General features: G+C 39.3%; 1 protein-coding gene across 2 annotated transcripts; it reads left to right on the forward strand.

Annotated features, from left to right (window-relative positions):
* The first annotated feature begins 212938 nt into the window (after window positions 1-212938).
* LOC149157129 (putative folate-biopterin transporter 6) lies at window positions 212939-444626 on the forward strand. 2 transcript variants are annotated; one of them, XM_089439104.1, is made up of 6 exons: window positions 212939-213623; window positions 267251-267321; window positions 267656-267860; window positions 324188-324463; window positions 324720-324911; window positions 443419-444626. In XM_089439104.1, the coding sequence occupies exons 1-6, from the start codon at window positions 213288-213290 to the stop codon at window positions 443902-443904; spliced, it is 1566 nt and encodes a 521-aa protein (XP_089295230.1). In that variant the 5' UTR covers window positions 212939-213287; the 3' UTR covers window positions 443905-444626. The 2 variants fall into 2 exon arrangements, with proteins under 2 accessions (XP_089295230.1, XP_089295231.1); XM_089439105.1 differs by lacking the exon at window positions 324188-324463.
* The last annotated feature ends 132090 nt before the right edge of the window (window positions 444627-576716 follow it).

A 576716-nucleotide genomic window follows, 5' to 3' on the forward strand; every position in this document is an offset into this window, starting at 1 on the left:
GACTCAATGAGTTAGGGATTTCGTTGCCTGAACAATCTTACGTATTGAAACTTGCTTCCATTCTTTGTTCCAGGCTGTTGGAAATAATACTGAGAGGGGGGGTGAATCAGTATTATCAGATTAATCAAACTTTTTAAATGCTCAGAAACATATACGCTACTTCAGTTAAGTGAACCAGCGTGTACACGCTACTGTGACGAAGTAAAACAGCGTATAAGAAGAAAACTCACAATTTAGTTAGCTTATTCTTCAATTAAGTGCATCAGGACATTATTCACCACATTAACAGTAAACATGTGCAGTATAACAGAACAGATAAAAAGCCACACACATGAACACCAAGATATAAGGTGGAAACCCAATGTGGGTGAAAACCACCTGCTGCAAGTTGTCTCTATCTTTCTTTAATATGAAACTTCAGTTTACAATCTTTTGTACTGGTGCAGCCTTATACCAGTACGCAGGCTACAACCTGCAGAAGGCTACAACCTTCTCTCGTTCTCCAAACTTCCTTGGAAGGGAGCTCCAACCCCCTTTGCTCTTGTACTAGCCAAGATACTAGTACGTAGGTGCTGACCTACAATCTTCCTTCTTTCAGGTATCACTTTTCATACATTTTCAGACTTGGATATTCCTGAAGCACAACATTACAATCTGAAGACCACAAATCATTCAATTTCCACAACAGATCATTGAAGCATAAAACAACCAAACTTTGAATCACTGAACCACTGAACCCTGTCAATCACCAGTTACCAGAACACAGAGCAGACTACAGAACTCTGCAATAACAGTCAGACCCCACTGTAAACCCAAAATCAAGCTTCAAAAGATATACGCTACTTCAATGAGCAAAACCCGCGTATACACGCGCTTTTACCGAAGCCAACCTGCGTACAGATCTAAAAATAAACTTTCTCAACTTGCAGCTGTACCAGACATTAGTTAGACCCAAAACGTAACATTGCGACAATATGCAGATCTAGAAATACGCATAATCAACCATATCATGATAGTGCATTTCAAACCATTAGATCCCGATCTATCCTTAGATCTAGTCTTCCATCAACCGATGTGATCTCTCCTTGGCTTAGATCAAGCAACCCAGAACCTGCATATCAGATCTCTTTCTCTCTTAGATATTCAAGCCTTGTCGAAAGATAATTTTGCCTAATGATCTTCTTCTCCTTATATAGTCTTAGGCCTAGCTCAATACCAAGAGCCAAAACCATAGTAACACAATACCATCAACTTCAAAACTAGGGATCGACATGCCCGTCGAGACACAATGGTCCGAAATCATAGGCACAACTTCCAAGGACTAACCACCATGGACCAAAGATACTTTTCCACATACACGCGCTTTTTCTGAAACCAACTTGCGTGTACACGCGACTTGGGCTTAACGAACATGCGTATATGAACTTCCTTGGCATGCTGTACTAAGATCTGTCTTCTGATTAAGTTGCCATCACCTGTACCAACCTCTGAGCACCTGTACCATCCTCTGAGTGAGTTGCCATCAAGGACAACACTTGAATCATAATGCCAACAATCTCCCCCTTTGGACTTGATGGCAACCACCACACCAAGTTACTCTCCCCCTTTGACATCAAGGGCAAAGGGCTGTGCTCCCCCTGAGGACATGCTGATACCGCTGCTTGGCTGTGCTGACTCGTGCTCCCCCTGACAGTAGGCCAGATCTGCAAAAGATGTTCTTCAACAAGAACCAAGACTTATACACCATAAGGGACCTTCCTATCATCAAAAAGACTCAATACATACATCCATACTCCCTACCAAGAGGGGACATATCAGAAACAATCAATTATATTACAGCATTCATCCCAGGCATAGTGGGGAAACCAACATAGGCCGTTACATGACCTTGACACCATAAAAGAGATATGACAAGAGAGATACATGACATAGAGACAACAGATCTAGACCAAGACTTAGGAAAGGCACCAGCAGCATCTGATAAACATCTTGTTAGATCAGCAACCAAAATTTCTTTCTGAGCTCCTTCTCCTGAAACCAACAACCAAAACATCTGAATGCCAACAATGCTTTATGAGACTTTTAAGCTGCTCCCCCTGAACCTGTGCCTGTTGCACTCCCTGAAACTGTGCCTGAAGAATTCTGACATTCCCATTGCTGTTCAGAACTTCAGAGTTTTCCCTTGCTGTTCAGAACTTCATATACGCGATTTATCCTATATAAAACAGTGTATGTACGCGGATATTCTTTCTGCAACAAGCGTCCAGCATACACGCGACTTACCCAGCATGAATCCGCGTATATACGCGCATATCCCTTCCGTAACCTGCGTATACCAACTTTTTGTAGAACAAACAAACTTCAACAACAGGATGAAGCATCAACTACTCCCAGCTTTTGTCTGAGATATTCAAAAGTTTCCCTGGGCAGTGGCTTTGTGAGAATATCGGCAACTTGCTCCTTAGAAGGAACATACTCCAACTTGACCTTCTGCTCAAGCACTAGTTCCCGAAGAAAATGGTACTTGATTGGTATGTGCTTGGTCTTTGAGTGCATGACTGGATTCTTTGAAATGCTGATTGCACTTGTATTATCACATAAGATAGAGACAGGTGGAGTGCAAGTGATTTGAAAGTCCTGCAAGGTCTGCATCATCCAAAGAAGTTGTGTGCAACAAGATGCTGCAGCCACATATTCTGCTTCAGCTGTAGATAAGGCAATCGAACTTTGTTTCTTGCTGAACCAAGAAACTAATCTGGAACCCATGAAGAAAGCACCTCCACTTGTGCTTTTTCTATCATCCACACTTCCAGCCCAATCTGCATCTGTGTAAGCATGAAGAGTGAGATCTGTATTTCTAGGATACCATAAGCCATAGTTTTGGGTCCCTTGAAGATATTTGAAGATTCTTTTGACTGCCTGAAGATGAGTTTCCTTTGGGTTGGCTTGAAATCTTCCAACCATTCCTACTGCATGAGTAATATTTGGTCGAGTACCTGTCAAATAAAGCAAACTCCCAATCATGGATCTATAAGTGGGTTGGTGGACTGCTGCTGATTCATCATTTGCACTGAGGCTGCATCCTGTAACCATGGGTGTACATACTGGCTTTGACTCTTCCATGCCATACTTCTTCAAGATCTGCTTGAGGTATTTGGTTTGAGACAAGAAGATACCTCCTTCATTTTGTTGGATTTGCAATCCAAGAAAATATGTCAATTCTCCAAGAAGTGACATTTCGAATTCTTTCTGCATAACCAAGGCAAAATTTTGACTCATAGTCTCTTCATTGCTGCCAAAAATAATATCATCTACATAAACAACAAGAATTAGCAATTTGTTATTTTCAACTTTTATATAGAGATTGCTATCTGCTGATCCTTTTGAAAAGCCTTGTTGGTGAAGATATTTGTCCAACCGATAGTACCAAGCCCTTGGAGCTTGTTTGAGCCCATAGAGTGCCTTTTTCAATCTGCATACAAGGTTTGGATCATTCCCAAGAATGAACCCATCTGGCTGCTCAATATATACTTCTTCTTCTAAGTCTCCATTCAGGAAGGCTGATTTCACGTCCATTTGAAATACCTTGAAGTTTTGAAAGCTTGAGAGAGCAAGGAACATTCGGATGGCCTCTAGTCTTGCCACAGGAGCAAAGGTCTCTTCAAAATCTATTCCTTCTTGCTGTGCATACCCTTTACAAACAAGTCTGGCCTTGTTTCTAATTACTTCTCCATTTTCATTTAACTTATTCTTGAAGACCCATTTTGTTCCTATTACATTCTTATCTTTTGGTCTAGGAACTAATTCCCAAGTGTTGTTCCTTTCGATTTGCTCAAGTTCTTCATCCATTGCTTTGACCCAACATTCATCTTTGCATGCTTCTTTCACATTTTGTGGTTCAATGGAGGAGAGTAGAGCCAAGTAGCTTGAAGCTTCTGCAAGTGTCCTTCTTGTTTGTACTCCTGCTTCTTTCTGCCCCACAATCTGAGTTTCTGGATGATTCTTTTGGACATATCTGGATGGAGTCTTCTCTTCTATTCTTGTCTGCTCCTCTGGTTCTTCTTGAGATTCTTCTTCTTCTTGAGGTTCTTCTTCTTCATCATTTCGCCTTTGAGAGTAACCTTCATCTTCTTCAATGTCTTCATGATGAACTTGCCTAGGAATATATCCCTTCTCATCAACCACTATATCAATACTGTCAACAATTCTGCCAAGTCTTTTATTGTAGCACTTGTATGCTTTGCTATGTGGAGAATAACCAAGAAGAATGCCCTCATCTGCTCTAGGTTCAAGTTTGCCAAGTTGCTCATCAGTATTCTTAATATAACATTTGCTCCCAAAGATTTTGAAATGCTTCACGGAAGGAGTTTTACCACTCCAAAGCTCATGAGGTGTTTGAGTGCTGTTTACTCGGACATTTGTTTTGTTAAGAATGATAACAGAAGCATGTGCAGCTTCACCCCAGAAGGTTGCAGGAGTACCTGATTCATCGAGCATAGCACGAGCCATTTGTTGGATAGTTCTGTTCATTCTTTCCACAACCCCATTTTGCTGAGGAGTTCTAGCTGTAGAGAATTCTCTTCTTATCCCATGTTCATCGCAGAAATCGAAAAATTCATTTGATGTGAACTCCCCACCTCTGTCAGATCTGAGGCACTTAATTTTGTGTCCTGATTCATTTTCAGCCAATGCTTTGAAGGATTTGAATTTTTCGAATGCTTCATCTTTGTGCTTCATAAGCCCTAACCAAACAAACCTTGAGAAATCATCAATGAATAATATCAGATATTCTTCTCCTCGAGGTGTCCTTTTCCTAAATGGACCACATACATCTGTATGGACTAGCTCAAGAGGCAAGCTAGCTGATCCTTCCTTCTCTGGAAAGTTAGTTCTGGTTTGCTTTCCAAACTGACAAGATTTGCATATAGTGTTGTCTGGAATTTTGATATCTGGAAGATCGCGAACTGCCTGATATTTGCATGCTTTCCTTATTTGTGAGAAGCTTAGATGTCCCAACCTTCGATGCCATAACCAGTGCTCTTCATCCTTGCTAAGATAGCATTGTTGTTGTCCTTCTTCAAATATGTACAGATTATTTGGAGTTCTTTTGCCTTTGAGAACTGTTTTACCTGTATCAAGATCACGAACAAGACATCCATTCGATCTGAAAATAACCTCGGTTTTTTGATCACACATCTGACTGACACTTAGAAGATTATGCTTCAATCCATCAACATACAAAACATTTCCAGCCTTGACCTTTTCTTTCAAAGGAGCAATACCTTTTCCTTTTATAGTTGCAGGAGTATCATTTCCAAAAGAAACTTTCTTTCCCTTTTCTAAAGTAGAATAAGATTCAAGTTTTTCTTTATCACCTGTCATATGTTTCGAACATCCACTGTCAATGTACCATAGATTTTCTTGTCCTTCTGCATAAAACGCTATCCCACATCTTTCTGTCTGAGGTTCTTTTATTCTCCATTTTTTGGTGCTCGTGGCTTGTTCCTTTTTCTCCTGAAACCTGCTCCTGCATTCAGATTCTTTATGACCAAAATTATTGCAAATAGAACATTCAACTTCATTTTCAAGAACCGAAAAGTTGTTATAGGTCCTCTTTGTAATCCCTGTCATACTTCTTTGTTTTTGAGCTTCCCTAGTCATGATTGTTTTATATGCAACACATTGAGCTGCTTTGTGACCAAAGTTATGGCAAGAAAAGCATTGTCCATTGAAGAAGCTTCTGCGGTTATTGAATCTACCAGCCAACTGATTGTAATTTCTATTTTCATCTATTCTTGTGCCAAACTGAGAAGATTTTACCTGTGGTTGGTTGTAGCTTTTGTTCACCCTTAAGAAGGATTGTCCCTGATAGTTTCTGTTTGTAATTCGTCCCTGCTTTACCTGATTATCTTCATTGTTCTTCTGCTCATTTCTTCTTGCTGCATCAAGATAACTTTTTGAGGTGGATGCTTGAGAGGTTTCTCCATTATAGCCCAAACCTGTCTTGTTTAGAGGAGACCGCTGCACATTGATAATCTCATCCAAAGTTTCAGATCCTTTGACAAACTTAAGATTAATAGCTTTTGTTTTCTCAATTTCTTTTCTGAGACCAACAATTTCACCTTCTAGTTTTTCAAGATGTTTTTCCTTTTCATCAATTTGAAATTGCAAAGTATCAATGATCACACTCTTTTCTTCTATGCATCTCTTGAGTCTAGTAATTTCATTATAGAGATTATCCACATCTACAGCATCCTCATAATCATCATCTTCAAATGCCATTAATAGCTTATATTTATTACCTTGTTCATCTTCATCACTGTTTGATAAGCCATCACTATCTTCATGGGTGTAGTAGCTTTTCTTATTTGCACTTTGTTTCTTATTCCATCTAGCAGGTTCTTTTCCTTTATCCTTATTAGGACATTTTGCAGCATAATGACCTACTCTTCCACAAGCAAAGCATTTGAAAGGTAGCTTACCTCTGAACCTTCCAGCACCCCTTTGAAGATTTCTGACAAAATTTGATTCTTCTTCCTCTTCTTCTGGAACATGGCTTGCTTCATAGTAATCTTCTTTTCTTGATGCCTTAAAAGCAGCTTCCCTTCTGTCTGATGGACCTCCCTTTCTCATTTCATAAGCAGTTAGAATTCCATGTAGCTGAGACATAGTGAGAACTTTGAGATTTTCCTTTTCTTCTATTGCAGATACTTTAGATTCAAACTTGGGGGATAATGATCTTAGAATCTTTTGAACTACTATAGTCTCTTTTATTTCTTCACCCAAATTTTTCATACAATTAACAATCTCATCTACCCGAAGAAAATAATTAGCCACACTTTCATCATTATACATCTTGAGGGTCTCATATTGAATCCTGAGAGTTTGAAGTTTAGCTTGCTTTACCTGTTCATCTCCTTCATAGCTAGTGATCATTTTGTCCCATATCTCTTTTGCTGATTTGAAGTGCATGACCTTCATGAATTCTGTTTGAGATATACTTCCTAATAGAGTACTGACTGCTTTTGCATTTGTTTCATATGCCTTTTTCTCAGCTGGATCTGTAGGAGTAGCTGAAGGAAAAGCATAGCCTGTTTCTACAATGTCCCAAACTTCTGTACCAAGAGATTGAAGATATGCAGTAACTCTTACCTTCCAATAATTGAAATTTGTTCCATCAAAAACCGGTGGCCTGATTGATGCTTCTTTCTCGTAGTTGCTCATGATGAATGATCTTCCTTCAAGCGATCAAGCTTCTCTGAAGGACCTGCTCTGATACCAATTGTTGGAAATAATACTGAGAGGGGGGGTGAATCAGTATTATCAGATTAATCAAACTTTTTAAATGCTCAGAAACATATACGCTACTTCAGTTAAGTGAACCAGCGTGTACACGCTACTGTGACGAAGTAAAACATCGTATAAGAAGAAAACTCACAATTTAGTTAGCTTATTCTTCAATTAAGTGCATCAGGACATTATTCACCACATTAACAGTAAACATGTGCAGTATAACAGAACAGATAAAAAGCCACACACATGAACACCAAGATATAAGGTGGAAACCCAATGTGGGTGAAAACCACCTGCTGCAAGTTGTCTCTATCTTTCTTTAATATGAAACTTCAGTTTACAATCTTTTGTACTGGTGCAGCCTTATACCAGTACGCAGGCTACAACCTGCAGAAGGCTACAACCTTCTCTCGTTCTCCAAACTTCCTTGGAAGGGAGCTCCAACCCCCTTTGCTCTTGTACTAGCCAAGATACTAGTACGTAGGTGCTGACCTACAATCTTCCTTCTTTCAGGTATCACTTTTCATACATTTTCAGACTTGGATATTCCTGAAGCACAACATTACAATCTGAAGACCACAAATCATTCAATTTCCACAACAGATCATTGAAGCATAAAACAACCAAACTTTGAATCACTGAACCACTGAACCCTGTCAATCACCAGTTACCAGAACACAGAGCAGACTACAGAACTCTGCAATAACAGTCAGACCCCACTGTAAACCCAAAATCAAGCTTCAAAAGATATACGCTACTTCAATGAGCAAAACCCGCGTATACACGCGCTTTTACCGAAGCCAACCTGCGTACAGATCTAAAAATAAACTTTCTCAACTTGCAGCTGTACCAGACATTAGTTAGACCCAAAACGTAACATTGCGACAATATGCAGATCTAGAAATACGCATAATCAACCATATCATGATAGTGCATTTCAAACCATTAGATCCCGATCTATCCTTAGATCTAGTCTTCCATCAACCGATGTGATCTCTCCTTGGCTTAGATCAAGCAACCCAGAACCTGCATATCAGATCTCTTTCTCTCTTAGATATTCAAGCCTTGTCGAAAGATAATTTTGCCTAATGATCTTCTTCTCCTTATATAGTCTTAGGCCTAGCTCAATACCAAGAGCCAAAACCATAGTAACACAATACCATCAACTTCAAAACTAGGGATCGACACGCCCGTCGAGACACAATGGTCCGAAATCATAGGCACAACTTCCAAGGACTAACCACCATGGACCAAAGATACTTTTCCACATACACGCGCTTTTTCTGAAACCAACTTGCGTGTACACGCGACTTGGGCTTAACGAACATGCGTATATGAACTTCCTTGGCATGCTGTACTAAGATCTGTCTTCTGATTAAGTTGCCATCACCTGTACCAACCTCTGAGCACCTGTACCATCCTCTGAGTGAGTTGCCATCAAGGACAACACTTGAATCATAATGCCAACACAGGCTTTTCTGAAGCATCATCCCTTTTCAGCGTTTTTCTTTTTGCTTTATCCAATTTGAGCTTCAGGATCTTTTGCAAACATGCTGCTTTTGTGCACCTTTGACTCTGAGTCTTGGATAGTCTATTTTCATCAGTGTCTGTGGAGTGATACTCTGGAATCCGCGGCTCTGCTGCATGCGGTATTCATTTGCGAAGGCATCTCCTCTCTGTTCTTCAAGTATTGGTGCTTTCCCCTTTTCCTTAGATGTTTCCTGCATATAGATTTATATCAGTTACTGCCTTACAATTTACGCAAAGGAAAAGAGACATGACGAAAAGATTGACATGAAAGCTTTAAACTCTAATGAATGCATAATCATGACACTCATAACGACTTGACTCTTCGAAAAACGCAACACGATCATCTTTGGATACTCAGGCGTGCTATCATTAATTTCCCTTAAGGTGAGCGCTCGATTTTGGGTTTACAGATCATCCCGAAGAAACTTTGTGATGAGTGGTTTCTGCGATTCGTATCGCAGCAATTAATAGTTTCATTCGTCGCAGATCGCAAATCGCAATATCGCAATTTTCATTTGCTCGTTGTGTGCTGCTTTTGCGACGTTTGCGATATGCGACGTCGCATATCGGCCGTCGGCGATTCCTTTTTATTTTCTTTTTAAGGGCGCTTTCAAAATATACGATGCGATGAATTTCGCATCGCTTTCTTTGCAGCTTATTTACGCGCATAGGAAAACTCTTCACTCTCTCTCTGCGATGAATTTAGCTTTTAGGGAGTTAAATACAAAAATTTGGATAAAAATATTTTTGGGATTTTTTGTTAAGGGTCCCCCTTTGCTTGATGTTATTGCTAATACTAAATAAAGAGGGGGGTTGTTGGTGACCACAACAATGGCGATTCACTGTGAAGAACCAGTTATCTCTGCTTTTCTATTGACATTTCCACTTCCGAAACAGAAAAGTTTTCATATGTCTAAATTTTGTTATGGACAGATAGAGTAGATTACCCCTCATCCTGTCAATGATACTTTGTTTCAATCCCTTCTTTTATTCCAATTGTCTGCTTCCTTTAGGCTTAGTTCTTGCATTCATACCAGACATTACTCGGTCCTTTTTTTAAAAGATAAAATAAGGTCTTCTCTGCGTGCTGGCTTTAAAATATGCTCATTTGTCGCAGGTAGAGCCTCTGCTGCCCGCAAGCGTCCATAGCCTCGACAGGGTTACCATTTTATCCAGCAATGATCCTTTTTCCTGCTTGAGGTTATTTACAACATTTCAGAGAAAAATCCTTTTTGGCACTTTTTCCTTTTTTACTCTCTAAAGAACAATGTCTTGGTTTGGTGGCCAAATTATGACACAGTCATTCACTTGATTTACACTTTTGCTGAACAAGCTGGCTCATGATGAGACCCCTTGTCTTTTGATTGCAACAATCTTGAGTCGTTGCCCTGTTTTGATAGACAGTATTGGCAAAGTCAGCAAGTTATAATATCTGTGATCATGATAAGCCGGCTCGTGATGAGACCTCTTATTCTTTGAGATATAGTGTTTTCTCGGATTGTTTCTCTAAATGCTGTGGTTTCCTTTAGCAGGGAGGAAGTCATTGTTTTTCCTTAAGAAAGCTCTGGACGACAATAATAGAGTTTTGAAAATAACATCTTTGCAGAGAATATTTATTTTATTATTGATGATACCTTTCATTGTGCTGGGATAAAACAATTTTTAACAAAAGGTTGCTTTCATCAAAGTCTTTTGAAAGGTTGAAACTGATATCATTATTCAGGCTAAAGTTAACTCTATTTGTCAATAATAAAAATCAGATTTTTCGAAAAGTTTTGCTATTTGTACAAGTGAAATCAAAATTTGATAGAGAGTTAGTGTGCTCTTTCATGAATCTTATTCAATGATCATTTACAACCGGTTTTATTTATAAGAAAGAGAAAACAAAATAAAAGAAACTAAAACTATCCTACAAAAAATAGAAGAGTGATCTTCTATGGAAAATACATTTTAAGAATTTTTCCATTCACAGGCAAAGAATCTCTTCTACCCGCCAAATCCTGCAACACAAACGTCGATGGGCCTATGACTTCTACAATCTGAAAAGGACCAAGCCACAGCTTCTGAAATTTCGTATGTTTGCCCTTTTCTTCATGAGCCTTATCCCATTTCAAAACTAAATCTCCCATCTGAAAGTTCTTTCTGGTTATGATGGCTGAGTCAAAAGAGGATTTTACTAACGCTTGGTGGTGAGCATGGGTTTTCTTAGCTTGTTCTCGGCGTTCTTCTAGTTTGATAATTTCCATTTGTCTTAATTGCAAAGAGGAAGTAGATACTTCATCGATGTGTTGTACTAAAGACAAAGAGGGAATGACTAAGTGAGTTGGAAGAACCACTTCTTTCCCATAAACTAAATTAAAGGGAGAAGTGCCGATTGAAGCTTTCTTCGTGATTCTATCTGCCCATAAAGCATTTATCAGTGCTTTATGCCAATTCTTTTGGTTTTGGTCGACTGTTCTTTTGATAATCCTGATTAGGTTTTTGTTTGTTGATTCAGCCAACCCATTACCTTGCGGATAGTAATTAGCAGAATATTTCAATTTGAACCCTCTTTTTAATGCAAACTCAGTCATTGCATTTCCAGAAAAGTATGATGCATTATCAAACATTAAGGCCGTTGGCAATCCAAACCTAGTGATGATAAATTGATCTATGAATTCAATAATGTTTTCAGAATTGACTTTCTTGAGAGGAACTGCTTCTACCCATTTAGTAAAATAATCTGTTGCCGTGAGGATATACCTATGCTGCTTAGAAGAGTGAGGAACGATCTCACCTATTATGTCCAAGCCCCATTGGTTGAATGGTTGCTCGATGTTGACCGGCTGTAGTGGCATGGACGATTTCCTTTGTTTCCCCACAGCAGTCTGGCAGATTTGGCATTTCCTTACGTAATTGTATCAGTCTTTGAACAGCGTGCGCCAATAATATCCTGCACGTAAGATCTTATGCGCAGTAGTCTCTCCAGCATAGTGTCCACCTGCTGGTCCATCATGGAGTTCCTACAAAACCTTTTCGGCTTCAGTTTTCTCAAGACACCTAAGAAGTACAGAATCGTAATTCTTTTTAAACAGAACACCATTTATGAGCTGGTATTGTTTAGCTTTCAATCTTAGAGCTCTTTTCTTGGTGTGATCCAAGTGCGATGGAGCATACCCGTTCTTAAGATAATAAATGGTGTCCGCATATAATGATTCTGCGTCGTTTAGGCTTACCTCATACGTGTGTACCTCTTCAGATGAGTTCTCAGGAATTTGCGATGCTCCAGCTAACATCTTGCAGAAGCCTTGACCCCTTACAATGTTTGCTGGTTTGATCTTAAGATCGTATTCTTGTAGAGCGGTAATCCAATTTGCTCTCTTTTCGCCCACATCCTTCTGTACCAAAAGGTTTCTTACCGCTGGAAACGGTACTACGACTTTGGTATGGGCTTTAAGTAAGAAAGGTTTGAAATATTTGATTGCTTTGAAAACAGCGTAAGCCTGTTTCTCCACGTCTGAGTAATTGAGTTCAGCACCTTGTAAGTTCGAGCTAAAGAATGCGATTGGAGCTTCCGCCTTCTCTTGATTTACTTGAGTCAAAATCGCGGCATAAGATTTCTCTGAGGCAAAAGTGTATAAGATGAAAGATTCTGAAAAATTTGGGGTAGCTAAAGATGGAGCGTTGATGATAGCTTGTTTGATCAAGTTGAATGCTTCGTGCTCATCTATGCCCCATTTAAAATTTGAATTCTTTTTTATCATATTTTGTAAAGGAGAAATAATACGTGAAAAATCGGGGACAAACCTTTTTACAAAATTGATTTGTCCAAGGAAAGATTGCATGGCCTTTTTGTTATGGGGTATGGATATTTCGGAAATTTCTTTGATTCTGTCAGGTTCAATGTGAATACCAGATTTTGACACTATGAATCCGAGCAATTTCCCTTCACTTAATGCGAAAAAAGATTTCTTTGGGTCAAGTGAAATTCCATACCTTAAGCATCTTTGAAAGATCTGTTTCAAATCTTTGAGATGGTCGCTTCGCTTCTTGGAGTACACTGTTATATCATCCAGGTAAATCACTATCGATTTATTGACCAAACCTTTAAACGCGATGTCCATGGCTCTCTGAAAGGTAGTGCCGGCATTGATCAGACCAAATGGCATCTTCCGATATGCGTATGTGCCCCACTTGGTTCGGAATGTGGTTTTCAACTGATCATCGGGATGTACCAGCACTTGATTGTATCCTGAAAATCCATCCAGGAAAGACATTAATTCCGAGCCCGCTACTGCCTGTAGTATTTGTTCCATAGGTGGGAGGGGAAAATTATCCTTCTGACAGGCTTTGTTGAGATTCCGGAAATCAATACAGATTCTAATATCTCTGTTTTTCTTCCTAACAGGCACCATATTGGATACCCATTTGGAGTGTCTGACGGGGAAAATTATTCTGGCTCTCAACAATTTATTTAGCTCAGTCTTTATCTGATTCTCTAAGTTGGGGTGAATTTTTCTGAGCTTCTGCTGGACAGGTTTTTCATTGTCAATCATAGGGATAGTGTGTTGAATGATAGAAGTGTTGTATGTTTTCAGCTCATCATAATTCCACGCAAAAACGTTTTTGAATTGTCTCAGAAGATGGATATATGCTGATTTTTCTTCAGGGGCCAGGCCGTGGCCTAGATTAACATTTTGTGGCTTCTGATCGGTTCCTAGGTTCACTAATTCATAGTTCAGAGTTGAACTGTAGAGTTTAGAATTGGCAGACCTTTTAAACTGACTTTTCAAATCATATAAATCTTCTAACTTAACCACCGATTTAGGTATAGCGTTATCAGTGCTATTTTGCTGAATTTGGTGATCATGATGGTCTTCGTCAATTATTTGATTTGAGTAGGATCCTTCAGAAGTGAGGAAATTTACAATGTCTGGATCGTCATTGAATACTCTCCAGTTGGTGATGTTGTCAGGGATGGATGGTTTAAAGATTAATTCTATTGAAAACCTATCGGGACTAAAATCTTCGGAGGGAATCAGTCTAGAGGCTACGTTAGCTAACAGGTCTGCGCTCGCATTTTGGAGTCTTGGGATTGACGAAATATTGAATGCTATGAAATGTGAAGTTAGATCTTGTACTAAAGATTGATAGTGCTTTAAATGACTTGACAGGCAATGTATGGTGTTACGTACCTGTTTGACGACAATTTCGGAATCTCCAAAGACTTGAAGATACTTAACATTCAAGCCGATTGCTTTATATAGGCCTTGCACCAAGGCTTCGTATTCCGCTGTATTGTTTGTGCAATCGAACTCAAGTCTGCATGTAAGCATGGTCTTGTTCCCATCTGGGTTAATCAGAACGCATCCTGCTCCTGCTCCCTCGTTAGATTTAGAGCCATCAAAATATAATTTCCAAAATAAAGATGTATTTACAGAACTATCTAAGAAATTAAAACACCTTGAATCATCAGTTTGGGAAAAGTTTTCAACTTGGGACACAACTGAATTTTCTAAGTAAGGTGAAGTGTGAGCATTGAAATTGCCGAGGAAAGAATCTACAGAGTAGTTGCCTATGATACTACTGTTGTATGCTATTGCTTCGTTCTCTCCTTCCAATTTTGTCACTATGTACTTTTGGTGCAATTCTCATTCAACCTTTATTTGATTGGGTTTGCCGTTGTAGGGTAACCACATGTGCGACCAGTCGGTTGAGAAATATCTGTGGAGTTTCTCGGACCAATCCCTGCTAAGAATTAAACCATAGAATTCAGGGATATCAGCTACTAGAATGTCGATAACCTGACATACTTTCGGGTTAGATGACAATCTTATGGTCACCTGGTTAAGTTCACCAATCACTTCGACTTGAGATCGATCAAGTTGAACTATGCGCACTGCAGATTTCTGAGGCTGAACATTCAATTTGGCACATATTGATCTGGGTAGAATATTCGTTGAAGCACCAGAATCAATCAGGCAATTGTGCACGTTTTTATTGAAAATTTCATAAGTGAGGAGAAAAGGAGGAGTATGGGATCTTGACCTTCCTCCAATCAAGGCAATGTAATTCGGATCAATCTTATTGATCATGTTGGTTGGAGGTCTTCCCATGTTGTGGGAAGCTACAACTGTAGGTAAAGATGTAGTAGGCACGGCATGTAATTCCTTCATCGTTATTTTCTGTTGATGTTTCAATCTGCTCAATTCGTAAAGAGTGATATTAGCCCTAGTCTTTTTCATGTCATCGATAATGTTATACTCCATTTCATCCGACACTATCAGTGTTCTTGATGGAGGTGCTTGATCTGATTGGACTGGGCTAAATTGGGTCACTCTAGCGGTTGCTTTCTTTGTTGCGACCTTATCTTTTGTTGCAGGGCTTGCGCCCTTTTGTTTAGGGGTAGTTTGGGGAGGATCAAGTTGATTTTTGCTTTGTGTGTTAACCGGAAATGCTTCTTGATCCTCTTCTTGTGGGAGGATGAAATCCCACATTCCTTGTAGTTCCACAACTTCTTCATCATCGGTCTGCCCTTCAGTGGTATTCTCTTCTTCTTCTTCTTCTTCAGATTCGACGTTTGAGACAGCATTGGGTGGTTTCACCTCTATGGGAAGGTTTCTTTTAAAAGATCTGTAGGGCTTTTTTGAAGAAGTTTCTGCTACTTGCTTTCTTATGTCAATCATCTCGTTGGACATGGCCTTCAACACCTTTTGTAATCCTTCCATATCGAAAGGATCTTTCGTTTGCTTCTTCTTGGTGTCTTCTTTGAAAGAGATCTTCTTAGATTTGCGTTCTTCTATTGCAGATCTCTTTTCTAGGGCGACTACGCGTTTTTCTACTGCTAACACCTCAGTTAAGTTTTCAACTAAAGTCGTCTTGTTTGCCCTATCTACGAAGATAGCCAAGTTAGATGGTAAGGCCGTGATGTACCATTCACATCTTACTTCCTCGCTGGGTTGAGAAGCAGCGGGAATCTTGTTGAGGATCTTATTGAACCGTAAATTGAAATCTTTAATGGGTTCTCTAGCCTCAGCTTTAAGATTAGATAGGTCATTGATCAATGTCGTTGTTGATCTATCATCGCCAAACTTGGTGAGGAATTGACTCTGAAAAATGTCCCAACTTGTGATGGACCCGGAAGGTAACGAAAAGTACCATGACCCGGCTGTTCCTTGCATTGTGTAAGGAAAAAGTCGGACGACAGCGTCTTCGTTGGTAACTCCGTTGAGATTAACAGAAAGCATGAAATTATTGATATGCTCTTCAGCTAGCATGCCTGTTTCTAGATTGAATTTAGGTAGCCACTTCTCAGGATGGGCCGGCATTGGGCTCAGGGGTGGAGGCATTAAAACCGCCCCAAGATTGTTCCATGGAGACTGGGCCATCGTTGAGCCGCCAGTTAATGAGAGTGAAAAAAACGGTCCCTGATGCTGAGAAGATGAAGGTATTATGATCGTTGATGATTGAAGAGGAAGTGTGGGAGATGGATGAGTGATTTGGGATGAGGATGTGGGTGGTTGACTTCGCGGTGAGGGTGTTGAAATGGACGAAGTGGATGAAAGAGTCTCACGGTCAGACTCTGGTGGAGCTTTCCTTGCTCTTTTCCTAGTAGGAAGAGGGAGTTCACTTGGTTGAATACCAAATTTTTCACTCTTCAATCTGGTCAGAGGGTGAGCAGGATTGTACTGCGAAGTCACGCTGCTGTTAGATTTATCAGACCTATGAGAAAAAATAGAGAATCCCTGGAGTTTACGAATCAAAGTTTGAATTTCAGGGGGTTCAATAATGAGTTGGTCTGATATATTGGAGTAGGTAGCAGCGGTGGATACTCGAGCGACTTGTAACTCCGGGTTTAACCGTAGTGGAGAAGTCGAGGGAGTTGATGAGGGTGATTTACTCTCAGAATGGCATTTAGATTTTGACTTAGTTGCCATTCATAGTTCGTGCCCTCCTTCTAGCACCAAATATGTTGAGGGCCCCGAAATCGGGTCAACAACAAGGGGGATACCCACCCGGTCGGGAACCTGGTTGGCGGCTCCTTGCTCGTTTGGTGTAGCAGGTCTGACTAGGGATGATGGGACCAGCTTCCCAATCTAAAAGATGTGTGTGTGTGTAGATTTTGAAGATACTAATCTAAAGGTAATTTTAAACTAATTTAATTCTAGACTCTAAGCTGACTCTATGCTAATGTAATCTAACAAAAACAACACATCTAATCTATACTAACCCGGGGTAAAATTCTTTCATTATGCGATCTAAAAAGATTTCATACAACAACTGGTAATAAAGATCATTCAGCTATCATAAGAATATAAATCAATTAAGATGAACCATTCTGCATAAAAAGTTAGGCAAAACAGTTGTGAACAGCATATCGCATAATCAGTTATTCATATGTCAAGCACAAACAAATGATTCCACCGTACAAAAGTGCCAAATGGTAATCCAGACATTCATACATTAACATATAAACAAATCAGCTGTATATCACTCTAAGAATATGAGCAGAAATTAATCAAGAGATAAAAGTACCATTTATGACCGATTTCACTCACAAACTTCAAGCAATAACGATTTATCTCTACTTACTTCTAACATCTACTAAGAGTACAGAAGTGCAACATCAGTAGCAGACATTAAAATGCAAACATAAATAAATCTCGATCCATCCATTCATCAAAAACCCCCTCCGAGGGTGCAAAAGTGCATGTTCTGAGGACAAGTTTTTTGACAAATTTCCGGACCCTTCTCCAAATGCCATGAGAAGGGTTAAATACTACTAACTAACTAATCTTAATTACACAAATTTAGGGAACGGCTTCAAATGACCACCCTTTCACTAAAGCAAATTTATTTCTAAAAATTGAATCTAATTTCTAACCGTTTCTGTATCTGCTCCTTAGTGTTGTAAGCAATGTGAGGTTCGCCTGGAAAGAGTCGGCTGGTTGTCTTTTCCTTTTGCTCGGGCGATGAAAGTAGAAATAACAAAAGCTGGCACCTCTTTCTGACAAACTAGAAGATATTTTAAAAATCTTCCTCTGGCTGGGTGTTTTTTGCTGTGTGTATACTTAGTATAACCCAGATTTCTTTCAAACTGATTGTGCTGTTGCTATTTCTGTTTCCGGCCGTGTGAATGACTTAATGAGTTAGGGATTTCGTTGCCTGAACAATATTACGTATTGAAACTTGCTTCCATTCTTTGTTCCAGGCTTTTCTGAAGCATCATCCCTTTTCAGCATTTTTCTTTTTGCTTTATCCAATTTGAGCTTGAGGATCTTTTGCAAACATGCTGCTTTTGTGCGCCTTTGACTCTGAGTCTTGGATAGTCTATTTTCATCAGTGTTTGTGGAGTGATACTCTGGAATCCGCGGCTCTGCTGCATGCGGTATTCATTTGCGAAGGCATCTCCTCTATGTTCTTCAAGTATTGGCGCTTTCCCCTTTTCCTTAGATGTTTCCTGCATATAGATTTATATCAGTTACTGCCTTACAGTTTACGCAAAGGAAAAGAGACATGACGAAAAGATTGACATGAAAGCTTTAAACTCTAATGAATGCATAATCATGACACTCATAACGACGTGACTCTTCGAAAAACGCAACATGATCATCTTTGGATACTCAGGCGTGCTATCATTAATTTCCCTTAAGGTGAGCGCTCGATTTTGGGTTTACAGATCATCCCGAAGAAACTTTGCGATGAGTGGTTTCTGCGATTCGTATCGCAGCAATTAATAGTTTCATTTGTCGCAGATCGCAAATCACAATATCGCAATTTTCATTTGCTCGTTGTGTGCTGCTTTTGCGACGTCGCATATCGGCCGTCGGCGATTCCTTTTTATTTTCTTTTTAAGGGCGCTTTCAAAATATGCGATGCGATGAATTTCGCATCGCTTTCTTTGCAGCTTATTTACGCGCATAGGAAAACTCTTCACTCTCTCTCTGCGATGAATTTAGCTTTTAGGGAGTTAAATACAAAAATTTGGATAAAAATATTTTTGGGATTTTTTGTTAAGGGTCCCCCTTTGCTTGATGTTATTGCTAATACTAAACAAAGAGGGGGGTTGTTGGTGACCACAACACATGTCTAAACTAGGGCTAAAGACTACTGTTGGTTTTTCATCTTGTAGACTTATGACATCACCTTCTGCATCAACTGAGGTATTTTAAATCCATTTTGTCACTTGGCTTTGTAACCAGGGTTTTTAGAAAGTTCTGACAGTGGAATTGGGATCTTAACCCTCTGTAATACGTTTTCAACATTAAATGCAGTCAAAATGTTTTTACCAACTTGGGTAGTATCAATTGACTGATCTAATGGCTGAATAAGAGTGGTTTGAGCTTCAGTAGTTTTGGTACGTGGTTCAATCACTGGAGCTTCCTTTGGAGGTCTCCCAGGACCAGGTCTAGGTCTAAGATCATACCTCTTATTTAATTCTACAATTAAAAATTCAGAAAAAGCATGATATTTAGATACCTATGCAGTTTCCTGATCCTCTTGAACCTGATTCTATTGTGAGAGAGGAATGATGGTTGTTTGATTGGAAGAAGAATCCATACTATTAATATCTTCAGTAATTTTCATAGTATTATCATCAGGTTGTTGGACATCTATGAATAGAGGAGTAGGACCCTGTTGATCATTGGTAGGTCTCTGAAGAATTTGTAGTGGTTGGTTTCTTTTATACTGACCTTGATTTTGGTTTTAGGGCCTAGTAACTATTTGTTGTATGGTCCTAGGTTGGGTCTCAATCTTTGAAATCCTATTTGATAGGTTTCTAAGAAGAGATGTTATTTCATCTATTTTTGAGTCTTCTGATTTAGTCTTTGAGGAACTAGAGGTTTCTTGAGCAGATTTAAGTTTTCTTTGGGCCTTTTCTTCCTTAGGTTTCAAAGAAGTTGAGGCTGCTCTATTTGCTTCTACTTCTACAGCGTTTGTCTACATATCTTCAAGAGTTCTTAAAGTTCTCTCTCGTAGCATAACAGCAAAGTCATCATTGAAATCTTTAGAAAATCTAGACTTAGCTGCTGTTATAGGAGGCTTACAATCAACAGGCATTTTGTGATAGAGTTTGTTGAATCTTTTGATAAAATCTACTACTGGTTCACCAAAGTTCCTTTTAAGCTCTTCAAATTCTATGAGGAAGTAGAGAGGATCCTTTTTCACACCCCACTGATTTTTGAATATGGTAGTAAGCTCTTCCCAATTTCTAATGGAAGCTGTTGGTAACTGCCTAAACCAAATCCTCACATTTTCCTCAAGTGACTATACAAACAATCTCATATAAACATTTTCTTCTTCAACATTCATGTTGTCTGCAAAGTCAAGGAAAGCTTGAAGATGGTCCTCAGCTGAGGGACCAATTTCTCCATTATACATGGGAAGGTATTTTAAATATCCAGCTAGGAATGCATCAAGGTTATTAGGTAAGACTAAGGCAACATATCTAGCCTGTACAATTGGTCAGAAAGCCATGACAGCAGGTGGTGTATGAGGTGCTTGAGGTATATGAGGTGATGGATTGCAGATTTCTGTGGTTCGGTTTTTTAGAATCTGAACTCGGATAATCCACAGTTTTCATTTTTCTTTGTCGACATTTCGAGTCTAGACCAAGACTCATCATCAGGACTTGATTACAAAGGAGAGAGAGAAATGTGTTGATAAATAGGGTTTGAGGATGAACTGTCAAGAATGTGGATGTAGAGGATGAAGAAGAAATAGAGGAAGAAGATGGTGTTTTAAGAGTTGGTGAGCTAGTTGGAGGTGAAGGAAGAGGAGATCTCTTGAAAGACTTCAAAGGAGTATTAAGAACTAGCTTTGGGACCTGTAAAGGAATACCTTCCTTTGATGCAAAGAGAGGATTGGTATATACAAAAAAGGTCTCTTCGGGTTGTTTAGAAGAAGAAGCTTCAGGTTGATCAAAAATGGAAAGAAATGGATAGGTGGTAGGGGATATGAAATCTGTGGTTTTATATTCAAGAAGATTGACACCCAAATCAGATTCAGTTTTAGGTGATCCTGGAGGTAGTGTGGGTATTGGATGAGATTCTAAGGAATGAATAAGGTATGCTGACTTAAAATCAACTCCTCTGTTTAGAAGTTCAGCAACCCTAGGTGATAAATGGGAGTAATCAGGATCAGATGGGATATTACTATGGGGGTCATATGATTCTACTTCTTCAGATTGTAGGACTGAGGAAGAAGAAGATGATCGATCATGTCCCCTTTTAGAACTAGCTTTTCTCATAAGCCTTTCAGGATCTGACAGAACTATGTCAGCTTCTGAATGAGATCTGGTATGTTTATAAGGTGCCAACTTGGGAGTGCGGAGTTGCCTAGGTCAATGATTTTAATCTTTCTAAACCTTTAATCACCTTTAAAGGAAAAGAATGAATGAATATCGTTGTCCCAAGGGAAACTTCAAATGAAATTAGAGTCCCTGGCAACAACACTAGTCTGATGTTGTACCTCTGAGATAGTAGTAGATCAAGCTACCAATGCCAGAGCATCTAAAATAATTATTTTGGGGGTTTTTGGTTTTAATTTTGGAAGACCAATGAAACAATACAGATGTAGGATTGAAGTAATTAATCCTTTGGGTTATATTAATACTTCAGCAAAGGGCTGCTATAAAGCATTACACAGTTATATAGATCAAAATAGTGGTGAGTAGAAGACAACAAAAAATATGATTATCATAGTTTACAGACTGTAAAACAGAACAATCATAAGTTGGAAAACCTTTTGAACTACGTTCAAAAGATTCAAGGCAGTATACTTAAGCTTACACAAGATTCTGATGATTTATTGATTAGAGGGGATTAGCTACACAGACGGTTGCATTAATCCAATCTCTTAATAGATGATCACTTCAGGAGCTTATAAAAATAAATTGAAACTCTAATTGTTCCTACCTAGATATCTCTCTAAGTCATAAGCATATGAAGAAATAATATAATGATTAAAAACTGGAAAAACTTACAGGATAACACAAACTGTGCAAGACCATATTCAGAATCCTTTGTTTTGTATTAAGGCCCCAGAAAGACTGAGTACATCAAACGTCTACAAAAGCTTCCTTCAAAGGTGACTTACAGGTTCAAAGTAGAACTAACAGTCAAGACTTTACAAGCAATGAACCATGAATCTTCAACTCTGAACCCATAACATCTCAAGAAGAGAGTTATTTATACAATAATAAAACTACAAATATCTTAAAACTGCTTAAGATTTATTCAAGGAAAGGAAAATATCTTCATGGCAAGAAGATAGGAGCAACTGTTTGAACTGCTTCTTGTTGTCCCCTTTATTCAGGTTGTGCTGGCTTTTTGTATGATATTTTGCCCCTTTATGTTGCTTGGTTGTTTACATTCTTCACGCTGGACGATTGCTTCTTTTAACCTTTTATCTGATATGTTTAAAATCTCTTTTTAATCTCTTTTGACCTGGCTGAGTGACCTTTACTGTGCATTCCAATTTTTATTGTGTTTTTACAGTAAATCGCTCATATTTTGTCTTCAAACTATTACGCAAGCTTTTTGTTTATAAACCTAGAACAACAGTGTTCAGCTGCAAAATCCAAAAATCATTAAGAAAAAATATGGTGACAAAGGAGGTCTTTAATGGCTCTACTGAGCTTGAAATGCTATCAGAGGAGTCTGGGGCATATCGAAGGGTAAATGATGGGTTTTATGAGCCACAAAGGCATTATTGGACTATGATGTGTAAAACAGGCAAACAAAGCAAAAAATTGCTTTTATGTGTTAAATGGAAAAATAGTTAACCTTTGAACTATCGGGCGAAAGTGAACAGTGATGGAGAGAGTACGAAGGGATTAATCATGGCTGGAATAGCTTAATGGTGGTTAAAAACGTGATTAGCGTTAAAATGGAGGTTTCGGGTCATTTCTATGTTTAAATCAAAAAATCGATTTTACACAGAAAACCTTTACAAAACGCATATGAGCGGACTTGAATATATATAAATCAGAGCAGATAATGATATCGGGTCTAGGCTTTATTCGTATATCGCAATTGCAGTATGGCGGGGGAAAGTGCTTCGCAAAGGCATATAGTAATGGGCGGATGCAACGTGAAATAATATATGACATATAACTATGTCGGGTCTGGGCTCTAATATCGTAGTTGAGGATCAGAATGCGCAAAGGGTTATGGTATTAGCGGGACTGCGATGAGGAGTGGATATGATATAGTACTGAGTTGTGATATATATTGTTTCGGGTCTAGGTCTTCCATATCACAGTCGAGAATCACAATAGGTGGAGGGGAATGCATTATTAGCGGGACTGCGAGGGAAGTGGATACGATATGGAATGAAACATGATATATATATATATATATATATATATATATATATATATATATATATATATATATAGATATAGATATATATATAGATATGCATCGAGTCCGGGCTTCCCATCGCATATCGCAATCGGAGTTTGCAATGTAGGGAGGGTTATTTATATGGAAAAGCTTTCAATCCATCGATATACGATGTGATATGTTAATACATAGTTTTATTAATAAAACTATGGCATATGCATGTTTAAAGGGTTGCGGTCCTGCCGATGCGATATTTGTATAAATACATAGTTTTTTAGCAAAAACTAAGGGTTTTCGGGCTATTATATAAAAGGAGTTAATAATACGGGAAAGGGAAAATATTAAGGATTTAATACATTAAGTTAAATGTTAATATGGAATATGATCGGAAAGGGAAATGCGACTAAGTATAATGATTTTTAATGAATGATTTAACTTCTCATATAAGCATTTATACTTAGGGTAAAGATATTTTTATGGGTTTTTGTGTAAAAAGGGATTTTACATGGAATTTTTACCTAGGTAAAAAGGGCTTTGACCTTAGGAAAAGGGATTTTATGGAAATGAATGAATGAAGGGGAAATTAGTAAATATATGAATGAATGGAGATGAATGGGAAGTTAATTACTTGATCAAGTAGACCTTCATTTTCCTTGTATAATTGCCTCATGAGCATAGAAACATGATAAATATTCATTTTTTCCAATCAACCATTAAACTTTTGCAACCTTTCTCTACTTACCCTTTGCTTATCCTATCATTTTTTCTTCATTTAATGGGTGCATTTAAGCTAGCAAACCCTTATCCTTTCTTCTTTTTTAACAAAATCAAACTATCTAAATCTACCCTTATATCAATCCAAGGGCTCAGATTAAACTGATGAGCACCTTATTATTCTCTACCTAACTACTGATCTGCCAAGATTAAATAGTTTGGCCATATCTTTATTCTCTAACTATAACATCAAATTTAAAGCATGAAGCAGTCAAGATTAAACTGTTTGATTGTCATGGGTTGTGGCATTTAGACAAGCTGCACACAACCATTATTTTGCAGAAAAAGTTAGTGGCATTTAGACTTGCTCACTTTCCGAATTTATTTGTTTTATTTTCTTTCTAACCTAACATTTTCTTTTTGCCTTGATTTTTTAGAGCATCTATCCTAACATTTTCTTTGATATGGACATCATCATCAAAAATATTTTTTAAAACTAACATTTTATTCACTATTATATGTCCATATCCTAACTTAACATTTTTTTAATATTCTATCTAATCAAAACCAAAAAAATGCTACAACATGTACTCAGCAATATTGTTGGTGGCAGTACCAAGAAAGACTCCCCCGGAACAAAACAGTTCCAACTCAGGTGTGTAAATGACCCAAGCAGTTGATGCAATGTGTCATTTGTGACAACTGGAACCATCCGTGTATCCTACATATGCTAAGGGTAATGAATACATCTACATAATGAGAAATATGTATGAGACAAATACTTCAAGAAATACCAAAAAATCCAGTCACATCAAAAACAAGAAAAACTTATAAATACATAAAATTACAAAGCACATGCCTAGTGCAGTACTAGGCATAATACTTTTTCAGATAGAGCCCATTTCAGGGCTTAGCGAGCGGGACTCCTTCCCAGTCCTGAATTTCATATGCCCCTTTGGAGAGGGCTTTTATGACGACATATGGACCAAGCCATAAGGGTTGAAGTGTTCCTTCCCCCAAGAGGTCATGTTTTTTATCATAGAGTAAAACAATATCTCCCTCTCGATAAGAACGAGGCTTGACCTTTTTGTCGTACTGGGATTTGACCTAGTGCTTGTGGGCTTCAAGTGCCAATTCGGCATCTCAACAGGTTTCATCTAGTTGATTTAGGTATAGCAGGAACTCTTCTTCGATAGTGGTGTTGGGCAAGATTTCAACGGCGATTTGTAAGGAAGGAATCTGACACTTGATTGGTAAAATTGCTTCCAGGCCATAAGCTATTTGAAAAGGTGTGAAGCCTGTAGCAATTTTAACTGAAGTTCGGTATGCCCACAACGCTGGATATAACATTCGATGCTAGTTGGTTTTATGATTCCCTACTAACCTGTGGATCATGGTCTTTAAGACGTCATTGAAGGCCTCTACTTGACCATTAGCTTGGGGGTAGTAGGAGGATCATTAATCTTAGTGAAAACCGAGAAACAATGTTAAGTCAAACAACATGCGATTCTAAAAATGAGACCCATGGTCTATAACGATCATGCGGGGCACATCGAAGTGACAGATGACCTGATTAAATAGGAATAGCATCGCATTTTCTCCATCGACCCGGAAGGTGGGAAGCGCTTCGGCCCATTTCGTGAAATAGTTCACAGCTACGATAATAGAGTTGTATCCAGCAGAGGATGTGGGGTTGCAAGTTACGAAGTCTATCCCCCATTTGGAAAAGGCGCCAACGGAGATAACCGGGTGTAGTAGGGCCAGAGGAGCACGCATTTTCTTTGTAAACACTTGACAAGGGTGGCACTACCGGATAGCCTTGATACAATATTTGAACAAGGTTGGCCAGTAGTAGCCTGCGCGTAAAATTTTCTGAGCAGTAGATATGCCAGAAAGATGACCGCCACATGCCCCAGCATGGCAGTCATTTAAAACGTGTTTCGCCTCCTCATGAGTGAGGCAACGTTGAAGAACTGTATTAGCACCATGACGATATAACGTATCGTTAAGCATTAAATAATGTCACGCTTGGTGGCGAATGCGACGACGGTCACCTGACAATAGTTCAAGGCGGAAATGTTGCACTTGGAGGTAGACAAGAATGGAACCATACCAAGGGTCAATAGAGTCGATAAGATAGGCAGCTTCATCTGGAAGAGGATCATGGGCTATCTCGTTAGGATCGACGATGGGAAGATCCGAAAAAAGTTCAACGAAGACTAAGGAATTTTTCGCCTTAGCAGCAGTGAAAACCAAATCAAATTGTTGGAGGATCACGATCCATTTGGAATATTTTCCTCCAATGACTTGACGAGACAAAATGTGTCTCATGGGATTCTCCAAGGCGATGACAATAGTCTATTACAGTAGTATGTAATGTCAGAAGCAGTTGACAGTAAAGACAACTGCCAAGGACAACTTTTCCACATGTCAATATCTGAGTTCGGGCCCAGCCAGGACTTTCGACAGATAGTATGTCACATGCTCACTCCGGTCATCATGAGTTTGAACCATGACCATTCCTAGAGAGGATGGCGAGGCTTCTAGGTATAGAATAAAGTCACGCCCATAGTTGGGAGCGCTAAGGAGTGGGGTTGATATAAGCACCTTTTTCAAGGCATCAAATGATCATTGAGCTTGATCATCCCATATGTATGACACTCCCTTCTTAAGTAGGCACATAAAGACTTTCGTCAACTCATCATAATTTACAATGAAATGTCTAAGAAGTTTGCTTTCCCCTGCAAACGTTGGAGCTGCAAAATGGATTGTGGTTCAAGAAATTAAGTAATTGCCTTTACCTTATCGAGGTAAACCTTAATCCTGTACTTGGAAACAATGAATCCAAGTAAGCATCTAGACTCGACAAAGAAAACGCATTTATGCGAATTCAGACGTATGTTATAGAATCGACACTTAAGAAAGATAGCTCTTAAATGATCTAGGTGATGCGCTCGCTTCATGGAATGGGTTGGGAAGTCATCCAAGTAATCTTGAACGATATGTCTGATATCGTGAAACGCGTAGTCCATGGCCCTTTGAAATGTTTCTCCAGCATTCTTTAAACCGAATGGGAGTTTTCGATAGGCAAAGATTCCCCATGGGAAAATGAAGGCAGTTTTGTGCTGGTCTATTGGTTTTATGGAAATCTGGTTGTAACTTGAGAAACCATCCATGAATGAGAATGATTCACAACCAGCGTAGTCGTCGATGATTTGGTCGATGAACGGTGTCAAATAATTATCCTTTGGACACATGGCGTTCAAGTCTTGATAGTCGACACATACGCGGATGGTTCCTTGTTTCTTATTGACAGGAACCAGATTGGAAACCCATTCCGTTAAGGGAATGGGGTAGACAAAACCAGCACATAACAACTTTTCCACCTCAGTCTTGATGGCTTCCGTTTTGCAGGGGTGGACTGGTCGAAGCCTTTGGCAGACAGGTTTAGCATTGTCATATCTTGATCTCATTCTTGATAATAGATAGATCTATGTCGGGCATTTCCTCGTAAGACCAAACAAATACATTGTGGAATCTCTTAAAAAGGTAGGTGAAGCTTACAATTTCCTCCAGAGTGCAATCTGCTCCAACCTAGATGTTTTCTACGATGCCCGTCGTGATAGAAATATCGATGAGCAATATCTTTGAAATATTTCCCATGTTTCCCTCCGAGTCCAAAGTTTGGATATTCGTATAGGGTCAGGAAACGATTTCAAGTGCATCAAATGACAGGATTTGAAGATGTATCGTGTCCGAATTAGATATCTCGAAACACAATGGTGAGAGTCCTCCCAAAGTCTCTCTTCTAAATGCATGATCTCTCTAATAGCTTCGTCCGAAGGTAGGACTTGATTGAGGAGATCGAAAGAAGGAGCAGTTATGGGAGGGGAGGTAGTATTGTTGGGCATGGACAAAGTGACAGGAGATTCAGATGTAGATTGAATGGCCTGGTAGGCCAATTCAGCTGGTGACAGTGACATTTGTTCTCCGTAAGTGTCAATGTTTGAAGGGGCTAAGAGGATCCAAGGATCGATCGGTTCGTGAGGAATGGATGAAACCATATTGACCGTCTGTGGAACCGCGGGCGGCGAGAGAGGGAAACAACCCATCAGGGAAGAGCCCTTCAATAGACCGGTACCGATACTGACGTAAGAGTCAGGTACACCACCCACTAAGGGTATAGAGCTGCTAGGTAACGGGGAATAATCAGGGGTGCAAAAGGACAGTTGTTCCACTATGACTATCTTTCCATCCAATGGAAATAAGATGATGCGAAAGATAGTAGACACAATGGCAGTCATGGCATAAGTCCAACTGTGACCCAACAATAGATTATAGTTGAGCTTTCTATCTACGACTTCAATGTCCACCGTTACCATTTTCCCATTCAAGGTGATGGGGTAGCTAGCTAGGTAACCTTTTGGGATGAAAGTGTGGCCATTGAAAGCTTTAAGGGAATTCGACGGTGGGGATAGGGTTGGAGAACCCAAAGCGAGCCAACATGAAGCTGACATGACGCAGGTTGAAGCACCTTCGTCAATGACAGTTCTATGTATTCCTCACCCTTTCGAAAATATTTGCACCTGAAATGCAAGCTAGTGTGAAAGGGGAGGTTTACATTTGTCCATGTTGAAAATTGTAAGCATGGAATCCTGAGGGTCGATACCACCAATTTCCGAAAGCAGAGCTTTCCTTTGTGCTAGACAGGTTTGTAATACTTCGAGCACCAACATAGTTGATGGTGCTTGCACCAAATCTTCTACAATATTGTAGTTTTGGGTAGCACGTGCAGATGTATTATGTGTTGTGTGACGAAGTGCCCCTTTTGGGGGAAAAATCACAAGATCAGCAACCGGCCTTTCGATATGAAGATCGTTAGGTGGTGGTGGGTTTTGACTCGAGGAGGTTTCCTCAGCATTAGTGACTGGAGCTCTATAATATTTGGCTCTGGTTTGTAGATCCACTATTTCAAAGGTGTAAATGGTATATGGTCCTTCACCAACTGAAGGATGATGCAAATCATCGTTGCCCCCTTGTGGGGGTTGGGGTTGGTTTGCAACAAGGTGTTGTTGCTGCTGAGTGAGGAAAGGATTATTTAGGACGCAGGGGTCTTATCAGTGTCCTTTTTAGTGATGAAATTTGTGCATTCCTGAAGACACGGACAATAATATGTCATGTGGTCTTCCACAAAGATTTTGCAAGGGAACCGGGCGGTTCTGTCCTTTCCATCGTCAAAAGGTGTAGCAACCTTCTACTTTGGGTTGTACTACTTTTTTGACTGCTCTTCAAAAGGACCGGTCTTTTTCTTATTCTTCTTGTTCTTACCGCCAGGTTTTTGTGTAGACTGCACAGAGTTTATCATGGTGGTAGGAAGAGTGGTCAATTTGGTAGAGGGGTCAACTGACAACTGGGAAATGTGACCGCTGAGTTGTTTTATAGCGGCCTCGGAGGTAGCGCTGATAATCCCATCTGTGTGCACTCCAGGGTGCTGAGTAGCGAGAGCATTGGAGTTGCGAGGGGCATTGGGAATGATGTCGTATAAAGTACCAGACTACGAATATATCAAATCTAAGTGCTAGGCATGACGAATGGATTGTTCTTCCGTGACCGCACCACCTAAGGAGACATCTTTAGCGATTTGGGGGAGTAGAGACTTGCAGAACCAACCCACTAATAGATAATTTGGGAGGGGATCTTTGACTAGCCTCCACCTACGTCTCCGTTCATGTATATGATTAGAGATGTGGGTGGTGGTTTCCCGACGTAATGAAGTGAGGAGTTCCGTTCCAATTTCATAGCAGATGGGTAGCTGGAAATGCTTTAAGAATTCCATCGCTAAAACGCCAAAGGTATCGACTGACGCGCGTGGTATCTCAATGTATCACTTGGCTGCATTTCCAGTAGGGTTGTAGGGAAAGAGCCATAGCCGGATACTATTATCCACCATGGAGTTAGAAACACACCATAAATGATAGGTGGTGATGTGTGTACCCGGATCCTCCCCTTGTTTCCCTTCGAATTTCGGGATGTTTTTCGGGATTTTATGCAGGATTGGCAGCCAAAGTAAGTTGTGATAGATGGGGTCATTTGTGAGTTTGTACAAGTCAGGGATATCAAGCATTGCTAATAAAGGTAAGGTGTTTCAGGCCCCCGAATCAGACCAAGGCGATGACATATGACTTGAGGAGCCTTGTGGTCCTCCCATTGTGTTGTTTCCAATATTATACATAGGTTGTGTGGTATAGTAAGTGCCTTGGGGTATAGTATTGTACCATGGGTTTCCATAAGGGTTGTTAGTTTGGGGGTTGGAAGTGCCCCCTTGACTCATTTGAGTTTGTGAGTAGGGTGCCCATATGGATTGATTAGGACCTTGTTGATGGTTCTCGCTCGCCACATAACTAACCATAGGTCCTTGACTGACATAAGGAGGGTTCATGTCAATCAATGACTGACCCTGCAGACCTGAAAACAGAGGGGGAACTGTTATGTTCCTGGCCGGTATATGCATATTGGGAACTGTGCCCCCAGGCATCTGAACCTGGGGGTTAGAACTAAACAATGGATGCCAACCATAGGGGTGGTTGAGGGGACCCGTGCTAACCGTGCTATATTGAGCATTATAAGGAGCGCTATATGTAGCACTTGTCGAAGGTCCAGGGGTGGAACTCGGAATGTACTGGGTTCCACTCGTGGTGGGTGTCACGATAGGGTTTAAACCTAGGACAAATGGGAAAATGGGGTTCTCCATTAGAGGTGCGATACTAACTGTCGACTGGGGAGGTGGTGGTGGACCAAAAGTGTCCACCAAAGCCCACGACCCGTTAGTCGTCAATGGGATGTGTGGAAATGTTCCAACAGAAGACAAAGGAGGCACAAGTGCAACGAGAATCAAGAGTGGTCCCAACGGATTCATGATTGGAGGATTGTATGAAGGAAGGAATCCTTCAGTAAAGAAATATTATGGTAAGCTTGAATCGTGGGATGTCTAAATTGATTTTGTGTTAGATCTCGAAGACTGATTGCCTGAAGACGTAGAATCCGGTTCATTGGGGCTCGGCAGATCCTCCACAATGAGTGGGGGAAGACCTAACAACCATCTAGATTGACGACGAGGACTAGATGTAGCCACAGTGACCAATAAATTTTATTAGTAAATTTTACAGTGATTTTTATTAAAGTCTCGGTGATAACAATCTGGGACGTAAAAAATAAAAAATACACTAAGGAAATCAATCAACAAGTAGAGGGAAATGACCCTGTCTGATAAGCACTGATCACTGGAGATGAAACCCAATATCACAATGAATAATAGAGAGAGTTGGCCAAATATACAATTACGATTACTCTTGAGCTTCACCTGAACCTTAGATTAAGGGGCCAAGTACTCTCATGAAGATGAGAACCCTCCCAAAAACCGAAGACAGAGTAGGTTCGTCTGTGTTAGGTACCAAGGAAACTCGCCCCAGTCATCTTATGTTCGTCCCTAAAAGTATGGCCACTAAGGATACCTCAAATCACAAACACTACTAGGGGGGACATAGTCGCAGATAGTACGATGTGTGGGCAGGATACCTGAGTCCCTGACTTAGCTCTGATATTCCCGAAGGGATCCCTGATACACAGAATACCTAAACAAGATGTAAGAAAAGGCGGGCTACCTTCACTTACAGTCCAATGTTGTCTCGTATTTAGCTCGCTTTCACTGGAGTGGTCCTGAACAGTATGAGTGCAAAAGGATTTCTCTCTTTAATGACACTAGTTTCGGTGTATGATCTTGGGCAGTTAACTCACACTGCCTATCCCAAGATCTAATCCAAATTGGAAAGGCCGCAAGCACCCAAACCCGAAAAATCATAAAATGTAACGGATATCGTTTTGATTCCATCAGAAGCGGGGTCCCACAAAAACTGGCAGGATATTGGAAGGGCTTCGAGTGGTAAGAGGTTTCAACCGATTCCTACCCGATGCCACACAATGGTTGCCACGCGACCAACAAAAAAGAGAGAAAACCGCTCACATCGAACCGGTAAACGTCATGTGACTTAGCTGCCCAATATGAACAATGACCGTAGGATCTGGGGCCCCCAGATCAACAACAAAGATGCATTCCTATGGATGACCAGATTTGACGAGGTTAACAGGCAAAGTTGTATAGGATATGAAGTCCGACAGGAATGATGCGTTGGAAGAAGGTCGTGTTTTGCGGGTATTCTTGGAGATTAATGGAATAAACGGTCGTTTCGAAAACGTCCAAGAGAACTGACACTCAATTCATTATGAAATAGGTGGCAACCTCCCTGTGAGGCATTATACCATGATGATTAAGCAGAACAGAGGGATTCAAACAGACATAGGCAGGGAAATCGGAAAGCCGAGAAGCGGAAATGAACAATTAGGGAGTAGACTGGCTTTAAAGCCACAAACTAACAAAGAGAAAGCAAGCATAGAGCAGTAGGTAGTAAGCCGAAAGCAGAGAGAAGAAGGCGAGTTGACTTGCAGAAGCAAGGGCAACATCGAGCCAGAGTTAAGACAGAGCCAGAGAGAGTCAGAGAGTTTGTGTACTCCAAAGAAGGCTTGAGAGGTTCAAGCGAACTCCTCTGTATATGCCTGTCATGTATGAGTCTCAGATTGGACTCATACTACTGTGACCAATAGAGGTCGAGACTTAGTAAGGAGAGTTTGTGTACTCCAGAGACTTGGGGGATCCAAGTATAGCCTTGTTGATTTGTATCTGTTAAGTGAGACTCAAATTGAGCTCACTGTTGTAAAAACTTTGTTTGAAAACATAATAGAGAGGCCACCACTGAAGGCTAGACCAGGAGATGTAGCCCAGGAGTATTGGGTGAACTCCTTATTAAACTTGTTGTGTTTATATGTGTTTCCTGTTATGTTTTCTTTAACTGCTTCATTGCCTGTGTATTTCGCAATCTTATCGATCCGTTGCACAAAATAACATAGACACATCCATGCACATGAGTCTGTAATACCTTATTAATTGTCTTAGATCAATTGCAGATCAAGTGGTATCAGAGCTCTAGGTTGCTAAGGTTAGACAAGCTTGTGCTGGATTTTGTTGTTGAATGCTAAGTAGGACAAAGCTCAAATTAGGAGAAGGAGAATTGGTTGAGGCTAACCCAAAAATTGGAAGAGTCTATCTTAAGACTAAAATGGTAGAAGAAAGTCCCTTGGAATCAGACTCCCAGTTCATGGACAGTTTCTTGACCATGAGAGCCATGGTAGAGGAAATGTATAGAGAATTTAAGAAAGGTAGAGATGAAGATTCATCAAACTCCAAACAAGGTAAAGGACCAGAAGAATCTCTCCTCCATGACCACTCTAAAGGTAAAGGGGAAGAAGAAAAGCTTCCCACACCTCCTAATAGCCCTGAAAATAAAAAGAAGACATCTTTGATTAAATTAGATGTTAAATTTGATTTGCCAATATATGATGGAGAGTTGAATGCAGAGAAGCTGGATAATTGGATTAGACAGATTGATGTGTATTGCAGGGTACAGAGCATTGATTTAGACATAAGTAAGATTCAACTGGCCAGCCTACGCCTTGGAGGAACTGCCTTGGTATGGTGGGAAGGCAGGACACAAGATGACATGAAGAATCATGGTAAAATCCTTTTTGTTTGGAGTGAATTTGTTTCTGCAATTAAAAAACAATTCTATCCACTAGCTTATATGCAGCAAGCTATGATGAGTTGGGAAACTCTTCACCAATCGAAAGGGAAAAGTGTACAAAGTTACACCCAAGAATTTAGAAAAAGAGCTTTGATTCTAGGCATTTCTTTAGACTCACCTGAAACTCTACTGAAGTATATAGGTGGTCTACATAGTTATTTGAGACAAGCCATTCTCATGTTTAATCCTACTAGCATAGATGAGGAATCTGTTCAGGCTACACATCTAGAGGCTAGAGGCAAGAATGTGAACCTAGAAGCTGGGGGATCATCAAAACCCACTGTAAGCAAGAACAAGGAAAAGAGAAAGCAGAAATGGAAAGAGAGGAAGGAAAATGTTGTATGAAAGACCAAACCTTCATGCACTCACTGCAAGAAGAATGGACATGATGATGAACACTGCTGGATTCTGCATCTGGAGCTGAAACCCAAGAAGTACGATGGCAAAAAGAAGAAGACTACTGCAGCTATTTAGAAGGATTTGGGGTCAGGGGATGAAACAACAATCACAGCCACAGGTATAAAAGGTAAAAATTCTGAAGCATCTACTAGTAATTATGTACAAACTATCGATAGTGAAGAAAATGAGAGAAGAAGACATAAGTTTTTTCATATTAGAGTTATTTCCAAGCATCAAAAGATTGATACTTTATTTGATAGTGGTTCACAAGTAAACTTAATTTCTGAAGCAATTGTAAAGAAATTGGGATTACTAACCACACCTCACAAGAAGCCATATCCATTGGGTTGGTTATGTGATAAAACAAAGCTACAAGTGACTAGACAATGTAAACTTAGGTTTTCCATTGGTTCATCATTTGTAGATGAGGTTGAGTTAGATGTAATTCCCTTGGATATATGTGGAATTGTTTTAGGAAGTAATCCGAATTGGATCCATAGAAGATTGTCAAAGAACCATGATTGTATCAGTCAGAACAAATCTCTAAAGAATCCAAAACAGCGATCAAAAACACCCTGAACCAATGGCAATGGTAGCCAACGTGGAACGACGAGGACCTTGGTCAATGCGCGTTGACCGAGGCCCATGGAGACCGCGCAAGAGGTCAAATTAGCCCCTAGGAGCCCCGGATCAGGAAACGGAGGTGGATTTTGATGTGCGATTAGCACCTAGGGCCGAAATGGAGGAAGCCCAAGCACTCGGTTGCGTGGGGGGGAACCGGAGGACCGCGGGCGGAAAAGGAAAAAAAGCACTAAACGTACAAGGCTGGACCCACGCTCTGGAAAACTGGTGGTATTGATCGGGGCGCCCATGAATGGTAAGAGGTTTTGCACGAGAGCGGAGTAATTCCATACATCAATTGACGCGTGGCAAGCAGAGGTGAGAGAAAACCGTCGTTGATTGCACACTATCGGTTGAGCAAGTCACCCGCACGAAATGTGTGTATGGCATTGGATCTGGCAGACTTAGATCGGACGGCTGAGATCGCGCCCGATGGAGGAAGCGGAATCGACAAGTAATTAAGCCGCGTTTTATAGGGGATTTGGAATCCGTTTGACCGCCACGGTGGAGGAAGAACGCATCCACGACATAACTGAAGAAATGAATCGACGAAGCATGTTGGCGCCATTTAGAGGAGGACAAGTGGCCACTCCCTGAGCATTCATGATGACGCCGAACAGGGAACTCCAAGTGCAGCTGCAGAAGATGAAGAGATAGAGGCAGAAGAGGAACCAAACCGGCATAGGGATCGAATGGCTAAAGCCATGAACAGAGGAAGAAGAGACAGTCAAGTCAGAATTAGATAGAAGTCGAGAGACGGAAGAATTGGAATAGTGAACCCTGAGAGGAGGATTGAACACAGAGAACAGTAAAGCAGAGCAGAAGAGACAGAGGGCCGAGCTAACCAGCAGCAGCATCGAGCACTAGAGAGCTTGAAGACTCAAGCCATCCCATAGAGGAATCTGTCTAGACTAAGCATCACATTTGGCTCTTTCCACTGTAGACAAGAAGGTCACAGAGCTAGTAGGAAGAAGAAGAGTTTGTGTACTCCAGTGGCTTGGGGAATCCAAGGACCACCCTGCCAAGCAAAACTTGCTTCAAGTGAACTCACATTGAGTCCCTGTATTGTAAATTTTATGCCCAAAGGCACAATAAAACAAGGCCACCACTGAAAGTTGGACTGGAGACGTAGCCCTGGAGAATAGGGTGAACTCCTTATTAAAATTTCTTCTATCTTTGTGTTGCTTACTGTATTTCTCTATTGTCTTTCCATTTAAATGTTTGTGTCTTGGCAATCTAATCGATCCGTTGCTTAAATAACACAGAACACACACCAACACATGAGTCTGTAATACCTTTGTTTAATAAACCTTAAACTGATGTCACTCATAAGGTGAATATCAGATCAGGAAGTCCTTACTTGTATGATAGAAAAGAAATTTTCTATAGAGCTGAAAATAAGTATCAACTCGTTAAAGATGGAATTGAATATATTGTAAGAGCTCATAAACTCAAGAATAATTATACTCTCATAAAATCAGGGCAGATGAAAAGAATTGTAAATTCATGCAAACAATTTTTACTGATGGTTGTAAAGAAAAAGAAACCTGATAAAACCAATGTATTTGAAGGTTGTGATGCTAAACAACAGGCTGATTTAGAAAAATTTGTTTCAGAATATGATATGCTATTTCAAGAACCTAAAATTCTGCCACCCAAAAAGGAAATAGTACATGATATTAATTTGCATCAAGATGCTCCATTGCCTAACATCGGAATGTACAGGTTATCTGCTTTAGAGAATGCAGAAATCAAGAAGCAAGTACAGGAGCTGCTCGAGAAAGGGTTCATAAGACCTAGCACATCACCATGTGGGTATCCAATTGTCTTGATGAGAAAGAAAGATGGCTCATGGAGAATGTGCATTGATTACCAAGCACTAAATAAGATAACGATCAAAAACCGTTATCCCCTTCCTCGCATAGATGATCTATTAGATCAGTTGAAAGAATTTGTTTACTTTTCCAAGTTGGACTTACATACAGGATACCATCAGGTCAAAGTTGCAGAGCAAGATGCATGGAAGACTGCTTTCAAGACAAAGCAGGGACTGTATGAGTGGTTAGTTATGCCTTTTGGCTTAACTAATGCTCCTGCTACTTTCATGAGAGTAATGAATGATGTACTCAAGCCTTTTATTGATGATTTTGTCATTGTATATCTAGATGACATTCTTATATTTAGTAAAACATGGGAAGAACATTTGAAGCATGTAAAGCAGACTCTAGATGTTTTGATAAGAGAAAATCTTTCTGTTAAACTATCAAAATGTGAATTTGGCAAAACATCTTTGAATTATTTGGGTCACATTGTAGGGGGTGGTGAATTGAAGATAGATCCCTCTAAGGTTGCAGTCATTATAAACTGGCCTAAACCCAAATTTGCTATAGAAGTTAGAAGCTTCCTAGGAGCAGCATAGTATTGGAGAAAGTTTATTGCTAACTTTTCCTTGATTGCAGCTCCCTTACATGCTTTAACAGGATTGAACAGGGTGTTTCAGTGGGGAGGCAAATAGCAGAAAGCCTTCAACACCTTAAAAGAAAAGATTAGTACAGCACCAGTACTGGCATTTCCCGATCTTCAAAGACAATTTGAGATTGAAACAGATGCCAGTGACTATGCCATGGAAGCAGTGTTGATGCAGCACGGTAAACCCATATGTTATCATTCTGAGACATTTAATTTTGCAGTAGTTAATTATCCCACATATGATAAATAATTGTATGCATTAGTATAGAGTGTGAAAAAGTGGAAACATTATCTAATGGGCAAAGAGACAGTTTATACATACTGATCATCAACCACTTTAATATCCACACTCACAAACTAAGTTGCAGCAATCAAGACACTATAGGTGGATGGGTTTTCTACAACATTTTCATCTTGTCATCAGATATAAAAAGGGCATACACAATAAAGTTGTAGATATGTTGTCCAGACCAATCATAAATGCATCTACTATACTTAATCATAACTTAGTAATGCAAGAAAGCTACATTGAACAATATGCTCAAGATATAGACTTTAAAGATATATATGCAACTTTAAGTCATGGCAAACAAGTAGAAGAATTGGATTATCATGTTAAGGACCTGTTGAAGCCCCAAAAATCGGGTCTACAATAAGCGAGATACCCACCCGGTCCGAACCTTGAAAGCAACTCCTTTTCCGTTTGGGATGGTGGGTCCGACTGGGGATAATGGGACCAGTTTCCCAATTTGTGTGTGTGTGATGAGAATTGATATTTCCTTTCTAATAATTCCTAAGTAAAATGATTTTATTCTAAATCTAATTTAACAACGTGTAATTGTATTCTAATGAATAGAAATATCTAATTCTAAAACTAACCCGAGATTTAATCTTTCAATTATGCGATCTAAAATAATTTCTAATATCAATTGGTAATAAAGATCATTCAATTGCTATGAGAAAAGAATTCAATAAAAATGAACAATTTCGTATAAAAAGTTAGCCGAAACAATTGTGAGAAGCATATCGCATAATAAGTCATTTACATATTAAGCATAAATAGAATAGCCATCACCGTACAGAAGTGCCAAATGATAACTCAAACATTCAAGCATTCACATATAAATAACTGAACATAAATATCACTTTAACACATAAGCAAAAATCGTTAAGAGATAAAAGTACCATTGATAACAAGTTCTACTCATGAGCTTCAGCAATAATGGTTTATCTCTTCTTAATTTAACATCTACTAAGAGTACAAAAGTGCATTTCAGTAGCATATATTAAACACAGATATCAATAAATCTTGTTCCATTCATTCATCAAAACCTCCTCAGAGGGTGCAGAAGTGCATGTTCTGAGGAAACGTTTTTGTCAAATTTCAGGACCCTTCTCTAAATGCATGAGAAGGGTTGAAATACTACTAGCTAAATTCTAAAAATAGTCTATTACAAAAATATAGGAGGAGGTTTAAATGACCATCCTCATTTAAGGAAAAAATAAATCAAAACTAAAACTGAATCTGGAAATTAACTATCTATGTATCTGTTCTCTGTGGTCGCAAGTATTCAGCATCAGCTTGAGGAGAGTTGGTTGGCCGACCTCTTATTTTAGTTGCCCTGTGAAAACAGAATCGGCAAGTGCTGGCGCTATCTTCTCGACAGAGTTAGTGAGGCATTTGAGAGTCATGCATTGACTGTGTGGTTTAACCAAGTACTGCCAATAAGAATCCCAATTCAAATTGGTTAACTTCTTGATAGACTCTGCTCTTTCTACAACCTTTTGTCTCTAGCTGGTGTGTAGATGCTAAATCAAATGAGTAGAAATTTACATACCACTTAAGGATATCCCTGATAAATACCACTGGTTTTTAGAGCTTGGGTTTTGATTTTAGCCTTTAGCACTTTTTCCTACAATTTTCCGGGCTTTCCTGGTGCCAGTTTTCGCCTCTTGCGTGTTTTTGTTAGATGATATATAAACCTTAAATTTTGTAAAGTGAATGACCCAATGAGTTCTTGGCTCTGAGTCTTAAATTGTCTGTCTGTTATATCAGCACTATCTAGTACCCATTTGATCATGTCTATGTATGGAAGAATCTTGGGCCTCACCGCTATCCGGTGCAAAAAAGAACATGCAAGTTCTATAATTGACACCTCAGACGACCCGCGTGAGTCTGCAGTTGTTGTAACCTCCATTACTCTAGGATTTTCTTCCTCGAGTAGACTGTACATGCCTTCCCAAGTAGTGATGCTGGTGTCTCTGTTACAGGTGGTATCTGTGTATAAGGGCGTCATTTCTTTGTCTTCAGAAGTCGGAACTTTTCCCTTCTTTCCCATTATACTCTGAACACTACTACGTATACCTTTCTACTTTCCACTCTTATAGTTTACAAACAAGAAAAGAGTAATGATAAGAAATAAGGTGTCAGGAAAGCTTTTAATGCTGAAATCATATAAAATATGTCACCTATGTGAAATTACCTTTCGATCAGATCCAAACCTTATCTCATTAATGATCATCAACTAACTCATTAAATTAACATTAATGCGCATAACTTTGGCATCGGATTACGAAAAACTTTTTGAACGATGAGCCTTGCAAATCTGCAATAAAGCGATTTTGCGATTTGCTTCGCAATATCGCTAATCTGTTGTGTTTAACAATCATCTTTCACCACATGTTTTTGCAATATGGGATTTGTGAGATGCGATATCGCATATCGCTGGGTTGAGGTATTTTTCCTTAAGTGATGCTTGAGGCATATGAAAACTGCGACGCGCGATGAATTTCTTCAATGTGTGATCTCGCATCGCGATTTCGCAATCTTAGTAGTTTGCTTATGTGGTGTCATCCATTACCTTTTTGTGATGCGATGCTTTATTATTGAGAGAATGATTTTGTTCGAACTTATCATAAAACTTAAGTCCTTTTGGATTTTTGCGGGTGTTCTCCTAAGTTTATGATAGTAAGATTTATTCAAAAAGGGAATACAAGTTCTAATTTATTTTTATTTTTTATATAAGGGTCCCCACTTATTTAGTATTAGTAATAAAACTAAATAATAAGGAGGGTTGTTGCTGGCCACAGTAATTGGCGATTCACTTGGAAGAACCAGTTATCTCTGATTTTCTTTTGAATTTTCTAAACTTCCAAAACAGAAGATTTTTGGAAAATCAAACTTTATTATAGAAAGATAAAGTACATCATGCTTTCAGCTGTTAATGATAGTTTGTTTCTTCTATGTTAACTCTGATTATTTACTTCCTAAAGCTAGTCATTGTATTTACATCAGCCACTACTTGATTTATAAAAATGAAAACAAAGTCTTTTTTGTAAATCAGTTTTAAATATGCTCATTTGTCATAGGTAGAGCCTCTGCTGCCAGCAGGTGTTTATAGCCTCGACAGGGTTACCTGTTACCCAGCAATGATCTTGTATCCTACTTGGAGAAATATATGATTTTCAAAGGGAAATCCATATCCACACTTATTGCTTTTATTTTCTTTTAATTCTTAAAGAACAATGCCTTGGTTTGGTAGCCAAATTATGACAGTGCCACTCACTTGATTTATAACTTTGCTGAACAAGTTGGCTCGTGATGAGACCCCTTGTCTTTTGATTGTAACAATCTTGAGTCATTGCCCTGTTGTGGTATGCAGTTTTGGCAAAGTCAGCAAGCTATAATATCTATGATCATGATAAGTCAGCTGGTGATGAGACCTCTTATTCTTTAAGTTTAAAGTGTATCACTGGATTATTCCTTGAAGCTCGTAATTCTCTAGGTGGGGAAGAAGTCATTGGTTCCTTAATAATAGCTCTGGACGACAATGGTAGAGTTTTTGGAAAGAGCTTTTCCACAGAGAATCTTCGTCTTTTGTTATTGATGCTTTTCATTGACTAATATAAAACAAATTCCCACTAAAGGTTGCTTTTTATCAAAATTCACAAGGTTGAAACTAGTATCATTTCCAGGCTTATAGCCTTTGACTGTAGCTTTCAATAATAATGACCAATTTTCTAAATCAGTTCTATTTATACAAGCGAAAAAACAAAATCTAAAAGAAATATTAGTCTTTTTCATGAATTCCAACCATAACCATTTACAACTAGTTTTATTATCAAAATAAAAGGAAAAAATAATTTACAAAAAGTAGAAGAAATGGTCTTCTATGGAAAGTTTTTTTTGAGGATCTGTCCATTAACAGGTAAAGATTCTTTTTTCCCTACTAAATCCTGCAACATAAAAGTGGATGGACCTATGATTTCCACAATTTGGAATGGGCCAAGCCACATTCATTGGAATTTTGTATGTTTGCCTTTTTCTTCATGAGCCTTATCCCATTTTAAAACTAAATCTCCAACTTGAAAGTCCTTTCTGGATACCATGTTTAAATCAAAAGAAGCCTTTACTAATGCTTGATGATGAGCGTGAGTTATTTTAGCCTGTTCTCATTGCTCTTCTAGCTTAAGAATTTGCAGTTGTCTTAGCTGTAAGGATGAAGTTCGTGTTTCATCAATAAATTGAACTAAGGCCAAAGAGGGAATTGCTAGGTGAGTTGGGAGAACCACTTCTTTCCCATAAACTAAATTAAAGGGAGAAGTGCCAATGGAGGATTTCTGCGTTATTCGTTTTGCCCATAGAGCATACATCAAAGATTTATGCCAATTCTTATGATTCTGATTGATAGTTCGCTTAAGGATTCTGATCAAGTTTTTATTCGTTGATTCGGCTAACCCATTCTCCTGTGGGTAATAATTGGTAGAGTATTTAAGCTTAAAACCTCTTTTGAGCGCAAATTCAGTCATAGCTTTGCCAAAAAAATACGATGCATTATCAAACATTAAAGCAGAGGGTAAACCAAACCTGGTAATTATGAACTGATCTATGAAGTCAATGATGTGTTCAGCATTAGCTGTCTTGGGAGGAACTGCTTTTGCCCATTTAGATAAATAATCTGTAGTTGTAAGGATATACCTATGCTGTTTAGAAGAGTGAGGAATGATCTCACCTATTATATCCAATCCCCATTGATCAAAGGGTTGATCGATATTGACTGGTTGCAAAGGCAACGATGGTTTCTTTTGTCTTCTAGCAGTAGTTTGACAAACTTGATATTTCCTTACATAGCTATGCGCATCTTTAAATAGTGTAGGCCAATAGTACCTAAGCGCAAGATTTTATGTGTTGTAGCATCTCCAACATAATGTCCACCTGCTGGTCCATCATGGAGTTCCTACAACACTTTTCCAGCTTCAGATTTCTCAAGACATCGAAGGAGAACAGAATCATATTTCATCCTAAAAAGTACATCGTTTACGAGTTTATATTGCTTAGCCTTCAATCTTAGGGCTCTTTTATTTGTATAATCCAGGTTTGAAGGAGCATATCCATTCTTTAGATAAAATATGATATCAGCATATAATGATTCAATATCGTTTAGGCTTACCTCATACATTTGTACTTATAAAGATGGTATTTTGGAAATAAGCGATGCTCCAACCAGCATTTTGCAAAAGCCTTGACCTCTTACAATATTTTATGGTTTAATTTCAGCGTCGTATTCTTGTAAGGCAGTAACCCATATTGCTCTTTTCTCACCCATGTCTTTCTGTACTAAAAGATTTCTTACCGCTGGAAACGGTACTATGATTTTTGTATGGGTTTTAAGAAGGAAGGGTCTGAAGTGCTTGATCGCTTTGAAAACAGCATAAGCTTGTTTCTCGACGTCAGAATAATTTAATTCGGCCCCTTGTAGATTTGAACTGAAAAAAAGGAAATTGGGGTTTCCGCCTTGTCTTGATTTGCTTGAGTGAGTATCGCAGAATATGATCTATCAGAGGCAAATGTATACAAAATGAAATGATCAGAAAAATTTGGAGTTGCTAAGGATGGGGCATTTACAATTGCTTGCTTAATCAGATTGAATGCTTCATATTCCTCTTGGCCCCATTTGAAGATTGAGTTCTTTTTAGTGATTGCTTGTAAAGGAGATATAATCCTTGAAGAGTCTGGAACAAATCCCTTAACAAAATTAATCTGGCTAAGGAAGGATTGCATGGATTTCTTGTTGTGAGGCAAGGGTATTTCGGAAATCTCCTTAATTCTATTGGGATCAATATGGATTCCAGATTTTGACACTATAAATCCAAGAAGTTTTCCTTCACTCAATGCAAAAAAAGGACTTTTTTGGATTAAGTGAAATCCCATACCTTTGGCAACGTTGGAAGATCTGCTTTATGTCTCTGAGATGGTTACCACGTTTTTTAGAATATACAATTATATCATCCAAGTAAATTACTACTGATTTGTTTACTAATCCCTTAAATGTGATGTCCATGGCCCTTTGAAATGTGGCACCAGCGTTGATCAGACCAAAAGGCATCTTTTGATATGCGTAAGTACCCCATTTGGTTCTGAACGTGGTCTTTAGTTGATCGTCAAGATGGACCAAAACTTGGTTGTAGCCGGAGAAACCATCTAAAAAGGACATTAATTATGATCCTGCAACTGCTTGCAATATTTGCTCCATAGGAGGCAGGGGAAAATTATCCTTTTGGCAGGCTTTGTTAAGGTTTCGAAAGTCAATACAAATTCTAATGTCTTCGTTTTTCTTTCTGATGGGAACCAAGTTGGAAACCCATCTAGAATGTCGAACGGGAAAAATAATTTTGGCTTTCAATAATTTATTGAGCTCAGACTTAATCTGGCTTTCCAAATTAGGATGGATCTTCCTCAGCTTTTTCTAGACAGGTTTTTCATCGGTTATCATTGGGATAGTATGCTGAATGATAGAAGTGTCGTAAGTCTTAAGGTCATTGTAGTTCCAGGCAAAGACACTTTTGTATTGTTTCAGGAGACGAACATAAGCTAATCTTTCTTCAGGGGCTAGGCCAAGACCTAGGTTGATATTCTGCGGCTTGGTATCAGTTCCTAGATTTACTAATTCATAGTTCAGAGTTGAACTCTGAAGTTTTGAATTGGTAGATCTCTTGAATCGGTCTTTCAAATCATATAGGTCTTCCAACTTGACTACTGATTTTGGCATAGCATTATTAGTGCTTTCTTGTTGCAACTGTTTGTCATGTTGGTCCTCATCAATTATATCATTAGTGTAAGATCCCTCTGATGTGAGGAAGCTTACAATATTAGGATCATCATTGAAAATTCTCTAGTTTGTAACATTGTCAGGAATCAAAGGTTTAAAGATCAATTTGATTGAGAATCTGTCTGGGCTATAGTCTTCTGAGGGAATGAGCTTGGAAGCTACGTTTGCCAAGAGGTTAGCACTAGAATTTTGGAGTCTGGGAATGGTGAAATATTGAATGCTATAAAATGTTCAGTCAGATCTTACACTAAAGATTGATAATGCTTTAAATGACCTAATAGTCAATGTATAGTATTTCGTACCTGTCTAATAACAATTTCAGAATATCCAAAGACTTGTAGATACTTGATATCTAATCCGATTGCCTTGTATAATCCTTGGACTAAAGCCTTGTATTCTGCAATGTTATTGGTGCAATCGAACTCAAGTCTACAAGTTAGCATAGTTTTGTTTCCCTCTGGACTAACTAATACGCATCCTGCTCCTACTCCATCGTTAGACTTAGAACCATCAAAAAATAACTTCCAAAATAAAGATTTATTTACAGGACTATCTATAAAATTAACACATTTAGAACTATCTGTTTGAGAAAAGTTTTCTACTTGAGACAAAACAGAATGTTCTCAGTAAGGTGAAGTATGATCATTAAAGTTTCCTAAGAAAGAGTCAACATAATAGTTTCCAATTATATTGTTGTTGTATGCTACATGTTCATTTTCTCCTTCCAATTCTGTCACTATGTATTTTTTATGTCTTTCTCACTCAACCTTTATTTGATTCAGTTTACCATTGTAAGGGAGCCACATATGTGACCAATTGGTTGCAAAGTATCCATGAAGCTTTTCAGACCAATCCCTACTAAGAATTAATCCATAAAATTCTGGAATGTCTGTAACTAAAATATCAATGACTTGACATACCTTTGGATTAGATGACAACCTTATGGTAACCTGATTTAGTTCACCGATCACTTCAACCTGCGACTGGTCCAGCTAAACTATGCGTACTGTAGATTTTTGAGGTTGAACATTCAACTTTGCACATATTGATTTAGGTAAGATATTAGATGAAGCTCCTGAATCTACCAAATAATTATGCAAGTTTTTGTTGAAAACTTCATAAATAAGAAGAAATGGAGGAGTATGAGATCTTGACCTTCCTCCAATTAAAGCGATATCGTTTGGATCAACTTTATTAGTCATGTTAGTTGTAGGTCTTCCCATCTCATGAGAAGCTTGCAAGATTACAGCGGCAGGTAGAGGTGCAACATGTATTGCGTGTAACTCTTTTAAAAGTAGCTTTTGCTGATGTTTTAATTTGCTCAATTCATGAAAAGTAATGTTATCCCTAGTCTTCTTCATGTCTTCAACGATATTATACTCCATCTCATCAGAAACAATCAATGTTTTAGATGGAGTTGGTGAATCGGATTGGACTGGGCTTGTTTGAGTCGCTTTGGGTGATGATTTCTTACCTGCGACTTTATCTTTAGATATCGAGCTTGCGCTCTTCTGTTTAGGAGTAGGTTGTGGAGGATCAAGTTGATTTCTACTTATGGTATTGACTGGTGATGCCTCTTGACCCTCTTTGTCTGGGAGGATGAAGTCCCACATTCCTTGTACTTCTACAACTTCTTCTTCATCAGTAGGTTCCTCGTTAGAAACTTCCTCTTCTTCTTCTTCTGATTCTGCATTTGTGATAGCATTGGGAGGCTTTGAATCGGTTGAAGGATTTTTTCTATAAGGCCTGTAAGGCTTTTTAGAAGAAGTCTCTGCTACTTGTTTCTTAATGTCAATCATTTCGTTAGACATGGTTTTCAAAACTTTATGCAATCTTTCTAAATCAAATGGGTCTTTTGATTGTTTTTTCTTGGGATCTTCTTTAAAAGTGACCTTCTTAGATTTTCATTCATCGACAGCGTTTTTATTTTCCAAGGCTATGATACGTTTTTCTACCGCTATTGCTTCCTTCATATTATCAGCTAAAGTTGTTTTGCCAGCCCTATCAATGAAGATTGCTATGTTTGATGGTAGAGCAGATATGTACCATTCACTTCGAACTTCTTCGCTAGGCTTGGAAGCGACAAGAATTTTATTCAAGAGTTTATTGAAATGCAAGTTAAAATCTTTCATAGGTTCCCTTGATTCAGTTTTCATATTCGACATATCATTGATCAATGTCGCAGTAGACCTATCATCACCGAACTTAGTCAAGAATTGCTCTTGGAAAATATCCCAACTAGTGATAGATCCTGATGGTAATGAAAAATACCAGGATCCGGATGTTCCTTGCAAAGTGTAAGGGAAGAGCCGGACAGCAGCATCTTCATTAGTAACTCCATTTAGATTTACAGATAACATAAAGTTGTTTATGTGTTCTTCTGCTAGCATGCCTACTTCAGGATTAAACTTAGGCAACCATTTTTCAGGATGGGTCGGTAATTGACTCAAGGGTGCAGGCATTAAGACTGCCCCTGGGTTATTCCATGGGGTTTGGGCCATCGTTGAACTACTAATAGAGGAAAGTGCAGAAGATGTTCCTTGCAGTTGGGAAGATGAGGATATTACAGTTCCAGATGATTGAGAAGCAAATGTTGAAGTTCCATTAGTCTGGTGGACAATAATTTGAAGTGGAGGGGTGGATGGTTGACTTCGCAGTGGAGAGGTCAAGATGGATGATGATGATGAAAGAGTCTCACTATCAGACCCTTTAGGTGATTTCCTTGCTCTTTTCCTTTTAGGTAGAGGTAATTCAATTGGTTCGATACCAAACTTTTCACTCTGCAATCTGGTAAGAGGATGAGAAGGATTATATTGCGAAGTCACACTACCTTGAGATATTTCAGATTTTTGGGGTGATATAGAAAATCCTTGAAGTTTATGGATCAAAGATTCAACTTCAGGAGGTTCAATAGTAGATTTCTCTGAAATGTTCGGGTTTGTGGTAGTGGTTGTTATTTTATCGACTTCTCGCTCAAGATTTAAAGATTCCAAGTGCGATGGAGAAGTCGAGGGAGATGTTGAGGGAAATTTACTCTCAGAATGGTATTTAGATTTAGATTTACTAGCCATTCACAGTTCGGGCCCTCCTTCTAGCGCCAAATATGTTGAAGCCCCGAAAATTGGGTCTACAACAAGGGGGATACCCACCCGGTCCAGACCTTGAAAGCAACTCCTTTTCCGTTTGGGATGGTGGGTCCGACTGGGGATAATGGGACCAGTTTCCTAATTTGTGTGTGTGTGATGAGAATTGATATTTCCTTCCTAATAATTCCTAAGTAAAATGCTTTAATTCTAAATCTAATTTAACAACATGCAATTGTATTATAATGAATAGAAATATCTAATTCTAAAACTAACCCGGGATTTAATATTTCAATTATGCGATCTAAAATAATTTCTAACAGAAATTGGTAATAAAGATCATTCAATTGCTATGAGAAAAGAATTCAATAAAAATGAACCGTTTCATATAAAAAGTTAGCCGAAACAATTGTGAGAAGCATATCGCATAATAATTCATTTATATATTAAGCATAAATAGAATAGACATCACTGTACAAAAGTGCCAAATGATAACTCAAACATTCAAGCATTCACATATAATTAACTGAACATAAATATCACCTTAAAACATAAGCAGAAATCGTTAAGAGATAAAAGTACCATTGGTAACAAGTTCTACTCATGAGCTTCAGCAATAATGATTTATCTCTTCTTAATTCAACATCTACGAAGAGTACAAAAGTGCATTTCAGTAGCAGATATTAAACATAGATATCAATAAATCTTGTTCCATTCATTCATCAAAACCTCCTCGGAGGGTGCAGAAGTGCATGTTCTTAGGAAATGTTTTTGACAAATTTCAGGACCCTTCTCTAAATGCATGAGAAGGGTTGAAATACTACTAGCTAAATTCTAAAAATAGTTTATTACAAAAATATAGGAGGAGGTTTAAATGACCGTCCTCATTTAAGGCAAAAATAAATCAAAACTAAAACTAAAACTGAATCTGGAAATTAACTATATATGTATCTGTTCTCTGTGGTAGCAAGCATTCAGCATCAACTTGAGGAGAGTTGGTTGGCCAACCTCTGATTTTAGTTGCCCTGTGAAAACAGAATCGGCAAGTGCTGGCGCTATCTTCTCGGCAGATTTAGTGAGGCATTTGAGAGTCATGCATTGATTGTGTGGTTTAACCAAGTACTACCAGTAAGAATCCCAATTCAACTTGGTTAACTTCTTGATAGACTCTGCTCTTTCTTCAACCTTTTGTCTCTAGCTGGTGTGTAGATGCTAAATCAAATGATCAGAAATTTACATACCACTTAAGGATATCCCTGATAAATACCACTAGTTTTTAGAGCTCGGGTTTTGCTTTTAGCCTTTAGCACTTTTTCCTACAATTTTCCGAGCTTTCTTGGTGCCAGTTTTCGCCTCTTGCATGTTTTTGTTAGATGATATATAAACCTTAAATTTTGTAAAGTGAATGACCTAATGAGTACTTGGCTCTGAGTCTTAAATTGTCTGTCTGTTATATCAGCACTATCCACTACCCATTTGATCATGTCTATGTATGGAAGAATCTTGGGTCTCACCGCTATCCGGTGCAAGAACGAACATGCAAGTTCTGTAATTGATGCCTCAGACGACCTGCTTGAGTCTGCAGTTGCTGTAACCTCCATTACTCTGGGATTTTCTTCCTCGAGTAGACTATACATGCCTTCCCAAGTAGTGATGCTGGCGTCTCTGTTACAGGTGGTGTCTGTGTATAAGGGCGTCATTTCTTTGTCTTCAGAAGTCAAAACTTTTCCCTTCTTTCCCATTATACTCTGAACACTACTACGTATACCTTTCTGCTTTCCTCTCCTGCAATTTACAAACAAGGAAAGAGTAATGATAAGAAATAAGGTGACGGGAAAGCTTTTGATGCCGAAATCATATAAAATATGCCGCCCTACGTGAAATGACCTTTAGATCATATCCAAACCCTATCTCATTAATGATCATCAACTAACTCATTAAATTAACATTAATGCGCATAACTTTGGCATCAGATTACAAAAAACCTTTTGAACGATGAGCCCCGCAGATCTGCAATAAAGCGATTTTGCGATTTGCTTCGCAATATCGCAGATCGTAATATCGCTAATCCGTTGTGTTTAACAATCACCTTTCACCACATGTTTCTGCGAGATGCGATATCGCATATCGCCGGGTTGAGGTATTTTTCCTTAAGTGATGCTTGAGGCATATGAAAACTACGACGCGCGATGAATTTCTTCAGTGTGTGATCTCGCATCGCGATTTCGCAATCTTAGTAGTTTGCTTATGTGGTGTCGTCCATTACCTTTTTGTGATGCGATGCTTTATTATAGAGAGAACAATTTTGTTCGAACTTATCATAAAAACTAAGTCCTTTTGAATTTTTGCGGGTGTTCTCCTAAGTTTATGATAGTAAGATTTATTCAAAAAGGGAATACAAGTTCTAATTTATTTTTTATTTTTTAGATAAGGGTCCCCACTTATTTAGTATTAGTAAAACTAAATAAGAAGGGGGGTTGTTGCTGGCCACAACAGGACCAACTCTTGTATCATTTTGGAAAGTTATGCATTCCTAAAACCAAAAGAGTAGAGATAATTTGAGAAGCACACACTTCTCTAATATTAGGTCACTTTGGTGTAAGTAAAACAGTTGCACAACTGCAAAGATTTTGTTATTGGCCAAAAATGCATGAAATAGTTTCTAGATATGTAAGACGGTGTACCATGTGTGCTAAAAGCAAGCCCAGCAATAGAAAACTAGGCTTGTACACTCCATTACCAGTTCCTTCTCATCCTTGGGAAAGTGTTTCCATGGACTTTGTTGGGGGATTACCTAAATCTAGAAATGGTCGTGACTATTTAAATGTTATTGTGGATAGGTTTAACAAAATGTGTATTTTAATACCTTGTAACAAACATAGGAAGGTGAATTCTTTGAGCAGACTTGTGGTGTTGCCATGGGTTTCCCTCTTTCCCCTATTGTGGTAAATCTTTTTATGGAAGATTTCGAAGCCAAAGCTTTATCCTCAGCTTGTCTTCTTCCTAAACTTTGGAAAAGGTATGTGGATGACACTAATGTCATCTGGCCCCATGGCCCTGAGGAGCTAGATCGTTTCTTTGATCACCTCAACAGCCAATCCTCGGCCATCCAGTTCACCATGGAAAAAGAGGTCAATGGTTGCCTCCCTTTCCTGGATATTCTTTTATCCCGGAATAAGGATGGCTTTCTCTCCCATTCTGTGTTCCGTAAGAAAACGCATACTGAGCAGTATCTTCATGCCGATTCCCATCATTTCCCTGCTCAAAAGATGGGTGTTCTGAACACCCTCGCTACTCGTGCCCTTAGGATCTCCGATAGTGAGAGCTTTGATAAGGAGAGATCCCATCTCCTTAATGTCTTTGTGGAGAATGGATATAGCAGATGCCTAGGTCAGAAGCCTTTCTAGAGAGCCTCAAAAAACGCATTAATTAAGAAAGAGCCAAAAGAGCGTCGTCCAGGTGTCCACCTTCCCTATGTTCAAGGAACCACGAACAAGATTGCTCGGATCCTTAAAAGGTATGATATTCCCTCAACCTTTAGGCCCCTCAACACCATTCGCAATTCCCTCCGATCGGTGAAAGATCCCGTTAACCCTAAGGACATGAAGGGTGTCTACTTGATCCCTTGTTCTTGTGGGACCCCCTATATTGGGGAAACAGGACGCTCCATCCATCAAAGGATCTGCGAGCATGTAGCCGACCTAAGACATGGGAGATCCAGGTCTTCAGCATTAGCAGAGCATGTGGAAAAGACCAAGCATCAGGTGTGTATTGAGGAGGCCAAGGTTGTTGCCAAAGTCGCTCAGTTTCACCATCGTACATTGAGGGAAGCTATTGAGATTGAGAAGAGGCCGAGCAATCTCAATAGAGATGATGGTTGGAAAATCAGTAGGTGTTGGATTCCAGCACTCTCTTCTTAGTCGTTTTTTCTGCCCCCTCCAATTTTTTATTTTTTTTATTATTATTTTTATTTTTATTTATTTTTTTATTTTTTTTAGCATCCTAATATTATAATATATATAATATTAGCAATAAATAATTAAATAAATTACCTTTTTAAACTGACCTTACATTATTTATTTTAACTTAATTTATTAATTAATTTATTTATTTATTTATTTATTTATTATTATTATTATTATTATTATTATTATTATTATTATGATTATTATTATTATTTTTTTTATTTTTTTATTTTTATTTTTTTATTTTTATTATTATTATTATTATTATTATTTAATAAATATATTATTAAATTACTTTTTTAAATTATATATATATATATATATATATATATATATATATATATGATTATTAATAAATAAATTATTTAATTACTTTCTCAACCTAGGATTAATTTATATATACCTATGATTAATATATATATATATATATATATAGTTTTAATAATAATTATTAAATAATTTAAATAAATAAATTAAATTATCTTTTTAATCTAACCATTGATCCTAACTTTTACCTTAATAACCTAATATTATAACTTTAATTATAGAATATATATATATAAGTTAAATATATAATTACATCTTTAACCTTAAAATTATATTTTAACTAACTTCCATATAAATAAACTAACCATTGAATTATTATTGAATAAAAATACTAGTCAACCTAATATTATGATTTTAATTAAAATATATATATATGTATAATACCAATAATAATTATTTAATAATTTGAATAAATAAATAAATTATAGTTTCAAACCAACCTTTGAAATTATTAATCCTAACTTTTACCTTAATAACCTAATATTATTATTATTATTATTATTATTATTATTATTATTATTATTATTATTATTATATAATATATATATATATATATATATATATATTAATTTTAATTTAAATAAATAAATATATTCCTTTCAAAACCAACCATTTTACCGAATTTAACTTATTTCCATAAGAAAAATAATAATATTAATTATAATAATAATATTAAATTAATAAATAAGAATTTGACCTGGGTCCTAAGGTCAAAATTAACCGATTTAGCCGTTGGAGACTCTGCTCAGACTATTTATCATGCTAAGCTGGATCTGTTTCTTCAACTTGTCCTGACGATGAACCACACTAGTTGGTTCGAAACGCGTCGACAAATGTATGTCTACATGTGATTTACGCCGAAGTTATTCTTTCAAACATATTACAATTGAACAAATAGCAAAGTTGTTCTTCCAGCATGTATGGGTTCATTTTGGATTACCCACTTCCATTGTATCTGATCGAGATTCCTAATTTGTTGGGAAATTTTGGTCGAGTCTGTGGGAATTGATGGACATCAGACTGAAGAAGAGCACAGCCTTTCATCCACAAATAGATGGCCAAATAGAAGTGGTAAACAGAACAGTGATCTAGTTGCTTAGAGGCTATTGCAGCAAGCATCCCAAGCTTCAGGATGAAAATTTGTGTTATGTGCAACATGCTTACAACCGAGCTAAAAATTCTTCTACACTAAGATCTCCTTTTGAGACTTGTTTGGTTTCATACCAAGGTCTCCCTTGGATTTTGTCTTTGGTAAAGACATAGCAGTTGATGGACACAGTGATGTGGACAAAGCAACCAAGTTCATTGAACAAATCCAAGAGATTCACCAAGGAGTACAGGAACAGCTGGAAAAGAGCCAAGCCAAATACAAGGCAAGGCATGATAAGCATCAGACTGAGCATAGTTTCCAAGTTGGTGATCAAGTCTGGCTGTATATCAGCAAAGACAGAATGCAAGGTGAAGGTAAGAAGCTAAAGCCAATAAGGTATGGACCTTTCAAGATACTTGAGAAAATTGGTGAAAATGCTTTTCCCCTTGATTTGCCAGCTTACATGCACATCTATTCAGTAGTTAATGCAGAAAGCTTGAGACTGTTTGAACTTTCACTGATTGAAGACCCCGAAGAGCAGAGTCAATTGCCTTCTATTGATTATCTGTTGCCTGAATATCTCAATGAGTTGCAAGAAGATACAGTTATGGAAAAGAAGGTGAGAACTACACGCAGAGGGGATGTTGAGTACCTCAGAATTGGCCTCAAAGGTTCAAACCAAGCAGTGCAAGATGGATAGAAATTGGGCAAGCGAGGAATCTATATCCTCACTTGATTGATGCTTAAAAACCAACTTTTGGTGGTCCAAAAGCTTTTCAGTGGGAAGATCGTGATCCAAATTGGATCCTAGAACACTCTCTAAGTTTTCATGAACTCTTAAAAATTATGCCAAAGGCTACAACTCTTATAAAGATCGAGTTTATCAGAGATATCCTCGTAACAGTTGCAATTTGTGATTAGCGCGGAGCAACGAGGACCGTCGGTCAAGCACGCAGACCGTCGGCCCATGGTAACGTGCATTGTCGCAAATTAGCAATCTAAAGGCCATTTCAAGGAATGGGGGTAGGTTGCTAATCGCATTCGCAGGGCAAACCCCTCAAAGAAAGAAAGGCCGCAGGCACCCAGACCCGAAAAATCATAAAATGCAACGGATATCGTTCCAATTCCGTTAGAAGTGGGGTCCCACAAAAACTGGTAGGATATCGGAAGGGCTTCAAGTGGTAAGCGGTTTCAACCAAGTCCCGCCCGATGCCACACAATGGTTGCCACGCATCCAGCAGAAGAAAAAGAAAACCGCTCACATCAGGCAAGTAAATGTCATGCGTTGATCTGGGGCCCCTAGATCAGCAGCGGAGATGCGTTCCGATGGATGACCGGATTTGACGAGGTTAACAAGAAGATTTGTATAGGATTTTAAGTCCGACGGGGACGATGCGTTGGCAGAAGGTCGTGTTTCGTGGGTATTCTTGGAGATTAACAAAATAAATGGTCGTTTCGAAAACGACCAAGAGAACTGACACTCAGTTCGTTATGAAATAGGTGGCCACCTCCCTATGAGGCATTATACTGTGATGATTACGCAGAATAGAGGGATTCAAACGGACAGAGGCAGGGAAACCGGAAAGCTGGGAAGCGGAAATGAACAGTCAGGGAGTAGACTGCCTTTAAAGCCACAAACTGAAAGAGAGAAAGCAAGCAGAGAGTAGAAGGTAGTAAGCCGAAAGCAAAGAGAAGAAGCTGAGCTGACCTGCAAAAGCAAAGGGAGCATTGAGCCAGAGTTAAGACAAAGCCAGAGAGAGTCAGAGAGTCTGTGTACTCCAAAGAAGGCTTGAGAGGTTCAAGCGAACTCCTATGTATATCACTGTCATGTATGAGTCTCGGATTGAACTCATACTACTATGACCAATAGAGGTCGGGACTCAGTAAGGAGAGTCTGTGTACTCCAGAGACTCGGCGGATCCAAGTACAGTCTTGCTGATTTGTATCTGTTAAGTGAGACTCAAATTGAGCTCATTGTTGTAAAAACTCTGCTTGAAAACATAATAGAGAGGCCACCACTGAAGGTTGGACCAGGAGACGTAGCCTAAGAGTATTGGGTGAACTCCTTACTAAACTTGTTGTGTTTATATGTGTTTCCTGTTATGTTTTTCTTTAATTACTTCATTGCCTGTGTATTTTGCAATCTTATCGATCCATTGCACAAAATAACATAGGCACATCCATGCACATGAGTCTGTAAAACCTTATTAATTGTCTTAGATCAATTTCAGATCAAGATCCTAGCCTAAACTAATTTTTGTTTACTCTCAAAAGAGTTGTTGATTGATTTTATTAGGTATATTTTAAATGTAATTCGTTAGATTCTTCGGTAGGGGTGCTGACGTATGAAGTTATATGGGACTCTCACTCAAATCATGAAAAAACAATGCTTGTAAATTTTCACTTTCGATGAATAAGCTGCTTCTACAAAGGGAGAGTCATTCATACATCAATATATATACCATGCATCCTATTCAGTAAAACACTAGGATAATTGACAGAACTTCAATGCTCACTAACAACTTTTGAAACCAAATAATGAAGATCTAACCAGCTAAGCAAAAAACAGTAAAAATTTTGTATTTTTTCTTTAATGAAAACAAAAACTTTAAGAAGTAAAGCTATTTTCTTAAAAAAAATTGTTCAGGACACAGATCAGTCAAACAAGTATAGCTGTAGATCCCTGATCAATCTACAAGCAGATTTCCCAACCCATGAGGTCATAGAGCAAGTTGTTTATCAAGAAATGGTTGGCTAATGCTCTGTACTAGAGGCTACAGAGAGTTAGTTTCAACACTAACGCACTATTTGTGAGGACACAGTTCTTTATAAAGCACTGTTTATACTAGTAGACAGCGCTAGTGAGGAAAAAGGCTAAAAAAAATAGGCTGTGGGGATCAGATCTAGGGTTGAGCACTAAAATAAGGGTGATGTATAGTCCTGAGTGGTCGGAAAGGGAATGAAGAAGTACATGAAGGCCTGGAAGAAAGAGAGATATAGGAACTTTCTGGAAAAACTGGGAACTAAGTGTAGTCCCCAGTGGAGTTGGCTATTCTGCTATAGGGATTAATGCACGGGTGTTTGGTAATGTAGAAACCCTCAAGGATCTTCCCAGGATCCTTAGCAGACAGTCAGATTAGCTGCATCTTTCACAAAGATGGATGCATATCTATGCTTAACAAATGGATATCAAAGCAAGAAGGAATTATTACCTTGAGTATTAGTGTGGTGTTGCTAGAGAGCGCAATGTATCTAGGTGGAAAACCCCTGAGCCAGCTCTAGATCAAAACCTACACATAGAAAAGACAAGCGTAATATCACAGCATAAAACCTTGATAAACATACAAACAAGTCATACTACCAACATCTCAGAGTGGACAACACAATTGTAATTCTATATTGATGTAGAAAGAGTGATTACAACCATCAGTGGTGTCAGCCTTCCCTTACCCCTCCAGCTCCTCTCTGTCTCTCCCTTCTTAACCTCTTATGATGCCTTAGTCTGAGACTCTTCTCGATAGTCAAATTGGAAATCCTTTCAAATGGTTCGACCTCTTTCACAATGGCCCTAGCCTTGCATATATAGCATGTGAGGATAGGGTTTCCAAGTCCTTCGTGAGTTCCATTAGGGAAAAGCAGTGATGTTTCCATGCCTTTGTGCTCTTCCCCATTTGCATACTCCATTAGGAATTAGTAATTCCCTGAAACAGGTCGAGTTCTAATGTTCCCCTGCTTTTGTGAGCTGCCATAGGAGAGAATCTTGGGATATTTCTCAGTCAAATCGTTCCCTTGACCCATAGAAACTCATTAGGGTTCACTAACGCTCTTCCCGAGGTAATAGACAAAGTTACTTTGGGCACTAACACACCCTTAGCATTGCTAGGAAGCTTTATAAAGTAGGTTGCTAGTGTTTAGACATCGTTAGCTTGACAACTGGACCTGTGAACTTGGTCAGTCCTTTAGACATCATGTCTTTCTCCTCTGAGCTGATGAGGAGGTCATTTTCCTTTATAACACGCTCCCACCTCCAATCTCGAACCCTAGGTCTTGGAGTACCTCCCAAGCTACCAAAAATCAACATTCCAGTGGCTTGATTTCTTCAAGTATTGTTGCCTTCAATTCCTTTCTACTAGCACTAATGGAAGACAATTTCTAATTCTCGACCATGAGATGATCAATTTGTTGCCTTGTAGTATCCAATTCCTTTGCTAATTGTTCATTTTCTTTCATCAAGAAGTTAATATTCTCCTTAGTGGCTTCTGCAAAGGCTTCATTCACAACAATGACTACTTGGATTCTTCTTGGTATTTAGCACAATCACCCTTAGTGTGTTGATGGAAACTAGGTGGTTAGTATCATTCAAAAATACCTTCATCTTTCTTGTATTGTTCTTTTCTTTATCTCATCAAAGGATAAGTTTGAAATATCCATGACCCTGTCATCCAGTGGACGAACTATTCCCATTTAATTGAATGGGAGATGGCCACCAGTAAGAGGAGGAGGGGGATAATAGCTTGAATGTTCTGCAATCAAAATAATATTTGCTTCTTGTTCATCATCTACCTACTAAGCCTACAAATATTCCTCATGTTTCCTTCTACTTTCTTCTTCTAATAACTTTCTTTTCTTATCCACGTCAATTACACCTTTGGCATATGGATCTTCTTTGAATTGTTTGTTCCTCTCTTCTTCAAGATTATGCATGATCTTCCTCTTTGTCTTGAAAACACTTACTTGAGTAGGCACTTCCTGTTGGTTCCCTTCTTGAACAATGTCTGGTATATAAGTTGTGTTAGAAGGGCCTGCCTCATCACCGTCCTAGTTGCTTTGGAAGCATTGTATCGATTCTTATTCTTTTCCTCATCTTCCTGAGAGATGGAAACATAGGGTCGGGAAAAAAAAAATTATGCGGACCCAATAATAGTTGGGTGGACCCAAGGATTGGGGGTGGACACGCAGATGGTGGGCAGACGTAACCATGGTTTTGTGCATGGGTTTTACACATGGTTTTGGGCATGATGGTTTTCTTCTCATGGTATTTTGTAGCTTCGGTCAAGGGAACTATGGTTATGTTCTAATCCAGGGTTATGGATTGGGGTTTGTGAATGCTTCAACATGTATATATATGTATTGTAACATTGAAAGGAATATAATGAAAAATCAATCCGGTAGTCCCGATTTTTGGATCCAAGGGAAAATCTTTGTGTATATTTGTTTTATGTTCTCGTTATTGTTTTTTTTTCTTCTTTAAGAATTTTTTTGCAGGTAATTTCTATATAGGGTTAAAACCTATAGTTTTCATACTCCCTTGGGGTCATATCGATGAAAACTCATTTCAAAAAACTTGAGGCGGTTAAGTTCTAACTCTTCTGCTTATGTTGCCTTCAAACTCTTTAGCTCATAATACCCCACTTGCAAGGGAACGAGAGGCCATGGTGACTTATTCTTCTTTTGCAATAGCTATAATAGTCTTGAGAAAAGTTGATATCCAATCGCATTCATGACCACCTTGTCAGTCACATACTTTGGAATGAGATGTGGAGGTATTTGAGAATCGAAAACTCTGATGTATGTGCCTTGGGAAGAAGCGAACCAATCTACTACTTTGGCAAATGCTTATCTTTCTTGGTCAACCATGCAAGGAGCCTCAAATTTGAAGATCATCTAGTACAACACAACAAATAAGTGCTTGTTTAATTTTTCATAAACTCCCTTGTAATTGATTTCTAAAAGTAGCTTGCAATAAATGTTAATAAAGAAATGTTGTCGAGTCCACTTTCACTCTAGACCCGGAAACTCATTTCTTGCGCAGATTCCATCGAGCGGGTATGAAAACATAAACAACCGAGGTTTCCCACTTTGTGTATTTGTATTCACTTTGATACATTAATATACAGTTCTTTGGAAAAAGATATTTCCCTCTGTAACCACCAGGTAAAGCATGTAAATCCATCCTTCTTCACAAAACTTGGTGCTTTCCCACTCATACAGTATTTGGCACATAGCCATGAGGTACTGGTAGACTTTATTCAATGATTTTGTCCTGTAAATTCCCTCTTTATTTTTGTGAAATTTAGTTGGTTCCTGCCACCATGATCTGATCACATACTTTGTATTCAAATGAGATCAAACTACATAATACTTAGAATTCAAAAATTCTTCAGGTTTTGACAGTTTGTAGTATGAATGGAGATCACGTGGGTGATATGTCACAATCTATTGCCTACTCACATTTCTCATAATCATGTTCTTGGATTCTAGACCCTGTAGTATCCATCCTATTTCTTCTGCACACGGTAGCACCAGATATTTGCATGCAACCTTGTGGAATATTGATTTGTTAACATTAATATAAATCTCTTTGTCTTATAAATCCTCTTGGACCTCTTTCTTATTAAAATCATCTTTTATGGTCCGTCATGTTATTGTAGAATATTTATCGATGAAACACCTGGTATTTTCTAAAATAGGTACTCTTGGTTCAGAAATATCCACAACACATTCAACGTTGCTTTCTGTGGCCTCCTTATTTAGATCTTGTCTTATGATTAGAGGCATCATGTCAAGGGAGGATGCGAGATTGATAAGATCTTGATCGGCAACACCTAGAAGTGGAGACGCACTCATGGCAACAAAAATCCAGTTCCATAGAAAATCACATGTTCTATCAAGCTATCAAATGCAATAGGTAGTCACTGAGAGGGAGGATTGCACAAGCTCTGAGAACAAGAGGGTATATGAGGAAAGGGTGATCAAACCAGTCACTATAAGTGCACCCTACCTAATGATAAGGAGGAGAGATTGTGCATGATGGATCAACAAGAGGAAAAGGTGAAGATACAAGCCTTAGGATTGTGCAATGCACAATTGTTGAGAGAGATAGGGTCTCCTACTACGTAGTTCGCATCAGCAGTGGGAAAGTGGATGAAAACTGCTAGCTGGAAGTGTGTAATGCACAATTGAGGCTAGGTATTGTGCAATGTGTAATCACAATGGGTAAGGATGGCACTATTGTTGGCTAGAATTACACAATTCATAGTTGAGGAGAGGCAATTCCTGGGAGGTATGCATGCAACATTAGTAGAGAACTAGAATTGAGATTTGTTGCCTAGAGGGGAGCAATGCGTAGATGAAGAGATGAGGATGTCAATAAAACTTGAAATTTGATTATGTATTGAACAACAACAAGCAAGGAGAACAATCTCGATGGTAATACTAGCATGCATTCATATATTCACCTGCAATTATTAATAGAATGTGAAGGGATTGGAATATTAAATGACATTAGAATTAAAGCATGCAAGAGAGAAATGACACATGCATAAGCTAAACATAGAAAAATCAACACTTGTAATGTAAAAAGCATGCAAAAATGACACTTACAAAAGCAAAAGCGTCAGTGAAAATGAAACACACCCAAAATAGTGGCGCACATGCAACCAAAAGATCCTTGTGCTCAAGAAATGTGTAGAGCTCCAAAGATGAGTGTGAGAATGAGCTCTGGGCTATATTCTTATATAGGTGAGCACTTATAGAACCAGGTTAGGGTTTTCACATGCATGTTAGAAATCTAGGAGCTATGGTTAGTTAACTGCCACTTGTGATAGTGCTAACTTTGGAAAGTGTGCCCACACTGTCAACAAGTGATGTGCATTATCTATCCACATGGAGTGCGCACCATCTGTCACCAAGAAGTGCATAGTTAACTACCTTTGCGAACAACACAATTGACTATCACAAGGGACTTCATAATTAATTTCCACAAGAGATTGTGTAATTGTCTATCACAAGGAGTTACGTAGTTGATTGTTATAGAGGATTGCGCAATCCTTATTGCCAAGGCATGTGAAATCCTTATTGCCAAGGCATGCACAATCATTTTCATTAGGAAATGCACAATTGTGAGTGAAAAGGAGTGATTGTCATCATGAGGTGGACAACAACTACTTGAGAAAAGTGTGCAATTGAGGGCAACACAAGTTAGGCATGTGAGAACAAGAAGTTGTGACTCTTGAGATTACTAGAAGAATAATTGATCTTAGGAAAGTAATACCAAGGATAAGTTAAAACGATAGTTCATGAGACCAAAAGGAGGCTCTAAAATTTGAATACTGATAAAATTTTGGAGGGGGTTATAGTAGCTACAACAAAAGGAGAATTCAAAGTTCCTTAAAGGAATTAAAATCTTCAAGAAGAAGGGTTAGTCAATTACAATAGAAACTCCAAAATTCTAAAGGTAAAGATGAACTCTAGAAGGAACAAGATCATGATGTTGCTACTTTGAGGGCCCAACTAGAAGGAGCAAGAATGTTGAATGAAGTGAGGCATACCCAACTAAAGGAAACAAAAATTCATTGTGAGGCTGTAAATTTAAAATTGTTTCCTTCAACATTACGTTAGAAAAATCTAATAATCAAAATGACGAAGGACAAAAGGATGCAAAAAAAATGAAGCCTATTGATTCTGAATATGAACTTGTTATCCCCATTTACGTGATAGAAGAAGAACATATTATCAGTTTAATGGCTCAATCATTGGAAGATGCATGAAGGGGTCAACCACAAGATTGGATTTGTTCAATATGAGCTCACTACTACTCTACAAGAGCTAAGGAATCTCACACCTCTTAACAAAGAGAAAAGGAATTGAAAAGCATGGATCATGATGTTGCTATTATAGAGAAAGAATTACTTGAATATAAACAAAATAAGGATGTCTTAGTGAATCAGCTGAAATAAAATATGTAAGACTCTGAAGAGAAGAATCTCATAATTATCAAATCAGAAGAAGAAGTTGGCCACTTAAAGATCAAGGTGAAAGAAACATGAAAGAGGGAAGATATTTTGACAGGTCATGTTAAGAAAAGATCTGATGACTTTAACAAAATTGAAGCATAATTTGGTCAACAAGAAATAAAAATTCAAGAAGAAATTCTCTCCTTGAAACCCCAACTTGAAGAAGCAAAAAGAATGAAGATATAGATGATGAATAAATAAGAAGAATATGAGGAGATTGAAGAAGAAGTTATTGCATTGAGGTTTCAAGTTGATAATATAAACAAGAGCTTGAAAATATCACAAGTATTGGATGACAATCTTAACTATCAGGGATAACCATGCAACAAAAAAGGTCTTGGTGATACAAGTAAGTCTCCATGCAAAGAAGACTCAAGCTCCAAGTCTCCAAAGGTGAAATTTGAAGAAAAATTAGAAGACAAAATTGGAATTCTTCAAAATCCAAATCATAGTGAAAGTCAAAAGAATATTGGAAGTGTGTCTACTCCAGGAAGTGTGTCGATGCTCTCAAGAAGCCCCATCAAAAAGAAGAAAACAATATAATGAAGGATAAGCATCAGCAAAGGATCGAACCTCCTCCAAGGTAAAATATCTTCAGAATGTCTTCAAGGGAACCTTTCTCATCTATGTATCAAAGTATATCTCTTGGTTATTGTTTTTCATGTACAAATTTTGGGCATAACGCTATGGATTACAAATCCATATAGAAATGATTATAAAAGTCATTATCAGACCTCTAGAAGCAAGTTTACAAACAAAAAATATCCAATTTGCTTCAATAGCATAAAGTATATGTTAGTTTCTCCTTCATTCAAGTACAATACATAATTCTTTAAATGCCAAAATCTTGGTCATGTTTCATGAGAATGCAACATGAAAAGGTTACCTAAGCAAACCAAGGAAGAAAACGTTTTTTTCCAGCTAAGGAGAAAATCACACCAGATTTTGGAGAAGAGAACGAGTTGAGCCAAAAAATTAACATCATGAGCTTGCCTTGAGTGCTCAAGGCATTGATATGAGTTGTTTATCAATTATGTGCTCTAAGGCAGAATCCATGATTCTATTATTTGAAGTTATGCCTAATGAGGAAGGTCTATGTTCAAATATTATTATGTGAAAGGTAAAATGTACAGTATTCTTTGGAAATGGATTACAAAGGTTTCATCCATGACAAGAACATGATTTGAATGCATAAGAAAGACTAGAATGCTCTCTCCTAGAAGGCGATCATCCCTAATAAGCATGGCAAGGAAAATGCTAGTGATGCTTTAGATGTGGATAGTGTGAAACTTGAATTCGAAGGAAGGAAGAGAATGGAATCCATGTATGTAGAATGAAAACTAAAAGTTCCATTTTATATGTTCGTTAATATTTGATATGGTTTTATAGGACTTCTAGGGTCATTCTGAAGCCAAATAGGGTTTCAGAAGAAACATTATGACTATATTTCAATTCTGATCATTATTAGGGGCATGAAGAGTTTTGATGATGCATTTTTTATGTCTTGAATCAATATTATGTGTTTTTTAGTGCTTCAGGGTTTATGAGTAGGTTGCAACAATTGTTGTACACATGACCGAAACAGGTTTTGAGAAGGATGTTATGTGACCAACTTGATGAGCAAGCTATGTCAGTTGATGAATAGGGTATGACAACATTGGTTAAAGGTTGATGAATAAGGGTATGAAAATAATGGTATATCATTTTCTGAAGACTTATATTGACTTCGATTCTTGTCGATCATTTGTGCAAATTCTGAAATACGGTCCACTAGTTTGAGAAGGAGGTGGGTGCCTCATTCAGGTCGTTTCCTATTCAGAGGTTGGTGCCTCATTGAGGTTTTTTCCTACATCATCGAGGTTGTTTTCTCAATCAGGTTGTTTCATGTATCATTTTGGTTGGTGCCTCAATTAGGTTGTTTCCTATAACAATTCGGTGCTTGCATCATTTTGAGGTTGGTGCCTCAATCAGGTTGTAGCCTAAAGCAAGTTTGTGCTTGCATTTTTAGGGGATGGGTGTCTCCTTCTGGTTGGTGCCAGTTAACTATTAGAAGGTAGATCAAAGGAGCCATGGCCAATAAATGAAATAGTAAGAAGAAGTTGCCTTAGAAGAGAAAGGGTTTTCATTGTGCGAGCAATACATCAAAACCCAAAGAAAATATCTTCTTCATGGTCATAAATACTAAAAATAGTGAGAAATAGGAATAAGGTATTACATATTGTTTTAATTTTGGTAATGAAGGTCACTATACTTATATGTGTCCATTCTTGTTACAGATAATGAAGATGATATTCCTCAACTAACTGATGCCAACTAACCAAAGGTAGAGGAAGAATAAATTAAGGAAGAAGTAGATTATGAAGGAGAACACAAAGGTTCCTTAAAGGAATTTGTTATGCAACTAGCTCACAAAAAGATAGAAAAGATAGATCAACGACTTCAAAATCAGCCTCTTCGAGGGGGAAACTTCCTTCACATTATACAAATGAACAATTCTTGGATGATTCAAATGACAAAACCTCCTTTCTATATATGGGAGTCTAAGGGGTCACAATATAATCATAGCTGACATAACAATAATAATTTAACGAAACAACAATAACAACATTCGGCTTCTATGGGGCACAATAATAACAATATGTGGAAAACATGGGCACAACAATAACAATAAGGCCTACAATGACAATAATAATGGGGAAATACACTAGTATTATAGGGACCTAACATGCTCCTCTCCTTCAAAAAAGTGTTGTCCTCAACGCTTGAGTAGTTCTAGATGCTTCTGTATAAAATTCTCATCCTCCCATATGGAATCTTCAGAGGGTGAGTTCTTCCACTTGATGAGACACTCTGTAATTGATCAATATAGTAGCTGTCAAGTTCTTGTTTCTGTGACTACTTCAGGTTCCAATCTGATTTTTCCTTCCTTGTCAAGTTTTGCAAATACTGTTTGAATTGGGAGCTTGTCTCCTATAACCTTATTTAATCATGAAACATTGAAAATTGGGTGCACTCGGGAAGATGCAGGAAGCTTCAATTTGTATGCCATAATACCAATATTTTGCAACACCTTGTACAAACTATAATACTTTGGTGATAATTTATTATTTTTCTTAGCTTGCTTGAGGGACATTTTTTTGTATGGTTGTAGTCATAGAAATACCCAATCACCTACATCAAAACTTCTTTCACTACGATGTTGATCTTCCTATTGTTTCATTATATTATGCGCTAAATTGAGGTTATCCTTCAAGAGTTGAAGAACTTGTTGTTGATGCTCGATGTGATCTTCCACTGCTTGAAACTTAGAATTTTCTCTTAAAGATGATGTGATGGACGATGGATGATATCCATAAAGTGCCATAAATGGGGTCATTTTTGCTACAGTATGGAAGGAAGTGTTATACTACCATTCAGCAAGAGGCAACCACTTGACCCATTGTGTCTGTTTATCAGTTACAAAGCAACGAAGATATCCTTCCAAACATTTGTTCACTATCTCAATTTTCCCATCAGATTGAGGATGATAAGATGAGCTATGAGCTAATTGAGTACCCAAACAAGAAAATAATTTCATCCAAAAATTTCCAATGAAAATGGGATCTCTGTCACTTACAATAATCTTTGGGTTTCAATGTAGCTTTTGTATTGTTTCCATAAATGCAGCATCAAATGTACTAGCTTTAAATGGATAAGATAATGCACAAAAGTGTGCATACTTGGTAAGTCTATCAACTACCACCATGATGACACTCTTTCCTTCAGACTTGGGTAGACCTGTGATAAAATCCATTGAAACCTCCTCCCAACGTTGACTTGGAATGGATAAAGGTTGTAACAGACCCAAGGTCTTAATTTTTTCAACTTTATTTTGCTGGAAAACAAAACATTCCACCACAAATTTTTGAATATCAAATTTAAGGCCATCCCAAAAAAAATCCTTCTTAATCCTGTAGTAAGTTTTTAAAAATCCTGAGTGCCCTCCTAACAGAGAGGTGTACAATTCGAGAAGAATAATTTGTTTGAGTTGGGAATTCTTACAAAGGTATAACCGATCTTTGTACAATAATGAATCATTTTTCCAACTAAACATGTCAGATGAACTGGGATATTACTACAACTTTTGAATGAGTTACCACACTTCTTCGTTATTCTTCAATTCATCCCTTGCTTCGTTTATCCAATCTGGTTGGATAATAGAAATGGCACAAAACAATGCTTCCACATCCTCATCTTTTCTTGAGAGTGCATCTGCAATAACATTTTGCTTCCCTTTTTTGTAGATGATTTCAAAGTCATAACCCAACATCTTTGTGACCCATTTTTGTTGCTCTTTTGAAGATAATCTTTGTTGTAAAAAGTATTTAAGACTATCATGATCCGTTTTTATCTTGAAATGCCTTCCCATTAGGTAAGTTCACCATTTCTTAAGTGCATGTAGTATTGCCAACATTTCCTTCTCATAAATAGCTTTGTGTAAATACTTTCCTTTGATTGGACGACTTTCAAAAGCAACGAGTCTTCCTTCTTGCATTAAAACATCACCGATTCCATTTCCTGAGGTATCACATTCCACAATAAAGGTTTTTGTGAATTCTGGTGAAGCTAATACCAGTGTTTGGCACATTAACTCTTTAAGATGTTCAAAGACCATCATTGCTTCTAGAGTCCAAGAAAATGCATCTTTCTTCAGTAATGTTGTTAGAGGTGTTTCTATTCTCCCATAATTCTTAACAAACTTGTGATAATACCCTGTGAACCTGAGAAATCCTTGCAGATGCTTTATGGATGGGGAATTTTCCATTCCTTAATGCATTTAATTTTTCTAGGGTCTACCTTAACACCTTCATGAGATACAATATGACCTAGATATTTCACCTCTTGTACTCCAAAGAAATATTTGGAGGTTTTTGCATATAATTGTTCTCCTCCAATAGTTTGAGCACCCTGTAAACATGTTGAACATGATCCTTCCAATACTTGTTGTAGATTAGCATATCATCAAAAAATACTGACACAATTTTTCTAAGGAAGGGTTTGAAAATGGAATTCATCAAGCCTTGAAATGTAGAAGGTGCATTGGTAAGGCCAAAAGGCATGACCAAGAATTCATAATGTCCCTCATCAGTTCTAAATGTTGTTTTCAAAATGTCTTCAGTCTTCATCCTAATTTGATGATATCATGAACGAAGATCCAACTTTGTGAAGTAAATTGGTCCATATAATTCATCCAATAATTCATCAATGATTGGAATGGGAAATTTATCTTTAATAGTGACCTTGTTGAGCTCCCTATAATCCGGACACATACGCCATGATCCATCCTTTTTGTGCACCAATACTATTGGAGCAGAGAAAGTACTTTGACTAGGTTGAATCATACCAACCTCTAACATTTCTGCAACGATACATTCAATTTCATACTTTTGGGCATAGGGATATTTGTAAGGCCTGATGTTTGGAGGAACACTTCTTGAAATCAAATGAATAGCATGGTCATGATCACGAATAGGTGGGAGAACTTTTGCAGTCTCAAATACCTTAGAATGATTTCCCAAGACTTTTTGGAGATCTGGAGAAATAGATGATTTCGATGTGGGAACCTTTAGTGGACATAATTGTGCAATTATGCCTCGTTGTTCTTTCTTTAGAAGCTTTGTCATGCCGTTAGAGCTGATTATCTTTTTGAGTTTCCTTGCGATACCCCTTAATTCAACTTCCTTTCCTTCTCATAAAAATTTTAAGAAAAGTTCTTGAAAATTAAAAGCTATTGTACCTAAAGATTGTAGCCATTGGACTCCTAATACAACATCAGCACCACCCATTGGAATGGAAAGCATTGGACTATTAAATACATATTCTCCCATGTATAACTTGATATTATGGCACTTTCCAGAGAAATTTATGGTTCCTCCATTTGCAACCATTACTTGACACTCTGGTGTTGGATATAGGAAGCAATTAAATTCCTTGGTTATCTTATAATGAATAAAATTATGGGTACTACTCGAATAAATCAACACTATTACTTTTTTCTTCTTGATATGTCCTTCTATCTTGAGAGTTTGAGGAGTGGTAATTCCTGCCAATGCATTACAAGATATGGTTGGATTCATTTCTTCTTTCTCTAGGGTTGGTTCCTGGTGTATATCCTCTTCTTTTTATGTTTCTTGCTCATTTTCTTCCTCCTCTTCACAATCTATTTAAAATAATTTCTTCTTAGCACACTTATAACCTTTAGTGTATTTGCTATCACAACTATAACAAAGCCCTTTTGCTCTTTTTTCTTCCAATTGTTGTGGTGTCAACCTTGTAGATTGTGGAAGGTTAGGGGTAGCAACACTTCCATATTTATAGTTGTGAGTGGTAGGCTTCCTTGTTTCCATAATTTTTCTTTCAATTTTTCTTGCCATCCTAAATGCCATTTCCAGTGAATTAGGTTCCCAAAGGTGAAACTCATGTTGGATGTTATCCTTTAAGGTCCCTTTGAACACATCAATCCTATGATCCTCTAGAATATCATTTACCCTTATACTCAATTTTTGGAAGTCCTCAGTGTGCTCCACCATTGAACTCTTTTGTTTGAGATTTATCAATTGACTAAAGAAGGCATTGCTCTTTGTATCCTCATAATGTGCCATCATTTCCTCCATAAAAATTGACCAAGTGACAATTTTTTTACGAGATCAAAGCCATTGATACCATACAAACTGATTGGGTTCCAAATATAAAGTTGCAATGCGTACCTTTTGTGTGTTTTGTGCATTATGGAGATCGAAATATTGCTTCATCTATAGTATCCATGTTACGGGATCCTTGCCATCAAACTTCCTCATATCAATCTTTGGAACATGGTGGGTCTTTGATCCAATGTTAGAGTCTATGAAATCATGATTAACATTTATTTTGTTCTCATCACGAGTTTCATCTAATACCTTTTCACCATTAGGAAGCATTTCTTGTAGCAACCTTGCCAAACCTTCCTTGAAGTGCGTTTAATCCATTCTTAAAATCTTCCATATTGTCTTTCATGTCAACCATATTAGCTTTCATGTCATCCATATTAGCTTTCGTTCCATTCTTAAATCCTTCCTTGTCTAATTTTAAGTTATTCTTCAAACCATCCATCTTAGCTTCCATTTCATTTTTGGTTACTCTTTGTGAGAGCGAAAATTATTGCACTTGGTCTCGTAATTTTGATATATCATGTTGCATTTCTTCTTCTTCTTCATGCGTCATAGTAGAAATTTCAGGTTTCTTACTAGGTGTTTCCATTTTCTTTCTTCGGGGCATCAATTAATGAGTATTATGCTTCACTATGCCCTTTGAATCACTTCAAATTATTTTTTCAAACAAAACTTATGCAATTTTTAAAAAAATACACACCTTTTTTTTCTTTGTAGAAGCTCAACATTAAATATGTTGTATCTCTGTAATGGAAGACCTCCAATGTCTGAAATTGCGTCCTGTGGTATACCTCTGCGTCCTCTATCCAACCCCACGAGGCTTATCGAGATTGGACTCTCCAAGAAATCTTTATGCCCAATCTCCCACAATGACCTGATTATAGACTAGTTCAGTAGAGCGAACTTGTATGAAGTGCCATGTGTCACGGTTTTGACCTTCATACCTGAAAAAGATACCTAACAAACTATATTTTGTCCTATTTCTATCACTTATTATGAAATTCAAATCCGATGCTCAGAGAGAAAGTTATAATGATTTTCCCAATGTCACATGTTTGAGATGGAATTCGGGAGCCTTCAAAAACCTTAACTTCCTTGGATCATATCTCCGAAAATATAGTGATAAAAGATCTAAATGACGGACACGACGTTCATAATATTTCTGCTCAAATGGGTTTTTTTTTCAACTTCTGAATATTTGTAGAAAAAAACGTTATAATGCAAATTCCACAAGGACCTGTTTGAAGCAGCGAAACCCTAAAATCCAAAGTTTTGATATCAAATGTTATGCAACCATCTCACAAAAAGATAGAAAAGATAGATCAACGACTTCAAATCAGCCTCTTCGAGGGGGGAAGCCTCCTTTACATTACACAAATGAACAATTCTTGAATATTCAAATGACAAAACCTCTTTTCTATATATAGGAGTCTAAGGGATCACAATATAATCATAACCGACATAACAATAATAATGTAAGGTCACAACAATAACAATAGTCGGCTTCTATGGGGCACAATAATAACAATATGGGGACAACATGGGCACAATAGTAACAGTAAGGGCTACAATGAAAATAATAATGGGGGAATACACTAGTAATATAGGGACCTAACAGAATTAAAATATTTGAGAAGAAGGGTTAGTCAATTAGAAGAGTAGCTCCAAAATTATAAAGGTAAAGATGAACTCTAGAAGGAGCAAGATCGTGATGTTGCTAATTTGAGGGCCCAAATAGAAGAAGCAATAATATTGGATGAAGTGAGGCATACCCAACTAAAAAACACAAAAATCCATTAGAGGCACTGGAAGATGAAATCAATTCCTTTAAAATTGCACTAGAAAAAGCTAATAATCAAAATGATGAAGGACAAAAGGATGCAACAGAAATGAAGCTTAATGATTCTAAATGTGAACTTTTTAGCCCCATGTACTTGCTATAAAAAGAACCTATTTTTAGTTTGAGGGATCAATAATTTAAATATGCATCAAGGGGTTAACCACAACATTTGAAATTTGTTCACGATCAGCTCACTACTGCTCTACAAGAGCTGATGAATCTCACTTCTGTTTACAAATATCAAAGGGCGCTATTGAAAAGAATGGATCATGATGTTTTTATTCTAGAGACATAACTAAAATAATATAAATAAAATAAGGATGTTTTGGTGAATCAGCTAAAAGAAAATATGCAAGACTTTGTAGAGAAGAATCATAAACTTATTAAAGTAGAAGAAGAAGTTGGTAGCTTAAATATCAAGGTGAAAGAAGCAAGAAAGAGAGAAGAGATTTTGACAACACATCTTAAGAAAATATTTAAGGACTTGAAAAAACTTGAAGCATAATTTCATCAACAAAAAAGAAAATTTCAAGAAGAAATCATCTCCTTGAAATGCCAACTTGAAGAAGCAAAAATAATGAAGATCTAGAGGATGAAGAAAGAAGAAGAACGTGAGGAGCTTGAAGAAGAAGTTTTTGCATTGAGAGTTGAAGTTGACAAGCTCAAAAAGAACTTGAAGAGATCTCAAGTATTGGATGAAATTATTAGTTTTCAGAGATCACCATGCAAAAAAATAAGTCTTGGTTATATAGGTAAGTCTCCATGCAAAGAATACTCAAGCTCCAAGTCTCTACATGTGAAATTTTAAGAAAATTCAAAGACAAAGTTGGCATTCTTCAAAAGCCAAATCACAGTGAAGGTCAGAAGAAGTTTGGAATTAGTGTTAATACTCCAAGAAGTTATGTTGATGTTATCAAGAAGAACCATTAGAAAGAAGACAATGATGTAATTAAGGACAAGCATCAACAAAGGATCGAACCTACTCCAAGGAAAATATCTTCAAGGTACCCTTTTCCATCTAGGTACCAAAGTATATTTTTTGGTTATAACTTTTCATGTACAAATTTTAGGCATAAGGCTATGGATTGCAAAGCTTATTATATAAATGATTACAAAAGTCATTATCGGACCTCTAGAAGCAAGTTTGCTGGAAAACAAGATCCAAATGGCTTCAATAGCATAAATTATATGTTAGTTTCTCCTTCATTCAAGTACGATATAAAATACTTTAAATGCCACAATCTTGGTCACGTTGCACGAGACTATAACATGAAAAGGTTACCTAAGCAAACTAGGTAAGAAAAGGTTTTGTCCAGGCAAGGAGAAAATCACACTAGGGTTTGGAGAAGAAAACAATTTGAGCCAGAAAATGAACATCATGAGCTTGCCTTGAATGCTTAAGGTATTGATATGAGTTTCTAATTGATTATGTGCTCTAAGAAAGAATCCATGATTCTACTATTTGAAGTTCCACCTAATGAATAAGTTATATGTTCAAAGAGTATTCTATCAATGGTTAATGTATAGTATGCTTTGGAGAAGGATTACAAAGGTTGCATCCATGACAAGGACAAGATTTGAATGCATAAGACAGACTTTAATTCTCTCTCCCAGTGGGAGATCTACCTTGATAAGCATGATGAGGATAGTGCCAAGGATGTTCCCAATGTGGATAATTTCAAACTTTAATTCGAAGAAAGGAAGAGAATGCACTCCATGTATGTAGAGAGTTTATGCATAGGGAAAACAAGTCCACCATTAGAATAGGAAGTAAAAAGAGAAGCACTTGATCCAACATATCAGGAATAGATATTGACACTTGTAGCTAATCAAGAAGAGTTATTGAAGATACAAAACGAATATATACATAGCATAAAGTCTTTTCAAGAATAGAGGTCATTGATAATGGAAGATTTGCATGGTAGGAAGCATGTCTCAGGGGGAATACTTCATTTACAAAAGATAAGGTCCATAGGAAAGTTCAGGAACATGTACAAATCACTGGTAATCAACCATGTCCCTTTACCATTGATGTTAAAGGGGAAGAGATGTAGACGTTGAAGGAAGACATTGAAGTAGTAGAAGGACAAAGGAAAAAAATCATATATTGAAGGATAAAAAGCAATATCAAGCATGAAGAATCTTCATAGTTAATCACACGAAGTCCCTAGCAACATGTCAGGGGGGGTTTGATCCATTTCCATTTATGAACACGAAATTTTAGTGTTGTTTCCACCAATTAAATGGGGGGGGGGGGGGGTTGCTACACATATTGTTGTCATTGATGACAACTAGTGTTAGTGATGTCAAATGGATGCCTAAAGAAGCAACATGGTCATTTATGAATCAAGTGAAGTCAAAGAGGTTTGAATTTTATTAAGTTTTTGTAAAAGTTATGATTTCCTAATAAGTCTATGAATGGTATAATTAGATACTCCTCTCTGAGACCTTTCCAATGGTATATCACACTTTATCACACTTTGAAAAGCTCCTCCTGGATGAGAAGTTATGATCATTTGAAGTTGGCAGTTGTTATGAGAACTAAAAACAACAAATTTATTTGAAAATCACCAAATTTGTTAATGATCACGCATGTTGAGGATGGATCCAAACATTGGCAATTGATCAACGGCTTTAGGGACATGAACATGTGCACTATTTAACCCAATTAAGTAACATGTTTCAACTAATCTGACAGAGTTCAAAATCATGAATGGTGGATGATATGCAAAGATGCACGATGTTTAAAGTTCTCGCCAGGCCTATGAAGTATCGACATGTGGTAGCTCATATATTACCAAGCTTGATGACGTAATACAATGACACATGGAAAATTGTGATTGGTCAAAAACAATGATGTGGCAATGGTGATGACATGGCAATATAGTGACACATGGTGGTTGGCTACAAGCTGAAAAAAGATGATGTGCCTTGACATGTCAATATGGTGACATAAACAGGGTAATGTGGCATTACATATGATTTCCACATGGCATGTACAAATGGAACTTTTTGATTGGAAAAATGACCAAATATGTGAGACACGTGGCACTATTCAAGCTTCGCCATGTGGCATGATGACATCATCATATCAACACCCACTAACCCCTGGGACTAGGTCATATGGCATGGTCACGTTGGTTAAAGGGCTAGTGTATGGAGAAAGGTTTGGCTAACGGTCATGGATGCCACAAAAAGTATACAATACACTTTGCATTGCTATGTGAATACACATTATAGTGGTTGTATTGTGTTGGTTTTTGCCACAAGGTTTCAATGGTTATATATAATACAATGGTTTGTAGCTTTGTCGTTGGCTATGATGATTACATGTTGTAGTGGTTTTGCTTACGTTTCAGGCTTTGGTAGTTATATATGTTGCAGTGTTGGCTCTTGTGACGGGCTTTTCTAACACTTTGGGCTTCGATGTTTTATACATTACATTGGTTGGCTCACACCACAAGCTATAGTGGCTATACATTGTAGTGGTTGGCTCACACCATGTGCTATGGTGGATATCAATTACATTGACCTGACTAGGGGAAAAAACCCTTGTCGCAAGCTTTGTTAGTTTGTGAGTTGTGCTCTGTGATTGACTAGTCTGAGATTCAATTTCTCACTACGAGATTCAATGGCTATATATTACAATTTGGTTTATGTGTTAACTCCCCACCATGATTTTGTTGGATAACTCACATACAATAAGACTTTTGTATATGTGATTTGGTTAGGGGATCAAATCCTTGCCGTGGGATTTGTTGGCTAGCACATATGCATTGGAGTTGTGTTTTGTGTTGACAACTATGGGGTTTGAATCCCCCACTGCAGGCCATATATTTTTGTATTCACACACACACACACATAGTTTATAAATATAAATGATTGGGATTTGTATTGACTTGATGAGTATACCAATTGGTCAAATAACTTCTTTTGGTGCTTAGAGGGTGTTAGTTCAAGTCTCGCCAAACTTGAATATTTTTTTATGGGGATATTGGAGCACCAGGGTTGTTTTTTTGTATAGTGCAAACAAAAAGTGTCATTTTGTATTATCATTAATATTTGATATGGTTTTATGGGATTTTTGGGGCCATTCTAAAACCAAACTAGGTTCTGGAAGAAGCATGATGACTAGATTTCAATTGTGATCATTATTTGGGACATGAAGAGTTTTGATGATACATTTTTTTATGTCTAGAATCATTATTATGTGTTTTTAACTGCTTCAAGGTTTATAACCAAGTTGGAACAGGTGTACATTGTGAAAAATCCTACAACTAGAATCCTACTACAGCAGCTGATATTATTTCTTCTAATTGGTAAATTAATTATTCAGTTATTGCTATGGAAACATCGAAATAAACACACTACAGCCGTCACAAATAAAAATTTCGGAAATAAAATAGCGTTGGAACTAAGAAATGATAGCACACACACATAAAAATTAACAATGTTATTTTTGTACAAATGTCCCCGGAAAAACCCAATGCGGGAAAACCAGTGCAACAGATGAGGGTTTTATTTTATTATGTAGTAGTGAAATCTAAGTACAATATATGGATGTCCAACTAGAAATATAATCAGCAAGTATCTAACAGAAATAATTAGAGAGAAAAAATCTCTCACCCCACAAGAAATCTCGACACTAGCTTCTAAAAAAAACTGGTTGTCCAAACCCCAGTGTAAGCCCTTATGCATTGCCTCTCACATGTGTGGCTCGAATATGCCTCTAAGAAAGTCATCTAACCTGCCTCTACTGTTGGAAGTGACTCTCTAGCACTCTAGAAGACCTTCCCGACCTCTAGAAATTGAATCGAACTCCTTCTCAGCTAAATTGAACTACTCTACTTCAACTATTGTGCAGTCCCTGCGCTACTTCAGCGTGGATCACTTCTGTCACTTGTTGTTGTCTCTCTGGATCTAGAAAACTTCCTCCAAATCGCTATCCCAACCCCTCACTGACCCTACTTCGATCTTTGGCTCTCCAAAAATTGTTGTTGCTCTCTGGATATCGATCTACCAAGGAAATCAAACTTCATAAGTGTTTTCTCCTAGTTCCCATCAACTTCCTCTTATAATCCACTACCGGAGCACCAACGACCAAGATTAAAACTTAATTAATAGCTAGGATCATCTTGGAGTCGATCTGTGTGAGTTTCTATATGATTCTCATCTTATCTCAATTAGTATTGATTAATTAACCATATTCCCTAAGTCTAGACTTAGGAAATATTTGAAAAACAACTAATAATCTATTTGAGACACTTCTAGGTGTAATTTCTAGAAACGATTTCTATGTTTTGGAAAACTCGTGTATTCTAGCCTCTCCACCAAATTTTGTGGCTAGAACACATCCAATGCTACAGAAACTAACATTACCTCTTAGTGAGGACTGTGTTCTCTCCAACTAGTGCTCAACAACTCATGTTGCAATTTGTTGCATCATGCTGCTACAACACCCTGTTTTTGTATCACCTCTGTCATGCTATTGATGTCTAGCTACTACTGCCCACCAAAAACTATGCAACTCTAATGTTGCATCTGTGTTGTTGATGACACTTCCAACACTGCAACTCCCTCTCTTTTGTTGTTGCTGCAACAGCAACTTTTGTAACTGAAAAGCATCCAAAATACTAAATCAATTGTGTTCAATATGATGCATTTGTCTTCCAAGTCTCTAAATGTTATTAGCCTCTACATTGTCCACCAAGGAATCTGTGTCGTTGTTGACTCTTCACTGCTATAAACAATGCACTACGCTCCTCAACACCTGAGTATTACTAGTTTGTAATTTTCACTCGGGCTCTAACTGCATCAATCGCCACTGATCCATCCTACTACTAAATATTGTTGGCCCCTGTAGCAAGGTAATGATCCATGAGGTGGACTACTCAAGGACCCTGCTCAATCTTTGTTGCTCTCTAGGGCTACAACTCCAAGTCACCCCACCTCACTCCTGGAGGTATGTCTTCCAACATCATGAAGTCTTCCTCCAACCTAGCGGACAACTTGTCGATATCAGTTGACGCTGCTTATTGGTCCTGCTTCTCCAACTTGTCCTTCTTCCTAAGAGGACATTGCGTGTTGTAGTGACCAAGCTCACCACACCTGAAGCACTTGACCTTTGATAGGTCCTTCTTCTTTCTCTTCTCCCATTGCCCCTAATTGGGCCCTTTGATGAGAGGGCCACATTCTCCTCCTCCTTCACCACCTTCAATCTAATGTTACTGTTGCCATTGATGAATCTCTTAAACATAGATCCTCTCAACTCCTCTCGCTACAAATCGGCCCACATACTGTCCCATCCTGGCAGCATGTCTTTGCCTAATATACTCTAGACGAGGACCTGTCAATACTTTAAGACATTATTGAGTGCCAATCGTACTGACTCTGAAGGTTGAGGCATTTCCCCAACAACTAAAAGTTGGTCTCGGACCTCATGAATCCTGGTGAGGAAGGGATTTATGCCTTCTCCCTTTTGCATCCTAATTCATCTCATCTTCTCCTCTAGGAACATATTTTGCTGCTTGGAAGTACCCTAGTATAACATGGAGAGAGCACCCCACATTTATTTGGTCATTCCCTTAGCCACTATATGTGAGACTATATGATCCCAGACTCCATCTAGGATCAACTACTTCGCCCATGCCATCTCCTTCCTATATTCCTTGAGTTGGTCTGCATCCTGAGGAACTGCCACTACATTATCAATGTAGGCTTTTAGGCCATATTCATCTAGAAGGAAGGACATCTTGGCCTTCCAGATGACATAGTTGGATGTTCCATCTAACCTATCCTGATCTCTAATCCCTGTAGTGGCCATCTCAAAAAAAATGTCGAAAATCCCCTCTTTCCTTTTGCTTGGCTGCTGCTTTTCTATTCACACTCCCTTCTGGAGTGAGAATATTTTCTCACAACTACTACCAATCTGCAAGGAAAAATCGAACGTCTGAGACTCGAAGTTCCCTGAGAAAAAAATTCCCTCAGTTGTGTGTGCTTTTCTCTTCCACTCGACTTTGGTTCCATTATTGAAGAAACCCTCTGCATCCAACCAAGAATATACTCAGTGAAAATCTGAGCTACAGCTGCTCCCTCTGACTGTTGGAATCACTTCCCTAGGAAAATCAAATTTTCTGCACTCCTCCAACTGAAAATCAAGTTGCTGGCCCAGCAATTCAACCTGCCTGTATGAGCATTGTGCTGCCTTAAGAATTTCAGCTTGCTTCTCCCTCTGAACAGCGAAATTCTCTCTCTTCTTCTGAGGTTCCTAACTGATCACTTATGCTATGATGCCATGTGAAAATTCCTACAACTGGAATCCTATTGCAGCAACTCGTATTATTTCTTCTAACTCATAAATTAACTATTCAATTTATTACTATGACAACATCGAAATAAACACATTGCAATCTTCAAAAGTAAAAATTGTGGAAATAAAATAGCGCCAGAACTGATAAATTCTAACACACATAGATAAAAATTAACACTGTTATTTTTGTACAAATGTCCCCAGAAAATCCCAACACGGTGAAACGAGTGCAGCAGATGAGGGTTTTATTTTATTATGAAACAATGAAATCTAAGTACAATCTATGGATGCCCAATTGGTAATCCAATCACCAAGTATTTGACAGAAATAATTAGAGAGAAAATTATCTAACCCCACAAGCAATCTCGGCACCGACTTCTATAGAAAATTGGTCATCCAAACCCCAACGTAAGCCCTTTTGTGTTGCCTTTGCACTACCTCTAACACATGTGGATTGAATCTGCCTCTAAGCAAGCCGTCTAGCCTGCCTCTACAGCTGGAAGTGACTCTTTGGAACTCTGGAAGACCTTTCCGACCTTTGGAAACTGAATCGACCTCCTCCTTAGCTAAATCAAACTGCTCTGCATTAGGTACTACATCGTCCCTGCACTGCTTCAACATGGATCACTTCTGTCACTTGTTGTTATCTCTATGGATTTGGAAAAATTCCTTTGAATCAATTTTCCTTTCCCTCACTGACCCTACTTCGATCTCTGTCTCTCTGGCAACTGTTGCTGCTCTCTGGAAATCGATCTACCAAGGAAATTGAACTGCAGAAGTGTTTTCTCCAAGTGTCCATCGACTTCCTCTTATAATCCATTGTTGGAGCACCAACAACTAAGATTAAAACTTAATAAGTGGCTACGATCATATTGGAGTTGATCCATGTGATTTTATAGATGGTTCTCAGCTTATCTCAATTAATACTGATTAATTAACCATATTACCTAAGTTTAGACTTAGGAAATATTTTAAAAATGGCTAATAATCTAATTGAAACACTTCTAGGTGGAATTGTGAGAAATGATTTTTGGGTTTTGGAGAACTCATGTATTCTAGCCTCTCCACCAAATTTCTTGGCTAGAACACATTCGATGCTACAGAAACTAACACATGACCAAAATAGGTTTCGGGAAGGACGTCCTCTGACAAAATTGATGAATAGGCTATGTCAGTTAATGAACACGGTATGACATCATTGGTTACATGTTGATGAACAAGGTATGACATATTGATGAAAAGGGTTGTGACAACAATGGTATGATCAATTTCTAAATACTTATGTTTACTTTAATGCTTGTGGATCTAATGTGAAAATTGTGAAACATGGCCCATTGATTTAAGAAGGAGTTGGGTGCATCCATCAAAGGTTAGTGCTTCAATCAAGTTGTTTCCTACATCATTCAGGGGTTGATGTCTCAATTAGGTTGTTTCCTACATCATTGATGTTGGTGCCTCAATTACAGTGTTACCTACAGCATGTCAGTGCTTACATCATTTCGAGGTTGTTGTCTCAGTTAGGTTGTAGCCTAAATCAAGTGAGCACTTTCATTTTCAGGGGATGGGTGTCTCCTTCTAGTTGGTGGCAGTAAACATTGTAAATTGAAGATCGAAGATAAATAAAAAAATTTATTTTCTCCCTCAAGGGTTTCTACGTAAAATATGGTGTTCTCATGTGTTGAGGTGATGATGGTTTCTTGATGCACTATTTCGTTCATTTTTATGATGCACTTTATCTTTCTAATGAACTGCTACATAGTCACTTATTGATCAAATGTTTTGAAATGATGAAATTTCCACTACACTGATTCAAGCGCCCCTCCCCCCACACCCCCCCCCCCCCCCCTTCCCCCCTCCCCTCCCCCTTAGTGTGATCTTTGGTCTAACAATAGTGATGACAAGGGAACCCTAGCCACAGGATCACTTGACTTCTTTGATTCTCTATCCATCCAACATTGTTTTACATTAATATTTTAAATCCATTATTTAAAAAAGGACGTGGGGGTAGGAATTGATCCACTTATTTGTGCACGAGTCATGTGCCATTTTTAATATAGTTTCTTTGGGTACAACCACATGTTTGGCCACTACCTCAAGTTGCCCCATAAATTTAGGGTTAATCCCTCATGAGAATTGAACCTTGCCCATCAATGAAAAGCTCGTCACTCTCCACTATTAGATCCAACCCCCTTGGACCTTTTTATGTAAGAATATTAATGAAAAAAAGTTTAACAAATTAAATAACCATCTATATAATTTCTTTTTTGTATTTTCCTAACATTTTATTATAAAAAAAAAAACACTCCAAACTAAATAAGCAATTATCTAGTGTTTTTTTTTTTACTCTTTTATAAAGCAAAAGTTCAAAAATGAAATAACCCATTTTTGATTTTATCTTGTTGGACTTTGGGATCCTAGCTCCAGTTTTTGGTGATCTCCGGATGTCTCAATCCTAAGCTAAACCATGAGTTTCTAATATATGTGGGTTGTGGGTTGTTGCATATATCTGGGTAGGTTGATAGTTCCCCATAAACCATTTTTTCATTTAAAAAGAAACTATGACTGCTAATTAAATCTATTTGGAATAGTTAGGAGAAATGATTATTTTAGCATGTAGTTTTTCACAATTAAGAATATGATGATGTAAACTTCTGGAACACTATGTGACATTGTTGAGGTGTCCTTCAAGTGAACTATTCACCTATCTCACAGACATAAAGCTCAAATTATGTATCAAAGTGTGCTAGACCAAATATAAATGGTGGTAAGAAATCAAAAAATGAAAAAGACCGTCAGAGGGATGAAAAGGAAAGTGAATGTTGATGAATTATTATTATTAATTAATAATAATGTTATCAAGATAAGAAAGGATTGGGGGAATAATTAGAGAAAACCAAATAAAAATAAAAATTGATAGGTGAAATAATAGAAATTATAGGTCAAATTAAATTAGGGTTAAATATTTCTATTAAAAATTAAATTGGAATTAAAATATTAAAATATGATTGGAAATAGAATTAAATTAAAAATCATTAGATTTTAAAAAATAAAATTATAATATAATTAAATTAGAATTAAAATTTATATTATCAATTAGATAGAATATTGGTCAAATTGAATTGCGTTAGAAATAAATATGTCTATTAAATTAGTATTAAAATATAATAAAATTATTAGATTATTAAAATATCGTTAACAGATAATTAAAATAGGATTGAAATAGAATTAAAAATTAGATTTTTAATTAGAAATGGGGTTGAAAAGAATAATTAATAATGAATAAGAAAGTGCAAACGTTAGGGGGATAAGAAAAGAGAAAAGATTAGTTAGGAAGAAGAAATAATAGAAAATATAGATCAATTTAAATTGGGGTTAGAATTAAATTGAAATTGAAATATTAATAAAATATTAGATTAGTTTTAGAGGATAAATAAGAGGAAGTAATTAGATAAGATGAATAAGACTAGAGAATGGGGAGGGAAGGAAGATAGTTAAGGGAGAAAAAGGATGGGGGAGGGGGGACATGGGGAACAAGATATTAAAGAGGATCAATGGGAATTTGGCAATTGAGTACTGATAGAAGATATCATATATTTCAAGGTATTCAAATGAAAATATCATGCAGTTATATTTGTAACAAGGTATCCATATCATTTTGAATACATTATGAATAAAATATTTAGTTAATTTTGTAGCAAGAATCCTTATAGTTCCCAACATATAATGAATAAAATAAAAAGTTATGTTAGTACATAGAATAGATCAATGCCCTTTCCTACATGATATATATATGTATGGTTAATTACTTTTGATATTTGTGTGCGTAAATAATCTTAGGGAGAACAGAGGCAACAATGGCTCGAGTCACAAATCAATGGAATTGCAAGGGTATGGAAATGGTGGGGTTAATAATACGCTGATATTTCCCATGTAGAATGTAGTCCTCCTCCAAGACACCACTTTTTTGTGCAACCAATCTCTCAACATCCATGATTTGGATTTCAACAACTAGTACAATTTAACTTCATTTACAAAACAAAAGGACATAACTAAGTAAGTCTCAATATGCAAGAAAAATAAAAATGGTGTTTTTTAATTAATCATATAGACAAATCTTGAAAATTTAATACTTACAATATAAACCCCTTAGGATATAAATCTTAATTATTATTACTTTATAAAAAGAAAGAATTGAGAATTTTCAAGTTTAAAATGAGATCTATTAGTTTATCATTATATTTTTTTAATTTATATATATATATATATATATATATATATATATATATATACATACATCGATTTGCAAGTTGAATAAGGTGAAATTTATCTTATTCTGTTATTTAAAAAAAATACAACGTTGTTTATAAAATTTCACCATAATACAATAAAATAAAATTAATCTTTTTTCATAATAATAATAATTAAAAAAATTCAAAATAATAAATATTTTATATGGTATGGTAATTTTCTATTTTATCTCCACCTTTACTCACATATTATTATTCAACGTTAAAAAGTGGAGATGGATGTGACATACTTACATTGGTATGTTATTATTCAACTTTAAAAAGTGGAGATAGATGTGACATACTTACGTTGGTTGGTATAATTATTGCAATGTGAACAACTCAAAAAAGTGGATATAGATGTGACGTACTTATGTACTTACATTGGTTGGTATAATTTTGAGGTCCTTATGCCTTATGAACAAGGAACAAGGAACTTTTTGTCAATTTTGTTTCCAGTGCATTATCACTCATTGTAGCAATTGGATGAGAGGCCCAACCACCATGCTAGGCAAGTCAATTTACTACTTACCTTATCCAATTATGAGGTAGATAAGTATTTTAACTTAGAGGAAGTAAATGATGGATGTGAATTCATCACTAGATGAGAGGCCCCCAAACACCATGCTAGGCAAGTCAATTTACTAATTACCTTATCCAATTATGAGGTAGATAAGTATTTTGACTTAGAGGAAGTACATGATGGATGTGAATTCATCACTATCCACTGAAATCTTATAATACATGGATGAGAGTCACCGAGAGCTCACATCTTGTCCAATGAGAATGTGATATACTTAGCTCAACACTTTATCATTTTCTTTAACACTATATAGGTAAATCAGAGAAATTATATAAATTAATTAAAAAAAAAAAAATATGTTTTAACTTTTATATTTAATTATATTTCGTTCCCTACTCTATCATATTTTTTTAGATTATATATAAATTAATTAAAAAAATAAGTTTTAATTTTTATATTTAATTATATTTCACTATTAAGTATAATAAGACAATTTTAAATAAATATAATAATAATCTATAATTGAGTTTTTAGTATGTATTATGATTTTATAATATATTTTTTTATATTTGTAAAATACAGTGTAAATAGAGTATCTTATTATATTGATTCATAGTTATTGATTCATTAATCTAACAGTATATTGTGTTTATTTTAATTATGATTTTTTTTATAATATGTTTATAGTTTATGTTAATTTAAAAAAATTAATATTTTTTTTTTTAATTTTAACAAAAAATAACTATAATTTAAATCAAATATTAAAATTATAATTATAAAAAAATTCAAAAAAATAATAATTATATATATATATATATATATGAATTACTTCTAAAAATTAAAATTACTCACCATTATAGGGATTAAATCTATATCTGGAGTTAATATTATCTTAACACCTTATAGGGTTTTTTTGGTCATTATTTTCAATCTCATTGTGTAAAGTTATCTATATGGGAGTGTCTTTTCATATCTATTAAAGGTATAAATAAAGGTTGAACACACTTTTTTAACGGCGTAGTCCAACTTATAGACGAAACAACTTTTTTCATGGCATTTTTCTGGTTAATTTTAACCAAATTATGGCAGAGATTTTTAAAAACTTGAGTTGAAGTTGTTTAATCTATAGAATTTGAGTGTTACATGGGTTTTTCAGGGTGTTGAATCTATTTATGCATTCAAAAAACTATTTTAAACAACAAAAAATCATAATCTTCCTTGAAATTGTATCACCGAATTCTAGTGAAAAATGATATTTCATTTATAAGTTAGAGTACGCCTTTTTTTAAGCATGACATGTAGTGATTTGATATTTGGGGGAGAGTATGGAGTTATAAATAAACCAACCTAGATCCATCTTAACTCTGGATGTACCAAGTGTCGAGAGGGATCAAATCTCTTGACGTGCAAACCTCTTTTAAAGTGCAAGAGATTTGATCTCTAGAATTAAGATGGATTTAAGCTCGTATTATATAAATTTCACATCTCTCTATATATAAATATTTATTTTTTTATTTTACTAAAACCTTGATTTAGTAGTAGTGAGGACAGAAGATTTAGATATATCTCAAAAGTAATTATAACAATTTGTTTTCTTTTAGATTCAACTATAAAAATGTTATAAAATTAAATTAAAATAAAACAATTATAAAATATTTTGATTGTGAAATAAGCTAGGTTTTCAAGGGTTTCAAGCAAAACTCTCAGTTGATTTCAGTGGACTTCGAGCACCACCCTAGTTGGTTATTGGGAGAGATCACTTTAGGTGTTCCATTTCAATTATTGCAAGTGTTTGGAGAAATTTTTCCAGAGGGGAAACCCTTGTCCTAAGGGTTATTTTTCTGAGCATAATCATTGTTACTGCAGGACTTTTGCTAAAGACGAATTGATTATTGAAGGTGGAGTTTATCTTGTGTATGTCACACTGCTAGGAGGGAATAATTCTTATTGTGATCGAGTTTTTCATATCCTTGGAGATCGATTTATGATAAAGCCGAGTTCATTCATTGAGAGGCCAAATTCATCAGCTGAGAGGATCGAATTCATTGAGGGAAAAATCACTAAATTATTGGGTCAGGTTATAATTACTGAAGGAGGTTAAAATTATTAACCCTAAGGAGGTCAAAATGACAATTTGAGTGGAGGCTAAATTTTCATTTCCAAAAGGCCAAAATCATCTCCCATTGGAAGTCGAATTGCTTGTTATTGCTCGCCATTGGAAGATGAATCTGATCATTTGTTTTAGAGGTTGAAGCCATCTTGTTGAGGTCATGTTATCCATGTTTCCAAGACAAATTATTTGTCGGCCGAATTTGTTTTTCAAAAGAGCGAAAACTCATAATTTGTTAAAGGATAAAACTCTACTCAAGCCGAATTTATTGCCAGAACCTGAGTTGCATTGTTGCAAGGCAAGATTATTGTTAAGGGGTCAAATCTAATTATTGAAGCCAAGTTCCTATCTAGAGGTCAATCTATCCAATTGAGCCCACATTGTTGCTGAGAAGGCCAAGCCTATTTTGGAGCTAGGTTTGCTATTTCTTGGGCTAAGATCTGATTTTCATTAGAGAAAAAATTGTAAGGATTTAATCTTCAAAAGTTTTTTGAGAGGGTCCAAGTTCAAAAACCCTCCCTTTCTATGACAAATTCAATAAAGAAATTTAATAAAGTTCTAGTTTCCCCTAATTGTTGTTGCATTGTTTATTAATGGATCAAACATTTTTTAGTATGGTTGTAGTATTCATTGTTCTTTTTACCATTTGTTGATGTGTCTGTTGAGAATTTTTTAGTTCCTCTTGTACATCTCAATTACCACTAGTAAATTTGCTCAAAGGAACATTACATAAAGTGGGAGTGAATATCCATGGTTAAGAATATTGTTATATTGTAATTTTATTGTAAGCATTAAGTTTATATGTGCTTATTAATTAAATTTAAATATGGTTACAAAATTATTAATAACCCTTTCCAAGGTAGGACTTTAGCAATGTTGACCATTATTATTTTAGCATTGACCAATACAACTTATAATGTTTTGTTTGCTTGTTTGTTTGTCAAGTTTTCTATGATTCTCCAAGCTTGATCTACGGCTTGAGGAGCCACGACCCAGGGGTATCTAAGCCATCAAAGTCACTCGGGATCGCACCCGTCTTGGGCCACACTAGCCTTTAGTTGACTGAATTTTTTAGCATGTCTCCTCCCCCTAGCACGGGGCACAACCACCCCCCATGAGGTTTGATTCTGGGGCGCCTTTCTGACGAGGCCCATCCTCAACGAGTTGTACTAGTGGGAATTGACAATACAACTTATAATGTTTAATTTTGAAAAATAAATATATTATTTTTCAATATTAATAAAAAAATATTTTTAAACATGTGATTGCACCATAACTTGAAGGTATTACGATATCCTTTGCATAATATATTGCCATGCAGATAACTGCATCACATATTTTATGCTATAATTTAAGGATATGGTTCCAATATTCATACATAATTTTTAGAGATTTGTGTATTGTTTTTCAATCCAAAAATAAAATTCTTGAAAATAACTCATATTCAGGTAAATAACATTGATGGGACTAGCCCGTGCTTTATACCTTAATTAATCAAATAACCGTTGATTACAATTATTTAAGAATAATGATTTTATTAATCATGGTTTAGCGCTAATATTTTCTTTTGGAATTGGTTGCTATATTGATGACTTTGTACGCCGAGGGGACAAATGTCCTAGCCTCGGGCTTCCGTCTCGCACTTGGCTAAACCCTAGGGTATTGGGTTCTCCCGGTCATTTTCACTGTGCGTTGTTGGGTTGTGAGCTCTGCGGTTCTATGAGGGTTTGTCACTGTTTCTGTAACCATGTTTGCTTGCGCCGACTATGGATTATTCATTGGTAAGTTACAGCTGTGCATCAAATTCTGTTTCCTTGGTTTACGCCCTTGCTGGCTTGGCTCTGCTAGTCGTTGGTCGAACTATGTGAGGTTCTCTATTCTTTGGACGGCTCGATGCTCACTGTTTCATTTTGGTTACTCATTCGGTCGTTTAGCTTAATTTACAGTTCCTCTGCTCTTGTATGGTTGCATAATTAGTTGTTTGGGTATGCATATGCTTGTGTTCAGGTTGCGGCCTCAACAGGACCCTTCCGTCTGGTGACTGCTCTCTCTGGCAAGGTAAAATGTCTCTCTCTGCTGAAAGTTATAATCTCAATTTTTCTTTGCACTAACTGTTTCGGCTCCTTGTGAGCAGGGCTCTTGGCTCTTGTTTTATGACGGTCGCGGTCAGTTGTGATTCTCCTTATCCAGCCTTTGATGTTGAGAGGGTGAGTTCCTCTGGCATTCATGTTCCCTTTCTATCAGTCTTCATGCTTGTTGTCTAGTTTTCAAACCCATGATGCTAACACCTTGTCGTTCTCCTTGCAGGTCACTGGTCTCAGTTGGAGTATCCCTCGGCTCCTTCTTCGAATGGAACTGGTAGGATCTTTCCTTGTTGTCTCTGTTTGGTCGAAGGGTTTCTGGTTGTCTTTTTCTTGTATTCGACCTGAGTCCAGTTGCAATGCGTTCGGTTGTGAACAATTTTTAGTTTTCTACTTCGTTGACTGAGTAATGCGGGTTCTGCTGTGAGCTGTAAAGAATTTTGTTTAAAGGGTTTGAAACCCTAACCCTCTTTCTATTACTCTGTTTCTGAAGGAGGGTTTCCTCGCCTTTGAAACCGCTGGGCTTTAAACTTGTAATTGCGTGATTGAAACCCCAATGTGGGCTATTGTAATTATTGTGAAAGATTAATGAAAAGGTTTTTATTAGCGTGCACAGGGTTACCTCTTGCTTGTATTCAATGTTGGAACTGTATTTGTTGATGGTGATTTACTGTAGCATATCTTCGCGCCTCTGTAGCCTCTTAGCGTGCACAGGAACTATGTGCTTGTCTTCGTTGTGTATATCTGTGTCTCGACTATAGTTATGCTTCTGCTTGACTTTGTTTTTGGGAACTTGCTTCTGTTCTACCAAGAAGGAAATTGACAGATTGTTTGACTGTCCTTATATTACATGTAACAAGAATTAGATGATAGGAGATACAGTAGTCATTCAGATGGACTCAGGAAAAATAAAATAATGAAAACAAAATATCTCTATTTCATATTATTATTCTTTGTCCGGAAAAGAACGAACCCTTCCATGCTGTGTACAATTGTTTTATAATCTTTGCAATATAATTAAGCAAACTGTTGGCAGTTGCTTGTTTAATTATGCGGTTATTAACTATCTCGCTATTTTGATTCTTTCATTCTGTAGAATACAATGATAATATTTTCTTTCTTGTTACTTTGTTTTTTTTTTAAGTAAATAACTAGGAAGTTAAACTAAACAAGAGACCAGACAACCAGTGTCTGCAACTACTTCTACCTAACTGTATTGTCCCTAACTACTCATTAACAGACAAAAAAAACATAAAACAGGCTTCTAATACTATTCTTAATTAACAAACACAAATGAAATTCAAATTGTTGATGAACCTCTCCTCCTCAGCTGAGACCAACACCCAGTCATGGCGCCCTTAGCTGGATGCTCCTGCATCAGGCTCCCGGGGTAAGAAAAATTCATGACTCCGGTCCATGAGCTTCTTGACTGAATAACCTGCTTGCTCTATCTACCTGGCGTCAAGCCACGAACTGTCCTCAATAGGATGGTTCTTCCACTTGACCAAATATTGCAGATACTCTTTCTGCCAAGTTCGCTTGGCCACCTAAGTATCGAGGATCCTCTCGATCTCGGGGGGCTGAACGTAAGGCATTTGTCTCATCCAAGTCTCACTTCCATCCTGGGTGTCCCGTGTAGGCCATGCTGTATTATCTTCTGCTGGATCAGCAGCGTACGGAAACAGGTCTACCACATTAAAGATGGGCGAGATGCCTATTCCTGGTGGCAGTTGTATTTCGTAAGCATTCGCTGAAAATTTCCGGAGAACTTTGCAGGGGCCTATCTTCTTGTATTTCAGTTTGTTATACGCGCCTCTAGGAAAGTGCTCCTTGCACAAATGCGCGAGGACTTCATCCCCCACATTAAACTGCACTTCTCTCCATTTCAAATCTGCTCGCTACTTATACTTTTGATTGCTGTCCTGCAACTTGATTTTCACCTGCTCATGCAAATATTTCATCGCGTTAGCGAAATCTTCCCCATCAGCACTCTGTCACTCCTGCTGTCCTAGATCTCGCAACTCATGCACTCTGTGAGGATGCATGCCATACAAGATCTGAAAAGGACTGCAACCCGTGCTGCGATTGGGCGAGTCGTTGTAAGCGAACTCCGCCTGGGCAAGTACTCGATCCCACATCCGCGAATTTTCACCAATCAAACTCCATAGCAAATTCCCCAGACTTTTGTTTACCACCTCTGTTTTCCCGTCAGTCTGCGGGTGATAAGCAGAGTTGTAACTCAATTGCATGTCCATCTTCTTCCATAGGGTGTGCCAAAAGTGCCCTGTAAACTTCACATCCCTGTCAGAGAGAATGGACTTAGGTAGACCATGTAGTCTGACAATCTTTGTAAAGAACAAGTGGGCCACGTGAGTGGCATCACTGGTTTTTCTGCAAGGGATGAAATGTGCCATCCTCGAAAACCGGTCCACTACTACCATCACCGAATCATAACCCCGTTGTGTCCTTAGTAGACCCAAGACGAAGTCCAAGCTGAATGAGTCCCACGATCCACTTGGAATGGGCAATGGTGTGTAAAGTCCCGTATTTTGACTGTGTCCTTTTGCCAACTGACACACTTTACATCTGGTCACAAATATCTACACATCCCTTTGCATTTTTGGCCAAAAGTAAAAATGGTTGAGCTACTCTAATGTCTTGTCTATGTCGAAATGTCCGGCTAGACCTCTGTTGTGCTTCTCCCGAATGATATTCTCTCTCATTGAGCAGGTAGGAATGCATAACTGTCCTCCTCTAAACAACAGCTTCTCCTGCAAATTATAGTCCAACCATGGACTATTGTCCCTCACCAAAGGATTCTGACAGGCTTCATATGCCTCCTTGAAATCCGTGTCAGTCTGATATAAATCTTGCAAGTGCTCAAAACCCAGCACTTGAATCGTACTCTCCTGCAAGAGTAAGGCTCTTCTACTCAAAGCATTTGCCACCTTGTTGGCCTGCCCGCTGATGTGTTTCAACACAAAGGTGAAACTCTGCAAATATTCAACCCACTTAGCATGTTTGTGATTCAGCTTGTGTTGTTGCATCACATACTGTAGTGCAGAATTATCTGAGAACAAAACGAACTCATTTCCCAGCAAATAGTGTCTCTAGTGCTTTAGTGCTTGGACGACAGCATAGAACTCCTTGTCATAGGATGAATACTTCTTCCTGCTTTCATTCAACTTCTCACTAAAAAATGCAACAGGTTTATCCTCTTGGCTAAGTACAGTGCCAATAGCCATACCACTTGCATCACAGCGAACTTGAAAAAGATTTTTAAAATTTGGCAATCTCAGGATCAGTCTCTCTGTGATCTTCTTCTTCAGTAGCTGAAAACTCCTCTCTATTGCCTCAGTCTAACGAAAAGGCTGACTTGCCTTCTTAATAGTGTCCAACATACGTGCGCAGATTTCGCTGAAATTTCTTATAAATTTTCAGTAAAAACTCGCCAGCCCATGAAAACTATGTACCTCAAACAAGCTTTTCGGGGATGGCCACTTGACTATCGCTGCAATCTTCTCTGGGTCCATCTTCAACTCGTTTTCTGCAATCACAAAACCCAGATAAACTAGTTCTTTTTGCAGAAAAGTACACTTTTTCAAATTTATCAGCAGCTCGTTCTGCTGCAATTTTCCCAACACTTTTCGAACATGTTGAAAGTGTTCCTCTTTCGTCTTGCTAAAAATTAATATGTCGTCCAGGTACACTATTACAAACTTCCCATTGTATTCTTTCAGCATTTCATTCATTAATCGCATAAAGGTACTGGGCGCATTGCTCAGTCCGAATGGCATTACCAGCCACTCATACAGTCCCTCGTTAGTCTTGAAGGTTGTCTTCCACTCATCCCCTTCTCAGATTCGAATCTGATGATACCCACTCTTTAAATCAATCTTGGAAAAATATGTTGCCCCACTCAGGCAATCCATCATGTCATCCATCTGTGGCAGTGGAAATCTATACTGGATGGTGATCTTGTTGATGGCCCTCGAATCTGTGCACATTCACCATTCTCCTCCTTTCTTGGGAGCGAGAACTATTGGAACTACACAAGGGCTCAAACTCTCCCTTATCAGCGCTTTATCTAGCAATTGCTGCACCTGTTTTCTAATCTCCTCATTGTCTCTGGGGCTCATCCGATATGTCGCCTTATTCGGAAAACTTGCTCCGGGTATAAATTCAATATGATGACTTATACTTCTTTTAGGGGGCAGTTTATCTGGCAAGTCATCCACCACTATATCGCTAAACTCTTGCAACATCTACTGAATTTCTGTGAACAAATCTGACACCTCTGTGTATAGCAACACCGTCTTTGCTCTTCTTACAACAGCATAGCTCACCTCACTGTCTTCAATCTGTTTCAAAAACTGCTTTCCGCCCATTATCAGCACTCTTGTCTCACTTGTTCCCATTGTTTCTTCTTCCTTCATGGGCACAAGCGTGTGCTTGATCCCATCTTTGACAAACTTATAATAGTTTGTCTTCCCATCATGTACCACCTTCCTGTCATACTGTCATGGCCTACCTAGCAGTATGTGACATACATCCATTGGCATTATGTCACAAATGACCTTATCCTTATATCTGCCGATATGAAACTCCACTTCGCATTGCTCATCTACCAACAGCTGATGGCCTTTTTGCAACCATGATACCTTATAAGGAGTGGGGTGTTTCAACCGCTTCAACCCCAACTTTTCCACCATCTCCGTGGCTACCAAGTTGTCTGTACTTCCACTATCGATAATCAACTTACAGCACTTACCATGTGACTTAGAAACTGTCTAAAACAAAGCTTTCCTTTGAGTTTGTTCAGTTGTTTCTTTGGCTGGTTTCATCAACACCTTGTTCAAAACTAAGGCTTCCCCTGTTTCCAGCACATTCTCTACTTCTTGGGGAGGTGCCTCTGCTTCTTCTGGCTATGTGACATACGCACCCCTCTGTCGAGCTTTTTCCGTTTCAGGACACTCAAAAGATTTGTGCCCCCACTTGTGGCACCTGTAACATTGATAACTAGCTCCTCTGCCTCGGCCATTTCCCCTGCCTCATTGATATGGCCTACCACCTCTCGTGTTGTCACCTCTTTCTGCTGTTCCAAAAGCTTTGGAACTGCTGCCTTCTTCATTATTGCTGGCAGTTCGTCCCCTGCCATAAGACTATCCTCTTCCTCTGCCGGTTCCCCGTCCTCTCCTGGCATTTTGTTTTCTGGCGATCTTCTCCTCTGCTTTCATAGCACTCTGATATGCTTCTTCGATGTTTTTCGGGGAAAGAATGTTGATTTCATCTAATATTTCTAACCTTAAACCATTCACATACCTGGCTGTTTTCTCCGGGGTGTCCTCCGTATAACCTGCTCTTAAATTCACTCAGTAAAATTCTTCAGTGTACTCCCTTACTGTCATCCCTTTCTGCTTCAGATTCTGCACTTTCCGATGTAGTGCAATCTAGTAATCCTTAGGCAGAAATCTGCCTTTCAACTTGGCCACCATCCTTGACCATTTCTTGATTGGCAACTTGTTCAACCTCCTTCTCTCTGTTTGGACACTGTCCCACCACAGGGCTGCGTGTCCCTTCAACTTTGTCGCAGCGAACTTGACCCTCCGGTCTTCACTGACCTCTTCACACTCAAAATACTTGTCCAGTTCACTGATCCAGTCCAACAGAACTTCTGTGGACAAGCTGCCATCATAATTTGGGATTTCTGGTTTGGGCTTGCTGCTCGCCAATAGGACCGACCTCAACAGTCTCATTTCTGGTCCTTCTTCATTCGATCCATCTGTTGTCACTACAGCTTCTTCTTCGTTGTCATCTCCTATCTCTGGATCCCTTCTTCTCCCTGCTTCAACCGCCTCTAAATGAGCAGTAAGGATCCTGATCTCCTCCCGCAATCCTTCCTCTGCTATCCTCCGAGCACCTCTTCCACGACCTCATCTTCCTACCTCCATTTCTTAACCCAATTCTAAATCCTGCTCTGATACCACTATGATGGGACCAACCCATGCTTTATACCTTAATTAATCAAATAATCGTTGATTACAATGATTTAAGAATAATGATTTTATTAATCAGGGTTTAGTGTTGATATTTTCGTTTGGAATTGATTGATGTATTAATTACTTTGTACGCCAAGGGGACAAATGTCCTGGCCTCAGACTTCCATCCCGCGCTTGGCTAAACCCTAGGGTATTCGGTTCTCCCAGTCATTTTCACTGTGCACTGTTGGGTTGTGAGCTCTGCGGTTCTGTGAGGGTTTTTCACTGTTTCTGCAACTATGTTTGCTTGCGCTGACTATGGATTCTCCATTGGTAAGTTACAATTGTGCATCAAATTGTGTTTCCTTGGTTTACACCCTTGTTGGCTTGGCTTTGCTAGTCGTTGGTCGAACTATGTGAGGTTCTCTATTCTGTGGACACCTCGATGCTCACTGTTTCATTTTGGTTACTCATTTGGTCGTTTAGCTTCATCTATAGTTCCTTTGCTACTCATATGGTTGCATGTTGCTTGGGTATGCATATGCTTGTGTTCAGGTCGCGGCCTCAACAAGACCCTTCTGTCCGGCGATTGCTCTCTCTGGCAAGGTAAAATGTCTCTCTCTGCTGAAAGTTATACTCTCAATTTTTCTTTGCACTAACTGTTTCGACGCTTTATCTAGCAATTGTTGCACCTATTTTCTAATCTCCTCATTGTCTCTGGGGCTCATCCGATATGTCGCCTTATTCGGAAAACTTGCTCCGGGTATAAATTCAATATGATGACTTATACTTCTTTTAGGGGGCAGTTTATCTGGCAAGTCATCCACCACTATATCGCTAAACTCTTGCAACATCTACTGAATTTCTGTGAACAAATCTGACACCTCTGTGTATAGCAACACCGTCTTTGCTCTTCTTACAACAGCATAGCTCACCTCACTGTCTTCAATCTGTTTCAAAAACTGCTTTCCGCCCATTATCAGCACTCTCGTCTCACTTGTTCCCATTGTTTCTTCTTCCTTCATGGGCACAAGCGTGTGCTTGATCCCATATTTGACAAACTTATAATAGTTTGTCTTCCCATCATGCACCACCTTCCTGTCATACTGTCATGGCCTACCTAGCAGTATGTGACATACATCCATTGGCATTATGTCACAAATGACCTTATCCTTATATCTGCCGATATGAAACTCCACTTCGCATTGCTCATCTACCAATAGCTGATGGCCTTTTTGCAACCATGATACCTTATAAGGAGTGGGGTGTTTCAACCGCTTCAACCCCAACTTTTCCACCATCTCCGTGGCTACCAATTTGTCTGTACTTCCACTATCGATAATCAACTTACAGCACTTACCATGTGACTTAGAAACTGTCTAAAACAAAGCTTTCCTTTGAGTTTGTTCAGTTGTTTCTTTGGCTGGTTTCATCAACGCCTTGTTCAAAACTAAGGCTTCCCCTGTTTCCAGCACATTCTCTACTTCTTGGGGAGGTGCCTCTGCTTCTTCTGGCTATGTGACATACGCACCCCTCTGTCGAGCTTTTTCCGTTTCAGGACACTCAAAAGATTTGTGCCCCCACTTGTGGCACCTGTAACATTGATAACTAGCTCCTCTGCCTCGGCCATTTCCCCTGCCTCATTGATATGGCCTACCACCTCTCGTGTTGTCACCTCTTTCTGCTGTTCCAAAAGCTTTGGAACTGCTGCCTTCTTCATTATTGCTGGCAGTTCGTCCCCTGCCATAAGACTATCCTCTTCCTCTGCCGGTTCCCCGTCCTCTCTTGGCATTTTGTTTTCTGGAGATCTTCTCCTCTGCTTTCATAGCACTCTGATATGCTTCTTCGATTTTTTTCGGGGAAAGAATGTTGATTTCATCTAATATTTCTAACCTTAAACCATTCACATACCTGGCTGTTTTCTCCGGGGTGTCTTCCGTATAACCTGCTCTTAAATTCACTCAGTAAAATTCTTCGGTGTACTCCCTTACTGTCATCCCTTTCTGCTTCAGATTCTGCACTTGCCGATGTAGTGCAATCTAGTAATCCTTAGGCAGAAATCTGCCTTTCAACTTGGCCACCATCCTTGACCATTTCTTGATTGGCAACTTGTTCAACCTCCTTCTCTCTGTTTGGACACTATCCCACCACAGGGCTGCGTGTCCTTTCAACTTTGTCGCAGCGAACTTGACCCTCCGGTCTTCACTGACCTCTTCACACTCAAAATACTTGTCCAGTTCACTGATCCAGTCCAACAGAACTTCTGTGGACAAGCTGCCATCATAATTTGGAATTTCTGGTTTGGGCTTGCTGCTCGCCAATAGGACCGACCTCGACAGTCTCATTTCTGGTCCTTCTTCATTCGATCCATCTGTTGTCACTACAACTTCTTCTTCGTTGTCATCTCCTATCTCTGGATCCCTTCTTCTCCCTGCTTCAACTGCCTCTAAATGAGCAGTAAGGATCCTGATCTCCTCCCGCAATCCTTCCTCTGCTATCCTCTGAGCACCTCTTCCACGACCTCATCTTCCTACCTCCATTTCTTAAGCCAATTCTAAATCCTGCTCTGATACCACTATGATGGGACCAACCCGTGCTTTATACCTTAATTAATCAAATAATCATTGATTACAATGATTTAAGAATAATGATTTTATTAATCAGGGTTTAGCGTTGATATTTTCGTTTGGAATTGATTGATGTATTAATTACTTTGTACGCCAAGGGGACAAATGTCCTGGCCTCAGACTTCCATCCCGCGCTTGGCTAAACCCTAGGGTATTCGGTTCTCCCAGTCATTTTCACTGTGCGTTGTTGGGTTGTGAGCTCTGCGGTTCTGTGAGGGTTTTTCACTGTTTCTGCAACTATGTTTGCTTGCGCTGACTATGGATTCTCCGTTGGTAAGTTACAATTGTGCATCAAATTGTGTTTCCTTGGTTTACACCCTTGTTGGCTTGGCTTTGCTAGTCGTTGGTCGAACTATGTGAGGTTCTCTATTCTGTGGACAACTCGATGCTCACTGTTTCATTTTGGTTACTCATTTGGTCGTTTAGCTTCATCTATAGTTCCTTTGCTACTCATATGGTTGCATGTTGCTTGGGTATGCATATGCTTGTGTTCAGGTCGCGGCCTCAACAAGACCCTTCCGTCTGGCGATTGCTCTCTCTGGCAAGGTAAAATGTCTCTCTCTGCTGAAAGTTATACTCTCAATTTTTCTTTGCACTAACTGTTTCAGCTCCTTGTGAGCAGGGCTCTTGCTTTATGACGGTCGTAGTCAGTTGTGATTCTCCTTGTCCAGCCTTTGATGTCGCGAGGGTGAGTTCCTCCAACATTCACGTTCCCTTTCTATCAGTCTTCATGTTTGTTGTCTAGTTTCCAAACCCACGATGCTAACACCTTGTCGTGTTCTCCTTGCATGTCATTGGTCTCAATGGGAGTATCCATCGGCTCCTTCTTCGAATGGAACCGGTAGGATCATTCCTTGTTGTCTCTATTTGGTCGAAGGGTTTAAGGTTGTCTTTTTCTTGTACTTGACCTGAGTCTGGTTGCAATGCATTCGGTTGTGAACAATTTTTAGTTTTCTGCTACGTTGACTGAGTAATGCAGGTTCTGCCATGAGCTGTAAAGAATTTTGTTTAAAGGGTTTGAAACCCTAACCCTCTTTCTATTACTCTGTTTCTGAAGGAGGGTTTCCTCGCCTTCGAAACCACTAGGCTTTAAACTTGTAATTGCGTGATTGAAACCCCAATGTGGGCTATTGTAATTATTGTGAAAGATTAATGAAAAAGTTTTGTATTAGCGTGCACAGGGTTACCTCTTGCTTGTATTCGATGCTGGAACTGTATTTGTTGATAGTGATTTACTGTAGCATATCTTCGCGCCTCTGTAGCCTCTTAGCGTGCATAGGAACTATGTTCTTGTCTTCGTTGTGTATATATGTGTCTCGACTATGGTTATGTTTCTGCTCGACTTTGTGTTTGGGAACTTGCTTATATTCTACCAGGAAGGAACTTGATAGATTGTTTTACTGTTTATATTACATGTAACAAGAATTAGATGATAGGAGATACAGTAGTCATTCAGATGGACTCAGGAAAAATAAAATAATGAAAAGAAAATATCTCTGTTTCGTATTATTATTCTCTGTCCATAAAAGAACGAACCCCGTCCATGTTGTGTACAATTGTTTTATAATCTTTGCAATACAGTTAAGCAAACTATTGGCAGTTGCTTGTTTAGTTATGCAGTTGTTAACTATCTCGCTATTTTGATTCTTTCGTTCTGTAGAATACAATGATAATATTTTCTTTCCTGTTACTTTGTTTTTTTTTTAAGTAAATAACTAGGAAGTTAAACTAAACAAGAGACTAGACAACCAGGTGTCTGCAACTACTTCTACCTGACTATACTGTCCCTAACTGTACTATCCCTAACTACTCATTAACAGACAAAAAAAAACATAAAACAGGCTCCTAATACTGTTCTTAATTAACAAACACAAATGAAATTCAAATTGTTGATGAACCTCTCCTCCTCAGCTGAGACCAACACCCGGTCATGGCGCCCTTAGCTGGATGCTCCTACATCAAACATATTTACTATCAATTACGACACACCATAATTTAAGAAGTCTTTGCATAAAAAATGGATAGAAATAAAATGTAAATGATATACTTATTAAGAGTAACTTCCCACCATTATTTATGTTTTCCTCGCCACTTAAGTAGGAGTAAAATTGTAAATGTTAGACTTACTAGTGGTTACTACCCACCAAAACGGATGCAAGTCCTTGGGCCTGAGAAATCAATTAATTTATCCACTTCACATCTCAATTATTTAGTTCCTAACAAAGCAAGACTAGCATTTGATTTGCTTGTTGACCACTATTAATTTCACATTTACCAATGTAGATTATAATTTCTCATGCAGTTTTTCACAAAGCATAGTTTCTAACTTGAATGGCAAGGACTAAGGTACCCCACAACACTTGCTTTAAGTTATATGGTAAAATAAATCTTAATTTATAGCTACTATTTATATACTATATATTTTAGCGTGTTATGTTTATTATGATTTTATTTTATCATAAAAATTGTTTGTAATTTTATTAATAAAAAATATATATATAATATAACAAATTGAATTTTACTATTTTTATTACTTTAGGACTAAGTTGTCGTGCAACACTTGTATGGTAAAATGGATCTTAATTTATAGCTACTTTTTATATGTTACATATTTTAATTTGATATGTATATTATGTTTTTCTTTTATCAAAACAATTGCTTGTAATTTTATTTAATAAAAACAAAATTATAATATAATAAATTGAATTTTATTATTTTTAATACTTTTAACTTTTTATTATTAATTGAGCCAACATTGAAACATTTACACTCATTTATGGACATTTAATTGTGTTTAGTTATTTTTTTCTCTATATATATTTTTCTATGTGTATCTCTGCCAAAGGTAATGTGTAATAGAGACAACATTTATAATTTGTTGACATACTTGCATTATGCCTACACATCTCCCGCATATTGTGTTGTAGAGTACTTCTTAATGCAAAGATACAATGCAATTGTGAAATATGGTATTTTCCATTCATCATAAGAATTTAATTAATGGAATATGATTAATTATGATATAATTATAATTTGATATGTATAAATATTATAATGGTTAGATTATGGTATAAATAATATGTTAATGTTATAGGTTAATTTATAAATGAGAAAATATGATCAACACACTTAAAATGTATCAGCTAGCATGAAAATCTATAACTCAAAAAATGTTGGGATGAAAATCTATAACTCAAAAAATGTTGGGATGAAATTCATTCTTGAATGCAATTCATAATATTTAATTTAGTGAACTATCATCATACACTAAATAACTAATAATACTTTCTTAAGTGAAAAATAACGATCTTTTTATGATTTATCTTTTTAAATAAACATGTGTTAGGACTAGCAATTACCGATAAAGTTGCAAAGGTACACCAAAGGAATAGAAGATTTGGGAAGATTATCTCATCACGAACAAAGCCCATTGTTTAATGCATGCACATAAGGTCTGCGAAATTCTCCAATGCAAATGTCGTGAGGCAACCCACTGCTCACAACCTATGCATGAGCATAAAGTGTTGACAGACCTTGCCCAAGGTGTTTCAGGCATGATTATTTGTCTTTTCTCCGCCACATGGTGCCGCCAATCTCGGATTTCTTCCAAGACGCAAGATCAATCTCCGACGAGGTCCTAGAGCCCAACAACTCTTTTCCCAGGCTACACAATAGGTCCTCTTGTGAGATTCCACTAGTATGGTTGACACTACTTTGGGGTTTTGGTCTAGTATCCTAGAACCAAAGAGGAGGTCTAGGATTACTTTAATTTCGTAAGGAATGAACATGCTAATAGTGTTAAGGTTTTCATGGCCAAATTTGTTGGCTTTGAAGTTATCTAAGTCTCTGGGGGAGTTCAGAGTAGATATGGCCATTGGATATGCTCAAAGGTTTGGGGTTCCGATGGAATTTGGAGCAAGGATAATTTTAGGGGCGAATGTTAGCCCTTTGGCGAAATTAAGGGGTTTTAAATTTTTAGTGGGCGAATATTTTGTATCATAGTACATTTTTACAAATCACCTCAAAAAGCCCACCTTATTTTAAGGAAGAGGGTAAAAAAGGTAAATTTAGCCCTTGAAATTAGGACTTACAACCTTCCATTCGCCCATTTTCAAGAATAGGTTTTATTTAAGTGAATCCATTCGCCCATTTTCAAGAATAGGTTTTATTTAAGTGAATCCTATGGGCCAAATACCATATTTATAAAAGAGGTATGGTAAATTAATAAAAATATAAATAAATGAGAGGTATGGTAAATAAATAAAACATTTTTTATATTTACTCCATAAGTCACCTTATATACATGTAAGGGTGTAAACAAATAAAAATATAAGTAAAGTGGAGGTATGGTAAATAAATAAAATGTCTTTTTATACTTACTCAAAAGGTATGGTAAATAAATAAAAATATAAATAAACTAGACGTATCGTAAATAAATAAAACCTCTTTTTATATTTAGTCCATAACCCTCGTTCTATTTATGAAGGCTCATGAAAGAGGTTTTATTTAAATGAATCCTATGGGCCAAATACCATATTTGTAAAAGAGGTATGGTAAATTAATAAAAATATAAATAAACGAGAGGTATGGTAAACAAATAAAACATTTTTTTTATATTTACTCCATAAGTCACCTTATATTTACGAACACTCAAAAAATGGGTTATATTTAGGTGAAACCTATGGCCAAAATACTATGGGACAAATACCATGGACTAGATTGTTATTAATACCATGCAAAAAAACATTATTAACCCTAATATTAGAATTAATAAAAATAAAAATGGCACATGGTATTGACCCATGGTATTCACCAAAATGGCACATGGTATTGACCCATGGTATTCACCTGGAATGTAGCCTATTTAAATGGGGGAATTAAACCAGCATGTAGCCTATGCTAAGATTCACTAGGACTTTACAAAGTTTTATTATTTAGTGAAAGACTTGCCAAGATCTTACAAGATTTTATAATTGAGTAAAATATTCGCCATGCCTGGTGAGAGATTCGCCAAAAAATTATATATACATATTATATTATTGATAAAATCGCCTTCCATTTTTCCTATATACCATGGAGATTCGCCCATTTATTATATTTATAAATTTAGGGGGGGTTCTTAAAATTTTCCCTGATTTGGAGGGCCCCATGCTGCTTTTCTAGACACTTCACAAGAGTATAAGATAATAATTCCGCGGAGGATTACATGAGTGGGTGCATTTAAATGATAAGCCAGGTCTTTGAATCTATTGTGTGAGACTACTTCATGATTGCCTTCTTCGGTAATTCTTGGAAAGCTCTACAATGACTAGGTCTGAGATGTTGGCGTTGAGGTTTGTTATGCAACCAACTCACAAATAGATAGATCAACAACTTAAAAATTATACTCTTCGAAGGGGAACCTCCTTTACATTACATAAATGAATAATTCTTGGTTGATACAAATTAAAAGACCTCCTTTGTATAAATAGGAGTCTAAGGGGTCACAATATAATCAAAGCCTACATAACAATAATAATGTAAGGGCACAATATACCAGTAGTGAGCTTCTATGGGGCACAACAATAATAATATGGGGGCTACATGGGCACAATAATAACAATAAGGAGGATACACTAGTATTATAGGGACCTAACATGCCCCTCTCCTTCAAAAAAGTGTTGTCCTCAACGCTTGAGTAATTTTGGATGCTTCTATATAAAATTTTCATCCTCCCATGTGGAATCTTCAGCGGGTAAATTCTTCCACTTAATGAGATACTCTGAAATTGATTGATTCTATAGTTGTCGAGTTCTTGTTTCCATGATTGCTTTAGGCTCAAATATGGTTTTTCCTTCTTCGTAAAGTTCTGGAAACACTATTTGAACTGGAAGCCTGTCACCTATAACCTTATTTAAGCATGAAACATGGAAAACTAGGTGTACCAGGGAAGATGCAGGCAGCTCCAATTTGTATGCCATAGTACCAATATTTTGCAACACCTTGTAAGGACCGTATTACTTGGGGGATAATTTATTATCCTTCTTAGCTTGCTTGAGAGACATTTGTTTTTATGGTTATAGCCATAAAAATATCCAGTCACCTACATCAAAACTTATTTCACTGCGATGTTGATATGCCTGTTGTTTCATTCGATTTCGCGCCACACTGAGGTTATCCTTTAATAGTTGGAGAACTTGTTGTTGATGCTCAATGTGATCTTCCATATTGGATGACTTTCAAAAGAAATGAGTCTTCCTTCTTGCATTAAAACAACACCAATGTCATTTCCTGAAGCATCATATTCCACAATAAAAAAATTGTGAAGTCTGGCGTAGCTAAGACCGGTGCTTGTTACATTGTCTCTCTAAGATGTTCAAAGGCCTTTGTTTCTTCTGGAGTCCAAGAAAATGCATCTTTCTTCAGTAATGATGTTAGAGGTGTCACTATTCTCCCATAATTCTCAACAAATTTGTGATAATACCTTTTCAACCCGAGAAATTATCGAAGATGCCTTATGGTTGTGGGGATTTCCCATTCCTTAATGGTTGTAATTTTGTTAGGGCCTACCTTAACACCCTCATGAGATACAATATGACCAAAATATTCCACCTCTTGTACTCCAAAGAAACATTTTGAGGTTTTTGCATATAATTGTTTCTCCACCAATAGTTTGAGAAACCTATCAACGTATTGAACATGATCCTTCCAAGACTTGATGTAGATTAGTATATCATCAAAAAATACTAACACAAATTTTCTAAGGAGGAGTTTGAAAATGGAATTCATCAAAACTTGAGATGTGGAAGTTTCATTAGTAAGGTTAAAAGGCATGACCAAAAAATCATAATGACCCTCATGAGTTTTGAATGCTCTTTTCAGAATGTCTTCAATATTCATTCTAATTTGATGATATCCTGAATGAAGATCCAGCTTGGTGAAGTAAATTTCTCTATGTAATTCATCCAACAATTCATCAATGACAGGAATGGGAAATTTATCTTTAATAGTGAGTTTGTTGATCTCCCTATAATCTGGACACATACGCCATGATCCATCCTTCTTGTGCACCAATACTATTAGAGAAGAGAAAGAACTTTGACTCGGTTGAATTATACCAGCCTCTAGCATTTCTGGAACCATACGTTCAATTTCACTCTTTTGGGCATAAGGATATATGTAAGGTCTGATGTTTGGAGGAACACTTCTTGTAATCAAGTGAATCACATGATCATGATCATGAATAGGTGGGAGGCCTTTGGAAGTCTCAAACACCTTGGTATGATTGTCCAATAATTTTTAGAGATTTGCAGAAATAGATGATTTCGATGTTTGAACCCCTAGTGAGAATAATTGTGCAATTATGCCATGCTGTTCTTTCTTCAGAAGATTTTTCATGCCATTAGAAATGACTATCTTTCCTGGTTTCCTTGCTATACCCCTTAATTCAACTTCCTTTCCTTCCCAAAAAAAAATTCAAGAAAAGTTCTTGAAAATTGAAAGCTATCGTCCCCAAAGATTGTAACCATTGGACTCCTAGTACAACATCAGCACCACCCGTTGGAATGGAAAACATTGGACTATTCAATACATATTACCCCATGGTTATCTTGATTGTATGTCACTTTCCAGAGCAATTTAGAGTTCCTCCATTTGCAACCATCACTTGACACTCTTGTGTTGGATATAGGAAGCAATTGAATTTTTTGGCTATTTACAATGAATAAAATTATGGGTACTACCTGAATCAATCAACACTATTACCTTTTTCTTCTTTATATATCCTTCTATCTTGAGAGTTTTAGGAGTGGTAATTCCTACCAGTGCATTACAAGATATGGTCAAATTCATTTCTTCTTTCTCTGGGGTTTGTTCTTAGTGTATATCCTCCTATTTTGATGTTTCGTTGATCCGGACTTAAACAGGAACGCAACAAATTACAGAGATAACCATAAACACAGATAAGTGGAAATAATACTTCATTTCATTAATGTAAAATACTGAAATATGCTTACAAACAGTGATGGAGATAAACTAACTAGGGCGATGGTAGCTTATCTCTGAGAAGAGATGTGGTGGCTACATGCCTCTGAACTATGTTACAATGAGGCTCGAAGGCCTATTTATTGTTGAGAAACAATGGAAAACCCTTAACATTCCAAAACCTAACCCTAGAAGATGAAACGCCAAACTGTGGGCCCTATTTAGGTAAATTGGTACATCAACTTCCCGGGGTCATAACTTTGGCATACGATCTATGTTTGACGCGTACAATAGCTCGTTAGAAAGATCTATCCAAGCACTACCACTTTGGGAAGGGAAACATCAACCCATATACCTAGGTTGCCCCCAGATTTCCGCAAAAAAACGTCGTTTAGGGCCTCGAAACGGCTCCGGAAGTTCAGGACCTGAAAAACTGCTAAAAATAGTAAGTTGTGCTACAATTAAGGAAACTGAAAATGTTGAGAGAAACAATGGTGGGGCTCCAGGTGGACTTGGTAGGTGGCCACCAAGATCCACCTGGATCATTCCTCCCCCCTTAGGAAGTAATGGTCCCCATTGCGTTGAGTTCCTCCCTGAGATGAGGAAGCTTCTGCTGAGCTGGGTCTTTGGTGAGCTGTTTTGCAATCTCTGATGTGTCCAGAAATGGTGGGAAGCATGGTCGACGATGGTACACATTGAACATATGGTGCAAGTGAAGGAATGGAGGAATGTTGTGCTTCAAAACATTGTTACCCGTACCCTTAGTACTGGTGTAAGGACCATGTCGGAGTGGTCTGAGTTTCTGATGGGTTCTAGTAAGGCGTTCTCTCTGCAGATGTAACCAAACTTTGTCGCCCACCTGAAACTTGTGTGGTACCCCTATGGGTGAGGAGATGTTGTTCCTGTGTTATGTCATGACCATATCCCTTTGTCATTGCTGCTGCGTGGAGGAACCCTTTGTGGGGGTCATGGATGTAGCAACGATCTTCCCCTTACTTTAGGAGTGGACCAGATAGATGAATTTCTTGGTCTATGAGATGAGCTTGTTGCCTTTCTTAGCAGTGATCAGAGAGGTGGTGGTAGGTGGGGCTACCTCTGGTATCCTGTATAATGAATTATCCAAAGAAATAATAACAACGCGAGGCCTTGACTCATACACAGCATGTCGCCTCCATAAGTATGGCTAGCCTAATAATACATCACAAACATCCAGAGGTGTAACATCACACAATACCTCATCTGTGAAGGGCTTGATGCTATAAGGAAGGCGACACTGCTGACGAACTTTGAGATCTCGTCCTTCGTGAAGCCACCCGATACTGTACGGTTGCGGGTGTGGTGTAGTCGGTAGGCCCAACCGCTTCACAAGCTCTACTGAAATGAGGTTCTTTTGGCTGCCACTGTCGACAATGAATTGCAGCGGCGAACCCTTCACCCACATCTGTGAGTGGAAAAGACACTCCCCTTCCTCTGGATTTTCGGGCTCATTTTTCTGGATCTTGGCAGTGACAACAGTGGTGTTGGGATCCGCATCAATGATCTACTTCCCTTTGCCATTCCCCTTGTCAGGTTCTGGCTCAGGGTCGTAACATGCATCTGATTCGGAAGCCTTCAACTCAGCTACCAATGACTACTTAGTCTGACACTCACTTGTGTTATGAGTGGGACTCTTGTGGAACTCACACCACTTTCCTGTTTCCTTCTTCAACTTCGTGGTGTTGTTCTTTTCTTGCGGCTTCGACTGGTTGTCTTGGGTCACCTCGCCTTGGCTTTGTCCTTTGGGCTTCGGATTTGCAGATCCAAAGTCTCGCTTCTTATGTTTGAACTTTTTCTCGATTTTGACAACTAATCGGCATGCCATTCCGAGCGAGGAGATGTTTAGGAACTCCATCTCTTCCTGGATGTATCTATGTAAGCAACCGCGGTACTTAAGTACCAAATGCAGCTCAGAGTCCTTGATACCCAACTGTGTGCGAAGGGTATGAAAAATGTTTGTGAACTCCAGCACATCTTGGTCCCGTCCCTGCCGCAGTGTGGTCCATTTGATGTATTTGTCCTCATAGCTTTTGACAGGGTAGTATTGCTCCTTGACAGCATCCCGAAACGAATCCCAAGTGGGTGCAGCTGAAAATAGTGAGCCTGTGCTTTCATTCTTCTACTCGCAGTAGGTTTTCCACCAGTCCTTGACGTGGGGGGCTGCTTTGAGAAGAGCGAAAACAATATTTTCCCGACTCGAAAATTCATGAACAGAAAAATAACCCTCTAGCAGATTTAACCATTTGTCTACAACATCTACATCTATTTGACCCTTGAATATGGGGATTTCAAAATTAACTTGTACCTTAAACGGTGTGGTGTTTCCAGAGTAGCTGTTGGAAGCCGATGCGTCACCTCTGGGTAGCTGCTGAAGGATCTGCGCAAAGCTATCCATCATCGCGTTCCTTTGTCGCTCGAGGGCTTCTTCGAGTAAGATTTTGATAGGATCTCCTGCCCCCTCGTCTTTCTTCTCATCCACCATGGGAGGGCATCGGGATTTGCAAGGCTGGTCTTGCAAAGGTTCGACCAGTTCAAGCCCTAACTCCTTATATCCCGACCTCGTTGGGAACATGCAAAGAAAAATAGAGAAAAAGCATACTGCTCTGATACCATTGATCCGGACTTAAACAGGGATGCAACAAATTACAGAGATAACCATAAATACAGATATGCATTGGAAATAATACTTCATTTCATTAATGTAAAATACTGAAACATGCTTACAAACAGTGATGGAGATAAACCAGCTAGGGCGATGGTAGCTTATCTCTAAGAAGAGATGTGGTGGCTACATGCCTCTAAACTGTGTTACAATGAGGCTCAAAGGCCTATTTATTGTTGAGAAACAATGGAAAACCCTTAAAATTCCAAAACCTAACCCTAGAAGATGAAACGCCAAACTGTGAGCCCTGTTTGGGTAAATTGGTACATCAACTTCCCGGGGTCGTAACTTTGGCATACGATCTCCGTTTGACGCGTACAATTGCTTGTTAGAAAGATCTATCTGAGCACTACCACTTTGGGAAGGGCAACATCAATCCATGGACCCATGTTTCCCTAGATTTCCCAAAAAACGTCATTTAGGGCCTCAAAACGGCCCCAGAAGTTCAAGACCCGAAAAACTGCTAAAAATAGTAAGTTGTGCTACAATTAAGGAAACTGAAAATGTTGAGAGAAACAAAGGTGGGGGTCCAGGTGGACTTGGCAGGTGGCCACCAAGATCCACCTGGATCATTCTTTTTCCTTTTCTTCCTCCTCTTCACAATCTATGTAGAATAATTTCTTCTCAATGCACTTATGACCTTTAGTGTATTTTCTATCACAACAGTAACAAATCCCTTTTGCTCTTTTTTCTTCCAATTGTTGTGGTTTCAACCTTGTAGGTTGTGGAATACTAGGAGCAGCAACACTTCCATCTTTATAGTTGTGAGTGGTACACTTCCTTGCCATAATTTTTCCATCAACTTTTTTTGCTACCCTGAATGCCTTCTCCAATGAATCAGGTTCCCAAAGAAGAACATCATGTTGGATGTTATCCTTTAAATTCCATATGAAGACATCAATCCTAGGCTCCTCTAGAATATTGGTTACCCTAATATTCAATTTTTTTAAATCTTCAATGTGCTCCGCCATTGAACCCTTTTGTTTGAGATTTATCAATTAGTTAAAGAAGGTGTTGCTCTTTGTATATTCATAATGTGTTATCATTTCCTCCATAAAAATTGACCAGGTGACAAGTGGTTTACGAGAACAAATCCATCTATACCATACAAACTGATTGGGTTCTAAATATAAAGATGCAATACATACCTTTTTTGAGGGTTGCATATCCTGTAGATAAAAATATTATCGAAGTTACCAGATCCTTGCCATCAAACTTCCTTATATCTATCTTTGGAATGTGGTGGTTCTTAAACCCCACATTAGAGTCTCTAAAATCATAATTCATATTCCTTTTGTCTTCATCACGATTTTCATGGATTTCCTTATCACCACTGGGAATCCTTTCTTCTAGCAACTTTGCCAAACCTTCCTTCAACCCCTCTATCTTGACATTCATTATTGCTTCCATGTCTGCTTTTAAACCATCATTCAAAAATCCCACATCCCTTTTTATACCATCTATCTTAACTCCTATGTCGATTTTTATACCATCTATCTTAACATTCATCGTGGCTTCCAATTAATTTTTTGTTACTTTTTGCGAGAGTGAAATTTGTTGCACTTGGTCTCGTAAATTTGATATATCAAGGTGCATTTATTCCTCTTCTTCATGCGTCATATAAGAGCATTCTGGTTGCTTACTAGGTGTGTCAATTGTTTTGTTTCGAGGAATTTTGGAATCAAACAATAATATATATGCTTCAATATGCCCCTTGAATCACTTCAAAATGATTTTTCAAACAAAAGTTATGCAAAAATAATAATAAAAAATACACACCTTTTTCTTACTTTTTAGGAGCTCGATATTGCAGTTGTTATATCTTTGTAATTGAAAATCTCCAAGATCTGAAATTTTATCCTATAGTATCCCTCTTAGTCTTCTTTCCAACCCAACAAGTCATACTAAGATTGGATTCTTCAAGAAAGCATTATGCCCAATCTCCCACAATGGCATGATTATAGATTTTTTTTGTACAACGAAATTGTATGGAGTGCCATGAGTCACTGTTTTGACCTTCAGCGCTGAAAATGATACCCAAAACAATACAATATGTCCTTTTTCTGTTATGTTTTATGAAATTCAAATCCAATGCTCAAAGAGAAAGTTATAACGATTTTCCCTAGGTCGCTTGTTTGCTCTGGAATTATGGATCATGCACAAACCCTAACTTCCTCGGATCATATCTCCGAAAATATAGCAAGACAATATCTGAAATTCATACACGAAGTTAATCAAGATTTCGGCTCCACGTAGTTGTAATTTCATATTCTGAAGCTTTGTATAAAAAAATGTATAGAAAAAATGGGACGATGACCTGTTTGAAGTAGCGAAACCCTAGAATCCAAGGTTATGATACCAAATGTTATGCAACCAACCCACAAATAAATATATCAACAACTTAAAAATTATCCTCTTTGAGGGGGAAACCTCTTTTACATTACATAAATGAATAATTCTTGGATGATACAAATGACAAGGCCTCCTTTGTATATATAGGACTCTAAGGGGTCACAATATAATCAAAGCCTACATAAAAATAATAATGTAATGGCACAAAAATAACAATAGTGGGCTTCTATGGGGCACAACAATAACAATATGGGGGATACATGGGCACACCAATAACAATAAGGGGAATACACTAGTATTATAGGGACCTAACAAGGTTGACGACTTGCACTATTCAAAGTGTCATGTGGTAAAAAATGGTTTCTTGGAGGAAGATGTAAATGGATGGATTATATTGGCTAGGATGAATAGTGTATGCCCAACCCAACCCCGCAGTTTATTTTTTGGTAAATAAATTATGTAAGCAATTTTTTTTCCATGTATTTAATTTTAAAAATCTTAGATAATAATAAATTTATTATAAAAATCTAATAAATACATAATAATTTGAAATTAATTAGATGTGTGTAAATTTATATTTTTAAAATATATTGAAATGTTTAGTATTTTAATAAAAATAAAAATATAATCATTGTGGGTAAAATACCTTTAGAATGAGAATTTAGAAAAATAATAAATAATAGATATGTCAATAATAAATAATAGATATGTCATTGGAATTCGGCACTATCGGCATTTCAAATTGTTACTCCAACCCATTTCTTCCTCGGTTCTTCTTGTCCAAGTTTGGCGTCAGGACTGTGGCCTCTAAATTTAGCAAGGAAGCGAGAAGATCTCAGATAAAGACGGATAAGAAGACACGAGGTCTAGCAGCATGACAGGTTTGAAGGTTGTTCACTAGACATGTTTCATTCTCCAAGTACGACTTAACGAGCTACAAATTTTTCTAACTTCCCTCATCAAAATATTATAGAGTCTTCCACAAGCTTCTTGAGTTCTGAGTATTGCTTAGTATTATATAGAGCTTTTTCTTGTTCCATAATCAGTTGTGATTAGCCACAAAGTTGTTTCTGTGGAGACTGTACATTCTTTGTTGCGCAAACCAAGTCGGTTGAGAGAAAGGAGTAGTCAAAACTTCCAATCACACAGTTATAGGATTTTCATAGGCTCACTAGTGCAAGAGCTTGATCAATATCTTGTGTCCATAGTAAAGCTCCTCGTCTTATTTTGAGTAATTGAAGTTGGTTTGGTGAAAATAGGAGCAGACAAATGTTTGAGGTGTAAGGTCGTAATATTTTCACTGGCTCGACAATGAAAGAGCTGGGTAAGATCAAGAACTTGTGTCTGGAGAAAAGCTTCTAGTCATACTTTTTGTAATTCAGGTTGGTTAAGCGAAAGGAGGAGCAGAAAAATGTTAGAGTCCCAAGGCCCTAAGATTTGCTTGAGCTCGACATAGGAATTGTTTATGAAGAAAAGCATTAGTGTCCAAAGTAAAGCTCGTATCCTTGCTTTTTGTAATTCAAATATGGTAAATGAAGGTTCAAATTGCAAGGCCACAATATTTTCAAGAACTCAACAACGAAATCTCTTTTCAAAAAGAATTTGCATCCAAAGTAGAGCTCCCCATCTTCAGTTGTGTATTTCAAGTCGATTAAGGGACAAGATCAGCAGACAAAGCTTCGAGTCATGATTTCCACTGTTTAGAGTGCCACGTCGAGAACCCTGACATCAAAGTTGATCTTGGGTTGTGGGCGCTTAAAGCCTCGACAGAACCAGGGTACTCCCATTAGCAGCGGGACAGTAATCCTCGTCTGGTGGTTTGGGTCCAGTTATTTAAAGATGAGTCATCGGGCATCAAAAGAAACCTAGGGATGATATTGTTTAGAGTGCCACATGTAAAAAAATGGTTTGATGAAAGCAAATGAAAATTACTACAATTGGCTAAAATGAATTGTGCCTGTCCAACCCAATCCCGTAGAGACACATCTTCAATGTAAATATATAATTATTTTATAAATCGTTAACAATTTGTTATTAACTGTAACATTCCAAAAATAAATATCTAATTAACTTTTCTAATTAACATTAAATTTAAATCAGAGTGGCACTTACCTAGCCAATTAAACATGTAATTAATAAACTAAATTCAACTATGAATAGTGCTTACCTATGGTAGGAGTAGGCTTACCGCAACAAGGTTTTGGGGACGACTCTCCACCCAACCGTAGGCTAAATTGTGCAAGGATTTGCTACAACTGGCCAACCCCGAGCCCTCAATCAACATACTACTGCCAGTGACTGCTATGTCTTAGAATACCATTCTCCTAAGAGAATGAAAGATAGAATCTCAAAAAGATGGAATGCAAGAATGCCTCTCATCTTCCTCACCGTCTATTAAATAGAACAAACATTGGAAGGGGAACCACATGCACACACTCCATGTATCTACATGCAACTTTCTTTTGATTTTTAGCTTTCTTGTTTTATTTCCTTCTTTTTGATAGTTTTCTTGTTTTATTTCTATTTATACTTATTTAGAGCTTTAGTATGGTTATTACTATTTTTATTTTTTTATTTTTATTTATTTTCTTTGTATATATTTTTAATATCATTTATTATTTAACATTTATGATTTTTTATTTTTATTATTTATTATTAAATGATTTATTTATTATTATTTATTATTTGTGTTATTAATTATTATTTATTATTTATTATTTATTATTATATTATTATTTATTATTTATTATTTTTTTATTTATTATTAAGAGGAAAAATATTACATTAACCCACCGTAATAAACTTTTAAAACTTATTAATTAATCAAAATATAATAACCCAGGAGTAAAAAAGTACTATTCAAATAATTTGTAATAGGGCATCATTGCTCTTCCCTACTATAATTTAGTGTCTAAAAGAGTTTTTATTTTACAAGAGGAGTATTCTAACGTAAAGCATGACCACATAATAGTAGATAGCATAGGACGATGAATAGTTCTCAAATTTATTAAAGTAAAAAATCTCCTTAGAGTGATGATAGTGTGGTCCTTTCATTTCTTAAGGAAAACTTAGCCTTTGGTAGCTCATCAAGAAAACTTAATTTCATGGAAAATTTCAAATTAATAGTTTGGTCGGTGTCAAAAACTTCAATTTAAGTAACAAGTCTCACTTTAAATAAGTAAGTGAAACACATACATATATAAAAGCAGCCACAGCAATTTGATATTCGATAATGATGAATTCAACACTTCAAAAGGGTTCAAGGGATTTAGGATTAAGAATAGTATGGTATGACTTATATTTGAAATACTAAATGTTTGGATTCAAATTTTATTAAATAAGCTTGGTTGGTTTGAATGTCTATCTTTGAATATGTAATAGCTCAAGAGACTCCAACTTTGATATTTCAAAAGATTTATGTACTAAATTGTTTTAATTATTATCCAATTCTATAAACAACCATTCCATTTGATATTATTGAGTTAAATAGTGAGTTTTATTCAAATTTAACATTCTCCTATGTACTAATCATTCTAATTGATATTATTGAGTTAAATAGTGAGTTTTATTCAAATTTAACATTCTCCTATGTACTAATCATTCTAATTGATATTATTGAGTTAAATAGTGAGTTGCATTTAAATTTAACATTGTCTAATGTACCAATTAAGATTGTGTTACTACTTAAGATTATGTTAGTGAGTTACGATTAGTGACATGAAATTTATAAATTAGAAAATGTAGTTTTCCTTAAAGAAGAAGTTGTAGTTGTTGTTGTTGTTGTTGTTCAGCATTTTATAATATCAAAATAACTCAAATATATATATGGCAATTACATTTATTTAATTTAGGAGATCTTTGTTAATTCATGTTGATACAAGAGTATCTTTGTTAACCATAGAACACAAAAAATACAAACCATCCAACTAGTCCTAGATTATAAAAAGGCCCTTTTTGTTAGTGAGTTACGATTAGTGACATGAAATTTATAAATTAGAAGATGTAGTTTTCTTTAAAGAAGTTGTTGTTGTTGTTGTTGTTGAGCATTTTATAATATCAAAATAACTCATATATATATATATCTATATATATATATATATATATATATATATATATATATATATATATATATATATATATAGATAGATAGATAGCTATTACATTTATTTAATTTAGGAGATCTTCGTTAATTCATGTTGATACAAGAGTATCTTTGTTAACCATAGAACACAAAAAATACAAACCACAATTGCCCTCCATCCAAGTCCTCGTGCGTGGGTGGTTTTCTCTTAGGTTCCATAAGGAGGAGTATACTGATTGGATCCTCTCGAGGTTTTGGCACATCGAATATGCACCTGTTCTGCTAAAAAGATGGAACCCCTTATTTGACCCTGAAAGGGAACAGCTAGGTGTGGGGCCAATATGGGTTCGCCTACCAGGACTTCCTATGCAATTTTGGTCTGAGGATGTTTTCAAGCGCATTGGTAATGCTCTGGGAACTTATTTGGAGCATGACAAGACCTATGAATCAACCGACAATATGACCATGGCTCGTATTCTGGTTCACTTAGATACAAGGGAAGGTTTGGAGGAGAAGATAACCCTTCACTGGAGGCATTACTCGCGCAGACAAAATCCTTGATTATGAAGGTGTTCCATTCAGGTGCAGAAGATGCCACAAGGTTGCGAATCTATTCAAAGATTGCCTGCTTGTCTTGCCATCATCTCCTCCCACCTCCAAGGGAATCTGCAGTCTGAAGACCCGATAGTGGATGAGTAGCCCACAGGTTCGGATAGTCCAATGGCAGTGGCTGGGGACATTGTTCGGCCATTGTGTTCTGCCTAGGTTCCGCCTATCTCCTTGCCCATGACTAGATCCCGATCTGTTGCGATGGCTACTCCATCTACGGGTACTGATCCTCCCCTCTGTTCCTCTACTTTGAATTTTAGTAATTTCATTTTTTCTCTGGCTTCTACTGCATCTATTCCTTGCATGGTCACCACTCCCATCAATTTCTCACTCAACCCTCCTCTGACCATATGCTCCACTACACCCCCATTTACACACTCTCTCAGCAGTTGCAGCCCCCCTGTTTCCCCTACTGCATCGGGATCACATTCATACAACCTCTGACCCCGCATCCCAGTACTTCTTGAATCGTTTGGATTGGGTATCTCACCCTCTATTGCGAGCCCAAACCCTCCCAGGGGAGGCCCTCCAAGATATCTAAAGCCATCAAGCTTGTTGGGGCTGATGTGGCCCAGGGCAGATAGAACACTATTGAAAGGGTACTTAGAGCACAAGACACCCATGGAAGTGTTCCCCCATGAAGTGGGTATCTTTTAACTGTAGGGGTTTAGCTAGCCCTTCCAAAAAATTAGCTCTTAAGCAGCTTTTGGACTATGAGCCCTGTGATATCATTTTTCTACAAGAGACCCTAGGTATGGTTGAGTAGATAGCTAGGACCCTACAAGCTATGTTGCCTGGATGGAGCTTTCAGGCATTGGATTTCGTTGGGCGTTTAGGGGGTATCGCTCTTGGGGTAAATCCCTAGACCATTAAGATTATCTTTGCTTGGGGTGGACATGGGTTCTTATGTATGGAGATCTTCTCCACAGAACTGGGCAGGAATCTCTGCATTATTAATATATATGCCCCCAATCATAGCAGACTGGACTTCTGGCACAAGTTATTAGGGCACCCCCTGATAGACAAATCTACTATATTAGGTGGAGACCTAAATTTCACCATTGGTCATGAAGAATCCTAGGGACATCATTCTCAGTTGGATCCACTCTCAGACCAGCTGGAAATGTTATTGGAGCATCACCACCTTATTGGTATCCCCATGAACAAAAATATGCCTACTTGGCACAACCGAAGGACAGGAGATGTGACACCTAGAAGGAGATTGGATCAATTTCTCATACATGAAGACCTGTTTGCCACACTCACAAATTATAGGCAGTGGGTGGGTTCTAGTGGGATCTCGGACCATACCCCCATCTATTTGGAACTAGCTGGTACTACAAGAAAGCCCAGGTTGCCCTTTAAATTCAACTCGACCTGGTTAAAGGACCCTAATTATCTGAGGTTAGTATCAGAGTATTGGAGAGATCATCCCATAACAAATGATCTCTGTGTGGCTGAGGGTTTTTGTCATAATTTGGTAAATCTTAAAAGACTATCCATAACCTGGGCAAAGGGGAAAAAGGTTAGGGAGGAGCAGACTCTCTGTGATATTGAAAGACAGTTGGATTCGCTAATGGATGACCAAGGCAGAGGGTACACCTCAATAGAAGCTAAACTTCATTTAATAGGCTTGGAAGCCCAGAGATGAAAAATTTTCTGGATCAGGAAGAGACATGGAGGTTCAGGAGCAGAGCAATATGGATACAAGCTGGGGATGGCAACACCAATTTCTTTCACAAATTTTCCAATGGAAGGAGGGCTTGCAATACTATATGGCAGATGCCAATAGAACAGGGGCAGGTTGCCAACACCTATAACAAGCTGGCATAGATGGGAAATTCACATTTCAAACAGCTATTCAAAGCCCCACCAGGTGCAACTGTTACATAAATTATTCGCATTGTGGGCATTACCCTAGATTTGTGGAGCCAAACTCTAATGAGGACCTTATCAAACCAGTTAACATGGGGGAACTGGACATGTTAACTAGAGAGCACACTGAAGTGGTTCAGGAAGGATAAAAGTCTGGGGCCGGACGGTTGGTCAATGGAATTCTATCTAACTTTTTTTGACATAATTGGCCCAAACTTACTCAAGGTGATTGAGGAATTCTGAACATCAAGGATAATGTATGAAGCCATAAATACCACCTTCATTGCCCTGATTCCCAAGACAGACTCCCCTCAATCTTTCAGCGACTTCCGGCCCATCTCTCTCTGCAATTGCCTCTACAAGATTATAGCCAACCATATCAAGTTGATCCTATCCGACAATATATCCTCTGAACAATTTTCCTTTCTCCATAATCATCAGATCCATGAAGCCATAGGCACAGCCTAGGAAGCCCTTCATTCCATCAAGCAGAAGAATCTGAAAGGAGCCATACTCAAAATAGATCTCTCTAAGGCTTTTGATCGAGTCAGTTGGATTTTCATAAGGATGATTCTTACTCACCTAGGCTTCCCTATTCCTTTCATTAGATGGATCATGTGTTGCATTACATCTGTCTCGTTCGACACTCTCATCAATGGATCGACCTCCTATTTTTTTCATGCGGAACGAGGTCTCAGACAGGGATGCCCACTATCCCTGCTGCTTTTCTTGATTGTTATGGAAGGGTTAAGCAGGCTGATCTCATCAGAAAGAAGATCCAGGAGGCTTATGGGACTCAAGATCACGGATCAATGCACTCTCTCGCACTTTTTGTTCATGGATGATATATTGATCTTCCTCAATGGAGGCATACAAGACAATAACACTCTCTTTGAGGTGTTGCATTTATTTTGCACTGCAACGGGGATGGAAATAAACAAACCCAAATCCACCATCACCCTATCTGCTTGCTCCCCTCAGGAATCCTGTCATGCACACCAAAAATTTCCTTCTCAAAGATTACAGTTGGTGGATGGATTGAAATACCTAGGATTCAGGATAAAATCTCATGGATACAAAATAGCTGATTGGACCTGGTTAGTCGCCAAGGTTGAAAGAAGATTGAACAATTGGAGCCATCAGCTACTGTCTAGAGCAGGTCGTTTGGTGCTCATAAAATCTGTTCTAGAAGCCACCCCGGTCTACTGGATGTCTCTAGCCTAGATTCCTCAAGGTATCTTATCCTAGATACAAAGGATATGTTGCAATTTCTTATGGAAGGGGCACAAGGAAGGGAAACCTTTTGCATGGGTTAAATGGAGCAGAATTGCAGTCCCCAAAAAATGGGGGGGATGGGGCCTCAAGAATCTCTCTGCCTTTGCTCAAGCACTTGCGGCCAAATTAGGCTGGCTTCTCCTAAAGCACAAAAGCCTATGGACAGAAGTGGTTACCTATAAATATATCTAGCCTCGCAATATTATGGAATGGGTTCGACTACCTGCTTGGAACAAACAAGGAATATCAGTGATCTAGAAAGTTGTCATACATACTCTTCCCATTATTAGGAGTGGACTCATTTGGCGAATTGGCAATGGTTCGACTGTCCGCATAGGGGCTGGACCATGTATCGGTTACGGAAACCTATACAACCTTCCTCCGGATCTGATAGCTTTCCTAAACTGCAAAGGTGTGGCTTCCATTGCACAGATAGGGGACCGATTGAATACTTCCATCTATCAACAAGCTTGGCTTTCTGCTGAAGATCTTGGCATACCCGAGTAGTGGAGTATGGAGTGGAGGCAATACACAGATGCCTTAAAAGAATCTCATGTGAGGCTCAGGGACGATGAGGATGAACTGATATGGGCACCAGTTGTGAGGGGATCATATACACCAAAAGATGGATATCCTATCATCCATGGAGCTCATAAGCCTATCACACTAGAAAGTTGGTGGAGTATGTTATGGAAACTAAAAGGCCAACCATGCCCTCGTCTCCTCATGTGGAACATCATCATGGAAAAGACTCCATCCGGTACTAATCTTAGGAAACGATCCTTCCAGGATCCAACCTGGTGTGTACTATGTCGACGGGAGGAGGAATCGAACAATCACTTATTCCTATCTTGCACCATCAATCAATAGCTCTAGGAACAGGTGTTTCCCATGCTAAATATAAATCAGCAACGGGATGGGGATAGCATAAAGGATGCCTGGAACAATGGATGGAATGATGCACCCTCCATGAAAGCCCGTAATCTCCCATTAATCATGTGCTGGAATATATGGCTATGCATAAATAACATCATATTTAATAGAAAACACATTAGATGGCCTCTTATTGTCTCGAAAATATGCAACAGTTGCAATGAAACTTTGGATGATGAACAATCTGCCACAATCCAAACAATCATCCCAAAGTTCATTGATCAAGATTGCAACTGGGCCTACATTGACGGCTCTGCACAAGAACAAGGATGTGGAGGGGGGATTTTACTTCACCTATCTGAGACACATATCTTCTGTATCGATATGGGTTTGGGCGCTGGCACAAACAATTTCACTGAGCTCTTATCGCTTCGACATCTTTTATACTTTGCATTAAACCAGAACTACCAACAATTACAAGTCTTTTGGGACTCTAAGATTGTTATAATTTGGTTCAATTGCATTTCTTCATGCCATGTTCACACACTTAGGAACATATTGGATGATGCATTGTTTTTAAAATCACAATTTGATCAGATTTCATGTTCTCATATTTACAGGGAGCGCAACAAACTTGTGGATCAGCTTTCTAAAGAGGCAACGCACCATCCCAGAGGGGAATGGCTGATACGGGAGGAAAGATAGGGGCAGGCCTACCAGTACTACCACAGACCAAATATTGATCAGGATCTGCAAAGGGCTGATAAGCCTTAATTGATCATAGTTTTTTTTAGACAACTAAACAGAGACTCATAGTTTGTGAAATTTTGTTAATTTTGAAATTTTGTAACTTAATGTATATGCATACAAATACATGATGGTACACCCTCTTCTGGGTTTTTATTGTACATACTACTTTATACTTTCTTCTTATAGATGACTTCGATCACTCGTTCCGCATATGCTAATGGCATCTACAACATGTAATTTTCCACTATAATAGAAAATTACGATTTTTTCCCTGGGAAAAAAAACGAGTAAGTTCAAAATCCATTTGATAATTTGAGCTAGCTTGAGATCATAAGGGAGTGATTGATTTATAATTATGGATAGGATGAGAAGAGAGTCTCCAATAACAATGATCTCTTGGATTTTTGGTTGCATAACTTTTCTTATTCCCTGATGAAGAGCATAGGATTCAACAACGTTGTTGGAAACCTCTCCCAATCCCAAAGCAAATTTGAATTCCTAATTGTTCTCAAGATGATAATCAACCCCCCACTCCTGCCACCCCTACTTCTAAAATTATATTTTATTTAATAACGGAGTATCTATAAAGAAGGATAAATCGCTAAGTTTATAGAATAAGAGGTATATTGATCTTTAAAAAAATGTTATAAGTTGAAATTATATTTTTCAAATGATTTTAATTATAAATCTTCTATCAACTATACTTTTAAGATGATATGTAACAAATTAGCCTAAATCTTCTAGCAATATGTATGAGCTCCTCATAATTGTTAAACTCACAAATTTAAACTGATAAGTTTGACCATTATATGTGTTTTGGTACCAAATAGGAGCATAATGGACATGATATATCTCTCTACCTCCAAAAAAAGGGATTAAAGAGGACATGAGACTTCTTCAATTCTAATCACCAAGGCTAACATGGTGTAATTAAAAGAAAGTATTTTGTCAATAAACATTTGCTAAATTTAATATATAAATCATTTGAATAATTTATAATTCAAGAGAAGAAATATATACTACGAAACATAGTACAAAATGCATAGGTGAAAATTATCTTATTTCTTTTTAATAATCTTGGGAATATAAGTATTGAAATTGACATTTGGAAATATAAGTGGTGAGGTCTTATTAATTGTGCTGGATATCGCCAATAGCAGGGGGTCTCCTGGTATGAAGTCCCAATTAGACCTCACATCGTTTGGGATATGAGCCCCATCCGGAACAAAGGCTCGACTACCATTTATTCTTAGAGATTTTCCTTGATTGAAATTAACACATAAGAGAGGACACATATACTTTGACATAAGCAAGTAAGTTATCCCTGTGAATCACACAATTGCAATGTATATAAGGTACTTTCACGGACAGAAAATATAGAGTGATACTTTAGAAGAAAAGTAATAGTACCATCCTAATAAAGACACACACATACATAGAAAGAATTGTTAATTAATATGCAAATAGTTTGCAAAGTAACAATGATTATGAAATTAAGTGAGGACACACAATTGAACAAGATGTGTACTAAAGATAACAAAATAGTTCTTTGTCCTTATACATATGAACACAAAAATAAATTGTAAACATTCAAAGAATAGTCTTACAACATCCATGATACATGCATGAAAGTGTGTCAGCTTTGAGAGCTTCAAAACATTAAGTGAAATTTCCAAGATACACAATTACAATGATGCATCATTAGCCCCAACAGTGGAACATGAAGCCACCACTTGCTCCTCAGAATAATGATCTTCTGTGTTATGCCTAACATGAGAGGCCAAGGTGAAAAGTCCTTTGCTTGAGTTATGAGGGTTTATTTGTAATAAATGAGGTGACCTTTCACCTCCCATGTGACTCTTGACCTCCCTCGTGACTCTTAAGTTCGCATATGAATTTTGAGCTCCTACATGATCCTTTGACTTCCTAGTGACTCTTCACATTCCATATGTGACCCTTGGGCTTCCACACATTTTACATTTTCTAATTTTGGAAATTACAAAATTGCACTCCACCAAAATTGTGGCGAGAATACATGGAACAAAATGACACTCTTGTGTTCATAATTTAAGAAACTTCAATTTGGAAATTGTGACATGGTATTTCATTATTTTCATGTGTAAGTGCAAATTTTGTTCTTTGTTGTTGTATTTTCAACTATTCATGATAAATCTGGAATGTACTTCATCTTCACCCTCCAAGGGTCTGGATATAGTATCAGAACCTTCTGAATCATTCTAGGTTTCCATCTATCTGTCTTAGTTTAGAATTCCTTTATCTCCTACATGATGATCCCTTTGTGTCTCATCTCCATAAGTGTATTCTTGGAATATTTCTTAATTGCCTCCTAGAACATCATCTTCCATATTAAGATGATAGTACCTACAAATGAAATACACTCATGGCAAGACAACTTCAGTCCCAAAATCACTTATTCTACCTTGTTTTCTCATGCAAGATGTTCATTGTGATGGGACAGTGTGCTAGAATTGAGAGAGAGGCTTACTTGGGCACAAGGCACAAGTTTAGGATGCAAGAGGTGAAGTTATGGGCAATGGAAGTGTGTAATGTGCTATGGAAAGAGAGAGTTACAAGCTTGGGCACAAAGTACAGGTCCTAGAGACAGTGGCTAAAGGCTTGAGGATTGAGGATGCACGGTGTACTGTAAGAGAGAGGGAGATTCTAGGTTGAGCACAGGTTGAAATTAAAAGTGACAAGGGGTGACCTTACTGTCCACTAGGAATGCGCAATGCTCTCTACAAGACAGAGTTGTCAAGGCTTGGCACAGAGCACAGGTGCAAGCAGCGAGAGGTTGGGTGACTATGACCTAGAGATGTGCAATGTGCTTGTTAAGGGATTGTCCTCGGGATGGGTGTAGAGTGCAGGTTTATGAGACAAGAGTACCACAACTGAGGCTTGGAAGTGTGCAATGCGCTCATCACTTTGCTGAAAGTTAAATGTGTTCATAACTTGTGCATGATGTGAGGCCAAGGAAGAATCCCCAAAATTAAATGAGTATGAGATCAGTGGAACAAGTAAGAGAGAAAAATGATACAAAAAAGGTTTTATACACGATCACACACACATATACATTCGAACTTATGAAAAGAATACACTTAGTACCCAAAACCATCATGCATGAACTTAAACGACAGTAATCCCCAAGTGTGATAGTTAGAGCATAAGTTTGTGACTGAAGTGTCGACTACAACCAAAAAGTGTGTTAGGTCAAAGGAGTGTATCAAGTGCATATTCTTGTGACAGAGTGGATTGACTAGTGTAAGAAAGTGCGTTGGAGCTTCCTGTATAAGGTGTGCCAAGGTGCTCTTAACAAGATTTGTGAAAGCAAGCAAATGCAACACATGCAAGAGTGAAAGGAAGCAAAAGTGACATATGCAAGAGATAAATAAAGCAATGTGCGACAATTGAGAAACTTACTTGGAAGATGGTGTGACTGGAAAAGAAGAGTGAGGGATGCTCCTTGTGCTCCAAAAGTGAACATACCTCAAAAGCGAAAGAAAAGTGTGAAATGAGATCTAGGATGTACTTTTTATATAGGGAAAGAACTCTTGCAATTAGGATTAGGGTTTTGCAAGTGCGCTTAGAACATGTCAAAAAACTAGGAAATAAGAGTTCGATGACTACCACTAAAAAGTGCGACACTATTGTCTTTAGAAAGTCTGCTCTACCTATCAACAAGAAGTGCACTATGAGCTAGGCATGTGAAAGGAATTTGCTTCGACACTTAGATTTTCTAAAAGAAAAATTAAACACTTAGAAACAATGACCAAGCATGACTTTAATGACTTTACACAATAGATGACATGATAATTAGGGGGCTCCACAATTTGAATGAAGGCAAAATTTTGGAGGGTGTTGTAGTAGCTACAACAAATCCAAAGTCTTGGATCTATATATAAAAGAATAATGGTTAAGAAATTGGATGGGGCTTTAGAATAATGTGATTTAGTTTGATTGCTAGATCTCTTAGATCCACAGGAAATAAGTTATTTGAAATACCATATTTTATGGACATCATAGAAGATCATGTTGTTGGGATAAGATTTATGTAAGAAATAACTAACTTTAACTAAAAGATTTGAGTAAGAAATAACTAACTTTAACTAAACTTTATCATTAGTGTAGTTCTTATCACTAGTGTAGTTCTTAATGGAAAGGATAGATGCTTAAGGGAAAATTTATATAATTTAAGGGTTGATAACTAACTCTTTTCTCAACCAAGGAGTTTAATGTTGACATTTATGAGACCTTGAATGTGCATAATTCTAAGTATATAATGCCTTCAATAGAATATATGACATATCAAAGAAGAATGTGACATATTGGTTCTTATACACCATTTTTTTACTCCTATTAATTTTCAACTCATTGTTCGTTAGCACAAAATATGAGCTACCTTATGGTTAAGAAGAAAACAAAATGACTTGTATTTTGTGGAGTTGCATGTGGACATTGTTATACTAATTTTTATATTGTTTTTCTTATATATGTGATACAAATAATACTTAAATGTCACAGAATCTAGCTTTAATAATTTTCCTATATAATACCTTTTGTGGGATTAAAGTTCATATATGCTTTGTTTTTTTTCCTAATACAATATCTTCAAATTGTATCTTAAGTACTATCTAGAGTGAGAAATAATTGTCAAATTAATAATGACAACTTTAGCATTGTGTTATCATGGAAAAATCATCCACCCAAATGCACTAGTCGTGACACTCAAAATCAAAGAATGGATTATGCAAATGCACTAGTGATTATTAGAAAACCATCAAAAATCAAGAAACAAGTAAAGGTTCCTAAGGTTGCGATTTGAAAAATCAAACCTTGCAAAGTTACCTAAGCATTTTTTCACATATCATTGCGATTGTTTATGTGATAGCAATGCATATCCATAGAAGTGACATATCAATAGTCCATGGGCCAAATCAACTTAAATGGTGTTAGGATATTCCGACACACAGGAAATAGTTAAGTATAACTTGGTTTAGTGTAGAGTTAGGTAAAGTGTGTTTCTTTACCATGTACTTTTGTAACTTACAATCCGACGGTCACGATATGTAGTGATCTGACGGTTCATTCTCTCCTCGGTATTACCAACACTTGATCTTTGGCTTAACACCCGATTGGTCCATGATCTCTATTTAAAGAGCATGGAGGGTCATTTGTAGGGTAACCGTACATGAGAGAAGCTTATGTATATTTTCATTCTTTTATTAATAAATTTCCTGAAGTGGCCGCATTGGCTCAGGCCGTGGACTATTTCCCTCTTTGAGGGTTTTAACCATGTCAACAATACTAGTGTATTGATCTGTGATCTGTTTGTGAGCGGTGTCCTTTGGTGTTCTGTCTGAGGAACTTACCCTGTAAATTCCTACATGGTATCAAAGCTATTTGAGGGCTGCATCCATTGGTGATCCAAATATGAAGCCGGTACAACTGCATCTGACTATCATTTCCTAGATCTACTGTTACTGACTGTTTTCAGGCTGAGAGGACTGCTCTATTGTGTTAGGAGCATCTGCTCCAGTGAGGAACCGATTTCGTTTGACGCGAAAAGGTTTCTGGTGGCCCTAGCTATGTCATTTTTAAGGTCTGGTGGTATACAATGTTTATTTGCATTTTTCAGTTATTTTCTCTCTGTTTATTTCGATTTACTTAACTCTTTGTTTGTTTTATTACTGGATCTATACCTTTCATTTCTGTGTATGCTCTTTGCCCCACGACTTCGTGCGATCTAGGCAAATCAGAAACAGTAAGGAAGGATTTTTCTCATGCGTATGCTCTTTTCCTCCTCGCCTTAGTGTGATCTCGAACAATAATAAACATTGAGGAAAATATTTAGTTTTCGACTAAAGCTAACTTCAATCCGTAAGGTTTGTTTTTTTTTTTGTATGTCCGTGTTGGGTTTTGTGTTTTTTTTTTGTAGGCAAAAAAGAGCTTTCTCAAGTTAGCATGCACCCCAAAGCTTCGGTGACAAAAAATAAAATAAAAATAAAATAAAAAATAAAAAATTACTAACCTTTTAATCTAGCTAACTTGGTCCAAAGCTACTTTATGAGGATAGAGGTCTTGAGTTCAAGTCTTTTTTTTGTTGTTGAGCTAATTAGATTAAGTTTGGAAAGGGGGTAGATTTTTTTTTTTAATATAACTTTATCATTCATTTCTGCACATTCCCGCACTTCGTTGGCATCTTCAACAGCTTTTCTTCAAAAAGCCATAACTTCTTCATCCAGAAGCCGTTTTTTTTTAATCAGCCTAATTTTTCGAGATCTTTCCATTGGAACACTTAGTTTCAGCATCTAGAGCTTCAGTTTCTGTTAAAATGGAAATTCCATGCCAAGTTATTCTTGATAGCACCAACTACTTCCAATGTTGGTCCTACATTGTCGATTTACTTAGAAGTAAAGGTCTTTACAGAATAGCCTCAGGCCAAGAAACCAAACCGAAAGATGAAGATAAGGTAACCAAATGGGAAAATAGGCAAGATCAAGCACGTGGGTTGATAGGGATGTCTATTTCTCCAATAGATTCCATATCGCAGAACTTGATACTCCTAATGAAGCAGGAATTAAAAATGAACTTAAAGCCCATCAGCTCGAAAATGCGTTGCTTGCATTGGACCCCAATAATTTTTCTTCCATTGAAGATTTTTTGTCTAATTTCAAGACCCTTAGACTTCTCTTGGAAGGTGTTAAGGTTAAGAAAGAAGATGGTAACCTTATCTATTCCATTCTTACTAAGTTGGGACCACCATACTCTGTGTTTGTTTCCACCTTCCATTCTACAAGAGAAGCCTTCATTTCTCAAGGACAAGACTACATGTCCCCTTCCTTTGATTCCTTTTGTGATTCAAAGAATCCTAAGAACCTGTATCCTAAAAAGAATGGTCCTAAACCAAACAAGGGTCCTAAGCCATTTCAGCCTCAAAATGAAAAATCATTTCAACAAAATGATAAGGCAAATAAAAACAAAGGGAAGAAGACTGATAGACATTGCCACTTTTGTAATCAAGATGGCCACTTAGAATCCAAATGCTTTTGTTATATACATAGGGGGGATAATATAGGGTACAAAGGGAGATACCCAAGGGAATAATGTAATAATGGGATGGGCCATAGTAATAAATAAGGTGGTTAACCCGTATCATGTAAGGTACCACAAGTAGTTAGTAATAATGTAATGGGCCCACGATATTAGATAGATGGTATTGAGGGAACCATGGTAATGACCCATGGTATTGTATGTATGAGGCCTATATAAAGGCTAGAGACTCCACATTGAGACATGTCAAGGAATATTGTATGAATAGGCATATGTCTTGTGGAGTGTTCTCCTTCTTTAAGGAGTGAATGTATGGTGTTGCCCTACCTTAAGGGTTTGATCAATAAAGAAGCATTTCTATTTATTTCTATCTTATTATTTCTTGGGTTTATTTGCACTGTCTTATATTTTCAGATTAGATCTATAACAAGTGGTATCAAAGCTATAACAAATGGTATCAGAGCACTTTCTTGGGCCAAAGTGGAGAAATAAAGCCAAGAAATAATAAGATAGAAATAGATAGAAATGCTTCTTTATTGATCAAACCCTTAAGGTAGGGCAACACCATAAATTCACTCCTTAAGGAAGGAGAACACTCCACAAGCCATATGCATATTCATACAATATTCCCTGACATCTTTCAATGTGGAGTCTCTAGCCTCTATATAAGCCTCATACATACAATACCATGGGTCATTAGCATGGTTCCCTCAATACCATCTATCTATTACCGTGGGCCCATTACATTATTACTAACTACTTGTGGTCCCTTACATGATACTGGTTAACCACCTTATTTATTACTATGGCCCATCCCATTATTACATTATTCCCTTGGGTACCTCCCTTTGTACCCCATATTATCCCCTCTAGGTATATAACATTCCACCCCCCTTAACATGTTTCGTCCCCGAAACATGGGAAGAACACAAATAATAAGATCTACTCAAAAGAGTAGTCCACTGGTACCATGCACGTGCATCTAGCCATCCAAGAGAAAGGTGAACCCTCGAACTCGCTGGTGACTCGCTCGCTTGAGATGGACGTTGACCGTGGCAGCTCTTCTATGTTGATGTGTAGTAGGTGGATCTTCGCTCCACTCCATCCATCATGCGGGGGTTGTTGTTCTTGTGGCTAATTGGTTGCCATCTTGTCGGTTGTTGTCATGCAGGGTGATGTGGGTGATGATATGTTGAAGTTTTAACCCACGGTGTCTTTTTCTTTAATTCACCCTTTACTGGAGCCTGACTGTTATCTGGTGCATGTTGTGGTGCTTGTTGTGGTGTCTTATCTTCCAATATTACTTCAACCACTGAGCCCTCATCTGATGTATCAACACCTGTAACCTTTTCTACTTCAGCCTCTATTTGTGTTTGATTGTCAATCATCACTGGCTCATCATCTGATATGTCAATCCCTGGAACATCTTCTGCTTCAGCCTCCATGTACTCTACCTGTTTATTGATGGAAATATCTTGTAATGTAATTTTCTTCTTTTTATACCAGAGCTTCATAAATTTCTTCTACACATTAATATTGATAGTACCCACAGATTCCATCCAAGGATATCCCAAAACAACATCCATATTATCCATCTCTGAAGTATAAAAATCACCATACAACACATACTTATCCATCAAAAGCTTCAAATCTTTATAAACGTGCACATCTTCATCATTAACCTGTGTGTTTTCAATGTGTTTTGTTGGCACTGGCAATTTTTTTGCCAAATTGACATTTATGAGATTTTTCTTGCAACTAGGATTTATAGACACAATGATCTTCTCTTTCTGAATCAATCCATGAACCTGCAATAAGGAGACTCCCATAGCAAATAACCCCTTACGTGTCTCATTCTCCTTTTTTCTAGCCCGAGACCATTTGTCCAAAAGGAGTTTTTCAAATTCTGCATCTGAAAGTTTGGGCAACTACTTGTGGTCAAGTGATAACCACCATTTGTCAGCCTCATCTTTCATATTAAACACCACTGACATCTTCCAAAGTGTCCCATGTGTGGACTTTTTTCTCTGTATGAATTCTTCAATAGTAGGACCATCATCTTTTCCTGTAAAATATAGAATCGCCATGAAGGGTGTTTTCTTGGCGAAAATTTGAAATTGTCACAGTTTAGTCAATATTGCTCAGAATCCCTATTATGACCTGTTTTCGGAAATGGAACAACCATTCTACATCTGCCCATGTGATAAAAATCCCGATCCAGGCACTGGAATGTCAGATCTGCGCTACAACTCTCTCGTCGTCACCAAAAAATTATGAAAAAAGAGCTGATTTTAAATCAGCGATATCTCCCTCATCCTGACTCCGATTCGACTGATTTTGTTTTTTGAAATCAGGTATTTTTTCACAAAGAATCCAGATCTGCAATTAAATTTTGCATATTTTGCTCCAAAACATACATATCTGCGCCGCAAACTTGCTGCCCTGAAAAAATGTCTGCAACACCACTGATTTTTAGATCAGCGATATCTCCTTCATCCGGACTCCGATTCGGCCAATTTTTTTTTTTTGAAATCGGGTATTTTTTTGCAAATAATTCAGATCTGCAATTAGATTTTGAATATTTTCCCCCAAAACGTACAGATCTTATCTGCAAACTCGCCGCCTCAGAAATCCTGCAAAAAAAAAAAAAAATCTCCACTTTGGCCCAAGAAAGTCCTCTAATACCACTTGTTATAGCTCTGATACCACTTGTTATAGATCTAATCTGAAAATATAAGACAGTGCAAATAAACCCAAGAAATAATAAGATAGAAATGCTTCTTTATTGACCAAACCCTTAAGGTAGGGCAACACCATACATTCACTCCTTAAGGAAGGAGAACACTCCACAAGCCATATGCATGTTCATACAATATTCCTTGACATCTCTCAATGTGGAGTCTCTAGCCTCTATATAGGCCTCATACATACAATACCATGGGTCATTACCATGGTTCCCTCAATAACATCTATCTAATACCGTGGACCCATTACATTATTACTAACTACTTGTGGTCCCTTACATGATACGGGTTAACCACCTTATTTATTACTATGGCCCATCCCATTATTACATTATTCCCTTGGGTACATCCCTCTATACCCCATATTATCCCCCCTAAGTATATAACAGCTTTAAGAAGATGGAAGCCTTGGAAGCAGCAATGAAGAAGCATAACATCCATTTGGATCACTCAACAACTTCAACTTCATCTTCAGGAATAGCACTTTCTGCATGTGGTTGTCAAGCATCGGGGTCTGGATATGCACTAAATGTATCTTCTTCTTCTCATTCTCGTGAGTGGCTGATTGATTATGGAGCTTCTTATCACATGGCCAAAAACAAAGCCATGTTTTCTTCTTTAAATGATTATAACACCAAAAATATATATGTTGGTGATGATAGATCTCTTAGTGTTGTAGGGACTGGAACTGTTCATATAGACAATGGTCAATTCAATGATGTATTATGTGTCCCAACCTTATCCTGCAACCTTCTATCTGTATATCAGATAACTCATTCAGGTGAAGATAAAATCGTTGAATTTTCACCTTTCGATGTTGTAATTAAGGACCTAAGAGATCCTAGACAGATTTTAGCTGCTGGCATTGCTGATGATTCTACAAGGTTATATAATTTTAACAACTTTGGGTCATCAAATCTTCCCTCGGTATTTGTTGCTCATAATGATGAAGTAAGCAAACTTTGGCATGAGAGATTTGGTCACTTAAACTATCGCTCCCTTCAGAATCTATGTAACGAAAATATGGTGACAGATCTTCCAATGGTATCCTGCATAGATGGTGTTTGTTCCAGATGTGTACTCGAAAAACATCATCTGGATAGTTTTGAAAAACGTGCCTCTTGGCACACCTCAGCCCCTTTACAGCTTGTGCATAGTGATTTATGTGGTCCACTTCCAATTGTTTCATTCTCTGGCTGCAAGTATTTCTTAACTTTCATTGATGATTTCTCCAAACGCACTTGGGTATACTTCTTAAAACTCAAGAGTGAAGTATTGAACATGTTCTTGACCTTTAAGGTCTTTGTTGAAAAACAATCTGGACATCAAATTCTTAAGCTAAGATCTCATAATGGCGGAGAATATGTTAACAACAAATTCATCAACTTTTGCACTGAGAATGTGTTAAATTGGCAACTAGGGCCAAATTCCATGTGGGTCGGCTTATTTATGGCAGCTGATATTTTTATTGGATCCCTCTCGTCGAGAGGTGTAGGATTGATCCAAAGATCATCCGATTCCGATAAGTATTTATGGAGATATGAATTTATTTTGTTTATATAATTATTATCAAGCCGACCAGCTCTTATGTAGGCTCTAGAAGCCCAAACGTCATGTCTATTCAATCATCCATCTTTAGTATAAATAAGAGAGGATTTGGAGTCATTAGGGTAATGCATTCTTCAAGTGATCTCCTCCTCTCCACGTCTTGGGTTTTTGGAGAAGGAAAGAGACACCATAAGAATGTACGTTGGCTTACGATGCCCTAATTATACACACAACTATGAAACAGTTAAGTTACACACTGTCATAAAAGGGAAACGCAGTCAAGGCATGGACCACACAATTAATACGTTGTTCAGATATGCTGGATGTGATATGTTGTTCACGTTGGATATGCAGTTCATAATACGCTGTTCAGATATGCTGGATGTGATATGTTGTTCACGCTGGATACGCAGTTCATAATACGCTGTTCAGATATGCTGGATGTGATATGTTGTTCACGCTGGATACGCAGTTCATAATACGCTGTTCAGATATGCTGGATGTGATATGTTGTTCACGCTGGATACACAGTTCATATATATATGCATGCTATTCAAGTTATATATTTGCACGCTGCTCATATGATATATATATACGCCATCAGCTGCAGTAAGATAAGGAACACAGCGTGGAAGGAACGCAGTCATATACACAATATACATATGCTGTCCAAAAACCCTTACACGCAGTAATGAACGCAGTCAAGGGAGCACCGTTGTCTAAAGATCATAAACACGCAGTTAGATTATATACGGACGCAGCAAATATATGCTTTGGATGTAGATACGCAATACAACACAACAAGATTCATGGGAAATTACTCAACGTGGCAATATATATATACGCAGTATTGAAACGCAATTATTTATGAAACGTAGGTCATATATGGAACCTGCAGTTGGAACGCACCCACAGTATTGTAACGCTGTTATTTATGGAACGCAGGTCATATACGGTACCTGCAGTTATGAAATGTTGTTAGCCATAGTCTCATATAGAGGAGTCGCAGTAGGGTCTGACTGCACCTAGGGTTTCGGTGCAGTCACAACCTTGATGCCAGAAGCAATAACGTCATCGCAGTGAAGACGAGTCTCAGCATTGGAGTAGATCCGCTCTACAGGATTTATCATATTGTTTGGTACAAATGACAAAGGAATGATGTAGTCTCAGCAGCATAAAGGTTACATAATAAAGCAGTAATGAGAATCATTGATGACAAGGTATATTGTAACAGTCCACATAATGATGACTTCAATGAAGAGCTCATTGACATAATGTAATGACTGTCTTAGTGCATCCATGAAAGTATAGAGATCATAGTGAGTGGATCATGTTGATATGAAGCAACAATAAAGATCTCCATGATGATGGCTTCAATGGTGCTGAAATGAGGAGGATCTGAAAAGAGGATTAGAGATCTGGTATATGGATCTCTGTGACATGCAGCAGTGACTTGGAGAACAACATGATGTATGGGTAGCATAGTGATGAGATCATAAGCAGCATGATGCTACATGATGCAGCATGATGGTGCTCCACGGTAAGGTGCAGCAAATGGACGAGATGTAGCATGATGATAGGTGAAGGAGTCACCTTGGAGAATCAATTGAAGCAGAATGTCTTCAACTAATCTCATCGTTATACGAAATGATCTATGTTAGATCTAGATAAAGTCAAAGTGTTGACTTCTGTTGTAAATGTACTCTCTCTCTCTTTCTCTGCTGAACCTTGAAGATAAAAGAAGATTTGATCAAAGGGTTTCCCCACACATTGTGGGGTTTGTCCCTGGCTTGCACCACATCTTGTGTCCTCTTGTCTTGGCTTGTCTTCTGCGTTTTATATTTATGTTCTATCTGCAGTTTATCATAATGCTGATGTGATTTCTAACTGTGAAAATTTAAATAAATTGCTCTAGCATAGAACATACCTCAACTTAACAGAATGGAATTCAAATGCAACATATTGTTCCATATTCTCCACAACAAAATGGTGTAGCTGAAAGGAAGAATCATACCTTAAAGGAAATGGCTAATTGTATGCTTCAATCTAAAGGACTTAGTCTTAATTTTTGGGCAGAAGCAACTAACTGTGAAAATTACTTAATAAATCGTACTCCTACTAAGGTTTTAAAGAATATCACTCCAGAAGAAGCATGGAGCTCAATTAAACCAGATGTAAGTCACTGTCGTGTTTTTGGAAGTGAAGCATGGGCCCATATTCCAAATGAGAAACATAAAGCTTTAGAACCTAAGAGTGAAAAATGTACCTTTGTTGGATATTCTGAAGATGTCAAAGGATACAGACTTGTTCCACTTAAGTCCAAAATTGTTATCATTAGAAGAGATGTCAAGTTTGCTCAAAATATGTTGGCCTATGAGCCTAGTTCGGCGGATGTGCCACCTCTCTCTATCCCTTCTACTTCTGAAAATATTTATTCTTCAGATGATGACAGCGAGGATGAAAATCTTCCCCCACCTTCTCAGGATCCTCCTTCAGCTCCTCAGCTTCCAAAATGGGTCCGTGCTACTCGGGATGTAGCAGGTTATCTTGCCGGTGATCCTACAGATCAGCGACATACACGTTCTCAGTTCGATAGAGCCTCTTCTTTACTAGCTCAAGCTTCAGCTAATTATGATCCTGACACCTTTACAGAAGCTTCAGGCCATCCAGATTGGGATGCAGCTATGAATGAAGAATATCGTTCATTAATTGCAAATGATACATGGGACCTTGTTCCCCTTCCAAAGGGACGAAAACTTGTTAAATGCAAAAGGGTTTACAGAACCAAGTATGGACCAGATGGAAAAGTTGATAAACATAAAGCTCGTCTTGTTGCTAAGGGTTTTTCACAAGTTGAAAGTATTGACTATATTGAAACCTTCTCCCCTGCTGCCAAAATGAACTCTATCCGCCTTGTTCTTTCCCTTGCTGCCTCTTTCAAATGGGAAGTCCATTAGATGGATGTTAAATCTTCCTTCTTGCATGGGGACTTGCATGAAGAAATCTATATGGAACAACCTACTAGCTTTATACAAACAGACTCTAGCCTTGTATGTCGGCTTAAGAAATCCCTTTATGGTCTCAAGCAAGCCCCTCGGGCTTGGTATGCCAAAATGGATAGCTTTCTTTTAGAAACTAGATTTTCTAGGTGTCATTCTGACAATACTGTCTACACCAAGAAAGTGGGCAAGTCCTTTATCATTCTTGTTCTTTATGTTGATGATCTTATCCTTACTGGTAGTGATCCCAACCTTATAAACCAAGTGAAGTCCAACCTTAAAAATAAGTTTGAAATGACAGACTTAAGACACTTGCATTATTTTCTTGGTCTTCAAGTCTTGCAATCCAAGGAAGGTATTTCCCTTTCCCAGTCCAAGTATGCATGTGATCTTCTACGCCATTTTCACATGGAAGACTGTAAGCCAGCCCCTTCTCCCTTTGAGTCTGGAGCCAAAATTTCAGTCCCTTGTACTTCCCTTGAAGTTGATGCTACCTTATACCGTCAACTTATAGGAAAACTTTTGTATCTGACCCATACTCGTCCTGACCTTTCCTTTGTTGTTGGCCTTATTGCTCGGTTTATGCAAAACCCACATGAAAGTCATTGGAAAGCAGCTAAAAGAATACTTCGTTATGTTCATGGTACAGTTCAGTTTGGGATTCATTACAGTGCAGGAAGTATCTCCTCTATTGGTTGGTTTCACTGATTCTGATTGGGCTGGTGACTCTGATGATTGGAAGTCTACTGCAGGTTATGTGTTCACTCTTGGTTCAGGACCTATTACATGGGCTTGCAAGAAACAAAGTGCCATTTCTCTTTCTTTAGCAGAAGCAGAGTATCGTGGTGTCGTAGAAGCTAGTAAGGAAGCCTTATGGCTTCGTCAGATCCTGTCAGATTTTGGCTTTCAGCGGCAGCATCCAACTAAAATTTGGTGTGATAATCAAAGTTCCATTCAACTATGCAAAGATCCAGTCCAACATTAGCACAGCAAACACATTGAACTACCCATGCACTTCATCAGAAAGCTCATTCATGACCATGTTCTTGAAGTGCAATATTGTTCAACAGATGATCAAGTTGCAGACATCCTTACAAAGGCTCTCACAGAGGCGAAGTTTACTAAACTTCGATTTATGGTTGGAGTTCAGGAAGTTGTCACTAAGGGGGGATAGGCTCTAATGCCTCCTTTCTTCTACTATTGTGTCATATTTGAACATCCTTCAATCCTATCCCAAGTTGTTCTTAAGGGGGGATGTTAGGATATTCCAACACATAGGAAATAGTTAAGTATAACTTGGTCTAGTGTAGAGTTAGGTAAAGTGTGTTTCTTTACCATGTACTTTTGTAACTTAAAATCTGACGATCACGATATGTAGTGATCCGATGATTCATTCTCTCCTCGGTATTACCAACACTTGATCCGTGGCTTAACACCCGATTGGTCCATGATCTCTATTTAAAGAGCATGGAGGGTCATTTGTAGGGTAACCATTCATGAGAGAAGCTTATGTAAATGTTCATTCCTTTATTAATAAATTGCCTGAAGTGGCCATGTTGGCTCAAGCCATGGACTGTTTCCCTCTTTGAGGGTTTTAACCACGTCAACAATACTGGTGTATTGATCTGTGATCTGTTTGTGAGCGGTGTCCTTTGGTGTTTTGTCTGAGGAACTTACCCTGTAAATTCCTACAAATGGAACCACCAAATGAAAGGACAAGGTCAAGGAGCTCAATCTTGAGCCACTACACCACTAAATTAGAGTTAAGGAGTCTCCAAAGGACTCCTCTTGTCTCCCACTAGCTCACTCAAAGATCAAACCTCATCGATGAGCCAAGAAGAGGCAAGGTATGAGCTTGGGCCTATAAATGCTACTACAATTAGAACCATTAAAAGAAGGAATTTCAAGGCAAGGTTATGTAGTGAAATTGTCTCACAATTGGAATAACTTTGTGTTTATAGAGTTCACCATTAGAGAGCTCTCAAGGAACTTCGTGGGAAAGATAATTCTTGCAAAGAGAGAGAGAAAATGGGACCTTCATTTAGGGGAGTCATAAGGTCCATTTCCCTATCAACTCTGTTTAGTGCCTTTTGGATAATATTATAACTCTTTTCATCAAGCAATAAAGAGATTTCTTGTTTCCCTACCTTCTTTGTTTGTTTTCTTTGTTCTAAAATTATAACTTATGATCTTGCTTAGATATAGTTGCTTTGTTCATTTTTTTGTGTTTTGCTTTCTAACCATTTGCTTGTTGGTTCTATGCAAGGAACAACAATCTTGTAATAGAGTTGATTTTGAGACATCCTTGCTCCAAAATTCACATAACAAATTGTTATTAATGTTCAAGCCATCTTTATTTGCTTCCTCTTTTCTAAATAAAAGATTGCAATTTCTATTCAAAAGTGAGAATGAAAATCACATTTCCTATGTGCTTGAATAGAAAAATACAATAAAGTTAGAACATAAGGTTATACCCTAGAAAAAAAAACAAAAATAAAATAAAATAACAAAACAAAAGCAAACAAAAAAAGCAAAACAAAAAACTCCACTTTATCGGCTTAGATTACATTGTTAGACAAAAAAGATCAAGGTTGACCACGTAAAACTATCCTCCTACCCTTCAACCATAAAGACTCATATTATATCATAAAATTGTCAACCTCTTTTTAAAAAACACCATAGTATGTTCAAAACATCATAATACATAAAACAAAATTGTATCCATTTTATCATTTTAAATTGAAAAAAAAAAAACAAAACAAAAAACAAAAAACAAAAAACAAAAAACAAAAAACAAAAAACAAAAAACAAAAAACAAAAAACAAAAACAAAAAACAAAAAACAAAAAAACAAAAACAACTCATATTATATCATGAAATTATCAACCTCTTTTAAAAAAAAAGACCATAATATCTTCACAACATCATAATACATAAAACAAAATTGTATCCATTTTCTGATTAAAAAAAATAAAAATGAAAACCATCTAGAAAACAAAAACTCAAAGATAAAATATGGTAGAGAGTGAATCTCCCTCCTTATATTTGTGTAAGAAAATAAAATTTCTGCCAAATATTAACTTTTTCAAATAAAAAATGGACTTCAACATTAAATCCCTTGAAAACATGAGAAAATAGGTCCAAATAAAAAACAAACACTAGACTTCTTTTAATTGCTTAGCGGAATTATGGAATTGAACATGGTGAATATAAAAAATTCCGTGGATCCTTCCTTGAAAACATGAGACCAAATAAAAAAACAAGCACTCTTCTTTTAATTGCTTAGCCAAATTATGGAGTTGAACATTGTGAATATAAAAAATTCCCTTAATCCCGTATTTATTTGATTCCGAGGTATATAAAAGTAATAATTAATCATCTTGAAAGATTAGATAAATAGTATAGAGTTTATATATATATATATATATATATATATAAATAATTAAGATAAAATTTATTTTTAATAACAATAAATTTGTAAAGGAGAAACGATGGCAGGTCTTCGAGTATCTAGGGTTTCAGAAGGATCGTTCTATGCTGTTGCCGTCCTCAGAGATCAGATATGTTCCGGATCTGCTTGGCGCCTGGCTGCTGGGATCTTAGAATTTGACTCATCAGTTTGGTTTTTTCCCGATTCCTTTGCTGGAAAGGAGCCACATGAATCGAATCAAAGTATTCTAGGGCAGGAAGAAATATCTCCCTTTCTGGCACAGGTCGGCTTTCTCACGGTGGATCTGGGCTCCATTCCTCAAAACCCTGGGCGTTTCGCTTCAAATCAACTTGATCCTACCCTGTTTTGGGTATCTGCGTTATCCTGCGCGGGTGTTCCAGCCTGGCTAGGCAGCAATGTCTACGCCTTTTGGAAATAGATGCGGCTGACATTTCCTCTGCACCCCTTCAGTCTGCTAAGGGAAGTCTGAATCACCGCTATATGGATTTCTTTTATAGGTATGGTTGACGCTAAAGCATGGGGAGGGAGATTGGGACCGGGTTCTGTGCGGACTGAGGCTCCCCTGTTCACATCCGGGCAGATGTGGATGGCTGACATCTCGGCAGAGAAGACAATTATGCCCTGGACATCCCTCTCGGATACGGAGTTGGATGGCTCAGATCTGACAAGAACCGAGCCACCCCAGATAGCCAGGTCCGGTTTCCAAATTTTTGTAAAGACGCCAAAAGGAAACACAGTTGTGATCTGGACTCATGACAGCGACAGGGTTTCAGTTTTGAAGAATAATATCGCCGATCAGACTGGCTACCCGGCTGAGGAACAACACCTGTTAAATGAGGGCAGATCGCTGCAGGAATGCAGAACCATGCAAGAATACAACATCAAGCCAGGCTCTACAATCATTCTCAATATGAGATTACGAGGAGGAGCCGAAAATGCTGGAACTAGCTCGCAAAGCAAAGGGTCTTTTAAGGAAGCAGTGAAGGGCAAAGGGAAAAACCCCACAACTGTCACTGAACCTCCGGGGCAGTACATTGTAGATCAAATGCCGGAGAGCCCATCTATCTCCATCGAAATACCAGAGGTAAATAATATATACTCAGATCTACAAAAAAATGCAGTTATTTGTAGATTTAATGGCTTTTGGCCTAGAACTGATGCATTGTACCAATGGATCCACTCGGTTTGGACAAAAAATTGCCAAATTTACCTATACCCTAAGGGGTTTTTTATAGTATGTTTTCACACAGAAGAAGAAAAGGAAACAATTCTCAACCAAGGGCCATGGTTCTGGGGCAGTGCTAGACTTTTTATCACCCCATGGTTTCTTGATTTTGATGCCAACACCATGGTGGTATCAAGGATGCCAGTATGGGTTAGAATGCATAATCTTCCGTTACATTTTTGGCATTCAAAGGCACTAATAGCAATTGGAAATACCTTGGGGAGAATGGTAAAGATAGACGCAGAGAGACATATAAAAGGAATATTTACTTTTGCCAGAATATGTGTCGAGGTAGATCTCAGCCGAGGACTACCTGAAAGCATCATCCTGAATTTCAATAATACACAGTGGAAACAACCTTTGGACTATGAGAATACAGCTTTCAGATGCCGGGGATGTCAACAAACAGGTCATCTGTACAATGCATGTCCAAGCCTCAACAAGAGCAAGCAACAACAAAGGAAGCCGAAAGGATGGCAGAACATAGACGTTGCATATAAGAAGTCAACTACAGCAAAGAAAGAAGAACAAAAGACAGCAAAGGATAAAGCCCAGGAAAATAAGGATAAGGAGAATAATGAGGAAAAGGAACAAGAGCTCCAGCTGGAAATAAGTGGTAATAAACGCAGTCACAGTCCAGAAGGATCGGATTCAAATAAGGAGCAACCAATGAATACAATGGAAAACCAGCTAGCTGTTATTGACTCCACTCCCAACAAGGATGGTTGGCGAAAAGTGGAGAAGAGGAAGGGCAGGAAGACTTAGGTCAGCTGGGGTTCTTTTTTGGGCGGCACTCCGGATAATAGGAGCAGCACTTTCTTTTTCTGCTTTTAGGCGGGGCTGTACACTGTGGGCTGTATGATCATCTTTCACACAGCCAAATTGAATGCTTAATGCATATACTATGTAACTTTTTATTTTAATAAAAAGTTCGATTTTTTCTTTGGAAAAAAAAAAAACAATAAATTTGTAATATTAAATTATTAATATTTATTTAATCAATTTATATTATTAATATAAAATATATATTTTTAATTATTTATAAAATATTATATACATAAAAAAGATATAAAAACCCACCATTACAAATTTGTCGATAAGAGTATTAAAAAACTAAAATAGAAAATGAACAAATATAATTATTTAAGTTTTAAAGATATTATTATACTTTTTTAGATGGGAGGCTTATGTGATTCATAATTAAAAAAAAAAAAATACATTGATAATCTATGGTTGACGCATTTCGAACCTCTACTGAGGTTCATCATACCTTTAAATAACAGTAAGTTGCATAACATTTAGTCCCAATTTATTAATTTAAAATCTTTAACATTTACTAGTTTGAATTCTTTAGTACAAATGTGTATTTTGTTTTTTAACAGAGTATTTAGAAATTTAGATATGATACATGTGTTTGCTCATTAGTATTATGTTAAAATTTAGGTATACTAGATGTATTTGCTCATTAGTATTATGTTAAAATTACAAAGCAAATAGGAAGGTGAATTTGTAAATATAGTGTGTGAAAGAGCTATGCAATTGTTGTTTATATAGACCATCATCTACATGGTTATAAGTTATTATTTTATAAACAATAATTTGTCATTTATATGTCATCATCTACTCACTCTAGAACCAAAACTCCAACTAGATTGAGAACTATAAATGTTGGAATTACAATTGGATGATCATAATTTTGGATATCCAACCTCATCTGTGATTAATGCTTTTGTTCAATCAAACAAATAAACATAATTAGAACAAGGTTCAGAGTGTGACCAAAATACTTAAAAAACTACAACTCTGTCTAGTGACAAGCCATTGGGGGCTATCCATGTGTAACTAAAGACAACTATAGAGCCTAATAATAAAGAGCATCCAAACTCTTTAGAGTAAAGAAGCATTTAGTCTGTTTTAATTATATCATTTCATTTGCATACATGCAAGTTGTTCAACATATTTATTTAATAAATTCTCTTTCATAAGTTTAATTGAAGTGTTATTTAAATTTAAAAATAATTTATTATTTAATATTATTACATTATATCTCAAGGTGTATTATTACTTAATATTTTAAATTTTATGATAATTTTTATGTTTCTACAATTTTCTTTAATATGATTTAGAATTGTCCTTAATATGATTTTTTGAACAAAATTAAATAGTTAAATAATATCTGGGATTGAAATATTTATTTCACACCGCAACTCTGATTCTGAAGCACTTTGAACTTTTCAGAAAATAACTAATTCCTCATTGGCTTTGACTCGGCCTTCGCCCATTATTATAACACATTCAATAACCTGGATGGCGATTTGAACAAAGAAGAGAGTTTCTGATAGATAATCCATGACAAAGATTAGTTTGGATCTTGTGCACGATGGACAGCTTGATTATTTAACTTGAGTACTTTTGACAATGAGAAGGGGTGGCCTAGCATTTACAGTGGAGCATGACATCAATCTACATCCATTTTTATTTTTTTATAATTTTATTTTAAATTATTATTATTATTATTTTTACTTAAATTAAATTAATATATAAATTTAAAAATATATATAATTAAAAATATAAATTAAACAATCAGTAAAGATAGATAGACATTAATTTAATCAATATAAAAATATTTATATTATAATATTATATATATTTAAAAAATAAGTAATTTGTAAATAGACAATTTTTTAATTAATCAATTCAATTAAAAGAGTAAAAATGACATAACTATAAACTTATTTTTATAGAGATTCTTAACTATAGAAATTCATTCTCATTTTACTATGGAGATTCTTAATCTATAAATAAGCTTTCTTACAAAATTGTGGACCAATACTATGGCTTATGAATACCACATGTCCAAAAAACCATAACTTATTTCATATGACAAGCCCTAGAAGTGATGATTGACGCTATGTGATTCATTTCACTAGTTCCAATCCCACTTTTTCACCTCTGTGAGCATCACCCGATGCAATGAGTGCTAAGTGGACTATTCAAAAATCATGAGAAATTAGTCAGTTACCACTACCTCTCATAGAAATGGTCATAGATGAATGACTTACTTAAAGCAGTTGAATCGCAAAAAAAGACAAAAAAAAAAGCTAATTACTTTGGAGATAAATCTCAACCTTTAATTAGTAACTATTATTAAACATATTCTAAATATATCTTAGAAGTTAAATCCCTATCATCTAACTAATAAGTATTGATAATTAAATTAAAATTCAGAAAAAAATTATTTTAAAAATAAACACATTGATCAATATAAAAATTTAAAAATAATTTATATTTTTATTAAAAAAACTAAATTTATTAATAATAATTTAACATTTGGTTAACTAGCAACAAATAACCAATCTTAACTTTAAAAAAAATAACTATAATCTTAACTTACAAAAAAAATTATTTTATTAATATTTATTATATTCTCTTTGAATTCAAAATATTAAATTAATTTTTTTGTATAAATTTTTTTTATTCTTTCATGATAAATTAAATTTATTTTATTTTTTCATAATAAATTAAATTATTTCCCCACATATATATAATTGGTTGGTCATATATTGATGATGATGATGGTTAACGTCCACTAAGACCAAACTTTCGTCTATCGGACCTAAAGAAACAAATTATTTAGTTTGATTTAAGATTTTATTCTTATGCTCAAAAAGCTTGGAGAGAAGCCTCCCGAGCTCACTATAATTTTGACATTGTAAAAGGCTAGGAAGGTCAGTATTGCGACAAAGATTATGAAACTGAGATCTAATGTGGTTGTACACAGGGCACTCTAAGAGGAAGTGGTTTTCATCCTCGATGTTCCTATTCTCACAGAGATGGCAGATCCTTTCCATCCATGGTGTTTTAGGAACTGCCCAACGACCTGTTTCACTATGAAGCTCATGAGAGTTCGTTCTAATCTTTGCTATATTAATTTTCTTCTTTGAGCTAGTTAAAATAGAGAGATACTTTTGATCTTCTAAGGTGGGGTTGATAACCTTCTTATAATAACTTAATTTTATTTTAGCCGCTAAATCTTCCTCACACCACATTTTATCTTTGAACTTAAAAGTAACAATATTTTTAATGTTATTAATGTTTTGCAATGCATCATTCTCGTTGATCTTCCAATAGTTTAACCAGGCCCTCATGTCTTTATACCACCCCCGTTTGAGCCTTAGGTGGTTTTGGCTGGAATTTAAAGCTAGCTTAGGAAGTCTATGATCTCCTATGTTATTGAGTTTGTGCTTGTACAACAGAAGCCTAATCATAGCTAGGCTCTCGATAGGGGAAAGACCTACTTCTATAAGGAGAATAGGATAGGGTGTATTGCTTTTAATTTTCAGGTTATACGTTATAAAACGCTTCTGGATTTGCTCAATCTTTCTCCAAGATTCTCTAGAGATGCTACAACCCCAAACCTCACATCCATATAAGATAACAGGAGTGGCTAGAGTTTCAAAGACGAACTTCTTTTTATCCCACATTACGAGGTTTGTCGTTATACAATTATTTTCGAGACCAAAATAAGCTTTCCACCCTCCATTAATCTTTTTCTCAATGCTATAGTTCCAATTGAGCTTGTGATGAATATCAATTCCTAGGTACTTGTAAGAATACACTTCCTCCAAGTTATTATTGTCGTACATAAAATTAGCGTAAGTGTCCTTCTTGGATTTGATAATCATAACTTTTGTTTTGTCAGTGTTAACAGTCATACCCATGGTAGAGCAAAAATCCTTAAGAAGCCTAAGCTGCTTATCAAGATCAGATGGGCACCTTGCAAGAAGAACAATATCGTTAGCATATAGAAGAAGGATGACGACTATCCTAGCTAAGATCACGCCAACACATCCTGCTTCCTCTAAATAACCTTTGAGCTTGTCGATGTAAATGCCAAATAGGGTAGGGGAGAGGGGGCAACCTTGTTTAACTCTGATATTACACTTAATATCTTTCGACCACCCCTCATTGCTCTTTAGCTTGGCAATTACATTCTCGTATAACCTTATAGCAGCAGCTCTCAACTCGAAAGGAACCTTTAGCTCTTCCAATCTATTCCAAAGCTTGTTTCTAGGAACCGTATCGAAAGCCTTTCCTATGAAACAACAAAAAAGATTGGATTTATCATTGCGACATTCCTCCATAATGATCCTAAGCATAACAAGGTGGTCTGTTATATATAATTAGTTGGTTATATATTATATTAATATATAATGATTCGTTATATATTATATTAATATATAAAATTATGTTATATTAGTTATTTCCTTTTCATTTATTTCTTTTCTTCTAATATTAATTTTAATGTTTAAAATATTTAATTAATATTATTTGATATTAATAATACTACTTTATATATATATATAATCTTGATTATATATATTATAGGTGCAATTGGGAAATTTTACTGCAGGTGCCCAGAAACAGAGGAATATGCCAAAACCACATATGCACGCATCTGTGTGGAAATGGACTTCAGCGCCGGATTCCCAGCTAAAATAAACCTAACAAGTAAAGACTATGTGTGGAACCAGAAACTCGATTATGAAAGTGTCCTCTTCAGATGTCGATCCTGCATTGAGATAGGCCATCTAGCCAAAAATTGCCCAAAAGCCTCCCAGAAAAATTCTGCTAGAAAAAATTACCACAAATCTACATGGTGGGAAGGAGCACAAAAAGAACACTACACTGTCATCAAAGAAGAATACTCTAGAGAAAACTCTAAATCACAAGAAATAGGGCAAGAAAGAAACAACTCTCAAGACAAGCAAGAGGAAAGCCCCACCCAACAACAAAAAAGTGAACTCGACGACCCCTCAAGCATCAACAGTTATGAGGATTCAAATACCGCACAAAATAAATCTTCATTTAACAACAAAGCAGATCTCCTAGACCAAAATTCTTCTCCGACTATCTTCAAAAGGGCGAACACAATAGATCGCGAAGCTAAGACACCAATGTCCCAAGAACTAGAAGAGATGAAGGAGATGCAAGATAAAGGAAGTTGGAAGACCGTAAAGAGAAAAAAGAAATCTACAGCACCAATCTTGCCAAGAAAGATGAGGAGCCAGACAATTAAAAACTAAGAAAATTATAGGTCTGATAGACCAATTTGATTTCAGTGGATGTTAACCACTACCATCATAATTATGTTATATTAGTTTTTCCTTTATATATATATATATATTTTTTTAATATTAATTTTATATGTTATATTATTTTCTCTTAATTCATTTTAATTATATTACTTAATAATTATTTATTTATATATATATTTTTTAAATTTTGTACGTTATATTATTTTGTGTTGGTTTGTTTTAATTATATTACTTAATTATTATTTATTTATATATTTTTTTCTTAATATTAAGTTTTTTTAAGTTATTATGAATGTTTAATCTTATTTTCTTTCTTTTTTAAATATATTTTTTTACCTTTTTCTTATTTATCTCTCATTATATCAAATTTTATATTTTTTTTTAAAAAACCACATTTAATGGTTCAAAGCTTAAATCTTAAAACCTTTGATGTGAATAATCCAAAAATGCTAGAACAAATTATCAATCAAATCTTAATCACTTAGTTGAAGAAAATTATTATTACATTTATATTTTAAAATATCAAATTTGGGATATATTCAAATATAAGAAGGAAAAATATATTTTTCTTAACTTGGTTAAGTGAGACATTCTATCACCTATCAAGAGGTAAGGTTGGTATTATGTGATAGAGGTTAGTGTTATGTCAAAGTTCGGTTGGTATTATTTGGTAGAGGTTAGTGTTATGTCAAAGTTCGGTATATGTTATAGAAGTTGGTGTTATGTCATATTGTATATATTCTATTATATTTGATTTAGCTGAAAGGTCATTATTAGAGGTATAATGTTTTCTTTGAAATTTTGTTTTTTATTTAGTTGAATAGTCATTGTATAGTGTATGTATAATGTTATATTTGATGTAATTAAAAGGTTATTATAATTTTGAAATTTTGTTAAATGAATTATATAGGTTTATAAAAAAATATTATTATTTATAATTAATTAATATTTCAATAATTTATATTTGAATATAAAATTATAAATAATTAAATAATTTTTGTAATAATGGTCTTTTATAATAAAATAAATATATAATATTTATATAATTATATCATAAAATACAAATCATCAATATTTCTTTTCAATAAGGAAGTTGCATTTAAGGAATTTTAAAGGAATTATTTTATGGAACAGTATGGTTTAATTACTTCTTCTTCTTTTTGTAAATTAGTCATTAAATTTTTATTGATATCAAATAAATTTTTACATTTGATCAAAGTTTACATTTCCTTATATGCACTATGCAAATTATAAGTCTTTTTTTTACATAATTGATGTACCTATACACCAGAGGGATAGATAACATTCTAAAGCTTACTCTTGGAGAATAGCCAATCAAAACTACTACATCAAAATATCCTTATACCATCCTTTACACAAAAACTTTAATCTCAAGGAAGATATAAAGACAAAATCAGCAAAGTGATATTGTCCAAAGCCATATATATAATATAAAGACAAGATTTCCAAGACTAAAGGAGAAGAAGTTGAACAAAAGGCTACTTCTGAAACTACGATGGACTAGAGAACCAAAATTATCACTGGAGAGGATGCAGATGAGTTGGCTTGAGGAGTTGCTTGAGTTGGTGCATTGATGACCCCAGGTACCTCTTGCTACTCATTGGATTTAGGGTTAGAATTGGAGACTATGTAGCATTCAATGCTAGACAATCGAGATATTATGTCATCCATATTATACCTAATTTCTTTGAGGATTCACTTAATGTCTTCTTATCCTGCAAAGAGTTTATAATTACCGATTTGTTTATCTCTTATCACCATACTAAGTAAGGTTTCCATTTGTCGATGGTGAGTAATAGAGTGGAGGAAGTGGATCCTAGTCCTACGAAACTTCCCTGGATTTGGGATCCATTTGAGACTGCTCCCTCTAATGTTTGTATCCAAAAATAGGCTAAATCACCAAATTCCTTTGTCACTCACTGGAGAATTTATTTTCAACTTCCAAAGGCACCGCATCAAAGAATTTATCAATAGATTCTCATCCACATAGTCTTTTGTGGTGCAAGGAGGAGGGCACCGAGGAGCCTCCCCTGCGACTTGAGGCCCACAAACGTGGTGCCATTTAAACACAAATCCTGCAGTATAAAAACCTATTACCTATGATAAGATGACTCTCTATAGAGTGGCTACAAGTGAGAAAATGTGATGGAAGGCAATTGTGACTTGTATAATGAGAGACTATAAGTTGGACTAGATAGAGTGTGGTTCTAAGACTATATAACACCCTTTTAAAACCAAATTGAAAAGGTACCATAGTACCAAACCCCCCCAACCAAGATTGGATAGTGGAAGGAAATCCTAGCTGGGTCTAAATTCTTAAGAGCTACCAAAGGGAGAATTGCAACGAGTTCAAAAGAGGGACCAGACTCAAAGTTGTCAACAAAGAGTACAAAAAACATTGACCCAGCAAAAGAATATCAACCCGACTATAAGAGCTTTGATGACTGATAGGAGAAAAAGTTGATAGGAACTCCATCAACTTGCACTGCATATACTAACCTAACATAATAATGGTAATGTTCCCACCAACAAGCATAAATGTGATAATTAACCCTAACTGGATAATTGAGAAGACTATGAACTACCAAAGCAGAGCTATGAAAACACCATTGGTAATAATGTGACCAACTGATTTTCCAAACGAACCCGAAATGCCAGACCAAATAAGCTCAAATCCAAGACCTGAATTGGATGTAAAAAGGAAACTGATAGCGAAAAATACCTCCATTGTGCCACTTCCAAGTCATAAGAAATATAACCTTAAACTAACTTCGCTTCACTTTTTGTTTGCTATGAAACAATAGAGACATCTCTATAAGTGTTTTTTTACTCCCCTCTCTCTGCCACCCTACAACTCTCACCATGAAAATATATTGTATCTCAAACATGAGGGACGAGACCCTTAATAGCCATATGTGGCCTAGTCAACAGCTTGGTTTCATTGGGAAGCCAAGAGCCATTATTTTCTCATTAATGAACACTCTTAGCTTGTCAGAATGAAGTGTAGGGATCTCCAATCCGACCTGAGAAAGAATTCCCATGATCAAAACGAAAAGGTGATGGAGTATAAAAGAATGATATCAAACACAGGGGCATATCAGTTGTGGGGTGTGCATTTAAGGCACATGAGGGATGGTTTAAAGATACCTCCTAATGGGTTGTGTTCCTGTGACACTTTCGTCCTCATCCTCCAAGTGTAACCCCGTGCATCGCATTCGAGGTCCGTCAATTGTTTAGCCATCCATGGATTGCACGTGCTCATAATGACTGCTCTCTGCCCAAAGAAATACACCATCAGGGCTATTAATCAGAAGTGGATAAAGGGCGACCATTTTTTCTTATAACCAGAGGTAATGGGAAACTTGATGATGTCGTCGGAGATCACCCCCATGGGGGGTTTAACTACCTCTTTCACTTGAGGCTAGTTATTTGGAAAACCATAAATGGAAAATTGTTGATTTATTGGAATATTAATTTTTATTATTTGAAAAAGATTTTTTTTTTAATTTATATTAAAAAAAATTAAAGATTTTAATTTTTGAAACATGAAATTATTATTATGAAAAAAATATGTTTTTATAATGAATACTAATTATGTTGATAAGTATATCTATTTTGAAATAAAATTTTCAAAGTTTTGATTTAATTTTTAATAATTGTTAAGTGGATGATAGGGATTTAACTTCCACTGAAAATTTTAGAATATTCTTAGCAGTGTTCACAAATCAAAGGTTGAGATTTATTTAGAAAGTGATTATGTCATTTTTCCCCTTTTAATTAAAGTGAATAATTAAGAAACATAATCATATGAACAAGTGTTATATGAAATGAGTTATAGTTTGTTGGGCATGTGGTACTATAAACCATATTATTGTAGCAAAGCCTATTTACACATTAAAAATCTCCATGATAAAGCGGAGGTGAATCTTTGAGGTTAATAAACTTGTTACATGTTTTTTTAATGTAGATATGTTTAACTTATATATTAGCTCTTAATAATAATAATAATTTAAAAATAAAGTTATAATTTAGCTATATATATATATATATATATAGCAATGTGAAATCTTATTCCATGTTTTTCTAAATGTAAATATGTTAAACGTAGGAGGCTCTGCTCTGTCTATTTAAATATGTTAATAGCCGTTGGAGGCTCTGCTCTGTCTATTTAACTTGCTAAGCTAGATCTGTTTCTTCAACTTGTCCTGACGATGAACCACACTGGTTGGTTCGAAACACGTCGACAAATGGTGTTTCATGTGATCTTCGCCGAAAAATCTTTTGTAAACAATAATAAAGTTATAATTTAATTAGTTTCTATTTGTTATTTTGTTTTTTATTTTAGAAGTATCATAAAGTAATTGTTTCGATGTTTATGATGTATTGATATTTATAGACATTTACCAACCATTTAATTTATATGGTTGTATTAGTTATGAACAAATAAATATATTTATATGAATTAAGAGTAATATATTTATATGACTTAGTTTTTAAAATAAAATATTTTCAATTTAGGAAAAATAAAATAATATTTTCAAACTTATAAATGATAAAATTTGCTTAAATGTATTTTAAATTAGGTCAAAGTTAACATAATTTTAATGAAAAGCAAAACCAAATCTTATTTTATGTAAAGACTTATAAAAATGAAAAAAAAAATATATATAACTTTATTTTTTCAATATTAATTATTAATTATGGAAATAAATTTTAAAAATAAAAATATATGTATTTTTCAATTTTATAAAGTTGAAGGAAATAATATATATATCTATATATATATATATGAAGGAGTAGTGTAACTTATAGATAAAATGGTTATTTTAAAGCATTTTATTGGTTCATTTTGATCAAAATCTGGTTAGATATTTTTAAAAACTCGAGTTTAAGTTGTTTAATCTGTAGGATTCGAGTGCCCTGGGAGTTTTTTAGGGTGTTGAATCCATTTATGCATTCAAAATGTATTTTAAACAACAAAAAAATCATAATCTTGCTTGAAATTGTATCGTTGAGTTTTGGTGAGTGAGACCAAGTAAAATTACCCTAGAGAGCCTATATGAATACATTGAATATTTAGAAAAGTGAAGAGAAGAAAGAGAAAAACAACATAAACAAGAATTATCTACCATGCTTACGAAGCATAGAATCGAATTATCTACAATGCTTAACAATAACCACAAATCATTAGAAGGTAAAATGATAACACTTGAGACTGAAATTCAAATAATGAAAGATAGGATGCAGGAAATAGAACACAAAAAATAATCAATGGTTGAAGAAAATTGCACCCTGAGAGACAAGATTAAAGAATTAAAAGAAAAACTAGATAATAATCCATCCCTAAGCAACACAACGAATAAAATAGATATCAAACCAATAAAAGAGGAAATGAACAAGTTAATTGAACTAGATCATGAGCACAACAAAAGAGTCATGAACCTTATAATTGTTGGTATAAAAGAGCAAAACAACGAGGACACATTAAAAATAGTAAAATAACAACTAAAAGCTAACTCGCAAATTCAAACAGATTATTTAATAGAAGCACAAAGGGTGGGAAATATTCTTGAGCATAAACATAGACTGATATGCGTTAAGGTAACTTGCAATGACCATAAATATACTTAGTAAATCTCCTAGCCTAAAAGGGTTAGGAATCTTTATAAATGACGATATTATTCTAGAAGATCAAGTTGAACTAAGAAAAGAGGTTCAAAAGGTAAAGGAGGCAATCCTGGGCAAACATTAGAAATACGAATGTTATTACTAGAGATAGAGTCCAAAATAAAAGTGATAAATAGGAATAGGAACACTTCAAATCCTATTCTAGAATTTTTGTGGTTTTCCATGGCATAAATATCCCATGTTAAGGTCAATCCTAAGTGATATTGATCTTATTTTCCTAGTTGAAACTTGGGAGCATGGGGAATCTAGGGTCCCCCACATAGATGGATTCATTCTTTGGTTTGCCTGGAACAAGAAAGCCTCTCATAGAGGCTTTGGTGGTATAGCCTATTACATAAAAAATATATTTCTTCCCACATTTGGCTTCATAAAATTGACCCCCTCAATCAATACATTTGGATCGAAATTTCTGACTCTAACAATAATAGGAATTTTCTTGTAATTTCTTATTTTGCTCCTATGAATTCTTCCTCCTATAAGAAAAAAAAAATTGGATAAGAATTGCCCCTTCATTACCTTAGAACAGGACATCCATAGTCTAAAGAATGAAGGAAACATCCTTTTGCTTGGGGACTTTAACACTAGAACCACTACTAACCAAGCTACTTTATTAAGTAATAACTTTAACCCTAACCCATATGGCTTGATGAGGATTATGAATTACCTCATAAATTTCAAAAGAAATTCTAAAGACATAACCAAGAACCTATTTGATACTGAGCTAATCGAACTTTGTACTTCCCAAGACCTGATTATTGTAACAAGATTCATAAGTGGCCTACATCTAGCTAGATTACTTGTACATTCATGGGCTTGGCAACAGTGTTGTGGACTGTGCGATATCTGATACCTAGGTCGTCAACCGTATTTTTAATTTTATCCTCCTATATGACCACGACCATGATTATGAACATAGACTTCTATCTTTAACCCTAAACCTAGATATATACACTAGCCACATGCAAAAGAATGGTGAGAGCCAAAGGCACACTTACTTTGTCAAAAGTAAAATAGATCTCTTCTTAAAATATCTAGCAAGGGATTTAGATCTATTAACATACAGTGATAAAATTGATCACATCTACCACAATTTTACTACAACCCTCTCCACTACCATTAACAAACTTTTTATCGAGGCATTGTATAAAAAGAACAATAGAACTTCCAACCCTTTGTATGATAAGGATTGTAAGATTGCTAGGAAAGCGACTAGAGATGCTCCTAATGAAATTGTAAAGCTTGAAAAAATAAGCGTGTACAAAGGAAAAATGGCAGAACCCTAGCTAGGGTTTGTAACAGAGAATCCATCCATGGCGGTTCACAGGATTAGTTTCCGGTTTTTGAGAGAACTGTTGCGTTGACTGCGGCATTGTCGTTGATTCTCACGAAGGTTTTGGTTCTTTCTGTGGTCCCCCCTGTGCACTCACTGTCGCACTGACCCTACCCTTCACCTTGCAGACGAACCCCAGATCGAACCCCGTTTTCTCCTCCTACCGACAGTTAGTTATGGGTGACGAGGAGTTGGTTGATTACGAGGCGGACACCATGCCGCATCAGGATATATGGGCTCATACAAGGAGGCCACAAATGACCCCGAGGAGCGTTGCGCTGGGTGTTGCGGCAGCTGGCCCGTCTCAGCATCCACATTTGTCTTCTACAGGCAAAAACAAAGCAACGGTTCATACTCCCGCGGACTCCTCGCCCCTTGACTGCCCTCCTCTCTCCCCTACGACGGCACAACTATTGGGCACTTGCTTCCTTAGCTCATCTTTCCTCGACGCCCCGAATCAGGACCACATCCGCCCTGCATTACCTCCACCTCCTCCGCCTCCGCCCCCATCGAGCTCCCACTCTCCTTCTGTTTCATTTATGCCGCAGGCACATCAGCCTTCTAGCCACCCCTCTGCAACCGGATTCCCTGGCTCCGGCTTTTCAACCCCCCGCACACCGATTCATTCTGGCTGTTTCACTACTCCGCCTCTTCCGGTGCGTTCCGCTGCATCCGCACAGCACAGTACCTCCGACCCGTGTCGCAATCTGCTGAAGGGAATCCCTTTTGGCAAACGCTCTGAGAAGGTGACAAAAGGACGCTGCCTCTGGTCCATTGATCCTGACTACAACATCAATTTGGGGCCTGAAGATCCTCTTCCGGATGTAATGGACGCCGCTCGGAAAGTTCTAGTGGGCAGAGTCAGAGGTCGAACAGACTCGGCGGAACGTCTCAAGCTTTGGGTGGACGAGATTTGGGGGTCCTTCTTCAAAGAACTCCCAGAGGTTATGGTGCTAACCAGAGGCTGGTTCGCCCTACATTTTCAGAGGCCCGAATACACACAGTGGGTTCTTACCCAATATTGGCACATTGAGCTCGCCCCGGTTTTACTCAAACGGTGGGATCCCCTGTTCGATCCGGAGCGCGAGCAACTGGGGGAAGGCCCCATTTGGGTTCGCCTTCCTGGGCTACCTTGGCAATTCTGGAATCAGTTTACCTTCAAAAAAATTGGGGACACTCTTGGCACTTATCTGGAGCACGATAGGTCATATGAGAAGTCAGGAGTTAGGACTATGGCTCGAATTTTAGTCCATATGGATATCAGGCCCGGACTGGTAGAAAAGATCACTCTGCACCATAATCATGTCTCCCGCAAACAGCCTCTTGATTATGAGGGTGTACCATACCGCTGCCGGAGATGCCACAAAGTTGGGCACCTCTACAAGGATTGCCCTCTGTTATCGAAGGCGAATTCTGAGGACACCAAAGGACCCCGTCAACAGGCTACTGTGAATCAATTTGATGGAGAGAACATTCCTGCGGAGGGTGCACAGATTCAATAGGAGATCCCCTCCATGAAGAAGGGGGACAGCGCTACAAAACATGCTCGTAGCAAGGATTCGGCTGCACCTGGACCGCCGCAGACCCGCTCGAAGACCGCTGTGAAGGCTACTAAACCGGCCGAGACTGCACCTATTCGATCGGGTAATGTCTCCATTCCCCCCTACTCTCATTCTTTCTCTATTGACATGCAATCAATTGTTCAATCTTCTATACAAGCATCCCATTCTGAGTTTGTACCAATCCCCTCCATACTCTGCACTATCGCCCCTCCTCCGCCCACCATATCTACTACCCCTCCCTCGCATAATCTGATTCTGGGTGATATGGACTTTCCATCTTCTCCGGAGGCATCCGGCTCACATCATTATCACCTGAGACCTCGAGCTAGGACTCGTATTTTAGGTCTGGGCTCTTCCCCCGGGCGCCACAGTAAACAGAAGCGCGGCAGACCTTCCCATATTTCTTCAGCAAAGTTAAATGATGTTGCTGATGTCGCCATGGGGCGACAGGTTACTATAGAACGGGCACTTAGAGCCATTGAGCCCATGACCTGTGGTGACCCATGATCTGGCTCTCTTTCAACTGCAGGGGACTAGCCAACCCCAGAAAACGATTGGCTCTGAAAAGACTCCTTCATGTATCTAGATGTGATATTATTTTTCTTCAAGAAACTCTGTGCACAGCTGAGGTGGCGGTGAGATGTCTACAAGCTTTGCTCCCGGGATGGATTCTGCATGGTCTAGATGCTTGTGGTCGATCTGGTGGATTACTCATTGGTATCAACCCAAGGAACTGTAGGCCTCTCTCCGCCTGGGGGGGCAGAGGTTTCCTCGGTATGGATATTATTGTCGGTGAACTGGGTATCCCGATCAGATTTATCAATATATATGGACCTAACCAGAATCGACTTCCCTTCTGGCAAGACTTTCTATCTAGCGACCATATCACACAGCATACAGTGATAGGGGGGGATTTCAATTTCTCATTGGGAGTTGGAGAATCCTGGGGACATAATGCCCAGGGGGACACCATTGCGGATCAAATGCAAATGCTCCTAGACTCTCATCATCTTGTGCATATCCCTATGAACAAGAAGCTACCTACTTGGCACAATCAGCGCACTGGGGAGGATGCTCTGGGGAGGCGACTGGATAGGTTTATGATGCATCAGGAACTAATACAGATATGCCCTTTATACAGACAATGGGTTGGTACAGGGGGATTATCCGATCATCAACCGATATTTCTCTAGATTAGTAACAACAATCCTAAGCCGCGGCCTCCCTTCAAATTCTTTGCTGGCTTCCTACAGGATCCGGATTATATCAATATGGTCTCAGACTATTGGGTATCACAGCCCCCACTGCGGGAGCAGAGGAAAGCATGTGATTTCTGTGAGAGACTCAAAAAACTCAAAGTATTGACCGAGATCTGGGCGACAACCAAGCGGAACAGGGATGAACAGATTCTGACAGATACCGAAGCTCAGATAGCTTCATTGACTGATGATAAAGGGACTGGTTATCTCTCTGACGATTCCAAAGCACTTCTTAACCATCTGCTTGGTCAAAAAGCAAAAATCCTTCAAGAAAAGGAGGAGCATTGGAGGCTTAAAAGTAGAGCCATTTGGCTCAAAGCGGGGGACTCTAATACTAAATTTTTTCATAACTTAGCCAATGGCAGGAAGGCTTCGAACACTATATGGAGACTACCAAGGGAGCCAGACGGATGGGCTACTACACATCAGCAACTGGCTAGCCTTGGGGTATCCCATTTCAAGGGTCTCTTCACAGCACCACCTGAAGTCACTCTTCCTGATATCATTAGAGTTGCTGAAAAGTTCCCCCGGTTTGTTGGTCAGGAGGATATTGAAGATCTTACAAATCCAGTCACTTCACAGGAGCTTGAAAGTACACTTAAATGGTTTAAGAAAGACAAGAGCCCGGGACCAGATGGATGGCCGGTGGAATTCTATCTGGCTTTTTATGAACTGATGGGTGAGGGTATATTAGCTGTAGTTGAGGAGAGCCGGATCTCGGGGCACATCCACCCTCCTATGAATCATACCTATATTGCCTTGATTCCCAAATCTGATGAACCCTCATCCTTCAATGATTTTCGACCTATCTCCCTCTGTAATTGCCTCTACAAAATCATTGCCAAGATAATAGCCAATCGTATAAAGCCGATTCTATCCTCCCATATATCTGCTGAACAATTTGCTTTCCTCTGAAATCGCCATATCCAAGAAGCCATTGGCACTGCCCAGGAAAATTTACATTCCATTAAGTTGAAGAACCTGAAAGGGGTATCCTTAAAAATCGACCTTACAAAGGCATTTGACAAGGTGAATTGGCTATATCTCAAGATGATCCTTATCCACCAGGGGTTTCCTCACCAATTTATAAATTGGATTATGGGATGTGTTTCTTCTGTCTCCTTTGCCATCCTCATCAATGGTGCAGCCTCAGATCGTTTTTACATCAACAGGGGTATCAGGCAAGGCTGCCCTCTCTCCCCACTTCTCTTTCTCATTGTTATGGAAGGATTGAGTAGGCTTATTGCGGATGCAAAAAGGAATGGGGAGCTAAGTGGTCTCAAAATTACTGAACAATTCTTCATTACCCACCTTTTGTTCGTTGATGACATTCTCATCTTTCTTAATGGTAGTGTCAGAGATAGCACTGCATTATATAATATCCTCCACCTTTTCTGTAAAGCTACGGGAATGGAAATCAACAGGGACAAATCCACCAAATCATTGACGAGATGTACACAGCAAGAAACTCAGTTGGCAGTACAATTCTTTCCCTATCTGGAAAATAATCTACTGGAAGGTATTAAATATCTTGGATTCAGACTAAGGCCGGATGGATATAAATCAGAACATTGGGCGTGGCTCATCAACAAAATTGAAAAAAGGATTACTTGCTGGCACCACTGCTTACTGTCAAAAGCTGGCAGATTACAGCTGATCAAATCTGTTCTTGAGGCCACACCAGTATACTGGATGTCCCTCACATGGATTCCGAAGGGCATTTTACAAAAAATACAACAAATTTGCAGCAGATTCCTGTGGAATGGAAACAAAAAGGGAAAGATTTTTGCATGGACAAGATGGTCCCTAGTAACTATGCCCAAGAAATGGGGCGGGTGGGGACTAAAATCCCTCTCAGAGTTCGCACAAGCCCTAACAGCAAAACAGGGCTGGTCACCACTCAAGATGGACAGCCTTTGGGCCGAAGTTATACACAAAAAATACATTTGGCCTTCCAATATCACAGACTGGCTTCGCAGACCTACATGGAATCACCTGGGTGTATCTGTGATCTGGAGAGCTACTCTTAAAGCTCTGCCCCTCATCAAGGATAACCTATTATGGAAAATAGGTAATGGAACTCAAGTTCGCATAGGGCTGGACCCATGGCCTGGGTCAGGGAACGCTCACCTTCTGCCAGAAGACATGATCCGCCATCTCAACAATAAGGGTATTAAACATTTAGCACATGTTGGTGATCCACACCAAACCACCATATTCACTCAGGCATGGATAACGGATCAACAGTGGCAATTGACAGACGATTGGGCGGAACACTGGCAGCGATACATACAGGCACTCACTGAAACTCATATTAAGTTACACGAGCAGGATGATGAACTCATTTGGGCACCTGCCAAAACAGGCATTTATTCACCAAAGCTGGGCTACTTAAAGCTCATTGAGGACAAGAAGCCTGATTTACTTAAAACCTGGTGGGCAGACATCTGGCAGCTACAAGCCCAGCCTAGGGCCAGACTTTTAATGTGGAGCATTTTGGCGAATAATATACCAACAGGGGAAAATCTCAAAAGGAGAGCTTTTGCAGGACCTACCTGGTGTGTGCTCTGCAACAAGGCGGAGGAAACTTCATCTCATCTATTTCTCACCTGCGAAGTCACCTTAGAAATCTGGCAGCAGGTTAAACATGCCCTTAACATTACCACCGCCTGGCATGCTGATGATATCTTCACAGCCTGGACTCATTGGTGGACTGTTGTCTCGGAAAAGGCTAGAAACCTACCGTTAGTGGTATCCATGTACATTTGGTACAAGCGCAACGACATCATTTTTGCGGAAGGCAGGTGTAACTGGCAGCTTCTTCCGCCCTACATCTGCGCCGCCTACACAGAAATTCCATTTGATAGCAAAACTATTTCTCCCAGGCATATCACTCCCGAGATTATTAATAAGAATATGCCTTGGGCCTATTTCGATGGGGCCACATCGGCACAAGGATGTGGAGGGGGTATTCTTTTTCACTTGACAGATACACATTTCTTCCACCTGAGACTGGGCCTTGGTCTGGGTACCAACAATCATGCTGAGCTTATCACTCTGAGACATCTTCTTTATTTTGCACTATCTAAAAACTGCCGTCAAGTTCAAATTTTTGGTGACTCTAAGATAGTGATTGATTGGGCAAACAATACATCCATCTGTCATACTTACTCTTTGAAACATATCTTGGAAGAAATTGTTTTTTTCAAAACACATTTTGACCAGATCACTGTTTCTCATATTTACAGGGAAAGAAATACAACTGTTGACCGGCTCTCGAAAGAAGCGGCGGATCGGCCTCTAGGCGATTGGATGATCGAAGAATACAGTCCAGCTGGGGTGCACAGATTCTACCACCGCCCCTACATTGATGGTCTACAACAAGGGGACTTCCTCCCCTTCTGAAAATTTTTTGATACACTTGATTTTTGTCTGTATATATCGGCATGGATCTGGTAGACGCTTATATGTATTTAGTTTTTGAACAGAGGCATTATACACCTCATTTTTGCATATTATAGAACTTTAATGAAATTACTGTGAATATTGTAAAGGATACAGCCCCATCGTATCCACAGAGACACCTACGGGACAGATTTTATGTTTTTACTTTCTGAACAGTGGTAATACCACGCTACAGCATATGCTTAGGCATCAACAGCATGTAATCTCTATTATACCTCTTAATAGAATTACGAACTCTATTTTCCCCGGAAAAAAAAAAAAAGTGTGTACAAATCTCTTATCAAAAGGAAGAAAAGTTAATATATAAATAAGAGGCAAGAGCATCTTCTTCACCTCTCTAAAGTTGAGCCTAGAAAGTTTTCGATTAATATTCTTGTCCATAAAATGAAAGAAGATACTTCAATGCCCTTAAAGGAATGGGATATCTATCTTAAGAATATTTATGACTCCTCAGTCACCATGGGAAACATCATAAACACTCATATAGAGAATTATATCTTTTCTTTGGAAGACATGGAGTTCGAGATTATGAAACTCGCTAATGGGAAAGCTAGGGATATTGAAGGTTACCAAGCCAAAATTCTCAAAATGGGAAGGTCTATCCTCATCCCTCATATACACAAACTCCTCAATTTGACAGTGAACATGGCTTCTATAAGCCTTGGACACAAAGCCTTATTGTGCCTATCTTTAAAAGTGGGGATAAAAACATTCCCTCTAACTATAGGACTATCATGATTAGCCACATTTTAGCCAAATTGTATGGGCTCATTTTGGAAAAGAAGATTAGTATCTGGCTTGAAATTCATGGTAAAAGAGCTAAAGGGCAAGTTGGTTTTAGGAGACATCACTCAACTATTGACCACCTTGTCACTCTTAGTACCATTGTTGAGGAGTGTCACAATAGTAAAATTGATCTCTTTTGTTGTTTTGTTGACTTTAGAAAAGCTTTCAACATTGTTCCTCAGGAGAAGTTATGGAAAAGGCTTGATGAGATAATGGTTCCTCTCGAGCTAAGAGTTGTTGTAACTAGGTTATATGATAATGTTATTTCCAAGCTTAAGACCATCAAGGGTTGGTTTGAGGAGATTAAATGCAATATCAAAGTTAAGAAAGGATGTCCCATATCCCCTACCCTTTTTGGAATTTACATTGATAAGCTAGAAAAGTGTTTAGAAGTTGTGGGATGCAATGGACCCAAGATCATTGGTATTGTAATTACTCTTCTCCTTTATGTTGATGATATCATTCTTCTTTCTAGAAGCCCAGATTATCTCAGAAAGCAGTGTAGAATCCTCCATGATTACTACTCCAAGATGGGTACGACTGTTAATACCGACAAGATTAAAGTCATGATAATTACATCTAAAAGGATCAACTATGATAATTTTGTTTACGATAACAATTACTTGGAGAAGGTTTCATCATACAAATATTTAGGTATTGACATTCACCATCAGCTCAATTGGAACTATAGCATTGAGAAAAGGGTTACAGGAGGTTGTAAATCTTACTATCAGCTTGAAAACAATTATAAGTCGATTGATCTCTGGGTTTGGAGTAAAAAAAGTTCCTCTTTGATACTCTCATCATCCCTGTTATTTTATATGGATGCAAGGTTTAGGGTTGCAGTATATCTAGAGAATCATGGAGAAATATTGAGATTATCTAAAAATAATTTAGAACCTACAACCTCAAGATTAAAGGAAATACTCCCTACCCTATTCTCTTGATTGAAGTTAGTCTCTCCCTCATTGCTTAGGTATCTGATGTACAAGAAGAAGCTACCCAACATGGAATCCAAGGGGATCCCCAAAATTGCTTCTAACTAAAGTCAAAACCCCCACCTCTAGCTCAAGTGAGGCTGGCATAAGGATGCCCAGTCCTGGCTCGACCATTAGGGGATAAAGAAGGGGATCATCTTGGAGATTAAGGATGATATTAAGATCATTATTACTTCCAAATTTATGGATAAGATGTGGGATGATAAGGAGTTAGAGGGGAAAAGGAAGCTAAGATTATATAAGGAGGTGATCAACCCCACCTTTTCTAACCGAAATTATCTTTTTGTCTTGACCGGTGCTAAGAAGAAAATGAACATTACAAAGATAAGAACTAATTCTCATGACCTTCAGAGTGAAGCCATGCATTGGTCTATTCCCAAAACACCTTAGGACGAAACAATATGCCCCTTTTGCGATACTAAGAGAGTTGAAGATGAAAATCACTTTCTCTTGGAATGCTCGACCCTTACTCACATCCATTCTCCTATACAAAACATTTGCCACACTACCAACCTTCATTACTTCTTAAATCAGCGAAACTACAGTGATCTTGGAACACTTATCTCACTTCCTTTTTATCATAGACATAAAATATTAAAGAGCCTCAGTTAATCACTTACCTTCTTAAGGTATGATAGACCATATTGATCTTTGTCGACGTTAACCATCATCATCATCACACAGACACACATATAAAATTATAATTTATAAAGATAGTATATTGATTATTAAAAATAATGAAAACAAAATAGAAGAATAAAATCATCCTTTAAAGCAATGCACTTCCAAAACATCTCTAAAAATGAAAGAGACACAATTATTATAGTGATACATTTTTTTAAGGTACTCATCATTAATCGTTTGTTCAATAGTAGAGGAGCGATGTCTGAAAGCTAGGGTTTGGTGACCCTGCCGAACTCTGACGAACCATGAATGCCCTGCAACTAATACGACAGGCCTGCATCTGACAGGGGTGATGCAAGCCCCAGGGGTTTGGGGGGGCAGGGGGTGGGGGGAAGAGATCCCCTCCTACCATATTAGTGTAGTTGTCAGCGATTCAAGTGGAAAATCTCGCCGCTAGTCTGGCCCCCCTGAATCTGCCGACCCTAGTGTTGTCCCTATCCTTGGAGCCTGATGGAAGGCACGCAGTCGCGGGCAATGCCTACCTTGCTCAACAGAGAAGCCCCGCTTTGTGATCCCAATGAATAAACTGGAGAAATATTGTATCTACATGAAAGACCATGCGATGATATTCAAATTTATTGGAATTTGGCCGACGGGGAAGGATCTGATAAAATGGATACAATAGAAATGGAAACCAAAAGTTCATATAGAACTAAAGCTGGGGGCCAGAGTATTTTTTACTGTAATCTTATCGCATCTACCAGATAAGGAAATGGTTTTTGAACATGGCCCATATTTCTATCATAATGCATATCTCTTCATGCGATACTGGGACGAATGTTATAACCTAGACAAGGAGCAATTCCTTGTGGCTCATGTTTAGGTTCACCTCTTTGGTCTTCAAATGGATTTATCAGACCTGGAAATTCTGGAAGGTATTGGTAATTCAATTGGAAGATCTATGAAAATAGCATAATCTACTCAGAGGGGAAGATACACCTCCTATGCATGCATTTGTGTCTATATGAATATCTTGGAACCCATCCCTGAATCAGTGGAACTGGAATACCAGGAACAGAACTGGCAACAAGCCTTGGATTATGAGCACATATTGTTTCGTTGCCCGCCATTGTCATGAGTATGGCCATCTGTACAAAGCATGCCCGTTGAACCAGTCTGGCTTAGAAGACCTGAAGTTGGCGCAGGAAAATAACCCCACACAATAAACAAATGAGGGGTTCAAGGAGGTTCTACACAAAAAGAAGAACACGAGGGTGCAGCAGAATCCAGGATCCAATAACCAAAATCAAAGGGAAAACCAAAACAGGTATGAGGTGTTGCAAGAGGAAGGGGAAACCTCAAAAGAGAATGAACTACCAGAGAATTTGGACCTAGATAGGGGAAGTGAACCGACCAAATCTATTATCACACCAAAGAGGAAAGCCCAAATAGAATTTACAAAGAAAGAGGAGCCATAACCAATAGATCTTACTACAATGGAGGTTGATGCCGCCAGGGAGGAGTTGAGCATGGCGGAAGTGGTTCTGAGAAGACTCCTGAATGAATGGAGGCACCTATATGAAAGATTTATCCCATAAGATCAAAAGAAACTGTATAAAGAAATGTTTTAGCAATATATGGGTAATCAAGGACAAAGACTGGGAGATCCGGTGGAGCAACTAGGCATGCAACTGGAAATCTCATAGGAACAACAGATTCAAAGTAAGGGGGGGGAAATGGGGATGGAGAAAACTGGAGGAGTCAATATAAATGATTGGAGAGATGTTGGTTAACACAGGAAGGGTAATACCGCTCTCAGCAGTATTCCAACAACTCCACAAAGTTTCCCAATGAGAGTAATTTCTTGGAATGTGAGAGGCCTCAATAGCCGAGGAAAGCAGAGATACTTACAAGACCGACTGAAAAAAGGGGAAGCCTCATATTGTGCTCTTCTAGGAAACCAAGGTATCAAGGGAGAAAATAGAGGATATACTTAGAAGAATCAAACCCAAGTTTGAAGCAGTAGCATTGGATGCAAAAGGAAGTACAGGAGGAGTTGATATACTTTGGAACCCCACAGAGGTAATGGTAGATTACTAGATGGGTATCCCATGCATCTTGTCAGGGCACTTTCACAACATAGGAACCGGGGAATGGGTTCAAATTTTAGTGGTCTTTGTCCCTCACACTCTAGGAGAGAAGGAAGACTTCCTTCAAAGTATAAGGAAATTGATTCAAATGCATACAAAAAAAATGTGTTTGATAGGGGGAGACTTTAACCTGATAACCTCACTTGCAGAGGAAAAAGGAGGGATAAGAAGAGAAGAACCGAAAATGGAATTGTTCAAGGACATGCAAGCGGACCTACAGATGGTGGACATCCCAACCATTAATGTAACACACACTTGGAATAATAGAAGGGGAGGAGTTCATCAGGTGGCCTCAAGGCTGGATCGGTTCTTGGCATCTGAAAAACTGATCATTTGAGATGTTTACTATGAATCCTCGATTTTTCCATGCCTGGGCTCCAACCACTGGCCTATTCGGCTGGAAGTAGACTTGAAACAGGGGCAACGAAATCGGCCTTTTCGGTTTGAAGCCTTTTTGTTGCACAATCCCTCCTTCCTTGAAAAATTAAAGGACTGGTGGACCTCAAATGTTGAACAATGGAGAAATGTCATGCACACATTCCAGCTACGTATGAAAGAGATAAAGTGAAAGATCAAGAAATTGAACAAACAAGAATTTGGAAATATCCAACACGGCCAGGAACAGCTTCAGGCTCAGATGAAACAAGTTCAACAACAAATGATAATGAATGGTCACTTGAGATCCTTAGTAGAGGAAGAAGGAAGGCTTTTGATTAGGATTGAGGAAAGGAGGAAACAAGAAGAGATTTTATGGAAGCAAAAATCGAGGGTTCAATGGCTCCGGGAGGGAGAAAGAAACACCCGCTTCTTTCATAAAGCCATGATACAACATAGGAAACATAATCAAATATTCTCACTGATAGACCCAGGAGGAAACCAATTGGTGCAGTATGAAGATATGGAAGATTTTATGGTTAACCCTTTCCAAAATATCTTGTCAGAACCACTCCCTAACAGATCAGAAGCTATTGACCGAATAACCAGGCACATACCCCAACTGGTCAGCAGAGATCAGAATCTGGCACTCATGAGATTTCTCACATTGGAAGAGGTGGAGGAGGTGGTCAAAGGACTGGCAAAAAAAAAGCACCAAGACCGGATGGATTCCCATTAGAATTCTTTCAAGCAGCCTAGCCAATTCTGGGCAACTACATCTTGTAGGTGGTAGAAAAATCTAGAAGGACGAGAAAGGTACACCCAACCCTCAACTCTACATTCATAGATTTAATTCCTAAATTTGAAAATTCTGAAGAGCCTCAGGGATTCAAGCCTATAGCCTTATGCAACGTCATCTACAAAATTCTCTCAACTATTATGGTAAATCGGCTTAAACCAATCCTCCCGGCTCTAGTCTCCCCAAAGCAGACTGGCTTTGTCAACGGCCGTCAAATCCTGGATGGCATAGTCATAGCTCAAGAAGCCATCCACTCCCTCAAAAGCCTCAGATCAAAAGGTATGATGATTAAGTTGGATTTATCTAAAGCATATGACTGCTTGAGTTAGACCTACCTTTTGTGTATGCTGCAAGCCTTTGGTTTTGACCTCGGCTGGATCCACTGGATTTCCTCCCTTATATCCACCCTAGTTTCCTCTATCCTCCTCAACAAATCCCCCATTGAAACCTTCAATGCCTCTCAGGGGCTTAGACAAGGAGACCTGATCTCCCCTTTCTTGTTTATCTTAGCAACAAAAGGTTTGGGGAGATATGTCAAAGCGAAGGCTCAAGAAGGACAATTTAAAGGGCTACACATGTGGGGGAATGATCTCCCCTTAACACATCAATATTTTTTTATGACATTATGATGTTCTTCCAATCTACCCTTAGAGAGGCAAGGTCCCTCCTATCGATCCTTCAAGACTTCATGAACACCTCCAGAACTCAGATTAATAAAGAAAAGTCAGATATTTTTTTCTTTAATATTGTTGTTCAGTCATAAGCTTTCATGGCTAGAATTATGGGCTTTCGAATAGGCACCATTCCTTCAAAATATTTGGGTAACCCCATTAGCTTCAACTCCCTCATAGTTTCAAATTGGAAGGCTCTTCTCGACCGAGTACAAGGCCGCCTACAGAACTAGACCTTCTGGGCCCTCAATATGGCAAGTAGAGTCATCCTTTTGAAAGTAGTGTTGCAATCAATCCTCATATACCAACTCTCAGGTCTTGCTACGCCCAAAATGACATGCACTGAAATGACAAAGATCTTCAAGAAATTTCGTCGGCAAGGGGCACAAAAAGCCAAGAAATGGGCCCTCCTATCATGGAATTGGTTAACCAAGCCCAGACTGGCAAGGGGTCTGGGTCTCAAGGATCCCTATACTCTAAACCAGGTCATGGGAGAAAAGCTATGGTGGATATGGATCCAGGGAGGAAACGACCTATGGAAGCTAATTTGGGAAAGGAAATACAGAACGCCAACATCTATGGAAGGGAGATTGAGAACACAAGAAATAACAAGGGGATCGACAATATGGAACCTAGCACTAGAAAACCGAGATCTGATACGGAACAGCAGTTTTTGGGAGATCGGGGGGAGACAAAGCGATGTTCTGGCAGGATGCATGGCAACAGAGGGAAAAAAAAATCTTTAGTTGACAACACCTTACGTAGATATTCCTATTTACAAACTGACCAGCAAACCTGACTATGAATAAATTCTGGGATGTGGATGCCAGATCCACCTGGAGAGAGTGGAAAAGGAGACAACATTAGCCTAATGTGCCAGATTCCCCCCAATGGGTAGCATATGATAAGGAGGTCAATTCCATAAGATGAATGATTTTCAAAGGCATGGATATCATCAGATGGGGATACAAGAATAAAGGCATGTTTACAATACAGGAGGGATATCAATTGAAAGAATAACACCAACAGCAACAGTTTCTACCCATCTCGGGTAGAATATGGATGGGGAAGTTATGGACAAAGGTAGACTTCTTCCTCTGGTTGTTTCACCATAGATGATCCCTTACGTGGGACCAATTACAAAAACGAGGAGTTCAGGGACCTTCAGTATGCAGTATGTGCGAGGCACAAATGGAAACAATGGAGCACCTCCTAAACTCATGCCCCTTTAGCAACCAACTGTGGCAGAATCATGAAACCCTCTTTGGCCATTCAGACTGAGATCGCTCAAGCATCAAGGCAACAATGGAAAATTGGAGGAAGAGAATATATAAGAGCCCCATTCTCAATAGAGCCTGGGATATTTCCATAGGATTTATCCTTTGGGTAGTGTGGAAAGAAAGGAACTGGAGGGTCTTTAAAGACGAAAAAAATATTGTAATGGATCTCTGGAAGATTATCAATCAAAACATCCGCAAAACCATTTTGGCAAAGAAATAGTATCCAGAGGACTGGGAAGCTCCACCTCAAGAAGGTCGTATCCTAGCAATGCTCAACTTGTCTCCGCAAATGCTAATGCCCAATTCATGGAAACTAAAAACCCCTTCCATTCAATCCCCCTCACACTTCACATGCCCTCTAGAGGAATTCATAAAATTGAACTTCGACGGAGAGTCCAAAGGAAATCCTGGTGAGGCCGGATTCAAAGGTATATTCAGAGATCATCAGGGTCGGTAGTTCGGCTGTTCGCATTAGACTATGGAATTGCAAGCAATAACAAGGCAAAATTAAATGCAATCAAACATGGACTATTAATAACAAGAAGGGAAAGAATATATAAAGTGATTGTTGAAGGAGACTCCCCTTCGTGATAAATACTCTAAAAAAGCAACAACAAGGAACACACTAGGAAAAAATAAGCAAGAGTTGGAGAACAACGAGGTTAGTTTAGGAAATAGGAGATCTCATCCCTGACATAGCATAACTCATCCTGGTACATGTACGTCGCTCAGGGAATGCTGCAGCTGATTTCCTAGCAAACTGGGGATGTAGTAACCCCGAAAAGAATCTAGACATCTCCGAGAACGGGACAAACCAGGCTAAAGGAATGGAGGCTCTGATGGAGATTTTGAGAAACGATAGGGACAGAAGTCAGAGACCCCGATCAGGGTGCGATGGGACGCAATACCCCCGCATGGATCGTCACCATGTGTAAAGGGACGAGAAGCAGGGTAGGTGGGCAACCCACCCAACGTCCCCACATGTGTAAGGCAATAAAGACCTGGAGAGACTAGCAATAAGTGGCAGTTGCATTGGGAAGACAAATAGAAAAGGAGGGAATACAAGTGGGAAAGGTGGCGAGGGTCGTCATTGTATGCATGCATGGTCTATGGTGGAGCTCGCCTGCGGGATTAGACACCAGTAGCAGGGTGGTGGAATTCGCCTACGGGAGTAGAGACTGATGCCAGCATAGCTTCGGCCAGAAAGGGTCATTGATATGTATTTCAAGACTTCTTTGTTCTACAAATGGAGACTATGTTGCAAGAAAGGAGGCTAGATTGGCAGGGATGGGTGATGGTTATGCATGTTTCTAGTTGAATTTGGTTGAGTTTACTATTGTCAATGTCCAAAATTTCAATTTCAGTGTTATATGGAAATTTGTTGGCTCAAAGGGGCATAAATGGAGGGTTTGGGTCTACTCTCGGCATTCGGGTTGCAAATTTTGTTCCTACACCCTTTAAATCCAAGTGTCTAAGACTTGGATGGGACCGAGGTAGTTTTGAGAGCCTGCGATCACCCAGAAAATTTTGGGCCACAGAAGAAAGAATGGGGAGTCTGGGGTTCATATTACCATTATGTTTTTTCAATCTATTATAGTCTGGTCTTCGGGTAAACTTCTGGTCCAGCAAGGTAGGAATGGGGAGTCGAGGCCCCAAAAACTGGTGTGTCTGGCAATTTTGTCATAGCTTGGTCTCCTGGCAAACCATTGGCCCATTGGGGCATGAACGGGGATTCAGGGGACCCTAATACCTATGCGTCTACCAATTCCATTACGACATGGTTTAATTCTTGGAGCCAAAGGCCTTGTCGGGCCTAGGGTAGAATAGAGAGCCAAAGGGAGGGAATGCAGTCAAGTCTGGGCACACCCTTTACCAATATGTTTGTCAATACCATCATGGTCGGGTCTTTCAACAATTTTCTGGTTCAGAGGGGCATGAATGGGGAGTTGAGGTCACCAAACACTGGAGGGTCTGTCAATTTAGCTAAGGTCTAATCTCCAGGCAAAATCCTGGCTCAAAGAGGCATGAATGGGGACTTAGAGTATCCCAACACCTGTGTGTTTGTCAATTCTATTATGGCGGGGCTTGATTCTTGGAGCCAGAGGATTGGCTAGACCTGGGGGAGAATAGAGAGTTAGAGGGAGGGAATTCACCAAAGTCTGAGCACCGAGAGGACGAAGGAAAATGATGAGGGGGTTGGGGGGAAACTTGGTTTCACTCCTCAGACCAGGAAACGCAACAAAATAATTGCGTTCCACAGGGAACGGATGGATGGAAATATCAACATTTGGATGTTTGTTTTTAATTCTTCTGCATACATTACTCTTTCAGGTCCGTCTAAATTACTTCTCCCTCCGACTCTGGCACTTCTGCTCCATGCCAAGGCAAGAGCTTGGGAGGTTCCATGATTGAAGGAATTTTGGTTGAAGGCAGCATGGTGAAGGCAAAGGTGGGGTCGGGGAAACGAGGACATTGTGGCAACTATAAACAAGAAAAGAACAAAGGGAAAACATCGTTAGCCTCGACCAGCAAGGCCCAGCGAAAGAGAAGCAGGAAAACCGGGGAGAACATGCAAAACCTCATGCATGCTTACAGTGGGGGAACCCCAAAACAGTGAAGTCCCTAATTTCATCATGGGAAGCGAAATTGAACGCCAAGACCGTGGCAAAGTCACCTCCAACAGAGGATTGGGAACCCCTGCTTCTGGACCCTGGACACACCCGAGGTAGGCAGACTCTCTTCAAACAGTCAGTCCAACTCTACTGGGTTATGAAGAATTTATTGGCAAAATCATTGACAGCTACCAGGATTTTGGAGGAGCCTCCGCAAACCCAACAAGAGGGGCCTAACCTAAAAGATATTCAGTGGGAGATCTAGGCAATACAGGTGCATCAGTACCACCAGAATGTTTGCCTTGGATGCATGGAAAAACAGCTACAAAGCCTTCAGTAGAACGTAATGCCAGGGTCGAGTGCAAAGGACCCGGCTCCCATAGAATCGTCAGATCACTGACTATTGAGAAGTTAGGAACCTCCTGAAAGTTGTTTAATGTTTTGTTACAATGATTTGGTCAGATAACATTTACATTGTCAGTAGTAAGTTTAAACATATAGTAGACATAGTATCTTATATAGCCTGGATGAACATGCTCAAGTTGTTTATGTTTTGGATGGCATATGATGCTTATCGATGACCAACAGACCAGGGTTCCTTCGGGCAAGTTGAGGCCACTGGACATATATTTTGTAACCTGCCTTACATATGATTAATAGAAAAGAAAGGTACTGCCAAGCTTACAAAAAAATAAAAATAAATAAAAAATAAAAAAATACTCATCATTAATCATCAATTGTGAAAATAAACTTTAAAAGGAAAATAAAATTTAAAAATTTTAATATATATATATATATATGAAAAACAAAATAATAAATCATTTAAAACCACGTTAAAATAAAACTCTCATTGTTATACATTTTGTTGTGGTTTCTAGTTTGAAGGTTATTCGTGGTTTTTTGTTTAACATCTCTAACTTAATTTTTACATCTTAAATTGTAATAGCCCTAGGTTAAAGTTTCATGTAAAAAAGGATAATAAAGGAAAAATAAGACCAAGGTTGTGGGACACATATTCCAAGTTGAATGTTGGGCAAACTCTTTAGTGGGCATCACTTGTGGTTTAATAATGGCTATGGAAATTGGCAAAGAGGTAATAATTGGCATTTAATTATGAAAATAAAGGAAAATAGGAGAAAAGGAAGGTGAAAAGACACAAATTTGCATGAAAGGGAAATTAGAGGAAAATGAAGAAAAAATGGGACATCAATGATAAAAATGCATCAAAGAAATAGTTCACAACTTTTGGCTCATCTTTTGTTAGTTTAGTTTTGGTCCCCATTCACTCTTGCACACTTAGAGCATTCTTGGAGCACTTTAGCATTCACTTATATTTGGAGAAAAGCAAGAAAGCAAGCAAAGGAAGGAAAATGACAAGCAAAGGGAAGCAAGGAGAAGGGTGGATCAACAGCTTCAGTAGGAGGATGTTGTAGGTAACATGTTGCATGTGTGATTTCCTTGCTGGGATGTGAATGCATGGTACATGAATTTGTTTATTTAGTTCATTTTCTATCATTGGCATGGGTTTTTTCCTGGTTTGACAATGGTTTTAGCCTTGCCTTGCCATTTCTTCTATAACGATGGTGTGGTGGTATTCATTCTTGATTTAGATTTGGATTTTCAAAAGGTTTTGGAACTAGGTGAGGTGGTCTCAGGAAAATCCCAAGGGTTGGGGGTGGAGATGGTTTTCTCCAGGAAACCCCCGACAGGTGGGTGGAGACAGGAAAATTCCTCAAGGTATGGTGAAGGAATTCTGAGGCATCCAAGATTACTTTGGTTTTGTGATCTCCACACTGGTTTAGGTAAGATCATGATAGCTTGAGGTGGAGGTGGTTTAACCTCTAGAGTCCTTGTTTGGTTATGTCTTGGTTTATCACATGAGATCCCACATTCATGCTTGGAATATGGCACGAAGGTGATTGGATGAAAGGACAATTTGGTTCAACCCAATCTATGGACGAGTGGTACATGGAAGTCCCTAATTCAGTTGGATTTTGCATAAGTTAATATGGAATATTCTTCTAATGCAATTAATGAGCACAAGTACTTGTTATTATGAGGATTTTAAGGTTGATTTTTCATGGTTGCTATTTTGGTTATATGTTGGTTATATACCTAATTATGTGATGTGCCCTAGTTATGGCTTGAGCCTTCTTGGTGATTCTCAGATGAGGTTTAGAATTTTATGACCATATATGCATTCATGACCTGTAGCTTATATGTTTATCATGTGTTTGACGAAATGTATATCATGTATTAGGCTTGTTTTGGTCAATATCTTGTTCAAGTTTTGAATTAGCCTTGTTGTTATGAAACCAGCTCAAGAAAAGATAGAAAAGATAGATCAACGCCTTAGAATTCAGCCTCTTCGATGGGGAAACCTACTTTACATTACATAAATGAGCAATTCTTGGATGATACAAATGACAAAACCTCATTTCTATATATAGGAGTCTAAGGAGTCACAATATAATCCAGCCAACCTAACAATAATAATATAAAGCCACAAAAATAACAATAGAGGGATTCTATGGGGCACAGAAATAACAACATGTGGGTAATAGGGGCACAACAATATAAATAAGGGGTATAACTACAATAGTAATGGGGTAATCACTAGTATTATAGGGACCCAACATGCCCCTCTCCTTCAAAAAAGTGTTGTCCTCAACGCTTGAGTAGTTCTGGATACTTCTGCATAAAATTCTCATCCTCCCATGTGGAATCTTCAGCAGATAAGTTCTTCCACTTGATAAGATACTCTGAAATTGATCGATTTCGTAGCTGTCGAGTTCTTGTTTCTGTGACTGCTTCTGGTTCCAATATAATTTTTCCTTCCTCGTCAAGTTCTGGCAATATTGTTTGAACTGGGAGCTTGTTGCCTATAACCTTCTTTAAACATGAAACATGGAAAACTGGGTGCAATCGAGAAGCTGCAGGAAGCTCCAATTTGTATGCCATAGTACCAATCTTTTGCAACACCTTGTATGGACCATAATACTTTGGTGATAATTTATTATCCTTCTTAGCTTGCTTTAGGGACATTTGCTTATATGGTTGTAGCTGTAGGAATAACCAATCACCTATATCAAAACTTCTTTCACTGCGATGTTGATCTGCCTGTTGTTTCATTCTATTTTGTGCCAACACGAGGTTATCCTTTAAGAGTTGGAGGACTTGTTGTTGATGTTCGATGTGATGTTCCACTACCTGAACCTTAGAATTTTCTCTTAAATATGATGTGATGGATGGTGGTTGATACCCATAAAGTGCCATAAATGGGGTCATTTTTGTTGCTGTATGGAAGGAAGTGTTATACCACCATTCAACCAGAGGCAACCATTTGACCCATTGTGTCTGTTTATCAGATACAAAGCAACGAAGATATCCTTCCAAACATTTGTTTACTATCTCAGTTTGCCCATCAGATTGAGGATGATAAGATGAGCTATGAGCTAACTGAGTACCAAGACAAGAAAATAATTCTGTCCAAAAATTTCCAGTGAAAATGGGATCTCTGTCACTTACAATAATCTTTGGGTTTCCATGTAGCTTTTGAATTGTTTCCATAAATGCAGTAGAAACTGTACTGGCTTTAAATGGATGTGATAATGCACAAAAGTGTGCATACTTGGTAAGTCTGTCAACTACCACCATGATGACACTCTTTCCCTCAGACTTGGGTAAACCTGTGATAAAATCCATTGAAACCTCCTCCCAATGTTGGCTTGGAATGGATAAAGGTTGTAATAGACCTGGTGTCTTAATTGTTTCAACTTTATTTTGTTGGCAAACCAAACATTCCGCCACAAACTTTTGAATATCTAATTTAAGGCCATCCCAAAAAAATTCCTTCTTAACCCTGTGGTAAGTTTTTAAAAATCCTGAGTGCCCTCCTAAGGGAGAAGTGTGCAATTCCATAAGAATCTTTTGTTTTAGTTGGGAATTCTTACAGAGGTATAAGCGATCTTTGTACCATAATGAATCATTTTGCCAGCTAAATGTATCAGACGTACTGGAATCTTGTTGTAGCTTTCGAATAAGTGCCCACACTTCTTCATCATTCTTCCATTCCTCCCTTGCTTCGTTTATCCAATCTGGTTGGATAATAGAAATGGCGCACAACAATGCTTCCACATCCTCATCCTTTCTTGAGAGTGCATCTGCCACCACATTTTGCTTCCCTTTTTTGTAGATGATTTCAAAGTCATAACCCAACATCTTTGTGACCCACTTTTGTTGCTCTTCAGAGGATAATCTTTGTTCTAAAAAGTATTTAAGGCTATCATGATCCGTTTTTACCTTGAAGTGTCTTCCCATTAGGTAGGGTCGCCATTTCTTAAGTGCATGGAGTATTGCCAACATTTCCTTCTCATAAATAGCTTTGCTTAAAAACTTTCCCTTGATTGGACGACTTTCAAAAGCAATGGGTCTTTCATCTTGCATTAGAACAGCACCAATTCCATTTCCTGAAGCATCACATTCCACAATAAAGGTTTTTGTGAAGTCCGGTGTAGCTAAGACCGGTGCTTGGCACATTGCCTCTTTAAGATGTTCAAAGGCCTTTGTTGCTTCCGGAGTCCATGAAAATGCATCTTTCTTCAATAATGTTGTTAGAGGTGCTGCTATTCTCCCATAATTCTTAACAAACTTGCGATAATACCCTGTCAACCCAAGAAATCCTCGCAGATGCTTTATGGATGTGGGAATTTTCCATTCCTTAATGGCTTTAATTTTGCTAGGGTCTACCTTAACTCCTTCATGAGATACAATATGACCCAAATATTCCACCTCCTGGACTCCAAAGAAACATTTGGATCTTTTTGCATATAATTGTTTCTCCTCCAATAGTTGTAGCACCTTGTCAACATGTTCAACATGATCCTTCCAAGACTTGTTGTAGATTAGTATATCATCAAAAAATACTAACACAAATTTTCTAAGGAATGGTTTGAAAATTGAATTCATCAAACCTTGAAATGTTGAAGGTGCATTGGTAAGGCCAAAAGGCATGACCAAAAATTCATAATGACCCTCATGAGTTCTAAATGCCGTTTTCGAAATGTCTTCAATCTTCATTCTGATTTGATGATATCCCGAACGAAGATCCAACTTGGTGAAGTAAATTGATCCATGCAATTCATCCAGTAATTCATCAATGACAGGAATGGGGAACTTATCTTTAATAGTGAGCTTGTTGAGCTCCCTATAATCCGGACACATGCGCCATGATCCATCCTTCTTGTGCACCAATACTACTGGAGCAGAGAAAGAACTTTGACTTGGTTGAATTATACCAGCCTCTAGCATTTCTGCAACCATACGTTCAATTTCACTTTTTTGGACATAGGGATATCTGTATGGCCTGATGTTTGGAGGAACACTTCCTGGAATCAGATGAATAGCATGATCATGATCACGCATAGGTGGGAGACCTTTGGGAGTCTCAAATACCTTGGAATGATTGTCCAGGACTTTTTGGAGATCTGGAGAAATAGATGATTCCGATGTGGAAACATCTAGCGAACATAATTGTGCAATTACACCTCTTTGCTCCTTTTTTAGAAGCTTTGTCATACCATTAGAGCTGATTATCTTTCCTGGTTTCCCTGCAATACCCCTTAATTCAACTTCCTTTCCTTCCGTAGAAAATTTGATGAAAAGTTCTTGAAAATTAAAAGCTATTGTACCCAAGGATTGTAGCCATTGGACTCCTAGTACAACATCAGCACCTCCCATTGGAATGGAAAGCATTGGGCTAGTCAATACATATTCTCCCATGGATAGCTTGATATTATGGCACTTTCCAGAGCAATTTATTGTTCCTCCATTTGCAATCATCACTTGACACTCTGGTGCTGGATATAGGAAGCAATTCAATTCTTTTGCTACCCTACAATGAATAAAATTGTGGGTGCTTCCTGAATCAATCAACACTATTACCTTTTTCTTCTTGATTTGTCCTTCTATCTTGATGGTTTGAGGAGTGGTAATTCCCGCCAATGCATTACAAGATATGGTCAAATTTATTTGTTCTTCATCTAGGCTTTGTTCCTGGAGTATATCTTCTTCTTTTGACCTTTCTTGCTCCTTTTCTTCTTCCTCTTCACAATCTATGTAGAATAATTTCTTCTCAGCACACTTATGACCTTTAGTGTATTTGCTATCACAACTGTAACAAAGCCCTTTTGCTCTTTTTTCTTCCAATTTTTGTGGTGTCAACCTTATAGGTTGTGGAAGACTAGGGGCAACAACACTTCCGTCTTTATAGTTGTGAGTGGTATGCTTCCTAGTTGCCATAATTTTGCTTTCCATTTTTCTTGCTAACCTGAATGCCTTCTCTAATGAATCAGGTTCCCAAAGGTGAACATCATGTTGGATATTATCCTTTAAAGACCCTATGAACACATCAATCCTATGCTCCTCTGGAATATCTTTTACCCTTATGTTCAATTTTTGGAACTCCTCAATGTGCTCCATTACTGAACCCTTTTTTTTGAGACTTATCAATTGGCTAAAAAAAGTGTTGCTTTTTGTATCTTCATAATGTGCTATCAATTCTTCCGTAAAAATTGCCCAAGTGATAAATTGTTTACGAGAGCAAAGCCATTGATACCATACAAACTGATTTGGTTCCAAATATACAGTTGCCATACGTACCTTTTGTGCGTTTTGCACATTATTGAGATCGAAGAACTGCTCCATCTGTAATATCCATGTGGCGGGATCCTTGCCATCAAACTTCCTCATATCGATTTTTGGAATATGGTGGGTCTTTGATCCAACATTAGAGTCTATGGAATCATGATTAACATTACTTTTATTCACATCATGAGTTTCCTTTACAACCTTTTCACCATTAGTAAGTATTTCTTGTAGAAAATTTGTCCAATCTGTCTTCAAATCTGCCATGTTTGTCTTCAAATTTGCCATGTCTCTCTTCAAATCTATCTTCAAATCATCCATCTTAGCTTCCACGCCATTTATCTTAGATTCCACGCCATTTATCTTAGCTTCTGTTAGCTTTTGTGAGCGTGACATTTGTTGCACTTGTTCTTGTAATTTTGATATATCATGTAGCATTTCTTCCTCTTCTTCATGAGTCATGCTAGAGCTTTCAGGTTCCTTACTAGGTGTTTGCATTTTCTTTCCTCGGGGCATCAGTTACCGATAATAATGCTTTACTATTCCCTTTGAATTCCGTTAAACCAAGCTTACACAAAAATTTAAAAAAACTACACACCTTTTTTCACTTTATAGAAGCCTGATATTGAATCTGATGTATCTCTGTAATTTCAGATCATCCAATTCTGAAATTGCAGCCTGTAGTAGCCTTTTGTGTCCTCTTTCCAATGCCACAAGTCTAACCCAAATTGGATTCTCCAAGGAAGAGTTATGTGAAATCTCCCACAGTGACTTGCTTTTAGAATAGTTCAGTAGAGCGAAATTGTACGACGTGCCACGAGTCACTGTTTCAACCTTTGGATCTAAAACACACATACAAGAAACTATAGTCTATTCTCTTTCTGTACCTTCTTACAAAATTTCAATCCAATCCCCAGAGAGAAATTTATGACGATTTTCCCTAGGTCACCTGTTTTGAATGTAATTCAGGAGTCTGCAAAAAGACCAACTTCCTCAGATCATATCTCCGCAAATATCGCGCGAAAAGCTCTGAAATTCGGACCCAAGGTTCAGCGCGATTTCTTCTCAAATGGGTTTTTTTTGCGACTTCTGAAACATCACAGAAAAAAATTTATAGCGAAAATTCCACGATGACCTGTTTGGAGCAGCGAAACCCTAGAATCCAAAGCTCTGATACCAAATGTTATGAAACCAGCTCAAGAAAAGATAGAAAAAATAGATCAATGCCTTAGAATTCAGCCTCTTTGAGGGGGCAACCTCCTTTACATTACATAAATGAGCAATTCTTGGATGATACAAATGACAAAACCTCCTTTCTATATATAGGAGTCTAAGGAGTCACAATACAATCCAGCCGACCTAACAATAATAATATAAAGCCACAAAAATAACAATAGAGGGATTCTATGGGGCACAGAAATAACAACATGTGGGTAATAGGGGCACAACAATATAAATAAGGGGTATAACTACAATAGTAATGGGGTAATCACTAGTATTATAGGGACCCAACACTTGTTATCATGTTATTTATGTTTTTGGAAACTTATAGGCAGTTTTGGGCAGTGGTGTTATGCAAAATATATGACTGCGGATGGAAGTATCTTCCCTAGGCCTGGTGGACTGACCTAGAACAACAGAAAGACAAAGGGACTAATTTTTTCCTTAAAGTAAATAGATAACGGGATGAAGCCTACCTGGAATATGTCATATTCTTCACTCCTTCCTTGGCTTGAATGCTCCAATCCTAGCTTTGATCTCTATAATTAGAACCTGCACAGTTAGATAACACAAGCCAACGATCCACGTAATCTATGCAGCATCATCCAATCACTTTATTCAGTTTATCAACATGGTATTGAAATATATAAAACCATAACATCATATATAGGAAAACAAATAACTCTTTGCATTAATAGAAATGGCGTGAGTTACAACCAAAAATAGGTGTTGATCTTGTATAATAACTCCTCCAAGTTTATTTGTCCTTTCCTTGTCATAAAGTGCACCTCTAACCACCCTAATGCATGGAAATATATCTCTCACAACAACAACATAAGGGTAGAATCACTCTCCAAAATCCAACAACAACCAACCAAGTGCTTATGGAATGAGGAAAATACATGGGAAGGAGAGGTAGTTCATGAATTCTTATCCATTTACCAATCTAGGCCTTAGATCCAAAAGTAATGGGAGGATAAGCTCAAAGGATAAGATGGTGATTTCTCCAAGGTGGAATCAGATAGGATTTGAATTTTTATCCATGGTAAATGGTGTCAACAGATCCTGGAATCTTCTAGAAGAGGAAGCTTCAAGATTCTTTCTTTTTTTCTAAATTTCTAGAATTAGCATAACCCCAACACTGAGCAACCTATTGGTGACCCGCGTAGGTGCAGAGTAGGGAAACCTAGTAGTCAACGTTTTCTAGTAAAGGGCCAAGGTGCATTGGTCCTTAAAATGACTGAAATAAGGTGTTTGCAGGTAGCAACTCACGGATTAGAATGAGTCATTCTTAGGGCTTTGTGCAAGGATGATGAAAATGAGTCAAAGGATGTTGATTGATCTAGTTGAAGGCCTATTGACTAGATGTGACAAAATAGCCTATAACATATTGCCCCCTAAAGTGCAAAGTCAGAAATGGTAGCTGATGACTAAAGTGCTTTACCCTTTGACAAGTCAGGATCAAGAACAACTGGCAAGACCATCATTTATTATAATACATTTACATCATGACATCTTTGCTCAGGGAGGCATACTCATACTCAACACATAAGCTAACATTACATGTACAATGATCAAAAGACACATCCACTAATGACAAAAGGCAGACCCTTGATTGGATAACCATCGGTACGATCATAGCCATCATACATTGTGATCTTGTATTACTCCTGAAACCACAACCCAGATGGATGAAACTAGATCCGGGGTCTTCTATCTCTTCACATGAATAACCAATGTACAAGTCTAACTATGTGAATCAATGAGCTGAAGTCGAACATGGTAGACACCATCTGATTACCGTCCAATGATGTAAGTCGTTAATGGATGAGAGAGAAACCACCAATGATGTTAATGGCTCTCAAGGTACTGCAGTACAATCTGCATGGTGTGAATAAATGGGTTGATGTCAAACACCACACAGAATATTTTGGATGAAGGCCAATTATGAAAACCTATTGCCGAGAGTGAGGAAAATTGTCATTGATGTATGCAAACACCAAGGTACCAAGGAGTGTTTCTAAGACAACTTCCAGGATGATGAGTCAATGTTGACAGGAAGCGACCCGTTGCAGGAGTGCCTTGATGTTTTCCCCATAAACGACACAAAACGGGTATGATGTTTTGAGACAGAATGATGTTGATTTTAACCGGATCAGGAAAGGAAAACATGGAATGAAGGCTTAAGAGTATTGTAGCAGATATTAACTGAATTAGTTCTCTTGAACACATCGAGGACACTTAATGGAGTTGGCAGCATTGACCCAAAACCAAAAGCATAGGCTTTGAAACGGTATGATAAACCAAAAGACAAGAAGATTTTCCAACGCAACAACCACAGAGATGAAGTGGAAGAGTGTCATATTCAAGAGAAACTCACTGCCATTAACAAATGGAGTACCTTGTTTTCCCAATTTCGCCAACCATACTGATCAATACCTCTTTATTTTTTAACAAGCTTGAGGATGATAACATATGCTTGATCTGTAAGTTCATACTTCAGATGAATCCCTCTAAGAATATTCAATGAACCCAAAGAAGGAGTGGTTCAGTCCTGTCATGAACGATGAGTCCATCATTGTTTGATTTTTTTGCGAGTCCAACAAAGGTACAACTCGACATATTTTTCATGTTTAGAGAGTTTGAAACAGAAGCGGAAAAGAAAACTCCAAATGTTCCTTTTCGTAGATAGTCCCTTAGGTCCAAAAAGGCAGAAAATAATACCCAAGAGAACATCTTAGCCATGTTCAACTAAGGTATTCCTTTTCATAAGTAGTTTATCTCAGTTCGAAAAAGGGTTAAACTTATACTAAGTAGACATCTTTTCATTTACTTTAATGAGTTTGAAAAGACAAGTGCTCGACAATCTTTTCATGTTTAAGGAGTCTGAAAAGAGTTGAAAGAGAACTCCTCTTAAAGGAACGTGTGGTGTAAAGGGTTAGAAACTGGTTCTGGTCATGATGGAACTGCTCAAAACACGTAAAGGTCAAGAGGATGGCTAATAAGACCACTCATTGCAGTGGTTCCTTAGGAAAGGATAAAACTCAAGTGAAAGTGCATGATCAGCCAAATATATGGTGACGATGGAATGAGAAAATCAAGGCTCATCTGGAAAAACAAGCTGACAAAAATGACAATCACCAGAGGTAAAGTGGGAATGGTTTCATTTTTACACAAGCTTGACACATGGGAAACTATACTTGAAATTACTTGAAGATGGTTTCATTTTTTCACAAGCTTGAAACATAAGAAAAAATATGCTTGAGAGTGGTTTCATTTTTACACAAGCTTAAAATACAGAAAAACTATGCTTGAAATAAGTTTGCATGCCCCCAGCATAGTGACTCGATTCGAGGTACATGCCCCCCAAGATTCATTTCATTCGCCTAAGTAAACTATTGGGTACTAATAGGTGGATGGAATGAAGGTTCATTTACAAGATCAAGTGAAAGACTCGATTGGGAATTTATGAGATCTAATCAAAGACTCGAATTGGAAGGGGATCTGTTTCATTTTTTCACGAGCTTAACACAGGAAAAGAACTATGCACATGGCACCTTTTTTCATTTTTTAGTGAGCTTGACACAAGAAAATGAACTCTGCTACGTGAACCTTGTTTCATTTTTTAAGGAGCTTGACACAAGAAAAGGAACTCTGGTCTAAGGACCTTGTTTCATTTTTTAAGGAGCTTGACACAAGAAAAGGAACCCTGCTCTGGTGCCTTGATCGTGACCCGTAGAAGGCCATGGATTCCAAGAGGTTCTCATCAGATGGGAGAACGACGCTCTATAAGGGATATATATCAAGGGATCTAATTGATAGATCAGGCTCCAATGCCCCCAGTAAATGATTCACCATATCACCTACTAGACCTAGGTCGAAAGAAGTTGAGCAGACAATGAAAGGCTCGTGTTGATCCGAATGGAAAATGGCATCAACCCATGGTATTCATCCACCCATGGTATTCATCCACCCATGTTATTCATCCACCCATGGAATTTACCCATGGTATTGTAAATGGCATCCACCCATGGTATTGTAAGTGACATCCACCCATGGTATTGTGACATTCACCCATGGAATTTACCCGTGGTATTATAACTGAAAAATACTATAAGTAACAAGTCTCATTTTGTAAAAGGACATATTGTCCACCACAATGTAGCTTTTACAGTTATTCTCCATTCTAATAAAAAGTTTCTTTGTGGTTTTATTTACTGTGTGTTCTCTCATTTTCTTTTTTGGCATTTCAATTTTTCAGATCTTGAAGGCATCCCCGCCAAGATCCATTTCAATTTTTTAGATCTTGTGGGACTCCCCACAAGATCTGGATCACATGTTCATTAGTAGGTATGTGAATGTGATAGGTTGCCACATAATTAACTTGTGGTGGGGAAGATACCACTTACATTTAAGGACCATTTAGGTAATTTGGTTGATTGGGAGTCAAATTAGGACCAACGAACGAAATTTGGTCAATGGTCACGATTCTTCCTTCATGTTGGAAACACATCACAAGAAAGAGTGAAGAGACAAGATTTCCCATGACATAAACATAGTCACACCCAAGGTGTAAATTAAAATCCAAAGGGCCTTGAACAACCATAATATCGATATAGATAGTCTTTCTTCCCAAAGTAATCGGAAACTTAGGAAGGATCCCTAACGGTTGGCTGGCTCCTCTGTCAAAAGCCAACGAATTCTAGGTAATGGGAACAAGATGTGGAGAACCTAAATATTTCCAAGTATTTGAGAATATAATACTAACAAATGTGCCTTCATATATGATTGTGTTATGTACTACTACATTATAAGCATGTACTATGATTTAGGAGGGCACGTAAGGAGGAAGACAATATCCTTCCTGTCGACTCCAATCAAAGGAAGTGACCATACTACTTGGAGGGGGTATTGTGGGAACAGGAGAACTGCCCCCTTGTGCTATGGGAACGGGTGAACTGCCCCCCTGTGCATGGTAATGGGAGGATTACCCCTAGTTCATTAGAACCTGAAGAAACAAGAAGAACCTGAGCAGTATGAAGTTCACTCTCTACAAGAAAGGTATGATTAACTAGAGGTGGAATCAAGGAAACCATTTTCTCAACCATTGGTAACTTGGGAATGGACTCATGGGATTCACTTTCAGAGAGAGTGGCAGTGATTGGAGATGGATTATGATCAATCATTTCATTAACTAGTGGAGGATTGGGAGAAAGATTTCGATAACCAGTTGGAAGACAAGGCTGAGAAGCTGTAAGGTTTTCCAACACTTTTGAGGCTTCATCCATATAGGGACAAAGATGAATAATATGATGTAGAAATTCTCACTGTAGATTAATATGATTATGCAATGTACTAAACGAAATACTTAATATACTTCTACAATCAAACTTGCGGAAGCTTAATCAATTTGAGCAAGATCAAACAGAACACGTATAACAGAGAAGAAGAATCAATCACACATGAAACACAGAAGAATACTCTGGGGAAAGCCCCAGCTAAAAACATCGCTATCTGTATTATCATACAAGTGGAAATATCTCAGGATTACACAAGCTTTAGCTCTCACAGCTATCCAACTCTCAGTACAATCCCTCACTGTTGCTCATAGACAGAATAGAAAACACATATGTCTTTCCCTCTGTCCTCCAAGCCTCCTATTTCCTTGCATTATTCCTCTGGGATGACTCACCTTCAACCAAGCGGAACACTGTTCTTACACACTGTAAAACTGTGCAATCCTCAAGGAATGAATTCCTTCTACATGCAAGAGATTTTCTCATAGGAAAATTCTTGCAACTGATAGTACATTATCCCTGCCTTTAATCTCAACTAGATCTTTGTCTGAACTGACATGCATGAGTTATTTATGAGAGAATATTCAGTTATCTGGAGTACACTAGTTTCATGCATGCATGCATTAACTGACTGAACTCACAATTAGTTCCACAAACTGTTTGGAACTAATTTAACTGGACTTAACTCAGTTAACTGAGCTAACTAATTACAACTCAAATACAACTCATCCTTATCTCCTTAATTAAGGGATAACTTCCTCAATCAAAGGAATAACTATTGCATGACTTCGCAAAGACTTCATGTTTGAATTTCTCCAACTAGTTAACTCAAGATGAATTAATTAATTATTTTTCAAACATCTAGTGAGACTAAATTCGAATTTTAATTCAAGGACAAATTAAAATTGGAATATATCCTGAAATATCTATAACAGTGCTATTTTTAGCATTTCTTGTTGCTATTTTCAACATATGATTCCCTTCACATAACTTACAGGGAAATTTGACTTTACCTTTTTCCCATGGACCTTATTGTCACTAGTTGAGGGCTTATCACCAGCATGATCTCCTAAAACTTATGACAAAGGTTGATGTGAGCCTGTAGGCCACACTTCTAATATCTTAGGAATACCAGGACAATCTCTAAGAAGGTGGTCACCCTTACATAATATGCAAGGGAATTTAACTTTACGGGGCTAATTGGAATGTTCCTCCATACTAGTTGCATCCGTAGCAATGGTTTCTTGGTTACTTCCCTGCTTATTTTGCTTATTCTTCTTAACTTCCTGGTTACTAGAATCAATACTTTCACCAGGCAAGGAGGAAGAAAGAGATGAAGAAACAATAAGTGAAGAAGGCAAAGGGTCAACTTTAGGATCAAGTTGAGGTTGATATTGTTCAGGTGGAGGAGAACTTGGTTGAGAAGCAGTTTGGTCATTTAGAACCATAGTGGCTAAAAACAACCAAACCAGCAAACCAATGGTAAATCCAGGAAGGGACAACGACGCCATATAAGGAGCACCAATATTTCTAAAAGGAGGAAAAGGAACATGATTCCTGTTAGAGGGGTTTCCTTAATTCGTGAACTTGGGAACTATTGCCATTAGTCTCAACCTAAGATCTACTACAGAGTTGTTCCATGATAAGGATGTTGTTTCACGATCAATTAACTGATTTTAGAAATTAACAACACAAAATAAAACAAAGGGGTAAACTAGGCAAAAGGTTTACCAAGCAACCATGAACTGCAATATACACCTCGGAGAACCAATGACTTAACGTACGTGCAGGCAATCTCCCTAAATGTTCTATTTGGTATATCACGATATACAAGGCGGCTGACTCAGTTACCTATGGCGAGGATAATATCCTAGAGGGTACTTCCAAAATATACTTGACAGTATGCGGAAGTGCAGTCTGTAGTAGTGTTGTCTAATGCGTAACCGTTCTATGAGAGCGTTTCCATATACTTTACATGAATGGAGCGTCGTCCAATATACCAAATGGTACGTGGAGAACGATCCTATACACTCACATATGTGGAACAAGATTTCACGCCTGGGATACAATGCTAGAAAACAATGACAACTCCTACGTTTAACGACGTCAGAACACGTCTCTTGCCTAAACCTATAAGTGTTTGTGTTGATGTTACAAATGCTCCTTAGGTTGATTCAAAATATTTTAAATTTTATCTTTGAATAGGTTTTGATTTCAAGGCTCAAAACTCGATGTCACATTAACACACCCATGATGCAACTAATATGACAAAAAGTGTTGGTATACGACCAAAGTCCCACATTGACTAGAAGTGGGGAGGATCATGGGTATATAAGGATGGACAAATATCTCCATTGGTATGAGGCCTTTTGGGGTAAAGCCCAAAAACAAATCCATGAGGGCTTAGGCCCAAAGTGGACAATATCATACCATTGTGGAGATATGTGGTGTCCAGAGTCCTAACAAGTGGTATCAGAGCCATGCTCCGAAGTTAGCCAAGTGGATGAATCCTCGGAATGCCGAACGAAGGTGGTGGGCCCCGATAATATCACGATGGGATCCGTGGATGAGCTCGGTTAGACAGGCGGTGTGCTCCGGATTCTTTATGGACGTGTCCTGGTCCCAACACAGTGAAGAGGAGTTGACCTGGGATAGAGCAAGCTCTCGAGGCAGGTGGTGGTTCCATGTAAGGCGTGTGCTTCCAACGCATTGGAGCGGAGAATCCTGGTTGGTAGAGAGTGGACGGATGGATAATCGTTTGAGGGGAGGCTCGATGGTCCGTGGTTCCATGTAAGGCGTGTGCTTCCAACGCATTGGAGCGGAGAATCCTGGTTGGTAGAGAGTGGACGGATGGATAATCGTTTGAGGGGAGGCTCGATGGTCCTTTGTTCGAGGGGAGGATTGTTGGTATACGACCAAAGTCCCACATTGACTAGAAGTGGGGAGGATCATGGGTATATAAGGATGGAAAAATATCTCCATTGGTATGAGGCCTTTTGGGGTAAAGCCCAAAAACAAATCCATGAGGGCTTAGGCCCAAAGTGGACAATATCATACCATTGTGGAGATATGTGGTGTCCAGAGTCCCAACAAAAAGAAATCTTTTCATTTCCCTTTTAACGATGAAAGGCCTAACTAAGTGGGGGAAGAAGAAATCAATAAACAATGCAACAAACAAGTAATGCAACCATCGATCTCCTCACAATTCCAATCAAAATCAAAGCTCTATAGGTGATGCAGATGCATAAGATTTTTCGTTTCAATTTCACTTAATTTTCACATGAAAACTAAGATATTTTCCTAATCATTGATAAAAGAAATTATTCATAATGATGACTGAAACACCAATTCTTTCAAGCGCTCAATGATCAAACAATTCAGTTTGCTAATGACCTAATGGCAAGAAGAAATGAAAATCCAAATAAATTCTCATCAACTGCTATAAAAACCAAAATCAAACCAAGTGGAGGCTTCAGAGAGACCACAAGACACTCAAAGACTCAAGGAAGAGCAGCTAGAAGAAGGATGATGTTATGAATATAATTTATATAAAAATAATAAATATAAATATAATAACAATAATAATTAATAATTAATTAACTAACAGTTAGTTAGTTAGTAATGAAGAGGCATGTATTAACGACATGACCATTCATGAAAGGGCACATGCCTAGGGTATATAAGCAGACCCTCATTCTCATTTGTAATCATCTCATATTTTACATCAATTCTTATATAATATTCAATATACAGTTACATGTCTTACAATGGACATTTACGTCTTTGAAGTATTTTAAAGATTTTTGCTGCGTATACAACTTTTGGTTGTTACATTGGTATCAGAGGCACGTTGGCAGATCTCGGCCTTTGGCCATCAACTTGCCGTCTCAACTAAAGTTTTTCGCTACACAAGTTGGAGTTTCTCCATTTTTTATCAAGCCCTTGGCCACTTCAAAAAAAAAGGAATTGGAAAAAAGATATATATATATATATATATATATATATATATATATATATATATATATATAGGCCTTTGGCCATTGACATTTCAATCATTCTAGTAAAAAAAATAGTCCAATGTAAATTTTGAAAGAGAACATTCATATATATATAAAGGTTCTACATTATTGATAAAAGGTGCATGATAAAGTTAAAAGAGAATCTTTCAAAATATCTTTAAAACTATACGTAAGAGAAGGAAGAGTAGATAATATTATCTTGATTCTTCCTTAAGTGGTTTACAAGCTTGTGGTTTTAACAACCCACAGTAATTACCCATGGTATTTTCAAGTAAAAGAAGAACAAAAGAAATACAAAATCTCTTTATATGAATGGTAAATTTTACTTTTTATGTGGAGAAAATTAACCAAATCAAAGGCACATAAGTGGACATATATTTTATATTATACCCCAAAGAAGTGAATAGCCACGTTTCACTAGGGTTGTAACTTTTCAAAAAGAAAAAGGAAAAAAAGTTACAAAAAAAAAAAGTTTAAGAAAAGAAAAAAAAACAATTGTTGAGAATATATATAATAATAGTAGTAAAATTATATTATATTAAATTAAATTACCAAGGAAGATTATCAAGTCAAGAAAAATGGAGCCTAATTCGAAAATATTGAAGGAAGTAGTCAAGATGAGTCCCACACAACAATCACTATTTTGGACTAAATGTCCAAGTTGTCTAGACAAAATTGGATATACATATATTCAAAAAAGTGCAATTTATGTTGTCTAAGGTGTGGAAGATTATTTAGTACAGAAGAACATCAAGACAATGAGCAGATGCAAATAAAACAATTAAAGGAAGAAATCGCAAAACTTCAACAAAAGAACGAAGCATCAAAGAAGAAATATAAAGATCTCAAAGATCGGTTTCATGAAAAATCAACAGAAAGCAACGAAGAAATTTGGCATCTAAGGGACCACAATGAGAAATTACTTTCATAGATAAAAAAGTCCAAGGTTAAGAAACAAAGACTAAAACAAGAAAATGAAAGTTTTGATAAGGAACTAAAGGAGAATCTATCAGAAAAAGAAAAAGAAAATTTGTGCCTAAAAACCCTTAATCAAAAATTATTAGAGCAAATAAAAAATTTAAAAGATAAAGAGAAAGATACTAAGGACAAAGTCAACGATTCAGAAAATGACGAACTTTCACGTCTAAGGAATCATAACCAATCCTTACTTACGCAAATAAAGAAGCTTAAAAGTGATAAGAAATCACTAAATGACAAGTTAGAACAACTTCGAGAAGTAGTATAGAAGTCTTTATTCGTTTTAGTCCAAGTTGAAGATAAAGAAACAAATATCGTTCGAGTCAAAATTGTAACTCAGGTAGAGGATAAACCTACTAAAGTTAAGACACATGCAAAGGCTACAATCCAAATGATGATTCAGTAGCCAACTCAACAATAACAACGTCCTGAAGGAAATCGGGAAACAACCACTAACATGATAAGGGAAATTCCAACCAGAAGAACTATTTATCGACATCTAAATCACAATAGAAGACTTTCCAATCAATCTACGTACCGATATCACTGAGAACATAAACGCCAAATTTATGTTACCAAGAATACTGAAATTTGCAAAATCCAGTCCTACAATAACTATTCATCACAAATTTTTAGAGATCAGAAGATTCCACAAAAGATTAATCTAGGATGGTTTGATCCATTCTCAGTATGACAATTTTGTCTATCATTCAAAGCATCATATTATATTGTATCAATGAAGATGAAAGTTCAAAGACAAGAAGATATTCTCAGTAAGCTTCTTGAAGAGAGAGACGATGTTATGAATATAATACATATAATCATATTATCTTGTATCAACGAAGATGAAAGTTCAAAGACAAGAATATATTCTCAGTAAGCTTCTTGAAGAGAGAGACGATGTTATGAATATAATACATATAAAAATAATAAATATAAATATAAATATACTAATAATAAGTAATAATTAATTAACTAATGGTTAGTTAGTTAATAATGAAGAGGTGTGTCTTAGAGACATGACCATTCATGAAAGGGCACCTGCCTAGGGTATACAATATTCTCATTTGTAATAATCTCATATCTTACATCAATTCTTATACAATATTCGATATACAGTTACATGTCTTACAATGGACATTTACATCTTTGAAGTATTTTAAAGATTTCCTGTGTGTATACGACTTTTGGTTATTATAGCTGATCAAAGAGAAAATCAAGACAAAAGAAAAATTGTGCATGAACAGGGGCCGATGTAGGTGCAAAGAAGGCACTAGTGCTTTGCAACGCAGGCACAAAGAAGGTTCATCTACTGTGAAATGCTCTGTCACAAGACCAAAGGTGTGTTGGTATAGGGATGCAAAGTTTCGGCACAAGGATTGCAATTGAGACTAAATGAAAGGTCTTCCTAGGTCTGTTCTTGACTGAATAAGACAATATGTAATAGCCCTAGTGAAAATTCCACGTAATAAAAGTTAATAAAGACAAAAATAATAACCATGGTTGATGGGACACTTATTCCAAGTTGAATGTTGGGCAAGACATCCTAGTGTGGGTGTTCATTTGGTTATTAATGGCTAAGGAAATTGGCAAAGACAATGGCGGATGCTTTGGAAAGACAAAATGGAATTTTTGGCACATTTATTTATGAAAATAATGGAAATTAGGAGAAAAGGGAAGTGAAAGGTCACAAGTTGCATGTGAGAAGGAAAATGAAGGAAAATAATGGAAAATGAAGAAATAGAGGCCTCTTTCATAAAAGGGCTTCTGAGGATCAATTCGTAACCTTTGGTCAGTTCAGTGTTGGAGCTCTCTCATCATTCTCTCTCTCATACTCTTGGATACTTAGATTTTTCTTGGAACACTCTTAGAGGGTGTGGCGCACTTGGATTTTGGAGGAAGAAGGCAAAGGAAGAGCAGGAAAGCACAAGAGGACATTGGGATTAGCAGCTACAACGGATTTGTCTTGCAAGTACCGAGTTACATGTATGTTTTCCTCACTAGTTTTGGTATGCATGGCATATGCATGTGGATTATTGGTCATGATCTGTCACTGGCATGAAGGATTGCCTGGATTGATAGTGGATTTCCTAAAATTTCCATTTCCTAGATAGCTATGGAGATTGTGGGTTTATTTCCTTGTTTTGTTTTGGTTGGTTCTCATGTTTTCTTAGGTTGGGTTGAGTTATTAGTTCCTGGAAGCCCTGGTTGGACAAATGCTTTGGAAGCCCTATAACAACTTGGGTTGAGTTACTAGTCCTGGAAGCCTTTGTTGGAAAAACGCTTTGGAAGCCCTTGGTGGGTTGAGTTACTAGTCCTGGAAGCCTTGGTTGGACAAACACTCTGGAAGCCCATTATTAGTTGTGGGTTGAGATACTAATCCTGGAAGCCTTGGTTGGAACAAATGCTTCGGACCCCTGGAAGGCTTGGATAAAGACCAATTTGACGATGGTTTCGTGATGTCTAACCGTGAGGTGGAATCATTGTTGATGGGTTGAGGTGGATGGCCTTTGGAGGCCCTAAATGGTTTTGGATTGATTTGTTTTATGAGATCCCACATCTGTGCTTGGAATATGGCATGGGGGTGAATGGTTGAAGAGAGATTTGGCTCAACCATTCTACGGTTGGGTGGAATGTGGAAGTCCATCCCGGGTTTGGATTTTTCATCATCAGTATGAGGTTATTTCTTCTTGTAATTTTATGAGTATTATATTGGTTATATGTGGTTTATATGGTTCCGGTTTCATTGGTATTTATGTTGCTATCTATATATATATGTGTGTGTGTGTGTGTGTGTGTGTGTGTGTGTGTGTGTGTGTGTGTGTGTCTTATTATAGTAGCTATGTATGGCTCTCATCATTTTTTTACTGGTAAATGAATGAACAATGTATCTATGACCTAATGGATGAAATGACAGTTGATGTGTTGAGGCATCAATGCTTCTTAGCGATTATCAACTAAGTATGAGACCCCTATGCTTAGATATTTTATTTGCACCTGCATATTACATATTCATGATATGTTTGACAAAATACCTATCATGGCTAGTAGGGGTCTAGTCAAGTTCTTATTCAAGTAATTACATTTTTGTTGTCATTTCCTTGTTATTTTACTGTTCTGAATATGTCATTTAGTTCTGGGCAGTGACCTGGGCTCTATGCCTGAAAAAAGTGGCTCAAAGCCTGAGGAAGCTGGCATAGCATTGAGCAAAATAGTCTGTGGACGCTGGCTTGCAGGCCTATGACAGCGGCCACAGGTCCCTGGATGCTGGCATGCCCATAGCATCAGAGCATCCAGAGGTCAAGTGGTACAAAATCTCAGTGGGACCCATGCGCTGGTTGGCAGCAAGGTTGGATTGGTTCCTGAGGGTCCTAATGCTAATGTTGAATGTATGTATGGTGTGTTTCCATCGGTTCCACTTTCTTAATGTGACAAAGGAGATCGAATCATATCATAGTGGCCTCTTGTCACATGTTTACCTCGACTGGCCGGTTGCTTGGGTAGATGTGGGAGGAGGGTGTTACACAGTAAAGGTATGAAGAAGAGGTAAGACGAGCACAATGGACAAAGAAACCACCAAGGGAATACATTTTTCCCCAGTGGAGTCTACAATTTGTTATGCGGAATCTATGACTGCAGACATAAGTATCTTCCCTAGGCCTGGTGGGCTGAGCTATAACAACTTAAAGACAAAGGAATTAATGTTTTCCTCAAAGCAAATAGACAATAGGATGAAGCCTACCTAGAATTGTTCATATGCTTCGCTCCTTCCTTGGATTGAATGGTCCAATCCTATCTCTTAGTGCTATAATTAGAACATGCACAGTCAGATAACATAAGACAATGATCCACAGAATCTATGCAACATTATCTAATCACTTTATTCAATAGATCAACATGGTATTGAAATATATGAAACCATAACAACATATATAGGGAAAAAAAATAGCTCTTTGCATTAATAGAAATGAAGTGAGTTACAACCAAAAATAGGTGTTGATCATATAGAAGAAATCCTCCAAGTTGACTTGTCATTTTCTTGTCACAAAATGCACCTCTAATCACCCTAATACATGAAAGATATCTCTCACAACAATAACATAAGGGTAGAATCACTCTTCAAAAGCCAACAACAACCAACCAGGTGGTTATGGAATGAGGTAAATATATAGGAAGGAGAGGTAGTTCATGAATTCTTATCCATTTACCAATCTAGGGTTGAGATCCAAAAGTGATGGGAGGATGAGCTCAAGGGATAATATGGTGATTTATCCAAGGTGGAATTAAATATGATTCAAATGTTTATCCAAGGTAAATGGTTACAACGGATCCTGGAAGCTTCTGGAAGAGGAAGCTTCAGGATTGTTTTTGTTTTCCTGAATTTCTAGAATCAACATAGCACTAACATTGAGTAACATGTTAGTGATCAGCGTAGGTGCAAAGTAGGGCAACCTAGTAGTCAATGTTGGATAGTAAGGGGCCAGGGTGCGTTGGTCCTTAAAATGAATGAACAAGGTGTTTTTAGGTAGAAACTCATGGATTAGAATGAGTCATGCTTAGGGATTTGTGCAAGGATGATGAAAAAAGGTTAAAGGATGTTTATTGATCTAGTTGAAGGCCTATTGACCAGATGTGACAAAATGGCCCATAACAAGTGTTCTGGAAGCTTTCCAAAAAAAAAAAAAGTGGCATATATCTCACGACTGCATGCACAAAACAAGGGATTTTTGGTTATAATCGCATGCAGACAGGCCTATGGGTGCAAGGAGTCTGATGACCACATGCACATTGTGTCGAGGGTGCATTTGGGGTGTTAAATCACTGAAAACAAGTTCCAACTTAGGGATTGATCACTTGGGATAGTTGTTAGGCTCCTGAGTGGTCTGTAGTCTTTAAGGGATGTCAGTAAGTTGTTAGTTTGTAGGCCCCACTTCCATCACTGGAACGTGGAGGTCGGGTCATGTCATAGTAGAATTCAACTCATGTTTACCTTAGAGAGCTTGTAAAAGCAGGTAAATGTGGGAGGAGGCATTTACAAATTGGTATTTGAGCTTCTAGGTTCAAACACTTGGACTGGATGGGCTAGATGTGATTTTTATGCATGCATGTCAGTGGTATGTGTGTCTAATATGCACGCATTATAGTGGCTATGGTTGTTATGTATATAGTCAATGTTATAGTTTGTGTTATCATGCATGATTTTGATATGTTGATATGTTGATGTCATTATATATACATGTATATCATGCTAATATGAATATATTTGTGCAGACAAGATAACCTCCCCAGAACTTCACTAAGGTGTGCTTTTGATTATGTTTCTATTTGGTTTATCTAACATGACATGTTTCCAAAAAAGAGAAGGCCAAAGATGACTATAAAAATGGTGGATTACAGTTCATGTGGCTCTCGTCACATATCAGTTGAGAAACAAGGAAATGAGTATTCTTCTGATATAGCAAATACATCGAGAAGTTTGAAGGCATAAATTAGAAATTGAAAGGCAAATAATAACAGGCTGATTGAGACATAAGAAAGGCTTGTCAAAGCTCAAGAAAATGAATATGAGGTTAATGCAGTGATCCTTTAGAGCCTATCAAATTTGCAGAGACAGGGACAACTAAGGATTAGTCATGGATAAGAGGAAAGAACTAATATGGCATATGGTAGCAGGTCTCGATCATGATATAAGTTGGAAAAATATGATACAGTCAAAGGTGGTAGGTGGTTGGATACACTTGACAAGAGAGGTAGTGCTTATGGGTTCTATTCTAGTTTTGGTTCAAAGATACATCATCGTCATCATCGCTAGCATCCTTATAGGAGAAGTGAGAAGCATTATTTTCCAGAGGATTTCAAGAAAGGCATATCTACTACTTTTGATGGGGATGTGAAGAAATCAAAAGATGCAGAAGCATGGCTACTTGGGATGAATAATTTCTTCAGATTGCATGATTATTCAGAGAATATGAAAGCCAAGATAACGATCTTCAGGCTCAAGGGAAAAGTAGATATCTGGTGGGAAGATGTGAAGTGTGTTAGTGGAATCAAGGTAGAAGAGTTGAGTTGGCATGAGTTTAAAAGTCTCTTCAGGGAGAAGTACTTGTATGAGAGATATTATGACAGAAAGGCCAATGAATTATATGAATTGAACATGGGTCCCATGACAGATGATGAGTACACAACCAAATTTATGGAGATGTTGAGGTATGTGCCTTATATCAAGAATGAGAAAAAAAGGTTCCAAAGGTTCCTCTTTGGACTTCCATTAGCATTCAAGGATCAAATTGAGTATGATGAGCCTTGGTCATTGGAGGAAGTCATCGGGAAATTGAAGCATTGTTATGAGTAGTCGAAGCGTAAGTTTGAGCCTAAGCGTGATTGGAAAGGGAATGAGAAGGCTAAAGTAAAATGGCCTCAGAAGCAGGGAAGACCTCAAGATGTAGGTGAGAAAGAAAATGTGGCTCCTTATAATAAGTTTAATGCAACTAAGAAGGGACAAGGACCTCATCTGGAGAGCAACAAAATAAAAGTAGTGGTAGAGAACCGTTGCAGTGTTGGATTTGTGGCAAAGACCATCGCAAGAAGGATTGTCCATTATACTGGGGTGGCATGCCACAGATCTATAGTGCTTAGGAGGCGCAGACAGTTGGAGATGTTGGTCATAGGATTCCTTTGATCTATGCAACACTTGATAATAGGTAGGCGGGTCATCAGGCATCCATTATTGAGATGGAAGGTAGGCTTTGTGATGTAGTTGTTTCCATTTTGATTGATCTTGGATCTAATTATAGTTATATCAGTCCAGAACTGGTGGATAAGTGTTGCTTGAATAAAGAAGTGCATGCAAAATTTTGGTTGGTGCAGTTGGCTACATGGACCAACAAAAGAGTTCTTCATTGGTTTAGAGTTTACGCATTTGAGTTGAATGGTATGCCTACATCAACACATCTAAATTTGATTCCTTTAGGATCATGTAGTATGCTTTTGGGCATGGATTGGTTGTGTACTCACATGAGCAAGGTAGACTATTATGAAAAGGATATTGATTGCCTGGATGATGATGGAGAGAAGAGAATCTTGCATGGGAAAAATAGCTTACATAAGTGAGAACGATTACAATGATGCAAGCTAACTGCAGTTATAGGAAAGGGTGTGTACTGTTTGCAGTGCATGTTTCCAGTGACAAGGGGAAAGATTTTGAGGATGATGAAGTCCTAAAGAGGTATCTTGTTTTGCAGTAGTTTCAGGATGTATTTCCTGAAAAGATCTCAGAGTTCCCACCTCATAGGGAAGTGGATTTCTCTATTGAGTTGGTACGAGGAGAAACACCAACATCAAAGGCACCCTGCAGGATGAGAACTCTAGAGTTGGTGGAATTGAAGTTGCAAATTAAATAAATCCTTGATAAGAGATACAAAAGGCCAAGTTTATCACCTTGGGGTGCACCAATGTTGTTTATAAAGAAGAAGGATGGTACTCGTAGATTGTGCATTGATTACAGGAAGTTGAAAAAGGTGACCATTAAGAACAGGTACCCATTTCCATGGATCAATGACTTGCCTGATTAGCAGAAGGGAGTTGCAGTGTTTTCAAAGATTGATTTGAGATCAATATATCATTAGGTGCACATCAAAGAAGAAGATATCTACAAGACCACATTTTGTATGAGGTAAGGACATTATGAGTTTGTGGTGGTTCTTTTGGTCTCCATCAGCTTGGTGACTACTATAGGTGAGAAGGCTTCTACTCCTCTGGGTTGTGAAGGAGTGTTGGATAATATCCTTAGTGTGGTATGGTTGGCAAGTAAGGTGGACTGGTGGGTCAAGGAAATCCTGGACTTGAGCGGGGAGAACATAAATAATTGCGACCTTCTGGGATGTTAGATGATGGATCTGAGGAGTTAGAGAGTAGAATACATTCTTGGTCGAGCTCTTGGTGGAGCCAGAGGCAGAGGTCGGGTCGCCATGGTGCTAGAAGAATTCGGCCAACCTGCACCACTTGCGAGCAAGAGCACTTGGAATTTAGAGAAGGACTGGCGGCTTTGCAATGCAGCATGTACATTCAGCAGCGAGAGAATCTCACAATGTAGGAGAGTCAGCTGGAGAAGAGGGACCGAATCCGTAAGCTGGAGGATAAAGTGGAAGCACTACGTCAACAAATTGACCAGCTGAAACTCACAGTGGAGGATACCAGTGAAAACAATGAGAGGAATCCACTGAACAGAACCTATACAAGAATGCCAAAGTATTCCCAATCAAGCTGGACCTGAACAATCCAACACCTCTAGACTTTTAGTCTTTTTTGTTCTCTCTTGATTTTCAAATGACAAAATGTAAATGCAAATTTTTCTTAATTCAATTTTGTAGAATCTACAGTGATATGATATCTGTGAATGAGAATTTTTGTATGCACTACAGAGAACACTCGTATAGTGGGTATGCAAACCAGATGATGTATCATCGGTCCTTAGAAGGCTAGAAATCACTGTGTAAAATCCCGGTTTTGTTTGTGAATGGGTGCGCCATATTTAAATAAAAAATCTACTCATTTTGGTTTAAAAAAAAATGTTTTCAGTAGGATGTCATTGTAAATACCGCATCGAGCTATGTTATAAAGCTTCATAGGAAGTATGTTTTGTTTTCAGCAGTTTGTTGGCCATAGGTGTCATAGAACACTAAGGACGATGTTCCCTCAAGGGGGAGGGGTTTGTAACAGCCCCGGGTTAAAGTTTCATGTCAAAAAGGATAATAAAGGCAAAAAAAGACCAAGGTCATGGGACACGTATTCCAAGTTGAATGTTGGGAAAACACTTTAGTGGGAACCACTTGTGGTTTAATAATGACTAGGGAAATTGGTAAAGGCATTAACAAAGTGAAAGAGGTAGTAAATGACATTTAATTATGAAAATAAAGGAAAATAGGAGAAAAGGAGGGTAAAGAGGCACAAAGTTGCATGCAAGGGAAATTAGAGGAAAATGAAGAAAAAAGGGGACATCAATGATGAAAAGGAATTAGAGAAATAGTTCACAACTTTTGTCTCAGTTTTTGTTAGTTTAGTTTTGGCTCTCATTCACTCTTGCACATTTAGAGCACTTTAGCATTCACTTGGATTTGGAGAAAGATAAGAATACAAGCAAAGGAAGGAAAATGACAAGTAAAGGAAAACAAATGGAAGCAAAGAGAAGGGTGGATCAACAAATTCAACAGGAAGATCTTGTAGGTAACAGGTTGCATATGTGATTTCCTTGTTGGGATGTGAATGCATGGTACGTGCATTTGTTTATTTGGTTCATATGTTTTCATTGACATGGGTTTTGCCTAGTTTGACAATGGTTTCAGCCTTGCCTTGCCATTTCTTGGATAGCCATGGCGTGGTAGGATTCATTTTTGGTTGAGATTTGGATTGGGAAGCCCTTGACAAGCGGGTGGAGGAAAAAAAAAATCCTCAAGGGATGGTGAAGGAAGTCTGAGGCATCCAAGCTTGGTTTGATTTGTTGATCTCGGGACCAATTTAGGTGAGATCACGGTAGCTTGAGGGTGGAGGTGGTTTAACCTTTGGAGTTCCTATTTGGTTATGTCTTGGTTTATCCCATTAGATCCCACATTCATGCTTGGAATATGGCATGGGGGTGATTGATTGAAAGAAAGAATTTTTTCATCCCAATCTATGGTCGGGTGGTATGTCGAAGTCCCTCACTTGGTTGGCTTTTGCATAAGTTAATATGGGCTATTCTTCTAATGTAATTAATGAGCACAAATACTTGTTATTATGAGGATTTTATGGTTGATTTGTCATGGTTTCTATTCTGGTTATATGTTGGTTATATACATGGTTATATGATGTGCTCTAGCTATGGCTCTTGTTCATGATTTGATAGTTTATTGAATGGTTGATGAATGCATGGGCTAACAAGTGTTGTTGCAACTAGCTTGAGAGGGCATTGAACCTTCTTGGTGATTCTTAGATGAGGTTCAGAAGTTTATGATAAAATATGCATTCATGACTTGTAGCTTATATGTTTATCATGTGTTTGACAAAATGTCTATCATGTACTAGGCATGTTCTGGTCAAGATCTTGTTCAAGTTTTGAATGGTTAGCCTTGTTATCATGTTATTTATGTTTCTGGAAACTTACAGGTAGTTTTGGGTAGTGGTCTGGAGGCTTGCCTGAAAAAGTGGCATAGATCTCGTGACCGCATGCACAAAACAAGGGATTTTGGTCATAACCGCATGTAGGCAGACTTATGGGTGCAGTTGGAGCCTCATAACTGCATGCACAATGTGTCAAGGGTGCGATTGGGGTGTTAAGTTAGTGAAAAAGAGTTCCAACTCAGGGATTGATCACCTGGGGTGGTTGTCAGGCTCCTGAGTGGTTTGTAGTCTCTGAGGGATGTCAGTAAATTGTCGGTTGTAAGCCCCACTTCCATCACTAGAACTTGGAGGTTGAGTTAGGTCATAGTAGCACTCAACTCATGTTTACCCTACAGAGCTTGTAAAAGTGGGTAAATGTGGAATGAGGGTTACATAAACTATTTATGATGTAAACATTAAGTTATTATCAATTTATTAGTAAATTAATAAATTTTTAATTTATTATCAGTTCATTAGTAAATTGATTCATTTTTTTAATAAGATACTTGCAAGTTGATTTTAAAATGAAAAACATCAATTAAATATAAGAGAAGAAGATTCAATCTAAAGCTATGTCTAATTTAAATATTAGTTTATATACATGTGTAAATTCAAATATTGAATTAAAATATAGTTTGTATTATTTTTTTAATGAGTTTTTAACCTTTCAAATAATGAAAAATTTTATTATTATATTTAAATTAAAAAACTAAAAATTTAAAATAATTAATTTTTTATTATATTTAAAAGTATAAAATAATAAACAAACTCTTCCCGGAATATCTATTTTATTTAATAAATTAATAATAAATTAAATCAACAGATTATAATGTTTCATAAATATAAAATTATTTATAAAATTTATTTATAAAGCAATGCAAACACCTTGAGCATAACTACACATAACTTGGTCATAAATAAACAACTCAATAGAGACATGCATGACGCTCTAATATCCATGATTAATCATTTAAAATGTAAATAGTCATGATGAATCATTTACTTAAAATTTATATATTAATGAATTTAGGATACAACAAATTGTAAACAGATCATTTTGTATTAGTAGGTTATTTATATATGAATTAAAACTTGTAAACAAAGTCACCGTTAATATTTTGTTGGTAATGAATTCATAATTATATTTTAAAATTTTGTTGTATCATTTATATATATACACATATATATTTGTTTGTATGTAAGTTTGGTGAAAATATATTTTTATTATGTTTAATATATTATTTTGATCATATAATTGAAACAGCGAGGATTTTATATCAAGAATTGTTTTAACAGTGCTCGATCACTCTCTATCCAAAATTTTTTGGACAATGTAAAATAAATTTATTAAGTAATATTAATATGTATGTTTATTCTATAAATTTATTGGTTGAATAAGTTTTATTAATTTGTCACACTATACTTTAATGATTGTACATTTAAATCGAGCTTATCAAAAGTTAGTTCAATTTGTTTATTATCTACTAAGGCATGCTGATGATGAGAAAACCCTAAATTATAAATTCTTGACCTATTTAGATTGCTAACTATCATTATGGTCAATGGTTGAGTTGCCTTCTATCCTATTTTATGGAAGAAGGAGAATCCCAAAAAAAATTCCAAATAGGAATTAAACTCATCATAGTTAATAAGTATGATTTCACTATTTCTTATAATATGTGGTTAGATGGGCAGTGCCCATCAAGGGTTGTGGTTGGATGTATTAATCATAGAGTAGCTTGAGTGGTTGGGATTAGTTTAAATCCCTTGATTAGCCTTGGTACATGATTGTCAGTATTACATGGTAAAATTAGAGATTATAATACAAACTCCAAGAAGTAACTCTCACATGGGTGAGTGGGATTCTGCCTAATTATTAATTTTAAATTTAACATTTTAAACGATCTAATTTTTAATTTTAATAATATTTTAAAATATAAATCACATGCAATATAATTTTTTATTTAAATAAAATTTGTTTTATGAATATTAATTTTTATTAATTTGGATCTATCAAGGGTTAAGAGGGATTAAGTCTCTTGAGGTACAAACCTCTTTTAGAGTGAAAAGAGATTTGATCTCCCTACACTTAGTAAATTCAAAATTAAGATAGATTTAAGTTAGTTTAATTAATAATTACAATTAATTATAATATATTTTTTTTTGTAATATTATTATTATAATTCATTTTATTAATAATATTTTTATAATAATAATAATCTATTACTAATTATTTTTAATAATATTACTTATAATAAATTTATAAATATTAAATAAATATTATTTATAATTTATTTATTTTGAATAAATTATTTCTTTCTATAAAATAATTTTATTAATATTAATAACAATTCTTGAGTCAAACTAGTGGCTAGTTAGCTTTTCTCTACATCTATTTAATTCAATGCGCACTTGCAAAGTGCAAAAGAGAAAAAATTAAGAAGTCTGAAACAAATTGCTTTCCAGTTAATGCTTGGTTTGACGAGGAATGCAAAAAGGCAAGGAGAATGTGGAAAGAGTCAAACAAGGATAACATAAAGCTCAAAGCTTACAAGTAGTTATTAAGCAAGAAAAACGCTGATTTCATGGTTTCAAGGAGGGAAGAACTAATCTTCCTTGGGAAAATTAATCCCAAATTATTTTGGAAGGAGCTCCAACTGAAAAAGATACAAATTGGAAATAATATTACAGCTTTTAAATGGTTTGACTATGCAAGACAATTCTATGAGTAAGTTCCCAAAGTTGACCCTTTCCCCTTAGTCAACACTGATACTGATCTCTTCATGGTACAAGAGGTAGAGATGGGTATCAAGAAGTTGGGTGTTGGAAAAGCAAAAGACTTAGTTGAACTCCAAGCAGAATATCTAACGTGGGGCTCAAAGATTCTTGCACCTCACATTACAAAAATCTTCAACAACATCATACAACAAGGGCTCCCCACAAATTGGACAACTAGTCTGGCAATACCTCTTCTCAAGAGCGGTGACGTCAATAGTCCCTCCAATTATAGGACCATCATGATAAAGCCTTTGTTTGCAAACTTATTTGGAAGCATGCTGGAAAACAAAATTAGCAAGTGGGCAGAAGAAAGAGATAAGCATGCTAAAGGCCAAGTAGGTTTTAGACCTAAACATTCCACAGTTGATCATTGTATAACTTTAAGGCACATCATTGAAAAAGTTTGGGAGAAAAAGGAAGAAGCCTTTTGTTGCTTTGTTGACTTCAGAAAAGCATTTGACTCGTTTCCTAGGGATAAGCTTTGGCACAAAATGGAGGAACGTGGGGTTCCTAAACATTTGAGAGTAGTTGTGCATAGGCTGTATGAAGAGGTGAAAGTCAAAATTAGAACTTCAACAGGCATTTCTGAAAGTTTTAGGAGTGATATCGGGGTCAAGCAAGGTTTCCCATTGTCTCCTACCCTTTTTGGTTTATATATCAACAAGCTTGAGGAGTGATTAAATTCGCAAGGGGGTGATGGTATCTATTTGGGAAAGTTTGTTATAAGGGTTCTTTTGTATGTAGATGACCTCATTTTGATTGCTAAATCAGCTCTTGGTTTGCAAGAGCACTTACTATCCCTTAAGCATTTTTGTAGAAGTGTGGGGATGCAAGTCAATATCAGAAAAACGAAAGTAGTGGTCTTCTCTAAGAAAAGAAAACATAACCAGCATAAGTTCTACTTTGAAGGCAACATTCTGGAAGAAGTTGTGGATTACAAATACCTCGGAATTGACTTCAACAAAAATCTAAGTTTGAATGGTTGTAGAAAGAAAAGAACTTTGGGGGGTTGGAAAGCATTATGCTTTTCAAAATAGGTGTAGAGAGGCAGAGTTATGGGACTGGAAAACCACTCAAACCCTTTTTGGGTTTCTAGTGATTCCGATGATTCTCTATGGTTGTGAACTATGGGCCAGTAGTACATCCGACATGCAGTGGAGACAAATTGAGAAAATTCAGAAGCATTTGATTACAAACAAATTTAAGATTAAAAGTGAAATTCCTTATGATATCTTGTTAAGTGAAACAGGGATTGTTCCTATTGAAGCAATTGCTATGGTGCGAGTCATAAGGTATTTAAAAAAAATTGAGCAAATGGAAGAGGGTAGATGGCCTAAGGTTGTCTTTAATGATAGATTGTGCAAGAGCAAAAAAACTTGGATGCAACAAAATAACAAATGGTTTAGTAAATGGGGTATTTGCTTGAACGCGTGTCCCATAAACAGCAAAGAGATAAAAACTTTTGTTATGGAAAAGTTCCACAAGCGTACTTGGGATAAGGAGCTAGGAAGAAAGAAAAATTACTATATTGAAGTGTTTAATCCCATTCATAGTCATCAACCAAAAGCATACATAGAGGCCAATATCTCTTGGAGATCCAAAATTCTTATTGCTCAGTTAAGGACTAATTCTCATCAACTCTGTTGTGAAACAGGGCACTGGAAAAGGCCAAAGGAAGTGCGGGAGGAAAGAGTGTGTTTTTTTTGTTCTTTCGGAAAAGTGGAAACAGAAAAACATTTCATTTTAGAATCTGAGGCCTTCAAAGACAACAGGGAAAGTTATGCAGATATGCTAGCAGCTAGCTCTTGGGATAGTCTATTTAGCGAGGGGTTTGTCGGGAAGCTGGGAGCATTTATTTTGAAGCTTCACAGAAAAAGGGCCGAATACATCAAGCAAATGAATAAGCAATTTGTCCCATAGGCTATCTTTAGCCTCGTGGACGTTAAAATAATTTCTTTCTTTCTTTCTTTCTTTATTTCGATGCCTAGATTAGGTTCCTCATCTCGTCCTCAAGATGAACCACACTAGTTGGTTCGAAAGTTGAAACACGTGGACGAGATTTTCTCCTATGTGATTTTTACCGAAAGATTTTTTGTCAAACATATTATGGATCATTAAAACCCAAATTCAAAAATAATTGGTAGGAGTCATTTTTTTAATTAATAATTATTATTGTTTTTTCCTTTAGAAAAAACTGTAATTTCCATTTATTATTAAAAAGATAAAAAATTGCATTCTCAAAATACACACATGTATATTTGTTTAATTAATAGTAATAATAATAATTATTATTATTGTTATTATCATTTTTCTTTTATTTTATTTTATTTTTATTTTGTGTAATTTGAGCTGAGTCAAAATATTTACATAAATTAACAAGACAAGACAACATCTCTTCCATACCAAATTAAACACAATAAAATTCGTTTTTATTGATATTAATTTTCATTAAAATTAACAAGATTTTATGTTATAAATTAAATATATATCTTTAATTACAAATCACACCTATGTGATATTAGTCTCTCTTTTTTTTAAGTATTTTTTTTTCATTTTCGTTCAATTCATTTTTTACTTATTCGACCTTCTAAGTGATACAATCTCTAATTTGAATATTCTTTCTTTCTTTCTTTTACAATATAAATCACATACTATATAACTTTTTATTTAAACAAAAAAAAACTTATCCATATTATGATGATGGATGGTCCGCCTGGGGTAGCTCAAGTGGCGATAGCCGTGGAATGAAGTCTCACCGAACCGGAGATCTTGGGTTCGAATCTTGTACTACCCTCCCCCCGTAGCAGGGTGAATAATGAACATGTAAAACTCAAAAATCAGAGAGTCCTACCAAGCTTACAAAAAAAATTATTATGATGATGGATGATGATGAATAACATCGGTTGAGATCAATATGGTCTCTCGAACCTTAAGAAAGTAAGATATTAATCGAAACGCTTTAATAGTTTATTTCTATGATTAAAAAGAATGGAGAGAGGTCAAGTCTCACTAGCACAACCGGTTGAGGATGAGCCTCGTTAGCAAGACAACCCAAGATCTAACCTCACGGAGGTTGTTGCACTAGTTCTAGGGGGAGGAGACATGCTAAAATCCAGTCAACTTAGGGTTGGCATGGCCCAGGCCGGGTGTGATTCCTAAGTGACTTTGAGTGACTTTGACAGCCTAGATACCCTTGGGTAACTTAACAAGTCAAAAAGATTAGAAGTGTGACAAAAAAATTGGAAATAAGAATTGATCTTCATTAATATTGATGAGACTTTATAATAAAAATTTAATTTATATCTTTAATTATAAATAACATGCAAGTAATATTATATATATTTTTAATATTATAGTCTTTTTCACTCACTTTGACAACCTAGATACCTCTGGGTAACTTAACAAGTCAAAAAGATTAGAAGTGTGAAAAAAAATTTGAAAATAAGAATTGATCTTCATTAATATTGATGAGATTTTATAATAAAAATTTATTTTATATCTTTAATTATGAATAACATATAAGTAATATTATATATATTTTTAATATTAGTATTTTTCAAAATAAAAGGTATACTTTTATTTTCATCTTTTTTCTTTGCATTAGTTTAGTTCAAGAATTTTAATTTTTTTAATATTTTCCAAAAAAATATTAAACTATTTTTATAAAAGTTAAAAATAAAATTTAGAAATTTTAAATTTAAATTTAAATTTTATATATATATCTATATATCTATATGTTATTAATTTGGAAATAATATTATATACCTATATGTTTTTCAGTTTTGGTTTGTTATTAGAGAAAATATCAATGACAAAATAAAAGAGTTTTTGTTCAAAAATTAATAAAAGAGAGCATTGGCTATACCAATTGCTTTTTAGCATGATGATATCTAGATGACTCTATACAATAGCTAGTCGAGCATAAACAATAGTAGAAAATTGGCTAATATAAACTTATACATAAAGATAACAAAATCAAAACCTTGAGCTACAAAATTATTGTCCATGAGGGCGACCCAAGAGGAGGTAGAGACTTCTATTGGTTCTACAGGGGTCCCCGACAAGGTTGGTCCTTTGCCCTTGTTTAGGAGGGTCGTAGTTCTAGCCAATCTAAGAGTCATGTCTCTATGCTCAAGGCTCGAGTCATGATGCACCAACAATTCATCTAGTTGCATCAAAATCTCTCTCTTAGCCTCGTTACATTCCAAGAGGACCTTGTTAACCAAGGATTTGATATTATAGTATTTAATTCAATTGTACATAAATATTGATTATAACACCCCTAGGTGTGACCCAAATCAGGCACCCAAGTAGTAATTGAAGCTAGAACTTCTGCATTAGTGTATTCGTCCCTCTATGCATGGACCTCAGCATCATCCTAATCAATTAGCTATTGAATAAGCTTTGGAGTTTTGGATTGATATCGTCTAGTAGCATTGTGGGTTCGAAGGCAAGTGCAAGCACTCCTTTCCACCCTACTTTAGGAGCCTTTGTGACATTGAGCCCTTTAGCATGTCATGGGGTGAAAGGCTAAGGAGAAAAGGGGTTGCTGGAGAGCGTATGAAAGGAGTAATAATCAAGGGAAAACCCTACATGATGATGGAAAAGAGTTGGATCAAGGAGAGGACCGAAAGAAAGAAGCAATAAGCCAAAAATAGGTGGAGTGGTGAGGCCAAGAGGGGGAATAGCAAGGCTATGAGAGGGCCTCATAGCATCCAAAAACTAAAAACGAGAAGGTCGTGAGAATTTTGCGTCAATGAGAGAGTTGAGGGCCAAAGTGTTGGTTGGCCAAACATTAGGAACAACCACCAACCCAAACTTCTTTGCTAGCATAAAAAACCACTGACTATGGAGAATAGAACATTCAAAGTTCACCACTAAAGGTCAATATACTTGATAATGGTTGTCACCCTGAGAAAAGCCATCTCGGGAAGTGAGGACAGGGCATAGGACAACACATTCAAGCCGAGGAGCCTCCATTTTCCAAGCACCAAGGAGAGAACACTGCGATCCGCCGACCAAGGTCAATTGTACCACTATTGGTCATTGTTTCATTATGAGCTTTTGCACTACAATTGGGGTGGTTCAATAAACACCAAACAAAAATATAAATGAGGGAGGCCAGATCAGGAGGACCTAGACCTGCCCCCTGTGAAGGAAAAGAAATAACAAAACATAGATAGAAACACACTTGGAGAGAACGAGAACCCTGAGAGAGACTTGAAATATACAATTCATCAACATGAATAATGAAATGAGATAGAGCCTAGTCATAGTCCTAGACATGTGCTCGTCGAGAGGATTCGATGGAGCAACCACCAAGAACCATAAAATGACTCATGATTACCATCATTCAAATTGATTGTGATTGAGTGGATTAAATAGATGGAGGGTGGGATGACCATGCCTCCCCCTTGTTTGAGAGGGGTGACAATTGTGGCTTCGTCCCCTCTTTGTCTCCTCCACTCAATTTCTTGATTTATCACCCCATCATAAAATTGAATTTTATAATATATATATATATATATATATATATATATATATATATATATATATATATTTATTTATTTATTAAGTTAAATTTTAACAATTGATTAAATTGTTTTTTAATTAAAAATAATTATTCAAAAATTTAAATTATACTCATTTTATTTTTTAATTAATTAAAGAGAAGATGAAACATAAATCTTTGAAAACATAATTTTATTCTTAAAATATGAAAAAGAAAAATTAAAAAAATTTAATAATTTTAAAAAAATGTAACAACTTTTACATATGGCCTTGAAGTATGCCCTAAAATTGTTTTTTCTTGGCTAAGAGCTCATCTTCCTCGGACTTAAGGAAACATGTTAACAACCCAAGATCCAGAGGTATCTCAAAGGAGTGAAAGCCTACCCCCTTATGGACCACCAACGAGTTATTCAAGGTGGCATGGTTTTCCTTGAATAACAATGATGAGTCAACTTGCATTAACAGATAGCAACCAATGATGACTGTCTTCACTGCTGGTTTGGCAACTGAGTTCTGATAGTTTTTTCCTTAAAAAAGAAACAACCATCTTTCACATATCATTATTGACTTTTATTTATTAAAAAAAAATTGTTGATATCAAATTTTCAAAATGATATTTTAATTATAAGGTAATCAATTTTACATATTTTTATTTTAGTGTTTTATAAAACTTATACATATAGCTTATGGTCTTCATCACTCGCTATTAGACAAGCCTTATCCATCGATCGTCTCACAACATAATCACCCCCAATCCTACATCAGATATTTGGTTTGATCAAACAATTTGAATATCTTGAATATTTCGAATTCCATGATGTGCTAAGGCACCTGAAGTCAGTTGTAGATATCTTAGCCAGTGTGGGTTCCACACTAGAACAAGATGTGTTGGAATTGAACTATAATACATCCATATTATGCCCCATACCATGAGCCTATATATATATGGATTATGTTTGTCATTATAGTGAATATGTTGCATATTATGAATCAACGATTGCCCTTGGAAATCTCGCAATCCTCAAAGGTCATCATGAAGGCTATCAAGGCACAATAATTCTTGGGTCTTGGATTCAGGGCTCTAGTCATGGGTGTGTCAACCTTAACACTTGGATTACATTTCTTATCAATCACATGCTTATGAGAGTGGAATTTGTTCCATTAACATTGGGAAGCATTCACAGTGTTGCAGGGCCTTTAATTTCCATGCGAATGGAAACCACCCTTCGTATCACTCTCAGATCTCGGGAAAGTTTTCGAGGTACTCCATATCTAGATGATTGCATTATGCATTTAATCTCCATAGAGAGAATGTTGGGTGTGGAGTGTGTGTAGTTATGGGATGGTGCTTCCTCTACCTATTTAAAGTGTCGATCCTTCCCTTTGGATATACTAATCCGAATTGGATCATTATATTGTTTTTCATACATCGATGCATTTAGAGTGGAAAAAGTGGAGGAATCAACTAACAAGACTGTTTTTACTGGCAGGGCCTAGTTTGGCGAATGAGGTCCAAAACCTTCCGGGAGCATTTTGAGGCATCAAACGACATTTTTTGGGGGTAAAAGTTTGCCGCTGAAGTGTAACATATTTTCATGCTATTCTACACATAGAGAGATTCCCAATGACATAAGAATCGTGTCAATCAGAGTCTATATGCAAGAGTTATGCCACTTAGAAGTTGACCTTCTTGTTTTCACACCTATAGTTTGGGAGGACGTCGTGTCAGCCCACATTATTCATAGAAAAGGGGCTAGCCACGTGTTTGTTATGTAAAAGACTCTAGAAGAGTCTATTTTGTAACTCTAGTTAAGAGTTGATGTAGTCAAACTTAACCACTAGTAGGCTATCAGGATGTGTTATAACCAGACCACTAGGAGGAAGAGACATTCAATTCTTTTGAGAGCATTTTGTTCCATAGTTAAGCAAAGATACCCATGAGAGATAAGAGGTAGAGCACACAGAGAGGATTTGTGCACCGTAGCAGCACACGGGCCACAAACATTACTTCTTTGTATCTACAACCATATTTCTAGACAGAGAAAGAGGGCGAAGCGGCCTCACCTTCGAACTAGGTTTTCTCTAGCTTGATTTACTTTTACATGCATGCACTAATTACAGTTAATTATATAGATCTAGAAATTAAATAAAACTGTAATAGTGTAGAATCTCATATTTTTTAATATAATATTATCATATATGTTGTGACGAACTGTCTAGTGGAATATCCACGACAGTTTACAGATCATTTGGTATTAGAGTGGGTTTCTTTGGGTATTTTGTGGAGATTGCGGGGATTTAGATCAACGAGGCTTAAAATTGTAAAACCCTAATCATGGGCTACGAAACTGTAAACGAACCTTGTGATCCTGCAGAGGTGAGGTTTTCGTGGCTCGAAGAACAAGTCACGAATATAAACCGCAATGTCAACCTCCTCATGGCGGCCCTAAGAAATAAGCTAGGGATATTTGGAGAAGAAGGGGGTTTGAATGCAGAGGACAAATCAGAAGGGGGATTGGGAGATCGGGAAGACGCAGATAACCAGCCGAAGAAAGAACCCAAAAAAGATCAACCCAATTTGAGTGTGTGAACCAATCCCTGTTTAAAGTGGAAGCAAAAGTCGATATCAAGCCATACCATGACGAGATCGACACTTTGAAGCTGAACCATTGGTTGCAGCAACTGGAAGTTTATTTCAGTGTCCATCAGATCAAGGAAGGGCAGAAGATCTCATCTGCATGGCCAAAATTGGAGGGCCATGCACTGACTTGGTGGGAGAGCCACATGGAAACCTTGAGGTTGGAGGGAGAACCTCCAGTGACTAAGTGGGAGGATTTCAAAACCCTCATTAAGTCATAGTTTTATCCCATTGGGTATGTGGAAGACCAGTGGATCTGGTGGCATTACTTCAGGAAAAATTTGGGCCAAAGTGTGCAAGAGTACACCACAAAATTCAAAAAGATGGCTATAATGTTGGGTATCTCTCCAAAGAACCCAGATGTACTCCTTAAGTATTTGGGGGGTCTGCACCACCATCTACGTGAGCAAGTGATGTTGTTCAAGCCCAAAATGGTGGACGAGGCTTGTGTACAGGCACAATACCTAGAGAATATAGGCCTAAAAAGAGCGCAATCAAGTGGATCGAAGCAAAAGGAGAAACATGACGCTTCTAAGGATGGGAAGAGGAAGCAAAAAGGGGGAAAGACAAAAAGACGATAGCCACAACACACCAATGCAAAGATCCTAGCAACCACTGCAACATTGATGGCCATACATAGGAGAAGTGTTGGAAGTTGCATCCAAAGCTAAACCCGAAGAACAAAAAGAAAGATAATAAGAAGAAGAATCTCATGGCCAATGATTCGAGAAACCAAGTTGAAAACAACGTAGATGTGGATGATAAGATCATCTGTACATCAGTGTAGAAGGAGGTGAATCTGAGTAGCCTTCAACAACAGGAAGAGAAAGAAATGACCAAACTCTTCCATGTAAAGATATAGGTCAAGAAGATGAAGATTGACGCTCTATTTGACTTAGGATCATAGAAAAATCTCATTGCAACAAATCTAGTCAAGAAGTTGGCGCTAGAAGTTCATGATCATCCAAACCCATATCCATTGGGATGGCTACATAAGGATGCAGAGCTGAAGGTAACAAAATAGTGCAAAATTAGATTTTCTATCAGTGCTAATTTTATTGATGAAGTAGATCTGGATGTGGTTCCCCTTGATGTATGTGGAGTCGTGTTTGGGAGTCCATACATGTACATGTGTGATGCAATATTCATGAGGAGAGCTAACCAGTACCGACTCATCAAGGATGGAAAATAATTCATCATCAACACACACAAAGGCAAGTCAAAAATTTCACTAGTAAGTGCCAACCAAGCCAAGAAATTAATCAGTTCCAGCAAGAAGTATGTTTTATTGTTTTTAAGAGAAAATTAGTCTATAGAGGAGTCAATAAGAGGTAAGGCATCCTTAGAGGGGTGTACTAAGAAACAAAAACAACAATTGGAGGAGTTGTTATAGGCATACAAGGATGTGTTCCGAGAGCCTAAAGGGATACCCCCTAAGAGAGAAGTGGAGCACAAGATCCAACTATTGCTAGACTCCCCATTGCTAAATATTAGGTTGTACAGGCAGTCTGTTATAGAAGCAAGTGAGGTGAAGAAACAATTACAACAGCTGCTGGAACAGGGTGTCATTCGACCGAGTACATCACCATGTGGGTCACCCATCATCATTGTGCAAAAGAAGGATGAGACTTGGCGGATGTGTATAGATTATAGGGTGTTGAATAAAATCATGCTCAAGAATAGATACCCCCTACCTAGGATAGACGATTTTCTAGATCAGTTGCAGCAAGCAAAGTATTTCACCAAGCTGGACTTGAAGTCTGGATATCACCAAGTTTGAGTCAAAGAAGAAGATACATGGAAGACCGCCTTCAAAACTAGGCAAGGTTTGTATGAGTGGTTAGTTATGCCATTTGGCCTATGTAACACACCAACTACATTTATGAGATTAATGAATGATGTACAACGCCCTTTTATAGATTCATTTGTTATTGTCTATTTGGATGATATACTGGTATATAGTGCTACTTGGGAGGATCATATTTCACATTTGACGCGGGTTCTGGAAATATTGAAGAAGCACTAACTGCTAGCAAATCTCAAGAAGTGTGAGTTTGCACAACAGTCCTTGGTGTATTTGGGATATGTGATTGGTGGAGGAGAATTGAAGATAGATCCTTCCAAGATGGAGGCCATCATGAAATGGATGGTGCCTACTAATGTTACTGAGGTTAGGAGTTTCATTGGAGCAACACAATACCTAAGGAAATTCATAGGCTAGTTTTCAGCGGTAGCAACACCACTCCACGCCATAACAAGAAGTGGTAAGAGTTACCAGTGGGGAAAAGGGCAATGAAAGGCTTTCGATGAGTTAAAGAAGAAGATCATTGAAGCACTAGTTATGGCATTACCAAACTTGCAACAACCCTTTGAAGTGGAGACAGATGCGAGTGGGTATGCTATGGGAGTTGTCTTAATGCAAGGAGGAAGGCCCGTTTGCTACCATTCTGAAGTATTTCATGGGGTAGTTCTTAACTACCCTACCTACGATAAGGAGCTCTATGCCATGGTACAAGTTGCGAAGAAGTGGAAGCACTATTGATGGGAAAGGAGACAATAATCCACATGGATCACCAACCGTTATAGTACTTGCAGGCCTAGAATAAGCTACAACAGACCAGACATTACAAGTGGATGGGGTTTTCATAGCAATTTCATTTGGTGATCAAGTATAAGAAAGGCAACATAAACAAGTTGGCCGATATGCTTTCAAGGCCACCCACATCAAAGGTTACAACTTTGGGGACTCTTATGCACATGGAGCCATTCACCCATGATGCATACAGAGAGGCATATTCTAAAGATGAGGACTTCAAGGAGGTGTATCAATAGTTGCAGAGTCAGAGTCATGTGCACAATGGTGACAACACCATTGACTACCATCTCCAGGATGGGTTACTCTATAGGTTGGATAAGCTATGTGTTCGTAAAGGTGAGCGTTTGCAGCTAATTAGAGAGACTCACACCTCCAAGGTTGCAGGGAACTTTAGTGTAGGGAAGACCGTGGCTAACTTGCAGAGGTATGTGTATTGGCCCAAGATGCAAGAACAAGTAGCTAGGTTCATAAGAGGATGCATGCTTTGTTGTATTAGCAAGCCTAACAACAAGAAACAGGGTCTATATCATCCCTTACCTATACTTACTCGTCCTTGGGAAGCATTTCCATGGACTTTGTGGGAGGTTTACCGATGACCAGGAAGGGGACATGACTACTTGTTCATGGTAGTTGACAAGTTCAACAAGATGTGTGCTCTAATGCCATGTAAAAAGACCATCAACAAACAAGAAGCAACAAACTTGTTCTTTGGACAAGTCTGGGTACACTTTGGGATACCAAGGAGCATCATTTCAGACAGGGATACAAGATTTCTCAGTGCATTATGGACTACATTGTGGGAGAAGATGGACACGAAGTTGAAGAGATCTACAACATTCCATCCACAAACAAATGGGCAGATAGAAGTAGTCAACAGGACTTTGGTGTAGCTTCTGAGGGGTTACAACCAGAAGCATCCAAAGACCTAGGATGAAAATATGGTATATATACAACATTCTTATAACAGAGCAGTCCACACTTCTATAGGAAAGTCCCCATTTGAAACTTGTTTTGGATATTTTCCACCTTCACCTTTGGATATTTCATATGGGTAATAAGGAGGAGTGAAGGAAGACATTACAAGAGATGCTTTGAGGGCTGGAAAATTTATAGAGAAGATTAGGCAGATCCATCTACAAGTACAGGAAACATTGCAGAAGTCGAAGGTGAAGTATAAGGTCGGGCATGATCGACACAGAATAGAGAAATAATTCAAGGTGGGAGACAGAGTATGGCTACAGTTGAACAAGGAGAGGCTGCAAGGGTCTGGTAAGAAAATCAAGGCTCTAAGGTATGGTCCCTTGGAGACACTGGAAAAGGTGGGTGATAATGCCTATCGACTCAGTTTACCACCATATATGCGCATTTACTCAGTTGTAAATGTAGAGAATTTGAAACTCTATGAGCCTTCCATGCTAGATTATGAAGAGGAACAAGTCCCACCTTCTGTGGAGGATTTGGCACCAGATGCTCAGGGAGAGTTGACAAAAGCTAACATTTTGCAGAAGCGGTCCAGAACTACAAGAATTGGGAAACAACACCTTTGGCAGATTGGGTTGAAGGGACAACTTCCAGGCAAAGCTAAATGGTACACCAGACAGAAGGTGGAGGAAAAATTTCCTCACCTCATTCAGTAAAAGATTTTGTGGACCAAAAGCCTCCCAAAATGGGGAAGTGTCATCTGAATTGGATCATTATATTGTTTGTCATCCATCTCGATGCATTTGGAGTGGAACAAGTGGAGGAATCAACTCATGGGATCGTTTTTACTGGAGGGACCTAGTTTGGCGAAACAAGGTCCGAAACCTTCCGAGAGCGTTGTGAGGCATCAAAAGACATTTTTTGGGGGTAAAAATTTTTCGCTTAAGCGTAACACCTTTTATGCTATTTTACACACAGAGAGATTTCCAACGGTGTAGGAATCACATCAATCAAAGTCCGTATGCAAAAGTTATGCCACTCAGAAGTTGACCTTCTTGTTTTCACACATATAGTTCGGAAGGATGCCACGTCAGCCCCCATTATTCATGGAAAAGGGGCTAGCCATGTGTTTGTGATGTAAAAGACTCTAGAAGAGTCTATTTTGTAACTCTAGTTAAGAGTTGATGTAGTCAAACTTAACCACTAGTAGGCTATCAGGCTGTGTTATAACCGGGCCACTAGGAGGAAGAGGCATTCCATTCTTTCGAGAGCATTTTGTTCCATAGTTGAGCAAAGATAGCCAGAAGAGATAGGAGGTAGAGCACACAGAGAGGATCTATGCACTGTAGCAGCCCATGGGCCACAAACATTACTTCTTTGTATTTGTAGCCATATTTCTAGATAGAGAAAGAGAGTGAAGTGACCTCACCTTCCAGCTGAGTTTTCTCCCGAAAGGGTTTCCCAGAGAGCATATCTTGTGTATTATGTGTGTGTGATCTTATTTTTTCATTCTCTACTTTTCTTGTTGATTTACTTTTACATGCATGCACTAATTACAATTAATTTTACAGATCTAGAAATTAAATAAAACTGTAATAGTGTAGAATCTCAGATTTTTTAATATAATATTATCAGATATGTTGTGACGAACTGTCAAGTGGAATATCCACGACAATTTATGGATTAGATACCATCAATGATTAGTATCAAATCACAATCTGTTGTGTTCTCAACTCTGTGTAAGCGCCTCCTGGTTAGCTTGTTGGGGATTTTCCCTGAGGAAATATAGTTCCCTGCACTCGAGTCTCATGGAATTTGAAGGCACCACCTCCATGACCTCTAAGCAGGAGCACACTTGTCAATTTATGGATAAATTAATGGAGGTGCAGATAGGTCTTTTGGCGTCCCTGAACCACCGAAGAGAGCCCAAAGCATTGGAGCATTCGTCCTTCCAATTGATTTTGGATCCTCAAATTCTCTCCCTCAGGGATTAGATGGATCAGATGCATAGTGAATTGAACATGGAATGGGTAGCTTTTCACTGCCAACTTGAGGAGCTCCACATCAGGCTCAATGAAGGTACCAAGTCAACCTTAGATGTAGTGAAAAACAACCTAGGATCTACTCGGGCACGTGGACAGTAAGGCCTAGGAGCAAGGGAACAAGCATGAATCAAGTTGTTCTTGGAGTATGGTGTTATTGTGGTTGATGCAGGCATTTAATTGTCAACTCCTTTACATTTTTGATATATGTATTATCGAAATGTTCTGTTACTAGGGGTTTTAATCTGAAAAATATGAAAGTCTTATTTTATGTTTAGTTCGGAAACGAGGTCATATTCAAAAGTTTTGTTATATAGGTGGTTGAAAGCAGTCCCATTCGGTGGACCGTTGAATACAACTTCTCAATAGGGACTTTGAGTTTCATCTAAGGGTTCTGGCCTAGAAACCAACCTTTTATACTATAAAATCTACCAATTTCCATTCTCTCTCTCTCTCTCTCTCTCTCTCTATATATATATATATATATATATATAACTTGAAATGGGAAACCTTGGAGTATTTCCCCACATTTTGTGGATGATAAGATGGGTAAACCTTCAGCCTTGATTATGGGGTCTCACCCCAAGGGAATTGAAGCGATTGAGACCCTAATAACAACTAACAACAATATCAAAGAACTTCACGTTTCACTCTAAATCGCTTGAGCTAACCCTTGAGAATTAACATTTTTAATACTTATTAACATGAAAACTATTATAAATTTTGTATTTAGTTTAGTTTTTCATTTTTTTATAACTTTTATTATTTACATTTTTAGTGTACCAACCACTTTGTTAATTAAAATTCATTATATATTTACATCTTTTCAATTTTGATGATTTCTTTATCATGTAAAAAAATTACATATTAATATTTTGTAGTCTAATTAATAGACAAAACCACATTTTTCCGACCATTTTTTTCCAGGTCAATTTTGTTCAAAATCCGATACATAATTTTAAAAATAATAAGTTTAAGCTGTTTAATTTGTAAAGATGGAGTGCCTCAAGAGTTTTTCAGTGTTGAATCCATTTATGTATTCAAAAGTGTATTTTAAATAATAAGAAATCACAATCTCACTAGAAATTGTATTGCTAGATTCCGGCCAAAAAGCCATTTCACCATTTTTTTTAACCGATGAGAGAAAATTCGAGCACATCATCTCGAAGGGATAACATTCCGCCGACCAAACTAGTAGGACCTAACCCCAAGGGCATTGAGGAAAATTGACCCTATGACTAGCAACATTCGAGCACATCATCTCGAAGGGATAACACTCTGCCGACCAAACTAACAAGACCTAACCCCAAGGACATAAATTCAAATGAAAGAACAAATATTAAACTATATATATCCTAATGAATTTAATTATCATTCTAATGAATTTAATTATCATTCATAAAAATCAAATGAGAAAACAAATATTAAACTATTTTTAATTACTTTGTCGATAAACTACAACATCATGTCGACCTCCTTTAATAATTAATTTTCATGATCGACACAAATTGAAGTTGTCTAATCAATATATTTTGGCATCGTTTATGAAAAGGATAAAATTCAACTTTATCTGAAGCACTGAGCAATTTTCCTCGGTCAAAATCAATAATAGCTAAAGACAGCTTTTTGAACCATAGGCTTAAAAAAGAAAAATGCCTTTGTTCTGGCCATTGGGATATTCTAATTTTACTAAACAACCAATGAAAATGAATAATATGTGGATGCCATTGTTCTGGCATTTGGATATTCTAGTTTTATTAAACAGCCAATGAAAATGGAAAATCTGTGGAGCCCATGAAATAATATGTGGGGCACTTTCCTGTGACTGACAACATTACAACAAGACAAATGAAATCACAGTCAAGCTCTGTCACGTTATTCTCCATAAAAGATTCAAAGAGACAGATAGAAGATAAGCAGAGGAACATTGTAAGGAAGGAAAATTAGTAATTAAAAATAAAGGAAAAAGTCAAAAAAATACAATTAGGGAACTTCAAATGTCAAAATCTCTTAACAGTAAATGATAATTTTGTGTCCCTACATTTAATATAAATAATAATATAGTTTACTTTTATGTGTACTTGCACTGTTTGGTCTGTGCATGTGAACAGTTTGGATTTGCCTGTGAACGGATCCCAAACTTGAGTTTCTGATTTCTTAAGATATGTTGTTTATGTTTTATAAAATAAAAAAAGAAATCGATGAATAAAACTAAACCAGAGCCCAACTGTCATGCCAAGCTACCTCTTGGACACACTAAAAACCAAGAAGCAAAATACAGCGCAATGTGTTCTCCAAAGCATATACTGTAGAGTGTGATGTACTGTACCATATTATATTTTGTCATAGGAACATATCAGACCGAACCAGAGCGAAGTCTGATTTTGAAAAAATTGTGTTTTATGTGAGGGGGCAGAAAAATAAACATGAACACGAATGGAGGAGAAGATGACGCAATTGTACCCATTTTGGTGAAAGAGCTGCAAGGTCATGGTGATTCAGCTGTTGATGTTGTAAGCAATTGCAGTGAAAAGGAAGAGGAAGCAACACGCAGGGGGCTTTGGAGCCCATGGCGGGTTGTGAAAGATTTGATTTCATGGTTTGTAGTGATGAGGGAGGCGTTTGGGGCTCCATTCCTGGGAGTGGTTATGATTGTTTATGGTGTAAGTCAAGGCTATGCAGGGACCATGAAACTCCTCGCTACTAATTATTATTGGAGAGATGTTCTCAAGATGCAGCCTGCCTCTACACAAGCATTCATGGTAACCCATTTCGTTTTCTTCTTATATTCACTCTGCTCTATATTTTTCATGGTAACCCACTTCTTCTTATAGTCACCAATCTCGTCATTTTTCATGGTAACCCACATCTTATTATTCAGTCTGCTCTTCTTTTTTCAAGTACAAACACCCTGTTTGCTTCATCGTGGATGGTTGTCAGTCCCCTCAGATCTCAAGCGCAATTCAAATAAGTTCATGAAGCAGAACGGTGAACCTATAAACAATAGCTGATAAATTGCATTTTAACAACCTCGAGCATGGCTTACTAACTGCTGGTAATTCTGAAATTGCCTATCTGACTAGGATTTCCGGTCGCAAATACTGTAAAATTGATGTCGCTAGACAATTTCTAACAAATGGTTAATACGATAGAATGAATTTAGAGTTTTTATTTATTTATTTATTCGTTTTCAAATCCCCAAGATGGCTTTGGGCTGCAATTCCCTGAGCTGATGTGACAGCATCCTTCGTCACTCTTGTATCCTTCTAACCTCGCATAGAGGTACATGGGTACTTTGTGGTTTATGTGATAGCTTCCTCCCTCACTCTGGTGCCTGCATCGCTTATGTGTCTGTGTGCTGTATGGATTGATATGATAGCATCCTCTTTCACACTTGCACCAATATCGCTCAGAGTTGCCTCTGTGTTTTGTAGGTTGATGCCATAGAATTCTCCCTCACTCTGGTGCCTGCATCACTTAGTGTGTCTGTGTGCTGTATGGATTGAGACATCCTCTTTCACACTTGCACCAATATCGCTTAGAGTTGCCTTTGTGTATTGTACGTTGATGCCATAGGATTGGGCTTCAGTTTTGAGAGTCCAGATTCTTCTTCTCCGCCGCATCATTAGATGCAAACGGACAGTACCTCAGCACATCATCCTTGCAGAGTTTGGGGCTCAACCCTTTCGGCTTGAGATGGTCTTCAGTTTGGTCTTATTCTTGCATCGTGTCTGGGGCTTTGCAGACTCAATAAAGAGCAGGGACCGATATCCTTACTTGGCATATTGCTCTTCTAAGACTATTGTCTGTTCTACTCCCTTGGGCTGGTCAAGATGTTGGTTTACATGAGTTTCAGATCTCTTAGAGTCAATGGGCATTCAGTTGGATCGTCTCCCTCCTTTCCGATATTCCTTAGATGCTCTTGGTCACCTTTTACCTACTAGACAGGAGTTGAACAAGATCATTAGGGAGGACATCTACATGCAGTTTGTCCAGGTCACCTGGGTCAATCTTCCGGGAGGATTGCGCCCAAAGATGGCCTTCTACGTTGAGCACTTCTTGGATTTGAGAGACGGGCTCATTGTTCGACCCCAGTATACGTTTCACCACTAGATGCATGCTCTTCGCATTCCTCTAGGCTAGTTCAAAGTAGGTTCTCATAGACTTTGGGTAGAGATGGACCACTAGATTGATAGACTAGACCGAATCTACTAGGTATGTCATTTACAGGGAGTGGAAACCGCAATGCACTTTCATTTTTGGATGCCTTGTCTACTACGAGATCAGAGGAAAGTTCCATTGCTTGTTCAGAGCTTCTCAGACCCTCGCTGACTTTTTCAGGGATCCCAATTAGAGATGTTTGGCCCTATATATGTAGGAGGCTCTCAGGTTCCGAGTGCATATTCTTTAGCCTCCCATTAGACTAGACCCCACATTGAGGATCACGACATTTTTCGAGGTACTACCTTCAGACAGGGGCACCAAGAGACCAATTGATACTAGTTCATATCCAGAGTCTATATCAGTGAGGATCTGTGGGACCTCACCCCACCACATGAGATTTCATCAGCAAATCCATCTCAGATCCGTTCCTGGGAGATGGACTAGGTCCTCTAGACCTCAGCAGTGCGTGATCTTCCCCAGACAATGATTTAGTGGACGGGCCAACAGACTGTGTGGAGTTTTCTTCAGTGTTCTTCATTGATCAGACCCATTAACTCTTGGATCTTCTTTGTCAGGGCATTCCATACATTGTATCTTTTATGTTCCTGCATTGTACCTTTTATATTCATGCATTGTATTTTTTATAGGAGACCGTTTGGTTCTCCTGCATTGTATGGACATCATTGTACTCAACAGTCCCTTTGACCTACTTTGTGGTCAATAGTTGGACATAAATATAATTATCTTATCTTATCTATAGGCTAATGTGATAACATCCTTCCTCACTCTGGTATTGACATCATTGGATTTACCTTTGTGGATCGATGTAGTAGCATCCTTCCTCACTCTGGTACTAACCTTATTTAGAGGTGTCTATGTTATTTTGGTTTTATGTAATAGCATCCTCTCTCACTCTAGTACTGACATCACTTAAAAGGTGCCGATGTGCCTTGTGGAACCTCTTGCTTGTGATTCTTGCCTTTGTGATGCCTTCTAAAATACACTCTTACTAAATCACAGTGGCATATCACTTGTTGAAGAATTCATGCCACATTGATATGGCTATTTCAGCCTGATGCTAAACATAAATTTTAGAATCAGAGCATCCACTTACATGTTTTCTTCCTAACCATTTCCCCGGTCATAGTTGGGCAGCGGGCTCCCTTTGGATATAGCAGAAAAGCATTGCTTGTTTGGGTGATCCGTTACATGAATTGCATGAAATGAATTAAGCCCTTGTTGTGACCTCTTAAGCAACTCTTGTGCATCCTCCTGCTTCTCCACGGCTTACAGTGATGTTTTTTATCTAGCATTCGTGCTGTTGAAGATAGTTTCACTAAGGGAGACATGTAGGTAACTATTTTAGGCCTTTTCCCACATGCTTCTCATCTTCATACTCATTTTTCGATGTGTAAAACATTCCTTCAAGATCTTCCACGGCAAGTCCTTGCGTTTCAATGCCTCTGTTGTCATGGGTGCATGCAAGAGTAAGTGTTTGCTTCTTCTGACACCTCTCTATAAATGTAAGTTGTAATCATTTGAGATCAGCAATGAGTTACATGGAATTGCATCTCGATGAGCACAAGATGCATTGCGTTGGCATGGACATTTTTAGAGAAACATTGGGCAGGGGGCTACTTACACTCCATTATCAAGAATTCATGGACTCCCGTCACTGTTTTGATTAAAAAAAATACAAAGTTTCTATTTCAATCAAGAAAGCAAATCCTACATAAATATTAATTCACTAAATACAATGCTGATTACATATTTTAGATTTTAAGTATTTCTGCTTAGACCTGGCCCAACAGAAGGTTCTAATATAGATTCTAGCTGTTTTCCGTGTCTTAATTTGGACCATTTACTCCACAATGTGATCAGGTTTTTGAATTACATCTGTGCTTGGACTGTTCTGGGATTAATCCATTATTCCATTGTATGTGGTGTCCAGGCCTAGGATTAGGTACATGACTAACTAATTACATCATTTGTGATCATGAAAAGGATAATACCCAGCATGATGCCAACTCCAGTAGTTTCATTAAGGATTTCACCTATCTCTTCATGTCTCTGTGATTTCCTACTTAGAAATGGATTCTGGCAGATTGATGAGTTCTCTTTAGTGTTGATTGGGTTGTGTGAGTAGCTGGTTGCAGATGAAGTGAGCTTGTACCTCTTTGCAATGCCAAAAGTTGTCCAAAATTTCAAGCATGGAACTGACTTGAATAGAAGTCTTGAACATTTTTTTATTAAATTTTATGTTTTAACTTAAAGGATACCTTCCAACACTTGAATCCACTTCGTGCTTGATGTTAACACTGGTGGTTTGCGATGATATCTAATACATATCCTTCTGTTGAAGTCATATGCAGTGCTTCATTTATGAAGAGGAGCAGGGAATGCTTCCTAAAAATGCAGAAACATTATAGGAGTATTTGTTATCGTGACTTAGGGTCCCTGAGTATAGACTCATTACCATGCACATACACTAGTCGAGAACAATATGCATATCAATTGAAGATGGCGATTAAATTATCAAACATGAAAGAACTGATATGTGAAATTTTTTTGCAAACCTTGGCATCGGGATAAAATTGGCAAGGGTTTGAAAAACCAAAATATCGTAAAAATCATGAAAATATTGGTAAAAATCGGCCAACATTGGCAAATTTAAGATTCCACCAAAATATCGGTAAAAACCGACAAACATCGGCTAGGCCAAAAAATCACGATTTCGGGATTTTTTCACGACAAAATCGGGATGTTTGGGAGTTCAACCTGACATGAGGAAGGTCTCATTAAAGTCTATATCTCTGTGAAGGCACTTTTCAGATTCTTGACTTCATATCAAATTCAATGATCTCCAACCGAATGACCTGTTGGAGAAATTTAGTTACCAAACATGTTCATTTTTGTTTTCTTCTGGGTGATCCACACTTATTGTTGTAGTGAATGCTACCATGCATTAATTTCTATTATCTATCAACAATAAGGATCAGGGATTTCAAAAGCAATTTGTAGTTTTCACTTGTCATGGTTTGGTAGACACTGATGTCTAGGAATTCCTGTCAATGCTTGTAGGAGGAGGTTGGTTGAGGGTTGAATTACCATTATTATCCTTCATTCGGTTGATTAGGAGATATTTAAAACATTTGCTCATTTAGATACTTGGTCAGATGCCCCATATGTCACTGAATAAGCATCTCCATGGGAAAGATTTACGGTGTTTTACATAATTGTATAGTCTCATTGGTTGTGACTAAAGTTTCCAATGGAGTTCTGAGATTAATTTGAAATGACAATTGTACATAACATACCGTGCTTCCCCTCAGAGTGCCTTTGGACTGGGTTGTTGCTATTATTATCATAATAGGCATATTTATGAGGCACTATCGTTGGCAATCCTTGAATGTTAGCATGTTGAAAAATGTCTTTGGCATATTTATGAGGCACTATCGTTGGCAATCCTTGAATGTTAGCATGTTGAAAAATGTCTTTGTCTTTGTCTCACACACACACCCATATATATATATATATATATGGTGAATCAACAGCCCTTATAGTAATCTAAAACATAGCTATGAACTGACAAAGCGAAGGTGTCATAGAATCTTTTTCATGCTTATGGTTAAGGGATGAATTACGATTATAAGCCTAAATTGGGTTGATCACGATGTATTTTGGAAAATTCTCATTAGACACTTTAGCTATGTGCCTCGTGGATTCATCTACTGCCACTGCTGAATTAAGCATCTCATGTGAGAGATTTACTGAGCGTGGCCTAATTGTATAGTCCCCCTGCTTGCAATTAAAGTTTCAATGGAGATTTGCTTCATGTGCCTAGCACTTTGGTTATTTCTGAAATAGCAGTGGCACATTACAGACTGTGCTTCCGCCTCTAGTTGTATTTAAATTAGGTTGTGATATTATGATCATAATAGGTCTATCTATGAGACCCTATTGTTGGAGATACTTGATTCATAGCATGTTGAAAAATGTCTGCGTCAAATTGTTGTTTTTTTGGGAGGGCCAAATAAAAAGTCCTTATATTTATCTAAAACATGGTTACAAGATGACAAAGCGGAAGGTGCAATAGAATTTTTTCCTTTCTGCTTGTTTACAGCCCACTGACCAAATAGAGATAAAAACTATTGACTCAGAAAAAGGATAAGTGGGTCGGATGATCTTGGCCATTTACAAAAACTGGTGAGGAGAGAAAGAGTACAAGGACATTTTTTGTTTCTAACAAAGACCTTTTTGCCATTGACACAAAAAACTAGTGAACTTGTCACTGAAATATATGTTTGACTACAAGATAACGAAAGCAGAGCATTAAGCGTATTGGCATATCTGTTACGAAGTCTAAAAGTTTAAGCCATGAGTTAAGCTTATGTTAGATTATTCACCTTCTTCTTGGATTATTGTGCTCTCACTGTGATAAAGTGTTTGAGCTTGCCATTGTGCTCTTATTGAGGTTCTGGATTTGTCACTTCATTTGAAGAATTTTGGCCTTAATAGATTCAACCTCTCTTACATATTCAACCCCTGTTTCTGCTGACATCCCTCATACTCTGATCAAATGTGCGCCAGCATTTCTGAAAATTTTAAAATGCTGAAGAATCTCGTAGCCAAAATTGGTCATGAGATGTTGGTTGTGTCAGTCCATCTCTCTGGTCGCCTTGTAGACACTTCTTTTGCCTCAGTTATGGCTTGGATCTTGTGGGAAGGTGTCAATGCATCCTTTCTATTTTGAGCTAGATTCAATCTCCTCTATTAAGTACGCCGATTCTTCAAACTTCATCCACTGCTCTATCTGTAACATGTGTGATGATGGTTGATGGCTCATGATCTCTTCTTTACATTTCTTGTCCATGTCTTCCATAGAGGTCTGCCCCTCTCGTGCTGCATCTTCCTGCATTGGCGATTGGCTTCTTGCAAAACTCTCTTTCCATTTCTATTTTTCCATTAAATAATTTTTTTTTTGCACCTACCCCATGAGATTCTTATTCTCAAACCTCAATAAGGTTATTGGATAGAATCATGGCTCTGTGAAGTCTGGACTTAAGTTTCACGATTGGTGAGAACATAGCCTATGACTTTAAGATATAAGAGAGAGCCTCCCTTTGTAAATAAAAATCACCTCACTTTCCATTCGTCCCTAATGAAATGTTTCCTGCAATGAAAACCCATGCAAGAATGCCCTTGGCCTTCCCATATCCAAGTCGAAATGGAGTCATAATTAATGGCCTTCCCTTGTCATTATTAAAGGATCTTTGTGTCTATTCATCTTCTCCTACTCTCCATCCACCCTAATTCACATTTCAATCTATGATGCTGATATTGAGCTGGGGGCCTCACAGTTATATTTGTCTCCTACTTCTTTCTTTCTTTCGACATTACTTGATCGTGTTCTTTCATGCAGTTCCCATGTATTGGTTAGTTTAGCTTACTTTGTGTTTTCAGAATAGCCTCAGGTACTCCTACAGGTGCTTATTGATGATTGTCCTTTATCCTTTAATACCATTGGCCTACGTTTTTGGTTATATATATATATATGAAATACTCTCTATAGTTCTCCCTTTGGCTAAGCTGTCATGCTATAGCGGGCATTTCAATGTCACCAAATTCACCGAATATATGTGTATTTATTTAGCAAACGCTGCTTATAGTTGCCCTTTTGGCTAAGCTGTCAGCTAAGAGGGGCATTTCAATGTCACCAAGGCTAAGCTGTCAGCTACGAGGGGCATGTCAATGTCACCAAAATCACCTAGGACTTGCACGTTGTATTATCTATTCCTTCTTCGGGGTTTTAAACCTAGGTCTCTGCGTTGATACAAGCATGATCACGTCATTGCGGTTGCTTGCCTCTAGACCACACACGTATGGGCAACATTAATATATTTATCTTAGCTTATCTTTGCTGTTATGTTTGGGTCTTTGCTTTTATTCCCATTGTATCCTTTTCCTTTGCTTCATGGTTATTGCTTATTATTATTTTTATCATCATTTTATCAAAATGTGCTTTCTACAGCCCAGTAGGAGTGAGATGAGTAGTTTATTCTGGTGCTCAACATGGAGTTGACACAAAATATTTAAAAAAATATTAATAACAAAAAACGTATTTAATGTCAGGGATAAATAAAGTATTTTAATGTCCACTTTAAGTAAAATATTTCAATCTCAATAAAAATATTGAAAGTAAAAAAATTCTTATATTTAAAACATTTGTATGGTGTGCTGCCAAGTATGAGGAAACTATATCTTTAATTTTTAATAATATAGTGCATTGATTTCAGTGATAATACATATCAAAATAACAAGTTGCATCTACTTAAGGAACTATTCAATTATTCAGTGATTGTAATAATATTAGTAAGCTAAAACTGAGAGTGAATTAAATTACATGCTAGTATCAAACAATATGGAGTAGATTGCAAATAGAAATACAAAAAACATAATGCCAAAAAACAAGAGATAAAAAAATGCAAATAAAATGATGTGGTTAAAATAAGAATACAATAAACATATATATGCCAATATAATAAACATCTATTATTAGAGGCAAATATTTGATGAACAGATTATCAAAGGGAAATTATATAATGAAAGAAATGATCAAGTTCAATTCTATTTTTTTTTTCTAACCAGTTGCATGTAAGTGCATCCAGTGTAAATTCAGTATCCGCACCAAATCTATCATGTGTCAAGAAGGATCAAATTCCCCAAATTCCCCAACGTGTAAACTTTTCATCAATGATTATTGATTTAAAAAAGATTTTCACCTCAATAGATTTGATCTCTCTTAACACATGGTAAATATAGAATAAATATGAATCTACGCTAGTTTCATTCGTTGTTCGAATTTTTGGCCTTCATATCGTTGATCTTTCTCCCATAAATGTTGGAAATATTGTTATGATACAATAATGGAATACCCCTACCTTTCTGGACCACTATTATCTTAATTAGCTAGATATTGGTCAACAAAAAATAAATTGCAAATCCTATATTCGTACCACTATTATCTCAATTAGCTAGATATTGGTCAACAAAAAATAAATTACAAATCCTATATTCGTAGAAGGATTTCTGTAGTACTTTAATTATAATTTCTTATGTCATACCATACCGCCAGTGTTACAACTCCGTTCAACTTTCGTTATTTACTTCCATCGTTAGTGCATTCTTTATAATATGTATGCAATTTTTGTTGTCGGCCATTAATGATTCCCATAGTTTCACTGTCATCTATTTGATTCCTGAACTAACTTTAGCTCACATCCTATTCTCCATTGTTTTTCAGTTTTTCTATCTTCTTTCTATCTATTTTACATGTTGTCTTAGCTTTTGTGGCAACTATTATATTTGTTTGACTATACATTCTTTTAAATTTTTCTTTGTTTCTCATTGTGAATGATTTCCGTGTTGCCTAACTTGTTGGTATAGTTATTTATTTTATGCTAAACCCTAGGTTACAACAACAATATTGGAGTAATAAGTTAGGCACATGCAATGTGTATCAAGGCCATCCTCTCACGCTGTGATTTTGGCAAGAGTTTGTGGATAGATCCATGGAACTGGTTGCTGGAATTCAAAGCGATTTCTCTGGCGATTTCAAAGTTAATGTCATATTCCAAAGGCAGTTGTACTCTTTGTCAACTCTCGTATAGGCTGTCTTAATAAAGGAAAAGCCAAAAATTGACACATAGGCAGATGAAAGGTACCTTACGTGTGTATTCTTCATGGATGTGATTCGAGTCATTTCTTTGGAGTAATCAAGCTGAAAACCAAGTTCAATGCTTGGAGTGCAAATGTCAAGTTGTTTCAATAATTCCGTTCCTATATTGATACTTTATTAGTGTTTGCATTACTATTAGGATTTCAACCAAGACTGTCGATGTTAATAACCTTTATCCATGCCTACAACACAAGCATAAGGCAGAAAGAGTGAGTCACAAAGGTTAGCAAGAGTTTGTGGATAGATACATCATCCATGAAACTGGTTGCTGGAATTCAAAGCGATTTCTCTGGCGATTTCAAAGTTAATGTCATATTCCAAAGGCAGTTGTACTCTTTGTCAACTCTCGTATAGGCTGTCTTAATAAAGGAAAAGCCAAAAATTGACACATAGGCATATGAAAGGTACCTTACGTGTGTATTCTTCATGGATGTGATTCGAGTCATTTCTTTGGAGTAATCAAGCTGAAAACCAAGTTCAATGCTTGGAGTGCAAATGTCAAGTTGTTTTAATAATTCCGTTCCTATATTGATACTTTATTAGTGGTTGCATTACTATTAGGATTTCAACCAAGACTGTCGATGTTAATAACCTTTATCCATGCCTACAACACAAGCATAAGGCAGAAAGAGTGAGTCACAAAGGTTAGCACGTACGCATGCCTATTCATGCAACTGTAGATATATGCTGATCAAATCTAGAGTTGTTTGCACAGTGAATGGTCCCTATGTTGTGTGAAGAGCTATATGGCCAACCAAGCCTCCCACATAATAGATGCTCTAATGGATAAGGCCATATGGTGATCACTATCCCATCAAACACGTAAATAGCTCTCTGTTGACTACACCACTTAGCCATATAGCCATGGCACAAGATATCAAGTCTTATTGACTCGTAGCCTCTTAGCACAAAGGTAAGGAATTGTAAGGTTTTGGTCAATAGCATGGCTCCTTTCTAAGCCTAACTAGATTTTTATTACCCTAAAATGTGGCAAACACAAGTAATGCAATCATATATCATACAGGAACCTTGGGCAGTGCATGGTAACTCATTGTGTGTACATATAAGTAGGTTGGTACCAATTTGCACGAGCTAGGTTTCCATGTGAGATGTGTGGACCTTACTGTGATCATCTACATTATTTCATTATGGCTTATGATGATGAAAATATACGTCATAATAAAATCCAATCACATGTATAATCATGGATCGAAATAAAAAACCATATATACCATTGTCATAAGCACAAAAAGATCAAGGACATTGAAAATTGATAATGATTTATAACTATACAATTTCAGTTGTATTCTAGGATTTTGTCTAACAACTCATTCTAGTCCTCGAGATGAGATTAGTAATGAAGATGTTAAAAGTTGAAACACAATTAAAACTTAGTAACAGTCCTTTTGATCCAAGTTGCTGCATTATTCGTATAGGTTATTGCACAAGTTTCTGACCATTTGTAGGTTATATCGTTATAGTCATAATTCTGGCAAGTCATTGTAGTTCCCATGTAAGCTTAAGTCCAAATATATAGTGTCCAATCCCCAAATATTATGGATCAGTTACGCTTCTGCCTGCAAGCACAACCTCTTATATGTTAAGAAGACAGAGTGCCGGTGTAAAATGTAATGCAAATCGACTACTCAAACTCTAAGCTAGTTGATCCTTCATTGCTTCCACTAGGTACATTGAGTGAAGGGATAGAGTATGACCATCAACAAACCATCCATGCAGTTGAAACTCACATTGTTAGCATAACATGATGTTCGACATTCTCTATACGATTAAAACTACCATGATCTTAGTGAGTTGTTCCATTGCCTTGTCATAGATATCACGACACGTATAGTCATGATGTGATAAAAAGTGAATTAGTCCTTTAATGTCGTAATTTGATGTGATTAATTAGTGCTTGTAATATTATGCTTCACCTCTTCTTTTCTTATTCCTTCTTTTAATTGTTCATGGAATAACTCTATTTGTTATTGTCTTCCTCATTGTTTTGACTTGTTCTCTGTCTTGTAGACTATTTGAGCATTAGGAATCCTAATGAGATTGAAAGTTTTATTATGACATATCATTTGTTTTTTTTCACAACCTGCTATATGCTATCAAATCATTTAGTTTCCTAGATCTCGGTTAAAGGGAGTCATCTTATTAAGCAATGAATAGGTGATCATAAATCATGCAAAATGGAGGTTTATTTATACTTTTTTGAATGAATTGATATTTTTGTAAATTCTTCATGAAAATATGCAGCGACAACTACTAATTGGTGGTTCTTACTGAAAATAGCCTTTTAGCTTTCAATCTTTCGATATCCCCAAAGGTTGCATTCTCCTAGTAGACTGGTGCCTAGTCTGACTTCTATTCAGTTTCTCGATGCCTCTAGAACAGTTTGCTAATGTAGTTCTTTTAGTTAAGATGGATTAAATTAGTAATCAGAATATTCCATGGGAGCATGTCTACAATCCTTGGGGATGTGCTTCTCAAGCGTGGCAGCATTTTGGGAATGTTCCTTGCCATCACTAGTATATCAAGGACAATGGGGGACACAAGTGGTGTTGCCTGCCAAACTTGCACTTTAAATCTTATAAAGTCCCTTAAGTGACAGCAGTCATAGGGGAAATTAGGAAGGTTTTGTCGATTATTGGTAGCATCGGATGTGTTCTAGCCATGAAAATTGGTGGAGAGGCTAAGACACATGAGATCTCCAAGACCCAGAAATCGTTTGGGGAAATTCCACCCGGATAGAGAGATATTAAAATAATTAATATTTTTAATTAGACCTTGTCTAAACTTAAGAAAATTAAAATATTAATGTGTATTAATATAATATGGGTGAGAAAGTTCTAAATAACGAGGATCAAGCCAGATCTAATCTTAGCTGTTGATTAGGGACTTAATCTCTGCCGTTGAATCGTCAACAGGAAAAGTATAAGAGGAGGCTTGAGGGTTAGTTGGAGACACACCAAGAAACCAAGAGAGATAAGTCAGTTCGATTTTCTGGGGCGAGGTTTGCTGAGGAAATCGAACAAGTGATCAGTTGCAATGAGGGGCAGTTCGGCAGGAGGCCGAAGAATACATATCAGAGAGGTAGCAGAGTGCTGGAAGAGGCAGCACAGAGCCTAGGAGGGCTGACGCAGAGGCTAAGGAGGCCAGTGCAGAGGATGCAGAGGGCCAAAGAAGCTGACACAGAGGTCATAGAGGCTGACGCAGAGGCTGTAGAGGCTGACGCAGAAGATGCAGAGAGCTTCAGAGGCTGCGTTGAGGTGATTCAGTGGGACAGACTGAGAGCTAATTGGCTGATGCAGAGCCAAAGAGGGTGACGTAGTTCCGAAGAGGGTGATGCAGTTCCAGAAGTGCGTGGAGCAGCTTTCGCTGTCCAGCACAAGGAACAAACAGAATCACTGTGGGATTGTTCATCTGACTGCTAATCAGTCGGAATATTTGTCTCCAGATAGAGGTATTGCTGCCAAGGAAATTCGTTGAAGGGTGAGCCATTTCTGGCACCCTAGTTGTATTCAGAATCTGCTTAATAATAAAACCCTCTATATGCTGCATCGGTTTTCCCACATTGGGTTTTTCCGGGGACGATTGTCCAAAAATAACGGTGTCCCTTATGTTGTCTCAGTTTATTTCAGTTGTTGATCTATATATTTATGAAGGTTGCATTTGTGTTTACTTCGATATTTATGCATTTAAATAACTTGTTAATGCAAAGAACAAGTAGGAGATAGTAAACCAGAAAATGCATTATGGGTTTCTAATGTGTTAGATTCAGGAATTTTCACATGGTATTAGAGGGATTGCAGATCAAGGAGGACTGAAGACACAAACAGAAGAAATCTGAGGGTTTGCAACAAAGAAGCAGTTGTCTCGAGAGACAGCGCTGTTCCAGAGCTGAAGAGGCAAGAGGAGGAGTGACGCAGAGGTTCATGCAGCGCCTGTGTCAGCATTCTGAGCCAGGAGAAGAGCCAATGCAAAGGCAAAAGGGGGGGGCAGATCAGGCCTATGCAGTGCCCAATCATCTTTCTCAGCTAGGAAGGATCGACGCTGAGGCCAGGAGGAGCTGATCCAGCTTTCACTGTGATTATGCAGAGCTAGAAGGGCTCAGATTAAATTCTTCAGTTGCCGGGGCTAAGGGAGCTGTGCAGATTGTGATTTAAGGAGCTGGTGGGACACTTTTTCTGTCTATGCAAAACAGTGTCTAAGGAGACAGAACCAAGGTAGCGGGAAGCACTACATCGATGAATTTCTAGCCAAGAAATCCAGATCCGAATTGTAGCAGCACAGAGGGATTGGAGAGGAGTGATTCGACAATTGGCAGATTTCCAGGAGGGAAGTCGAGACTCAGAGGGAGTCTACAAGAAGAGCAGAGATGGCAGTGAATAGATTGAGGGATCAGGACAGGTTGGACGGGACTTCCAATTTTGTCATCTGGAAGGTCAGGATCCTGGCAATCCTGGATAAACATCGCATCAAGGACTATGCCTTGAAACCCATAGCTGTCCCAGTTGACCCAAATGCAAATGAGAAGTATGAGGAGGCCATGGCAAAGGCGAAATGCATGATCCTAGATGGGGTCAAGGATCATGTCGTACCACATATTGCTGAGAAGAACACAACAAATGAGATGTGGCAGACGTTAACCATCTTATACCAGGGCTCTTCCGTGCAGCGGAAGATGTTATTGGAGAATCAGCTGAGGTCATATTGCAGAAAGGAGAGGAGATAGATCACTTCCTCCCCAGGTTGCAAGGAATTCGTGACCAGATTACTTCCGTGGGGTCTACACCGGATCCAGAGTTTATGGTCAGGACTGCTCTGAATGTGGTCTCCGAGCACTGGGAGACGTTTGTCTAAAGCATCTTGGGCAGAGCGACTCTCCCCAGTTGGGAAGAGATGTGGGCAGCTCTTCGACAGGAAGAGATCAGGAGGTTGACCAAGGCGGGGAGTCGAGTCAAGAAAGAGGAGGAGGAGGATGCAGCTCTAGCATTTGCGGGATAGCAAGGGAAGAGGAAGAAGAAGGACATCTCCAAGGTCAAGTGCTTCAACTGTGGGGAGCTGGGACATTATGCATCTCAGTGCCCCAGGAAGAAAGGCAAGGGAGAAGCTTCCAACTCAAAGGCAGCTCCAGCAAAGGCGGAGAAGGATGTCGAGACTGATGACGATTGTGCCATGAGTGCTCATGTGCCTCTAGAGAAGAGGTGGGGTGACATCGAGTTGTAGTCAGGAGGACTACATGCAAGGGCAGGATCCTTGAGGTGCCCAAACTCTTGGATCACATCCGGCTACGGGAGCCCTTAATGACAATAGCATGATGATAGGTGTCGGGTGGAGCAAAGTGTGGTGGAGCAGCAAGGCAGGGCTAGAGTGCAGAAGTTTGTGGCAATGCAACAGAGGTTGCAGCAGTGCGAGAGGCACAGAGGTGTTTGCAACAGTGCAATGGCAGCAGAGGGAGCACAGGATAGCAGCAAAGGTACTTCTTGGTAACTGAGTTGCAGTGCAGCAATTAGCAGTGGCAGTGCTATGGGCAGCATGATGCAACATGTTGAGAGGGAGCTGTAGTACAGATGTAGCAGTGGCAATGGCAGTGTCATGGGCAGTAGTACAGGAAGCAACAGTGCAGTGGATGTGAGGCAGCAGGCCAAGCATCAACACAGGTACCGATGTGCAGGATCAATGTGATGTTTATGTGGTGAAGCATTACTAGAGCACATTCCTCGTTAAGAGGGAGTGTTGATTTTTGGTAGCCTCGGATGCGCTCTAGCCGTGAGATCTCCAAGACCCTAAGTCTAAACTTAGGAAAATTAAAATATTAATGTGTATTAATATAATATGGGTGAGAAAGTTCTAAATAACGAGGATCAAGCCAGATCTAATCTTAGTTGTTGATTAGGGACTTAATCTCGGCCGTTGAATCGTCAACAGGAAAAGTATAAGAGGAGGCTTGAGGGTTAGTTGGAGACACACCAAGAAACCAAGAGAGATCAGTCAGTTCGATTTTCTGGGGCGAGGTTTGCTGAAGAAATCGAACAAGTGATTAGTTCAAGTGAGGGGCAGTTCGGCAGGAGGCTGAAGAATACATATCAGAGAGGCAAAAGAGTGCCGGAAGAGGCAGCGCAAAGCCTAGGAGGGATGACGCAGAGGCAGCAAAGGCTGATGTAGAGGCTAAGGAGGCTAGCGCAGAGGATGCAGAGGGCCAAAGAAGCTGACGCAAAGGCCATAGAGGCTGACGTAGAATACGCAAAGAGCTTTAGAGGCTGCGCTGAGGTGATTCAGTGGGACAGACTGAGTGCTGATTAGCTGACATAGAGCCAGAGAGGGTGACGCAGTTTCGAAGAGGGTGACGCAATTCCAGAAGAGTGTGTGGAGCAGCTTTCGCTGTCCAACACAAGGAACACCCGGAGTCACTGTGGGATTGTTCATCCGGCTGCTAATCAACTAGAATATCTGTTTCTGGATAGAGGTATTACTGCCAAGGAAATTCTCTGAAGGGTGAGCCATTTCTAGCACCCTAGTTGTATTAAGAATTTGCTTAATAATAAAACTTTCTCTATGTTGCACTGGTTTCCCCACATTGGGTTTTTCTGGGGATGATTGTCCAAAAATAACGGTGTCCCTTGTGTTGTCTCAGTTTATTTCAGTTGTTGATCTATATATTTGTGAAGGCTGCATTTGTGTTTACTTCGATATTTATGCATTTAAATAACTTGTTAATGCAAAGCACAAGTAGGAGATAGTAAACCATAAAATGCAGTAGGGGTTTTTGATGTGTTAGATTCAGGAATTTTCACAGGTTTCCCATTGTCACCTTCTTCCTCTCACTTTAGGCGGTTTCTTTTTTGGCATAAGGTGGGGAATACTAGAAAATATTGTTTTTATGATGTTCTTTAGAGTAAAAGGGATGGTGGATTTTGCCAAGATTAGTGTTTATCCAATTGAGTTATGGAGTCAAGATCAAGAACAAGAGGGTTGGATATGATAGAGAAGATGTACTTAAGCCATCACTATTCTACCATAATGGGTCGAAAACATATTTTAAGGTTATCGAACAATAAGTGAAAGCCTTTAGACAAGAGGCACAACCATGAAATTACAGCTAACCATAACATGCAACCGATAAATAAGGAAGGAATAACTGTAATGTGAAACCCTAGATGAAGTAGACAAAGTAAGACAACCTTCTTATTGGATGAACAACCAACAATACATCATTTCTTCAAATCTGATTTCACGACAAGATCCAGGGGATTAAATAAGTCCCAACTAACTGTTGATTTGGGGTAGAATCGGATGTGCTCTAGCCATGAAAATTGGTGGAGAGGCTAAAGCACATGAGATCTCCAAGACCCAGAAATGGTTTGGGGAAATTCCACCCAGTTAGAGAGACCTTAAAATAAAAAATATTTTCAATGGGTTCCTAAGTCTAAACTTAGGAAAATAAAAAGATTAATGAGTATTAATATGAAACTGGGTTAGAAGGTTCTAAATGACATGGATCAAACCAAATCTAATCTTAGCCATTGATTAGAGATTTAATCTCGGCCGTTGAAGACTCAACAGGAAAAGTATAAGAGGAGGCTTGAGAGTCAGTTGGAGATACACCAAGTTGATCAGTTAGTTCAATTTTTTGGAGCGGGTTTTGCTGAGAGAAATCGAACCAGTGATCAGAGTTGCAGTGAGGGGCAGTGAGTGCATAGCAGAGAGGCAAAGATAGTGCCGCAAGACCAGCGCAAAGGCAGAGAAGGCTACACAGAGCTAGTAGGAGCTACGCAGAGGGCCAGAGGGATTGTGTAGAGGCTACTAGGGCCTGCGTGAGTGACATAGAGGGCCAGAGAGTTTGCGTAGAGCATTAGGAGGCTGACGTGGAGGCCAGGAGGGCTGACGCAGAGGCCAGGAGGGCTGACGTTGAGCCTCAGAGAGGCGTTGGCGAGTTTTTTGTGGAGCAAACTTGCCGAATATCTGCTTCCAAAGAAAGGTATTACTGCTAGATTGATTTCTCTGTTGGGTGAGCCAGTTTGGCACCTAGGTGTACTCAAGAAAAGCTGCTTAATAATAAAACCCTCAGAACTATTGGAACGTTTTTCCCAAGTTGGGTTTTTCCGCGGACAATTGTCCAAAAATAACGATGTCCCTTGTGTGTTTGTCTATTTCTTTTAGTTGATGATTTGTAGATGGTTGAGACTGCATTTGTGTTTATTTTGAGTATTTATATGGTTAAATAACTTGTTAAGATATTAAACAAGTAGGCGAAATAAACCAGATAGTGCAGGAAGAATTTCTAACAGTTTAGACTTAGAAATTTCAACATGGTATTAGAGCATTGTAGATCACAAGAGAGCTGAAGGCACCAGCTAAATCAGAAAATTTGTAGTAGAAACAACTGTCCCGAGTGACAGAAGTTGTTCCTAAGTAGAAAGCAGAAGAGAAGGAGTGACGCAGAAGGCCTGTGTCATCAGTTCGAGCCAGAGAAAGGGCTAGCGCAGAAGTAGTGAGAGGTAGAAGAGGCTCGCGAAGAGCCACATCATCCTACTCAGCCAGGAGTGACATAGTTGGCTAGAGGAGCGATTAAGCCTTGCCGGGATTGCACAGAGCTAAAAGGCTTAGTTTCTTCAGCTGCTGGGGCCTAGGGAGCTGTGGGCAGATTGTGGGTTGTGAAACTGGTGGGGTGCTGTTGTTGTCGAAGTAGAATAGTACCTGACGGGACAGAACCAAGGTAGAGGGAGTCGCTACCTAGGTGGATTTCTAGCTAAGAAATCCAGATCAGTGTTGCAGGAGTAAAGGGGATTGGAGAGGTGCGATTCGACTGTTGGCAAAAGGATTTCTAGGAGGGAAATTGAGACTCAGAAGGAGTCTAGGAGAGGATTTCCAGAAGGGAAATTGAGACTCAGAGGGAGTCTAGAAGAAAACTTCCAGGAGGGAAGTAGAGACTCAGAGGGAGTTGAAGAGGAGCATAGATGGCAATGAACGGACTGAGGGATCAGGACAGGTTGGACAGAGCATCCAACTTTGTCATCTGGAAGGCCAGGATCCTGTCTGTTCTGGATAGACATCGCATCAAGGCCTTCGCCTTGAGAATCGTGGCTATCCCAGTCGACCCAGATAATAACGAAAGGTATGAGGATGCAATGGCCAAGGCAAAGTGCATAATCCTTGATGGGGTCAAGGATCATGTAGTTCAACATATTGCCGAGAAGAATACGGCAAAGGAGATGTGGGATACCTTGACGACATTGTATCAAGGCACTTTCGTGTAGAGGAAGATGCTACTGGAGAATTAACTATGTCATATCAGATGTAGAAGGGGGAGGAGATAAAGCTATTCCTTAGCAGGTTGCAGGAGATTCGGGACGAACTTACTTCCATAGGGGCCACGCCGGATCAGGAGTTAATGGTGAGGACCGCTCTAAATGCAGTCTCTGAGGAGTTGAGACATTCGTCCAAAGCATTTTGGGCAGAGCGAATCTTCCAGGATGGGAAGAGTTGTGGGCAACTCTTCGCCAAGAAGAGATCAAACGACTGACCAAGGCAGGAAGTAGTAGCAAAGGAGGTCGAATCAAGAAAGAGGAGGAAGAGGATGCGGCTCTGGCATCTGCGGGGCAGCAAGGGAAGAGGAAGAAGAAGGACATCTCCAAGATAAAGTGCTTCCATTGTGGGGAGCTGGGCCATTATGCAACCCAGTGTCTCAGGAAGAAGAATAAGGGAGAGGCTTCTAACTCCAAGGCAGCACCGGCTAAGGCGGAGAAGGAAGTGGAGACTGATGACGACTGTGCCATGAGTGCTCATGCACCTCTAGAGAAGAGGTGGGGAGACATCGAGCTGTAGTCAAGAGGACTACAGGAGATGAGGGGCAGGATCCTTGACGTACCCAAACTCTTGGATCATATCCGACTATGGAGCCTCGAGTGACAATAGCAATATGACGGATGTCGGTAGAAGTAAGATGCGGATGGAGCGACAGAACAATGCTAGAGTGCAGGGATATGTAGCAGCGCAATGGGGGTTGCAACAGTGCGAGAGGCATAGGGGTGGTTGCAGCAATGCATAAAGGCACAGAGGTGCTTGTAGCAGTGCGAGAGGCACATAGTTGTTGCAGTGGTGTAGAGGAAACAGAGGGAGCACAAGATAGCATCAGAGGGAGCTTCAGCATCAGGAGGGCTTCTAGCCTGACAAGGATGTCAGTAGTTGGGTATATCAGTCACGAACGTCTCAGTAACTGAGTTGCAATGCAGCAGTAGCAGTGGTAGTGCTATAGGCAGCACGATGCGGCATGATGAGAGAGGGCTGCAGTGCAGATGCAGTGTTGGGAGAAAGGACCAGCAGCAGCACAGATGCAGAGGGAGTTGCAGTACAGATGTAGCAGTGGTAGTGGCAGAGCCATGGGAAATAGTACAGGAGGCAGTAGTGCAGAGGATGTTGGGTAGCAGGCCAAGCATCAACACAGGTACTATTGCCGGATGATCAGGGTGATGCTCAGTGGTGGAGTATTACTAGAGCACATTCCTCGCTAAGAGGGAGTGTTGATTTGGGGTAGCATCGAATGTGCTCTAGCCATGAAAATTGGTGGGGAGGCTAAAGCACATGAGATCTCCAAGACCCAGAAATGGTTTGGGGAAATTCCACCCGGTTTGAGAGATATTAAAATAATTAATATTTTTAATGGGTTCCTAAGTCTAAACTTAGGAAAATTAAAATATTAATGGGTATTAATATAAAACTGGGTTAGAAGGTTCTAAATGACATGGATCAAGCCAAATCTAATCTTAGCCGTTGATTAGAGATTTAATCTCAGCCGTCAAGGACTCAACAGAAAAAGTATAAGAGGAGGCTTGAGGGTCAGTTGGAGATACACCAAGTTGATCAGTCAGTTCGATTTTTTGGAGCGGGGTTTGCTGAGAGAAATCGAACCAGTGATCAGAGTTGCAGTGAGGGGCAGTGAGTGCATAGTCGAGAGGCGAGATAGTGCCGGAAGACCAGTGCAGAGGCAGAGAAGGCTACGTAGAGCTAGTAGGAGCCACGCAGAGGGCCAGAGAGCCTGCGCAGAGTGTCAGGAGGCTAACGCGGAGGGTTCTAGGCTAACGCAGAGGCCAGGGGGGTCGACGCTGAGCCTCAGAGAGGTGTTGGAGAGTTTTTCATGGAGCAAACTTGCCGAATATCTGCTTCCGAAGAGAGGTATTACTGCTAGATTGATTTCTCTGTCGGGTGAGCTAGTTTGGCACCCAGTTGTACTCAAGAAAAGCTGCTTAATAATAAAAACCTCAGAATTGCTGCACTGATTTTCCCAAGTTGGGTTTTTCCGGGGACAATTGTCCAAAAATAACAATGTCCCTTGTGTGTTTGTCTATTTCTTTTAGTTGATGATCTGTAGATGGTTGAGATTGCATTTGTGTTTATTTTCAGTATTTATATGGTTAAATATCTTGTTAAGAATTAAACAAGTAGGTGAAATAAACCAGATAGTGCAGGAAGAATTTCTAACGGGTTAGACTTAGAAATTTCAACACTAACCAGCAAAAGTACAACAGTGAAGTCCTCCAGTAGTTCAAGGTTACATAAAGGATTAGGGAGGGTTTAACAACCTCAACACTAATCTCTTATTTTGTGACAAAGTTTCCCTTCTACAGGATTATTTTAGCAATAAACCCATGGCAATTCTTGCAAAGACCCTAATCATCCAAGAAAAGAATAAAGAGATGGAAAAACCCCACATTGAACCTATCCTTCCTCCATTCCTCACAAAGATATTCAATTGGAGGGGAGCTTTGAGCCATGCTTTTAGCGAATAAAGTTTTTCTCTATTTATACTTTTAATCCGAACCCTATTATGTAAAATAATTATAAAAGGGCTAGAAGCCCTAGAAGTAGGGTGCTCCTCTTAGAATGATTTTTAGGATTTGGTTAAATCACAAAATGGCATGTGTCATCTCCTCCTTTGACATAGCTCCTCCAAATATGTGAATGCTGTGATGAAAAGTGGGTAAAGCCTCATAAAACCCCTTCAACATGCATTGAATGCCCTTTTAGGAGGACATCCCTCTTTTAGATGGTAGATTCATGATTTAAGCAATAAAATATCATTCTTTTCAACCATTGATGGAGTGCTCCTCATCAAGAGATCTCCTTTGACCATACAAGTGCTTATACTGCCACATGGCATCATTCTAAGCAAGGGCATTCCTTGTTAGGTCTCTTTCCTTGACACATGTTATACTTTGGGCCACCTCCACTATCAAAAGTTTTTCTCCTTTTGTTTTCAAGTACATAAAATTGGTCCACAATTCCACTTGTCATCTTCATAACCAAAATGCCTTTCCTTTGAGGGTTTGATCATGCCAACAATGCTACAAGCATCTCCTCATGTAAAGAGTTTGCTCCAAATATGTAGAAAAGGCTTCGAACAATGTCTCCTTACCCCCAAGTCCCTCAAAAGGTGAAATATGGTTCCAAATGCATGGAAGATCCTCCATTAGGGTTATTACTCACCCTTTCTTGTCTTCAACATGCCCTAGCCACTTCGTTCAAGAGAGCGTTCAACCTTCCATGTTCATTAACCCCTTTGCTTACCACATGTCATGGTTTGGAGGTCCAGTAAGCTAAGGCATTTTCTCCTTGGGTTGTGTTACCCACCAAAAGTGGGTGACCCCATAGGAGAATTTTTTCTCCAACATCTCTTCCAACTAGCAGCCAACAACCACTGACAGCCACTAGTAGCCGATGACAATGTGCCTTCCATATCTTCGCCACTTGCATCAGTCATATGTTCCATCACTCATTTGGCAAGAGCACATGTTGGAATGTGAACTTCCGATCAAAAGGTACTTTATTCATTTTGCAATTGGGTGCTTATGCTTGGTAACACCAAAAGTGGGTGACCCCATAGGAGAATTTTTTCTCCAACATCTCTTCCAACTAGCAGCCAACAACCACTGACAGCCACTAGTAGCCGATGACAATGTGCCTTCCATATCTTCGCCACTTGCATCAGTCATATGTTCCATCACTCATTTGGCAAGAGCACATGTTGGAATGTGAACTTCCGATCAAAAGGTACTTTATTCATTTTGCAATTGGGTGCTTATGCTTGTTTGTATTTTGGGCATTTGACATGGATTATGGGTTAACCTAGAAGGAAAAGGGGTTTTGACTGTGATCTTGTTCCCTCACCTTAAATGGGGGGTTAGTCTTTCACTCTAGTCCAGTGGGACCTCTCCTAATGGCCTAATGGTATAGGAAGGTCACTACTTGGGAAACCCCGATTGAGATAGCGTAGTCCCATCTCTCCCTATTCCATACTTACCACTTTCCATCTTACACTACAAGCCCTATATTCCACCTCCCTTCTTCGGGTTCAACTGACCATTGGTTCTCTAAGATTTGGTACCTTACATCCTCCGACCTGGGTAGGGCCCGAAAATTTTCTTTGGGATGTTGATGCAGCTAAAAGAAGAAGAAAAAGCATATGATGTCCACAAGTAAAAATAAAAGAAGATCATGATACTAAAGATCTTTGAGACATACACATTAGCACATGCGCAAAATCCTAGCATGAGCTCTACCTCACTCATTATGGCCATCACCCGATTCTTGAACACATTTTGCTCTTCATATTATGAGAAAGAACCCTTGCATGCCCCAACCCTTGGTGGGAAATGAGCTACCTCACCATTAAGGGGGTAATAACTACTATACATCATACAAAGCAAGTTCTAACCCTTTGAGCTACGAGAAATAATACAAAAAAAGTCAAGAAAAAGTATAATGCGCACAAGAGGGGTGGAAAAACACAGGCCAAGTTGGTAACTCATGCATCCACGATTGCTCCCTCCTTAGATATATACATTCACGATGAGGAGCCCATCATAGCTGGTCCTTTTGACCATGGCATTTGGCCACGGAGTCTTCTCCCCCCTATTCCATCATTATTCACATGACACCTATCAATTGAAGGGTGGACCAAGGACGTGTCACTTCCCCTTGGGGGATGGAAACACCTAATAGGGTGGTCTATTAACCACTCCTACCAAGGGAGGTATCTACTAACACTATTACGAGTTAAAAGCCTTAATTTTGGAAAGGAAGCTTTATTTGAAGTGTCAAATTGCCCATTACTTTCAAGCTTAGTTCACTTAGATGCAAAAATGATTAAATATACCTAATGATGTGGTTGCCAACATTAGATATTGTGTGTAATTGTTAGGTGGTTCCACAACCATGGCTTGGGCAACTTAACTGGGACCCAAGTCTTTTAGAGGAGCATATTGACACCCATAAGTGGAGTGTTGAGAGCCATGGGTCTTCGAGTTGTAGCAGAGCATCACACATAGCCATGGGCACCTCCAACACCCACAATGTTCCAACACTTTGCCCTACATTGATGACTTTTATGGGATGATGCACCTGGACCCAACATGCCCCTAGCTGGCTTAGCACTTCATGAGGGTGGGCAGTTAATCCAGGGCCTAGAGGAGGATGGTCTCACATCTTGAGGCATGGAAGGGATAACACCACCTTGAAAGCCCCCAACGTTGGAGCTGAGGCATGCATTTTGACCACCTGGAGACCCATGAGACCACTTTTGTGCCCCAAAATCAAAACTGGGGTCCACAGAGGGAGATTGACAAAGACCTAAGGGCCAACCCTTAGGAGATGATTTTAGAGGGCTTCTACACATCACATGGCACCCTGATCCAGGTGGTTGCAGAAATGCTCAAGATTCAGAAGTGGCTTTAGAAAACCTCAAAAATTAAATTCACCAGATTGAAGTGGAACCAGGGTCAGATCGAAGATCTCGATGCAAGCTTTCCAACGGCACGAACGATGCCTCAATCCGAGTTCGTATGTGAAAGTTATGGCCGGTCACAGTTATGGTCAAACTAGGCCTAGTGGCAGCCACTAACGAGGCACAATTTGGCATTTATCGGTGCACAGATTCTAGCTGCCAGAACAGGCGAATTTATTGCCTCGTTAATTTGTCCGGTAAACCCCAAAATTTGGTCATTTTTTTTGAATAGTGTGTTTAATAAAAAATAAAATTAGAAAAAAATAATATTTATGGGTTTGTGGGCCGCCAACCCTGCTAACCCCCAAAACCATCATTTTAAATAGGGGTGGCAGGTGGTCAAACCCCGCTACCCCCGTTTCATTATAATGACACCACCATATACATATGGGCCAACGACCGGTCATTTAAATGGCATGACAACCATGGTATACGCGGGGCCGGTGGAACTTGAACCCGCGCCGGTTGGGGTGGCCGGCCTGCCCCAAGCTGCAACTCCATAACACACCTCCCAAAAAAACAAATGCTGCTAAAAAAATTCAATGTTCGCCAACCTCAAAACAAAACGCGCCATTTAAAAATAAACAACCAACTAATTTGGGGGAGGCTGCGGGGTTGGAACCCGGGCTTGCCCCCTCCAAATTAAGCCTCTCCACCAACAACCCAATGGGCTTCTCCTTGCAAACCCAAGCCACCTTTGTTTATATGAACTCGAATTTTCCATTCGAACGGGGAGAACGAGTGGAGGTCGAGCATGAGGGCCGAGAGGGCGGAACCTTGACACAGTGGCCGAGGTGGAACCATGCCTGGCACGTTTTTCGAGACAGAATCTTGTAGGAATACTCTTTGATGCTCAAGGAATCTTTATATTCCCTTGGAAGTTGATTTTTGACAGGGGCGGAATGATGCTGACGTTATAGTCATTTTTCTTAGAATTTCACAAGGAGCATAGTGGTGTACTCAAAATTTTCATCCGAGCAATGAATTCTTCGCCCATCTCCAGGAAGGAATCTTTGGGGGAATCTTCGAGATTCTCGAGGGTCTAGATCTTGACGGTGTCAGAAAGGGGCCAATTTTATAGTCGTTTTACACGATTTTGTGTCACGAATTCAATGGTGATGTCCATTTCTGTACATTTAATGAAAGAGGCCTCCCCACATTGAGCAGGGCCTGGAGACGTAGCCCACATTGGGTGAACTTCGTCATCAAATTGTCTTGTGCCTTTGATCTCATGGTTGCTTTTGATTTCCGCTTCTTTCATGTGTTTATGTTACTTGGTTACATGCTCTTTTAAATGCAATTCTGTATGCATCCTTGAAGTAAAAGATTTGGATCACACCCCTAGCCCTAAAAGGGCCTACGCATCAATAACGTCAACATTCTCTCTCATACGGCTCACACATGTGGGAGATTTGTTATGTTTTAACATTGGCTATTAGGTCGGCTTGTGACCTAACTTGTAGTAGTAGATTATTTTATGATTTTTAGGGGCATTAGGCTAAAATAGAACTTATGACTCCTCATATAAACAAAGGAGAGATCATTTGTAACAATTCATCATCACAACTTGGAGATTTCGACATCTCTTTAGAGAATTTCGACCCTCTTGATGTGACCTATTAATGCACTTTGATATTTGGAGAAAATCATTTGTCTTTGGAGCTATTGCTTGGATCAATGGATGGAAATATTCGCATGTTATCTTGTAAGTGAACTTACTGTTGAATATTATTTTTCTTTATGATCTGAATTGGATCCATGAAAATTATCAAAGTTCTATGACTGTAGCAAATCAGGATAGACTTAAAAAACTTGTGAACAAAGAGCTATCAGGAAGACCTCTGGACAGTGGCAGTTTGTAGCCAGCAAGGAACGACGAGGACCTCGGTCAAAGCGCGCTGACCTTTCCCACGGAGACCGCGTAGGACGCAAATTAGCAGTTAGGAAGTCCGGATCGGAAAATGGAGGTCGTTTCTGATGCGCGATTAACGCTAATCGCGTATCGCTGGGAAAAACCCCTCGAGAAGGAAAAGTCCCGAGCGCTTGGTCGCATGGGAAGCCGGGAAACCGTAGGAAAAGCGCTAAAGCAAAAGGCGGGTCCTGCGCTCCAAAATCGGTGGAATATCGGAGGCATTTTGGGCGGTAAGCGGATTTGGCAGGAGAACGAGCGATTCCACACATTGCACGACGTGTGTCTGGCGGATGAGAGAGAAAACCGCCTCTCATCGCGGGCTAACGTTCGAGCAAGTCAACTGCGCGATAAGAGTGAACACCGTAGGATCTGGGGGCTCCAGATCTAACGGCGGAGATTGTGCCCGATGAATGATCGGATCTGGAGGGAGAAATAAGCTGCGGCATATAAAAGTTTGAAGTCCGATTTGACCGCTGAGTTGGCGGATGAATCATTACATAACGTAACCGAAATACCGAACCATTTGAGAAAGAGCTGGCGTAGTTCGTGAGAGGACAAGTGGCCACTTCCCTGTGAGACGTTACACAGTGGCGATGACGCAGAGGTAGGGAATTCCAAGCGAACAGCAGCAGGCGATCCGAAGGGGCGGAAGAGGAAGCGAACAGTCATGAGACGGATTGGCTTTAAGCCATGAATAGACAGAGAACAGAAGGACAATCAGAAGAGACAGAGAGAAGAAGAGAGAGTGAAGTGAAGACAGAGAGAAAGGAAGAACGAGACAGTGAAGCAAGAAGCAGAAAACAGAGAGCCGAGCTGACCTACAGAGCTAAGGCAGCATCGAGCAGACAGAATCAGGCTTGAGAGATTCAAGCAATCCCTGAGAGGATATCTGTCGGGGAACTGAGTACCAAATTGGACTCATCCCATTAAGACCAGTGAGGTCGAGACTTGGTAAGGAAGAGTCTGTGCACTCTAGTGGCTTGGGGAATCCAAGAACCACCCTACTAAGCATTATCTGTTTTAGGAGACTCAAATTGAGCTCCTCACTGTAAAAACTCTGCTTTAAAGACACAATAAAAGAAGGCCACCACTAAAAGCTGGACCGGAGATGTAGCCTAGGAGGATTGGGTGAACTCCTTATTAATTTGTTGTGTTCTTGTATTTGCTTACTGTGTTTTTCTTACTGTTTTCCATTTTCCAGTGTCTGTGTATTTTGCAATTTGATCGATCCGTTGCCTAAGATAACATAGACACACACTAGCACATGAGTCTGTAATACCTTCATTCATTAATTATTTAACTGAGATCACTCACGAGTGATTTTCAGATCAAGTGGTATCAGAGCAAAAGGCTTTTAAGGTTAGACAAGCTTGTGCTGGATTTAGCTGTTGAATGCTAACTAGATCAAAGCTCAAATTAGGAGAAGGAGAGTTGGTCGAAACTAATTCTGAAATTGGGAGAGTCTATCCTCAGAAGACAATGTCAGAAGAAGGTTCTATGGGGCTAGACCCTCAATTCATAGATAGTTTCCTAGCCATAAAGTCCATGGTAGAGGAAATGTATAGGGACTTTAGAAAACACAAGGATGAAGATTCATCAGGCTCCAAACAAGACAAAGGAGAAGATGAGTCTCACTTCCATGACCACTCAAAAGGCAAAGGGAAAGAAGAAAGCTTTCTCACACCTCCTAATAGCCCTGAACATAAAAAGAAGGCATCTTTGATTAAACTAGATGTCAAATTTGATTTACCTATATATGATGGAGAGTTGAATGCAGAAAAGCTGGACAATTGGATTAGACAAATTGATGTTTATTGCAGAGTGCAGAGTATCGATTCAGACAAGAGCAAGATTCAGTTGGCAAGCCTACGCCTTGGAGGCACTGCCTTGGTTTGGTGGGAAGGCAGGACCCAAGTTGACATGAAAAGACATGGTAAGACTATCTCTGTCTGGAGTGAATTTGTTTCTGCAATCAAAAAGCAGTTCTATCCATTGGCCTACATGTAGCAAGCCATGATGAGCTGGCAAACTCTTCGACAGTTGAAAGGGCAAAGTGTACAAGGATACACCCAAGAATTTAGAAAGAGAGCATTGATTCTAGGAATCTCATTAGACTCACCTGAGACTCTGTTGAAGTACATTGGTGGTCTACACAGCTACATGAGGCACACTATCCTCATGTTTAATCCCACTAGTATAGATGAGGTATCTGTACAAGCTACTCATCTAGAAGCTAGAGGAAAGAATGGAAGTCCAAAAGTTGGGGGATCATCCCAACCCACTGCAAGTAAGAATAAGGAGAAAAGAAAGCAGAAATGGAAAGCAAGGAAGGCTAACACTGCACAAAAGAGCAAGTCTTCATGCACTCACTATAAGAAGGATGGGCATGATGATGAGCATTGTTGGATTCTGCATCTGGAGCTGAGACCTAAGAAGTTCGAGGGCAAGAAGAAGAAGACTACTGCAACTATTCAGAAAGATTTGGGGTCAGACTTAGGAGATGAAACAACTATTGCAGCCACAGGTATAAGAGGTAAGAATTCTGAAGCATCTACTAGTAATTCTGCACAATCTACTATTGATGAAGAAAATGAGAGAAAAAGACATGAGCTTTTCCATATTCGAGTTATTTCCAAACATCAAAAGATTGATACTTTGTTTGATAATGGCTTACAAGTAAATTTAATTTATGAAGCAATTGTAAAGAATTTGGGATTAGTGACGACACCTCACAAGAAACCATACCCATTAGGATGGTTAAATGATAAAGCACAACTACAAGTGACTAGACAATGCAAACTCAAGTTTTCTTTTGGGTTAGCATTTGTAGATGAGGTTGAGTTAGACATAATTCCATTGGATATATGTGGAATTGTTTTAGGAAGTTCTTACTTGTATGACAGAAAAGCTATTTTCTATAGAGCTGAGAACAAGTATCTACTTGTTAAAGATGGAATCGAATACTTTTTAAGAGCTCATAAGCTCAAGAATAATTATACTCTCATAAACTCAGGGCAGATGAAACGAATGATAAATTCATGTAAACAATTCTTACTGATGGTTGTAAAGGAAAAGAAACCTGATAAAACCAATGTATTTGAGGGCTGTAATGCTAAACAGCAAGCTGATTTAGAAAAGGTTGTTTCAGAGTATGATATCTTGTTTCAAGAACCTAAAGGTCTGCCACCCAAAAAGGAAATAGTGCATGATATTATTTTGCAGCAAGATGCTCCATTGCCTAACATTGGAATGTACAGGTTGTCCACTTTAGAGAACGCAGAAATCAAGAAGCAGGTGCAGGAGTTGCTCGAGAAGGGGTTCATCAGACCTAGCACATCACCATGTGGGTCACCAATCGTTTTGGTGAGAAAGAAAGATGGCTCGTGGAGAATGTGCATTGATTACTGAGCACTGAATAAGATAACAATAAAAAATCGTTATCCCCTTCCTCGCATAGATGATCTGTTAGATCAATTGAAAGAAGCTGTTTATTTTTCCAAGTTAGACTTGCATAGTGGATACCATCAAGTCAGAGTTGCAGAACAAGATGCATGGAAGACTGCTTTCAAAACAAAGCAGGGATTGTATGAGTGGCTGGTTATGCCTTTTGGCTTAACTAATGCTCTTGCTACTTTCATGAGATTAATGAATGATGTACTCAGATCTTTTCTTGATGATTTTGTTATTGTGTATCTGGATGACATTTTGATATTTAGCAAAACGTGGGAAGAACACTTAAAGCATGTTAAGCAGATACTAGATGTTTTGAAAAGAGAAAAACTTTATGTTAAACTCTCAAAATGTGAATTTGGCAAAACATCTTTGAATTATTTGGGTCATATAGTAGGGGGTGGTGAATTGAAGATAGATCCCTCTAAGGTGGCAGTCATTGTAAACTGGCCTAAACCCAAATTTGCTATAGAAGTTAGAAGCTTCTTAGGAGCAGCACAATATTGGAGAAAGTTCATCTCTAACTTTTCCTTAATTGCAGCTCCCTTACATGCTTTAACAGGATTGAACAAGGTGTTCCAGTGGGGAGGCAAACAGCAGAAAGCCTTCGACACCTTGAAAGAAAAGATTAGTACAACACATGTACTAGCACTCTCTGATCTTCAAAGACCATTTGAGATCCAAACGGATGCCGGTGACTATGCCATGGGAGCAGTGTTGACACAACACGGTAAACCCATATGTTATCATTATGAGACATTTAATTCTGCAGTAGTTAACTATCCTACATATGATAAAGAATTGTATGCATTAGTACAGAGTGTGAAAAAGTGGAAATGCTACTTAATGGGCAAAGAGACAGTAATACATACTGATCATCAACCACTTCAATATCTACACTCCCAAACTAAGTTGCAGCAATCAAGACACTATAGATGGATGGGTTTTCTACAACAGTTTCATTTAGTCATCAGATATAAAAAGGGCATACACAATAAAGTTGCAGATATGTTATCTAGACCCATTATAAATGCATCTACTATACTTAAGCATAATTCTGTGTTACATGAGAGTTACATTGAACAATATGCTCAAGATATAGACTTTAAAAATGTATATGCAACTTTAAGTCAAGGCAAACGAGTAGAAGAATTGGATTATCATATAAAGGACCGACTCTTATACCATTGTGGGAAGTTATGCATTCCACAAACTGAAAGAGTAAAGATAATTCGAGAAGCACACACTTCTCTAATATCAGGTCACTTTGGGGTAAGTAAAACAGTTGCACAGCTGCAAAGATTTTGTTATTGGCCAAGAATGAACGAGACAGTTTCTAGATATGTAAGAGGGTGTACTATGTGTGCAAAAAGCAAGCCCAACAATAGAAAACTAGGCTTGTACACTCCATTACCAGTTCCTTCTCACCCTTGGGAAAGTGTTTCCATGGATTTTGTTGGACTGCCTAAATCTAGGAAAGGTCATGATTATCTGTATGTTGTTGTGGATAGGTTCAGAAAAATGTGTATTTTGATACCTTGTAATAAACAGATTACAGCGGAACAAACTGCAAAACTGTTCCTTCAACATGTATGGGTTCATTTTCGATTACCCACTTCCATTGTATCTGATCGAGACACCCGATTCGTGGGGAAGTTTTGGTCAAGTCAGTGGGAACTGATGGACACCAAACTGAAGAAAAGCATAGCTTTTCATCCACAAACTGATGGCCAGACAGAAGTAGTTAACAGGACAGTGATCCAGTTACTCAGAGGATATTGTAGCAAGCATCCTAAGCTTTGGGATGAACATTTGTGTTATGTGCAACATGCTTACAACAGAGCAAAACATTCTTCTACATAGAGATCTCCTTTTGAGACTTGTTTTGGTTTCACACCAAGGTCTCCTTTGGATTTTGTCTTTGGTAAAGACACCACAGTTGAGGGACACAGTGATGTGGACAAGGCAACTAGGTTCATTGAACAAATCGAAGAGATCCACCAGGCAGTACAGGAACAGCTGGAAAAGAGCCAAGCCAAATACAAGGCAAGGCATGACAAGCATCAGATGGGGCATAGTTTCCAAGTTGGTGACCAAGTCTGGTTGTATATCACCAAGGACAGGATGCAAGGTGAAGGTAAAAAGCTTAAGCTTATCAGGTATGGACCTTTCAAGATACTTGAGAAGATTTGTGAGAATGCTTTTCGCCTTGATCTACCAACTTACATGCACATCTACTCAGTCGTAAATGCAGATTGCTTAAGATTGTTTGAACCTTCACTAATTGAGGATCTAGAAGAGCAGAGTCAATTGCCTTCTATTGATGACTTGCTACCTGAATATCTTAATGAGTTGCAGGAAGACACAGTTCTGGATAGGAAGGTGAGAATGACGCGCAGGGGAGATGTTGAGTACCTCAGAGTTGGGCTCAAGGGTTCAAAGCCGAGCAGTGCAAAGTGGATAGAGATTGGACAAGTGAGACAATTGTACCCTCACTTAGTCGATGCTTGAAAACCAACTTTTGGTGGTCCAAAAGCTTTTTCAGTGGGAAGGCCGTGATCCGAATTGGATCCATGAAAATTATCAAAGTTCTATGACTGTATCAAATCAGGATAGACTTCAAAAACTTGTGAACAAAGAGCTATCAGGAAGACCTCTGGACAGTGGCAGTTTGTAGCCAGCAAGGAACGACGAGGACCTCGGTCAAAGCGTGCTGACCGAGGCCCATGGAGACCGCGCAGGACGCAAACTAGCAGTTAGGAAGTCCGGATCGGAAAACGGAGGCAAAACCCCTCGAGAAGGAAAAGCCCCGAGCGCTCGGTCGCATGGGAAGCCGGGAAACTGTAGGAAAAGCGCTAAAGCGAAAGGCGGGTCCCGCGCTCCAAAACCGGCGGAATATCGGAGGCATTTTGGGCGGTAAGCGGATTTGGCAGGAGAACGAGCGATTCCACACATTGCATGACGCATGTTTGGCGGATGAGAGAGAAAACCGCCTCTCATTGCGGGCTAACGTTCGAGCAAGTCAACTGCGCGATAAGAGAGAACACCGTAGGATCTGGGGGCTCCAGATCTAACGGCGGAGATTGTGCCCGATGAATGACCGGATCTGGAGGGAGAAATAAGCTGCGGCATATAAAAGTTTGAAGTTTGATTTGACCGCTGAGTTGGCGGATGAATCATTACACAACGTAACCGAAATACCGAACCATTTGAGGAAGAGCTGGCGCAGTTTGTGAGAGGACAAGTGGCCACTTCCCTGTGAGACGTTACACAGTGGCGATGACGCAGAGGCAGGGAATTCCAAGCGAATAGCAGCGGCGATCCGAAGGGGCGGAAGAGGAAGCGAACAGTCATGAGACGGATTGGCTTTAAGCCATGAACAGACAAAGAACATAAGGACAATCAGAAGAGACAAAGAGAAGAAGAGAGAGCGAAGTGAAGACAGAGAGAAAGGAAGAAAGAGACAGTGAAGCAAGAAGCAGAAAACAGAGAGCCGAGCTGACCTACAGAGCTAAGGCAGCATCGAGCAGACAGAATCAGGCTTGAGAGATTCAAGCAATCCCTGAGAGGATATCTATCGGGGAACTGAGTACCAAATTGGACTCATCCCATTAAGACCAATGAGGTCAAGACTTGGTAAGGAAGAGTCTGTGCACTCTAGTGGCTTGGGGAATCCAAGAACCACCCTACTAAGCATTATCTGTTTCAGGAGACTCAAATTGAGCTCCTCACTGTAGAAACTCTGCTTTAAAGACACAATAAAAGAAGGCCACCACTAAAAGCTAGACCGGAGACGTAGCCCAGGAGGACTGGGTGAACTCCTTATTAATTTGTTGTGTTCTTGTATTTGCTTACTATGTTTTTCTTACTGTTTTCCATTTTCCAGTGTCTGTGTATTTTGCAATCTGATCGATCTGTTGCCTAAGATAACATAGACACACACCAGCACATGAGTCTGTAATACCTTCATTCATTAATTATTTAACTGAGATCACTCACGAGTGATTTTCAGATCACTTTATGTCTAATGGATGGAATACATTGAATTCTAGGGTTTCTATTGTGCCCTAATTTATTGAAAATCTATTGGATAGAATCTAGAATATCATTATTGCATGCCGTACTCATTGAATAACATGTGAATGATAATCCTAGTGGTGAACTTTGATTAACTCTCCCATGAAACTCCTTGATTCATTGTGTAGGTTTGCTAGGGTTTTGATGCTAGGGCATCATTTATCCTTCCTCCTTAACAACTTTTTGGTCATTTAATCAACTCATAGACTCCATCCACCCAAGGATAAGGCACTAGCCCTCCTTTTTTGATGATCACTTTAACTTTAATCCACAAATTTTTTTCTCTTTCCTTGCCCTAATTCAACCCCTCTAAGGCCAAGCGACCAAGCTAGGGCTTGGTGCGAATTCCTAGGGAAGAGGAATTTCTGGAGTTTGAGAGTCTAAATGCCAAGAGGATAGTAGTTGCCACAAAATTCTTCCTTTTGGTAGGCATTCACTTCAATTTCGTCCATAAATTTCTTTGCCCTAGTTACTAACCCTAAGCTAACCCTAGTTTGGATTTAGCTTCAACTTGGGGGCTTTTTGAGGGTTTCATGTGCCTTGTTCTCATTGAAAATCATTATTGGAAACCCTTTCTCCTTGCCTTGACCTTTGGCCATCCCAACACTCAACCTACTAATCAAGCCCTCAGTCTTATGCCTCATCTAATAGGCCTCCCTCAAGAAAATGAATTGCCTCCCATTAGAGCCTTGATTCTAAATTGTGACTTTATTGTAGAAGGTCTCATTGTGTCACTTTGTATCCTAACCTTAGAATACCCATTAAGTGATCTTCTCACATACTGAGACTCCTCCCATCGGTGAAAATCCGTAACGAGCAAGGGGTTTTGGTCGTGGTGATAGTGGGCCACTACTCCATTGTTGTCACTTGGTCTAGTTTTGGCCTTGTAAGGTGCCCTTCTCCAAGGCCTACTAGATTTTGCAGCAACAGGTTGTGTTTGACTATTCCCTTCCCATAAATCATGCCTTGGACATCTTCTAAGGCAGTGCATTCATCTGCTAGGGTTTTCTTCTTGATTGCATCTTCCATCCATGTGGTCACCAGCCTTGAATTCAACCTAGGAACAAGGCTTTCTATCAGTGGCACAACAAAAGGTAATGTAAGCCGTGTAACTATGCTTCAACTATGTGTCAAGTGTGCTTAAGTGGAACCTCATGGTGAAATATATTTGCGGAAAAAGCCTTCGTCAAGCCATCATACTCCCCCACAACTTTGTCCTTGCCCCAAATAATGAGTGGTATTCAGGCAAGATAGAACATGGTGCATAAACTCCAAGTTTCTCTTGCAACATGTAATTCCCACGAAACTCCAAGGAACTTTTGTTGTGCTAGTGAGAAAAATTGCCCATTAAATTGTGAAAGGAGCTATGCATTTTCGAATAGGCAACAAGTGGGAACATTTCCTATGAAAAGGACATGTTCCCAAGTATTGGAGACTCCTAGGAGTACTCATCTAACCAATACTTGTGGAAGTTTCCTCTTCCAAAACCTTCCTAGGTACAAGGGTGCTCCTAGGATGCACACACTCTCCTGAGCACTTCCCTTATGGCTTGTTCTGGCCACTGTCTCAGTGGTGGGTGCGTGGTATTTAGAGGAAAGTGACTACTTGCATGGACGGTTGGATGATGTATTCTAGCCTTGTGGTGATATTCTAATTGTATATCTTGTTCATGATGGAGATGACACTTTACAGAGTTCCATGCCTATGTTTCCTAGTCACCACATGACTAGGTGAGGTGATATGGTTAGATATCGTTGGTGGTACATGATACTTAGGTTGTTTCTTAGCATTTTGGTTGCACTTTTCTTATGTTTTACACTTTGTTATTATGGACATTATTTCATTATGGATCAATTGGCATATGTAATCCTTTTCACATTATATCGGGCATTATTATGGTTATTTTTCTATGGTCTAATGGGGTGTGGAGCCTTATGCAAGAGCACCCTTGGTACTTTGGGGTTTTATGATGATTTGACCACTTTGTTATGACCTGTAGACGCCTTTTTAATCAAGAGCTACTCTTGGTGCACACATTTTAATGTTGATTTAACCATTTAGTGGCTCATTGACCTTACTTTTCCCATATGGAGGCTATGTTCTAGAGTACTCATTGGATTGTTTTGATGCTTTCTTTGAGGTTTTTAGGTTGTGAATGATGGTATTAATTGGGGCAGTCACCTTGATTGGCATATATGTTGAGGTGCTCTCTACGTATATCATTATTTTATTGTTTGAGCAGGGGCTGTTCCCTTCGTCTTGGGAATTGGTTGAGATTTCGCTGACTTGGCATGTGACTTATAGGATTATTTTATGGATTGTTGACTTGTTGATCACCTTTGAGACTACACGTGCCATTATTGGGTGGTTATATGCACTTGTTTTGAGGATCACCCTTCCTAACCTCTTTATTCTCTCACACGTGTGGATTCTCTTTCTTCTGCATCACACCTTGTGCTATTTTCTTCTTGTATCTTTGAAGGTGTCTAAGAGGGCACACCTAGTGGAGGATTATTCTATTGTTTCTTTGGAGGTGTCTAGGAGGGCACACCTAGTGGAGGATTATTCTATTGTTTCTTTGACATCTTGACTCATTCAACTGTGTGATATCCCCTGTGAATGTGAATATTTATTTTCACTGCTAGTAAAACAAAGTGGAACTGATTTGAGTTTTTATAATTAGAAATTCTGTTTTTAAATTGATTAAAAGAAATTTAGTACTGGAATATGTTAAGGAAAGAAACTATTTTAATTCATGAGATATATCTGTCATAAGGGTGATGGAAATGAGTTCTCAAGAAACAGTTGGTTGGGCAGTTACCCAACCCTAACTGCTCCTATGAAAAATCCATCCCTAAAAGATCAAGAGGATGGGAGGCAGGGGCATCTGCGATCAAGGGAATGGAGGAGTAAGAAAGGAGAATTTCTGTGCTGTAGAGACAGACAGACAAGCAGTGGATAAGTCTGGTTAAGACCAGATATCTGCTGCTATTCAAGACTGAGTTTTCTTGAATAATTTACCCAAGTTCGGGTAGCTTGGGGGGAGACTGAAGGCGCTGGAGCGCAAGTCTCAAGGTTGGGAGGTTAAACGAGTTATAAGGTTATAGGCGGTTCAACAAGTCAGATAAGTTTACATCTGGAATATCTTGCTTAATTATTATTAGCAGTAATTTTCTTAGAATAGAATGCTAAATTACAAGCCAGACAAGTTTACATTTGGAATATCTTGCTTAATTATTATTAGCAGTAATTTTCTTAGAATAGAATGCTAAATTACAAGCCAGACAAGTTTACATTTGGAATATCTTGCTTGAATACTATTAGCAGTAAATAATAAAATAGAATGCTAAATTACAAGCTAGATAAGTTACATCTGAAACATCTTGCTTAATTACTAACAACAGTAACCCTTAAACAGAATGCTAATCTCAAATATAGTCGCATATACGAATAGTAATTAAAGAAAACTGATTCACTAAGCATGTATAAACTGAAACCCCTTTAAGTTCGGGAGTTGGCAAAATAAGACAGAATTTTTGGAAAGCTTAATAGATAACACTGTGTATCTATTCACAAGAATTCCCAAATAGCAGCGTAGATAATGGCCCAATACCAGTAGGAAAGAACAACATCTACATTTCAATAATTATAGAGAACCATTTCCTTCTCAATATTAAAACAAAAACATAACTCTGTTCCAATCTGGTGGAATCCCCAAATTTGGGTACAGATAAACGAAACTGGAACTAATTCTTTAGTTGGAAAGGAAGCAATCAGTAGGAAATTGTAAGAAATATAGCCGCAAGGCTGCAATTATCCATGAAAGGAAAGATTTAAACATGGAAAACCTATAGCAAAAAAAATAGTCTATGAGATCAAATACATTCAAGCCAGGAAGCAAAGAAAACAGAGTATTAAATATCAGTGAGCGAAAGAGTCACTTAAAGTTATCTTCCAGTACAGACACCAAGCAAATGAGCCGCAGGTTTTGCATAAGCAATAACTGTGAATCATACATTAACCAGAGATAGAGACCGTCCTCAGAAATTACAGTTCAAGAGGAAAATGTCCCAGTAGTACATAATCAAACTCAGGCCGAGCCGGCTTATTCATGCAACCAGTTTGAGGACAGTAGTCACCACAAAAATTAAAGAACAGTACCATACATTTGGAAGGAGCAGAGATTTCGGTCCCAACCCTCATAAAACTAAAAATAACGCCTCAAAGGCTAGAGACTCGTGGTCTCATTAACAGAGAATACATGTCAACCAGCTCAACCTAGCTAAAAACTCAGAAGCTCTAAACTAGAGCAACCCCGACTCTGCTAACATATACATGCAACATAACGATTCATGAGACCAGGGGCACACCCTTCATTTCTTGAAAGATATACAGAACTAAGCTCATACCCGTTGAAGACCAAGCCGAGTTTCGACAGCTGGAGCCAGGCCTCTGAAGTTGCACCTGCATACCCTGACAATGAGGCTAGTTAGAAAACATTGGTGACTGAATCAAACACTGCAACTCTAAATAAACAATGCCTTAGTGTTGGGTTGACTTACCCGGGCTGTCACAAAACACCTCCAGTACCCCTGTAGCCGCGCCCAAAGCCATAACAGCACACTGTAGTCAAGAAGGAAGAACAGTCAAGGAGCGAAAGGCCTTCCCGAGCAGCGGCGAGGATGAAAAGGCAGAAGTTGGGTTCAGAGTTTTACCACAGTGAAACCCTCTGCGCGTGGACAGGAGCAGAAACCCTCCATCGCGAGCAAGAACAACAATAAAGACCTTTCCTGTATTCGACCAAGCATAATATTTCCAGTAGCGGCCTCCACCGTTCGATTCAATGCGGCAAGGAGAGCCCTCGATGGGGTATAGACCTCGAAGCAGCAAGGGACAACTGTCCGCCATGGAGAAGCATCCTAAGGAGGTCGTCCCCTCGTCCTGGCAAGTGGCCTCCAAAAATTAAAGTCCACCATAAAAAATGTACAGTTCCACAATAGATCAAGTTTGTGGATATTTATGACAGTACCCCGATGCATAGAATGAGGGTTTGTATAGTTGGGATAGTCAATTAGGTGGTTGACAAAACCATTGATAAATGTAAACCTTGGAAATCATAAACCCGCCTACAAATTAAGCTATGGTTGTAACAACATCCCGCCAACCCCAAATGTATGGTAATGACATATGTATACAGTGCTTATTGTAGTTAATAATATCGTTAATGATAAGTCAATATAATTAGAAATTATGGATATGTTGTGATTTGTAATCATTTTCATTTTTTTTTATATGGAGACATTACATATGGTATCAGAGCGCTCAGGTTGTAAAACTGAGACCTCTGGGTAAGAAATAACAAGTTTTGTCGTATGCACGTAGGAAGCAGGAACAGTCAGCATGAGAAGAACAGGGAACCTACCATCCAGACCTGCAATAGGAGCAGGAGCCCCGCCATTTCAGGAGGGCAATCCTGAAGTATGGGTACAGCTGGGTGAGGAACCCCGAGATACCGGTACAGACATTAGAGAGACAGTACAAGAGTTAAAAGATGAAATGGCCCGTTTACGGGCAGATAACGAGAGATTGATGCTGGAACAAGAAAAGATTATAAAAAGTTTATCTGATAGACAAAATAATCGGCCACTAGTTCCTAGCCCTGAATGTAGGAATATGTCAGGGGAGCCAGAATTCCGGATAGAAGATGGGGAAACCGGGGGTGGTGAGGAGAATCGTGAAGAAGAGTCTGATAATGTATCCAACCACCGAACCCAGAAAAAATAGAAAGTGGAACTCCAGGGGGAGTTTCGAAAGATAAAGCCCCCACTTTTCGATGGAGAGCAGGAAGAAGCAGCAGAAGCATGGCTCATAAATATGAACAAATACTTCCAGTTGTACGAGTATGACCATAACTTGAAGGCTCGTTTGGCCATTTTCCAACTGCAAGGAAAGGCCACATTATGGTGGGAGGAAGTAAAGACTGTTCGGGGAATGGATGAACAAAGTATAACCTGGGAAAAATTCCAGATATATTTTAAAGAAAAGTACCTAACAGAAAGATTTTATGATGAGAAATCTAAAGAGTTTCATGATCTCCGGCTAGGACAATTGACCATGGATGAATTTATAACAAAGTTCACCTCGTTGCTTCGTTATGTGCCCTACATACGTGAAGAAAAAGCAAAGGTGTAGCGATTCATCAGCAGCTTACCTTTATTTATGAAAGAACGACTAGAATTTGACAACCCAAAGACCATGGACGAAGTGATCCGCAAAGCACGGATTTGCTATCAGCAGAACAGACCAAAAGGGGACATGAACAAGAAATGGAATGACAAAAAGATAAATAAATTCGTTCCCGGACATAAAGGAAATAGAGGCTCAGGCAGCAAGGGAATTTACAAGGGACAGACTAATAGAAACTTCAATAAAAATCCACCCATATTTAAGGTACCAGGCGAAGCAAAAACTAATGAGCAACCGGGCAAAATTGAAGTTGAGTTGGCCGCAAGGCCCCCTGTACAATGTTGGGGATGCGGAGGGCCGCACTATGTCAAAAACTGCCCACAGCGCAGGGGAACTGACCAGATATCTCAGCTACAAGAAGCCTCTACAGTAGGGGAAATAGCAAGGAGTCTGCCCAAAATTAACGCAGCCCTGGAAGACCACCAAGCAGAATTTCAGCCGACAATGGTCGAGTTTGAAGGTAAAATTTTTAACCAAACTGTAGCTATTTTGATTGACCCCAGGGCAACTTTAAGTTACATTAGTCCCAAGATTGTGGAACAATGTAAGTTACAAGCGGTAAAATTTAAAAATCCAGGGTTGGTGCAATTAGCCACAGGAGCCAAAAGAAGAGTTTTGGCCAAGGTCAATAATTGCCCTTTAGAGCTAGCTGGCCAGTCCATCCAGGCAGATTTGAATATACTACCCTTAGGATCATATGATATCCTTATTGGTATGGACTGGTTGGAAAAGCACTGGTCCCTTATTAACTGCAAAACTAAAACCATTAATTTCCGAGATGATAAGGGGGAAAGACAAGAAATGCGGGGCATTCAGAAGCCTCTGCAAATAAGACCTGTAACAGCTTCCCAACTAGCAAAATGCATCAGAAAAGGCTATCAGATTTTTTCCATTCAAGTAGGTTATGTTGACCCTAAGGAGAAATTTGCTGTGTTAGAAGATATACCAGTAATACAAAACTTTCCTGATGTTTTCCCTGAGGAAATTCCAGGTTTACCCCCAAAAAGGGACATAGATTTTACCATTGAGCTAATTCCGGGAGCTGCCCCAGTCTCCCGAGCCCCTTACCGTATGAGTATTCCTGAACTGACAGAATTAAAAATGCAGCTGCAGGAGTTGCTAGATAAGAAGTATATACGACCCAGTGTGTCCCCTTGGGGAGCTCCAGTATTGTTTGTTAAGAAAAAAGATGGAACAATGAGAATGTGCATGGACTACCGTCAGTTAAACAAGCTGACCATTAAGAACAAATATCCCTTGCCCCGTATAGATGAATTGTTTGACCAGGTTAAGGGGGCAACCGTTTTCTCCAAGATTGACCTCCGATCAGGTTATCACCAGATCCGGATAAAGGAGGAAGATATAGCAAAAACAACATTCAGAACTCGATATGGGCACTATGAGTTCGTGGTGCTGCCTTTTGGACTGACCAATGCCCCAGCCACCTTCATGTGCCTCATGAACAACATATTCCATCAATACTTAGACAAGTTCATGTTGATCTTTATTGATGATATCTTGATCTACTCACGGAGCGTGGAAGAACATAAGGAACATCTCCACATTGTCCTCCAAGTTCTAAGAGAACACCAGTTGTATGCTAAATACAACAAGTGTGACTTTTTCAAGGAACAAATCCAGTACTTGGGACATATTATCATCAAGGAAGGAATCGCGGTAGACCCTGAGAAAATAAAAACCATTATGGAGTGGTCGGTACCGAAAGATGTGGCTGACATAAGATCATTTATGGGCCTAGCTGGATATTATAGGCGGTTTGTGGAAGGTTTTTCTAGGGTAGCATACCCTATTACCTCTCTGCAAAAGAAAGGAAGAGCCTTTAGGTGGACCACTGATTGTCAAAGAAGCTTTGACCAGCTTAAGCACCTGCTCACCACTGCCCCAATTTTGAGTATTGTTGATCCTAGTAAGGAATATGTAGTGTGTACGGATGCTAGCAAGGAGGGGGTAGGTGGCGTACTAATGCAAGAGGGTAGGGTCATAGCTTACGAGTCAAGAAAGCTCAAGGAATACGAGCAAAAGTATTTTGCATATGACTTAGAGTTAACAACAGTAATTCATGCTTTGAAAATGTGGCGACACTACCTGTTGGGCAAAAAATTTATGCTTTTAACAGATCATCACAGCCTAACAAGCTATTTCAAACAGCCCACATTAAATGCTAGACAAGCTCGTTGGGCTAACTTCCTAAGCGAATTTGATTTTGAAATCAGGCACTTGAAGGGAAAAGAAAACTGGGTAGCGGATGCTCTAAGCCAGAAGGTAAATTTCTTATACGAGATTTCTTTTAGTGAGTCCCGCACTACCTTCTATGATCAGATTCGAGAAACAGCCATGCAAGATGTGGTATATAACCATTTGTGGCAGCAAGCAAAAGTGGAAAACAACCACGAACAACAAATGGGGTACGAAGTGACTCCAAATGAGTTGCTGGTTTATAGGAAGAGACTTTATGTGCCTAACCAAAAATTGCTTAAAGAATTAATCTTGAATGAATATCATAAAAGTCCTTACGCAGGACACCCAGGATATCAGAAATTGATTTCTGTCCTTAGGAAGGAATTCTTTTGGCCTGGTATGAAGAAAGAAGTAGCAGAATACCTAGGACGTTGTTTGGAATGCCAGCTCGTAAAAGCAGAGCACCAGCACCCAGCAGGATTGCTTCACCCACTACCCATTCCAGAATGGAAGTGGGAGACAATATCTATTGATTTCATTACTGGACTGCCTAAAACAAAAAAGCTAAACGACTCTATCATGGTGGTGGTAGATAAGCTGAGCAAATCTGCTCATTTCATACCTGTACAATCAACTTATAAAGCAGTACAAATTGCTAACATTTTTATGCAAAATGTTTTTAAGTTGCATGGCTTACCCAAGATGATCATCTCTGACCGAGATGTAAAATTTACGTCAGCCTTTTGGAAGGCCCTATTTGAGGGATTGGGGACCCAATTACATTTCAGTACCGCATATCATCCTCAAACGGATGGGCAGACGGAAAGAGTAAATCAAGTTGTCGAAGATATGTTGCGAGCCTATGTAATGCAACAACCATCTAAATGGGAAGACTACTTGCATCTAGTAGAATTTGCCTACAACAATGGGTACCATACATCCTTACGGATGAGCCCATTTGAAGTATTATACGGGCGTAAGTGCAGGACACCTCTGAGTTGGAGTGGCCCAGATGACAAACTAATGTTGGGACCAGATATGCTGGAAGAGATGGAAAAGATGGTGAAAAGTGTGCGAGTTAATTTAAAGGCTCCTCAAGACCGGAAAAAGAATTTTGCTGATCGGAAAAGGAGCTTCTGAGAGTTTCAAGTAGGGGAGCACGTGTACATTTGGGTTAAGGCCAAGAAAAGCACCTTGCAATGGACCGGATGTGCTAAGCTAGCACCCCGATTCTGCGGGCCTTTCCAGATTTTAGCTCGAATCGGGCCAGTAGCATACCAGCTCGCTCTACCCAGCCACATTCGTGTGCACAACGTTTTTCATGTTTCTTTACTTAAGAGATATATTTATGATGCTAAACATATAATAAACTGGCAGGACATCCAGGTGAGTCGGAAAGACGAATCTCTCAAAACAATCTATTGTAGACGTATATACAAATGTATAGATATACACATGCAGAAGTAAAAGTTAGCAGTTGAATGATTTTTTTTTTATGACTGAATTCTTTTATTTTGTCAAGCAGGTCGAACCAGAAGGAGAATTCCTGGTAGAGCCAATGGGTATACTCGATCGGAGAGAAGTAATGTTGCGGAGACGAGTTATCACCCAAGTTAAAATCCAGTGGCAGCATTATGGGCCTGAAGAAGCCACCTGGGAAGATGAGCAAACTATGAGGGAGGTCTATCCACGGTTGTTTCCCATAGAGGAACATCGGATGATGTTCAATCTTAGGGGGGGAAGATGTGATATCCCCTGTGAATGTGAATATTTATTTTTACTGCTAGTAAAACAAACTGGAACTGATTTGAGTTTTTATAATTAGAAATTTTGTTTTTAAATTGATTAAAAGAAATTTAGTACTGGAATATGTTAAGGAAAGAAATTGTTTTAATTCATGAGATATATCTGTCATAAGGGTGATGGAAATGAGTTCTCAAGAAATAGTTGGTTGGGCAGTTACCCAACCCTAACTGCTCCTATGAAAAATCCATCCCTAAAAGATCAAGAGGATGGGAGGCAGGGGCATCTGTGATCAAGGGAATGGAGGAGTAAGAAAGGAGAATTTCTGTGCTATAGAGACAGACAGACAAGCCGTGGATAAGTCTGGTTAAGACCAGATATCTGCTGCTATTCATGATTGAGTTTTCTTGAATAATTTACCCAAGTTCGGGTAGCTTGGGGGGAGACTGAAGGCGCTGGAGCACAAGTCTCAAGGTTGGGAGGTTAAACGAGTTATAAGGTTATAGGCGGTTTAGCAAGTCAGATAAGTTTACATCTAGAATATCTTGCTTAATTATTATTAGCAGTAATTTTCTTAGAATAGAATGCTAAATTACAAGCCAGAGAAGTTCACATCTGGAATATCTTGCTTGAATACTATCAGCAGTAAATAATAAAATAGAATGCTAAATTACAAGCCAGATAAGTTACATCTGAGACATCTTGCTTAATTACTAACAACAGTAACCCTTAAACAGAATGCTAATCTCAAATATAGTCGCATATACGAATAGTAATTAAAGAAAACTGATTCACTAAGCATGTATAAACTGAAACCCCTTTAAGTTCAGGAGTTGGCAACATGAGACAGAATTTTCGGAAAGCTTAAGAGATAACACTGTGTATCTATTCAGAAGAATTCCCAGATAGCAGCATAAATAATGGCCCAATACCAGTAGGAAAGAACAACATCTGCGTTTCAATAATTACAGAGAACCATTTCCTTCTCAATATTAAAACAAAAACATAACTCTATTCCAATCCGGTGGAATCCCCAAATCTGGGTACAGATAAATGAAACTGGAACTAATTCTTTAGTTGGAAAGGAAGCAATCAGTAGGAAATTGTAAGAAATATAGCCGCAATGCTACAGTTATCCACGAAAGGAAATATTTAAACATGGAAAACCTATAGCAAAGAAACAGTCTGCGAGATCAAATACATTCAAGCCAGGAAGCAAAGAAAACAGAGTATTAAATATCAGTGAGCGAAAGAGTCACTTAAAGTTATCTTCCAGTACAGACACCAAGCAAATGAGCCGCAGGTTTTGCATAAGCAATAACCGTGAATCATACATTAACCAGAGATAGAGACTGTCCTCAGAAATTACAATTCAAGAGGAAAATGTCCCAGTAGTACATAATCAAACTCAGGTCGAGCCGGCTTAAACATGCAACCAATTTGAGGATAGTAGTCACCACAAAAATTAAAGAACAGTACCATACATTCGGAAGGAGCAGATATTTCGGGCCCAACCCTCATAAAACTAAAAATAACGCCTCAAAGGCTAGAGACTCGTGGTCTCATTAACAGAGAATACATGTCAACTAGCTCAACCTAGCTAAAAACTCAGAAGCTCTAAACTAGAGCAACCCCGGCTTTGCTAACATATACACGCGACATAATGATTCATGAGACCAGGGGCACGCCCTTCATTTCTTGAAAGATATACAGAACTAAGCTCATACCCGTTGAAGACCAAGCCGAGTTTCGACAGTCGGAGCTAGGCCTCTGAAGCTGCACCTGCATACCCTGACAATGAGGCTAGTTAGAAAACATTGGCGACTGAATCAAACACTGCAACTCTAAATAAACAATGCCTTAGTGTTGGGTTGACTTACCCGAGCTGTCACAAAACACCTCCAGTACCCCTGTAGCCGCGCCCAAAGCCATAGTAGCACACTGTAGTCAAGAAGGAAGAACAGTCAAGGAGCGAAAGGCCTTCTCGAGCAGCGGCGAGGATGAAAAGGCAAAAGTTGGGTTTAGAGTTTTACCATAGTGAAACCCTCTGCGCGTGGACAGGAGCAGAAACCCTCCATCGTGAGCAAGAACAACAATAAAGACCTTTCCTGTATTCGACCAAGCATAATACTGCCAGCAACGGCCTCCACCGTCCAATTCAATGCGGCAAGGAGAGCCCTCGATGGGGTACAAACCTCGAAGCAGCAAGGGACAGTTGTCCGCCATGGAGAAGCATCCCGAGGAGGTCATCCCCTCGTCCTGGCAAGTGGCCTCCGAAAATTAAAGTCCACCATAAAGAATGTACAGTTCCACAATAGATCAAGTCTGTGGATATTTATGATAGTACCCCGATGCGTAGAATGAGGGTTTGTATAGTTGGGATAGTCAATTAGGTGGTTGACAAAACCATTGATAAATGTAAACCTTGGAAATCATAAACCCGCCTACAAATTAAGCTATGGTTGTAACAACATCCCGCCAACCCCAAATGTATGGTGATGATAGATGTATACAGTGCTTATTGTAGTTAATAATATCGTTAATGATAAGTCAATATAATTAGCAATTATGGATATGTTGTGATTTGTAATCATTTTCAATTTTTTTTTATATGGAGACATTACAAACTGACTTTTTTTGAGGAGGATGTTTGAGCCTTGACACTTTCTTTGCTATTTGTAGAGGGGCATCCCGATTCCCACCTTCTTGAGCTCTCATGCTTGGATACTTGAACATGTGGGATGCCCACACCTATTTTATTAGTTGCTTGACTTGTCCTCCCATGTTATTTTATGTTTTCCTAGAATAGATTCAGGGTTTTGGTAGAGATATTACTTTATTGTGGGGATTGTTGATCCAAAACTCTATATAAGCAAGGCTTCAGCCTTCTCCAATTTTAATGGTTTTTGAAAGTTTGTGGAGACACTAGGCTGCTGCTTGAAAGACTATTGTGGCTTGGTGGAGCTTGTAATGGATGCTTTTGGAACTAATTTGCTGAATACAGAAGCTGGAATTCTGACCTCTTCAATTATGTGGCGGGAGCTTAATCTGGCTATTGTTGTTCCTAGTTTAAGTGAATTTATGGATGGTTGATTTCCTCTTGAAAATTCTGTGTTATTCATGGCTGAAGGTATTGAATGAAGGTGAAATTTTTTTATTAGAACTTGCTGGAATTTGCCCTATTTCAGTTATATACACCTTCTCATTGCTTATTTGATGAATGTTCCCTCATTAGAACTCTAGATCTGAATTCTTAATTTGTACATAGCAAGAAATAGATGGCTGTAGCATGCTAAATCCAACTGTAGTTATCTTGTTTCTCATGAGATATAGCTCAATAAATTATTCCCTCATAGACTCCATTGCCCAGTAAGATCCTAGGTACTAATCTTTCTTTCCAACTAGAAGTTCATAAAATTTACTCATTTACCTAGCTGCTCTGAAATCTGGAATTTTCAAAAGACAAATCAGAATTAAGATTTCTTTTCATAAGGAAAAGGGATATTCCTTTTTGCAATTGTGAGATCTGGAAATTATCTTTTAAAATCCATAAATTTAGATCTCATCTACTAGGCCAAAGATTTCTGCTTTGCTGTCCAAATAATCTGAATAATATCATCTTCAAAATGAAACATCAGATTTCACTCTCAGTCAAATTTACCATACTTTGAGATCATCCTTTATCACACATAGAGAGTGTTAGAAAATTATATATTACGGAGCAATGGAACACATAAAATATTGCAGAAATATAAACACAGAAAACGCATAAAACAAGAGAGACACAGATATACGTGGTTCACCCAGTTTGGGCTATGTCCACCCCGAACAGCCAGTCCTTCCTTTCAAAATGAAGAGACACAACCTACAACAGATCCGCTGTAATATCCTCTGTTTTCTCTCACAGTCTCACCTTTCTGTTTCTCACTCACACACAGAATACACATCAATTTCACAGCCTCAAATACAATGCCCTCATACAAAGAGAGGGGTTGCCTTCTATGGCAAAAAACCCTAAACTAAACATAAGTTCTACTGTCAGATCATCCGCCTAATGAACGGCCTAGATTGACTAGAAATTGCTATACTTTTACAAGGCAATTTTATATCTATTTTTAGCTTCGGGGGCGCTGCCCCCGAGCCCTCGCCGAGGGACCGCTGGCCCTCGGACCCCCGCACCCCCCCGCGTGGAGGGGTGTACAAATTTCCTGGGGTATACATCTGGCTGAAACAAAGACCTCTGAACAATCATGCTCCACACACAACAATCTCCCACTTGGAGAATGATTGTAGCAACTCCATTGCTGCTTCATTCGCTGGACAATCACTTCTCTTTGGACCTGGCTGTTTCTCATCTTCATCGTCATCCTTGAAGACCAATTGAAACTGAGCAAGTTCTCAGTTTCTCCTTGGTTACAACTTTTGTTAGCATATCTGCAGGATTCTGGCTAGTGTGTATCTTTTCCAGCTTCAACTCTCCATCTTCCAACACTGATCGTATGAAATGGTACTTGAGCTGTATGTGTTTAGTCCTGGAATGAAATGCTGAGTTCTTTGCAAGATGAATGGCACTTTGGCTATCACTGTATAACGTGCCCATATCATGCTCCTTACCCAATTCACCCATAAACCTTTGTAACCAAATCATTTCTTTACTAGCCTCTGTAGCAGCAACATACTCTGCTTCTATTGTTGAAAGTGCAACAACACTTTGGATTTTTGAAACCCAACTGACAGCTGTTCCACCAACAGTAAATACATATCCTGTAGTGCTCCTCCTATTATCTCTGTCACCTGCCATATCTGCATTGACATATCCCTGTAGGGAAATGTTTGAACCACCAAAGCATAATGCTTGATTTGTGGTACCTTTCAAATATCTGAGAATCCATTTCACTGCCATCCAATGTTCCTTTCCTAGATTGTTCATGTACCTGCTTACAACTCCCACTGCATGTGCAATATCAGGCCTTGTGCAGACCATTGCATGCATTAAGCTTCCAACTGCTGATGCATATGGAACTTTAGACATATAATCCATGTTTTCTTGGGTCTTTGGGCACATTTCCTTACTAAGTTTGAATGGCTAGCAAAAGGTGTACTACCTGGTTTTGCATTGTGCATGTTAAATCTTTTCAACACCTTTTGTATGTACTCATTCTGAGACAATGTTAATTTGCGATTTTTCCTGTCTCTAGTTATTCTCATACCAAGGATTTGTTTTGCAGCTCCCAAATCCTTCATTGCAAATGAATTTGCCAATTTTCTTTTGAGCACATTTATTTCCTGCATGTTAGATCCTGCAACAAGCATGTCATCTACCTACAATAACAATATAATATAGCTTCCATCATTTTGCTTTTTCAGATAAACACAATGATCAGAGTGACATCTAGTATAACCTTGTTCAGACATAAACTTTTCAAATTTTATATACCACTGCCTTGGAGCCTGTTTTAAGCCATACAAGCTCTTCTTCAACCTGCACACTAGTTTCTCCTTCCCTTTCATTTCATATCCTTGTGGCTGCTGCATATATATCTCTTCCTCCAAATCCCCATGGAGAAAGGCTGTCTTTACATCTAGCTGCTCAAGATGCAAATTTTCAACTGCCACTAGACTTAAAATAGTTCTGATTGAAGTCATTTTAACAATAGGAGAAAATATTTCATCAAAATCAATACCTTTCTTCTGTGCAAACCCCTTCACCACAAGTCTAGCTTTGTACCTCTGTTTTCCTCCATCTTCTTCCTTCAGCGTGTAAACCCATTTATTCTGCAATGTAGTTTTACCTACAGGCAACCTGACTAAGTCCCAAGTCTGGTTATGCATTAAGGAGTCCATCTCTTCTTCCATGGCTACCTCCCACTTCTTCCTGCTTTCAACCTGCATTGCTTCTTCATAACATTCAGGTTCACCGGAATCAGTCAACAATAAATAATATAAAGAAGGAGAGTATCGTTCAGGGGGTCTAGTTATCCTGGTAGATCTTCTAACACCACTTTCAGGTGTTTGGGGTGCCTGTTGCTGTTGTGATGGTTGCCGCTGTTGTGGTTGTTGATTATTATTATTTTCAGGCACCTTTACTTTTTCAGTGATTTCATCAAGAACTGCGTATTTTTTGTTTTCTTTTTCCTGTTTCTTTTCCTGCAACTGATTCTTATACAAGACCTTTTCATTGAATATTACATCTCTGCTTCTAATGATTTTGTGATTTTCATAATCATATAAGCGATAACCAAAATCATTAACACCATATCCAATAAAGGTACATTTCTTTGACTTTGCCTCAAGCTTTGTTCTATTTTCTTTATCAATATGGACAAAGGCCTCACAACCAAAAGGCTTTAAAAAGGAGTAGTTTACCTTTTTACCTGTCCATGCTTCCTCCAGAACACCACCATCCAAGGAACTTGAAGGCCCTCTGTTTATTAGATAAACAACAGTATCTACAGCATCTGCCCAAAACTGTAAAGGCAATCCTGCATGCAATCTCATGCACCTTGCACGCTCCATGATTGTTCTGTTCATCCTTTCTGACACACCATTTTCTTGTGTTGTTCTTGGAACTGTCTTCTCTCTGCGAATTCCATGCTCTGAATAGTACCTATCAAACTCTTTGCTGCAATATTCACCTCCATTGTCTGATCTAAGACATTTCAATTTCTTTCCTGTCTCAATCTCAACCAAAGCTTTCCATTTTTTGAAAGTATCAAATACATCAGATTTATTCTTAATACAATAAATCCAAGTTTTTCTAGTTGCATCATCAATAAAAGTAACATAATAACGAGAGCCACCGAGAGATGATACCTGAGCAGGTCCCCATACATCTGTATGCACAAGCTCTAATTTTTCATTCTTCTTTTTTTCCCAACTCTAAGAAATCTGAGTCTCTTCTGTTTTCCATAAATGCAATTCTCACAGAAGTCCAAATCAACATTCTTTAAACTCGGCAACAAATTCCTCGAGTAAAGAATCTTCATCCCCTTTTTACTCATGTGTCCGAGCCTATGATGCCATAACGCTGTATCTGCTCCTTTGGAAGTTAAAGCATTAACAGAGTTAGAAATACCATTGCATAAATACAATGTACCAACCTTTTCGCCTTTTGCTATTACCAAGGCTCTTTTGTTGACTTTCTAAGCTTTATCTGTGAAAGTTGTCACACAACCTTCACCGCCTAACTGCCCTGTTGAAATCAGATTTTTCTTTAGATCTGGAACATGCCTTACCTCCTTTAGTAGCCATTGGTTTCCATTCTGCTGTTTTACAAGAACCTTACCCATTCCAACAATTTTACAGGGTTTATCATCACCCAAACAAACTTGTCCAAAATCTCCTTGAACATGGTCATGAAAGTATTTCTTATCAGGTGTGGCATGGAATGAGGCCCCTGAATCTACCACCCATGAATCAGTAATATTTTCGAAAGAAAGAATCAAAGCATCTTGTAACACCTCACCTGTCACATTTGCTTCATGATTGTTTTCTTGCTTCTTATCTACAATTTTTCTTTAGGTGTCATTTCTTTCCACATTTCCAGCTCACTATCCCCGATCTAGACTTGGATCTGCCTTTCTTTGATTTATTGCAATATCCTGAGCTCTTTCCTCTTTCCATTTTTCTTCCCCTAGACTTTGCACTCAAAGCATTTCCCGATGTCTCACCAGAGCTTTTCCGTCGCATTTCCTCGCTAAGGATAGCACCGACAACATCATCAAACTTTAAAGTACTAGATCCAGACACAGAGTTACTAATGGCCATTACTAAACCATTCCAACTTTCTGGCAATGAGCACAAGAATAACAGAGCTCTAACTTCATCATCAAAGTTTACCCCTACAGAACATAACTGACTTGTAACAGTATTAAAATCATTTAAATGATCTGCAACAGATCCACCTTCCGACATCTTCATATTAAATAACCGTTTCATAAGAAATACCTTGTTTGAGGCCGAGGGTTTTTCATATAGTTTCTCCAATGTCTTAATCAAACCCTCTGTCGTTGTTTCCTTCGAAATGTTGAAGGCGACCGACGCTGCGAGGCACAACCGTATTGTTCCGAGTGCCTTTCTATCGAGAAGGTTCCATTCTTCATCTTTCATACCCACCGGCATCTTTGTTTTTCCGCCCAATGGTAAGTATAGATCTTTCTGATACAGATAATCTTCCATCTGCATCTTCCACAGTGAGAAGTTTTGGCCATTAAATTTCTCGACCCTAAACTTACCATCTTCCGCCATTGCTCCCACTCGAACGAGGAACCCTTATTTCCTGCGAGTTTATCAGCCAAATAGACCTTCGGCTTTGATACCAGTTGTTAGAAAATTATATATTACGGAGCAATGGAACACATAAAATACTGCAGAAATATAAACATAGAAAACGCATAAAACAAGAGAGACACAGATATACGTGGTTCACCCAGTTTGGGCTACGTCCACCTCGAACAGCCAGACCTTCCTTTCTATTATCCAGCAAAATGAAGAGACACAACCTACAGCAGATCCGCTGTAATATTCTCTGTTTTCTCTCACAGTCTCACCTCTCTGTTTCTCACTCACACACAGAATACACATCAATTTCACAGCCTCAAATACAATGCCTTCATACAAAGAGAGGGGTTGCCTTCTAGGGCAAAAAGCCCTAAACTAAACATAAGTTCTACCGTCAGATCATCCGCCTAATGAACGGCCTAGATTGACTATAAATTACTATACTTTTACAAGGCAATTTTACATCTATTTTTAGCTTCGGGGGCGCTGCCCCCGAGCCCCCATCGGGGGACCGCTGGCCCCCGGACCCCCCAGCCGGGGGGGATCGGCCCCCTCGGACCCCCACGGGGGGGGACAAGTTGCCCCCGCACCCCCCTGCGTGGAGGGGTGTACAAACTTCCTGGGGTATACATCTGGCTGAAACAAAGACCTCTGAACAATCATGCTCCACACACAACAGAGAGTTGGTTAGGGTCCCCCCACTTGAGTTGGAGGAGAGCCAACCTAAAGAGTGGGAGAGGGTTATTCAGAATCCAGATGACATTGGATAACCTCTCCAAATTGCTCTTGGGTCTTCACCTTGTGACGTGGCACTCTAACACTTTGGGTGAGGGTTTGAGAGATAACAGATTCCATATGCTGGGGATCCCAACATCTCCTGTGATGTTCTCTGAAATTTGGAGGGTGTTTTGACATGTCCCCTGGATGCGTCTTCATGTTCCAGAAACTTGTTGAAACATTCTACGATCTCAACTGTAATGGCTTATATCATCCATTCTGCAATGGATAGCATTCAAGTGAACTGTAAATCTGGAACTCAGTTGACACTATTGCTTGCAGTCAATAAGTTGGATGGGAGTTTATGTGATTATTAGGTTGTATACTCAGAAAAAATATTCAAGACTTCGTGCATTTTTTTTCCCAATTGCTATCTGATATCATGCTTTTTTGCAGGTGTGTGGGATTAATTTTATGTGGGTGTTTGGTCTGTATGTTAGCTCATGTATAGTAAATGTGGAGCCTAGTCACAAATTACAATATGGTGCATGAAGTCTGGTCCCTAAGCACTTAATAGAGAGATCATTAAATATTTCCTCTGATTTGATGGGAGTTATACTTCCCACTTTCTCTATTTCAATTTTGAAGCTTTGTGGATGTTCATGTGTTTTACAAACTGTACATATACATGCAAGATACTACAATTCAGCTCACCTTCTTCTTATGGCCTGGGTGTTTGGTGTGTATGTATAGTAAGCCTAAACATTTCGCCTAATCAGAATATAGTGGATGAAGTCTGGTCCCCAAGCACTAAATATTCAATTGAGCACTAAATAGAGAGGTCATTAAATATTTCCTCTGATTTGATGGATCTTTTACATCTCACTTATTTTATTTTGAATTTTGAAGCTGTGTGGATGCTCACATGTTTTACAAATTGTACATATCCATGCAAGATACCACAATTCATCTTACCTTCCTCTTATAACCTGAAGTTACTAGATTTGCATGGAATTGAAGTTAGGAAGAATGAATCCCTACTAAAGCAGATTTACTATTTGGTTTTGTTTGGCAGGGGATATCAAGTATACCGTGGGACATAAAGCCTGTCTATGGGCTCATCACCGACACATTTCCCATTGCTGGGTATAAATCTCTTTTATTTTGGGTTCTATGTTGATCTACTTTGTGCATGCTTCTAACTGTTAATATTATTGCAATATGAATGAAGCCCCTATTCAAAGATGAACTTCAGTAATTCTGACACATAGAGGCTAGGATGTATATGACTGTGCATGGAGAAAATTCATTATGTGTTTGCTGCCTTTTTCTCTTATAGTTTACGAAACAACAATAGTGTTTCTTTCTCTCTCTATATTCTCTTCTCTTTGGATGAGATGGAAGCATTGAATTACTTTATGCTTTCCAGAAAAGATGAAATCTTTGTATGATACTGATTAGACTTACTGTGGAGCCTCAGGTATAGAAGGTGGCCTTATTTAGCCATATGCGGTATTGCTGGGTGCCTTTGTCTTTGGGCGCTTGCCTTCTTTACACTAAGCCCTTGGATGACGACCTTGTTTTTGGCTGGGGTAGCTCTATGTACTGCATTCCCAGATGTTGTGACAGATGCTGCAGTTGCACAACAAAGTAGAATCACTCCCAAACTTGCAAGTGATTTACAAGTATGATATTTGTGTAACGTGCTTAGTCTCTCCCTTCAATCCTTTGTTAGAATTGTGTTGTGCTATGCCTCTTAGAGGAGCTGTGTTTGATGTGCGTAATTTCTTTAATCAATAAAATTTGTTTTGGCTTTGTAAGTAATATGACATCCTCGATATTCCTCATCAATTATAAAATGCACTTTAATAGTTTTTACCATTTCTCCTTATACCTTTGGATTGGCAGTGTGATAATGTAGATAAAAGGTTTATCTAGAGCAACAGTAGGATAGACCATAGATACACGGTACTGTTGTTGTCAGAATGCCCTGTAGATTCATAGAATAGGTGTTTGTACAGGTCCCTCTTAAGGAGAATAATTTCTGGGCCAAATATTTGGAAAATAGCAGGAATTTAATGGTTGAGCTTAAATAAGGTATATCTACTGAGTTTAGTTAATTGATGTAATGACAAACCTTAGTGTAATGAACAACTAGTTAACACAGAATGTGAAGTTATTGTAGAGATACACATTTGTGCTGTGATTTTTTCATCTGCATTTTCCTCCTTTCCTAAATGGCCTTTCAACTAATTAGTACGTGTTAGATCAGCCAATTACTGTGACTCTCGTGGACAGTGCAGGCATTGCACATAGTGGAGAACTTCTAACCAGATTCAAGGCAGTTTTAGTCATTACCTAGCTCAAATTATGTTTATTGCAGATAAGATAAGTTAAGATAATTTTATAAATGTCTAGTGAGTGACCTGTTACCGCTCCGTTTAGCAGATTATTAAAGATCCTATACAACCCGCTATGGCCGACACACACAGGGCAGAGGTCCACTGTCACCTCAGCTTAAGTCCCCACTCTTTAAGCTCAAGTCCTAACAAAAGGGCTATGAGAGGCTTCCTGCGAATTATTCCTACCAAATTACTCCAGAACCAGTGCCTTCTAATTGAGTCAATTAGCTAAAGTGGAGTAGTTCTTCCTGCTTGGCCTATTGTCTTAATATGAAAATCTACAATAAAAAGTGCTAAACCAGCTAACAAGTGCACTAAATACCAAAAAGATATATCATGCAAGTAGTCTAATTTAATGTATACAAACTATACTAAGCAGATCTATAATTATTTCTATGATTTGTCATCTGTTTAGAAGGGTTACTGTATAAAATTGCTTGCTGTCCTGTTTTGACAGGTCTACAATTTTTGCTAATAACACTAAATAAGAAGCAAAAAACACTCAAACTTGATTAAATATAGTGTACAAATAGCCAAGTTTGGTACACAGAAAATATCTTAACCGAATATCTAATTATTTTAGTCAACAAAGGGTTGGTTAGGGGGGTTCCTGTATAAAATAGCTTGCTGCTCTGTTTTTATAGGATTGTAATTTTTGTAGAAAATGCATAAATCAGCAAGCCAACATTCAAAATGTAACTAGTGTCGGTATTCATAATGTAATAAAATGTAATTTTTATCATTGACATATTTATTATATTCATTATTATTATTTTATTTTTGGTCAAAGCATGTTCTTCATGCTTATAGAGTCAAAAGAGTCAAAGAGAATTTATTATGAGTAAAAAAGAAATGTATTTGAGTCAAGTCCCATTTGGACTTTTGTAAGAAAAAGAAATTGTATTTTAATTTTGAGTCAAAAGTCAACACAAGACCAAGTCGGCCCTCCTTGGACAAGTTGGCCTATGTGGCAGCTATTCGACCCTCCTGGACAACTATATATAAGAGTCAACTCGACCTCTTGGAGCCATTCATTCATTCATCACATACATCATTGATTTCTGTGCCTAATCAAGAAGAGAAAAGAGCCGAAGTCAAAGGAGAGAGAAAATTTGGGTTTTCTAGCTTGTTTCCGCTCACACGTGCGAAGATTCTGTGGCATCTCTGCAAAAATTACAGGTCCGAAATTTGTCTTTCCCTGCAAGTCTGAAAATTCTGTGATTTGACCAGATTTCAGAAGGTTTGACTAGTGTTGACTTTTGTTGAGTTTGACTTGATTGGAAGAGACTTGGAGGAGGGTTGACTTGGGATCTTTATGGCAGTCTTGGTCTTGGTCTTTGAGTCTTGGATATCTCATTTTGATCTGATTATATAAGAGAAGGATTGTTTGGGTTTTCCCTTTTGTGGGGTTTTGCTCTGGCTTGGAGCCTAATCTTTGGTGTTCTTTGTCTCTTTGTGATTGTTGTGTTTTGTGTATTTGTATAATTACTTGATGAAGAAGATAATATAAGTAATAAGAAGCCAACAAACATTCACAAGTAATTATCAAGTTAAGAGAAATCAATCATCTTTTAGCAGTTGGTTTCTCAACATGGTATCAGAGCTAAGGTGAAAGGAAGGCAGTTTGAAAGATCACAAATTGTTGGCATATTTAAAAAATCTATTGCAGCCACTATCTCTCCCTCGATCAAAGCAAAGAAAGAAGACTTGAAGATCATATTGTTGAAGACATTCCCATAGCAACCATCTCTCTCTCAAGGACATTATTGAAGGCTCTTGGAAATATCATCAAGTTCTCTCTCACTCATCAAAGCTCTTGCCCTCTCATCAGCATTCTTGAAGACACTCTTATAACAACTTCTCCTTCTTTGACAAGTAAGCACTCTACTATACTCCGTGTCTAATCCTCCCAGCCAAATGACATATATTTGTAAGGAAGGCAATAAACTTGATGCAACATCTAATTACAATGCTTGGAATGAAGAGAATTGATTTAGTTCTCAAAGAAAATGAAGTCATGCAATTTGTTGAAGGCAACGTTCCTGTACTAGACAAGAACAATGCTCAAGAAGTGGCCAAATACAATAAGGGAGAAATTAGAGCTCAAAGGATTCTCTTTGAGTCTATCAAAGATCATCTCATCTCTTTTGTTTTAGATCTGTCTACAGCCAAAGAAATCTATGATAAATTGGTCAAACTATATTATGTCAATACTACCAGCTAGAAGATATCTCTAAGGAATCAACTTTATGGAACAAGATTGTCGAAAGACGAAGATGTGGCTTCATACTTTGTAAAAATATAAAAAATAAAGGATCAACTTCAAGGACTTGGAGAAACCATATCTGATTCTGAATGAATCACTTCTGTAATCAATGCTCTACCTCCAACGTGGAATGGTTTTGCGAGTGGAACCTATGCAAGAAAAGATACTTCAAGCTTTGTGTTGAAATTTGTAAGTATTACCCGTTAGAAATTTTATCTGTATTCTTCTTGTTTATTTCTCCTACTTGTTAATTACGAACAAGTTATTTAAACATATAAATATCGAAATAAACACAATACAGTCTCAACCATCTACAGATCAACAATTCTCTATTTGGAAGCAGATATTCAGAAAATCTGCCCCACAAAACCCTCTTTAGCAACCTTTGAAGCCCAGCGTCAGCCCACCTGGCCTCAGCGTCAGCCCGGAACCCTCTGCGTCAGCCCTTTGAGGCACTACGCAGCCTCTACGGCCCTCTGCGTCACTCCTACTGTCCTCTGCGTGGATGACGCATATCCTTTTGGCCTCTGTGTGTTCCCTCTGGCTCAGCGTCTGCCTCTCTCTGCTTCTGCACTGGTCTCTTGACACTATCTATGCCTTTCTGTCTAGTACTCACTGCCCCTCGCTGCAACTGATCACTGATTTGATTTTTCTTAACAAACCCCGCTCTAGAAAATCGAATGATTGATCACTCTGGTGTGTTCTCCAACTGACCCTCAAACCTCTTATTATACTTTTCCTGTTGGTCCTTCAACGGCCGAGATTACATCTCTAATCAACGGCTAAGATTAGATTTGGCTTGATCCATGACTTTTGGAACCTTCTAACCCAGTTTTATATTAATACCCATTAATATTTTATTTTTCCTAAGTTTAGACTTAGGAACTCCATTAAAAATATTAATTATTTTAATATCTTCTAAACCGGGAAGAATCTTCCCAAACCATTTCTGGGTCTTGGAGATCTCATGTACTTTAGCCTCTCCACCAATTTTCGTGGCTAGAGCACATCCTATGTTAACCCAAATCAACACTTTGAAGAACTTTGGGTTCTCTGTGTTCTAGAAGAAACAAGGTTGAAAGCTAAAGATGATACCAAACCCAATAATGAAAACTCTCAAGCATTTGCTGCAAAATCAAAGAAGAAGTTTGGGAAATTTGGAAGATTTGGATCTCATCACAAGTACAACAACAACAAGCCTCATGGAAACAAGGATATGTCCAAGGTTCAATGTTTTGGTTGCCATTAATATGGACACATAAAGAGATTGCCATAAGAACTCCAAAAATAATAGAAGCAACAAAAGGAAGGAAAGAAATGAAGCACGCATAGCAGAAGATGAAGAAGCCAAAAAGAAACCCAAGATTGAAGACAATAAGGACCTCTACTATTGAAGAATATGGCAAGTACCAGGTTTGCAAGCTAGTTTGTTTTTCTTTTCTTATTAGAAGATGACAGTCAAAGTAGCAGTTATAGTTATATTTGAAGGATAAAGGTTTTTTGGGATTCACAAATTACAAAGTCATGGAGATTAAGTTTAAGAAGGAGCATATAGTATTGGATGAAATAGAGTCTACATAGAAATCTAGAAGAAGCATTTAGTTGCATATCTCGTCATGAAGATATAGAAGTAGTTATCCTCACTTTAGCAAGCAAGGACTACAAGTCCACAAATAGTGGAGACAAGGTCAATGTGCAACTTTCTCTAGCATGATAATAAGTTGACCGCAAACCCCATAAAATAAGTCAAGCGATAATACCATAACCAAGTATTTCGGAAGCAAAAAGAATGAAGTAGAATTCGTTTCACAAGAAGAGTAGGATGCAATGAAGATAGTTAATTGAGAAGCAACATGGAAACAAGTTTCAAAAGGAAGTTTTTATCAAAGAAGTTCTCTTACTTCAGATAAAGGAAGCTACTCCTATCATGGAAAGGGAATCTCAAATTAAATTAAAAAAAATGACTCGTAGATTTGAGATATTATCTTCAAAGGGAGTTGGAGACAAAACATGATATATGTTGATCAGATATATTGCTTCTAGATGGTTGGGCAGAAAATCAAAAGATACTTGTTATCAAAATTCTTCTAAGAAGGTTGGCTGACAATGTACAGATATATGGCAACATCACTAAAGAGCTTAGATCCAACAATTGATTGGTTCGAATCTTTGATCATATCATTGACAAAGCTAATGTTGACACTACTAATGATTGTTTCTACTTGGAAATTAATGGAATTTCTTGGAAGAATGTGAAGCTAGTAATATTAACTTTTGATTGACATGAAGGATCTTACAACTTGGGATTTGAGGTTACATTGATTGATTTGGCAAGTGTTGATTATAAGGAGAGTTACTACTACTGTTTGAGATATGGTATGGCCTTTTGGAAGAGTATGTAGCAGAATTTTGTAGAGGCAGAAGATGTAGCATTTGTGAGACAGTTTGTTGAGTACTAATATGATTTCTTGGAAGAGCATGAAGCAAAACTCTGTTGCAATGCAAAGAAAGAAGTTATGAAGTCTTTTAGTTATGAAGAAGTTTAGATCCTTAAGGTGTTTGATGAATTACTTTATGACATGTTGGATTCGATTATGATATTGATAAAAGCTGCATGAAGATTGTCATGAACCAGGAAGGTTGAGGTGCTTTACGATTTGAGAGTATGATGCAAATAGAACCGAGAAGCTACACCAAATCTCCATTGAAGAACAAGTAGCCGATGAACAAATGAAGTTTCCTTTTTGAGACAAGCTTAGGCTTGTGGTTATCTCCTCCCTGGTTGAGAGGGAGTGAGGGTGGACACCGTGTTCTCCATGTGTCATGTACTATGGCCAGGGCTAACCGCTGTAAGCTTAGTGCATGAACACTGGTAGGGAGAATGGTGGATTGGATAAGCATTAGGGGTGTACATTCTTCAGTCATGTATTGTGGTTGACTAGGATTAACATCCTAAGTTGATACATGGGCTTGGTAAAGAATGGTCCAGAGGATGTACTTTCCTTGGGATTAGGAAATGGTCCTGTGAGGTCATACCTTCGGAACACTTGAGTAGGCTATGTGCCTTGAGAGGCGGTGGTGTCCAAATTTATGCCTCCCAACATTGTGCTCTGATCTATTGAAGAGATAGAGTGTATTAGTCAAAGACTTGCTATTCTGATAATGCTTGCTATAATGATGTAAATCATCATTGATGCTTATCAATCTGGATCCTTTCTTAGTTGAATATTTCAACTTGAGAGTATCCTGTTGTGTCATTATGAATACCTCCCTAGTTAAGAGGGTGTTGAAAATGTAACTAGTGTTTGTCTTCGTAATGTAATAAAATGTAATTTTTATCATTGTCATATTTATTATATTCATTATTATTATTTTATTTTTGGTCAAAGCATGTTCTTCATGGTTATAGAGTCAAAAGAATCAAAGAGAATTTATTATGAGTCAAAAAGAAATGTATTTGAGTCAAGTCCCACATTTGGACTTTTGTAAGAAAAAGAAATTGTGTTGTATTTTTGATTCAAAAGTCAACACAAGACCAAGTCGGCCTATGTGGCAGCTATTCGATCCTCTTGGACAACTATATATAAGAGTCAACTCGACCTCTTGGAGACATTCATTCATTCATCACATACATCATCGATTTTTGTGCCTAATTGAGAAAAGAAAAGAGCCCAAGTCGAAGGGGAGAGAAGGAAGTCAAAGGAGAGATAAGATTCGGGTTTTCTAGCTTATTTCTGCTCACATGTGCGAAGATTCTGTGGCATCTATGTGAAAATTACAGGTCCGAACTTCGTCTTTCACTGCACGTCTGAAAATTCTGTGATTTGACCATATTTCAGAAGGTTTGACTAGCGTTGACTTTCGTTGAGTTTGACTAGATTGGAGGAGACTTGGAGGAGGGTTGACTTGGGATCTTTGTGGCAGTCTTGGTCTTGGTCTTTGAGTCTTGGATATCACATTTTGATCTGATTCTATAAGAGAAGGATATTTTGGGTTTTCCCCTTTGTGGGGTTTTTCCCTGGCTTGGAGCCTAATCTTTGATGTTTTTTGTCACTTTGTGATCTTTATGTTTTGCACATTTGTATAATTACTTGATGAAGAAGATAATATAAGTAATAAGAAGCCAACAAACATTCATAGGTAATTATCAAGTTAAGAGAAATCAATCATTATCTTCTAGCATTTGGTTTCGCAACACCCAACCCACTGAGAACTCACCCAAAAGTGCCTAGACACTTCTACATCTTAGATCTATGAGTGGGGGATTAGAAGGTAGAAGTTTGGCCCATTTAGTCCACTTCTAAGCTTCTGGACTTATAATAAAATTAATTTCTAGTTTATGAGGTCTTGGGGTCAAAACCCCCTGGGTTTACAACCCAAAAATTTATTTCTGCTGATAATTAAATTTTTAAGGGGCTAAAATAAGTAAATTTAAGCTACAGATTTGAGATATGTACTATAAAAGCAAATCTTAGTTAATAGAAGGCAAAATAAAGGCACTGACTTGTAAAATGGATCCTTGTTGACTGAAAATCTGCAATAAAAAGGTCTGCTACAGCCAATATTATTCTGCATATTTGCACGCATAAACTAGATATACCTATGTAAAATATGGCAAAATAAACTCAATACAAAAATATATCAATTCCTTGGATAAGATATAAATTTAAGCTCCTTTTCCTCCAAGGATTACTAGCTATATATGATCAGAAAAATGGCAAATTTGTAATAAAAATAAAAATAAAAATCTTTTAGAATTTTTAAATAATGAGATGGTTGAAGAGTGAGGCTTTACCTTTTCCTTTTAAGTTCACTGATTTGCGGCGTTGTGACCACAAACTTTTCTTTGTCGATTTTCCCTTTGAGGCTAAAGATGAATAGAGAGTTGGGGTGAACTATCCCGTTCTTTTAGCCTTGGGCAACCTACAAGAAAATTCACCCTCACTAACAGGATCTACTCCTTCGAGATGCCCCAACTATGGCCGCAATAGTGGTGCCAATAGCCCACAATTTTGTATGGAGATTCCCCTTAGAGGACTTGTCCAACGCTTGGAAAAGTGTATTTTTAGAAAATAACAAAGGGTGAGGTGAAGGGTTGGGCCTTGATCTCCCCTTCTAGGTGATTTCCTGTCCCTCAATGGATCACTATGATAGTCTTGTGATAGCTGAATTATACCTGCAAGTTAGTCCTTAAAAGCACAAGATTATAGGAAAAAATCAAGAAGAAGATGCATAGAAGATCAACTCAATATACATGAGAGTAATTTCAAAAATAGTTTCTTTGTATTTGGCATCAAATGATCTCACAGTCAACAACCTCAAATGGGAGGAGCTAGAAATTTATAGCTTTCATTGCCAAAGGCTAGTTTCCTCCTTCCATTAAAATGATAGTATCTTGACTTGTCATGCGTAATAATTTTGGAGACTAGGTCAGCTCAAGGGAAAAATAATACTTATTATAATGAGTTTGCCCACATAGGTGGGTCGAATTAACTAACACACCTCAAAGAAGTCCAATGTTCCAATACTAAAGTGTCTGGAAGGTCAAATAATGAAGAATAGTAGTCATATCTCCCTCGACATCCTCATTGAAACCTCCAATGTCCACCTCCATAACTCGACTTGCCTTGGGAATGAGCTTGATCACTTTGCGAATTCATACCACTTGAAGAAGACTAATCACTTGACTTTGCAACAACTATCTTTTGTCCTTATCCTCATATTCTCTGTAATAGACAACTCCAATGGTTAGCTTGACTTTTCCAATAGTTATTTAACCTTTGACTTGACTTTTCCATCATAGTAGGCTGAACTTGCCACTTTTCTCTCTTGCTCCAATGCCCTTGCTTACTTGGAAAAGTGTTCCATTGAAATAGGTACTATTTGTCAAGTCATGTCTTATAGTATGCTCTGCTAGCTCCAAAAGTCCATTGTGCTGCCACATAAGCTTGATCAAACCCCATAAATCACGATCAAATTAGGGATCTCTAACACCCTTGAGGATGCACAAAAGCCAAGACATGGGTTTTGTTCCTCTCACTATGTAGACCACTTTGGATATAATGCTTGTCCAAAACATGGAAATGCTCCACCTGTTTTGCCTTTGGAAACATGTGCGCCCCTGTTGACCAACTTTGACCACTAATAACTTCATAATGCCTTATCCAAATGGAAGAATTCCACGTGGCATGTCATCCTCTCATTAAGTTTTGCAATCTAAGACCCTATTGACTTTTTGACTTCCAAGACAACTTTGCATTGGGAAATGTGATATGCCTTGGGAATCATGAAATGTCACTAATTGTGAGATTTTGATGTATGAGAAACATTTGAGGGATACTACACCAAATCCTAGGTCACTTACAAACTTGATAGACTGATAACCATGTGGAATGACATAGATGCATTTGACATGATTGGGCCTACACTAGCGATCACCCCTACAAAAGAAGGCTCCCCTAAAACCATGAGTCCTCATATAAGCCCACCAAAGGTCCTCCAATCTTATCCAAGATGAAAGGAACCAAAAATGAAGTCAAAGGGACTAGCCATGGTTCAACTTGTGAAAATTCTATCACTGCAGCGACTGATTTACTTTTCCTACTTATTTCACCATAAGTTATTCATGAAATTACTTCAATAAACATTAAAATAAATATTGCTGCAGATATCACACCGTAATACAGAAACAAACATATGCACAAGAATCAACACATTGACACAGTTATTTTGAACCAATGTCCCCAGAAAAACCCAATGTGGGAAAACCTGTGCAGCAAGGGAGGAGTTTATTATTCAACAATTCTAGTACAACAGGGTGCCAAACTGGCTTACCCACAGATAGACAAATTTGCCAGCACTTCTTTTGAACCCAGCGTCAGCCCTACCGACCTCTGCATGACCTGAAACCCTTTGCATCAGCCTGTTGAGACTTTGCGCAGCCTCTCTGGCTTTCTGCGTCACTCCTGCAGCCTCTGCGTGGATGATGTAGGCCCTGCTGGCTCTGCGCAGTCTCTTTTGCCTCTGCGTGGCTTCCTCTGGCCCTGCGTCTGCCTTTTTTGCCTCTGTGCTGATCTCCCGTCTCTCTGTTCCGTACTTGCTGCCTCCTGACTGCTCTCTAGACCACTGGTTCAGTTTTTCAGCTAACCTCGCTCCAGAAATCGAATTGACTGGTCTCCCTTAGTGTTTTCTCCAAGTGACCCTCAAGCCTCCTCTTATACTTTTCTCGTTGACAAATCAACGACCGAGATTGAGTCCCTAATCAACGACTAAGATTAGATCTGGCTCGATCCATGACTTTTGGACCATTCTAACACAGTTTTATATTAATGCACATTAATATTTTATATTCCCTAAGTTTAGACTTAGGGACTCCATTGAAAATATTAATTATTTTAATATCTCCCAAACTGTTTAGAATCTGCCCAAACCCTTTCTGGGTAATGGCGATCTCATGTGCTTTAGCCTTTCCACCATTTTTCTTGGCTAGAGCACATCAGATGCTACCCCAAATCAACACTCCCTCTTAGCGAGGACTGTGCTCTAGTAATACTCCTTACTGAGTATCACCCTGATCATCCGGCATCGGTCGCTGTGCTGATGCTAAGCCTCCCTGCCCAACATCCTCTGCACTGCTGCATTCTATACTGCTGCCCATGACTCTGCTACATCTGTACGACAACTCCCTCTGCATCCGTGCTGCTGTTGGTCCTTTCTCCCAACACTGCATCCGCACTACAACTCCCTTTGCATCTGTGCTGTTGCTGGTCCTTTCTCCCAATACTGCATTTGCATTGCAACTCCCTCTTCATTCGTGCTGCTAACACACTCATTTCTACTTCTGAAAGGGGTTCTTTACCATCCCCATCTTTTCCCTGAAGTAGTCAAATTTTGACTTTCCAAGGGCCTTGGTGAGGATATCTGCCACTTGTTCTCCTGTAGGAGTGTAGCTCAACTGTACAGCTCCTCGTTGGACACAGTCTCTGACAAAGTGACACCGGATATCAATATGCTTCGACCTATCATGAAACATTGGATTCTCAGAGAGTTTGATGCAACTCTGATTATCACACATGATCCTGGTCGCCTCCATATTTCTTCTGAATAGGTTCACCAACAGTTTTCTAAGCCATATGGCCTCACACGAGCTATGCTTGCTGCCATATATTCTGCTTCATATGAGCTCAGAGCCACGGACTTCTGTTTCCTACTGCACCAGGAGGTCATTCCTGATCCAATGTTGAAATAGTACCTAGAGGTACTTTTTCGATCCACTGCACTTCCTGCCCAATCTGCATCAGTAAATTCACTCAACCTAATATCCTTCCCCTTGGTATATAAGAGCCCATAATCAACTGTTCCCTGTAAATACCTGAGAACGTGTTTAGTTGCTGCCTAGTGTGCCCTCTTTGGTTCCACCATGAACTGACTGAGGGTGTTGACAGCATAGAAAATATCTGGCCTCGCATTGACCAGATACATCCGGGACCCTATGAGCTATCGGTATAGGGTGGGATCGACATCCTTGTCTTCTGATGCATCAATCTTCTTCCAGTTGGTGATCATTGGTGTAGCCATAGGTCTACAGTCTCCCATCCCGAACCTTTTCATGATTTCTGTAGCATACCTCCCTTGCCCAAGGAAGATTTCTCCTTTCTACTACCAAACTTCCAACCCTAGGAAGTAGTGCATTCATCCTAGATCCTTCATATCGAACTCTGTGGCTAGATTCTTCTTGCAGTCCTCAATGAGTCTGGATGATCCTGTCAGAAAGAGATCATCCACATATAATACTAAGATAAGCGGCTCGTTCTCTACGACTAGATAGTAGAGATTCAGGTCCGCGTCACTTTTGACAAACCCCATCTTCTGCAAATAGCCATTTATTCGACCATACCACGCTTTCGGTGCTTGCTTCAGCCCATATAAGGCTTTCTTCAGTCTGCATACATAAGACTTATTCTCATGAGTTTCAAAGCCCTCTGGTTGTTCATTGTATACCTCTTCTTCTATTACCCCGTTCAAAAATTTGGGGCTTTAAGCTCATAATAGTGTTACCTCCCTAGGTAGGAGTAGTTAATAAATGACCCTATTAGGTGTTCCTAGCCCCTAAGGGGAAAGACAGGTCCAAGGCACATTCTTCAAGCGACAGGGGTCACGTGAATAATGATGAGATGGATGGGGACACAGGGGTCTCAAGGTTAAATGCCATGGGTACAAGGGTGGCAATGATGAGGAATGTCCACATATTTGGGCATACAAATGTAGGAGGGAGTAATCGTGGATACATGAGTTACCCCGACCTTTGTTTTTCCACCCTTCATCATTTGCCTTTTGCCTTTTCTTGAGTTTTCTTTGTATTACTGCTCGAGGCTCCAAGAAATGAGAGCATGTTGTGTATGATGTAAGCAATTATTACCCCCTTAAGGTGGAGCAGTTCATCGCCCACCAGGGGTGGACGTGCATAGGTTCCTTAATGATGTGAGGGCACTCATGGGCCTTAGGAACCAGGGTGATTGCCATAATGATAAGGGTAGAGCTCATGTTTGATTTTTTCCCACGTGTTATTTTTAATGTCCTGACCATCTTTTGCATTTTATAATAATCTTTTCTTTTGTTTCTTGCTTGTGGCCATGATATGCCTTTTTCTTTTAGCTACATCAACCTCTAGGGCAATGTTTCTAGACCCAATCCAGACAAGTGGACAAGGGGAGGGCATGTGCCAGTGCCTTGTGGACCCAGTGGTCATGTGAATCTAGAGAGGGAAGATGATGAAATAAGGCTTGTAATGCGTGGAGAGGAGTGATAAATGTGGAACAGGGAAACAGGACTCCGCTACCAAAATTGAAGTTTCCCAAGTAGTGTCGTTCCTAAAGCTATAGGCCAATAGGGGAGATCCCACAGGGGCTAGTGGCTGTCGACTAAAGAGATGTCTAGGATAAAAAATTCTCCAATGGGTCACCCACTTTTGGTGGATAACAGGGACTAAAAGGTACCATCAACAACAATAACCCATGGGAGTGTGCAAGGCTATTTTGTGATCATAAAGTGAGATAAACCAACAAAATACATGAAGCATGAACATGTGTAGAAAGAAATGAAATGAAGTAAATGTAAGGAAAAATCCGAGGTGAGAAACCTAGCACATGAATGGCTCAACCTAGCCTCTTTCGCTGAAGGCTCTATCTACCTGCCCTCCCCTCTCTGAATATCTCCATGTGTGTGGGGTGGAGACAATGAACTGGGGATGCTCTTGCTGGATAGACCTAACAAACCGAGGAGGGCCCGGACCCAGACACATCAGTCAAGCCCGAAGGGGAAGGCCAAGGCTGGGAAACAAGCCCGAAGGGGAGTAGTAGTGGATATATAGTGGTGGAAATATAGTGGTGAAATATTGTATATAATGAAAACCTTGCCCCCCGGCCCCTCCTTTTTCTCCTCTGGCAGAAACCATGAGGCCCTAGATCAACATCATAAATGGAATTGAGAGTAGAGGAAAAGTATGGGAAAGGGGTATTCTTGTCTTTGTCTATTGTTGCATAGGAATCAATGTTAGTCTTGATGATGTTGTTTAGAGAATCTCAAACCCAGGGGGACTTGACTCATCAATCTTAGGAGGAGCCCTAATTGATGTGATCTATCTCTCCTAAGGAAAAATCTAAGACTGGTATTTAATTGGACATGGTAAGCACTACTTTGTACAAAGTGAGTTAGGATTTGAGGCCAAATAGAGTTGGAATGTTTTTCATCCAAGTGGATTTGTATTGAGATTTGGAATTGGAGCTCCCCAAAAGTCTTGTGGAGGTTGATTGACTTGTTGTGTGTGGGTTCAAGGAGAAGTCTAGTCTCATTGCTGTAGAGTTTGAACTGATTTGGGCCTTAGCCTTTTGCCACTTGCAGACAAGATAATGGGGTAGAAAGAGATGATATACTTGATGGAAGTTGTTGAGGAGGCCTTTTCAAGACTCAAGATTTCTGATCTAGCATTTCCTTCATGTAGAGAGCCAAGCATCTTTAGTATGAATAGTGGAAGAAGGTGGAGAGGGAGCTTCTTAGAGTCCTAGTAGAGGCCAAGAAATATCCCATAATAAACATAAATCTATAATATAAATACTAAATAATAATTAATGAAGAGACACATCCTAATGAAAGGAAATGTCTTAACTAAAGCTCATGAATTTTAATGAAAAGGCGTCCGTTTAGGTATTTGTATGGGCCCTCATTATAACATCATCATTCTATCATAATCTCTCATATTTTATTTAATGCTATATTAAATCCTTACAGATTCTTTTATGTTATCCCATTTATGTTGGATATTTGTGATATGAACCAAATTGGTTTGCTTCATTCTCCAATCTCATTAGAAATAAGACTTTTGAAGATGAGGTTCTCATTTCACTTGATGTCTTGTAAGTGACATAACTGGCAAGTCTTTTCGAGATGTGGGATGCGGTGATTTGTCTCAACCTAAAGTTGACGAGAACACACTATGAATTGGTTGAGGAGGATCCTAAGGTCATACATCCAATGTCTTCTCATATACTTGGGTCACACAATAAAACCATCTTTTAGCTACAAGTTGACAAATGGAAAAACTCCTCCTTCAACAGTGGAAAACTATTCGATGGCCAATCCCAATTAGATTGACTCTCATTTGGTGTAGTAGTTTCCAAACGATATGTGGGCTCGGTTAGCCACCAAAAGAATTGAAACTTGATTCCAAATCCTCAGAAGAGGATAAGCTTAATATAATATTTTGTTAAAACTCCTAAAATAATTAAATAAAATTTATCCTAACTACTTATTTTAATTATCTATCTTGGCTAGGAGTGTAAAATTACTCAAATAAGTAGATGTAAGAGAAGAGATAGATTACAAAGGCTGTAGAAAAAATCATTAACTTCAATAATCATTAAGCACACACATTATCTATTGACTAATGAGGAAGTATTCGAAAAACAGAAATGCAAGCTTATATCTTACTCGTGCACTGTTGATGAATCAAGGCAAATTTAAGGAAAAAAATTCTCATAAAATTGAATAAATAAAATGCTCATACAACTCACAAAAATGTTGTTACATGGCCATTCACTCACACAGGTATTGATACACCAAAAGAGCTCATTCTTTTCAAATTATATTCAAAGCTAATAATAATATCTAGGCTTGAGTACAAAATTTTCCAACCATTCAAACGAATAAAAAAGTTTATTAAATAACAATTACATCTAAAAATCTGCTTGTTTCCCAATTTTCATCAACTATCATCTAACAATAGGAATAGTATCCTTGCATATTAATTAGGAATAAGCGTCTTTCTTTGCATGTGATGGATTCTTTGTTCACTCATTCCTTCAAATATGATTGCCATAAGGAGAAGTTGTTTAATAATTGAGAAATTAATGGCGGTTTGGGAAGTCCCAAAATCTATTCACACCTGTAAATTTTAGGAGCAATATTTATATACTCTTTTTTCCCCTTGGACATAAAAGAGGCAATCGATTTGGAACATTCCTCAAGTTTTGAAATCAATTCTCGAACAAAATCACCATACCACTTGTCAAGTTGAGCAACTTTTCCATTAAAGCATTCTTTTGTTTTTTAAATTTGTCTAAGAAATTTGATAATGACACTATTTGTCCCTGTTACCCACCAAAAATTGGTAGCCCATAGGAGAAAAAGTTTGTCCTCATTTGTCCAGGAGAAGAAAACCTTTAGGAGATCTCGCGAGTTACCAACAATTGATCAGAGTTATCCAATAGAAGCTCTAAGGGATTAACAGGGATCTTAGGCATAGGGCACTAGTATGAGTACAATGACTAGTACGAGTACAAGTAGAAGTGCAAAGGAGAGTTCACAGCATGTGGAGCAGCAACAACAAGATGAGGAGCTTGAAGCTCCACCCACAATTAGTGGGAGAATAAATTGAGAGGTGCTTTAGACGTTGAGTGATGCACATGAGTTTGTGGGAGCTCTTAGATTGAGCACTAGGGACAAGAGACAACCAAAGAGATATTTTGGGAACAAGGCGTTGATGAGTGAGCTCATTGACAATAAGCCTTCCAGTTATCGGGAGGCTACACAACATCAGGTGTGGCACTATTCTATGGTGGGGGTGTACAACTCTATCATGTTGAATGATGTTTGGGAGGTGATGCCTCGACTGTTGGACAAAGTAGTGGTTGGTTCCCGCTAAATCTATAAGATCAAGCACACTGCATATGGTAGTGTAGAAAAGTTCAAGGCAAGGTTCATGGCCAAGGGGTTCTCTTAGAAAGAGGGAATAGATTATGAGGAGACGTTTACTCTAGTGGCCAAGTATACTTCCATTAGGGCCACTGATCTCACTTGTAGCATACATGGGATGGCAGATCTATCAGATGGATGTCAAGATGGTGTTTCTAAACAAAGTCATAGAAGAGGAGGTGTACATCGAACAACCAGAGGGTTTTGATACACATGGGAGGGAAACCCATGTATGCGGGTTGAAGAGAGTGCTATACGGACTCAAGCAAACTCCCAGAGCATGGGATGGTTGTATTGATAGTTACTTGCAGCAAATTGGCTTTGTGAAGAGTGAGGCAGATTCAAACCTTTACTCTCATGCTTGGAGGTGAATCACTCATTCTCATTTTTTATGTGGATGATCTATTTTTGACTGGGTCACCAGGGCTCATAGAAGACTGCAAGAGGGACTTAACAACAAAGTTCGAGATGAAGGATTTGAGGTTGATGCACTATTTTCTAGGACTTGAGGTGTGGCAGACAGATGGGGAGATCTTCCTTGGTCAAGGGAGATATACTATGGAGATCTTGAAGAAATTCAGGATGTTGGACTGTAGACCCATGTCTACACCTATGATAACCAATTGGAAGAAGATTGATGCGTCAAAGGAGGTAGTGGACCCCACCTTATATAGACAACTTATTGGCTCTCTCATGTATCTGGTCAACACAAGGTTCGATATTTTCTTTGCAGTCAACACTCTTAGTTAGTTCATCATGGAATCAAAGAGAGTGCATTGGACAACAAAAAAGCATGTGCTGCGGTATCTACAAGGGACAATTGAGTATGGGTCGAGATACACTCAGGAAGATGGTGTAAGGTTGATGGGATATACTGATGCAAACTAGGCAGGCACTGTAGTAGATCGGAAAAGCACTTCAGGGTGTTTCTTCAACATTGGATCAGGGGTTGTCTTTTGGTATAGCAGGAAGCGAAAGTTTGTTGCATTAAGCTTTGCAGAAGCAGAGTGCATGGCTACATGTGAGGCCATATGGCTTCGGAAGTTGCTATTGGCACTGTTTGGTTAGAGGATGGAGTCGACCATTATCCACTGTTATAATCAGAGTTGCGTCAAGCTATCTGAGAATCCAGTATATCATGATAGGTTGAAGATACCATTTCATTAGGGACTATGTACAACGTGGATTGGTTTGACTACAATATGTTCCTACAGATCAACGAGTTGCAAACATTCTAATGAAAGCCTTGGGGAAAGCAAAGCTTGTTTGCTTCAGGGATAAGTTGGGTGTTGTGAAGAACATCTTCCTCGCTAAGAGGGAGTGTTAGATTTTGTAGCTCGAACAAGTGTTTTTGTCTTGAGAAGTGTCGTTGAGGCTAGAGGAATTAATTATCTCCAAGCCCATGTAATTTTTCCTAAGTTTCACCTAGGGAAAATATCTCAATTATGTCAATTTGTGCTTTTTAAAATATTTCCTAAGCCTAAACTTAGGGAAGGTGGATAATTGATTGACATCAGTTAAGATAAGATCGATTTAACTCTAGAAGCTTCAAGAAAGTTTCGAAGTTGATCTTAGCCATTGATTGGATCAAGTGAACTTCTAATCATGGCCATTGATTTGTGAATGAGAGATTGTAAAGGGAATCAATGGGTAGCTTTGGAGACACGTTGAGTGGGTGAATTTTCAGAGAGACATTAGGAGGGTTTCAACAGTACTGATTAAGAAGAAACTTGTTAGAGTTTAGTCTTCACAAATACTTCCAGCTTCCGAGTTCCAGAAGGAGGTTCAGCAAGGGTCGAATTATTTTCTACGAAGGAGGCTAAGTTTGACTATGTGAGTTTTCCAGTTTACTAGTGCGAGTTGTCAAAAGGTTAGATCGAATTGCCAGTTTCAAGTGCAAATTGTTGGAGGTAGTGCGAGTGGTCAAAGCGAGTTGTTGGAGGTAGCATGATTCACAGAGGGAGGCCGAATTGCCAAAGGAGGTCAATTTGCCAGAGGAGGCTGAGTTATTATTATACTCTTGACCTGCGAGAAATTTCAGAATACCAGAAATGCGAAGAAATATAACCCAAAACACATAATAAAATTAGAAAAACAACAAGTATTTTATTATTCAGAAATAGATTCAATGTTCACTTGCCTCTTTGAGGGGGCAACCTCCAGCAGAGCAGAGCTCGATTACAAATAAGACTCGATGATCTTTCCCTTACTAACTACGACTATTTATAGCTAAATGACCTCCAACAACCTAACAACTAGTGGTCCTTTGCATAACATGGGTTAACCACTTTATTTATTAACTATGGCCCGTTTGCAACTAACTGTGGTCCCTTTCTTAAATGCGGGTCAACCACTTACAATTATTAATACGGGCTTTATTGACTCTCTAACTAACTATGACTATGACTCGGCCCATTGGGCTTATTACATAAATAAAGGGGTTAGGGTTGGACCCTAACATGCCCTCCCCATCAAAAGCAGCCTTGTCCTCAAGGCTGAAGCTGTAGAAACTGCTGAAGAATAGTGGCTGGTTCCCAGGTCGCATCTTCTGGAGAGGTGTCTTTCCACTTGACGAGGACTTCCTTGATTGTGCGGCCGCAGAGATGTCTTTCACGGGTATCGAGGACCTGTTTTGGTTGGAGCCAGAGTGAGCCTTCCTCATCCAATTCGGGTAGACTGGTTTGAATTCTGCAATTGTTCCCCACCACTTTCTTGAGGCATGATACATGGAAGACTGGATGGATTTTTGAAGTTGGTGGCAAGGCCAGTTTGTAGGCGACTGCTCCAATGCGCTAAAGTATCTGATAAGGTCCATAGAATTTTGGTGCTAGTTTCTGGCAGCCCTTTTCTTTGAGAGATGTTTGCTTATATGGTTGCAGTTGCAGGAATACCTGATCCCCTTCTTGAAATGTGCGCTCGGAACGATGCTGGTATGCCTGTTGCTTCATTCGATTCTGAGCTTGATGTAGATTATCTTTGAGATGAGCTATCATGGCAACATGGTTTTGTAGGAGTTGATCAACTGCCTGCACCTTAGAACATCCAGGGATATAAGAAATAGGTGAAGGTGGGAGTTGGCCATACACTGCCTCGTATGGAGTCATCTTGGTGGCTTCATGATAGTTAGTATTATACCACCATTCAGCTAAAGGTAGCCACTGTACCCATTGATGCTGCTTTTCTGAAGTGAAGCACCTTAGATATGTCTCCAAACATTTGTTGACTGCTTCTGTTTGACCATCGGTTTGGGGATGATAGGCAGTACTTAGTTGGAGTTGCGTGCCTTGTAGCTTGAAAAGTTCTTGCCAAAATTTGTTGGTGAAAGTGGGGTCGCGATCAGACACAATGGAAGTTGGCATGCCATGCAGTTTGAAGATCTGGTCCATGAAAGCTTGAGCCACCAAAGTGGGGGTAAATGGGTGGGGTAGAGCACAAAAATGAGCATATTTAGAAAGTTTGTCCACAACCACCATGATGACGGATTTGTTGCCTGACTTTGGGAGACCAGTGATGAAATCCATGGAAACATCTGTCTAGACAGAGGCAGGGAGTGGCAATGGCTGTAAGGTTCCCGGTAACTTGACTGTTTCTCCTTTGTTGCGTTGACACACATCACATTCAGCTACAAAAGTAAGAATGTCATTTTTCATGCCAGTCCAAAAGAAAGAACGACGAGTGCGAGCATAAGTCTTCTGAAAGCCTGAATGCCCTGCAGTTGGAGATGAGTGCAACTCTTCCAAAATGCGGGTTTTGAGGGTGGATGCCGACGATATAACTACTTGATCCTTGTAGCAAAGAATATCATCCTTCCAAGAGTAGTCAGCTGAGGAATTAGGATCTTCTCTCAAGTTATTAATAAGTTGGGAGAGAGAAGGGTGTGAGAACCATTCCTTGTGGGCTTCTTCAATCCAATTTGGTATGGGAAGAGAGATTGATAGCAAGGTGCTTTCATCCTCAAATTGGCACGATAAAGCATCAAATACTACATTGTCACACCCTTTCTTGTAAATTATCTCATAATCATATCCCAGAATTTTGGCCAGCCATTTATTTTGCTGTGTCGATGATAGACATTGCTCCAAAAAGTATTTTACGCTTTAATGGTTCGTGCGGATTTGGAAACGTCGCCCCAATAAGTATGGCCGCTAGGTGTCTACTGCATGTAAGATGGCCATCATTTCTTTCTCATAAGTAGATTGACCCAGATGTTTTCCACTCAATTGTTGGCTGGTGAAGGCCAATGGTCGACCTTCCTGCATTAATACAACACCAATACCAGTACTGGAAGCATCACATTCAATCACAAAAGATTTGGTGAAGTCTGGTAGGGCCAATACAGGAGTGGAGCACATGGCCTGTTTGAGAGCCACGAACGCCTGCTGAGCTGCATCAGTCCAAAGAAATGAATTTTTCTTGAGAAGATTAGTGAGGGGTCTAGCAATGCGACCATAATTGCGGACAAATTTGCGATAGTAGCCAGTGAGACCCAAGAATCCCCTCAAACTCTTCAAGGTTTTTGGTTGGGGCCAATCTTGCATTGCCTGTATCTTTTTGGGATCAACCCTCACTCCTTCACGACCCACAATGTGTCCCAAATACTCGACTTCTTCCACGCCAAAAGAGCACTTGGACAATTTGACAAATAATTTGTGATTCCAGAGTAGTTGCAAGATCAGGTCTACATGTTGAAGATGTTTGTCCCAGGTTAGGCTGTAGATGAGAATGTCATCAAAGAAGATGAGGACAAATTTTTGGAGATATGGTTTCAGCAGGTGGTTCATGAGGCTTTGAAAAGTAGATGGAGCATTACAGAGACCAAATGGCATGACCAAGAATTCATAATGGCCTTCATGAGTTCAGAAGGCAGTCTTGGGAATGTCTACTTCCTTCATGCGTATTTGGTGATAGCCAGAGCGAAGATCTAGCTTGGTAAAGAATTGAGCACCATGTAGTTCATCAAGAAGATCATCAACAACTGGAATAGGAAATTTGTCTTTGATAGTGAGCTTGTTGAGGGCCCGAAAGTCCAGACACATGCGCCATTCTCCATCTTTCTTTAGCACCATGACCATTGGTGATGAATAAGGATTGATGCTAGGACGAATAACACTGGCTTTGAGGAGTTCCTTGATGATTTTTTCAATTTCATTCTTTTGGGCAAAAGGATATCGGTATGGGTGCACATTAGGTGGTTGGGCCCCTGGGACCAAAGGGATGCTATGATCATGTTCACCCCTAGAGGGTGGAAGCTCTTTAGGTTTGTCAAATACCTGCTGGTGGCGGTCTAAGACCTATTGCATCTCAGGATGAATATGAGGAGTAGTGGATTCAATGGCCTGGATGGCATTAAATTGGGCAATGACTCCGTGATGGCCCTTTTTCAAAATCTTTTCCATTCAATGCGAGCTGATGATAGTAGGAGCACCTACCTGGAGTCCACGTAATGTATGAATGTGGTCATTCTGCTTAAAGCTCATATATAACTCTTGGAAATCCATTGTGATCGAGCCCAGTGTGCAAAGCCATTCAACACCCAAGACAATGTCACAACCACCCATTTCAATAGCAAACATGTGGGTCTTTAGGTGGTAGTCTCCCATCTGAAGTTTAATATTTTCGCAGCGGCCTTCACATTTCATGGTCCCCCCATCAGCAATAAGGACTTGGAAATTAGAGACTGCTCGTACAAAACAATGAACAACTTCAGCGACTCGCTTATGGATAAAGTTATGAGTGCTGCCACTATCAATCAATACCACTACTGGTCGATGTTTAAGAAAGCCTCGGATTTTGAGAGTTTGAGGCGAAGAAATGCCCGCCAAATCATGTAGTGAGATAATTGGTTCATCTAGCGTAGCTATGAGATCATTGTCATGCTGGGTTTCCTCAACTTCGTCCTCGGGCCCCCCAAGGGGTGGGGCTTCCTCAGATGAGCTGTTATCAGTAGCATCAATTTGAAAGAATTTTGGTTCCTTGCATTTATGCCCCGGGGAGTATTTGTCATCATAGTAGTAGCACAATCCTTGTTTTCTTCTTTCAGCCATTTCTGTTGGAGACACCTTTTGAACCTTAAGTGTTTGGGTAGGGCCTTGAGCCTGGGTGGGACGTCCCTTGGCTACGAAATTTGGACGAGTGGACTGGGCAGCTAAGGCAAGTTCCACCTCGACAACCTTTTTGCAGGCGTCCATCTACGTAGGTGGGTGGTGCATCCGGACATGGGCTTGGATGGCTTCTTTGAGACCACTGATGAAACACTCCAAGTAGAAGTCATCTCCTAGACCATCAATTCTGATGGCCAATGTCTCAAAGGCTGCAATGTAGTCTTTTACTGTGCCTGTTTGTCGGAGCTTAGTGAGACGACCCAAAAAATTAGATTCCTTGTCAAAGCGGTCACATAGGGCTTTTGAGAACATGTGCCAAGTTATGTTCTCGGGATAACATTTTTGATGCCACTGCCACCATTGCCATCTCTCTTGGTCCAAGTAAAGGGCTCCCACACGTAGTTTAGTTTGATCTTTGCAGATATCATTAAGGGAGAAATATTGTTCCATTTGTGCTACCCATACTGCAGGATTAGAGCCATCAAATTTGTACATGTCCAGCTTGGGTGGCCGAGGGTGGGAATGTTGGTGATTTCCATGGAAGTGAATGTGATGGCTAGATTCTCCTTCGAGGTGTTCATCAACACTATTCTCCTCCTGATGAGACCTCTGCATCATATTGGTGAGTTGTGAAAGCGTGGTGGTAATTCGGTCCATATTGCCCTAGAACTCATCCAACCTTTTTTCAAGGCTCTCGATCTTCTCATAGGCCATGACTTGAGATATGGTACCTACCATACACAAACCTCGGTCAATTACTTAAGAGTAGTCTTCTTGGAAAGAGGGCGAGCTCAAGAATCTATTGGCGGGGGTCACTTGAAGTCACTTCGGAAAAATTTGGGACCGCCGGAAAATTGAGGCTGACAAGTGAATGGTACCACTGTGATCAGCTTATCGTCCTGAAGCTTATGGGCTAAGTCTCTTGCAAGCGTCCTGGGATGGTCTCAATTTTTTTTTTTTGTTTTTACTTTGAAAGGAGTTTTACTCCCCGCTGATCAATACTGCAGTGGTCGAATTCCAGAAAACTTGATCCTGCCCAATGTCCTGCGAAAATAGGGCCCAGACTATAGTAGTAGCAAGCCTCACTGCACAAAGAGTCTGATTGGCACTGTCAAACCCCAAATACTGAATGTTAATAGTTATTTCTCTAGTTTTGCGAGTTGCCAAAGGAGATCGAATTTCTCTAGGTCGCACGTGTGGGCTGAGACAGGGTCGAACAGGATGGTCGATTGCTTCCAGAGGGCCAAATTACCTCCATAGGGTCAAATTAACTTGTAGTAGTGAAGGTCAATTTGTTCTGGAGTAGTGTCAGGCAAGTGTTGAATTTCCACGATCTTGGGTCTAGGTTAGAGTCTTAAAATCATTGACGCTACCAAACCAAGAATCTCAACTAGAATTACTTTGCACATCGACAAATATAAAGCAGTAAATCACATATGCACAAGTATACACAATTTTTAACAAAATTGTACAATAATGTACAACCCAATCTTTGTTATATTAAGCCAAATCTGAATAATAGCATAGTCTATGGTATACAAGATACAATGACAAACATATTGCGCAGACTCGATGTCGTATCTTGCCCTGGCGGTCCTTCGCTTCTGTACTTCTCACTAGCTACCCCTTAGTCCTTCAAAGGACAACACATCGAGACTCTAGGAGGGCTACCACCTAACACTGCTGCACGTCACTTCTGTAGCATGTACACGGGTTGATCCAATCTGCTTTCTGGACTGGCCACTTCCCAAGCTCTAATCTGCCAGGCTAGCAGTCACTCTAGTCCATCAAAGTGCTGCACTTCGACACCAATATTCACCCAACCTTCAGCTCCTCTTCGTCACTTTAAGATAGCTTGTCTAGGGCTACTTTGGGCTATCAACACACTGCCCTCCACCAGACCAATGATGCCCAATACTACACTGCAAGATCTGCACCTATGAAGACTTTCGATCACCCAATCAAGCCTCCAATTGGCTCCCACAGGATGCCCAACAATTTGATCCAAAACCGGTCACAAACTATGACCCAAGACACACAAGATGCTCCCAAAATGCATACTCCATCTCATTGTTTTAGGGTCTTCTTTGACTGTTGCAATTCTAGGTCTGGTTAGGGCACACAACGCAGTCCCTAACAGTACTGCAAACTACCTAGAATTGCCCTTCTTTGCTGCAGTTGCCCTTATAAGAGGGGAGGATACCCTACGCTGAAGTTCTGGGCTGTTCGAGCCCCTTACAGCCCTTCGACCTCCCTTCTTTTTGTCGCGACTTGCTACAATGAGCCTCCTCCTAGCTGCAACAGGCTTACCAAGGGTCAACACCCTTCCCACGACCCTCAAAACAATCCTTGCTTCCACTCCACTACCTCGGCCTCCAAGAACATGCCTTCTACCCTCCTTTCTGAAGTTTAGCCTCCTTACAATGCCCTAGAACAGATCTCGGCCTCCTGTTCCTGTCCTCCTTCTTTGCTGTGGCCCAAGTAGTGAAGTCTTCTCTCCTCAATGAGTTGTTCACATGTGTTATGTTGCACAATTGGATGAGGAATAGCCTCACACTCACCTTCTATTTATACCATAAATGAAGGGCTCCAAAACGTCACATTTTGGGCGCTGTCCAACTGTCATAAGCCTAACATAACCTTAGGCCGACCTTGACACTTATGGTGTCATCCCCAAAAAATACCTTCAAAAATTCATATCTCCATTTCTACAACTCGGAATTCGATGATTCTCGAAGCGTTGGATTCTCCTTTCCACCCTCTATAATCTCATGCCATCAAATGTAGAAATGTGCTCATGGAAATGCCTAAAACATGATTTGGTGCAAAACCCTAGCCTTGGGTTCCAAGCCCACAAGTGACTCGTGTGGCGCTTTGTCCTCCAATCCCCGAATCCTAGGGCTTGGAGTACCTCCCAAGCTACTAAAAAATCAACACTCCCTCTTAACGAGGGAGGTACTTCCAAGACTAGGAAGCAACACATCATCATCATCAATACTTGCAACACTTGCCCAACTCTTGGTGCTCACAATTGCAGCAATCCATGTTCTGTGAATTACGCCCCTTAGAAGTGTCACTGTCACTGTCACTGCTGGAAGCGCCTTGCTTCTTCTTCTTTTGCTGTAACGTCTTCCACTCTCTCCATGATTCCCTCTTGGTAGCTATAGGAGCACGCTTGCTCCCCACTGACTAGGCGCTCTTCTTGGACTGCAATGTCTCCCTCTGAATCTGCAAGCTCCCTCTCGAACTCAACTCCCTCTGAGTCTTTGGAATTTGGACCTTCTCGGGAAGGTGAACCTTCTTCTCGGGAACCTGTACCTGCTCCTCTGAAGCTTACACCTGCACCTGCTTCTCTGGAACCTTCACTTGCTCCACTTGCTTCTCATGATCCATAGGCTTGCCCGTTAGCCTATATAGACCGTGCTCTCTAACTCCAAGCATGATACCAATGGAGTTAGAGCCTCTAGGCCTAAGTCTTGCCTTCCCATCCTGGAACAAGACCTCAAACCCCTTCTTCTCGATCATCGAGACAAAAATTACGCTATATATGAGTCCTGGTACAAACAGTACATCCTGGACCAACATCACTCATCTTGTCGCCCAACAACAATGTGCAACTTCGAGTCCCATTCAGCTAGAGTCTCAAAATCCTCCTGTGACCCTGTCATATGTTTCGTCGCACCACTGTCCACGTACCATGCATCCTCATTAATAGTACCCTGCGAGAAATGAGAGATCATAACAAAGTCTTCCTCCTCCAATCTCTTGGCGAGATCGTCTATCTCAACAGATGTGGCAACACTGGTGACCTGCTTTCCTTTTTTTTCTTGTCATCTCCCTTCTTCTTCATCGGACATCTCGATGAAAAATGACCCATCTCGCCACAGTTGAAACACTTGACCTTACTCAAGTCCTTCTGCTTACCCTTCATTTGCGCTGCAAGTGCCACGTCATCATCGAAAGTCTTCTTCTTTGGATGAAGATCCTCGTCTCGCAACTCTTCCTGAATGAAGTCATCCCACAGCCTATTCCAGTCTGGCAATTTCTCTCTGGCAACGATTCCTTTGATGAAGGGATTCCATTCCTCGGTGAACCCTTTCAAGGCAATCCTCACCATATCTCCATCTGAAATAGTCACACCGATGACAACAAGCTCATCTTTGACTTGAGACAATCTCGTCAGATACAAAGTCACGCCTTCACCCTTTATCATCTTGGTGGACTTCAACTTATCCTCCAATACCAATACCCGGTTCTCGTTCTTATTCTGGAACAAATTCTGAAGAGTCATCCACATCTCATGTGTGGTGTTCTTCCCGGACAAATGAGGTATTAGGGCATCCTTCACACCATCTAGGATGATCAATCTCACCGTCGTATCCAAATCCTCGTACACTTCTAGCTCCTTTGGGTTAGTTGGCTTCTTGATGACTTTCTCAGCGAACTCCCAGATCTTGTTGACCTGCAAGATCAACATGATCCTTTCCTTCCATGGACTATAGTTGGACAAACCCTCCAACCTATCCTCATACTGGATACCAACCTGTAACTTCGACATTGTCACCTACAATGTGACCAACTCCCTCTTAAGCTGTACTTTGCTATGCACAATTTTGATTCACTGTCTTCCATGTATATTTCTGGTAGCATCGGATGTGCTCTAAGTCTTAAATTTCGCAGGGAGGCTTAGACACATGCATTCTTCAATACCCAGAAATCGTTTTGGGAAATTCCACTAGGAGACGTTTTATTAAAATAATTAATTATTTTTAATGGGACCCTAAGTCTAAACTTAGGAAATTAAAATAATTAATGGGTATTAATTTAAATTGTGGGTGAACCTTCTAGAAGAAGGCGGAGATCAAGTCAATATGATCTTAGCCATTGATTAGGATCTAATCTGGGTTGTTGATTGATCAACTAGAGGATTATAAGAGGAGGCTTGATGGGCACTTGGAGGATACACCAGAGGCAGATACTCAGTTGCCCGAGTAAGATCGATTTTCTCACTAGTCAAAGTTCGACAAGAGAAAATTGAATCAGAGGGAGAGTTGCAGGTGGAAAAGAGAGTGAGGGTAATTAGCATCAGTCAGGAGTGCAAGAAGACGCAGAGTAGAGGGAGGACAACGCAGAAGTTGTGATGCAGGGAGAGACAACGCAGGGGCAGTTTGACGTTGGGACTACGTGGGGCAGTTTGACGCTGGGACAACGTGGGAAAGTTGATGCTGGGACATAGTGAGACGCAGAGGGAAGAGGAGCACTTCTCCTGGATCAAAAACTTGTCAGGAAGCGTCTGTAAATTTTCTCACAGAGAATCCTATTCTATTCTGCTGGTTGTAACTTGTACATGAGATTTTTGCTGAAGAATAATAAAGAAACCCTCATCTGCTGCACCAGTTTTCCCACATTGGGTTTTTCCGGGGACGATTGTCCAAAAATAATTGTGTCATTGTGGTTGTATTTGTGCTAGTATTTTTCTTTGCATTTACTTTCCGTAGTATTTTAATTGTGAAGGTTGCAGTAGAATTTATTTTGATATTTGCCGTAAGAACACTGTGAATAACTTATTTCTGAGTTAATAAGTAGAAGAAATAATATTAATCACTGCAGTTGGATTTCTATTTAGAAATTTTCACATGGTATCAGAGCTGAGGTAAAGCAAGAAGAAAAGAGCCAGAAGACCCAGTGTTGAAGGAAGAAAGGAATTTGAAATTCCTGCAGGGGCAGTAATTCAAATCCCCAGGGGGTTTGCGCAGTTCAAGCCAAGAGGACTAGATTTTCGTGGTAAAGCTCTCTCTGAGTGAGTCGACAGAGAGGTAAGATTTCTAGATCGAAATTTGTCAGCGGTAGAAGGAACAATGCAACAAAAGATTCAACGAAGAGGGGTTTCTCTAGTGGGACACAATTGTTTCTTGCAATAGTTGCTGGGGCAAGGTAGCGTCCAAAATCAGTTGAAAATCGCACAAAAATGGATACTCAAAGTGTCTAAGAGTTGTCTACCAGATTAGAAGAAGAATTTGCATGCCTAGCAAATTCAGCGTCAGCAAATGTTTGGTACATTGATAGCGGGGCTTCAGCTCATATGACTGGAGTACGAGAACATTTCTCGAGCTATCAAGAAGAACAAATGGACTTCCAGATTACTATGGGAAACAGAACGAAATGTACTCCAGTAGGGAGAGGCACCATAGCATTTCAGACAGAAGCAGGGACCAACATTCGAGCCACCAATGTTTTGCATGTGCTAGGATTAGGAATGAATTTAATTTCAGTGTCCCAGTTACAAGACAAGGGATACGATGTATACTTCATAGGAAAGAAAGTATATGTTAAACATCCAAGCTAGAAGAAGAAGAGACAAATTGGGACTCGAAGCAACAAATTGTATAAGTTGCAGCTTGAGTCTCCAATGGCACTAATAGGCAACAACTATAATGGTGAAAAGGAACGAAATGAATTATGGCACAGGCGAATGGGACACTTACACCATGGAGCATTGAGGATGCTCAAAGAGACTGTTACAGGAGTACCAACCCTTAGTAGTGAGCATGATGACTTATGCCGAGGATGCGTGCTAGGGAAGTACGCTAAAGCAGCTTTTTCCAAAAGTAACAATAGAGCAGAATGTGTATTGGGATTGATACACTCAGATATTTGTGGTCCAATGTCCACAAGAGCTCTTAGTGGTGGCGAATACTTCGTCACTTTTATTGATGATCACTCTAGAAAAACCTGGATCTATTTCTTAAAGACCAAGGATGAGGTCTTTGATCAATTCAGAGAGTTTAAGGCTCTCGTTGAAAATATGACAGGGAAAAAGATAAAGGTATTGTGTTCAGATAATGGTGGAGAATATATGGACAAAGACTTCACAGATTTCTGCACAAAGGAGGGCATCAAAAGAGAGTGGACAACTCCATATAATTCGGAGCAGAATGGAGTAGCAGAGCGGAAAAATAGAACTATTATTGGGGCAGCCAAAGCTATGTTGTATGATCAGGATCTACCTAAGTTTTTATGGGCAGAAGCTTGCAACACAACAGTGTATATCCAGAATAGAACTCCTCATAGAGCATTGGGGAAGAAAACGCCCGAAGGAGTCTTCACAGGGAAGAAGCCGGAAGTCAGTCATCTCAGGATATTCAGAAGCGTGGCATATTGTCACATTCCAGACGAGAAGTGCAGTAAACTGGATCAGATTGCAGAAAAGGGGTATCTCGTAGGATATAGTGAGACCTCAAAGGCATACAAAATCTACATTCCTAGCAGCAAGAAGATTGTAGTGAGATGGGATGCAAAGTTCATGAAGGATAGAGCTTTTAGGAAATCTCAAGAGATGCCAGCAGAAGGTCAGTTAGTAGATGTTCCACTAGTCTAGGAGCAGCAAGGGCAGCAAGGAGGACAGGCAGGAGGACAGACACCTGGTTCGAGTACAGTGACCAATACTAGTATTTCCCTAGAAGGAGGAATCTTGATAGTTCTCAGTAGATGGAACGACAAGATCAGGAGGAGGAGTTGATTGAGCCTCCCACCACCAGTGGTAGAACCAACAGAGAAGTACGTCAAACACTCAGGGATGCAGAGGAGTTTGTTGGAGCTCCTAGAACTAAGAAAAGGCAATGTAGGCAACCTGAGAGATACCAGGGATTAGTAACTTAGGTTGAAGAACCCTCTAGCTTTCAGGAAGTCGTTCAACACCAAGTTTGGGTGGATGCCATGGTAGAAGAGTACAACTCTATCATGACGAATGATGTCTGGGAAGTAGTACCTAGACCAGAGGATAGATCAGTTGTAGGATCAAGATGGATCTACAAGATCAAGTATGCTGCAGATGGCAGTATAGAGAAGTACAAGGCTAGGTTCATGGCAAAGGGGTACGCATAGAAAGAAGGAATAGACTATGAAGAGACCTTCGTCCCAGTTGCCCGTTACACCTCTATCAAATCTGTTATATCCCTAGCAGCTCAAATGGGATGGGAGATTCACCAGATGGATGTCAAGACAACATTCTTGAACGGGGTGATAGAAGAGGAGGTGTATATAGAACAACCCGAAGGCTTCGAAACTCATGAGAAGAGAACTCATGTTTGCAGATTAAAGAAAGCCCTGTATGGGCTCAAGCAGGCACCCAGAGCTGTAGAATTCTTGCAGAAACTTCGATAGATCTAGAATTCTAGTTAAATTAAACACAAGTAATTTGCTGATATTCAAGAGAGGAGAGAAAGAATTTGCTCCATAAAATCAATGTATTAAATTAATGAACAATAGTAATACATGAGCAAACCAAACCTCTAATCCCAAAGGGAGGTGGTTATATAAAAATTGCCGAATCTAGAAAACTAGGAAAAAACTAGTAAAAAACTAGAAAAGGCTAAGAAAAGCTAAAGGGAGGCCTAAAATAGCAACAATGACTCAAGACAATCTATGCCAACTATCAGCCACGAGGAAAGCATGAGGAGGGGCACACTTCCCAAGGAAGGCAACTTTAAAACATGCTAAAATGGTCTGGGGACCAAATCCCTTGATTTAAGGGGGAATCTTCATGTGGGGCGCCAATCCTCAAATAACTCAAGTGGATGAGGCGCGGTTAGGTGTGAACATGCACTTAGATGTTTGAATGGTTTAGGAAAGTGGTTGGGCCAATATTTCCATAATATTAAGCCTTTAAAGGCAAAAAACAAGGGAAAGTTGGTCCACCGAGCTAGTTTACCAAAAACCAAGTGTGAACATGATTTTTAGTGCATGTGGCTAAGTCAAGGATACTTAGGCTAAAAAATAAATGTAGATGTTAAGATTATATTCCAACACCCCCCCTTCATCCTAACTCACTTATCTAAACTGAGTCCTGGCCAAGATGCCATGTTAGGTACTCAGGTACAATAAATAAAAGATCCTCATAAAATGAAGAAAGAGGGAAAACCTCGTGGGAAACCCCCCCCCAAAAGGAGGAAAAAAGGGCTAAGTGGCCAGAAGGGCCTACTCAGTTGTCTCCACCACTCCAAGCATAGCTCTCAGTTCTGAAAATTTCTTTTCAGTGAAAGACTTGGTGAAGATGTCTGCAACCTGCTGCTCAGTGGGGCAATACTGCAGTGATATGACTCGGTCACGGATCAGCTCGTGGATGTAATGCATGTGAATCTCGATGTGCTTGGTCCTCTGCCTCTGAACTGGATCAATCGATATCTGAATGGACCCCTGATTGTCACAAAATATGACAGTCGGAAGTGGATATTGAATACCAAACTTGGAGAGAAGCCCCTGCAACCAAACAGCCTGTGTAGCTGCATTCACTGCACCTCTATACTCTGCCTCGGCTGTAGATAAAGCAATCGTGGATTGCTTCTTGCTAGACCAGCAAAAAGGCCCTGAACCAAAGCTAAAAACATAACCATAGGTGGACTTGCGGTCTATACCATCGCCAGCCCAATCAGAATCTGTGTACCCAATCAGTGAAAGTGGGCAATCTGCAGCATAAAAGATACCAAAACTGGAAGTACCTTTCACATATCTAAGGATTCTCTTTGCAGCTTTCCAATGAAGCTCATGGGGCTCTTGCATATATCTGGAACAAACTCCTACTGCAAAAGATATATCAGGTCGGGTGTGAGTAAGATACAACAAACTCCCAACCAACTGTCGATACAGTGTACTGTCCACCAAAGGTGTAGTACCCGCATCCTCAAATCTGATCCCCGAAAGAAAGGGAGATGCTGCTGGCTTGCATTCTGTCATCTGAAAGCGGACAAGTAGATCTGATGCATACTTAGACTGTGCCATCTTGATCCCTGAAGTAGACTGAGAAACTTCAAGACCAAGAAAGTAGTGCAACAGTCCCAAATCTGTCATGGAAAATCGATCGTGCAATGTTGATTTTGCTGAATCAATAGCTGAGGTAAGGTTCCCTGTCATCAGTAAATCATCTACATAAAGTACTATCAGCAAAAGGGAATCATCATGTTGCAGCAAATAAACATTCGGATCAGATTTGCATCGAATGAATCCAATGGAAAGCAGGAAAGAATCCATCTTTGCATACCAGGCTCTGGGAGCCTGTTTTAGGCCATACAAAGATTTCTTTAATCTGCAAACGAGGGAAGAGTTCTAAATGTATCCCTGTGGCTGCTCCATATATATATCCTCCTTGAGATCTCCATGAAGAAATGCACTCTTCACATCCATGTGATGAACTTCCCATCTGCGAGAAGCAGCAATGGCTAAAACTAGTCGAATGGAGTCCATTTTTGCAACAGGTGCAAATGTCTCTGTGTAGTCTATGCCATGTACCTGTGAGTATCCTTTTGCAACAAGTCGAGCTTTGTACTTGCTGATCTCACCATCTGCAGCAATCTTTGTTCGATAGATCCATTGGCATCGAACAAGCTTTCTTCCTTTCGGAAGTGGAACCAAGTCCCATGTGTTGTTTTCCATGAGAGTAGAGTACTCTTCATCCATGACAGCCTCCCAAAGTGGGTTTCCAACAGCCTCAAAGTGTGACTGTGGATCTGAACCAAGTGTCATATAGCAATGTATGGGAAGCAATGGTTCGGTGGCATCCAGGGCTTGAGGAGCCCCAAAAAACTGTGATCTAGTCCTTCTCGCATCCGTAGGATCACTGACTAGTTCACCCGCATCTTGCAGGGTTTTCTCTGCCCAAGTTGGCAGCTGAGTTGGAGCAGCCATGACCTGCTCCTCATCCTCTGAATCAGACCCAAGAGGCTTCTCTGATGGCTGCTCTGAAGTGCTCGAAGAAGTTTCGGACTCCTCATTAGTGGCAACAAGCAGTTCCTCGGCAGGGTCTGCTGAAAAATCATGCAGTGATTCTTCTTCAAACTTCACACTTCGAGCTACAAGGAACTTTTTAGTGTGAGAGTCCAACAATCTATATCCTTTGACACTGTCAGGATATCCAACAAAGATACATTCAACACTTTGAGGCTCCAAAGCCTTCCTCTTATTTGTCGGAATGTGAGCCCATGCTCGTGAACCAAAAATGCGAAAGTGCGACACTTTTGGTTTCTTACCGGTCCAACATTCAAATGGAGTGGTGCCTTTGAGTGCTTTGTGAGGAATGCAGTTCTGAATGTATGCTGCACAATTAATAGCTTCAGCCCATAGCTTAGGAGCTAATGATTTGGACTGTAGCATACAATTGGCCATCTCTTTTAACGACCAGTTTTTCCTCTCCGCGACACCATTCTGCTATGGTGTATATGGCACTGTGTGTTGTAGCTGTATACCTGCATCAATACAAAGTTGCTGCACATCTTTGTTGACATACTCCCCCCCATTATCAGTACGGAGTATCTTAATCTTACACCCAGACTCATTCTCAGCAAGTGCTTTAAATTCTATAAGGCATTCAAATACTTCCGATTTTAATTTCAGAAAAAATACCCAAGTAAAGCGAGAGAAATCATCTATGAAGGTGAGTACATATCGAGCCTTACTGATTGAAGGCTGCGGGAATGGGCCTGTGATGTCACTGTGAATCAGCCCAAGAGGTGAAGAAGCTCTCTGTGCCTTCCCTTTGTCAAACTTTTGCTCCGGATGCTTGCCAAGAATGCATCCTTGACATACACCGCTTGTGAATTTAATAGCGGGCAATCCTTCTACCATGTTTTCCTTGCTGAGTTGATGCAAGTACTTATAGTTTAGATGGCCAAATCTTTCATGCCATAACTTGCTGATATCATTAGATTGTGATAGAAATACAGTGCTAATAGATTTAGGAACAAAGTGGGAGAAGAAATACAAATGAGAACCGTGATCTGCAATTCCATGTGCAAGTTGTGAGCCCGTGGAAATGTCGGTAATCATTGCGGAGTCTAGAGTGAACTCCACCTTCCTTCCAGAGTCGGAATGAGTGATCTGATATATTGAGAGAAGATTTGCGGACAACGAGGGAACATGAAGCAGCAGCCCCCTTCAAGGTCTACAATTCCTTCTCCAATGCACCTTTGCGGGTGTGGCATCTCCCAAGTAAATTGGGGATTTGGTGCTTTCTTCGATGGAGGAAAATTCATCTTTTGATGCAGCCATATGGTTCGATGCACCTGAATCAAGGATCCAAGTTGATGGAGTGGATGTGATAGCCATTAAAGCATGACCATCTCGTTCTCTCCCTCTCCCATCTCCCGTTTTGTTATCATCCTTCTTCTTTGCATTCTCGGGCATGGTGAGATTGTGCTGCTGCAATTGCTTAGCCATCTCATTGATTGTTTTCCTCATGCAATTTTATTCGGGATGAAAACCTTTGGAACAGTAGCTGCAAAGTGTTCTTTCCTTCTTCTTCTTACCCTTAGGCAAAGAAGAGCTCTCTGAAGATTGTACGGGTCTCTCCTTCTTCGATTCATTAAATTTACCCTTCCCTTTTTGCTTGTCTCTTCCACTGCTCTTTGGAGCATCAGTAGCCGCAAGTGCTTGGTTCTTTGAACGCTTGATGGCACCCATTTGGACTAACTTAGCTTGCTCTTGAGTCAATGCTGCAATGAAGTCATTCAATGGAGGCATTTTCCATTTTTCCTGAGTCAATTTAGATGCTTGAAAAGACGATACAAATACGGAATATTCAGGGCCTAATTTCGAGAGAATCGAAAGGATGAGTTGATCTTCCTCTTTCTTGACTCCACATGCATCAAGTTCAACGAGGAGGGATTTAAACTTGGTGAAGTATTCTTGTAGGTTTTTGAAATGAGTTGGACTGAGGGATATGAGTTCATTCTCCAGTTGATGCACTCTCATTTCATCCTGCTTGCCGAATAGTCCTTCCAATGTGGTCCAAACCGCATCGGGAGTAGTGGCTCTGCTAACATGAAAGAGGAGTTCTCTGGAAATTGATAGGCATATCAGCCCAATTGCTTCATCTAATTTATTGAAATACTTGATCTTCTCCGCTGCAGAAGTCGGTTCAGTCTCCGTTCCCATTGTTACCCTGTAAAGCCCTTTGCTTCGGAGGAGCAGAGTGATCTCTGTCTTCCATTCGAAGTAATTGAAAGGATTTAGAATGAGTTTTGTGGGTTGAGAGAGATGATCCATTGCTGCTTGCTGCGCCTCCTGATGATCTATACCTGCAAATAAAACCGTGTACAATCCACTAGATTCGAACTAGCTCCGATACCATGTAGAATTCCTATAGAAACTCTGATAGATCTAGAATTCTAGTTAAATTAAACACAAGTAATTTGTTGATATTCAAGAGAGGAGAGAGAATTTGCTCCATAAAATCGACGTATTGAATTAATGAAGAATAGTAATACATGAGAAACCAAACCTCTAATCCCAAAGGGAGGTGGTTATATAGAAATTGCCGAATCTAGAAAACTAGGAAAAAAACTAGTAAAAAACTAGAAAAGGCTAAGAAAAGCTAAAGGGAGGCCTAAAATAGCAACAATGACTCAAGGCAACCTATGCCAACTATCAGCCACGAGGAAAGCATGAGGAGGGGTGCATTTCCCAAGGAAGGCAACTTTAAAACATGTTAAAATGGTCCGGGGGACCAAATCCCTTGATTTAAGGGGGAATCTTCATGTGGGGCGCCAATCCTCAAATAACTCAAGTGGATGAGGTGTGGTTAGGTGTGAACATGCACTTAGATATCTAAATGGTTTAGGAAAGTGGTTGGACCAATATTTCCATAATATTAAGCCTTTAAAGGCAAAAAACAAGGGAAAGTTGGTCCACCGAGCTAGTTTACCAAAAACCAAGTGTGAACATGATTTTTAGTGCATGTGGCTAAGTCAAGGATACTTAGGCTAAAAAATAAATGTAGATGTTAGGATTATATTCCAACAAGAGGATGGTATGCTCGGATTGATAGTTACTTGCAACAGTTGGGATTTTTCAAAAAAAAATCCATTTTTGCCTTGGTGGGGGACCTCCAAAAATTGACTTCTTTTTGACCCACGATTTTTTTCAACATTTTGCACTTGGAGAAAATTAAACTTTCTAAAATTATTTTTTTGACTCTAATTGTTTTTAATTTTTTGGCTTGAGATTTAATTTTATTTCTGCTAGAAAAATTAATTAATTGACACTAGAGGGGATTAATTATTTTTTCCACCTCCAAATATTTTAGCCATGATGTCTAAGTATGAGGGACCATGCACTAAAATATTTTTTTACATCAAATATTACAAATTCAACCCTCAAAAGGGGAATACACCTTTACACATATACCCTCAATGACTTACCGAATTCGGTGACACAATATGATCTAGTAGACCAAGTGATTTATAATAAAATAATTTAGCCAAATAACTTAAATTATACCCAAACCACTTTTACAAAGACCTTATATAACGCTAGGACTCACCTAAGATTTTGATTATGAACTTCAACCTAGTTTTGGGGTTCAAGCTAGAGAGAAAAAAACTTTGCCAATTATCCGTGTTTAGAAACACACATAATTCGGTGAGGTTAAAAAACCTCTTAAGATGAAATTCATTGCCAAATTCAAAGGCTTACCTAGGTTGTTACATAATTAAACGGTCATAGTAGCATCATTTACATTACAACTTGCATAATTTGGGTTCACAATGATACAACATGTAGTTGGTTGATGATTCTGATCTTTGAAAAATTTTGATCACTGCTTCCTTATACTTGTGACAAAATGAATGCAACACGACCAAAGTTCGTCGTTAACTTTGACAATGTAGTAGCAATCTTCCCCGACTTTCCCGTGAATCTTGACGGTATTGGATTTTTATCTACCAAGACCACATTCCCAACCTTGTATTTCTTTTTGGGCTTCCACTTCCCTTGTGCTTTTTGATTTTGTCGCTTGAGAATACAAATTTATTGTGAAGGGAGAATGGGGGAAGGCTTCTCAATCTCACGTGTCTTATAATATGGGATTGCTCCCAGCTTGACCACATGATGAGGGTAGGCAGGTTCTCTATAAAGAATGAAGGGGGTCCCATCAAATTACAAAATGGTGACGTATGATAATCCATTTGAAGTTGACCACCAATGGTGGCTCCCTATTTCCTTGATAACAACATCCCCCAAACATCGGGGATATCTATGACCACAACATCCATAAGCAATGATATATCGGGGTTCATAGCCAAAGAAACCATAAGATCTTTTATGAGGCCTTCTACTTCAACGGGTTTGGAGTGATGTTAAGACCCAATTGCTCCATGATGTTCAATGGCATGATGTGTGCAGAAGCCCCTGAGTCTAACATGCATTTAAATAGAAGGTCATTAAAGGCTAAGGTGAGTAAGAATGGCTCATGTCTTGGGTTTAGATCGAGAAGGTGGATGTTTTGTAATGCTATAGGTAATTTCTCCTTTTCAAACCCCAAGGATTTCTTAACTTGCCATTGTTGTCGAGGAAGTACCACAATCTCCTTTAATGGAGCTTGCATGGTCATCTTCCCTGTAGCATGCTCTAAATCAATATCAAGCTCAACCTCTTTACCCTTATCCTTTTTGGTGGGTTCTTTCTTTTGAGGGTCCTTTTTGGGATTAGCTTTCTTTTGGGGATCCTTCTTAGGGGGATCTTTAAGGAGAGGTTCTTTGTGAGGGATCTGCTTGGGAATTGAGTCATTCTTGTCGGTTTCCTTGGAGGAGGTGGAATTTTTGTTGTTGCTTTTTCGTGAATATTGGACTCCTTTGAATCTTCCACTATTATTAGCGTTGAGAATTGGCTCCTTTTCCTCTTCTTTAATAGTAACCTCACTAATGGGGGGATGATTATATGAACCCCCAAGCAAAATGTTGAAGGCTTCAGATTCCAAGATATTAGCATGCTCATTGACTTCTTCATCATCACTCTCATCCCCATCATTTTGTTCATCCTTGGAGGATGAATCTTGCTCCACTGCATTTGTTGGAGCCAAAGTGTTGGGAACTTGAGAAGAGCTTGGCTTATCTTCTTCATTTTGCTTCCTAGGGAAAGGTTTTCCTTTCGGGATATAACTTGATTTTTGGGCCCTTTCCAAGGCGGTGAGCTTGTTCATGTAGAGCCTATCTCGTGAATTCATTTCTTCGCTGAATTTTTCCATCTTCTTAAGAAGCACTAGAAGGGTCTGTCCATGTTGATCTTTGGATTTTCCCTTCTTGACTCCAACCTTAGCCTTAGGGTGTTCATCTACATCCATTTTGGAAGTTCGTAGGTTTTGTTCAACTTCCCTAACCATCTCTTTAGCATCCGCCAAAGTCTTAGGTTTCTTATCCTTTAAAGCATATGTTAGATGCCCCCCCACAACTTTGATGAATTTGTCAAGTATATTAGCATCAGGGGGTTTCAAATGATTGGGAATGTCCCTAACTACCTTATCAAATTTTTGGATAAATTCTCTGCTGTCTTCCCTTCCCCAAGTTATTTGGTAAAATGTCTCAATGTTGAAAGTCCCTTGCGCATCAGATGACCATCTTCTCAAGAACTTGTCCTCAAATTGGTCAGAGTTGTCAATGCACCTTGGGGGAAGACTAAGGTACCAATCCCTTGCTTGCCCTTCCAGAGACAAAGCAAAAAGCATCATGATCCTATCTTCGTCAAATATTATCCTAGGAGAAATGTTCCAATAGAGTTCTTCGACGTGATCATGGGCACTTATGGTAGCATCACCCTTGAACTTAGGAAGACAATGATTATATTTCTCGGGTAAAGGCTTAGGGTCATCACTCAAGTTTAGAGGGGCAAATATGCTAACCAAACGCCTTTCACTTCTAGTCATTTTAGGTTGGGCAGTGTTGGAATCTGCTGCCATTTTTTGGGCAGGGTCCTTGACTTTTTCAAATTCAGGGAGAAGGGTTGTTCTAACAGGTGATGGAGTTCATTCTCCCCTTCCTGCAACGACCCTAGTTATAGGAGGAAGGTTGTCACTTTCCAATAAACTAGGGGTTTGGACAATGAATGGAGTCGCCAGAGGAATATTTGAAATGTCGTCTATGAATCAATTCCTCAATGATTCACTAGGGAGGTAGACCTGCTCCGTCCTTGGCAATGACGCCAAAAATGTTACCGCTCAAAATAGCAGTGGTCCTAGGAGAGGATCTTATAGAGCAACTACTAGGTGAAGGAGCAACAAGGGAGCGATAGCCCACTGTCACCTCAGCTAAGGCTCCCTGTTCTTTACAAACTTTCATCAATGGGAGGAGTCCCGGTATGAGAAGAATCACAAAAATGGATGAATCAATGATAATATATGAGGTGATTCCTAAAGCTTATTCACAAGAGAGGCTCAAATAATTGGCTTGATTGCTTTGAAAGCAAGGTGATTGACTCTCTAAGAAGGGCTATGAGGATACCTAGACCTAAGGTTGGAGAATATGCTTTGAAAAGGGGCTTCCTAGGTTTAAGGAGCCTTGTGAAGAAATGGATTCTATGTAATCCTTGTGGAATTTGAGTTGTAGAGTTGTGGGACCACGAAGAACCCAAGTGGACCCAGACTAGGTCAAGGGTATGGATTTGATCATCCAAGGAGGGGCTTGACCTAATTAGGGAAGAGAAAAGGATCAAAGGACTACCTTTCTATGAGATTTGAATGCAATGATCCAAGAGAGGACACTAACCCAAAATGAACCTAGGGAGAGAATTCGTCTTATGACTAAGGCTTACTATATCTTGGGATTCCACCCTCGGATTTGCCTCAAACTTGGAGGACCTCTAGAGATGACCCTAGTGCAGTAGTGGACCAAAAATTGATGGTTTTGGATGGCTACAATGAAAATCGTTTAATGCCCTAGATGACCTATTAGTGTTAGGCCTAGAAGGAGAAGAAAAAGGCGAGAAATATATTCTTTTAGGTGACCACCAATGGTTAGATCAGTACCTTGCCTTTGGGAGAGATGGAGTCAAGCTGATTTTAAGTTTTGGAGAAACTTAACCTAATCAAGGAGACCTCTAGGCAACTTCACATGGCCAATTAGGGCATGAGAGTAGCTACCAGAAGATTTTATACTTCGATGTACAAGAATTTATGACTTATCAAGGTGTATTCAATGAAATTAAACCTCTAGGAACATTCATTCATCTACATGGCACATGTAATATATGCAACACTTTAAAAGTCCAAAACTTCCACAATTTTGCATAAATTAGGGAAAATTTCCGATTTAGAGAGCGAAAATCCCATACATTATTCATGTGACAAGGTAAAGTAAAGAATAAGCATGAAAAAAAGCAGTTACATGTACAATGAATATATCTAATCATGAAATCAAGACAAATTTGAAGCTCCAAGATCAAGAGGAGCATCCAAACATCAAAATTCATCCATGAAACCAAACTCGTCCTCCAAAAGGGAATGCAAAATTCTCACAGGAGCTACCAACAGAATCCAAGTGATGAGAGAATGAATCACCTCTCATCTATTTATACAACCTCTAATGAGTTCGATTTAACTAATTTGGCCTAATTAAGCCCCAAATAATAAAATAATATGCAATAATAACATCACTTGGTGACAAGCCCACCAAGATAGCTCAATAACATAAGAATAAGCCTCTCAAGAGGGTAGAATGATCAATAAAATGAGTCGTTGGGCCTTTGAGGAGGCCTAATGAAGTCCAAAGTGTGCCATGATGTGAGAATGGACCTCAAACATAGTGGACAAGGGGTTGGCCCCTTGTTTTCCAAGCAAATCCCTGTGGTGCTCCCAAGTGGGTGTGGGGGCACAAGGACATCCTCATGGGTCTCCAAGTGGATTGAAAATGCTTGTAAACCATCTGTAAGGGCCAGGATTATTACATAATCTGTCCTTTTGTCTCTTGCAGTGAGACACATCATCATCTAGACCCTGGAACATCTGCAAGTGTATGGTGCAAGTGTGGAGCTAGCTGGGCATGGCGAACTAGGTGCATCATCCTCTTCCAAAAGGTGGAACATGAGCAATCAATGAGTGGTGTTGGGGATCCATGAAGTAATCTCTACTATGGTGGAAGCCCATGGCTCTTAACGCTCACCCTACAAGTGCCAATGTGGCCCTCTGGAGGGCCAGGATCTCGTATAGGGAGGCCAAGCCCCAAATGGAGACCCACCTGCACTCCTGCATAAGATCCAATGCATCCCTTTGCCCTCCAGTACAAAAAATCATTAGAATAAACAATTTAAGGAGTTTATAAATCATGGAATCAAATGGGCACTTCTTGGTGGCATGCCCTTCCATATGTTAGTTTTTGGTAGCATCGGAAGTGTTCTAGCCTTGAAAATTGGTGGAGAGGCCAAGGCACTTGAGTTCTAAAGAACCCAAAAACTGTTTGGTGAAATTCCACCCGGATTGTATTTTATTAAAATAATTAATATTTTTAATGGGGTTCTTAAGTCTAAAGTTAGGGAAATTAAAATATTAATGGGTATTAATCAAAATATGGGTGAGAATGATCTAGAAGGCGGATCAACTCAAGTTTTAATCTTAGTTGTTGATTAGAGACTTAATCTCAGTTGTTGAAGTCTTAACAGGAAAAGTATAAGGAGGAGGCTTGGGGTACATTTAGAGACACACAAAGATATTGAGGAAATCGATTTTTTGAGGTGAGAAGTTCTCAGGAGGAAAATTGATTGGGGAGATCTTGCAGTAGAGGGGCAGTGAGATTCCAGGAGAAGGACTTTCCGGAGAATACAAGGCAAAGGAAGGACAGAAATACGTCCAGAGGAGGGTTGATGTTGGCCTATGGAGTGCTAATGTAGAGGCAGCGCAATCAGTGAGGGAAGTCGAGTTTTTGCTGAAGGAATTCGAAGTTCGGTTACCGGAAGCCAGGGTGTGAGACTGGAGGCAGGAAAGTCGATTTCTCAGCCAACAAAAGATCCAGAGCAGAGAGGCAACGTAATACCCAGGGCGATGCAGTTTGATGCAGAGGCCATTAGAAGGTGACGCAAAGCCTCCCAGAGCTGAGGATCAATCACTATTTCCCCAGTGACAGGGTGAGATTATTTCACCAGTCTTTTGTCCAGTATTTTCTCTGTAAAGGATTGCTAGTTGAGCATCCTAGATTTGTAATCAGAATTTTTTCCTGCATAATAGAAAACCTTCAGAGCTGCTGCACCAGTTTTCCCGCATTGGGTTTTTTTGGGGACTATTTTGTCCAAAAATAACTGTGTCCTATGTATCTTGTCTTTTGCTTAGTGTCCTTGTTTCATGCAAATCAAATTTAAGTAGTGTAGGCTGCAGAAGTAGTTTGCTTCAGTATTCAGATGAGTAACTTGGTGAATGTAATTAAAATCAAGTAGGTGAAGTAGATTCAGATTTGCTGCAGTAGGGGTTCCTTGAGGATTAGGAATTTTCACACCATAGTGGGCTTTGGCATGTACATGTGTCTTCAAGTTCAATAAGGGGGTTAACCAAGGATCCTATAATGTGGTTTCGGCCTTTAAAGGGGGTGACATGTCCATGGCATATCTATCAGTTGGTAGGGGACAAGTGATATAATGATGGAGCAGAGTGGGATCAAAGGAAGGATCCAAGCCACATGTCATGGGACAAGAGGTACAATAATGAGGGAATCCCACACTTGGCTATATGAGTGTAGGGGGGAGAAAATCATGGTACATGAGTTACCCCGACCTTTTATTCTCCACCCTTCTTCATATGCCTTTTTCCTTTTGATTATTCTTCATAACTGCTCAGGGTTCCAGGGGATGAGAGCATGATGCGTAGGATGCGTGAAAATTCGTTGTCTTGAATTTTACTGCAACAACTGATATTATTTCTTCTGTTTGTTAAGTTGATTAAACAAATTATTTGCAGTTTTCTACAACAAATATTGAAACATATACATTGCAGCCTACACAAATAAAATTTTGCGGAAAATAAATGCAAGGAAAAATACTAGCACATATATAACCAAAATGACAGATATTTTTGGACAATCGTCCCCAGAAAAACCCAATGCGGGAAAACCGATGCAGCAGATAAGGGTTTCTTTTATTAATTTTCAGTAATAATTTTTGTACAAGATTTTGATAGTCAAAATTGAGGAAGAATCACTAAGAGAATTTGGTTGATGAATTTCTCACACTCCACAATGATTTTTTGACCTTGAAGAGGACCTGCTGCACTTTCGCTGTCCTCATTGCGTCACCCCCTGCACAGTGACTGCGTAGTGCTTGCATTACTCCTTTGCGATGATGAACTACATCCCTCCTCTGTGCTCACCCTTCCAGATTTGTCCTGCACTCAGACTATTGCTGATGCCCTCTTTGTCCCACTTGCAACTCACTCTCTGACTCGATTTTCTCTTGCCGAACTTCAACCATTGAGAAAATCGATCTGCTTGAGCAACTAAGTATCTGCCCTGGTGTGTTCTCCATCTACTCATCAACTTCTTCTTATAATCTTTTGTTGGAGCATCGACGACCAAGATTACAACATAATCGATGGCTAAGATTAAGTCCCCATCGATCCGTGTGAGTTTCTAGATGATTCTCACCACATCTCAATTAAGACTGATTAATTAACCATATTCCCTAAGTTTAGACTTAGGAAATAATTAAAAAAATGGTTAATAATCTAATTGAGACACTTATGTATGGAATTTCCAGAAACGATTTCTGGGTTTTGGAGAACTCATTCATTCTAGCCTCTCCACAAAGTTTCGTGGCTAGAACACATCTGATGCTACAAAAATAACACTTTCTCTTAGCGAGAAAGGTGTTCTTGTGCTGTTGCCCCTTGTAGCAACACCTTGTCTTTGCATCATCTCCTATCACGCTGCTGATGTCTAGATGCTGCTGCCCACCAACTACTGTGCAACTTTGATATGTGTTGCATCTGTGTTGCTACTAATCCTGCTGTCAACTACTGCATTTGCACTGCAACTCCCTCTCAACTGTTGCTGCTGAGAATCTGTTGAAACGGATTCTCCACCATATCCATCTGTTCTCTGAACTGGATAAACTTAGCTCTCCTTAGAGCTTTTGTAAGTAGGCCTGCTACTTGATCGCCTGTGGGGACATACTGTAGCTGGACCGCCCCACGTTGAACACAATCTTTGATGAAATGACATATGATGTCAATGTGCTTCGACCTATCATGAAATATTGGATTCTCAGAGAGTTTTATGCAACTTTGATTATCACAGTAAACACTGGTCGCTCCCATTTTGTTCACCAAAAATTGCCTAAGCCATATGGCTTCGCACGTAGTTGTGCTGGCCACCATATATTCTGCTTCTGTGAGCTCAGTGCTACAGACTTCTGCTTCCTACTGCACCAAGAGATCATCCCTAATCCAACGCTGAAGCAGTATCCGGAGGTACTTTTCCTGTCAACTGAACTACCCGCCCAGTCTGCATCTGTGAATCTGCTCAACCTGACATCATCTCCTCGAGTATATTTCAACCTGAGTTCGACTGTTCCATGCACATATATGAGAATGTGTCTAGCTGCTGCCCAATGTACCCTTTTAGGTTCTACGATGAACTGACTAAGGGTATTGATAGTGAAACAAATGCCTGGCCTGGTGTTGATCAGATACATGAGTGACCCAATTAGTTGTCTGTACAAGGTGGGGTCGACTTCCTTGTCCCCTGATGCATCTATTTTTTTCTAGTTGGTAATCATGGGTGTTGCCATGGGTCTGCAATCTTGCATTTTGAATCTCTTCAGAATTTCTGTAGCATATCTCCCTTGCCCAAGGAAGATCCCCCCATTCTTCTGCGATACTTCCAACCCTAGAGAATAGTGCATCAGCCCCATATCCTTCATGTCAAATTTTGCTGCAAGGTTCCTTTTGCAGTCCTTTATGAGCCTCGATGATCCTGTAAAAAAAAGGATCATCTACATATAAAACCAGAATGAGAGGTTCATTCTCAACCATCAAATAGTAGAGATTGGGATTTGAATCACTCTTGATGAATCCCAACTGCTACAAGTAACTGTCAATCCGATCGTACCATGCCCTGGGTGCTTGCTTGAGTGCATACAGGGCTTTCTTCAATTTGCATACATGAGTGCGCTTCTCATGAGTTTCGAAGCCTTTAGGCTGCTCTATGTACAACTCTTCTTCTATCACCCCGTTCAAGAATGCTGTCTTGATGTCCATCTGGTGAATTTCCCATCCCATCTGTGCTGCTAGGGATATGATGGATCTGATAGAGGTATATCTGGCAATTGGGGTGAAGGTCTCCTCATAGTCTATTCCTTCTTTTTGTGCATACCCCTTTGCCATGAATCTAGCCTTATACTTCTCTACACTGCCATCTGCAGTGTATTTGATCTTGTAGATCCATCTGGAACCCACAATTGATTTATCTTCTGGTCTAGGCACCACCTCCCAAACATCATTTGTCATGATATAACTGTACTCTTCTACCATGGCATCCAACCGCACCTGATGTTGTGCAGTTTCCTGAAAACTAGAGGGTTCTGCAACCTGAGCCACCAAGGCCTGGTATCTGTCAAGCTGGTTGCACTGCCTCTTGTCGGTTCTAGGAGCTCTGACAAACTCTTCTGCGTCCTTCAAGGTCTGACGCACTTCCCTACTGGTCCTACCACTGGTGGTGGGAGGTTCAATCTGTTCCTCCACTTGTTCCTGCTGCTTTGTCTGCTGAGAACTTCCTGGATCTCCTACTACTGAGGAGATGCTGGTACTAGTCACTGTACTCGAATCCTGTGACTGTCCCCCTGCTTGTTCTACCTGCGGTCCCTACTACTGCTGGACTAATGGAACATTTGATGACTGATCTCTTGCAGGCATCTCTCGAGATCTTTTGAAAGCTTTGTCTTCCATGAACTTTACATCTCGCCTCACTACAATCTTCCTGCTACCAGGAACGTAGATTCTGTATGCCTTTGAGGTCTCGCTATATCCTATGAGATACCCCTTTTTTGCAGTCAGATCCAACTTATTGCGCTTCTCATCTAGAATGTGACAATAGGACACACTCCTGAATATCCTCAAATGACTTACCTCAGGTTTCTTTCCGGTGAAGACTCCCTTTGGCGTTTTCTTCCCCAAAGCTCTGTTAGGTGTCCTGTTTTAAATGTACACCGCTGTGTTGCATGCTTCTGCGCATAGAAATCTAGGCAAATCCTGATCATACAACATGGCCTTTGCTGCCCCGACTATAGTTCTGTTCTTCCGTTTTGCTACTCCATTCTGCTGTGGATTGTAGGGAGCTGTCCACTCTCTTTTGATACCTTCCTTTGTGCAGAAATCTGTGAAGTCTTTATCTATGTATTCTCCACCATTATCTGAACGTAGTACCTTGATATTTTTCCTTGTCATGTTTTCTACGAGAGCCTTGAACTCTCGAAACCGATCAAAGACCTCATCCTTGGTCTTTAAGAAGTAGATCCAGGTTTTTCTGGAATGGTCATCAATAAAGGTGATGAAATACTCGCCATCGCTAAGAGCTCTAGTGGACATAGGGCCACAAATATCTTAGTATATCAACCCCAACACGCCATTGGCTCTGCTGTCGCTTCTGGGAAAGACTGCTTTTGCGTACTTCCCAAGTACACATCCTTGGCATAGATCATCGTGCTCGGTGCTGAGAGCTGGAACTCCTGTTACAGTCTCTCTGAGCATCCTAAGTGCTCCATGGTGCAAGTGTCCCATCCTCCTGTGCCATAGTTCGTTCAACTCCTTCCTACTGTTGTTATCACTGCCTATCAGTGCCATTGGAGAATCGATCTGCAATCTATATAGCCTGTTGCTTTGAGCTCCAATCTGTCTCATCTTGTTCCAGCTGGGATGCTTGACATATACTTTCTTTCCCACAAAGTATACATTGTACCCCTTGTCCTGCAACTAGGATACTGAAATTAGGTTCATACCTAATCCTGGCACATGCAGTACATTCGTGGCGCTAGTGCTGGTTCCTGCTTCTGTCTGAAAATCCATGGTGCCTCTCCCTACTGGAGTACACTTAGTATTGTTGCCCATAGTGATCTGGAAGTCCATTTGCTCTTCTTAATAGCTCGAGAAATATTCCCTTACTCCAGTCATGTGAGCTGAAGCTCCGCTATCAATATACTAGACACCAGCTGATGCCGATCCTGACAGACACGCAAACTCATCTTCCAATCTGGAAGATAATTTTGAGGCTTCTTGACTATCCATAATTTCCTGTGCTATTTTCCCTTCCCAACACTGAATTCACAACTGAAAAATACACGTCCTGCTCTGCGTGGAAACTGTTGCGCTGCTCCCTCTGCCTCTGACAAATCTCGATCCGGAAAATTTTATTCTCTGTCGACTCACTCAGAGAATTAATTTTCCACGAAAATTTGCCCACCTAGCCAATGGACTGCGCAGCCTCTCTGGGGTTTCGAACTGCTGCCTACGCAGTGCTTTCGAAATCCTTCTTCTGTCTACAATCGAGCTCCTCCTGCTTTACCAGTCCTTTGATACCATGTGAAAATTCGTTGTCTTGAATTTATTGCAGCAACTGATATTATTTCTTCTATATGTTAAGTTGATTAAACAAATTATTTGCAGTTTTCTACGACAAATATCGAAACATATACACTGTAGCCTACACAAATAAAATTCCGCGGAAAATAAATGCAAGGAAAAATACTAGTACATATATAACCACAATGACAGTTATTTTTAGACAATCGTCCCCGGAAAAACTGATGCAGCAGACGAGGGTTTCTTTTATTGATCTTCAACAATAATTTATGTACAAGATACAAATAACCAAAATTGAGGAAGAATCATTGAGAGAAATTTACTGATGAATTTCTCACACTCCACAACGATTTTCTGACCCCGAAGAGGACCTTCTGCCCTTTCGTTGTCCTGTGTCACCCCCTGCGCAGTGACTGCGTAGTGCTTGCGTCACTCATCTGCGCTGATGAACTGCGTCCCTCTGTGCTGCCCCTTCCAGATTTGTCCTGCACTCTCAAACTATCGCTGATACCCTCTTTCTCCCACCTGCAACTCACTCTCTGACTTGATTTTCTCTTGCTGAATTTCAGCCACTGAGAAAATCGATTTGCTTGAGCAACTGAGTATCTGCCCTGGCGTGTTCTCCATCTACTTATCGACTTCTTCTTATAATCTTCTGTTGGAGCACCAACGACCAAGATTAAAACATAATTGATGGCTCAAATTAATTCCTTGTTGATTCGTGTGAGTTTCTAGATGATTCTCACCACATCTCAAATAATACTGATTAATTAACCATATTCCCTAAGTTTAGACTTAGGAAATAATTAAAAATTTGGTTAATAATCTAATTGAGATACTTCTGGTTGGAATTTCCAAAAATGATTTATGGGTTTTGGAGAACTCATTCATTCTAGCCTCTCCACAATGTTTTGTGGCTAGAACACATCTGATGCTACAAAAACTAACAGGATGTAGCAGTAGGTACCCCCGCTTAAGGTGCGACATTTCATTGCCCACCAGGGGTTGGGATAATCATGGGTTCCTTTATGTGGAGGGGGCTCATCTAGGGCCCATAACAACTAGGGCGATGACCATAAATAAGGGGTAGAGGTCATGTTTTGCTTTTGCCCACGTGCTAAATTTGTATGTCTCGACCATATTTTGCATTTTGTGATATATTTCTTGTTGAGAGTGGCCAAATTATCCTTTTCCTTTTCTTTTTAGCTGCATCAACCTCCGGGGCATCGTTCCAGGCCCGACCTAAGGTGTGGACAACGAGAGGGGGAGGCTAATGCTACGTGGACCCAATGGACACATGTGGACCCGAAGGGGCAAAGAGATGAATGGGGTTAGAATGAGTGGAAGGGAGTGATGTATATGGTGTCAGGAAGCGAGACCACACAACCAAAATCAGGGTTTCCCATGTAGTGCCAACCCTAAAGCTAATGCCAGTAAAGGAGATCCCATGGGACTAGGGTACAATGTTAACCACAAAATTGGGCAGTGGAGACAAGAGTACAAACCTAGCCCGCTCTTTTCGCCGAATCCCCCCATCAATCCGTGCCCAAAAGTGCCCATGACAAGTAAGGAAAATGTTGACGTTTCTAAGTCTACCAGTTAGAAACCCTCCATGCACTTTCTCTGATTTATTCCTACCTACTTGTTTCGTTACTTAACAAATTATTTACAATGTAAACACTAAAAATAAATGCTAGTGCATGCTCAACATATTATAGATCAACAACTGAAAGAAACAGAAACAATCGCACCAAATGACACCGTTATTTTTGGACCAATGTCCCCGGAAAAACCCAATGTGGGAAAACCGGTGCAGCTATCTGAGCGTTTTCTGATTAAGCAATATCAGAGTACAATCTGGGTGCCAAATCCAGCCTACCCAACAGAGAATTTCCTTAGCAGTAATACCTCTCAGTTTGAGACAAATTTCTCGGCTGAAACCCTGGATAATCCTTCCGGTAGCTCCTCAGCTCCAATCTGCCCCAGAAACCCCAGCATCTGCCCTTTTACTACGTCAGACCCTCTCTGCCTAGCGCTGGCCCTGCGTCACCCTGAATGGGTTTGCATCAACCTTAGGGGGCCCTGCGTCAGCCTTCTGGCCCTTTGCGTCAGCAACACTGGCCTCTCTGAGTCTCTGCGTAGCTTCTGGTTGCCTCTGCATGGCCTTGCGTGAGCCCTGGCTGCTACTGCGTCACTCTCTCTAGCTACTTGCTGCTCTTCTGGCACTATATCTGCCTCTCTATCTCTCTGCACTCAATGCCCCTCAGCTGCAATTATGATCACTGATTCTATCTTTCTTAGCAAACCTCGCTCTAGAGAATAGAATGACTGATCACTCTGGTGTATTTTCCAAGTGACCCTCAAGCCTCTTCTTATGCTTTTCTCGTTGACATATCAACGACCAAGATAAAGTCCCTAATCAACAGCTAAGATTAGACCTGGCTTGATCCATGTCTTTTAAGTTTTGGACCATTTTAACACAGTTTCATATTAATTCCCATTAGTATTTTAATTTCCCGAAGTTTAGACTTAGGGACTCCATTAAAAATATTAATTATATTAATATCTCCTGAACTGTTTAGAATCTGCCCAAAACCTTTCTGGGTATTGGAGATCTCATGTGCCCCAACCTCTCCACCAAATTTCGTGGCTAGAGCACATCCGATACTACCCCAAATCAACACTCCCTCTTAGCGAGGATTGTGCTCTAGTAATCCTCCTCACTGAGTATCACGTTGATCATCTGGCATCGGTCCCTGTGTTGATGCTAGGCTTGCTGCCCACCATCCTTTGCACTACTGTATCATGTACTGCTGCCCATGGTTCTGCCATTGCCACTGCTGCATCTGTACGACAGCTCCCTCTGCATCTGTGCTGCTGCTGGTCTTTTCTCCCAACACTACATCCGCATTGCAACTCCTCTCATCATGCTGCATCGTGCTGCCCACTACTGCACTGCAACTCAGTTACTGAGAAGTAAGTAACTGATCTCCCAACTCTGACCTCTCTGTTGGGCTAGAGACCCTCCTGATGTTGAAGCTCCCTCTGTCGCTGACAAGTGCTCCCTCTCTAACCTCTGCGCTACTGCAACAACTCCTTGCATCTCGCACCGTTGCACACCTCTCTGTGCCATCCTACACTGGTGCAACACTCCCGTGCCTCTCGCACTGCTGCAACTTGCTAGCCTCGCACTGTCTCGGGACTCCTGCACTGTAGCTCTCTCTGCCGCTCCATCCACATCCATCTCTACCCGACTCAGCCAGTCCTGCTACTCCTCTTCAGGGCTCCCGTAGCAAGGTCTAATCCAAGAGGCTGGGTACCTCGAGGATCCTGCCCCTCATCGCCTGTAGTCCGCCTGACTACAGCTCGATGTCTCCCCACTTCTTCTCAAGTGGTGCATGTGCACTCATGGCACAGTCATCGTCTGTCAACACTTCCTTCTCTGCCCTTGCTGGCGCTGCCTTAGTCTCGGAAGACTCTCCCTTACTCTTCTTCCTTGGACACTGGGTCGCATAATGACCCAGCTCCCCACAGTGGAAGCACTTGATCTTGGAGAGATCCTTCTTCTTCCGCTTTTCCTGCTTTCCCTTAGATGCTAGGGCAACATCTTCCTCCTCTTGCTTGACTTTGATCCCCTTGCTGCTGCTACCTGTCTTCGATTGCCGTCTGATCTCTTCTTGGTGAAGAGCAGCCCACATCTCATCCTAAGGTGGAAGTGTCCCTCTGCCCAGTATACTTTGGACAAATACCTCCCAGTCTTCTAAGACTGCATTCAGGGCCGTCCTCACCATCAATTCCTGATCCGACGTGGCTTTTATAGAAGTCAATTGATCTCGAATCTCGTTCAGTCCTCCGAGGAAGGTGTCAATTGGTTCTCCCTTCTTCATCTAATACGACCTCAGTTGATTTTCTAGTAACATTCTTCTCTGCACAGAAGTATGCTGGTACAATTTCTTGAGGGCCTTCCACATCTCATATGCCATTTCCTTCTTGGCAATGTGTGGTACTACATGGTCCTTGACCTTGTCAAGGATGATGCTTTTGGCCCTTTCCATTGCCTCCTCGTACTTGTTGTTATCATTTGGATCGACTGGGATAGCTATAATCTTCAAGGCGAAGTTCTTGACACGATTTCTGTCAAGTATGGATAAGATTTTGGCCTTCCAGACTGCGAGGTTCGACGCTCTGTCTAGCCTGTCCTGGTCTCTTACTCCGTGTAGTACCATGATGCTCTTCTACTTCCCTACTGGAAGTTCTCGATCTGACTCCCTCTAAGTCTCGATTTCTCTCCTAGAAATCCTTCTGCCAATGTCGAGATGCCCCCTACTCTGATCGTCTATGCAACTGCACCACTGATCCGGGTTTCTCGGTAAGAAACCCTTGGTAGCAACTCCCTACTCTTGGCCTTGCTCTGTCAGGTACTGTTCTGACTACAGTACCTCACCAGCTCCACTTTGCAATATTCCCACAGCCTTCTAAATGCCAACAACCTGAAGGTGAGAGGTCCTAGGCTCTGCGCAATCCCGGCACCAACAACCCGGCCTCCTCAGCCAACTGCGTCAGCCCTCCTAGATTTTGCGTGGCTCTGCGTGAGGCTCCCTTTGCCTTAGCCTCTGCTCTGCCTCTTCCTGGCTCACCCTTGATGACACAAGCATTGCATCACCCTTCCCTTGTTGCTGCTCTGCTAGAAACAACTTCTGTCACCTCGGGACAGTTGTTTTCTGTTGCTATTGCTCCACTCAGCTGATGTCCTCAGTCCTCCTGTGATCTGCAATCATGCTCTGATACCATGTTGAAGTTTCTAAGTCTACCAGTTAGAAACCCTCCATGCACTTTATCTGATTTATTCCTACCTACTTGTTCCGTTACTTAACAAGTTATTTACAATGTAAATACTGAAAATAAACACTACTGCATGCTCAACATATTACAAATCAACAACTGAAAGAAACAAAAACAATCACACCAAATGACACCGTTATTTTTGGACCAACGTCCCCAGAAAAACCCAATGTCGGAAAATCGGTGCAACTATCTGAGGGTTTTCTTATTAAGCAATATCATAGTACAATCTGGGTGCCAAATCCGGCCTACCCAATAGAGAATTTCCTTGGCAGTAATACCTCTTAGTTTGAGACAAATTTCCCGGCTGAAACCCCGGATAATCCTTCTGGTAGCTCCTCAGCTCCAATTTGCCCCAGAAACCCTAGCATCTGCCCTTTCTGGACTGTGTCAACCCCTCTCTGCCCAGCGCTGGCCCTGCGTCACCCTGAATGGGTCTGCGTCAGCCTTAGGAGGCCCTGCATCAGCCTTCTGGCCCTCTGCATTAGCAACGCTGGCCTCTCTGAGGCTCTGTGCAGTTCCCGACTGCCTCTGCATGGCCCTGCGTGAGCCCTGGCTGCTACTGCATCACTCTCTCTGGCTACTTGCTGCTCTTCCGGCACTATCTCTGCCTCTGTCTCTCTATACTCAATGCTCCTCAGCTGCAAATCTGATCACTGATTCTATCTCTCTTAGCAAACCCCGCTCTAGAGAATAGAATGACTGATCACTCTGGGGTATTCTCCAAGTGACCCTCAAGCCTCTTCTTATACTTTTCTTGTTGACATATCAATGACCGAGATTAAGTCCCTAATCAACGGCTAAGATTAGATTTGGCTTGATCCATGTCTTTTGGACCATTCTAAGTTCTAACACAATTTCATATTAATTCACATTAATATTTTAATTTCCCTAAGTTTAGACTTAGGTAGACTTAGGGACTCCATTAAAAATATTAATTATTTTAATATCTCCTGAACTGTTTAGAATCTGCCCAAACCCTTTCTGGGCATTGGAGATCTCATGTGCCCCAACCTCTCCACCAAATTTCGTGGCTAGAGCACATCTGATGCTATCTCAAATCAACAGAAAATTACTCGACTATACCAATGAAAAGCCATACCTTCGAGGTTGGGAGGCCCACCTTCAAACATACAATCATAACAAGTGGGTGAGGTACCACATGGCTGGCTCAGGTGGCGGAGATGATGACACATTGAGATATCTGGTGGCTGCAAGGGGTTACTGGTTGCCGACTGAGGACCATCTAGGAGAAAGTTTTTCTTCTATATACACTACCCATAGGTGGTGGGTAATAGGTCCACTCTAAGTGTGATGGTGGCTTTGAGGGTTGGTAATAACAATATGGTGGGATGTGCCTGAACCCTTTCCTGTGACAAATTCCCCATGGTTGCCCCTATTATGATTCTGTTGTCTCGTCTCCTCCACTATTTCTTTTTGCCCCTTTGCCAGATCATTTAAAGCCTTCAAGAGATTCTAGAAGGTTGTGTCCTCCTTGCTAGTATCCCCGATGTTTGTTTCTTCCATTTCTTGCTCAAGAACCTTTGGATCAGGGCTAATCTGCAATTCCCTTTCTCTTCTCCTGCATCTATGCCCCTGGTAGGTTATATTCTGCTTGTCTTCTGGGGTCATAGAAAAGGGATTTTCCCCACAGCTGGCAAGATCACAACTCTGATATCACTGTGATGTTCCCAACAAGAAATAATGCAGCAAAACACATGCAAAACTAGCTACAATAGATAAAAATTCTGAAATTCACAACCATATACAATAGACACCAGATAGAGACCAAATCATTGAGTTATTATATTAATTTCTGAAATTATGAGTACATCAATAAGAGAAGAGGAACCTGGGCTTGCTACTGCAAGCTATGGAAAAAATCCAGGCTGAAGGGTTGGCTCTAAGTGTTGGAAAGACCCCTCCAAAACTGCGCCCTCTTGCTGTCAAACTGCTACCGCCGACTATAGGTGAACAGGTGTTTGAGCCCTCTAAATTGCTCAGAAAATTTTGGAAAATTAACTGGAGCCTCCTCTCAACAAACCCAGAAAACCCAGAAAGGGTTTGGGCTCCCTCCAACCTGCCTCAGAACCCCTCAAGAAATGTGTTCTCCTCCACTGGTCAGTTTTGTGTTCTGCTGGGAATTACGTCTGTAAAATGATGGCCAAATTCACTTCTGGAATGGCCCCCAAAAATACTGCACAAACCCCTCCGGAACCACCTCTAAATTCCAACCCCTTATCACCCTCCCCAACTCCTCACTCTAGCTCCTGTGCAGGCCCTTCCTGACAGCCTCCGCGCAAGCCCAGAAATGCCCAAATTTGGCCAGAATCACTCCTCAAGGTTCAGTCCTGCAAACTCCAACCAACCTCCTGCAATCTCCAAGATAGATGGCCCTTCAAAAGCCCGGATACTGACTCCCCCTGAAGTTTCATCCACAAGTGCCATGACTTTTTTTTGTGCTCTAGAATCATGCAAAACTGTCTGGAAAACCCTGCAAACAGCCTCAAAAATGCCCTGAGAATGCTCCCCTTGACTCTCCTATGCTGACACCAAAAGAGAGAATGGAAATTCTGCTTGGAATTCCCTTGTGCCAAACAACACGGTTGACTTGGCTGAAGTTTGAAGTTTGAACAGCTCAAGCAAACACTAAGTTCAGAAGGTAAATTGGCAAAAGGTCCCAAAATGGAGCCATCCTCTCCTATTTATGCTTGATGGTCCCCTTTCCCCTTGTGGGCTCTACTATTTCCTCCATTTTCCCTCCATTTTCCCTCAAGTGTGAATTTGCCCAAGGGGGTTCGAATTTCCCATTGGGATGGCCCCCACACTCCACTTTCCCTTTAATTTTTCTCTTTTCCTAATGTTTGTGGCCCTTAATCCTCAAAATGCCAAGTGGGGTCCTCCTGACCCACTTCTTCTAAGTCTAATCATGCCAAAATGCCAAAAATTGCAAAAGGGAAGTGCTGTAGCAAATTTATCGGAGACGTCACATTTAGTGCTTAAGCCTTAAGCACATTTTGCTAATACAAATCTATATTTTATTGCTTAAAAGCCTGACAGGATGATGGAGGAACGGTGACAAGAATAGGGGATTGGTTAGGCACATTGTAAAGTGAATTGGCACTAGACACAAGTTTGGGAGACAATTTTTGGGTGGTGTGGGGTTTTTTTCAGGAGGGTTTGCTAAAAGGTTTTGGGGATTTGTGGAGGGTGTCAAGGAGTTAATGCCTCAATGAAGAAGTAAAATTACGTTTTTTGCTTGAAGGAAATGACAGTACTCCCTGCAAACAACTAGAAAAGGGCTTGTGGGTGAGAGTGAACCATAGGTGTATTTGTGTATTTTGTGGGCTTTAAGAAAAGCCCCCCTATTTATGCTTGAAAGAATTCATGACTTTAATGTTTAAAACATTTCAGATAATTTTGTATTAAATATTTGTACATATTGATCAGATCTGTAAGAGAGAAACCATTTATCTTGATTTTTCCAATTTCTAGGATATTTGGATTTCCCTACACTTAAAATACTTCTGGTTAACATAATGTTACCAGTAAAATTGATGGATTTTGGTTGTTTGACAAACTGAATCTCAATTAAATACTGAATTAAAAAAAAGAATCAATGGCTTCTTTAATGAAAATGAAAAAAATAATGGTGTCTGTAATAAATTTCTATATTGCAAAGTAAAATTAAAGATCATCTAGGTAACGTATTAGTGTACACAGGCAATGAGAAACATGGTCCAATCCTCAACTTGTAATAAAATATGCAAGCTCTATGGATGCACTGGATGTAAAATGTATACTTAATAAGTTAATCTCCTTTCTTTCATGGTCAATCGTGCAGAGCTTATCATGGGGGAGCCTGGCAGTTGGTGGTTTTTTTGGATGTGGGGTTTCTGGGGCAGCAGTGCACAGTTTTGGAGCACAAGGTTCATATCTCTTGATTTCAGTGGCACCACTTATGCTTATCGTTGCAGCATTGGCCCTTCCAGAAAATCGTTTGCCAAAGAAATCACTTAATTTTCAATTTGAAGCACTGTTGCGCACTCTTAGACTTTTTGGGCAAACTCTGCGAGATCCTATCCTTTGGAAACCTGCACTGTATATTTACCTTTCACAGGTTTTCCTTAAAACTGATCATTTCTGGACAGCAGCATTTTGATAGTGAACTTTTGTTTTCTCATGTTTAACTGGAAGTCTCTCCAGATTCTTTATAGAGCAGGGCCAAATAAAACCATTGTTCCCTTTGGTGATAGTTGTAGTATTATTGTGTATCAGACTATCAGTTGTCACATTTTTAGATTTCAATTTGATGCCTTGTTTTTATAACTTGTATAAATATTCATGGTTTCTATTGTATGGTGCCTATATTGCAGGGTTCCTTGTGCCCAGATATTTCCGAGGCCATGTTTTTCTGGCTCACAGACCCCGTGTCAGGTCCTGGTTTCAGTGAAGAATTTATGGGACTTGTAAATGCAGTAGGCTATTTGGCCATGTTTATTGGTGTAGCTGGGTACAATTATTGGTGCCGATCTCAGACTTTCAGGAAAATGTTTCTCTGGCCTCAAGTAATTTTTTATCCCTTGATTCAATACGTCTTAATTAGGAAAAAACTAATTTCTACTGCATATTAATTCTGTACTATTACAAATTATGGTCCTATAAAGTGAATAGATGTCTCACTTTGACTTCTAAAGTCTAATTGCAACCTCTCTACCAAGAACAGCCAATCCATCTCTGCGGAAGTAGTAACTGGACTGAATTTTATTCCCAGCATTATAGATTGAAAAACAGGATAATGTTGAAGACATATGTGCCTTTCAATATGTTATTCTAGTCCCATAAATTTAATTTATAACTATAATAATAATGAATGAACTGGACAGCCGGGAAGTGGAGGGAGGAGGGATGGGGAAGGTGGGAATTTTGTTTTGATAACTAGCTTAATCAGAAAGAACATCCATGAGACCATACTACATAATGGTCTTCCATAGAGATAGTATATATTAATTATTAATAACTGAAGAGGATAGAGCAACGCATTCACAACTATTTTATCTCTTAAAATAAGAATGATAGGGTATTTTGTAGATTCAATAATTCAAAATTTCAAAGGGCTAGCATTTGGTGCTTTGCTTCCAACAAAGGTCCTATGGGCATGTTGGGCAGGTATAGGGGTTGTTACCTCCCGAACTAGCACTATTATATTAAAGTCCAAAAGAGCATCCATAGCATATTGGCAACTTGGAGAGGTTATCCAATGTGACCACAATAACCTTATCCTTCTCTTTAGGTTGGCTCTTCTCCGACTCGAGGGGAGTTTTCCTAATGTAGGATTGTTGAAGCTTAGGAAAAAAAGCTCAAGGTGAAAATAATAGGGGCTTTAGCAAAACAAGTGTTGTAATATATGAAAATGAAAAGTTGGTAGGAAGATTAAGCCTAGTGCTTATCCATTAGGAATGGAGTCAAAGGATCAAACTATGAGTTGTGAAATTTCTGCTACCCAGAAGGTGCTATTAACCTAGTTAATTATTCCTATTACTTGTACATAGAAAATTAATTTATCGGCTGAAAGCAATGAATAAAAACATAAATAGCACCATTAACCAAATAAAATTGCAGCAGGATACACGATAAACCAATCACACAAATGACAAACATTTTTGGACAAATGTCTTTTGAAAAAACCCAATGTGGGGGAAACCAATCTTCAGTCTGAGGGTTTTATTATTAATCTTTAACAAATCTGCTCATTGGAAATTACATAAATTGCTCTGGCAAAACTTCGGCAAATTTATCTTCACCACTGCTGATCAAATTGAACTAGGAAAACCCCACGACTTCCCTTCTGCAATTCGCACTGCCTCTTTGGCAACACACACAACATCCCCAACAATTCACATTGCTTCCTAGCTAACTTGCATAGCCTACTGGAAAACTTGTACTGCCTTTGGAAAACTTGCGCGGCCTCTAGAAACTTGTTATGGCAACTCGCATTGGCTAATTTGGCAATTCACATTGCCTCTGGGAAATTCGCATTGCCTCCAAAAAATAACTCAACCTTCTTTACAAACAATAAATTGGCTAGCAAAACTCCCTCTGAAACTTAAAAGATGGAAGTCTTCTTGGATGAAGAATAAACCTTGCAAAACTTTCATTAATTATTGTTGCTTAAACCCTCCTGGTGTCTTATTGAAAACTCACCCAACTCAAAATGATCGCTAATGTTGCCCATCGATTCCCTTTATAATCTCTCATTCACAAATGAATGGCCACAATTAGAAGTTAACTTGATCCAATCAATGGCTAAGATCAACTTAGAAACTTTCTACAAGCTTTTAGAGGCAAATCAATCTTATCCCAACTAATGTCAATTAATTATCCACTTTTCCTAAGTTTTAACTTAGGAAATATTTAAAAATCACTAATTGACTTAATTAAGACATTTTCCCTAGGTGAAACTTAGGAAAAATTACATGGGCTTGGAGATAATTAATTCCTCTGTGTTCCTAGCCTTAATGACACCTCTCAAGGCTAGAACCCTCCTCCGAGTTACAATATTTAACACTCCCTCTTAGCGAGAAAGGTTTTCTCCACAACACCCAACTTATCTCCGAAGAAAACAAACTTTCTTTTATTCAAGGCCTTCGATAGAATGTCTGCCACTTGCTGATCTATAGGCACATACTGTAGTCGAACTAATTTACGTTGTACACAATCCCTAATGTATGTCGATATGTTTCGATTGATCATGAAATACTGGATTCTCATATAGCTTGATGCAACTCTGATTATCACAGTGAATGATGGTCGACTCTATCTTCTAATCAAACAGAGCCACTAGCAACTTCCGAAGCCATATGGCCTCATATGCTGCCATGCTTGTTGCCATGTACTCTACTTCTAAAGAGCTTAATGCTACAGAATTTTGCTTCGTGTTGTACCAAGAGACAACCCCTAATCCAATACTAAAGCAAAACCCTGAAGTGCTTTTCCAGTCCACTACATTACCTGCCAAGTGTACATCAGTGTAGCCAATCTACCTAACACCATCACCTTGAGTATATTTCAACCCATACTCAACTGTACCTTGTAGATATCGCAACATGTGCTTCGCTATTATCCACTACACTCTCCTTGGTTCCACCATGAACTGACTAAGATTGTTGAATACAAAACAAATGTCTGACCTTGTGTTGACCAGATACATGAGAGAGCCAATAAGTTGTCTATATAAGGTGGGGTCCACTACCTCCTGCTTTGATGCATCAATCTTCCTCCAATTGGTTATCATAGGTGTAGACATGGGTCTACAGTCCAACATCCTGAATTTCTTCAAGATCTCCAAAGCATATCTCCCTTGACCAAGGAAGATTTCCCCATTTGTCTGCCACATGTCAAGTCCTAGAAAATAGTGCATCAACCCCAAGTTCTTCATCTTAAACTCTGCTGCTAAGTCTCTCTTGCAGTCTTTTATGAGCCCTAGTGACCCAATCAAGAATAAATCATCCGTATACAAATGAGAATGATTGGTTCACCTCCAACCATATGATAGTAGAGGTTCGATTATACCTCACTCTTTACGAAGCCCATCTCTTGCAAGTAGCTATCAATATGACCATACTATGCTCTGGGAGTTTGCTTGAGTCTGTATGGCGCTCTCTTCAAGCTGCATACATGGGTTTCACTCCCATGTGTCTCAAAACCCTCTAACTGCTCGATGTACACCTCCTCTTCTATGAATTTGTTCAGGAACGTCGTCTTGACATCCATCTAATGAATTTTCCATCCCATTTGTGCTACAAGTGAGATCATGGCCCTAATGGAAGTATACTTGGCCATGGGAGCAAACATCTCCTCATAATCTATTCCCTCTTTCTGAGAGAAACCCTAGGTCACAAACCTGGGTTTTAATTTTTCTATGTTTCCATCTGCAATGTGCTTGATCTTATAGATCCAGTGGGAACCAACCCTTAGAGCTCATTGTCAATGAGCTGACTCATCAACACCTTGTAACCCGAATATCTCTCTGGTGGTCTCCTATCTTTGGTGCTTGATTTAGGAGCTCCCACAAACTCTTGTGCATCCCTCAATGTCTGAAGCACCTTGTGATTGCTTCTCCAACTTGTAGTGGGTGGAGCTTCAAGCTCCTCATCATGCTCCTACTCCTTATTTTGCAAACTCTGCTATGCACCTGTACCTGTACTAGTCATTGTACTTGTACTTGTGCCCTACACTTGAGATTGTTGTTCAACCCTTAGAGCTTCTACTTGTTGACTTTGATCAACTGTTGGCAACTCGCGAGATCTCTTGAAGGCTTTCTCCTCCTGAAACTTAATGTCCCGTCTCATGATGATCTTTTGAGTCCCTGGAATATAGATCCTGTATGCCTTGGATGTTTTGTTGTAACCAACGAAATACCCCTTCTCTGTAGTTGAATCTAGCTTGGTGTGCTTTTGGGCTCAAACATGACAATAAGTGATACTGCCAAAAATCCTGAAATCACTGACTTCTGGCTTCTTCCCTGTAAATGCCTCCTTGGGTGTCATATTTCCCAACACCTTATGTGGGACCCTATTCTGAATGTAAATTGTTGTGCTACATGCTTTTTCCCAAATATATCTAGGCATATCTTGATCATATAGCATGGCCCTCACTACTCCAACTATGGTTCTATTCTTTCGTTTTGCAACCCCATTTTGCTGTGGGTTGTATGGAGTTGTCCACTCTCTCTTGATTCCCTCCTTGGCATAGAACTCCTTGAAGGCTTTTTCGATGTACTTGCCCCCATTGTCTATCTAAAGTACCTTTATCTTCTTTCCTGTCAAATTCTCCACAAGAGCCTTAAACTCTTGGAAGCGATTGAAGACTTCATCTCTTGTCTTCAAGAAGTAAATCTAGGTCTTCTTAGAGAAATCATCAATGAAGGTCACGAAATATTTGTAACCCCTGAGAGACTTTGTGGACAATGGACCACAAATATCAGAATGTATCAAATCTAACACACCCTTGGCTCTATTGTCACTCCTTGGAAATGTTGCTTTTGAAAATTTCCCAAGTATGCACCCTTTGCATACGTCATCATGTTTTGTACTCACCTTTGGAATACTTGTCACCATTTCTCTGAGCAACTTAAGTGCTCCAAGATGGATATGACCCATCCTCCTATGCTAGGACTCTCCCATATCTCTGCTATTGTTGTTGCTAACTAGTGCCTTTGGAGTATCAAACTGCAACTTGTACAACTTGTTGCTTCTCACCCCAATCTCCTTTGCTAAATTCCAATCCTGGTGTTTCAGATGCACCTTTTTTCCTTGAAAGTATACACCATACCCCTTATCCTGAAGAGCAAAAACTGAAATCAGGTTCATTCCCATACTTGGCACATGCAACACATCTGTAACATGGATATTCTTGCCTGACTCCCTCTGAAATGTGACTGTCCCTCTCCCAACTGGAGTACACTTGGACTTGTTTCCCATTTGTATCTAGAAGCCTATCTTCTCTGCTTTATAGCTGGAGATATACTCTCTAACTCCTGTCATGTGACATGATGCCCCACTATTGATGTACCAAACTTTTTGTTGATTTCTGGTAGCATCGGATGTGCTCTAAGCCTCAAAATTTGCAAAGAAGCTAGGACACATGTATTCCAGAATATCCAAAAATTGTTTTGGGAAATTCCACCTGGAGACAGTTTTATTAAAATAATTAATTATTTTTAATGGATGCCTAAGTATAAACTTAGGAAATTAAAATAATTAAAGGTTATTAATCAAACTGAGGGTGAAACTTCTAGAAGAAGACGTAGATCGAGTCCAAATGATCTGAGCCACTGATTAGAATCTAATCTGGGCCGTTGATTACTCAACTAGAGGATTATAAGAAGGACTTCGATGGCCGTTTGGAAAACATATTAGAGAGAGATCAAATTTCTCAGAGGGTAGCACGACAATTGCTAGAGAGAAGATCGAAGTGATTTCTTGCAGTGAGGGGCAGCGATAGTTCTGGTTGGAGAGTTTCCTGATCCGAGAATACATCGGAAAAGAGAGATCCAGAAGAGGCATTGCAGAGGTCACTCTGGGCAGCGTAAGCTCACGCAGAGGCAACGCAGAGCTTCAAAGAGAGTCCGAAATTCAGCTGGGAAGTCGAGTTCCTGAGCCAGAAGCCGGGGTGTGAGACCGGAGAGACAGAGGAACGAAGCTCCAAACAACAGGAGATCTGGGAAGAGGTGATGCAGATCCCTAGAGTGGTTAATGCAGACTGCATAGGCTGATGCAGTAGCTGCACAGAGCTAGCGTGGGGCCAGCCATCCAGGGCCTGGATCAGTGTCGGATTGCCAGTGATAGTGTGAGGTATTTCTCACTAATCTTCTGCCAGTCAGATTCTCTGTATTGGATAGCCAGTAAGGCATCCAAAGATTGTATTCAGAAAACTACTGCTTAATAATACAAACCCTCAGCTACTGCACCGATTTTCTCGCATTGGGTTTTTCCAGGGACATTTGTCCAAAAATAACGGTGTCATGTGTTGTGTATTTCTTTCTTTCTCAGTTTCTTGTTTTTGCATTTAATTTAATTGGTGAAGGTTGTAGTGTATTAGTTTCGGTATTTGCTGTAGGATGCAGTAAATAATTTGTTCAGTAATTTAACAAATAGAAGATACTTAATCAGTTGTTGCAGTAGAAATTTGGGTCTTCCAAATTTTCACATGGTATCAGAGCGCAGGTGAAGCAAGAGAGCAGAGCCGGAAGAGCCCAGCGCTGAAGAGAAGGAGGGAAGTTGAAGTGCTGCATAGGTAGCAAATCGAATCCCCAGAGGGATTGCGCAGTCCAGGCCAGGAGGGCAAAATTTTCATGGGAAAATATCTCTTTGAGTGAGTCGACAGAGAGAAAGATTTCCAGATTGAAGTTTGCCAGTGTCAGAGGGAGCAACGCAGAAGCATCAACACAGAGCAGTTTTCTAGTGAGACGCAATTTTTTGCAGCAGTTGCTGGGGCAGAAAAGCGTCAGAAGGAAGAAGGAGACACTGTTGAGGGAATTTCTTCCTCAGAGAATTCCTAGCCAGGGAATTCGATTTCTCTATTGCTAAGCAACAACAGAGAGGAGAAGATCTACTAACTCTAGCAGGGAGTGCGTAGGCTAGCCTAGTGCTGCGCAGAGGAGAGAGGAGGCAATTCAACATTTCGTTGGCAGAGATGGCAACTAGTGGGTTGAGAGATCAGGATCGGTTGGATGGTGCATCCAACTATGTGATCTGGAAGGCTAGGATCTCCTGCCTTCTAGATGAGCATGATCTCAAAGCCTATGTCGACAATGTGGTAGTTGTATCCGCAGATCCAGATCCGCTCGAGAAGTACAAAGGTGAGATGGCAAAGGCCAAGTGATTGATCCTCAATGGAGTGAGAGATCACGTAGTGTGTCTTATTGCCGGCAAGGATACTGCCTCACAGATGTGGGAAGCATTGGCTACATTATACGAAGGATCTTCCGAACAACGGAAGATGTACTTGGAGCAAAAGATGAGATCCACGCAGATGCAGAAGGGGGAACGCATTGATCCATTCCTAACGAAGCTTCAGGAAATCCGAGACTCGTTGGCAGTTGTGGGTTCAACACCTCAGCCTACTGAGATGGTGATGCTGGCCCTGAATTCAGTCTTAGAAGAATGGCAAGTGTTTGTCCAAAGTATCCTAGGCAGAGAGAGATTGTCGGATTGGGAAGGAATGTGGGCCGCCCTTTAGCAGGAAGAGATGAGGAGAGACTTAGTCAAGTGCAAACTTGATAACAGCGACAACAGTGAGACGAAGCCCAAGGAGGAGGTGTTAGGATATTCCGACACATAGGAAATAGTTAAGTATAACTTGGTCTAGTGTAGAGTTAGGTAAAGTGTGTTTCTTTACTATGTACATTTGTAACTTACAATCCGACGGTCACGATATGTTCTAGACATAAAGTGATCCGACGGTTCATTCTCTCCTCGGTATTACCAACACTTGATCTGTGGCTTAACACTCGATTGGTCCATGATCTTTATTTAAAGAGCATGGAGGGTCATTTGTAGGGTGATCGTTCATGAGAGAAGCTTATGTAAATTTTCTTTCTTTTATTAATAAATTGCCTGAAGTGGCCGCGTTGGCTCATGCCGTGGACTGTTTCCCTCTTTGAGGGTTTTAACCACGTCAAGAATACTGGTGTATTGATCTGTGATCTGTTTGTAAGTGGTGTCCTTTGGTGTTCTGTCTAAGGAACTTACCCTGTAAATTCCTACATGGTATCGGAGCTATTTGAGGGGCCGCATCCATTGGTGATCCAAATTGGAAGCTGGTACAACTACATCCAACTGTCGTTTCCTAGATCTACTGTTTTTGACCGCTTTCGGGCCGAGAGTACTGCTCTATTGTGTTAGGAGCATCTGTTCCTGTGAGAAACCCCTTTCATTTCACGCGAAAAGGTTTCCGGTAGCCCTAGCTATGTCATTTTTAAGATCTGAAGGTATACAGTGACAGTGTTTATTTGTAGTTCTAGTTATTTATCTCTTTGTTTTTTATTACCGGATCTATACCTTTCATTTCTGCGTATGCTTTTTGCCCCGCGACTTTGTGCGATTTGGGCAAATCAGAAACAGAAAGGAAGGATTTTTCTCATGCGTATGCTCTTTTTCGCCGCGCCTTAGTGTGATCTCAGAAAATCAGAAACATTGAGGAAAATATTTAGTTTCCGGTGAAAGCTAACTTTAAGCCATAAGGTTTGGGTTTTTTTTGCATGTTCGTGTTGGGTCATGTGATTTTTGTTTTGTAGGCAAAAATAATTTTTTCGAGTAAGCACGCACCCCAAAGCTTCAGTGACTTAAAAAAAAATAAAAAATCCCTTCTTCGTTTCCAAAAATTACCAACCTTTTAAACTAGCTCACTTGGTCCAAAGTTACTTTATGAGAATAGAGGTCTTGGGTTCAAGTCTTTCTTTTTGTTGAGTTACTTTTTCAAAAAGCACACGTAACTTATGTTTTAAAGTTACTTTATGTAAACATGTTCTCACCCATTATAAAAAGTGAGTCACTTATAATTTTAAAGTCTCTTTAGCTTTTATTTAAGTTACAATTTAGTGGGTAGTTCATAAAGTACCATTGTAAAAGTGACTTTCACTTATTTATAAAAGTGAGTCATATAAAATCTTTTTTTAAAGTGAGCTAATTAGATTAAGTTTGGAAAGGGGGGATTTTTTTTAAAATATAACATTATCATTCATTTCTGCACATTCACGCACTTCGTTGGCATCTTCAACAACTTTTCTTCAAAAAGCCATAACTTCTTCATCCGGAAGCCGTTTTCAGAGCCGTTTTTTTTGAATCAGCGTAATTTTTCAAGATCTTTCCATTGGAACACTTAGTTTCAGCATCTACAGCTTCAATTTCTGTTAAAATGGAAAGTCCATGCCAAGTTATTCTTGATAGCACTAACTACTTCCAATGGTGGTCCTACATTGTGGAATTACTTAGAAGTAGAGGTCTTTACAGAATCGCCTCAGGCCAAGAAACTAAACCTAAAGATGAAGATAAGGCAGCGAAATGGGAAAATAGATAAGATCAAGCACGTGGGTTGATAGGGATGTCTATTTCTCTAGACCTCAGATTTCATATCGCAGAACTCGATACCCCTAATGAAGCAATGAAACAACTCACTAAAGTTTTTGGAATTAAAAATGAAATTAGAGCCCATCAACTTGAAAATGAGTTGCTTACGTTGGACCCCAATAATTTTTCTTCCATTGAAGATTTTTTGTCTAAGTTCAAGACCCTTAGACTTCTCTTGGAAGGTGTTAAGGTTAAGAAAGAAGATGGTAGCCTTATCTATTCCATTCTTACTAAGTTGGGACCAACCTACTCTGTGTTTGTTTCCACCTTCCATTCTATTAGAAAAACCTTTATTTCTCAAGGACAAGACTGCAAGTCCCCCTCTTTTGATTGTGATTCTTTAATAAGAGAACAAGAAAAACTTTTACATCTTGGTCTTCTTAATCTTGGAAACTCTTCTAAGAAAGCCTTAGCCGCCCAGCAACAACCAAATTCAAAGAATCCTAAGAAGCAATATCCTAAAGAGAATGGTTTTAAACCAAACAAGGGTCTTAAGCAATTTCAGTCTCAAAATGAAAAATCATTTCAACAAAATGATAAGGCAAATAAAAACAAAGGGAAGAAGACTGATAGACATTGTAACTTTTGTAATCGAGATGACCACTTAGAATCTAAATGCTTTAAGAAGATGGAAGCCTTGGAAGCAGCAATGAAGAAGCATAACATCCATTTGAGCACTCTTCAACTTCAACTTCAACTTTATCTTCAGGAATTGCACTTTTGGCATGTGGTTGTCAAGCATCTCGGTCTGGTTATGCACTAAATGTATCTTCTTCTTTTCATTCTCATGAGTGGCTCATTGATTCTGGAGCTTTTTATCACATGGCCAAAAACAAAGCCATGTTTTCTTCTTTAAGTGATTGTAACACCAACAATATATATGTTGGTGATAATAGATCTCTTAGTGTTGTAGGGACTGGAACTGTTCATCTAGACAATGGTCAATTTAATGATGTATTATGTGTTCCAACCTTATCCTGCAACCTTCTATCTGTATATCGGATAACTCATTCAGGTGAAGGTAATATCGTTGAATTTTCACCTCACGATGTTGTAATTAAGGACCTAAGAGATCCTAGATAGATTTTAGCTACTGGCATTGCTGATGATTCTACAAGGTTGTATAAGTATAACAACTTTGGGTCATCAACTCTTCCATCGGTATTTGTTGCCCATAATGATGAAGTGAGCAAACTTTGGCTAGAGCGATTTGGTCACTTAAATTATCGCTCCCTTCAAAATCTATGTAAAGAAAATATGGTGACAGGTCTCCTTATGGTATCTTGCAAAGATGGTGTTTGTTCCGGATGTGTACTCGGAAAACATCATCGGGATAGTTTTGAAAAACGTGTCTCTTGGCATGCCTCAGCCCCTTTATAGCTTGTGCATAGTGATTTATGTGGTCCACTTCCAGTTGTTTCATTCTCTGGCTACAAGTATTTCTTAACTTTCATTGATGATTTCTCCAGACGCACTTGGGTATACTTCTTAAAATTCAAGAGTGAAGTCTTTAACATGTTCTTGGCCTTTAAGGCCTTTGTTGAGAAACAATATGGACATCAAATTGCTAAGATCTGATAATGGCAGAGAATATGTTATCAACAAATTCATCAACTTTTGCACTGAGCATGGAATTCAATTGCAACATACTATTCCATATACTCCACAACAAAATGGTGTAGCTGAAAGGAAGAATCGCACCTTAAAGGATATGGCTAGTCGCTAATTATATGCTTCAATCTAAAGGACTTAGTCTTAATTTTTGGGCAGAAGCAATTAATTGTGCAAATTACATAGTAAATCGCACTCCTACTAAGGTTTTAATTTTTAAAGAATATCACTCCAGAAGAAGCATGGAGCTCAATTAAACTAGATGTCAGCCACTTTCGTGTTTTTGGAAGTGAAGCATGGGCCCATATTCCAGATGAGAAACATAAAGCTTTAGAACCTAAGAGTGAAAATGTATTTTTGTTGGATATTCTGAAGATGTCAAAGCATATAGACTTATTCCACTTAAGTCCAAAAATGTTATCATTACAAGAGATGTAAAGTTTGCTGAAAATATATCGGCCTACGAGCCTAGTTCGGTGGATGTGCCAACTCTCTCTATCCCTTCTACTTCTGAAAATATTTCTTCTTCAGATGATGACAGCGAGAATGACAATCCCCCCCCATCTTCTCAGGATCCTCCTTCAGCTCCTCAGCTTCCAAAATGGGTCCATGCTACTCGGGATGCAATAGGTGCTCTTGTAGGTGATCCTACAGATCATCGATGTACACGTTCTCAGTTCAATAGAGCCTCTTCTTTACTGGCTCAAGCTTCAGCGAATTATGATCCTGACACCTTTGCAGAAGCTCTAGGCCATCCAGATTGGGACGCAGCTATGAATGAAGAATATCGTTCATTATTGGCAAATGATACATGGGATCTTGTTCCTCTTCCAAAGGGACAAAAACTTGTTAGATGCAAATGGGTTTACAGAACCAAGTATGGACCAGATGGAAAAGTTGATAAACATAAAGCTCGTCTTGTTGCTAAAGGTTTTTAACAAGTTGAAGGCATTGACTATACTGAAACCTTCTCCCCTATTGCCAAAATGAACTCTATCCACCTTGTTCTTTCCCTTGCTGCCTCTTTCAAATGGGATGTCCATCAGATGGATGTTAAGTCTGCCTTCTTGCATGGGGACTTGCATGAAGAAATCTATATGGAACAACCGACTGGCTTTATACAAACAGAGTCTAGCCTTATATGTCGGCTTAAGAAATCCCTTTATGGTCTCAAGCAAGCCCCTCGGGCTTGGTATGCCAAAATGGATAGCTTTCTTTTAGATACTGGGTTTTCTAGGTGTCATTCTGACAATACTGCCTACACCAAGAAAGTGGTTAAGTCTCTTATCATTCTTGTTCTTTACGTTGATGATCTTATCCTTACTGGTAATGATCCCAACCTTATAAACCATGTGAAGTCCAGCCTTAAAAAGAAGTTTGAAATGACAGACTTAGGACACTTGCATTATTTTCTTGGTCTTCAAGTCTTGCAATCCAAGGAAGGTATTTCCCTTTCCCAGTCCAAGTATGCTTGTGATCTTCTACGCCACTTTCACATGGAAGACTGTAAGCCAATCCCTTCTCCCTTTCAGTCTGGAGCCAAACTTTCAGTCACTTGTACTTCCCCTGAAGTTGATGCTACCTTATACCGTCAGCTTGTAGGAAAACTTTTGTATCTAACCCATACCCGTCCTGACCTTTCCTTTGTTGTTGGCCTTATTGCTCGGTTTATGCAAAATCCACATGAAAGTCATTGGAAAGCAACTAAAAGAATACTTCGTTATGTTCGAGGTACGGTTCAGTTTGGGATTCATTACAGTGCAGAAGCATCTCCTCTATTGGTTGGTTTCACTGATTCCGATTGGGCTGGTGACCCTGATGATCAGAAGTCTACTGCAGGTTATGTCTTCACTCTTGGTTCTGGACCTATTACATGGGCTTGCAAGAAACAAAGTGCCATTTCTCTTTCTTCAATAGAAGCAGAGTATCGTGGCACCGTAGAAGCTAGTAAGGAAACCCTGTGGCTTCGACTGATCCTGTCAGAGTTTGGTTTTCAGCAGCAGCATCCGACTACACTTTGGTGTGACAATCAAAGTTCCATTCAAATATGAAAAGATCTAGTCCAACATCAGCGCAACAAACATATTGAAATACACATGCACTTCATCAGAAAGCTCATTGATGACCATGTTCTTGAAGTGCAATATTGTTCAACTGATGATCAAGTTGCAGACATCTTTACAAAGGTTCTCACAGAGGCAAAGTTTACTAATCTTCAATTTATGGTTGGAGTTCAAAAAGTTGTCACTAAGGTGGGATAGCCTCTAATGCCTCCTTCCTTCTCCTATTGTGTCATATTTGTACATCCTTCAATCCTATCCCAAGTTGTTCTTAAGGGGGGATGTTAGGATATTCCGACACATAGGAAATAGTTAAGTATAACTTGGTCTAGTGTAGAGTTAGGTAAAGTGTGTTTCTTTACTATGTACATTTGTAACTTACAATTCGACGGTCACGATATGTTCTAGACATAAAGTGATTCGACGGTTCATTCTCTCCTCGGTATTACCAACACTTGATCCGTGGCTTAACACCCGATTGGTCCATGATCTCTATTTAAAAAGCATGGAGGGTCATTTGTAGGGTGATCGTTCATGAGAGAAGCTTATGTAAATTTTCTTTCTTTTATTAATAAATTGCCTGAAGTGGCCGCGTTGGCTCATGCCGTGGACTGTTTCCCTCTTTGAGGGTTTTAACCACGTCAAGAATACTGGTGTATTGATCTGTGATCTGTTTGTGAGCGGTGTCCTTTGGTGTTCTGTCTGAGGAACTTACCCTGTAAATTCCTATAGGAGGAAGAGAATGCGACCCTTGCATCTAAGGGGCAGCAGGAGCAGTGGAGGCGGAAGAAGGACGTCTCAAAGAGCAAATGTTTCTGGTGTGTTGAATTTGGTCACTATGCTACACAGTGTCCTCTCAAGAAGAAGGAAAAAGACAAGAGCATGATCCGAAGGCTGCATCTGCAAAGATCGAGGAGGAGGAGTTTGCCATGATTGCCCAGATACCTCCAGGGGAGAGGTGGGGTGATGTAGTACTGTAGTTCGAAAGAACTACATATGGGCAGGATCCTTGAGGAGTCCACCTCTTGGATCAATACCTTGCTACGGGAGCTAATATAAGAAGTAGTAGAATGGACTAGGACCAGTTAATGCAGAGGAGTGTCGGAGTGACAGTCGCAGTGGCTAGGAGTGCTAGAGACTGCGTAGAGTTGGTAGCAGTGCAGAGTTAGCAGCAACGTCGAGGCTTCAGAGGGTCAGCGCAAAGACTAGAAGTAGTTAGAACTCCAACAACAGATGCATCATGCTAAACACCTGTTCAGTAATTTTGGATGCTTTTCTGTTGCTGATGCAGTAGCAACAACAGTTGGAGAAGATTGTAGTGTAGATGCAGTGTTGGCAGTGGCAGTACTAGCAGCAGCACAAATGCAGAACTTATGAGGGTTGCAGTACAGATGCAGTGTTGGCAGTGGTAGGGTCAGCAGCAGTATAGATGCAACATTTGCACAGTAGTTGGTGGGTAGCGATTTCAGACATCAACAACATAGAGGGAGATGTTACAGAGAAGGGTGATGCTTCAACAGGTTGAATTACTAGAGCACATTCCTTGCTAAGAGGGAGTGTTGATTTCTGGTAGCATCGGATGTGCTCTAAGCCTCAAAAAATTGTAGGGAGGCTAGGACACATGTATTCTAGAATGCCCAGAAATCGTTTGGGAAAATTCCACTCGGAGACAGTTTTATTAAAATAATTAATTATTTTTAATGGGTGCCTAAGTATAAACTTAGGAAATTAAAATAGTTAAAGAGTATTAATCAAACTGAGGATGAAACTTCTAGAAGAAGACAGAGATCGAGTCCAAATGATATGAGCCAGTGATTAGAATCTAATCTGGGCCATTGATTACTCAACTGGAGGATTATAAGGACTTCGATGGGCATTTGGAAAACATATTGGAGAGAGATCAAGAGATCGAATTTCTCAGAGAGGGCAGCGCAGCAGTTGCTAGAGAGAAGATCAAAGTGATTTCTTACAGTGACGGGCAAGGATAGTTCCGGTTGGAGAGTTTCCTGATCCAGGAATACATCGCAGAGGAGGCAGAGAGAGATCCAGAAGAGGCAGCGCAGAGGCCACGCTGGGTAGCGTAAGCTCACGCAGAGGCAACACAGAGCTTCAGAGAGAGTCTGAAATTCAGCTGGGAAGTCGAGTTCCTGAGCCAGAAGCCGGGGTGTTAGACCAGAGAGACAGACGAATGAAGCTCCAGACAGCAGGAGATCTAGGAAGAGGTGATGTAGATCCCCAGAGAGGTTGACGCAGAACTGCGTAGGCTGACACAATAGCTGCGCAGAGCCAGTGTGGGGCCAACCATCCAGGCCCAGATCAATGTCGGATTGCTAGGGATAGTGTGAGGTATTTCTCACTAATCTTCTGCCAGTAAAATTCTTTGTATTGGATAGCCAACAAGGCATCCAAAGTTTGTATTCAGAAAACTACTACTTAATAATACAAACCCTCAGCTGTTGCACCGGTTTTCTTGCATTGGGTTTTTCTGGGAACATTTGTCCAAAAATAATGGTGTCATGTGTTGTGTATTTCTTTCTTGCTCAGTTTCTTGTTTCCACATTTAATTTAATTGTTGAAGATTGCAATGTATTAGTTTCGGTATTTGCAGTAGGATGCAGTAAATAATTTGTTCAGTAATTTAACAAATAGAAGATACTTAATCAGTTGTTGCAGTAGAAATTTGGGTCTTCCAAATTTTCACACTGTTGTGGTGGTTGAGCTAGATCGACAAGCTATGAGAGTGAACTCATCCTCAAGTGTTGAAGACAATTCACCAATGCCTGCTGAAGTTGTTGTCTGTTGCATCTTTTTCTTTTCACCCTTCTTTCTGTTCGGAGCAATGTTGCACGAAGCGGGGGCGAAGCGGAAACGTTTTTTGGAAGCGGGGACGCGGAAGCATCATTTTCCAAAAATCTAGGAAGCGAAGCGTCCGCGGAAGCGTCTGCTATATATATATATATATTTTAATATTTTTTTGCATTTATACTCAAAACAAACATCCCAAATAGCAAATTAATTGTAGAAGACATGAAAACATGCATATTTTTGCATAAATCAAGATAGATATGGCATCCATGATTCCATTGTAGTTACTAGTATGTACAACAATCATCTATATTCTAGCTATTACAAACATACATCAAATTTTTAAGCATATTATAAAACATAAAACATAGAGCATATTATGATTTATCTAGCAAGTGAGCAACTGTCAACATTTGTCATGTCCAAAATTCAAATAATAATGTTTACAAAATATGTCACTTGGTCACCGCCAAGACAAAAAAGGTTCAAAATTCAAATTCACAAGCCTACAAGTCTAATGAGTAATCTATGACAAAAAGTAGTAGATTGTGAATATATCTATTAATCTCTCCTCCTTCCACCACGAAGAGAACGTGGCGGCGGGCCTCCACGTGGTGGCAATGAAGAAGATGGTGCCTGTGGAAGTTGTGGCACTGAAACTGATGAAGAAGAACCCCCTGCTGTTGGTGTTGAACCATGGAACCTAGGAACCAAGGGACCAGATGGGGGTGGGGGTGGCATATCAACACGATCACCATCATCCTGGAATCACTCAAAAAATTCATGCAAGAAAAAAACACACTAGTTAACAAAAAAATTAAAAACATGAATTAGAGAAATGCTTTATAAGGAAAAATTGGAAAATTCATACCACAATGGACATACCTGGATAAGAGCATCCTCTAATTGCTCTAATTGCAACACTCCATCTTCCAAATTGGGCTCCTCTGGATTCTTGTCCCAAATCAACAGGTCTTTATTAGACTTTGCATCTTCACAGTAATGGGACAACAATCGCAAGTTGTAATGAACATAAACCAAGCTCTCTGCCCGGTCTAAACTCAACCTGTTCCTTTTAACACTGTGGATGAAAGAATAAGAGCTCCAACACCTCTCTGCAGAAGAAGTGTTTACCACCTGTGATAGCACCCGCAATGCCAAAGCCTGTAGAAGTGGAGTACCCCCTCCATGCATGTTCCACCACTCAAGAGAAGAAAAAGTCTCTCGATCTTTAATTGCATGCATGCTCCCAAATGGACCAGTGTTAAGCGTATAGTTGCTCACCTGTCTCCGTACCAATGTAGCCTCCTCCTCATCAGGGATTAATTTACTCAATGCAGCCATATATTTTCTGTGAACCTCTTGATCTTGGTGTGGTTTTCTCCTGCTTCCCCCCCCCCCCCCAGGTGCTGGTGTTGAAAGCCATAATGGATGATAGTATTTAGGTGTCAAAACATATGCTAAGGCATGCAATGGAACATTTAGCATTTCCCATCGATTTTGCACCTCTACACGAATATAATTGTACAAGGTGGTATCTCTAGGCTCAACAATGTCTTTAATCTGCCCCAACATGCTATCCATCTGCTCATACACCTCCCCAATTACTGGTCGATCTGAATCTGCAAACTTGATCATGTAATAAATTGGTTTGGTGAATTGCAAAACATATTTAACCTGTGCCCAAAAGTAATTGTCAAGAACAGTGTCCTTGACTGCATTAGCACCATCTATGTTAGTGTTAATTTCATCCCATGTTTCAGCACACACCAGATTAGTTAAAGCTTGTCTCACCTTCACTAGCCGCCTAAAGGTGAGGTAATAACTAGCAAATCTTGTCTTTGCAATTTTAAGCAACTGCAACTTGGAGTAAGTGCCATAGAAGTAGTTTACCCTTGTATGCCCTGTGATGAATTTAATGAGCTGCTTCCCTCTCCTGTAAAGCTCAGTAATCCACCCACATTCTTTGTGCTTCACAATATCATGCATCAAAAGGTTCAATGTGTGAACCAGGCACCCAGACCAAAAGATGTGTGGATGAGTACGCTCAATAATTTTTCCTGCTGCCTTACAATTTGCTGCATTATCTGTGATCACTTGAACCACATTATTCGGACCAACATCTTTGATTGATTTCAATAGGAGATCTGCAATGTTTTGTGCAGATGCAGTGATGGAGGAGGAGTCATGACATGTAATAAATACTGCACCACTAGAAGAAACACCAAGAACATTTATCAAATGTTGGTTTCTAATATTTGTCCACCCATCTAATACAATGGATACCCCAGAATCTACCCACTCATTTGTTAAACGTGTCAAAGCTCTTTGAACCTTAGCTTTTTCTCTTTCTAGTAACACTGTTCTAGCTTTCTCATAGTTGGGGGCCTTGTATCCTTTTGGGGCTTCATTGATGGCCTTTACCATTTCATGCCAATAGGGAGAGCGAAGCACATTGAATGGTACACCGCAAGCACAAAGAAAACGGACTATCTTTCCATCCACATCATCCCTCCCAGCAACATTAAGGAAATCCCCTATTGTTCTTCTACCTCCAGAGCTTGTAGAAGTACCATGAGGAGATGAGCAGCTACCAAATTTAGAGGTTGCACTTGATTCAGAATGAGTTCTTTGTTTCTTGTTTTTTTGTTGTGCAGCCATCTCTATTTGGATGTATTTTCTTCTTTCTTCAGTTGAAATGTTTGGGCAAATTTGTACCCCCACAGGACCCTTTTTTTCATCACTGTCCAGCACCCCACAAAGATGCCTCCTCAGACGGGTATATGAACCACAATATGGTTTTCCTTCATGACAACCATGAGGGCACACAAATTTGTAAGATCCACCACCCTTTCCCCCATCAAGTTTGGTCACATAGTTCCACAAGGGTGTTGATGTAGCTTTCCCATCTTGTGTTTCAGTGTCCCCTTCAGGTTCATCCCCTTCCTCTTCAAACCCTTCCTCCTCATCATACATTGGGTCACTCATATTGGGACCACTGTCCTCTTGTGTTTCTTCCCTTCTATTCCTATTCCCCTTTGCCATCATTAAAACCAAGAGTGGAATGATACATAGAAGCCAAAAGAACACCATCTTGGAATATGGATATAGGTGGTGGACAACCTGTAAGTAAAGGAGCAAGTAGAAACAATGGGAAAGAGTAGGAGAGGGAGGAGAAAAATACAAAAAAATTGTCAAAAAATAAGGGAGTTTGGGGTTTGAACTTACCACTTTAGCTCTTGTAGATGAAGTCCTCCAAGCTCTTGCTCCAAGCTTCTCCTCCTTCTCCTAGCTCCTCCTCCTTCACTCCTCCAAGCTCTCCTCTCTTCTCATCTCCTTTCCTCTTTTTTCTTCTCCTCTCCTCTCTTCTCTTCTCCAACTCTCATAAACTCAAAGTGAGAAAATGAGGAATGAATGGGGGCTTTATTCTTTTCATTCCTCACCTTAACCTCACTCTAACCTCACCCTAACCCACCCCCTTTATGCTAAGTTAACATAAATTAAAAAAAAAATGTTTTTTTGCCTTGCACGCGGCCTCTTTCCCGAAGCGTACAGGAAGCGTACACTTCCTCCTCCGAAGTGCCATATGAAGCGCGCTTCGGAGGCCTGGAAACAGCGCTTCCGTACCGCGCTTCCAAATTTCCAGGAAGCGGCAAAAAATGCTGAAGCGGCGCTTCCGAATTCGTAAGCGCCGCTTCCAACCAAGCTTCCTAGGCGCTTCTGTACGGGACGCGCTTCGGGGCTTGGAACCACGGGGGGGGGCGCTTCGTGCAACATTGGTTCAGAGATTCACTGACATAGTGTTACTATTGACTATAGCCAAAACACTTGATTTTACTCGAGTCTTTCTTTTTCTTATGTCCCTTAGAATTAGTCCCTTTGCTTGAGCCTTTCTTGGACTTTCCCTTTCCTGCAAGAGCAACATTCTCGTCATCCTCACCCTTCTGGCCTTTACTGTTGTCTCCACTGACAAGGCTCAACCTAAGGTCTTCCTGAGTGAAATCACTCCAAAGATGATCCTAGCCAGGAAGGACTTGATGTCCATTAATCACTTGGACAAAGACATCCCACTGCTTTGAGAACCCATTCAATGTAGTTCTCATGAGCACATCACCATCTATTTTCTCTCCGACAGCTACTAACTTGTCTTTGACTTGTCTAACCTTGGCAAGATAACTGCCAATGCCTTCTCCCTTGTTCTATTGGGAGTTTCGTAGGTTCTCTCTAAGGATCAGTTTCCTATTCACAGTTGTACTGTGGAATAGATTTAGGATGACATCCCACATCTTCTTACACGTACCCAATTTTGTAATATGGGAGCAATGTGATCTTTACCCTTATCTTGGATAATACACCTAGCTTTGGCATCTTCCTTGCAGTAGCTCGCTAACTGCGTTGGATCTATTAGTATGACAACAACAAATGTTGCATACTCCAGTCCGTGCTCCTCCAACAACAAAAGTAGCCTAGATTTCCAGATACCAAAGTTTGATGCACCATCAAGTCTATCTTGATCCCTCAGACCAATTTAAGCTATCTTTGAAACCCTCGAATAACAAATCTAAAGAGATCTTAAAATCGACCTGTGTGAATACCTTTGATTTCGCTTTCAAAACCCTCGCGTTCAGATAAACAATAACCTCAGTGCTTCAATGCTCTGATACCATGTGAAATTTCTACTACCTAGAAGGTGCTATTAACCTAGTTAATTATTCCTATTACTTATACACATAAAATTAATTTATCAGCTGAAAGTAATGAATAAAAACATAAATAGCACCATTCACCAAATAAAATTGCAGCAGAATACACGAGAAACCAATCACACAAATGACACAAATATTTTTGGACAAACATCCTTGGAAAAACCCCAATGTGGGGGAACTAGTCTTCAATCTAAGGGTTTTATTATTAATCTTCAACAAATCTGCTGATTGGAAATTACATAAACTGCTCTGGCAAAACTCCAACAAATTGATCTTCAGCACTAGTGATCAAATCGAACTAGGAAAACCCCATGGCTTCCCTTCTGCAAATCACATTGCCTCTCTGATAACACACACAACCTCCCTAGCAATGCACGCTGCTTCCTGGCTAATTCACACAACCTCCTGACAAACTCACACCACCTCCGAAAAACTCGCACGACCTTTGGAAACTCGTTCAGGCAACTCGCATTGGCTAATTTGGCAATTTGCACTGCCTCTGGGAAATTCACATTGCCTTCGTAAAATAACTCAACCTTCTCTGCAGACAATAAAATGGCCAGCAAAAATCCCCCTAAAACTCAGAAGCTGGAAGTCTTCTTGGATGAATAATAAATCCTGCAAAACTTTCCTCAATTACTGCTTTTGAAACCCTCCTGGTATCTTACTGAAAACTCACCCAACTCAAATGATTTCCAATGTTGCCCATCAATTCTCTTTATAATATTCCATTCACAAATGAATGCCCACAATTAGAAGTTAACTTGATCTAATCGATGACTAAGATCAACTTAGAAACTTTCTACAAGCTTCTAGAGGAAAATCGATCTTATCCCAACTAATGTCAATTAATTATCCACTTTTCTTAAGTTTTAACTTAGAAAATATTTAAAAATCATTAATTGAATTAATTAAGACATTTTCCCTGGGTGAAACTTAGGAAAAATTACATGGGCTTGGAGATAATTAATGTAATGTTCCCAATTTTTGGATTACCTTGTGAAGTGGTTAGAGGAGATTTCCAGAGCTTCTGTTAGCAAGGACGTAGGAGTAGGATTACACCATTGGTGGGCCCGAAGAGTTTGGTGGAGTTTATGTGGTCCGACTGGGATCAATTGCCATATTGCATCACTAGGATTAGTTCTGCACAGTTTGATCTTGGTTTCATTGCATTTCGACGATTCTTGTAAAACATGGTTATTATCAGACATATTTTAATTATTTACGCTTAAGGTGCTATTTGGAGCTGATGATGTGGAGGAACATCTTAGTGTAATAGCTCGTTGGAATTGGGACGGAAAGATCTACAAGGTAAGATGATGAAAAGGAGCTTTGGGGGGGCGGTGTGATCACGTTGGCGAACTAAGCATTTTCCGGAGTTAAAAGTGACTTTAATTTGTTAATAAAAAGTCACTTTATTAAATAAAAGAAGGGAAAAATGTTTAATTGGAGAAAAGGCAAAAATGGGGCAAAAATCACTTGGAGAAAATAAAGAAAACTCACTTAGTGACTTTATCAATTAAAATATAAATAATGAAGTGCTTCTAGAAGGATGGAGAAAGATCCAACAAATCTTTAAAAAGGAAGAGGAGGTCATTTCTCAAGCATTCTAGTTTGTTATAATTTGTGGAGAATGTTATGAATAAAATATTCATAATCTATATATATATATATATATATATATATTAAATAAAAAAATATTAATAAATAATAAGTTAATTAAATTAAGTTGCCCATTAATTATGAAAAGCACTTATGTCAAAAGACATGTTCTTTAACCCTTGTGGCCAGTCAACCCCTATAAAGGAGAACTGCCCAAGGACTTGTAAACCATCATTTGAACATTGAATAAAAATATATATAATTTCATGGACATAAATGTGTCTTCAATTGATAAATTCGAGTGAGCAAGGATTTCTTGTTTCAGTGGTATCAGAGCTTGTAATGACCATCTTGAATTACGGATAAAACACGATTATTAGCATTCATACGAAGCATGCATATGATAGCTACATATGCACGCATCGAATGTACTGTGCTAGTATACATATTAACTTATTATGAAATTACCAAGTGAAAGATAAATGAATTAATTATGGAAAATTCTAAGTGAATACATCACTGAAAAAATACTAATATAATGAGTGAGGTACTTAATGTATGTACCATCACCATGTATATATATATATATATATATATAGATATATATATATATATAACTATACAAAATACAAAGGAAAGACATGTATTATATAAAAGGAGATATAATATATCTAATAAAAAAAATGAATAAATACAAATTATATAAAATATACAAAGGAATTATAGAAAAATATTATTATAAAGTTATAAAATAAAAAAGAGAAATTATAATATACCAACTAAACTAACTAAAAAGAATCCATTATATATAATCATAATATAAAGTGACAAGGAGTTTTAAACATGAATTCAAATAAGGCAGATATTTTATAAAGAAGGGATTGCTGTCAACCACTGATCCAAATGACGTATGCTAGCTCAATCTATAAATTTAAGCTTATCCCTTATCCCTCTCTAGAGGAACCTCGAACATGAGAAATTACCGCTTGGAGGCAGGGGGAATTCTATTTAAGAAGGCAAAGGAGGAAAAATCGAGGGAGGAAGAAGGAGAACAATTTTAACACAGAGTATAGACAGAAAGGAAGAAGTCTTGATTGTACTAGAGTTTTTGGACACGTGGGATCAGATTGCATTGATTGGGAAGCATTCTGAGACTGAGTACCTAGGTTGTACCTAGTTCGGCAGGGAGGTTTTGGCCTTTTTGCTAATGCAATCGGAACAAGATTTGCGACAGAGCAGACAAGTTGGTATTCATTAGATGAACTGTTAAATTCTGAATTTAAATTACATATTCTGGTATTGTATGAACAAATTATTGTTAAACCCTCTTAAGTTTGAAATTTAGGGCTCTTACATCTAGTATGACAAATTCTATTTTAAAACATCAATCTCTGAATTTTGGGATTCGATATTGTCAAATTCTATCAATCTCTGAATTTAGGGTTTCATAAATTGGTATCAGAGGATTAATATTATTAAAATTCGTCAATTTCTCAATTTGGGGTTCTACAGAGCTAGGGTGAAACAAGAAATCCTTGCTCACTGGAATTTATCAATTGAAGACACATTTATGTGCATAACAACATATATTTTATTATTCAATATTCAGATGATGGTTTACAAGTCTTTGGGCGGTTCTCTTTTATAGGAGTTCACTGGCCACAAGGGTTAAAGAACATGTTTTTTGACATAAGTGCCCTTTCATAATTAATGGGCAACTTAATTTAATTAATTTATTAATTATTATTATTTTTATTTAATATATATATAATTTATGAATATTTTATTCATAACATTGTCTCTCACTTAAAATCCTTTGTCCTCAAAGCATGGGCAATGTTGGGTGTTGTTGGCGAAAACGTTTTGTCTCCCATGATGAATCTTTTTCTAGTAGTCTTTTCCATTTGATAAGGTATTCTTTAATAGTCTTGGATCATAGTACTTTCTCTCTGGTAGCGAGTATGCCTTCAGGTTCTAATATGATCCTTCCTTCTTCGTTAGTCTCAGGTATCTTTGTTTGCGCTGTTTGATTTTGACCCAGTACCTTTTTGAGACTTGATACATGAAATGTGTTGTGAATTCGACAATGGTCTGGTAGCTTTAATCCATAAGCCACACTACTTATTTTTTTGATTATTTGATATGGTCCATAATACTTAGGAGATAACTTATTTTTCCCTTGTTGTTTTAATGATAATTGTTTATAGGGTTGAAGTCTGACAAAAACCCAATCTCCTTCTTTGAATTCTCTTTCTATGCGGTGTTGGTCGGCTTGTTGCTTCATTCTATTATGTGCCATTGTTAAATTTTCTTTTAACAAGTTAATAATTCTTTGGTTTTCTTCTAAGTGGTTCTTTACTGCTTGAACCTTAGAATTGTGCAACGCAAAATCCTTCCACCTGGGTGGTTCATAGCCATATAGTCATTTTAGTTGAAGTATGATAGGTGGTATTGTATCACCATTCTGCCAGGTGTAGCCACTGAGACCATTTGTTTTGTTTGTTGGTGACGAAACAATGGAGATATGTTTCCAAACATTTATTTACAACTTCAGTTTGACCATCTGTCTGGGGGTGATAAGCTAAACTCATGTTGAGAGATATTCTTGCTTGGTGGCAGAAATATTTCCTTTAAATTTTGCGTCTCTATCACTGACAATAACCTTGGGAAAACCATGTAGTTTGTAAATGTTTTTACAAAACACTTCCGCAATTTGCTTGGTTGTGTCAGTTTTTTTGATTGCCATGAAGTGGGCATATTTGGTGAGTCTATCTACTACGAAAAATATCTTGTCCTTACCATTAGACATAGGTAGTCCTTCAATGAAATCCATTGAGATTTCCTCCCATTTTTTATTTGGAATATGTAATGGATGTAGTAAACCAGGAGTTGGAATATTTTCACCCTTATTTCTCTAACAAACATCACATTCAACGACATACTTTTGGATTTCCTTACTCATACCTTTCCAGTAGAACGATTGCCAAATGTTGTAGTAGGTTTTGAAGAATCCAACATGCCCAGCTGCAGGAGAACTGTGAGATTCTTTTATAAATTTCATTCTAAATTTGGATGATGGGGTTAGATAAATTCTACCTTTGTACCATAATATGTCATTTTTCCATTCAAAGTTGGCATATTGACTGATATTTTCAATCATAGAACCATAGTCCAAATCCTTGGCATACTCAGCTCATATTTCATCTAACTAGTCAGGAACAACTACCAAGGCGGCGCATATTGTGTTGTAATCATCTTTCCGTGAGAGTGCATCAACTATGACATTTTCCTTTCCCTTTTTGTGCAGTATTTCTAGGTCAAAGGCCAAAAGTTTCTCCATCCATTTTTGTTGTTCTGTTGATAATGTTTTCTGTTGAAGCAGGAATTAAAGACTATTGTGATCGGTTCGAATTGAGAACTTACTTTCAAGCAAGTACTGTCGCCATTTAGTTAATGCATGTATGATGGCAAGCATCCCCTTTTGGTAAGTCGACTTCAAGCTTTCTCGTTTGTTAAGCTTCCTGCGTTCGAAGGCTATAGGAAGGTTGTGTTGCATCAATACTGCTCCAATTCCAAATACTGAAGCATCACATTCGACTATGAATGGTTTGGAGAAATCTGGAGTTGCCAGTACCAGTGTAGTTGACATTACTTTTTTTAGATTCTCGAAGCATTCGTCTGCCTGGATATTCCATTGGAAAGCGTTATTTTTTAACAGGTTTGTTAGTGGCGCTGTCAAATGTACATAGTTCTTTATGAACCTTCTGTAATGTGAAAATTCCTACACTGGAATCCCTACTGCAGCAAACTGATGTTACTTCTCCTACTTGATTAAATCACACAAGTATCTTCTATGGTAAATTTCGAAGTAAATACATCTGCAACCTCCACTTAATTTATATATATGCGGAAACAAAATACTCGGCAAGAAAGAACAACACAACACATAGGACACAATTATGTTTGGACAAATAGTCACCGGAAAAACCCAATGCGAGAAAACCAGTGCAACAACTCTGAGGGTTTATTATTATGCAGGAGAAATTTTGAGTACAATTCTAGGATGCTCAACTAGCAATCCTTTACAGAGAGAATACTGAACAAAAGATTGGTGAAATGATCTCACCCTGTCATTGGAGAATCAATGGCTGATCCTTCAGCTCTGGAGGCTCTACGTCACCCTCTGCGTAGAACTGCATCACCCTGGGCAGCTTCTGCGTCACCCCTCCTGGGTATTACACTACCTCTCTGCTCTGGATCCTTTGTTGGCTGAGAAATCAACTTTCTTACCTCCTAGACTCGCACCTTGGCTTCCGGCAACTGAACTTCGACTTCCCTCAGCAGAGACTCGACTTCCCCTCATTGACTACGCTGCCTCTGCGTCAGCGCTACGTAGGCCAACGTCAATCTTCCTCTGGACATCTTTCTGTCCTCTCTCTGCCTTGTACTCTCCGGAAATTCCTTCTCCCGACTTCTCACTACCCCTTTGTTGCAAGATCTCCTCAATCGATTTTCTTCCTGAGAACTTCTCACTTCAGAAAATCGATTTTCTCAATCTCTATGTGTGTTTTCCAAATGACCCTCAAGCCCCTTCTTATATCTTCCTATTTGACAACCAACGACCTAGATTAAAACATAATCAAAGGCACAGATCGTTTTGACTTGATCCATGGCTTTTTCTAGAAGTTTCACTCTTGATTAGATTAATAACCATTAATATTTTAATTTTCCTAAGTTTAGACTTAGGAGCCCCATTAAAAATATTAATTATTTTAATAAAATCACTTATGGGTGGAATTTCCCAGAACGCTTTCTGGGTTCTTTGGAATACCTGTGCCCAAGCCTCCCTGCAAAATTTGAGGCTTAGAGCAAATCCAATGCTATCCAAAATCAACACTCCCTCTTAGCGAGGAATGTGCTCTAGCAATACATTGCCTCTCTGCACACTGCTCTGACTCTGAAGCATCGTATTTGCGTTGCTGATGTCTGATGTACTGTCCACCAACCATTGCGCTGCTGTTGCCACTGTACTACTGCCTTTGACACTGCCATTGCCAATGCTACATCTGTATTGCAACTCCCTCTCGAATGCTGCATCTGTTATGCTGCTAGCACTACCACTGCTAACATTGCATCCGTACTGCAAGTCAGTTGCTGAGAGAAGCAACTGAAACACCCAAATTGGACAAGTATCTAGTGGATACTCCTTGGCACTGACATCTTGACTGCTGCTAGTCCCAGTTGGCCTCTGAAGCTACTACGCTACTGAAGCTCTACATTGTGCCTCTTGGCACTGCTGCTTCTCTGCTCTCCGTTGCTTAGTCTCTGGCTCTCCTAGCCACTGCATCTGTCGAATCAACACTCCATGGCACCAACTGAAACTCCACCATCCCGCTACTACTGATCATGGGCTCTCGTAGCAAGGTGATGATCCAAGAGGTGGGCTCCTCAAGGATCTTGCCCATCTGCAATCCTCCTGACTACAACTCTATATCAGCCCACCTCCCTCCTGGAGGTATCTCGACTGTCATGGTGAACTCCTCGTCAATCTTCGCGGCTGCAACCTTTGGATCATGCTTCTCATCCTTGTCCTTTTTCTTCAAAGGACATTGGGATGCATAGTGGCCCATCTCGCCACATCTGAAGCACTTCACCTTGGAGACATCCTTCTTATGTCTTTGTTGCCCCGACTGTCCCTTCGATGCAAGGGCTGCGTTATCCTCTTCCTCCACTTTGGGCTTCGACCCACTACTGCTGCTGCTCCTGTCAAGTTTTACCTTGAGCAGGTCTCTCCTCAGCTCTTCTTGTTTCAGAGCTGCCCACATCTCGTCCCAATTTGGCAATGCTACCCTGCCCAGGATACTTTGGACAAAGATCTGCCAATCATCTGAGACGGAGTTTAGAGCCAATCTCACTAACTCCGAGTCTTGAAGAGTGTGTCTCGCAGCTGACAACTCATCATGGGTCTCCTTCAGTTTCGTAAGGAATGGATCCACTCGCTCCCCCTTCTGCATCTGAGATCTCAGTTTCTGCTCTAAGTACATCTTCCACTGCTCGGAAGTTCCCTGATACAATGTAGCCAAGGCATCCCACATCTCCTTAGCGGTCCCTTTGCTAGCAACGTGGCACACCACATGATCCTTGACTCCATCTCGGATCATCCTCTTTGTCTTAGCCATCTCATCCTTGTACTTTTTCAGCGGATCTGCATCTGTAGGTTCAACCACCACTTTATCAACATACATCTTGAGGGCATGCTCATCTAATAGGAAGGTCATCCTAGCCTTCCAGATGGCATAGTTGGAGGCCCCGTCCAACCTCTCCTGATCCCTGAAGCCACTGGTTGCCATCTCCTAAGAAAATTGTTGAACAACTCCCTATTTCTCCCTACTGCGTAGCTCCTAGGCTGACTTACGCACTCCTTGATGGAGCTGGCAAGCTGCTGCTCCTCTGCTACTCAGCAATTGAGAAATGCTGATTTCCTTGGCAAAAAATCACTGAGGAAGTATTCCCTCACTATGCTTCGCTGCTTCTTTCTTCTGAGGTCTTTTCAGCCCAACAAAGCTGCCCACTGAAAAATCTGCGTCCACCAACTGCTCCTCATGCTGAGGTTCAGCGCTACTCCGTCTGCCACTGCAAAAAATTGAATTGGAAGCTCTTTTCTCTCCATCAACTCACTCAGAGAAAGAGACTACCTCGAATTTTTGATCCTCAGGCTAGAACTGCACAAACCCTCTGGGGTTTCGACTTGCTGCCTCCTACAGCTTTTCAATTTCCCCTTCTGCTCAGCACTGGGGTTTCTAGTTCCGCTCCTCTTGTTTCTCCTGCATTAGCTCTGATACCATGTGAAAATTCTGACACCGAAATCCCTACTGCAACAAAATGATGTTACTTCTCCTACTTGATTAAATCACACAAGTTATTTACTATCTTCTACGGTAAATTTCGAAGTATATGCATCTGCAGCCTTCACTTAATTTATATATATGCGGAAATAAAATAATGAGCTAGAAAGAACAATACAACACATAGGACACAACTATTTTTGGACAAATAGTCCCCGGAAAAACCCAACGCGGGAAAACCGGTGCAACAACTCTGAGGGTTTATTATTATGGAAGAGAAATTATGGGTACAATTCTAGGATGCTCAACTAGCATTCCTTTATAGAGAGAACACTGAACAAAAGACTAGTGAAATGATGTGTCACTGGAGAATCAAGGACTGATCCTTCAGCTCTGGAGGCTTTGCGTCACCCTCTACGTGGCTTCTGCGTAGAACTGCGTCACCCTGGGTAGCGTTTGCATCACCCCTCCTGGGTATTATGCTGCCTCTCTGCATTGGATCCTCTGCTGGCTGAGAAATCGACTTTCCTGCGTCCCAGACTCACACCCTGGCTTCCGGGAATTGAACTTCGACTTCCCTCAACAGAAACTCGACTTCCCCTCACTGACTACATTGCCTCTGCATCAGCACTGTGTAGGCCAGCGTCAGTCTTCCTCTAGACGTCTTTCTGTTCTCTCTCTGCCTTGTACTCTCCAGAAATTCCTTCTCCCGAATTCTCACTGCCCCTCTGCTGCAAGATCTCCTCAATCGATTTTCCTCCTGAGAACTTCTCACTTCAGAAAATCGATTTTCTCAATCTCTGTGTTTATTTTCCAAATGACCCTCAAGCCCCTTCTTATATCTTCTTGTTGGACAACCAATGGCCTAGATTAAAACATAATCAAAGGCTTAGATCGTTTTGACTTGATCCATGGCTTTTTCTAGAAGTTTCACCCTTGATTAGATTAATACACATTAATATTTTAATTTTCCTAAGTTTAGACTTAGGAACCCAATTAAAAATATTAATAATTTTAATAAAATCACGTCTAAGTGGAATTTCCCAAAACACTTTCTGGATTCTTTGGAATACCTGTGCCCAAGCTTCCCTGCAAAATTTGAGCCTTAGAGCACATCCGATGCTACCCCAAATCAACATGTAATACCTAGTTAAACCAAGAAATCCTCTTAGTTTTGACATGTTCTTGGGTTTTGACCATTCTTTAATTGCTTTAATTTGGTTGAGGTCCACTTTGACTCCTTCTCTAGATATGACGTGTCCCAAGTATTCAACTTCCTTTTGCCCAAAGGTACATTTTGATAACTTTGTATAAAATTGATTCTTCTCCAATACAAAGAGTACTTCCTCTAGATGCTTGAGGTGCTCCTTCCACGTTTTGCTGTAGACGAGGATATCATCGAAGAAGACTAATACAAATTTTCGCAAGTATGGATGGAAGAGTTCATTCATGGTTGCCTGGAAAGTGACTGGCGCATTTGTTATACCAAATGGCATTACCTTAAACTCATAGTGCCCTTCATGAGTTCTAAACGCAGTCTTCTCGACGTCTTCTATTCTTACTCGAATTTGATAGTAGCTTGAACTCAAATCTTATTTTGAGAAATATTCTGCGCCATGGAGTTCGTCTAGCATCTCATCAATGAATGGGATGGAAAATTTGCGTTTAATAGTAATTTTGTTTAATCCTATGTAATCTATACACAACCAGAAAGATCCATCCTTCTTCCTCACTAATACTACTGGTGCGATATATGGACTTCTGCTTTTCCTAATGACTCCACACTTTAATAGATCTTGTATCAGTGTTTCTATTTCTGCTTTATGATGATAGGGGTAGCGATATGGTTTTACATTTACCGGTGTCAAATCTGGTTTGACTTCAATGATATGTTCAATTTTCGTTTTAGGAGGTAATTTCATCGGCAATTCTTGAAATACCTTGTGATATTTCTGGATTAAGGATGTAACTTTAGACTATTGGTGAATCCCTTCCATCAATAATAACTCTAACTGTTGGCATTGTGCGACAAATACCGGAGCTCCCTTGCGAATAAGCTTCTTCATTTGCTGAGAAGAAATGATTTGGGTAGGTGGGGCTTGGAATCCAAACAACTTATACTTCCTCCCATTCATTTTGAACTTAATGAATTGTTTTTGGTGATTTGCAGAATACGTCCCTAGTGTTTGCAACCATTGTACTCCTAAGACGACATCTACACCTCCTAAGGGGACTGTATAAAAACTGGACTCCATTTCGTATTCGTTTAGTTGCATTTTAACTTTATGGCACTTCCCTACTCCATCTATTCGTTTTCCATCTGCCACCATAACTTTTAAATCTGCTACAAGATAGGCAAAAATGTTCAGCCTTTTTGTGACATTGACATCTATAAAATTGTGTGTACTTCCTGAATCTATTAACACAATAACGTTTTGCTTCTTAATATGTCCTTTAAGCTTTAATGTTTGTGGTTGAGCTATCCCTGTGATAGCTACCAGAGAAATTCTTGGCATATTTTCTTCTTTTGGATTTGGATTAGGAGTCTCATTTTCTTCATTGGTTTCTTCGTCAGAGCTATTCTCTGAAGATTCCTCTTCTTGTTCTGCTTCGCAGTTGTAAAGTTTTTGCATAGTGCATCTGTGTCCTGGAGAATATTTATCTCCGCATGTCCAACACTTTCCATCTTTTTTTCTTTCGAAGTTTGGCTGTTGTTTTCCTCCTTCGTGCATTGGTGGTGGAATGTACTTACCAGTGTTTTCTGAAGACGACTTACTTGACTTCCCTTTTGAGTAGTTGTTTGATTTTTCATTACTAGCATATGGTGTTTTATGGAGCTTATATTTTTGCTCAATAATTATTGTTGCATGTCTAGCTTCTTCAATGGTTTTGGGTTTATATAGTTTTAATTCTTCTTGAATATACTCTTTAAGCCCACATCTATAAATTTTTAGCAGTTCTTCGTCGGAGAACCCCCTTTGTCTTATAGCTAATACTTCCCACTTGTGGGTGTATTCGCTTACAAATCCTTTTTGTTTGAGGTGAACGATTTTTTCGTAAACATTGTCTTCTTCTTCGTCATGGAACCTTTTGAGCATGGCATCTACAAATTTTTTCCAATTGAACGAACGAGCCTCACATCTGTTGGACCACCATTGATCCGAATTTGGATCCTTAAACTCTCTTAAAGCTACCCGAACTCTGTAAAAAATCATACCGAAATTTAAAGTCTTGTGGATGTCGAAGCTTATCAGAAATAACCTCTGAACAACGACAATTTGCAGCCAGCACAGAGCAACGAGGACCTTCGGTCAAAGCACACTGACCGAGGCCCATGGAGACCGCGCAGCGGCGCAAACTAGCAGTTGGGAAATCCAGATCAGGAAATGGAGGCTGTTTCTGATGCGCGATTGGCAAAACCCCTCGAAATGGAAAAGGCCCAAGCGCTCGATCACAAGGGAAGCTAGAGAACCGTGGGAAAAGCACTGAAAACAGACAGCGGGTCCCGCGCTCCAAAACCGGCAATATATCGGAGGCGTTTCTAGCGGTAAGTGGGTTTGTCAGAGGACCCAGCGATGCCATACAGCGAATGACGCGTGTCCGACGGATGAGAGAGAAAACCACTCTTATCGTGGGCTAACATCTGAGCAAGTCAACCGTGCGATAAGAGCGATAACCATTGGATTGGGAGGCCCCAGATCTAACGACGGAAGTTGCACCCAATGGGAGACCGGATTTGACGGAGAAAATAAGCTACGACACATAAAGATTTGAAGTCCGACGTGGACGATGAGTTGGCAGAGATTCGTGTTTTGCGGGCATTCTTGGAGTAAACGGAAATAACGGCTGTTTCAAACGATCGAGTGTTTCCGGTGAACCTGACACTTATCTGTTACGGAACAGGTGGCCATTTCCCTGTGAGGTGTGATGCAGTGACTGTAACAGCTGAAAGAAGGGATTCAAACGGACAGAGGCAGGGAATGAGAGAGCTGGAAGCGGAAACGAACAGTCAGGAAGCAGATGGCTTAAAGCCACAGACTGACAGAGATAGAAAAAGAGAGAAGAAGAGAGGAGAGCGAACAGTGAAGAAAACGCTGAATGCGCAGAGAGTCTGGGGAGTCACTCAGAGGTCGAGTGAAAAGCCAGAGAGCTCAATTGACAGCAGCATATATTGTTGTTGGAGTTGCTTGGAGGTCGAGCGATTCTCAGAGGCATGCAAGGGCCGAGAGAAAGAGCTTAGAGAAGCTAGAGCCAAGAGCTAGAGCGAGCGCCAGAAGCGAGAGTTGAGAGCCAGAGCCAAGAGCCAGAGCAAGAGCCAAAGCCAGAGCCAAGAGCTAGAGCTAGAAAGTCGAAGAGCTCCAAGAGCCAAGGGATAAGATGGTGTTCTGAGCCCAATGTTCCTGTATAAAACATTGGAGTTAAGTGTAGCACTTGTAAAAGAATTGAAGCCATAATCCCAGAGAGCCTAATCGAGTTGATTAGAGCTCAAGGAGACGTAGCCCAAGATATCAGGGTGAACTCCATATTATATTGTTGTCTTATGTGTTTGTTTTTACTGCTGCTTTAACTACTGTTATATGCATTTATATATCAGTTTAAGTACCTTCCCATATCAGCACAAACAACAGATTTTAAAGTAAATAATCAGCTGAAAACAAATACCAGCATACACCCATATTTTCAAGCATTTCTTATTTCCGCATTGGTTAATCATTAAGACTTGGGAAAATTTAAAGCTTTGGAAGTGGGAGAGGTTCTTGCAAGTTGGACAAGAAGCCTAAGATCCCCATTTTCAGATCAGGTGGTATCAGAGCAGCAGGTTGATTAACCCCACCTTCAAAGAAGGTTGTATCAGAATGCTTGATTGACAGGGCAAAGATTGCTTGTCCGAAAGGTGTTTGGACAGTCAAGGATTGATTGCCTCATCGATTGTATGCTTGATTGCAGACTAACTATTGTTTGAGTTTGCAGAGGTGAAGGGAAAGCTATTGATAGCTCAGTCCAGGAAGGACAAGAAGGAAGAAGGACTAAAGGCATTCTTCTATCCCAAAGGACCTCAAGGCAACCCTTGAAGCACAAGAGGTTTGTTGCAAAAGGTTGCTAAATAAGCTCTTTATTAATCTTGTTTGAAGTTCTTTTGTTCATTGGCATAATGACAAATTCTACAAGTGAGTCCTCAAATTCTTCTTTCTTCACAAGAGTCTTTGGTGGAGACATGAAGCAAGGCTTGTCCACCATGATGGATATGGTGAGAGAAATATATGAGGATGGAAGGAAGAGCAGCATACTTAGAGAGCAGTTGAATTCCGTGGAGGAAGAGAAGTAGATGCTTTCTGGAAAATTGCAGGAAATGGAGAGGCAACTTCATATTGCAAGTATGAACCTAAAAAGGATGCATGAGTTGGAGTCACAACTCTTTGTTGCCAAAGAAGCCTTGGCCAAGTATCAGCTTGAAGAAGAGGTAAACCATTCCTGTTTGTCTTCAAATTCTTCTAAGAATGCTTATATTGGTTCTTTTGAAAAACATACTAGAGGCATAGGTTCCAAGCTAATGTCCAAGATGGGCTATGAAGGAAAGGGCTTGGGAAAGCATGCACAAGGTATTGTTGAGCCAATAATGGTTGAGGAAAGGCCTAAGTATTTGGGTCTTGGCTATGGACAGTCTTATGGAGAGAGTTCCAAAGCTGCCATGAAGTCCATTGAAACAGTTCCCAAAAGGAGTTTCATTGCAGGTCCTCTACCTCAGAAGTGTGAGGATTGTATTAAGGAGGAATGTAATAGCTCGAAACATCATTCGCATGATGCAGGTGTTCAGAAGCACATACTTGAACCAGAGGGTTGTGGAAACTCTGACAACCTTGAAGAAAGTGATAGTGTTCCAAAGGGAGCTACTTCTTCATTTGTCTCACCTCCTCATGAAGGCAATAAAGGTGAAAGAGGCAGGTATAAATCTGGTTCTAAACACATTCCTTTTGATTTTGTAAAGCATGGAAAAAGAATTGCATGTTCCTTTTGTGGTTTGGATAACCATTATGTTTCTAGATGTTGGAAGAGGATGGCCACATATAGGAAACTTTTGAAGGAAAAGAAGCAAGCAGCCAAAGGTCCACAGGACAAGGCAAATCATGCTGTCAAAAGGATGCACATGTGTTGCACTTACTGCCATAAGCAAGGGCATCTTACTGAAAGGTGTTGGACTTTGAATCCAGCACTGCTTCCACCAAAGCTGAAGGAGAAGGTGGAAAAAGAAAATGGCAGGGATGGAAATAAAGATTCCATGATTGATGTGGTTCAGGATGATTCACATATTGATGCTGATGTGCAAACAAAGGAGGGACCTTTGAAATGGATTGGTAAGAAATGGTTAGAATTCTTATCCAATTAAGGCTGCATGTCTAGTGATGCATCTGTTTGCATTTCTTTGTGGAATAAATGCAAGTTGCAGGATCTTACCAAAATGGTAAATGGAAAGAGGTTGAGTAGGAAACTCACTTTATTGTTGCAACAATATGTTCATTTCAACTTCGAAAGTACAGTGTACTTAAGCGAAAGTTGATAGATGGAATGCATGCATGAGCATGAGATGCATGTAATGTTGGCTTGGGAGAAGTTAACTTGGTCTCTAAAATGGAGATGAGGATGAAGTGTTTCATCTTTTGGAAAAGAGTCCTAAAGGTCTTTTTCCTACATGCTTGACTTAAAGGGTCATTTGTTGTAAAGGCATGTTTTATTGGCTTGTTATCTAGTCAATCATTTGTATGCAGATATAAGACATGGAAGGGTTCACAAGATGTGAAATTTGTTTCTTTGTTGAAGCAGGAGTTAGCCCATGCAGTTGTTGTCTATATGCCTACTGTTGTTAACAGTTGTTGTTGGCAGCTTTTCAAACAGGTACAAATGAAAGTTTTGTGGAGCAGATGTACTTCACATTTGTTTGAGCCACCTTGGATCAAGGATCAAGGCAAAGAAGTTCAAACTACCTTCTGTAAACTTCATAGCAGAAGTTTTGCATGAAGTCAAGGAGGAAAACAGTTCTTCCCAAAACGACCAACCCATCCAAGAAGGGAAGTGGTTAAAAATTGTGGTTCAGAGGCACTATGCAAAGGTAAGTGTAGGGAGGCTGAGAGAAGAGGGTGTTGTTACTCTCGTTTACTGCTCAGATTAGTATATCAGTCTTTTGGTGGACCAAAAGTTCTTTTAGTGGGAAGGCGTGATCTGAATTTGGATCCTTAAACTCTCTTAAAGCTACCCGAACTCTGTAAAAACTCATACCGAAGTTTAAAGTCTTGTGGATGTCGAAGCCTATCAAAAATAACCTCTGAACAACGACAATTTGCAGCCAGCACGGAGCAACGAGGACCTTCGGTCAAAGCACGCTGACCGAGGCCCATGGAGACCGCGCAGTGGCGCAAACTAGCAGTTGGGAAATCCAGATAAGGAAACAGAGGCTGTTTCTGATGCGTGATTGGAAAAACCCCTCGAAATGGAAAGGCCTCGAGCGCTCGGTCACAAGGGAAGCTAGAGAACCGTGGGAAAAGCGCTGAAAACAGACGGTGGGTCCCGCGCTCCAAAACCGGCAGTATATCGGAGGTGTTTCGAGTGGTAAGCGGGTTTGTTAGAGGACCAGCGATGCCATACAGCGAATGACGCGTGTCTGGCGGATGAGAGAGAAAACCGCTCTCATCGCGGGCTAACATCCGAGCAAGTCAACCGCGCGATAAGAGCGATAACCATCGGATCGGGAGGCCCCAGATCTAACGGTGGAAGTTGCACCCGATGGGAGACCGGATTTGACGGAGAAAATAAGCTACGGCGCATAAAGATTTGAAGTCCGACGTGGACGATGAGTTGGCAGAGATTCGTGTTTCGCGGGCATTCTTGGAGTAAACGGAAATAACGGCCGTTTCAAACGATCGAGTGTTTTCGGTGAACCTGACACTTATCCGTTACAGAACAGGTGGCCATTTCCCTGTGAGGTGTGATGCAGTGACTATAACAGCCGAAAGAAGGGATTCAAATGGACAGAGGCAGGGAACAAGAGAGCTAGAAGTGGAAACGAATAGTCAGGAAGCAGATGGCTTAAAGCCATAGACTGACAGAGATAGAAAAAGAGAGAAGAAGAGAGGAGAGCGAACAACGAAGAAAACACTGAATGCGCAAAGAGTCTAGGGAGTCACTCGGAGGTCGAGTGAAAAGCCAGAGAGCTCAATTGACAGCAACATATATTGTTGTTGGAGTTGCTTGGAGGTCGAATGATTCTCAGAGGCATGCAAGGGTTGAGAAAAAGAGCTTAGAGAAGCCAGAGCGAGCGCCAGAAGCGAGAGTTGAGAGCCAGAACCAGAGCCAGAGCCAAAGAGCTAGAGCTAGAGTCAGAGCCAAGAGCCAAAGCAAGAGCCAGAGCCAGAGCCAAGAGCCAGAGCTAGAAAGCCGAAGAGCTCCAAGAGCCAAGGGATAAGATGGTGTTCTGAGCCCAATGTTCCTGTATAAAACATTGGAGTTAAGTGTAGCACTTGTAAAAGAATTGAAGCCATAATCCTAGAGAGCCTAATCGAGTTGATTAGAGCTCAAGGAGACGTAGCCCAAGATATCAGGGTGAACTCCATATTACATTGTTGTCTTATGTGTTTGTTTTTGTTGCTTCTTTAACCACTGTTATATACATTTATATATCAGTTTAAGTACCTTCCCATATTAGCACAAACAACAGATTTTAAAGTAAATAATCAGTTGAAAACAAATACCAGCATACACCCATATTTTCAAGCATTTCTTATTTCCGCATTGGTTAATCATTAAGACTTGGGAAAATTTAAAGCTTTGGAAGTGGGAGAGGTTCTTCCAAGTTGGACAAGAAGCCTAAGAGCCCCATTTTCAGATCAACCATAGGAACCAATCATATGTTTCAACTTCCAGGTTGTTGGATGCAGTCATGACTTTCTCTTGTTCACCTATTGGCGGGTTTGCTCCGAAGATGGCGTCCATTTTATTTACCCACACAATGGCGCCCTTATGGTCCTTACCATCGTACTTAGGTAATTCCCTTTTAATTTTGTGGTAGTCTTTTTTAGGAAACTTTGTATAGTACTGACTTCCTTAGAACTGTATATGCGGTATTCGTGGAACTTCGTGCATCGACGGAAATTCATGACTTGGGAAAACTTTGCCTTCTAGAGTCTTGGGACTTTGTGGTGACTCTTGTGTGTTTAAGGGATTAAAAGGTGGATTGACTCCTCCCATAAATTGGCTCATCATGTTTTCAATTTTTTTTTATATTAATTACCATTTGGTCTTGAGTACTAATTATCTTCTCTTGGCCTTTTCCAAATTCATCCTGTTTTTTTTCGACATTGTCAAGGTGCTAGTGTGAAAATTTCTGAATCGAACAAGTCATAAATCCTACTGCAGTAAACTGATTTACATTACCTATTTGTGTTCTTCATTTACCAAGTTATTTTTAGAAATTTTCAAAAAATATTAAATGTAATACACTGCAACCTACACCAATATACAAATCAAGTACTAAAAAATAAATGAGACAATCATGTAAAGGACACTTATTTTTGGACTAAACGTCCTCGGAAAAACCCAAAGCGGGAAAATCGGTGCAGCAACTTTGAGGATTTTCTAATTAAGCTAAAGTTTTGAATACAAATGCTAGTTTCCCTCCCAACAAACCAGTGACAGAGAAATAAAATGGCAGAAATCTTGAGTGAGTTTTACCTCACTTCACCCGGCAGATTCTGGCTGGTCCGACAACAAATCTGGTTAGCCCCGGCTACAACTGTGCTGCCCCTTCGCAATAACCGTGTGGGCCTGCGTGGAGCTCTCTGAGGCTTCGTGTCAGCTCTTCTGCCCACTACGTCAACTTTATCAGCTGTTCCGACGGTTCCCGATAGTTCCAGCTCTCTGCGTGGAAGGCAACTTTCTCCCTCTGCGCTGGCCCTTCTGGCTCTGCGTCAATGCTGCGTGGGCCTAGACTGGCCCAACGTCAGCTCTCCTGGCTACTGCACTGCCTCCGCAAGCTTCTCTTCGCTTCTTTGTTAGTATTCCCGAACTATCACTGCCGCTTAGCTACAAGATCTCCCCAATCGATTTCCCTCTTGAAAACTTCTCACCTCAGAAAATTGATTTCCTCAATCTTTTTGTGGCCTCTCCAATTGACCCTAAGCCTCCATTTATACTTTTCTTGTTGAGAAATCAACGGTCGAGATTAAGTCTCTAATCAACGGCTAAGATTACATTAGACTTGATCCTCGTCTCTTAGAAGCTTCTCACCCATATTTTCATTAATGCCCATTAATATTTTAATTTTCCTAAGTTTAGACTTAGGAATTTCATTAAAAATATTAATTATTTTAATAAAATACAATTTGGGTGGAATTTTACCAAATGATTTCTGGGTCTTGGAGATCTCATGTGTTCTAGCCCCTCCACAAAATTTCGGAGCTAGAGCACATTCGATGCTACCCAAAATCAACAACTAACGCATTCTATCGATTTCCTCTTGAAATTTCCTTGAATTTGCATCGTCATTGCTACTCCCCATTTTGTTCTTCTTTTTCTTAGTAGACCTAATTTGTTTTATTTTTATTTTTTTTAATTAATTAAATATTATTATTATTATTAAATTATATAATTGATTACTTAATATTATAACTATATGTAATATATAGTTATGATATCTAATGTTTAATGGACCGAAAAACGTAACGATATGTCACGTCGTTTGACCGGAGGTTATTGATTTGACCCACGGAAAAAAAAACAAAAGGCGGTCGGAAATTTCTGTCGGAAGGGTGTTGCCTTGCTCAAGTGATAGACAACAATGGTAAACAACATCAGGCATACGAGATTACTGTCGGAAGGGTGTCAGGGCAGTGGTGGGAAGGAAAGTGGCCACTGTTGCTGACCCCTTTCGTGGACAATGAGACAAGGGACGACAATAGTGTGTGAAGATCGACAAGAACAACAACTTGCTAACTGGATGTAGGGCCGACAACGTTTATGAAAACACCAGTTGCGGACAGGGCAGGAAATGACAGTTCGATGGGTGGCGGGGATATGGTGCAAGGAATAACAGCGAACGAGGAGAACAATGGAGAATGAAGCGGATGGCCAGTGAACTGATTGAGCTTCCCACGTGAGTGAAACCAGCATAGGGACGATTCGATGGCTCTGAGATCACTGAAACAAGAAATCCTTGCTCACTGGAATTTATCAATTGAAGACACGTTTATGTGCATAACAATATATATTTTATTATTCAATATTCAAATGATGGTTTACAAGTCCTTGGGCAGTTCTCCTTTATAGGAGTTGACTGGCCACAAGGGTTAAAGAACATGTCTTTTGACATAAGTGCCCTTTCATAATTAATGGGCAACTTAATTTAATTAATTTATTAATTATTAATATTTATTTATTATTATTTTTATTTAATATATATATATATATATAATTTATGAATATTTTATTCATAATAGAGAATTGGTTTGGCTCAAGCGACTCTGGTACGAGGGTTTTTGGCGAAACTCTTTCGCTAATTTCGATGGACTTCGAGTGCCACCCTAGTTGGCTTAGTTAATTTCGGTGGACCTAGAGTGCCACCCTAGTTGGCTTGCAGGGAGATCAACCAAAACTTCCATTTGTATTTAAATTTGTAGGTGATTTGGAGTAGCTTAAGAGGGTTGAATTGCTTAAGACAATTGTAACTGCTGGGTCGAGTTCTACTTGTCATCGTTCTTTTAGACGGTCGAGTTTATTTGTGCAGGAGGGCTAAGTTTATCATTTTCTTCTAGAGGTTGAATTATTGTTGAGGCCGTATTATGGTTCCATTTGCCATGATTATTTGCCAAAGCTGAGTTTTATTATCAGAGGCTGAGTTTACTGATTGCAGAAGGGCCGAGTTGCTTTGGAGGCTGAATTCATCTTGGTGGAGATCGATTTTATTGGAGGCCAAGTATAGTACCAGAGTTGTGATTATTTATTGGGCTGAGCTATTCTAGTGGGCCAAATTGCCTTCTTCAGAAGGAAGTCAAAATTTATCTTCTAAAGGGATTGAATTGTTATTTACTTACGGCATGGGCCAAATGACTTGCTGAGGTCGAGTTTATTGTTGAGTTGAGTTTATTCTTCTTTGTTGAGTCGAGGTCATTTGACGGGCTGAGTTTGCTCGTGGGCAACCGAGTTCTTTTTCTAAGGACCTAGATCTTGAAGGCTGAATTAGTCTAGCTACTTGCCGGAGCTGTATCTCAAGTTCTCAAACTATTATTTGGCATGTAAAACCCCTTTTTCCGAGTTAATAAAATTCTGGAGGTGCTTGTTATATTTCTGCTGAAGTTTTGTTTCATTTTGCACACAAAGTATTTGGATAAATGTTTGTTCACAAAGTGTTTGATAAAATGTGTCAAGACTTAAGATAACTTTGAATTTTTTTATGAGTTGTATTACCGAATTTCAGTAGAAGAATATTATAGTGGTATCAGAGTTGGTTTTCCTGCTAGCCTGAAGGGTTTAATTGAAAAATGTTTTCGAGTCAGTCGAAGCAGGAAAAATTGTTCACGAAATTCCTTCAGAAATTTGAAGATTATAACAAGACTTTCACAAGATGGGTAACATCAATTGCAGTAAAGAAAATGCAGCGAAAGACCAGGAAACAAAGAATGAAATGAGTCCAAAGGAAAATAATATGGAAGATGAATCTGCCGAGAGTGATATACTGCATGATGAATCAAAGAGTTTTGACTACATTGTTTCATAAGTTCCAGGAGCACCCGTCAAGGAGATTTATAAGTCATCTCTATTGGAGAGCTCGTTGAAGGCTCAAGTTGGAGTCGTGGTCGAGGAAGTTGAGCATCCATCTTTGGGGCCAACCATTGATGAGGTGCAAATAGACGTAGTGGCATCCAACAGGATCACAGGGCTTGCAGATGAGAACCACCAGAGGAAGTTTGAGCATTTGAAGGAAGATCTTATAGCAATAAAGAAGAAGACCCATCACTTCGAGGCACCATTTTGCAACATATCGGTGAACTTGAAGACCTTAGAGTGGTATGTGTTGAGTCAGCGACCAAGCTGTCTAGCATTGAGGAGCAGTTAAAGTCCCTAATAAGGCAACAAGGGGAGCATATGTTGGAGTTTCAGCACAACCCTCTTCAGGAGCACATCAATAGGGCTTATAACATTATTAGCCCACCTCTATGCATTGGAAAGAGAGAGGCAAAATTTCCTAGACGGATCTTATGGGTTGACTAGGATAGCAAGATGGGGCAACATGAGTTGAGCATGGCACAACATCGACGTAGTGGGTTTATTCCATGTACAAGTCTTCATGCATTTGATCCCTCTCTCAGGATTGGATGGCAAGAGGTCTTGAGTTGGTACCCAATGGTGTGGGCTAGACTTGTGGGGATAGTCGTAGTCTGAAGTACAACTCAGCAAGAGCTTTCGGACATCGAGGATACTAGAGGCCCAAGTTGGCATTGAGATCCAACTAGGACTTTCCATCATATACCATAGGTATAGGATGACTATGGCATTGATAGGGTGGTTGACCCAGTGACCAAGCGTTCACATTTGTAATTTTGTTCACATTTCCATTGGAGTTCCAGTCAGCTCTAATGGCGAGTTGGTTTGACAGGGGAATGTGCAAACTTTGGAAGATGTTCCGGCACATCGACCAAGTATGGGGTTACAGGGTAGTCAACATACCCTGGTAAGAGTTATTTGGATGGAATGGCACTAATATGTCACCAAGCAGGGAATTGTATGGAAGCGATGTTCTTTTGTTGATGTACTGGGCATAGGGGCCACAAAGGATCAGTGCAATAGTGACACCCCCACTAGGATGTGAGGAGCTATGCCACTCAGATTTACTAGGGAGGATTGGGAGGGGTGATTCACTTTAGAATGGATTCACTAGTGGTGTAATGGACACATTAGCACATGCGGGATACCAGACGATACAACGTGATACAACAACAAGCGGTGGTATCCAATGGTGTATAGCGATATGCCACAGTGTACAGTGGTATGTAAAGGATTACAAGGATACATGGTTGTATGCAATGGTGAATGGTGCTGCACAACAAGGTCTTGGAGCATTGCCTCTAAGGAGACCTCCTGACAGGGACATCAAGCATACCATTGGGGTTGGGTTACCTAGGATTGATGAGGCGACGAATGAGCGTTTGGGAGCATCGTGTTCATTGAAGAGTGATCTTCGATTGAGATATCATCAGATTAGAGGTAAAGAGAGGGACATTCACAGGACTACCCTTGGGTATCCATATGGACTCTTGATCATACCCTTGGGGACCCACACACTTATCACTCTCCAATATTTCTTATAGTCGCAGAGGGTTTGGTTGTTGCCCCTTGATGCTCTCTTCACGACCAACAAGAAATGGGAGCCTCACGAAAGACAATTTGATGAGACACAGTGCATCATGGACAAGAGAGAGACTTCTCACTTGGGGCATATGGTAAGTGCATGAGTTGATGGATATAGGCTTAGGGATGCAGTGATCTACTAGAGATGTAGCATATGTTTTGCTCATGAGTTCACACTTAGGGAGATGAACATGAGAGTGCTGCATGATACACCTTCGACAAGACATTCCAAGGCTTTACATGAGTAAGAGGTACAGTGGATGGTAGACCTCTTTTACAGGAGAGTCTTTAGGCTCCAGGTAGTATCTGGGTACATCATCAGGAGACAGGATAGCAGATTTCGTTGTGTGATTTGGCAGGAGCAGGGTAGTTTAGCATGCACGGGGTTGATTCTTGATGCCTGGTGTCCATCTATTGATGCATACAGAGATTCGAGACGAGGCATAGATGGGTTCCAACAACTTTTAGTACCACATAACAGTAGTCAGTATGGGTTGGGAGTTGTGAACTTCCGATTTAGCTATGGGATCCAAGGATCCAGTTGATTGATGGATCACTCTACGTCTTGATGAGCAGAGTCATGCTAGCAAGTGATCTATTTCATTCATGGGTTGATGTGTGGGAGACTTTCACCATAGGGCGAGGCAAGTTTCCCCTGTTGTTACTCAGGATCGAGACTAGCCGTGGATTAGTAGACTCTGGCACCGATGAGTTGCCTTGGTAAGATGGGCTCCATGGGCATGGCTTTGGTCCTTCCTGGTATTGTGTCTGAGAGCTAGAAGAGAGGTTGATTTAGTATGGGCATAGTAGACATACAATTATAATCAGAGTAGCACAGTGTCCGCATGGTGGTTTCTCTTGGAGACTTGTGTGGGACCCTAGGATTACAGGGCTTGGCAGTTCAACAATCGTTAGGGATGAGCTAATCTTTACAGGGGAAGCTCACTTAGATCTTCCATTGGATTTTAGTTTTACGGAGAGAATTTCACTTCTTAGTGATTTGTTGATGTTATGGGGTGCCTCACTAGTATGGCAATATGATCAGTAAAAGGAGGTCGTGGTTAGCTCATGTAGATGAGGATCCTTTTCTGCAGGGGTTGGATTGTATCTTCAGGAGTTCACTCTTGAGGTACACAGGATTGGTTCCCTAGTAGGGTAGCTTCTCAAGGAGTTGATTAGGATTTTTCATTATCGAGATGCTCTACTTATTGGCAATATGCAAAGGGCCTCTGGTGCCTATACCTTGTTGGACAGTGAGTGGAGCGAGGAATACTTCACGTTGATCATGATGGTTTGGGACCCCAGTATCAAGGGATTCATTCATGTTGGGGTAGTACAGTGGCATGGAGTGGCACATTTGGGAGCTTGGTATTAGTTTTAGTGTGGGTTAGCTCGTGAAGAGGCAGCTTGTGATGACATTGCTTGAGGACTAACAATTTTGGGGAGGGAGGATTGTAATGTTCCCAATTTTTGGATTACCTTGTGATGTGGTTATAAGAGATTTCTAGAGCTTGTGTCAACCAAGACATAGGAGCAGGATAACACCATTGGTGGGTCCTGTTGCACTCATTTTTGTCAAAGTTTCGAGGAAGCAAATGTAGCAGTTTTTTCAAAAGGATCAAGATCGTTAGGGCATCGCTTTATTAAGTCATTGTAGACCCATTCTACAAGTTTGTAATGTAAATGATGCTAGTAAGACCATGTTTGTATGTAATAACCTAGGTGAGCATATTATTTTGGCGAGAGTTTTATCCTAGGAGGTTTTTCATCTCGTTGATTCATTTGTGTTTCTAAAAATAGATGGTCGGAAGAGTTTTTACCTCCAACCTCACCCCAAATCTAGGGTGGAATTCTTTGTCAAAGTATTAGGTGAGTCCTAGTGTTCTAGTCGAGTCTTTTGTAAAAAATGATTTGAGAATAATTTAAGCTAACTGGCTACATTATTTTATTACTGTTGATTTTTGTAGCATCGGATGTGTTCTTGCCTCAAGATTTTGCAGAGAGGCTAAGACACATGCATTCTCCAATACCCATAAATCATTTGGGAAAATTCCACCTAGAGATGATTTAATTAAAATAATTAATTTTTTTAAATGGTTCCCTAAGTCTAAACTTAGGAAATCTGGTTAATTAAAGGGTATTAATTAAATCAGGTGTGAATCTTCTAGAAGAAGACGAGGATCAACTCCTAGTTAATCTTAGCACTTGATTATGTTTTAATCTTGGCCGTTGGTGCTCCAACGAGAGATTATAAGAAGGAGTTCGATGGGCACTTAGAGAACACACTTGTGCAGTTCGATTTTGATAGCAGCTGTGAGTTGCCAGAAGTGACTCGGTAAAGTCGAAGTAGTGAGAGAGGGACAGGGATTGTAGATCGGAGGAGAGTTTTCCAGATCCGGGGAGTGCAAGGCAGAGAAGACAGAGAGAGGTTCAGAGAGGCAGCGCAGTGCCAGGGAGAGGCAGCGCAAAGCTTTAGAGGGAGTTTGAGATTTAACTGGGAAAGTCGTATTCCAGAGCCAGAAGCCGGGTTGTGAAACCGGAGGGCTAGAGGATCGAAGTTCTAGCCAGCAGGAGATCATAGGAGGAGGTGATGCAGAGCCCAAAGACTGTGGCGCAGATCTGTGTAGGTTGACACAGAGGCAGCATGGGGCTAGCCATCTAGACCCTGGATCAGATTCGGATCGCTAGTGACAGTGTGAGATTTTTCTCACTATCTCCTTGTTAGTATTTCTCTGTATCAGATTGCCAGTTTGGGCACCTAACAATTTGTACCCAAATTACTACTGCATAGTAAATAAAACCCTCAACTGCTGCATTGGTTTTCCCAAGTTGGGTTTTTTCGGGGACATTGGTCCAAAAATAACGGTGTTTATTGTGTGTGTGCATCTATTCTTCCAGTGTTTTTATTTCTTTCGCAGTATTGTATTTGTGAAGGCTGCAACGTATATGTTTCGATATTTGCTGTAGGAAACTGCAAGTAATTTGTTTGATTAATTTGACAAATAGAAGAAACATTATTAGTTTGCTGCAGTAGGAATCGGGTCACCGATTTTTCACATGGTCAGAGCACAAATCATAAGCCGAAGAGCTCAGAGTGGAAAGGAAGAAGGAGGTTCGAATTCCTGTCTTGGCAGCAATTCGAAACCCCATAGGCAGCGCAGTTCTTGGGCCAAGGAGGTCGAAGTTTTGAGGAAAGATCGATTTCTCTGAGTGAGTCGACAAAGAAATTCAATTTCCAGATCGAAGCTTTCTAGAGGCAATAGGGAGCAACGTATTTTCCTTGTAGAGAAGATCTTCAGCTCGGATGCAGTTATTTTGCAGTAGTTGTTGGCAGAATAGCAATAGGAGAGGAGAGCACATACTGAGGGAATTCCTTCCTTAGAGGACTTCTAGGCAAGAAGTTCAAATTTTCTTAGCAGAGCAGGAGTAGCTGTGTGCAGGATTTCTCACTCTAGAAGGGAGTGCAAATAGTTGGGCAGCAACTGCATAGAGGAGAAGAGGAAGCAATTCATATTTTTTTTTTCAGGAGAGATGGCATCAATTGGGTTGAGAGATCAAGATTGGTTGGATGGAGCCTCCAACTATGTGATCTGGAAGGCTAGGATCTCCTGCCTTCTAGATGAGCATGATCTCAAAACTTATGTCGATAGTGTGGTAGCTGTACCCGCTGATGCAAATCCGCTCAAGAAGTACAAGGCTGAGATGGCGAGAGCTAAGAGGATCATTCTCGACAGAGTTCGAGATCATGTGGTATCCCATATAGCTGGCAAAGATATTGCCCGACAGATGTGGGAAGCATTAGCTACATTGTACGAAGGATCTTTCGAGCAGCGGAAGATGTACTTAGAAGAGAAGTTGATATGCACCAGGATGCAGAAAGGGGAGTGTGTAGACCCCTTCCTTACGAGGCTTCAGGATGTCCGGGACCAATTGGCTTCAGTAGGGTCAGCGCCCCAGCCCATAGAGTTTGTCCGATTACTGCTGAACAACGTTTTTGAAGATTGGCAAGTTTTCGTCTAAAGCATCCTGGGCAAAGAAAAACTGCCAGATTGGGAACGTGTGTGGGCTGATCGGCAGCAGGAGGAAATGAGGCGTGATCTGGTGAAGGCCCAACATCAGTGGTAGTAGCAACAGTGGGACAAAGCAAGTGAAGGAAGAGGAGGACATGGCCCTTGCATCGAAGGGGCAACAGGAGCAACACCGAAGAAAGAAGGACATTTTGAAGATCAAGTGCTTTAGGTGTGGTGAGTTGGGTCACTACAACACTCAGTGTCCTCTCGGGAAGAAGGAAAAAGAGGAGAAGTAGGATCAACAAGCTGTCCTCCAAACTAGAGGAAGAGTTTGCCATGATTGCTGAGATGCCTCCAGGGGTGAGGTGGGGCAATCTGGAATTGTAGCCCCAGAGAGCTACAGGATGGGAAGGATCCTTAAGGAGTCCGCTTCTTGGATCAAGACCTTGCTACGGGAGCCCATAGTCAGCAGTAGCAGGATGGACAAGTGGCAGTTGATGGAGTCAGGTACCAGAGAGATAGATGCAGTAGCTAGGAGTGGTCTGAGATTGAGCAACGCAGAGAAGAGTTGGTAGCAGTGTAGTTGGCACAGAGTAGAGTCAACAGCAGCGCAAAGGCTGGTAGCAGTTAGAACTTGAACGACGAATGCATCATACTGACCATAGTTGGTTGAGCATTTTGGATGCTTTTCCGTTGCAGATGTTGCAGTTGCAACAATAGAAGATTGGATGGGTTGCAGTGCAGATGCAATGTTGGTAGCAGTTCAACAGGGCTAACAACAACACAAATGTTTCTCATATCAGAGTTGCGTAGTAGTTGGTGGGCAGTAGAGCCAGACATCAACAATGCAGCAGGAGATGGTGCAGAGGCAGAGTGATGCTTCAGTGGGTTGCAACACTAGAGCACATTCCTCGCTAAGAGGGAGTGTTGAATTCTGTAGCATTGGTTGTACTCTTGCCTCCAGATTTTGCAGAGAGTCTAAGACACATGCATTCTCCAATACCCAGAAATCGTTTTGGAAAATTCCACCTAGAGATGATTTAATTAAAATAATTAACTTTTTAAAATGGTTCCTAAGTCTAAACTTAGGAAATCTGGTTAATTAAAGGGTATTAATTAAATTAGGTGTGAATCTTCTAGAAGAAGACGAGGATCAACTGCCAGTTAATCTTAGCCCTTGATTATGTTTTAATCTTGGGTGTTGGTGCTCCAACGAGAGACTATAAGGAGGAGTTCGATGGGCACTTGGAGAACACACTTGTGCAATTCGATTTTGATGGGAAGTCGATTTCTTGAGTAGCAACTGTGAGTTGCTAGAAGTGACTCAATAAAGTCGAAGCAGTGAGAGAGGGGCAGGGATAGTAGACCGGAGGAGAGTTTTCCAGATCCGGGGAGTGCAAGGCAGAGAAGACAAAGAGAGGTTCAAAGAGGCAACGCAGAGCTTCAGAGGGAGTTCGAGATTCAGCTGGGAAAGTCGTATTCTAGAGCCAGAAGCCAAGGTGTGAGACTGGAGGGCCAGAGGATCGAAGTTCTAGCTAGTAGGAGGTTAGAGGAGGAGGTCACGCAAAGCCCAGAGATTGTGACACAGATCTGTGTAGGCTGACGCAAAGGCTGCGCAGAGGCAACGTGGGGCTAACCATTTGTGAAAATTCCGCAAACTGGAATCCCTACTGCAACAACTGATTAAACTTCTCCTATTTGTTAATTTCTGAAACAAATTATTTACTGCTTCCTATAGCAAATATCGAAGCTAATACATTGCAGCCTACACCAATTAAATAATATGCCCAATACAAGAACATAATAATAGAGAAAGATACACACAAGTGACAGTTGTTTTTGGACAAATGTTCCCGGAAAAACCCAATGCGGGAAAGTCGGTGTAGTAGATCTGAGGGTTTTTATTATTATGCAGTAGTTTTCTGAATACAACTCTGGATGCCCTCCTGGCAATCCAGTTACAGAGAAATAAACTGGCAGAAGAAATTTGTGAGATTACCTCACTCTACCTGGCAAGTTTGGGCTGATCCGGCAGCTAAACCAACGTGTCCTTGGCTATTTCTGCGCTACCTCTGCGTAGGTCTAGCATCAGCCTCTAAGGCTCTGTGTCTGCTCAATTGGGAATCGATTTGCCTTCTGGAGCAGTTTCCAGCCCTCCCAGCTCAATAATGTCAACGCCCTCAGCAAATTCAGACTTCTGCTTGGAGATTTGCACTGCCTCTGCATGAGCCCTTCTGGCTCAACGTCAACCCCTCTTGGGTCCTGCGCTGCCTCCTTCTGGAGTCTCTCTGTCTCTCTGCTGCGTATCTTGGGCTCTAGAGAAGATACTCCAACCCAATTATCCCTGCCCCTCACTGCAAAAGCTCACTATCGATATTCTCCCGGTAGCTGCTCTACTTCAGAAAATCGAACTTCTGAACTCACTTTGTGTGTCTTCCAAGTGACCCTCAAGCTTCCTTAAATAATCTCCTCGTTGACATTCAACGACCCAGATTAGAAGCTAATCAATGGCTAAGATCATTTCTGCTTGATCCTCGTCTTCTTCTAGAAGTTACACCCACAGTTAGATTAATATCCATTAATTATTTTATTTTCCTAAGTTTAGACTTAGGGTCCCATTAAAAATAATTAATTATTTTAATAAAATTGTTTCTGGGTGGAATTTCCCAAAACGCTTTCTAGGTTCTTTGGAATACATGTGCCCAAGCCTCCCTGCAAAATTTGAGACTTAGAGCGCATTTGATGTTACCAAAAATCAACACTCCCTCTTGGCGAGGAATGTGCTCTAGCAATGCAACCTGCTGAAGCATCACTCTGTTCTGTAACATCTCCTTTTGCACTGCTGATGTTTGACCTACTGTCCATCAACTACTGCTCAAATGCTGCATCTGTACTACTGCTGACCCTGCGACTGTCAACACTGCGTCTGTACTGCAACTCCCTCTGAATTTCTGCATCCTAGCTGCTGTCGGCACTACCACTGCCAACTACCCATGCATTGCAAACTACTGCTGCTACTACATCAACAATTGAAAAACATCCCAAATTACTGAACTAATTGTGTTTAGTATGATACCATGTGAATGCTGGAGCCTGACTACTGCTAGTCTTTGCGCTAACCCTCTGAATCTACTACGCTGATGCTGACCTCTACTCTGTGCCATCTGCACTATTGCCAACTCTGCTCCACGTTGTTCAATTTCCAGCGCTCGTAGCCATTGCAACTATCTCTCCGACTCTCCCCGGTACCATCCGACACTAGTCCATCCTACTACCACAAAACTGGGCTCCCGTAGCAAGGTATTGATCCAAGAGGTGGGCTCCTCAAGGATCATGCCCATCTGTAGCTCCTTCGAATTACAGCTCCAAATCAGCCCACCTCCCTCCTGGAGGTATCTCGGCTGTCATGGCAAACTCCTCCTCTTCAATCTTTGCGGGTGCAGCCTTCGGATCGTGCTTCTCATATTTGCCCTTCTTTTTGAGAGGACACTGTATTGCGCATTGACCCATTTCACCACACTCGAAGCACTTTATCTTGGAGATGTCCTTCTCCCATCTCTGCTGCTCGTGATAACCCTTCGATGCAAGGGCTGCATTCTCCTCCTCCTTGGGCTTCGACCCACTGCTGCTGCTTCCGTCAAGCTTACACTTGACTAGATCTCTCCTCAGCTCCTCTTGCTTGAGCGCTGCCCACATTTCATCCCAATTTGGCAAAGTCGCCTTGTCCAGGATACTCTGGACAAAGACTTGCGACTCATCTGAGACAAAATTGAGGGCCAGTCTAAACAACTTGAAATCTTGAGGTGTAGACCCCACAACTGATAACTCATCTCAGGTCTCCTGAAGCTTCGTGAGGAACAGATCTACGCGCTCCCCCTTCTGCATCTGAGCAGATCTCAGCTTCTTCTCTAAGTACATCTTCCGCTGTTCGGAAGATCCCTGATACAGCGTGGACAACGCATCCCACATCTCCTTAGTAGTCTGTTTGTTAGCGATGTGACAGACTACATGATCCTTCACTCCGTTGAGGATCATTCTCTTTGCCTTCGCCATTTCTGCCTTGTACTTCTTTAGTGGATCTGCATCTGCAGGCACAACCACCACATTGTCGACATATGTCTTGAGAGCATGCTCATCTAGAAGGAATGACATTCTCGCCTTCTAGATGACGTAGTTGGATGCCCCATCCAACCTGTCCTGATCTCTCAAGCCACTGGTTGTCATTTCTTCCACGAAAATTGTCGAACTGCTCCTCTCTGCTCTTACTGCTATTGCTCAACCAATAAGAGAATGAACTTCTTGGTGGGAAGTCTACTAAGGAAAGGTTCCCTCACGGTGCTTCTCTTCTCTTTTGACGTCTTTCTGCCCAACAAAACGACCTGCAGAAAAACTGCGTCCCACTAGCTCTTCCTCACGTTGAGGCTTCAGCGTTGCTCCCTATGCCACAACAAGATTTCGATCTGGAAGCCCTTCTCTCTGTCTACTCACTCAGAGAGAGACTTCCTCGAAAATTCAGCGCTCCTGCCAGGACTGGGCAAACCTATTTGGGGATTCGAATTGCTACCTCTTGTAGCTTTTTCAACCTCCTTTTCTGCTCAACGCTGGGTTCTTTGGCATTGTTCTTCTTGCTTCACCTGCACTCGCTCTGATACCATGTGAAAATTCCGCAAACTGGAATCCCTACTGCAACATCTGATTAAACTTCTCCTATTTGTTAATTTCTGAAACAAATTATTTACTGCTTCCTACAACAAATATCGAAGCTAATACACTGTACTCTACACCAATTAAATAATATGCCCAAAACAAGAATAGAACAATAGATAAAGATACACAAGTGACACAGTTGTTTTTGGACAAATGTCCCCGGAAAAACCCAATGTGGGAAAATTGGTGCAACAGATCTGAGAGTTTTTAATATTATGTTGTAGTTTTCTGAATGCAACTTTGGATGCCCTCCCGACAATCCAGTTACATAGAAATAAACTGGTAGAAGAAATTTGTGAGATTACCTCACTCTACCCGGCAAGTTCTCGCTGATCTGACAACTAAACCGTGTCCCCGACTATTTCTGCGTTGCCTTTGTGTAGGTCCAGTGTCAGCCTCTAAGGCTCTGCGTCTGCTCAACTGTGAATTGATTTGCCTTTTGGAGCAGTTTCCAGCCCTCCCGGTTCATAAATGTTAGCTCCCTCAGCAAATTCGGACTTCTGCTTGGAGATCTGCGTTGCCTTTGCGTGAGCCCTCTGGCTCAACATCAACCTCTACATGAGCCCTTCTGGCTCAGCGTCAACCCCTCCTGGGTCCTCCGCTACCTCCTTCTGGTGTCTCTCTGACTCTCTGCTGCGTATCTTGGGCTCTGGAGAAGATACTCCAACCCAACTATCCCTGCCCCTCACTGCAAAAGCTCACTATCGATATTCTTCCGGCAGCTGCTCTGCTTTAGAAAGTCAAACTTCTGAACTCACTCTATGTGTCTTCCAAGTGACCCTCAAGCTTCCTTAAATAATCTCCTCGTTGACATTCAATGACCCAGATTAGAAGCTAATCAATGGCTAAGATCATTTTTGTTTGATCCTCATCTTCTTCTAGAAGTTACACCCACAGTTAGATTAATACCCATTAATTATTTTATTTTCCTAAGTTTAGACTTAGGGTCTCGTTAAAAATAATTAAGTATTTTAATAAAACTGTTTCTAGATGGAATTTCCCAAAACGCTTTTTAGGTTCTTTGGAATACATGTGCCCAAGCCTCCGCAAAATTTGAGACTTATAGCACATCCGATGCTACCAGAAATCAACACCATCTAGAGCTTGGATCAGAGTCGGATTGCCAGTGACAGTGTGAAATTTTTCTCACTATCTCCTTATCAATATTTCTTTGTATCAGATTGCCAGTTTGGGCATTTAACGATTTGTACCCAGATTACTACTGCATAATAAATAAAACCCTCAGCGGCTTTACCGGTTTTCCCAAGTTGGGTTTTTCCGGGACATTGTTCCAAAACTAACGGTGTTTATTGTGTGTGTGCATCTATTCTTCCAGTGTTTTTATTTCTTCCGCAGTATTGTATTTGTGAAGGCTACAGTATATATGTTTTGATATTTGCCATAGGAAACTACAAGTAATTTGTTTGATTAATTTAACAAATAGAAGAAACGTTATCAGTTTGCTGCAATAGGAATTGGTCACCGATTTTTCACAATTACTAATCACTTGGTCTACTATATCATGTTGTGTCGCAGAATTGGGTATGTTTTATTGAGGGTCTATAACGAATGGGTGTTCCCCCTTTGAGGGTTGAATTGTAAAAATCTTATGTAAAAAATATTTTAATGAATGGTTCCTTATACTTATACACCATGGTTAAAATATTGGACTGTGGAAAAAATATTTAATCCCCTCAAGTGTCAATTAATTAAATCTTATAGCAAAAATAAATTAAAATCTTAAGTCATAAATTTAATTAATTAAGAGTCAAAATTAATTGTCTAGAGAAATTAAATTCTCCAAGTGGAAAAATTCGCGGGAATCAAAATAATTAATTTTTGGAGGTCCTCCACCAAGGGAATATTGGATATTTCAAGAAAAATGGGACCCTTGGACTTTGGTGGTTAAGTCAAAGTTAATCTTTTGAGGAAATTAGCTCAAAATAATTAATTTTGAGCTAATAAAAGGAGGATCAAAAGAGGAATTCGAAAATTCCTCAAAAATAATTATTTCAACGGCTAAGATTAAAAGATCATGAAGTATTTACTATTTATCAATGACCGAGATTATTTTGACAAGGATCAAGCCAATTAGTCGTTATTTTTCCACTTGGAGGATTGATCTATATATAGAGAGTCATTATGTGTCTCAATCCATCTGAGTTTTGGTTAATGTAACTCTGAAAAGTTGATGTAAACTAGTCTCGTTGGGAATGTTGGAATAATCATAATAAAGACTTTGGGGTGCATTTCATAGTGTCTATGATTTGATGATTTGTGGTACGTGTTGGGTATTGGCATTCCTATATTGTCCTTTTTAGATATTTTGATCGTTATTTCATTGTAGGTGATAGGAGCATTCTATTGGTAAGCTGTGGGCTTATCTTAGGTGATCCGATTCACTGGGTGTTTCTAACGATTTATTCTTTAGCAATATATAGTGTTTGCAGATGCCCCAGCCCTTGGATTCCAAGTTCACGAACTTTGGACAAAGGCTGACTATGTTTGGACTCCAATTATTTTTATGGTGTTCTAACTTCGATAAGGCTGTAGTTTTTCCATTTATCCTTCGAAATGCGTTTAGCTACTGCTTATGATTTATAAAATTTCAAAATTCTTTCAAGCATTTTACATGTATATTTTGTAAATATAATTTGTATAGTACACTTGTAAATTATTTTATTTCTCTAATCTTAGTTTTGCAGCTGGGGTTTTGAATTATTTTGAAATTTTTTGTATATATTGGGGTTTTGGGGTCTTGTAATTTTCTTTGTGCAAGAAAAGTCCAAGCTAATCTGAAGATTTTCAAGGACTTCAAGGGTTTCAGTCTTCGAAATATTTTTGTGAGGGTTTCTAGTGGTGGATCTAGGCCTAGGAAGGTAAGATCCACCATCTTTTTCCTCTCCAAGCTGAACGTTCCAGCCCAAGGAGGAGGCATCAACCCTCAGAAAAAAATTTGTGGCATCCTTTAGCAAATTTTGGAAGTCTGAGGCAAAATTAAATTTCAGCAAGGGTTTTGGGGAATTTTTTTTTTGGGCCCTTGCAGGCTTAGCATAGCCCTCCTTCCCCTTGGTCGTGGGCATCTCTCCTTAACTGTGACCTTTTTTTGCCCCTATTTCCCTATATGCAAGCTTGGAGTAGGTCTCGGCCTCCTCTGCTGTCCTTTAGCCTCCTCCTTCTAGCCTACTGCAAGCCCTTTCTCTCCTTATCCCCTCACGACAACCCTCACCTATCCTCCTAATCCTCTCCCTTGCCTTCCGCTTCTCTCCCTTATCCCTCGGTCCCTTCTGCCAACCTTCTTTCTCCCTCCGCTTGCCTTTTTTCCTCTCTGTTGTGCCGTTATCTCCCTGCCGCAGGCCTGCAACCTCCTTCCTCCTTTGTTGTGGGCTTCCAGCCCTTTCCCTACCTCTGCTCTTCCTTTTCCCCTTTCCTCTCCCTCCTCGACAGCCCCTCCTTTCCTTTGCTGCCTCACGACAAACCTTATTCTTTCCTCCCTGCCTCTGTCTTCCCTTGCTACCTTCCTTTCTCTTCCCTTGACCCTTGCCGCTGGCTTGAAAGGCCTCTTCTTTATCTTGATAGCCCTCTCTCCCCTAGACGACAAGCCTAAAGGCTTCCTCGAGCCCTTGGTTGCCTCGTTCCTTCTACCGCTATATCTTCTTGGCCCTTTTATCCCCTTTGACCTCACTATGGGTGGTCATTTCCTTACCTCTAACAATTGTGGCTTGCAGAGATGTCTGGGGATTGAATCTCTTGTTTGCAGGTGGTCTAGCATTGGAATTCTTTTTGACAAGAGACTATTCCTCTCTAAGTCCAAGGGGCTCACTGGTTTGTGTCCTCCAATCCTTTTATCTCCTCACTGTCTGTTTGCAACTATCTGAAACACTCGTAAACAGTGATACAAATTCATTATTGAGATTTTAAACAAGTGAAAAAGGTTGATTGAAATCTAAGTAACCTAACATGGGGATTCGGGATTCGTTGGATACAGGGATTCGAGTGTCGGATTCGGACACGTTGACCCCCCGGAACAGGACACATTCGTATACGTTATATATTATTTTATTAATATAGATATATATATATATATATATTAAAAATTAGATATTTCTTACACAAATTCTCATTAATGATACAAATTCATTGATTTCAAACATAGATCTTCATCTAGATGTAAGTTTTACTGTTTACAAAGTAAGTTAGTAACATTATAATTTATAGCATGCATAGGACATACAAAATTCAAATACATGTCACATTAATGATAAATCAATGAATCATAAATTCTAAATTCATAAATGATAAATCATAATACATATTCAATTCATCAATGATCCAATAGGAGAAAGACAAGATAGTAAGATAAAGACACTAACAACTGTAGTTTTCTCATTAAGTCATCAAAATCAAAATGTGTTACATAGGTAGTGCAATGCCAATGGCAAATAGAAATAGAAAATACAAAACAACTACAGGTATACAAGCCTCAAGGTAGTAGGTAGCCCATGACTCATGAGTCATCAATCCTCATAGTCATCATCAGAATCAACATCACTGTCCTCATCATCATGGTCACCATTTCTCTCCTCTGCATCCTCCTCCTCCCCTGTATCCATAGTCGTCTCTGCATCTGCTGGTGTGGAGGATGACCCCTCTACAGTATCACCATCATCAAATCTAACAGGCTCTAGCACTGGATCATTGAGATCCATGTTGGCCAATGCCAACTCAACACTATTGTCCAGACCCATATCATCAGGAAAGACATCCCACATCTTTGTCTTTCCCTTCAACCACTCTTCCCTCTGCCTGTAAATAAGACGAAGGTTGGTGTGCACATACACCATTGTCTCTGCCCTGGACTGCTCAAGCCTGCTCTTCTTAACACTATACAAATTCCCATATGTGCTCCAATTCCTCTCGCAACAAGAGGATGAAGTCACCTGAGAGAGGAGCCTCATGGCTAACTACTGTAGAGGAGGGCTTGTTGCCCCATGATTTGCCCACCAAGAATAGGGCTTCTTAGCCTCCCTGTCTCTAATCACATCATATCCTGCAAATCGACCAATGCTAGTGGAAAACTCTACAAAGGCATCCTCCACCTCATCAAGCAATGCTTTATCCTAAAAAACCCACCTGAATGCATCTTTCCTCCCCTATGAGATTTCACCATCCATGTGAGGAGGGAATCTGCGGGAAGGTCCACCATTCAGCCACTCATGGTTGTAGTATTTTGGGTTCAATGAGTGAGCCAAACAATGTAAAGGTGTGCAATTCTTGTCCCATATGTTGACAAGAATATCCTATATAGTGCCACAGAAGGCCCCTAGTGATGTCTCATACTCAGGGCACTCATTCTGTAGAATAATGCTCCTCACAGACTCAATCATGGAATCCCATCTCTCATAAACTTCTCCTAGGATGGGTTTGTCTGTATTTGAAAATCGAAGCAAAGAAATGATAGGGTCCATGATCTGAATAATTAGATCTACCCTCTCCCATCAAGCATCGTCTAGCACTGTGTCCTTCACTCTTTTAGAGGCTAGTTGATTTTTCTTTCTCCAAAAAGACCAAAACTATGAAATAACCATGGCCCCAAGAGCGGTCTTGACCTCCCTTAACCTCTTCAACATGATTAATGAAGAGGCAAACCGTGTATCAACAATCTTCAACAATGATAGACTGCTATATTCCTTGTAGATAATGAGGGCATTTGTATGATTTTGCACAAAGTTACGGATATGCTGTGCATCCTCAATAATGTTACCAATCCAAAGCACATCAGAAGCAATGGATTTCAGTGCTAAGTTCAATGAATGGACAATGCAAGGTGTCCAAAACACTTGTGGATATTTAGCTTCCACAATCATGCCAGTAGCCTTGCAAACAGTTGCATTATCTGTAATGATTTGAACACAAGAATCAACACCTACATCTTCAATAACTTTAATAAACAACTCACCCATATATTGTGCATCCTTGTATTCTCCAAGTGTATCCACTGCTTTCAAGAAAACTGGACCATTCAAAGAAGACACCATGAAGTTGATGAGTGGGTGTCGTGCTGGATTTGTCCATCCATTAGAAACAATGCTAACCCCAGATGTTGGCCATGATGCTTTAATAGGCTCAAGCAATTTTTGCACCTCTTTTTTTGCCTTTGTCAGCAATGTGGTTCTAAGCTTCTCTGAACCAGGAGGCACATACCATGATGGAGATCCATGAGTTAGAGCTCGACACATCTCAATAAATAGAGGTGAGTGTGCAACATTAAAGGATATGAAGTTTTGATAGAAGAAAAGGCAATGGTGAGATCAAGTTCTTCCCGTTTCTCTTTTTGAAAAATCTTGTCCATTGGACCAAGTGAAATTGTCTTTCTTTTTGTTGCGTGTCCCCAATAGAACTCTCAAATGGAAATTTGGTGGTGCCTTTCCTCAAAAATGAAAGGGGGTCATCATTCTTGGTTTTTATTTTTTTATTTTGTAGCCACAATTGCCGTACCAACAGTGAACTCTTTTTCCATTTCTTTCCTCTTTTATAAAGGAACTTGTGTACAAGCTCCAACTCCACAACCTGGTAAAGCGAACAAATGGCCTTTCACATGAAGATATGTGCTTGTGAAAGTATTGTGGCAAAAGTTGCATCTCTAATTCACATTGCCTCCTCCCTTCCCCTTGCTACTTGGCCCATCCTCTCTTGTGACATATTTCCACAAGGGATATTTCTCAATGTTACCTTTAAGAGGAAGTCTTCCCTCAACATTACTTGCAGTAGACTCTGATTATATTGTGGGAGGAGGGGCATCTCCAATGGGGACATTTTTCCCCTTCCTTTGCCCCCTACCTGCTGCCCTTGATTGAGCCATGAATACTGTAAAAAAAAAAAAAAAAAAACAAAACATGCACAAATTTGTAAAAGAAATGCATATACAAACTGCTGTAATACAAATGCAAAAAAATAGAGAGGAAATGCACTTACTTATTGCTTGAATCTCCTTGAAAACGCTCCAAACCCTTGGCTCCTTGCTGCAAACTCCTAACAACAAACCCACAGTTCACCTCTTGCAAAATGAATGACACAAAATGATACAAAACATAAGCATTTTCGCCCTTTTATGGCCGCGCGGGTCCCAATTTGCCGGATTCATGTCTGGATTTCGTGACACGACGTGTCCGAAGGGGACATTATCCGCATTCGATTGTGTCCCAATCGGACACAACGTGTCATGAAATCCAGACACGAATTAGGGCGAATCGAATCCGATTCGGACATGTGGCCCTCAAACAACGAATCCGGTTTCAGAGATTGAAATCAACGAGTCTTTCACTGTTTGATGACTGTCACACTTTTCTAAAGGCATATTGAGGTTTGAAATCATAACAGTAGCATTAACATCACAAACTGATCTTGGCAAAGTGACTTTGGTGGTAGGTTGTTTTATTTGCATCTAGCAGCATAATACACTGAGAGATTAATTGCATCCACTTTCCTTTTGTCACTGTTCATAATCTCAAGGACTGATCTGATAATTTTCTGAATTTAATGCAGCAGTAATTCAGAACTTGCCATCTTGCTTAGCATCTACATTAACATCCTTTGCTTCTGTTAGCATTTCAGTGCTTTAAAAGATGAATGGTGAATTGTATTGGTAAACAACGCTCGGTTTTGCCCTAAAGATTTAAAGGAAGCATCATTGCACCTAATCATAATTCAGATTTGGTGACTGTTGCATTATCACTGACATATTGCTTGTTGAGGTTGCAAACAAGATCAATAGCATTTTATATCTTGTTACATGGTTAAACATTTCATGTCACATCACTTGAGATCTGATTGTCTTGGCATTTGAAGTAATTGTAAGAGCACTAAATCATCCATCTCTTAAGTGTTTAAAATCATTGGCATTATGTAATATTGGCATAAGATCATTAATCATTGGCATTATCTTGGAAGACTCCTAGTTAGCACTAATATTTCTATCAGTGGTGGATAAGTGCTCTTGTCTCTTTACTTGGTGAATATCTTATCTTGAGCATGTTAGTGATCGATCATATTGTGGATATCCCTTGTTGGCATTTGTTAATCTGGCACCTATTCTTGTTGTTAAGATTGCCTTTCTATTCATCAATTAAGTACTCTTGTCATAGGATAACCATAACTAAGTACTTAAACAATATAAGCAATCTTAACTTAAGAAACACTCATAATCCTGCATTTCTCTTAGCTTGTAGAATTTGTGCTTCATCTAGGATAGTCATTCATCCAAGCAGGGAGTGTCCATCCGGTTACTTGGGTTTTAATTGACAAATAAGCAAGAAATTGACTCCATAAGGCACCGGTCTCAAAATTGAATCCAATCTAATCTTTAACTCTTGCTTAAGTTAACCAAGTAGCTAGGCCACTCAATCGTGTCTCCCAGGCTTGTTGGTTGCCAACTTGCCTTCTGCCTTCACATTTCCATAGGGACTACTCCCCATAGCTTGTTGTTGGGGGACAACTAGAACAGAGAGGTCGGGGATCAAGGTGATAGCCCCCGACTTGAGTCATCGCAGTGTCTGTACAATCTTGTTAGTTTTTGGTAGCATCGGATGTGCTTTAGCCATGAAAATTGGTGGAAAGGCTAAGGCACACGAGTTCTAAAGAACCCAGAAACTGTTTGGTGAAATTCCACCTGGATTATATTTTATTAAAATAATTAATATTTTTAATGGGGTTCCTAAGTCTAAACTTAGGGAAATTAAAATATTAATGGGTATTAATGAAAATATGGGTGAGAATGATCTAGAAGGTGTATCAAGTCAAGTTTTAATCTTAGTAGTTGATTAGAGACTTAATCTCGGCCATTGAAGTCTCAATAGGAAAAGTATAAGAAGGAGAATTGGGGTTCATTTAGAAACACACAGAGAGATTGAGGAAATCGATTTTTCGAGGTGAGAAGTTCTCATGAGGAAAATCGATTAGGGAGATCTTGCAGCAGAGGGGCAGTGAGAATTCGGGAGAAGAAATTTCCGGAGAATACAAGGCAGAGAAAGGACAGAAAGACATCCAGAGGAGGGCTGACGCTGGCCTACGTAGTGTTGACGCAAAGGCAGCGTAGTCAGTGAGGGGAAGTCGAGTTTCTGCAGAGGGAATTCGAAGTTCAGGTGCTGGAAGCCAGGGTGTGAGACTGGAGGCAAGAAAGTCAAATTCTCAGCCAGCAGAAGATCCAGAGCAGAGAGGCAGCGTAATACCCAAGAGGGGTGACGTAGAAGCTGCCCAGGGTGACACAGTTTGACGCAAAGGCCATCAGAAGGTGACGCAGAGCCTCCCAGAGCTGAGGATCAGTCATTGATTCTCCAGTGATAGGGTGAGATTATTTCACCAGTCTTTTGTCTAGTATTTTCTCTGTAAAGGATTGCTAGTTGAAGCATCCTAGATTTGTATTTAGAATTTTCTCCTACATAATAATAAACCCTCAGAGTTGCTGCACCAGTTTTTCCGCATTGGGTTTTTTTGGGGACTATTTTGTCCAAAAATAACTGTGTCCTATGTATCTAGTTCTTTGCTTAGTTTCCTTGTTTCATGCAAATCAAATTTAAGTAGTGTAGGCTGCAGAAGTAGTTTGCTTCAGAATTCAGACGAGTAACTTGATGAATGTAATTAAAATCAAGTAGGTGAAGTAGATTCAGATTTGCTGCAGTAGGGGTTCCTTGGATTAGGAATTTTCACATGGTATTAGAGGATTGATTCTGAAACAGGAAGAGGAGATCCAGAGCTGAGCAGAGAGGCCAATAGCTGCATTTGGCAGCAATTCAAAGCCCCTTGAAGGGATTGCGCAGTCCTTGCCGGGAAGCAGAGATTCCGAGGAAATCTCTCTTTGAAAGAGCCGACAGAGATGTACGATTTCCAGTTTGCGAGTTTGCAGAGGTAGAGCGAGTGACGTAGAGCCTCAGCGCAGTGCTTGAAGGACGCAATTTTCTGCCAGGGCAGAAATCCGTCAGAAAAGAAGCGAAGACACATAGAAGGGGAATTTTCTCCTCAGAGAATTTTTTGCCAGAAAGTTCGAATTTCTCACTTGCTGAGCAACTGAGTAGTGCTGAGCAGTGACTAGAGGAGTTAGTTCAACAGTTGGGTGAGATGGCATCACATGGGCTTAGAGATCGGGACAGGTTGGAAGGTGCTTCCAACTATGTCATATGGAAGACCAAAATCTTAGCTGTTCTGGAGGAGTACAATCTCGAAGCCTACGTCAAAAGTGTTGTAGTTGTTCCTGATGACAATGATCAAAGGAAGAAGTACAAGGCTGAGCAGGGGAAGGCGAAGAGGCTCATTCTCGATGGAGTTCAAGATCATGTGTTAAAATTGGCAACTAGGGCCAAACTCCATGTGGGTCATCTTATTTATGGCAGCTAATATTTTTCTTGGATCCCTCTCATTGAGAGGTGTATGATTGATCTAAAGATCATCCGATTCCGATAAGTATTTATGAAGATATGAATTTATTTTGATTATGGACAAATTGTCAAGTTGGCCAGCAACTTATGTAGGCTCAGAAGCCCAACAGTCATGTCTATTCAACCTCTACGTTTTTAGTATAAATAGAAGAGGACTTGAAGTCATTTGACACATATACTCTTCATGTGATCTCCTCCTCTCCATGTCTTTGGGTTTTGGTGAAGGAGAGACACTAAGAGTATACGCTGGCCTAAAGATGATGCCCTAGCCGTAGTAAGCCGCAGGCTTATGAGGAGATCTACACGCAGAAAAGAGGAGACTTATGTGCAACATAAATAAGCCCCTATACGCTGTCTCAAGAGGCTCAATCCATAGATGAGAGGAGGGCTAATATAGGCCCTAAATGAAGGCCTGAATCCGCTGTCTATTGACCCTATACACAGCAAGAAAGAGACTCTTTATCCGCAGTCAGAAAGAGGATCTATACACAGTCCTAGAGGAGATGATTTAGCTGCTGTTCTAGCAAGGAGACTTAGCCATAGCTTAGCCACAGTCATGAAGCCTAGACGTAGTTGAAGGAAGCCCTTGCAGCTGACTTATGAGGAGGACCTATTCGCTGTCCAAGGGAGCTTCATACGCAGCCCTAATCCGTAGTCAAAGAAGATCCTCTAAACATTGTTAAAGGAGACCTTATTCCGCTGTCTTGAAAGGCTCCTATCCACAGCCCTAAGAGCCCTATTCTGCTGTCTAAAAGGAGTCACCTAATTCGTTGTCTATTGAGATATCAAGCCACAGCAAGGAGGCCCAAAGAGGCCCTTATCTCAGACATGAAGATGACCTCATACACTGTCACATCTAGCCATAGCTACAACTATCTCACTACTGGTCAAAAGCATGGATGAGATACGTTTAGGAGCAGCTGTCATCAGATTAGAAGTCAGAGGGCTAAGTTGCTACCTTGGGTCTAGTTTGGGTCTGCTTGAAGGAATCTGGAACTATAGCCTAGCTGCTTTGCTAGGCTGCAAGCCATAGCAAGCAGCTAAGGCTGATATACATATGGCAGTATGATGAAGCAACAGAAGTATAGCAACAGCATGATGTAGCAACAAGGTGTTGCAGCATGATGAAGCAACAGAAGTATAGTAGCAACATGATGTAAGTATTGCAGCATGATGACAATGATGTATTGAGTTTGCCTTATTGGGTGAAACACAGTGTAGCATAGCTGTCATTGAGTGCTGATCAGCGATGAGTACAACATTAGATGCAGATCCGTGATAAGAGCAGCTCAATGATTGGAGCAGCAAAGTGACAAGTGTAGCAACATGAAGAGCAGCATGGTGCATCACAGTGAGGTGCAACATATGGACAAGATGCAACACAATGATAGGTGAAGGAGTCACCTTGGATAATCAGTTGAAGCAACATGTCTTCAACCGATCTCATGTAGAGATGATCTAGTCTCTTATCTAGAAAGTCAAAGTGTTGACTTCTGTTGTAAATGTACTTTCTCTCTCTCTCTCTCTCTCTTTGCTGAACTATTGAAGAACATAAAAGAAGAATTGATCAAGGGTTTCCCCACATTGGGGTTTGTCCCTGGCTAGCGCCACATCTTGTGTCCTCTTGTCTTGGCTTGTCTTCTGCGATTTATGTTTATGTTCTATCTGCAGTTTACTTTAATGCTGATGTGATTGCTAATCTGGAAAAGATATGGAGCTAACTGTGAAAATTGAAATAGATTGCTCTAAGCATAGAACATACCTAAAATTAACATGGAATCATAGCTGAGGTGAAGACAATGCCCAAGTTAGAGTGAAAGAGCAATCACCGAAGACAGTTGGGTAAGGACAAAAGGATCAGTGGATTCCTTATCGCTCTTCAAATTCACCAAGGGTGAAGTCGAAGCAAAGAATATTATCAGAATGGCGCAGCGGAATATGGCCTACCTAAAGATCACTTCATTGGAAGACCAGATCTCAGGGTGGAAGGAAAGGCAGATAACTAGTTCGGCCATTATGCGAAGGAGTGTCCGAATGGAAGGGACACATCACTTGATGATGATAACAACAGGGACATGATCAAAGGAATGACAGGTAATGCAGGTCATCAAGGAAATGGCCGACTCTTCATAGAAAGCAAGGAACCCCAGGTATGAAGAATCAAATGTTGTTTTTTGATAAGATAAAGAAGCATTATCTTGTATTGGCCCTCTCCTTTAGATTCTTTGGGAATCTGTCTTATTGATTGTAGTGCTTCAAGGCACTTCATCGGATAGAAGGGTGCACTCTCTAATTTGGTAGAGATGGAAACAATTGTGGGATTATACTTGGAGCCGATGCCATCTATCCCAGAAAGGGTGTAGGGAATGTTACCCCTCAATTGAATGAGGGTAACTCGATTCATTTACAGAATCTCTTTTATGTACTTGATCGCAAGAAGAACCTAGTGTCCATTTCAGCAATGCAAGTCGAAGGTTACAGGGTGGCACCCATTGGTGGAAAGGTACGTGTTTGAAAATAGAATTTTCAAAGATTTTTTTGAGTTTAGGGTTGTATCAAGTTGCAGAAAGTCCACTGCGGACCATGTCCATTGACACATAGCACCGGAGGTCTGTGAGTCAGATAGTGACTGGGATGCCTGAATTCAAAAAGAGCATGATAGTACATGTCTGAGATGTACTGAATGAAAATCTTACAAGGGGACTGTTCCTCTCATATAGTAGGTCCACAGGTTTGGAACAACCCGAGGGGTTTGAGATTCATGATCGGGAATCTCATGTATACAGGTGGAAGAAAGCCCTCTATGGCTTGAAGCAAAACACCCCGAGCGTAGTATGAGAGGATTGATACCTGTCTGATGAAGTTGAGATTCGCTAGTAGTGAAACTGATCCAAACCATTACCCGAAGGTTGTGGATGATAGACCTCTCATACCGGCACCTTATTAGGACGACCTATTTCTGACAGGTGCAGACCGTCTCATTTGAAGAAGTAAGAGGGAGTTGGATTCCGGATGTGGAATGATAAATTGCAAGCCTGTGACTACCTCGAGGATCTTAACTTTCAGAAGTTATATGGTAGTGATGTCAGACCAGATTTGGGAAATGCCTCTGAGTTTCATAAACTCATTCGCGTTTATGTTCTTGGTGAACTTTCGTCCGGACATATGTTTTGCAGTTAGCATGGGGAGCTCATATTTGGTTGAGCCTCACTGGATTGATGCCAAGAATCTTCTGAGATATCTTCGGGGCACAATCTCTCATGGATTGAGATACACTGCTGGAAATATGAAACTGCATGATTATTCGAATGCTGAGTGGGTAGGCAGTGTGGAGGATCACTAGAGCACTTCTTAGTGCTGGTTCTCTTTGGATTCTGCTTCGATATCATGGATGAGTATGAAGCAGAAATCGGTTGCTATAAGCACCACTGAAACCGAATACACAGCTACGAGTATGATCTCGTGTGAAGCTGCATGGTTGCAGAAGCTCTTAAGTGAGCTGTTCGTACACATGATGAATACCACTGTGATTCTCTGTGACAACCAGAGGTGGGATTCGATTATTGAGGAATCCCGTATTCGATGATTGCTCCAGCAGATAGACATCAGATATTGCCTTATCTGGGATATGGTAAGTCGATGAGCGGGGAGGCTCCATCACATTGAGACTGATGTACAGGTCGCAGACATTTTGTCAAAGCCCCAGGGAAAGGTCAAATCTGTGACTTTCTTGAACAACTTGGAGTCATTGAGAGACCTTCTTATAAGGATCCTACATGTTGCATGCATGGAGCTCTGGGAGCTTTGCGGGGGCTTGGAGTACTTACTGGGGCAACATACAACCACATGGTGACTCACCCTCCCCTAGTGGTATGCTATGAACAAGATGATTAGTTCTCATGTGGGCTAGGATGATTTGTTCTCCGTGGCGACTGTGAAAAAGGATGATTCGTTCTCCTGTGGACCAGGATGATTCGTTCTCCGTGGTGACTGTGGAACAGGATGATTTGTTCTCCTGTGGGCCAGGATGATTAGTTCTCCGTGGCATCCACTAGACAGGATGATTCGTTCTCCTGTGGACAGGATGATTAGTTCTCTTGTTTAGGCATCCTACCCATGCAGTCTGGGACTCATGGGAAGTACCTCTTATCTGATCAATGAGCAGGGAAATGAGGATAGGGACCATAGTAGTTCTATCGATGGATGCATCGTTGTATCTACCGTACTCCCTATGCTAGGATGACCTCCATTGATATGGGATCAATGATACTGGTCTGGGACCAATGAGAGTGGTACACCCTCTGAAACTGACTTCGGGTCAGTAGAGGACTGGTCTGGGACCAATGAAAGTGGTACACACTCCAAACTAACTTCGGGTCAGTGGAGGATGGTATGATACATCCTCGATCACTTCTTCTTCTTCATAGTTCGAGCAGAGCAGAACAAAACAAAGCAGAGCAGCGCTGAGCAAAGCAGAGCAGAGCTAAGCAGAACAAAGCTAAGCAGAGCTCAACAGACCAGAGCAGAGCTGTGCAGGGCATTGATGGCAGAGATAGTACAGTTGGACATATGGATCAACGGATGGAGTTCTCCCTAGTTGAGAGGGAGTGTTAAAATTGGAAACTAGGGCCAAACTCCATGTGGGTCATCTTATTTATGGCAGCTGATATTTTTCTTGAATCCCTCTCATTGAGAGGTGTAGGATTGATCTAAAAATCATTCGATTTCGATAAGTATTTATGAAGATATGAATTTATTTTGATTATGGACAAATTTTCAAGTCGGCCAACAACTTATGTAGGCTTAGAAGCCCAACAGTCATGTCTATTCAACCTCTACATTTTTAGTATAAATAGAAGAGGACTTGAAGTCATTTGACACATATACTCTTCATGTGATCTCCTCCTCTCCACGTCTTTGGGTTTTGGTGAAGGAGAGACACTAAGAGTATACACTGGCCTAAAGATGATGCCCTAGCCGCAGTAAGCTGCAGGCTTATGAGGAGATCTACACACAGAAAAGAGGAGACTTATGTGCAGCATAAATAAGCCCCTATACGCTGTCTCAAGAGGCTTAATCTGCAGATGAGAGGAGGGCTAATATAGGCCCTAAATGAAGGCTTGAATCTGCTGTCTATTGACCCTATACACAGCAAGAAAGAGACTCTTTATCCGCAGTCAGAAAGAGGATCTATACACAGTCCTAGAGGAGATGATTTAGCTGCTGTTCTAGCAAGGAGACTTAGCCATAGCTTAGCCGCAGTCATGAAGCCTAGATGTAGTTGAAGGAAGCCCTTGTAACTGACTTATGAGGAGGACCTATTCGCTGTCCAAGGGAGCTTCATACGCAGCCCTAATCCGCAGTCAAAGAAGATCCTAAACGCTATTAAAGGAGACCTTATTCCACTGTCTTGAAAGGCTCCTATCCACAGCCCTAAGAGCCCTATTCTGCTGTCTAAAAGGAGTCACCTAATTCGTTGTCTATTGAGATATCAAGCCGTAGCAAGGAGGCCCAAAGAGGCCCTTATCTCAGACATGAAGATGTGTTAAAATTGCCAACTAGGGCCAAACTTCATGTGGGTCATCTTATTCATGGCTGATAATATTTTTATTAGATTCCTCTCATCGAGAGGTGTAGGATTGATATAAAGATCATCTGATTCCGATAAGTATTCATGGAGATATGAATTTATTTTGATTATGGAATTATTATCAAGCTGACCTACAACTCATGTAGGCTCAGAAGCCCAACAGTCGCATCTATTCAAACACCAACGTTGTGTATAAATATAGGAGGACTTTTCCTCATTTGGACTCACTCATCTCATCACATCTCTCTCTCTCTACTGCGCAGAAAAGAGTCTCTTCTCTATTTCGCAGAAAAGGGTCTCTCTCTCACACGTGAAGTCGGAAGCTGTTGAACCTGAAGCTGTAACTGCAGATCCAAAGTTTGACCAGCGTTGACCATCAGATCTCCTCCTTAGAACTGCGCTGTAGGTCCATCTGGATCTCCTCTGAAAGCCGCAACTTTTGGTGGTGGAATCAAGTCAATCCGACGGACGGTTTGCAAGATATCGACTGCCCTAGTTTGAAGCCGGAAGTTGCCGAAACTGAAGCTGCAATTGCAGAAGTAAAGTTTGACCTGTGTGGACTAGAAGATCTCCTCATCTGAACTGCGCTGTAGGTTCATCTGAACCTCCTCTGGAAGCCGCAACTTTTGGTGGTGGAATCAAGCCGATCCGACGGTTGGTTTGTGAGATATCATTTGCCCTAGTTTGATGATGAAGCCGCTAATGCTGATGCTGCTGATCTAGGGTTTGCTACTGCTGATATGAATCAGATTTATTGTACTATTTCTCTTTGCTGAATTATTGAAGATAAAAGAAGATTTGATCAAAGGGTTTCCCCACACATTGTGGGGTTTGTCCCTGGCTAGCTGCCACATCTTGTGTCTCTTGTCTTGGCTTGTTTTCTGTCGATTGTTTAATGTTCTATCTGCACTTTACTTTATGTACATGTGATTGCTAATCTATGGAATATAATAAGAAAAAGAAGTAAACTGTTATAAGCATAGAACATACCATAAATTAACATGGAATCAGAGCTGAGGTGAAGATAAAGCCCGGGCAAGAGCAAGAGCAATCACTGAAGAGAAGATTGGCATGGCTATCTTAAAAGAATGATGGGGTCCTCAACACTCTTTCCTGCCGAAAACAAGCTCCGTGAGAAAGCGGACTATCACAGATGGAAGATGTCTATCGATCTAACCCTTGAGGATCAAGGAGTGTTGGATCATGTGAGGCAATATTGTTGAGCCTCCATCAAATGCACCTCCTGCTGCCAGGAACAAATGGAAGAATGGAGAAGTTAAAGCGAAGAAGATCATCCGAGACTCTATTGGCAAGCACTTCGTGGCCTACATATCTGAACTGGACACCTCCAAAGAAATCTACGATAGACTAGTAAGTTTATTTAAAGTTAATGATGCAAATCAAGTTTTGCTTCTTAGAAATAAGCTGAGGGAAATCAAGAAGGGTAAAGATGAGAGTATGCAAACTTACTTCTTAAGAATCACCGAGATCAGGAATGATCTCCTATCTATTGGGGAGACTATTACTGATAGGGAAATGGCACTCACGACTCTTGGAGGATTACCATCCGAATGGTACGTGTTCAGGACTACTCTTCTGAACAATAATATAATTCCTGGTTTCGAGGAATTAATGGCTAGATGCATTCAAGAAGAAACAAGGGTAGAAGAGCAAGAAATGCCCATGCCTAAAGGTCCTCCTGCTGCTTTTTCTTCTGATGCTAAGAAAAGAAATAATTCCAGGACTAAATCAAAAGGAAAGGCTGGACCTAAGGGAGGAAGAAAAGGACGATGTTACATCTGCAATAAAGCAGGTCACTATGCAAGAGAATGCCCTGATAGAAAGGACTCTCACCGTGACGATGATCAAAATCCCTCTCATGGTAATTGAAGGAATGACAAATTCAATAGCAAAGGTAAAAGGAATGTTGGAAATCAAGGAAGAGGACAACCATTCAAGAAGGCTAGAAATTCCAGGATGTATTAAATGCACCTGACCTCAAAAAGAACCTGGTGTCCGTCTCGGCAATGGAAGACAAAGGCTACAAGGTAACCTTCAGCAATGACAAGGTACGTATATGAAAAAATAATGTTAAAGATGCCTTTACTCTTGGGTTTCATGTTGATTCATTATATCAGGTTGATGGAAGTCCGCTAAGTGTCATGTCTTATGACATATCTCTTTAGTCCGAACTTTGGCATCGGAGGTTTGTCCCCCTTTATTATAAAGCTCCACTCCGTGTAAGACAAATGGTGACAGGGATGCCCGAATTCCGAGTAGAGAAAGAAGGTGTATGTCCAGGATGTGCTTAAGGAAAGTTCAATAGGGGGACCATTCCCCTCAAGCCAAAGCAAGACCTCCGATATATTACAGTTGGTTCACTCAGGCATACTCGAGGTTGGCATTAAGAGGGAGACTACTACACCATATACTCCTGAACAGAATGGTGTGGCGGAAAGGAAGAACCGCACGATTATGGAAGCTGTTCGGGCCATGCTACATGATCAAAGACTTCCGAAGTTTCTATGGGCTAAAGCTGCAAACGCTGCTGTATATGTACAAAATCGATGCCCTTATCAAGCATTGGGTTCCAAGACTCCTGAAGAAAAGTTCACCGCCGGTCAAAGGGAAGTCGTGATTAGTCATGATGTCACCTTTGACGTAGATATGGCTCTTAGCAAGGTGGACAATCTTCCGACTTTGAGGAGCTCTCAAGAAGCCGACACCAGGGAACCAAAAGAAAAGGATGATGAATCAATGCCTGATGTAGAAGAACCCATGGATCCGATTGATCCTCCTCCACATGAGCCTTCCTCTTCTAGGAAGAGGCCTTCATGGCTTAGGGGGCTACTTGATGATGCTGAAGGACATGCTGCACCCCAAGGAACCTTCCATGAAAGTAAGAAACCTAATAGGTATCAAGGATACTTGACCATCATGAGCACGATCATACAAAATGAGCCTTCATCATTCTCAGATGTCGTCAAGCATCAAGTATGGAAGGATGCTATGACCATAGAATATGAGTCTATTATGGAGAATGATGTTTGGGAAGTAGTTCCCAGACCCCAGGACAAGACAATTGTCACTTCTAAATAGCTTTACAAGATAAAGCATGCAGCAAATGGAAGTACCGAAAAGTATAAGGCTCGTTTTGTTGCTCGTGGTTTCTCCCAGAAGGAAGGTATAGACTATGATATTTGCACCTATTGCTAGATATACGACCATCCGCTTGATCATAGCCCTTGTGGCTTCACAAGGATGGAACCTACATCAGATGGATGTTAAGACCGCGTTTTTGCACGGTACGATCAAAGAAGAGGTCTATGTGGAGCAACCCGAAGGATTTGAGATTTATGATAAAAAATCTCATGTATGCAGGCTCTCTATGCGCTAAAGCAAGCACTCCGAGCATGGTATGAGAGGATCGATAGCTACTTGATGACGCTGGGATTCACTAGGAGTGAAGCCGATCCTAACCTTTACTTTAAGGTTGAAGATGACAAGCCTCTCATATTGGTGTTGTATGTGGATGACCTCTTTCTAACAGGTGTAGACACTCTCATTCACAAATGTAAGAGGGAGTTGACTTCTGAATTTGAAATGAAAGACCAAGGACTTGAAGTGTGGTAGAAGCCAAGGGAAATTTTCCTATCTCAAGGAAAATATGTGGTAAAGATATTGGAAAGATTCGGTATGATGGACTGCAAGCCTGTGACTAACTTGAGGATCTTAACTTTTAGAAGTTATATGGTAGTGATGTCGGACCAGATTTGGGAAATGCCTTTGAGTTTCATAAACTCATTCGCATTGATGTTCTTAGTGAACCTCCGTCTGAACATATGTTTTGCAGTTAGCATTGTGGGCTCATATTTGGTTAAGCCTCACTGGATTGATGCCAAGAATCTTCTAATATATCTTCGTGACATAATTACTAATGGGTTAAGATACACTGCCGGAGATGTGAGACTACTTGGATATACTGATGCTGATTGGGTAGGCAGTGTGGTGGATTGTAAGAGCACTTCCGGGTGTTGTTTCACCTTGGGATCTGCTTCAATATCCTGGATGAGTAGGAAGCAGAAGTCAGTGGCTTTAAGCACTGCCGAAGCAGAATATATTGCTGCTAGCATGGCGTCCTATGAGGCAGTGTGGTTGCGAAAGCTCTTCAGTGAGTTGTTTGGATTTACATTGGATACCACTGTGATTCTCTGTAACAACCAGAGGTGGGATTCGATTATTGAGGAATCCCATATTCGTTGATTGCTCCAGCAGATAGACATCATCTGGGATATGGTAAGTCGATGAGCAAGGAGGCTCCATCACATTAAGATGATGTACAGGTCGATACACCTTGTCAAAGCCCCGAGGAAAGATCTAATCTGTGATTTTCCAAACGACTTGGAGTCGTCAAGAAACCCTTGTACAAGGGTCCTGCATGTTGCATACATTGAGCTCTGGGAGCTCTGAGGGCTTGCGGTTCTTACTGGAGCAACATACAACCACAAGGTGACTCACCCTCCCCTGGTGGTGCACACTGGAACAAGATGATTCGCTCTCTTGTGGGACAAGATGATTCGCTCTCTTGTGGAACAGGATGATTCGCTCTCCTGTGTAGCAGGATGATTAGTTCTCCTGTGAGGCCTGGATTGATGTGTTCTCTTGTGAGGCCTGGATTGATGTGTTCTCCATGGCGATTGTAGAAGGATTGATGTGTTCTCCTGTGAGGCCTGGATTGATGTGTTCTCCATGGCGATTGTAGCAAGATTGATGTGTTCTCCTGTGAGGCCTGGATTGATGTGTTCTCCATGGCGGCCTGGATTGATGTGTTCTCCATGGCGATTGTAGTAGGATTGATGTGTTCTCCTGTGAGGACAAGATTGATTAGTTCTCCTGTCGAGGCATCCTACCCATGCAGTCTGGGACTCATGGGAAGTACCTCTCATTTGATCAATGAGTAGGGAAATGAAGTTAGGGACCATAGTAGTACCGATGGACGCATCGTTGTATCTATCGTACTCCCTACACTAGGATGACCTCTGTACCATACTATGATGCTGACTTCGGGCGGTTGAGACTGGTCTGGGACCAGTGGTACATACTCTGAGACTGACTTTGTGTTAGTGCAGTACTGGTTTGGGACCAGTGAGAGTGGTACATACTATGATGCTGACTTCGAGTCAGTTGAGACTGGTCTGGGACCAGTGGTACACTCTCTGAGACTGCGATACTGGTCTGGGACTAGTGGTAGGAGTGGTACCTACTATGAAGCTGACTTCGGGTCGGTTGAGACTGGTCTGGGACTAGTGGAGTTGTATTCACTATGACGCTGACTTTGGGTTGGTTGAGACTGGTTTGGGACCAGTGGTACATACTCTGAGACTGACTTTGAGTCAGTATGATACATCCTCGATCATTTCTTCTTCTTCATAATTCGGACAAAAGCAGAGCAGAACAGAACAATGCAAGAGTAGAGCAGAACAGAGTAGAACAATACAGATCAGTACAAGGCAAAACAAGACAAAGCATATAAGGCAGAATAGAGCAGAGCAGGGCAAGGGTTAGGCTGTACCGGGCAGTGCATTTGATGGATGAATAGTAGCGACCGTCAGACAGATTGCAGATGAATTTCTCCCTAGTTGAGAGGGAGTGTTAAAATTAGCAACTAGGGCCAAACTTTATGTGGGTCATCTTATTCATAGCTAATAATATTTTTATTAGATTCTTCTCGTCGAGAGGTGTAGGATTGATATAAAGATCATCCGATTTTGATAAGTATTCATGGAGATATGAATTTATTTTGATTATGGAATTATTATCAAGCCGACCTACAACTCATGTAGGCTCAGAAGCCCAACAGTCGTATTTATTCAAACACCAACGATGTGTATAAATATAGGAGGACTTTTCCTCATTTGGACTCACTCATCTCATCACATCTCTCTCTCTCTACTGCGCAGAAAAGAGTCTCTTCTCTACTGCGCAGAAAAGGGTCTCTCTCTCACACATGTGAAGCCAGAAGCTGTTGAACCTAAAGCTGTAACTGCAGATCCAAAGTTTGACCAGCGTTGACCATCATGTCTTCTCCTTAGAACTGCACTGTAGGTCCATTTGGATCTCCTCTGAAAGCCGCAACTTTTGGTGGTGGAATCAAGTCAATCCGACGGACGGTTTGCAAGATATCGACTACCCTAGTTTGAAGCCGGAAGCTGCCGATACTGACGCTGCAACTGCAGAAGTAAAGTTTGACCTGCGTGGACTAGAAGATCTCCTCATCTGAACTACGTTGTAGGTTCATCTGAATCTCCTCTGGAAGCCGCAACTTTTGGTGGTGGAATCAAGCCGATCCGACAGTCGGTTTGTGAAATATCATCTGCCCTAGTTTGATGATAAAGCCGCTAATGCTGATGCTGCGGATCTAGGGTTTGCTATTGCTGATATGAATCAGATTTATTGTACTATTTCTCTCTGCTGAATTATTGAAGATAAAAGAAGATTTGATCAAAGGGTTTCCCCACACATTGTGGGGTTTGTCCCTGGCTAGCTGCCACATCTTATGTCTCTTGTCTTGGCTTGTTTTCTGTTGATCGTTTAATGTTCTATCTGCACTTTAGTTTATGTATATGTGATTGCTAATCTGTGGAATATAATAAGAAAAAAAGTAAACTGTTATAAGCATAGAAGTTCCTAAGTTACACGAAACAGGGAAACGGGTACGAGTTTCCGAAACGGGAAGCGATACGAAACGCGATGTTAAGTTATGGTATGTTCTATGCTTATAACAGTTTACTTCTTTTTCTTATTATATTTCACCGATTAGCAATCACATGTACATAAAGTAAAGTGCAGATAGAACATTAAACGATCGACAGAAAACAAGCCAAGACAAGAGACACAAGATGTGGCGGCTAGCCAGGGACAAACCCCACAATGTGTGGGGAAACCCTTTGATCAAATCTTCTTTTATCTTCAATAATTCAGCAGAGACAAATAGTACAATAAATCTGATTCATATCAGCAGTAGCAAACCCTAGATCAGTAGCATCAGCATTAGCGGCTTCATTATCAAACTAGGGCAGACGATATCTCACAAACCGACTGTCGGATTGACTTCATTCCACCACCAAAAGTTTCGGCTTCCAGAGGAGGTTTAGATGAACCTACAACGCAGTTCAGATGAGGAGATCTTCTAGGCCACGCAAGTCAATCTTTACTTCTGCAGTTGCAGCTTCAGTTTCAGCAATTTCCGGCTTCAAACTAGGGTAGTCGATATCTTGCAAACCGTTCATCGGATTGACTTCATTCCACCATCAAAAGTTGCGGCTTTCAAAGGAGATTCAGATGAACCTACAGCGCAGTTCAGATGAGGAGATCTTCTAGGCCACGCAAGTCAATCTTTACTTCTGCAGTTGCAGCTTCAGTTTCAGCAGTTTCCGGCTTCAAACTAGGGCAGTCGATATCTTGCAAACCGTTCGTCGGATTGACTTCATTCCACCACCAAAAGTTTCGGCTTTCAAAGGAGATTCAGATGAACCTACAGCGCAGTTCAGATGAGGAGATCTTCTAGGCCACGGAAGTAAATCTTTACTTCTGCAGTTGCAGCTTCAGTTTCAGCAGTTTCCGGCTTCAAACTAGGGCAGTCGATATCTTGCAAACCGTTCGTCGGATTGACTTCATTCCACCACCAAAAGTTGCGGCTTTCAAAGGAGATTCAGATGAACCTACAGCGCAGTTCCAAAGAGGAGATCTTCTAGGCCACGCAAGTCAATCTTTACTTCTGCAGTTGCAGCTTCAGATTCAACAACTTCCGGCTTCACATGTGTGAGAGAGAGAGACCCATTTCAGCACAGTAGAAAAGAGACTCATATCTGCGCAGTAGAGAGAGAGAAATGTGATGAGATGAGTGAGTCCAAATGAGGAAAAGTCCTCTTATATTTATACACAACGTTAGTGGGTGAATAGATGCGACTGTTGGGCTTCTGAGCCTACATGAGTTGTAGGTCGGCTTGATAATAATTCCATAATCAAAATAAATTCATATCTCCATGAATACTTATCGGAATCGGATGATCTTTATATCAAACCTACACCTCTCGACGAGAGGAATCTAATAAAAATATTATCAGCCATGAATAAGATGACCCACATGAAGTTTTGCCTTGGTTGCCAATTTTAACACTCCCTCTCAACCATGGAGAACTTCATCTGCAATCTGTCTATCGATTGTTACTATTCATCCATCAAATGCACTGCCCTATACAGCCTGACCCTTGCCCTGCTCTGCTCTATTCTGCCTGTTCTGCTTTGTTTTGATTTGCCTGCACTGATCTGTACTGTTTTGCTCTGTTCTGCTCTGCTCTTGCATTGTTCTGTTCTGCTCTGCTTTTGTCCGAATTATGAAGAAGAAGAAATGATCGAGGATGTATCATACTGACTCAAAGTCAGTGTCAGAGTATGTACCACTGGTCCCAGACCAGTCTCAACCAACCCAAAGTCAGTGTCATAGTGAGTACAACTCCAATGGTCCCAGACCAATATCATCCTCCACTGACTCAAAGTCAGTCTCAGAGTATGTACCACTGATCCCAGACCAGTCTCAACCAACCCGAAGTCAGCGTCATAGTATGGTACAACTCCTACCACTGGTCCCAGACCAGTATTGTTGGAGAGGCAAATCCCCTCTACGGATAGAGGCGATCCCTACTAGCCCAGAATGGGACTAGCAACAATCAATCAATGCTACTGTGCAAGTTCCTAATTGCAATTAAAAGAGAGGCAAAAAACACCTACTTGGATTCCAACGCTATGTTTGATGAAGAGATTGCCGCTCTCGCTCCTTTGCCTTGGCCGATCACAATCTTCCGCGATCTCCACGAATAGATACCTGCACACACGAAGAGAAAGACAAACACAAGCGTGAAGTCTAATAAAAGCAATTATACATCAGTCAGAAAGGATGTAATTCACATTAACCATTGCAAGACAAATGAGAATGGAACCATAACGGTAGTCATCTATTATTAAATCAATAACAGAGAAAGGTACAACCAATGTTCTGACGCTGAGTCCTTCTCTTGAGGGTCCAGCCAGCAAGTCTCTTAAGCATTCACCCTTGGAGGTAAGTTCTCCCAACACAAAAACTCTCTCACACAAGCAATACTCACAACCTTCCTTAAGCTTCCTCTAGCAAAACCACACTTGTCACACCAACTACCTATTAGCAGCAGCAAACCAAACACTATGAATGCCACACTATCCAAACTATCCAAAAAACTAAAAACCCCCTTGCTCATGGCAATGGTAGAGGCATAAATAGGAGAAGGAGTCTCCACAAATGGTGGGAGGATGAGCTTATCTCCAAGGAAGGTGGCTCAAATGACGAACAGACATGCCATAGAAGGGAGGGCGACATTTACAAGGCCAACAACCAGGTCTGGAGTCATCTGGAAGGCCGGCTGTTAGAACAAACTCGCCCAAACTGGATCAGCGCGGGTCCATAACTGCACTGGAGCGCTGACATCGCAGCTGAATAACAAAGAAGGTCATGTCAGCGCGATCAGATATGAATAACAGACGCGCTGGCTCATGAAATTCGATCAGCGCGGAAAACACGTGTTCTTCCGCGCTGACAGCGCATTTGGTCTGTTATGGAGCGCCCATCAGCGCGGTTATTTTGCCAAAAGTCGCGCTGATAGCAAAAACTTTGGCAAAGTGGGTCATTTGGCCAGTTTAGAGAGCATGAGCATGGTTATTTGAATTCATGATACAGTAGGGAGACTGACAAGGAGACAGTGACAAATTACTGCGTAACAGATGCCCCCTAAAGCATGAAGCCCGAGAGAGTGGGAGGGGTGAAATGCTTTACAAAACTGCTGAACTGGAACACCACCAGGAAGGACCTGCACGTATGTACAACTGATATCTTGATTACATGTAGTCTAGGCATGGGCGCAGCCATCTACAAGACATACGAAGGAGGTCTGTGGTATGGACGCAGCCACCCAGCTGAAGAGACCATGATGATAAGAAGGTATGGTCGCAGCCATCCCAAAGACTCAGGTATGGGCGCAGCCATCCATCAATGAGTCATGTAATAACAATCCACAAAATCGCAGCCTGGTTCGTAATAGACAAAAACCAGGGTCTTGCGCTCCATCCCAACCCGAACAAAGTACAAGTCCAAGCATGTGAATACATGAGCTGAAGTCGAACATGCATGAACATCGTCTGATTACCAGCCAATAATGAAAACTGTTAACAGACGCGAGAGGTACCACCAATAATGACAATGGTCCTCAAGGTACTTATAGGTACAATCCGCGGCGTGTGAATCAATGAGCTGGTGTCGAACACCCGTAGAATCATCTGATCGGAGGCCAATGATGAAAACCTCGCGTGGAACACGAAGAACCTGCCATTGAGGCACGCAGGCTCTAAGGCACCTGAAGGGAGTCTCTAAGTCACTTTCCTGGATAATGAGCTGAAGTCGACAGGAAGTAACCTTGATCGAAGGTGGGCCATAATGTTTCCCACATCATCGACACGAGACAGAGGAAAATATTTTGTGTGAGACATCAGAGGGAAGTTGTAAGTTTGCAGAGGTCAACTTCTCTTGAACATATCGGCGGCACGACAGCGGATTTGGCAGTATTTGACATCAAATGAGCAGAGGTCATGGTGACAAGGCAATGAGCAGATGAGAGGTCAAATAGGATAACCCAAACCCACGGAGGCTAGTGTAAAACAAGATGAGATGTCCCCACCCCGACACGAACGCAGACGAGTGCCATGTTCAAGAGCGACATACTGCCGACACGACGATAACTATGGATCCATTTTCCCCACCATTTCTGGCGAGTACCCCAGTTATTTTTGTCAAGCTTGACGGGGATAGCATATGCTTGTGAGCGTCATTTCGACGGTGTCCAATGTCATGAGGTTTTAACGAGCCTGACAAAGGAAGAGCTCGGCGTCTTTTCTTGTTTAGAGAGTCTGAAAAGATAGCGGAAAAGAAAACTCCAGGGGGTCCTTTTTCGTAAAGTTGTGTCTCTCGAGCCCGAAAAAGTATAAAACGATGCTCGAAAGAACCGCCCGACCAGTATGATCGAGGAGTACTTTTCGTAAGTAGTGACTTCGACCCGAAAAAGTAGAAAAGCGGTCAGAAGTACGTCATTTTGGAGCCAATAACGAGTTTGAAACGACAAGAACCCGGCAATCTTTTTAGTTTAAACGGTCGAAAAAAGAGCTTAAAGGCGACCGCCTCTCGTTTTTTTTAACGAGTTGAGAGGGAGACTCGGCTATCTTTTCATCTTTAAACGGTCGGAAAAGAGCTGAAAGCAGACCTCCATTTTTATTCTCTTTAACGAGTCAAAAAGGGAAAAATACTCGGCAATCTTTTCATATTTTACGAGTCAGAAAAGAGCTTAAAGGTGACTCGCCCTAGAGGAACGAGTGGTATAAAGGGTAGCAACTGGTTCCGGCAATGGTGGAACTGCTCAAAACATGTAATGGTCAAGAGGCTGGCTAACAAAACCACTCATAACTGCGGTCCCTCAGGAAAGGTAAAACAACCAAGTGAAAGCATATGAACGGCCAAAGAGATGGTGGCGATGGAATGAAAACAACCAAGGCTCATCTAGCAGAATTTAGCGGATAAATATGGCAATCACGAGATGTAAATCGGGTATGGGTTCATTTTTACACAAGCTTGAACCATGGAGAACTCTGCTTGGATCCAGTTTCATGTTTACACAAGCTTGAAACGAAAAACTATGCTTGTTATCAGTTCGCATGCCCCCAGCATAATAATGCAAATCGAGGTACATGCCCCCCAAGCTTCATTGCATTCGACAAAGTGGATGGAATGAAGGTTCACTCTCGAGATCGATGAAAGACTCGACTTGGGTTTTACGAGATCTTAATCAACAGACTCGATTTGGAAAGGGAGATGTTTCATTTTTTAATGAGGTTGACACAGTAAAAGAACTATCCTCATAATCCTTGTTTCATTTTTTAACGAGCTTGACACAAGACAAGGAACTATGCTCCGACCAAGCTTAGGTTCATTTTTTAAGGAGCTTGACATAGGAAAAGAACTATGCTCCAACCAAACCTAGTTTCATTTTTTAAGGAGCTTGACACCGGAAAGGAACTATGCTCCAACCAGACCCAATTTCATTTTTTAGGGAGCTTGACATAGGAAAGTGAACTATGCTCCGACCAGACCCAATTTCATTTTTTAGGGAGCTTGACATAGGAAAGTGAACTATGCTCCGACCAGACTGCCTCATAATGAATAGGAAGTCGGTGCTTCCAAGAGTGTTATTCCTGGTGGAAGGACCACATCTTGGAAGTCAGGACCTAATGCCTCCAGGACACTATGCACGACGGTGTCATCACTGGATACAGGCACAGGGCAGGTGGCCACGTAGTTGATCTGCGGTGGGGCAGATACAACTGGTGGATAAAAACTAGGAGGGGACGACAACGGAGCAGGAGGCATTGGGGGACTAACGAACGACAATTGATCGATAGTCACAATTCTTCCATCGTGTGGAAAGCAAACCACACGGAAAAGCGAAGAAACAAGTGCCCCCATGGCGTAAACATAGTCGCGACCAAGGAGAAGACTAAAGTCTAAAACACCTTGGGTAACCAAGACGTCTATATAGACGGTTTTTCCTCCCAAAGTAATAGGGAACTTCGGGAGAACTCCTAGAGATGGACAGGCTCCTCCGTCGAAAGCCAACAGATTCTGCGTGACCGGCCCGAGCTGCGGGGAACCTAGAGCTTGCCAAGTAGTGTACGGCATAAGACTGACCGACGCACCTTCATCTAGGACAGTGCCAGGTACTGCCTTAGCATAGGCATGTACTGTGATCTGGAAAGGCACATGGGATGGAAGGCGACCGGCGATCAGGCGATTCCAATCGAAGGAAGCGACCAGACTACTTGGTGGGGGAATCGTATGATTGCCCCCATGTGCTAAAGGAACTGAAGGAGAACCTTCGGGAGCAGCTGGGTTAGGAGAGTCATTTCGGGACTCCGAAGAATCTGAAGAGACGAGAAGAACGTGAGCATGATCCCCTTCCGAAACAGAGTGAGCGAGCGGCGGACTCGAGTCGACACTCTTTCCGACCAATGGTTGGTCTGGAACAGGCTGGACACAGCCAGGTTCGGGAAGAGGGGCCTGGACAAGAGAAGAATGTGAACCAATCTCATTGTCGGGAGGAGCGCGATCTACAGCTGTAGAAAGACGTTGGTAACCAGCGGGAAATTGGTTTGAAGGAGCTGTAAGACTTTCCAAGACAACGGAGGCTTCATCCATTAGTGGACAAAGGTGAAGGGGATGATGGCCTTCACAAAGTTTACAGGGGATTCGAATCTTCCCTTTCTCCTTACCATTATAAGTTGATAGGGGAACATCGCCGTGAGCCTCAGTGGACGATGAGGGGCGGGCCAGATCACGAGACCATACTTCTAAGACCCTGGGGATGCCAGGACAATCACGAAGAAGATGGTCCCCCTTGCATAATCTACAAGGAAATTTAACCTTCCGCGGAGGAGCAGAAGGTGGCCCGACTTCAGGTGTAGTGGAGGGGATAGCTGGATTTGAGGAGGGGACGGTGCGTGTAAGTTCTCCCTTAGGAGACTTCTTCTTCTTGGTCTTCTTCTTCTTCTTCTTAGCCACCTGGTTACTCGCAACGAGAGTTTCACCAGGCGAAGTACAAGAGGAAGACGTAGAAGTAGGCGTCGAAGGGGAGAGGTCCACCTTAGGATCAACATGATGTTGTTCAGGTGGAGGGACTGATGGACTAACAGCCGACACGGCAGGGACCAAAGAGGTTGAAAACAACCAGACAGGCAACCCGACAGTTAACCCTGGAAGGGATAACGTTGCCATATAAGGAGCACCAACATTCCCGAGAGGAGGGAAATGACCAGGATTCCCGTCAGGAGGGGAGCTTGGGTTGGTGAACCCCGGAAAAGTTGCCATCGCAAACGAAAAGAAAACTACTCAAGCTAACGCACACGAGATCTAACCAGGTAATGTTATCGTAGCCAAATGAATTTTAAGACGCACAGACACAACTTGACCTTTTCATGTTTTAAGAGTCAAGAAAAGGACAAAAGATGACTCTAGTCTCCTTCGAATATTTAATGAGCATGAAGTGACAAGACGCTCACTGGCACCTTTTCATTTAGGGAGTCCGAAAAGGATCAAAAGTGACTACTCTGGAGACTTCTAGGCAAAGGGTTTACCAAGCAATCCGTAAAACCGCTTATACACCTTGGCAATCATATGAGAACCAAGGACTTTACGTACTGCAGTCAATCTTCCCGAATGCTGTGTTCGGTGCGTTACGGTTCGCAAGGCGGCAGACTCGGCTTCCTAGGGATCAAGGTCGATAACCTAGTGGGGTCTCCCCTATATACGCAACGGTACGTGGGAGCTCAAATCCGTGCTAGACCACTATCGAGTCACAAGAGGAGGAATCACCCAACCGTAATGTGAAACAACATTGACTAGGTTTAACGACGCCGGAGCACGTCTCTAGCCTAGACCTCTACAATATGAGCATTATGTTCCAATGCGTTTTTATGTTCATTCAGTTCATTTTATGGTTGATCTTGAGTTAAGTTTCGGTTTCAAGTCCTACCGTATGATCTCTCACAATTACCTAGATGCAAACTACATGCCAAAGGACATCATTTCGTTCGATGAATTCTAACTATGAGAAGGTTAAGAGTTTTCAATCAAACAAAACGAATACAATCAAACAAGCAACCTAATGCAGCTAATGGCAATGAAATAAAACTTTTTCTTTTGAGAACATAAATCAATGAAATGCTCTTTTTCCAATTAACTATTGAACGCAAAAGATACTAGTTTGATTTCTTTCCCTATGGCACTATGCACTTTGAAATGAATTTTGAGAGACAGCAACACCGAGCAAACAAAAGCAAGATCACTCAATGCAAACTCAACAAAGTTCCCAAGACACCAAAACAGTTTCTCCAAATCAAAGGAAAAACAAAGGCTTGTACGAGCTATGTGATCTAAGCCCAACAAGGCAAAAAGGAATTCAAGCAAGAAGGAAGCAAGTGTGAACTGATCGATCCAAACAATCGTGATTTATGCTTGGTAGTGAAGAAATCGAATCAACATAAAAAGGTGGTTCAATAATCGACACTAAAAATCAACCAGCAACAAGCAGTGAAAAAGCCTCAAGCAAATCAATAAGAGGGTTGTGGATGAACCTTGAATAGACAAGTAACCCAAGCAAACGGTTTCTCGATGAAACTTCTAAAGGGCTAGGTCACATGGTCTAAAAACACAAGACTCACTCGAATGAAATCAAAGAGAGAGCGTCCCTTAACCAAAAGCAATCAAAACAAGCTAATGAGGGACAAGAAACAACAGGGGATAAGAAAGATTGATGAATTCAGGAGATAAAGTTATAAAAACAACTTTTTAGGAATCAGCGCAATTTTTACACTGAGAACCCGAGATGATCAAGGGTCAGCGCAACTTTTACACAGACCACCCGCGCTGTCAGCGCGACTTTTGTCCAAAAAACCGAGCTGATCTCAGAAAAACACAGTCGTCGCGGGAATTAAGCTAGCAACCCAAGGTCAGCGCGGGTAAAAAGCTAGCAAGTGGCGCTGACGTCGCGACTATACACGTCTTTTCCGCGCTGATCCGATTTCCAGGATCGTCGCGACTGTTAGGCGTAATTACGCGATGAACAGGATGTTGCAAAAGGGGGAGCGCGATATCAGCGCGACTGTTAAAATTAAATCCGCGATGGAGCTCAAAAATAGTGACAGGCAAATCAAAACTCCCAAATCAAAACAGCCAATCTTTCAATCAAACAGGGGCATTTCCCAGATCAACCCAGGAAACGCAAAAGACTGATAATTAATCCCCAAAATTTCAAAAAGAGAGCAATCAAACAAACTCAAAACAAGGATGAATGAAAAAGGACAAAGGCCAGTTCCCCAGTGGAGTCGCCAAATTGTTGGAGAGGCAAATCCCCTCTACGGATAGAGGCGATCCCTACTAGCCCAGAATGGGACTAGCAACAATCAATCAATGCTACTGTGCAAGTTCCTAATTGCAATTAAAAGAGAGGCAAAGAACACCTACTTGGATTCCAACGCTATGTTTGATGAAGAGATTGCCGCTCTCGCTCCTTCGCCTTGGCCGATCACAATCTTCCGCGATCTCCGCGAATAGATACCTGCACACACGAAGAGAAAGACAAACACAAGCGTGAAGTCTAATAAAAGCAATTATACATCAGTCAGAAAGGATGTAATTCACATTAACCATTGCAAGACAAATGAGAATGGAACCATAACGGTAGTCATCTATTATTAAATCAATAACAGAGAAAGGTACAACCAATGTTCTGACGCTGAGTCCTTCTCTTGAGGGTCCAGCCAGCAAGTCTCTTAAGCATTCACCCTTGGAGGTAAGTTCTCCCAACACAAAAACTCTCTCTCACACAAGAAATACTCACAACCTTCCTTAAGCTTCCTTTAGCAAAACCACACTTGTCACACCAACTACCTATTAGCAGCAGCAAACCAAACACTATGAATGCCACACTATCCAAACTATCCAAAAAACTAAAAACCCCCTTGCTCATGGCAATGGTAGAGGCATAAATAGGAGAAGGAGTCTCCACAAATGGTGGGAGGATGAGCTTATCTCCAAGGAAGGTGGCTCAAATGACGAACAGACATGCCATAGAAGGGAGGGCGACATTTACAAGGCCAACAACCAGGTCTGGAGTCATCTGGAAGGCCGGCTGTTAGAACAAACTCGCCCAAACTGGATCAGCGCGGGTCCATAACTGCACTGGAGCGCTGACATCGCAGCTGAATAACAAAGAAGGTCATGTCAGCGCGATCAGATATGAATAACAGATGCGCTGGCTCATGAAATTCGATCAGCGCGGAAAACACGTGTTCTTCCGCGCTGACAGCGCATTTGGTCTGTTATGGAGCGCCCATCAGCGCGGTTATTTTGCCAAAAGTCGCGCTGATAGCAAAAACTTTGGCAAAGTGGGTCATTTGGCTAGTTTAGAGAGCATGAGCATGGTTATTTGAATTCATGATACAGTAGGGAGACTGACAAGGAGACAGTGACAAATTACTGCGTAACAAGTATCATTGATCCCAGATCAATGGAGGTCATCCTAGCGTAGGGAGTATGGTAGTTACAACGATGCATCCATCGGTACTACTATGGTCCCTAACTTCATTTCCCTGCTCATTGATCAGATGAGAGGTACTTCCCATGAGTCCCAGACTACATGGGTAGGATGCCTCGACAGGAGAACTAATCAATCCTGTCCTCACAGGAGAACACATCAATCTTGCTACAATTGCCATGGAGAACACATCAATCCAGGCCTCACAGGAGAACACATCAATCCTGCTACAATTGCCATGGAGAACACATCAATCCAGGCTGCCATGGAGAACACATTAATCCAGGCCTCACAGGAGAACTAATCATCTTGCTACACAGGAGAGCAAATCATCCTGTTCCACAAGAGAGCGAATCATCTTGTCCCACAAGAGAGCGAATCATCTTGTTCCTGTGTGCACCACCAGGGGAGGGTGAGTCACCCTGTGGTCATATGTTGCTCCAGTAGGAATCGCAAGCCCTCAGAGCTCCCAGAGCTCAATGTACGCAACATGCAGGACCCTTGTACAAGGGTTTCTTGCCGACTCCAAATCGTTTGGGAAAATCACAGATTAGATCTTTCCTCGGTGCTTTGACAAGGTGTATCAACCTGTACATCATCTTGATGTGATGGAGCTTCCTTGCTCATCGACTAACCATATCCCAGATGATGTCTATCTGCTGGAGCAATTGACGAATACGGGATTCCTCAATAATCGAATCCCACCTCTGGTTGTTATAGAGAATCACAGTGGTATCCAATGTAAATCCAAACAGCTCACTGAAGAGCTTTCGCAACCAGACTGCCTCACATGAGGTTATGCTAGCAACAATATATCCTGCTTCGGCGGTGCTCAAAGCCACCGACTTCTGCTTCCTGCTCATCCAGGATATCGAAGCAGATCCCAAGGTGAAACAGTACCCGGAAGTGCTCTTACGGCCCACCACACTGCCTGCCCAATCAACATCAGTATATCCAAGTAGTCTCACATCTCCGGCAGTGTATCTTAATCCATGAGAGATTGTGTCCTAAAGACATCTCAGAAGATTCCTGGCATCAATCCAGTGAGGCTCAACCAAATATGAGTTCACAATGCTAACTGCAAAACATATGTTCGGACGGAGGTTCACCAAGAACATCAATGCGAAAGAGTTTTTGAAACTCAGAGGCATTTCCCAAGTCTGGTCCGACATCACTACCATATAACTTCTAAAAGTTAAGATCCTCGAGGTAGTCACAGGCTTGCAGTCCATCATACCAAATCTTTCCAATATCTTTACCACATATTTTCCTTGAGATAGGAAAATTTCCCTTGGCTTCTGCCATACTTCAAGTCCTTGGTCCTTCATTTCAAATTCAGAAGTCAACTCCCTCTTACATTTGTGAATGAGAGGGTATGCACCTGTTAGAAAGAGGTCATCCACATAGAACACCAGTATGAGAGGCTTGTCATCTTCAACCTTAAAGTAAAGGTTAGGATCAGCTTCACTCCAGTGAATCCCAGCTTCATCAAGTAGCTATCGATCCTCTCATACCATGCTCGGGGTGCTTGCTTCAGCCCATAGAGAGCTTTCTTCAACCTGCATACATGAGATTTTCGATCATAAATCTCAAATCCTTCGGGTTGCTCCACGTAGACCTCTTCTTTGATCGAGCCATGCAAGAACGCAGTCTTGACATCCATCTGATGTAGGTTCCATCCTTGTGAAGCGGCAAGGGCTATGATCGAGCGGATGGTCGTATATCTGGCAACAAGTGCAAATATCTCATCATAGTCTATACCTTCCTTTTGGGAGAAACCTCGAGCAACAAAACGAGCTTTATACTTTTCCGTGCTTCCATCTGCTGTATGCTTTATCTTGTAAAGCCATTTGGAAGTAACAACAGTCTTGTCCTGGGGTCTGGGAACTACTTCCCAAACATCATTTTTTATGATAGACTCATATTCTTCGGTCATAGCATCCTTCCATACTTGATGCTTGACAGCATCTGAGAATGATGAAGGCTCATTTTGTATGATCGTGCTCATGATGGTCAGGTATCCCTGATACCTGTTAAGTTTCTTACTTTGATGGAAGGTTCCTCAGGGTGTAGCATGTCCTTCAGCATCCTCAAGTATCCCCCTAAGCCATGAAGGCCTCTTCCTAGAAGAGGAAGGCTCATGTGGATGAGGATCAATCGGATCCATGGGTTTTTCTACATCAGGCATTGATTCATCATCCTTTTCTTTCAATTCCCTGGTGTCAGCTTCTTGAGAGCTCCTCAAAGTTGGAAGATTGATCACCTTGCGGAGAGCCATATCTTCGTCAAAGGTGACATCATGACTAATTATGACTTCCCTTTGACCGGCTACATAGATTCTATAGCCTTTAGTATTTTCACCATAGCCCACGAAAATTCCCTTCTTTCCAGATGCTCCCAATTTATTTCTTTTCTCTTTCGGCACATGAAAGTATACAGGGCTTCCAAAAATTTTAAAATGAGAAACATCAGGTTTCTTACCAGTGAATTTTTCTTCAGGAGTCTTGGAACCCAATGCTTGATGAGGGCATCGATTTTGTACATATATGGCAGTGTTTGCAGCTTCAGCCCATAGAAACTTTTGAAGTCTTTGATCATGTAGCATGGCCCAGACGGCTTCCATCATCGTGTGGTTCTTCCTTCCCACCACACCATTTTGCTCAGGAGTATGTAGTGTAGTAGTCACCCTCTTAATGCCAACCTCAGGTATGCCTGAGTAAACCAATTGTAATATATCGAAGGTCTTGCTTTGGCTTGAGGGGAATGGTCCCCTTTTGAGCTTTCCTTTGGCACATCCCGGACCTACACCTTCTTTCTCTACTTGGAATTCAGGCATCCCTGTTACCATCTATCTTACATCGGGTAGAGCTTTGTAATGAAGGTGGGAAAACCTCCGATGCCAAAGTTCGGACTGAAGCGTTGTGTCGCAAGACATGACTCCTAGCGGACTTCCATCGACCTGATATAATGAATCAACACTAAACCCAAGAGTAAAGGCATCTTTAACATTATTTTTCCATATACATACCTTGCCATCGCTGAAGGTTACCTTGTAGCCTTTGTCTTCCATTGCCGAGATGGACACTAGGTTCTTTTTGAGGTCAGGTGCATTTAATACATCCTGGACTTTCTAGCCTTCTTGAATGGTTGTCCTCTTCCTCAATCTCTAGCTCTCCTCTTACCTTTGCTGTTGAATTTGTCATTCCTTTGATTTGCCATCAGAGGGATTTTGATCATCGTCCTGGTGTGAGTCCTTTCTTTTCTTTGCATGAGAAGAAAAGGTAGCAGGAGGACCTTTAGGCATGGGCATTTCTTGCACTTCTTCCCTTGTTTCTTCTTGAATGCATCTAGCCATTAATTCCTCGAAACCAGGAATTACATTATAGTTCAGAAGAGTAGTCCTGAACACATACCATTCATATGGTAATCCTCCAAGAGTTGTGAGTGCTATTTCTCTGTCAGTAATAGTTTCCCCAATAGAGAGGAGATCGTTCTTGATCTCGGTGATTCTTAAAAAGTATGCTTGCATACTTTCATCTTTACCCTTCTTGATTTCCCTCAACTTATTTCTAAGAAACAAAACTTGATTTGCATCATTAACTTTAAATAAACTCACCAGTCTGTCGTAGATTTCCTTGGAGGTGTCTAGATCAGAGATGTAGGCCACCAAGCGCTTGTCGATAGAGTCCCGGATGATCTTCTTTGTTTTGACTTCTCCATTTTTCCATTTGTTCCAGGCAGCAGCAGATGCATTTGATGAAGGCTCAACAATATTGCCTCTTACATGGTCCAACACTCCTTGATCTTCAAGGGATAGATCGATAGACATCTTCCATCCGTGATAGTCAGCTTTCTCATGGAGCTTATCTTCGGCAGGGAAGAGTGTTGAGGACCCCATAGTTCTTTTAGGATAGCCTTGCCAATCTTCTCTTCGATGATTGCTCTTGCTCTTGCTCGGGCTTTGTTTTCACCTCAGCTCTGATACCATGTTAAGTTATGGTATGTTCTATGCTTATAACAGTTTATTTCTTTTTCTTATTATATTCCACCGATTAGCAATCACATGTACATAAAGTAAAGTGCAGATAGAACATTAAACGATCGACAGAAAACAAGCCAAGACAAGAGACACAAGATGTGGCGGCTAGCCAGGGACAAACCCCACAATGTGTGGGGAAACCCTTTGATCAAATCTTCTTTTATCTTCAATAATTCAGCAGAGAGAAATAGTACAATAAATCTGATTCATATCAGCAGTAGCAAACCCTAGATCAGTAGCATCAGCATTAGCGGCTTCATTATCAAACTAAGGCAGACGATATCTCACAAACCGACCGTCGGATTGCCTTCATTCCACCACCAAAAGTTTCGGCTTCCAGAGGAGGTTCAGATGAACCTACAGCGCAGTTCAGATGAGGAGATCTTCTAGGCCACGCAAGTCAATCTTTACTTCTGCAGTTGCAGCTTCAGTTTCAGCAGTTTCCGGCTTCAAACTAGGGCAGTCGATATCTTGCAAACCGTTCATCGGATTGACTTCATTCCACCACCAAAAGTTGCGGCTTTCAAAGGAGATTCAGATGAACCTACAGCGCAGTTCAGATGAGGAGATCTTCTAGGCCACACAAGTCAATCTTTACTTCTGCAGTTGCAGCTTCAGTTTCAGCAGTTTCCGGCTTCAAACTAGGGCAGTCGATATCTTGCAAACCGTTCGTCGAATTGACTTCATTCCACCACCAAAAGTTTCGGCTTTCAAAGGAGATTCAGATGAACCTACAGCGCAGTTCAGATGAGGAGATCTTCTAGGCCACGCAAGTCAATCTTTACTTCTGCAGTTGCAGCTTCAGTTTCAGCAGTTTGCGGCTTCAAACTAGGGCAGTCGATATCTTGCAAACTGTTTGTGGGATTGACTTCATTCCACCACCAAAAGTTGCGGCTTTCAAAGGAGATTCAAATGAACCTACAACGCAGTTCCAAAGAGGAGATCTTCTAGGCCACGCAAGTCAATCTTTACTTCTGCAGTTGCAGCTTCAGATTCAACAGCGTCCGGCTTCACATATGTGAGAGAGAGAGACCCATTTCAGCGCAGTAGAGAAGAGACTCATATCTGTGCAGTAGAGAGAGAGAAATGTGATGAGATGAGTGAGTCCATATGAGGAAAAGTCCTCTTATATTTATACACAACGTTGGTGGGTGAATAGATGCGACTGTTGGGCTTTTGAGCCTACATGAGTTGTAGGTCGGCTTGATAATAATTCCATAATCAAAATAAATTCATATCTCCATGAATACTTATCGGAATCGGATGATCTTTATATCAAACCTACACCTTTCGACGAGAGGAATCTAATAAAAATATTATCAGCCATGAATAAGATGACCCACATGAAGTTTTGCCTTGGTTGCCAATTTTAACACGCGACCTCCCCAAATTTTGGAAACGGGGAAACGTGAATATATATATATATATATATATATATATATATATATATATTGAAAATATTTAAATATATATATATATATATATATATATGTGCAATCATAAAGCATAAATGATACATTATAATTTATTACACTTAAACATTAAGATTTAATTTACATCACATTTACTCATGAATGATCACATAATGAAAATAAAAATATCGGAATATCCAAAAGCAACCTTTATTATATATCCAAATCTCAAAATCAGCCTTTATTTATATTAATATATGAGGCTGCAAGTACAATAAAGACTATAAGGCTGGAAGAGAGAGATCCAAATCAGGATTTTCTGCATCCACATCCCATTCTTTAGAAGGACCACTGTTGTATTAGGATTCTCCTCCTATATAGTCGAACGACCTTAGTGCTCTTGATTAAATACACGTTTCATACCCTAGTACCCTACATGATCTTGATTGTTGGGAGTTTCCCCTGCATAGAGGGCTTGGTTCTCTTGATTAAATACAAGTTCCATACCCTAGTACATGATAAAATCCAATGGAAACATTGCAATCCCTCCAATCCTGAAATCCTGAAAAACAAATAAGTCTGCTGGAGTTTGAGTGAGATCTAAAATTCTACTTTCTCCATATGAAATCCAATGAGGGCGAAACCACTCTCAAACATCCTGAGTCATTTCATGGTAATGTTAAAAATTTAAGTAAGAGGATGAAAATGAAAAATAAAGGAGAATATCACTTTTACTTTAAGAATTTAACATTACCATGAGCTGCATATCCCTCAAACTTCCTGATGAACTGCATATCAACATTAGGGCAAAAATTCACTTTTATAGCTTTAGACACGCATCTAGAAGCAACAAGAAGTCACTAACATACCCTAAAAGTAAATTGAAAAACAAATAAAAAAAACACAAGTTAATGAGGAAACGTGGGTCGTACGGCCTTGAAACGCATTTCCGGCCGTACTGGCCACGTTTCCGTTTTATTCACTTTTATAACTTTAGACACGCATCTAGAAGCAACAAGAAGTCACTAACATACCCTAAAAGTAAATTGAAAAACAAATAAAGAAAACACAAGTTTATGAGGAAACGTGGGTCGTACGGCCTTGAAACGCGTTTCCGGCCGTACTGGCCACGTTTCCGTTTTGGGAAACATGGCAGTACGGTCGGAAACGTGTTTCATGGCCATACCAAACTCGTTTCCGCGTTTCATACCCGTTTCCGTATGGAAACGGACCTCTATACCACGTTTCCTGCAACATAGCATAGAACATACCTAAAATTAACAAGATGACCTCATACGCTGTCACATCTAGCCATAGCTACAGCTATCTCATTGCTGGTCAAAAGCATGGATGAGATACGTTTAGGAGCAGTTGTCATCAGATTAGAAGTCAGAGGGCTACGCTGCTACCTTGGGTGTAGTTTGGGTCTGCTTGAAGGAATCTGGAACTATAGCCTAGTTGCTTTGCTAGGCTGCAAGCCATAGCAAGCAGCTAACGCTGATATACATATGGCAGTATGATGAAGCAACAGAAGTATAGCAGCAGCATGATGTAGCAACAAGGTGTTGCATCATGATGAAGCAACAGAAGTATAGCAGCAACATGATGTAAGTATTGCAGCATGATGACGATGATGTATTGAGTTTGCCTTATTGGGTGAAACACAGTGTAGCATAGCTGTCATTGAGTGTTGATCAGCGATGAGTACAACATTAGATGCAGATCCGTGATAAGAGTAGCTCAATGATTGGAGCAACAAAGTGACAAGTGTAGCAACATGAAGAGCAGCATGGTGCATCACGGTGAGGTGCAGCATATGGACAAGATGCAACACAATGATAGGTGAAGGAGTCACCTTGGATAATCAGTTGAAGCAGCATGTCTTCAACCGATCTCATGTAGAGATGATCTAGTCTCTTATCTAGAAAGTCAAAGTGTTGACTTCTGTTGTAAATGTACTTTCTCTCTCTCTCTCTCTCTCTCTCTCTACTGAACTATTGAAGAACATAAAAAAAGAATTGATCAAGGGTTTCCCCACATTGGGGTTTGTCCCTGGCTAGCGCCACATCTTGTGTCCTCTTGTCTTGGCTTGTCTTCTGCGATTTATGTTTATGTTCTATTTGCAGTTTACTTTAATGCTGATGTGATTGCTAATCTGGAAAAGATATGGAGCTAACTGTGAAAATTGAAATAAATTGCTCTAAGCATAGAACATACCTAAAATTAACATCATGTGATCTCACACTTGCAGGGCAAGGATACAACCCGAGAGATGTGGGAAGCTTTGTCTTCTTTGTATGAAGGCTCTTTCGAATAGCGGAAGATGTACTTAGAACAAACGTTGCAGCGAACATTGATGCAGAAGGGAGAAGGAGTTAACTCCTATCTTCAACGTCTTTAGGACACCAAAGACAAGCTTGCTGCAGTGGGGTCCACTCAGTCTATGCGATGGTAGGGATAGCCCTGAATGGAGTCTTGGATGAATGGTAAGTCTTCGTCCAAAGCATATTGGGTAGGGAAAGACTACCTTCATGGGAGGATATGTGGGCAACCCTTCAATAGGAGGAATTAAGGAGGGACCTAGTAAAGGTCAACCTCAATGGCAACAGTGAGAGTGGCACGAAGACCAAGGAGGAGGAGGAGAACGCAACTCTAGCATCAAAGGGACAACAAAAGCAGAAGCGGAAGAAGGACATTTCGAAGGTGAAATGTTTCAGATGTGGCGAGATGGGCCACTTTGCATCCTAGTGTCCTTTGAAGCAAAAGGATAAGGATGAGAAACATGATCATAAGGCTGCTTCAACCAAGATTGACGAAGATGAGTTCGCCATCGGTGCCCACGCATCTCCAGGAGGGAAATGGTGCGATATTGCGTTGTAGTCGGGAGGACCACATGTGGACATGATCCTTGAGGAGTCCACCTCTTGGATCATATCCTTGCTATGGGAGCCCGAGATTTAGCAGTAGCGAGATGGATTTAGTGTCAGATGATGCAATGGATTGTTTGGAGAGACAGATGCAGTAGCCGGAGACCAGAGACTGATCAACGTAGCGCAAGGTCGGCAGCAGTGCAGTCAGCACAGTGGAAAAGTCATCAACAACGCAAAAGATTCAGAGGTTCAAAGATTAGAGTAGTTAGATTCCAACATTCATGGTATTATGCTGAACACAGTTAAGTTCAATTAACTTTGGATGTTTTTCAGTTGCTTCTCTCAGTAACTGAGTTGCAGTACGAATGCGGTGTTAGTAGCATAGCAGATGCAATATTTGAGAGGGAGTTGTAGTACAGATGCAGCAATGGCAGTGGCAGTGTCATGGGTAGCAGTACAATAGCAGCAGCAACATAGTGTTGGTGGCAGCAAAAATGCGGAAAGGAGGTGCTTCAGGGACAGAGCAACATGCAGTTGGACTTTGTTGCTAGAGCACTTTCTTCGCTAAGAGGGAGTGTTAGTTTTTGGTAGCATTGGATGTGCTCTAGCCATGAAAATTGGTAGAGAGGCTAAGACACTAAGTTCTAAAGAACCCATAAACCGTTTGGTGAAATTCCACTCAAATTGTATTTTATTAAAATAATTAATAATTTTAATGGGGCTCCTAAGTCTAAACTTAGGGAAATTAAAATATAAATGGGTATTAATCAATATATGGGTGAGAATGATCTAGAAGGCGGATCAAGTCAAGTTTTAATCTTAGCCGTTGATTAGAGACTTAATCTCGACCGTTGAAGTCTCAACAGGAAAAGTATAAGAAGGAGGCTTGGGGTTCATTTAGAAACACACAAAGAGATTGAGGAAATCGATTTTCTGAAGTGAGAAGTTCTCAAGAGGAAAATCAATTGGGGAGATCTTGTAGCAGAGGGGTAGTGAGAATCCGGGAGAAGGAATTTCCGGAGAATACAAGGTAGAGAAAGGACAGAAAGACGTCCAAACAAGGGCTGACGCTGGCCTACGCAGTGTTGACGCAAAGGCAACACAGTCAATGAGGGGAAGTCGAGTTTCTGCAGAGGGAATTTGAAGTTCAGGTGCCGGAAGCCAGGGTGTGAGACTGGAGGCAAGAAAGTCGAATTCTCAGCCAACAGAAGATCCAGAGCAGAGAGGCAACGTAATACCCAGGAGGGGTGACGCAAAAGTTGCCCAGGGTGACGCAGTTTGACGCAAAGGCCATCAGAAGGTGACGTAGAGCCTCCGAGAGCTAAGGATCAGTCACTGATTCTCTAGTGACAAGGTGAGATTATTTCACCAGTCTTTTGTTTAGTATTTTCTCTGTAAAGGATTGCTAGTTGAAGCATCCTAGATTTGTATTCAGAATTTTCTCCTGCATAATAATAAACCCTCAAAGCTGCTGCACCGGTTTTCCCGCATTGGATTTTTCCGATGACTATTTTGTCCAAAAATAACTGTGTCCTATGTATCTAGTTCTTTGCTCAGTTCCTTGTTTCATGCAAATCAAATTTAAGTAGTGTAGGCTGCAAAAGTAGTTTGCTTCAGTATTCAGAAGAATAACTTGATGAATGTAATTAAAATCAAGTAGGTGAAGTAGATTCAGATTTGCTACAGTAGAGGTTCCTTGAGGATTAGGAATTTTCACAGATCTGAGTGACAACAGGTTCGAATGGTTTTGGAGGTGTTTATGGGGTCCAACTGGGATCGCTTGCCATATTTCATCATCAGGATCAATTCCGCATAATTCGATCTTTGGTTCCATTGCATTCTGACGACTCCCGTAAAACGAGGTTATTATTAGGCATGCTTTAATTATTTTTTCTCGCTTAAGGTGCTATTTGGAGCGGATTATTTGAAGAAACACCTTAGTGTAATAGCTCGTTGGAATCAGGATGGAAAAACCTACAAGGCAGGATGATGAAAAGGAGCTTTGGGGGGCCAATGTGATCACGGTGGCAGACTAAGCCTTTTCTAGAGTTAAAAGTGAGTTTAATTAGTTAATAAAAAGTCACTTTATTAAATAGAAGGGGAAACATGTTTAATTGGAGAAAAGAAAAAAAGGGGGCAAAAGTCACTTGGAGAAAACAAGGAAAACACACGTAGTGACTTTATCAATTAAAATAAAAATGATGAGGTGCTTCTAGAAGGATGGAGAAAGATCCACCAAATCTTTAAAAAGGGAGAGGAGGTCATTTCTCAAGCATTCTAGTTTGTTATCATTTTTGGAGAATTGGTGTGGGTCAAGTGAGTCTACTACGAGGGTTTCTAGCGAAAATCTTCAACTAATTTTGGTGGACTTCGAGTGCTACCCTAGTTGTCTCAGCGAATTTTGATGGACCTAGAGTGCCACCCTAGTTGGTTTGCAGGGAGATCACCTAGATCTTCCATTTGTATTTAAATTTGCAGGTGATTTGGAGCAACTTAAGAGGGCTGAATTGCTAAAGACAATTGTAACTACTAGGTCGAGTTCTACTTGTCATCATTATTTTAGAGGGACGAGTTTATTTGTGTAGGAGGGCTGAGTTTATCATTTTCTTCCAGAGGCCGAATTATTGTTGAGGCCATATTATTGTTCCATTTTCCATGATTATTTGTCAGAGCTGAGTTTAATTATCAGAGGCCGAGTTTACTGATTGCAGAGGGGCTGAGTTGCTTTGGAGGCCGAATTCATCTTGGTGGAGATCGATTTTATTGGAGCTCGAGTTCATCTTATTGGGGGGTTGAGTACATTGTCGAAGTTGTGATTATTTGCTGGGCTGAGCTATTCTACTGGGCCCAATTTTCTTCTTCAGGAGAAGCCCAAAATTTATCTTCCAGAGGGGCTGAATTGTTATTTACTTACTACATGGGCCGAATGACTTGCTGAGATTGAGTTTATTGTTGAGACGAGTTTATTGTTGAGACGAGTTTATTCTTCTTTGCTGAGTCAAGTTCATTTGATAGGCCAAGTTTTCCTGTGGGGGACTTAGTTCTTTTTCTAAGTGCCAAGATCTTGAAGGCCGAATTAGTCCAGCTACTTGCCGGAGCTATATCTTAGGTTCTCAAACTATTATTTGGCATGTAAAACAGTTAAAATTGGTAACTAGGGCCAAACTCCATGTGGGTCATCTTATTTATGGCAGCTGATATTTTTCTTGGATTACTCTCTTCGAGAAGTGTAGGATTGATCTAAAGATCATCTGATTCCGACATGTATTTATGGAGATATGAATTTATTTGTGTTATTTGACAATTTGTCAAGGTCGACCAGCAAGCAAATAACCCCAGCTCAACCTCAATGTTGCATTATAAATAGAAGAGGTCTCAAGTCATTTGACACACTCATCTCTTGTGATCTCTCTCCACTTGTTTGGGTTTTGGTGGAAAGAGAGGTCTAAAGGAAAGAGCTCTAGCCGCAGTCCTAAAGGAAGGAAACATAGTTGCAGGTAAAGTGAAGGATCTGGCCATAGTTAAGAGGAGAACTGTATGCAGTCAAGGAGGCATCATATGCAGCACTAGGGAAGGCCTAATATGCAGTCCTAAGGAGAAGCTCTATACGTTGTCCTAAAGGAAGATCTAGCTGCAGTGAAGGAGGCCTAAGGAGAAGCCCTAGCCGCAGGTCAAAGGGAGCCTTAATCCGCACTTAAGGAAGGTTCTAAGCCACTAGAAGAAGAGCTCTAATCTACACTTAAGGGAGGCCCTAAATACGCTGTCAATAATGGAGGCCTAACCGAGATCTAAAAGAGCCTAATCCACAGTTAGGGAAGGTCCTGATCCGCTGTCCTAAAAGGCCCTAAATCCGCAGTCACAAAGAAGCCTAAAGCCTCTGTCAATAGAGCCCTAATTCACAGCTAAGTAAAGACCCTAAACCGCAGCAAAGGTAGCCCTAGAACACAGCAAGAAAGTGCCTGAACACAACATTAAGATGCATGGATAGACAGCGTGTTTGCTGTAGGTGACTGTGTGATAAATGAAGCTGATATAGGCATGCCTTAAGGACTGTTTGCTAGATTGATAAGCCACAGTTATACATTGAAGGAATGTGTTGAAGTCTGCTCCATATATCAGCATATGTACATTGTTAGATGCTTGAAAGCACTGTTGCGTTGATGATGTTTTGAGGACATTTACTACAGTGTTGCTATGTGCTAGGCCATAGGCCATAACACCATAACATCATAACAAGGATTTCTTAGGGCTGCTGTCTTTGCGCTGTTTGGAGATTATGAAGGAGGTTTAGGTCTACTTCAGTTGCCCTTATCAGATCAACAATTTCTCACAGTCAAGGGAGTTTAGGGCTGCACATTGTGCCCTAACCAAATTTGCTGGAGCAGCTAGCATTTAGAGGAATGTTGCATCAGGATATGCTACAACACTCTCAATTGGTTGAAGACTGTCATAATGATGTAATTTCTACTGCTGTCATAAAATCTCAGATTTGTATATTTGTACTATCTCTCTCTCTGCTGAACTATTGAAGAATATAAGAAGAATTGATCAAGGGTTTCCCCACATTGGGGTTTGTCCCTGGCTGGTGCCACATCTTGTGTCCTCTTGTCTTGGCTTGTCTTCTACTGTTTATGTTTATGTTCTATCTACACTTTACTATCATGTTGATGTGATTGCTAATCTGAATATTGACATTGGGCTAATATGAAAAATTGAAGTAAATTGCTCTAAGCATAGAACATACCAAAATTTAACATGGTATCAGAGGTGAGGTGAAGACAAAGCCCAAGCAAGAGTGAAAGAGCAATCACCGAAGACAGTTGGAAAGGACAAAAGGCTCAATGGGTTCCTCATCCCACTTCCCGGCTGAAGACCATTCCATCATCATTCACATGGCACCTATTGATTGACGGGTGAATTGAGGACATGTCACTTCCCTTTGGGGGTTAAGAACACCTACTAGGGTCGTATATTAACCACTCCTACCTAGGGAGGTAACACCATTACGTGACTAAGGTCCCAATTTTGGAAAAGAAGCCACACATGGAGTGTCATTATGCCTATTTATTTCAAGCTTGGTTCACTTAGATGCGATAATGATTAATGTACTTGATGATGAAAGTCGCAGCGCTGGATATTGTGTGTAATTGGCAAACGGTTCCATCTATAGGTCTGGACAACTTAACTGGGTTCCAGGTCCTTTAGAGTGTTGATTTTTGTAGCATCGGATGTGCTCTAGCCTTGAAACTTTGCAGAGAGGCTAAGACACATGCATTCTCCAATACCCAGAAATCGTTTGGGAAAATTCCATCTAGAGATGATTTAATTAAAATAATTAACTTTTTTAAATGGTTCCCTAAGTCTAAACTTAGGAAATTTGGTTAATTAAAGGGTATTAATTAAATCAGGTATGAGTCCTCTAGAAGAAGACTAGGATCAACTCCAAGTTAATGTACTTGATGATGAAAGTTGCAGCACTGGATATTGTGTGTAATTGGCAAGCGGTTCCATCTATAGGTCTGGGCAACTTAACTGGGGTCCAGGTCCTTTAGAGTGTTGATTTTTGTAGCATCGTATGTGCTCTAGCCTTGAAACTTTGCAAAGAGGCTAAGCCACATGCGTTCTCCAATACCCAGAAATCGTTTGGGAAAATTCCACTTAGAGATGATTTAATTAAAATAATTAACTTTTTAAAATGGTTCCCTAAGTCTAAAGTTTAAACTTGGGAAATTTGGTTAATTAAAGGGTATTAATTAAATTAGGTATGAATCCTCTAGAAGAAGACGAGGATCAACTCCAAGTTAATTTTAGCCATTGATTATGTTTTAATCCTGGCCGTTGGAGTTCCAACAAGAGATTATAAGGAGTTCAGTATGGTTGGAGAAATACACTTGAGCAGTTCAAATTTGGTAGAGAATCGATTTCCAGAGTAACAACTGTAAGTTGCCAAAAGTGATTCAGTAAAGTCAAAGTAGTGAGAGAGGGGCAGGGATAGTAGACCAGAGGAAGTTTTCTAGATCTGGGGAGTGCAAGGCAGAGAAGGCAGAGAGCAGTTCAGTGAGGCAGCATAGTGCGACGCAGAGGCAGCTCAGAGCTTCAGAGGGAGTTCGAAATCCAGCTGGGAGAGACGAAATTCAGTGCCAGAAGACGGGATGTGAGACCGGAGGGCCAGGAGGTCGATTTTCCAGACAGCAGGAAGTAAGCAGAGGAGGTGATGCAGAGCCCAGCGAAGGTGACGTAGATCTGCGTAGGATTGACGCAGATGCTGCGTAGAGGTAGTGTGGGACCAACTAGCCAGCCCCTAATCAGTGTCGGATCTCCCAAACCAGTGTGAGATTTTCTCACTAACATTTTGCTAGTATTTCTCGGTATGAGATAGCTAGTTTGGGTATCCAACGATTTGTACTCAGATTTACTACTGCATAATAATAAAACCCTCAGCTGTTGCACCAGTTTTCCTAAATTGGGTTTTTCCAGCGACATTGTCCAAAAACAACTGTGTTGATGTGTGTGTTTATTTCTCTACAGTGTAGTATTTAAGTTTCCACAGTATTTTATTTTGTGTAGGCTGCAGTTTATGTATTTTAGTATTTGTCGTAGAAAATTGCAAGTAACTTGTTCAAGTAATTTAACAAGTAGGTGAAATCTTATAAGTTTGTTGCAGTAGGAATAGGGTAACCGATTTTTCACATGGTATCAGAGCATAGATCGTGAGTAGGAGAGCTTAGAGCAGAAAGGAAGAGGGAGTTTGAATTTATTGTAGAGACAACAATTCGAAACCCCAGAAGGTAGTGCAGTCCTTAGGCCAAAGAGGTCAAAGTTTTGAGTGAGTCGACAAAGAAATTTGATTCTCTAGATCGAAGCTTTCCAGAGGCAGAAGGGAGCAACGTTGTTTCCTTGCAAAGCAGATATTCAGCTGGGACGCAGATATTTTGCAACAATTGCTGGCAGAATAGTATTAGAGGGAGAGAAGAACACATAATGAGGGAATTTCTTCCTCAGAGGACTTCCAGCCAAGCAGTCCAAATTTTTCTAGCAAAGCAGCAGTAGTTGTGTGCGAGATTTCTCACTCTAAAAGGGAGTGCAATTCGCTGGGTAGCAGCTGCACAGAGAAGAAGAGGGAGCAATTCGACTTTTTTTAGAGAGATGGCATTAGCTGGGTTGAGAGATCAAGATCGGTTGGATGGAGCCTCCAACTATGTGATCTGGAAGGCTAGGATCTCCTTCCTTCTAGATGAGCATGATCTCAAAGCCTATGTCAATAGTGTGGTAGTTGTGCCCGCCGATGCAGATCCGCTCAAGAAGTACAAGGCTGAGATGGCGAAGACTAAGAGGATCATTCTCAACGGGGTTCGAGATCATGTAGTATCCCATATAGCCGGCAAGGATACTGCCCGACAGATGTGGGAAGCCTTAGCTACGCTATACAAAGGATCTTCTGAACAACGGAAGATGTACTTGGAGGAGAAGTTGAGATGCACAAGGATGCAGAAAGGGGAGCGAATAGACCCCTTCCTTAAGAGGCTTCAGGAAGTCCGGGATTAGCTGGCTTCAGTAGGGTCAGGGCCCCAACCTACAAAGTTTGTTCGATTAGCGCTGAATAGCGTTTTTGAAGATTGGCAAGTGTTTGTCCAGAGCATCTTGGGTAGAGAACACCTGCCAGATTGGGAATGTGTATGGGCTGATCTGCAACAGGAGGAGATGAGGCGTGATCTGGTGAAGGCCATAATCAATGGTAGTAGCAACAGTGGGACGAAGGCCATGAAGGAAGAGGAGGACGTGGCCCTTGCATCAAAGGGGCAGCAGGAGCAATGCAGGAGGAAAAAGGATGTTTCAAAGATCAAGTGCTTCAGGTGTGGTGAGATGGGCCACTACAACACTCAGTGTCCTCTCAGAAAGAGGGACAAGGAGGAGAAGTAGGATCAGCAAGCTGCATCCGCTGATATTGACAGGCTTTCCTCTAGGCTGGAGGAAGAGTTTGCCATGATTATCGAGATGCCTCCAGGGGTGAGGTGGGGTGATCTAGAGTTGTAGCCTCAAAGAGCTACAGGATGGGCAAGATCCTTGAGGAGTCCACCTCTTGGATCAAGACCTTGCTACGAGAGCCCATAGTCAACAGTAGCAGGATGGACTAGTGTCAGGTGGTGCAGTCAAGTGCCAGAGTGACAAATGCGGTGGTTAGTAGCGGCCATATACTGAGCAACGCAGAGCAGAGTTAGCAGCAGTGCAGTTGGCACAGAGCAGAGTCAACAATAGCGCAGAGTCTAAGAGCAGTAAGAACTCAAATGACAAATGCATCATACTGAACACAGTTAGTTCAATATTTTGGATGTTTTTCCATTGCAGATGTTGCAGTTGCAGCAGTAACAGATGGAGAGAGGGTTGCAGTGCAAAAGCAATAGTTGACAGTAGTTCAACAGAAGCACAAATGCAACTCATATCAAAGTTACGCAGTAGTTGGTAGGCAGTAGAGCTAGACATCAACAACGCAACATGAGGTGTTGCAGAGTCAGAGTGATGCTTCAGTGGGTTGCAGCGCTAGAGCACATTCCTCACTAAGAGGGAGTGTTGATTTTTATAGCATTGGGTGTGGTCTAGCCTTGAAACTTTGCAAAGAGGCTAAGACACATGCATTCTCCAATACCCAGAAATAGTTTGGGAAAATTCCACCTAGAGATGATTTAATTAAAATAGATAACTTTTTAAAATGGTTCCCTAAGTCTAAACTTAGGAAATCTGGTTAATTAAAGGGTATTAATTAAATCAGGTGTGAATCTTTTAGAAGAAGACAAAGATCAACTCCAAGTTAATCTTAGCCATCGATTATGTTTTAATCTTGGCCGTTGGAGCTCCAACGAGAGATTATAAGAAGGAGTTCGATGTGGTTGGAGAAATACACTTAAGCAGTTCAATTTTGCTAGAGAATAGATTTCTTGAGTAGCAACTGTAAGTTGCCAGAAGTGATTCAGTAAAGTCGAAGCAGTGAGAGAGGGGCAGGGATAGTAGACTGGAGGAAGTTTTCTAGATTTGGGGAGTGCAAGGAAAAGAAGGCAGAGAGTAGTTCAGTGAGGCAACGCGGTGCCATGTGGAGGCAGCACAGAGCTTCAGATGGAGTTCGAAATCCAGCTGGGAGAGACGAGATTCAGTGCCAAAAGCCGAGATGTGAGACCGGAGGGCCAAGAGGTTGAATTTCCAGAGAGCAGGAGGTCAACAAAGGAGGTGATGCAGAGCCTAGCCAGGGTGACACAGATCTGTGTAGGATTGACGCAGAAGCTGCGCAGAGGCAGCGTGGGGCCTGCTAGCCAGCCCTAGATCAATGTCGGATCTCCCGGATCAGTGTGAGATTTTCTCACTAACTTTTTGCTAGTATTTCTCTGTATCAGATAGCCAGTTTGGGCATCCAATGATTTGTACTCAAATTTACTATTGCATAATAATACAACCCTTTGCTGTTGCACCGACTTTCCCAAGTTGGGTTTTCCGGGGGACATTGTCCAAAAACAATTGTGTTGATGTGTGCGTTTATTTATCTCCAGTGTAGTATTTAAGTTTCCACAGTATTTTATTTTGTGTAGGCTGCAGTGTATGTATTTCAATATTTGCCGTAGAAAACTGTAGGTAGCTTGTTCAAATAATTTCACAAGTAGGTGAAATATTATCAGTTTGCTGCAGTAGGAATCGGGTAACCGATTTTTCACATAGAGGAACATATTAACACCCACATGTGACGCATTGAGAGCCATGGGACTTTGGACAGTTGTAGAGAATCATTCATAGCCATGGGCACCTTCAACACCCACAGAGATCCTGCATTTGCCCTATTATTCATGGGATGATGCACCTGGTCTAGTTTGCCCCTAGCTACCTTAGCAGTATATGCATGGTATGGCAGTTTATCCAAGGTCCATATGTGGTTTGTCTCATGCCTTGAGGCATGAGAGGGCTAGCACCATCTTAAGTGCCCTCAACGTTGGAGCAGACACAAAGATTTTACCATTTGGATACCCATGAGACCCAGTTTTGTGCCCCAAACCCACATTTGGGGTCCACAAGATGATTGGCACTAAGATACAGGGGCCAACCCCTAGATCTTGATTTTAGAGGCATGGCACCAAAAGGCCTCAACATCATCCCTCTAGAAGGCCACACAAGCATGATGTCAGCGTTTCAGCTAGCATTTGTGGAAATAAATTTGCTAAAGCTACTAGGTCAGCTTGTGACCTAGTCCATTACTTGCACATTATTTTATTAGTAGAGTGGCTTATACACTAAAATAGGACATGTAAGAGCACATATATATTAGAGAGATCCCATTTTATCTCTCATCATCATCACACTTGGAATTCAACCTCATAGAGGAAACTCACACTTGCTCTTTTGTGGACTATATTGGATCTTGGATGCATTTTGATGTTTGGAGCTGATTTTTGGACATTCTTTGGAGCTATTCTTTGGATTAATGGATGGATTTCTTGCATATTGTCTTGTAAGTACTCTTAATTGTTGAAGATCTATTTTCTATGTCTAATGTATGGAATGATTGATTCTAGTTCATGCTAAAATTGTGCCCTAATTTTATTGAAGATTAATTGAATGCTAGCTAGATGAATATTGCATGCATTACTCATACATGACATGTAAGAATTATCCTAGTGGTGAACTCCTAGTAGCTCTCCCATAAATTTCCATTATTCCTTTGAGTGGATAAATGCTTGAAATTTGTTGCTAGGGCATCAAATTTCGGCCTCCTTAGAAGCAAGGTTAGCTAATCTAAGACATCCTTGACTCCATATGCCCAAAGGACAAGGCACTAATCCAAATCATTGGTGATCAATCTCACTTTTCCTCCATATTTTCTCCCTCTTAAATTTCGGTCCTTTCAAGGCTAGAGAAGGAGCTAGGGCTTGGTGCGAATTTCTAGGGAGAGGGGATTTTGGTGGTTGGAGAGCCTAAACATCAAGTAGATAGGGTTTGCCACAAAACCTATCAATTTGGTGGGCATCCACTTCAATTTCATCCATAAATTCTCTTGCCCTAGGTGTTTGCCCTAAGAGGGAAACCCTAGTTTTTCTTCCCTCAACTTAAGGACTTTCTTGAAGGTTTCATGAGCCTTGGCTTAGCTAATATACATTGTAAGAAATATTTTCTCCTCGCCTTGACCTTGAGTTACTCCAACACTCGTCAAATCAATCAAACCCTAGGTCTTGTGCCTCTATTTCTAGGTATCTTCATAGAAAGCGAATTGTTTCCTAGTGAAGCCTTGAACCAAAATTGTGTCTTTCTAGAAGACCTCCTAGCGAGATCATTTTGTACCTTAACCCTAGAATACCTATTGTAAATGATATCTATCCTACTAGGACTCCTCCCATTGGTGAAAGTCTGTTAAGACTAGGGGGTTTTGGTTGTGGTGATAGTGGGCCACTACCCCGTTGTTGCTAATAGGTCTAGTTTATGCCTTGTAGGGTTTCTTTCTCCAAGGCTTGCTAGATTTTGCGACAACAGGCCATAAGGACAAATTAACATGGAGTCTTTCCACCTTTAAATAGGCTACTTTAGAGATGAATACTGTGGGAAAAACCATGGGTTCTCATAAACATGGAGCTCGAAAACCGTTGGTTAATTGACCAAGTCAAGTTTACCTAAACTGCCCTAACAGAAAAGATATCCTAAAAGTACATTGGTGTTAGAGTTCAATGTTGTGTGTGTATATCAGAGTGAATAACACGTGGTAAGCAATTTCTCTGAAAGGAGTGGAGTTGTGCAACAATGAACTAGTGAAGGTAAGTTATCCTCCTTCCCTTTCCAACATAATATTCAACTTGTATGGATGATTAGGAGGCCCAACAGTCCCTCAAGCACCATAATAGTACATATAGTTAAGTGATCTAACTTCTTGATTGATTCTCCACTAAAAAGAGATGTCGTCGTACTTGGATTGGAATTGGATTTTCCCAAAATTACGACTTGGCCTGGACTTGGATCAACACTGGTTGTTGACACTAGAAGCCAATGTTGTGAGACTCGGCCAAGATCTGTGAATCTTGCTAAGTTTTGCTGAGTTATTCTTGAAAAGATTACTTAGCTAAAACTTTCCCTGAACTCTCTTGCAAGAAACATGCCAAGACTTGGCCAAAACTCGACAAAACTGGGAAAAACTCACCCAAAATTGTCATTATTATTTTTCTATCACAAAATTCCGTGTATTTTGAGTCTTTTTTATGTGGCAAGTTTTGTCAAGTCTTATATAAAGTTTTATGAGTTTATAAGTTTTGACGAACCCCAAGCTGATTGAGTTTTTGCTTACTTCAAGTCTCACAACTTTGCTATAAAGGACTTGATCAAATAAAATCGACATTAAATATTTGGCTTTTAATTAAAAAAAATAGTATATTCATGTACATCAGTGTAAATCCAAACCATGAGACACCAAATTTGGGAAGTATGCTACTCAATATTACATGTAAGGGGTCAAATATCCAAAATTTCATCAAGATACATAAACTTAAAGATTTGAGAGAAAACATAAACTTTTAGGCTCTAAATGGCCTTTAGAGTCCAAAATTCACCATCCTATAATAAATTGAGTATGTAGCCCACTTGACGTGTAGCTTATTAGACCGACTTAGATGAGTCCAAGAATTTGAAGTTTGCTTTCTCTCGTCAAATGACTTCAACTGCCACTGATTTGATGTTTTAAATCAATTCACACCTTTGGGCAACCTAGAGGTTTCAATTAGTTGATATCATTGAGCAACCTATTCTCCTACGTTTCAATCTTAAGAGTCCCACAATCCCCAGTCCAAGGGATGCAAGAGAAAGGATTACAAGGAACTGTTTTGCATATACGTTGAAAAGATAAAAAAACTTGTTAAGTCAACTGAAAGCCGAAGAACAACCTAATTTCTATCTTCTCTATGTGAAGTCCGATAGCTTTGATTCCATTGCCAATCATCTTGAAATGGGATCCACACTATATCTTCTAAATTTCTAATATTAAGATTAATTAATGAATGAAATAAGTAAATGTAAAGGTTGACATGTTTTAGAATTAATATTAAAGATTGAATACAATTCTAAAAGGTAAGTCAACTGAATGACAACTAGGTTGAAGGTGGTCGACTAGACTATCAAGGGAGTTAGGTTTCCTCTTTGGATTTTTTTCTTCTACAGTTTTGTTTATTTATTGATTGGGCCCACATGTAGGTGGTCCAGTCAGTGCTATCAAATTTGGTCAAGTCAGTTCTGTCTTAGTTGAGTGGTTGATTTGACTCTAACTTGGCCAAGTCAAATTGAGTTAGTGGCTGACTTAGGTTCTAATTATGTCTGTTGTAGCCCAATCTGGCACAACTAAAATATTAAAAATCTTCAAAAAAAACTCCAGCACAGGATTAAAATTGCAAAATTTGATGGCACCTGATAACATTTGCTGACAGCTCTACAAAGGGAAGACATTCTTGCTTTTATAAAAATGATTAGAATGATGAAATGCCTCATGTTTTCATTTCAAATGTTTGGAAAAGGGGACAGTTTTATGGGAGCTATTTAATGTCAGTGAGCAAGACAAGCCAAGGCATTGTGTCTATGAGCTAATTGAGCACCCAGATTACAATTATTGTATTGAGCTTATTGTTATTCGACTGCCCTTTGTTGCAGAGCTACCAGAAGTGTCTGTTGTTGTTGAATCATCAGTTGATGATAAGGTGTGTCAAAACATCTCACAACCTGAGAATTGTATGAAAACAAAAAATGATTCAAACATTGAGAAAGATTGTGAAATGGAGCCAAAACCTGAGTATTATATTAGAACAGAGCTATTTTCAGAACAGAGATATGAGAATTCGGGTCAAATGTCTTGTTGATTTTCAAAGTGCTTGCAAAAGGTGCCTCCGCTAAGACTAACAAAGTTGCTACTGCTCGAAGATCTGAGATGATTGATTGTATGGACAACTCTGTCATTTCATCCGATGGCTAAGTTTGCACAATCTGCATCATTAAGTTGTGGTTTAGCAGCTCTACGTAACTCTAGAGTTGAAGTCAGATAACAAATGTACCAAGGGTAGTTCAACCTCTTCTTCTGACGGGAAGTCAAGGAATTTTAGTTATACAACGTGCAATGTTTCTGGAAGAAATGGTCAGCCTTCCTTTGTAAATGGCAACCATTTCAGAAATCATGTCTTTTCTCCTGGGCACAAGGTTTCCTCTGGGAGGGAAGATAATGATAACAATTCAGATAGTCTGGGGAATGTTTCTGGAGATGAGCCTAGTTGTTTCAGTCATGCAAGACACAATAAATTTAGAAGAAATGATAACCACTCTATGGTTATTCATAACAGAACCAGAAATCATGAGTTTTCTTCATGGCATGATGATTCTTCTTACAGGCCGAACAAGTGCTTCATCACGAAAGGAAAACATGGGAATTTTCTTAGCAATCAGATACCAGAACAGCGCAGATTCTCTGCTTTGCTTGGAGAAGAAAAAGACTGCAGGCGCTTAACCGCTGGAAAAAGAAAGGAGGCTTTATCTCTCAGTCAGCAAGGTCAAACAAAGAAAAAGGTTACTAGATTAATTGTTTTGAATGAAGAAGATCACGAGCAACCAAAGGAACAACAAACTCATAGATTGCATAAAAGTTTGAGAAATAATATGCCAAAGGATTTGAAAGTTTACTATCCTGCAAGGGATGATCCAGAATCTGTTGAAATTTGCTATTTTTATATGGAATGCCTAGCTCCTTTTTCGTATTTGTCTTCACCAATCATGAATTTCTACATTCGCAAATTGGTGCTCTAAGAGAAGTTTCTTGGCCAGAATACTTAACGATGAAAATGAAATTCCAATTGCATAGCGCTTGAAGAAAACTTAATTGCTCAAGGAAATTGATGGCTCACATTATTCCTCATCCAAGTTAAAACAATCCTGGTGGCACAAATTGCACAGGGTTTATACAAAGGTGTGCCCCCGCAAGGCAGTTTTTTCAAACCACTTATCTAAAAATCGATGACTATTAATTATTATGACGGCACCCTCCTCATCTCAAGAAACCACCAGAGGTGGTCCCAGAGGTGGTTTTGGGTTTTAAGAAACCACAAATTGTTTGCTATCATAAATAAAAGACGAAGCCTGGGACCCAAGCCTATGTATTATCCACCTCAACATTAGTACCATACGAAACCTGTATAAACTTCGAAGACTTTCTATTTAATCTCTTTTATTAATTAAAAGAGAAAGGCGCCCACGAGTATGTTTGTCCATATTTGTAAGGGGTTGGGTTCATGAAAGCTAGTTTCTTTTATCAGATAAATTATTTTGAATAGAGAGACAATTTTGTAACTGTCAAAAAGTCAGTTCCTCAACTGATTTTGTTTTAACAGTTAGTTCAGTTAGGCTAGGAAGCAGAAATAAACGCTGAGAAATTAGATGGTGAAGAGGTTCGGAAGGCCACAGTGATCCATGACTGGCAACAAAACATTCTCTCTGAAATCTGAAAATGAAATTGCAGTTTGATTCCAGCAATGGGAAGCCGCAGTGATTGTTATTCTCTTGAGTTTCAGTATTCAAATTTATATATTTTCCTCTCTTGGACAGTGTAAGATGCAGTTGGTGCTTTGGTTTAGTTTTTGATGAATTTATTTAATTGTACTCATTAAAATTAATCTTGAAGCCCTTAATGGACACTCCACATCTAGGGACCTCATTCACTTTTCCTTAGTCTTACATTATTCTTTCTACAGAGTTAAAGCATAGATTCTTAATTGCCTATGCCAAAACTTTGTCTCTTCCATTTTCTGCTTTACACCTCCACCCTGCAATTCTCATAGCCTCTCTAGCCATTCTGCTTTGGAAAGCTAGGGTTTCAAAACTAGAAGCTTTGCTTGCAAGCCCTCATGGCCTGTCCTTCCTTCCATTGGTTTTAAATTGTTTTTAAATTAATCTGAAGATGTCTCAGGCACGGGTTCCCCACAACCAGGAACTGTCCCTTGAGAGATACAACAATGTCAACCATCTTTTAGGACTGGTTTGGAAAAACCCCAGTCCAAACCAATGGAGTTGATTTTGAGTCAGTCAGTGATGATAACACCACTATGTATGCATGGGGATCTTGCTAAAGATAGAACTGAAGTCTGAATTGAAGCACTGAATATATGTTGATTTGGGGTAGCATCGGATGTGCTCTAGCCACGAAAATTGGTGGAGAGGCTAAAACACATGAGATCTGCAATACCCATAAATGATTGGGGCAAAATCTAACCAGTTCGGGAGATATTAAAATAATTAATATTTTTAATGTAGTCCCTAAGTCTAAACTTAGGGAAAATAAAATATTAACGTGAATTAATATAAAACTGAGTTAGAATGGTCCAAAAGTCATGGATCAAGCCAAATCTAATCTTAGCTGTTGATTAGGAACTTAATCTCGGCCGTTGAATTGTCAACAAGAAAAGTATAAGAGGAGGCTTGAGAGTCACTTGGAGAACACACTGAGTTGATCAAGAATTCGATTTTCTGGGGCAGGACTTGCTGAGGAAATCGAAGGAGTAATCAGAGTTGCAGCTGAGGGCAGTGAATGCAATAGCAGAGAGGCAGAGATAGTACCGGGAGCATCAGCGCAGAAGCCGGGAGAGGGTTGACGCAGAGCCAGCCAGAGGCCACCAGAGGCACACATAAGTAGCCAGAGGCCACGCAGAGGCAGCCAGGAGCTGCGCAGAGCCTGAGGAGGGCCAGCGTGGGACACACAGAGGCTCCAGAGGCTGATGCAGAGCCCCGAGAGGCTGACACTAGGCCAGAGAGGCTAACGCAGGCCCTAGAGGCTGACGCTGGGAGATTTCGTGGGGTAGATTGGGGCTGATATTTGTCTCCAACTGAGAGGTACTACTGCCGAGAGAATTCTCTGTTGGGTGAGCCATTTCTGGCACCTAGATTGTATTCTGAAACTACTTAATAATAAAACCCTCAGATCGCTGCACTGGTTTTCCCACATTGGGTTTTTTCGAGGACATTAGTCCAAAAATAACGGTGTTACTTGTGTGCTTGTTTTTTTTTTCTTCAGTTGATGATCTATATGTGTTGAGACTGTACTTGTATTTATTTTCAGTATTTACATGGTAAATAACTTGTTAATTAACAGAACAAGTAGGAAGAAATAACTCAGAAAGTACAAGAAGGATTTCTAACAGTTAGACTTAGAAATTCCAACATGGTATTTGTTGATTTGGGGTAGAATCTGATGTGGTCTAGCCATGAAATTTGGTGGAGAGGTTGGGGCACATGAGATCTCCAATACCCAGAAAGGGTTTGGACAGATTCTAAACAGATTAGGAGATATTAAAATAATTAATATTTTTAATGGAGTCCCTAAGTCTAAACTTAGGGAAAATAAAATATTAATGTGTATTAATATGAATCTGTGTTAGAGTGGTCCAAAAAACATGGATCAAGCCAGTTCTAATCTTAGTCGTTGATTAGGGACTTAATCTTGGCCGTTGAGATGTCAACAGAAAAAGTATAAGAGGAGGCTTGAGGGTCACTTGGAGAGCACACCAGATGATCAGTAATTCTATTCTCTAGAGCGGGGTTTGCTAAGAGAGATAGAATCAGTGATCGGGAGAGCAGTTGAGGGGCATTGAGTACAGAGAAACAGAGAAGGCAGAGATTGTGCTGGGAGAGCAGCACAACAACCAAGGAGGGTGACGCAGAGCCAGCAAGGGCTCACGTAGGGCCACGCAGAGGCAGCCAAGTGTTGCGCAAAGCACCAGAGGGGCCAGCGTAGCTGACGCAGAGGCTCCCAGAGCTGACGCAGGGCCTCCTGGGGCTGATGCAGGGCCAACGTGGGACAAAGAGGGGTTGACGCAGTCTAGATTGGGCAGACGCTGGGGTTGCAGGAGTAGTTTTGTGCTGAGGAACTGCTGAAAGGATTTTTTGGTGTTTCAGCTAGGAGATTTCTCTCAAACAGTGAGGTATAGATGCTAAGGAAATTCTCTGTTGGGTAGGCCAGTTTCGGCACCCAGATTGTACTCTGATATTGCTTAATAAGAAAGCCCTCAGATCGCTGCACCGGTTTTCCGCCATTGGGTTTTTCCGGGGACATTGGTCCAAAAATAATGGTGTCATGTGGCGTATTTGTTCTTGTTTCTTTTAGTTGCTGATCTAGATTCTATAATATGTTGAGCATGCACTAGTGTTTATTTTTAGTATTTACATTGTAAATAACTTGTTAAGGAAAATAATAAGTAGATAGGAATAAATCAGATAAAGTGCATGGAGGGTTTCTAAATAAGTAAACTTAGAAACTTCAACATGGTATCAGAGCGTGGTTGCAGATCACAGGAGGACTAAAGACATCAGCCGAGAGGAGCAATAGCAGCAAAAAACAATTGTCCCGAGGTGACAAAAGTTGTTTCTAGCAGCGCAGAAGCCAAGAAGTGTGACATAGAGCCAGCTAGAGCCACGCAGAAGAAGCCAGGGATCTTCGCAGAGCCTCAGAGAGGCTAGCGTTGCTGATGCAGAAGGCCAGAGGGCTGACGCAGAAGGCCAGAGGGTTGACGCAGGGCATCCCACAATTGACGCAGACCCATTTGGGGTGACGCAGAGCCAGCGTGAGGCAGAGAGGGGCTGGCGCAGTTCACAGAGAGGCAGTTGCTAGAGTCTAGAAGGCTGCAGAAATATTGCAGAGTGGAGCTAGTGAGGTACTGTAGTAAGAACAGTACCTGATAGAGCAGGGCTAGAGGAGTTGTTACCGAGGGTTTCTGACTGAGGAACCTAGATCAGTAATGCAGTTGCATAAGACGATCAGAGTAGGGGGCATCTCGACAAGTGGCAGAAGGATTTCTAGGAGGGAAATCAGGACTTGGAGTCCAGAAGAGAACTTTCAGACGGGAAGTAGAGACTCAGAGGAGTCGAACAGATAACTTCCAGGAGGGAAGTAGAGGAGCATCATGGCACTTCACGGGGTAAGAGACTAGGATAGACTAGACAGAGCATCGAACTTCGCAGTCTGGAAGGCCAGAATTTTATCAGTGCTTGACATGAATCGTGTCAAGAACTTCGCCTTGAAGGTTATAGCTATCCCAGTCGACCCCAACGATAACGACAAGTACAAAGAGGCGATGGCGAGGGCCAAGTGCATTATCCTTGACGGGGTCAAGGATCATGTGGTACCACATATAGCCGAGAAGGAAACGACAGTTGAGATGTGGGAGGCTCTCAAGAACCTATACCAGCGTACTTCTGTGCAGAGAAGAATGCTGCTCGAGAACCAGATGAGGTCGTATCAGATGAAGAAGGGTCAATCGATTGACACCTTCCTCGGAGGACTAAATGAGATCCGAGACCAGTTGACTGCTATAGGAGCGACACCGGATCAGGAGGTTATGGTGAGGAAAACCCTGAATGCTGTTTCAGAAGATTGGGAAGTGTTTGTCCAGAGTATCCTGGGTAGAGGGACTCTCCTACCTTGGGACGATATGTGGGTAGCTCTTTGCCAGGAAGAGATCAGATGGCAGTCGAAGATAGGTAGCAACAACAAAGGGATCAAAGTTCAGCAGCAGGGGGAGGATGTGGCCCTAGCATCTGAGGGAAAGCAGGAGAAGCGGAAGAGGAAAGATCTCTCCAAGATCAAGTGCTTCCACTGTGGGGAGATGGGTCATTATGCGACCCAGTGCCCAAGGAAGAAGAGTAAGGGAGAGTCTTCTGAGACTAAGGCAGCGCCAGCATGGGTAGAGAAGGAAGTTTTGACAGACGATGACTCTACCATGAGTGCACACGCGCCACTTCGGAAGTGGGGAGACATCTAGCTGTAGTCAGGCGGACTACAGGCGATGAGGGGCAGGATCCTTGAGGTACCCAACCTCTTGGATTAGACCTTGCTATAGGAGCCCCGATGAGGAGTAGCAGGACTAGCTGAGTGGGTAGAGACGGATACGGATGGAGCGGCAGAGAGAGCTACAGTGCAGGAGTCCCGAGACAGCGCAAAGCTAGCAGGTTGCAGCAGTGCGAGAGACACAGGAGTGTTGCACCAGTGCTGGAAGGCACAGAGAGGTGTGCAACGGTGTGAGATGCAGGGAGTTGTTGCAGCAGCGCAGAGGTTAGAGAGAGGGAGCACTTGTCAACAGCAAAGGGAGCTTCAGCATCAGTGGGTGTTTCTAGCCCAATAGGGAGGTCAGTTGGAGGATCAATTACTTACTTCTTAGTAACTGAGTTGCAGTGCAGCAATGGGCAGCACAATGCAACATGATGAGAGGAGGTGCAATGTAGATGCAGTGTTGGGAGAAAGGACCAGCAGCAGCACGGATGCAGAGGGAGCTGTCGTACAGATGCAGCACTGGCAGTGGCACAACCATGGGCAGCAGTATAGGAGGCAGCAGTGTAGAGGATGGTGGGCAAGAAGGCCTAGCACCAACACAGGTACCGATGCCGGATGATCAGAGTAATACTCAGTGAGGAGTATTGCTAGAGCACAGTCCTCGCTAAGAGGGAGTGTTGATTTGGGGTAGCATCGGATGTGCTCTAGCCACGAAATTTGGTGGAGAGGTTGGGGCACATGAGATCTCCAATACCCAGAAAGGGTTTGAACAAATTCTAAACAGATCAGGAGATATTAAAATAATTAATATTTTTAATGGAGTCCCTAAGTCTAAACTTAGGGAAAATAAAATATTAATGTGTATTAATATGAATCTGTGTTAGAGTGGTCCAAAAGACATGGATCAAGCCAGATCTAATCTTAGCCATTGATTAGGGACTTAATCTCGGCCGTTGAGATGTCAACAGGAAAAGTATAAGAGGAAGCTTGAGGGTCACTTAGAGAGCACACTGGATGATCAGTCATTCTATTCTCTAGAGTGGGGTTTGCTAAGAGAGATAGAATCAGTGATCGGGAGAGCAACTGAGGGGCATTGAGTACAGAGAAACAGAGAAGGCAAAGATTGTGTCGAGAGAGCAATGCAACAACCAAGGAGGGTGACGCAGAGCCAGTAAGGGCTCACGCAGGGCCACGCAGAGGTAGCCAAGTGCTGCGCAGAGCACCAGAGTGGCCAGCGCAGCTGAGGCAGAGGCTCCCAGAGCTAACACAGACCTAGAAAGGCTGACGCAGGGCTAGCGTGGGACGAAGAGGGGCTGACGCAACCCAAATTAGGTAGACGCTGGGGTTGCAGGAGCAGTTTTGTGCTGAGGAACTGCCGAAAGGATTTTCCGGGGTTTCAGCCAGGAGATTTCTCTCAAACTGTGAGGTATAGCTGCTAAGGAAATTCTCTATTAGGTAGGCCAGTTTCGGCACTTAGATTGTACTATGATATTGCTTAATAAGAAAACCCTCAAATAGTTGCACCGGTTTTCCCACATTGGGTTTTTCTGGGGACATTGGTCCAAAAATAATGGTGTCACGTGGCGTGTTTGTTCTTGTTTCTTTTAGTCGCTGATCTGTAATATGTTGAGCATGCACTAGTGTTTATTTTCAGTATCTACATTTTAAATAACTTGTTAAGGAAAATAACAAGTAGGTAGGAATAAATCAGATAAAGTGCATGGAGGATTTCTAACTAAGTAAACTTAGAAACTTCAACAGTATCGGAGCGAGGTTGCAGATCACAGGATAACTAAGGGCATTAGTCGAGTAGAGCAACAGAAACAACTGTCCCGAGTGATAGAAGTTGTTCCTATCGGAAAAGTAGCAAGGAAGGGGTGACACAGTGCTTGTGTCATCAGTTCGAGCCAAGAAGAGGATCAGCGCAGTGGCAAGAGGAGTAGACCTGACCTATACAGTGCTTGGTCATCTTTCTTAGTGAGGAAGGATTGACGCCCGTGGCCAGGAGGTGCGGATTTTGCTGGTGCCGGGATTGCGCAGGGACTAGAGGCTCTAACCTTCATTTTGTTGGGGCATAGGAGGCTGTGGGTAAGTTGCGGAGTGAAGCTGGTGGGTTACTGTGGTCAGAACAATACCTAACAGGGCAAGACCAAGGAGGAGGGAGTTGCTGCCGAGGATTTCTAGCCAAGAAATCCGGATTAGTGGTGCAGCTGCACTAACGATCAGAGTGGGGGCATCTCGACATTGGCAGAAGGGTTTCCAGGAGGGAAATCGAGGCTCAGAGGGAGTCACACCGACAACTTCCAGGAGGGAAGTAGAGAGACTCGGAAGAGGAGCAGCAAAATGGCAGTGAACGGGGTAAGAGATCAGGACAAACTGGACAAAGCCTCAAACTTTGTAGTCTGGAAGGCCAGGATCTTGTCCGTTCTAGACAGGAATCGTCTCAAGCACTTCGCCTTGAACACGATAGTAGTCCCAGTTGACCCGGATGAGAACGAAAAGTACCAGGAGGCAATGGCGAGGGCCAAGAGCATCATCCTTGACGGGGTCAAGGACCATGTAGTACCACATATTGCCGAAAAGGACATGACAAATGCGATGTGGGAGGCCTTGACGAAATTGTATCAGCATACTTCCATGCAGAGGAAGATGCTACTTGAAAATCAGCTACGGTCATGTCAGATGCAAAAGGGAGAACAGATAGATACCTTCCTCGGTGGATTGAAGGAGGTCCAGGATCAACTGACTGCCTTAGGGGCCACGCCGGATGAGGAGATGATGGTGAGGACTGCATTGAATGCAGTCTCAAAGGATTTGGGAGGTATTTGTCCAGAGTATACTGGGCAAGTTGACCCTTCCAGATTGGGAGTAACTGTGGGCGACTCTTCATCAAGAAGAGATCAGAAGGCTAACCAAGGTAGGAAGCAGCGGCAAGGAGGTCAGAATCAAGAAGGAAGAGGAGGATGCTGCCCTAGCATCTGAGGGAAAGCAGGAGAAACAGAAGAAGAAGGACCTCTTCAAGCTCAAATGCTTCCACTGTGGGGAACTGGGTCACTATGCGAGCCAGTGTCTGAGGAAGAAGAGCAAGGGAGAGGCTTCTGAGACCAAGGTTGCGCTAGCAAGGGCGGAGAAAGTAGTGGAGACAGATGATGACTGTGCCATGAGTGTTCATGCACCTTGAGAGAAGAGGTGGGGAGACATTGAGTTGTAGTCAAACGGGCTACAGGCGAAGAGGGGCAGGATCCTCAAGGTACCCAACCTCTTGGATTATACTTTGCTACAGGAGCCCCGAAGAGGAGTAGCAGGACTGACGGATGTCAGAGTTGGGAGATCAGTTACTTACTTCTCAGTCACTGAGTTGCACGATGCAGCAGTTAGCAGTTATATGGGCAGCATGATGCAGCATGATGAGAGGGATTGCAGTGCAGATGCAGCAGTGGCAATGGCAGGGCCATGGGCAGCAGCATGGATGCAGAGGGAGTTGCCGTACAGATGCAGTAGTGGCAGTGGTAGGGCCATGGGTAGCAATACATGATGCAACAGTGCAGAGGATGTTGGGAAGCAGACCTAGCATTAGCACAAGGACTGATGCCGGATGATGCTCATTAAGGAGTACCACTAGAGCGCAGTCCTCGCTAAGAGGGAGTGTTGATTTGGGGTAGCATCGGATGTGCTCTAGCCACGGAAATTGGTGGAGAGGCTAAAGCACATGAGATCTCTAATACCTAGTAATGATTTGGGCAGAATCTAACCAGTTTGGGAGATATTAAAATAATTAATATTTTTAATGGAGTCCCTAAGTCTAAACTTAGGGAAAATAAAATATTAATGTGAATTAATATAAAATTGAGTTAGAATGGTCCAAAAGTCATGGATCAAGCCAGATCTAATCTTAGCCATTGATTAGGGACTTAATCTTGGCCGTTGAATTGTCAACGAGAAAAGTATAAGAGGAGGCTTGAGGGTCACTTGGAGAACACACCGAGTTGATCAAGAATTCGATTTTCTGGGGCAGGGCTTGCTGAGGAAATCGAAGGAGTGATTAGAGTTGCAGCTGAGGGGCAGTGAATGCGATAGCAGAGAGGTAGAGACAGTACCGAGAGCATCAGCGCAAACCGGGAGAGGGTTGACGCAGAGCTAGCCAGAGGCCACGCAAAGGCAGCCAGGAGCTGCGCAGAGCCTGAGGAGGGCCAACGTGGGACATGTAGAGGATCCAGACGCTGATGTAGAGCCCCAAGAGGCTAACGCTGGGCCAGAGAGGCTGACGCAGGCCCTAGAGGCTGACGCTGGGAGATTTCGTGGGGCAGACTGGAGCTGATATCTGTCTTCGACTGAGAGGTACTACTGCCGAGAGCATTCTCTGTTGGGTGAGCCATTTCTGGCATCCATATTGTATTTTGAAACTGCTTAATAATAAAACCCTTAGATAGCTGCACTGGTTTTCCCGCATTGGGTTTTTCCGGGGACATTAGTCCAAAAATAACAGTGTCACTTGTGTGTTTGTTTTTTTTTTCTTCAATTGATGGTCTGTATGTGTTGAGACTGTACTTGTATTTATTTTCAGTATTTACCTAGTAAATAACTTGTTCATTAACAGAACAAGTAGGAAGAAATAAATCAGAAAGTACAGGAAGGATTTCTAACAGTTAGACTTAGAAATTCCAACAATATAGTGCATTGGAAATCATTTACCATGATCTGCAATGGTAAATGAATGCCTTGCAGATATATGATGGAGGTGACAAGGGAAAGTCCACAATATGAACATTCTATATTTCAAGTTTCCAAAACAACATATTTTAGATTGCAGTTTTGATTTTTAAGCAAGTAAAATGGGTGTTTCATTTTGTTTTAGTTACTGTTGTATGTTTTACATTCAAAGGAATTTAAGAAAATGCCCTTTCGATATTTAGTAGAATTTTTTTGAAAGGTTGATTAAAGTTTTCAGAGTCAAACATATTCTTAAGATTAAAGGTAAAACAATTTGGAAATACGAAAAGACCTGCAAACTGGATTTATTGCAATCATTCAGTAATCATTTCAACAGGTAAGGGAATTAGGATACCTTTTGTCTCTATCTCAAATAGCTTCTTTCTTTTTCAGAAACAGTAAATTGTAATAAATTTAACTTAATTTGTCAAAATGAAAGGGGATATAGGTATTTTCTAAATACCTTTCTATTTTGAGCTTGCTATACTGTTTTAGTCATGCCATGTCTAGCTTTGCAGGCTGATTCATGTTTCATCTTCTAACTGCTTCTGTTGGGACAGTATTTTTTTAATCATCATTTATAGGATGTACATGACCGGTCACTGACTTGTTCTCATGTTTTCATCACTGCAGGTGGCATCTTCATTTATTGGGCTTCTTGACATTATACTTGTTTCAAGGGTGAATCTTCGGATGCATATTCCAGATCGAGCTTTTGTATTGAGCGACGCTGCTTTGACTGATGCTATTTCCAAGCTTAAGCTAATGCCAATGCTTGTGTTATCTGCCCAGCTTTGTCCCAGTGGCATCGAAGGCACTGTCTTTGCTTTCCTTATGTCAGTGTCTAACTTTGGGTTCACATCTGGTTCTTGGTTTGGCGCACTTCTACTCAAGTGGCTTCATGTCCAAAAGGATGACTACAGCCGACTTTGGCTAGCAGTTCTTATCCGCAGCTTGATGAGATTGTCACCTCTCCTGTTTCTCTTTCTTGTGCCAGACTGTACAGTGGAAAGCATTAAGCCCCCAAACATTGCCTTATCATATGATTTAGAAATAGAAGAGATAAGAAAGGATATTGAACTCTGTGATAAGGTTTCTGTACACGGGTCAGATGGATGAGCATGGCTATATGATCTTGGCCGGACCCCGATTAATCTAATTGGCCAGGTTTAGCCCCAACAATCATTTTTAAAAGAAGATGATCTTGCCTGGAGTGTTCTGCCTTGAGAACTGAAAATTTGGAATCAGTATACATGCTCACAATGCCTTGTGAAACTCGGATCAATGTGTCCAACATGTATCATAAAAAAGAGTGAAGGCAACCTTCCAGTGGACAGGTAAGGAGGAGAATAGAAGTTATGAGTTCGAGGCAAATCAAGTAAATATCCATAAACAAATGATCAAACTTCTGATATGTGGGCTATAACATCTCATATAATTGTTTGATTGATCTTGACGAATGTTACTTAGATTACCATTAAAGACTATTGTAACATAGCCTGTTGCATCAGCTTCTTGTGGATTCTTAGTATCCACTTAGGGATGAAAATGATCCAGAAAATGTAGCTAATGAAAGCCGCCAGAATTTGCATTGTGGTCTGCCTCTCATTTGCTACCTTGCATGGGAAAAGGTATTTTAGAGACCTTTCAAATCAATAGTGATTCAAATCTTGCTGGTGTAGTTCAAAATTCCCATGTTGCTGATTAGCGAATGCCATACTTCAAATCGATTTCATGTATAGAAAATTAGAAATAGTTATTCAAGTTGTTGCCCAAGGAACTTGGAACAGATATATGTAATTGGAGTGAACTTTTTCCTTAATATCTCTTATTTCATTTCACTATGAATTGTAATATCTTCAGGGTTACCACTTTGAAATTCCTTGTTGCTTTGTGCTTTCCTGGTTAGGAAGCAACGAGAAATTCAGGGATTGGAAATATTTACTAAGATTGATGATTAATGAGGTGTTCTAAAATGTCAAGGGTGTTGATTTGCCTTTCATGCTACAGTCCAAAGAAACCATGCTTAAACTATGTAAAATATATCAAGATCTATCCTATTGAAGTTAAGTGTCTACTAATAAGCATGAGATTGATTTTTATATTTGAAAACAAGCATAGGAGTTAGGAGAATACGTTCACATAGGAAAATAAGGAATTGAGCGAAACTTGGCTTGTACCAGCATGTTAAGATGTTTTCGGGAAAGATTCTTTTGGACGGGAGACACTCGGGTCAATCTTATGCACAACGTGGAAGGGATACTTTCTAGGCTTGAGATGGGATCGTTGCCCAACTCTCTAATTCCACTACCATGCAATGTTGAGGAGCAACTCGTCAACCTCAACACCTCATTGTCTTCCTAATGCTCAAGTTACTCATATTTCATGGTTTTAGTTCTTGTTTCGCATGCTTACCCATCTGGGCTATTAATATCTCATTTCTAGAGTATATGTCTAGTTTGTTTACCTTGTTAACTTAGACATTGTGGAGTTTAAAGGCTGCTCAATTTGGTCCTTGTTGTTAGTTTCCCCCATGGTAGGGTAGCATTATCTCTATGTATTTTCAAGTTTTGGACTAGCAGTTATGCTTCATCTTAGCTGTCCTAGACTCTATATTCTACTATCTCTGGTTTGGTTTCTAGGGCGGCAAGTCGGAGATAATAAGACTAGTATTATAGATGTAATTATTTGATATTTACAATGCAAAATTAGCTTACAAAAAAAATTGTCATTTCAAATGTTAACCTTGTAGGTTGTACAAAAGAATCAAGTGGTGACATTGGAGAGGTCAAGAGGGAGTAAGGACATGCAAAAGACACCAAATTTAGGTGAGGGTGTTTGACACTTGTCCCCTAGGAAATGAACTTTGGCCCCTAGAACGAAAATAGGGCTAAAATATTGGATATTCTATTAGTGCCTTGGTCTATCCTTTTGAGAAAAAGTTTAGGTGAATGAGTTCATCAAGTGGGCTATGGTTTAATGGTTGGGATGGGGCACCCCCATGCAAACAATTGAGGTTCAAGCCTTGGCAAGTGTAAAGCTCCTTTTGTGTTTGAGAGAGAGAGAGAAAAAGGGGGGAATGTGTTTGACCTATGGAGTTGGTTTTCCTTCATCATTAAAGGGAATTTACACATGTTTGACAAGACAAATTAGTTTAAATGGACATTAATAGGACACTAATAAATGTTTATAGAGTAATATTGTACATGATGTGCCCATATATGGGATTATTTTTGGTATATTTAGAAATAAAAAGATTGACTCAATTAATATTAAAAAAATAAAGGTTTTGATTGTATGGACAGATATTTTAAAAGATTGTCCTATGAGAACTATTAAAATAAATTTCTCTTGAAAAGTATAATGAACCTCATTATATAAATTTTAATAATATAATTAACATCATGGTATAAATTTATTTCATAAATTTTAAGGGATAGAGGACTTGACATGTAAAATTTGGTGACTACCATAGTTAGACATTTATTTGTCCCTTTCACGAGATGTGTAATGAAATTTAGATTTTTATAGGGAGTCATTTGAAATTAGGTGGGTTGGATGCACATTCTTCTCAAGGATTGATAGACATATAAGGATGAAATTATAAATTTATTAATACGCAATTATTTGAAGTTGGTAAGATTTTAATTAAAAGATATGGATAATCAAACTCCAAACTATGGTGTCTTCTATAGGGAATAACATAGGTATGATAACCTTAAATATCAATAGAAGTCCCATCCTTAGTCCCAAATCAAAATGCCAACAGTGGATTAGGGTGGTTTTTTTATTGAAGAAATTGGTGCTTGAAACCCCAAATTTGTAAATCAAATAAAAGTAATGATGTAATATATAACAATATTTAAAAAAAAATATAAAATAAAAGTAATGAAGGGTAGTGCTTAATTGTTTATAAGGATTTTCTAAACTTTGATATAAATATTAATGTTCATAGATAATCAAGATTGATTAGTGGAATGATAAATCTATGAATATAAGTGATCATGGGGAGCACTAAAACATCCGTGAGAGAACTAAACTAAATAAGGCGACTTCAAAAAAACAAAATGGACAACAATCTAAAAGGCAGCAAGGGAGAAGCCTTGAACCAAAATTATTGTCACCCAATCTTTGTAGCAGTTATGTTCGAGAATAAATTGGTGACAAATGTATGGTTAGGATTTAACCAAAACTCTGTTAATATGTATGGTTAATTGAAACAAATGATTGACATTAATTGTCAAAACTTAGGTAACTACATAAAAGTATGTGGTGTATCCTGTGAACATGTCGTTTTATGAAAGGTGTAACTGAGAATGAGGTAGAGCTCCATGTGGTTATATAAAAGGTGTAATGAGGAATGAGGTAGAGTTCCCAATGTAGTGTTGACTTGTCATTGTACATTAGTATTAATATTGTTGTATGTTGAATATATTCTCATATTCTATCTTTTGTGTCTTTTTACATGTTTTAGTGTAACCCTCACATAATAAAAATAGAATTATGGCATGGAGAATGAGAATAAAGTATGGTGTGTCAATGAACCAACATTTAGTAAGGGTATTCTATATTGATTGATACCTAAGCTTGAGATTGAAGCAATTGATACATGTTTCAATGGCAATGGTAAACATAGTAATGGGTATTGATAGAAGCAATGTTGGGTTGTGTTATATTCTTTCCATGACTAGCCCCAGTGGTTAAATCGGGGGGTTAGAGGGGGGTGGGCGAAGCCCCCACTTTGTTGCGTCGAGCGCGGTGGGGGGGTCATAGGGGGGCGGTAGCCCCCTCTACGGAGTCCGAGGCAACACCCTGGGAATTTTTGTTTGGACCCTATATTAGGTGGGCGGACCTACCTATGGTTTTGTGCATGGATTTTGCACATAGTTTTGGGTGTGATGGTTTTCGGTCCATGGTATTTTGTAGATCCGATCAAGGGAACTACGGTTATGTTCTAATCCAGGGTTTATGGATGCTTCAACATGTATATATATGTATTGTAACATTGAAAGGAACATAATGAAAAATCAATCTGGTAGTCCCAGTTTTGGGATCCTGGGGAAAATCTCTGTGTATATTTGTTTTATGTGTTATGCTCTCACCATTGTTTATTTTTTGGTTTTAGAATTTGTGTGCAGGTAATTTCTATACGGGGTTAAAAGGGTTAAAACCTACAAGCAATTCCAATAGTTAATTGGGATATATCTACTTAGAAAGAAGTAACATATGTTATGGCTTTAGATAGAGAGGGAGCATTAAGGATTCTCATGAAGATCAAAGGCATTGCTTTGACCAATGTAAGACTAAATGAAGGACCACAAGTTCATACTATGATAGAGAACATAAATGTTGTGGTACAAGATGAAAATATGGTCAACAAAATTTAGATTGAGAGTGGGGAAAGAATTTGTAATTTGTTTTGTGGTCATATATATATATAGATATATAGAAACCCATGGTGCCTTATTAGGAAGGTTATGGTTAAATGAAGCAAAAGTTGTACCTGATCAGGGTGAAGGTGATGACTCCCAATAATACTTGAGATTAATGAACTCGAGATGTGGTAGATATTACTTTAATTTATCAATCTAGGAGTGTAAGACTTTTCAAAACACCTGCAATATATGTACATTTACAAATGTTTTAATCATTGGGTTTATTGATTAAATGTTTTGGGTCATTTTTGTTGGTTTTCATCTATTAAGTCCAATCTCTATTCTAGCAATCATGCAAGTGAATCACTTTGCAATGAACCATAAGATTACATGCTTTGATTTGTTAGACTCTCCTTCAGGATAAATTGATATAATCTAAATGATGTAGATGAATCACTCTACAACAAACCATGAGCTTTCACACTTTGATTCATCAAATTCATTACATCATTAACTAAACTTTAAAGATAGTTCAATGGAAGGTAACCCAAGGGTTACCAATTGGTTTCTTTGTAGAATAACTCTAGAAGAAACTAAGATAACAAATTATCTTGTGATTCCTCAACTAATTCAATTGAGGGTATTCTAAAGAACTACCAGATGTAATCAGAGCCACAATAGAATAAATACCCACTCATTTACAAAGCAAGGACAAGCTTTGAGGATCTGATTTGAGAAAACCAAAAAAATTGCTAAACAAGAAAATTACAAGAAATAAATAACAAAAAAGTGTCAAAGCATCGAAGTGAATTTCTACTCTTCTTATATTGTCGAAACCAAGAAATAAAATTACATAAATCATAATATTTAAAGAAACACGGAAGTTAATGTTGGAAATGATAAAAAAATAACTGAGACCATCAATAGTTGGATCCCTTAACTCTATAGCTCACTAGATGATCTCCTACAAACTAAATGATCTAAAAACTAACTCAATAGAATGGAAATAAATTCAATAGTTGTGATTCAAAACATTGTCTATTCTATTAAATTTAATGGTGAACCATGAATGGTTCTGAAGTCTATTTATTTATACAATTTATTCTAAATAAGTTCTTGGGCATTTGTCCTATTTTTAGAAAAATAACTAACATTTATCAAGAATTGTGTCTCTATCTTTTAGAAACTTTTCTTTACAAGTTGGAAGAGGAAAACACAAATAATTTATCTCCTAAAAAGAGGGAAGTGATCCAATAGCTCTATAATAGTTTAATTGCTTCCTAAATTCATTGTTGTGGATCTTGCACGTGTGCTATCATAATATTGGAGAAACTAGCGTGCCAAAAACATGTAATCTAGATGCGCACAAAAAAAAATAGTTTGGAAGTCCTTTTGTGTTTTTCCACAACTTAATAAGAAGTCATGAACTTGTCATCTATAGAACAAGATTCTACAACAACTCATATGTATATTGATGAGTAACGCTACTGCATGTTATTGGATGGTGAAATCAATCTTAAATCCTCCAAAATAAGGAATGACAACATCCTATAACATGAAAAAAAAAAATCCTAACAACCCCCAAGCATAAATTCATACATTATATTCTTATTTGAACAAAAATCATCGATTAACGATGAAAAATTCAAGTATGAATGCATATTGTCTCAATAGTGATAAAATGGTATGAAATTATTCAAAAAGCACAAAGGAAAGGTTAAATGATCAAACTAAAGGAAAATTGCATTAAAACAGAGGAACATAATAGGGTAAATATTGAGCTCATCGTACCCCCAACTCAACATTTTGTATCTTCCTCGCACAGTTAGTCAAAATTAGATTAAGATGGAAGATTTTGTTTATCTCAATTAACCCTAAGATCATATGAAATGAATTGTGTGCTAGCCTCTATTGACTAAAATTCCTTTAAATATGTGATCAATTTCCATATGCTATTGGCCCTCTCTTATCAAATGAAATACCACATCTCTAAGCTAGAATAGGGAATAACAATAAATGAAAATGTAAAATGAGTCCCAACCAATATAATCCCAATTCATCAATGGTTGTAACATACATATAGTTCCTATAGAATGAAGCATCGATGTTTTCCATGGGATATGGTTCTTTTTGCTTGAGCTTGTCTTTGAGCTCTTCCCATATGTTCTCATAGCATCGTATTGCATTTCCAACAAACTTGGAATACAAATCAATAAATTTAGTAATAATGGTGGATTGATTCTGAGCTATTACTTCCCCAATTCAAGGCTTAAAAACCCTTCAATTATGTTATTTGATTGTGTTAGTCATAGAGGATATCTTTGGCTAAATCCATAAAGGTGCATTCAACACTTCGCCTCTATGTATAAGCTCCAACTCTTGAGCTAGACTTGATCTCATTTTACAAGTAAGATTGAAACGCTTTGAGATTAACATCCTCCACCAAGTGATTGTGGTTCCACAAAGTATTCTTTCGAAATTGTTAATGTGCAAATATAATTCACGCAATAAAATCTTCCTTTCAAGAATGATAGAAAAATAGATCCCATAGAAAGTTTTCCTTGTCTCTTTTAAGTAAAAGGGAAATTGTCAGATATAGGCCTTTCTATTTACATTTAGAACCATTTTTTCAAATATAGAGTGTAGAGATGAGATGGTAGTTTGCATGTTAACAAATCAGTCGTTAATTCCCTTTCCTTGACCACTTTTTTCTTCTAACTTTGGATCTCCACTTCTTTCACCTACATTTCTCTTATTATCTCCACATAATTTCTTTAATTTCCTGATATGTTCCCTCATAGACCAAAATTTATCATATTACTTGTTGTAAAACCTGTATGGTTCCCCTTTCACCCAATTCAATTGTTTATTATGTGCGTCCAATGGAACACATCCTTTATGGTGGAAGTTAGCAACTTCTTTTCATACATCTCTTTTGGTGGTCAATTAGCTCAATTGTGCACTTGATGCAATTTTTGAATTAATTAAATAGAAGTGGAAGGTGCTTGATTAATGGTTACCTAAAAACTAGTGTCCAAAGTGCCAACTATGGCTGGTTCCTGCCATAGTAAGTGGAGGGATACTATGGCTATAGATGACTTTGCACCCTCTTCTTCTATCATTATGCTCTCACCATCATCATGTTGTGAAAACAACATAGTGGAACTCGTGTGTTGCATCATGTTGCATGAAGACTCACCTACTAACTGCTACATCTTTAGTATTTTACCTTTTTTCGATACATTTAGGAGCCCTTGGAACCATCATTTTAGGTTTTTTCTCATTAGTGGAGGGAGACCTAGCATGTCTAACCATTTCTATGTCATCCTCATCATTTACACATATGTTGTGCTAGCATCAACTCCTTCCCTTACTATTTTTATTTCAAGGCATCTTAGAGCTTTTTATTCTTCAACAAGTTCAAATTAGTATAGGGGGCCTTCTTCTGTGGTTGACTTTGAATCTATATTTTGCTAAGGGGTGAAGTAATTTCACTATATTATTTGTTATTGAAATCACTCTTCTTGTGGGGTTGTTTCATGATGCTTGATGTTCTTATTCTCCTCTTAGATTAACTCTTGTGATAAAAAAAATCATAACCGATATTTCTTTGTATCATTAGAAAAGTGTTTTCCTTTGTGATCCAACACCAGTAAGGTGCCTTTCTCAATGATACAACACCAAAGAAATTTCTTTTTTTAGCAACATATGACAGGGAAAATATATTTATTGGTGATAGGATGCAAGAAAAAAAACTTCTTTTTAGCAAAACATCTCTTAATTTCTGCCCCATAAAAAAAAAAACAAAAAATCCAAGCTTATCTTTGTCAAATTGTTGCCTTTTACATGTTCTTCACTATAAACCATCTTTTCCAGTGGAATGATGCCACTAAAAAGTATTTCTTCCAATGACTTCTTCCACCGATATGTTAACAAATGATCATTTTTTATTGGCAGACAAAAGACCATTCCTCAACAAAATGACACTAAAAAATCATATTTCTCTAAATATATGGAAATTTTCGTTTGCCATCTCTAAGTCATTGAGCAAAATATATTTCTTTGGAGACATGTCATTGAATAAAGTACTTAGTGACACAACACATAAGAAATATATTTTACTCATGCCAAAGTACCATCATCATTAATGTGCATTCAAAATTCATGCCAAAATCAAAAAAAGTTTTAAAATGGCATTTTTTCCCAATTATTTTTTATCATCCACGAAGTATAGCACTATCCTTCACCCACAAATCTTAATGATTGTTTGTTAGATATTCTTCCATTGAAACATCAGCATTCACCATACATCTATATTAGAACCACCCTCCATTTATAGGTAAGTGATTCCCTTCTTTCCCTTGCATTATTTTGTATTAGATAAAATGGTCGACATATTTCATTTCCCCATTCTTTCCAATAGTTATATAACCTGGGGTAAAAGGACCCACCTTACCATTTAACAAGATGCCATTTTCCACAACACTTGTTTTGTCAAGGGTAAGGGTTTGGAAACCCACCAACATTTTTCCAAACCCTTGAACCCTTACATGATACCCATTTCGAAAAACCACAGTGACTACCAAAACCCACCTATTTCAATTCATGTTGATTCTCCATCAATCTCTATTACCATACCCTGCACACCTGGCAGCATTGGCCTTACAAATTGTTGGTGGTATTACATCCTTTTCACTCCATGTTACTCCAATAAAAGCATACTAGAATGAATTGGACATTTTGTGAACCTCAACTAAATACATTGTCACATGTTTATCACTCCCACCACTCTACATTTGCCTATTCTTTTGACCCTCAACACCTACACTTCACACCTTTTGTATCTCAAACATGAATTTTGAAACCCATGTCAATAGATATGATGTTCAAATTTTTGAGGTACAAGAACAAAGCTTTAAATGAAATAGCTATTGTCCAACAAATAATAACCATTTATTTTTATTTTATAACCACACTAATGTATCATGTTCAATTATATGGAAAACCATGGCTTCCTATAATAGAAATACCATAAATGTCTCTATCATCAAGATACCTATAACAATGAGGAGGAAGAAACAACTTTCAATACCCTAGGTCCATTTTTAACAATACTCAATGTGTCATTCAACAATAATATATCGTAAAAACGGGCTAATATGTACCACAACATCAACCAATCATGGTTGTACAAAGTGGCAGTGCACCCATTATTTTTCCCATATTTAAATGCCATCTCCTGGATTATAAGTCACACAAATGTATAAAACCAAAAATATGCCAAGGGAAAGCCACTATCGTCTTTTAGCCCATATGTTATTTGCACCTATTATAAATATTAGCTAAAGAGATCATCCTAGATGAATATTAGCTCAAGTCATTCAATACAAATCTAGGGACTCGATGACAAAATCGTGGAATAGAGGGAAGAATTTCAAGTCCATGCCTTCAAGGGAACACCCCATGAATTTCACACTTCCTCCCACTCCCTTGTACTTTCTCGGGCCGTGAGAGGCGTTACTTGACAAATTAACCCAACCTCCAAAGTTTGTCATGAAGATGGGATTACAAAAATTATCTGATTTCAAAGCAAAATTAGATTTTGATATCGCCATCACATCCTTCTTGTCGATAACTTTATAGTGATATAAATTTTATCCCAATTAGACTCTCAGATTAAAATTTATGCCTATTTGATGTATACCTAGTTTCATAATGCCATGTCAACTAGGGATTTCCACGTGTAGCACAAGTGGCTCTTCCATGTCATCGCAAGTAGATCCACTTCACCCAAGGCCCCTACATGGAACTCACGTAATCTCTTACTACAACCCGGTGGAATCTCCATGTCAGTATAGTGCAAGATTCATCTGTAAGGTAGCCACCCCTACGTGGGGTTCCACGGTGTGGTTCCATCCAAAACCTAGGTGGTTTTCCTCCTGGTTGGTTTTTGGTTTCAGACCCCTCCACCCCCCCTCCCCCCAAGGTTAACTTACAATAGACCACGGGGTCCCAAGGGTGAACTAGAGTCGTTGATTGGTCTCGGATTGGGTTGTGGGAACGATCAATAGCTCTCATTCACCCTTAGGTCCCTCCTGGTTCACTATAAGTTAATGAGGGGGAGGGGGTGCAAGATCCAAAACTATCATCATTTAATGAGGGACCCATGGCGAGAGTCCCCATGTCAACCCCCACTCCCCTTGTTAACTTACAACGGATCAAGGGGGATCCAAGGTGAACGAGAGCCATTGATTGGTCTTGCCCCTCGATTTCGTCATTATGAGGTGACGCCTCATTAACAAGGGTCACTACAGATGGCCATTGCCAAATGTCATCACTACTTTGCAACAACCATTCAATAGAGAAGGCACTCACAACAAAAACATCCACGAGCGACAGGTGGTCCTATCGGTTGATGGCACTAACATATGGAAAATTTCCTATCAGTTGTCGCCACCACTCTACCACCACTGCACGATTAAAAATGCACATCACAATGACAGTGCCAACAGGCGACGGGTGGTCCCATTGCTTAATAGACATTAAAAATAGAATTATTTGTGATAGTTTCCAATTCCACCTCTCGGCCTCGGGACTATCAAGTTGAACATAAGATTTACGGAAGTTCAAGAAGGCTTTTAGTGGGGTGATATGAGATTTTAAGTGACCTAGGACCACACGACGATTCTATGTTGGGTTAGGGCTATCACTTCATCCAAACCAATAAAGACAAGACTCAAAAGGTTGATTATATAGTCAAAGCATTCCAACCTTTTTGGTTACTACATAGTAGATAGTTGTTCCTATGAGATAGGAATTTTCAAATCTTCATCAAGATAACGTGTAAGTTATAAGTTCACACGAGAAGCTTGCATCCCAACTTTAAATAATGAAAATATCAGAAACTTACAACAATGCATATATATGCGCATAGTCCACAAGATCGACACTTCATTTATATACATGTATACTTATCAAATAACATAGTCTATAAATCATTAACAATATTTATAATACACAACATTCCATATAGCCAAATACATCATAAGAAATTGTCAACTATGAAAATACAGAGTTTTAAACATTCATTCATGACTCATATAGAAGCATATATCATCTCATCACCATATGAAGCATGAATCATCATTCATAAATCAAATGTACATAAGTTATTATATGTATCTAATTAAGTGTTGTATATGCTACAACCCCGCTCCAAAATTTTGCCTATGCTTTGATTTTGGAGCCTACCTTCTAACTATAAGGACCTATCTTTCTTTATCGTCAAGAATTCCTTCTAATTTTGAAGACTTATCTTTGCATGTAGTGCTTGTGATGACTTGATTAAGTTGTTTTGATCTTAGCTGAGCATTTTCTAACACAAGCCATCTCCCACTTTGATCTTGCATCTATTGTTGGTCTTCCCTCTTAGAACTATCCAATCCATTGTCTTTGGAAATTGAGCTAGGTCTTAAGGATCATAAATTCACAATCCTTGAAGACAAGCAACCCTTGAGCATAGAAACTGCGTTGAGCCTTCCCCCTCACTCAGAAACTGTGCAATTCACTGAGGCAATGAATTGTACAATCCCTTGTTGCTAGGAATTGTGGAGTCCCTTTTTTCCAATGTGAATGGGAAGTCTCCTGAGAAACGCTAAGTGGCCATCCCTAAAAAATAGGGATTGCATAATTAATGTTCAACAAGTGGCACAAAGTTGTTAATTTTGATCTTAAGATAAGTGCTGTTTTTTCCTTGATTTTAGGCATGTGTGTCATAAACCCTAACCTGGATAGATCTATATAATAGACACCTCTAGAGCTCATTTTCACATTTGATCTTGGATCCCTAGCATTCCTAACTAGATCAAGGAGCTTTCAACTTAGTTTGCGGTGCTTTTCTGGGTAAGAATTGCATGTGTTGTTTTTTGTCACTTTTTTGTTTCTGAGTGTTATTTTGCCTATTTATTTTCATAGTAGCTAGCGTTTTAACTGTTATTATCTTGTATAAGTGTTAGTTCAGTCTGTCATTTACTTTTTACAAGGTTTGCATCAACTTCTTACTTTTTTCCTATCAGCAGTTGTTGTTGTTGGGTCATTTTGTGCATGTGTGCTTTTCCTTTTGCATGCTTAAAACTTGCAGTTCATTTTCACTTACCTAACTTCCCTTGAGGTCAATCTACATTCCTTCTTTCCCCAACACTCAAATCTGGTGATTTTATCTCTCCTTCCTCATCAGATATGTGCAATCATGGCCAACAATTTCCCTTCCCAACTGCACAATTCACATTCTCAAGGCTCAAGCTTCATGCTTGGCCTTTGAGACTGCGCAATGCATAATCATTGGCTTTCCCAACTGCGCATTTCACAGTTCTAGGCCTCAAGCCTCATCCCTAGCCACTGAGACTACGAAATGCACAATATCCCTCCTAAGTCAACCCAATTGAGACTATGCATTGTGCAGTCTCAAGCCTCAAGCTCCTTCCTTTGTTGCTTAGACTACACACTATGTAGTTTAGGAGCTCAGTATGCCACCTTCAACCTAGAAATTGTGCAATCCTTCTCTCTAATGACTGATTTTTTGCTTTAATATTGTTGAATGAACTATTTTTTTTGATCTGATTTGTATTCATTATGAGTGCATCTTGTGATACAGGTACTACGGCTTTTTTAGCTTATCTCTCTTTTATCGGTTGTTTTCATCATGCCTCCAAAGATATCAACCTCAAAGGACACCACATAGAGCAGCATCGATGAAGTAGTTGATAATACCCCTATCACCTTGCCTATTCTCTCAAACACTCAACTCTTCTTAGGGAAAGATTCAGATATCACATGGTACACAATGAAAGATGCATTCACAACAACTATTTCCAAAGCAGATCTTGAAGACAGACATGTTTACATAAATTCCATTAGTCAGGCTTTCACAAAGTTGCATGCCATTTCCCGTTATTCCCTTGTACATACATCATTAATTGGATCTTGTCGCATATAGATGGAAAGAGTGTGATCTTGAGAAGTGTTAGTGGAAAACTGCTTGCCTCATACATGGCTCATGATTTTCAACTTATGTATCATTTACCTTTGCCAAAAGCATACATGGACTCTCATTTTTATGCAATCACCGGTTATTTAAGAACTAAGGATGTCATCAAAGGTTGGGTGAAAGAGCCATCCAAATTCCACTAGACACCCAACAACACATACAAGACCAAATCTCTTAGAAATGTATTCCAGTAGTTGATAGTTCTATGTTTTCGAATCTATGGTCAAAAGGGTACTAAGACCTTTCCCGAAGGTTGGGCATATATTTTGCATCAAATTGTAAATGAAGGGAGAGTGTTCAACTGGCCGGATTTGTTAGCCCAATAACTAAAGATCTTGTGACAAATGCACAGAACCCCCCACCCCCTGCCCCCAAAGAGTAAGCAAACCATATTCTATATGTTTGCATACTTGTTGGATGGGATATGTGCTCAAAATTATTTCCCCAGCATGAGCTGGAATTGGTCACCAAAAGAGCCTACTTTCCATATCTACTGCAAGTTTCTTTCAAAGGCTAGCTGTAGAGGAGTCGTAGAGAAGTTGACCAATAACTTCCTTATATTATTGTACATGATAATTTTTTAAGAAGATCCACCTTTCATGTCCTATGAGTCTATGGTAGCAGTAGAAGAAATTGTTGATTGGTTTGCCTCACCTAATGGTACTTACCTCAAGGTGTTTGGTTTTCAAAATTCACCACATCTGCTACCGAGTTATGCCCTTGACAAATTGGTCATGTAGGAAGTTGTGTACCATCTTTCCATAGGCTTATCAGGAGTCTTGCAGAGGAAGAAGAAATCACCTTGGCTCACTCTTCCTTTGCAGATAGGATCGTATGAGATTAAGAATATGAAGGCTGCATAAACTGAAGGAAATGAGGTAGTGAAATTCAGTTTTAGTCTTATGGAATATCACCTGTACGATCCTAGAAGTGTTTGCAAGCAACATTGTGCAAAGATACACTTCAATTGGCCAAGTGGGACTTATTCTAGACCAAAGGAGGAAAATATCAAGAATTTTTATAATACCTCTAATCCTAGCGTACTAGTCATCTTTGTAGGCCCATCACATGAAACTCCACAGCAAGAAGCCACTCCGAAAGTATAAACATCAGAGAAACACAACCCAATGAGTTCAAAGTCTAAGAGCAATGTTTTACATAGTCCAACGTTGGAGCAGAGCCACAAATTTAAACTAGATACAATTATCTTAAAAGCGACTATGGTGGCAGAAAGGAGGAGGAAACAAAAAAAGAGGGAAAAAGAGTCAAGGCAGAAGGAAAAACAAGAGGAATAAGAGAGTCGAATGCAAGAAGAAGAAGGAGAAAAGAATATGAAGAAACAATGTTGAAACGAGCCAAAGAAGAAGAGAAGAATCGTCTACTTGAAGAAGAAGGAAAGCAATAACAAGATAAGGAACTTGTCTAGGAGATTGAAGACTTGATAGTAATTCAAGAAATGGAGGTAGATTCAGAGTAGTAGAACCAAGATGTTGATCTCATGGCTTGTGCACAACAGATCACCACTTAGTCTCCCCCTCCTCTGGTAGAAGGGAAAGCCCCAGATGATGCAGAGGAAATTGTTCCTCTCAATGAAGGTCTAGTCATGGACATATACAACTTAACTTATGATGAGCTTCAGAAGAAAATTATTCATTCTAGAAAGAAGCACTTTCCTATAGGTTTTAACCCTGTAGAAAAATTACCTGCATACGAATTCTAAAACACAGAAAATAAACAATAGCGAGAACATACCACATAAAACAAATATACACAGATATTTTCCCCTGGATCCCAAAATCAGGACTACTAGATTGATTTTTCATTATGTTCCTTTCAATGTTACAATACATATATATACATGCCGAAGCATCCAATACCATGGACCGAAAATCATCGCGCCCAAAACCATGTGCAAAAACCATGCACAAAACCATAGGTAGGTCCGCCCACCTAATATAGGGTCCCAAAAAATATTTTCCCCAAGGTGCTGCCCCGGACCTCGTAGAGGGGGACTAACCGCCCCCCTCAAACCCCCTGTGACCCCCCCCGCTGCGCAATTAGCGCAACAAAGGGGGCTCCGCCCCCCCTCTAACCCCGGTTCACTAGGGCTGTTAGTCGTGGAAAGAATATAACACAACCCAACATTCTCCCACTTGTTGTTTTCTTTCCACAGGGGGCCACAGGAGAGCTTAGTCATTTATCCAGCCGTACAGCGCCAATTGTTTATCTACACCAAGATAATGATCCAAATGGATCCTAGAAAACCCTCTAAGTCTTCTAAAGATCAAAATTATCGCAAAAGAAGGACTCTTAGAAATAGCGGATAACACTATCGGGAGTGAAAAACATGAAGAAATGACCCAAAACAAAGTTATCAGAGGTCAAAGGAACAATGCATCGGAGTCGTCGAATCTGACCGATTAACGGTCCAGATCCGATTGGCATATCGCAATCAGCGATGGCAGGCGGAGTCTATCGGAGGTGGCTCTATGGGAAATGCGATATCGATTAGCGTGATTAAACGAGAGCCGTTGATCTATGCGCGCAGATCAATGGTCCAGATTAACTTGCGATATCACAATCGGCGATTACAGAGGAGTGCTTACAAACGGCTTGAAGGATCAGCGATATGCGATTGCGATATCGCAATATTGCATCAGAGCTATGCAAAGGAGCGGGGCCGATAACAACTGTGACTGCGATAGCCGGACCCGATAAAATTATGAATGATATTTGATATATTTTGAGATCCGGAAAACAACATTTTCCTGTGTATTTTGGATTTCCGCTAAAATGAATGAAATACAAAGGAAATGCGCCGATGCGATGAAACCAGACCCGAAAGGGTTTATTAATGCAGTTGTATATTATTTCAAGTCCGATATGAGCCATTTTGTGGGATTTTCAATGTTTTAATGTATTTTTAAATACAAAGGGAAATCACGAAACAAGCAGGATTTCGGCGGGCCGTAGGTGGTAAGTGGTTTTGGCCGGGCTCCACCCGAGCCCATACACTGGCTGCCATGTGTCCAGGCGTTGGAGATATAAAATCACCCTTTTCGGGTGGTTAACCCCTGTACGCATGAGCTGCCCTAAATGAATCTCAACCATTGGATCAAGATCTCTCAGATCAACGGTGGAGATGCGCGATATAAAGGCGGACCTGATAGGAGTTATAAGGCGGAATTTATAACATTTCAAATCTGATAAATGACAGATTGGTGGATTTTCATAGTTTTACGTGTATTTCTCTGTGTAAATAGAGAACGACCATTTTTGGGATTTCAAAGGCATCGATGGTCCATTCCGTTACAGAACAGGTGGCCACCATCCCTGAAGGCGTTTAGCAATGATTGCTAACACTCAGAGGGGGATTCGAGGGGATAGAGGCCTGGAGCCAGAGAGCCCGATAAGGGGAATGAATAGAAAACGCCGATTGGCTTTAAAGCCACTGACTAATAGAAGACATAGGCAAGTAGTGCTGAGACAGAGCAAAGACAAAGACAGAGAGTGATAGAAAGAGTCTGTGTACTCATAGAGGCTTGAGGGATTCAAGCAAAACTCCTGCTATTGTATCTGTTATGTTGAGACTCAATTTGAGCTCATACTTTGTAAAAATCTTCTCTTGAAGACATAATAGAGAGGTCACCACTGAAGGCTGGACCAGGAGACGTAGCCCAAGAGTTTTGGGTGAACTCCATATTAAACTTGATGTGGTTATGTGTGTTTGTCTATTATGTTTCCTTAACTGCTTCATTGTCTATGTATTTCACAATCTTATCGATCCATTGCACAAAGTAACATAGGCAGATCCATGCACATGAGTCTATAATACCTTAATAATTGTCTAAGATCTCATTATCAGATCAAGTGGTATCAGAGCTTTAGGTTTGCTAAGGTTAGACAAGCTTGTGCTGGATTGTTGAATGTTAACTAGATCAAAGTTCAAACTAGGAGAAGGAGAACTTGTTGAGGCTAATCCAGAAATTGGAAGAGTTTATCCTAGGAGGAGGATGGCAGAACAAACCTCATCGGAATCAAACTCTTAGTTCATGGATAGTTTCATGACCATGAGAGCCATGGTGGAAGAGATGTATCAAGAATTTAAGAAAGGTAGAGGTGAAAGCACTTCAGCATCTCAAATAGAAAAAGGAGCAGAGGAACCTCTTCTAGATGGCCATCCAGAAGGCAAAGGAAAAGAAGAGAAGCCTTCTCCACCATCTACTCTATCATCACCATCCTCATCATCTTCTTCACTTAAAACTAACCCTGAAAAGAAAAAGAAGAAAACTGTTGTGATTAAATTAGATGTGAAATTTGATTTACCAATTTATGATGGTGAATTAAATGCTAAAAAGCTAGATAACTGGAGTAGACAGATTGATGCATATTGTAGGGTGTAGAATATCAATTCAGAAAGGAGAAAGATTCAGCTGGCTAGCCTTCACCTTGGAGGAATCGCCCTGGTGTGGTGGGAAGGCAAGACAAAAGCTGATTTGAAGAAGCGTGGTAAAATTCTTTCTACCTGTAATGAATTTGTTTATGCCATTAAAAAACAATTCTAACCACTATCTTATATGCAGCAAGCAATGATGAGTTGGCAAACTCTTCACCAATTAAAGGGCCAAAGTGTACAAAGCTACATCCAGGAATTTAGAAAAAGATCTTTAATTCTAGGCATTTCTCTAGACTCACCTGAAACTTTGTTGAAGTATATAGGTGGTCTGCACAGCTATTTGAGGCACACCATTCTCATGTTTAACCCCACCAGCATAGATGAGGTATCCGTTCAGGCTACACATATAGAGGCTAGGGGCAAGAATGTGAACCCAGAAATTGGGGGATCATCAAAACCCTCTGCAAGCAAGAACAAGGAAAATAAGAAGCAAAAATGGAAAGAGAGGAAGACAAACACTGTACAGAAATACAAACCTTCATGCACTCACTGCAAGAAGGATGGACATGATGATGAACACTTCTGGTCTTTGCATTCGGAGTTGAAACCCAAGACGTTCGGTGGTAAGAAGAAGAAGACTGATGCTTCTATTCAGAAAGACTTGGGGTCAGACTCAGGTGATGAAACAACAATCACAGCCACAGGTATATAAGGTAAAAATTCTGAAGCATCTATAAGTAATTCTGCACAATCTATCGATAAAGAAGAAAATGAGAGGAAAAGACGTGAGCTTTTTCATATTAGAGTTATTTCCAAGCATCAAAAGATTGATACTTTATTTGATAGTGGTTCACAAGTAAACTTGATTTCTGAAACAATTGTAAATAGGTTGGGCTTACTAACAACACCTCACAAGAAGCCATATCCATTAGGTTGGGTATGTGATAAAGCAAAGCTACAAGTGACTAGACAATGTAAACATAGGTTTGCTATTGGGTCAACTTTTGTAGATGAGGTTGAGTTAGATATAGTTCTCTTGGATATATGTGTTATTGTTTTAGGAAGTCCTTACTTGTATGATAGAAAGACCATTTTCTATAGAACTTAAAATAAGTATCAATTCACAAAAGATGGAATATAATATATTGTAAGAGCTCATCAGCTCAGAAATAACTACACTCTCATAAACTCAGGGCAGATGAAAAGAATTGTAAATTCATGCAAGCAATTTTTACTAATGGTTGTAAAGGAAAAGACCCCTGATAAAACCAATGCATTTGAAGGTTGTGATGCTAAACAGAAAGCTGATTTAGAAAAAGTTGTTTCAGAATATGATATCCTATTTCAAGAACCTAAAGGTCTACCACCCAAAAGGGAAATAGTACATGATATTCATTTGCAGCAAGATGCTCCATTGCCTAACATCGGAATGTACAGGTTATCCGCTTTAGAGAATGCATAGATCAAGAAGCAGGTATAGGAGTTGCTTGATAAAGGGTTCATAAGGCCAAGCACATCACCATGTGGATCTCCAATTGTGTTGGTGAGAAAGAAAGATGGTTCGTGGAGGATGTGCATTGACTATAGAGCACTGAATAAAATAACGATCAAGAATCGTTATCCTCTTCCTCGCATAGATGATCTATTAGATCAACTGAAAGAAGCTGTTTACTTTTCCAAGTTGGACTTGCGTAGTGGCTATCATCAGGTCAAAGTAGCAGAACAAGATGCATGGAAGACTGCTTTCAAAACAAAGCAAGGGCTATATGAATGGTTGGTTATGCCTTTTGGCCTAACTAATGTTCCTGCCACTTTCATGAGAGTTATGAATGATATACTCAGGCCTTTTATTGATGATTTTGTCATTGCATATTTATATGACATTTTTGTTTTCAGTAAAACATGGGAAGAACATTTAAAGCATGTAAAGAAAACTCTAGATGTTTTGAAAAGAGAAAATCTCTATGTTAAACTATCAAAATGTGAATTTGGCAAAACATCTTTGAATTATTTGGGTCATATTGTAGGGGGTGGTGAATTGAAGATAGATCCCTCTAAGGTTAAAGTCATTGTGAACTGGCCTAAACCCAAATCTGCTACAGAAGTTAGGAGATTCCTAGGAGCAACATAATATTGGAGAAAGTTTATTGCTAACTTTTCCTTGATTGCAACTCCCTTACATGCTTTAACAGGATTGAACAAGGTGTTTCAGTGGGGAGGCAAATAGCAGAAAGCCTTCGACACCTTGAAAGAAAAAATTAGTACAACACCAGTACTAGAATTTCCAGATCTTCAAAGACCATTTGAGATTGAAACAGATGCCAGTGACTATGCCATGGGAGCAGTGTTGATGCATCATGGTAAACCCATATGTTGTCATTCTGAGACATTTAATTTTGCAGTAGTTAATTATCCCACATATGATAAAGAATTGTATGCATTAGTACAAAGTGTGAAAAAGTGGAACATTACCTAATGGGCAAAGAAACAGTTATACATACTGATCATCAACCACTTCAATATTTATACTTACAAAGTAAATTGCAGCAATCAAGACACTATAGGTGGATGGGTTTTCTACAACAGTTTCATCTTGTCATCAAATATAAGAAAGGCATACACAATAAGGTTGCAGATATGTTATCCAGACCAATCATAAATGCATCTACGATACTTAAGCATAACTAAATATTGCATGAAAGCTACATTGAACAATATGCTCAAGATGTAGATTTTAAAGATGTATATGCAACTTTAAGTCATGGGAAACAAGTAGAAGAATTGGATTATCATGTTAAGGACCAACTCTTATATCATTTGGGAAAGTTATGCATTCCTTAAACTTAAAGAGTTAACATAATCCGAGAAGCACATACTTCTCTAATATCAGGTCATTTTGGTGTAAGTAAAACAATTGCTCAGCTGCAAAGGTTCTGTTACTGGCCAAGAATGCATGAAACCGTTTCTAGATATATTAAAGGGTGTACCATGTGTGCTAAAAGCAAGCCCAACAACAGAAAACTAGGCTTGTACACTCCACTTCCAGTTCCTTCTCATCCTTGGGAAAGTGTTTCCATGGAATTTGTTGGGGGATTGCCAAAGTCTAGAAAAGGTCATGATTATTTATTTGTTATTGTGGACAGGTTCAATAAAATGTGTATTTTAATACCTTGTAACAAGCACATTACAGCTGAACAAACAACAAAGTTTTGGTCTAGTCTATGGGAGTTGATGGACACCAGATTGAAAAAGAGCACAACATTTCATCCACAAATAGATGGCCAAACAGAGGTGGTCAACAGGACAGTGATCTAGTTGCTCAGAGGCTATTGCAGCAAGCATCCCAAGCTTTGGGATGAACATTTGTGTTATGTGCAACATGCTTACAACCGTGCTAAGCACTCTTCTACACAAAGATCTCCTTTTGAGACTTGTTTTGGTTTTACACCAAGGTCTCCCTTGGATTTTGTCTTTAGTAAAGACATAGTAGTTGATGGACATAGTGATGTGGACAAAGCAACCAAGTTCATTGAACAAATCCAAGAAATTCACCAGGCAGTGCAGGAACAACTGGAAAAGAGCCAAGCCAAGTACAAGGCAAGGCATGATAAGCATCGAATTGAGCATAGCTTCCAAGTTGGTGATCAAGTCTGGTTGTACATCAGCAAAGACAGAATGCAAGGTGAAGGTAAGAAGCTAAAGCCAATAAGGTATGGGCCTTTCAAGATACTTGAGAAAATTGGTGAGAACGCTTTTCACCTTGATTTGCCAGCTTATATGCACATCTATTCAGTAGTTAATGCAGAGAACTTGAGACTATTTGAACCTTCATTGATTGAAGATCCCGAAGAGCAAAGTCAGTTGCCTTCTATTGATGATCTGTTGCCTGAATATCTCAATGAGTTGCAGGAAGATACAGTTCTGGACAGGAAGGTGAGAACTACGCGCAGAGGGGATGTTGAGTACCTCAGAATCGGACTCAAAGGTTCAAAACCAAGCAGTGCAAGATGGATAGAGATTGGACAAGTGAGGAAGCTATATCCTCACTTGATTGATGCTTAAAAACCAACTTTTGGTGGTCCAAAAGCTTTTTCAGTGGGAAGGCGTGATCCAAATGGATCCTAGAAAACCCTCTAAGTCTTCTAAAGATCAAAACTATCACAAAATAAGGACTCTTAGAAATAGCGGATAACACTATTGGGAGTGAAAAACACGAAGAAATGACCCAAAACAGAGCTATCGAAGGTCAAAGGAACAATGCATCGGAGCCGTCAGATCTGGCCGATCAATGGTCCAGATCCGATCGGCATATCGCAATCGGCGATGGCAGGCGGAGTCTATCGGAGGCGGCTCTATGGGAAATGCGATAGCGATCAGCGTGATTAAATGAGAGCCGTTGATCTATGCGCGTAGATCAACGGTCCAGATTAACTCGTGATATTGCAATCGGCGATTATAGAGGAGCGCTTACAAATGGCCCGAAGGATCAACAATATGCGATTGTGATATCGCAATATTGCATCGGAGCTATGCAAATGAGCGGGGCTGATAACAACTGTGACTGCGATAGCCGGACCTGATAAAATTATGAATGGTATTTGATATATTTTGAGATCTGGAAAACAACATTTTCCTGTGTATTTTGGATTTCCGCTAAAATGAATGAAATACAAAGGAAATGCGCTGATGCGATGAAACTAGACCCGAAAGGGTTTATTAATGCAGTTGTATATTATTTCAAGTCCGATATGAGCCATTTTGCAGGATTTTCAATGTTTTAATGTATTTTTAAATACAAAGGGAAATCACGAAACAAGCGGGATTTCGAGCGGGCCATAGGCGGTAAGTGGTTTTGGCCGGGCTCCGCCCAAGCCCATACACTAGCTGCCACGTGTCCAGGCGCCAGAGAGAAAAAACCACCCTTTTCAGGCGGTTAACCCTCATACGCATAAGCCGCCCGAAATGGATCTCAACCGTTGGATCAAGATCTCTTAGATCAACGGGGGAGATGCGATAAGCGATATAAAGGCGGACTCGATAGGAGTTATAAGGCATAATTTATAACATTTCAAATCCGATAAACGGCAGATTGGCGGATTTTCATAGTTTTACATGTATTTACCTATGTAAATAAAGAAATGGTCCATTCCGTTATAGGCATCGATGGTCCATTCCATTATCGAACAGGTGGCCACCATCCTTGAAGGTGTTTAGCAATGATTGCTAATTCTCAGAGGGGGATTCGAGCGGACATAGGCTGGGAGCCAGAGAGCCTGAGAAGGGGAAACGAACAGACAATGCCGATTGGCTTTAAAGCCACAGACTAACAAAAGACAGAGGCAAGCAGTGCTGAGATAGAGCAAAGATAGAGATAGAGAGTGATAGAAAGAGTCTGTGTACTCAAAGAGGCTTGAGGGATTCAAGAAAAACTCTTGTTGTTGTATCTGTTATGTTGAGACTCAATTTGAGCTCATACTTTGTAAAACTCTACTCTTTAAGACATAATAGAGAGGACACAACTGAAGACTGGACCAGGAGACGTAGCCCAAGAGTTTTGGGTGAACTCCTTATTAAACTTGATGTGGTTATGTGTGTTTGTCTATTATGTTTCCTTAACTGCTTCATTGTCTATGTATTTTGCAATCTTATCGATCCATTGCACAAAGTAACATAGGCAGATCCATGCACATGAGTCTGTAATACCTTAATAATTGTCTAAGATCTCATTATCAGATCAGAGAACTTCTAAGAGCTCACAGATTTTGTCAATGCATCTGCAGTATTCTTCAAAGTGTCCACCTTTACTAGCAACACCTTTTTGTCTTATATCATATCCCTCACAAATTGATACTAGACATCAATGTGCTTTGTCTTTGAATGGTAAGCAGGGTTCTTTGCCAAGAAAATTTCACTTTGGCTATCAAAGTCTATTCTTATATCTCCATGTGTACTAACCCCATACTTGAACACAATATCTGCAACCAGACTGCTTCCTTGCTTGCATGAGTGGCTGCCATGTATTCTGCCTCTGTAGTTGATAATGCCACTACAGATTGTTTCTTACTCATCCAACTAACTGCACCTTGAAATAGGTTAAACACATACCCACTTGTAGATCTTCTCTGATCCAGATCTCCAGTCCTGTCTACATCAACAAAGCCATGAATATCCAAAATTCTGTCCAATCTTGGTCTTCCTTGGTAGCACAAACCATAATCACTAGTGCCACACAAATACCTGAAAACCTGCTTCACTATTGTCCAATGCTCCTTCCCTGGTTTTGACATAAACCTGCTCAATACTCCTATTGCATGTGCAATCTATGGTCTAGTACAGACCATCACATACATCCGGCTACTGATTGCACTTGCATATGGAACACAGGACATGTCCTCTTCCTCTTCTTGTTTCTTGGGACACTGTTCAGTAGATAACTTTACATCTACTGGAATAGGAACCTTCACCAATTTACTATCCTGCATATTAAACCTCTGCAGTATTGTCTCGACATATTTCCTCTGGTTTAACTAGAGCTTCCTCTTTGCCGGATCTCTTTTAATTTCCATGCCCAAAATATAGTTTGCAGCAGGACAATTGGGTCTTCAAATCTTGGATAATTTCTTTGTCATTCCAACCAGCAACATATCATCCACATACAATACCAAATAAATAACACGGTCACCAATTAATTTAAAATACACACAGTGATCTTCTTTGCTTCTGGTGAAGGCAAGTCCCTGTATAAATGTATCAAATTTCTAATACCACATCCTCGGTGACTGTTTTAACCCATACATAGAATTTTTTAACTTGCATACCAGTTCTTTCTTACCCTTCACCACAAAGCCTTTAGGTTGCTTCATGTAGATCTCCTCTTCCAGATCCCCGTGAAGAAATTTTGTCTTCACATCCATCTATTCTAGCTCAAAATCAAAAGCAACAACAACAGATAAAAGTAATCTAATAGAAGCTACCTTGGCAACATGAGAAAAAATATCACCAAAATCAATTCTCGGCACCTGGGAATAACCTTTTGCTACCAACCGAGCTTTGTATTTCTCCACCTTTCCTTCTATATTTGTCTTCTTCTTAAACACTCATTTGCTGCCAATGGGTTTCCTTCCAACCAGAAACTCCACCAGATCCCAAGCCTCATTTTTGTGCAAAGATTCCATTTCATCAACCATGGCCTCTTTCCAGAGTTTTCCATCCTCTGAATCTACTACTTCCTTCACAGTTCTGGGATCATCATCAGTAATAGATAAAGCAAAATTTGAACAGAAAGCAGATGGACTATACCTTTCTGGCTGCCTTCTTTCTCGAACTGATCTTCTCACAACCAGAGTTTTTGGCTCTTCATCTTCTGATTCCTCTTTTGCTGTAGAGTCTGATTCTTCCTCCTTAAGCTCAAACTCTATCTTTTCAGGTTCCTTTGGTTGGACTTCATGTTTAATAACATCTTTCACCTCTCTGAACACCATTTTCGGTTGTACACAACCTTCCTTGTTACTGGGTTCCAAAGCTTATAACCCTTTAAACCATCCTTATACACAATAAAGATTCGCTTTTCATATTTACTATCCAACTTTGTTCTTTTCTCCTTTGGAAGAGAGGGTTTCTTATCAGTCCATACCTCTTGTGGAGTCTTATCCTCCAACGCTGATGAAGGTGATATGTTGACCAGGTAACATGTTGTCTCCACCACCTCTGCCTAGAATTCCTGTCCTAACCCGACACCACTGAGCATGCTTCTTGCCCTTTCCATCAACGTCTTGTTCATTCTTTCTGCAACTCCATTTTTCTCAGGTGTGTATGGAGTAGTCTTTTGCCGTGTTATACCACACTTCTTACAGAATTCTTCAAATTCCTTCTTGCAAAACTCTCCATTGTTATCTGCCCTCAGCACCTTTATCTTCTTCTCTATCTAGTTTTCCACCAGAGCCTTAAATTTTTTAAACCTGTCAAAGACTTCAGATTTTTTCTTGAGGAAATATATCCATGTATTCCTTGAGAAGTCATCTATAGATGATACATAGTACATAGACTTACCCAGTGATGGAACCTTCACAGGTCCAAACACATCACTGTGCACAAGCTCTAATATCTATTTCGTCCTCTTACCACCAAAGGGGAAACTCACCCGATTCTCCTTCACACATGCACAATTTTCACAGAAATCAAAATTCAGAGAGCTATTAGTCATACCTTCTACCATACCTTTACCATGAATTATTTGAAGGCCCTTCTCTCCAATATGTCCAAGCCTTTGATGCCGTAACATGGTCTTTTCTCAAGAGACCACTAGATTTTCTACTCCACTTTCAGGAACCACAAAACTGTTGCACCCATCAATAACAGTCCTACCTTGTAGCTTGTACAGAGTTCCAATCTGAACTCACCGCATCAGTACCAGTGCTCCTTGAACCATCTTGCAGGTATCTTTCTCGAACACTGTTTTGACACCTGCATCATCCAGCTTGCTTACAGAAATTAGAGTTCTGGCCAATGCAGGAATATGCAGAACACCTGGAAGTGTTCTAATCCTTCCACCTTGCAGATTCAACTTAACTTTTCTGCTACCAACAATTTTAGCCTTCCTGTCATCCCACAAGAAGACATCACCACCATCATATTTCTCATACTCGCAGAACCACTCTCTATGGGGAGTGAAGTGAAAGGATGCACCTGAGTCAATGAACCATGCCTCATGATATACATGTGTACTTGAAGAAGTCAAGTACACATCCCCACCTTCATTTGAGGTGGTTTTCGCCTTTGTAGAAGGAGCATCATCAGATCCATTTCCTTTGTCAAGAGATTTATATTTACAGTCCCTTTTGTAGTGCCCTTCCTTTCCGCATTTCCAGCACACCTTTACAGGTTTTCCTGGAGATTTAGATCTCCCTGTAGATTTATATCTTCCACTTGATGACTTATTTTTGTTTCTATTTTGGGACCTTCCTCATACAAAAAAGGCATCATCATTCTGACTCTCAATATTTTTCCGTCTCATCTCCTTCATTAGTAAGGATGAGACTATTTCATCAAATTGCAAGGCAGTTGCATTGCTACCTATTACAATAACCAGACTATCCCACGAATCTAGTAGAGAACATAACAAACTGATGCACTTATATTCATCTGAAATTTTAATATCAACAGATAATAACTGACTTACCATAGTATTAAATGCGTTTAGATGCTCTATCACTGAGTCTCCATCTTTCATCCTCAGGTTATACAACTTTTTCCGTAGGAACAATTTATTCACCAGAGACTTAGATTGGTACAAATTCCCTAACTTGTCCCACAAAGCCTTCGCTGTAGCTTCCCCTAATACATTCAGCAATATTGAATCTAAGACACACAATTGTATTGTGCTCTTTGCCTTCTGATACAACTTCTTCCATTCTTCATCGGACACTCCCGTTGGTTTAGTACCCAAATCTACCACGATCCATTGATCTTTATCCACTAACAGATCCTCCATATTGAGTTTCCACAACTCAAAACTCTGACCATTAAATTTCTCGATCTCTATCTTTCCATTGCTCACCATATTCTTTCACCACCAGAATCGATGCCGTAGATCTCCCGCTGAACAGGGTCTACCACAAGCCCGAGTGAAACCCCTCAGCAACAAAGGCGTCCCCTTGATGCCAAAACAACTTTGATACCAAATGTAGGTTTTAACCCCGTACAAAGTACCTGCATACAAATTCTAAAACACAGAAACTAAACAATAGTGAGAGCATAAGAAATAAAACAAATTATATACATAGAGATTTTCCCTTGGATCCAAAAACTGGAACTACCAGATTGATTTTTCATTATGTTCCTTTCAATGTTACAATACATATATATACATGCCGAAGCATCCAATACCATGGACCGAAAACCATCGCGCCCAAAACCATGTGCAAAAACCATGCACAAAACCATAGGTAGGTCCGCTCGCCTAATATAGGGTCCTAAAATGTAATTTTCCCGGGGCGCTACCTTGGACCCCATAGAGGGGGGCTAACTGCCCCCCTCAAACCCACTGTGACCCCCCCGCTACGCAATCGGCGCAACGAAGGGGGGGCTCTGCCCCCCCTCTAACCCCCCGATTCACTAGGGCTGCAAATCGTAGAAAGAATATAACACAACCCAACATTTTTGGACAATCTCACACATCCTTCTTTTATCAAGGAGAAGGTGATCATGATGGACACTAGGAAGAATCCCGAAGTTGTTATTGCGACCAATTTGGTCTTCACAAGAGCTTCCATGTTAAACAAAAAATATTTTATGGCCAAGAATAGATAAATGGTGACAAATCTAGAAGTTGGAATGTAACAGATTGAATAGCTTTAGGTAGAGGTTCAGAAAGAAGCTCCCGCACAAATGTAGTTAGAAGAACTGAAGGCAGTTATACTTGGTGAAGTATTAGCATTGCGAGAAACCATGAGGAACCTATATGAGGATTTAGTCCCCGTGCATAAAGCAGTTGCCCACTTGCACAACATACAACATAAATCAAGAGATAATGCAAAATCTATCAAGGTTGTTCACGCAACTATCACTGTTGTGCATGAGTGGGGAATGAAGTATACATGTGTGTTGCCTGAGTTAGTGAAGAAGACAAGACAACAAGTTGAGTGGGAAAAATTTAAAGTCTGGATGCTCATACAAAGCAACAAACAACTTGGTACCTTCATCGCCTTCATTTTTTCCTCTTATGCATGATTATATAACAGTGTGGATCCTATGGAGAAATCCCATAAGATCCCTTCCATTAGCACACTCATAGAAGCAAAGGGAATAAATGCGGTCAGATAGAAAGTGGAAGAATACTTGGACCAGTTCGGGCATATTGCTACTAGAGGGGACCTGGAGGTCAACAGACATGATATGTAGAAGTATATTGGTGGCCCTGCCAAGATCAACACCATGTTGTTCTTGTTGAATAAGGAAACAAAAACTGGATCCAAAACAATATGCCCGGATGTAATGGAGGCAAGATTCTTCTTCCAACTTGATCCCATCGCAAAGTTTGAGGGAATAATCACATATTACAAAGCTCGGCACCGCTATGTGACCACATATCTACAAGTTGAAGTTGTTGAGCTAGAGTTACCCAAAAATGAAGCTTGATGTGTTTTTTTGTCTTATTAGGTTTGTTTTATTTGACTCTACCCAATTTTGTCTTATATGGGTATTTGTAATATTGTATTTAAAATCATTTGTAAGTGGAAGTCTAAGTGTCAATTGTGGAATATTAAAGGTCACTAGTTAGAAAAAGACAAAAGAAGTCAAAGAGTCATGAGGGAAGTCCAAGGGTCACAAAGGGAGATGAAGGGTCATCTCATATGTTATAAATATACCCTCATAACTCATGTAATGGGATTTTGGGCTTAGGATCAAAAGCTTGGGAGTATTGTTGAGAGACTTGGCTTCTCCTTTAGCATAGAAGGATTATCTTTCTTTGAAGAAGAAAGTGTTGCCTTCATGTTCCACTATTAGGGATAGTGGTTTATCAATTGTAAATGTATTTTGGAACTTTCACTTTTAATAAAAGTTCGGAGTTGGCACGTATTCATGAATATGTCGCAGATGTAGTACGACTATGCTTGTTATGTTTATGATATGTGTTATTTCGTTTATGCTAACGCTTATGAACTATTTTTTTGCATTAGTATGAATCTTGTTGAATGTGTGTTGTTATGTTATATGTTTTTCTTGTGAACTATTTTGCATGTTAACTTATGATTCTCCTACGCCTCGTGTGTCCCTTTCAAGCTAAGTACTATTACATGATTCTAAGGGGCCCACTCTCTTTCCATTTGATGTGATGGAACTTCTCATGAATTACACTTGACACTTCACAAAGTTCATACACTTGTTTCCGCCAAAGTCATGTATACATCATTCTATGTGTTTATTGCATCTAAGGCACTTTAAACCCACCATTTCATCAACCGGTTGTATTCCGGTTAGGTATCCTACTCCAAATGGTGTGGGGTCTAATTGGGACTTCACATCAGGGAGGCCCCCTCACATGTTGGTGGTATCCAACACCATCAACATTTTTGCGCTAGATGGAGGGACAAATGACAAGATGAGCTCTAAAGTTTGTTTGAACCTTTCATTCTTTTAATGGATTCTTCCCATATCTTAACCCTAGCATGCTTTTCCAGAGTTGCAAATCTGAAAGTGCCCTCGGGGATAATTCAAGACTTTTCAAATTTGAAATTTGATGGTGAGGGTGAAACAACCATTTTTAAGCACACCACTTATTTCCTTGAGTTTTGCACATATTATGAAATTGGTTGTGAGGATATTGTTTGCAGGTTGTTCATCCTTACATTTGAAGCACACGTTAAACAATGGTGTTACACATTGTCAACCACTTCCATTCACTATTTTGAACATCTTGTCAAGGAGCTTCATCACGCCTTTGACATGCATGGTTATGAATCTGTTTATAAGAAAATCATTTTTCTTAGAAAAAAACCTGATGAATCTCTTGAATATTTTCACGATCATTTCATTCATTTATGGTATGGAATTTCTAAGGATGATATTGATTGGATTTTCATGAAAGAGAATTTTGGATATCTTGTTCACATTTCGTTAAATCCATCAGAATATGAATCTTTTGAAGGTATCCCAACATTTACTTGTCTTGGAGCTCTCAAATATGTGAAATAAGAAGTTGTTGTTCCAAGTGACTCTTCGTCTTCTGCTTATCAAACAACTCCATGTACACAAGTTGAGGTTGGAGAACTTGAAAATCACTCTGTTGATCTACCACCATCTTCTCCCACCCCACATGTTCAAAATTTGGACATAAGTTTTGATTGTTAATTTGATTTGATCAATGATATTCCTTTCTCTCAGCCTCCATCAGTCACTTCCTTTGGTCCTCCTGATTTTGAACTGTTACATCAACCTATTACAACTGCTTCTTCTCATTCTTAAGAGGATCATGTTCAGGATGGAGACAATGATAACCCAAAAACTTGTGATATCATTCATAATGAATCTGTGTGTGATTCTGATTTTGAACAAGTATTTGTGATGAGAGATGTTTTCTCTTATGTTTTCTCAATTTTTTTCTCACCTCTCCCTCATTATCCTAACATTTTCCATGAGCCTGTTGCAATTGTCACATCTTTCGATGAGTCAATCTGTGAGAAGCCTGATTCCAACCGTAACCAGGAATGGTGGAATGTCATTTTTGCATCAGATCAGGGTGAGGAAAAAGCTTCTCTTTTCAATCTCTCTCATATGTCATCCTGTCAATTTCAAGAAACAAAGAGTGAAATTTCTTGTTTTCAATAAAATCCTCTCTATTATTCATCAGATCATGAGGATTCCTTTCTTTTTGACAAAGAAATTTTTGATCATGGTTGTATTTATATATTCATCGATTCATCTAATAATGACTTTGTGTCTTCTACTAATGATTATTCTAAGCCACCGATCTTTGATTGTCTATCTTATGATATCTTGGAATTACCTTAACATGTCAAGGCACTTTAGCCCGCACTGATGGTTATGTCAAGTCCTCACAGTGTTCATGTCAGTCCCAAGTATGATCACGTTGATTTTCTTTGTCTCAAGAATCCTCATCATGTGATTGCAAAAGTTTAAAACCAATCGACCTCTCAATCTCCAAATCCTTCACTTGTTTTCCATGATCCTATTGCTCAACGGATGGAGGAATCATACCTGGCAAGCCCATTTGCGAAACACAAGTTTTTCACATTCTTCATGTTTGCCAAGTTTGAAGATTTGGAAGAATGTGTTGATATGGCAATTTGTTGCAATGTGTATAGTTATCATGATGCGTTAGTAGATTGTTTAGCATATGTTTTCTTATTATTCTTTTCTGCTTTCACTTTCACTCTTTGGATTCTGTAGCATGTCGCATTTCATATTTCTTGTTATATGTTGTTCTTGATGATCTTTCTTACTGTTGATTCCCTCGCCCATATATCTTAGGAAATGCTTCAATGGTTGCACTGGAAATTTCACTTTACATAGGCCTCGCCTATCCCTTGTTAGTTTAGGAGTACGGTAGTTTAGTTTAGTTTGTTTTTCTTTTGCTTTATTTTTACCCTTCCCTTTTCTTTTCTTTCTATCGCAATAATTTCCGCATGAGACTATGTTCTTCTTTCGAAATAAGCGTGATGAAGTTCAAGAGAACATTGTGCAATTGACAATGCTTGGATTTATACTTGTTCCTCCTCTTTGCATGGGCCTTGTGTCTTTTATTCGACGATACCAAGACAGAAAATGCATTCTTTCTTAAAGAGAGCCTTAGGGAATTGTGATGCTTGAATCTATAACTAGTACCTTCTTCTCCAATCATTTTTTTTATCGGTTTTATCTTTTCAACTAAGTCAAGTAGAGTAAGGAGTGGAGGAAACTTAAACAAGTGGATTTTATTTCATAGGTGTATAAATATCATTCTCTGAAGGGACAACCTATTTTGCTCTCAATAATTCGGGTTCCCTCTTTTTCCCCATGAAATAAATAAGTGTTAATGCATAGCTATATAAAAAATATAAAAATGAATAAAGGGTGAAAGAAGAGAAAGGCTTCTTGCACAGGGGGGTGAAGCAAGCAACTTCGTCAGGGTACTGTCTAGGCTCGCTGGAAGCAGAGCAATGTTTGTGTTCCTGAAGTGACTCCGTTGAGGTATTTTCCAAGCCTGCTGGTAGTGGAGAAACACCAGAGATGAAAACCAAGAATATGATAATCCTTTCCCACTTTCATAACTACATACTCCTTGTCCCCAATCAAAACAACTAAGTGTGACTTGCTTTTGTTAGTGTGTCACCAATGAAGAGAATGGTAGGGACTACATCTTTATCTCAAGCAAAGTGAACAACTATGGTAATCGATGGAATGAACAATACTTCCTGAAGAGTTATACCTAGTTTACAAGAGTTAAGGCCTATATAGAGAGATGGAGGTATACCAGTGTGTCGCCAAGTGTTGTAGCTTCTATAACCACCCTCCAAAATTTTGCATATGATTTGATTTTGGAGCCTACCTTCTGAATATAAGGACCTATGTTTCATTGTCGTCAAGTATTCCTTTTGATTTTGAAGACTTTTCTTCACATACATTGCATGTGATGACTTGATTAAGTTGTTTTGATCTTAGCTCAACATTTTTTAACACAAGCCATCTCTTGCTCTGATCTTGAACCTATTTTTGGTCTCTTGGAACTACGCAATCCACTGTCTTTGGAAATTGTGCTAGGCCTTGAGGGTCAGAATTACGCAATCCTTGAAGACACACATCCTTTGATCACAGAAATTGTGTTGATCCTTCTCGCTCAATCAAAAAATGCACAATTCATTGAGCCATTGAACTATGCAATCCCTTTTTGCTGGGAAATGTGCAGTCCCTTCTGCTAGTGTGAATGGGAAATCTCCTAGGGAAATCTAAGTTGTCATCCTTGGAAAATAGGGTTTGCATAATTAATGTCCGACAAGTGGCACAAAGCTTCTAATTTTGATCTTAAGACAAGTGTCGATTTTTCCTTGATTTTGGGCATGTGCGTCATAAACCCTAAACCATCTAGATCTATATAATATGTGCATGTAGAGCTCATTTTCACATTCAATCTTGGAGCTTTAGAATGATCAAGTAGCTTTCGACTTAGTTTGTAGCGCTTTTTCGGGTAAGTTTTGCATGTGTCGCTTTTTGTCGCTTTTGCGTTCCTAGTTGTTATTTTGTTGATTTCTTTTCATAGCAACTAGTGTTTTAACTGTTATTAGCTTGTATAAATGTTGGTTCATTCCGTCATTTACTTTTTACAAGTGTCGCATCAAATTTTTACTTTTTTCCTACCAGCAGTTGATACTGCTAGGTCATTTTGTGCATGTGTTTTTCCTTTTGCATGCTTATTTCTAGCATTTATTTTTCATTAATCTAAATTCTGTTGAGGCTGATATACATTCCTTCTTGCCCCAACACTCAGATCTTATGATTTTCTCTCTCCTTCCTGGGTAGATTTGTGTAATCATGGCCAAAAATTACCCTTCCTAGTTGCGCAATTCACATTCTCAAGGCTCAAGCTTCATGCTTGGCCTCTGAGACAACACAATGCACAACTGCTAGCTTGCCCAACTGCGCATTGTGTAGTTCCATGCCTCAAACCTCAGGTCTAGCCACTGAGACTGCGTAATGTGCAGTCTCCTTCCTTAGTCAGCCCAGTTGAGACTGCACATTGTGCAGTCTCAAGCCTCAAGCTCCTTCCTTGCCTGCTGCGATTGTGTACTACACATTTCATGAGCTCATTCTACCACCTTCAACCCAGAAACTGTGCAATCCTTCTCTCCAATGACTGAGTTGTTGATTTAATCTTGTTGAATGAACTAATTTGCTTGATCTGATTTGTATTCACCATGAGTGCATCTTGTGATACAGGTCCTGCAATTTTTTGAGCTTATCTCTATTTTATCAGTTGTTGTCATCATGCCTCCAAAGAGATCGGGCTCAAAGGAAACCACGGAGAGTAGCACCAATGAAGTAGTTGAGAGTACCCCTGTCAACTTGCTTATTCTATCATACACTCAACTCTTCATAGAGAAATATTTAGATACCACATGGCGCACAATAAAAGATGCATTCACAATGAGTAGTTTCAAAGTAGATCTTGAATACAGACAGATTTACATAAATGTACATAAGCCATGCTTTGATACAAATGCATGCAGGTTCCCGGTCTTCCCTTGTGAGGACATCATTAAGTGGATCTTGTCGCACATGGATGCAAAGAGCATGATCTTGAGAAGAGTTAGTGGACAACGACTTGCCTTATACATGGATCATGATTTTCATCTTATGTATCATTTACCTTTGCTAGAAGCATACATGGACTCTCAGTTTTATGCAATCACCAGTTATTTAAGCATTAATAATGTCATCAAAGGTTGGTTGAAGGAGAGATCCAAATTCTTCCAGACACCCAACAACACATACAAGACTAAATCTCTTAGGAAGGTATTCTAGTGCTTGATAGTTCTATGTTGTTGGATCTATGGTCAAAAGAGTACTGAGACATTTCTCGAAGGTTGGGTATATCTTTTGCATCAGATCGTAAATGAAGGGTGAGCATTCAACTGCTCAGATTTGTTCTCCCAACAGTTAAAGATCCATGTGACAAATACAAAGAGCCCTCCCAAAGGTAAGCAATCCAGATTCTACATGTTTGCATACTTGTTGGACGTGATATGTGCTCAAAATTCTTTCCCTAGCATGAGTTGTACTTGGTCACTTTGGCCCACTCTTCCTTTGTTGATAAGATTAAACAAGATTAAGAATCTGAAGGCTGCAAAAACCGAAGGAAATGAGCTAGTGATATCAGAAGTGTTTGCAAGAAACATCATGCAAAGATACACTCCAATTGGGCAATCAAGACTTATTCTAGACCAGAGGAGGAAAATATCAAGAATATTTATAGTGCCTCTAATCCTCATGCACCAGTCATCTTTGTAGGCCCATCACATGAAACTCCATAGCAGGAAGCCACTCTGGAAGCAGAACCATCAGAGAAATGTAACCCAATGCGTTCAAAGTCTAAGAGGAAGGTTGTACACAGTCCAGCGGAGGAACAAAGCCGCAAATTTAAAGTAGGTCCAATTATCTTAAAAGCGACTATGGCAGCAAAAAGAAGAAGGAAATAGAAAAAGAAAGAAGAAGAGTCAAGGCAGAAGGGAGAACAAGATCAAAAGAGAAATAAGAGAGGTGAATGCAAGAAGAAGATGTAAGGATAAAAATAGAGGAAGAAACAATGTTGAAGCAAGTCGAAGAACAAGAGTAGAATCAACTACTTGAAGAAGAAGGCAAGCAACATTAGGATGAGGAACTTACCCAAGAGATTGAAGAATTGATAGTAATTCAAGACATGGAGGTAGAGTCAGATCAACATAACCAAGATGTTGATCTCATGCCTTATGCACAACAGATCACCACTCAGTCTCCCCCTAGTCCAGTAGAAGGGCAAGCCCCAAATTATTCAGAGGAAATTTATCCTCTCAATGAAGGTCTGGTTATGGACATCTACAACTTAACTTATGATGAGCTTCAGAAGAAAAATGCTCAAGCTAGAAAGAAGAACTTTTCAAACGATCTCACACATCCTGATTTTATCAAGGAGAAGGTGATCATGATGGACATTAGGAAGAATCTCGAAGCTATTGTTGCATCCAACTTGGCCTTCACAAGAGCTTCCAAGTCAAACACAAAATATTTGATGGCAGAGAATAGAAAAATGGTGAAGAATCTAAAATTTGCAAGGCAACAGATTGAACAACTCCAGGGAAAGGTTCAGAAAGTAGCTTTCACATAGATGTACTTAGAAGAACTGAAGGCAACTATACTTGGTGAAGTATCAGCATTGAGAGAAACAATGAGGAACCTCTATGAGGAGTTAGTCACTGTGCACAAAGCAGTTGTCTGCTTGCACAACATACAACATAGATCAAGAGATAATGCAAAAGTTATCATGGTTTTTCACACAGCTATCATTGTTGTGCATGAGTGGGGAATGAAGTATAGCAGTGTGCCACCTGATTTGGTGAAGAAGATGAGACAATAAGCTGAGTGGGAAAAAGATGAAGTTTGGATGCTCATACAAAGCAAAAGACAACTTGGTACCTTCATCACCAACACTTTTGCCTCTTATGCACGGTTATACAATAGTGTGGATTCTATGGCGAAATCCCATAAGATCCCTTCCATCGACACACTCACAGAAGCAAAGGGAAGAAATTCAGTTAGACAGGAAGTGGAAGAATAATTGGAACAGTTTAGGAAGATTGCTACTAGAGAGGACCTTGAGGTCAACAGACATGATATGCAAAAGTATATTGGTGGCCTTTCCAAGATCAACACCAAGTTGTTCTTGCTGAAGAAGGAAACACAAACCGGCTCCAAAACAGTATACTCGAATGCAATGAGGCTAGAGTTTGCTTCCAACCTTACCCCATTGCAAAGTTTGAGGGAATCATCGCACAATACAAAGCTCGGCACCGCTATGTGACCGAAGATATACAAGTTGAATTTTTTGAGCTAGAGTTCCCTCAAACGCAAGCTTGATATGTTGTTTTGTCTTATTAGGCTTGTTTTATTTGACTCTACCCAATTGTGTCTTATATGGGTATTTGTAATAATGTATTTAAAATCATTTTTAAGTGGAAGTCCAAGTGTCAATTGTGGAATATGAAAGGTCACTAGTTAGAAAAAGACAAAATAAGTCAAAGAGTCATGAGGGAAGTCCAAGGGTCACAAAGGGAGATGAAGAGTCATCTCATATGTTATAAATATTCCCTCATAACTCATGTAATGGGATTTTGGGCTTAGGATTGAAATCTTTGGAGTATTGTTGAGAGCCTTGACTTATCCTTTAGCATAAAAAGATTATATTTCTTTGGAGAAACAAGTGTTGGCTTCATGTTCCACTATTGGGGCTAGTGGTTTTTCAATTATAAATGTACGTCTGGAACTTTCACTTTTAATAAAAGCTCGGAGTCGGCACGTCTTCATGCATATGTCATGGATGTAGTAAGACTATTCTTGTTATGTTTATGATATGTGTTATTTCATTTATGCTAACACTTATGAACTATTTCATTTGCCTTAGTATGAATCTTGTTGAATGCATGTTGTTATGTTATTTCGATCATGGTTATCTTGTGAACTATTTTGCAGGTTAACTTATGATTCTCTTACAACTCGTGTGTCCCTTTTAAGCTAAGTATTATTACATTATTCTAAGGGGCCCACTCTCTTTCCCTTTGATGTGATGGAACTTCTCATGCATTACACTTGACACTTCACAAAGTTCATACACTTTTTTCCACCAAAGTCATGTATACATCATTCTATGTGTTTATTGCAGCCAAGGCACATTATTAAAACCCACCATTTCAGAAACCAATTGTATTCTGGTTGGGGCTCCTAGTCCAAACAGTGTGGGATCTAATTAGGACTTCACATTAGGGAGACCCCCTCACATGTTGGCGGTATCTAGCACCATCAATAGTTAGTTAAATCAGAAGAAAGTTGGAGAATGGATTTCCACTCTCCACCCAACCACAAGCCAGTTACAAATAGTCTTTCTTGCAGCTGATCACCTCCATGCTATATCCAAAGTCTGAGAAGAATGCTTGCACAAGGGTATTTCACACCAATGGATTAATCAAACACTCAAGAGATGAAGTCCATTGTATATGTGGGTCATCAACTACCTTCTAGTCGTAAGCACACTAATGACCCACTTACTCTCTGAATTTCAAACAATGGGACTTCACCCAAATTACTGAGGGGGTTGTGTTTTTCAGTTTTCGAGGATTGAATTCCACTATGAAGGTGGTTCCTTAGCTAGTTAGCAAGCACTTAACAACACTAATTGGTTCAAAAACCTAATTTCAAGCACCCAGTGATTTAACCCAGTAATTGATTGTACCATGAAGGTGGTTCATCAACCAATTATCAAGCACTTCGTAAGCACTAAGTGGTTCATCAACCTAACTACAAACACCCAATAGTTTAACCTAGGGATTGATTCCACAATGAAGGTGGTTCATTATCCAGTTCACAAGCACTAAATGGTTCATCAACCTAACTACAAGAACTATGATATCCCTTAACTTACTGTTATTTGTATATTTGTATATGTCATGTGTACTTGTTGTTTTTACTTTAAGACTTAATTGGGACTGGTTTATCAGTATCATGTTACTAATAGTTACCTTATGTAAATTTGTTAATAAAAATATAGAAAATAATTCTGAAGCTACAATTGGCTAAAGCCTAAAATATGGGTTGCAAGTTAATAATTTAATTTAATTATCCTTGATGGTGAAAGATCTAGGTGTTTAATTTGAAGAGTATATTATTAAATTATGAAATTTATTGATCACTAACTCTCCTAGTAAGAAATGATGTTGTCATAGGTGGTTGGGGAGAGTGGGGCTTATTAATGAGCCAAATAACTACATGCCATTTGGTGGATAAGAAGAGGTAGTTACTAACTACCGACTAAATTGGACAAAGGGTATGCTTCTTGTCCTATATTGGCATGAGACTTATGCAGTGCTAAACTGGGGTGAGAAGTATAGTGACAGAAAGAAAGAACGGAGAATTAATTGAATTGCAAACCATTGAAGCTCGAGAGATCTTTTAAGAGAAAGAGTCAAGGTCGGGTGGAGCATTTCAGCTCCAATTTTATTTCTAGAATAAATTTACAAGATGGCACCTTGATTATCTTGTTCTTTTAATAGTTGTCATTTACTAAAGTGTTTTTATATTTGAAGTACTATGTATATAATTTTTTTTGAGTAAACATCCAAGTAAAAAGGAAGAGAATATAATTTCCTTCTTTGAACATTAGATATGGTTAAGGTATTTTGTATATTTAGAACAATGAAATTATAATACATATCTGAATAGAAGAAGTATTTTGTTCACTATAGAATTAATGCTTGTAGTATAATGTGAACACAAGTTTGTTTTGAATGAAAAGATCATTATTCAATTTAGAATCTAAGTATATTTAAACAAAGATTGATGTGATGAAAACATAGTAGAATATTGTTATAGTAGGAAAGGCTAGTAACATTCCTTCCTTTATGTATAAGTTTGGTTATACAAGAGTATAACCATAATATAAATGGAAAACAAAAGATATGACTGAGAACAATATAACACAACAGTAAATGGGGAGAATTCCAATTATAGCTCTAGGTTATAATTTTAATCCTTAAATAATATGGATGGAATGTTAGAGAATAACAAAAATCTTAAACTCACAATTTTAAGTAAAACCTAGTATGCAAATGGAAAGTGTGTAGATGATGGGGATAACCAAACATTATGGCTTTAATATATATATATATATAGAGAGAGAGAGAGAGAACCTCACAATGGTAAAATTAATTTACAATGTATATTCAACAATTGTCATTACAAAATACGAGTATAAGGAGTTTGCAAGATTCTTTGCTGAAATAGTCGAACAATAAGAGAATTACAATTTAATTAATAACCAAAACCCAATAACAAAACAATTTATGAGAAAATTTGTTAAATTAGTATGGTCAAAAGACCCATAATACATACCAAAATGAATAATACTTCTAACTGAAGTATTTCGGCCTTATTTGGATAATAACTTAAACAAGGAAAAATTTTCCTTCCCTCAGGGAAAAAATTCAGAGTGGATTCAATGTCTCATTACATGTTGAAAGAAGCAATTTCACGGAAAAAGTGACCAGAGGGCACGAGTTTGTTGACCTATAAAGGAAGGAGTTCAAACTCGTTAAGAGTTTATAGGCTTCGTATTTGAGCTTATAGAAGAAGCACTTGAAAGTAAAACATCAAGATTTAATATACTTGGGAATTCCACTGAAAATAATTTGTAAGATGGGGTTTAACAATAGAAAAAATCTTCAAAGAAGAAAACCAAAGAACATTGGAAAATTATTTATACCTGAGAAAATACTTTAAACAAAAAAAACCCTAGATGCATTGTTTGAAAACGACATAGAAACTTAGTCAAAACCATATCAGATGTATATATAAACATTATATGTGTATATGGGCCACGACTTGGTCTATTCATAAGGGATATGACTAAACACTGAAGATATATAATTTATTTGAGGTCAAATAGAATAATAAGGTTTTTTCTAGGGTTTTAAATTAAAAACCTTAACCAGTAAAATCGACCAGGAGTCAATAAAAACTACGAAAATTTCATTTATGTTAAGAGAATATTAACTTACCAATTCAAGAGTGAAACCCTTTTCAAGAGTGGACCTCTAGCGAGAGTAACTTTGGTGAAGAAAAGGTTAGAAGTTTTACTTTGGCTTCACAGTGAAACTATACACAAGATAAAAAAAGAAAGAAGTTTAAACACTTGTTCAAATTGACTACCAAAGTGCCAAATACAAAGAAATGGAAAAATATAACTATATGAGAGCTCACTTGAAGAAATGTGATTAGGATAAATAACTTTTGTGTCTATTTTAAACCAGAAAAGCAGATGAGTAGCAAAGAATTCCTTTTTCTAGTGGAAAAAAAATAGAGAAAGCTTGGCACCCTTAAAGGGAATACTCCTTATGAATCTGTAAGAACAAGGAAAGCACACTACAAGGAAAATACTATCTAGTGGAGGTTTTTGCAGAAGCCCCTATGAAAATAGCCTAAAAATCCATTTGTAGCGGAGGTCAATGGCGAAGGTGGGTGGCTTGATGATTTAGAAAATGTTTATTTAATGGTGCGTCTATAATATACAAACACACTGGTGCTTTACTATACATATAAGCACCGGTGTCTAATAGAACATGGTGCACTGTGGCAGATTTATTTAAAAAAAAAGTGCACTAAAAAAGAAAACGCACCAGTGCGTATACTAATCGATAGCACTGGAAAAAGTTTAAATTTACAAAAATGTAGGTCATAAAATTCATTTTTCCTAGTCCGGTGCTATCATATGATGATGCCTTGGTGCTAAACCATATGATAATGCCCTAGTGCATGCACTATTGATAGCACCAGAACAAAGTTAAATTTAAAAAATGTTAGTCCTAAATAATTTTCAACGTATTGGTACTATATCCACTAGAAGCATCAGTGTTGTTCATGTATTGAAACTCCCCGATATGTACTTAAAAAGAGCACCACTTTTGGGTTTTTAATTTAAAAAAAAGTGGTGTTATATTCCCACGAAGCACTAATGCGATTAATGTATTAGAATATTTCGGTGCATCTTATAAAGAGCACCATTATATGGTTTTTAATTTTATACAAAATGTTGTGCTATATTCCCACGAAGCACCGATGTTGTTCATGTATCAAAACGCCTTGGTGCATCCTAGAAATAACACTTCTATGCGGGTTTTTAATTTTAAAATAATGCGATGTTATTTTTCCATGAAGCACTGGTGCGGCTCGCGTATTGAAATACCTGGGTGTGTCTTAACATGAGCATCGTTATAGGGTTTTTTTTTTTTTTTTAAATGGTGCTCTTGGAGATAGGGTGCATCGATGTTGTTGCAATAATGCATCGAAACATGGTTAAATAAAAAAAGACATATCGTTTGCAAGTTCCATTTTACCATTTGCAGTTCTTTAGAGATATGAAGCATCGGTTCCACTCTTGCCTCACGCAAGCGACTTGACGTCGGTGCTTCTCTTTCTCATCATTCTTTCATACCCTTCTCAGTGCATGGCTTTCCAATTTTCTCAAACGGTGGTGAAATTTGTTTTTCTCATTTATGTGTAAATTATGCCTTCCTGACGACCAAATGTCCAGGTAATTTCTATGTTTCTCTCTAATTTATTTTTTTAGCAGATTAGAATTGCAAAATAGCTCTAAAAATCCTCTGTTTTTGAAAAAACTAATCTTGCGTGGTGCATTTGAGAGGTTCGGCTCGCACCAATAGCTGTGCACCCTATAAATTTATAGGGTGCACCGATGTGTTGTCAGTATTTCCTTTAAATTAAAACGCATTACGCAAAGCTATAAATTGTATGTCGGTGCGTACATTTTTAAGTTACTCCCGGTGTGTTTATATTTACCAAATGCACCACAAACATAATATAAAAAAAATATAGCTTGGTGTGTTCTATAATCCGAACTTTCCGTACTAGTGTGAAAATGTTATGGGTATGCACCGATATGTAAGGTTGTCAATGCACCGTGTTGAAAATGTATTTATGTGGACCAAAAGCGGTGCATCATATGTCTATACGCACTGTTGCTAGTGCTCTTCTGTTTGGTAGCGTACTAAATCCAGTGCATTATTGTTTTCTTGGCGCACCGGGGAAGAACTTTGTTTCCTTTTAATTGAAATTTATGTGTCCATATTTATAATACATTTTCCATTTAATAAAAAAAAATATGTTTTATGTATGAGGCTAATGTATTTTATATGTCAATCATGTAGCAGAGACGTTAACAGAGGGAGAAACAGTGGAAGCAGGAGAAAATTGTGGATCAATACAATATGATCTGACCATGGGAGGCACAAGAGAGGGAGAGGGATTTATACCCTCATCTTATTAGCATAGTGACCCAAGCACTCTTGAGGAATGTAGGCCTCCTTAAGTACTATGAGGAGGCTAGATCCCTAAAGGTGCACTTTGGCTTGCTGACACAATTGATCCGTCAGTTGGATTTCCACCACCAATCTTTCCATTTCATTCCTAACATGTGGTATAGGCCCTTTGAGGAGGATATATATTTTATCACTAGCCTATCCAAAAGAGGGAAGGATTTTCTCGAGTTCCCTGATGGTCCCCATGGGGTTGCAATGGAGATTCAACTTGTCTACTCTCAGAGATATGTTGGGGGTGGTGTAGTTCATCCAACATATTTTTAGGTGTGTGGTAGACAACTATGGATTGCTTCTTTTGCTACATAGGAGGTTAGGTTCCTCTCATTATTAGTGACCACCATTACACACATTACTAGTGATGGGCAGCGCATTAGTTTCCCTCTTTTGTTTTATGTCATTTCTTTTATGAAAGTGTCGCGATGTATCAGGTGGTCTGCCATTTTGTTGAAGCATTTTTTTAGGGCTTTAGATAGATTTCATGTGATGATAGAAGGGAGGACAAGCTTCCCTTTCGTTTTAGTGTTTTTTTGTTTATTTTTTGAGACGTTTCCAGAGACGAGGCCTACATTTGACCGTCGCCCTCCTATGCCTATGATTGAGGTGTGGATGCGCATGTGGGGCCAGATGATACCCAAAGAGGGGCTTGCTAGAGTATTCGGCCAGGATTTACCCCATGCACTGGTGCTACTGGCCAGTGAGGATGACCATGTGTTTATCTTGTTATCGTTTTTGTACATGGGTATGGATTGAAGATAGTGTCCCAACATCCTCTTTACACCGGATGAGCCTGCAGATGATAGAGGTAATATCAGTGTTTTCTTTAAATTAATATAGTTTCTTTTTATTGTCCTAATTAATTAGAATAAAATTTGTTCTATCACATTCTTTAACTTGTTTTATTAAATTGTTTAATGAAATTATTTAATTATTGTTTGTGTACTATATATTTTGTATACATCGATATATTCCTTGGGGACATGCCTCCTCCCCCATCAGAGGGATTAGATGAGGAGATGGGTGAAGCTCAAGAGGGTGAGGCACATCTTCATATGTAGAGGGGCATGAGCATTCAGGCCTGTAGGGATGGTTGTTGGCCCTTGATTTTGATCAAATTTTGCTTATTAAAATACACATAATTTCCATCATTCTCAACCATATACCATCCATATACACCTTATTTTGACCAATTTATGCATATTCAGGTATATAAATTAAGTTTTTCAATTTTTAGATGTTTTTATAAAAATTGGATTTTAAGTGCATTTTTGGACAGGACTAAAAATTCCGTAATGGCTTCATTGATGTCATACTTGCAGGACACCTGGGCATGAAATGAGAACATTTCTAGAAAGATTGGGAACTAAGAATGGACATGTTCCTATTGGTTCGGTCAAACCGAGCTTAAACAGGCCCAGTCAAAGCTGGTCAAACAGGACCAGTCATTCAGGAAATCCCTAGGAAATAGGCCAATTTTAGGATTTCATGGGATTTTCCAGATTTTGAGTGATTGGATGGATGAGCTCGACTTGGATAGATAGGATATGGATAGACATAGCTGTTAGAGACATTTTAGATCAATTTGTTTCATATTTCTCTATTTAAGCCAAAACATTGAAGGCTTATGTATGTAGAATTTGTATAACTTCATTTTGAGATTTCTGAACTTTGTGAGTTAATCAAAGAGACCAGTTCCATATTCTTTTCTATTGTTCTATATGGTGAATGATTGATTGAGTTTTAGTAGATGAGAAGTACTTTCAGTGTGTGAGGCAAGGGTGGAGGGCCCCCATACCGAGCTAAGTGCACTTTCTGGTTAATTTAGTTGCAATTTCCTGAACTAGTTTTGTTTCATGTTTAATCAGTTAATTAGATGTATGATGATATGTTATGATTGCTGATGAATCTTAATCTTAACTCTAATCTGCATATGAAGGGTCAAACCAATGTTTAAGTTAAACTCTCATTCTATCTGATCAGAGATTAGAAACTAGAATTCATCTTTCTTGCTTTTAAGTGATTTTCTGAATTTCCAGTTTTCTAACAATGGAATTAATGATGAATGAATTTATAATGAAGAACAACAAGGACCTCCTTATTTAGGAGCCTCTTCTATTATTCTTTTATGCATCTTGAACTATTGTTCATTAGTGGTTTGGATTCCTGTTCATGAAAGTAGTATTGTAGAAGAAGGTCAATTTGGTTCTCCTAAGCTAGGAGCCACTTCTCTTGCTTATTACATATTGAATTATAAATTATTTAGTTAAACTTTATATTTGTAATATGCATTTCTAATTTAGGTTATAATTACATTTCCTTTAGTTTCCATAACTTGTCTTCTAAAGCTGATTATAGTTGATATCCATATATTTTGGACATGCTTCTAAGTTCTACAAACCCGGATTGATATTTAAAATACTTGTGTTAATTTACTCAATAAATTGACCCAACAATGGTCTCAAATTTAGGATAGACTACTGCAACTGATTGTCTAGAGTTTTGATTGAGGAAAGAGTCCACCTTGTGAGGGCTCGAGACATCAATGCAGATCCTAGGTTCGTGGATCCCTTGAGGGACTGTCTGCGCGATATGATGAGTCTTATGCGTCATATCGTCAGAGCTAGAAGGCTAGTGGCAATGAGGAGGGATGCAAGGAATTTACCGTTGATACGTCACATGAGTCTTCACGTAGTTCCACCCCATCGGATCATGATGATGAGGGTGGTGATCATGCTTATGGTAGTACTACCCCATTAGATCATGGTCATGGTGTTGGTGATCCTTCTTGTAGTACTGCCCAATCAGATCATGGTTAGGGTGTCGGTGATCATTCTGGTAGTACACCTCCTCATCATTCGTTTGATGATCACATCCTAAAGCTAAAGTATGTGCCCCATGTTTCTCCAAAGAGAGAAGACCAACCACCTTCTCCTCCAACTCATAGTTCGACAATTAAGGAAATACTTGAGAATCTATCGTCTTCTACTACAAACCAGGCTGCCACTACTACATCTGTCATATCAGATATTTTATAACAATTATTTGACTTGTTTATATATATATATATATATAATTTTTTTTTGTTCATGTTTATGTACTTAATTTATATGTTGGTGTTGATGTGTATATTATTAGATCATGTTAGATGTGTATGTGATAGAACTTATTTTACATGAGATGTATATTAATTTGAAGATGTTTTTGGTGATGATGTTAGATTACAATGCTTGTGTTTTGTTAGAAGTGATCACGGTGATGATGCCTTGTTAGATTATTATATTTGTGTGCTAGCTAATGGTGTTTATATGTGCTATAGGTGTATATAATTAGATGATGGTAGTGAATTTGAATGTGTATCTTAGATGATATTTATGTTTGTTAGATGGTTATCATCATGATGTTTATTTTTATGAAATAATATTTATTATAGATTATGTATTGGTGAACTTATATCAAAATTTTATATATGAAATTAAATTGCATGCAAAACCACTTATTTTAAAAGAAAAATGCAAAGATATTTTTATAAATTACAAAGTTTAGTATGGTTGAAACTATGATTGTAAAATTACGATTAATTTTTTTATATTGCTTAGATAGCTCATTCATATTCATTCTAACCTAATTACTAAATATTTCAATACTCACAAGGAACAAATAATTAAAGGTAAAATAATTTAGTTAGTTCTTAATAAGACGAAAATGTTTAACTCATTCAATTTTTAATATAAAATATGAATAATAATAATTTATTCAAAAATACAGTTTGACCAATGAAAAATTACACTATGGTCAATCTATGGATAGAGATAGAAAACCAATACTATAGATCCATCTTAATCACAAATTTATCAATATCTTAAAGAGATTAAATATTTTGACATGCACATCTTTTTTCAAGTTTTACATTCTAAAAACAGATTTTCATATAATTAGATTTGATCCCTCTCGACTCATGATAGATCCGTCGTTAAGATGGATCTATATTGGTTTATAAAATTTAAATTTGTTGTTAAGATGGATCTATATCGGTTTATAAAATTTAACTATTGTTAAATTTAAAAAACTTAAGTCAGAAATTTTTATAATTAATTTAGATTTAATATAACTTAAAAATTATATTTTAATAAAATTTAATTTATCACTAAAGTTATGATATTTTCAAGCAATTTAAATTTAATATTTATAACAACTCTTACCAATTTAAATTAGAAATTTCTCTCTCTAAATATGAGGATCAAGAAATGTAAAATAAGGCTTGTGAAGTTACTTGTAGTTGAGGATTGCTCTATTGGAAGTTATCTCTTAAAGAGGCAAGTGAACTTTTTTCTAGTAATAAAGATACAACATTTTAGTGTTATTTTGGTTCTTTATTTGCTATTGTATTGGTTTAAATTTACCTTTTTTTAATAATAAATATGAGTTAAATAATACAAAAATCATATTATATTACATTTAACTTTTTGACAAATAATATATTTGATTATTTCTTAATGAATAACTCAAGAAATATTATATTTTCCACATACTTACCACGAGATAGTCACTAAAATTCATGTTTTCACATTTCTCCTAACTAATATTATATCATATTCACAATAATAAAGACATGTCTACTTTAAATAATTTACTTATAAATACATAAACGTAGATATTTATTTTGCATAATCTAAATGGGAAAGAAAAATGCATCCCCATATCTATTAGAAAGTCAAACAAATGCCTCTTAATCACCATCACATTATTTATCATTTAATTCTTAGCCATAAAATATTTATTAATTCAACTTTTATTTATAATTACCATTGAAAAGAAAAGTCAAAACTTCTTCCATTATCCACGAAGAAAATAATTAAAACCTCACATGCATCCGTGTAACCCCATTTGTTTCTCTTATGGTCCATAAAAATATGTAATCAACATTTTATACATGCATAAGACCTCCTTTTATTTTACATAATGTTGCAAGAACTCGAATTCAAATATAGTAAACATGACTTTACCTCTCATGTCAAGAATTTTATTTTGCATATTACTACACAATTTTTTCAATGTTAAAGTCCTCATAGATTTATCACTACATGATTTATATTTATTTTGAAATAAACCTAAACATAAAACATGTGAATTATTTTTCTATCACTTTGTGAGTTATTGTATCACTTTTTATCCATTTTATAACGCTTTGTGAGTTATTTAATTAGATTGATATTCATAGTGTCATATGAGAAAGGATATAATATGAGTATATTTATATTGGTATTTTAATAAAATATAGTTATAAATTGATAACTCATGCTTAGAATTACAAGCTTCCATTATGATGTCTATCCAAAGCCTATAGAAGAAGTCTACTATAAATTAGATTTAAACACATTAAAAAAATATGTTAAAATTTTAATTTTTAAATTATAAATTACACAATTGGAAATACTTAGTTTTAAGTGTAAAAATATTTCCACTATAAAAACAAACATGTAAAAACGTTTGTGAATCTTACCAATTATATAAAATGCCAACAAGACATAAAAAAAATATAATTAGTGAAATAAAGAAACAAAACATACAATAATAGTATAAATGATTAAATAACACAAGTATATATCACTCTCCATTGTCATCACCTTGATTATCTTCCTTGCTTGGCATGATAACATTATTGTTCTCAAAAATATGTTTCGATCTAGGGTTGTGTCTTAATACGAACCACAAATCCCTATCTAACACATCTAGGTAAAAAAACACTTGGTTGTAGTGTTTTGGGAAAACATAAGGCTCCATATCTTCATGCCACATCTTTCTAGAGTTGATAGATATCATACCACTATCGTGATCTTCCTTTACATTATTTCGATCAAAAGTGTCCCACCACTTGCACCTAAAAATAACACATTGGAATGAAGAGAAATCCACTTGAATGATCTCTTGTATCTTTCCGATGTAACCTAACATCCCCTGTATTAGGTTTTGATCATGGTGGCTAGCACTACTAGACTGGTCGAACTCGACTTCCACTCCATGGTCTTGTCTCATGCATCCATCATTGGCATCCTCCATGCGAAAATGATGCCCATATGCCCACATAGATGGGGAACAAATGCACCAATAAAAAGTGAAAAAATCGCTTTGTCATTTGTCTAATAACCCGAACATAATTAAAAATATAAAATATAGATGTTACAATTCAAAGGTGCATTATGAAGTTAAAAATGTATAGAAAGATATTATTACTGAGTTGTTGCACCCAATCCCTATGTTTAGTGTATCCTCTTCAGCATGTGGGTAACGACCAGATGCATTGTATTTCTCTTTAACTTGATCAACAACCCAACTATTAGGGCATGCCATTGGCATATTTACTTTAAATGATCAGGATAAGGCACATTTCTACCATTCAATCGTTTGAATTCTTTCTTGTCACTATCCCATTTCCTCCTCTTATGTTCGTACAATGCAACCCATAGTTGTGTTGCTTCCATATTGTAAGGAATGAATTTGTTAATGGCTTCAATTTATGAAGTTGCTGATGAAATCAAACTAACATATATAGTATGCATGTCAAGATCAAAATATGCATTAATATGAATTTTAGTGTGAATAGTTACTGTGTAGAAATTTGACAAATGATAAGTCACTTACTCTTTATCATGCACCTCTTTCCATTCATTTGGAGAAGCTTCCCTTCTCTTTTGTTTTCATCCCTTTCGTCGTCCAAAATCACCCCACTTGGTGTGTTGTCGATATTCTTGATGTACTCATTGGCATAATAGAAAGACATACGATATATACCCCTTTGCCATAGACCCCTTGGGTTTTTCCCTTTGTCGAACAAAACCTTCCAATTTCTTCATGTGCGTCTATAAGAAGAACAATCAACGGGAAGAAACCACCCCAACTAATTCAACCTCATCTAGTAGGTGAATTAGAAGATGAACCTACAAGTACATGAAACTCGTCGGTAGTTCCTTCTCAAACATACAAACAATCTCAGCGATCTCTTGATGCCACTATGGAATGATAGCCATATGAATCTCCTTTGATTTGATCTAACATACAAATGCAAATAATTTAGATATGGCATGTCATAGTTCTTGGTGGAAGTCATGGTTCACACACCCATGCATGAGCAGAGGATAATGACACTGCAAAGTAAATAGTACATTATATAAAAATTAATTATAAAATATCCCATTGCATAAAAATAATAACAAATAATAAAATCATGTTTTTGACATATGTACTCTTAGAAGGTTCAAATGGTCATGTGATTTCAACCCCAACAAATGGTCTTCCACAGTGAAGCAATGATGTAGTGAAGACCCATAAAAATAAGGCACCCTCACACCCATTATAACTTCTATAATATCCCAATTCCAAGATATCCCTCAAACCCAAGCAAACTCTAACCAAATACATACAAATGATATAGTAACCAGGAAGCTCAACATGATAAAAATAACAGTGGAGTAGCATATAATAATGTAAACATGAAATATAAGCAAATACTCAAGAAAGGCAGAGAGAAATGCTAAGCCATTTTATTATACTGAGTAATGGAATGAGTACGGGAGGTGATCAGAAAGATGGCACCTCGACTTTCACAAGGCAAGTGAAGAAATACACTCAAAACAGTAAAGGAATGGCCTCTCTCTGAACTGCGTCCAAGCTGCTGGGGAACTACCGTGCTGCTGCTACTATTGGAAATCAAATTAGGATTTGGGGTTGTTCCCCTCATCAAAAAATGCTGAAACTCTAGAATTAGACTCTACTCAAGAAATCCAGAAAAACCTAGAAAGCTTTTCTGAAATAGCCGACCCCCAAAAATCGCTCCCTTAGGGATCTACACTGTCCCTCAAGGCTCTGCACTACCACTAAATAGAATCCTCCAAAAATCAGCCTGAAACTCTGCCAAAATCCTCTAATATGCAAGAGCTGATCCCTTGCTCAATCTCCCAGCTCAAATCCTCCTCAAAACCCCAATCCGGAACTCCCACCAACAGGAACTGTGTCCCTTTCTCTCAAGACTATGTAGTCTTCAAATGCTCAACTCCTCCTCTACATGGAAGATCAATCCTAATCCAAAAGACTGCTAGAAACTACCTTGCCCGAGCAGGTACTCGAAGTCCCCCAGGTCTAAGGGTGAGATCTTCGAACGAAGACACTCGATGCACTAAACAGTGCTGTAGACAGGCTAAACAGCCAGCGCGCTCTAAGTCGAAGTGACTAGCTCAAATGCACATAATCAAATGCAAAAATGAGGAGGCTCCTCTCTCCTTTATAGCGTTGGCCTTTCTCAAAACCCTAAGGCCCACCTCCTCCAACGTAGCCTCTTCTTGCCACGTGCTTCTCTCCATCTGCGCAATCACTCCAAGTGTTTATGTGGGCCCCTCCTCTACATGGTTCTTTGGCCCCCCTTGGCTCACCTTTTAAGTTACAACGTTGCGCTACTAGAGAGTGTCTTTATTCATAAAGTGAGTATGTCCCCCTTTCCTCACCTTTTTATTTATAAATAGCTATAGAAGGAAAAATTGAGCAAAATCGAATATTCCAATTAGCCATGGCTAATTAGGAATATTATAGTCTCCCCCGATAAAATGTTGCTTGTCCTCAAGCAAGTGAAGTGATGGATGTTGCAAGATCTTCTCACTCTCCCAAGTGGCATCCTCATCCGATGAATTCTTCCACCTCACCAAGAATTCCCGGACTGTCCTGCTCTGAAGCCGCCTCTCCCTGATATCAATAATAGCCTCTGGTTGCAACACCAAATGCCCCTCATCATCTGTGGGTGGTAGCTCATCTGTCACTATCACATGCTGCCCCAATGCCTTCTTCAGGCATGATACATGAAAAATGTTATGAATCTTGCTACCTTGGGGTAGCTCCAACCCATACGCAACCTGTCCAATCCTGCATATCACCCTGTATGGCCCATAAAAGTGGGGCTTGAGCTTATAAACCCCCTTCTACTTCAGTGACAATTGTCAGTATGGCTGTAATCGTAGGTAGACCGAGTCCCCTACCTCAAACTGTCTCTCCACTCGACCCCTGTCAGCATACAGCGTCTGTTGCTTCTGCGTTGTAGCCATATTATCCTTGAGAGCTCGGAAAATATCCTGACTCTCTTGGACCCAAATCTTGGCTCTCGGAGCCTTGCTAGCACCAAACATCACGTCAGCAAAAGATAAAGGATGATACCCATACAAAGCATAAAATGGTGACATACCAATGGACATGTGATGTGTAGTGTTGTAGTAGTACTCCCCTAGATGCAGCCACTTCAGCCATGCTTACTGCTGCCCACTGACATAGTTACGCAAGTAGCCCTCTAGCCACTTGTTAACTATCTCTGTCTGCACGTCCGTCTGTGGGTGATAGCTGGTACTCGGTGTCAACTTCGTCCCCACCAACCGAAAAAGCTCCTGCCAAAACCCGCCCATGAAACGGTTGTCCCTGTCACTGATGATGGTCTTAGGAAGACCATGTAGCCTGAAGGCCTCTCTGAAGAACGACTCGACCACCTATGCTACTATGTAGTGTGCAGATATGCTGGAAAAATGTGCGTACTTTGTCAGTCAATCAACGACGACAAAGATACAATCCTTGCCCTGTACCATGGGCAACCCTGTGATGAAATCCATCGAAATACTCTCCCATTTCCCCTCCAGAATGGGAAGAGGCTGCAATAATCCTGCAGGATGGCTCATCCCCCCCTTGTTCCTCTAGAAAATGTGGCACTCTCGGACATGCTGGAGTACGTCCTCCTTGAGGCCCTTCCATGAGAACCTCTCTCTAATGGCTCTATAGGTTTTGGTAAACCCCTGATGGCCAGCCAACGGTGAATCATGTGATGCCTGAAGTATCTTCTTCTTGAGTTGAGATCCCTCAGTCAAGAAGATCCGGTCCCTATAGTAGATGATCTCATCCACCCTGTACCTGTCATTCGCCACCTGCCCATCTAGAAGCTCACATGCAAATCTATCCTTGCAGTACTCTACTAAGAGTCGAGCCCTCAAGTCTGTGTCCAAGCTCATAAGAGACAACGTGGCTGGTCTACATGAAAGGGCATCTGCTACCACGTTGTTCTTACCCTTGACATACTCAATGTCAAAGTCATACGCTTGGATCTTACTGATCCACTTCTGCTGCCTCTCCTGTAGCTGCTTCTGCTCCAAAAAGAACCTGAGGCTGTTGTGATCAGTCCTCACCCTGAACCTGTTACCCACTAAATACTGCCATAACTTGGCCAATGCATGCATGATGGCTAGCATCTCCTTGTCGTATATAGGATATAACCTCTCGTGCGGAAGGAGCTTCTGGCTCTCAAAGGCTATAGGGTGACCTCCCTGCATCAACACTACGCCGATCCCCTCTCCCGACGCATCACACTCCAAAACAAATGGCTGCGTAAAATCCGGCAATGAAGACACTAGGCAGCTACTCATAACCTCCTTGAGCTTGTCAAAGGCTCGCTACACTGTATCCGACCAACTGAATGCCCCCTTCCTCGTCAGATCTGCTAGGGGTGCAACAAGCTGTGAGAAACTCTTGACGAACTTCCGGTAGTAAGTACAAATGGCAATGAATCCTCGAAGTTCTGTCACGTTCCTCGGCTCTGGCCAATCTCTGATGGCCCTGATCTTCTCCTCGTGGACACTCACTCCGTCCACCCCTATGATATGTCCCAAGCACAACATCTCTGTCAACCCAAACTCACACTTAGAGAGCTTGGCATAGAACTGCTTCTCCTCTAAGATGCGCAAGACTGTCTTAATATGCTGGAGATGCTCCTCCCAAGTCCTGCTGTAAATGAGGATATCATCAAAGAACACCAACACAAACTTCCTTAAGTTACTGCGGAAGATGTGATTCATGCAAAATTGGAATGTAGTTGGGGCGTTGGTTAGCCCGAAGGGCATCACCAAGAACTCAAAGTGCCCATAGTGACACCTGAAGGCAGTCTTGGGAATGTCCTGCTCCCTCACGCGAATCTGATGGTACCCAGGTCTCAAATCAATCTTTGAGAAGTATCGTGCTCCTCTCAACTCATCCATCAACTCATCGATCCTGGGTATAGGGTACCTGTTCTTCAGGGTCTTCTTGTTCAGGGCCCTGGAGTCAATGCACATCCTCAATGTGCCATCCTTCTTTTTCACCAACACCACGGAAGAAGCAAAAGGACTCGTGCTCGGCCGAATGTGCCCAAGAGCCAGCAACTCCTAAATGGCCCGTTCAATTTCATCCCGATAGGCCTTGGGATGCCTATAGGGGGTAGTAATCACTACCTGTATTCCCTGCTCAAGCTCAATGGTGTGCTCAAACCCCTGGTCTAGTGGCTATCCCTATGGAATCTCCCCAAACACTGTGGCATATTGGTCAAGGATGGGCTGTATCTCTGGGTGCATCGTTTGCCCTGTAGCCCCTACCTCTGATGCACGTAGCTCCACTGCCCACTCTATGTCTCCCTTCCGGAAGACTGCCTCCATCCGATGAGCCGAAACAATCTGAGGCAGATATGTGTGTTGTCCCCATATCTTCTCATGCCTCCCTGTCTTCTCATCATCCCACTCCATCTCTAGGGTCTTCCAATCTGTCGTGACATTCCATAGAGCGATGAGCCACTGAACACCCAGTATCATGTTGGTGTCCGGTATATTGACCATGAAAAAGTGGTTAGTTAGTGTGTAGGTGCCCATCGTCACTGATAACTCTGGTACATAACGAGCACACACCATGGTCTGATCTCCTGGGACCAAAACTGAAAATCCATCGAAGCTCTCTGTCTGTATACCTCTCTACTCAACCATCTATGCATTGATGAAGTTGTGGGTTGCCCCACTGTCAACCAAAACTGAGACTCGCTGGCCACGTACTTTCCCCCGTACGTGCAGGGTCAAATACTTGGGAATTCCTCTCAATGCTGCAAGGGCCCCTCCGGTAGGTGCAAAAGCTGCACCACCTATTGTTGGTGGTGGAGGTGGCAAAGGATCCTGCGCTGCATGACTATCTCCTACCTCCACATCATCCTCCTCATCCTCTTCCCCTCTGCTCTCGGAGAAGACCTCAATAAAATGTGCTTGTGCTTTGCCAGTAGCACATCTATGTCCCGGTGCCCACGGCTCCTGACAGGTAAAACACAACCGCTTCTTCTTCAACTCCCTCATGGCATCATCATCAATCTGTGCTCGTACTGGATTCCCCTTTGGAGGCGGAATCCTCACATCCTTCCCCTTAGGCTGGAAAGTCTATCTCTGGGGGTAAGGTGTTCGGGTCCTGGGTAAGGCATCTTGTAAGTCCTGGGTCCTACTAATAGCATCCTAGAGTGTGGCTGGTCTGGTGGATCTCACTAGACCCCAAAGTGGCTCTGCTAACCCCTCAACATACATGTATATCCTCCATGCCATGGACAGATCTGGTACCATCACTAAAACCCTCAAGAAGTCTGCAATGTAGGTCTCTGGGCTCCCTGTCTGTTTGAGCCTCGTCAGCTCAACAAAGTGTTGTTCCGGATCCCTCTAGTCAAACCTCTCCATCAATCTCCTGGTGAGCTCGACATATGTCGTCACTGTGGAATGTCCGAGTGTAACCATCCCATGGAACCACCAATCCTGGGCCTCACCATCCAAATGTAACGTCGCCACCTTGATGGCCTCTGCCTCCGACATCTGGTTAAGCTGGAAATAAATGTTTAGCTTCTCCACCCAAGACCTTGCCGAACTGTGATGAGCCATCAAACGTAGGCAAGTGGAATCTACTAGCTGTGTAGTAGGTGTCTCCATCATGATAATGCCGGTGTCCTCTGTGATGGTCGTGGGGTCTATTATCCCGCTGGAGCTAAACAAAGTCTCTGAATGAGAGAGCATCCCTGAACTCCTGCCCATAGGCCTGGTACTCTGCAAAATAATCACCCATATGACTGGGCTCTGCCTCCTGCTGGGCTCCGGCCCCTGTGTCTGCTCCTAGGAAAGTGGGCATGGTAGAACATGTAGGGGCATGTGAGGCCATTTGCTGAGTAGTATCACGTTGGGTGGCACCCTACTCTAGAAAATGGTGGGATGTACTCGACCCCTCACCAACCTGGAAAACTCGTGGGTTCTCACGTTGTCTAGACTCCATTGCCGTGAATCTTTGCCCCATCACCTCGATCTGCCTCGACAGATCCTACACTGATTTGAGGAGCATGTCCGCAAATCTCTTCCCGTCCTCATCTGCCATCGGACCCCACTGTTCTGCATCCACCATAGGCTCCTCCTGTTCTGCGTCCACCACAGGCTCCTCCTGTTCTGTGTCCACCACCCGAACATAGTCTCCCTCTCCGTAGGTGTTCTCCAACCTACGCCCAGTGTCTCTGTATCTCCTACCTCTGTAACAGATGTAGGGCTTTTCCCCCGGTGTCATAGATTGCTAGCTCCATAGGCTGAGCCAGATCTATGCTCTGATACCACTGTAATATCCCAATTCCGGGATATCCCTCAAACCCAAGCAAACTCTAACCAAATACGTACAAATGATATAGTAACCAGGAAGCTCAACGTGATAAAAATAACAGTGGTGCAGCATATAATAATGTAAACATGAAATATAAGCAGATACTCAAGAAAGGCAGAGAGAAATGCTAAGCCATTTTATTATACTGAGTAATGTAATGAGTACAGGAGGTGATCAGAAAGATGGCACCTCGACTTGCACAAGGCAAGTGAAGAAATACACACAGAAAAATAAAGGAATGGCCTCTCTCTGAACTGCGTCCAAGCTGCTGGGGAACTGCCATGTTGTTGCTACTACTGGAAATCAAATGAGGATTTGGGGCTATTCCCCTCCTTAGAAAATGCTGAAACTTTGGAATCAAACTCTACTCAAGAAACCCAGAAAAACCCAGAAAGATTTTCTGAAATAGTCGACCCCCGAAAATCGCCCCCTTGGGGATCTACGCTGTCCCTCAAGGCTCTGCGCTACCAATAAATAGAATCCTCCAAAAATCAGCCCAAAAATCTGCCAAAATCCTCCAATATGCAAGAGCTGATCCCTTTCTCAATCTCCCAGCTCAAATCCTCCTTAAAACCCCAATCTAGAACTCCCACCAACAGGAACTGCGTCCCTCTCTCTCAAGACTGTGCAGTCCTCAAATGCTTAGATCCTCCTCTACGTGGAAGATCAATCCTACCGCAAAAGATTGCTAGAAACCATCTTGCCCGAGCAGGCACTCAAAGTCCCCCGGGGCTAAGGGTGAGATCTCCGAACGAAGACACTCGATGCACTAAACATTGTTGTAGACATGCTAAACAGCCAGCGTGCTCTAAGTCGAAGTGACTAGCTCAAATGCACATAATCGAATGCAAAAATGAGGAGGCTCCTCTCTCCTTTATAGCATTGGCCTTTCTCAAAACCCTAAGGCCCACCTCCTCCAACGTAGCCTCTTCTTGCCATGTGCTCCTCTCCATCTGCACAGTCACTCCAAGTGTCTATGTGGCACCCTCCTCTACATGGTTCTTTGGCCCCCCTTGGCTCACCTTTTAAGTTACAACGTTTTGCTACTAGGGAGTGTCTTTATTCATAAAGTGAGTATGTCTCCCTTTCCTCACCTTTTTATTTATAAATAGCTATAGAAGGCAAAATTGAGCAAAATCGAATATTCCAATTAGCCATGGCTAATTAGGAATATTACAACTTCCTTTGCCAAAGAAAGATCATATGTCTTTAAAATCCATGGGACGTCACCTTCTTTGAAAGACCAAGAGGGACCATCTTCTCCTCTAGTTTCTTGTCTTGGCCAATGTTTCCTTTTAGTTTTTGAAGAAATAAGATCTCTCCTAACTGCCAATGTGTCACTTTCTTTTGTTGATCTGTGCCTCCATAAAGAAGATGAAACATTTTTAAATATATGCATGGTATTTTTAAGTGGGAAATCTTCAGATGCTCTCAATATAGGAGCTCATAAAGACAGATTTCATATTCATCCCAATGGGCAATTTCTCAACATAGGTGTCAAATAATGTTGGATCATAGAACATAGGCTCCCCATTTGAATCAAACATTTTTGCAAACTCCTTCTCCTTCTCTTTCTCATATTCTCTAAGCCATTCAACTAGTGTCATTATTGCAAACCTTTGGGTTCTCTCTAGTTTACCATTGAAAGCGGATGTTTCTCTTCTCTAAGGGTGTTCTTCTAGGAGGAATACCTTGGAACAGTGATACACTGCCTTTCATAGGTGTTCAGACCACCTAGCCTTTAGAGAAGGTCCACAACATTTACATCCATGATAACCTTTTGTTACAAGATCTACGAAATTATTGTATACAAGGCACGTTAGCGATCATGAAGATTAAAAGAATTACAACAAATTAAACTAATATGTGAAAAAATATTGTTATGTATATAAACAAATCAATAAAAATGTAATTTACCAGAGCAAACTCCTAAGCCTAGATAATCATGTATGGTGTAAGCACATATTCCATACAACTTAAAACTCCTCTATCATGCGATGGGTCTTGATACATCGTACACATGTATCCCTTCCCATAATCCCTTTAATTCATCTACCACTGGTTGTAAGTAGACATCCATATTCTTCACTTGTCTTCTTTGAGGGACTATGAGAGCCAACATGACATGTTCATTCATGGACAACCATGGGGGGATATTGTTATTGATCACTACTATAGAACAAACATAATAGTTGGTTTTTTCGAGGGAGTATGGGTTGACACCATCCATGGCTATTGAATCTATTAGGATTCACATAACTCCCAACTCACTTCTACGTGAGGAATGTCATTCGTGCAACATAGATAATTCCTTACAATGAAAGAGCCTTTGAATCATTTGGACTGTAGTCATGTGCCTTGATATCTTATAAGGAGGACCATGTGATTTACCCATTTTTTTTGTTCACAGTACCTATCATGCCGACATTTTGAACATGTCTCTTTTTCTAAATATTCTCCTCTATATAGAATACAACCATTCGAACATGAATGATATGATATGTATTCAACACCCAACATTTTCAACAACTATTTTGCCTCTTCGCAACTACTCGAAAAGACATTATCATTCGGAAGACCTTAGCTTTGAATAACCTGCAGTTGGTGCGCAATATAATTTTATAATGTCAATATTTAACGTTTATAAAATCGACCACTTTTAATGTTGATTGTGTGACAAAATATAAGGAACTTGATCGATCATGCAAGTCAATTACCTCAATATTGTCAAGGAACATGCATTCAACATGCCAAACTTTGCTTTCAAGTTATACAGTAACATCATTGTCCCTAGCTGAGTAGAATTTGACTTGCCTCCAGGTCCAAAGAGGCATGGTGGAAGTAGATTTTAGGCTTTCGAATAAGGTATCTGTGATATTAGCATCATCCCCTAGCTCATCATTTTGTGATGCATCTAAAAACATTGACTCCATGGAAGTATTATCCCATAAGTAATCATCCATACCAACATTTATTTGATTTCCTCCATTGCTAACTTGTGATTAAGAACTACTATTGTTGTATTAATTCCTAATTAGTGAATCTGGACATAGTGGGAATTGAATAGGTGGTTGATTCAGCTATTCTTTGTATACTTCCTCTCTGGGTCTTGCTCTTAATGCAACCTTCTCTCAATTTGACGTTCTAGTGGGGTGCACCAGAAGATAGTAGGTGGGTCGTTCATTATCACTAGAATCCTAATTTCAAAAAATATTGAATATTAGTACATCAATGATATTAGTAAGCACGTCAATGCAATTGGTTTATTGAAATTACATTATACCAAGCAATTACTACCATCGATGGTCTAGGATTGAGGCTAGAAGATGTCATGTTCCAATTGGTAGGGTGAAGTGGTTGTCCATTTTCATCTACCAACTCCTTGCGATAATGTTCTCTTGATAAGAGCTTCCAACATTGTTGAAATGGAGGAATATTTTCTGCATCTGAACTCGATTATAAATCAGAGTCCTACAAATTTGGATACATTTTTATTTAAATTAACATGGAATACAAATAAATATAAATCAATTAGATAATCAAAATATAAATAAAATCTGAACTTACTAGAGATAGAAAGGGAGAACTTTGTGAAGGACTTTGTTCAGTAATATGGATCGAGCTGGAATTTGAAGAATTGGCCATTTGATACTATGAGATTTTCTCCCTGCATTTGAGAAAAAAAATGTGTACATATTTAAAATTAATTTTGAGAACCATATAACCACTATCTGAATTCCAATATAGTTTTCAAACCTTTTTTCAAGAATAAGACGACTTTAAGCGAAAAATGTATACTATGAACTACTGTAAATCATGTGGATGTGTCCTAAAGGATAATTTGAAATGAATATGTCATTTTATGTGGAAATAAAATTTCATATAGTTTTTAAACCCTATTGGTGCTCTTATCGGGGTTAACAACACTAATGTGTTTCAATAATAACCGCACAAGGGCATTCAAATAATAACTGCATTGGTTTCCGACATTTCGAAAAAAAAAAAATAAGTAAATAAAAATAAAAATAAAAAAAAATTCTATATATCAGTGCTTGTAAAAAACAACATTAATGCATTTAAATAAAAACAACTTTGATGCATTTAAATAAAAAACAACATCAATCCACACCGATGCTTTTCAATAATAACCACACTGGGGCATTCAAATAATAACCAAACTAGTTTCCAGCATTTTGAAAAATAAAAAATTATTCTATCATATCGGTGTTCTTGTAAAAAAAACATAGAGGTGTTTAAATAAAAACAACATTGATCTGCATCTGTTTCTTGAATTTCGAAAATGAAAACGAATTCTAGCACGTCGGTGATCTTATAACAATTACTGCACCGATGCATTTAAATACAAATTGCACTGTTGCGTTAAAATATTAACCGCACCGTTTTGGGATTTCAAAAAATAAAAAGAATTATATCAAGTTGGTGCATTTAGAAAATTTGGTGCCTCGGTAATTTTGATGTGCTTTCCTTATAAAAGCACAGACGCTCTTTACTATCGAATGCACAGATGTTCGGATTGAGTGAAAAAAATGCGATTTTTTCTCTTTTTTTTTTTAACTGAAAAATGAGTGCAATTTATTTTCCGAAATCTAATTTCATAGTATATTAAATATTAAAAAGTTATTCACTATTTCATTATTTTTCCCAAAAATTCAAGGGAGTGATTTGCAAAAGAGACATATTGGGATTACTATGCAACACAGAATACTTTGGAGCAACAGAACTATTCAAAGGATCAAAAATTGAAAGGCCTGGTGATTCACTCAAAACCCTGCATAGTAAAATTTTTAAATTTTATTGTTGATTTTACTATAGATTTTTTTTACAATTTTTGTTAGTGTTTAATTAAAAGAGAGATCATTTGCAAGAGACACATACTGGGAGCACTGTGGAGCAGAAAAATATTTTGAAACTGTAGAAAGATCAAAATTTGAAAGGTATGGTGATTCACTCAAAGCCCTACATAGCAAAATTTTTTAATTTTACAGTTAAAGATTTTTACAATTTCTGTTATATTTATTCAAAATTGAAAAAAAAAAAAAAAACCTGCATATATTGATTTTACTAGTAATTTTTTTTACGATTTATGTTCCTATTTAGATTTAAAAAAAAAAAAAAAAAAAACAATACTTACCTTAAACTCTTGTCTCTTCTTGCTTATGTGACTGCAAAATTTCACCTTAGGGTTTAACTCCATCTACTACTTAATAATTAGGGTTTTCCATTTTAGGCATTTTAGATTTAATGAGTTTGTGTACTTATTATATATAGGGTGTTTGACATGTAAAGTATGGGGATCATTTATTGAATTAGATCCAAAACTTGTCAGCGATGACCTTTTCTTTTTTTTCAACGAAGTTTGTTTCACGGTGCATCTTGTATAATATAACACTAGTGTCGACGGTGCTTCTATCATTACATATCACGATGAATCCTTTTGGCTCTGTCTAGTCTGTTTATTGGTACAACTGGTGTAATATAACACATAGGTGCACCTCTGCAAAATAACACTATCATAATTTAAAATTATTTTAAAAAATTAAATTTTTGTTGTTGATGTTGAACAATTAAACGCCCGATTTATTTATTATATGAAACGCACTGGGGTGTTTATTCAAATAACAACATCAGTTACCATAGCTCTCTTTGGTTGAAAATTGTTTTATTTATGTATAAAATATATTTAATAGATTATGTATTGAATGGTACAAGTTGTATATTAATAAAAAATGTCTGAGAAGTTGTCAAGTAACAAAATCACTGATCGACACAATGATAGCACATCCAAAAAAGAAGAGAAGGCAAGTTCTTTGTAAATTCTTTACAAAATTAATATGTTTGAACTATATATAAGTTTAATTAATATGTATTGGTTAATGTGTTTCATGCAAAGCCACAAAATGAAGAAGGTCAATAAGATTATTTCTAATTTAAGTGCAAAAGAGTGTAAAAGCCTGATAGAAAAATTGCAGAAGGATGAATCAGGTGAATGAAAAAATACTATTCAATATGATTTTTTTTCATTAATAATATATTTAAGAATATTAGATAACATGTTTCAAAAAATATATTAATTCATATATGTTTAATGTTCTATAGGGAGCAACAACAAAGGAAAAGATCAATGTCATTCTAAGAAAAGAAAAATTATAGAACATGTAAATGACGATGAATTGGTCCTTAGCTCATCTGGAGTGGTGTTGGAGGTTAATGAAAAGGGGGGAATTTTTTACAAAACTATGAGGGATATAGTGGAACAAACGTAGATACATACTTTCCACTTACAATACAAAAATCAATCCAATGATTCCAAGAACCAAATTATATTTGAACTATAGGAAGCATTTCCAGAGCAATGGCTAATGAGACTTGTCAGACTTGCCAAAAAAAAAACAAAACAAATCATTTAAAAGGTAATATTCCTAATTAAAATTTCAAGTCCCACTAGCACAATCGGTTGAGGATGGGCCTTGTTAGCAAGACGACCCAGGATCAAACCTCACGGGGGATGGTTGTGGCCTATGCTAGGGGGAGGAGACATGCTAAAAAATCCAGTTAGCTAAGGGTTTGTGTGGCCCAGGACGACTACAATGCCCGGGTGACTTTGATGGCTTAGATGCCCCTGGTCCATGACTCCTCAAGTCACAGGTCAAGCCTGGAGGATCATAGACAACTTGACAAACGGAAAAAAAATAAAAATAAATAAATAAATAAATAAATTGGTAATTAAAATGATTTTCTAGAATTATACGCATATATTATTGCAAACCATTCATTTATTAATATTAATTTTGTTAAGTTTTCATATATCAATATAAAAATAGTTTATTACTTTTTTCATGAATATTATGAAAATCCCAGAGGATCAACGAGTTGATATGCAAAACATGCCAGTAGGAATGTCCAAAAAAGTGTACAATGATATGGTCAAAGAAATGGACATAATTGCATCACAGGAGGAGTCATCTCAATAACAACATGTTTCAAATGTATGTAATCATGATTGAATTTGTACATATAAACAAATAATTTAGCATTAAATATTAATTTCCAAGTATTTTCTTGCATAATAGAGAACAAAATGGAACTCATTCAGCACATAAATGGGACGACAAGGAAGAAAAGGGTTGATATCAAAGTTTTTGAGTAATTGTTAATATTTCCTTATAACAATCCAATGTTCCATTTTTGTATATTTTAAGTTGTTTTACAACAACGATCTTTGAATGTCTTCAAATAGGTGCTGACATACAAAAGAGAACCACCAGAATATTTAGTTGACATTGGATTAGATATGGGTTGTGAATATATGTTGGCATATCAAAATTAATTGTGGAATTTGTAAGTATCTATGTTGTTTTACTTCTCTGAGTTTATAATTAATAGAACAAAAAAAGCATTTGTATTACATCTATGATTTATAATGGGGTATAAAACTTGCAAGAAACGAAGCATGGAACTACACCAACGAAAGAGTTTTTGCAACAAGGCATGAGACTTGGTTTTGAAACCAAGTGTACAGTTCATGAGTCACTTCTTGATATGGTATATTGCTATTCGATTTACATTGACGTATATTATTTATTTCAAATTTCATTGTTCTCACCAATTTATATACACTCATTACACTTTATTTATATGTTTGCAGATGGAACAAGACTAAGAAGATGAAAACAATCGATGCAATCAAGAAAACATTTGTCCAAATAACCCAAGTCAAGGAAGTAGCGCAGGCACTGACAACAGATCCATCGAAGTATGATGATTTATTTGAATATCAATACAAGTTGTTATATTTTTTGAAATAATTGTCTGTGAAAATCAGACATTTTGTTTAATGTAATGGACATAGCATCCCAATTGAAAGACAAGGGGTTACCAATAACAATCTCATTTTGTATGAAAAAGAACCTCTTATTGATATATAATAAAATACATTTTAATTTATTCTATTGTGTTATCCAATGTCGTTGTGAAATGTTACACCACTGATTAAATATATGGATGATTAAATATTATAATGAAGAGATGTGAAATCTGATAATATAACAAATTAATCCAAACATCATATACAAATTCACTAATCAAAATTTAATTTATATGAATATTGTTATAAGATATATGTCGATTTTTCGATGAATAAAGAATTTAACAAATCACAATAATTGCGTTGTCACAGGTCGATGTTTCTAAAAAATATAACCTCATACAAAAAATCGGTGCATTCATAACATAAACACACATCGTTGTGTTATGTTATCTAAAAGCAGCGTTACACCATTTTTTTGCATGGTTGGTGCCTTTTATGAAAACCATAGCACTGAGGTGTTTAATTCTTAAAGAATCGGTATTGTTTGCAATTAACGCACCGATGCTTTGTAATTCTTAAAGCACCAGTGCTTTCATAGAACTAATATCTCGGTGCTATATAATATTATTTCCAGCCCTGGTACATTATGAAAATTAACAACACCGACTCGTTTATATCATTAGTGCACCGGTGCTTTTATACAAACCATACACATCAGAGCTGCAAGTTTAAATAAAAGCATCGAGTCTGCAATATTTTTTTCCTACCCCAGTGTCGTTCCTGAAAAGAACACCCCAGGGCATTTTGCTAATACATACACACCGGGGCAGTATACATTTCATGCACCGGTTTTCTTTGCATTCAACGCCTCAATGATTTTAGTTATGTATCTAGCCCCGGTGCTTTTATATATTTAGTGCACCGGTTTTATTTTTCCATGAAGCGCACCACTAAAAATACATCCGCTAAAACCTTCGTTCGCCCATATTTTTTCACGTGTGATAAAGTTCCATTATATGCTCCCCTAAAACATCTGTTATCGCAAACATATGTTTTAGCAAATGTTTTTTTGACAATTTTTTCCAATTTTATAAGACGTAAAACCTTCGTTATAATCTCTGCTAGAAGGTATTTTCCTTGTAGTGGCAATTGGTTAAAGCTAATAAACATAAATCTTTAACATGGTGAATAAATATTAGTGTAACCATGAGAATTGACTTTATATCTGAATATGCCAAATTTAACCCTTTAAATCCGTAACGTATTTCCATTTCCATAGACTGGACAAGGTATGAAGAGTGGATATGATTACGTATATTTGATATTAATAGTGAATTGCAGAATTAAGATGGGTAGCAGAGCATAGCAACACTTCGTCTACAAAAACCAAATGAAAAAAATGACAATGAATGGTCGGAAGTAAGGTCATTACTAGCAAAATAGAACCCTAGCAATATACACCATTAATCAATCCAAATCGCATCAAACAGTTGGTTCAAAAATACACATATTTCCATGTTGCCACATGTTAAGGAAATTAAAACCCTTGTGATGCAGGAGCATCAAGCTCAAAATTTTCATTTTATTTTAGTAGACATAGGGGGTCTTGTGTTTCCAAGGAAGTTGGTTTCCTGATCCAGGTCCGGGTGTGAAGAAGGACCCTTCCAAGACCTTTTAATTTCGTGATGTGTTAAATTGCATTTTAAAAGAACATAAAGGAATACATATGCATGTTGTAAAGAGGAGGAACACGACAATCATCAGCACATGAAAACATAAGCGTTGATAACGGAGTTCGTCCAGGAGGGACTACATCTCCAGGCCCCCGTGTCAAGATGATGTAGGCCGCTACATTAAGTGTTGTCAATAATAATGATGTACACAAGAGCTGATGTCAATATCATACAAGGAAAAATGCCCTCATGCAGGAGTGGCTCTAAGAGATGTTCCACTACAGGAACTCTCAGTCAAAAGACTCCTATCAGTATGACACAAAAACATGCATGATGAGCATCCCGCCAACATGGCATAAAAGGGATCTCAATGCAAAACATGCATGACGACAACATGAGTATCCCATCAACATACAACAAGGGATCTCAACACATAACATGACGAATCATGACAGCAAGTACATCACATAGAAGATTCTGCATCAAATCAAGCAAGGAATCATGACAACATGTAATAAACAAGATCCTGCATCAACATCAATCAAGGATCTGTACAGCATAATGCATAAAGAAGAAGTACATGAACACATCATATACCTCACAACCAAGGGCCATCTAAAGAAGTGGATGTCACACTGCTGAAGCTGTTCGGACCATCAATCTCATGGCATTGCATAAAGAGTTTCTTTTCCATGGATATTGGTGAAAATGTGGTCTCGTACTCCCTCTAATATTATTCTCCTCACCTTGGCTACATCTTTCTTCCACTAAGCAAGGTTCTGAGCATCAGATTCCGCTGGTTTTGCAACATATCTCTTGATGTATTCTAGCAATCCATTGCCATCGAATATTGCCTCCATGCGATGAAATTAGAGTTTCCTTCCAAGGCATACTTTAGCCCCAGCCTATTGAAGGTCATCTTCTCAGCTCTAAAGAGATAATGCTACTTTGAATTTCAAATTTGAACCTCCTAAGAATCAAATTCAAAATTCTTTCTCTAATTTGAATCCAACTCTGATACCATGTAGAAATTATGGTGTATATTTGCAATTTCTCATGAATTTTTAATCAAAAACACAAGATGCAAACCTAATCTACTTCTCGACGGAATTCAATTCATAATTTAGAACAAAAATCTCAGACATGCAATAAGAAATAGCACACATGCACACAGTTTTTTTTTTTGGGGAAAGAAATATGCTAAAAACCCCAATGTCTGCTTGCATTAATATGATGAATAGAGATGTATTACAATTGCTTTTCTCAACTAAGAACAACCTGCAAGTGAACAACCTATCTCTCTGCTCACTAAGAAGCTCTGACTGAGACTCAGTCAATTTTTTCCTCTAGTTAAGCCCCTCTTTCCTTGCATAATTCCTTGAGAAATTAGGCCCTTATTATTTAGAAATTTCTCCAAAATGGATTGTGTAATTCTCAAGATTGATCATCTGACTACATGCAACACATGTACACTCAAGACTAGTCTACAACTGATGTTACATTGCCTTGGAATCTCCACCACAATTAGGGAGTTGTTGCGTCCCTATAATACTAGTGATTACCCCATTACTATTGTAGTTATACCCCTTATTTATATTGTTGTGCCCCCATTTCCCCCATATTGTTATTAATGTGCCCATAGAATCCCTCTATTGTTATTTTTGTGGCTTTATATTATTATTGTTAGGTCCGCTGAATTATATTGTGACTCCTTAGACTCCTATATATAGAAAGGAGGTTTTGTCATTTGAATCATCCAAGAATTGTTCATTTATGTAATGTAAAGGAGGTTTCCCCCTCGAAGAGGCTGAATTCTAAGGCGTTGATCTATCTTTTCTATCTTTTCTTGAGCTGGTTTCATAACATTTGGTATCAGAGCTTTGGATTCTAGGGTTTCGCTGCTCCAAACAGGTCATCGTGGAATTTTCGCTATAAGTTTTTTTCTGTAACGTTTCAGAAGTCAAAAAAAAAACCCATTTGAGAAGAAATCACGCTGAACCTTGGGTCCGAATTTCAGAGCTTTTAGCGTGATATTTTCGGAGATATGATCTGAGGAAGTTGGTATTTTTGTAGACTCCTGAATTACACTCAAAACAGGTGACCAGGGGAAAATCGTCATAACTTTCTTTCTGAGCATCGGATTGAAAGTTCGTAAGAAGGTACAGAAAGAGGACAGATTTTAGTTTTCTTTTATATATTTTTTAGAGTCAAAGGTTGAAACAGTGACACGTGGCACTTCATACAAGTTCGCTCTACTGAACTAGTCTATAATCAGGTCACTGCGGGAGATTGTGCATAACTCTTTCTTGGAGAATCCAATTTGGATCAGACTAGTGGCATTGGAAAGAGAACATAGAAGGCTACTACAGATCACAATTTCAGAACTGGATGATTCGAAATTACAAAGATACATCAGATTCAATATCAGGCTTCTACAAAGAAAAAAAAGGTGTGTAGTTTTTTTTTTTTTAAATTTTTGCATAAGCTTGGTTTGAAGGAATTCAAAGGGCATAGTAAAGCATTATTATCGGTAACTGATGCCCCGAGGAAAGAAAATGCAAACACCTAGTAAGGAACCTGAAAGCTCTAGCATGACTCATGAAGAAGAGGAAGAAATGCTACATGATATATCAAAATTACAAGAACAAGTGCAACAAATGTCACGCTCACAAAAGCTAACAGATGCTAAGATAAATTGCGTGGAATCTAAGATAAAGGGCATGGAAGCTAAGATGGATGATCTGAAGGTAGATTTGAGGACAAATTTGAAGACAGACATGGCAGATTTGAAGACAGATTTGACAAATTTTCTACAAGAAATACTTACTAATGGTGAAAAGGTTGTAAAGGAAACTCATGATGTGAACAAAAGAAATGTTAATCATGATTCCATAGACTCTAATGTTGGATCGAAGATCCACCATATTCCAAAAATCGATATGAGGAAGTTTGATGGCAAGGATCCCACCACATGGATATTACAGATGGAGCAATTCTTCGATCTCAATAATGTGCAAAACACACAAAAGGTACGTATGGCAACTTTATATTTGGAACCAAATCAGTTTGTATGGTATCAATGGCTTTGCTCTCGTAAACAATTTATCACTTGGGCAATTTTTACGGAAGAATTGATAGCACATTATGAGGATACAAAAAGCAACACTTTTTTTAGCCAATTGATAAGTCTCAAACAAAAGGGTTCAATAATGGAGCACATTGAGGAGTTCCAAAAATTGAACATAAGGGTAAAAGATATTCCAGAGGAGCATAGGATTGATGTGTTCATAGGGTCTTTAAAGGATAATATCCAACATGATGTTCGCCTTTGGGAACCTGATTCATTAGAGAAGGCATTCAGGTTAGCAAGAAAAATGGAAAGCAAAATTATGGCAACCAGGAAGCATACCACTCACAACTATAAAGACGGAAGTGTTGTTGCCCCTAGTCTTCCACAACCTATAAGGTTGACACCACAACAATTGGAAGAAAAAAGAGCAAAAGGGCTTTGTTACAGTTGTGATAGCAAATACACTAAAGGTCATAAGTGTGCTGAGAAGAAATTATTCTACATAGATTGTGAAGAGGAAGAAGAAAAGGAGCAAGAAAGGTCAAAAGAAGAGGATATACTCCAGGAACAAAGCCTAGATGAAGAACAAATAAATCCGACCATATCTTGTAATGCATTGGCGGGAATTACCACTCCTCAAACCATCAAGATAGAAGGACAAATCAAGAAGAAAAAGGTAATAGTGTTGATTGATTCAGGAAGCACCCACAATTTTATTCATTGTAGGGTAGCAAAAGAATTGAATTGCTTCCTATATCCAGCACCAGAGTGTCAAGTGATGATTGCAAATGGAGGAACAATAAATTGCTCTGGAAAGTGCCATAATATCAAGCTATCCATGGGAGAATATGTATTGACTAGCCCAATGCTTTCCATTCCAATGGGAGGTGCTGATGTTGTACTAGGAGTCCAATGGCTACAATCCTTGGGTACAATAGCTTTTAATTTTCAAGAACTTTTCATCAAATTTTCTACGGAAGGAAAGGAAGTTGAATTAAGGGGTATTGCAGGGAAACCAGGAAAGATAATCAGCTCTAATGGTATGACAAAGCTTCTAAAAAAGGAGCAAAGGGGTGTAATTGCACAATTATGTTCGCTAGATGTTTCCACATTAGTCTATTTCTCCAGATCTCCAAAAAGTCCTGGACAATCATTCCAAGGTATTTGAGACTCCCAAAGGTCTCCCACCTATGCGTGATCATGATCATGCTATTCATCTGATTCCAGGAAGTGTTCCTCCAAACATCAGGCCGTACAGATATCCCTATGTCCAAAAAAGTGAAATTGAACGTATGGTTGCAGAAATGCTAGAGGCTGGTATAATTCAACCGAGTCAAAGTTCTTTCTCTGCTCCAGTAGTATTGGTGCACAAGAAGGATGGATCATGGCGCATGTGTCCGGATTATAGGGAGCTCAACAAGCTCACTATTAAAGATAAGTTCCCCATTCCTGTCATTGATGAATTACTGGATGAATTGCATGGATCAATTTACTTCACCAAGTTGGATCTTCGTTCAGGATATCATCAAATCAGAATGAAGATTGAAGACATTCCGAAAACGGCATTTAGAACTCATGAGGGTCATTATGAATTTTTGGTCATGCCTTTTGGCCTTACCAATGCACCTTCAACATTTCAAGGTTTGATGAATTCAATTTTCAAACCATTCCTTATAAAATTTGTGTTAGTATTTTTTGATGATATACTTATCTACAACAAGTCTTGGGTTGACAGGGTATTATCGCAAGTTTGTTAAGAATTATGAGAGAATAGTAGCACCTCTAACGACATTATTGAAGAAAGATGCATTTTCATGGACTCCGAAAGCAACAAAGGCCTTTGAACATCTTAAAGAGGCAATGTGCCAAGCACCGGTCTTAGCTACACCGGACTTCACAAAAACCTTTATTGTGGAATGTGATGCTTCAGGAAATGGAATTGGTGCTGTTCTAATGCAAGATGAAAGACCCATTGCTTTTGAAAGTCGTCCAATCAAGGGAAATTTTCTAAGAAAAGCTATTTATGAGAAGGAAATGTTGGCAATACTCCATGCACTTAAGAAATGGCGACCCTACCTAATGGGAAGACACTTCAAGGTAAAAACGGATCATGATAGCCTTAAATACTTTTTAGAACAAAGATTATCCTCTGAAGAGCAACAAAAGTGGGTCACAAAGATGTTGGGTTATGACTTTGAAATCATCTACAAAAAAGGGAAGCAAAATGTGGTGGCAGATGCACTCTCAAGAAAGGATGAGGATGTGGAAGCATTGTTGTGCTCTATTTCTATTATCCAACCAGATTGGATAAATGAAGCAAGGGAGGAATGGAAGAATGACGAAGAAGTGTGGGCACTTATTCGAAAGCTACAACAAGATTCCAGTACGTCTGATACATTTAGCTGGAAAAATGATTCGTTATGGTACAAAGATCGCTTATACCTCTGTAAGAATTCCCAGCTAAAACAAAAGATTCTTATGGAATTGCACACTTCTCCCTTAGGAGGGCACTCAGGATTTTTAAAAACTTACCACAGGGTTAAGAAGGAATTTTTTTGGGATGGCCTTAAATCAGATATTCAAAAGTTTGTGGCAGAATGTTTGGTTTGCCAACAAAATAAAGTTGAAACAATTAAGACACCGGGTCTATTACAACCTTTATCCATTCCAAGCCAACGTTGGGAGGAGGTTTCAATGGATTTTATCACAGGTTTACCCAAGTCTGAGGGAAAGAGTGTCATCATGGTGGTAGTTGACAGACTTACCAAGTATGCACACTTTTGTGCATTATCACATCCATTTAAAGCCAGTACAGTTTCTACTGCATTTATGGAAACAATTCAAAAGCTACATGGAAACCCAAAGATTATTGTAAGTGACAGAGATCCCATTTTCACTGGAAATTTTTGGACAGAATTATTTTCTTGTCTTGGTACTCAGTTAGCTCATAGCTCATCTTATCATCCTCAATCTGATGGGCAAACTGAGATAGTAAACAAATGTTTGGAAGGATATCTTCGTTGCTTTGTATCTGATAAACAGACACAATGGGTCAAATGGTTGCCTCTGGCTGAATGGTGGTATAACACTTCCTTCCATACAGCAACAAAAATGACCCCATTTATGGCACTTTATGGGTATCAACCACCATCCATCACATCATATTTAAGAGAAAATTCTAAGGTTCAGGCAGTGGAACATCACATCAAACATCAACAACAAGTCCTCCAACTCTTAAAGGATAACCTCGTGTTGGCACAGAATAGAATGAAACAACAGGCAGATCAACATCGCAGTGAAAGAAGTTTTGATGTAGGTGATTGGGTATTCCTACGGCTACAACCATATAAGCAAATGTCCCTCAAGCAAGCTAAGAAGGATAATAAATTATCACCAAAGTATTATGGTCCATACAAGGTGTTGCAAAAGATTGGTACTATGGCATACAAATTGGAGCTTCCTGCAGCTTCTCGATTGCACCCAGTTTTCCATGTTTCATGTTTAAAGAAGGTTATAGGCGACAAGCTCCCAGTTCAAACAATATTGCCAGAACTTGATGAGGAAGGAAAAATTATATTGGAACCGGAAGCAGTCATAGAAACAAGAACTCGACAGCTACGAAATCGATCAATTTCAGAGTATCTTATCAAGTGGAAGAACTTATCCGCTGAAGATTCCACATGGGAGGATGAGAATTTTATGCAGAAATATCCAGAACTACTCAAGCGTTGAGGACAACACTTTTTTGAAGGAGAGGGGCATGTTGGGTCCCTATAATACTAGTGATTACCCCATTACTATTGTAGTTATACCCCTTATTTATATTGTTGTGCCCCCATTGCCCCCATATTGTTATTAATGTGCCCATAGAATCCCTCTATTGTTATTTTTGTGGCTTTATATTATTATTGTTAGGTCGGCTGGATTATATTGTGACTCCTTAGACTCCTATATATAGAAAGGAGGTTTTGTCATTTGAATCATCCAAGAATTGTTCATTTATGTAATGTAAAGGAGGTTGCCCCCTCGAAGAGGCTGAATTCTAAGGCGTTGATCTATCTTTTCTATCTTTTCTTGAGCTGGTTTCATAACAGGAGCTCAAATTATTTTCATGCACTAGCTATTTCAGGTTGATTGATAAGTTAACTAGATGATCACTGAGTTTGACTGAAGTCCCACTGCACAACTAACCTTCCACTAGTTCCTTCAATAATTGGAACTAGTTTAATTGAAAACAACTTGAGATAAATGACCTTGATTACTAAAAATTAGCGATCACACATGCTTAGTTGAACTCTAACTCCTACTAATTAAACTAGGTGACACAAGCCATGTCACACAAGTTAACTGCATCCAAGTTGTCTATTGATGTGTAAATTTGAATTTTCTCAATTTAATCAAGGCAAAATCAAATTGAGAATTTTTTGCTGCATTTTTCAACAATCCGAAGGGGTGTATATGAGTCCAAGAAGAGAGATGAAATAAAAAAGTGCATGGCATCTAATGGCTAGATATGTTCTCTGAAATGGTGGTTTAAGGAAGGCTGCAAACCAAATGAAGTAGCAGAACTCAAATTTTTCTACTAGTGGTGGTTTAAGGTTGACCACCAACTTTGGGACTTGGCTCGAAGCAGTGCCTGGAACAATTCTAAATCTGGCTAGAAGCTAAAGTCTTCTGCGAAGTGGAAGTGCACCCTGATGATGGGTAGTAGAAGCTGAAGTTTTCTACAAGTGGTGGTTTAAGGTTGGTCACCAACTATGGAACTAGGCTCACAGTAGTTCCTAGAACAATTCTAAATACGGCTAGAAGCTATTGTCTTTTGCAAAGTGGTAGTTCTCCTTGATGATGGTTTAAAGATAACCACAAACTGTTGAAATGGTGATTTGAAGGTGGCCACAAACTATTGGAACTTGGCTCTAAGGTAACATTTCCAAATTTGGCTAGAAGTCCATGTCTTATGTTGATTGGAAGTGTTCGCAAATGGAAATTTGAAGATGGCCACAAACTGATGTCGGTTTGAATATGACCACAAACTAAATCATGCTCGTAACTTTGATTTTTGTTTAGGCTTGATGCTATGTGTTTAATTATTTCTTAGGCTCGCTTGTACATGCTTGATTGATAGGGCTTCAAAATTAAAAACCTCATTATCAATAATTGATATTATTTTCCCTCATCAAATACAAAGTGAGAAGGTGAAACATTTTGACAAATATCACATGAATGAAGATCAAAAACTATGATCCTTCATATGGCAAATTCAACAATATGGTTGGATTCTATCGAAAATATACCCTTTTACCAAGCAATTTAACTTAAAAAAAAAAATTAATAAAAAACACTATTCGCAACTTACCATTGTTCTTCTAGTCGTTGTTTTGCCACATCTCTTGCAAAGGAGCCAGATAATTCAATCAAATTCTTTGGAAATAGCGCACAGGCTATCAACATAAAAGTAACAAAGTTAAATAGAATAGAGCATGGATAGGATTTGCATCCATATCTGCCAAGCTGGAAGTTGGAGACCACCACAAGAAGGAAGACACCACTCGATGAATATTCAGACTCCTTACACATGCCCAACAGATTAACAAGAAATTTTCCATTGGCCCTACAAAAAGTTTCCACTGTGCTTCAACTGGCAAATAAAATACAAGTTTGAAACAAGAGCTAACTGTAGAATAATTGGCATGTTTGAGGTATAGAATAACTTGATAGGATGTGATCCTTTTCCCCACGGGCATTTTCACTTCATAGGTAAAACGACACGGAAAACCCTGGAAGTATGTGACAACGAGAAAAACCAAAACTATAGCAAGCGGGTTGGTGACATTTTTTAGATTTTGGTCGTAGAAAGCTTCACATGGTGCAATACGATTCACATACCTATTAGCTAGAGTCCACAATAAGTCAAGAAAATGAAACAAATTTCACCCACCCATCTCACTAACCCCTTTGGCCTGTCTGTACAAACTCTTCTTGATCCAATTCAAATTCCTCCTCGGAAGATTCCAAATGGCATCCCCTTGAAAACACTTCCAATTAGTGTGCAAAGAAATTGCAGGAAAGAGAAAGAGCGTTAGGTTAAGGTGTAGTGGCAGTGATCAATGGGATTAGGAGTCCGAAAGAAATGAATGTTATCGTTATTATTTTCCAGAGTAATTTATGTGGCCTCTGCAGGAATTACAAAAATTATATGCTCTGAATTTGAGAAAGGTAGGGCTTCAATTTCTAGTTGGAAGAATAGCCATATTCCTTAAGCGCAGTCATTATGTAGAAAGTGTCAGTGCTAGTAACACAGTTTACTTGGCTGCTATTATGGAGTATGGAGTACCATAGTTGGGGAGGTAAATGAAATGGACTGGTATTTTTCAGAGGATATCTAATACACAGATAGACAGGCTCAGAATGGAAAAGTGCCAAGATGCAGAGTAGACAAGCTCTGAAAACCACCCAGGTCTAGCTTGCTCTTACACCAAAGCTGGCAAGCTCTAAAAACCATCCAACCCTGATTAGCTTTGATACCACTCTTGAACTCACTCATCAAAATAGACAAATTTAGGGTAAACCGTGAGATTCATTTTGTTAACAAAATGTACATATCTGGCTAGCTTTGATACCACTATTGAACTCACTCATCAAAATAGACAAATTTAGAGTGAAAGTGAGATTCATTTTGTTAACAAAATGTACATATTAATGCATGTTACTGACCCTTGGTTTTCATCTTACAAGAAGGCTCTTGGATTTTTATGACTATTGAAATTTTTCCACGCGAACCTTAATTGGATGAGGTGCCCAGCCATTATAATTAGTTGATCTTATATAGGATAAGTTGTAATATACTTGCATTTCTACATCTAGAATAGTAGCATATCAGTTACATTTGCATTTAAAACCATAGAAAATCATCAACAACTAGGTTAGAATCTAGATAGGTTTCTCATGCACCATACCAAATGGTGTTAAGTCTAATTGAGATCTCATATTAAAGAGCAACCCTATCTATTGCAAAGCATTCCATCGTTGTTAACAAGGTATAATAAATGGTCTAAAAATATATGCTTTCCAAAATCAATCTCAGATGAGTATGTCTTTGAAAAGAATATATATTCACAATTTTCATTTCTGGCTTGGGGTGATGCAACAAAAATAAAAGCATGTTGACTCTATGTTTCATTTTCATATGTGTAAGAAAATAGAAGTGATACACCATGAAGATGGATGAATGACCTTCACAGGTGAAATGCTTGATCACATGATGTATTATCTCCACCTACGATTGAGGTATATAAATATTCTTAATTCATTGCCATGTGTCCTCAACATCTTTGTTAGCAAGCAAGAAACATTCCTTGGCTCTCATAGATCTTTCTCCCTCTAAACTACCATTTTCCATCTACAAACAATCTTGTAAAGCAACATAACTCTAATCAATTTATTCTTATGATTATGTTATATAGATTTTGGGCAAATTCTTTAGATGTTGGAACACTAATATCTTGAATTTTTTCAAAGAATCACAACCATCTAACCTCAAAATAGTTTTTTATTACTCTGTTATGAGGATTGTTAAAAGATAAGGTTTATTATGTAATAAAGTTATTTTAAGACTTAACATTATGTTCATATTAACTTTTTGCGTAAAGTGGTTTATCCCATATTCATGAGTGGAAATCACTGGCTTAGTGAACAATGATAGATAAGGAGGTAGAGTTCATTGTAATAAATGCAGCATTAAGTAATTAGTAATATCATTTTTTTGTTATCATGAGAATATTCTTTTAAACTTAGTTTTGTGATTAAATCTTATCTAGGTTATATCAAGCTTTTGAAAGACAAGTTTTCCACTCTTGCAACTTCAATGTCACTTGGAAATATAATCAATGAAGAGAGTGAAAATGTATGTCAAGTGAAAGAGGGCACAAGTACACATGCAAAGGTGTAAGTGTTATAGCCACCATTTGAAGGATTCATCATATAGAATTTGAAGACATCATATGATTTTTTGATCCAAGTGGATATTGGTGGCCACTTGCGTATTCCACCTAGACCTCCATCTCGTTTCATCAGTTTCCTTGATTATAGCACAATTTACTATTTTTATCAATTTTTCATGTTCTTGACTTTCAAAGCTATTTTGACCCCCTAAATGGTGTATTTTTAGGTTCATAGTAGGCCTATAGATGGGCTTGCCACAAATATTGTAGTCATCAGAGAGACCTTTCTAACAAAGTATTGTACGCACCAAACGGAGATCGTATGACCAACTTATGATCCCAGGACGTTGGTTGTCAAACTAACCCCAACAGGGCCCACAAACTCTTGGCGTTCCATCTCCTAGAGTTAAGGTTTTGGTTGTTTAGGGTTTTCCTTTGTTGTTCAATAATAAAAAATCCCTCGAGCCTCATTGTAACACAATTCAGAGCCATGTAGCCGCCACATCTCTTCTCAGGGATAAGCTCCCATCGCCCGAGCTAGTTTATTTGCATTTTGTATGTAAGCATCTTTTAGTTCTTAGATATTAATGAAACGAAGATTTATTTCTATTGAATCTTTGTGTTTATCTTTATATCGGTATTTTGTTTCATTCCTGCATAAGTTCAGATCATTTTTACTTCACTTTCCAACTTTAAAACAACCATATTCCACCATACAATTTCCAACAACTAATTCAATTAGCTAGTCATTGTATAGAATAGACACCACCTATTGTACAATATACCCACCCAACCATAGTTGTATAGTTATAAAGTAACCATTTTTTTTTAATTTATAAACATTGTCGTATGAAAATAACACAACCACCTTCAATTGTCATATAATATAATGTTGAATTCACACTTATTCTTTGTTGGGGGTGGAGGGGGAGGCGGCGATGGGAGGGGGGGCAAGTTTGAATCAGTATAAGACAATTTCTTACTTATTTAAACATCCATGAATTATAACCAAACAAACTCGCATATAGAACACAAGATCTTGATGAAAATTTCTTTATAACAGATCTTTGTAGGCACTAACTTACTATTACAAAATTTTGTAAGCACCAACCTATAAGACACACCAATCCCCCTACTACAAGATTTGTAGGCACCAACCTACATAGGAGACCAATCCCCTTTGTTGCAATATTTGTAGGCATCAACCTATAGGAAACATCAATCCCCTTTGTTGTAGATATTTGTAGGCACCAACCTACTTCACTAAGTATGCTTGTTATTTCTTCCTTCACCAAGTTCATTATTTGTTTATTCCTTCACTGAGTCTACTTTCTTTTTTTTCCTTCACCAGGTCTACTTCTCCCAAAACTTGTTGTTTTTGGCCTCTTTCCAAGAACAAACTTGTACAACATGTCACATATCCAATTTCAAAAATCTCATTCTAAAATTTTATTTGAGGTACTTATGTATTTCTCCTTGGATCTTTGAAATCTCCATAGTCCAAAAAATACTAGAAAATAAGTTATAGTAAAAATTTGAGATTGACCTATTTAAAGCTAATTTCAAGATTATTCAATAACCCTAACTTCCATTTTGAATATCTCTGAAATTGTAGTGTACCAAAGTCTAAAATTTCTACCACATGTGCATGAATATCTTTCATCTATCTCCTCCAAGCTTCATTGTCTAAACCATCCTAGAAGCCTAAAGTTATAGCAAAACTACCAAGTTGACCCATTTGAACTAGATTTTAGGAGAATTCAAAGTACGAAGTTTCTACAATAGGTACATCTATCTCCTTCAAGCTTCATGGTATGAAACATCCTAGAAGAAAATCTATAGTGAAAATTCCAAGCTAATAGGTTTGAATAAACGTTTAGGCATTCATGAACCCTAAATTCCTTAGAGCATATATTTGAAATTATAGCAAACCAAAGTGTGAAATTTCTACCATGGGTACACGAAGATCTCCATTTATATCCTTTAAGTTTCACTATTTGAAACATCCCAGAATAAAAGTTATAGAAAAAATGCCAAGATGACTCATTCACTCCACAAATCACATTTTTTCTCCACCTTTAAGACCCCATGAGTATTCCCCAAATTTTGTTATGCACCTCCAATCTCTTCTTGCTTGGATGTTCTTCAAACTCACTCATCTACCCTTTATTTATAGTGTTTCTACATTCAATTATGGGGTTAACTTGGGGTTATCCTTTATTTATAGCGTTTCTACTTTCTCACTAGGTCGACCTAACAAAATATGTTATATCTCCTCATTCCTATGGAGTTAGAGGGAGTGTCATATACCGTTGGAAAGGTATCGGAGTAATATTTTCAGCCATATAACCTATGCACTGATTTAGAGTAAAAATTCCTTCAAATATAGGGTATCCAAAAAATATTTCCAATAATCTTCATCTTACAATATCTATCTTGGACATATGTAGTCTCCCTCCACCTTTTACATCAATGAAAACATAATTTCCAACAATATCCCCCTAACATTGACATTATTGGTCTCCCCCTAGCTTTGGCATCAATGAAAACATAATATTCAACAATCTCCCACTTTGTCATTGATCAAAACCATAGACATTTATGCACGACTACTGTAGCACTCTCGCTATCTACAGCATTCCCCCTTGTCTGCAATCTCTCCCCCTTTTACATGGGTTACTCCCCTTGAGCTTTTGCTTTACTTTATTGATCATTTGGGAGGAGATATCACTCTCAGTTTTTGTCTAAAATATTCAAATGTTTATCTAGAAAGAGGTTTAGAAAAGATATCTACAACCTATTCCTTGCTAGCAATGTATTCTAGCTTAACACTTTGTTTACCTACCTATTGAAGCCTCGAAAATCACTGCGACAACATGGGGGAAAACCACCCGGTACGGACCTTGAAAGAAGCTGCTTTTTTGTTTGGTATAGTGGCTCCGACTGGGATAATGGGACAAGTTTCCTAGAAAGGGTTGATTTGATAATGTTGATGGTATGATATAGGATGAAACGGGAAATGATTCAGCTAAGTGTAATCTAATTTAACTACTAAACACATGCATATATCTTAATCTAACATTATCTAATTATAAATATACCCGTGAATAAAATACGATATGCGATCTACAATGATGCCTTTTAGTAATTGGTAATAAATATCATTCAAATGCCAAAAGAAATGAAATCGTTTAATGATAATTGTTTTGGATAAATAGTTAGACAAAAAAATTGAGAGAAATATATCACATATAAAAATTGTTCATGTATTCAAAACAGAATCAGAGCTAACATCATACAGAAGTGCAATAATGCAAAACTATAATTCTGACTTTCATACATAAAACAATTGAAAGAAGAAGTATTGCTTAATACATAAATAAAACATAATCATATGATAAAAGTACCATATATGATAAGTCTTGCTCATGTGCTTCAGCAATATTGACCCAATTTCATTCAATCCAACACATTCTAAGAGTACAAAAGTGCATTTCAGTAGAGCATGCTAGATATTTAAAGAAAAATAGATCTTGTTCCATTCATTTCATCAAAACCTCCTCAAAAGTACAGAAGTGTAATGTCTTGAAAAGTGTTTTTGATAAAATTTATGGACCCCTCTCTAAATGCATGAGAGGGGTTTAAATACTAAAATATATGTCTCAAAATATATTATTACAAAAATAGTTGAGGAGGTTTCAAACAACCTTCCTCAGAATGAGCAAAAATAAAACTAAAAGTAAAATAAATTAATGACTAGCTCCTTTGAACTTGATCTCTGAGGTCACAAATATCAATCATTGGCTTGAGCTGAGGTGGCTGGATGATTATAGATTTTAATTGCCCAACAAATATGGCATATGTCAATATTGGCACCATCTTTTGTGTAGAGGGTGTTAAATGCCTCTCAAAGTCATCCACTGGCTGTGTGATTTTACTAGAAACTGCCAGTATGTCTCCCAATTCAGGCTAGTTAGTTGTTTAATAGCCTCTTCCTTTTCCTGCATTGTTTGTTTCCATTGCTGCTCTAGTTGCTTGAAATTTGGTAGAAACCCTGGTACACACTATTTGACAAGATTGGCACCATGAAGTTTTTCATTCACAGCCTCTATTTTGTTGCTTGTTGTATCGTTGTTGCCCTTTCTGCTTGTTTCAACCGAGAATCCCAATCCGTAAACAAAATGTCTTTGTGAGACTCCATATTTGGTAGGTCAGCCTTTCTTCCATCCCAGAAGCCCTTTTGTGGATTTCTTCGTACTCAAGCCTCATATCAATTGTTTGGTTCATTAATTTATCATTGGTTTTGCAGTAAGGATTTATATGCGAAATCTTTTGGCAGAATACTTCCTCTTGTTGCATTAATAGGGAATTAAGGTTGACTGCTTCTTTAATGAATTTGTAAATTTTTGCGTTGTCTTTGAATTTATCTATCATGGTTTGTATTTTTGAATCCTTTTCTACTAATCTGGCCTAGTGTTGTATCCTTATATGCCTGAATTCTCTTTTTAAGTTTGGCTACCTGTAATTCTGCTTACTGATTAGTTTTTCTTGGGATAATTGTTGTTCTAGCAACATAATTTTCTGTTCCTTTTCCTTCAACATCATTCAGACTTCAGTCGCCTTGTCGATGGTGGTTGTGGCATAAGCTCCTGCGAACTGTGACAGCTTTGTGAGATTCTCTGATGGGTCGATAGGCATGTCCTTTCACACAATATCCATTGGTTCATTTTCCGGAGTCGTAATAGTAGTGGTGTCCAGTTTCCTTTTATTCCTTTGTCTATTCACTACAGTCTTGTGGGTAGGACTATAAAATATATCTAATGGAGTTATTTCTTCAATTCTTCAGACAATTTCAGAAGTAGGAATAGCAGGAATAACCTCAATGTCCTGGGTACCTATAGCTCCTTCCCCTGTTGTTTCTGGATTTTCTTTATGTTGGGTTTGCTTGGGAGTTTGTAGTTCAGATGTTTGCTCAAGATTTGTGTCTGTATGGAGATTTTTATTGAATTTCTCCCATTCCTGTTCCAGGTCAATGATTGGAGCTTTTCCTGACTCAGTTGAAGTAGAAGCAACCTCTACCTTTTTATTTTCCAAGGCCTGCTCGACTGTCTCCTTTGTACTTCCAGTTGTGTCTTTCTCAGACTCTTTATTTGTGTTTCCTCCCCCATTTTGAGATTGTCTCTCTAAGTGCTTTGACTCATGAGTCAACTTCTCTTGGGTTTCTTCTTCAAAATTTTCTTTGGAACTTCCTTCCAATATTACGCTAGGAGTTGGCTCTCTTATTGGTTCAATTTGCAGTAGGTCCAATGGGACCTTTGACAAACTCTTATTTATGTACACATGGAAAGCATTAATATCTTCCGAGGTGAAAAATAGTGATTCCATATGTAGAACTTGTGAAAATGTTTCTGCTTCTAGGAAGAGGTCATCAAAGGCATCCTCTTCATGGGTGAATTGTTTGACTTTTACCATAGTAGTAAATTACTTAACAGTGCCATTTGGGTCGTATTGCCTTCCTGGAACTGTAGCCAATTTCAAAGAATAATAATCTCTGATTCCTTTAATGCATGTCCATAATCGTTTAGTGCAAAAGCACCACATTTTAATGGGAAGGTTGGCCAAATGGCTTTCTTCTGCTCTTTTAGTCCTCTGGTTAAGCCACCTTCCCCTGCAGTCTGGTAGGCTATTTCTTTGGCCAAAAGTTTGTCAAGGACATAATATGGGAGGACATGCGGAGAAGCAATGCTCCCAAAAACTCTAATGTAGGTGAATGTCTCTTCCCCAAACCATTTGGCTACTAGAAAGATATCTACTTCGGTCTCTTGAGACAACTTAGGGTTGTTTTATCAAAAACTGCTTTATGAATAGGCAGCATAACACCTTGAAAATTTTTATAAAAATGGGGGTGGAATTGGGATTCCCACAAAATTTTATGGTATATATGGATGGGAAGCAGGTTTTGTACAGTCCATTTCCATCCCATATTTGGAAACTAAGAACTAAAACAAATTTCATCCATAACAAAAGCACTCATGAAGAAAGGGGGGAAAATCCTTAAAGAATGACTTCTTTTCCTTCTATATTCCACAATGGTCTTTGCCAAATTGTCTGATAAAATTTGAGCCCAGTTCATAATCGTTGCATTAACTGTTGCATCTATTAATGGGAGCCATTCCATGGAAAATTTGGTGTTATCAGGTCTACCGAATAACCTACATATCATTGCTGCTGTGAAACTATGAGGGGGAGAAATGGATGCCATTGAGTACATACCAATTTTATCCCATTTGAGTTTGCCTCCGCTTGATCTCCAGGTCTGTGTAACGTCTAACAGGTCCTTGTTCTCTTTGGCGAATTGCTCAAGGAACTGTTTGTTGTAGAGCTTTTGAGGCTCTGGTAACTGGTACATTAGTTGTAGGTTGTCTGGTGAGAAAGACCCCATGACCTGTTGCCTTTTATTCTTGAAGGTTCTATCTGAGATGTCTACCTCATCAATTACCCATTTGACCATATCCGTGTATGGTATTATCTTTGGTCTCGCAGCTATTCAGTGCAGGAATGAACATGTTGTTTCAAAATAGGAGGCGTCAGATGACTCCTAAGCATCAGTCGTGGCCTTTGTTACCAGTGGCCTGGGTTTCTCTTCTTCTAACAAGTTATACATGGCCTCCCATGTCGTGGTTCCTTCGTCCTTGCTACATGTGGTATTAGAGAAAAGTGGTACCATGTCTGATTTCTCAGATGCAGTCACCTTTCCCTTCTTCACCATTCTTTCTAACAATGTTTTATGCGAAGGTTTCCTGAAATGGAGCAAATGGAATTTATCAGATAAACACAAGCGAGAATGAAAGTGAGAATTAAATGATACAGTTAACCTCAAAAGGTGACAAGAAAGGAGCTTTTATTCAAAACGCAGATGAAAAGATATCGTATCACGTTGAGTCGCTCTTAACATAAATGCCATTAAACTTATTAACTACCCACTAAGGTCTCTTATCATTTCCTTTATTACTCATTAAACTACTGCATCACAAACGGGAAGGGAAAAACTTTAAGATGGCGAGTTTAAACTGCGAAAATGTCAATTTTGAAATTGTGATAAGATTATCGCAATATTGCAATCACACTATTGCATTTTGGTTGTGCGTTTTTCCAGATTTGTTTAGAATTCTGCGGGATGCGAGATGAGCGACATATTCTTTATCATTTAGAGCGTACTTTTCCTAAATGAAAAATTACTTCATAAAGTGTTTTTTACTAAGTGCCGGACTTAACTTATAGTTTATAATATTTGTTTTTATCGGGTCCGAGTTCTATCGCACTTCACAAACTCTTGCAGTTCATAAGATTGGCTTTTAAGTAAAGTGTCACAATGCGATAAGTATTGGCTCGCTCTACCGCAATATCGCATTTCGCATATTATGACATGCTTTGTGAGTTGCGTCTTTTGTGAAAGCCGATATGTGATTGCGATAAGCGCTTCATTTTACAATGAATACCTTAAGTCTTAGCTTTGAATGAAAAGTCTAATAATATCCTAAGTTAAATGCGGTGATCCCTTCCATCGCAATTCACGGATTTTGGTTGTTAATTAACCTTTGACACACTTGGTCCAGCAATATGTGAAAAAAGAGAGAATTGCTAGTCTTAAAGGGATTTGACTTGATATCTTGATTTATTTCTAAAAATTTAAAAGAAAGCGCCTAAATGCTAAATTTTTCTTGGAGGGTTTTTAATAAAGGGTCCCCATTTATTAATAGAATATTAACTATTAAATCAATAAATGGGGGGGTTGTTGAATATCACAACAATTGGCAATTCGCTGAAAGAACCAGTTATCTCTGATAGTTTTTTGAAATTTCTAAAACTTACAAAATAAAGGTAGTTCAGAAAATAGGAAATACATGAAATATAAGATGAGTAACATTTATCTGAATAAGAAAGAAAAATCCACTTAATTATCATCCATTTGATTACCCTATTCAAAATTAAAATTCCTTTGTCTACATCAATCTTTACTTGGTTTTAAAGATAAAGCAGGGGGCTCTTGCAAATTAGTTTTTAGATGTACTCATTTGTCACAGGTAGAGCCTCTACTGCCAGCAGGCGTCCATAGCCTCAACAAGGCTACCTTTTAAATAGAAATGATTCAGTATCCCATCCAGATAAGAGTGCAATTTTTAGAGATAAATTCAAATTCATATACTTATCTTTTTCTTTCTTTTCTAAATAGTTTATTTTTTCTCTTTAAAACTTTTCATTTTTTCTACTTAAAGGTCATTGTCTTGGTTTGGTGGCAAAAATTGACAATGTCATTAACCAGTTGTAACTCAACTGAACAAGTTGGCTAGTGATGAGACCCCTTGTCTTTTGATTAAAATAATGTCAAGCCATTACCTTGTTTTGATATGCAGTATCTTGATGAGACCTCTTATCCTTTAAGTTCAAGTATATTTTAGAATTACATTCTAAAAAGAGAAAAGTTAACTAGATGGGGAGAATCATTGACTCCTTAAGAGTTTCTGAATGACAATTATAGAGTTGAAGATGTTTATCTGCAGAGAGTCTTTGCTTTGTTAAAGATACTTTTCTTGACTGATGGTAGAACAAAGGTTTCTTTATAAAGTTGAGGTTTTGCAAAGGACAAATGATTTTGGTGGAAAACAAGCAGGCTTTAGAGAAATAGAACTTAGCTTATGTCTCAAATGTGAAAATTATCTTCTCAACAATCTCTACTTATACAAGCAAAAAGTCAAAATATAAAAGAGATTATTATTGAAAGGCCAAAAGTAAATGCTATTTAACTTTTATTTTCCTAGAAAAAATAAAGGCAATAGTGTAGAGGGATAGAAGAGGTTATCTTCTATGAAAAAAAATTCTTCCAAATCTGCCCACTAACAGGTAGAGAATCTCTCTTACCTGATAAATCTTGCAATAAAAATGTAGATGGGTCGATTTGTTCCGCAATCTGAAATGGGCCAAGCCACATTCTTTGGAATTTGGTATGCACAAATTTTTCCTCGTGTGCTTTATCCCACTTCAATACAAGGTCTTTGAGCTGAAAGGATTTAGGACTTACAGAATTTGCATCAAATGAAGATTTAACTAATTGTTGATGATGTGCATGTATAATTTTGGCTTTGTCCCTTTCTTCTTCGAGCTTGAGAATTTGCGATTGTCTTAATTGCATAGAAGAAGAAGGAGTTTCTTCAATAAATTGAACCAGGGCTAGAGAGGGAATTGCTACATTTGTAGGGAGAACAACCTCTTTCCCATAGACCAAATTAAAAGGAGAAGTGCCTATTGAGGCCTTATGCATTATTTGATCTGCCCATAGAGAAAATGTTAAAGATTTGTGCCAATTTTTCTAACTTTGATCAACAGTTCGTTTGATTATTCTTATGAGATTTTTGTTTGTAGATTCAGCCAAACCATTTCCCTGAGGATAATAGTTAGCAGAATATTTAAGTTTAAAACCTCTTTTAAGAGAAAATTATGTCATAGCATTGCTTGTGAAATAAGATGCATTGTCAAACATGAGGCCAGTTGGTAGACCAAATTTGGTAATAATAAACTAGTCAATAAATTCAATGATGTTTTCAGAATTGGCTACCTTAAGTGGAATTGCTTCCACCCATTTTGTGAAGTAATCAGTTGTTCAATGTTGACCTGTTGCAATGGTAATGCGGGTTTCCTCTGCTTTCCAGTAGATGTATGAAATTTTTTACATTTCCTTACATATTCGTGTGCATCTTTGAATAAGGTTGGCCAATAATAGCCAGCATGCAGGGTTTTATGTGTTTTTGTGTCTCCTCCAAAATGTCCACCAGCTAGTCCATGATGGAGTTCCTGCAAAACCTTTTCTGCCTCAGATTTTTCAAGGCATCTAAGTAAAATAGAATCATAATTCATCCTAAACAAAATACCTTTGATGATTTCATATTGCTTAGGTTTTATCCTCAAAGCCCTTTTTCTTTTGTAACTGAGTTGCATAAGGGCATATCCATTTTTCAAGTAAAAGATGATATCAGCATATTTAGATTCAGTATCATTGAGTCTTACCTCACATATTTATATATCATCACCCGAATCTTGTAGTACTGGTAAGTTGGATGCTCCTACTAGCATTCTGCAAAAACCTTGACCTTTAGCAATTTTAGCGGGTCTAATCTCAATGTCATATTCTTGTAGTGTTGTTACCCAATTTGCTCTTTTCTCACCTACTTCTCTTTTCATTAGTACATTTTTCATTGCTGAGAATGGGACTACTACCTTAGTGTGAGTTTTGAGAAGAAAGGGTCTGAAATTTTTTATTGATTTGAAAATAGAAAAAGCTTGTTTTTCAACGTTTGAATAATTTAATTCAGCCCCCTACAAATTGGAGCTAAAAAAAGAAATCAGTGCTTCGATTTTGTCATCATTGACATGTGTCAATATAGATGCATATGATGTCTCGGATGTTAGGATATTCCGACACATAGGAAATAGTTAAGTATAACTTGGTCTAGTATAGAGTTAGGTAAAGTGTGTTTCTTTACTATGTACATTTTGTAACTTACAATCTGACGGTCACGATATGTAGTGATCCGATGGTTCATTCTCTCCTCGGTATTACCGACACTTGATCTGTGGCTTAACACCCTATTGGTCCATGATCTCTATTTAAAGAGCATGGAGGGTCATTTGTAGGTTAACCGTTCATGAGAGAATCTTATGTAAAATTTCATTCTTTTATTCATAAATTGCCTGAAGTGGCCGCGTTGGCTCAGGCCGTGGACTGTTTCCCTCTTTGAGGGTTTTAACCACGTCAAAATACTGGTGTATTGATCTGTGATCTGTGTGTGAGCAGTGTCCTTTGGTGTTTTGTCTGAGGAACTTACCCTATAAATTTCTACATGGTATCAGAGCTATTTGAGGGCCGCGTCCGTTGGTGATCCAAATCTGAAGCCGGTAGAACTGCATTCGACTGTAGTTTCCTAGATCTACTGTTTCTGACTACTTTCAGGCCGAGTGGAATGCTCTATTATGTTGGGAGCATCTGTTCTAGTGAGGAACCCCTTTCGTTTCACGCGAAAAGGTTTCTGGTAGCCCTAGCTACGTCATTTTTGAGATCTGGAGGTATACAGTGTTTATTTGCAGTTTAGAGTTATTTTCTCTCTCTTTATTTCGGTTTCGGTTTATTTAGCCTTTTTTATTAGCGGATCTATACCTTTCATTTCTGCGTATGCTCTTTTCTCCGCGACTCTGTACGATCTGGGCAAATCAGAAACAGAAAGGAAGGATTTTTCTCATGCGTATGCTCTTTTCCGCTGCGCCTTAGTGTGATCTCGGAAAATCAGAAACATTGAGGAAAATATTTAGTTTTCGGCTAAAGCTAACTTCGAGCCGTAAGATTCATTTTTTTTGTATGTCCGTGTTGGGTTTTTTGTTTTTTGTTTTGTAGGGAAAAAGAGCTTTCTCAAAGCAAGCACGCAACCCAAAGCTTCAACCCCCCCCCCCCCTCTCTCTCTCTCTCTCAAACTTTTTGTTTAGCTCACTTGGTCCAAAGCTAATTTATGAGAGTAGAGGTCTTGAGTTCAAGTCTCCTTTTTGTGGGGGCGGATTTTTCATTTCCGCACATTCCCACACTTCGTCGGCATCTTCATCAAATTTTCTTCAAAAAGCCATAACTTCTTCATCCGGAAGTCGTTTTCAGAACCGTTTTTTTTTTAAACAGCCTAATTTTTCGAGATCTTTCCATTGGAACACTTAGTTCCAGCATCCATAGATTCAGTTTCTGTTAAAATGGAAAGTCCATGCCAAGTTATTCTTGACAGCACCAACTACTTCCAATGGTGGTCCTACATTGTGGATTTACTTAGAAGTAAAGGTCTCTATAGAACAGCCTCAGGCCAAGAAACCAAACCGAAAGATGAAGATAAGGCAGCTAAATGGGAAAATACGCAAGATCAAGCACGTGGGTTGATAGGGATGTCTATTTCTCCATATCTTAGATTCCATATTGTAGAACTTGATACTCCTGATGAAGCATTGAAACAGATTTCTAAAGTTTTTGGAATAAAAAATGAACTTAGAGCCCATCAACTTGAAAATGAGTTGCTTACATTGGACCCCAATAATTTTTCTTGCATTGAAGATTTTTTGTCCAAGTTCAAGACCCTTAGACTTCTCTTGGAAGGTGTTAAGGTTAAGAAAGAAGATAGTAACCTTATCTATTCCATTCTTACTAAGTTGGGACCAGCCTACTCTGTGTTTGTTTCCACCTTCCATTCTACAAGAGAAGCCTTCATTTCTCAAGGACAAGACTACAAGTCCCCTTCCTTTGATTCTTTTTGTGATTCTTTAATAAGAGAAAAAGAAAAACTCTTACACCTTGGTCTTCTTAATCTTGGAAACTCTTCCAAGAAAGCATTAGCCGCCCAGCAGCAACCAAATCCAAAGAATCCTAAGAAGTTGTATCCTAAAATGAATGGTCCTAAACCAAACAAGGGTCCTAAGCAATTTCAGCCTCAAAATGAAAAATCATTTCAACAAAATGATAAGACAAATAAAAACAAAGGGAAGAAGACTGATAGACATTGCAACTTTTGTAATCGAGATGGCCACTTAGAATCCAAATGCTTTAAGAAGATGGAAGCCTTGGAAGCAGCAATGAAGAATCATAACATCCATTTGGAGCACTCTTCAACTTCAACTTCATCTTCAGGAATGGCACTTTCTGCATGTGGTTATCAAGCATCTCGGTCTGGCTATGCACTAAATTTATCTTCTTCTTCTCATTCTCATGAGTGGCTCATTGATTCTGGAGCTTCTTATCACATGGCCAAAAACAAAGCCATGTTTTCTTCTTTAAATGATTGTAACACCAAAAATATATATGTTGGTGATGATAGATCTCTTAGTGTTGTAGGGACTAGAACTGTTCATATAGACAATGGTCAGTTAATGATGTATTATGTGTTCCAACCTTATCCTGCAACCTTCTATCTGTATATCAGATAACTCATTCAGGTGAAGCTAAAATCGTCGAATTTTCACCTCACGATGTTGTAATTAAGGACCTAAGAGATCCTAGACAGATTTTAGCTACTGGCATTGCTGATGATTCTACAAGGTTGTATAAGTTTCACAACTTTGGGTCATCAAATCTTCCCTCAGTATTTGTTGCTCATGACGATGAAGTGAGCAAACTTTGGCATGAGTGATTTGGTCACTTAAACTATCGCTCCCTTCAGAATCTATGTAAAGAAAATATGGTGACAGGTCTTCCAATGGTATCTTGCAGAGATGGTGTTTGTTCCGGATGTGTACTCGGAAACATCATCGGGATAGTTTTGAAAAACGTGCCTCTTGGCACGCCTCAGCCCCTTTACAGCTCGTGCATAGTGATTTATGTGGTCCACTTCCAGTTGTTCATTCTCTGGCTACAAGTATTTCTTAACTTTCATTGATGATTTCTCCAGACGCACTTGGGTATACTTCTTAAAACTCAAGAGTGAAATATTTAACATGTTCTTGGCCTTTAAGGCCTTTTTTGAAAAACAATCTGGACATCAAATTCTTAAGCTAAGATCTGATAATGGCAGAGAATATGTTAACAACAAATTCATCAACTTTTGCATTGAGAATGGAATTCAAATGCAACATACTGTTCCATATACTCCACAACAAAATGGTGTAGCTGAAAGGAAGAATCGCACCTTAAAGGAAATGGCTAATTGTATGCTTCAATCTAAAGGACTTAGTCTTAATTATTGGGCAGAAGCAATTAACTGTGCAAATTACATAATAAATTGTACTCCTACTAAGGTTTTAAAGAATATCACTCTAGAATAAGCATGGAGCTCAATTAAACCAAATGTAAGTCACTTTCGTGTTTTTGGAAGTGAAGCATGGGCCCATATTCCATATGAGAAACATAAAGCTTTAGAACCTAAGAGTGAAAAATGTATTTTTGTTGGATATTCTGAAGATGTCAAAGGATATAGACTTATTCCACTTAAGTCCAAGAATGTTATCATTAGAAGAGATGTAAAGTTTGCTGAAAATATATTGGCCTACGAGCCTAGTTCGGCGGATGTGCCACCTCTCCCTATCTCTTCTACTTTTGAAAATATTTCTTCTTCAGATGATGAAAGCGAGGATGAAAATCCTCACCCACCTTCTCAGGATCCTCCTTCAGCTCCTCAACTTCCAAAATGGTCCATGCTACTTGGGATGCAGCAGGTGATCTTGCCGGTGATCCTACAGATCAGCGACGTACACGTTCTCAGTTTGATAGAGCCTCTTCGTTACTGGCTCAAGCTTCAGTGAATTATGATCCTGACACCTTTGCAGAAGCTTCAGGCAATCCAGATTGGGAAGCAGCTATGAATGAAGAATATCATTCATTATTGGCAAATGATACATGGGATCTTGTTCCTCTACCAAAGGGACGAAAAATTGTTAGATGTAAATGGGTTTACAGAACCAAGTATGGACCATATGGGAAAGTTGATAAGAATAAAGCTCGTCTTGTTGCTAAGGGTTTTTTACAAGTTGAAGGCATTGACTACACTGAAACCTTCTCCCCTGTTGCCAAAATGAACTCTATCCGCCTTATTCTTTCCCTTGCTGCCTCTTTCAAATGGGAAGTCCATCAGATGAATGTTAAATCTGCCTTCTTGCATGGGGACTTGCATGAAGAAATCTATATGGAACAACCTATTGGCTTTATACAAACAGACTCCAGCCTTGTATGTCGGCTTAAGAAATCCCTTTATGGTCTCAAGCAAGCTCCTAGAGCTTGGTATGCCAAAATGGATAACTTTCTTATAGAAAATGGCTTTTCTAGGTGTCATTCTGACAATATTGTCTACACCAAGAAAGTGGGCAAGTCTCTTATCATTCTTGTTCTTTATGTTGATGATCTTATCCTAACTGGTAGTGATCCAAACCTTATAAACCATGTGAAGTCTAGCCTTAAAAGGAAGTTTGAAATGACAGACTTAGGACACTTACATTATTTTCTTGGTCTTCAAGTCTTGCAATCCAAGGAAGGTATTTCCCTTTCCCAGTCCAAGTATGCCTGTGATATTCTACGCCATTTTCACATGGAAGACTGTAAGCCAGCCCCTTCTCCCTTTCAGTCTGGAGTCAAACTTTCAGTCACTTGTACTTCTCCTGAAGTTGATGCTACCTTATACCGTCGACTTGTAGGAAAACTTTTGTATCTAACCCATACTCGTCCTGACCTTTCCTTTGTTGTTGGCCTTGTTGCTCGGTATGCAAAACCCACGTGAAAGTCATTGGAAAGCAGCTAAAAGAATACTTTGTTATGTTCGAGGTACAGTTCAGTTTTGGATTCATTACAGTGCCGAAGAATCTCCTCTATTGGTTGGTTTCACTGATTCCGATTGGGCTGGTGACCCTGATGATCGGAAGTCTACTGCAGGTTATGTGTTCACTCTTGGCTCAGGACCTATTACATGGGCTTGCAAGAAACAAGGTACCATTTCTCTTTCTTCAGCAGAAGCAGAGTATCGTGGTGCTGTATAAGCCAGTAAGGAAGCCTTGTGGCTTCGTCAGATCCTATCAGAGTTTGGCTTTTAGCAGCAGCATCCGACTACACTTTGGTGTGATAATCAAAGTGCCATTCAACTATGCAAAGATCCAGTCCAACATCAGCGCAGTAAACACATTGAACTGCACATGCACTTCATCAGAAAGCTCATTCATGACCATGTTCTTGAAGTGCAATATTGTTCAACAGATGATCAAGTTGCAGACATCTTTACAAAGGCTCTCATAGAGGCGAAGTTTACTAAACTTCGATTTATGGTTGGAGTTCAGGAAGTTGTCACTAAGGGGGGATAGGCTCTAGTGCCTCCTTCCTTCTCCTATTGTGTCATATTTGTAAATCCTTCAATCCTATCCCAAGTTGTTCTTAAGGGGGGATGTTAGGATATTCCGACACATAGGAAATAGTTAATTATAACTTGGTCTAGTATAGATTTAGGTAAAGTGTGTTTCTTTACTATGTACATTTTGTAACTTACAATCCGACGGTCACGATATGTAGTGATCCAATGGTTCATTCTCTCCTCGGTATTACCAACACTTGATCCATGGCTTAACACCCGATTGGTCCATGATCTCTATTTAAAGATCATGGAGGATCATTTGTAGGTTAACCGTTCATGAGAGAAGCTTATGTAAAATTTCATTCTTTTATTAATAAATTGCCTGAAGTGGCCGCGTTGGCTCAGGCCGTGGACTGTTTCCCTCTTTGAGGGTTTTAACCACGTCAAAATACTAGTGTATTGATCTGTGATCTGTGTGTGAGCGGTGTCCTTTGGTGTTCTGTCTGAGGAACTTACCCTGTAAATTTCTACATCGGAAGCAAAGGTATATAAAATGAAATGGTTAGAAAAAATTGGAGTTGCTAAATAGGGAGCATTTATGATTTCTTGTTTAATTAGATTAAAAGCTTCATGCTTGGTATGTCCCCATTTAAAAACATAATTTTTCTTAATCATAGATTGGAGGGGTAAAACAATTCGTGAAAAGTCAGGGACAAATCTTTTGACAAAATTTATCTGACCTAGGAAAGATTGCATGGATTTCTTATTATAAGGCAAAGAGATTTCAAAAATTTCTCTTATCCTATCAGGATCAATGTGAATTCCTTCTTTACATACGATGAATCCAAGGAGTTTTCCTTCACTCAAATCAAAGAAAGATTTCTTGGGATTGAGAGAAATTCCATATTTCTGACAACGCTCAAAGATTTGTTTTAAATCCTTTAAATGATTACTGCACTTTTTTGAATACATAGTTATATCATCTAAATAAATTACCATTGATTTATTCACCAAATATTTGAAAGCTATATCCATGGCTCTCTAAAATGTTGCACCAGCATTGATTAACCCAAATGGCATTTTTTGGTAGGCATAGGTTACCTATTTGGTTTGAAATGTGGTCTTTAGCCGATCATCTGGATGTACAAGAATCTGATTATAACCTGAAAATCCATCCAGAAAAGACATTAGTTTTGAGCCTGCAACTAATTGTAGTATCTGTTCCATAGGAGGTAATGGAAAGTTGTCCTTCTGACAAGCTTTGTTGAGATTGTGAAAGTCTATACATATTCAAATATCACCATTCTTTTTCCTGACTAGAACAAGGTTAGAAACCCACCTTGAATGCCTGACAGGAAAAATTATTTTGGCTTTGAGAAGCTTATTCAATTCAGATTTGATCTGATTTTCTAAATTCGGATGAATCTTTCTCAACTTCTGTTGTACAAGCTTTTCATCGGATATCATGGGAATGGTATGTTGAATGATGGAAGTATCATATGTCTTAAGATCTTCATAGTTCCAAGAAAAAACATTTTTTTATTTATTTAACAAATGAATAAAGGCTAGTCTTTCATCAGGTGTAAGACCAAGTCCCAGATTAATATTTTGAGGTTTAAGGTCAGTTCCAAGATTAACTAATTCAAACCTCAAAGTTGAACTCTGAAGTTTTGAGTTAGTGGGTTTCTTGAATCTGTCCTTAAGATCATATAAGTCTTCCAGCTTAACCACAGATTTAGGTATGGAATTTGCAGTTATTTCTTGCTTAAGCTGGTTGTCATGTTGATCTTCATCTATTATCTGGTCATCATAAGAGCCTTCAGATGTTAGAAAACTTATGATATCCGGATCATTATTAAAAATGCGCCAATTGGTGATATTGTCGGGAATAGAAGGCCTAAAAATTAATTCAATAGAAAAGCGATCGGGGCTATAATCTCCTGGTGGAATGAGCTTGGATGCAACATTAGCCAAAAGATTGACACTTGCATTTTGAAGTCTTGGGATAGGGAAAATGTTAAATGTTGTAAAATGGGAGGTGAGGTCCTGGACTAATGATTGATAATGTTTCAAATGTCCAAAGAGACAGTGTATAGTGTTCCTCGCTTGTTTAATTACAATTTCTGAATCTCCAAACACTTGAAGATATTTGATATCAAGGTCGATGGCTTTGTATAGCCCTTGAACTAATGCTTCATATTCAGCAGTGTTATTTGTGCATTCGAATTCAAGTCTACATGCTAACATATTTTTTTCCCCTTCAGGGCTAACCAATATGCAACCTGCTCCAACTCCATTGTTAGATTTAGATCCATCAAAAAATAATTTCCAAAATAAAGACTCAACTACAGGTTTATCTACAAAATTTATACACTTAGAAGAATCTGTTTGAGAATAATTTTCAACTTGCGATATAACAGAATTTTCCAAAAAGGGTGAAGTATTTGCATTGAAATTGCCTAGAAATGATTCAACTAAGTAATTTCCAATGATATTGTTGTTGTATGCGACAAGCTCATTTTCTCCCTCCAGTTTTGTAACGATATACTTTTTATGTTTCTCACAGTCAACCCTTATTTGATTTGGCTTACCGTTATAAGGAAGCCACATATGGGACCAGTCAGTTGTGAAATAGCCATGAAACTTTTCTGACCATTCTCTACTAACGATCAAGTCGTAGAAATCAGATATCGGCCACAAGAATGTAAATTACTTGACATACTTTCGGGTTTGATGAGAGTCTAATAGTGACCTAATTGAGTCTAATAACATATTTTTGGGGTTCCACATTCAATTTTGCACAAACTATTTTTGGTAGAATGTTGGATGAAGCTCCAGAATCAACCAAACAATTGTGTAGATTCTGTAGAAATTTTGAATAATTTAACACATATTCAATGGAGATTATGCTGATCATGTACTATTGTGGAATACATACACAATACATAAACTCCTCTACGTTGATCATCAATTTAGCAGCATCAATAACAATAAAACATCAAGAGCATTCACACATTAACACAGTATGTAACCCGGGGAAAGCTTACAGCTGAAAACCCCACACTATCTGTATATTAATGATTGAGAACATGTAACATTACAAAGTACAATGCTTATCACAAGCAATCCAGTACCAGCTCCACCTGTTACACACAATATAGCTCAGATCTAATCTCCAAATCTATTCCACTGCTTGCCTGCCTCCACTGCTCAATACCTGCTCAAGAATGAATGAGAATGGATTAACCAAACTCGTATTTACCTCCAAAGAATCACTCACACTGGGAAAGACGTGAGCAAAGGCTATAATACTGGGCATTTACTGGGCAATACTCATTGGCATACTCAATCCCTTGATTGTGCAAATCCTCATGCACAACTATAGTCACAACTGATAGCAATCTGATCCTCTAACACCTGTCCCTGTTGAACTGAACATGCACTGACATGCAACTAAGTTAACTGATGTATTTTATAGTTGCATTATGAGTTAATAATTAGTCTAACAACTCATCATTAGTCTATTTGCAGTTAGACAAATTACAACTAGTTTAACCAAGTCAAACTAAACACAACTCCAACTCCACCAAACTCAACTGATTGAGTTCTAATTGAAGTCATGCATGCAACAACTCAACTGACCCACAAAGAAAGTGTACTTCCTTTTGGCAGCTGCATGTGCCACATCTGTAGCTCAAATTGAAGTGCTACAAGAGAATAAGATCAAGTTTATAGTCCAAATATTATTATGAGACAATAATATTTGACTTTACTATTTTTGACAGCCAGTCTAAAAATAGACTTTGATCACTCCTGCTGTGATCACTCTTGCTGTGATCACTCCTACTGTGATCACTCCTGCTGTGATCACTCCTACTGTGATCATCCCTGCTGTGGTCACTCCTGCTGTGATCATCCCTGTTGTGATCCAAAAATAGAACTTGCGCCATAATTTGCCTGCGGGCCCACTTAGTGAAGGCGACTCTTTTCACTAAGCTCCATCATCTTGTTGCAATCTCAACACTCCCTCTCGACAAGATATGGATTATCAGCAACCCCTATCCTGCCTCGGTGGTATTCGAATTTGCTCCTAGTGAGAGCCTTCGTCAGAATATTAGCATCCTGATCCTCCGTTGGAATGTATGAAAGCAACATGATCCTCCGCTACACAATCTCTGATATGATGGTACCTGATGTCAATATGATTAGATCTATCATGAAATACAGGATTAGCCAAGAGTTTAATGCAACTCTGGTTATCACAGTAAATCACAGTAGGATACAAATGAGAACTGAACAAACCAACCAGGATCTTCCTCATCCATATAGCCTCGCATGCAGCCAAACTTGCTGCCATATACTCGGCCTCTGTTGAACTGAGTGCCACGGATCTCTGCTTCCTGTTGTACCAAGAAACTGTTGTCGATCCAATACTGAAGACCCCTCCTGATGTGCTCTTTCTGTCTGTTGGGCTCCCTGCCCAATTTGCATCCGTGAAGCCACATAACTTCACCTCATCCTCCTGTCTGTACCACAAACCATATCCCGATGTGCCTCTCAAATAACGTAATACATGCTTGCCCGCCTTCCAGAAGAGCTTCGTAGGCTTAACCATAGCTTGTGAAAGCTGGTTAACTGCATAGCATATATCAGGTCGTGTATTGACCAAATACATCAGTGACCCCACCAACTGTGGATAAACAGTGGCATCCACTTCTTCTCCCAAAGTGGCATCCTCCTTCCTCCAACCTCCAGGAAGAGGAGTATCAACAGGCTTGTAGCCATGCATGTTGAACTTCTCCAGTATCTCCCGAGCATACTTGCCCTGAGAAACAAACAGTCCACCACTGCGCTGCAATATTTCCAATCCTAGGAAATAGTGAAGGAGGCCCAAGTCCTTCATCTCAAACTCCTTAGCAAGATCATCCTTGCATGAAAGTATCAATAGCTCATCACCCATTAGAATCAAATCATTAACATACAGTACAATGATAAGCAACTTACCCTCCACCACAATCTGGTATAGGTTAGGATCCACCTCGCTCTTGGAGAATCCAAGTCCTGTGAAATCGCTGTCTATCCGTGTGTACCAAGCACGTGGTGCTTGCTTCAACCCATACAACGCTCTCTTGAGCCTGCACACATGCGACTCGCTGCTGAAGACCTCAAAGCCTTCGGGCTGCTCAATGTACACCTCCTCCTCAATGACTCCATTAAGGAACGCAGTCTTCAAATCCATCTGATGAATGTGCCATCCCATCTGCGCTGAAAGAGCAAGAATCGTTCGTATGGAAGCATACCTTGCGACAAGTGCAAAGGTCTCCTCATAATCGATCCCCTCTATCTGTGAAAAGCCTCGGGCAACAAATCTTGCCTTGTACTTCTCCACACTCACGTCAGCTGCCTGCTTAACTTTGTAGATCCATCTCGAACCCACCACTGATTTCCCTTCCGGTCTAGGAACAATCTCCCATGAACTGTTTCTGACAATAGAATCATACTCTTCCACCATGGCGTCTACCCATGCAGGATCCTCCACAGCTTCCTCGAAAGAGGATGGCTCAGTCACAACACACTTGCTCATAAGAGCCATGTATCCAGTGTACCGATCAGGTGACTGTCTCTGCCTACGTTGGGCTGTAGGTGGTCCTACAACTTTCTCTGCATCTTGAGCCAGTCGCTCAGCTTCTGTCAAGCGTTTTTTGCCTTCTGATGGTTGGCGCTGCATGAGTGGTCTCTTCCACTCCATGAACCTCATCCCGTGGCTGATCCAAGTCTTGAAGCTCATCCTTGGGAACTAATAGCTCCTCATCTGCATGCAAGTGTAGCTCCCTCTCAAGTGAACACTTCATGGCTTTCTCCTCCTGAAATTTTATATCCTGTCACACAACAGTTTTACCACTGTCTGGCAAATACACACGATAGTTGTGGGGCGTATCAGTGTACCCCACAAATATCCCAACCTCTGTGGTTGGCTCCAACTTCTTCCGGGCATCCTTCGTCACATGCATGTAAACGTTAGCACCAAAAATCCTCAAATGAGAAAGATCAGGCTTCTTACCAGAATAAGCCTCCTCGGGTGTACTCATGCCAAGTATCCTATGAGGACAACGGTTCTGCACATAAACTGTTGTATTGCATGCTTCCGCCCACAAGTGAAGGTGTAGGCCCTGATCATGCAACATTGCCCGTGCAGCACCCACAATCATTCTGTTCTTCCGCTCAGCTACCCCGTTCTGCTGTGGGTTATGGGGAGCTATGAGCTCTCTTCGAATCCCTTCTGCCTTGCCGAAATCCTTGAACTCGTCCGAGATGTATTCACCACCATTATCGCTCCTAAGAGCCTTCACCTTCTTCCCCAACTCCTTCTCGACCAGTGCTTTGAATTCACAGAACTTGAATATGTCTCGCTCTTCTTCTGCATGAAGAAGATCCAGCACTTACGAGAGAAATCATCAATAAAAATCACATAATACCTGTGTTTTGTTGTCGAAGCAACTGAGAAAGGTCCACACACGTCTGTGTGAATTCTCTCAAGGATCGTCATGGCACGACTATCCTTCTCGTGAAAGGTGGCTTTCACAAACTTCCCCAAAGTACATCCCTTGCACTGATCTGACTGCGCAAGAGTGCCTTTAGGAAGCCCTGTAGTGATCTGCTGCAGTATCTTCAAGGCTCCATGGTGAAGGTGACCCAATCTCCTGTGCCACAACTCGCCATCATCCCGGCTCACCAATCCTTCTGCCTTGCCTGCCATTGCTGCACATCCATCTACATGCAACTGATAAAGGTTCCTCACTCGAACCCCTATCTTCTGGGTCTCACCAATTGTCTTGCTGCACAGGAAAGCCTTTCCCTTGCTGAAAACAACATCATATCCCTTGTCTTCTAACATCGCCACAGAGATGAGATTCTTCTTCAATCCTGGAACATGCATGACTTCCTTCAATACGAAGGGTTTACCAAACTCCCTCTCAAAGGAAATGGTACCGATATCGGTCGCACTATATCTACCATCATCGCCCATCTTGATGTGCACTCCAAGATCTTTGTCTTCCAAATCATAAAACAAATCTCTATCTCCCGTCATGTGAAAAGACGCACCATTGTCCAAGAACCACACCGATCCCATCACACTTGAAACCAAGCATGCGATCAATGAAAAATCAAGCTCAAACTGTGAGGCTAGAGCCTCTCCTACTGCAGATCCAGCAGCCTGCTTGTTCTTCTTCTTCTGCGGACAATTAGTGGCATAGTGTCTGTGCTGGTGACAGTGAAAACACTTCACCTTGGACATGTCCTGCTTCTTGCCTTTCGCACCAGACTAAGAAGCTTTCTTGCTCTTCCCTTTCTTTGCTTTGGCAGCCAAAGCACAATTTTCTTCATCAGCTCCCTTTGACGAAGATCCATCCCTGGTACTCCGCCTGATCTCCTCCTGCACAAGATCTGACCACAGTCTTTCCCATCCTGGCAATTTCTCCCGACCATTGACAGAGTCCTGATAGGAATGCCAACTCTTCGGAAGACCAAGGAGAGCCAAGCTCACCAAGTCCTCATCATCGACAGTAACCCCCACACTTCCCAGCTCATCTCGACACTGAGTGAACTTCGTGAGATACTTGGGCATACTGTCACCCTTATCGCATTTGATGTTTCTGAGTTTATCTTTGAGCGCCAGCTTCCTCTGATCGCTCTTGCTTTGGAATAGATCTGTTAAAGCCTTCCACATCAGATATGGAGAAGTCTTTCCATGCAGGCTAGACACAATGTGATCCTTCACGCCCTCCAACAGAATCCTTCGACATTTTGCGGTCTTCTTTTGCCAAGCATTAGCTTGAGTAGCATCAGTAGGCTTTGGGACATCCGTCTCTATGAACTCCTTCAGCCCGTTATCATCCAATACTGCCTCCATCCTGTCCTTCCATGCAATATAGTTTGAGCTGCCCTCAAGAGCATACTCCAATCGCAATCCGTTGAAAGACATTGCTGCGTTGCCACCAAGAGAACACTGCTGCAAATTCGAATTCCTCCAGCTCCAAACTCAACCGCCTCTGATCTAAAATTTGTGAGAACACAATATTTCTCGTACAGAGATTGACTATATGGGGCATTCACCGGATATCTCACCTTCCAAAGGAAGGATGAATCCAGAGGCTACCTGGCCTGATTACAGACTCTGCCTGAAGAAATAGAATGTAAACACTTTCTGAATAGTAGATCTAATGATCAACAGCTCTGATACCATGTAGAAATTTTGAATAATTTAACACATATTCAATGGAGATTATCCTGATCATGTACTATTGCGGAATACATACACAATACATAAGCTCCTCTACGTTGATCATCAATTTAGCAGCATCAATAACAATAAAACATCAAGAGCATTCACACATTAACACAGTATGTAACCCGGGGAAAGCTTACAGCTGAAAACCCCACACTATCTGTATATTAATGATTGAGAACATGTAACATTACAAAGTACAATGCTTATCACAAACAATCCAGTACCAGCTCCACCTGTTACACACAATACAGCTCAGATCTAATCTCCAAATCTATTCCACTGCTTGCCTGCCTCCACTGCTCAATACCTGCTCAAGAATGAATGAGAATGGATTAACCAAACTCGTATTTACCTCCAAAGAATCACTCACACTGGGAAAGACGTGAGCAGAGGCTATAATACTAGGCATTTACTGGGCAATACTCATTGGCATACTCAATCCCTTGATTGTGCAAATCCTCATGCACAACTATAGTCACAACTGATAGCAATCTGATCCTCTAACACCTGTCCCTGTTGAACTGAACATGCACTGACATGCAACTGAGTTAACTGATGTATTCTATAGTTGCATTATGAGTTAGTAATTAGTTTAAAAACTCATCATTAGTCTATTTGCAGTTAGACTAATTACAACTAGTTTAACCAAGTCAAACTGAACACAACTCCATCAACTCCACCAAACTCAACTGATTGAGTTCTAACTGAAGTCATGCATGCAACAACTCAACTGACCCACAAAGAAAGTGTACTTCCTTCTGACAGCTGCATGTGCCACATCTGTAGCTCAAACTGAAGTGCTCCAAGAGAATAAGATCAAGTTTATAGTCCAAATATTATTATGAGACAATAATATTTGACTTTTCTATTTTTGACAGCCAGTCTAAAAATAGACTTTGATCACTCCTGTTGTGATCACTCCTGCTGTGATCACTCCTACTGTGATCACTCATGCTGTGATCACTCCTACTGTGATCATCCCTGCTATGGTCACTCCTGCTGTGATCATCCCTGTTGTGATCCAAAAATAGAACTTGCGCCATAATTTGCTTGCGGGCCCACTTAGTGAAGGCGACTCTTTTCACTAAGCTCCATCATCTTGTTGCAATCTCAACAGATTCTTATTGAAAACTTCAAAAGTCAAAATAAATGGAGGTGTATGGGATTTGGATCTTCCACCTATTAGAGAAATATCAGTTGAATTGATTTTGTCTGATAAGGTAGTAGGAGGCCTTCCCATTTCTTGAGCAGCCTATGAGATTACAGCAGCGGGAAGAGGAGAAGTAGGGACTGCTTTTAGCTCTTTGAGCAATAGCTTATGTTGATGTTTTAACTTGCTAAGCTCATGGAATGTAATATTAGCCCTAGTCTTTTTCATATCTTCAACGATGTTGTATTCCATTTCATCAGATACTAGCAGATTTTTAGCTGAAGGTGAAGAATTTGATTGAGGAGTTGTGTGAGTGGATTTGGGGGAAGATTTTTTACCCATTGCTTTGTCTTTGGGAGCTGGAGTTGATGTTTTCTGTTTTTGATTTGTTTGTGGCAAATCAATAGTGCTCCTACTCTTGGTTGTGACAGGTAATGCTTCTTATGATTCTTCATTAGGAAGAATGAAATCCCACATTTCTTGCAATTCAACCACTTCTTACTCATCAGTTTGTTATTCAGTTGTTGAGGTTTCCTCTTCCTCCACATCTGATTCAGCATTTGATATTGTATTTGGAGGTTTAGGATCAGAGGAAGGATTTGTTTTGTAAGGTCTATAAGCTTTCCTTGAAGAAGTCTCAGCTACCTGTTTTTTAATGTCAACCATTTCATTGGACATGGTTTTAAGGACCTTTTATAGACCTTCAAGATCAAAAGGATCTTTAGGTGCTTTCTTCTTGGATTCGTCCCTGAAAGTTACCTTTTTGGATTTTCGTTCTTCTAATGCATTCTTCTTATCGAAAGCTAAAATTCGTTTTTCTACAGCTACGGCTTCTTTCATGTTTTTTTCCAACGTAGGTTTGGCAGCCCTATCAACAAAAATAGTTGTGTTTGAGGGAAGAGAAAAAATGTACCATTCATTTTGAACTTCATCACTAGGTTTGGATGTCGTTGGGATCTTATTCAATAACTTATTAAAACATGAATTGAAGTCCTTAATTGGTTCTCTAGGTTCAGATTTCAAGTTGGAGAGATCATTGAGAAGAGTAGTTGTTGATTGGTCATCTCCAAACTTGGTTAGGAACTTCTCTTGAAAGGCATCCCAACTATTAATGGAACCAGATGGTAATGAAAAATACCATGATCTTGTTGATCCTTGTAAGGTATAAGGGAATAATCTTACAACTGCATCTTCTTCTACCACTGCATTTAGATTTATGGATAACATGAAGTTATTAATTTGTTCTTCAACAGGTAAACCATCATTAGGGTTAAATTTTGGCAGCCATTTCATTGTATGCACAGGTAGTGGATGTAATGGTCCTACCATTCGAACAGCTCCTGAAATTGTCCATGGTTTTTGATCCATCATGGGTATCTGAGTAGAGGAAGATTTTCCAGTAGTTGAAGGTGATTGGGTAGAGGAGGCTTGTGCTCAAGTACCAGTGTAAATCACGATCTAGAGTTGTGAGGTGGATGATTGATTTTGTGATGAAGTGGATGGAGTGAATGAGGGTGTTTCAGGGATGATGAGAGAATCTCACTATGAGCTTCAAATTGTGTTTTCTTAGTTTTCCTTCTAGGGTGAGGTAGAGGAAATTAAAATGGGGGAATCCCAAATTTTTCACTCTGCGACCTGGTTAACCTTTGAGAGGAAGGAAACTGAGAAGAAACACTAGCTTGGGATAATTTAGACTCTTCTTGAGATAGAGAAATCCCTTGCAGTTTATGGATTAAAGATTGAACTTCAGGAGTTTTTGTAGAAGAAGATTGATCTGATTTCTTTGGGAAAACAGTAGTGGATTCTAAGGATTTCTTTACAACTTCATGCCTAGGATTTGGGGATTTGGAATGTGACCAAGAAGTTGGAGGTGATGGTGAGGGAGTTTTACTCTTAGAATGGCTTTCTGATTTAGATTTTCTTGCCATTCATAGTTAGGCCCTCCTTCTAGCACCAAAATGTTGAAGCCTCGAAAATCACTGCGATAACATGGGGGAAAACCACCCGGTTCGGACCTTTAAAGCAGCTCCTTTTCCATTTGGTATAGTCGCTCCGACTAGGGATAATGAGACCAATTTCCCAGAAAGGGTTGATTTGTTAATGTTGATGGGATGATATAAGATGTAATAGGAAATGATTCAGCTAAGTGTAATCTAATATAACTACTAAACACATGCATATATCTTAATCTAACATTATCTAATTATAAATATACCTGAGAATAAAATACAATATGCGATCTACAATGATGTCTTACAACAATTGGTAATAAAGATCATTCAACTGCCAAAAGAAATGAAATCATTTAATGATAATTGTTTTGGATAAATAGTTAGACAAAACAATTGAAAGAAATATATCGCATATAAAAATCATTCATGTATTGAAAACGGAATTAGAGCTAACATCATACAAAAGTGCAATAATGTAAAACTATAATTCTAACTTTCATACATAAAACAATTGAAAGAAGTATTGCTTAATACATAAATAAAACATAATCATATGATAAAAGTACCATATATGATAAGTCTTGCTCATGTGCTTTAGCAATATTGACCCAATTTCATTCAATCCAACACATTCTAAGAGTACAAAAGTGCATTTCAGTAGAGCATGCTAGATATTTAAAGAAAAATAGATCTTGTTCCATTCATTTCATCAAAACCTCCTCAAAAGTACAGAAGTGTAATGTCTTGAAAAGTGTTTTTTTATAAAAATTTTGGACCCCTCTCTAAATGCATGAGAGGGGTTTAAATACTAAAATATATATCTCAAAATAGATTATTAAAAAAATAGCTGAGGAGGTTTCAAACAACCTTCCTTGGAATAAGCAAAAATAAAACTAAAACTAAAATAAATTAATGACTAGCTCCTTTGAACTTGATCTCTGAGGTTGCAAATATCAATCATTGGCTTGAGCTGAGGCAGCTAGTGTTATAGCACCATTTACCACTCTTGGTAGATCTGATGCTCTGATTATGACCTAGGGCAACCCTTCCTTCCAGACTTAGTCCAAAATTTAAAAAACAATGTTTTATTCCCTATACACTACTTTTCCCTGTGATAAAAGCGTGTACACGCAGGTCAGCATATACCCAACCCGTGTACATATGTTAAAACACTTTAAAAATTAAATTTCCTTAATTTCGGGTGGAGTTCACAGGTTTTACCTGTTACTCACCACCTAATGCCCGTGGTCCAACTGTTTCCCAACTGAAAAAAAACTAATTTGGAGAAGTATAAATAAACCTCCATGAGAAGGCCTTAAGGGAGAAGAGATGAGATATTGATACTATAGTGAGATTATCCCTAATCAAGTCTGACGAAATACCTATGCCTCCTGCACTCCCCAAAGCTTCTAGAAACCCTTGTTTCCTTGTTGGAGATATCCTTCATCTTTCTTGAGATATCCTTGTATTGGTGATGGAGGAAAATTATTGAGGCCGGGAAAGGATGAATCTGGAGGACAATTCCACTTGGAGCCGGAGAAGGACTCGGGTCATATTTCTCCACTTTACTTGTAGCTAAATTCAAAAAAGGAATGTTGTTTTGTTTCCGATATTAAATGTGTTTATGCATCTATTTATATTATAATTCGTTTATGAATCTTACATTGATGCATAATTGTTCATTCATTTATATGATTCTAAGTTAATATCATGCACATGCTTTATGTTTCTATTGCTATATATGTTTCATTTGCATAATTTTCAGGTTTCGAAGACATCAAGAGAAGCTAAGGATTTGCACCCTACGAGATCTACTCAAACGTAGGACTTCCGAGTAAGGACACTCTTACACAGTTCAGTAGAATAAGCATTTAGGTTGATTGCCTGAGCATTTCTTGTTGTGGTTTGCCCTCTACTCTATTGGGGTTCTCAACCCAAGACCCTAGGGTGTTCTCACCCGCAACAGAATTGGCGACTCCGCTAGGGATAACATTCTTGTTATTCCTAGTTTGGGTTGTTTGTTCTCAATCAGGGTTCAATTTCTTGATTACTTTATTTTACAGTGTTTTTTAATCCATTAGTGTCCCAGGCATCAAGTTTGATCTTCTTGATCAGACTTTGATTTTTGTTTTTTCCTAATTAAGCTTTGTATACACTGTTTTCTTAGGTTATAGTCACGTATACACGCAGGTTTCTTCAAGCAGACTCGCGTATACGTGAGTTTCTTGTATTAGAAACATGTGTGCACGCTTCTGTGTCTTTACATAGTCGCGTATGCAATTTTTTGAATTGTTTTTTCAAATCTTTTTGCCCAGTTAGGTCTACTGCCTGGTGATTTATGTTGTTGTATGGTCATCTGCTATCTAGAGAACTCAATTTTCCTACAAGCTTTCTTTTTCAAAATCTCCTTCTCACTGAAAAGTCTTGATTGGCCTAGGATTGCTTCTTAAGCAAGTTCGTAGTTTGTGTCTTGGGTTCAAGGCTTCGCTTTGAAGTTCTTGGATGTTCTGGTTTTCCAGAACAAGAAATTGATTTTGATTTCATTTTTAGCCCAGATTTCAAGTTCCCTTGCTTTTCTTTTCCTTGTTTGGTGGCCTTGTTGCTTTTCGTGCTTTTTTTAGAGTCTTTTTGGCAAGTTTGAAAGTATTTCTTTCTTGACATTTGGTCAGTTTGCCGAAATATTTTGTTGTTGTTCGGATCAGTTTGTGCAAGTTTGTAGTCTTTCTTGTTTCAAGTTTCATTTATTTATGATTTTTATAACTTGCGAGATTTAAGGACTCCTTGTACTTATTTCTTGATCTTTCAAGTTTTAGTAGTACTTTTGTAATCTCGAAAAGTTTCTTTTATTTCCTTAAAACAAAGCACACAAAAACATCGCTTTTTGTTTTTCCAAGATTTTGTTTTACGGTTTCTTTTGTTTTGTTGTTGAGAAGTGAATTGTGATCTTTTGCAATTTGTTCTGCTTGCTTTGGAGAGAGATTTGTTTTTAATTTTTGCCCTCTTCATTTTCAAGTTGGCTTATTGTCTCTATAAAGAACCACATTTTCTTGTGAGTGTTATTTAGGATCTTGCATCATCATTTTGACTTGCATTAGGTTAGTTTTCATTTTAAGCATTCTTAGTCTTTTTAGATTTTGGGTGTGTGTGGATTGTTTCAGAAAAGAAAAGAAAAATATTTTGCTTATATATAGGTTTTCGTAGAACCCAAGTAGAAATCACTCTTCATCGAAGAAAATGACTGCATCCATATAGTTAGTTTTCTATTGGTTTCTTTTGCGTCATAAAACATCATCAGTTTCACTCTCGTAATTCCCCTTGACTTAAAGAACAACTATATAAAATCAAGCGATCTAATAAAATGAACTAGAACTTTTATTGTTTTCATTAATAAACACCAACAAGTTTAGGTTCATTAGGGCCTTCGAATAGGTTAGTGGAGAGTTAACTCTCCAAGGCCACTCAAATTACAAAACTTAGAAGTTAAATAAAGAGTGAAGCCCAATATCGTTAGAAAGGTCGGGAAAGCTCTGTGACTGAGAGTTAAGCACGAGGGAGAGTGAAGACAAGGAAGAGAGATACCCCCTCTCCTACTTGTTGCATCCCGCCTCACGACTGTTCTGCCCGGCTTTTGATACAAGTTGGTATCCATAGTTGCCTTTCCTAGGGATCACATAGGTGGTTGCGGAGGGGAATCTTGTGGCACCTTAGGCATGGGCCGTAATTACCCCAGACTATTTTCAGAAGGCCCTTGATTTTGACTTCCTTGTATTTTGGTGTCCAGTCCTAATCACCCGGAGCAGAAATACTTGAAAGTTGTTTGATTACTTGTATCTTTAGGGACTTTTAGAGAAGTGTGCTTTGCTCCTAGTTGGCCTATCTTTATAATTTTTTGAGTCTTTAAGTATATCACTTTAAAATAATTCAAAGTGGTTGATTGACTGGCCCATCGGTCCAAGAGACTTCGTGGGCTATCACCTACGAGTCTTGAGCCTTCTCCTCAAAGGTGTAGGAGAAATCCTGCCAGTGGTTTTCAACCGGTGGCAACAGGCGCATCGGAGATTGATCCTCCGGTTGGAGTTATTGATTCGCAAGATAGACCTGGTACAAGTAGAGAGTTAGAGAGGAACACTCCAGTTCTTTCTCGAGTCCTCTTCTAGTTGGAAGACAATATTGAGGTTGAAGAGCTTTCTGAGTCTATTGTGGCTCCTAATTCTCCTCTTCCTCTTGATTATCCAGACGTTTTATTATACATCGGGACTCCGACCAACAGGCCTTCGAGCCCAGGTTTATATCGATCTTTTCCTTCGATGACCACTGCTAGAAGCATGGCATCCACGACAAGTGCTACGAGTATGAAAACTCCAGTATCCATACAAGGAGGAGGAACCATTTCTATACCTTTCGTTACTCCTAGCATTGCTATATTTGGTTCTACTTCCATTCCATCTTCGAGTGGAAGTTCTCAAGCTGTTGCCTCTGGCATTGGCTTTTTCCCTTTTGGAATGTCGACCAGCGTGATTCCTTCGGTTCCTTTAAGTATTCCATCAGCTACCTCCACATCCATGGCAAGTGGATCAGCTTCTTTTCAGGGTTTCCCATTTAGGGGTGGCCATATACCACATTCCAATCCAACTTTGGGATCAATGCCTTTTTCCTCTATGGGTCAAAGTTATAATCCGTTTCAAAGTTGGACAAACCCTGTGGTTAGTGGGTTAGGAGCCGGGAATCAATCTTATTTTGGCCAACAAGGGAATATGCCGTATTCTTCTGTCAATTCTTTCTAGAAATTTTCTCCCTATGCTTGTTGAAAATAGCAACAAGAAATGCTAAAAATAGAAATGTTAAAAATAGCATTGCTATAAATAGCATTTCAGGATAGATTCCAATTTTAGTTAGTCCCTGAATTAAAATTGAGAATTAAAATTCGACTTTAGGCTCACTAGTTGTTTGAAAAATAATTAATTAATTCATCTTGAGTTAATTAGTTAGAGAAATTCAAACATGAAGTCTTTATGAAGACATGCAACAGTTATCCCTTTGATTGAGGAAGTTATGCCTTAATTAAGGAGATAAGGATGAGTTGTATTTGAGTTGTAATTAGTTAGCTCAGTTAACTGAGTTAAGTCCAGTTAGATTAGTTCCAACAGTTTGTGGAACTGATTGTGAGTTTAGTTAGTCAATTCATGCATGCATGCAACTAGTGTACTTCAGTTAACTGAATATTCTCTCATAAATAACTCATGCATGTCAGTTCAAACAGAGACCCAGTTGAGATTAAAGGAAGGGACATTGTACTATCAATTGGAGGAATTTTCCTATATAGGAAACTCATCCATGCAGAAGGAATTATCTCCTTCAGGATTGCGCAGTTATTTCAGAGGTCAGAGCAGTGTGTGAGGGATTATTACACACAGGTGGCAGCTAGAGGACCCAGGAGAAACTGCGCAAGGAAATAGGAGGCTTGGAGGACTGAAGGAAGGCACAGGTGTTGCCTATTCTATGTATGAGCAGCAGTGAGGGATTATACTGAGAGATGGATAGCTTGAGAGCTAAAGCTATGTGTAATCCTGAGATATTTCCACTTGTATGATAATACAGATAGTGCAGTTTTTAGCTGGGGCTTTCCCCAGAGTATTCTTATGTGTTTCATGTGTATGATTTCTTCTTCTCTATTATATGTGTTCTATTTGATCTTGCTCAAAATCGATTAAGCTTCCGCAAGTTTGTTTGTAGAAGTAGATAAAGTATTTTGCTTTAGTATATTACATTATCAGGTGATCTACAGTGAGAATTTCTACATGGTATCAGAGCAAAGGTGATCAAAGCAGAGAACAGTGTACAAAGAAGGGATAAGTTCAAAGTTTGAAGTTCTTGACTATAGAAATCAAATTATTATCACATCTCAAATTTCACCAATGGCGTTCAACGGTTTGAGACTCGAGTATGCCCTGGATGGCAACTCAAGTAACATGGCCTAGAAGGATTGCATGGAACCGGTATTAGAGGACAATGGTTTGAAGGACTTCATTGATCAAAAAGTCCCCAAGCCAGCAACTGCTAATGCCCAAGAATTGACGGAATGGAAGAAGTGTGTGGCTAGAGCGAGGAAGATTCTTTTGGAGGGAGTTTGAGACCACATTGTCTCGAGTCTCCATGGGAATGAGACACCATTTTCAATGTGGAAAACATTGAAGGATCTATATTAGAATAGTAGCGATCAGAGGAAGCTGGCATTGAAAGACAAGCTTCGGAAAATCAAGTGTGAAAAGGGCGACACGATCTCTACATATCTGAACAAGATCACCACCTACAGGGATGAGCTTGGAAGTGTAGGAATCATGATAGCCGATGATGACATGGTGAGTCTTACTCTCCTCGGTCTTCCTAAGAGCTGGCATAGCTACCAGGACTCAGTGAATGGAAGAGAGAAACTGCCAGATTGGGAACGACTGTGGTCGAATCTGATGCAAGAGGAGATCAGGAGAAGCACCAGAGATGGTTCTTCATCCAAGGAGGATGAAGAAAATTGCACCTTAGCGAGTAAGGAAAGGAAAGGGAAGGAGAAGGATTCTCATCCCAAATCAAGTTCTTCTCATGGAGGGAAGAAGATTGACAAATCTAAAGTGAGATGCTTTAATTGTCATGAGGTGGGCCATTATGTAACTAATTGTCCATTGAATAAATCCAAGAAGGGATCCTCAGAAGGATCTGAAGGTGAGGCATTGGCCTCTCAGTTCGAATTGGATTTTACCCTCATCGCATGCATGGTTTCATCGATGATGAGTTGTGATTGGTTTCTTGACAGTGGAGTCTCATTCCACATGATCGGCGATAAGAGTTTGTTCAGTACCTTAGAGGAGAAAGACCTCAAGATACTCATAGAGATGGGTAATGATGAAAAGTATAGTGTTTCAGGAGTGGCCATGATTTCTTTTCAGAGGAAGCATGGAGCTTGCATTACCTTGACAGATGTGAAGTATGTGCCAGGACTGAAGAAGAACTTGGTATCGATCGTGATGCTAGAGGACAAAGGTTATGATGTAGTCTTCAGTAAGGGAAAGTTTTTCCATAGACACATCACCATGAGACAGGTGAAGCAGATCGGTTCACGAGTCAAGAACCTGTATGCTCTTGAGGTTCAAGATGCATGCAAAGCCTTGAGGAGCAAGGCAACTGTTGGAGACTTGGTGGTTGAGAGGGAGAGTACACTACCTCTCAACATGCAGCGCCAAAAGAAGTCTCAGACAATTGTGGAGGAGCCACAATTGGTGAAGCAGCTTCAGGAGGTTGTGGAGCAAACACAGTTGGAGAAGCCGAGAGGAGACCAATTGGAGACATCCACTCATGTAGAGATCTCCTGTAGGGGGCAATTTCGAGCCAAGTGGGCAGAGGGATCACATGCAGCCATACCTCTAGGTGTATGTTGGGGCGATGTGAAGTGATAGTCCAAAGAAGTCTAAAATAGGGGCAGGATCCTTGAGGTACCCAACCTCTTTGATTAGACCTTTCTATGGGAGCCCCGACAAGGAGTAGCAGGACTAGCTGAGTGGGTAGAGATAGATGTGGATGGAGTAGTAGAGGGAGCTTCAGCATCAGAGTGTGTTTTTAGCCCAACAGGGAGGTCAGTTGGGAGATCAGTTACTTACTTCTCAGTAACTGAGTTGTAGTGCAACAGTGGGTAGCACGATGCTACATGATGAGAGGAGGTGCAATGCCGATGCATGCTAGGAGATAGGACCAACAACAGTTGTTACGAGAATAAGTACCCTAGGGCTTTGGGTTGGAACCCCAATAGAGAAAGAGCAAACTATAGTAAGAAACACTCATACAACTCAGGCAAAATGCTTATATAAACAAACTATACGATAGCGACCATACCCGGATGTCCTTCGTTTGGGTAGTTCCAGCAAGGTTCAAACCCTCTGCAACTCGTGATGATCTTCAAATCTGCAAATCAACCAATTCGAACATACATAACAGCATATAGATAAAGCATTTTAATGAAATCAACTTTATATCATTGTTACACTAAAATTTGTCACCATGACTATTTGCAGTCAGTATGGCTCCATCAATAACCATACTGTCCTCCTTGGCAAGTCTTATACCTCTGCTCCTCATGTCAAACTCCAAAAAAGAGAGAAAGCCTTTAAAAAATCAATATAACTCTGGTTCCGCACTTTCTCTTACTCTTACCTGCGTGTACGCACCTCAAGTATATAATACCTGCGTACTTGTACGCTCTGTCTGTAAAGGGGTGGGTGCGTACCCTTGTAAAAGTCAAAAGGCGCAAGTTTTACTTCAAAAAACTTACTTGCGGTCAATTCTAGAGCATTCTAGAAGATGGTTTGACGTGGATTGAGCGCCTCCAGATGGTTCATGCATCCCAATGAAAGAGGAGCTTATCCCATTGATGGTGGACCTGTTTAACTTCTTCCAAAGCATTATAAATACAGGCATTGGGCCAGAGGCAAGGGAGGTTGAAAGCTGAACATTCCTAAGGGTAGATGTTGCTGAAATTAGGACTCCCTTATAGAGCTTGAGAGGAGATATCCCAATCCTTTCTTAGCTTCATTTGGAAGTGGGTGAGCTGATCAAAGTAGAGGAGAACTCTTGCTGGACCCTGGGAGGGACCTGCACAACACCAAGGCACTGGTTGTAAGGTTTCTTTTGTTTCCAATTAATACAATTAAGTTCATTTTTCTCAACAAGTTGTTATATATAATTTGTTTCATAAACTCCTTGGTCTTTATGATGAATATGTTTTATTATATGAGTTATTCAGGTGCTATGTAATCGTTTGCTTGTTAGTGAATGCAGGCTTCAAGAAGAAGGAGCTCATCTGGATCGAAGAGGCTTGGCTGCTACAAACAGCGTTGGACTAGAGGTAAGCCTTAAACACCTGGTTGCTTTTATTTTAAATGCATATTTAGGGAAAGATAGTGCTTGATTGTTTTGTTTGTCACTAGAAAAGACTTGTTTTCTAGGGAGGTCGTTTTTGTCCGCAAAATTGACTCTTTCCGCATGACAAAATGGCGACTCCGCTGGGAATTTGATTGTTTTCCTTGTCTATACTTTGACCTGAGAAACTGTATTTTCTGTTTCTGTTTTGACTTGATGATTGTGGGATTGGGTGAATTTAGTTAATTTTGAGTTAGTTTTCATTTTTCATAGTTTTGGGAGAGGTACGCACCCTCTGAGTTAAGCACAGTGCGTACCTGTACGCACTTTTGCTTTGTGCACAGAGCGTGGACTCACCTGTGTAAATAGGTTGCCTGCGTACCCTGTCAAAAATTTGAAAAATTTTAAATTTTTCTCTTTTTTATCAGTTTAGAATTTGTTTATAGGTTTTAGCCATTGCCCAGACCTGCTTGTTCCCTGTCAAAAACTTTCCTTGGTTAATTTCATTGGCATTCCTGCTTTAAGCTTTTATCAATTGGGTGTTTTGAGTCTCTTTTTTGATAAATTCTAAATTTGATTTCCTTTGGTCATTACTTCGAGGTTTGTCTTAGTCTTTTCACAATTTTGCATCTTTTTTAGTATGAGTGTTAATCGCCTTTGAGTGTTTTTATTTTTTGATCTTTGGAACTCTCACCCAATTTTCTTAACTTGCACTTGATTGGTTCTTAGATTACATTAGAATCGTCTTGTGTTTGAGAATTCTCTTGCATAGATCACATTTGCATAATTAGAATTCTCATTTTCAGAATATGAATGAAAAATGTGCATAGATTACATTTGCATACTTTTCAAGGGAATTGTGCATAGATTACAATTGCATAGTTTACATTCTGAAAAATCAATCATAGATTTAGATTAGTTTTCTTTGATTTGAATTTACACAAAAATAAAAATAAAAAAACTATTTTGGAATTGATTTGCATTAGTTTTTCTTGATGAAATTAGTGCATTAGAGAATTTGTTATATTTTCTCTTAGTGATCAATTTCTTGCATTGTTGGAAGTGAATGGAAACTCTCTCCTTACCTTAGTTAGGATTCATCAAATTGAAAAGATTACATTATCATATTCGATTGCATTCGGTTTTGAGTTGGGTCATAACACCATTGGTTTCATATCCATTTACCCATTTGAGTAATAACAGCCTTAATAACACAACACTTAATTAAAATTTATCTAGTAATTTTTACATTTTTAGGGCTCTTTCCACCAATCTAGCTTAGGCTAGTGTCTTGGAATAGGTTTTAGTTAACTCTCCAAGACAGTAAAACAAACAAGTAGCTATATCTTGTGGTAGGGAAGAAATCCAATTGTTGCATTTGTGCTATGGGAAAGCTCCTCTTAAAGGAGAAGCACGAGATCGTGTCCGAACCAGTGTGGGAATCAATCCTTCCTCATTGGGAACGACGCCAGATATTCACGTATTAAAAATGGTAAACCTCGGATTAACCATTGTCGAGGAGCCTGGGGTCACTTGTTGGTAAACCTTGGATTATGTCAAGGAGCCTTCAAGGGGATTGAGCTTGCTACTCTTCCCTTGCGTGCGTATCGGATCGTAGACTGTTCCCCCAGGTATATTTGTCTCAGTTGGTAACCTTAGTGGCCATATTCTTTAGGACTCTTCCTGAGGTGACAGTGGTGGGAAGATCCCACTGTACCTAGAGCAGACGTCGGCTAGACTCACTTGGATTTTCTGGGGGGTTCTCTTCACTCGAGACGGTTAAGTGGAGGAACTTGTGCCAGTCTATTCATTAAGCAGGTTGCCGGGGTAACTGTTCCAACCGCTATTTCTGTATCGAATTATGCGACGTTGGATTTCATCACCAACTAGTGTTTTCGGTACGGAAAGTTACTGTTTGTGTGTGGTTTGACTCCTAGATTTGATAGTGCATGTTAATTTGTTTGTTTTTACTTTTAGAGACCATAGGTGTGAATTGTGAATTGTTAATTTTAGTTTTAAATTGTTAATAAAATTCACTGAAGTTGAATATAATGGCAGTTGTTCCGGAATTTACCAACCTAGGAACCCCTCTTAACGAGGATCCTAATACTTTTCCTTTCTTTGGAAATGTTGGTCCTCCTTATATGGCTACTTTGTCATTACCTAGATTTACAATAGGATTACCGATATGGTTATTTTCAACTTCGTTGGCCCAAAATACTCCAATTGTTCCACCTCAACCGAATGCTTCACCTCAACAGAGTTCACCATCTCAACATCACCAACCTTCTGTTGACCCTTTACCTTCTTCGCCTAATTTTTCTTCCTCCATTTCTTCCTCTTCGCTTGGTAAAAGCCTCGATGCTAGTAACCAGGTGGCTAAGAAGAAGAAGAAAGGGAAGAAGAAGAAGAAGAAGCAAGATAAGAAAGAAGTCAACCAACCATCCACCATTGTAAGTGTTAGTTGTGTTGAGGAAAACTCCGACATGCATCGTAAACCCAAATACCCTTGCAGGCTTTGTAAGGGTGACCACTTCCTTGTCAATTGTCCTGGTATTCCAAAGGTCTTGGAAGTATGGTCAGGAAAATCTCATCAACTTTCCATTGATGCATCAACCAGTGATAGTCAGGTTCCTGGGAAAAAAGGTAAAGTTAGGTTTCCTTGTAAGTTATGCAAAGGGAGTCATCAAACTCACATTTGCCCTCACATGGATGAAGCCTCAAAATTGTTGGAAAACCTTACTGTTCCACAGCAAGAATTTCCAACTGGTTACCGTAAACTTTCTCCCAACCTACCGTCAACTGACGGAGTGATTGATCTAATTTCAAGTACAGTCGATCACACTCTTCCATTGGAGAGTGAAACTCATGTCACTCAGGTTGATGATCCATTAGTTGATCAAGTGGTCGATTCAATTTCACATTCAGTCGATCCCACTTTCCCTTTAGAGAGTGAATTTCATACCGCTCAGGTTCTTCTTGTTACATCAGATTCTTCTATGCCAGGGGGCATTTCACCTGTTTCTACAGAACCCCCTCCAAGTACTGAGGTCTTTTCCTTTGATTGGAATAGACTGACAGAACCTCATCTTCCTTCCTCCATCCCTTTCCAAATCATTGTCAAGGCTGATGGTAGGGACATGCATCGCACACAGGTAGATGAAGGTGCTTCTGTTAGTATTTTATCCTCAACTGCTTGGAAAGCTTTGGGTTCCCCTCAGCTTGTGCCTATTACGCAGAATCTGAAAGCTTTTAACAGAACCATTAGTGAACCTTTAGGGATCCTTCCTAAGTTTTCTATTACCTTGGAAGGTAAAACTGTCTGTATTGATCTTATGGTAGTTCGAGGTCCCTTGGATTTCAATTTACTCCTTGGGCGAGACTATGTTTATGCAATGAAAGCTGTCGTATCGACACTCTTTCCCGTGATGTCTTTCCCTCACAATGGCAGTATTGTGACTGTAGACCAGCTTTCGTTCCCTAGTCTTGTTTCAACTACCAATAATATGACACCCCTAAATGTTCCTGATTCTAAAGTGGTATCTACCCCGCCACGGGTTAATTATGTGGCAACTGGTCCCATGTTTTCAGTTACCGATGTAAGTGAGCCTTTCACTATTTGCTCATCTTCCTTTGATTTAGATTCGGTAATTGACATGGAAAACTCTATGGGATTACTTGAACGTGATGTTCTTATCCCTTTTGAGTCCCTTGACATGTGTTCCTTCCAGAGAACTATTCTTCCTTCTGATGAAGACCTCTTGGAAGCCATGATCAAGGTGTGTCCATTGACATGTCTTTCTTCCAGTTGGAAGCCATGATCAGTGAGTGTGAGGATAGTTTTTCCTGTATCAACCTCGTTAAAAAATGAAACAGGCTGTCTCGAGGAATGTTCCTGTTACTGAGTCAACCTCATTTAAAAATGAATCAGGTATGAGGACAGTTCTTTTCTTGTGTCAACCTCCTTAAAAAATGAAACAACTCCCTTTTCAAGTTAAATCTTGAAAGTAAACCTTCATTCCATCCACCTGGTTGAATGCAATGAAGCTTGGGGGGCATGTACCTCGCTTTGCATCATTATGCTGGGGGCATGCGAACTTCTGGAGCATAGTTCCTTGTCTTGTGTCAAGCTCGTTAAAAAATGAAACAAGGAGTCTTGAGCATAGTTCCTTGTCTTGTGTCAAGCTCTTTAAAAAATGAAACAAGGGTAGGTTATATAGGTAGATTGTAGAGAGTAGAAGCGAGGATAGTTTTGTTCCTGTGTCAACCTCGTTAAAAAATGAGACAGGGTGTTAGAGGATAGTTCCTGTTACTGAGTCAACCTCATTAAAAAATGAATCAGGTAGATTTTAGGATATATAGGTAGATTGTAGAGAGTAGTCATGAGCATAGTTCCTTATCTTGTGTCAAGCTCGTTTAAAAAATGAAACAAGGGTTTGAGGATAGTTCTTTTCCTGTGTCAACCTCACTAAAAAATGAAACAACTCCCACGATTCTTTCCAAGATTTCGAAAGTAAAACCTTCATTTCATCCACCTAGTTGAATGCAATGAAGCTTGGGGGGCATGTACCTTGATTTGCGTCATTATGCTGGGGGCATGTGAACTTATAACAAGCATAGTTTTTCATTTCAAGCTTGCGTAAACATGAAACCGAATCCAAGCATAGTTCTTTTCCTGTGTCAAGCTTGTTAAAAAATGAAACAAATCCTCCTCTAATTGAGTCGAGACTTTGACTAGATCTCATAAATGTTAAGTTGTATATTTAGGTTAGTTATTTTAGTTTTTGCATATTTTCTTACAGTTTTAGGTCGGGTCTTTCATATGATCTCGTAAATGAACCTCCATTCCATCCAGCTGTCAATTACCATACTTAGTTGAATGAAATGAAGCTGGGGGGGGCATGCGCTCTAGCAGTTACGCTTAGGGGGCATCAAGCACAGTTTTCTCTCTGTTTCAAGCTTGTGTAAAAATGAAACTACTTTGAAGCATAGTTTTTCTCTGTTTCAAGCTTTTGTAAAAATGAAACCTATCTCGAGTCAATTTCAGTTATTTTCAAGACTCGTTAAACTCATGAAAATCCCGAGATTATTTTGCTATCTTTCATTCTCGTAAAAAAAATGAAAATGCCGAGTTCTTTTCGTCTTTTCCTGCTCGTAAATTAAATTGAAAGTCGGCCATATGAGTACATTTTTATCATTTTTTCGAACTCATTAAAACTTATGAAAAAATGAAAACCATGAGTACATTTTTATCATTTTTTCGAACTCGTTAAAACTTACGAAAAAGTGAAAGTCACCTTTAAGCTCTTTTCTGACTCCTAAAACATGAAAAGATCGTCGAGTTTTTTCTTTTTAAACTCGTTAAAATAGAACTAAAAAGACGGTCCTCTTACAGCCCTTTTCTGACCATAAAAACATGAAAAGATTGCCGGATTTTTGTCGTTTCAAATTCGATATTGGAAATAAAATGACGTGTCCTTGATCGCTTTTTACTTTTCAGATCAGAGACACTAATCATGAAAGTACTCCTTGGTCGTAAAGATCAAGCGGTTCTCTCAAGTATTATTTTATACTTTTTCGGGCTTGGGAGACACAAATTTACGAAAAAGGTCAACCCTGGAGTCTTCTTAAGTTTTTCAGACTCTCTAAAATTGAAAAACACCGAGTTTCTCCTATACTGGACTCATTAAAATTTCACAGTAAAGGACCTGTTCGATTACAAACAGGAATGAACCACTCCTTCTTAGGGTTCGAATCTAAACTAAGTTGGACTCATCCAAAGGATGAGCTTATAATCAAGCAAATTTTATCCTCCTCAAGCTTGTAAAAAATAAAGAGGTACTTGCCAGAAATGGTGGGGGAAAAGAGAGGAAAATGAGCCTATTTGTTACACTCTGTCTCGAAAAACCTTATCACCACTCTTGAACACGACACTTTTCATTCACCTGGGTTGGGAAATCCTTTGCCTAATAGTTGATCAAACCACATTGAAAGTCTTCAGCCGATTTCCGGGTACTAACTTTGGGTCAATTGTCACCAAGCCATCTGTTGTGTCGTTATGTATTCAAGAAGTCACTGCAAATAAACCATTCATCTGCAAAATATCTGTCATCCATCTTGACCATCCCTGAGTCAGTCCTTACAGCTAAATTTCTTCAACTTGATCTATGATTTCATGTTGTGGGCTTGCCTACGACGGATCGCTTTCTATCGACATCAGCACATTATCTAGAAAGATGATCTAGAAATCATCAATACCTTGGAATCTGCATGCCTCAATGGCAAGTTTCTCGCCTTTGATGACAGTTTACATCATTGACTTTCGATCAAGTGATTCTATGACATGTTCGACATCAACACATTCATTCACATCTCACGGATTGTACTGGGTACTTTGAGATCCATTGACATCATTGGTGGTTTCTCTCACACTTGTTAACAGTTTACATCATTGACTGGTAATCAAGTGGTTTCTACCATGTTCGACATCAACTCATTTATTCGCATGGATAGAATCGTACTATTTCGGGAAGCATAAATGAAGACCCTGGATCTAGTTTCCGCCATCCAGGCTGCAAGGAGTTTTGTATTCATTATACAGTAGACTAATTATAAACAGATGGCTGCGTCCATACTGTGTCTACATGTGTCTATGATTATGATGTATTGCAAAATCATTCCTATATCAGAGCAGTAGTTAGTTTGTTAGTTAAGTTTTTGATCCGAGTATGGGAATGCCTACCTCAGTGATGATATGATCTCATATATGTATTTTGTGTTGAATATTTGCAGGTTCCGACTAGGCTCTCCACAAGATAATCCTCGAAATGATAAAGTGCTTCATCCTTCCTAGATGATATAAAACCCTAATCTACTACAGGCTTCACACTTTAGGGGGCAATCTGTTACACTAAAATTTGTCACCATGACTATTTGCAGTCAGTATGGCTCCATCAATAACCATACTGTCCTCCTTGGCAAGTCTTATACCTCTGCTCCTCATGTCAAACTCCAAAAAAGAGAGAAAGCCTTTAAAAAATCAATATAACTCTGGTTCCGCACTTTCTCTTACTCTTACCTGCGTGTACGCACCTCAAGTATATAATACCTGCGTACTTGTATGCTCTGTCTGTAAAGGGGTGGGTGCGTACCCCTGTAAAAGTCAAAAGGCGCAAGTTTTACTTCAAAAAACTTACTTGCGGTCAATTCTAGAGCATTCTAGAAGATGGTTTGACGTGGATTGAGCGCCTCCAGATGGTTCATGCATCCCAATGAAAGAGGATCTTATCCCATTGATGGTGGACCTGTTTAACTTCCTCCAAAGCATTATAAATACAGGCATTAGGCCAGAGGCAAGGGAGGTTGAAAGCTGAACATTCCTAAGGGTAGATGCTGCTGAAATTAGGACTCCCTTATAGAGCTTGAGAGGAGAGATCCCAATCCTTTCTTAGCTTCATTTGGAAGTGGGTGAGCTGATCAAAGTAGAGGAGAACTCTTGCTGGACCCTGGGAGGGACCTGCACAACACCAAGGCACTGGTTGTAAGGTTTCTTTTGTTTCCAATTAATACAATTAAGTTCATTTTTCTCAACAAGTTGTTATATATAATTTGTTTCATAAACTCCTTGGTCTTTATGATGAATATGTTTTATTATATGAGTTATTCAGGTGCTATGTAATCATTTGCTTGTTAGTGAATGCAGGCTTCAAGGAGAAGGAGCTCATCTGGATCGAAGAGGCTTGGCTGCTACAAACAGCGTTGGACTAGAGGTAAGCCTTAAACACCTGGTTGCTTTTATTTTAAATGCATATTTAGGGAAAGATAGTGCTTGATTGTTTTGTTTGTCACTAGAAAAGCCTTGTTTTCTAGGGAGGTCGGTTTTGTCCGCAAAATTGACTCTTTCCACATGACAATCATATAAGCAAATGATTAGTTATACATCAAAATAACATTCATACATGAATTACAACAGTATCTGATGCATAAACAAGGTTAATATCAGGAATAAGACAACACTTCTTTTCATTGTAGAAAGCTATAATTAACACGGAGAGAATTCACCTGAGTCTTCTTCTTCCAGCTCCAAGTAGAACCATCCTCCAGATCCGTCCAGTCCCAGTCTTCAACAGCCTCCTTCCTTAACCAATACCATGATATCTCAAGCAAGTGGGAGAATATCAAAACTCAAGGAAACAAGGGTTTCCTGAAACTTTGGGAAGTGCTTGAAGCACAAGGATACTTCAGACTCAGTCAGGGATAATCTCAGTATAATAATTCTATCTCTTCTCCTCTTTAAGGCCTTCCCATAGAAGTATATTTATACTTCTCCCAATTAGTTTTTTATTTGGGAAACAGTTGGGAAATAGTTGAGCCACGGGCACTAGGAGGTAAACAATAGGTAAAACCCATGAACTCCGCCCATAATTAAGGAAATTTAATTTTTTTAAGTGTTTTAACACATATACGCGGGTTGGGTATTGACTAACCCACGTGTACATGCTTTTATCTCAGGGAAAAGTAGCGTATAGGGAATAAAACACTGTTTTTAAAATATTTGGACCAAGTCTGGAAGGAGGGGTTGCCCTAGGCCATAAACCAAGCATCACAAGTACCAAGGGTGGTAAATGGAGCTATAACATATGCCCCCTAATATATGAGGTCAGAAGGGGTACATGATGGCCGAAATGTATTAAGTATATGGAAAGGAATCTTGTCGAGACTAAGAAGGACTTCACCAGAATTCAGCCTGCCAAGCCATCAAAAAGAGATCAGAAAGAAACTGTTGTCTGAGGCAGGCATACCCATGCTCAGAGAAAGTAAAGCATGTCTGCATATCAAGTAAAAGTAGATCCACTATGTATACAAGTATATAAAGAACTGAAAGCACATAATGGATCATCTGATTGTGATTGAAAAAGTACATGTCTGAATATCACATATAAGAAGATGATCAATGAAGCTGATCACTGATATCAAAAATTGATCCCAATAGTACCAAATGAACATGATGGAATAAAATGATACTACATCGCAACTCGGATGCCAACATATAAGATGTCGTTGTGAAGGACTGCAACATATAAGGTGGATGGTGTCGACTAGCAGTAACAGGAGCAATTGACAAGTGAACCAAAAAATGCTGATGCAACCCGAGGTCTTCGCTGACCGTCGTGGTACATTTCTACACAGTGGGAATAAATGATCTGAGGTCGACCACGTGAGAAATTGTTTGATTACTGGTCATTGATGTATACCATTAACAAACGCGAGACTACTCACCGATAATGATAATGAGAGTCAAGGTACCTAGTACAATCTAATAAGTGCGAATAAATGAGCTAGAGTCGAACACCTGGAAGAATCTATCAATCAGGGGACAATGATGGTTTCCCATTGTCGATAGCGAAGGAATCTGCCACTGATGACTGCAAACCCCAAGGTACTACAAAATGGACTCTAGATCTTTGTCCCAGAGCAATGAACCATAGTTGATAGGAAAAGATCCGCTAGAAGGAAGGCATTAAGGCATCCTTCATCAATCTAGCACGAGTGTAACCTGTAGACCAATAATGTGGAAGGAATCGGATGAAAAAGATGTAGTAACCCAACCGAAGCACATTTCTGGCATACACAAAATGTAGTTAGCGCACGATAGAAACACTCTGAACCAACCAATAATCAAAGCTGACACAGAGGTGAGGAATCCACCAATAGGGTCAAATGGAAACCAAGGCACTGCACGAATCCCAATGTGTGACAAAGAAAGATGATGTTGAACACAAGGGAAACCACTCAGTTAAAGACCCATGATACGGATTGATGTTGAGCACAAGGTGACCTATCAATAATGAAAATAGGGCCAAGGTGCGGCTGTAGGCCTTCCCTCAGAGCAATATGTCATCGTTGATAAGGACAAGACCCACCAGGAAGAAGTCAATGGAGACCTTCTCAAACTGGCACAAGCAAAGGACCAATATAACTGATGTGATGACAAACATGACACTGACAACCAGGGATGGCCGACTGAAAAATAGGTCAAGAGACATCGCAGAGAGGCTGACTCAGGCTTACTTCCCTTGAGCAAAAGCACGACTCAATGATGACTATATGGCAGCATATGATAACTCTATATAAGTCCGTCATGTAGGAAGCATGAGCGAACTCTCCTTATGATTGGAAGAGGTAACCAATCGGAGGAGAAATGACTCAATAACAAGGTTAAGGTGTACCTAATTCAAACTAAATCCCGCCCAAAATGGAGGAGAGACTTTCTTTTGAGTGCTTTGTTCAAGGGCGATACGACTGACTCTAGCTGCCAACAATATATGGAAATGTTGTCCCGTTCCCGCTCTTTTTGAAAATAAATTTTTTTTTGTCTTTTTCTTTAAGGTGGAAAAAGAATAAAAGAATGCTATAGTACAATGGAAAGAATGAGTGTCAGAGAAATAGATGATCTAGTTCCTGGGATGGGAACAATCCTATGCTCAATGCAAGGAGGTGAAACTGGTCAAGGACACTCAAAGGGATGTTCCTTCCACGGGTCAAAGGATGTGTCAAGTTGCAGAAGCTAAGTGATTGCATGGTTGATTTTGTAGAAGACATGGTCAAATAAGTGGCTTAAACACGAGTCCAAGTGAAGTCGGCTTAAGGCCAAAAGGTGCAAATAGTCAAAATGTAATGCAACAGTACAACTCAACACAAAGGAGCCTCTAGGGTATAAGGCCATAAATAAGCGTAGAAGCAAGGAGAATTTGTCTTCAACGCACAATTCATGGCAGAAATAAAGAGGACTCCCGAGCCTACTCAATATAACAGCATGGGCAACCAATGTCAGTGAGGTTCTAACTATGATGCCCATGTAAAGGTTGGCTCTACCATCGCATCATGATTTAAAAAATCGATGAGTGAACATGGTTTGCTAACTAAGACGTGATGGGGTCGACCCTATGGCTAATGTATCACTGAATGGAGGCTAGTATGTAAGATGTAATGGAAAAAATGGTTTTCCCTAACCTGTATGCCAATAAGTGAACGATACCTGCCATGATGGGTCAGTGGTCATGGGACTGAAATAAGATCTCGAAGAAGTGTCCAAAATATCCTGAAACAATAACCCATCCTCGACAATCCAAGCCCACAAGTCAAAAAATTCATGAGATAAAAAATCAAGTTTTGAGAAAAAAATTGAAATTTCAAAGCTATATATTGACTTTTGGACTCACAAAATATTTATTGTTGTTTGAAAAGAAGTTGTGGACCAAAAAGGAGCAAACTTGCCTCTGCAGAATTGGACCATTCAAATTGCGTCAAAGTTATTAGGTAACCCTCTAATCATGCTTGCAATGTTTTGTGATTGTTTTTAGAAGTTTTCATTAACATTTGACCGTGGAAATTCATGTCAAAAAATCCAACTCTGTGTACACGTGGGTTGGTTGTGACCAACCCGCATATATGACGACCCTACACGCGATTGTGTGTAAAGGGAACCCACGTGTACGCGAGTTGAAGTTCAAACATAAAATCTAACGATTGAAACTCTTTTTTTTTTAGGATGACCATCACATGGAGAGAGAGAGAGCATACCACAATTGACAATGAGGTAATGAACGACCAAAATGCACTAGATGCATTGAGAGGGTGTGGCTTGTTGAAATTCTTCAAAATGCCGAACATGAAAGCCAACACACGCCTGCTCGAATTACTGATCCACTACTGGAGTGTAGAGGATGATGCCTTCATGATAGATCAGATGCCTCTCAAGATTGAGGTGGAAGACATCTACTTTATTACAGGTCTCTCCCGAAGAGGGGAGGTTGTGCATTCAACCGGCAGGACAAGGAGTAGTCTTTCAGTAGAAGACTATGTACACATATATTGTCCTAGGCATCCGGAAAAGATTGGAAGTCAAATTCCAATCAAACATGTGGATAGTTTATCTCTAAGGATTCTGTTGTTTACCATTGCGAGGGTAAACAGATCAGCTTCACTACATCAAGCTTCACGGGTGTCCATGAGCCTAGCAGTGGAATGCCTAACCACGGTTTTTGACTGGTGCACACCTCTTCTAACCAACATGAAGAGCCAATTGACCTCCATTCAGAAGGGTCAGACAAAGAACTTTGGATATGGGACTATTTTATGCTCCTTCTTCTTCGAGAAGGTACCTGGGCTACGTCCCAAGGTATCTGTCTCTATCAGCAGCCCATGAGATCCTTGGATGGGTAGATGGGCTGACTTGATGAAACGCCTTGGAGGCAGGGACGTGCCTAGGACGACTTTCAATGATGAGTTTTTCGCCTGGTGGGACCAACAGATTATCGCAGTTGACAACTACTTGTATGCTGACATGGATTTCTGAGGAGATCCAGACTTGGTGTTGCCACCAAACGCAGCATGGGAGACATAGGTAACAATTTTTTAAGTTTTTGTAAGTTTTTAAGATTTTTTCTTTTCTCCTTTTTAAATATGAAATGAACTTAGAAATATTTTTGATGGGACAAAATACTGACAAAATGACCATGTTCCAGATGTGGGTCCAGTGAGACCAGATGGATTTCCGAGGCACAGGCGTCGCGGAAGAGGTGCTGAAGAAGCAGCCACTGAGACAGAAAGGGTCCTATATGCAGTTCAAAGAAACTTGGTGAGATTGACTCACCAAATACCAATGATAGCCATGAAGGATCTACCTAAGGATATGCAGCGCCGCGTGGTAGGAGTACCACGGGACTGGGTCTGCATACTTCAGCGTGTGGCCAATGCAATAGTTAACTTTTTAGCCGCTCATCCTGAGTTGGGTCGATAGACATACTGGACATGATTATGGGCATTTCATCCCAATTTTGTATATTATTTTGAACACTTTATCTATACACAGGCAGTTTTATGATATATATACAGATCCAAATTTTTTATGTTTGCTTAATTTGATGAATGATTGATATGCCAATCTAATGCTTGATTAGCGATAGAATCCGCTAATGAATTTTCAGATCATGGAATGTGCACATACGTAATATAAACAAATGATCATTGCAACACCCTCACTCTCAAAAATTGGCGATATAAATAAGGGTCACAAACCCGATAAATGTTATTTAATTGTGACACCACCAGCTGTGAATCAAGATACACTACCAACGAATCAATTCCATAAGAAATTGCTTCAGATAGTAAATTAATAACGGCAGTATATTCGGCAATGTTATTTGAAGTAGGACTAATACATACTCCCCTTAACACCATCAACTGACCAGATGAATAATAAATCACCCAAGTTGCAGAAGAAAGATTCTGAGTGTGCCGACTAGCACCGTCGGCAAATCCGAAATATATCAAGCCATCCATCAACACCTGCCAAAGCAGATAAAAAAAAAATATCGATATCACAAAATTCCCAACAAATATGTACAAAAATACAATATATACAAACAAGCAATTGCTCGGTCGAAACCCAAGCAAAATACTTCTTAAGGTAGAACCCATTTTGGGGCTCCGCCAACTTGTTCCCTTCAAAATTGACTAATGCATAAGCCCCTTTTCCCAAAACTCGTTTTACTATAAAGGGACCATACCACATAGACTTGAATTTTCCTGGCCCCAAGGCGTCTTTATCTTGGTCATAGACTAAGACAAGGTCGCCTTCAGAAAAGACCCAAGGACGGACAGCTTTATCATACTGAGTTTTAACCCTTTTCTTATGGGCCTTATTTATTATGGCGGCATCTCGACGCTGCTCATCGAGATGTTCCAAAGGAACGAGGCATTCTTCAAGAGTAGATGTATCTGGAAGAATCTCTACAACTAGCTTAAGGGATGGAATTTCACATTCAATAGGAAAAATAGATTCCAGCCTGTAAACTAACTGAAAAGGTGTAAAACCGGTGGCATTCTTTACCGAGGTTCGGTACGCCCAGAGAGCCGGATACAACATGATGTGCCAATTGGAGTGATTTTTGTCAATTGTCCTTTACGGATCGTCTTGAGGGACTTATTCATAGCTTTGACTTGCCCATTGTCCTAAGGATAATACGAAGACAAATGCTCCTATCGGAAGCCCAACTTAAGAGCCAATTTGGTCATCAGTTGGTTCTGGAAGTGACTACCATGGTCAGTGACAATCTCTCTCGGGATACCAAAACATGAAATAATTTGATTGAAGAGAAATAATGCTGTTGTTTCACTATCGTTTTTGTAAGTAGGCATGGCTTCAGCCCACTTCGTAAAGTAGTCTATGGCCACTATGATATGCTTGTGATTCGCCGCCGAAGGCGGATTACAAGTGGTAAAGTCAATGCCCCACTTTGTAAAAGGTCTAACGGTGATAACAGGAAAAATAGGAGTTGGATGTGCATGTATCTTCCAAGTATAGACTTGACAATGGTGGCAATGTTTGACCGCTTTAATATAATCTTTGAAAATTGAAGGCCAAAAGTAGTCGGCATGCAAGCTTTTCTAGGTTAGTTCAAGCCCTGATAGATGACTGCCACAAGCTCCACTATGTCAATCATTGAGTACAGACTCTGCTTCCTCTTAAGCTAAGCAACGCCTAAGGATTGAATCAACCCCTCTACGATATAATGTATCACCAATGATAACATAGTTTTTTGCAAGGTGACGTAACTTTCAACACTCATCCTTGGAGGAAGAAGGCGGGAACTTCGAAGTCTGGAGATATATTGATGATATCTCCATACCACGGATCTTATGAAGAAATGAGGAATAAATGTTCGTCGGTGAAATTTTCCTCATAAATAATGTCTTCTTCACAAGGCAACTCGGAAATTAATTCTGCAAAATCCAATGACTTCTTAGACTTGGCTAACAAGAACTCGAGATCAAATTCTTGCAAAATAACAATTCATCGATTGTATTTTCCCCCAATCACTCGCCTACTTAGGACAAACTGAAAAGGATTGACAGCTGCTAAGATGAACGTTTTATGTAGCAAAATATAATGGTGAAGCCGCTGGATAGCATGAACAGCTGCCAAGGCCAATTTCTCAATAGGAGAATAGCGTAGTTCATGACCTACTAAGCCGACTCAAGTAGTAAATCACATGCTCCGTGAGAGCATCATCCTCCTAAACCAGAACCATACCTATGGTTGATTATGCCGCTGCAAGATACAAAAGGAAATCTCTACCATAATCTGGTGGACTCAACAATGGGGCAGAGATTAATGCCTGCTTCAAGGCATCAAAAGATTGTTGCACAAAGTCATCCCATAAAAATGGAACTCCTTTCTTAAGCAAACACATAAATCCTTTAGTTATCTCAGCGTAGTTTGCTATAAATCTTCTCAAGAAATTTTCCTTTCCTTGGAGACTTTGAAGTTGTCAGATGGAAGATGGGGGAGGCAACTGAATTATTGCCTCAACCTTGAAGGGATCAACTCGAATCCCTTCATTTGATACGATGAATCCTAACAACCGACCAGATGTGACCGCGAAAACACACTTATTCGGATTCAACTGGATCTTATAAAATCGACATCTCTCAAAAACTAACCGAAGGTGGTTGGGATGATCGATTCTCTTTCGAGAACAAGCAGCTAAATCATCAAAGTATGCTTCGATGACATGTTTGATGTCGTGGAAAGCATAATAATTGGCCCGCTAAAACGTAGCTCCAGCATTTTTAAGACCAAAAGGCATCTTTTTGTATGCAAAGGTGCCCCAGGGACAAATAAAAGTTGTCTTATGCTGGTCCTTTGGACGGATAGAAATTTGATTATAACCAGAGAATCTATCCATGAATGAGAAAATTTCATTACCCGCACATTCATCAACTATTTGATCAATAAAAGGTGTGGGGTAATTGTCCTTTGGACAAGCTTTATTCAAATCCCTAAATTCGATGCAAACTCAGATCGTTCCTTGCTTTTTATCTATCAGGACTGGATTAGAAACCCACTCCATTAGAGGAATGGGGTATATGAAACCCGCCTTAAGCAGCTTTTCAACTTCAGCTTTAATAGCTGCTGCTTTCCTAGGATTGACCGGTCAAAGCTTCTGACGAATAGGCTTAGCGTTTTCGTACGTCTTGATCTCATGCTGGACTATAGATGGATCAATACCAGGCATTTCCTCATAAGACCAAGCGAACACATCTCGAAACTCTTTAAAGAGGTCGGTGTAAATTTGAATCTCTTCAGGGGAACAATCGGCTCCGATGAAGACATTTTCTATAATGTCAGGATTCCTAGAGATGTTTATAGGTACAGTTTTTGAGATAATCGACATATTACCTTCGGCAAATAATTGTGCTGGAGCCAAAGGGTTTGAAACTGTACAAACATCGCTAGTAAGCAGATTGGAGAACCTAGATTCGACTTCATGCAATGGGGGAAGAAAATATGAATGATGATGTAAATATTCCCAAGGTCGATCTACACCCGTCATTGCTTCTAAAATTGCTTCGTTAGATGGTAAAACTATATCTAAGCAATCCAGAGCAGAAGTGGAGTCAAGGGTCCAAACTGGAGCCACATCACCATCTAACTCCTCCTCTCAAAGAGGAGTGGGATGGTTGTTTGTAGAGTTAATGATAGATTGATAAATAAGTTCTGTTACAGACATGGGGAATGCCATTCCACCAACCTGGCCTCCATCTAATGTGGTCGTAGATGAAGGTAAGGTCCAAGGGTCTGAAAAATAATGAGTTTGAAAGAACTCTTTCCATGAAGGCCCTTTGGAGGATGAAATTGCATTGATTCTAGCTGTAGGAGGGGGAAGGTCAAATATACCCATCAAGGAAGAGTACATCCCAACTCCTAAATTCTCTATAGGTTGACGGGGATTATCCACCAATGGAACGGTAGAATTCGAAGTTGCTCGAGAGTCACCCAGAGAATAATCTAACTGATCAATTTTAACAATTCTCCCCTCATGAAGGAAACAGAGGATGCGGAATAGAGATGAAACTATGGCATCCATCTCATAAATCCAATTCCTTCCTAAGAGGAGGTTGTAATCTAGGTTGACATCAACGATTTCTACTTCAATATTAATGACCTTTCCTCCAACACATATAGGAAAAGCTGGGATAATTCCCGTGTGGCCTATGAGAATGACCATCAAATGCTGTTAGGAGAATCGGTGAAGGAACAGCTGAAGGTGATCCAATAGCCTTCCAACATGACATAGACATTATGCATGTGGAAGCTCCCTCATCCATAATTGTCTGGAAAATATTGGTTTTTCGGTAAGTAGACTTTATCTAGAAATCCATATGGTGAGGAAGTCTCTTTTTGACATTCAGCATATCAAAAGTGAGCACTAAAGAATTTTTTGGATCCACTGCCTCAATTGCCGAAAGCAAAGCACTTCTCTAAGTAGGACACGACTGGAGTACCTCTAATGCAGACATAGCACAAGGACTTTGAGCCAGATCTTCTACAATCGAGTAGTTCTAGGCTGCCCTAGCATTAAGGTTAATAGTAGAGCACTTCGTGGAACCTTTCGGTATCTGAGGTATAGACTCAACAGAGGGTCGCTCAATATGAAGTGGGTTTGTGGTTTCAGGAACATATTTACCCTTAGATGTTTTCGTTTCACCATAATCACGTGCTCGTGTGGCAACGTCGACATGAGAGTTCATCATATAAACATTTGAGGAATTTTCCCCTTCCTGTTTGCCCCCTGTGGAGGTACTAGCATTTGAGTTCGCACCAGCAAGTAATTGTTACCCTTGGGGAAAAGGGTTGGTCAAGACAGCTTGGGAGCTAGAGGACCATTGTTGCACTAACAAGCTCTGAGCATCTTGAATCTTGGGGCAGAGGTGAGTTGAATGATCTCCATTGCATAACTTGCACGGAAATTTAACCTTCTTTTTGGACTCTTTTCTACCCTCACCGGCATTGTTGCTGGGCTTGTTCACATTATCCTTCCCTTCCTGGTTCTTCTTCTTACCTCGTCCCTTCTTCTTCCCATCGGATTGTTGATTTCCTTTGGGGTTATAAGTCTAGACGACGTTTATGGAGGTAGGTTGGGAAGTGAAGGTGTAGACGGTGCTACCTAGTTAGAAGAAGCAGTTTGTAGAGACAACTGCTCTAATTGGTTCAAAATATTCACCATATTTGTGTCAATTGATCCAACTATAACATTAGCGTGAGGGCTTGGCTTTGGTTTGGCTAAATCAACCTTGGATCTAGGAGCTTCAGGTAGGATTTTCTGAAGAGTCCCAGACTGAGAATATATCAGTTTTAATTTCTGGGCTTGAAAAATAGCCTGCTCTTCCGAATAAACACCGGAAAGAGAAACATCCTTGGAGATCTCAGGTTGTAAAGATTTGAGAAACCATTCGAGACGGAACTATGGTGGAATTTCGGCTTTGATAAGCCTCTTTCTTCGTCTCCATTCCTAGATATGATCCGAAATGTGCATTTCTGTGTCTTGATGAAAATTGGCCAGAAGCTCAGTTTTGGCTTCATAGTGGACAGGCAACTGAAAATGGCTCAAGAAAATATTATCTAAATCGGTGAACGAAGTAAAGGTGCCCCCTACAACTCTATATACCATTTGGCTGCATTCCTAGTTAGGGTGCGCTGAAATAACCTCAACCTAATCGAATCATCGATCAGGGAGTTGGATGAGCACCATAAGTGGAACGTGGTCACATGGTCTCCCGGGTCTTCACCATTCTTCCCTTCAAATTTTGGAATATCTGATGGAAGTTTAGTTGGGACCGGAGGCCAAGCCAAATTGTACCTAATTGGATCATTCGTTAATTTAGTCAAGTTTGGCAGATTAAGCGTGGCTAGAAAAGGAAGTCGTGGAGGACCTTGGGAATTCCATCCGGACTGGGCAAGGTTCCCATAGGTCTAAAAAGAATGACCTAGATTTTGAAAGGCACCAGGTTGCCTGAAGTAACTCATAGAACCTACTGAACCAAAGGGTGATCCTTGTGGTCCAGTAAAATTCAAAGTTTGACCAACTCCTGCCGAAAATCCTCCGTAACCGGTGAAGTTACCCCCTAACGAAGTATTGAAAGGAGCTGACAGCCCCTGATAAGGGTTCCAAGCATTAGCAAAGGGTGAAAAACTTTGAAATGAATTAACCGAGGAATACAACACATTCCCTTGTTGGCCGAAAAATTGATTCCCAGCTCCTATCCCACTAACCGCAGGGTTTGTCCAACTCTGAAAGGGGTTACTACCTTGACTTGTAAAAGGAAAAGGCATTGACCCTACTGTCAAATTGAAATGTGGTATATGACCACTTCCAAATGGGAAACGCTAAAAAGAAGCAGATCCACTCATCATGGATGTAGAGGCAGTTGATGGTACATTCAAAGGAACTGAAGGAATACCTTGAGAAGGCATTCCAAAAGGGAAAAATCCAAAACTTGATGCATTAGCTTGAGAACTTCCACTCGTCGACGGAATGGAAGTAGACCCAAATAAGGATGTGTTGGGATTGTTAGAAGGGATGGAAATGGTTCCTCCCCCTTGCATAGATATGGGAGTCTGCATGCTCGCAACATTCGTCGCGGATGCCATGCTTCCAGCAGTGATCATCGAAGGGATAGATGTATGTGGACTTGGGCTCGAAGACCTGTGAGTCAGAGTTCCAACGTATAACAATACGTTTGGATGATCAGGAGGGAGAGGAGAATTCGGAGCCGCAACCAACTCTAAAAGCTCTTCTACTTCAATACTATCTTCCGACTGGAAGAGTACTCGAGAAAGAACTAGTGTGTTCCTCTCTAACTCTGTAGTAGTACCAGGTCTATCTTGTGAACTAATGCCCCCAAGCGGAGGATCAATCTCCAATGCGCCTGCTGCCACTAGTTGGAAACCACTGGTAGAATCGCTCCTATGCCTTCTAGGAGAAGGCTCTGGACTCATAGGTGAAAGC

The sequence above is a fragment of the Pinus tabuliformis genome, chromosome 9 (assembly GCF_031772625.1).
Source record: "Pinus tabuliformis cultivar Carrire ecotype Pingquan chromosome 9, CPIR1, whole genome shotgun sequence".
Taxonomy (NCBI): Eukaryota; Viridiplantae; Streptophyta; class Pinopsida; order Pinales; family Pinaceae; genus Pinus; species Pinus tabuliformis.

Bases quoted from the DNA above. Each gene is read 5' to 3' on its own strand.
- LOC149157129 (XM_089439104.1), top strand. From the start codon at position 213,288: ATGAACACGAATGGAGGAGAAGATGACGCAATTGTACCCATTTTGGTG. The intron at 267,322-267,655 runs GTATAAATCTCT...GTGGAGCCTCAG, and splicing joins GACACATTTCCCATTGCTGG to GTATAGAAGGTGGCCTTATT. The intron at 267,861-324,187 runs GTATGATATTTG...TCAATCGTGCAG, and splicing joins AACTTGCAAGTGATTTACAA to AGCTTATCATGGGGGAGCCT.